Source organism: Ambystoma mexicanum, chromosome 4q, assembly GCF_040938575.1.
Source record: "Ambystoma mexicanum isolate Mex_15411 chromosome 4q, UKY_AmexF1_1, whole genome shotgun sequence".
NCBI lineage: Eukaryota > Metazoa > Chordata > Amphibia > Caudata > Ambystomatidae > Ambystoma > Ambystoma mexicanum.
In genome coordinates this window covers 198,238,640-198,815,355 of record NC_090928.1, presented here as the reverse complement: position 1 = coordinate 198,815,355, position 576,716 = coordinate 198,238,640, and the positions used below count along the sequence as shown (strand labels likewise).

At 46.2% G+C, this 576,716-nt stretch overlaps 2 protein-coding genes across 3 annotated transcripts; both read right to left on the bottom strand.

Annotated features, from left to right (window-relative positions):
* Positions 1–253,337: 253,337 nt before the first annotated feature.
* On the bottom strand, positions 253,338–255,375 carry ZFYVE19 (zinc finger FYVE-type containing 19). Its single transcript, XM_069607729.1, has one exon. The coding sequence runs from the start codon at positions 255,373–255,375 to the stop codon at positions 254,083–254,085; it is 1,293 nt and encodes a 430-aa protein (XP_069463830.1). The 3' UTR covers positions 253,338–254,082.
* TMEM242 (transmembrane protein 242) lies at positions 253,338–515,506 on the bottom strand. 2 transcript variants are annotated; one of them, XM_069607731.1, is made up of 4 exons: positions 515,272–515,492; positions 451,986–452,086; positions 369,917–370,054; positions 253,338–255,731 (listed from the first exon to the last, which is right to left on the bottom strand). In XM_069607731.1, the coding sequence occupies exons 1-4, from the start codon at positions 515,375–515,377 to the stop codon at positions 255,618–255,620; spliced, it is 459 nt and encodes a 152-aa protein (XP_069463832.1). In that variant the 5' UTR covers positions 515,378–515,492; the 3' UTR covers positions 253,338–255,617. The 2 variants fall into 2 exon arrangements, with proteins under 2 accessions (XP_069463832.1, XP_069463831.1); XM_069607730.1 differs by lacking the exons at positions 253,338–255,731; positions 369,917–370,054; positions 451,986–452,086 and adding an exon at positions 489,515–490,573 and having other exon boundaries at positions 515,272–515,506.
* Between the last annotated feature and the right edge of the window lie 61,210 nt (positions 515,507–576,716).

The window sequence follows — 576,716 nt, the reverse complement described above, 5'->3', positions numbered from 1 at the left end:
GCAATCAAGGCTTAAACTCTCAAGTGGTGATGCGGGCTGGTTCTTAAGTACAGTGTAGTCCCCAAGCACTAACAAAGGAATGTCCACACACTATGTTAGTGAAAACACAATCTTTATATAAATAAGGTCCAAGTTATATACAGAATCACAATAACACACTTTGTACTGTGGCAATACTATAACGGCAAATGCATACAGGTCTATGTGCTACCACTCTTAACTATTGATTCCTTTGAAATGCATCAACTGCTAACAGTTCATATGTCATAGGAATCGGATTATAAGATGAATCAACGATAGACCACAGAAAGAAAGCAAGTTAAATTAAGCAATGGCAGAACAGTCTATCCCACTACCATGGAACCATTCTGTGTGAGGATCCCCCCACCTGGGCAACCTGTAAATAAAGCATATTGACAGGCCCAGTCCAGATATGCTTAATATAGTCTTGATTCCTTGTAAAGGGTCTACAACCTCAATGTACCTGGTTTCATAGAGTTCTTAGATGAGTCGTCGACGGGCCCTTCTGATGTGAACTCTCTTTAAGACGGGAGCCATGGGTCATCGAGATTCCGTGAAGAAAAAGGTGAACACTGTAGTTGAGGCAGCAGCTTCAGTACTTGCGGTGCTTTTTGACGATAGGTTGAAAACATCCTGCAAGATGAGGCATGCAGTGCACCTCGACGACGATGGCTCATTGCTGCAAAGAGTGAATGAAGAACTTTGGCCCAGCAAGAGCACCGGGCCGTCAGCGTCTGGCGTCGGTGATCAGGATGTGACCACGGCTGGCCCGGCTTTTCGTCATAGTCTTTGAGGTCTTCAGGTGGCGGGAAACCCACCGGCAGATCGCCTTGGTCATCGACGACCTTGACTTTCTCCAGCTGGACAAAGTGGTCGACGATGATGACCAAGGGAGTCCTGGAATCAAATGTCTTAGGAAATGGAGCATTGTGGCTCTGGTCGTTGTGCAGCACAACGTCAAGTTGTCCCCGCTTCTGAGCAACACACTTCGATGGGCTTCCAGCAGTTATAGCAAACCTGCGAACCCTAGTCAACGACGATGGACTTGGATGTCCAGGTGCTTCACTTCGGTCGGCAGCCTTTCTAGGGCCGGACTTCCTGGGAGCTTTGACAAAGATCAGCTGGTGCACGATGGCCCCTCGTAGCCCGGGAAGAGGTCTCCTAGCCAGGTCCTCTTTTGGATCAGTTCTTGAAGACACAACAGCTTTCAGTTGGTGAAGGAATGTGGAACCAGATCTTCTCATCCGGCTCGGCTTCAAGATTAAGCATCAGCTTCGACTTCAGCTTCTGAACGATTTCCATCAGGGAGAAGTCCCCAGATATACTGTTGGTCTCCCATTCACTCTGCTGGGTCACATTCAGGCAACCAATCATTCAGAAGCGCATTCAGGCAGGCAGGCAGCCAATCAGGCTCACAGTGCATTTAGGCCATTCTTCTACATCCATACACTCACAACACGGAATGTGAATTCGGACAAGCACCCAGCCATTCAGCACTCCACACTGCCTTCATTCCAGTTTCGGGCAGGGCTGTCTCAGTCTTTGTGTCACACACCAGATACTAGACACCCATAATAGGAAATGCGTATTCGTCACACACTCCATTCACCCAGGTCCCACCCCACGGGCGTACCCACAACATATAGTCATTGGGAAAGCTCCAGCCAGTCTTCCCCACAAAAAACATATATCGAACTTCCACCCAACAGCCAGTCAGCGGAAGGGACAGTGTCGGGGCTTCCCAGGACTTAAGGAAAGCAAAGTAACAGGTGATAGAAAGCAAGAGATCACAGGGCCATCTTGTCTCCTATCAGGAATCAACTGATTCCAATGGCAGGGCCTGGGTATCCCAAAATGGAGGATACTCAGAGCACCTGTCAAAGTCATCATGGAGCTGCCACCAGCCCATACCCTGCTCTGTGGGCCACACAGAGGTGCCCAAAAACATACACTAGGAGTACAGGGTTGTACCCTCACCCCCGGGTTGCATAAGGGTATCCCAAGGGTCTGTTCACCACGACCAAAAAGAGGAAGAGCCGCACCGCCTGGAGTCCCACATGAACTCCTGTGCAGAAAACAAGACAGAACATACATGATAAATGGACTAAAGGACAGGGATATAGAGGCCCTGTCCCTCCGATCCGTTTCCATCATCACAGTCGCCGCCCCCAGACTGAGGTTAGGGTGGTCTAATCACCCACGAGATTGACACCCTCATCCAGATGGTCAACATACCTTCTGGACAGGCCATCTGTGTCATCATGACTCTTCACTGGTCTATGCTCAATGGTGAAGTCTAGCCCTTGCAGGCTAATGGACCACCTGAGCAGTTTTGGGTTTTCACCCTTCATCTGCATAAGCCATTTTAAGGGCTTATGGTCTGTTTGCACCTTGAAGGTAGACCCTGTAAGGTAGGGCCTAAAACGCCTAAGGATCAAACAATACTGAAACATTCCTTTTCAACATTAGCCCACCTAAGTTCTCTACCCTTGAGTTGTCTACTGATAAATATGATCGGATGTTCTCTCCCTTTGTCATCTAAATGGGATAAGACAGCTCCAATTCCGGTGTTGCAGGCATCAGTCTGAACAATGAAGGGTTTGCTGTAATCAGGCGCACACAGCACATGTTCCCTTCACAGACTTTCCTTCAAGCCAGTAAAAGCCTTCTGACAGTCTTCCATCCAATTAACCTTCCTTGGTTGTTTGCCCGAAGAGCTGTCAGAGGGGCAGTTATGGTTCCATAGTCTACCATGAAGTTGCGATAATACCCAGGTGAGGCCAAAAAAGGCTCTCACCTGGGTTTGAGTAGTGGGAGTCTCCCAGTCATGTACATCCTGTACCTTACTGGACATAGGTTGGATTTGACCCCCTCCTACTTCATGACAAAGATAAGTGACTTTCCCCTGAGCTATCTGGCACTTGGTGGCCTTGATAGTAAGGTTAGCCCTTTGCAAGGCCTGCAACACCTTATCCATGGGAGTCAAATGCTCTTTCCAGGTGGAACTGTAGGCAGCAATGTCGTCTAGGTAGGCCACACAAAAGGCCTCCAGCCCACTGAGCGCATGATTGACTAATCTCTGGAAGGTGGCAGGTGTTTTTTGCAACCCAAAAGGCATGCCTATAAAGTGGTAGAGCCCCTCAGGTGTTGAGAATGCAGTATTTTCCTTGGCATGGTCCGTCAGAGCTATTTGCCAATAGCCTGAGGTAAGGTCAAACATGCTCACAAATTTGGCAGCACCTATGGTGCCCACAAGCTTATCAGTCCTGGGCAATGGTTGCGTGTCAGTTTTGGTGACGGCATTGACTCCTCTGTCGTCCACACAGAAACGGCAATCTTTGGTATCTGTCTGAGAACTTGCCTTGGGGACAAGGACTACTGGACTGGACCAAGGACTGGTTGAGGTTCAATAACACCCAGATCCAACATCTTGGGGACCTCAGCCTGGATGTGGTTTTTAACTGTATCTGACATACGGTAGCACCAGCCTTTGACAGGTTCACTGTCACCAGTGTCAATTTCGAGCATGTACCTCAGGTGAGGCCTGGTGTCAGCGAGAACAGAGGGGCATACTGCCGGAGCAAAGCCCTGCAGGCCCTCTGCTGCTCTAGTGTAAGATCTGGAGAGAGATGCACTCCCTCCACTCAGCCATCCTGAGGGTTGCTATGCAGTAAATAAGGAAGGTGCTCACTCTTATCCACTTCTTGCTCCGAAACTAGCAAGAGGCATGAGACTTCTGCTCGCCTATGGAAAGGCTTGCGCCTTTTGATGTGGAATACCTGAGGGGCTACCCCAGGGACTCCCATGTCAACCAGATAATTGACTTTGCTCATCTTGGAGATGATCCTGAAGGTTCCAGTCCACTTATCGGCCGAAGATCTAGGCTTGGTAGGCTCCATCACAAAGATCTCCTGTTCTGGGGTCCAATCGACTTGTGATGCTTAAAGGTCATGCCAGTATTTGTTCAATTCCTGGCTAGGCTTAAGGTTCGCTGTCGCCTGGCCCATCATCTGTGTCATCCTCCGTCTGAGGCCTAACACATAGTCCCCCACTTGCCTGGCTGGACCGGGAGGGGTGGCTTACAACATTTCTTGGATCAATTTAAGGGGCCCCCTCACGGGATGTCCAAAGAGCAACTCAAAGGGGATGAAACCAACAGTCTCTTTAGGTACCTCTCTGTAAGCGAACAGCAGGCATGGCAGGAGGAGATCCCGTTTCCTAGTTAGGGGCTCTTCCAAAGCACCCAGCAAGCCTTTGAGAGTTTTGTTAAATCTCTCAACCAGACCATTGGTCTGGATATGGTAGGAGGTGGAGAACTTGTAGGTTACTCCGCACTCTTTTCACATTGTTTTCATGTAACTCGACATGAAGTTGGATCCTCTGTCAGAGATGACCACTTTAGTGAATCCAACCCTGGTAAAATATGCCCAGGAACGCCCTGGCAACCACCTTGGCAGTAACAGTCTGAAGGGGTATAGCCTCAGGGTACCTGGTGGCATGATCTACCAAGACCAGGATGAACTGATGTCCACCTGAAGTGAGAGGGTGAAGGGAACCGCCGATGCTTAGCCTCTCAAATTGTGTGCCAACCACTGGCAACGGCTGCAGTGGGGCAGTGACACTGCCTATAGTCTTGCCAGACAACTGACAAGTTGGGCAGGTCCTGCAGTGGGACTCTACTTCTACTCCCATCCGGGGCCAGTCGAAAAGGGCAGAGAGCCTTTGCTTTGTCTTCTTGGTCTCAAGATGACCAGCCAAGGGCACCTCATGCATCAACTGCAGTAGGAAGGGCCTGTAAACCTGGGGTACCACCAACATCTTGAGGGCACCAGGTTTAGGCTTAGTGGGCTCACTACAAAGGAGCTCACCCTCCCAATAAATCCAGAAAGACCTAGGCACTTCTCCTTGTGCCTGGGCCAGGGCCTGTTTCCTCAGACCCTCGAGAGAGTGGCACTCTCTCTGACCATTATAGAAGTCTCCCTGAGAGGGTCCCCCTTCAGCCAATAGGCATTGAAGGACAGGGTGATCCCTCTGGGTTGAGCACCTCTCCCCCAGGAGGGTTTTCTGGCTCTTCTCCCTCCGGAGTCGAGTCTTGGGTCAACACTGGATTCAGCCCGCCCGAAGCCTGAATCCCAGCGGATGCTGCTGAAGCAGGGGGAAGAGAAGGGGCCCCCTTCGGCTTGGGTACCAGACTCTCAGCCGGACCCAGTGTGACCTGTGATCGGGGGACCACCGCAGCAGTCATGGGTAGACCATCCGTGATCATCCCCAATTCCACCAATTTTCATCATTGCCTAACAAAATGTTAGCAGGTACGTTGTCCTGAACCTGGACAGGAAGCTTTGCTGTCTTGTCTCCAATTGTAATGTTGACTAAGGCTACAGGCAATAATTTGGGAGGCCCACCAGCTAACCTGATAGTTCTCAGAGGAGCACCTACATAGTCCTCTGGCTTGAGCAGGGTCCTGTCCATCACTGTTATGCTTGCCCCAGTGTCTCTCAAACCAGTAGAAGGCTGGCCATTCAGGAGGACACTTCTCAAAAACCTACTGGTGTTCTGTGGGATTGTAGCCAGTATTTCTGCATACTGGTCCCAGACCCCAAGTGACAAATCTCTACAGGAGCACTGAATGCGATTCCTGTAGAGGAGGGGAGGACAGTGGCCTCCACCTCAGATATGGAGTAAGGGTAGGTCAGGCTGACAGCCTGGACTCCGAGTGCCTTACCTTTACACTTCGGGTCACCCTTCTTGTGGTCCAGAGCCCCACATTCCCAACAAGTGCCAGGAATGCGGGGTACGGTACTGGAGCCACTGGGACCCTGCTTCGCAGCAGACAGACCACTACTCTTACTCTCACCCACATAGGATTTATCCCCACTAGAATTTTGGGTCTTAGGAGAGGAAGGTTTTGGTTTACTCAACTGTGATTACTTCTGGGACTCGTCAGCCTTCTGAGAGGTCTCCTTTTCTTTGTCCTTGTCATTCCCACTGCGTTCCTTAGGGGACACCCGGTGGGAGACCCACTTGTCAGCCAGCATGGCCAGCTTAAAGGGATCCAAAATGTTCTGGTCAGCAACATACTGACGCAGCTCTGGTGAACAGTCTTCAGAAAAATGCTCAAAAAACAAATGGTGGGACAATTCAACAAACATTTTCACTTTGTAACCATCAATCCACCCCATCATGTTCATGTGCGCAGCACTCACCCAGCCAATGCAAGACACATTCTCTCGTTTCTTAAATTCCCTGAACCTTTTAAGGGTTTGGGTAGGTGTCTTGACAAACTTGGCAATCAATGCAGATTTCATGCACTCATACAGACCACTTTCGTCCACACTCAGTTTCAGAATACAGTCATACCCAGTCTGAGGAATTCTGCTTAACAAACACTTCGCCCAATCTCTTTCATCAACATCATGGATTCCACAAGCCATTTCATACATGTCAATCCATTGGAGGATATCAGAACCCTCCGCATACACACCTACCGAATCTTTCATAAACTTGGTGGCAGGGGACCTGACACTCTCAACTGGTTTCGCTGAAGTCTCCACTCTAGCTTTCTCCAGCTGAATTTTCTGGTGCTCAGTGTCCCTATTTTTGAGTATCACGTGTTGCGCCAACTCCTCTTTCTTCAACTCAGCTTCTGCTTCCAACATTTTGTATTTAAAGGCTAACTGTTCCCGTTGTAGCTACAATTTTAAAAGTTCAATCTTCAGGGCCTCCCCCTGAAGAGTAGTGCAGGGGTTAGAAAGAGAGGCAGCAGGAGAGGTGGCCATCCCAGACATAGGGCCTCATTACACAGTAGGCGCTAAGGGATTACCGGCACCGGTAAGGTCACCGGTGCCGGTAATCCCTTAGCGCCCTACTACGAGGTCCCTCAGCAGGTCCCGTCCTTAACGCCTGGTCTGATCGCAAATTGCGGTACCGTTATTAGCTCCTTCCCCATTCCCATTGAGCATTGGTATTTGGAATGGGGACTTACCGGGTCCTCCGGGGTCGGAATGACCTGTTAAGTCCCCATACGCCTACCCGGACCCGGTATGCTGTAAGGGAGTAGCCATGCCGCTAATAGCGGCATGGTTACCTCCTACCGTGTAATGAGGCCCAAAGATTCCGTAACAACCCCAGGGGCAGGGGCCTCAGTGGTGGCATGTTCCCCTTCATCAAGAGCTTCACAATCAGTCTGGTCATCCACCAGGGCAGCTATCGGCTCAGCCCTGGACTTATCTTCAAAGTCTAACTCCCTGGCTTCACAAGCACTCTGGAGAGCCTCTAAGCTCATCCTAGTCAATTAAGCATTTGCAATAGATTCCATTGCTTGTAATGTTGTTATCTTGTACACAACTAAACCTCAGTTTTACAAAGTGTAGATATTTGGTAAGTGGCAAGGGGACACACTCATTATTAAAACCCTTAGCATCCCACAGCTGCCAGCACTGTAGAGGACTGGAGGGGGGTGGGGGGTATCTGTACTCCTGCTCTCTATATGGCAGAGTCGAAGCACAGAGCACTCCAGTCAAGAATCTCTATTTGGTATCGTGGACGAGCAATCAAGGCTTAAGCTCTCAGGAGGTGATGCAGGCTGGTTCTTAAGTACAGTGTAGTCCCTAAGCACCCACAAAGGAATGTCCAAACTGTATGTCATGATATGATAAGGCTTTTATAATGTGCCTATACACAAGTGTTTCATGGCGTTTCAAGTTATATACGCAATCACAATAACACACTTTGTACTCTGGCAATACTATAATGGCAAATATTTACAGGTCTATGTGGTACCACTCTTAACTATCGATTCTTTTGAAATGCATCAAATGCTAACAGTTCATATGGCATACGAATCTGATTATAAGATGAATCATCATTATTGTGAGGTTCCTGGATACAGGAGGGGCATGCTGGGAGAAGGGATCAGCAGCACGCAGGCAATGATGACTGGACTTGTTAGGTTTGAAGCAGGAACTGCTTTATTTGCGCACGGTGCGCACGCACATGAACTGCGGTCACCTGACATCTCGGCGTGTCGGCACGTCCCAACAAGGTGATGTTGCGCGACCTTACATCTCCCCACAAAATAAATGCAGTCCTACCCCATCTCCTTAATCCATCATCTAGGTCTCCTGACCATGCAGTGTGGTCTTCCTTGTTGGGCAATTCACCATGTTCGTCCGGACATTCCCCTTCATCGTTGTGCTCATCTCTGTCGGGTTCCTCTTCGTCTGTAGAGTATCCTGATCCTCCTTGCATCTCTTTCACACCACACAGACAGAACATTTTTGAGTTTAAGGATTTTCAACTTCCACATTTATATATACTACATATCCCTGTCCAAAAGAGACTAACTATCTCATAGTTTTATACAATCTCCCTAGACTGCGCTGCTGTGCTGCCTGTCTAGGTTAGGGGATAGAAAAGAGACTGACCCTTCCCTCTCTCACTACTTTACTCACAACTAAAAACAATTACACACTATAGGAAGTCAAGTAAGCTTTTTATTCCTTCCTCATCGTCTATGTTAAATGAAACAATGTGTTTTCACTGAGCCTTGCCTATTGTGTATGAGTCTTGGGGGTTCTGGTCATCACCCTGAAATGCTGAGGGTTATAGAAAGAGTATTACAAGATCTGATACCAAGAGTGCAAATGCCTATTACATTCATAATGCAATTGGCTGAAATTGCTTTGTCTAAGAACTTCTTCCTTTTAGAAGACAGATATTATGAGCAAATATCCGGAACAGCTATGGCTGTGACATTCGGACCCAGTCTGGCGAATCTGTATGTAGCGGACTTTGAGGAACTAACAATATATCATGAATCAAATTCATACTTAAATAACATCAGAAGTTGGAGACACTACATAGATGATTTGCTGATGTTATTTGAGGGTGTAGAGACCACCCAGAGTGAATTTATAGGCTGGATGAATGCACAAAATCCCTTTCTCAGATTCACACATGACCACAGTAAGAAAGAAGCAACATTCCTGGATCTCAAAATCAGGAGGAATGGGGAACGGTTAGAAACAACCGTATACCGAAAAACAACAGACAGGAATTTCCTGTTAGAATTTAACAGTTTTCAGCATAGAACCTTAAAAGAAAACCTTCCTTTCAACAAAGTTCCGTAGGTTTAGAAGAAACTGTACGACAAGAAGAGAATACAACTATCAAGCCAATATACTAACAGAAAAATGGAGAGAAAGGAACTACCCAGAAAAAAACATAAGACATGAAAGAAAAAGAGCCCATAACATACCAAGGGAAATTACACTAACACAAAACAACAAGAGACAGCGTACTGAAAAACAAATAACACAGTCTTCAGTCACTCGCCAGTGGTGAATAAATTTAAAAAAGAGGTCAAGAAGCTTTGGCACAAACTAAATGCTGGTCAAAGTACTCTTAACGCCCTCCTGTTCGCGATAAAAAGAAGGACTATACGCGACTCACTAGACAACACATACAGGGAAGACTATGAAGGAACTGAAAATCAGACAAGACTATGGAGCCTTCCTAAGGTGGTTGGACACACCCCATGCAGACAATGATCTGAGTGCCCCTGTGTGCCCCTTTACAAAGCAGACGACAGAGATAGATATAGGATGGCCGTTACCATGGGAACAACGATCGTTCACGAATTGTAACATAACTAACGTTGTTTATATTATTATATGCCTATGTTATAAAAGCTATATTGGTATGACTACTAGGGCGACTAGAGTTAGAATTTGCAAACACATGTCAAACAAAAGGACCAAATGCAGTACTGTGCCATTGGCGGAACACTATATTAACAAAAAACACTGTGAAAATGACATTTCTTGGACAATTCTGGAAAGAATGAAGCTACCGAAAAGAGGAGGCAATATAGGAGCGATGCTCCTGAAAAGAGAACAACTGTGGATATTTCGGCTTAATAGTCATAAGGATGGCCTGAACAAAGAAATCTGCTGGCAAACTCTGCCAACTCTGTGAGAGCTGAGTATCCTACACACTTTACCCAAGTATACTACAATGTAATATAGGTTTCTAAATAAGGTAAATGACTTGTGACTCCATATGTGACTCCTGCAAAAGGAACAGTAAAGAATTAGACAGATTAAGACACTTGAGAAACAAAAATAACCCAACAAAGGAGGGTGTTGTACTGGTAAAATAGAGACATACAGTCCTAATCCGGTTCCACTGAACAGATGCCTTCTCCCCTTTGAAGACGTAATGGCTACATACATAAATTACATTGTTTGCAAAAAAACGACATCTACCAACAAGCAGTGCGGCCGCTATGTAAAATAGTCAATGAAAAGTAGCCGAGCTCCACTTAAAACTTGGAGCTAATTTGTATCTAAAATTAATTGGTAACAAGTGGTCAAATTGTTATGTACAAATTCATATATTTCAATGAATAATGAATATGACAGCATGAAATAGGGAGACTGGGAATACATCACAATGCGAGTGGATCATGGACAAAAATAGAGGACTAGCCCCCTAACCAAAACACTTTTCCACAATGCGAGTGCAACGTGGATACAAAAAAAGGACTAGTCTTTTGCCAAAGAGCTCCTCCATATCACGTGATTGAGTCACGCTGAGTTAATCTATCCGAGATACGAGTCAAAACCCCCAACTTATCCATACAAGGTAAGGACGGTTTTTGAAATGTATATCCTGGACTGCTCCTGAAAAATGTCACCTGCTGACGATATTCCGAAGATTAAGCATTTAAATTTGAACAAACCTGGGTGTGTGGTGTAGGTTGTTATGTAGCGCGATTCCTCGCTGAGTTTGATCAGGTGATAGCCCTTGTTTAGATCAAGGGGGAGGACGCTGTCGCTCCATTGAGCAGATGCATCATATTTGTGATGCGTGGTGATTGGTGGTGTTCTAGTAAGATCGCTTGATTTGGGGCTCTTAAATCGACACATTGTCTGATTTGGCCATCTGCATTCCTTTTCGGTAATGGGATGACAGGTGAGACCCAAGGTGTGGACCCTGAGGCAGGCTCTATGATATCTCCTTCCAGCAGCGATAGTAGCTCTTTTTCAACCGGTTGCTGAATGTTGAACGGAATCCCTCTGAAATGTTGTGCGATGGGTTTCACCGCGGGATCAATGTGTAGGTGTATTTTTCGACCCTTCAGCTTTCCTATACCTTTGAAGAGTTCGGGAATTGCGCTGCCACCTTGGCTGCTGAGGACATGTATTTTCCTGCCATTAGTTGGTATATTATGTGGATCAGTCCCATTTGGACCGCCGATTTGAAGCTTAGGATGTTGCCGCTTGCGGCCTCTGTCGCCAGGACATGCGCGGTAAAGTGATTTTTCTTGTCTTTGTGGCGGCATGATGTTCTGAATGCCCTAAGGCACAGAGGGGGTACCTTGGCTCCATATGCGTACATGTCTACTTGTGCGTTGCACAGCCTTGGTTTGCATTTGAGGTTCAGGTATTCTGACTCGGGCATAGCGTTGATAGTGGCTCCAGAGTCTACTAAAAAGTTGAATTCTTGATCTTGCAGTGTTACGGACAGGGTGGGATTGTGCTCTGAGGTGGTTGGATTTTCCAGAGCGTATAGAGAGCCTTTCTTTCGTCTGTTGGTGCTTGAGTGGGATTCCCACTCACTGGTAGATGGCGTTGATGTTAATGTTAATGTTAAAGGACATTTGTACCGTGCACTATCACCACCGGAGTGGTCCCCTGGCGCTCTGGCAGCTTTGAAAGAGGAAGGGAGAAGGGTGTTAGTTGGTGGAAGCTGCAAAAGTGCAAGAGAGCAGTGATGTGCTGTTGGCGGCCTCAGCCCGGTGAGTCCGTTGGCTAGGCCTGGAGCGTTTGCTGCCGGTGTTCTCCTCCGCCCCTTTCGTTGTCCTTCTGGGGACTGTGAGTGTTTGCTTCTGGTGTGTCGTCTTTCCTTATAACATCTCCTCTCTGACCCTTTCACCCTGTCCTCCCTTGGTTGCCTGGGCGGGGTCTTTTGTCGGTGTGTTCCTTGGCCCCTGGAAGTGACTCTCTTTGATTTAGAATTACGGCACATGATGCGATAGTGGTCCTCAACCCCACATGCTGAGCATATCTTGCCAATTGCGGGGCATGAGCTGCCATGTGGAGGATCGTGACTGCACCAGAAGCACTGGCGTTTTTGTGGCATGAAAGTTTGAGATGCCATCTTGTTCATGCACTCCTCTCGGATGGCTAATGCCGTGATGGGTGTCTTGCTCAGTGTGGATATCTGTAAATGCAGCGCGGATGATGTTCTGGCCGGCATGAGTATCTCCACAAGAGAATGTGACACTTGCAGTAGCTTCTTTTTTAGTACTAGCGATTCGCATCCTTCGATCACCTGTGGTTTTATGGCTTCCTCGTTGTTATATAGGTGGAATTCTCAGTGTTTTATCCACGCTCTCGTGCGTGACAAATGTGTCCATGCTTTCCCCTTGGAGCTGCGTAGTAGTGGTATGAAAAATGTGCCTTTCATAGTCAACATTTTGGTGTCTGGCAAAATGTTCCTTCAAAATCTTCTTTAGGTTTTCATACTTTTAATCCACATCTTTGGGCAATTTGAATATGATATCTCGTACCTCTGGTCCAGCCGTCACCGTGAGTAGGCCGATGATATGCTTGTCTTCTTGTAGGCCCACTGCGTCGAGGTACACCCCAAATTCTTTCATCTACCTGTTCCATCGAGGACCTAGGCTGGTTGTGTCAATTGTGTCAAACAGCATTATTGAGGGTACAGGCAATGCGTCTCTCCCTTTTTGGCCATGTGCGTGGGCTGGAGCTGCAGGGTTCACTTTCTGTGATGTCATCAGAGGTCAATGGTCATGTGATGTCACTTCCAATACACCTGGCATTTTGGTGAAATGACGTCCCTGACTGCCTGGTCTTGACCAGGTGCAAAACCGAGGCACATTCCATTGCAATCCAGCCATTGTACGTCTGCATGAATATTAGGTGAGGGCGGCAGAGATTATATTTTCGCTCCGAGCCCCTCCTCCATTTCGTTAGTGCTGCAGAATGAGTCACACATTTACAATGGAGAAGTAAAAGGCTGTATGTGTGCTAGTTTGTGCCAGACTCCTTTTTTTGGGAGGTGTTTCTGAGATGTCACAGAAGAGCTATAAATGGCGCTTTGTACTGAACACATGAAAGCCACTTCCTATTAGAAACATTAGCCTAAGCCTGTACATCATGATCAAAATGTCTGCCCTCTGCATACGACTGTACTGTCCTGAGCTCGTGTACAGTACTTTCTAAGCTATAATAAGACGTAGCATTTCCGGGACCCTTAGCTGGAGTGTCTGGATGGAGTGCAGCCCTCATGCAAATGTGCTGAATAAACAGCTTCGGCTCCATCAATATGCGGGAGCCGTTTACTGCCTCATAAACCCGGAAGCCAGCGATATTATCTCCTAAATCAATGGCTTTGGGGGGCATCTTTGGCAGTGGAGAGCAGTGCATTCAGACAATATTAAAACTCCAATTAATGAGCTTGGTAATGAGTGAAAGCTGTTTGGCTGTTGCGGAATAATTAAGAGCGCGCGGACGGTCTGCATACATAGTATGTGTTTAGGGCATGCTGCATGCATCAGCATCTACGTCTCCTGGCAGTCGTGGAGGCGCGAAGAGCAGACTGGAAGAGGGAGGATGGCTCGATGGATAAATATGTCACCCTCGGACGCGCCGTTTCCAGAAGTGCACCCTTAGCCAACTGCCAACTAATCTGCCGAAAGCACTGTGGGCGCAAGCACCCGTATGGCACGTGTGCCCGGGGCAGCGATATAACTTATCACTACTGCATGATGCAAAAATATATTGGTGGAGCAAGGTAATAGTCCAAACCTCTAGCACCAATTTATAAAAGAGTAGTTTTAAGGGAAAAGACAGTACATTTTTACATTTCTATATGTTGGACCAGTCAAACCCCAGATGTGCTCTTTTTAAGAAAACAAAATGTAGCAATATAGTTGTACATGCGCAGTTGATCTGAAGTGACACCAGTTTTGCAGCCAGAGTTCCACATATTCACGCCAACTGAACAACACACAATGGGCCTCATGTAGAGTTTGGAAGCATTTCCTCTGGAAATACCACCAAACTAAAATACTGTTACTGTGTGCGATAAGCGTGGGGTAACAGGAAGGGTCCACATTATTGACAGTCAGGCAGGCCCCTCAGCTATTCCCCAGTCGTGGAGTCCCATCCTGCTTCTCAGGATTGCCATATTACTGCATGTGGTAATATCGCATGTGTTCTTGGTTTTGTGTGGAGGAAAGCACCTCACACAAAACCAGGTAGTGCTTGGAGAGCTTCAGGTTTGAAACTCTGAATTTGGTGGAGCGGTAAAACATGTGATATTCAGAAAGACTGTGGGCCTCATTAAATCCTCTGAAATACCACCAAACGGATTTACATTTACCACCACTTGGTCCTGTGGATTTACCACGGGATTACAAATTGTGGTAGCGGTGTAAATCCCCATTTATTTTGGGTCCATTGGACCCAATGGGGCTTTTTTTGTGGAATTACTGTGGCGCAATTAATACTGCAGTGATTCCACCAATACTGCCGATTTTTGGGCGTTGAGTGGGAAGATTTACCTCCAGGATTTTCATAGAGGTAAATCTTCCACTCAAAACCAAAACTCCTAATTTGGCGTAGTGGTAAAATTAGAGGTCATTTAGTCACCTCAAATTTTCCCACTTACCGCCACACTCATAATGAGGCCTTGTGTGTTTTACTGTTACTGGCAAACGCTCAATGAGGGCCAAAGTGCAGAATGAATCGAAGGGAACGCCACATGTCTCTGGTGGCGCCAGTAAACATTCATGGAACAAAAACCACGAAAGTGCCGAATCAATGGTTAAAAACCACACAACACACATTCAGCTGAAATGACCACTTACACACACAACACATACATGCAATAATGCACATATGAATCATCCATGCCTAATAGTCGAAATGAAATCATGTGCGCATTCGCTTATGGTCATCTTGAGGGGGAGAGTGGCCGAGCGGAGATCAACACTCAACCCCTTTGGGAATCCCAGGGATGGGGCAGGGTCAAAGGCCATGCCTCTGAATGACTGGTCAGTGGCCATAGCGGCACGTCATTGTCAGTGACCACTATGGGAGGGCAGGGTGCATGCGACATAGGGATGTTTGTAATCATGCTTATTTGGTGGCTTGAGGTAGATTTTACTTTCCCAGTGCTTAACATGCACATAATGTTCTAAGAGCCTCATTACGAGTATGGCGGTAAGTGGTCAAAATGGAGGTAACTGAGTTACCTCCAATTTTACCACTGCTCCAAATTATGAGTTTTGGCTTTGAGTGGAAGATTTACCTTCAGCAAAACCCTGGAGGTAAATCTTGAAACGCAACGCTTAAATATCGGGAGAATTTGTGCGATTACCTCAGTGGTAATTCCGCCGCCGTAATTCTGTAAAAAAGCCCCATTTGTAATCAGGCAGAAATTTCCCCTGACCAAATGGGGGAAACTGCAAATCCGTTTGGTGGTATTTCAGAGGATTTACCTCTGAAATACCTCCAATCTCGTAATGTGGCACTAAGTCTAAAAAGGGAATGTTGGTATAGCTGTAGATGAGCATCATTTGAACGTGGAACTCACTTGTGCTGGGGCGTATTTTGCACAACACTTGACGTGATGTATGTAGTTATCCAGCTAGGTTTGCATGCATACATGATTTTGAAATGGAACATAAATGGGTACACATCAGCGCGACAGTCGCTGCTTCAATCGCTACCCCAGATGTATATCTGTGCATGTCTTGTTTGAATACCAAGATACGACTTTTTAGATTGAATTTGGCCATTTCTTCCTCCATTGTCTGCACCTAGTCAAGAAGAGGTGTGACCAGTTTTGTCAAGTGCCACGCCTTCTCCTGATAACTATCTGGGAATCGTGATCTTCATTGGAAGCTAAGATCATCTCAGTGGGAACTAATGGCTCTCTGCTGAGGCAGGACTTACAGAATATAGAAAACAATACAGTTTTCAAAGCCGTACAATGGCAGAACTGGACATATTAGTGTTCTGGGGATCCGGAAAGGTATTGAGGGAAGGTTCACTTCCCAGTTCGAAAAGCAGCGGCTGTAAAGCAAGATTGGCACGGAAAACCTGTTCCACCAGTTATTGTTTGAAAGGGCACATTGAGCTCTGTGAAAAGAACACCGTTGGGACCCCTGACACATTTTAATTCGGTATTAGGAATACTATATATGAAAGCCCGCCAGGCCCCGCCCCACGCCAAGCACGAGTGTGTGCAGCGGCTGAATATTAGGCACTGCTCTGTAGAGAGAAGATGGCGGCATTACAAACAGGTAAGTGTTTTGTGTGAGTGAGTAAGTGTGTTTGTATGTGCATGTGTGTCTGTAGGGGATTTGTGGGGGGACAGGGGTGCAATATGTGTGGCAGGGGAGCAAAATGGGACTCAGGGGGTAAACTGTCACCCGTAAAAGGTGGGGGTGGGGATCACATGGGATAGCGGCTCCCAGGGAGGTTCGGGTTTAAAGCAGCCAAAATTCTCCTAATCCCACCCGTTGAAAGCCTCACAAAATTGGCCTAAAAAAGCAGCCTTTATTCGGCGTTGCATTCAACAGTTGGGATTATGACATAGAACCATTAAATCTGAAGTTGTGGAGTTACCTGGGCATGATCCTTGAAAAGACCAGCAGTATTAAGGCAATGGAATTGAATGGCAATGAGGAGTTTATCTTCCCAGACTACACAACTGCTGTGCAAGAACAAAGAATATGTAAAGTGAGGGTTTACAGTGCTGTAACTTTGTTGCAGGATAATTGTCCAAGGTACTGTGATAAAGTCACTTGCCTCACTCTAAGGACCACCAGTTGGGTGACCAAAGGAGGTGCGGGATTCCCTAAGCTAGGAGATGGTGGACCTTGGGGTGGTTACAGGGAGCATTACCTGATCACCCACACTTAGTCCCCATTTCAGGGAAAAGGGCATTCACATTGCAAACACATACAATCTTGTCCCATTGAGGTAGTCACGATCAACCTATCCTGTAGTGGTAGTGAAATACTTCACTTAAAATACCCTCAGACAACAGCAGCCTTAACCTAATTGTAATCTATAGGCCACCTATTGCCATACCAGAGTTCAATGAAGAGATTACCCACCATCTCAATTTGCTCAAAGGGCCCAACACAGCCACACTAATACTAGGTGATTTCATCCGATGGCATGGAGACCCCAGTGACAAAGAAGCTACCAACCTGGAGTCATTAATGAACAACATAGACTTCAAAGCCACTAACCATGAGCCAGCAATGGACAACAGACACCAACTTGACTGGGTCATTGCAAACAATTTGGTCACACGAGAATATAAAACTGAACCCTGCATATGGTCAGACCGTCATATTATGACATTTATCACCACCCCCCCCCCACTATCAAAAGCTAAGACTCCCAATCTTCTGATTAAAGTAACACGCCAAAATTCCAAAAATATAGACAGAGATCAATTAGTTCAGTGTCTAGACGAAATAACGAGGAACCATAATGAGGATGACTCTTGTGAAACCTTGCTGACAAATTTGCTATCCCACCTCAAGAAATTGGTGCACCAAAAAGCACCAATACAATCCAAAACTGTCAGAGCAAACCTAAAACAACATAAATGGTTTTCGGAAGAACTTGCCAGATTAAAAAAAGAAAAAAAGAAAGAGAGAAAGAAATTGGCTAAAAAATCCCACCCTAGAAAATAGAGAATTATGGAAGGAAAGCAAAAAAAGCTACAAGAATAAAATAATAGAGACAAAAAAGAACTTCTTTAATACACAGATTACTACAGCAGACAATTCCACCAGTAAACATTTCAATATTTTAAAATCCATAGATAAACCCAGCGCAATCACACCACCCTTCACTCCGACCCAAGAAGAGTGTGACAATATGCAGATAGCCTCCTTCAACAAAATTACCAAGGCTAGGGACATAATATCAAAATCCCAATCCAGAAATAAAATGCCATCTACCCCTCCACTCCCCAACTGAGGCAAAGGCCAAAAGCAGAGAAGTCTTTAAATTCAAGTTATTCTCCCCCGAGGACATGACAAAAGTACTCGCCACTATGAGACCAACAACTTGTGCGGAGAATATTCTGCCACCTAAAATAATTCTAGAACACCCAGTCATCTTTTCACCTATTTTGACAAAAATAATCAATACATCTTTTAAAAACCAGGCAGTACCACTCGCTATGAAAAAAAACTGACGGTAACACCTTTAGCTAAGAAACCCAACCTAGATCAAAGAGACCCTAATAACCTTAGGCCTATTACCAATTGTAACTTTGTCCTAAAGATCATGGACAAAATTGCTATTATGCAACTCCAGGCCAACGTAGAGGCATACAAATCCCTACATCGCCAACAATCAGGATTCCGACCAGCCCATAGCACTGAGACGGCCATGCTCGACCTCCAAACAAAAACGCTGAGCATTATGGATGAGGGGAGGGCAGGCCTTCTCATTCTTCTGGATCTTAGTCAGCATTCGACCTGCTGGACCACAACCTACTTAAAAAAGCGCTAGAAAAAACATCCAATTGCTTGGAATAAACAATTGGCTGGATAATGTCCTTTCTAACAAACAGGTTCTCTAGGGTGCACTGGGAAGACAAATTCTCACTGAGAGAAAAATTCTATGCAGCGTCCCACAAGGGGCCAGTATGTCACCGCTACTTTTCAATCTTTATCTAAGATACTTGTGCCTAGTCCTAGACCACATTAACACGTTCTTCACAAACTACGCTGATGATACTCAGCTGGTGATTGAACTTAGTGGGGACTACAAGAAAGACAGTGAACATCTATCCAGGATCTACAGTACGGTGGAACTGTGGATGGACACTAACTGGATGTGTCGCAACGGAAAGAAAACAGAGCTCCTGCTTTTTGGCTCTCAATCTGCCAGAGCTAAATTACCTCAAGCATACAGCTCGTTCCAGATAAAAGACACCCAAATGCAAGTTTTGAGCAAAGTCAAAACATTGAGCATGATGCTTGAAGCATCATTAGGGACTGAAGCCCAAGCTCAATACAAAAAGAAAACCTGTACATACTACCTTAGACTGCTAAAAGCTATTAGGCCTTACCTATCTGAAAATAATTGTGCCATCATAGCAAGGGCCACTATGCTGTTGTGCCTACACTATGGTAATGCACTATTGTTAGGGTCCAATAAACAATGCCTCCATAGCTACCTAGTCATCCAGAACAACACAGTGAGGATTATCAAGAAAAAAACTAAATCAGAACATATCAGTATTTCCAGATGGGAGTTACACTGGCTAAAAATTGAGGATAGGACTCAATTCAAGGCCTTGACATTGGTGCATAGGTGCATTCATGGGAAAGCCAGTGCCTATTTAAAAGCTCAAATCTACCTGTATGTACCTGGTAGAACGCTCAGATCCTCAGACCAAGGCAAAATCGCAGTTGCGCCATTCAAACGCAAATCTGGTTCAGGGAAATCTTTCCCTGTCCTGGCGGCTGCCCTGTGGAACACCCTCCCTGCACACATAAGAATGGAAGCAAATTATCTACGTTTCTGCAAACTTGTGAAAACCCACATCTTTAAATAACCTGACTCCCCCGCTCAGTCATCACTCCACACCTGTATGTCCTGTTCCGTGTCTATGCCTCAGTTCTTTGTTTGTACACGTGTTCATCTTACTGCGCCTGAGACTTGCGAGCTACCGGTGCAATATAAATAAATAAATAAAATTAAATAACTAATAAAATAAATAAATGAAGGTCCAACATGACAGGCAGCACCTGCATGCTTGGCTCCCCTTGTATGGATCCCAGAAGGGTAAAGAAGCTGGGAGACAGCCACAAATCCTTGAACGTTAAAGTAGAGTGCAGGGAGTGAAGAGGGGGAGCTTGGAAGTAGCCAGGAGAAAGGTGACACCCAAAGGGGTGAAAGAGTAGAGGGTGAAAATCGTAAGGTGAGGCTCAGTGGAGAAAAGAGGGGGAACAAAGGGGTTAAGAAGCTGAAAGAGACAAACAGGTTATTTAGGCCGACAATAGAAAGGGAAAGATCTCTGCTCAGCAGAGAGAAGAAAGTATCCAAAGTGGTGAAGATGGAAGGAGAGGGAAGAGAAACTTGGGGAGAAGTGGAAGTACAAAGATTAGTGATTGTAAGGAGGAGGTTGGTGACAATACAGAGGAAGTTGGTAATAGTGAGGAGAAGAGTAAGTTGAGAGAGCATCACAAAACTGCTGATTATCAGGTGGTGTTCACTAGAATGTGGAGGACCTCAGAAACCTTAGAGAAGAGGTTGGAAATGAGTGAGAAAGACGTTTTAGGAGAAAGTAAAGAGATGATAGGAGAACACCAATAAGTGGTTGGAGAAAGAAAAGAGGAGTTAAGAGAATATCCTGAGGAGATTGGGGAGGAAAAGGAGGAAATCGAGAGACAGAAGGAGGAGGTAGAGGAACAATAATATAGAGCAGAAATGCAGGAACTTATTTTTTTTTAATTTGTATTTGGTTATACAATAACCTTTTACAAAATCTTCTATTTCCATTCACAATGTAACAACAAGAAACTATCAAAAATGCAGTCTTCCTTCTCTAGTCACTTAACATACCTATTCAGCACTAAAAAGAAGCAGGAAGCAGAATAAACTAAATTTTAAAATTTGCATTTGCTAAAAGCGCATAAAAGAAAAGAAGATAAAAGAAAAAAAAGAGAAGGGGAAACAGGGAAGAGATGGCCTATATAGGACACATTAACAAACACATGGAGGTCTAGATCCTTCTCATTTGCTGCTTCACTAAGGAGGTAATTTCCCTGGAAGCGCAATTTTCAGGGAGAGATCTTTGACTTCTTCTTGCTCATCACAATGTCATACTTCACAAGGACTTTTACCACTGCTGTTGTCAGAGAGCTCGAATGTCCAGAGATTAATCTATCCCAAAAAAAATCACCAATGTGATCCTCTTTACCGACTCCAAATCTTGCAAAGAAGGAATGTCTTGCGGGCCAGGTCCCCTCACACTTCAACAGTAGATGTTTCAGGGTTTGGTTGGAGGGTATTTTACAGATATTACATATGATGATGGACTTCTCCCCTTTTACCTTACTGATAGAATCTCCCCTGTGTGTGCTATGTTAAGTCTTATTCTGTGAAAGTTCATCCTAATCCTCCAATCTGGGAATTTCAAAAGGTATTTGCGCTATACCCCCTTGTTTTTTTCCGCTTTTAAGAAGAGGTTTTCAGGAGAGTGTGAGCGCATTTTATCGATTGTAGTTATCCAGTCTGTTTCATCTAGGTTCTTTTTTACCTTTAGGGGGTTGTGTATCAATGTCTCCAGGTCTGTTCCTGCTTTTTCCAGACCCTCCATTGACCTTTCTTCAAGAGTGGATAGTATTTGGGATTTCTTTGCTTCTAGGTGGGCCTTAATGTCAAAATACAAGGTGTCCTTCTGAGCAGTGATGATTAAACGTAAGAGGGAGATTAATTTCCAATCTGCCTGGGATCTGAGTGAGTGTAGGCCCAGTTCAAATCTTAGCGTGGACATGGGAAGGCTCAGGGGGAGACACAATACTCTCTTCCAGACTAGCCCCTCCAAACTTTGCCAGTCTACATTCCATAGACATGTTTTCGTTTCTAGTCCATAGAGGATCACTGGGACCACTTTAAATGTATAAAATGTAATTAATGGAATGATTGAAAATTTGCCAAATTTTGCTGAGATCTTTTTCATCTGGAGAACTAGCTGTGAGATTTTCAATTGCACATCCTGTTCGACCTTCCCCTGCGATGCAGCGGCATAGACCTTATAACCCAGGTAGGTTAACTCTTCCACTCTTAGGATGCTCTGGCCCCCTAACTTCCAGTCTAGATATTTTATCTTCTTGAGTGGGTGCTTGAACACGACTATCCTCGATTATTTTGGATTAATAGAAAGTAGTTTTCCTTTACACAGACGTCGAGTTTGTCCAAAAGATGCTGCAGCCATACTGGTGTTTTGTCCAGCAGGACTATATCATCGGCATAGGCAAGCCAGTGGATCTTACAACCGTTGATTATAGGGCTAGCCAATGCTGATTTTTCTAAGGACTCTCCCATATCATCAAGATAGAAGTTAAAGAATAGAGGGGCTCCAAAGCAGCCCTGACATGCTCCTCTTTCTACCTTGATTGATTCTGACTGATGACCTTCATCATCCAGCCAGACTCTAATAGTGGTATCTTTATGGAGTTCTACCAACATAGACAAAAGCCCTCTGGGATGCCCCATTTCCTTAGTTTTGACCATAGACGAGTTCTGTTGACAAGGTCAAAGGCCTTTGGGAAATCGACCCAGGCCCCATATAACTGTTGTTCTCCTTTGACCTTTGTTTTGTCACTTAAGATGTTTAACATCAGCCCATTGAATGCCGTCAAGTGCCCTCCTCTAAAACCCGTTTGGTGTTTTGAGAGTATTTTCTTTTCCTTCACCCAGCCCTCTAGCTCCCCCAATAAGATCTTCATGAAGAGTTTACTCTCGATATCAAGGAGGGCGATTGGCCGATAGTTTGTAGGTTGCAGCCGGTCACCCCCCTTAAAAGCGGGATGATGACCGCCGATTTCCATGATGCAGGGAATTGTTGTCTTTCTAGAATCTCTCCAAATAGCCAAGATAGTAGTTTGGCCCATAGTTGAGGCTGTCTTTTCAGCACTTGATTATGTTAGGCCATTTGGCCCTGCTGCTTTAGCAGAGGAGGATTTGGCAATCAGATATAATAAAAAGACTGTTCCCCCAGAGGGAGACACCAACGGGTGGTTTTATCCGGCCTGTACTCCGACGTCACAGGGATCTTGAAGCTGGCTGACACAAACTCTATACAGCTCCTCCCTGGCACCAAATTGCACAATGCAGTGTCTGGATTCCCTTCTAACTGACAAATTACTGACCAGAATTCTCTGGGGTCATTACTTCCTGTTAGCTTCAGCATACGCTCACCATCTTGCTGGAGTCTCCACATCTTCCTGCCCACCGACCACTGCTTGTACCTTTGTGAAGCTCTCTTGGACTCCCTTCCATAATCCTCTCTAGTGAGACCCGCTCTCTTCAATTGTCTCATTTTCTGTTTAAGAAGCTTTTTCTCCTGTCTAGTCTCCTCATCATATGAATGTCGATGAACTTGTTTGCTTCCGCCGCCCCCGCCCACACTTGGTGGACAGATTTGCCAAATATGTTTCACAAATTCCTCTGGCTTGCATAGACCCTGCTGGATGGCCTCTGGAATCTACAGGAGTCTTTTATTGAAATGCAGGAACATAATTTGAGAGTTGCCAGGGGTCACACCTGCAACCCATGAGGTCTCCATTGCTACTCCTGTGGTCTCCCTTGCTACCCCTAAACAAAATGAAAATACTTTTGTTTTATATTTTTTACACATTTCTTTACCAATTAAAGTTCCTGGGCTGTGGCCAGTGCCATGTGACTCTTTGTTTCTAGAGTGGCTGGCATTCTTGTTCAGACTTCTTTAAAAAAAAAAAAAAACAGGGGGTTCCAAATGTGCAACACTTTGAGAAGTGACCCCAAATAAGAAAGAATTGGAATAATAAATAATGTGTCTTTCTGGAATTCTATACAACACAATAATTGCTAGACTCATTAACGGTTTATTTCAGGCACACTTCAGGGGGTTAGTCACTGATTTAGTCTGTTTTTAAACACCTCAAATTCACAATGCAGACAAAAACCTCCAAAAAGCATTTAGGGTAGAATAAGCATCAATTTCGTACTATGTATTTTGCTTTTGCAAGTTGCAGTTATAGCATGTGTTTTTTTGCCGTTGTCTCTGTTGCAAAATTTGAAAAGGTATTACACTCTGCACTCCTTTGTTCAATATTAGTGTAAGGATATCCTAAATAGGTATATTCATGAAAAATAGATGTTCATAAAGATATTTTCATGGTTTTAAGGTGCAGAGGAGAATCTCTCAACCCTGACAAATGGGTTGAATAACTGAAATAGGAACATGAAAGAGGTTCCCAGTTAGGGAACTCCCATTCCCCACACACTGTCACAGGCCCTTTATGTGAGCCAAACATTTAAACAAAGTGGTATAATATTCTGATAGGTTAAAGATAAAGTAATAGCAACAATCATTTCATATATAATTAGTATCACAAATGTGTCTAGAGACAGTTTGCTTAACATATAGTTCATGTATTATTTATGAGGCCCAACGCATTTTGAGAATATCTTTCTCTTCATCAGAGGTTCAATTTTCAAATCTATTCTATAAGATAATGAAATAACATAGTTTTAGACATTGTTTCTCGATATCAACTGATCAAATTCATTAGCTACAATTCATATATTGTTCCTCATCAACTCATTAGAAATACTGAAACAATATTCTCCATCTAATGAGCACTATTGAAAATGTTCACCTATTTTCAATTATTCATAATTTTCCAATATTTTCTTTATGATATGTCAGTGTGTCTTTATTTTATTTAAAACATCTAACATGTTGAATTCCACTTCCCATACTGGTGGTCTATATTCCTTTTCAATGTGAAACCCATTTGGATCTGCATAGTCTTCAACCAAGATTCGTTGGAAATCTAATATGCTCAAGATGAACTCATAATTATAATATCAATAATTGAATTCTCACTTTAACGTTAGATAATCTGGACTGTTTATGCTATAATGTACTTGCTGCCTATTCATTCGAATAAAGACAGTTGCATGCATTATTCTGTATGGATATAGAAACCTAATTCACTTGTTCAGTTCAAACTTCTGTATGCAAACAGACATACTTTTAAATTGCTGCACTCACCTAACTTGGGAAAGTAAGCTGTGCTCTCATTGGAGCCTTCCCCGATTATGGTAATCTTTGGACGTGTATCTCGAAGGTCTGTAAATCAAAATATATTGACTAGATAAGTGCCCCAGTTTTAAAAGTAAGTTTGAAAAAGCAAATTCAATTTCCTATGTATGGTAACACTTAACTACGTGGCAGATTCTGTGTATTTCCCTTGTGGTTTTCTGGAAACAGAGTTTCGCAAACGCCGCCAAAATGGTTGCTTCTTATAATCGCGTCATGTCATGTTTATTTGACGTCATCACTTGTTATACTGATGACTCACTGCGTTTATGACATCACCTATTTCAACAACTATCTCTATTTGCTGATACCGAAAGTATCACACAATATTTAACCAAATAACAACAGCCTTTTAAGGTAATACGTTATAAAAGGTTAAAACCTGTAAAGTGTAAAATGTGGGGTCATTTTAACCCTGTCCCAGTTCTAATGCTTGGAATTTAGAGAATTGTGTCAGCATTTTAATTAAGTAGAAGTTCCTAACTAGGTGAGGTTGTTCTAGTGTGAATTCCTTATTCTAAGTGGTATGTCCACTGTTGTCTTGCTTACCTATTTAAGGTACATATTCCCGTATTACTGGCTAATACATAATGGCCAATAAGTATAACAAATTTCACACCTTGCTATCCCTATATTTGTTAAACAGGGATTTGCGGGCAGAATGGCCCACAAATCCCCGATTTCCGGCGCAAATAATTTCAAGAATCAGCCCCAGAATGTCACCTGGTGTATCTAGGATAAAATTGGTATCTTATTGTTCAAATACCTACAAAGATAGCTACTTATTGGTCCTTGTATGATATGCAACATGAGTCGATGTATACAATACCAAAATAGTGATGGAGTTGATAGAACTCAATTGGAGTTAATGTGAGAATCACCAACCTTGTAATTAAAGCCTTCTGTTTCACCTTTTACTACCTCCAGAAAGTGCACATTATGTATGATCCCTTTGATCATATGAAACTGGTATTATATCAATTACATGTTAGGAAGAGTATATAATTCGCTAGTATACATATTTACTTATGACACCTTAGGTGCTTATCTGTCACATGAGTTCACAATCTAGTGGAAATCATAATCCGTGTTTCTAATATATAGCTGGTCTACTATTTATTGCCCGTTATAAAGCCTAATGTTCCCTTGTCATGTTGTACTATATATGCTTTCCGCATGGTTTTTCCTATGTAGCATTTCCCACATGGACATCCAAGGGCATATATCACATTTTTGCTGTCACAGGAAGCATAATCCTTAAGTTTGATCTTCTTCCCTGTATGGTGATGTCTGATGTACTCTATAATATTGAAGCAGTCCTGGCAAGTCAGACATGGAAATGTTCCACATTTGGGTTTACCTAATGTTTTCTGTGTCGGTTTTCTTGGTCTCTCTGCTCTAATGAGTGTATCTCTCAAGTTACGGCCCCTTTTATACGATAGCACCGAGGGCTCTGGAAACAATGGGTTCAAATTTGGGTCCAATTTGATGTAGTACCAATTTTGTTAAGGACCTTCTAAATCTGATAGCTTTGTGACTCACTACCAAACTTCCATCACTGCTGTATTGAAATGCTACCATATTTATCCTTATTTATCCTGACGGCCAAATATTGATTATTGCTGTTATTCGAATCTGGCTGTGGAGATATCTTTGTTGGCCTCACTTATTTTGTTGCCCTTCCCTTGTATGCATTCCTGCTTCATCCCCCAAACCACAAGGTATTGCTCCTCCAAACCTGGCACTTCTACTGTTTCTATCCTTATGCTGGTGTTGCACTTCAGATGTAGCCGAGTAACATGAGGCAAGGCTTTTACAGTTTTGCGCACCTACTGATTTTGTCCTTATGCTGGTTTTGTACTCCTGATATAGCTCCGGTATCATGAGGCGAGGCTTCTCCAGTTGTGCGCATCTATTGATTTTTTCCATATGCTGGTTTTGTACTTTGGATGTAGCCCCCCCGGATCAGGAGGTGAGGCTTTTCCATTTGGGCGCACCTACCGATTTCGTACTTGTTATGTAGCTACATTGGACTCACTACCCCGTAAGCTCTTCTAACTTTGTACATGCACTTTCTGTAACTAGTGCCTAGATGCCTCAGGGCTTTGTGCGCTGAAATAAATGTCAAATAAATAAATACATTTAAGTTACAATTAACATGTATGTTGTCTAATATTTGCGTCAAATTGAACATGCATCCGTCACACCATAAATCATCTAGGATACAGCACACTTGCCATCCTGACTTGTATAAATATAATTTAAAACTTTTCTTACATTGTGTCTTGTGTTCCCATTCTCCCTATGTGATGGATGACCAACCGATTTGAAAAACTGATCTCAGTAATAGACACTTAACATTCCTACGCAAGCTTTCAATACATCGAATCTTATCACTCCTTTGTGGATATTCGAGACCCATTTTGGGCTTCAAATTGTTAGTGCGGTGGATCGGGGGATTCAAGGACTCATGACAATGTGACCCTTCATCCAGCGTTTACAGCGTGTCAGAGGGAGTTTCATTTTGGGAACACATGCCACCAAATTGAACAATATTAATGACAAGTTGTGCAATGAAAAACAACGAAATATTTACAGTATCCCACATTTGAAAATATTTACTTCCATTTCAACAACATCAATGCGCCTGGTCCCACAACATGTACATATTCTTTCAAAGATGACACTAGACAAGGTGCAGGCAGGCTCAGATTTCCATATACTTTAATAGGGCAATGCCTGGAAAAAATAATTAATAGTGTGGGCCAATTTTTGGGGCCAAAGTGGGCCACTTCTGTTTTGAAATAAACAGAATTCGAATTCAAAAGCGGTGGGTTAATATATAGAAATGGCACGAACAGACTGGGAAGCGGGGGTGTTGGGGGATTTCGCATTACGCTCCGTGGACTGTTGCAGCCAGGGCACCACGTGCAATGAGCAACAATAAAAAGAAAAAAACAGTTTACATCACTAATATTCAGGCATGCCTCGAAAGAGTGTAGTTTTGAAAACCTTATTGGCTTCTGTGTATATCTATTCTAGAAATCATTTTGATTTCTGCATTGATGCATTCGCGCCTGGTGTCCTCCACATGTGGGCCTCCACAGTAAGATGTAAATGTGCAAAGGCTACAGGCACATGTTCATAGTGCACATTGGCAAGACATATTAATTTGCTTGTTATTTCAATGTTGGCTAACACTGTGGCACATAAACCTTTGGTCTATTGCTATCTGCAGCCACTAATTCCTTGGATCTCAGAAGGGACCAGGCAGACAATCAATGCGACAGAGGGGGCGTTAGCAGGGGGGGTGTGAAGAAGAGAAAAGTTGAATCTTCTGGAACTTAATGAGATCAGGCAGAAGCCTGAGAGGGGCAGGGACGCCATTACAGAGGGATGCTCCTGCCGAGGAAAGAGATCTACCCCACACTCTCTGCTTGGAATAGCATATGATCTGCAGAGAATTACAGCTAGATGACTGAAGGTCTCTAAGAAGGAGGTATTTAGGGAAAGAGTTGGATGTTGTGGGGTCCCTGGCCCCAGAAAGCCTGGTGGATGATTTGGGGGGTCTTGAACTTGATCCTCACATCCACCTGGAGCTATTGGAAGATATTTTTGGGCTTGTGAGATGCTGTCCATGGGCTAGAGGCCAATGATAGGCCTTGTAGTCCTATTCTGGATTGGTTTAAGGGGCAAAGGGAGGATTTAGGTAGTAGAGGCTGTTGCAGTAGTTCAGCCTGTAGAGGACCGCAGCTCTCGAGACGTTGAGCTTCTGTATGTCTGCTGCTTAGATTCTTCAACTATTGTGAGTTAATTGCAAAAAGGGCTCAACATTAGGATTGGATAAGCAGCAATTACAAGCAGTGCCTGGGTATCCAGCAGTAACAGGTCACCAGGAGCTACTATGGTGGAAAACAAGGACCTAATTGGTTGGCCTGGGGGAGCAAAAGGTAGCTCCTGGTAATTGTTGGTTTTAAGCTCACCAGTTTAACCATCTACATTTGATTTGAGTCACATACTTGAAATAATCCATCCAACATTTATTGTTCTAACATAAATCAATTATCTTGATGGTAGTAAATGCACAAATCAAAGAAAAATAGAAATGTTAAGACCTATCTAGTGACATTACTTCACGAACAGTAATCAATAAAAAATACATTATTCAACAATTACATCTCAAGTGACATACTATTCTATTTATTGTACAATGAAAACAGTTTCCAAACACACTGCAAAAACTTCAAACTGGCTTTTATAAACATCGTGAAAAGAGTCGCACATCATTTGAATCTTGAAGTCAGCCTTTCAACAAGTTCAAGTTTGGAAGGGCAAACCACTTTTGCAATGTTCCATGGCACAGACTGGGCCCAGGAAACACAATCTGGATCAATTCCATGCATTTTCATGGCCAGCACATTCAATGTCAGATCTTTTAGAAATTCAAAATCCATCTGCTGGAAGATTGGCTTTGCCACCCACTGTTTGCTTCTTTTGGTATACGTCTTGTTGTAATGAGGCATCCAGAACATTCCTGCAGTTTTTGCTTGTTCCCTTCCAACGTTTTCATTGTGTGCAAATACAACCAATCTTGTTCTGGCCTCATACCGTCTATGCCAAAATGCAACCTTTTAGGCCTGTACTTTAGGCACATATTATGGAACACCTCCAAATCTCCAGTGTGGCAGAACTCAGAGAGTCCCCTCATGTCTCATGAGAGTGCTTTGTCGCTCACAATCTTCTCAAGTGCTGTGTGAGGAGGGGAGCCTGGAACCAACCACCTTTCCTTACGCTCCTGCTCCTTGCTGTATGGTCCATGTTCACATTCGTGGAGATGTTCGTTTTTCTTTCCAAGAGTCTATATTACAACAGTGGTGCATCAATGAATGCCATTTATCAAGCAGAATATTTACAGATCCATCTCACGTTTTTGAGCTCCACCAAAGATGGTTGCTGACAGACTGTGACCAATTTAAAATGTTTTCTGTAGCCTTTTTTTCCAGCCACCGTAATTTTTTTCTAAATTGATTTTGCAACGTGCAATACATCATATGGATGCCTTATGTCTAGGAAATGCTCTTGCATGGTCTTGGCTATTGAAACATGCCAGTCAGTGGCTATCAGGTCTATTTGCATTCCTCTGGTTCCCAGAAGTTGAATGGATTTAAGGAAACCATATTTTTCCATGGCAACACAAGCTGTACATTCAGATACTTGCATGATGACTTGCCTTGGTTTCTATGTCTTGGAAGTGATGAGTGCAGTACTTAGCAGAAAAACCTGTACATCACCAGCAAGCAAGAGCCTTTTGCCAGCAAGAGCTATGCCCATTGACAATCTGTTTGAGTGTCCATGCCTAGCGAATAGCAGGGAACAAGAAATCCTTCTGATATTTTTAATACTGGGTTTTTTAAATGAACTTGAGCCCCACAAAGTTAGAAAACTTGAAATTGTATGTGCGTTGATACACTAACCAACAAAGTAGATAGACAGAGTGAATTTCCAGCAGGCACTTTTCCAAGCATAGGTGGAGCAGACCATGAAAATGAGTTATGGTGGTATACACAGCTACCCTTGATCTTCAGGTTGGTGCCTTTGACTTCATGAGTAAACTTCACCAGTGGCTCCCCAAAAATCCTCCTATGCAATTTATGATCACATTTAATAATTTTCATAATCTCAATCAGGCCGCAGTCGGATGGAATGTATTTTGGTTCCTTTAATAGCCAATCATCCTGAAGTATACTGGTTTGCGATTCCATGGTGGTGGATAAATCCTCAACTCTAGGAAGCATGAAGTCCACATCATTAGAACAATCGTCAATCAGTAGCCAAGATGCTTCGGTTATTTATGTGTGTGTGCTATTTCTGATTTGTCCACATGTATTGGGGAAACAGGGAACATTGTCTGTTTCTTAGATAGCATTTTTCTAGAGGGTGTGGATTGTGTTAGCGGTTCTGCAAGTAATTCTGAAACATCTTCTGAGTGGTCTGTTTTTTCTGGGTGACGTGTGCTGTAGCAATGATCCAGGGATACTTTCCATGGGTCACTGCTGACTTTCAATTCAAATTCCAGCCACTGGACATCTGCATCATGACACTGAATATTGGGAGAACCATGCTGAGCCTTAAAATGTAGCTGCTTCCAAGTGAACGGTTTGGCAAGTGACATCATTAGTTTGTGTAGTTTATACTCCTCTTCTCCCTAGGCCCCTAATTGAAGAGAATCAAATGCTTAATTTATAGCACACATGCAGAATATATGAATTACAACATGAAAACGTAATATCAAAGAAATACCTGATAAACAGCTTATTTATTTTAAAAAACCTTTCTGTTATGTACCCTTTTTCTGAATTTTCCTTGAAACAGTCAAATTGGATTTGCTTACCACCAGACCAAGCTGAAAAACAGCATTTTAAAATTGTATAAAGCTTGAAATGTGCTCTTCCACTTAAAGAATCATGTATACATATATACCAAAATGTGACTATGGAAATCATTAGAAAATATTACATATTACACCACAGTTAAAATGGATAACTAATATTTTACAATATCTTATGTATACCTATTGTCCATGTGTCTCTTCAATTTCGACCTCTTCAATAGTAGATTCCTTGTACATAACAAATTCAAAGAACATTAATTAAATTGTTAAACAATTTAATGCTAATATTTTTGATCTCACAAAGTACATCTTGAGAAAGTTGATGTATTGATTGTTGCCCTTACAATATAATCAGGTTGTGCTGAAATTTAGTTGGAACTGCATTGGGAAGTAATTTGCGAAGGAGTCTGGCGCAACGCTTTTTAGTGTACTGTGATTGTTCGTATATATCTTCTGGGAAGTGCATGTTGAAGACACGGAATCGATTGCCCCTCACATCATCCAAGACATTCTTGGCTCTGCTTTCAATTTCAGATACTGGAAATTCTCACCTCAAGAGTCAATTTCTTATTAAATTTAAATCCTTTGCAAATACATGCAGGACTGTACACTGACTTTTAGCATGGCTGTTATTAGTGCAACCCAAACGATACAAGAAGGGATTGTTGGATTGTCCCTATGATCTGTTAAAGAAATATAAATAAATATGACTATTTAAAAAGTATTACAGTGAGTAAATCAAACATCATAATCATTTGATAATAAAAGAAAATGTGCTTTATAAAAAATGGCACCTAAAGCAAACATCCATTGAAAATATGCACAACAAAATATTACATTTGGAAACAATACTCTGTAATGTTGTGTGCTAATTACAGAGATAAAAATGCGTAGGACGGTTGATAATGGTGAAGACTTTTTGAATAAAATAAAATGAGAATAGAGTGTACGTTGAGTATAAAGTAATAGAAAGTGGCCTAGCAGAGAACGTTGACACTACAGAAAACAAGAGTAAAAGTTGACTGTTACTTAGAAGAACAGATGAGTCGACTCAGCAAGCAAGGTAAAAAGGGTATAGCTTGCCATATCCATTGTCGATCTCACAGATGTTTTCTTCTTAACTCCCACAGTGTTTATAAAGGATTACAGAAGTGGGTGTGTATGTGAATGTCTGACGTGTTTGTACACACCCACCAGGTCACTATGACAATGTTTGACCTCCTCAATCCCGCCAGTGCAGACCCCTTGTGAGCACACGCCCACAGATGCGAACTGTCATGGATAGTGGAGGGGGATGGATGTGGATGAGGCGAGCGTGATAGGCCCAGAACAAAGTCAAAGGACACATACATATGTTGATTGCAGGGACTGAGTCTGCAAAGGGCAGTTGGAGACACCGGGTCTGGGGTGGCCATGTGGATAAGATTCCTCATTAGAAATAACCCTTTGTGGTGTTCATGGTTTTCAGCACCTTGAGAGTTCCCATCCTTCTGGTACCCTTGCGAGCGCACACCCACAGGTGCGAACCGCCATTGATAGCAGAGGGGGGATGAATGTCGACGAGAGGAGAGCAATAGGCCCAGAACACATTCAAAGGACGCAGACATATGATGATTGCAGAGACAGGGTCTTCAAAGGGGAGTCTGGAGAAACCAGTCTGGGGTGGCCATGTGGTAAGTGTCCCCATGCGAATGAACCCTTTGTGATGTACATGGTATTCAGCACCCTGAGCATTCCCATCCTCCCAGCCCCCTTGCGACCGCACGTCCACAGGTGCGACCAGTCAGTGATAGCAGAGAGGGATGGATGTGGATGAGGGAAAGCAATAGGCCTGTACACTTGTTAACGCAGACCAATCTTTTACGATACTCTTAGATTTTTGGACGTGTTGTGGACTTACAAAAAATTTCTAGCATTTGTTCAGATTAACTCATTTCTTTTTTTTTAGTTTGGTAAAGTGTATGGCAATGATACTGCTGCAATTGAGGTACTGTCTATATATATCCATGGTATTGTCTGTGGTCAATGGGGAATTCATCACAAATGGCTCAAACCACGCAGGCAGAATTAGTCGTTGAATGCGAAATCCCAGACTTCCATGAATCCACCATGTAAAGGCACAATATGCCACAAATCTGTGCCACCTCTGTAAGAGATACAGAAATAGTTTACTTGAATTAACCCAATAATTGTATTTGTTTTGTTTGCACTACCTTGTAAAATGTTGTACTGACACTACTTGTGATTTCAAGTAGGGATCAATTAGAAATGTGAACGCACATTCCAGAAAAAACTATTTAGGAGATACTTTCAAGTGAAAGAAACGTAATTGTTTGGACAATAAATCTAAAGATGAACACTTAGAATGAGCAATTTGTTCAATTTACAAAAGAACATTTTCGTCAGTGATCCATCGAAGTTATATTGATGTAGGGGAACAACATATTTTGTTAGCCGTCTCAGTAGTCCAACACACAACATATATAAAGTGAATTTACTGGTTACTTGGATTACAAGGGAAAACTGTAGTTCGAAGTTCGTACATAAGGACCATCATCATTCGCAACACAGATCTTGTAAGGCAGGTGGCCCTGAAGTTATGCAGCTTGGTAGCGCATAGCAGTGGTGTTTCTCCTTTGGCAACGTATGCCGAGCGTCCAGAGTTTTGTCTGCAACAGCAGTTCTTCACCAGAGTAGGAATGACCTCACAACAACGGCAGGTACACCAAGAGGTGGGAATGTGTTCTATAGGCTGGGTTCTGGCTCAGTTGATTGATCCTAATGTCTTTCATCTGATTCCACATTGTCTCAAGTTTATTTTCTTTCAAGGATTTCCTCTTCAGAATATTCAGGCTTGTACAAGTAGGGCTACATTATTGCCATAGTTCCTGAATAGTGAACAAGCACAGAATCAACAGTGAGGTAAATAAAAACATTTTTGTTTGTATACATGAAAAGAAAAGAGGTTTCCCATTAACATTGAATGCTAAAGAAAGACAAGCGAAGAAACAGCCATGTTACAAAAACACATCATGAAAAGACAAGATTAATAGGCTCTAAGGACACATGTATAAATATGGTTTGGTAAAGACATTTGTCCATAATATAAGAAATGAAGTGCAACTACTGAGTTAATTCATTTTAGGCAGTATAAGTACTGGTTCTCAGTTATCGTACTTGGCAGATGGGTGAACAGAGCAGCAGAAACAAGTCAGGGAAGCTTTAAATGAAATACACTGACACAAAGGACAAAGAAACTCCAACATTGTGTGATCAGAAAGGGTTTGTTTACGCTTGTCGAGGAACAAGGCGTCTCAGCATTTCCATGAAGACACATCAATAGACTGCACAAAGAGGATGTTGACATGAGACATGCATTGGGGTTATGAAATGGGGCTTGGGAATCTAGTGATGTTAGGGGCGGGTGATCTGAATGAGTGCTGCAAAGGCACTTGAAATTAGGGGAATGGATCAACGAATAAGATTAGCACAAGATAGCAGTACCCAACTCGTCGTTTTCACATGTGTTAAAGTGAGAAACACTCGGGTAAGATGCATTGGACATTTTTTTAAGAATGATCAATGTATGCTCTAAAATACATGCCTGATCGATTGTGCCAATACAATTCTTGACCGAATTACCCAGTTAAATGAACACAATATATTAATATATGCTAATTATTAATAAATGTACACATTTCAACAACTTTCTCATATTACAAGTTGATTATATGGGCCTCACTATTGGGATGAGTTCATAATGGAATTTATGAGGGAAATAATTATATCCAAACTGACCAGAGTTCCAGATGGGTTGGGGAACATTCTCCTATTGCCACATAATAAAATACATTGGACCAATCAAATAATGGGGATGATAGCTGAGAGTGTTAGTATTGGAAGAGAACCATTTTTAGGCCCTGTCAAACAAGAAACTGCTGCATCAAATGAAACTGCATGAGAGGAATTTATCTTTTTTAAGGCAAAATACATAGGACACAAAGAGGAGCTATTGGAAATTTTACAAATGAATGGAGCTTGTCAGATACGCAGAGAGATAAGTGGGGTTCTACCATAGATGTAGCTGATGAGAATCCCCCTTACGAAAGCCTTTTCCAGCGGGAGCCTAATGCAGACGCCTTGCCAAAGACTGCCTGAGAAGACTTTTGAAAGCAGGGTACAGAATGGGACCAAAGCAGAGATTATCTGGAGCTGTATATGATCCTACCTGACAATGTGCCTTAAAAGACAAACCATACTTGAATATTATGACCCCCGTTCATTTAACTTTATGTCCTAAGAAAGAACGAGTTAAACCCCTCATAGCATTTGAAAGTCCTTCAAAGGAATCCTAGACATCTGTTTCGTATTAATATTTATTTCATATTTATATTTATATATATATATTTGTGTTGTTTTGTTTTGTCCCTTGTATATGTCCCACCTTTTTTTATATACTCATAAACTGACTTAGCACTTTTTATTATTTTTATGGTTATCTACAGGCAAACTTCTGAGGAATGACTCCACCATCTGTAAAGTTTTCATTGCAAGTCATTTCTGATCAACATTGACATGCATGTTCTTCAAATAAATACAAAATATCAATTTGTAGATTTCATTGTCTGTATACCTGTACCAAAAATGGTTAATACACGTGCAGAGACCCAGTGCTGCCCTTTCATTGCACATGCTATTTGATGTGAGGTGGTTAGTGGGGAACAGCTAATGATGTTGGACACTTGAAAGGAACATTGATGTGTAGTTGGTTCTCACGATGTGTGAGTGATAGAGAAGTGCACATACTTGACCTGTCTATGGCAGTGTTGAACACCCTATTGCTCTCCGGATGTTTCGGATTAAGACTCCCATGGTCCATCACAACTATGTTGACTAGGGCTGATGGTGGCTGTAGTTCAAAGCATCTGAAGAGCCAAAGGTTGCATACTCCTGATCAATGGGAGTCAATTCAACACCATGAAACCCCAAAAAGACAAAGTTCTTGAAGCATTTGCACTTGCATTTGTACACTTAAATTTCCACTTACAAGTTTCAAGTAGTCAGTTCAGTCTCTCAAGTTCTATACCTATTGTTATATAGTTTTGTAGTTTCATACACATTTACAGGAAAACTTGAAAATGATGGTAAAAAGCTTGTTGAACATTTTCGTTATTTGTAAAGCTCCTTTATACAGGACAATCTTTATATTTGCCTGATTGTTGGATGCATTTTTTTTAAATGGGTGTTTAGATTATATAGCGTTGTTCAATTTGTTCCCTAACGTGTTCTTTGGAATCCTCTTTCCCTATGTCCTCACGAAAATAAATGTGTCTGATATTGGCACGTAACAGTGGATTGCTAGATTTTGCAGCATGCAACATATGACAACGATTCCACATACATTTTCTGGGGCATTCATCATAGTCAACCCCTGTAGTGCAAAGACATCTGGAATTGATGTTAAGAAAACTAAACGCTGTTTCAATGACATTGCTAGTATACATATGGGGCTGTCTTCCATCTTTGTTCAGCCTGAATGTGAAGATGCAGGATGGGATTCAGGAGCAGGGGTTTCACCAGGTAAGTACTGGGACCTATGGAAAAATGACAATAAAAGCTATAAGTTACTGGAATGTTAAACTACCCTACCTACAAGTAAACTCCAATGTACACATAAACTACATTTGAGAAGGCATGTTAAAAAAGAGTTCCCAAAAGCAGATGTTCCTCATCCCCCAATTAGGAACTCAAATCCTAACAAATGGTCAAATGAACGTTCAACAGATCACTACCAGGTGAACAGACCTAAATACAAGTTGAAGGCACAGAAGTAGAGTTGAGGTAAATCATCCTATATGAGTATGCTACAGGATGATATGAAATTCTATTTAACATGCTCAGACTTGCACACATGTGATTATGTTGCACCAGATAAATTAGGCAGTTTTTGTCGATGTACATTTTGTATGGCCTGACTTCACACCTACTATATCAGCTATCATATGCACCTTTCCAATTTTATAACCAGTGGAATGCTCTTGTACACCAAGGATTATTGAGAAAACAAAATGGGATATTAGCCAACATGCACGAGGCACAAACAACAAAGTCTACAATATTTTCTGTACACTGCATGTGTCAAGATGTGTGATGATATGTAATTTACCCAGCAACCATCTCTTCTTTTGCGGTACAATGCACATTGTTGTCAATTGCTCAAAGCGTGGTTGTCAGTCAGTATCATAAAATGATGGCGACCTTTCCTCAAAGCAGGAACAGAAGCAACTGTAAGTCCAAGGATGAACTGAGCATGTAAATAGCCAGCCTGAGGAGACTGAACAAGGCAGTTCTCTAAATGGGTGAGTGAAGTACAGCTGAGCAATCTGAAATGTCTGGAAGTAGTTTGAGGAAGGCTAGAAACTGGAGGTACGTAGGAACAGAAATATGTGAAGCATAAAACAGCAGATGCATTGCTATATCTGGAAAAGATCCAGGGCTGCACTAATGTCAGGACTGTTGGGACTCAGGGCTAGCTAGCCTTTTGATGGTAGCCCCTGAGCCTCTATCTGGGGCTACAACCAAAAGATCCAGAGCTATAAGCCCCCTCAGCATTCATCCCAGCAACGCCTCTGCTAAACAGGAAGGAGACAGAAGTAGGTCTGGAGGAGACTGGAACCAGAGGGAGTAATACTAGAAATAATAGGAGCCAGAGCGGCACTGAAAGTAATAGCGGGCAGAGGGGTGCTGAAAGTAACAGGAGAGGGACTGAAGGGAGTCAACATTTTCAGAATTGGAGGGATGGGGATACAAAGATAGAAAGACTGCAGCTGTGCAGCATGGAAATAGGAACACACTCAGAAGAGCAAGCACAAAGCCTGGATATGCATTTTGCCTTGGATCTAGTTCCTTTTTTTGTAGTCAGGGTACAAAGAAAGGAAAAGATCCAGGGGTCACCAAAGAAAACTGGGAATTGGAAAGCTGCCATGATAGAACAGGCCATACCTTGTACACAATGTTAGTGAAATGATGGCAATCGCCTGTCTGATGCGTGGATGTGTGCATCCAAGACCATTCCTTGCCCCTCCTCCCTTCACTACAAGCTAAGTACAAAAGTAACAATGAAGTATTTGGGAAGTCCGCCCCAGCATGTGGGCATAATACAAATGCAATAGAGTTGCCACAGGAGAATTATTACTGAGATGCTGCTGCACAATGGCATATATGAGGTATATATGAGTCATAAGCAGACCCTGGGAAGACTGCATTAACATGGGGGTGAGAGAGAAATCTGCAAAGCAAATCATCCCTACATTTTGCGCTGTGTGAGAAGAGTTTGGGGCTTGTGGGAGACAGCAGAGTAGACCTCTGGGCAAAATGAGCAGGGATTCTGGCACTTGCCCCCCCAACCTATACACTGATGAATGCTTAACAAACTCCTTGCCCTTGATGGGAGTGGGGGTGGGGAGAAAGAGACAGAGAGAGGAAAACAACATCACATTGGGATGTGTCTGCAATTGGCCAGAGGTGGAAGTGCAGGGTTGCAGGTTGTTTTGTCTTTTAAAGCCTACTCCCGACTTTCCCTGACTGACTGCCCTCCTAAGATCTTCTACCAACTAACAATGCACGTGCAAGCCCCCCGCAAGAGAAGGCTGTTAGCACATCAACACTACCCGAGCCACAACTAAGCTCTCCACTTTAGCCCTGTCGCACTCTCCCACATCATTGGCTAACCAGACCCAAAGCACTGTAATGTATCAGATACTGGGCTCTTCACAAGGGGTAGCATACTCCCAGGTTTCTTTCGCCAAACCCATAGAAAGCAAATTGGCACAGTCGAACCGAGCTCCATCAATCAACACCACAGGTTTTGCATCTGCATTTCCAACTAATTAATTGCACCAACCCTTACAAAGTCAAGCATTGCAAGATTACCAATGGTGGCGGACAGACACTATACAAGACCACTTACATCACATCACATTACATTAAGTAATTAAGTTTCTATTCTGAAACATTTGTTTCCTGGGTTTGGGAGGCACCACCTGGACATGCATGCAGTCTATCACCCCCACTACATTTGAGACAAAGGCAAGTTGAATGAACCCTTTCTTAATTGTACTTAATTCAGAAAAGGACTTTGGTAAGTGTGGTTATTCAAATGGTGAAAATAGATCAAAGTTGTAGAGGCTTTGAGAAAGCTATTTGCGAGATCTCACCAGAGAATGCAGCTGGGCCCGGATTTGATCCTGAAGCTATACAATGAAGTACAGTCAAACAAGTATCCATTGTGCGCATTCAAAAAGAGTCTAACTCAAACTTTTACTTGTATCAAAGACACACAAAATGCTTCAGCAATCAAAGCAATACATTTTGGGCATGTGATCTTAAGAAAGCAAAGATAGGGACACCCAGGTTCTGAAAAATCAAGGTTTGATCCTTTTTGCTCTTCGTGGCTCAGGTCCTCCTGCTATTGCACCATTGTCAATGTGGCATAAGAGTGCAACATGAAAGACGAGATACACCAGTGACAGAGGGTTACCAGCCTGTGATTGTACTCAGTCAGATGAACAATCTCCACCAAATGTGGCTTCAAAATTAGCTAACCGACAATACAATGAACAAACACTTGGTTGGAAAATGGTTAGCCCACCGCATGACAACAACATTATGCAATTCTGAGCAGTAGCAGACAACACAGTTACATTCCCAACATTTCTGCACCCATTTAAAGCTAAGAAAATCACAGGAATGTAATAATAGGTAACTGGGTCTTATAAAGTGCAACTTAGTCTGTTTTGATATCTTCTTGGCCCTGCAAGGAAGGAGTGGGTTAAAGTTTGCAGGAGTTGAGGTGGTTCTAGATGCAAAACCAGAGGTGTTTATACATACAGATTGAAAGCACACAGCCTCTGACTTGTGGTGTCCCCCAGGGGTTGGCTCTGTCAAGTTTCTTTTTAATATTGACAACCTACCACTGGTGAAGTAGTGCTCAGGCTTTGGGCTAGGTTTTCAGAAATATGAAGATGCAAGATTATGCTGAGACTGCAAGGCTCAAATTGGAGCACAACATTATTTGTGCCCCTACGTGAACCCTTATCAGGGGGCATCAATTTGGAAATTGCTTACACAGCAATACATTACTTCCCTGTTCATGACAATCATCATTTAAGACATGTCTTAAGTCTCCAAGTTCCCCCTATCATGTTCTACACAACAAAAGTCCTAGACTCACACCTACACTCACATTGTCCCTTTCTCTGCAGTACGACTTGTTGTGATCACACCACTGCTTCCTCTCTGTCACTTTCTGTAATCTATCTCCATCTATCTAAAGGTATTTTATATGCGGCACTCCCCTAAAGTCCGAACGGCGCTCAGAAGACTCACAGACATATATCACATAAAAAGATGTACGCGAGTTAATACATGGAATTTAAGGGACAGAACCCTTGGGAAACCTGCGGTCATGTGGATGATCTGTTGAAAAGAAAAGTTTTTAGATGTTTTTTGAAGTGTAATATAAAAACACATCCCCTAATGTCTGGCAGAAGCAAATTCCAAAGGGAGGGAGGCCAGGCATTAAAACCGGCCCACCAATCTTTTTTAGGATGACACTTGGTTGATCTAGAGTTATGCTACTGTTTGAACAGAGGGGCCTTCTGACCGGAGTTTTTTTCACTCTAGAGGAAAGGTAGAGTGGGGCTTCACCTGCCAAGCATTTAAACACTAGCCCAGAGATGGCACACATAGCTCCATTCTGTGTTACTTGGAGTTTCTTTATATTAGCTTGGGACGTGCCCACCAAAAGACTATTGCAATAGTCCAACTTTGTGTTCACTATGGCCGCTGCAATCAGGGCCCTATTGACTTCTGATAAATAGGGACGATTCTGCCACAACAAGTGAATATAATAGGAGCATGAGGATTTCAGATAGGAGACATGTTTTTAAAGGAAAGTTGAGAATCAAAGAAGACTCCAAGTGTCTTAACTGAGTCAGAAACTGGGATAGTATTCCCATTAATGACAAGACATTTATATTGTGCATCTAGATTCTTTAATCTGTGTGGCATTCCCAGAATGAGCAACTCAATCTTTGAGTCATTTAAGGCCAAGGAATTCATGGCCATCCACTTCTGCATAGCTTTAAAGACTTCATCAACGCAGGCTACATCATCCTTTTACAACCCAGCAAGATTAAATACTATCTGGGTATCATCTGCCTAGTTTGCAAACTTGACCCCCAGACAAGAAGAACGCATAAACGTTTAAAATACACATTAAAAAGTAATGACAACAGGTATGAACCCTGGGGGACACTGCATGCTAGGAGTGTCCTTTGGGATTGGGCTTCTCCCCCAACCACGCTTGCCGTCCTCGATCCCAAAAAGGATTTGAACCAGGATGCTGAGACGGAGTACATTTCCCTACATTAACCAACAGGTCATGATCAACCAGGTCGATAGCCAATGAGAGGTCCAATAGTAAGAGCAGGTCTGCGTTCCCCTCCTTGATAATTCCAGTGATGTTAGATTTTAAATATACAAGAGCAGTCTCTGTTCCATGATTTACACGGAACCCTGATTGCTCATTAGCTAGAAATCAGGCTGTTTGACAAAGGTTTGATATAGGGAGCACGCTACTTTATCGATTATTTTCAAGATAAAAGGAACATTCGTAATGGGCAATAATTCCCAACCACTGAGGGGTTAAGATTCTCCTTTTTTAGTAAAGGCGTTATGCACCTCTTCTTGATATTCTCAGGGACATGAGCCTCTTAAAATGAACGATTAATACATCTTGTGACTCAGGGGACCAGTACAGGTACAAAATCTTTAACAATTGGGCCCGGAAAGATGCCACTGTTACATGATGTGGGCTTCATTTTTTAAATAGTCTCTAGGACCTCACTTTCTGAAACTTCACGAAAAGCAAAACGGCCAATGCCCGAAAATTAATTCTTTAGGGAGTGGTATCAATGTATCATTTGTAGACTGGAACATCTTGACCTGATCCTGAATACGTGTCTGATGTTGTATGGTCTTCTGAGTAAAACCATCTAGGATACGCTGACACCAATCATCGTCCATGACAAAAGAGGACTCAACAGTGGTCCCTCTTAGTTCCTGAAGTACTGAGAACAGTTCCTTAGGTTTAGATGTAGCCATTTCAACCCTAGCATTAAGGTTTAACTCTTTAGCTTTAAACACAGCAGACTTAAAATGTCTAGCGGCGTGTTTGTAGGTCGAAACTGAATCATCTGAGGGATGGCTTTGCTAATTTCGTTCTGCCTTTCGTTTCACCCCTCTGGCAAGCAAAACCTCTGTAGTGAACCATTGGTTATGTACAGCCACTTTGTTCTGTTTAACTAAGCGAAGGGGAGCCAGAGAATCAAAAACTTGATTGATAGCTGACCTAAAAGAAAACGTGAACTTGTCAAGAGGTAGGTTCTCTACCAGTGATGGTAGCAATGAGTTACTGCTGAGTTAAAGGCTTCAAAAGTGACTTTCTTATGGTTGCCGGTTGGGACTAATAGTCTTGTTCGTTTGGGAATAGTGCGAGGAGAGAAGAAGGTCTCGAAATGGAGAAGGAAGTGATCAGACCAGATACACTCTTCTACCGATCTTAATGTCACCATCTGATTCTTAGATAGAATCCAGTCCAAGGTATTACCCCCCTTATGCGTTGGAATATCAATATATTGATCAAATCCCACAGATTTAAGGGTCTGTAGAAAAGATGTAGCTTCAAGGTCCTGTGGGTTATTAGCCCACACCGTGAAATCACAAGGATAATAAGAGCTGGAGTACTTTTAGATGTACTCCCTAGAAATGCTAGGAGTTGTTCTTCAAATAGAGGCATAGGCCTAGGGGAGGAGGGGTCTATACAAAATCAAAACACTAAGTGAATGAACTGAGCCAGTGTTCATTTTTGGGAGCATGGGTTCACATAGATTGAGATGGGGGGGGGGGTGAAGATGTAAAATCTCTGATTTTGTTTGAAGATCATAGCAACTGCACCCACTCTACCACTTTTGCGGTCAGCATGGAGGCTCATATAGCCATCGGGAGTCGCTAAGGCCACTGTAAGAAGAGCTGCCTCATGTAGCCAGGTCTGGGTGATCACCAGCAAAACAAAGTTATTTTCCACAATAGAGTCAGAGATTTACACTGCATGCAGAACCGTGGAACAAGTATTTATCAACCCACATTCCAATGGAACACTAGATAGAGGGTCGGTACAAGAAGATGCAACCCTTATACTGGGGTTAGCCGTATTGATTGAGAGGGCTTGTGTAGCAGGTTGGCTCGTATTAGTCTCATTGGCACTAATCGTCTTCTCTGGAGGGCGGATGCGCGCAGGGAAGGACTTTCCAGCGGTTTGGGTAAGGTCAGTTGTGTTGTTTGTACAATATAGTTCTCTTGCAGATTTTCCTCAGCCAACATCCTTAAACGAGCCTTACGGTTTCTTTGGATAGTAGCTACTAGATCGCATTGAGGCATAATTAGATACATAAACCTCCAGGATAAACGAAGGAGAACAATTTAGTCTGCCAAGAGGATATTGAAAAGACACTCACCAGACACGAACCAACACAAACCGGCTCAGACGCGCCAGTGCTGACGCACCTGACATCGTCTCAAAATGGAGACAGAACTACAAAATAGCTGGGAATTGTAGTTCGTTTCAGCCCGCTTCGTGCACAAGATGCCCAGGCAGTGATAAAGTGCAGCAGTAGTTTCAGAGCACACTTAAACAATTCAGAACTTTCTACTGACAATAGGAAAAAGAAAATAAGTCTTCTAAAATCTGGGTCTGAGTTTAAAAATTTCGCTAAAAAACCTAATAAAGAGGATGCATTAAAAAGTTACATTCAATGGTGGTTTAGCAGCACAATTTTGCAAAAAACAGCTAACACCAGTGAGAATCCAATTAAGTAAATCATGTTAATTTCTATCTTTGCCACTTGCCCTTTGCCTCCCCGCAAGAGGCATTCACCTATACTTTTATGTATCTTTTTGCTTGTGCTTTGGGATCCTCAGGATGGCAATCTTGGGATAGGCATGCTGAGCAGATATTTATGTTCAGCAGTGCTGATGCACTCGAGTGCTGTGGCTTGATTCGTTTGCGTGCAGCCAAGGGAACCATTGCACATTCTGCACCTTTGCCTGTGTATGATGACCTCACAAAGCAGTGGATTAAACTCCTCCTGTTCCACACCATGTGACGCTGTGGTGAGGCAATGGCTGTGATCCTACAGAGCTCTCAAGTTTTCCCATTCCAAGCGTGATTAATCCATCCAGTCCATTTTTTCCCTTGGACTTCTGGGATCTGTAGTCTTAAAGAAAACTTGAAAGCAATGATAATGACACCATTTAGAATTGTTATACGTATGTGGAAAGCTGCTATTGCTAAGCAGGAACATGTTGATAGGCGCATTCATTCCAAAGCGATTTTACAATTGTTTGGTTGTTTGTAATTTCATAATGGGGACATTCAAATAACCTATTACAACTGGTCGCACTAGTTCAGTGACTACGGGTGGTGGGGTTAAAGGGCTATTATCCTCCATCTTCTTATAATAAAGTTAGGATGAAAGGAGCGTTCCAGGTGGGATGCAAGGAATTGTGCCAATCAGTAAGGACTGTGGCAAGGAAGAGTGTTACAGAAACTTTCCAGTGGTGCAAATGAAATTAGCACTACTGCAAATTTTTTTGCACCAGGGCTGTTCACCACTAATATTTTTCCATGGTGCAAAAATGCATTGACAGATTTTTGCGGTAAGGTATCTTGTTTTAGTGCTAGTTGCATGTTCATGTGCACCTGTGCACATGTTCTGTAATATACACCGCCCTGTTATGATTATTAAGTAATCTAGGCATTCATAGAGAATGAACAGTGCCACTATTCCTTTGAAGTCCTGCCAGAGTGACAGTTCCACTAAGGGAGACCATGATCGGCACACACTGGTCCCCTCATTGCACTTCGTGCTTTTGTGACCACATTTATTATTTATTTATTTACTTCTACCACGCCGAAAGCACACAGGCATCTGGGCGCCAGAAAATGGACACAATAGACTTTGAACGTACAGGCTACAAGAAGACAGATAACAAAGGTTTCAGTCGAGGGAAGGGCCAGTCTTTATCAATAGTCAAAAGGTCTTTATCTAAACAAGTAAAAAAAAAATGGGCAGCACACCTCAGGCCCGGCAGCCTTGGCAGCAGGTTCATTTGCATTCTGCAACATCAGCAGCTGCGCTGTGTCTTAATTTTGGATTATTCACGGCTGCTAATGCAATGAGCGGCCGCGGCTGCCTCCCGCGCAATCTGATTACTTCTGGGGGGCGCTGATTAAAGCGAGGGATTACTTTCTGCGACGGCAGTTTCCATGATTGATTCGATTGCCTGGGGGCACTGCGAAGGCCGTCCATCCCTTCTTCTGGTGGCGTACCCTCGTGACCTTTCCAGGCTTCTCCTGTACGCTCGGCCTGTGCTCGTCAGACTGCCAGGTTTGCGTTTCTATAGGAGAGGTAATCCAAAAAGGGTCCTGTGCTTCTCTCATCAGTGGGCACGTAAGAGTGTTGTCTTCACAGTATGATTCCCAGAGCACTCAGTCTCAAGTTTCCCGTGGCCATGCGTGAGAAGGTCATCCATCCCTGGTTTTGCTCGTAATTCTGTGACTTGAGGAATTCCCATACTTTAAACAGTGAAGACAAAACAAAGTCCCAGGATCCAAAGGGAAACCACAGGATTGGATGGCCTTTGCACACATTGGACACTATGTATTTCATGATTATTAAAAGAGTAGTGAGGTTTGGTTTCCTGTGATGGAAATCCTTGCAGCTCTTTGGAAGCCTGTGTGATGTTAAACAATCCAGATTTGCATGCATGCCAAAATGATCCATTCCATACAGGAGAAGGTAGTCCAGTCCTGGTTTTAACTTTGCATTCTGGGACTTGTCCTGGATGTTCTCATTATAAATACAGAACTACAAGTCCATGAATGCAAAGGTAAAACCAGGTCTGGACTAGTGTCTCCCAAATGGAATGTACAATGTTGCCATGTATGTATTTACTGCAAATGCATCACTGACTATTCACAACGGACTTGGAAAGCGATAAAAAGATGTGATGCGTGCATATGGAACTGTAACATTCCACCACTGCCACTGAAGCCAGACAACCTCCTAAACATTAGAAAAGTACACCCACACCTCTCTCACCACTCAACTAAAACATGGTTCTCTTTCTTTGTGCTCAGCAAACTGGACCACTGCGCAAGCCGACTTCTTGGTCTACTACTCTTCTCTTTTGCTCCCCTCGGCAAAGTCCTCAACTTCACGATAAGCCAACTTTTCAGCCTACCAAGCTCCTCGGCCAGATCTACCTACCGTCACCAAGCTGGATGGCTGGATAGATGTGTAAAATCGCACTCTCTTTAACTTCCTGCTACTCATCTATAAACGCATCCAAGGTCTTGCCTCCAACTACATCAATGAGGCATCTCACTTCATTCTCCCTCTCTCCCTCTGCTCCCAGACTCTCAGTCCTCCGCACGCTCCTGTGCCTCCTCTCACCTCCGCTCCTTTTCCCCATGTTCCCCACTCCTCTACAGTGCTCTCCCCCAGCCATCAAAGCCATCTCTTCACTGGAGCTCTGGAAAACAAGGGTCAAACCCCACTTTCTAGCAATGGAAGCATCACCCTGGGCCCTCCTGCAGCCTCCTATCCAAGCTAGCCGCCTAACCCACCCCTCCTCATTCTGACCCGCAGAGTACTCTATGCAATGTGTTGTAAATATGTACCTACTGCCTCAGGCTCCCAATGTTAGAACAGTTGCAATGCCCGCCCATCCCTGGTTAAGTACCTACTCTTACCCCTTCACCACCCAGTACACGAGATTCAGTCCAACCATGCCCTTATGAAAAAGCACCTTACACTCAGGGAAGTCATTTAGATGTTGCCAGGGGTCGCACCTGTGACCCCTGAGGTCTCCTCCTACCCCTAAAATTAAATTAAATTGAGGCTCCTGGTCTGTGGCCAGCAGCATGTGGCTCTTTGTTTCTGGAGTGGCTGATTTTCTGATAGCTATAGCCGTTAAGATAGCTCAGTGGGTTGAGTGCTTGCAGCAGCAATGTGTGTGTAATCTGCAGGTTGCAGGTTTGACTACCGGCAAGGTCAACTCAGCCTTCATCCTGCTGAGGTTGATAAATGAGTACCAACACAAGTTGGGTAATATTGTATTCATATTTGTTCTATATGAAGCGCTTAAGCGTAAGTGCTATATAATAACACATCATTATCGTTTGGCCTTGGACGTCTGCTTTCATTCACAGTAATTTGGTAATATGGGCCTATACACACTGATATTAATGATACTGGTGATCCATTCTTGTATAAATGTATATCACTTTACAGTGATATGGTAACCATATTTTTTGTTGTGTACTTAGAAACAATGCTATGTGATGTCACTTTGGGGTGGGGTCAAATGACATCACTTCCTGTGATGTCATCAGGGGGTCAAGGGTCATGTGATGTCACTTCCGCTACCCTAGGCAATTTGGTGAAATAGCGTCCTTGCTTACACTAGGGCTGTCCCTGCTCTGTTACTGCCTACTTTTTTTATTTCTTAAGCAATATGACCCGAGCGGCGGGGGCATTACCGACTCAGGAAATGCCCCCGCCGCTCGGGTCATATTGCTATTAGTACCTCGGCCCGCAATATATGCGTGACCGGGGCACTAAAAGCAATTTTTCTGTCCCGAAACGCTGTGGCGTTTCGGGACAGGAAAAAAAAAACGACCAAGAAAATGGCTGCAGGGAAAGGGAAAACGGAATCCGTTTTCCCTTTCCATGGCGGCCATTGCATCCGCTCCTGAAAAAAAAAGAAGCAGAAGGTAAGTGGGGTTGGGAGGGCAGAAGGGAGGAGGGAGAAGAAGAAAAAGAAAAAAAACGTACCTGCGTCCCCAGCAGGGGACGATGGAACCCTCCAGCCGTGTGGAGGTGCGGAGCGGGGATGGCCCCGCTCCGAGTCTCCACACTGCTGGAGGCTGCCATCGTCCCCCACCGGGGACGCAGGAGCAAGAAGGTAAGTAGGGTGGGGTGGGGTGGGCAGGCAGGAGGGAGGGAAGGGAAAGAAAAAAAAAAGCTGCCTGAGTCCCTGGCAGGGGGCGAAGGCAGCCTCTCAGCCGTGGGAAGGCTCGGAGCGGGGATAGCCCCGCTTCAAGCCTCCTCATTGGCTGAGGGGCTGCCACGCCCCCTGCCGAGGACAAGGCGGCTGGAATCCCGGCCGAGAATCTAAGGATTCTCGACCAGGTAAGGTCCCGGCGAAAGCCAATCAGAATGCGTGTTGCATTGTGCTTGACGCTCGCTGGGTACTAATATTCAAAATTACACTCTATTCTTAAATCAGCACAAATATGAATCGTCGCATCCAAATTATTATTTCCAAAAACATATCCAGGGCCGCAAATGTCTCCTACATATTGGAAATATATAAAAGTACAGCTTGCAACTCATACATGATTGCAGTGTTTGGAATATGTCAATTTAAACACTCTCAACTGCTGGCACATACCCAATTTATGAATCCCCTTTCCCCAATGCCAGATTTTTTGTCATCAATTTATTGCATGATGGGACTTGTACTTTCCCTTTTTCTTTGTAAGTTTGGACCTACAAGTTCCAGCATGCAACGTGATTTTAGCCAACTAGTAAGGCCAGCATGACACTAACCCACGTGCTGTTAGCAATTCGTTAAGCAAAGCAAAGGGATTTCCTGAGTTATATCAGTGTTTTACTTATTTCACTACATGACCATTTCAAACAAATCAAAGCCTTACCGCACACAATGCAGGGTTGAGGGATTTAGTGAAATGCAACAAAGGAAACACAGCAAAGTGAAATGTTTTAAAATATTCTGCAACTGGATATTTGGAATCCAGTTGGAGTGGGGCTGATTCATGGAATTAATTGCGCCGAAAAACGGGGATTTGTGCGCCATTCTGCCTGCAAATCCCTGTTTAACAAATGGGGATTTGCGGCCAGAATGGAGCACAAATCCCCATTTTTCTGTGCAAATAATTCCATGAATCGGCCCCTATATCTTAACCTGAAACGAGGACTGGCCGGCAATATTCGGACCATGATTACTGCTCGAGGACACCGCATAGTTATGTGCTTTATAACTAAGGCTTCCGGTTTTATGGTATTTATTTTTCTGCCATTTCCGTCTGTATTTATCCATATTTATTTTTTGCCTTTTTTCTGTATTTATCCACATTTATTTTTTGTCATATAAATCGATAATTCCAACCAGTAATTTTCTGCATTTGTTCTAATATAAATGCATTTATTAAAGCATAGATGCAGCCACATAGGAAATAAATGCTAGCTACATTGTTTCCAAAACAACAAATGGTTGCTCCTGTGACTGCCGCTGCCTTAAAATATATACAATTTGAAGAAATGTAATGCTATTTGTATACAACTTTTGCACTCTTCATGTTGCCAATCTACAATGCGATTGGCCTGCGATGTATGAGTGACATCATAGAGAACCAGGCAGAAAGACCTGTTTTTCCATTTTTATCAATAAAAACATACCGAAAGCAGATTGATTTCCATCTGTATGCATGTGTAAAAATCAGTAAAAAGGGAAAACTGGAAGCCTTTCAGTTATTTATAACATAGAGCACCGAGAAACGGACTTGCAGCAAAGCCGTCTTGCATGTGTTCCTCTCTCCCACTAATCTAACCCACCTGATCTATTTCAGACCCACCATAGAGCATGGAGACCCTGCAAACGACATTGGTGCATGGTATAATTTTCAGTATTATAAAATGTACAAAAAAGTGATGGGTGGACGTTTTTTGAATAACTCTGAACCACTGGCGCTGCTCTGGACAACCTTCTACGCCACCGTTTTTTAGCCCATCTATGCGATTGTAGAAGGGCAGCAGATATATGCAAATCAGTTAGGTAGTGCCACCAATGGGAGCAGCCCAGCCCGAACTGCTAGGCCAGGTTCTCTCTGCACAAAAAACGCAAGCAACCTTAGACATGTTTCGTCCTTGTTGGGCCTCATCGGTGAGGTGAAGCTTAGTTCCCTATGAGGCAGTGAGCAAGAGACCCAGGTCTGGGCATACCCTCTCTGACACAGGGAGACAAACTATAACCAAAAAAGGGATGGGTGGTCTTGTGCAGAAGGGATGCGACCAAGCAGTTTGGGCTGGACTGCCTCTTTTGGGGTGGGACCAAGTCTGATTTGCATATGGTCTTTCCCCTTTTGTGAAATGGCTTGGCAGGCGAAGAAAAATGGTCTGGATGGCTGTCCAGAGCAATGCCAGAGGTTAGGATTAGTTCTAAACCTTCCAGCCATCACCCCTTTTGCTTTGCTATTATAAAATGTACAGACAAAAGGGAGAAATGGCACTGAAGAGGCAAAGGTAAAGCTGGAGACGAAGTGGGGCATGCGGGTCAGGAGAAGGCAGGAAATATGCAGACGTGATGGCCCACCAACAGACAGGCAATGAACATGCTGCAGATCATGAAGGGGTTGTGTCACACGCAGGCTAGGCATGTACAAGCAAAGGAGAGAAACAGTTTTGAAAAGGCAGGAGTGTCAAGGGAAGAATATTTGTTTTCTTTTCTTTTTTAATTAAAGTGCATTAGTTACAAAAAACCTTTAAGACTGTAAAATATCAAGTAAAAATAACACACCAAAACCTCATCATAAAAACCACATAAAAGCCTCTCAATGTCGTAAACATTTCATAAAAACCTGATCATATCAATATATGTATACATCTAAAAAATACTTTGGGCCTCATCACGAGTCTGGCGGTAACCCTTAAATGCGGCGGTAGTGCTATTACCGCCGCATTTAAGGGTCCGCCAGATCATGGCTTTGGTGGATTTCCCCCTAGCCCTGAGCTGGGGGGAAATCCGTGGCAAAATTGCCGATTTTCGGTGCAATTACCACCGGCGGGAAATCCGCCGGCGGTAATAGCGCGAAATTTCCCCATTGGGCCCAATGGGGAATGAGGAATTCCCAAATGGGCCCAATGGGGAATGGGCAATAATCCTTCCGCCAAACCCATGATCCGGCGCTAATAGCGCCGGGGGGTTTAGCGGTAGGGCTATTAGCGCCGGCGTTACCGCCCAACTCGTGATGAGGCCCTTTATCTAATTAATATCACTCTTTCCATTATGTTATCTTCAATAGCTTTTCAATTTCTGTCCATGTATATCTTTTTAAAGTACTTAATACTGTGAGTTCACTGCGTATCGATGGCTTCAACTGGCGTGCATTTAGGCAAACCCAACGCCCGTCTCCATTTCTTTGCCTCCAGTGCTGTGAGCCACGTGGTTTCCTTATCTGTATAGATTTCTAGACCATAAAGTATCCCTGCTATAATTCTGGAATTGTCCATTTTCAATAGTCCGTCAACTGAAAAACCTTTATATTTTATATAATTTCTTACTGCGTGAATTTTCTTTAGAGTCTTATTTATAACCGAGTTCCGCAACTTCTCGCCATTATCTGTGTGGAAGAAGGGAACACCCAGGTATATACATCTGCCAACTACCTAGATAGATTGGCTGTCTAGTTTCCATTTATATTGAATCTTCTTGTGCCTTTTTTATGGAAAACCATAGTTGATGACCAAGCCATTTTCTGAGGAGTATCTTTCCAATGCCATAAGAGAACATTGCAAACCCAAAGGAGTTTGGTCTAAAAGTATTCTGTCATCCGCATAGGTTAACCAAGATGTATGTTGTAAGCCTATGCGGGGGAGGAACATTTTGACACTCTAACATACTTTCATTTAGATCCGATATGTACAAGTTGTAAAGGTGGTGGGGGCGAGAGCACAGCCTTGTTTCAAGCCATGGTTTGCGGCTATGCTGTCGCTAAAAGCACCCTCCCGATTTATATGTATTTTAACTGATGTATTGGTATATCATTATTTTAAAAGTTGTAGAATTCCTGAGTTAAGGCCCCAACCCTCCAATTTCTGCCACAAGCGTGTTCAAATAACCGTATGGAATGCAGCTCGGTAATCCACACAGCAGAACTAGAGAGAGCAACTCCCATTCATTTTGGCCCTTCTTTCCAAATATTTCAATGTCCGCAGGTTGGATAGGGGACGAAAGCCTCTTCTGAAGCCAGCCTGTTGGTTCTTAAATATTTGCTGTCGCTTGAGCCACTGGTGGATGCTTTCCATTAGTATTTGTGCAAATATCTCAGAACAAGCATCTACCATTGCTAACAAGCGGTCATTCGAGGGGTCTGCTCTATTACCTTTCTTATATATTGGGATCATAATTGATTGCATCCAACGTTGTGGTGCTGCTCCTGCAGTAAATATGGTCTTGTAAAGATGGTGCAATATTTTTGACCATAAATCCAGGTTGGCTTTTATTACAGGAGTTCACATGAAGCTGAGAGGGCCCAGCAATAAGCATGCAGGGGCAAAGCTGGACATGAAGACCTGCCTGTCACAAAAAGGCAGCACATTACCAGGCAATCAAAAGAATCCCAAATGGCCAACATGTATCATTTTGTAGCTTCTGGAACCAGCTCCAAAATTACACAAACACAATTTTGCCACTCATCACAGAAATCATACCAAATTGCGTTAAAGTGAAAATATTTGGATTATAAAGTAATCTTCACCTTGTTCCAGAAAGGCAGCCTCCCCTTCTTTTCTCACCCTTTTGTAATGTGTGCCACAGATCCTTTACTGATGTATTGGTATTTAATTATTTTAAAAGCTGGAGAATTCCCCAGTTAAGGCACGAACTCTCCAATTTCTGCCACAAGCGTGTTCCAATAACCATATCGAACGCAGCTCTGTAGTCCCCAAAATTGTAAATATTTGGGCTATAAAGTCATCTCCACCTTGTTCCAGAAAGGCAGCCCCCCCTGGCTTTTCTCACCCTTTTGTATTGCAAATAGCTTTTTAATATGTGTCACGGTTCCTTCCTGGCTCAGGCCTCTCTCTGTGGGAACAGGTCACACCCTGTGCCCTGACAGACCCTCTCTATCTCTGCAAGGACAGCCCCTAAAATTAGATAAACATTGCAATCCTGTTTTAACCATGTTCCATGCGTTAGCAGACCTTTCCAAAGAGCTCTGCCAGAGATCAATACCTGATATCGGGCAATGTATACTGCATTTTCGAGATGGCATTGTTGCTGAACGACCCCTCCTCTCCCCCCACATGCTTATTTTCACCTTCCTGCAGTGGTATTGTACGTTTTTGATCGTATCTAAACGGTCGCACGTACAAAAAGGTCTTAAAATGCTACCACCAAAGGTTCGAACACCAAAAGTTCGAACCATTGGTGGTAACATTGCAGGTAAGTAAAAAAAATGTAAAAAAAGATTGCGAGGGCTGCAGGGATGTCCCGCAACACCCCGCTCACTATACTGTGTGGTATAGTGAGCGGGGTGTTGTGGGGAACACCCCCACAGCACACCCGCAAAAAAAAAGAAGAATAAAAATGGGGGCTTCCGGGGTGTCCCCCGCAACAGCACGCCCACTATACTTCCCAGTATAGTGAGCGGGGGTTGTGGGGGAAACCCCTGCAGCCCCCGTAAACTGGCGCTGCAGGGACTCAGCGTGAATAAAAAGATAAGTGGGGTTTGTGTATGTTGGGGGTGTGGGTGGGGTGTGTCATGGGTGTGTTGTGGGTGTGGGTGGGGGCATGGGTATGCACGCGTGTTCCCCTGAGAAAGGTGCAAACTTTTGGTGGTTCGCATCTTTCTCATGCAAACTTTCCGGCCGCGGGCAAATCAGCCGCGGTCGGATCACGTAGATCCCCTGCAGTCACAACCCTTCATTTTCAGTCTAAGGAATGGTGCACCCAATTTGTTGGGGAAGCTCAAGGAAGCCACAGGCTACCTTTCAGCTCTCCTGCATTTCATTTTAGCAATCTCCCTGTGAAGAACCCCTTCAGGTTTTAGCACCATTTGTAATATCGAGCTGTCTCAACGCCAGGTATGGGGGCGAGGGGTAGATGAGGGTGAGGGACATTCCTTTTAGCTTGTAACTGCAGGTGCTGTGTGAGAGGGGGTTGAGGATTGTCTGGGACACTTAGAAATAAGTAGGGATTTTAGCACCTGTCCTAATTGCCTGACAAATGTTTTTGGTTTTTGTCCTATGGGCAGAATTCCCAGAAGGTTGACTGTGCAGAACATCCAAGCAAGGTAGAGTGAGATGTGAGCCCTGCCAAAGAACATACTAATTTGTATTTGTATTTATTTATTTGTAAAGCGCAGCCAAGCCCTGAGGCATCTGGGCGCTAATCGTACAAGTTACACAGTCAAGTAGATACAGGAGTAGCATATAGTCATAATCATGATACATAAATTATACATGAATAGTATATAGTCATGCGGCATAAATTACAGCAAATATTTGCAAAATATTGCAGATAAACAGGAGTCACAAGGCACAAGTAATGTATATACATCAGGAAAAGGAAGTGAATGTCACTATGACTGAGGTAATGGAGTGGGCGTGTTGGGGTCCTTCTCGAGGAGTCTTAGTGCGAAATAGGGAGACGGATGGTTGCTCTCTTATCGATACAGGGAGTGCATTCCATTTCTCTGCAGCAAAGACTGGGAAGCTGAACCCCCCCCAGCACGTTGTTGGTTAAAGCGTGGGATGGAAACACAATGCGACTGAGCAGATCTAGTAGGTCGTGCTGAGGAGTGACGTGAGAAAGTGTTAGACAGGTAGATAGGCACTTGGTTGTAGAGACACTTGTGGGTGAGTGAGAGTGATTTCAGATCTATTCTTTGCTTGATATTGAGCCATTTTATAGTTTGCTAGTTGCAGTGATATGCTGTTTTCTAGTAATGTTGCATTTAGCTCTAATATTGTTATGTTGCATACATTGCATTTTGTTGAGATTTTCTTGAGAGGTGCCCAGGTAAAGCGCATTGCAATAATCAAGCTTCAATAAGACTAATGCTCTCGCTACTGAAATGCAATTAGTTGTCGTCAAGTAAGGGTGGCAACCGTAATAAGCTTGCAGGTATAACCCGTGGATGAGCTATGGTATTAGTTTGTCTCGTTAAAGTGAGAGCGGAGCCAATATAGATTCCTAAAGTTTTCACATCGTTGGTTACTTTAATAATATTGCCGTCAATGTTGAATGAGGTGAATAAGGTGCCTAATTTATTCAATCTGGTTGTTGACTCAAGGAGGAGCAGTTCAGTCTTATCGTCGTTCAGACATAGCCCATGCTTTGCCATCCAAGTTTGTATGGTGCCGTAGATGTCGTTAAGTGTCTTACTGTCTACAATGTGATCACCAGTAATTGGGATGAGTATCTGGGTATCATCCGCGTAATTGGTGTACGTGACTCCCAGATAATCAAGTATATCAAAGAGAGGCTTGGTGAACACATTGTAGAGAGTCGGGGAAACACAAGATCCTTGTAGAACCCCGCAAGTCACTGGCGTCGGTAAGGCTGATGCTGAAGGTGCAAAGACCCTCATGGATCTGTTACTAAGGAATGATTATATCCATGTGTTTGCTCGGTCAGAGAAGTGCACGGCAGATGGCAGGTGTTTGCAGAAGATTTTATGGTTCACTAAGTCAAATGCTGCTGATAGGTCGAGTAGTAGGAGTAAGGCTGATTTACCCTTGTCTTTTAGGATCTGAATTTGTGTCTTCAAGTCAATGAGCGCAGTCTCGGTCCCATGTCTTGGTCTAAAACCTGATTGTCTCAATCCTAGCAAATTGTTAGATTCCAGGTAATGCTGTATCTGAAGGTAGGCTGCACGGTCCAGAATCTTTAGTAGAAATTGAACTGTTGTGATGGGTCTGTAGGTTGACGGGTTATTGGGGTCTAAGAAAGGTTTTTTTAATAGCGGGAGTACCCAGGCATCTTTCAAATTATTGGGCACGGTGCTTGATTCAAATGAAGCATTGATGAAGGAGGTAATGAAAGGGGCAAGTACATTAGCCGTCTCCTTGATAAGCGAGGCTGGACAGGTGTCTCCCTGAAAGTTGGAGGGTTGGAGTTTCAGTATTATAATCTCCACCGCTAAAATGGTGAGAGGCTTGAAATTGAATTGGGGCATGTCCAAATTAGGAAGGGGTGGCAGGTCCTGAGAGGTGGCGGTATCAATGATAAGGCTTTTCTCTGTTTCTATTTTATTTAAGAGCATAGTATTTGGTCTTGAAGAGCATTATGTATGTTGGTGCACCATAAGGTATCTTTTGTACAAGTATTGGGGGCAGGGGCAGGAGATACCAGTTCTTTCAAGATGTTGAATAATTCCTTTGTGCTAGAGTTAGCTTTGGTTATGTGATCGTTGAAAGTGTCTTTTTTTCGATTGGACAATGGCTACCTTGTAATTGAATGAGGCCGCCATAAAGGAAGGTGAATTGAGTGCCTGGGGTTGCGATATCTCAGTGCAGCCCCTTTCTTTGAACCAAAAGTTAATTTCTGCCCTAAAGTTTAGCACTCCATTTATTACAATGAGCAGAGTCTTCAGACTGCCTCCTCCCTACCTCTGCCGATTCCGAGAGTATTGTTGCACATGGGTACATTGCATGTATTTGAGAGGGGGGAGAGAGACAAAGAGAGACAAGGGCCTGACAGTGGCAAAGTGCAAGAGTGAAATGGGAGCTCACTGCAGAGGCCAGGGGTAGGAGTGCTGGACAGATGCTGTTTTGCCTTGCTATGCCTTTTGCAGGTCTGGCTAGATGCAGAGAAGGATCAAGAGGACCAGGAAGATTAGATATAAGAAATGCCTGCCTCCAGCACCCAGAGAGTACCATGGGTGTGGAGGTTCTTTACCATCGTTGGGGGTGTACCGAAGGCTCAGGCTGCCAAGGTGAAATGCATTGAGTACAACTCAGTCACGGACAACCTGGACAGTAATCCTATGTGACCACTTCCATGGGCCACCGCACCAAATCCAACCAATGGGATGCTGTGAGAAAGGTTGTTCCTTTCTCAGGAATTAGTAGGCTATGTTACCCTACCGCATCTTCCTCAACCAATACTACCACCACACAAGCTACTCCTGTGGGGCAGAAGATCCCACCAGCTACCTTGCAAGCCATAAAAGAGGCTGTTTATCCACATCTGTCCAAGACAACAGTACTCGGTATATACTGCAACACACCACTCTGCAGGGTGGAGCAGTTTGCAAGTGCTTTCGAGGCTGCATCAAGGAGCATGAGAAACACTGCCCCTTACCTTAGATTTAAGGCATAGACAACATATTCCCCTGTCCACCTGCCCCTCCGTATCTGTGGTTGGTGCCCCCCCCCACACCTTACTTCCTGGCCTCTCTTGAAAAAGAAAAACAAACAAAAAAATTCAAAATAAAAAAACACCCAGAAAAGTTTCCTTTTGGAGCCACCTCTCACAGTAAGAAAATAGAACTAAAAAATGATCCTATAGATTCCATCTACTTTACATTTTTGAATATAAAGTAGTTAGATTCAAAGAGATTCTCCAACATGTCCATTAGCATTTTGTACTGTGTGAGAAGCCTGATGGTGTCTCCCTGACTAGTCCGGGGGGATCTGTCATTCAGGTGACCAGGACACGACCATCGCTATTGGATCCAGTTCCTGGGCGTGAACCAGTGAGGGAGGATCACCTGGATGGGGGGTCCTCGGTGGAGTGAGAGTGGGACACCCATGCGTGAGATGCGATATCCCCCTAATTATAACACCTTTTCCCCATCCCACCTCATAGGATATTCAAACACTCTGCCCCCTCCCCCTTCCAACTCTAACACCTTCGCACATCATGAAAGATGCCGGGCAAACACCAGAGTCATTTACCTGACATGTCCCAACACACGGGTCAGGCAAAGTCAGGAAATTGACCTGAATCGCACACTTCTGACGGCCCTTTCCCTTCCCCACAGGGATAAAAGGTGGCACACGAGAGTACCATACGAGCAAGGCAGACCGCACAACGAGACAGCTATCCAGGTACGGAAGTTCAAGAGGAGGAGAAAGACGGCACGAGCCGAGAGGGTGACAAGGAGAGAAGCAACCTTGCCCTTTGCGACCAAGGCCTGTGAGACCTCAGCGGAACGAATTGTAAGAACGTGAACAATAGCCCAAATGTGTTGCAGCAGATGTCCACAGTACATGGAGTGTGCCTATGCTGATGAGCAGGATGGAGGGAGACTCCTGCTACAGTGGTACCAGCCCCAATACAAAGAAAGCCAAGCGGTTCTTTGCAGCCGGTGTGTCGAGGGGAGGACCAAGAAAGAAACCAAACTGTGTTGAACAGAAGGAGCAAACGGCTAATTGAAGAATGTACAAAGGACTGTTCATGTAAAAGGGGAAAGCAAGCTGCAGATGAGCCAGGCACTGTGGATGTTTACTCGAGAAACTCTAGGTGATTACCTGATTGTTGAAACTACTATTACCAGAAGGCCTTGCGAAAGGTGAGAATAGGATCAAAGTGGTCATACAGGGGTCTACTAAAATCCTCTGTACAGTCGAAAGTCTTTGACCGGCAGATGATCGTGAAAGGGAAGTGAATCCCACATCGTAAGAATGTAAAAGGAACAGTGTGTTGATTAGAGCGAACCCGGCAGAGGGTGGTTGTGAGGAGGTGCCAGCGACAGACGTGGGGAAGGCCACCAACTCACACACAACAGGCAATCATAAAGAAGCGCACAAAGAAGGAGCACGTACACGGGACGAGCACAATGAACCTGCCAGGAGCAGAAGCGCCGCAGCGGAACGCGGGGTCAGTTCCTCAACATACTGGAGTCGGCAACCCGGACTGGGAAGTGGGCGGGAACATTGTCAGGAAACAGTCCACGGCGGCCGCGGCCCATGGCTGTGGGCGGTAGAAACCTCCGACATCAGGGTCCACCCATATGTCCCTGGGTCCCGGCGCCGCATGGACTGCGCTGATCAAAGCGCCATAGGAATTCTCCTCATGCTGCAGGGGCAGGCGGAAATGACGGCAGGGAAACCCGACCTTAAGGGAGGCGGGACAATGCCTCCCCAACCAATGATAGAAGAGCTAGCCAGGAACTCTGCTCATTGGTGGGGGTTTGAACCCAGGGAGGATTACAAAAGCCCGCCTTTCCTAACAAACGCTGTCTGTTATATCCACAGGAAGCCGAGAAGGAGAACTCAGTCAACCCCGAGTGGTGAGCCTATCCGGATATCACGAGTTAGAGGACAACAGCCTTATCACAAAGGCACTTGGGGAAGGAAAACCCCACGGTGAAGGAAACTGCCAGAACTTTCAGTTTGTTATTAATTTTGCCATAACCTTCAGTTATTGACTTTTGACCAACCCCTTAAGGCAATAATAAAAATTATTGCAACACTTGTCTTGTCTCCAGCCTTTCACTTCCACAAGTGGTGACGAAGGTGGGATTTACGGCGGCGCGATGGAGGCATTAATCAAAACCCTGTCGGAAGGACAGCAACAACTGCAGCAGTTGGTACAGCTGGAAAGCCAACAAGCAGCTGCCGACCGCCAAGCCTTCCAGCAGGCCATACAGTTGCAAAGCACAGTACAAACCACTGCACAGGATAAGCATCATGAGACCATTTCTAGGCTCACAGATATGCTGGCTAGCTCTAGGACCCAACCAATGGTCCCATCCGCATTACTACAAAAGTATAAAGAAGGCGAGGATCCTGCTTTCTTTTTTACAACTTTTGAAAGAATAGCCAGGAACGCACAATGGCCCCCCGAACGATGGGGACAATATGTCGCCCCCCTTCTATCAGGCATCATGCAGGGAGCCTACCAGGCGGAAAACCCTACTGGTAACACTCCCTATGGGGAAATAAAGGTGGCTGTACTGGACCGCCTTGGCCTCGATGAATTCAACTAAGGGACACTAAGCTACGGGCTGGGGAAAGCCTGCGGCAGCTGTATTATCGTATAAAGGACCTGGTGGAAAAGTGGCTGTTGATTCCGACGGCGGCAACCCAACTGATACTTGACAAAATTATCCTCGAGCAGTTCGTGGAAGCCCTGCCAGGACAAATGCAGAGGTAGGTAAGGCAACATCACTGGCCCTCCCTAACCGAAGCCGTGGACATCGCCTCTGCGTATCAAAAGGCAGGATACCACAAGTTGCCACCCACAGGGATAACAGCACGCATAGCAGTACTGATAACTGACGCCCAACTGTCCAGAGGCGTCAGACCGCAGTAGTTGAGATGGAGGCAACCCTACGAGGGTACCCGGAAACCAGAACATAAGAGATTTGGAATCGAAGACAAAGCCGCTGGGGCCAGTCCAGAATATAGGCAGCCTCAGTGCTTTGAGTGCAACGAATGGGGCCATATAGCCTGATTCTGTCCCAGGAGAGGAACCGCTGAGCCAATGGATATAGGATACCTGAACCCGCTACAAGAAGAAAGCATACCTAGTCCTTACATCGTGGACATACAAGTCGATGGCAGACCCACACACGCTCTTACTTGACAGCGGCAGCTGGCAAACCGCCATATCACCCACTGTAAGTAGCAAACCCAACTTACTTAATGTATCCGTACCTATTAAATGTATCCATGGGGACATAAAACAATATCCGATGAAAAATGTGGCTATTGAAGTGAATGGGGAACTTTTGCCCTTGAGGGCTGCCGTCCTACCTTTTTTGCCTGCCCCGGTAGTCATAGGAACAGATTTACTTAACTTTGACCAGGCACTGACGACCAGGCAGGGGAGAAGGGAAGTAGGACCCGACCCAGAACCAGGAAGGGGTACGTCCAGCCCAGGAACCCTGATCAATAAAAAGAGATGAACCCGTATGGACTGGTGTCAGGCTAGTTATATGACTAGACCCATCGAATGGAAAATAGAGGATAATGAGGATAGCATTAGGGCAGAAACCCTAACAGACAACACCCTCAAGGTAGCCCGGGAAAGGTTAGCCCAAGAAGGGGAACCAGATCTTTCCAAAAGGCCAGGATTTGTGCTTCGTCAAGGTTTGCTATACCGAAGATACAAGGCCGACGAAGGGACTGTTAAGGAACAGTTAGTCTTACCAAGAAAGCAACGCACCATAGTACTGCAATCAGTCCACAACCACCCCTGTGGAGGCCACATGGCTTCCTTAAAAACACAGCAAAACATACTCAAACGGTTTTACTGGCCAGGACTCTATGGGGAGGTGGCCCAGTTTTGCAAAAGATGCCCTACCTGTCAGCTAACGAGCGGAGTGAAACCCGCTAAAGCTCCCCTACAAAAGATGCCCCTTATTGCAGTACCATTTCAGAGGATCGCCATGGATATAGTCGGTCCATTAGATCCAGCCAGTAGAGGATATAAGTATATGCTGGTCATAGTAGACTACGCCACCCGCTATCCAGAAGCTTTTCCCCTTAAGGGTACGTCAGCCAAACAACTATGTGATCAACTCATACCCTTCTTTGCCCGAGTCGGCTTACCCTCAGAAATCATCACTGACCAAGGGACAAATTTCATGTCGGCTCTACTACGGCAGGTGTGCGCACACCTACAAATCAAGCAGCTGACAACCTCTGTATATCATCCCCAAACCGATGGCTTAGTCGAAAGATATAACAAAACAATAAAGAAAATGATGAGAAGGGTAACAGGACCGGATGCCCAGAATTGGGATAGGGCGATGCCTCTTGTTCTGATGGTCCTCAGAGATACGCCCCAGTCCTCCACAGGGTTTTCCTCCTTTGAGCTATTGTTTGGGAGACAACCCCGAACGATCCTAGACCTAGTTAAGGAAGAATGGGAGGCCTCCGAAGAAACAACCTTAACCGAATACACCAAGGAACTGAAGGAACATTTAACCACACTGCGTGCTTTGGCGGAAGCCAACCTCACTCACGCCCAGACAACACAAGAAAAGAATTACAACAAGGGAAGCAGAATGAGGAGTTTCAACCCGGGTGACCAGGTACTCGTACTCTTACCTACCAGCGCCAATAAATTATTGGCCAGATGGAGAGGACCGTACAAGATCACAGACGTTCTCAGTCCCGTGACATACAGGGCGCACCAACCCGACCGAACCAACCCGGACCAAATATACCACATCAATTTGTTAAAGGAGTGGGACGAACCCCTAGTATCAGCACTAGGAACCATCGGGGACATAGAAACTTTGGAGACCACGAACCCTGATACCGGTTCTCTGGACCACGTCAAATGGGGGGACGCCTATCACCAATCATGAGAACGGAGTTAGTGGATAGGTTACTACCCTACAGAAAAGCCTTTTCCATCTTACCAGGGAGAACCAAAATACTCGAACAAGAAATAAAAACAGAGTCCGGACAGGTAGTACGACTCAGACCCTATCGGATCCCCGAAGCCCGGAGATGCATCATAAACACCCAGGTGGATGAAATGTTACACTTAGACATCATTGAGCCTTCAATCAGCGCTTGGTGGTCGCTCAATCGTACTCGTCCCTAAACCGGACGGCTCAATTCGCTTCTGCATGGAGTACAGGCAATAGAATGTCGTGTCTCGATACAAAGCTTATCCGATGCCGTGGATGAACGAGTTATTGGAAGGACTCGGAACTGCCCGGTATCTGAGCACCCTAGACCTAACGAAGGGATACTGGCAAATCCCTTTGCGACCCCAGGATAAGGAAAAAAATGCCTTTTCCACACCAAAGAGACTCTACAAATTTAAGGTTCTACCCTTTGGCCTGCATGGGGCACCTTCCAAAGGTTTATGGACATCATCCTATGACCACATGAGGGATATGCAGCAGCCCACCTAGACGATATCATAATATACAGCCAATCCTGGGAGAATCATCTAAACCACTTGGAACTGGTCGTAGCCGACCTACATAAGGCAGGTCTACACATCAATCCCTGAAAAACCACGATGGGGACTCATGAAACCAAGTATCTCGGACACTTGTTGGGGGTTGGAGTTCTAAAACCACAGATGTCCAAAACGGAAGCTATACATCGAAGCCTGTGAATAGGAAACAAATCCGGGCTTTTCTGGGACTCATTGGTTATTATAGGAGGTTCATTCCTGATTTTTCCTCTGTAGCTGCCCCGCTCACCGATGATTTGAGACTCAAAGGAAACCCGAACCTGACAAACAACGAAGCCGCCCTAAAGGCCATAGACCTCCTAAAACAAAGGATCACGTCAGATCCCATATTGTGTTGTCCAGACTTTCAGAAACATTTCTTCCTCCAAACTGATGCCTCAGACCAAGGCTTGGGTGCCGTACTATCTCAGGAACAAGGAGTGGAACTACGGCCCATATGCTTCATCAGCCGGAAATTGCTGCCACATGAGTCGGCCTACTCCACGGTTGAGAAGGAATGCCTAGCTATCAAATGGGCGATTGAATCCCTCAAGTACTATCTAGTGGGACGACGGTTCATATTGTTCTCGGACCATGCACCCCTACAATGGCTTGCCCGACACAAAGATACCAACCAGAGAGTCCTCTGCTGGTTCCTCTCCCTACAACCCTTTGATTTTCTAACTCTGCATAGACCGGCCAGGTTTCAGCTAGTGGCAGACTACCTGTCCAGGTGCTCTCACTGGCTCGATCGGCCTGAACTCGGGGTGCGTATGTGTGAGGAGGTACCAGCGACGGATGTGGGGAGGGACGCCAACTCACACACAACAGGCGATCATAAAGAAGTGCACAAAGAAGGAGCACGTACACGGGACAAGCACAACAAACCTACCAGGAGCAGAAGCGCAGCAGCGTTCCGCTGCGGCGGGGCCAGTTGCTCACCGTACTGGAGTCGGCAACCCGGACTGGGAAGGGGGCAGGAACATTGTCAGGAAACAGTCCACGGCGGCCGTGGCCCGCGGCTGAGGGCGGGAGAAACCTCTGACATCAGGGTCCACCCATATGTCCCCGGGTCCCTACGCCGCATGGACCGCGCTGATGAAAGCGCCATAGGAATTCTCCTCATGCTGCAGGGGCAGGTGGAAATGACGACAGGGAAACCCGACCTTAAGGGAGGTGGGACAATGCCTCCCCAACCAATGACAGAAGAGCTAGCCAGGAACTCTGCTCATTGGTGGGGGTTTGAACCCAGGGAGTATTACAAAAGCCCGCCTTTCCTAACAAACGCCGTCTGTTATATCCACAGGACGCCGAGAAGGAGAACTCAGTCAACCCCGAGTGGTGAGCCTATCCGGATATCACGAGTTAGAGGACAACAGCCTTATCACAAAGGCACTTGGGGAAGGAAAACCCCACGGTGAAGGAAACCGCCAGAACTTTCAGTTTGTTATTAATTTTGCCATAACTTTCAGTTATTGACTTTTGACCAACCCCTTAAGGCAATAATAAAAATTATTGCAACACTTGTCTTGTCTCCAGCCTTTCACTTCCACAGTGGTCCACAATGAATTGTTTGAAAAGATCCGTAAAGTATAACAGGTGAAGGTGTTTGTGAAAGACCAGGGGAAGTGGATTGTTCCCCTTGGCACTCAGGTCCAAGTCCGGCAGAGGGAGATCCTAAAAGAAAGGCTTGAGCCCGATCGAGGGAGGCCAGAAAGACCAGGGGAAGGGGATTGTTCCCCTTGGCACTCAGCAAACGGAAGGGTTAGGAAAGAAAGCCAGAGTGAACATGACAGGAGAGAGGCTGATATTCATGAGGGGTCTGCACCTAGAAGAGGGGGACCCAAGGGTGAAGAATCATCACCCACCGTGCAAGCAGATAGGAACCTTTGTTGTTATTTTGAACGCATCAGGCCCTCGAAGCCAAGATACTTTTTATAGAGCAAGAGAATTAGCCATTGAAGATCCTTATAGCTGAAAACGGACCTGTCTTGTGCTGGGAAAGCTCTAGCGTTTGCTGTGCTCCAGAGTCCTGCCTTGTCCCATGCTCAAAACGTGGGAAAGGCAGACCACGACTACCGCATCTTGACATCTGGTTTGTGAACACTTCTATATTTCTTATGAGCCCTATCCCGCACTCTTTTGTATTTTAGCATAGGGATTGGCAATAGGTTTTCTTAGTATAGGCCCTTTTTATTTGACAAGATGCCACTAGGACTGCCTTATTTTGATTTGCTGGTTGTAGCTTGCTCCCATCTTAGATTTAGGTTTAGATTAGGCATTTTTCCACCCTACCTATAAAGTTAAATATACACTTTTGAACTGTGATCACTTGTGTCTGTCTATTCTTGATACCATGCCTTCCTTGCATATGCTAATGGTAATAATGGACAATTGAATAGTACAGAAAAAGATAAAAGGACAGAAACAATTTTCGGTCACAGATACTTTTCTCTAGCATTCAATAAGGACCATAATCCATGAACCTTCACAGCAATCCGCAGTCCCCAAAGGGGGGACTGAAGAGGGAAAATCGAGATCAAACCCATGCCCCCTCACCACAGGCGCATATACAGAAGAACAGCAGGAAGAACAAGGAGCGCACTTATCATTTGAACCAGGCCCCAGCGCACCCATGGGTGACAAATATGCTGAAACACACCCACTTCACCAACAGTGCAACTTCCATGCTACATTAGAATCAATGATGCAATATCAGAAACTACAAACACAAAAATCCCTGTTTAAAGGCTTGCAAATGCCTATATGAATTAACATGGTCTAATTGCACAGTGTAAAGCCATGTTTCAGGAAAATTACAGCCAAGTTCATTTCTCTCACTGAACACTGGCTGCAGTAGCCTTCAGCAATGCTCCTAGCAAAACCCACGAGCAGCCAAGGTCGCGTATTCAAGATAAGATTGCTTTCTGCAGACAAACATTTTTAATTCTCCACAAATGCGAATAAACCACGGCAACCCAGTGTGTTTTTTTCTTTTCTTTCTGGGAAAGAAAGACATTTTCGCAAAGACTCGCACAACATTTGAAACATAATTGTAACAAGAATGGCTCAGCCCAGCCAATCAGCGCTCAGAGCTCAGGTGCGAACTGCTTGCTTCAGCTAAAAAGTTATGGGAACAAAGTCATAATGCAACAAGTTAGAATTAGGTAATGGGGGGCTGGCACAGCTAAACCAACCCACTGACGCAAAAGGCTAACATCCAATTGTTAGGCTCTCTATAAGGGCTACATAGGTAACCTATCACTTAGCAGCCAATAGCAGGAGGAGATAGGTTTCTGGGAGCTGATCCAATTCTGTGAGGTCAGCCTGCAGTGTGATTACAAAGCTGGCTTGCAAGCCAGCCCCGGGGGAGATGGCGCCTGAACTCTCGATGTGCACGATGCTCTGTGTGTTTTTTTCTTTTTTTGCTGCCCAGAAATAAACGCAGTTTGGAACATGTGGCTGCCTGCTGGGGTCTCTGTTGCATTTCTGTGGGCCATATGGGAGGTGTTGGGGTCTCCCATAGCTGGTGAGGGTATGGCTGCTGGCCCCCCACAGCCCTGGTGGGGGTCCAGCTTCTCCCCAACAAGTTGGTGCCCTCTGTGAGGTTCATTGCTCATTGTAACATGGGTGAATGAGCACTGCCTGTGCAAGCCCTGCATTGAACTGCACTCCCTGCCGCCGACTCAAGGAAGCTGTGGGACCCTCGCCTGCACCTGAAGACCACCGGAAAACGCGTAACCGGCTAAAGGCATCGGGGGGCACTTGGAAATACCCCGCTTGAGGGCAGGTGAGAGCCCTGCAGGAGAAGGGGTCTGGTGAAGCGCCTTGAGGGGGTGTCCAGCAGCAGAGCAAGTGCCAGTGCAGCATAGGAAATGTAAGTTAACCAGCAACATGGGCTTTGAGGGGAGGGTGTGATTGTGGGAAATGTTTAAAGTATTATGATGCATTGTTGATCAGTATGTTGCAGAAATGTTAAGTTCTTTTGTTTGGGTAGAAACTGGGGGAGGCATTGTAAATTGGGTGGTGGGTGATTGTACATTGTCGCAAAATTCGGCGCATTGGTGGTGATCGGCACGTGAATTGTAGTTGGGACTGGAGCGGTGGCAGTGGTCCCTTCTTGTGTTTGAGGATATTGGGTGGGGTAGTGAATCCCCACATATAGAAAGGAGTGCCGCGCTGGTTGGTTTGGATGGCGATTTCATGTACGGGGGTCTGGATTTCCTATGAATTGACATTATAGATCAATGAGTAGATGAGGTTCCCTGCTAATTGAGCGTTTTAGTTCAGTGAGTGGATGATGTTTCCCCGCAGGAGGTAGCTAGATTGTTCCCGAGTGCGGAAGATAATTGGCTGGTTAAGGTCCCCTGGTGAGGAGCGTATCACACGCGAGGCGACGCAGCGTGCGCAGTCCAATTATAAGAGTTTTTATTGTGGTTTACCTTGTTCCAGTTGAGACAGGAAGACAGCTGTGGGGATTGTGGGGTTTTATATTGGGATTTTTGTGGGGTTGGGAGAAATGGGTTATTGTTCTGTGTATGCACATTTGTCTGTTCATTTGCAATGTGTTTTTAGTTTGGTGACGTCACCTTCAGATTGATGCATAGGACACAGAGTTTTGATGGTGAGGAGATAGTGGTGTGGTTTTGGATTTGGAGAATAGGTGACCCAGAGGCGGTGTGTGGAAGACACATGCGCAAGATTGTGGGGGTGTGCCGGAGAAGGCAATGGTTTGGTGAAGATGGGCTGCACGTGGAGTGCACTGGCTAAGGTGCGGAGCCAAGAAGGCTCACAGAAGTTGAAAAATGTTCAATTATCTTCTAACTTTTGCTCCCTGAACAGCGGACTATCGAAATTTTCAAATTGAATAGAGGTAAAATGTATCACACAATACAGAAATGACTCCCCTTCGCCTGTTGTGTAGCACACAGCTTCCATGCCAAAATAAGTCAGTAAAACATAGTGTGCAAAGATTCAAAAGTACTGAAGGTAAATTAAAAAAGACCATGCCTGCTCATAGGCGGCTTCTCCAGAAGCGTGCAGCAATCGCTAAGGACACACATACACAGCACTTACACGGGAATAGCTTTAAAAGCACATGGCTACAGTTGAACTGTGTGCACGAAGGAAAGGGAAGATGCGAGGGGTCAGCTGATGCTGAACCAGCACCAGCAGAGGGAAGAGGGGACTCACCCTTCTGAACCTCCGGGAGTGTAATATTTGATGACACAGATGGTAAGCAAGGAATGCATTGCATGAGAGAACTGAAAACAGCAGAAGGACATTTAAACACCACACACACACACACACAATCACAATACACTAAAGAGAACAAACAGGAAGGTGCAGAACAACCCACTAGCAGCACAGGAGCGAGCAAGGGAGGGCTGCAGTGCATGGAAGCAGATTTGAAGGCACAGGTACAGAGGAATTAAATTTAAAGGGAAGATAACGGGGGAGGTGCAAGGAGTAACAATAGCAACAGAGAGGGGGAACTGGAAAGGGAAGAAAGGGATTGGAGGAGGAGAGAAGGACTGAACGAGACAGCACAGCCAAACATGATAAAGGATCAGTAAGGGGTGGTGCAGCATGCATGGGGTTATGGAAGGGAGGAAGGAAGGATAACGCGCTAGACATTGACTGTGTGCATTGTAGATTGTGGCAAGAGAAGACGGTTAATAAATAAATAAAACGGCAGGGGCAGAGAAAGGCAGATGAGGACAAGTAGGCACAACATAAATTATTAAAGTATGCAATGGGAGGGGCAGTTAAAAACAGCCTCAACACACACGCACAAGAATCACAATAGCAGTGTCAACAACCACCACAATATGCACCGCCCATGTGGGGAGGATACATGGGGCAGGACGGGATCATTTCAGCAGACACCACAAGCACCAACGCAGGCACTGTCACCACTACATGTACAGACACAACAAATGACAGCACCACTACCCCAGGACTGACAAGAATCACAACACAGGGGCACTGCACAGCAGCCAGCACCCATACAGAACACTGACACAGTAGCAATGGTACCGGTTACATGACTGGGAGGGGTATTCCTGATGGGGAACAAACCTTTCAAAGGACATAGATTGACATTATACTGCTAATAGGACAGCCCAAGACAAACTTGATTTGACTCACTCTGCCACACACACTCATGCTCCACCTCCCCGACAGAGCGGGCGAGACGCACGCCAACACACACACTCACGCACCCTCAATAATGCAGAGGACAATTGCATAGGGGTGGTGATAGGTATAAAAACATTTTCTTTTCTGGGTGACAGTGGGGTGACCAGGCCATGCATTAGGGAAGAGACATTTGTGACATCATGAGCGATGTGGAAATGACCACCTTATTAACAGAGAAATCCATAACTTGTTAAACACCAGGCATACACATGTTGAAAGTAAGGAAGATTGTTTAAGCATAATGGGGGTGCACGGTACAGAGGGGGGTGCATAATGATAGCGCATCACAAGAGAGTACATTTAGCTACATTTTGAGCACACATCTTTCAGTGAGGAGACTGGGCTCATGAATACACGAATAACACAGAACAATTAAATGAGACACACAAGGTGGAGGAAGGTGCACTTGAGGGGGGGCGTACATTTCATTGACAGTTCACCACGGGAGGAGAGAAATAGAGGTAAAGGGTGGATGATCAATGTTCCCAACAGACTCAATTTGGCGACTAAATAACGCAGTGCAAGTAGTAATGCCACTAGCGCTTTTGAACACAGCACTGTCACAAATGCATTAGCCAACACATCTAGGGAAAGAGGTCATTGCTGCACGAACTGGAGAATGATGGTTGTATTAAAATTTGAGAGCAGATAATGGGGGGATAAATATATTGTTTAAATGTAACAGTAATTACAGTAGTGGAGTAATAAAATACTAGACTAAATGAGTAATTAACAGAGTAGGTAGGGTTTAAAAAGTGGACATGGGGTGGGATAGAGAGAATGGGAGTAAATTGTGACGGTTGGGTTTGAAAGAAAAAAGGAAGTAAATAAATAAATAAATAAATAAAATACAAAGAGGGGGGAGGGACAGTTAGCAAATAATTGGTAGTGAATTTCATTAGCACCGGCTGAAAGTGCTTGCAGTTCACTGTGAGACACGCCCTGAGAAGTTGAGAGAGGAGCCATAGAAAAAAAGATTTTAAAACCCTTGCGATTATCTTAACTAAGTAACACGGTCCACTTAATTTAAAAACACAGCCACCCTATATGACAAATTTACCACCCTGATGTTTCCCTGTTTAGCTTGTCAGTGCCTGATGCCCCATGGGACAAAGGCACGCACTATAAATAGCTTACAACAAAAGCACAGTAAATATAAAGATCCAAAGGCCCATTTGTACACTAGCACCTAAATTGCATATATATGATCCAAGTGTGTAATGAGTATCTTCACATAAATTAAGTGCCGGTGTCCCTGACCTCTCCTGATGTCTTTGAGGTGTCGGCCATTTTAGGGTCCAGATGGTTTAGGGGTAGACTCCAGTATCTGGTGGATTGGAAAGGTTACGGCCCGAAGGAGCGTTCGTGGGTTTCCGCCTTGGATCTGAACGCCCCTCGGTTGGTGGCCCGATTCCACAAGGATCATCCGTCCTGCCCACGGGGTCGTGGGCCGTTGGGGGGGGGGCTATGTTAGGCGATCCTCTGCACACCAGTCCACTCCACATCAGAACACCGCACACATTCCCCCAACATCTCCTCCCACGGTTCGGGGCTCAGGTGATTCGGTGAACCCAAAGGACCGAAAACATCGTACCAGCTTTGGTGTACGGGCTCGATTGCAACCTTTTCTGCATTGGCAATTGCCTTGGAGAACATATAGCAGAAGGGGCGGCGTTACGTCTTCACGTCGGTCACGTGATCCAGTGTGGTGTTCCTCACGTGACCTTGGTGGACGTCACATGACCCAGAGACGTCACATGACCCAGAGTCACACAGTATAAAGGTCTGAGAGACAGAATGCTCATTGCTTCTCAGCTGTCTTCAGACCCTGTTTGGCGTTACGGATTGCTCCTTGTTACTTTGATCACGGAACTCTACCTCGGACTCCTTCGGACACCCCTTTGTACCTTTGCTTGGAACTGTTTACCGGTTGCCGGATTTTTGGACTTTACCTCGACTTGTCTTTGGATCATCCCTTGATACCTTGCTGAACTTCTACGCCATTTCCCTTCTTGGGATTCAAGTCAAGCCCTCTCTCCTACAGGTGGTTAACCCTACATCCACGCTCACCTGCGGTTATACTATTCCTGGGACCGCCGCGTCATCTGAGTCTCGAACCTCTCTACTAGGTTACCTGGGTTTCCCCAACACCAGATAGGTAAGACTCTTTAGATCCTATTGTTTACCTGGTTGTATCGTAATTGCCTGGTACTTAACCTCGTTTCCTTTTGATAGCAGCATCGGTGTTCCAGAGGTTCCGTGGATCTGGGAAGACATCTCTCACCTGTGGCCTTAAAGGTCGCACAGCGGGTTTCTATTAGTTCCCCTGTGCGTCACTTGGGGACGGAGGTCTCATCGGTCTACACGACTCTCAAGTCAGAACAGGCTACAAGGAAACAATTGGGAAATTTTAATTACTCAAACTGCATAAAATAAATTACAATAGATATTCTGATATATTTTTGCAGTCTGTGTTCAATTTTAGTTGAACAATATTGTGAACAATAGTTGTAACTTAAAAGGTGGCCTTAAAAAGGGCCGTTATTCGGGACGGAAAGAGGGGGTGGAATAGGGGAGGAAAACACATCAGGATGAAACATATAACAAAGGGAATTAAAATAAAATGCAACATATATTTTACTTTTTATTTATTTTATTTTTTTAGAAAAAAGGGGAAAGAAATTGCTACTTAAGAAAACAAAAACTAAGAATGACAGGTTATTTGGTATTCAGCAATTAACTTCTGCCATTTCTCGAATGTGGCACCTCCTTTGACTACCCATTCGAAAAACCATCTGCACATGACAAACATCATGGAAAGATCGGGAGTTGGTAAAACAGGAGTCTGTGCAGTTGACACTGCTGATGAAGTTGAGGCTACATTTGGAGTTTGTAATATTGTTTCACTGGTGAATGGAAGTGCTGCAGGTGATGCTGATGTCCGTCTACGCAAAGAATGGGACCCATGCATTTTTCTTTTATTATGTTTGTGCACTTTCTGATAGTCATTAATGATGTTATCCCAGTGGACTCACACTAGATGATTAATCATAATAGATGTTCCCAGGTTTTGAGATGGAACATTGGAAGGCACACAGTGTAGAGTTTTGTTGCAAAAAGTGCAAAGTACCTCTTCTGCCTCTTTTCTAGCACAGTGTTCTTTAACTTTAAAGAAGCACCAATTGTCAGCAGTGGTTTTTATTCCAGTTTCCTTCTTCCTCGGTCGTGATAAATTTGGAACCGAAATGATAACATCATCACTGCTGGTACTCTTGTGGTCAGACATGTTGAAATGTCCAACCGGGGAAGAAATATGTAAAACAATACAAATGACAACACAAAAACGACAATGGGCCTCATTACAAGTAGTGCGGAATGGGTTTAACGCCGCCGGTAATGGTGCCAGTTAAACCCACTCCACACTATTACGAGGTCCCCTCGCGGGACCCACTCTGGATGTCTGGTTTTTCCAGACATCCATAGCGGGTTCCTCGAGGGAACCAGGGAGCTAACAACAGGCCCGTAATAGATGGGCCTGTTGTTAGCTCCCTCCCCATTCCCATCAAGCCCTATGGAGGCTCGAATGGGAATGGGGAAGGACCGGGCCCGGGTTCGCTGAAGGAGGAATTACCGGGCCCTCAGAAGTCGGAATGGCCTGGTAATTCCCCATTCAGGGAACCCAGACCCTGACACGATTTTGGAGGCAGCCATGACGCTAATATCCTTTGCCTCAAAACGGATGAATAGTTTGCAATGCATTCACTAAAACATGTTCAATTTTTAAAGCACAACATAGATATCAAGCACTAACAGGCACTACCATGCCGTTCAAAACACTTCTTGCAGAAATAATTGTAATTTAAAATCCAACATAGAGTCTGCAAACATAAAGTGCCTCATTTGTGTCAAATTGTTCTTCTACAAACAAATACATATAAAGTTTTAATAGCTGCCGTGAAAAGAGAAAGGAGACTATGGCCCCCATTACAACCTTGGCGGAGGACCATGGTGCTATTAGCACCATGGTCCATGCCGCTAAGGTTACGATTCCGCCATGGTGGATGGCGGAATTACCGCCCCATTCCAAGGTGAGTGGGCGGTAATTCCCCATTCACCATTTGCCCTTCCCCATTCCCATTTTTGCCCCCATAGGGCATAATGGGAATGGGGAAGGCACTAATTACGGCACCGTAAATTACGCTGCCGTAATTAGCTCCAAAGTCCCTTTGCGGGTTGGATTTTTAACACCTGCTAAAAGCAGGCGTTAAACACCAACCAGCAAAGGGACACTTGTAATCAGGCGTTAAGGGTTAACGGCGCCGACGGCGCCGTTAAACCCTTAACGCCTGAGTTGTAATGAGGGCCAATATGTATGTAGTGCCTTCTCCTGCTCCATGGTGGCCATCTTCTTTGTTTATTTCTTCTTTTACTGTTTTAAATCGCTGCCATCAAAAGGGTGAACGGACTTCATATCTCGTTCCATGGCGGACATCTTTTTTTTTAGTTTTTTCAGTTGCGAAATGCCAGAGTGTCTTCAAATGAATAAAGACACCATTACTAACCCAGGATGAAGTGGATGAAGACCTCCGACAGATGCATTGCATCAGAAAGAAAAGATCCTGGGAAGGCCTCTTGCTCATTCAAGTTGTACTACTGGGCTTGGGAGCACCACAACTGTAAACAATTCATGAAAAGCATCCTCTCTGAACCTCTCTAGCATTTCTAATAACTCTTCAAATACAGTGTTCCACTGCTGCCAGTGTTTGAAGACTCTGGCTGTTGCTGGCAGCACATTTAATGGGGGAGATTTATTCTGCGCAACCACCACTCACAGCTACAGTAAAGATATAACACCACATATAAGCCAAAAAAGCCACCCATTATCGGCCAGACCATCTTGTGCAATTTTCAACACGCATCATCCACATCAACCCAGGAAACACGCACCACGTGATTTATCATGATTGATGTTCCCAAGGTTTCTGACGGAACATTAGAAGGGCCACGTCTTAGTGTTTTCTTGAACAATGTTAGACATATTCAAATGTCCAACTGGTGATGAAAATATAAAATCACAAAAATAACAATTCTAGGTAGCACCTTTAATGGGTAGAAGTTGATTCTGCACAACCACTGCTCACAGATACAGTAAAGATATAACACAACACACAAGCCAAAAAAGGCTGCAGCCCAGTATGGGCCAGACCATTTTGTGCAATTTCCAATACTCATCAATCACACCATTCCAGGAGACTTGCACCAGATGATTTATCATAATTGATGTTCCCATCCCTTCTGACGGAACATTAGAAGGGTCACATCTTAGTGTTTTCTCTCACAGTTAGACATATTCAAATGTCCAACTGGTGACGAAAATATTAAATAACAAAAATGACAACTCTAAAAATGGGGCTCATTACAATACTGGCGGTAGCCGTGCCGCTATAACAGCAACGGCTGCCGCTGGTATCATTTTCTTCCCAGCATAGCGAATGGGCAATTAGTTGGTCATTACGGCCCTGCCAGACCCGGTAATTGCCCATTCGCGGGCGCCAGAACAAAATGCTCCCCATTCCCATTTGAGCACTCTAGGGCTCAATGGGAATGGGGAGGTCGGATGCGGCACCATTCAGAATGGTGCCGGTGCATCCAACATACTCTGGTCATGGGTGCCAATGGGCTTCATTATAAGTTTGTCGGTCTGGAAACAACGGTACTGGTAAGCTTGCCGGTAACGTTGTTTCCGGACTGGCAAACTACAAGGACTCCGAACGGGTGCCTTTCAGCCCGCCAGGTCTGACCCTGCAGGCGGAACAGCATCCGCACACAGACCTCGCTGGATTCATGAATGGTGCCGGCACATCCGACCTCCCCATTCCCATTGAGTCCAATGGAATGACGAGTAATATTTTCCGGCACCCGGCAATGGGGAATTACCGGGAATGCCAGGACTGTAATGCCCTGGTACGTCCCCATTGCCGGGTGCCATTATTTAGCGGCACGGCTACCGCCACGGTCATAATGGCCTCCAATGCTACAAAAAATGAAGCCACCTCTCTAGCATTTCTAATAACTCTTCAAATGGAGTGTGCCAATGCTGCAGATGTTTTAAGACTCTTGCTGTTGCTACCAGCACCTTTAATAGGTGGAGGTTGATAATGCACAACCACCGCTCACAGCTACAGTAAAGATATAAGATCACATATAAGCCAAAAAAGACTGCAGCCCAGTATGGGCCAGATCGCCTCGTGCAATTTCCAATACGCATCATCCACATCATCACAGGAAACTCGCACCAAATGATGTATCATAATTCATGTTCCCAAGCTTCATATCCCATTCCATGGTGGACATCTTTTTTTTTCTTTTTTCAGTTGTGAAATGCCAGAGTGTCTTCAACTGAATAAAGACACTATTAGTACCCTGGGATGAAGTGAATGAAAACCTCTGACTGATGCATTGCATCAGACAGAAAAAATCCTAGGAAGGCCTCTCACTCATCCAATTGCTACTACTGGAGACAGAAGCACCACATCTGAAAACACTTCATGAAAAGCCTTCTCTCTGAGCCGCTCTAGCATTTCTAATAACTCCTCAAAAAGAGTGTTCCAGTATTGTAGGTGTTTCAAAACTCTAGCTCTTGCTGGCAGCACCTTTAATAGGTGGAGGATGATTATGCACAACCACAGCTCACAGCTACAGTGAAGATATAAGACCACATATAAGCCAAAAAAGGCTACAGCCCAGTATGAGCCAGACCATCTCACACAATTTCTAATACCCATCATCCACACCATCCCAGGAGACTCGCAGCAGATGATTTATCACAATTGATATTCCGAAGCTTTCTCACGGAACATTAAAAGGGCCACATCTGAGTGTTTTCTTGCACAATGTTATACATATTCAAATGTGCAACTGGTGACAAAAATATAAAATAACCAAAATAACTTTAAAAAGACAATGGACAGTAAGCTCACCGGCTCCCTTGTTTCCAAATTGGCAAACTCAGAGTCTGCCTGCTGTGGCGTTATGCCTGACAGGTCCGGCTCGGCCTAGCCCAGCGTACACGGTAGGCAGACCAGTCACAAAAGCACTGGCACCATTATCAAAGGTGCTGGTGCTTCTGTGTCCCCACTCCCATAGAGTCCAATAGCACGCTATGGGAATGGGGACTTACAATTTACCGACGCCTGACTTCCTGGGACGGCAGACTCGTAAAGAGCCGGTGGCACGGGAAGTCAGGCGCCGATAAAATATTACGGGTCTGGCGAAAACCCACTGGTAGCACCGGCAGGGTTACCGCCAGTCCCATAATGAGGCCCAATGCCACAAAAAATGAAGCCACCTCTCTAGCATTTCTAATAACTCTTCAAATATAGTGTTCCAATGCTGCAGATGTTTGAAGACTCTAGCTGTTGCTACCAGCACCTTTTAATAGGTGGAGGTTCATTATACACAACCATCACTCACAGCTACACTGAAGATATAACCCTGTAACACCATTTACTCTTCCTCACTTCCTGGTGGCACCAATATATTGTGGCAGGCGGCAGAAATGCTACATCCCCATTCCCGTGGAATTCCATAAGATTCCATGGGAATGGACTCACTGAAACCCCAGCACTGTAGCTAATGGTGCTGGTGCTTTAGTAATAATACTGCCTGTAGGAGCCTGAACTCCCAGCAGATGAGGCCTGCCAAGAGTTCCGAACCCCCTGCCAGCAAGCTCTTAGTTTGTCAGTCCAAAAACAGTGACAGTGCATTGTTGCCAGAAGTGTTGGGACACATTACAAAGATAATATTAAAAGGAAACTGGACTCAGATACTCCCATTTATCCCTATTCATCAGAAAGGAAGCCACCAACAAAAATAGCTTTATTTTGTTAAGTTAACATCAAACATACAAGTCTGGTAAAGTCACACTGCCATTGTATAAATAATTGTGCTCCAATAGAAATGCAAATACGTTTTTCACATTTCCAATATCTATAAGCTGTTGCCAAATGTTCTTATCTTTTTTGGCAACACCATTTACTAAAACAAAAAACTGCAATGTCACACTTCACTCCTAGAAGGTTTATTTCTTAATAAACAACTTCCAACAATTATTCCCACCCATTTTCTACATATACAGCAATACCACTTCATTGTTATCTCATAAATACTTTAATGGACTTGGCCATGAAAAAGGCTGGGGGCACTGCCCAGCAAAAAATGCCATAGCTGGTGGCCGGTTAATTTTCAAAAATACCAATACGCATGATTAAAAGCTATGCCTAGTAGCCCATCACTGTTAAAATATACAATGGGCAACACTGAAAGCTGTAGTCCGTGTCCATAGCTAAATGCCATAGCTAGTGCCCATTAATATGTTAGAATATACAGTCGGCACAGACAAAGGCCATAGCCACTGGCTAGTATTTTGTTCAAAACCATGGCTAGGGGCGGGCTGCTTAGTGTACATTATATACAGTGGGCACGGTTGAAGGCGACCGCTTATTACATTTTATTATTTCAAAACAAACAGTGGACATGGCCAAAACATGTACAAACTGCTCAAGGTCAAGGGACATGGCTAGTGGCCCATCTATATGTTACAATATACAGTGGGCACAGCCAAAGATTGTGGTAACTGGCCAGTACTGTGCTTAGGTCCATGGCTAGTACCGGATCACTGTATGTAATATACAGTGAACACGGTTGAAAGCAGTATACACTGGTCAAGGCCAAAATATATGGTTGGTATACTGTTAGTGTTTTAAAATATGCACTGCAATGTCAGACATACTGAAATATCCAATTGGTGACGAAAATATAAAATGACAAAAATGACAATTCTAAAAACACAATGGGCCTCATTACGAGGTTTGAGGTAGCCATGGAGCTATTAGCTCCATGGCTGCCTCCAAAACCCTACCGACTCCGCCCTGGTGAATGGAGCAATTACCGGTCCATTCCAAGGTTGGCGGGACCGGTAATTCCCCATTCACCAGGTCCCTTCCCCATTCCCATTTGAGCCCCCATAGGGCTCAATGGGCATGGAGAAGGCGCTAATAACGGTAGCGCAAATTGTGGTACCGTTATTAGCTCCAGAATCCCTTTGCGGGTCCAGTCCTTAACGTCTGGAAAAACCAGGCGTTAAGGGAGGTCCCGCAAAGGGAACTCGTAGTAGGGCGTTAAGGGATTACTGGCACCGGTGCCCTTACCGGTGCCGGTAATCTCTTACCGCTCACCTCGTAATGAGGCCCAATGCCACAAAAAAATGAAGCCTCCTCGATGAACCTCTCTAGCATTTCCAATGACTCTTCCAATAGAGTGTTCCACTGCTGCCATTATTTCAAGACTCTAGCTCTTGCTAGCAGCATCTTTAATCAGTAAGTACAATTATGCACAGCCACTGCTTACAACTACAATATAAATATAAGACCACACCTAAGGCAAAATAAGCTGCAGCCCTCTCTGGGCCAGACCATCTCGTCCATTTTCCAATACACATCATCCACATTATCCCAGGAGACTTGCACCAGATAATTTATCAAAATTCATGTTTTCAATTCGTGTGATGGAACATTAAGAAAACCACAGCATCGTGTTTTCTAACACATGTCCATCATTTACATTTACATGTCCATCATCATTACATTACATTTACATTTACACATGTCCATCATGTTACAGTCCATCATTTTTCTTACATTTTCAGTATCCTTTTTGATTGATTGCATTGCTTTTCCAACATAAAATGTAATTTTAATTCTTTTAATTAATCCAGGATTAGTTTTGTGAGTTGTTGTTTTGGTGCTGCTTGCTTGATTGTTCGTCATTCTTGAATAACTTCTTCATCTATTAGAAAATATTTCAAATATTTTGAAAAAAGTGAAGATAAAATATAGTGATTCTAGGAGCTACAAGACAAGGAGGGGGAAACAGAAGGAGGACAAACAATGATCTTACTAGGCCTTTTGTCATTCAGAACGCGCAAGTGCGGGGAAGAGGGGAGGGGAGAAGTGCCAAGGGTGGTGAGTGGCTGAGAAGTGCAGGCGACTCAATAAGTGCAGCCAGAGGGTGGCTCTTGGGTGCAAAGAGAAGGGACTGTAGGGTTACAGATACCTACTCTTAAGTGCTGATGGAGCCCGGAGGCAGTGCAAGGGCAACTGGACATACAGGATCCTGGGCCCGAGTTCAGGAGGGGCTAGGTGACCAGTGTGTGGAGCTATCAGGGGCATTAGCAGAGGAGAGGATGAGAGAAAGCGGAAGCAAAAAAGAAGGTCTTGAGCTGCTTCCGGATCCAGAGGTTGTTCTGCTCAAGTTTGAGAGAGGCAGGGAGGCTGTTCCAGAGGGAGGCCCCAGCCGAGGAAAGAGATCTACCCCCTATTCTCTGCTTGGAAAAGCATCTGACCCTCAGAGAATTGGAGGTGGATGAGCAGAGAGCTTGAGAAGGAAGATGTATAGGAAGAGAAAGTTGGAGGTAGTGCAGTCCCAGGCCTCAGAAATCCTTGTGGACGATGCAAAGGGTCTTGAATTTAATCCTTGCAGTCACAGGAAGCCAGTGCAGAGAATTCATACGATCCCTGAGCTCGAGGCCAAGGACAAGTCTCACAGTCCTGTTCTGGATGAGTTGTGAAAGTTGAAGATTATAGGCATTCAGATTTAGAAAGAGGCTGTTGCAATAGTCCAGCCTGGAGAGGACCAGAGCTCTAGAGACAGTGAGCTATGAGGAGGTGCAGCTGAAAGTGTGACTTTTTAGAGACGTCAGAGATGTGAGGAGAGAAGGAGAGGGTGGAGTCGAAGATGACACAAAGGTTCTAAGCCTCACGGGAAGGAGCAGGAAGAGGGCACACGGTGGGCGGCCAGAGAGAGGAAAGGAGGGAGCAGGTGTCCCGATGAGGAGGATCTCGGTCTTACTGGCATTAAGGCAGAGAACATTGGCAGCACACCATTCCTGAATTGTGGCCAGACAGTCTGGCATGAGAAAAGGAGCAGAGGTGGCTGAGGGGAGCCTGAAGGAGAGCTGGGAGTCATCCGCATAACACTGAAAGTTAGAACCGAATGTACCGATGCGGTGGGCCAGAGGTGCCAAGTAGTGGTTGAATAGCCAGGGAGAAAGGTTAGACCCCTGAGGAACACCACAAGTACAGAGAGAGACAGAAGAGAGGAAAACCCCCAGTTGGACCGGGGATGATCGGTCAGTGAAAAAGGAGGTCAACCAGGACAGGTCCTGACCAGTGATACCCAGGTTGTCATGGAGCCAATTGGGCAGGATAACATGGTTGACCGTGTCAAAGGCAGAGGATAGATCAAGGAGAATGAGTACAGAAGGAAGATTTGAGTCAAGATCAGAAAGCAAGTCTTTATGGGTGTTCAGGAGAGCAGTTTCTGTGATTCAGGAGCTCTGAAGCCAGACTGGAGGTCGTGAAGACAACCAACCGATTCAGTATGCAGATTAAGCTGGGAGATGGCCAGATTTTCCAGGAGTTTGCCCAGGAAAGGAGTGATTGAGATTGGGTGATAGTTAGCCGGAGAGGAAGGATAGGCAGAAGGCTTCTTAAGAAGAGGGTGCCAAGAGAGTGCTTAAGGGGCGAGGGGAAGGTTCCAGTGGCAAAGGAGTGACTGCAGAAATCAGCTACAGCTGGAGACAGGGTGTTGATGTGGTCCTTTATGGTTCTGGATGAGCAGGGGAGAACCTGCTTTGACAAGATTTCATAGAACGGACTTGACTAGAAACACCGTCGGGGTGAACACGGGAAAGGAGGAGAACGGAGAAGGGGAAGCGGCCAAAGACGGGCCAGGGGTGTCAGAGGAGGAGGAAGAGGAGCTAGAGGAAGAGAGAGTGGGTATGATGCCCTGAGTTTTAGTGGTGAAATGAGAAGCCAGGGCTGTGCCAAGGGCCTGGAAGGGAACAGGAGAGGTAGAGACTGCAGCAGGATTGGCCAGCTTCTTGCAGATTTTGAAAAGTTCAGCTGAGTTATTAGATGCCGCAGAGACACAGGCTTGGATTAGGCTCTCTTCTTAGAGAGGACCGAGAGTCTGCACTGCCTGTGGAGCAGTCGGCAGGCCTGTTTGTCAGAGGGTGCACCTGATGCCCTCCACTTCCTCTCAGCTGCCCTACACTTGTGTTTAAGGGTGGCGAGGTCAGAATCATACCAAGAGTTGCACTTGGAAGTGGGTTTCAAGTGGATCCTCATGACAGGGGCAAGGACGTCAATAGTTTTAGAGATAGAGAGATGAAGGTTAGAGAGGGCTGTGTCAGAGTGTGAGTGAGCCAAAGGTTTAGGAGGAGAGAAAGTGGTGATGAAAGCCTCCACTGACACACTCTTCATGGGTCAGATGACCGAGAAGGTAGGTGGCAGTGCTGGGGACAGCTTGACCTGAGGGGTAGAGAGAAAGAAAGAGGTGGTAGGAGAGGAAGACATGGTCACTCCAAGAGAGAGGACTGGTGAGAGGGTTAGAGAGGTGGAGGTCTGAGGAAATCAAAATCAGAACATAGAGAGAGAGAGAGAGAGAGAGAGAGAGAGAGAGAGAGAGAGAGAGAGAGAGAGGTGTTGGTGGCATCCAGGTGGATGTTCAGGTCTCTGAGGAGGAGAAGTTGAGAGGTAGAGGCAAGGAGGGAGGAGGAAAGCTCAGCCCACTCAGAGTGGTAGAGGGTGACTAGAGAGAGAGAGAGAACAATTTGCTGGATCACTTAAGCAAAAATGACCTTACTCCGTGCACTCTAATGGGCATGATTTCATGCAAAACAAATGTTCTTAATGCAATTTTATGAAAATACCATTTATTTTTTAATAATTCAAAATAAAGAGTATCTATGTACTCATTGTCCATATCTCTGTTCGACTTTGTAAGTGTTCAAGATAACAATCATTTCAACAATTTGGCATTATTTTTCATGCACAGTTATACTTTCAAATACAATACAATTGTTTCTACAATCAGCAAATATATATGCTCTCACAACTTCTTTTTGAACCAATATCACATGTTATTTCCCTTCAACAGTTCATTTTCTTTTGGTTTGTGGGGATTTCTAGTCCATGATACTCCCAGATGGTAAATAGACTGCTTATTGGATGGTCTTTTTTTCTAATGCATGACGTGTTTCGGGCTCTCTATGCCCTTCATCAGGTGCGACCAAGTACTATATTTCAATGTGTTGATTGTGAAAATTAAACATATGTTTCTATTTAGAAATTATGTCCTTATTATTTTCATGTTAATTTTTCTAGCTAAGAATTTCAATGATTCCTTTTTAATTAATTGACCATGTGTACATGTAAGTTTAGCTTCACGGTTTTGTCCTCTTCAATTCTTTTGTGTACGATTGACAGTTTGCTCAATCTGTTAAAAAAACAAATGAACATCCGTTTTTCTAGCGATCTCGTAATTCAATGATGGTGGGCTTTGTGCTGGGAACAGTCGCTAAAGCATAGCGCTGTGCCCCAGTCACAAAACCCTAATTCAGCATCCTTGTTTTTATTGTTACATGTTTAGCATCACATTGCCTCACCTTTGTCTGATGACCGGCGTGGGCAACAGTGTTGCGTGTCCTGCGACACCGCGTTCCGCTCAGTTTCCTCTCTTTCGCCGCATAATATTCTCGACAATTCCTCTCCTTCCAGTTCAATTCTGAGGTGTTTGTGTCGCATTACCGTTACTCCGCGGTCACACTGTTTTTGTTTGATGGAACTTCATGTGTGTGGTCCCTTGTTGCTTTCAATTGTGATACCAAGTGGATGGCTCTTGGGCGCCATCTTGTAGTGGCTTAGGGGGTTCGAGAGATCTTATTCCATCGCGTTTGTTACTTATCACAATCTCACAGTGGCTGCACTGATTTTTGGATATCGTTATTGCGCAATATTGTGAACATGTCATAATTGCAACAATTGTAATAATTTAATCAAAGGCAACACCATTTCTCATCCTCACAAAGGTTACAAGACAAACCTTTATCACTCTTCTACCTGTGATTCGAAAAATGTAATATACGGCATAAGATGTCTTTGTGGAATATATTACGTAGGGATGACAATGAGGAAGGCAAAAACAAGATGGTCGGAACACAAATCAAACATCAGGACAGGAGCCATCAAATCACCAGTCACTCAACATTTCAAGAAAGAAAGACATAACATCACACAGATAAGATTCATTATTTTGGAACAGATAAAAACATCAAGAAGAGGAGGAAATCTAAACAAAATGCTCTTACAAAGGGAAACATATTGGATTGAGAAATTGAACTCTATGCAGCCCAATGGGATGAATGCTGATTGGGATTTAAGTTGCTTCTTATAGAAATGCACAGATACCACCAGACCTTAAAGGCACGCCTCAGTTCCTATTTCCAACAACAATAAAATGGGGGATTAATATGTAGAGTAGAAATTGAAGATACAAGGTTCTGATTGTGACAGCCCCATTGATCACAGGTTGGCAATGAACAACAAAACAAAGGACAACACTTGTCTGATAGCATGCAATACAAACAGAAAACGCATCAACAAGCATGTTCACAATATCGCGCAATAACGATATCCAAAAATCAGTGCAGTCACTGTGAGATTGTGATAAGTAACAAACGCGATGGAATAAGATATCTCAAAACCTCTAAGCCACTACAAGATGGCGCCCACGGATTCACCAAGAGCCAGCCACTTGGTATCACAATTGAAAGCAACAAGGGACCACACACTTGAAGTTCCATCAAACAAAAACAACGTGACCGCGGAGTAACAGCAATGCGACACGAACACCTCAGAATTGAACTGGAAGGAGAGGATTTGTCGAGGATATTGTGCAGCGAAAGAGAGGAAACCGAGCGAAACGCGGTGTCACAGGACACGCAACACTGTGCGAGCATGCTCAACTTACCACAAGACTGTTGCCCACGCCGGTCATCAGACAAAGGTGAGGCAATGTGATGCTAAACATGTAACAATAAAAACAAGGGTGCTGAATTAGGGTTTTGTGACTGGGGCACAGCGCTATGCTTTAGCGACTATTCCCAGCACAAAACCCACCATCATTGAATTACGAGATCGCTAGAAAAGCAGATGTTCATTTGTTTTTTAACAGATGGAGCAAACTGTCAATCATGCACAAAAGAATTGAAGAGGCCAAAACCGTGAAGCTAAACTGACATGTACTAGATTTTTTGAAGACGGGAGCGATCTACAGTATTACAGGTACACATGGTCAATTAACTAAAAAGGAATCATTGAAATTCTTAGCTAGAAAAAATAACATGAAAATAATAAGGACTTAATTTCTAAATAGAAACATATGTTTAATTTTGAGAATCAACACATTGAAATATAGTACTTGGTCGCACCTGATGAAGGGCATAGAGAGCCCAAAATGCGTCATGCATTAGAAAAACAGACCATCCAATAAGCAGTCTATTTACCATCTGGGAGTATCATGGACTAGAAATCCCCACAAACCAATAGAAAATGAACTGTTGAAGGGACATTACATGTGATACTGGTTCAAAAAGAAGTTGTGAGAGTATATATATTTGCTGATTGTAGAAACAATTGTATTGTATTTGAAAGTATAACTGTGCATGAAAAATAATGCCAAATTGTTGAAATGATTGTTATCTTGAACACTTACAAAGTCGAACAGAGATATCGACAATGTGTACATAGATACTCTTCATTTTGAATTATTAAAGAATAAATGTTATTTTCATAAAATTGCATTAAGAAAATTTGTTTTGCATGAAATCATGCCCATTAGCGTGCACGGAGTAAGGTCATTTTTGCTTAAGTGATCCAACAAATTACTCTGTCTATATTGGATTCTGTAGCCCAGAATCAGACTCTGTTAGCACCTAAGTTACGTCAAAATTATACGAAAAACCACTTGAAGAATCATAAAGTCTCTTGTTAGTAAGGAGTGCGCCTCTACACCCAATTTATCACTATAGAGAGAGAGAGGCCAGGAGAGATAGAGGGCTTGCAGACCAGGCATTCAAAGGAAGTGTAGTCCTACATAGGAATGACAGAAGCAGGGATCCACTCCTGGAAAATCAAGGCTACACCCCCGCCGAGATGGTTAGTTCTGAGTTTGGAGAGGATCTTGTAGCCATCAGGAAGCAGAGTATTAAAACTCATGACAGAGCTACACTTTACACAATACACTTTAAAAATAATTGTGTTGGTTGTATAAACAATTTATAGTATGCAGACAAAGTATGTGTTTCGTGATTAATATGTCTTCCTTAAAATATTATTGTTAGTCTAATTTTACATATACATAAAGAATGGATTTACAAAATGTTGCATGTGGTGTATTTGTTTTGCCACTTTTTGTTCGACAACTTCTTTTGTATTTATTTCTTCTGTAGGATAATTGTGTTCCAGCCATTGCATGTAGTTTTCTGCTTTAGTGTGGTAAATAGAAATACCGCTTGCCACTTCAAATATTGGAATTAGAAATAGAAAAACAGTACATGAGGACAGATAATCGAATATTTAAATTAACCTTGTGGTAGCTGCCAATAGTCTGTCAGATGCTGTTGAATTTTCCAACCAATCAGAGATTTTTATTTTGGTGATATTTATATATACCAATAAAACTGTAGATTATATTATATAATTCTATTAAGACTTTTCTACAAAGTACATATTTATTACATGCGAGTCAGATGTAGTTTTTGGCGATTGTGCTATTTTTAGGGTACATTTGTTCTTGAATTAGATATTTCAAATATGCAGCCAATTTTTGAAAGAGAGGATTTTCATTGGTCAGAACACCTAGACATTGGCAGACGGTAAAACTGACACATGTGGAGTTGAAATTATTGTCAAAATCAAGGGTTCATTAACTATTGGTGGGATCGCACTGGTGGAATCACCTACTCGACGTGATGGCAATTTCCATACACATAACACATGAGCTTCAAGCATTTTTTTTTTGTGGTGCTGATGCAAGTTACAATACGCATCATCCACATCATCCCAGGAAACTTGCATCAGATAATATATCATAATTGATGTTCCCAGGCCTCAAAACGGAACATTAGAAGGGCCATGTCTTAGTGTTTTCTTCCGCAATGTACACTGGACATCCTCTGCCTCCATTTTACAGCACTATTTGTTCACCTTAAATATTCCCAACTGTCTACACACATTTTTATTCTCATGACTTCCTACTGCAGTGGATGGATAGGGGACACAGATGGTATTATCATTGCTGCTGTGGCTGCTGCTGCTGCCGCTGCTGCTGCCACTGCTGCTGCTGCCGCTGCCGCTGCGGCTGCTGCTAATCTCATAAATAGACATGTTGACAAATGGCACAGCAACCATTTTCTGACTTGAAAAAAAAGCAAACAAAAATGGCCACCCTTTTGATATCAACCATTCAAATCATTGTAAAAAAACAAAAAACAAACAGGCATTTAGTGCTAGTCTGAGACTTAATACTCCTGTATTAAATAACAACCACTGAAAGAGTGAACAGACTTTCTATCCCATTCCATGGCAGAAATCTTTCTCAGTTGCCAAATTCCGGTCTGTCTTCTGAGCAAAAAACACTCTATTATTACTCAAGTCTAATGGAATATTCGCCTAAACTCCATAGAAGAACCAATGAGCCCAGTAAACTGCCATTGACAGCTAACAGTAATTGTAATTGGTTATTTAGAATGCGCTTAATACCCAGAGGATCTAAGCACGAACCCGGGGTTCGAAACTGTGTGGCTCTGCGTCGTATTGCTTGCAAATCGAGCACATTACCCCCTGAGCTATCCTCCTGAGTCCCGAGTACTTCTGTATCAAATAACAGAACAGCAACAAGAACATTAAAACAAAAACAGTGTTTCCTATTTTAAACTGTTGCACATGTAAACTTCAAATAATCCATGCCAACATTTTACAACCTCTAATAACATTTCTTAACAAATACTGCGTCTGCATTTATTGGGGCAATTTGCACCAACAAAAACATTACATTTATTTTTTACATAATAAGAGTTTGCATCGCAATACGCCCAAAGCCAAGGGGGCATTCCTATGTCTGATGATGCCACAACATCTTTATCAAAGCCCTCACATTGGTCAGAACCTGTAAATATGGGCACGCTTAATATTCACCTCAACTGCATGTAAGAACCAGTATGCCCAGTAAACTGCCATTGACAACTAACAGTATTTTGTATCAGTTAGCAGCACAGTAACAAGAACATTAAAAACAATCAGTGTGTTTCCTATTTTAAACTGTTGCACATCTAAACTTCCAATAAACCATCCACAATATTACAACCTTTAATTTCTGTACTAATATAGCATTATTGAACACATACTGCACCTGTATTTATTCAGGCAAATTGCACCAAAACATCCAATCCATTTCTTTGTTACATAATAGCAGTTTGAACAACTAATACCAACCTTATTTTCTTTATGAATATATATTTAAAAATTAAACCAAACAAACATATTTTTCATGAAATTAAACACTAGGTTTCACAAAACAACAAACAAATACACACAATGGGCCTCATTACGACCCACGTGGTAGAGGGCGCCGGTAGGACTGCTGGCGCCGTTATCTCTCTACCGCCACATTACGAGTTCTGCTTGCGGGCCGCTCTGTATTCCTGGTCAGACCAGACGTGCAGAGCGGCACACGCTAACAGAACAGGATGGTAGCAAAGGTCCCGTAATTAACAGGGCCGTTGTTATCATCCTCCCCATTCCCATTGAGCCCTAAGGGGGCTCAAATGGGAATGGGGACGTACCGGGTCTGGGTCCCGCAAATGGGAATTACCGGGGCCGCAAAGGTCGGAATGGCCCAGTAATTCCCATTTTTCGGGACCCGGACCTGAGTTTGGGCATAGCCATGCCGGTAAAAACAGCATGGCTACCTCCAAACTTGGAATGAGGCCCAATGTATTTTCACAAACCAAATATTTTTTTAAACATGCACTTTTCCATCACATCACACCAGCAAAAAAAAATCTTTTTAAAACAAACAGATTTTTATATCATCCCAAAAGTCACTTTAAAACACCACAAGTGATTAAAAACGCATTGTAGATAAAATCACATTTCTACTGCTCTGTGATCATTCTTTAAATTTGAATGCAAAAAGTATACTTCATGATTCTGTATCATGCACCTCATTAAAATCAATTTCTCTCTTAATAAACAACTTCCAATAATTAAATATATGAGAGAAAAGTGGGAAAAATCGGGAGTTTCATACTTTCCAAAATCAAAACCAGAAAAAGAGGTCTATATTGTAAGAAAACTAATAAAATAGCCACAATACTCACTGCAACCTATCATAATGAAGTACACATTTACTACGTTAACACCGGTCAATTAGTAACACCGAAACACATACAAAACCCTGCCCAGCATCAAAAGTAGCCGTGGATATTCAACACAGCTGCAAAGCTTACTTGTAGCCAAAGGTACACATACATTTTCTATGAACTAAAAACCAAAGTAAGCCAACCTCAAAACATTAAATAAGACAAGAAGAGACCAAAACACAAAAAATATGTACATAGATAAAATACTGTGCTATATTATCCACATAACAATATGATTGTTTTCACAGAAAATGTATATTTATATACGCTGCTATAAATATAACTGCAATACGCAAAGATTGGGGTATAACCAAAGCGGGTGCGCTATGACCTGTCACGTTGGGTGTGGTATGTGCAGCAGTATCGGCACAAGGAAGAACCCCAAACCGGCTTTGAAAGTTACAACAGATCATATAATGCTGATAATTGCGCTATAACTTCTGATGCAGTTTCACTCATAATCCACTATAATAATAACATTTTCTCAGTATCTAATGCAAATGAGTCTTATATTCTGATATCGGAACAGCCGACACGTGTCTAATATAAATATAACTGCGCCTACAGAAACAGCCAATGAAAAGACAAAGCATTGACACAAATACGCATATGCGTTTTATACACGTGGTTATATAAGACCCATACACAGATGTTTGCTGCTACCCGGGGCTATTCACAAAAACTACAAATTAAAAAATGTACTTCCACTCCCCCAAACTCCAAAACATGTCTACCTAGAACACATACCAGCCCCCTCCAATCCCCATGATCCTCCACCACTCCCCTGATCTCTCCCCATTCCCCAAAACACTGGGCCTCATTCCGAGATTGGTGGTAGTCATGGCGCTATTTGCGGCACCGGTGTTATGGGGACTTACCGGTGCAGTCCAACCCTGGTGGGACCGGTAAGTCCCCATTGAACAAACCATTCCCCATTCCCATTTGAGCCCCTATAGGGGCTCAAATGGGAATGGGGAGGGCGCTAATAACGGGCTTGCGACGTGCAAGCCCGTTATAAGCGCCCTGGTCCCTTAGAGAGACCCGTAAGGGAGGTGTGGTCAGACCACACGTTCCTTACGGTCCCCACCAAGGGACCTTGGAATAGGGCGGTAAGGGATTACCAGCACTGCTCTCCTTACCGGTGCCCGGTATCCCTTACCGCCCAGGTCGTAATGACCCCCAATGTCTCTATAATGCTACTCCACCCAAAATGTTGCATAACCACGGCTACCACACCTCCACAAACACACAACGTTCCATTTGCCCTAAAACAGCAGCTGCTGCACAAGGTACACATCTACCCACAAATAGTAACGCTGCACCCTGGATAGCTACTGAGTAGCTGCAAATACAGTTCTACATGGCCAATCTTTATAAACATAACTCAGAACAACTAACTGATGAAGAAAATGCAGTGTAAATACAGAAATACAATAAAATAGACAAAACCAAGGTTTTTATTATACCGTAGTTAAATTTCACTGACTTTCATCATAACCGCAGTTACATTAATTGGATAAAAAGGGGGCCTCACTTCAGGCTTTATACTACAATACAACTTAAAATATCAATACAGTACAATATTACTCATGTACTTATATAAAGTAGCTGAAAATAAAGCAAGCAGAGAATAATACATAACAGTAAACTGGGTAAACAAACATTCCACAGCCACACACCATAATACCATAAGTAAGAACAGACAACCTACAATACATTGTACTGGTCATCTAAAAAAAGAATACGATTGATCCTTTTTATATTAATTTTGTTAAACTAATTTCATCTCTTTTTCTCCAAAGTCGCACATATTCAAAAACCTGAAAACACACAGCCAAAATAAAAAAAAGTCCCAAATATCTACCAGGGCATTGACCATGGCCAGTGATTTTTCACCCCAGACGTCACTATACCTATAGGAATGTCTTTAAAAGAAAAATGAAACATTGACACCCCAAAATATATAGTTGCAGGGACAGAACTCCTCATACCCGCAGTTATCTGTAGTTCTTTATTGTCTCGGATAGAACCGCAAATATCGGCAAAAAGGCTGAAAAATACAAATGCTTTCCTGCACCCCCAGCACTTCACCAAGTTCCCCCCTCATCTGTGCCAGCTCCCCCACTCCGCAGATGCCCTCCTCACCACCTGTGCCCTCTCCCATTCCCCCACAACACACACTGTTTCTGTGATGCAGTTTGCTTTCAGATGTCGGCTATTCATGGCTATAGCCATGGCTACGGAAAGCTTTGTGTCGTGAACTCGGTTCCATCCAACTCCCAAATTTCACTCAGGGCCCTCTAGCCCACCTCTACCCTGATGACATTTGTATGTTTTTTGGCCTACAAATAGCTCTTTACTGCATTTCATTTTCCCATAACCTCAGCTATAGCTGCGAATATTTCTCGCATTGAGAGAAAAACAAGATGGCGGTCATTCATTTCTGAAATCCATGATCCTGCAATGTACCATGGGAGATAGCTCTATTTTTTCGGGGATGGGGGAACCCCTTTCTCCATCAAATATCTAAATAACTACTGCACAAAACACTCTTTTGAATGCTTCGTGCCCAAGTTGTTTCAGACCTGGTCCAAATCCATCCAGCGGTTTGGGCTGTGCGCTTTGGCAAAAATTGACCTTTTTTGTCTGTGGGAAAATGAATGTAGGCTGCACTTTTGGGAAAACATTTTTTATGCTTAATAACTTTCTTATTTTTTAACAAATCTTTATGTAACTTTGTAGTCTGGGGGGTTGGGGAGGGGCCCAGAGACTTTTAATCATTTTCCGAATTTCAGTCACATCCGTTACTGAATCAAAAGTTATCAACAACAGAATTTTGAGAGGTTCCTATGTGTCTCTGACTCAGCTTAACTATAGGGCGGCTATTGCCGCCCTATTATATATATATGTACACCTTCAAAACCCCACAATCAAAATTCTTACAGCTGTTTCCTTGTCAAAGTAATAGAATCTTTCTTATTCTTACATCCCATCCGGATGTTTGCAAAGCATTCTTCTTAACCCCTTGGCTAAGATATCCTTTAACCAACTACTAACTACAATACCTAGTTCAGAGGTTTAATGCATTACCTTCTGTGACCCGGTATATACAGGATGGTGGTGGGGGGGCAGTTTTCAGAACTGCTACGCTTCTCTAATTTCAGCGATATAGAGGCGGGGGAGGGGCCGACGCCACGAGTGACACGTTAATCTGTCTCTCGACACAAGGCACCTGCAAACCAAAACCGTCAGCACCCTGGAACATGCAAGACCTCAACCTCAGCAAAAGAGTCATCAGGAAACGAGAGAAAAACTGGCGCCACTCCAGGACTGCATCCAACCTGCTGCTCCTCAAACAACTCCAAGCAACCCCCGACAACTAATCAACACAGCCAAGACCGCCTACCATCAGAACACCATAGCAAAAGCCAACAACAAAAGCAGAGCCCTCTTCAAAGCGGTCAAGCACTGCATCAACCCGCTACTCGACCCTGCCATACCACACTCTATTAAAAAATCCACTGCCATCAACATCTTCTTCATCGATAAAATTGTGGAAGTGACATGCAGGCCAGAATGGGGGAGGCCATGTGGGAGACCAGTTTCTGACCAGGGAGTTAACAGACCCGGTGGGGGTGTATTGTGTACGCAGACAGACCGGGTCCACCCACTGGTACTAACAGGCAGGCTACCCTGAAAAGTGGGAACACAATGGAAAGGAAGGGAGGGATGGAAAGGGAAGATAAGGGTACCTGTTTAAGGGACCTCCTGAGCTCTGCTGCCCCCCTGTCATCATGCCACTGCCAGCAACCAAAGAGAGCATCCCCCAGTCCTCTCTCCACAGGTTTATATAAGACTGTTGCTCCCACCCACTTCAGGGCCAGCTCCTGGCATGCATGTCACCTACCTGTACTGTCATGTAGGGGCCACTGGATGGGAAGGGGTTGGTTAGGGCGAGAAGTTGCGGTGTCAGAGGTACATTGTCTGGGTCCAGTTCCCATCAAGCTTGAGGGAACTGGAAGGGACTCTGGCCTGGCTTCTGGGCCAGGGTTTCAAGGCAGTGCCAGAAGAGGCACCCTGGCCTTTTTTTACTACTGGCTGGGAGATAAGAGGCATTGGTCTGGAATCTGGCTTTGGGTTGTCCAGACTGAGGTTCCAGGCCAGAACCGGCATTGTGATCTGGGGGTCTAGGATGAGGCGGGCATGGTGCAGGGAGTTGCAATTTGCTCTGAGCAGTCAGGGCTCTGGCCTTGTTTTGCTGATGCTGAATCCACTGAGGACAGTTGTACTTCTAGTGGACCCATTTCTTACAATAGGCACACTGGTCCCGATGCATGAGGTGACCTAACTGAGAAGGGCACAGGGCTGGGGGTGGATACTGGCTTGGGACATGCTGAGGCGTACCTAGTGCTCTGATAACCCAAGTGCAAGGGATTCAGAATGGGCATCTGGGAGTGGTGAATGATTTCTCTTCTTCCTCCCCCACTAATTTGTGCTGTCCTCTAGAAGCCCAATACTGGCCCCCAAAGGTTGACAGTACAGGGACTGATGCAGCAGAGGCGTATACCCAAGGGGCAGGAACTGGGAAGGGAGCAGAATGGCTGGGTGGAGGAGCAGGTACAGAAACATCTAGGACATCCTCTGGGGCACAAGGGGTCACTGGAGGTAACACTTGGAACAGGCGGGGGTCACACTTATAACTGGGATCATTTCTCATGTTCACTATATTAGGCTGTTCTAGCTTCCTCTCTGGGGTCACTTGTTGCTCCAGCCACTTCTTCCTTGCCAAAGACACACTCTGCATGGACCACAACGTGTAGGACTCCCACTGCCTAACTACTGAGTTCCGTTTGTCCCTTTTAAGAACCTCACGCACTGCAGCTAGGTGAGTCTCATCAAAAGAGCCTTCTAGAAGCCAAACCAGTAGGCTCTGACACTTGGTCTGTTTATGCCATACTGGCATCCATTTGACAATGTCTGGGCCATGCACCGTAGCCATGAGTGCCACAGGGAATCGGGGGGGAAAGGCTTACTCTGTGGCTTGCAGAATTTCCCATTCTGGCAGGCAAAAAGATGTTTTACACAAACTAAGATGTCTTGACAAATACTAAATCACTGCAGGGCATAGGTCAGCACCACAGAGTCCCTACTATCCAAGTCTGTCATCCATGGTTACTCTAGAGCACGCAAAATTGCTCACAGGCCCTCGCAGATGCACACTCACAGGTGCTGAACTAGAGAAGGGGTTGGATGAAACACAGTTGCATGACAGGGGGCATGGTAATGCCAAGCTACTGGTCCACTTACAAAAGGTGTGTTAAGTACAATTCCCAGGTGTCCCTGGAAAACTACTCAGATTCAGGCAGGCAGGTCAGGGACTCCACACAAAAGAGTCCCAAGCAAAGATGATCTCTGGAGGCCCACTCTCGGGCTCCTAAAGAAATACACAGCCATGATATGGACACAATACAAATGGGTAAGTGGGTGAGGTTGGGCCCTCTACTAGCCTTGTTCACTCCTAGTGAGTGTCTAGGAGATGAGTTTGGTACAGACTAGATGGCTCTGGCACTAGTAAAGTGAATTAGGCACTTTGGTGTGGTGAGGGCTCCAGCCGCCCAGACAAGCAAAATGAAGGGTATTAAGGCACACTCCACAAAGGTATCTATTTACTATTAAGATGCCATCTCACCACTCTTTGTACCCAGATTCAGGCAGACTAGTAAACTGAATTAAGCAACCTATCGTGGGCTCTAAAACAAGGCTCTTGGTGGACCGGTCCCTAAGGTGAGCAATGAGCCACAGTTAACCTTGCTCACCCTCCATTATGGGCTTAGAAGGTGAGTTTGTTATGTGGTAGGTGACTCCCCTCTCCTGAGGAACTCTCAATGTTAAAATCAAACACCTGATAAAATGAGGGGTTGGGATCTGGATGCTATGGTTAGGTGGGTAGATTAACTCAGAAAGGTACATGCTACAATATGCCAGTACAATAGTGTGATGTTGTGTAGGTGTGCATATCCTACCCTGATAGTGGCAACGTGCCAGCTCCTTGCCACGGTGGGACCTGGGTTGCCTGGATGGGTACACTGACCTACCCTCGGTGTTACCACCCCCCTCAGAGACTAGGAGCCCTGCCCTCAAGCTACAAGCTGGCAATGTCAGTTCACGTGACTGATGTGGCAGTTCATACCTTACTACTTGATCCGGCAGACAGGCAGCTAACACTTGCAGAGCAGGTAGCATGGAGGGGAGGTTCACCTTTTGTCTGGGACTGGTAGGCCTTGGTCCATAGAATGCTGGAAAAGGGGTAAGTTAGAATACACATGGCTAGACTCGGCTGTCGCTAAAGGCAGAAAATGGACAGAGGAGAGTAGTGCATGCCGCAAAACAGGGGTGAGTTTATTCAGAGAAGGTGCAGACGTTAATTTTCTCTTCAGGTGATCAGGGGCCTAGACCTGGTTCTGGATCTGAGGCAAAGGCACCAGAAAACTGTGGAAGTGGGAGGCTGGCCAAAATGGAAGAGGTTGTGTGGGAGACCCCAGTCAGAGCCACAGTGTTGGACCAGTGAGTAAACAGACCTGGCGGGGGTGTGTTGTGTTCGCATCGAACTGCCCCCCCGCTCCCCTCTGGTAATAACAGGCAGGCGAAACTGAAAACTGGGAACGCAATGAAGGCACCAAAGACTTTGCAGAAACCAGGAACAGATGTATTACAGGAAGAGGAGTAAACCCATTGCCAGCAGGATAAATTAGAAACACTGGACTATGTAGGCACACCCACTGTCCTGGATCGCAGGGCCTCGGCAGTGCCCTTGGATGCAGGGGCATGGAGGGACCCCAAGGGAGAATGGGAAGGGTTGGAGAAGGGAGCTGCTAGAGATGGTGAGGGGGAAGAAGAGAGAAAGAAAGGGAGAGAGCAGAGAGACACAGATAGAGACACACAGGGAGAGGGAGGCAGGGAGAGAGAGAGAGAGAGAGAGAGAGAGAGAGAGAGAGAGAGAGAGAGAGAGAGAGAGAGAGAGAGAGAGAGAGAGAGAGAGAGAGAGAGAGAGAGAGAGAGAGAGAGAGAGAGAGAGAGAGAGAGAGAGAGAGAGAGAGAGAGAGAGAGAGAGAGAGAGAGAGAGAGAGAGAGGAGACCTACTGGTGGGAAAATAGAGCAGGTTGAGGAGGGAAAGAGGGGAATGCTGGAGAGGAAAGACAAGGGTACCTGTGGAAGGGGCCTCCGGAGCTCTGCTACCCCCCCCCATCAGCACACCGCTAGCTTATATAAGGCTGTTGCTCCTGCCCACTCCAGGACCAGAACATAACATGTGCAATTGGTTTATTTGGCTGTTGCCATCGACACATTTTGTGTGGTTTTCGGGGGGGATGGGATGCAGGGCTGGACACACATTTTCAGGTATTCTGTTTGATTCCCAGGCCATGGGAGTTGAAATTATGGAGTGCAGGCAGTTGGGGCCCATAGGGGAGGTTAATTGTAGGGTCAGAGATGATGAAATTATAGATTTACGGGCAGTTGGGGCCCAGAGCGGAGGTTAATTGCAGGACTGGGGATTGGAAGAAGTTCCCAGAAAGAGTCCAAGAGGTCAGGGGCTTACTTGGTGACTTGACAGAGGGCAGGATAATTTCAGGGTGCGGACAAGTAGCTTTCCAGAGGCCCCACTGATGACGGACACAACAAGGGGAGCTTGTTTTGCAGGGCTCAGAGAGGCTTCATACCAGGATAAAGGGGAGAACGAAATTATAGGGTGGGGCAAGTGGGAGGAAGAGTTGACCTTAGTTTCAGGCTGCTCCTGAGCAACAGGTAGAACTTGTTCTTGGAGGGATCATGGCTTGGGTCCACAAACCCCCGTCTCCCACACAGTGCAGGGGACACAGAGGAAAATATATGTGGGTAAAATAAGTCACCCAGTACAGGATAATGAAGTCATGCAATACATTGTATACAGTAGGGAAATTAAAAATCATGTACTATATTGAAAAATGAAAAGGAGCATATAAATTGCTATTTCCACAAAATCAGCCAGATTCACAAATACAGACACCAGCTCTGCATCCACAGACCCACCTCATGTCTCTCCTCGCAAAATCTCCACACCCTGGACAACTTTCAAGGCACTCTCTACAGAGGACCTGGTAGAAACCATGGTTGTCCTCAAAACCACATCGTATACATAGACAGCATCCTCCCAGCATCCATTGTCAAGACCCTCCCCGCAGAAGCTCTCCTTCTTTACCTGTAGATCATCAGTGGCTCCCTAACTCTAGGCACCTTTCTATCGACACTAAAGACAGAACAAATCCTCCCTCTACTAAAGAAACCCACTCTGGATCCCACCAACCTTGGTAACTATAGCCCCATCTTCCCTTCCTAGGTAACGTCATCGAGAAAGCAGTAACCACGCAACTACAGCAACACATTGGGCCTCATCACAAGTCTGGCGGTAATCCAGTGCAATTACCGTTGAGTTGTGTGGTGGAATTAGCACCACATCACAGCCTAGCATGAACACGCCCCATCTCCGACAGTAACACTATTAGTGCCTGGTAGTAACTGTGCTGAAATAAGGGCCACAGCCAAGAAAGCAGCACTATTAGTGCTAACACAGCCAATCCCCACGCTATTAGCGCTGGCGTTAATAGCACCAACAGATATTGCTTCATCACTGGAACAGGAAGCATTGCGGTGGCCATTTTAAAAAACACAATATCTCCACTTCCTCCAACCATCCACTCTTGTAAGTCATCAACTGTGTTACAGTAGAGGACCCCAGGCAAAGTGGCAGAAAATAGACTCTTTAAACCCAAGTTCAGTGAGGGAGACTAGGTGGCCATCACTGATGAGGTCATGGCACACAATGTCAAACAGTACAGCAGCAGGCAGAGGAAGACACCGGCCAAGAGCAGAACAGCCATCTGGCATACCATCAGCCAGAAGGTGACTCTGGTGTCCAGTGTTCCCCACGATGGCGAGGACTGCAGGAAGCACCTGACCGATATCAGGGTCAGGGTGCAAGGACTCCTGTCCCAACACCACCAGGAGTTCCTGGCGACTGGGGGTTGTACTGTCGAACCACTGTTCCTGACTGTCTGGCAGGAGAAGTGCAGCACAGTCCTTGACATGGAGAGCATTGAGGGAGTCAGCGGTACGGAGGCAGGTGCCAGCAGCCAGGAGGTGAATCAACGTCCCACCCCAGCACAAGTCCATGCACAAATGTCAGCCTAGCACAAGATGCCCCAGTGGACAGGAACACATGTCAGCAGACCCAGCAGCTGGGCAGGACAATTAGGGTGAAGTGACGGGGTGACACAACCTCCACAGCAGCCATGGGTAAGGGCATCGAGGGCACCCCTGAGTCTCACAGCAGCGTGAAGGGTGGTGAGTGACCAATTCAAGTGCCATACACACCACAACCCTGCTGGGGCACCCTGTGCCAGAAGGGAATTTGGTGCATGAGTAACCGGAACAACATGCAGCAGTCACACCAACATGTTACGTTCCCAGTTGGCCTGCCCCATGTTGGTATGGCAGATGAGCCGCATGGAAGTACATGTCCCCCTACACTGACATGGGCGCAGCTAGCCAATCACTGTACACCACAGCACAACACTTCTGGCTGCATAGAAGTGCCTCAAAGAACCATGGCAGTGCCATAGACGAAGCCACCACACCCACACCCACAAGTTGTGTGTCACCAGGAGTGGGGATGATGGGGAATGAAGGACCACAGGCATGCAATGTATAGATCAGCTGCCCCAGCATGGACACCCTGCCCTCCCCACACACATGCAAAAGGCCAACTGGCCATGTGTCACACGCCCATTGCTAAAACCATTCCCACAATGCTGTGCATTCATGCAATGTCCCCCTGACCAACCATGCCCATCAGCCAAAATGTGTTATACCTGACAGAATTTCCTATGTCTGCTACAGGCACTCACACATCACCAGAGGCATCAGAAGAGGACGTGGGGGCAGGCCCATCTGAAAGTGGTGCCACCAGGCCCTCAAGGGCAGCCATCACCACCGCCCGACAAAGGCACACACAGGCTACACCTAGGCGCATGGGCTGTTGTCAAACAGCTCGGCCCAGCAAAGCCAAGCCTGCAGGTCGCACAGCAGGCCCCATCTCAACACCACAGGCCACCAAGAGCAACTGCAGGCCCACTGCACCCACTCCCGCAGCTGCAGTGTCCCACACAGAGGCCACATCTCCTGGCAGGTCCACCGTTGAGTCACAGGGGGACATCAGGCCAGTGTCACAGCATGAACAATGGGCAAAAAACCCTGAGAGTCCTCACCACCGCCAGCATGCCCAGACACCTGAGCCGGATGTGGACACACCATCCTATGGCTCACTGGCCAACAGCCCAGAGCCACTGCACAGCCCCACTCCCATTCAGCACACACCACCCAGCAACACCATCCTTCAGAGGCTGGATGAGATGGAGAGGCAACAAATGGAGATGGAGACCACTGGGCACACCCATTCGGTACACCTCCGGGCAATCCCTGATTGCCTGCAAGGGGCCACCCGCAGGATTGTGAGAGCCATGGGAAGAAACTGGGAAGAGGCAGCTGCCAGTACTGCCATCCTGACTGTGCATGGGCAGAGAGTCACGGAGATGACGGAAGGGCCCTTGTCCCTTGCACAGAGTTCACACTGCAGCAAATCCAGGGGCCAGGGTTGATACCCTGCTGTTCCACGGTACCCACTGAGGGGTTGCAGCAGTGCACCCCCATGTGCCGGTCCCAGTGCCAATTGGATCCCAGATCACAAGTGTCTGGCATGGGGGAAAGAGGCCACAGAAATAACATTGTGACATGTTTCGCCCTCAGTGGCTGTGCTGGGGAGTCGGTGGTGGGAGGTGGGAGGGAGGGCAGTGTGCTGGGGAGTTGGTGGGGGTAAGGGGTATAGTGTGCTGGGGAGTTGGTGGTGGCTGGGTGGAGGGGGGATCGTTGGGCTCCTCATTCCATTAAAACTGTAAGCATTCATCAATTTGAGGACATACCTGATGACGAAAATGTCAAAAGAAATTGTCTATCAGTCCCTGGCTTGCCATTCTCCCATCACTCATGTCATCTCTGGCAATGCATGTATTTGCCTCTGCCTCCGGCCCTGCTTCCTCATCCTCTGGGGGTGGCATATCCATGTCAGGGGGTAGCAGAACATTTCTCATCAGGCAGATATTGTGCAATATAGCACACACAAGCACAATTTTCCCAACTTTCTGTGGGGCTTAAATCAGGGTTCTGCCGGTACAGTTGAGGCAGCAGAAATGTGCCTTCAAGAGGCCGATGCTACGCTCGATGCACAAACGGGTGCTGTTGCGAGCATGGTTGTAGGCATTCTCTTGCAGTGTTTGTGGATTACGCGCAGGGGTCATTAGCCAGGGCAGCTGTGGGTATCTGGAGTCACTTGCATGGGTGGAGGCACAGGCATTAGTCACAGTGTAAGGTGTGGTGGTGGACTTACACAAGATCATGTTAATGGACTACTTGTGCATGCAGATGGGCCTTCATTTCACAGCATGTGTCTATTCTATGTCTGTGCCTGCACTGTCAATCGTGCCATGCGTTGGTTGTGCTTCGCATGCACCCTGTTCCCTGGCAGCACATGTTATGTAGGGTGTCTGTCGGCGACATTTCCAGCGGACATGGTGGCTGTCATGTGGCTTTGTATTTACACTGTGCATGTGCCATGTGGGTTCCCCAGGGACCCTCCCTGGGTGTATAGTGGCAATGGGTGGGTATTGTGGGCTGGTCGCACATGAGTGTAGAGTTGTGGCACTGGCAGGGATGTTGATTCTGTGTGCCAATTTGTCTGCATTGCTTTAGTGGTTGCCACTAGCACAACATGGGCACAGTCCTGGGCAGCAATCCCATTTGGCATTTGGGCACGGCATAGAACTGTGCCTGCATGGCCTTGACCTGTACTAGGGTGTTAGGCTGCGTGATGTGGCATTGCACTTGCCGCAGGAGGGCTTTAAGCACCTGGGCCAGCACTGCATGGAATGTGGGCTGTGCCATGCCGTGCATCATGGCCACTGAGTGCTGGAAGGTGCCAATTCCAAGGAATTGTAGGACGGACACTAGTTTCAGCAGTGGGGGCACAGCTGTCCAGATGTTGATCCTGCTCCCTATGTCGTCCTGTATTGTGGTACGCAGCTCTCTTATGGTCTCCCTGTTGAGGCAGTACAGGGTGACCGACTGGCTGTCAGTGAGGTTCCAAGGTGAGGACCAGACCCTGGGGATTGGGACACGTCTTGCTTGGTCTCTTCTCCTCCTGCCCGCCCGCCACTATCCCTGTACTCTCTGTGCCCTGGCCTGGTTGTCTAGCCTCTCCACTTCCAAGCGCAACAAGAGTAAATGCCTGTCCTAGCTCACAGTGGCTAGTGGCAGCATGGTGTTAGAAACAGTGTGTGGGGTAGGGGTAAGCCTTATGTAGCTCTCTGGGATCACTTGTGGCTTCATTTCAGGCACCTGCGTTCATTTACCACTAACTGAGAGCTGGAGGTAACTGTGCCATGTTTTCAGCAGTATTAGCGCTGGACATGGACTTGTGATACAGCTGTATTTGCGCCTCATGTGGCCGGCTGTAATAGCGCCAGCTTTAATAGCGATGGCTGTAAAGATTTTACAGTCTGCGGTATTTGCTCCAGCTCATGATCCAGCGAAGCAGTATTATCGACGCTAATTCCATTACCACCACTTTTAGGAGTTATCGCCGGACTTGTGATGAGGCCTATTGACACCAACAATCTACTCAAACCAACTAATCTTGGTTCTGACCCAGATGCAGCATGGGGAAGACAAACATACAGGTGGTCGAAGACGTTCCCAACATCCTTGACAACGGCCACCCCTGCTTCCTGGTTCTACTTGACGTCTCGGCTGCTTTTGACACAGTAGACCACCAGGCACTCACAGAGACCTTACATCAGTGCTTGGGGAACAGCGACCTTGTCCTATGCTGGTTCAAGTCCTACTTCGCCAAACTCCAGCAGTTTGTTCAGATGGACTCCTCTAGATCACCAATGCTACATGTCACCTGTGGAGTCCTGCAGGGTTCCATCCTCTCCCCAGTGATCTTCAATCTATACATGGAGCCGCTGGCAGCCCTTCTAGCCACACACAATGTCCACATCCACCAATACGCAGATGACACACAGATGTACCTCAAGATTGGCTCCGTCAAGGGCATCCACCACACACTCAAAACCTGCCTCCTGCTGATCCAATCTTGGATGTCGGATGCATACTTGAATCTCAACCCCTCTAAACCCAAATTCCGGCTCCTCACCAACAACACCGAACACGCAGACATACATACAGACCTGGCTATCAGCCATGAACCCTGAGGGCTTTATGCCCAAACTAACCTCCTGCATCAAGTCCCTCGGGTTCCACATTGACAAATACCTCTCGTTCGAGACACACATAGATCAGAAAACTCAGACAGCTTGGTATCAGCTCTCCCTCCTGTGGAAAGTCAAGCCCTCCCTCCCTCCGGACAGCTTTAGATCCTGCGTTCAAGCACTGGTCCTATCCCTCTTGGATGGGGCAATTAGGGCATTGCCTCGAAAGCCTCCCGTTGTCCTCCTTTTTCTCTCTGAGAAGTGTCTTACACATGGTCCACGCCTCATTAAGGGTCTAGCCAGATACAAAATCACCTCGGCCCTCATTGACCTTCACAGGCTCCCACTGCACGCACAAATCAACTTCAAGTCTTGCTGCATCATCTGTATGGCAGTCGCCCTCAAGTCACCCAGCTACCATTCAGAGAAACTCAGCATCTTCGGTGGACAGAATACCACCAGAAGCCTGGACATGTGTGGACTTGAAATCTGCTGCTGCAAAAAGGAAAGGATAAGAAAACAAGCCTTTGCTGCCTATGCCCCAAGACTATGGAACCTCCTCCCCGTCAGCATGAGACTCGCCCCCACGCTCCTACAATTCAAAAAAGAACTTAAGACCCACCTCTTCAAGGAGTCTCTACTCCTCAACAACTAGGCCATCACGTCACCCCTCGCACCACCTGACTTGCTAGATGCTGTGCACCCATCTCCTCCCCACTACCCTGTACAGCTGTATTGCTTCTCTGTGCTCTGCTGTATCCTACCCCCTGCTGTATATCTGTTTGGTTGTTACCTCTGAAAAGCGCTCCGTTATGCATCTGTACTGTTGTATACCTCTGTTGGTGAGATCTAGTATGCCAGCGGTCTGGGGGTTACTACAAGCTCAACCATTCAGCTCCCAAGTGCCCAACAACCCTTCCCCCAGAACAAATGGAGGACTCAGCCAAGTGCAAGTTAGACTGCTGTTTATTACAGAAAACTGACAGGGATCATATAGGACATTCAAAACTCTCCAGAGTCACCGCCCCCAACCCGTGTGAACGCTTTTTGATACAGAATGTCATCACAACATGGGCCCTACCCGAATAACCTATCACATTTTCTGGTTGGGTGCTCAGAGAGGTAGACAGTATGGATTTCCCTCTCATGTCAGGTGGCTGACCTGCCCCTTCCCCAAGAAACTATCACATTGTTGCAGGGTCACAGGATTACCATTGGCCGTTGTCCCCTGCCATCCACCCCTGGATTTCTGTTCCCTGATTGGCTGGAACTGGTCTCCCCAGACGTGGGACCCAGCTCTGTTTCCAGCGCTCTGTGCACCCCTTCACGGTGATGTGAATGTCTACGTGTTCCCAAGGTATCTGTTAGCAACAGCACTTTTTCATGTGAAAGTGCTCTCCACGTTGCAACGTTGTTAACTTGTTCATGTTTCACTTCATGTCTGTGTTGATGAGAACTCTTCGTCCTCCCACCGTGGGTGAATGCCCATTGTCTAGCTCGGCCGCATTACGTGGTTGAGGACCACAATATTGAGCTCTTCTGGTCTGCAATTTATGAGGATTGATTCTGTTTTTCTGCAAATGGCCCCTTTCCGTTTTAGGTTTGGAATGTGCTGCTTGTCTCTGACCTTGGCTGTGAGCCCTGGCCTTCCTGCTCTGTGCAGCCTTGGTCTGCTTCCCCTTGTCTCTTGTCCTGCGGCTTGTGGCCTTATGTGATCTTCATTATACTTATACTACGATTTCTACACATCTATATAGTGCTACGTTGCCTATAGGTTAGTCGTGTTTGGTCCTGCCAAGCTCCTTATGGAGTCTTGTAGTTCCATAGGGTTAGTTGCCATAAGCATCTACAAGCTTGCTCTGCATCTCTTCATTGCCTTGCGTTCAGCGTTAGCACTTGGCTAATGAGAAAAATAATTAAAGCTTTTGACAGTATTTATATGTATCTGTCCTCTATCTACAGAACTGTGTAAGCATGTTCTTCATGTATATGAGTGTGTATTTTTGTAACATTGTGCATGGTTGTGAGTGCACTTCAATACTAACGTGGCTATGTTGTGGTGTCACTAATGACATCGGCAAAGTGGTTTCTTGGCATTAGTCAACATCTTCCATCTAGGCATTTGGGTCCATGACAACTGTCGAAGCACCTGTATCCACAAAGACATTCACTGGATAAGGTTTGAATGGCTGTGTGAGAGAATATTTCTTTGCATACGTGTCAGTCACTGGTGCTCCTGGGCGCTGTCCGACGTGTGAGTGACTTTGTGCGTTTTTGACTTTTCTGGCCGTCATGTTCAGAGAGGCAACAAGAGGCATTTCAAGGACCCTCTCTTCACCTCTGTAAAGCGCTCGTTGCGTATCTGCCATATTGTATACCTCTGTAAATTGCTCTGTTGCTTCTCAAAGCTAGGTCCATGCTCTATAAATAACATAACAATAGTAATAATAATAATAATAATAATAATAATGATGATAATAATTCACTACCATACTCACATGAGCTCCCAAGCTACAATTTTTGGCAAACACCATTCCTAGTTAATCATAGGTATCCGTAACCTCAATACTCACATTGTTGATCTTCCAAACATGCTTAAGGTTTTTTCTACCAAAAACAACTATTTTAGTTTTAGACAAGTTCAAACTCAAACCATGAGTTTCAAAATAACTTGCTACTTAACTCAAGCTATAACCAAGTCCCTTTGGTGTGAGGTTTGATTGATTGATTGCATGCTTATAACGCACCGAAACCCCGCAGGCATCGGGACGCATAACATAGAACACGTAAATACAAGGAACAAGACAAAAAAGACGTACTCTAGCCTACACTGATTGGTGAACGTAGGTCTGAATAGTTTTCTATTTGAAAAGGTGCATTTTAAGGTTCTTTTTAAAAGCCAGATAACTTGGTTCTAATCGAATGGTTAAGGGTAGGTTGTTCCAAAATGTATTTTCCCATACAGGAAAGGCTCTGCCTGCGCCAGTGGCTCAGCTGAAAGAGGGCACTGTGATCCTACCTTGAGTTTCTGATCTCAAGGAACGATTCCGAATATATCGTACGGTCCTCTTCTTAAGATCCACCAGCGCTGTACCATATAGGCACCTATGCACCAATGTCAAGGCTTTAAACTGGATCCGGTCTTCCATTTTGAGCCAATGCAATGCTCTCCTTTCCGAGGAGACGTGGTCACTTTTCTTCATACTTTTGATAACCCGTATGGCATTATTTTCCATGATCTGGCATCTCTCCATGCAGTTTCTTGAGGCCCCAAGCATGAGAGAGTTACCATAATCCAAGCGGGACAAAATGGTTGCCCTAGCAATAATTGCTGTGTTCTTCTCACTCAGGAAGGGCGTATAGATCTTAATAGACGAAGATAGTACACATTATTTTTGTGTTGGTAATGGACCTGCACCTCTGCTCCCAGAGATACCTCCATAATCATGCCTAAGGTTTTAACCTGCTCTGTCACTTGGATACATGTGTCTTTGATGTAGAAAGACTCATAGCCTGGCCCTAGATTAGCTCGGGCTTGACGGGTACCAAAGATCACCATCTCTGTCTTTTTGCTGTTGAGGCACATCCAATTGCCCTCCATCCAACATTCTATAATGTTATATAGGGTGGAGATTTTGGCACTGTCCTTAATATAGTCACCCTCCAATTCTACCACTAACTGGGTTTAATCGGCGCAGTTTGTAAAAAAAAAAAGGCGCCAACGCTTTCCAATAAATCACACAGGCATCGCATATACAGATTGAAGAGGAGCGGGAGAAGCTGGCTCCCTGTGGGACCGTGTATCTTATATGGTCTGCCTTGGAAAATGTCCCCCCCCAATAGATTTTAGCCTCACGATCGGACAGGAAATATGTCAACCATGCCAATGCTTCCTTGGAGCAGCCGACCATTTTATCCAGGACCTGTTGTACTAATTGATGGTCCACTAGGTCACATGCAGCGCTCAGGTCTAGAAGCATCAGTAGCCCTGACTTGCCCTTACCGAGAATGCTGAGCATGTGTGTCTGTAAATCCACCATAGCGGTCTCCATGCTCTGTACAGCACAGAAGACCGATTGTTGATCATGCATGATGGAATTAGCTTCGACGTGCTTCTGAAGTTGGGCTGTTGCCATTTTATCCAAAACCTTATAAAATTACAATTTGTAATGGGACGCAAATTCCCTGTAACCTGGCTTCTTAATGAGGGAGGTGGTAGCAAGAGCTTTTATGGCTTTGGGAACAGTGCCTTCTGTCAAAGATGCATTGACTATTTTAGTCAAAACTGGTGAGAAAATGTCCTTATTTTCCAGTATGATTTTCCAGTATGCGGTCCAGCAATACTGTGTCGTCCGCATACAAAAGGGCAGGATAACTACATTCGTTTAATTCTGGTAGGAATATTAAACCCTGCTGACCACTGGGATAACAATAAGACAAACAAAATGTGAATAACAGGGGAGCTAACGGGCATCCTTGTCTAACACCCATGTTAGTACCAAATTCATTGGTTGCCCAGAGCAACAGCTACAAACAAATGCTGACATTTTGGAGCGTAAGCACATAATCAGTTGGAGTAGATCCCGTGGGACACTAACTTTACATAATTTATTACAAAGGGTTACCCGATTATGTGTGTCAAAGGTCTTTGCCAGATCCAAGAGTGCGGCAAAAAACTCTGCCATGCCTCCAATTCCGACATATTTCTCTAGCACAGTGTTTAAAACAAAGCAATAATCTATTGTCCCATAGCCCTTTCTGAATCTGGCCTGATAGATCGGCATTATATTATTCAACCTCACCCATTCCTCCAATTTTACCACGAGGCAGGTTTCAAAAATCTTACCAGCCATGTCCAGGAGGGATATAGGACGATGACAATGTGAGTCAAAATGCGATCCTTTTTATACACAGGAGTAATCAGACTCTTAGCCCATGATGCCGGAAACATCTAGAAACACTTAAAAATTTCCAATAAAATAGGAGCCCACGAAGTTTGCAATCATTTATAGGCCTCCGGCCTTATGCAATCAGGGCCACCTCCTCTAGAGTGAACACAACGCTGCCTAAAGTCAACCTATCCCTACATTGGTCCATTGGTGTTGTGACACTTCTGCTGCTGACTTTGTCATGATGCCTACCCCTGGGCATCCGGATCAAGCCCATCAGCCCTGGGAGCAGGCATCCAGACATTTACAAAAACCCCAGCAGCCGCAGCTAGGGGCTGTCTGGGTTCAGTCCTGGTGCCGTAGGCACCAGGCTCATATTAATCAGTCCTGGCGCCATAGGCGCCAGGCTCATAGACATTACTTACCTCATGCAGACCATGCTGCAAATAAATCCAAGCCAACGTGAGGCCTGGATGGGACTATTTTACTACAGGGACTATTTTTTACTCGGGTGTGGTCCTGGGGAACTTCTTTCCTGGGACTACTTTGGAGGCTATTTAAACCACGCCCGAACAGCAGCACATGCTTCGTGTTATTCTGCATCCAGCAGCGTGACTCTCACCGTGCCTGCAGCCAGATCCAGTCTTCTGCCACGCCCGCGTGCATGCAGCCAGCATCCAGTCTTCTGCCACGCCTGCCTCGAATCCGGAGCTCCTAGAATAAAGAGGAAGAAAAGGACAAGGTTAGAAAACGAACTTATTTCAAATTCCTCACCTGATTCCGGATCCATTTCATCTCCCGACCTGGAAAGTACATCAGTCCTGCACGCGTCGCTTCGCCAGCTCCAGCACGGCGCCATATTCACCAGTTCTCACAGCATCTTTCGATCCGACACTGTCTCCATCATTTCATCGCCGTACTCCGGCACCTAGGGGCACAAGAATAACAAGGTGAGCCAAGGGAATCAACAAATAACTCTTACCACCATAGACTTACCTGATTTACCACCGGCGGTATTATTCTCCACATATTCATATGCCGCATCTGTAAAGAGGGAGAAAAACAACACAATAACGCATGCAATAGTTACCGGACAGTGTTGGGTAACACAAACTCTTACCTGAACGCCAGCAGCAGCTACGAGACCTTCTTCTCACGAACTCCGTTGCAATTTAAGGAAGGAAGGGGACAAGAGTGAACATCTGGCACATTGAACTTGATACTTACCAATCCCGCCTGGGACTTCAGAGTCAATGCTTACCGGAACTCTCCCAACGCCTTCAAACCAGTGAAGTAACTGGTATCTACGCGCCCCTGCAAGACACGCAGGATGGAGAGCTCATCTTTTACAAACATAAGGTGATGTTACTAAGGGGATATCGGAGGTGATTAGTGGGGGAGAGCGAGAACAGTTGGGAGGCCATCACTAAAACCCACAGGTGGCTAATCCCTGTCTCCACTTGCAGGAAAATACTTCTTCGGGTCCAGCAGACAAGACTAGGCGGGCCATTCCAGACAGTCATCTCTGCACTACGCATCACGTTGACGGAGACCGCAGCTGTCCGGGGCCGATCGACACCCCTGTGGAGTCCAGGTGAGCATAACAGAACACAAAGCCTTTCTAAAAATACCCACCCGGGTGTTATGGAAACCTCGGAAACCGACCAACTGGCCCAATTATTGGGGGAACTTAGGGCGGAGGTACATGCCGCTCACCAAGAGACTAATGCCCTCAGGAGAGAACTGATTGTCTCAAAGGAGCACACTGATGATCTGGCTAGGCAACTACTGCAAAACCAAGCTGGGCAAACACCCCTACCTGGATATGGGGGAAAACCAACCCCCGTTTCATCAAGCAATCCTGTGCAAGTGGTTTTACCAGGAAATATTCTGTTAGCTCCACCCGAACGCTTTGCTGGGGACCCCAAAAGGTTCGCCGTGTTTATGAACCAATGCTGCTTGCAATTTTTTTCTCAGACCGGGAGCCTTTCCAAATGACCAAGCCAAAGTAGCCTTTGTATTGTCATATCTTAGTGGCAGCGCAGCGGATTGGTCCATTCCGTTAGTCAACCAGGATGATCCTCTTCTCCGGGATTTTCAGGGTTTTCAAAGGAGCATGGAAAAACTATTCGCAGACACTCACAGGGTCAAGCCCTGGACAACAAACTTTTATCCTTACGACAGGGTAACCAGGATCTGTTAACCTATATTGCAACCTTCAATAGGTTGGTGGTGGAAACCGGGTGGCCGGAGGAAAAACGAATTACATTGTTTCATCGTGGACTTCGGGGAGAACTCAAAGACGTCTTGGCTCAAGTTGTGAACCCACCTCAGGATTGCACAGAATTTATAGACTTAGTGGTCCAGCTAAACACACAGACTTCAGAACCGAAAGACTGATCAAGCTAAGTTCGAGAATCGGGTATTGGTTAAACCCAATGTTGCCCCCAAAGGAACAGATGCATCTGAACCTATGCAGATCGGGGGGTTAAAGGACCGTTAACTCAAAAGGAAAGATAAAGAAGACGACAGATGCAGTTGTGTCTGTACTGTGGAACCTCAGGACATTTTCTACTGGATTGCCCTACAAAACCACCCAAGAAGGTGGTAGGAGTTGCTGATAAAAGCCACATAGAGCCTGATTCGGGAAACGACCATGCCCGACAAGCATAGAGGTCCGCTTGCCGAGCTTAAAGAAGGACACTCAGACCTCGCATCTGATCATCCCAATGGCCCTACTTGATCCCAGGCAGCCATCACGTATGCACGCAGTAAGGGCATACATAGATAGCGGGGCCGTAGGAAACTATATGGACCACGAATTGGTGTCAAGGATGAATCTACCTCTTTGCAAAAAGACCACTTCGGATGTCATCACCACAGTTGATGGAACTGAGATTGCCTCGGGGCCTGTAACTCATTCCACTACAGAGATGACACTGTTGAGTCAAGATGGGCATCGAGAGACTATTGTGTTTGATCTAATCAAAGCCCCACAGTTCCAGATAATACTGGGGATGCCATGGTTGGAAACACATAATCCTTGTATAGAATGGCGAGAGAAGAGAATAACCTTCCCGGATTGTGCACACACCTGTTACCCGGAGAAAACTTTGAAAAAAGGCCTGGCTACAGTCGTTAACCAAATCGTGCAGTTACCTCAGTAATACCAAGAATTTCAGGATGTTTTTCAAAAAGAACAGGCCAATACATTACCTCCTCACAGATCATACGATTGTCAAATCGACCTCCTGCCCGGTGCACAACCCCCATGCAGTAGAATCTACGCCCTCACAGAACCTGAAAATCTTCACCTACGGCAATACTTGGACCAATACCTTGCTAATGGCTTTATTCGTCCTTTCAAGTCTCCTGCATCCTCAGCTTTATTCTTCGTGCCAAAAAAGGAAGGTGACCTTAGAACGTGCACAGATTACCGCACATTAAATCAGATCACAGTAAAAAACCGATACCCATTGCCTCTGATCCCCGAATTACTAGACCAAGTAAAGGATGCTTGCATCTACACTAAGTTAGATCTCCGAGGGGCATATCATCTGGTACGTGTCAAGGAAGGCGACGAATGGAAGACTGCCTTTCACACCAAGTACGGATTATTCGAATATCAGGTGATGCCCTTCGGGTTGTGCAATGCACCAGCAGCCTTCCAGTATTTTATGAACGATGTCCTTCGTGAACTCATTGACGTCTGTGTCGTCGTATACATAGATGAAATTCTAGTGTACTCCTCCTCAGAATCAGACCATGTTAAGCACGTGCGTGCAGTCCTTGAGAAACTACGCCAGCACAAGTTATATGCAAAATTGGAAAAATGTGTTTTTCATGCTACGGAAGTTGAATTTCTTGGATTTATCCTGACTCCAAAGGGAGTCCGAATGGACTCTCGAAAGGTGGACGCAATTCTCAAGTGGCCATCACCCAGTTCAGTCAAAGGGGTACAAAGCATGCTCGGATTTGCTAATTTCTACCGCAGATTCATTCCGGACTTCTCCCATGTTGTACACCCCATCACAGCACTTTTGCGAAAAAACAAACGCTTCTTGTGGACCGAAGAGGCTGAAAAGGCCTTCCAAGAGCTGAAAGCGAAATTCACATCATCACCTGTCTTAAAGCATCCACGCCCTGAGCTTCCATACATAGTAGAAACTGATGCATCCAGTTTAGCCATGGGAGCTGTCCTGTCCCAGAAGGATCCTGAAACCGGTCAACTTCACCCAGTAGCGTTTTGGTCCAGAAAGTTCTCAGCACCTAAGTTAAACTATGCGATTACAGATAAAGAGCTATTAGCTATCAAATCCGCCTTTAAGGCTTGGCGGCACTACCTTCTTGGTGCCAGGCATACCATTACCGTAATCACTGATCACCGGAACCTGCAGTATTTAAAAACAGCCAAAGCCCAATCATCGCGACAACTTCGATGGGCATTGTTCTTTGCCGAATTCGATTTTGTGATCACTTATCGACCAGGCCGCAAAAATGGCAAAGCAGATGCCTTATCCCGAATAGGGATGGGAGAAGCATATGCAAACCCGGAACCGGTGCCAATAATGCCTGAGCAAAGAATTATTGGCATAACTACTCAACAGACACTAGAAGATATTCATTCAAAAATCCAACAACTCTTCGATCCAGCAACCCTGCAGGACTGGGTAAAGAAAGGCCCGGACTACTCAGTCGTCAATGACCTACCTTACTATCAAGGATGACTATTTCTACCACACAAGGAAATACAAGAACTAGTCATCTCCAATTACCATGACACCCTGATGGAGGGGCACCCAGGTATCGCAAAAACTGAAGCGAAAATTAAGAGACAGTTCTGGGGGCTCACTTGGCGAAAAGACGTAAAGTCATTTGTGATGTCTTGTGGCATTTGCGTCCAAAACAAAAGCCAGAAGAAAAAACCTGCTGGCCTTTTAAAACCTTTGGATATTCCACCTACACCATGGCACACCTTGTCTTTAGACTTTATTACAGATCTACCTCCATGTAATGGATTTAACACCATCCTAGTTATTGTGGATCTTTTTTCCAAGATGGCCCACTTTATTCCTTTAAAAGGATTACCTTCCGCTTCAATTTTGGCCAAGGAGTTCCTCGAAAACATTGTTTGAATACACGGATTTCCTTCCGTATTGGTCTCTGACCGAGGCAGTCAACTCATTTCACAATTTTGGAAGAAATGCTGTCAATTGGCGCAAATCGACGTGAGGTTATCAACCAGTCACCATCCCCAGACCGATGGTCAGACGGAGAGGACCAACCAGACCCTTGAACAGTACCTACGTTGCATGCTGCACCAGACCGAAAGCAATTGGAAGGATATTTTATGGATTTCCGAATATGCATACAATAACTCGGTACATTCTGGAACCGGACAAAGCCCCTTCTATACCATATACGGACATCACCCTCGAACCTCAGAACTCGATTCGCCTCAGTACTTAGAAATGCCTGCAGTTAGTCATTTACACTCTACTATTACACAAGCCTTTAAGGAGGCAACAGAACATTTGAAACAAGCGAAAGAGAAATATAAGAAAAATGCTGATCAACATAGAAGCGATGCTCCACGATATCAGATTGGGGATCAAGTTTGGCTGGCTACAAAACACATACCTCTAAAAGGAACTCAGACTTTTAATTCTAGGTATTTGGGACCTTACACTATTAAGGCCATTATCAACCCGGTGGCCATCAAGTTGGAATTACCCTCTAATATGCGGATCCATCCTGTCTTTCATGTTTCACTTCTGAAACCAGTTCAACCCGGGACAAGACTTGCCAAACCACCTGACCCCATCCTAATAGATGGAGAGCCTGAATTTGAGGTAAGGAATATCCTGGACTCTAAGTTGGTTAAATCAAGATGTTTTTATTTAATCGACTGCAAAGGTTACGGACCACAGGAAAGGTCATGGGAGCCTAGTGACCACGTTCATGCACCTCGGTTGGTGAAGAAATTCCATCGGAACTTCCCAGACAAACCAGGGCCAAGGGGAAGAACAACTTTATGAGGGGCCTTGGGGGGCAGTGCTGTCATGATGCCTACCCCCGGGCATCCGGATCAAGCCCATCAGCCCCGGGAGCAGGCATCCAGACATTTACAAAAACCCCAGCAGCCCCAGCTAGGGGCTGTCTGGGTTCAGTCCTGGCGCCGTAGGCACCAGGCTCATAATAAAAATCAGTCCTGGCGCATAGGCACCAGGCTCATAGACATTACTTACCTCATGCAGACCATGCTGCAAATAAATCCAAGCCAACGTGAGGCCTGGATGGGACTATTTTACTACAGGGACTATTTTTTACTCGGGTGTGGTCCTGGGGAACTTCTTTCCTGGGACTACTTTGGAGGCTATTTAAACCACACCTGAACAGCAGCACATGCTTTGTGTTATTCTGCATCCAGCAGCGTGACTCTCACCGTGCCTGCAGCCAGCATCCAGTCTTCTGCCATGCCTGCGTGCCTGCAGCCAGCATCCAGTCTTCTGCCACGCCCGCCTCGAATCCGGAGCTCCTAGAATAAAGAGGAAGAAAAGGACAAGGTTAGAAAACAAACTTATTTCAAATTCCTCACCTGATTCCGGATCCATTTCATCTCCCGACCTGGAAAGTACATCAGTCCTGCACGCGTCGCTTCGCCAGCTCCAGCACGGCGCCATACTCACCAGTTCTCACAGCATCTTTCGATCCGGCACTGTCTCCATCATTTCATCGCCGTACTCCGGCACCTAGGGGCACAAGAATAACAAGGTGAGCCAAGGGAATCAACAAATACCTCTTACCACCATAGACCTTACCTGATTTACCACCGGCGGTATTATTCTCCTTATCTTCATATGCCGCATCTGTAAAGAGGGAGAAAAACAACACATTAACGCATGCAATAGTTACCGGACAGCGTTGGGTAACACAGACTCTTACCTGAACGCCAGCAACAGCTACAAGACCTTCTTCTCACGAACTCTGTTGGAAGGGGACAAGAGTGAACATCGGGCACATTGAACTCTTTGAACTTGATACTTACCAATCCCGCCTGGGACTTCAGAGTCAATGCTTACCGGAACTCTCCCAACTCCTTCAAACCAGTGAAGTAACTGGTATCTACGCGCCCCTGCAAGACACGCAGGATGGAGAGCTCATCTTTTACAAACATAAGGTGAGGTTACTAAGGGGATATCGGAGGTGATTAGTGGGGGAGAGCGAGAACAGTTGGGAGGCCATCACTAAAACCCACAGGTTTTAGTCTCTACTTGCAGGAAAATACTTCTTCGGGTCCAGCAGACAAGACTAGGCGGGCCATTCCAGACAGTCATCTCTGCACTACGCATCACGTTGACGGAGACCGCAGCTGTCCGGGGCCGATCGACACCCCTGTGGAGTCCAGGTGAGCATAACAGAACACGAAGCCTTTCTAAAAATACCCACCCGGGTGTTATGGAAACCTCGGAAACCGACCAACTGGCCCAATTATTGGGGGAACTTAGGGCGAGGTACATGCCGCTCACCAAGAGACTAATGCCCTCAGGAGAGAACTGATTGTCTCAAAGGAGCACACTGATGATCTGGCTAGGCAACTACTGCAAAACCAAGCTGGGCAAACACCCCTACCTGGATATGGGGGAAAACCAACCCCTGTTTCATCAAGCAATCCTGTGCAAGTGGTTTTACCAGGAAATATTCTGTTAGCTCCACCCGAACGCTTTGCTGGGGACCCCAAAAGGTTCGCCGTGTTTATGAACCAATGCCGCTTGCAATTTTTTTCACAGACCGGGAGCCTTTCCAAATGACCAAGCCAAAGTAGCCTTTGTATTGTCATATCTTAGTGGCAGCGCAGCGGATTGGTCCATTCCGTTAGTCAACCAGGATGATCCTCTTCTCCGGGATTTTCAGGGTTTTCAAAGGAGCATGGAAAAACTATTCGCAGACACTCACAGGGTCAAGCCCTGGACAACAAACTTTTATCCTTACGACAGGGTAACCAGGATCTGTTAACCTATATTGCAACCTTCAATAAGTTGGTGGTGGAAACCGGGTGGTGGAGGAAAAACGAATTACATTGTTTCATCGTGGACTTCGGGGAGAACTCAAAGACGTCTTGGCTCAAGTTGTGAGCCCACCTCAGGATTGCACAGAATTTATAGACTTAGTGGTCCAGCTAAACACACAGACTTCAGAACCGAAAGACTGATCGAGCTAAGTTCGAGAATCGGGTATTGGTTAAACCCAATGTTGCCCCCAAAGGAACAGATGCATCTGAACCTATGCAGATCGGGGGGTTAAAGGACCGTTAACTCAAAAGGAAAGAGAAAGAAGATGACAGATGCAGTTGTGTCTGTACTGTGGAACCTCAGGACATTTTCTACTGGATTGCCCTACAAAACCACCCAAGAAGGTGGTAGGAGTTGCTGATAAAAGCCACATAGAGCCTGATTCGGGAAACGACCATGCCCGACAAGCATAGAGGTCCGCTTGCCGAGCTTAAAGAAGGACACTCAGACCTCGCATCTGATCATCCCAATGGCCCTACTTGATCCCAGGCAGCCATCACGTATGCACACAGTAAGGGCATACATAGATAGCGGGGCCGTAGGAAACTATATGGACCACGAATTGGTGTCAAGGATGAATCTACCTCTTTGCAAAAAGACCACTTCGGATGTCATCACCACAGTTGATGGAACTGAGATTGCCTCGGGGCCTGTAACTCATTCCATTACAGAGATGACACTGTTGAGTCAAGATGGGCATCGAGAGACTATTGTGTTTGATCTAATCAAAGCCCCACAGTTCCAGATAATACTGGGGATGCCATGGTTGGAAACACATAATCCTTGTATAGAATGGCGAGAGAAGAGAATAACCTTCCCGGATTGTGCACACACCTGTTACCCAGAGAAAACTTTCAAAAAAGGCCTGGCTACAGTCGTTAACCCAATCGTGCAGTTACCTCAGTAATACCAAGAATTTCAGGATGTTTTTCAAAAAGAACAGGCCAATACATTACCTCCTCACAGATCATACGATTGTCAAATCGACCTCCTTCCCGGTGCACAACCCCCATGCATTAGAATCTACGCCCTCACAGAACCTGAAAATCTTCACCTACGGCAATACTTGGACCAATACCTTGCTAATGGCTTTATTCGTCCTTCCAAGTCTCCTGCATCCTCAGCTTTATTCTTCGTGCCAAAAAAGGAAGGTGACCTTAGAACGTGCATAGATTACCGCGCATTAAATCAGATCACAGTAAAAAACCGATACCCATTGCCTCTGATCCCCGAATTACTAGACCAAGTAAAGGATGCTTGCATCTACACTAAGTTAGATCTCCGAGGGGCATATCATCTGGTACGTGTCAAGAAAGGCGACGAATGGAAGACTGCCTTTCACACCAAGTACGGATTATTCGAATATCAGGTGATGCACTTCGGGTTGTGCAATGCACCAGCAGCCTTCCAGTATTTTATGAACCATGTCCTTCGTGAACTCATTGACGTCTGTGTCGTCGTATACATAGATGATATTCTAGTGTACTCCTCCTCAGAATCAGACCATGTTAAGCACGTGCGTGCAGTCCTTGAGAAACTACGCCAGCACAAGTTATATGCAAAATTGGAAAAATGTGTTTTTCATGCTACGGAAGTTGAATTTCTTGGATTTATCCTGACTCCAAAGGGAGTCCGAATGGACTCTCGAAAGGTGGACGCAATTCTCAAGTGGCCATCACCCAGTTCAGTCAAAGGGGTACAAAGCATGCTCGGATTTGCTAATTTCTACCGCAGATTCATTCCGGACTTCTCCCATGTTGTACACCCCATCACAGCACTTTTGCGAAAAAACAAACGCTTCTTGTGGACCGAAGAGGCTGAAAAGGCCTTCCAAGAGCTGAAAGCGAAATTCACATCATCACCTGTCTTAAAGCATCCACGCCCTGAGCTTCCATACATAGTAGAAACTGATGCATCCAGTTTAGCCATGGGAGCTGTCCTGTCCCAGAAGGATCCTGAAACCGGTCAACTTCACCCAGTAGCGTTTTGGTCCAGAAAGTTCTCAGCACCTAAGTTAAACTATGCGATTACCGATAAAGAGCTATTAGCTATCAAATCCGCCTTTAAGGCTTGGCGGCACTACCTTCTTGGTGCCAGGCATACCATTACCGTAATCACTGATCACCGGAACCTGCAGTATTTAAAAACAGCCAAAGCCCAATCATCGCGACAACTTCGATGGGCATTGTTCTTTGCCGAATTCGATTTTGTGATCACTTATCGACCAGGCCGCAAAAATGGCAAAGCAGATGCCTTATCCCGAATAGGGATGGGAGAAGCATATGCAAACCCGGAACCGGTGCCAATAATGCCTGAGCAAAGAATTATTGGCATAACTACTCAACAGACACTAGAAGATATTCATTCAAAAATCCAACAACTCTTCGATCCAGCAACCCTGCAGGACTGGGTAAAGAAAGGCCCGGACTACTCAGTCGTCAATGACCTACCTTACTATCAAGGATGACTATTTCTACCACACAAGGAAATACAAGAACTAGTCATCTCCAATTACCATGACACCCTGATGGAGGGGCACCCAGGTATCGCAAAAACTGAAGCGAAAATTAAGAGACAGTTCTGGGGGCTCACTTGGCGAAAAGACGTAAAGTCATTTGTGATGTCTTGTGGCATTTGCGTCCAAAACAAAAGCCAGAAGAAAAAACCTGCTGGCCTTTTACAACCTTTGGATATTCCACCTACACCATGGCACACCTTGTCTTTAGACTTTATTACAGATCTACCTCCATGTAATGGATTTAACACCATCCTAGTTATTGTGGATCTTTTTTCCAAGATGGCCCACTTTATTCCTTTAAAAGGATTACCTTCCGCTTCAATTTTGGCCAAGGAGTTCCTCGAAAACATTGTTTGAATACACGGATTTCCTTCCGTATTGGTCTCTGACCGAGGCAGTCAACTCATTTCACAATTTTGGAAGAAATGCTGTCAATTGGCGCAAATCGACGTGAGGTTATCAACCAGTCACCATCCCCAGACCGATGGTCAGACGGAGAGGACCAACCAGACCCTTGAACAGTACCTACGTTGCATGCTGCACCAGACCGAAAGCAATTGGAAGGATATTTTATGGATTTCCGAATATGCATACAATAACTCGGTACATTCTGGAACCGGACAAAGCCCCTTCTATACCATATACGGACATCACCCTCGAACCTCAGAACTCGATTCGCCTCAGTACTTAGAAATGCCTGCAGTTAGTCATTTACACTCTACTATTACACAAGCCTTTAAGGAGGCAACAGAACATTTGAAACAAGCGAAAGAGAAATATAAGAAAAATGCTGATCAACATAGAAGCGATGCTCCACGATATCAGATTGGGGATCAAGTTTGGCTGGCTACAAAACACATACCTCTAAAAGGAACTCAGACTTTTAATTCTAGGTATTTGGGACCTTACACTATTAAGGCCATTATCAACAACCCGGTGGCCATCAAGTTGGAATTACCCTCTAATATGCGGATCCATCCTGTCTTTCATGTTTCACTTCTGAAACCAGTTCAACCCGGGACAAGACTTGCCAAACCACCTGACCCCATCCTAATAGATGGAGAGCCTGAATTTGAGGTAAGGAATATCCTGGACTCTAAGTTGGTTAAATCAAGACGTTTTTATTTAATCGACTGCAAAGGTTACGGACCACAGGAAAGGTCATGGGAGCCTAGTGACCACGTTCATGCACCTCGGTTGGTGAAGAAATTCCATCGGAACTTCCCAGACAAACCAGGGCCAAGGGGAAGAACAACTTTATGAGGGGCCTTGGGGGGCAGTGCTGTCATGATGCCTACCCCCGGGCATCCGGATCAAGCCCATCAGCCCCGGGAGCAGGCATCCAGACATTTACAAAAACCCCAGCAGCCCCAGCTAGGGGCTGTCTGGGTTCAGTCCTGGCGCCGTAGGCACCAGGCTCATAATAAAAATCAGTCCTGGCGCATAGGCACCAGGCTCATAGACATTACTTACCTCATGCAGACCATGCTGCAAATAAATCCAAGCCAACGTGAGGCCTGGATGGGACTATTTTACTACAGGGACTATTTTTTACTCGGGTGTGGTCCTGGGGAACTTCTTTCCTGGGACTACTTTGGAGGCTATTTAAACCACACCTGAACAGCAGCACATGCTTCGTGTTATTCTGCATCCAGCAGCGTGACTCTCACCGTGCCTGCAGCCAGCATCCAGTCTTCTGCCATGCCTGCGTGCCTGCAGCCAGCATCCAGTCTTCTGCCACGCCCGCCTCGAATCCGGAGCTCCTAGAATAAAGAGGAAGAAAAGGACAAGGTTAGAAAACAAACTTATTTCAAATTCCTCACCTGATTCCGGATCCATTTCATCTCCCGACCTGGAAAGTACATCAGTCCTGCACGCGTCGCTTCGCCAGCTCCAGCACGGCGCCATACTCACCAGTTCTCACAGCATCTTTCGATCCGGCACTGTCTCCATCATTTCATCGCCGTACTCCGGCACCTAGGGGCACAAGAATAACAAGGTGAGCCAAGGGAATCAACAAATACCTCTTACCACCATAGACCTTACCTGATTTACCACCGGCGGTATTATTCTCCTTATCTTCATATGCCGCATCTGTAAAGAGGGAGAAAAACAACACATTAACGCATGCAATAGTTACCGGACAGCGTTGGGTAACACAGACTCTTACCTGAACGCCAGCAACAGCTACAAGACCTTCTTCTCACGAACTCTGTTGGAAGGGGACAAGAGTGAACATCGGGCACATTGAACTCTTTGAACTTGATACTTACCAATCCCGCCTGGGACTTCAGAGTCAATGCTTACCGGAACTCTCCCAACTCCTTCAAACCAGTGAAGTAACTGGTATCTACGCGCCCCTGCAAGACACGCAGGATGGAGAGCTCATCTTTTACAAACATAAGGTGCGGTTACTAAGGGGATATCGGAGGTGATTAGTGGGGGAGAGCGAGAACAGTTGGGAGGCCATCACTAAAACCCACAGGTTTTAGTCTCTACTTGCAGGAAAATACTTCTTCGGGTCCAGCAGACAAGACTAGGCGGGCCATTCCAGACAGTCATCTCTGCACTACGCATCACGTTGACGGAGACCGCAGCTGTCCGGGGCCGATCGACACCCCTGTGGAGTCCAGGTGAGCATAACAGAACACGAAGCCTTTCTAAAAATACCCACCCGGGTGTTATGGAAACCTCGGAAACCGACCAACTGGCCCAATTATTGGGGGAACTTAGGGCGGAGGTACATGCCGCTCACCAAGAGACTAATGCCCTCAGGAGAGAACTGATTGTCTCAAAGGAGCACACTGATGATCTGGCTAGGCAACTACTGCAAAACCAAGCTGGGCAAACACCCCTACCTGGATATGGGGGAAAACCAACCCCTGTTTCATAAAGCAATCCTGTGCAAGTGGTTTTACCAGGAAATATTCTGTTAGCTCCACCCGAACGCTTTGCTGGGGACCCCAAAAGGTTTGCCGTGTTTATGAACCAATGCCGCTTGCAATTTTTTTCACAGACCGGGAGCCTTTCCAAATGACCAAGCCAAAGTAGCCTTTGTATTGTCATATCTTAGTGGCAGCGCAGCGGATTGGTCCATTCCGTTAGTCAACCAGGATGATCCTCTTCTCCGGGATTTTCAGGGTTTTCAAAGGAGCATGGAAAAACTATTCGCAGACACTCACAGGGTCAAGCCCTGGACAACAAACTTTTATCCTTACGACAGGGTAACCAGGATCTGTTAACCTATATTGCAACCTTCAATAAGTTGGTGGTGGAAACCGGGTGGCCGGAGGAAAAACGAATTACATTGTTTCATCGTGGACTTCGGGGAGAACTCAAAGACGTCTTGGCTCAAGTTGTGAACCCACCTCAGGATTGCACAGAATTTATAGACTTAGTGGTCCAGCTAAACACACAGACTTCAGAACCGAAAGACTGATCGAGCTAAGTTCGAGAATCGGGTATTGGTTAAACCCAATGTTGCCCCCAAAGGAACAGATGCATCTGAACCTATGCAGATCGGGGGGTTAAAGGACCGTTAACTCAAAAGGAAAGATAAAGAAGACGACAGATGCAGTTGTGTCTGTACTGTGGAACCTCAGGACATTTTCTACTGGATTGCCCTACAAAACCACCCAAGAAGGTGGTAGGAGTTGCTGATAAAAGCCACATAGAGCCTGATTCGGGAAACGACCATGCCCGACAAGCATAGAGGTCCGCTTGCCGAGCTTAAAGAAGGACACTCAGACCTCGCATCTGATCATCCCAATGGCCCTACTTGATCCCAGGCAGCCATCACGTATGCACACAGTAAGGGCATACATAGATAGCGGGGCCGTAGGAAACTATATGGACCACGAATTGGTGTCAAGGATGAATCTACCTCTGCAAAAAGACCACTTCGGATGTCATCACCACAGTTGATGGAACTGAGATTGCCTCGGGGCCTGTAACTCATTCCATTACAGAGATGACACTGTTGAGTCAAGATGGGCATCGAGAGACTATTGTGTTTGATCTAATCAAAGCCCCACAGTTCCAGATAATACTGGGGATGCCATGGTTGGAAACACATAATCCTTGTATAGAATGGCGAGAGAAGAGAATAACCTTCCCGGATTGTGCACACACCTGTTACCCAGAGAAAACTTTGAAAAAAGGCCTGGCTACAGTCGTTAACCCAATCGTGCAGTTACCTCAGTAATACCAAGAATTTCAGGATGTTTTTCAAAAAGAACAGGCCAATACATTACCTCCTCACAGATCATACGATTGTCAAATCGACCTCCTTCCCGGTGCACAACCCCCATGCAGTAGAATCTACGCCCTCACAGAACCTGAAAATCTTCACCTACGGCAATACTTGGACCAATACCTTGCTAATGGCTTTATTCGTCCTTCCAAGTCTCCTGCATCCTCAGCTTTATTCTTCGTGCCAAAAAAGGAAGGTGACCTTAGAACGTGCATAGATTACCGCGCATTAAATCAGATCACAGTAAAAAACCGATACCCATTGGCTCTGATCCCCGAATTACTAGACCAATTAAGGATGCTTGCATCTACACTAAGTTAGATCTCCGAGGGGCATATCATCTGGTACGTGTCAAGAAAGGCGACGAATGGAAGACTGCCTTTCACACCAAGTACGGATTATTCGAATATCAGGTGATGCACTTCGGGTTGTGCAATGCACCAGCAGCCTTCCAGTATTTTATGAACGATGTCCTTCGTGAACTCATTGACGTCTGTGTCGTCGTATACATAGATGATATTCTAGTGTACTCCTCCTCAGAATCAGACCATGTTAAGCACGTGCGTGCAGTCCTTGAGAAACTACACCAGCACAAGTTATATGCAAAATTGGAAAAATGTGTTTTTCATGCTACGGAAGTTGAATTTCTTGGATTTATCCTGACTCCAAAGGGAGTCCGAATGGACTCTCGAAAGGTGGACGCAATTCTCAAGTGGCCATCACCCAGTTCAGTCAAAGGGGTACAAAGCATGCTCGGATTTGCTAATTTCTACCGCAGATTCATTCCGGACTTCTCCCATGTTGTACACCCCATCACAGCACTTTTGCGAAAAAACAAACGCTTCTTGTGGACCGAAGAGGCTGAAAAGGCCTTCCAAGAGCTGAAAGCGAAATTCACATCATCACCTGTCTTAAAGCATCCACGCCCTGAGCTTCCATACATAGTAGAAACTGATGCATCCAGTTTAGCCATGGGAGCTGTCCTGTCCCAGAAGGATCCTGAAACCGGTCAACTTCACCCAGTAGCGTTTTGGTCCAGAAAGTTCTCAGCACCTAAGTTAAACTATGCGATTACCGATAAAGAGCTATTAGCTATCAAATCCGCCTTTAAGGCTTGGCGGCACTACCTTCTTGGTGCCAGGCATACCATTACTGTAATCACTGATCACCGGAACCTGCAGTATTTAAAAACAGCCAAAGCCCAATCATCGCGACAACTTCGATGGGCATTGTTCTTTGCCGAATTCGATTTTGTGATCACTTATCGACCAGGCCGCAAAAATGGCAAAGCAGATGCCTTATCCCGAATAGGGATGGGAGAAGCATATGCAAACCCGGAACCGGTGCCAATAATGCCTGAGCAAAGAATTATTGGCATAACTACTCAACAGACACTAGAAGATATTCATTCAAAAATCCAACAACTCTTCGATCCAGCAACCCTGCAGGACTGGGTAAAGAAAGGCCCGGACTACTCAGTCGTCAATGACCTACCTTACTATCAAGGATGACTATTTCTACCACACAAGGAAATACAAGAACTAGTCATCTCCAATTACCATGACACCCTGATGGAGGGGCACCCAGGTATCGCAAAAACTGAAGCGAAAATTAAGAGACAGTTCTGGGGGCTCACTTGGCGAAAAGACGTAAAGTCATTTGTGATGTCTTGTGGCATTTGCGTCCAAAACAAAAGCCAGAAGAAAAAACCTGCTGGCCTTTTACAACCTTTGGATATTCCACCTACACCATGGCACACCTTGTCTTTAGACTTTATTACAGATCTACCTCCATGTAATGGATTTAACACCATCCTAGTTATTGTGGATCTTTTTTCCAAGATGGCCCACTTTATTCCTTTAAAAGGATTACCTTCCGCTTCAATTTTGGCCAAGGAGTTCCTCGAAAACATTGTTTGAATACACGGATTTCCTTCCGTATTGGTCTCTGACCGAGGCAGTCAACTCATTTCACAATTTTGGAAGAAATGCTGTCAATTGGCGCAAATCGACGTGAGGTTATCAACCAGTCACCATCCCCAGACCGATGGTCAGACGGAGAGGACCAACCAGACCCTTGAACTTTACCTACGTTGCATGCTGCACCAGACCGAAAGCAATTGGAAGGATATTTTATGGATTTCCGAATATGCATACAATAACTCGGTACATTCTGGAACCGGACAAAGCCCCTTCTATACCATATACGGACATCACCCTCGAACCTCAGAACTCGATTCGCCTCAGTACTTAGAAATGCCTGCAGTTAGTCATTTACACTCTACTATTACACAAGCCTTTAAGGAGGCAACAGAACATTTGAAACAAGCGAAAGAGAAATATAAGAAAAATGCTGATCAACATAGAAGCGATGCTCCACGATATCAGATTGGGGATCAAGTTTGGCTGGCTACAAAACACATACCTCTAAAAGGAACTCAGACTTTTAATTCTAGGTATTTGGGACCTTACACTATTAAGGCCATTATCAACCCGGTGGCCATCAAGTTGGAATTACCCTCTAATATGCGGATCCATCCTGTCTTTCATGTTTCACTTCTGAAACCAGTTCAACCCGGGACAAGGCTTGCCAAACCACCTGACCCCATCCTAATAGATGGAGAGCCTGAATTTGAGGTAAGGAATATCCTGGACTCTAAGTTGGTTAAATCAAGACGTTTTTATTTAATCGACTGCAAAGGTTACGGACCACAGGAAAGGTCATGGGAGCCTAGTGACCACGTTCATGCACCTCGGTTGGTGAAGAAATTCCATCGGAACTTCCCAGATAAACCAGGGCCAAGGGGAAGAACAACTTTATGAGGGGCCTTGGGGGGCAGTGCTGTCATGATGCCTACCCCCGGGCATCCGGATCAAGCCCATCAGCCCCGGGAGCAGGCATCCAGACATTTACAAAAACCCCAGCAGCCCCAGCTAGGGGCTGTCTGGGTTCAGTCCTGGCGCCGTAGGCACCAGGCTCATAATAAAAATCAGTCCTGGCGCATAGGCACCAGGCTCATAGACATTACTTACCTCATGCAGACCATGCTGCAAATAAATCCAAGCCAACGTGAGGCCTGGATGGGACTATTTTACTACAGGGACTATTTTTTACTCGGGTGTGGTCCTGGGGAACTTCTTTCCTGGGACTACTTTGGAGGCTATTTAAACCACGCCTGAACAGCAGCACATGCTTCGTGTTATTCTGCATCCAGCAGCGTGACTCTCACCGTGCCTGCAGCCAGCATCCAGTCTTCTGCCATGCCTGCGTGCCTGCAGCCAGCATCCAGTCTTCTGCCACGCCCGCCTCGAATCCGGAGCTCCTAGAATAAAGAGGAAGAAAAGGACAAGGTTAGAAAACGAACTTATTTCAAATTCCTCACCTGATTCCGGATCCATTTCATCTCCCGACCTGGAAAGTACATCAGTCCTGCACGCGTCGCTTCGCCAGCTCCAGCACGGCGCCATACTCACCAGTTCTCACAGCATCTTTCGATCCGGCACTGTCTCCATCATTTCATCGCCGTACTCCGGCACCTAGGGGCACAAGAATAACAAGGTGAGCCAAGGGAATCAACAAATACCTCTTACCACCATAGACCTTACCTGATTTACCACCGGCGGTATTATTCTCCTTATCTTCATATGCCGCATCTGTAAAGAGGGAGAAAAACAACACATTAACGCATGCAATAGTTACCGGACAGCGTTGGGTAACACAGACTCTTACCTGAACGCCAGCAGCAGCTACAAGACCTTCTTCTCACGAACTCTGTTGGAAGGGGACAAGAGTGAACATCGGGCACATTGAACTCTTTGAACTTGATACTTACCAATCCCGCCTGGGACTTCAGAGTCAATGCTTACCGGAACTCTCCCAACGCCTTCAAACCAGTGAAGTAACTGGTATCTCGCGCCCCTGCAAGACACGCAGGATGGAGAGCTCATCTTTTACAAACATAAGGTGAGGTTACTAAGGGGATATCGGAGGTGATTAGTGGGGGAGAGCGAGAACAGTTGGGAGGCCATCACTAAAACCCACAGGTTTTAGTCTCTACTTGCAGGAAAATATTTCTTCGGGTCCAGCAGACAAGACTAGGCGGGCCAGTCCAGACAGTCCTCTCTGCACTACGCATCACGTTGACGGAGACCGCAGCTGTCCGGGTCCGATCGACACCCCTGTGGGGTCCAGGTGAGCGTAACAGACTTGTACAAAATCTGTTTATAGCTCAGAGGCAAGTCATGGGCGAAATCTGATCGCCATCACTCCTTTCACTGGGTCCAAAACCCTGAGCCACAAAAGCCTAGAACCCTTTCGCGTCATTTTCTTTGACTATTTTATCCAAACGTTCCCATTGGGAATCAATATAAGACGGCTTCTTAGCTTTCACCAGATTTCTATAAGCAGCTTTTAAATTGCGCATTATCCCTGGAGTCGTGTTTTTATGCCTTACCACCCAGAAGAGCTCCCGTTTGGCCCTTTGGCATTCCTTACTAAACCATGGCACGTCTTGGCGCCATTCTTGTGGGGAGATAGTTTACATAAATGACTTTGAACACTACTCCCAAGAAACTAAAGTGGTCAGCTCCTCAAAGATTCCAATTACTTGGCGATACAAGCTGGACCCGAACCAATAACTGTAGTCGAACTATTTACCTCCTTCCTTACCTACAATTAGCGCCAGCACATTGCTGGTCAATTAAACGGAAGCAGCTTTTCCAAAGTATACCCCTTGTTTTCCAGAATTATGTTTGGCATGGTGCCCCACTTTCCAGACAAGACCAATAGGATTGTGGTTGTTTTCCGATTTAATATAGGCATACAAATCGTGTAAATGAGAACATGAATACCAATCAACCAAACAATAGTCTAATAGTGGTTCTCTGGAGCCATTTTTGGGGGATTATCCCCCGGACATCTGCCATTAAGCTCCACTAATGAAAATTGCTGGATAAATAAATCCAACAGGCACCCTCGGGGATCGCCATTTATCAAGCTTTCATTCTGCCATGGAATGCTGCAAGCTACTTCTAGCTCTTTCTGGTATATGAAGGATTTATAAACCTGCCCCCAATTTAGCATTGAAATCACCCTTAATAATGTGGCTCTCATTGCAAATGAAAATAGCCAAATTTGCTAGCCAATTATTGGCTGCAAAGTAATGTGTAATATTCCTTAGGATGCAGATATTTATCATGGACTGTAAGTGAGGTGCCATGGCAAGAAATTAAGGGAAAAGAAGTTACTATTTTCTGGTCCCTAAGTTTACGGCCACTTCTGTAAACGATGCTGCAAAACTTGCATATCAAGGTTGCCTTACCTTTAGTAGGGCGCCCTGATCTACCTTGCAGAGCACCAGAAGAAATAACCCAAAAGTCAGGAAAGCTTGCACGGAGGCAGCCATCATCTTTCAACCATGTCTCTGGAAGGCAGATCAAATCATATCCTTCTAGCCAGGATTTCCAGTCGGGATTCCATCAAACAGACCATCCCATGAGTATACCCTCTCTGATGCTTGCTTGGATATACGAATACCGCCAACACTCTTCAACCGAGGTGTTTGCTCTATCTCTGAGCTAGATAATCTAGAAGCAACTGCTTTGTACCAGTGTTTTTGTCAATCGACCCCACAGCACTACTGATTCCATCAGACTCCATAAACGTATCCACTGGTATATGCCATGTGTCATGGATGTGACATATTTTAAATCTAGCATTCGGAAACACCTCACTTCCTTTGAAGACCAAAGTGTCTCTACAATTTAAAACACAAGTACGAAAATGCAAGTTTCTAAAACAAAAACAAATATTGCAAACTTTACAAAGCATGCAGTCTGATATATAGCGAAAATGTCACTAACACCAACGATATCCATTAGGGCTTTACCAAGCACTCTTTTACATGAATTTTTATTTCCATGTGTTACACACTTAAAACAATTCTGTTCTTCCCACCCCTCAATAGGATCCAAGGGAGCCAAAGCCTTTTTTCTGCTCTTCTTGAGCTCACTTTACCAGCGGTTTTGCTTATTACAAGTATATTTATCTACTGAAGCACAGCCTACCTTTGCACTAGCAGGGGGAGACTATCCACATCTCGGAGAGCAACCAAACTTCCACCCTGCTCCAAAACCCTATGTGGCTTTGTAGAGTAAAGGACTTCCGGGAAGTCCCGTGCCAAGTCTCGCAGGAACTACAGCGAGATTATGAGCAGGCTTCCCACGAGGGACATGAGGAGGGCGGCTAGCTGGAAGAAGGTAGGCAGCCCAACACTCTTCCCAGCACCCTCCTTATAATGGGCGGTCCATTCCTTTACCCTGAATGCAGGAGAGGCCAGCAGTGACATTTCCCAACATAGACATTTACTGCACTGTATGCTGAGACCGTACCTAAAGGGCGAAGCCAGAGTTACATGTGCTGTGTAAATAAAAAAGCACTACTTCAACCCCTGCCTCCGCGTATTAATTACTGCAACCACAACATAATTGGCGACGAGGATCCAGGTGACCTAACTGCCCCACGATGCAAGAAGCAACGCCACCGCCGCCATTCCTGCAAGTACCAGGCAAGCCTGCCATTCCATGACTCCAATGGGAGCCTTTGTTTCAATCTTAACTAGAAGCAATGGGAGGAACAGGCTCTCCAGCTGCATGCAAAAAGGCTATGTTACGTAATGCGCTGGGCATGGAAGGACAAAGAACATTTGCAGTCCTAAACACAGAAGCCCTGACAGGAGAGGGCGATGATGCTTATCAAGAAGCAAAAAGGAGAATTGCCAAGAGGTTCTCTTGTAAAAAAACGTTGTACTTCACAGAATCAGATTCTATGGCAGGAAGCAAGAACCGGTGGAACCTGTGGATGATTATGTGGTCAAGTTAAGAGAATTGGTGGCATTGTGCACTTTTCGAGCAACATCGGAGGACAGGATCTGCAACATGCTCATAGTGCACACGAACAACAGAAAGGTACAAGATAAATGTATTCTTGAGAAGGAAATATCGATAGAAAAAGCAATTCAAATTGCAAGGGCGGTGGAAGAGACGTCATGTAGGCGCAAGGAGTGGGGAATCACTGCGCAATCACCAGAAGTACAGTGGGTACAATCCAGAGGCAGAAGAAATAGAGGGCAATGCAAGGCCAGAGATGATGCAGCAAGTAAACGCGAACCGTTGAAGTGCCACAGATGCGCCAGTACCAGCCACCTAGCCAACAGCAGAGAATGCATGGCAAGGAATAAAGAATGTTCGAATTGCAGAAAGTATGGACATGTTGCGTCAGTGTGCATGTGGAAAGGGAGGAAGACTGTGGTGGCAATCCAGAGTGAAGAGGGCAGAGATGAGGCCTACTGAGATGAAGAAGCATGCACCAAAGTTCTCATAGTGAACAGCTGCACAATTCGGAGGGAAAAGCCCCATTGTACCAAGTCATCGGTCATGAACAAGAGTAATGGTGGACTCGGGCTCAGACCTCACCATGCTACCATTGAACATGTACAAAAGCATGGTGGGAAAAGAAAGAGTAGAAGCGAACCAAACGAACATTAGTACCATGTTTTATGGAGGTGTCAGTGTAAATCTCCTAGGATACATCATGGCAAGAGTGGAATTCAAAGGCAGTGTCACCAAAACAAAGTTTACTTCGCAGAAAACGGACCACCATTATTAGGCTGGGATGACCAGGCCAAATTGCAAATTAGGCTCAACCTCAGCATGGAGGGCCACATGCTGTCCATAAACAAAAATGATGCATCAATCACTAACAAAGAATTCCCAGAAATATTTTCAGACACGCCTGGCCGCATCAAGAACTATGTACACAAGATAAAATTAAAATGGGGAGCAGTACCAGTCAAGCAGACCTGAGACTGGTGCCAGTGACAGCGAGAGTCGCACTACAAGAAAAGCTCAACAAGATGAGATTGGAAGGAACCATAGAGACGGTGGAATCATCAGAATGGCTCAGCCCCGTTGTCCTCATTAAGAAACAGAACACCGGCGACGTACGCATCTGCATTGACTTACACAGCCTAAATCTGGAGGTGGTGGTGAACAGTTAGCCCTTACCAAGCATAAATGAACTGATTTTGCTGATGAAGGAGGCAAAGGTCTTTTCAAAACTAGATCTGTGAGATGCCTGCCACCAGATCACCTTGCATTGGGACTTCAGATCACTCACTGCATTCATAACCCCATTCAGAACGTATCAATTCCCCAGAATGCCTTTTAGGTTGTCCTCGGCGGCCTCTGCGTTCCAGAGCATGATGGACTCCCTTTTGAAAAACATTGGAAATGCCTCATACTTTCAGGATGACATATTGATTTACACGGATGACAAGGAGACACATGAAACAGCTCTCAAAGTGTTAGCAAAACTACAAGAAGCAGGAGTACGGCTACGCTATAACAAATGTGTATAGCAGGTGGATGAAATAGAGTATCTGGGATGCACCATATCCAAGGCAGGCATTAGCCCCAAGAAGGATTGACTGCAAGCCCTTGTGAAGGTGCCTCCCCCTACCTACAAAGAAGAGCTGAGATAATTTTTGGGACTATCCTAATACTATGCAAAATTCATGCCAAACCTTTCAGAGACCACTGCCTCCATGTGAGAATTGCTCAAGAAAGGTGTGGAGTACCAGTGAAAGGCAGAGCATGCAAAGTCATTTGAAGAAGTCAGAGGGCATTATGCATGCACCCTGTCTATAGCCTTTCAATCCTCAATGGAAAACTATGATCAACATGGATGCCAGTGCGTATGGCATGGGGGCAACCCTCACCCAAAAGAAAGGCGACGAAGAACATATTGTTGCTTTCGCATCTAAGGCGCTCTCGCAAGCAGAAAAAAAATGACTCCACCATAGAAAAGGAGATGTTAGCATGTGTGTGGGCTGTAGATTATTTTTGCACTTACGTCTGGGGTACAAAACATTTGCTGGTAACCGACCACAAACCCCTAGTGCACCTACTGAGCCCCGGTGGGACATGAACACTGACACCTTGCCTTGCTTGCATCGCAGCTAAGCTGCAAGAATACACATTTGAGATGCAGCACATTGCGGGGTGGAAAAATTCCCAGGCGGACCGCATGTCCAGACTTCTAATGCGCAAAGACACAGAAACCAGCTTTCTACAAGATGAATGTGTTGTCACATCACTCACTGACTTGAGGAGTTGGAATTCCTCGAAAGGAGTGAAGGGCATTGGAAAGCAGAAGCAGCCAAGGACGCCACCACAACAAAAATCACGGAATGGGTCAGGAAAGGGTGGCCTGATGAGAAGTCAATTCCAGAGGGGTTGCGTCCCTATTGGAAAGCGGCAGATGAAAATCACTTCACTTACCTGATCAGGACGTGCCGCCCCGGAGGACCCGATCTCGTCTCTGTATCATGAGCATGCTAACTGACAGGAGAAGACGCCTGCCTGACATGAGTGTGTAATTATGTGGAAATGCTGGTATACATTGCTGTAGCAAGCCTTTGAAAGTTTTCTTACAATGCTATGCTATTTTATGGTATTAGGATCCATAGCATGCATCACAGCCATTTGCTTGATATCCAGATGCTGTGGCAGATCTGGAAGAAAGTGGGTTGGTTTGGTTAGTAGGAGGGAGAAAGAATAAAGGGAGTTTGCAATGCTTTGTGTTGTTGGTGCAGATCTGGAGTGCCCTGAGCTCTGCATGCTTGATAGCATTATAGGTGTGTTCTGCTAAGAGTATTGAAGGCTTTGTGTCCAGAAAGAGAACCTCAGGCTTGCCGTATGGGCATACATTGGCTGGGGGCTGGGTGTGTCAATTGTTGTTGAAGTGTAGAGTTCTGTTGTTTTGAGTCAGGGGATCTTCTAAAAGCCCTGTGCAGTTTGTTTAGTTTGAGTTTGCATGTGTTGGACTGGTCAGTAAAGGTCCCAATGAGAAAGAGGGGTACACGTTGCACGTGCCATATTGATGACTGGGGATATGGTTGGGGCAATGTTGCAATTTTACAGAAATATTTAGTGTAATTAATGTGAACGGGATATGTGTTACTTTACAGTTATTATTGAGTTTAAGCTGATACATGTTAGATTGCAGGTGCGGAGCAAGATAAATGTCAAAATCGCTGATGAAATATAAATGCAATATAGGTATGGTGTGCCATGAAGAGCCTAGAAACTAGACAACAAGGAGCTTCATAATGTGCATGTGAGAAAGGAGATTTGAAATGAAGAAACCACAGTAAAGAGGACGCAGTAGTCTTGAACATGCACCGATATACATACATGGGAGTGTTAAGGGACAAATATTTGGGACAGTTGGGGTACACTGGGAATGTACAAGTCTGTATGCTGCATGCTCTTTCATAGTTTGGCCACGCCCTGCAGCCAGGGTTTGCGAGGTGAACTCTGTGTGACTGGGAAAACTGGTTTTGCAATGTTGGAGGCCGAGGGAAGGCAATGGGTAGCTGCAACATTACCTGATGGTCAGTTACAGGCAGGCAGAGTTTTTACGACTTGGTACTATTGTGGAAAGGAAATGCAATCTTTTTAAGTACATGGGAGCCTGTCACTCATTGTTCGGGATAGTCCGGCCATCTGATTTTGACCAAGCAATAAACTCGGTCCAAGAGCCCCTTAGGGCAGAGTTGACAAATTCTTTTATGGGTTTTGGTCAGTTCCTGCAAAGGTCATGTGTGTTGAATTGGTAGTAATTTAAATTAGGCTGAAACGAGGACGCCAGTATGTCTGGATGGGTGAGATAGTTATTCTGAGTTTAAAGGGAACGTGTTTATTCTCCCCCTCTCCATATTGTTTGAAGTGTCCATCACGTCTGGGGTTAGTAGGTCCTAGGCCAGCTGGAGCTTGTAATTAATTATGTTTGCATGTGAATGAGTAACTATTAACTATCCAATGATGTCATGACCTACCACAGAAGATCCCAGGAAAGGGGTCTGTTATGAATATGAGCTGATGATGGTAGTTAGATAAATGTAACTAAAGAGAACATGGGAATTAGAGAAGATTGGATTTTCCTTTGTATAGGTTTGATAGATCATGTGTGGGGGGATGAGATTGTAATAAAATACGTGGGAGTGTTTTAACTGATGCAAAATGTATGTAATGTGACATTTTTGTGTGGTTCAGGGAGACTCTGGTTAGTTTGACGCTACAGTGTCATCTAGCTCCTCCCTGCCGTTTGTACAATAAACTTGCTTTACAGGCAAATGTGCACTGACTATTTAAGTGGAGGGCCTACTTTTGGTTAAGGTGATCAGAGGTCCCCCGCGCACATGTGGTAAGGTGGAGAAATCGAGGTTTAGTTGGTAAAATCAGTCATTCGGCCTGCAGGATTTCTATATCAGGTGCTGTGAGTCCAGAAATTACCCTCCCATAACATAGGCAATGTATTCTGTTGGCCGAAAACCAACCGCCTCAGATGTTCAGTATTATTGGTACAGACTCATGAGCACTCATGAGTATGACCAGAGAGTGTCCATTTTGATGGAATAGAATTCGCCATTTTGACTAATTTTCGCTTCTTGCTTTCTGTCCAAACTGCTTTGCTGTAAGCATATTCTATTCCGTTATTCCTTTGTTGCTCATGCATAGAGCAAGGCCACAAGATACATGTTGAAACACAACGCGGGCAACCCAGACAGCAATGTCCGGTCTCCACCCTCACAAGTCCTTGGAAGTAAGCAACAAGGCATTTAATCACTACGCAGGTGCCAGCTAGTCTCGCTGATGTGGTAGAAATGGTAGAAACGAACAATTCATGGCTTGAATTATGCTCTCTTTTATGGCCCCCCTTCACTGAGCCCTGTAGAGCGAGTTGACCCCTAGCACACGAATAGAAACTGGAAGATAGTGAGGCCTGGAATGTGTCTCTCCCCTGCACGCAGCTTGCTTGTAAGAACAGGAGCAGTATGTGCCCTAAAACAAAGAATCATGTCTGCAAGTCCGCAAATTGCAAACTGTTGCTAAATGAATGCCTGAAGGTGTCATATTCGTCACAATTGTCAATCATCAAATCCATTTCAAAGGAAGTACATTATGGGCGGTATTGAAAATGTCATTACTGATAATAAGATGTACGTTTTGTATATATGTAACTGTTGTAAAATACTCACTCCCTTGCGTCCCTCGGGATCTGGAGACATACGTTGTGGGACGTGAGACCCAGTTGGCCAACTGAGACTATTTGCTTTGCAATAAACCCTAGATTTTGGGAATTGAAACTTGTGTCTGGCGTATCAGTTCGTGTGTGGTGATTGTGCCTTGTTTCCATACGCGAGGGTCCCGTAGGGGCCCCATCAGTGCAATCTCATGATATTATTGTTGGTTGTGTTTTGGTGGGAGGTGTTGAATATCTTTGTGGTTGTAGCGGGCCTATGCCCTGTGCTTTATTCTTTATATTAAAGAAGGGGGAGGTATTCTCTTAGAGTTTTAATGGTGCCTAAAGGGGTTGATATATTCTAGTCAATGGTATCTTTCTCTGAGTATCATTAGTTGGTTTGGAAACAGGAAGGCAGGAGCTGATATTGCGGTCCTTTAGAGAGTGTCTGTGTGTGTGCGAGTTAGTTGACTGAGAGGTGCTGTTTTCCCTGTTTAAGTGTTGGCTAACATCTGTTGATTATGCATTGAAAAGCCTGTTCTTTCAGATTTTTCCTGAATTTCAAGTGGTCCTGTAATTTGCTAATTTCCTTCAGGAGCTTGTCCCAAAGTTTGTCCACCACTGTAGAGAAGGCAGAGCATCTGTGTCTTCTGCAGCAGAATATCCTGGTTAATATTAGCACATTATTTCAGGATCTCAGATCTTTACTTAGTTGGCAATGTGACATTTTATTTTGGGTGAATTCTGCTCCCTTGCCTTGCTGGCCTCTGTACGGGACGTAGAGGGCCTTTAAATAGATTTGTTGTTTTGTTAGACAGTGCAATGGTCTGAGAGCTGGTATTATATGTTCTCTACTGTTGAATCAGAGTAATCGTGTAGCCATTATGTTGGGGATCCATTGTAGTGTTTTTGTGAGGTAGTCCAACATAGCTAGATACATTCTGTTGACATAATCGATTCTAGAGACTGACGGCTAGCGTTCTATGTGTGGGAAAGTGAGATGGACATGATTGTCTGATTGAGCATTGATGATAGAAGCAGTTTTTCATTATTGCACTGACTTAGAGCTACACTGGAAGGCCGTTGTCCATTACTTTGCCAAGATCACTTCAGAAGCTCTAGGGCAGTGACCCTTTTCTCTAGGGCATGGTTGAGATTTTTCAGGGGCGGAGTGAGGCGAGACTGTTTTGTATAGGTTGTGTATTAGGTTGATAGCCATCATCCATTCATTTACTGGTGTGTGGCAGTTGCTAAAGGGGGGGTGCTACAGTTTTCCTCACCAGTCATGTATATATGACTTGAGAGTCATCTGCATAGTTATAACGATTGAGCACATATGTTTTTATGATCTTAATCAGTAGGGCCACGCAGAAGTTGAGGAAGAGCTGGGAGAGGCTCTATACTTGAGGAACTGTACACATTATAGTCATGGGTTTGAGCTGAAAGGGAGAAGCTGTTCATTATGAAGGGTCTCATTAATTGTAAAGGGATGATTTGTTATTTGTATTTTTTATTGTTGCATTTATGGTCAAAAGAATACCTTACACAACGGTTTCCATAAGATTAACACTATAAACAGACCATTGAGCAAGACAAGATGTATTACATACCACATATCTAAACATTTAAAAAACAGAATTCTGAGATGTTATGCAGTTCAGTTTCTTCAAGTCGCCTGATTAATGTACTGTGGTTGACATGTTGAGGTTAAAGGCGGCAGAAGTCTTCAGGAGTATAAGTGCTGGGGTCGTGTTTTCTTCATTTTAGGTTATCCCAGATGGAATTAATGCTAGTTTGGAGACTCTCATAGGTTTAAAACCAATTTATGAGTGAACTAATAGGTGATTAGATTATACATGCTACAAAATGCGGCGGTACACGCAGCTTTCTAGAATTATGGGTGGGTACGGCAGTTGGAGGTGTCTACTGGGCCCCCAGCTTTATTTATGTAAGCAGTTTGACATAGGTAGTCTAAAATCCTTTTTGTACAATTCCTGGTTTGTGTGACCTGTTCAGTTCATCAGTTTGCAAAACTAGAGTGACATTTGTTCTTGGGTCATGATCTCTTTCTAGATGTCCAGGGAGAAGTGATCCGCCAGAATGATAGCTTTGTTGCTTACTTTCATCATTGTTTTGAAGCTTGCCTCAGATAGTGGTTTAAATCTATGCATCAGAGGTGTTGTGGATTGGATGTTGTATTCAGAAACTCGATTGTTGCTTCCATTCCTTACTGCTGTATTGACTGCCTGCGGTATATTTCCTATTTTATTTCTGAAGTGATTCGTGATATCTTAGCACAGTTTATTTTTAGTTGGGATAGTGCTGTGCTACAAGATGAGATGCTTCTCATCTAATTCTTTTTTTTTTGTTTTTTTTATTATAGTTTAGTACAAACTTTTAAAAAAAGAGAAGGAAAAGAGAGAACTAAACCATACATATAACACTAAACAAAAAAGACAAAGAAAATACATTATCATTGTGCATTCTGCCATTTCACTAATCTCTGTCTTTTCAAATTCAATTCCAATTCAAATCCGTTTCACTTTCTCAAGGGTTCCTATTCCCATTAATTCCTCATCATTCATTATTACAGACTTCATTGTTGGTTGCATCATCTCTCAACAACTTCTTATTCAATTGTTCAAGATAAAGTGCTAGCACTATAGTTAGTCGTTGAGAGTCACCGCTATGCAGTGGGAGCCACCAGTCTTCCCGACTGTTGGTTGTTATTTTCGCCAGTTCCTCACCCAAATAACATGTTCTTAGGTCTCTCAAACCAGTGCAGTCCAGTACCAGATGTTTCAGTGTCTCTTCTGACTGTGTACAGAATCACACCTTGTATCCTCGCCTCCAGGTACATGTCTTAGTTTTTGGATCTCTTTAGTGGCAAATAAGTTCAATCTAAATGTCGTCTACAATTTTCGCAGGCGTTTACAAGGAAATATTTCAAGATATTTAGCTAGGCAATTCAGCCCTTTGGCTTCCATAGGTCTATTTTGCATGCATTTATGTTCAGCACGCTTCTCAATTGTCTCAATCCAATCTTGTTGCAGTAGTTTTTGTTTTTTTACTGTATTTGGGTTGGTCGTTAATGTTTTTTCATCTGTATTTAGTTGGATTAAGATGTTTTTGCATTTGACTCTCCATCTCTGTAGTAGATCTTCCTTCTAGTGAATTTGAGTGACCAACATAATCTCAAATTGCGGTAGATTAGCTTCAGCAGCGGTTTTACTATAAAACGCTTTTATCATCTCATTAAAGAATTCATTGAGTTCTTTCGCTGGATGAGGATCTTTGCCGACACGTTCGGAGTAGGAAGGTTTCTCTGCTTTAAGGATTTCTGATTTGTATTGGCAGATTTGCCTTTGGACAGCTGCCATGACTTGTAGATTATGATGCTTCGTCCACGTTTTTCCCAGTTTCTGAATAAGATGGGGCGTGAACAATGTTGCTGCTGTCTCTTTTTTTCTGAGAGGGTGATGTGTTTAGTGGCCTGAGGGTTTCCAGTGCCGGTCTGAGGGTTTCCAGTGCCCACGGTTTCTTCTGATTGTGCCAGATCTGATTAATCAGGGTTTGGCTTAATCTCTCATTACATTTCTTAGTTTTTTCAGGTTTACATTTGTCTCGCTGGACCTTCTGGTGGTTGTACGGCAATAGTGTGGCCAGAGTCTACGGATTGGTGCTTTGATTGTTAGTCCATAGCACCTGAATGGGGTGGGGCGTATCTAGCCTTTTTTGCAGAAGATCAGATCGAGGATGTGGCCTGTCGTGTGTCACTCCTGGCGATTTGGGAGCTCAGATATCTGGGCGCGGATTCACTTTGCACCTCGATCCCAGTGCTTCAATCTTCGAGGCTGGTTAGGTGTTTAGGTTCTATCGCAAGGTTATCGTCTACATCCGATGGGTTTTCTGCAAGGGCTCGGTTGTATGAGGGTGCTCTGAAAACAGTAGGAAAGCAGGGTTGGTTTGATGATTCTGTGGCAGGTGGATCAGGATTCCATCACATTCTGTAAAGTCTCCTGTGAAGTTGAGGTGTAAAAGTGATGCCTCCACCTCTTCTGACAGTCCGGTTAGGTTGGATGAGTTCAAAATTGTTGGGGTTGGATTTGTGGACTGGATTTGTGGACCAAGTTGAGAATATCCTTGTTGCTTTGTGTGCCCTGATACCCTTGGGTCTGGCACGCATTATAAATAATAAACAAACAAACAATTACCTTGAGGTCAGCCAATAACAAGGATTGTGTTATGAAGAGCATGTTGGATCCTCCCAGGGAAGAATTTCAAGAAGCAGGAGGATATAGACCCAGAGGAGGGAACAGGAAAGGCCCCCCTGGTAAAAGCTCCAGGCGTGACATCACAAAGGGAGAGAGATTGGGTTGAAAGGCCATAACAACCAGTATCCCAGGAAAGGGGGCGGTGGGAGGCCTACAGAGGCCTCTCAAGACCTTAGGATGGCCGTGCATCTTCCTCTCGCCCGGCCTTAGTTTAAGGACAGCTCCAGCACTACATCGCTTACAGAATCAGGCATCAGATGCCTGTGCAGATGTGAGGCTCAAGGTGGGACTCCCCACTGTACCAAGCTGCACACAAACATTGAATCGTGATAGACATTGTCGCTTGAAAATATTTGTGTTCTGTTGGGGGACACTGAGCATATACCCCTACATTTGGTTTTTGTTATGTTCAGTTGCTGGGAAGGATAAGGAGCCCGCTAGAACAAAAACTGGAAAAACAAATGTGTAACCTTTCTTGACACTTATACATACGTAGGCACAACTGTGAAATTTCGGTTATTTTTATGCACAATTTTGCACCTAAAAAATTGCTTTAGATTGCAGTATTAAGCCTATTAGCACCAGGCATTGGCGCTAATCCAAGTCCGAGTTCAGAGGAAGCTGCGCGCGGCTCACGACCACCCACTATCTCGCCCCGCCCCTTCCCTCTGCTCGCCTCCTCATCATCAGACATATAGCCAGATAACATATCATGGTTACGTTGCTTTCTCGTTTGTGCATTTACCCACTTGTTATTGACCGAGGCATTTGGACCCTTAACTTCTTTGGACGCTTGATTTTTAAATATATAAATATTGACTGCATTTGAAACAAATTTTCGATACATTATATATGCTTTGCTGCCTATGCCAAGAAGGCACTGGAGGTAGGGTCACTCTGCACATGGCATGACCAAAGCTGGATATTTGTTAGGCACCTATACAACAAATGGTGTTTCGCTGTACAGTGTACAGACAAAATTCTAATGATATCCCAATTGAACTCAGTGTATATAAATGTTTTTTCTTTATTTACCACCTTTTAGGCTTATTAAGTTATTTTATTTTTGTTCTCTTTTGTAAGTAACCTTGATTGCATTCGCTACATGGCCAGTGCAGTTTTCTGTAGCCAACATGCATATTTCTCTGTGGTTAAAGAAATGAAGCACGGCCCGACGCTGCGCATATTGTGGCAGATATATGGGCAACCCTGCTGGCCTTATTGATTTGCATACGGTTCATTTGCAATTAACTTGAAATCAGAACAGAAAACTAATGGTAACTGCTAAAAATACTCACCAAATAATTGCCAGTAAAATTTATTTACTGGCAACTGTCATTGAGCTAAAAATATTGCCCCTGCCAGTTAAATGGCAGTTTTAATCATATGACCCTTCACCAATAAAATGACAAAGGGAAATTGCATTAGAATAGAGGTAAAATGTTGAACATTGATTGGCTTTTATAAGGTGGTTTCAATTTGTGTTTTATTTGAAAATAGACCGTTCTTTGACTGCCATCTACTGGGTATAATATATACTGCAGACAATCCAAACTCTAAAAATCATGGCAACAGATCAGCGGTATTATTTATTGTCTTTGCACCCAGATAGAGTCGCCACTTTATCCTTGCACTAGGCTGCCTTTCTAATTTCCTTAAATCGCGCTTATTAACTTATAGTACAATTCTGACTCGTTACACTTTTATTTGTATGAGCACGGACATGAGTGGTACGGGAAATTATACCAATGTTGGAAGTTCCATTTGATTCTTGTTTCAAGAATGTTATTGAGAAAGAACCATTTCTGGGACGTGACAATTCAGACAAAGAAATCTGACGAATGTGCCCATTTTGACACTGTAACGTCCCCTTTTAAAATATCTTTCACATTCCCCTTACTTTAAATGCATAGGAGGATGAGACAAAATTCTTAAAACGTATAATAATGATTATTCTGAGTAATGTTGTGACGGAGAGTAGGAATTCTATAAATGAGCAAGGCAGCAATTATTATGGCAATCACCTTTTACATTTGTTTGAGAGAAGATGGGCAGCTTTCGTTTTGCGTGAGGCCAATCTCCCATTAAAAAAAAAAACAAGATGGCTGCTGCTATAGGGCAAGGGACTTAGTCCCTTTTGCATTTTTATGGCAGCCGTGGGTGGGAGGAGTGCTGGGACCGGAGCACAAAGCTTCCGGTCCAGCAGGTAAGTGGGGGGAGAGGGGTGGGGAAAGTGCATACTTTGTTTAGGGGGGTAGTGGGCAGGGGGACGACGTGGTGAGTGTGATGACTCCAATGGAGTCATCACGAATTCCCCGGTGCTGACCTCCTCCCATGTGGCCAGGGGACAGCAGCTGCTACCTGTTCCTGACCCTGGGGGTGGTTATATGAGGAGGGATCACATGGGAGGAGACAACTACCGGGAAGATGTTTTGACTTCATTGAACATAACGCGGTTTTCCCTCTTTTCCCATGAGGAAGACCCTCTAATACCCGAGTTCTTAATGGCCTTTGACCCAAACATCTGCAACTCACACAAAACACCTTTTGTTTCTGATGTCCCTTTATGTGAAATCTCTGGGAAAAACCATCTAAGAGTTAAAAGTCCAATGACATCCATGGAGTCCAACTCCCATATCCACTCAGGTACCTAGACAAGGAGGAGGATGAGGGAGTTTGTGCAAAGTGACAGGAGCTTGAAGTACAACACGCAGGCTAGTTGTTTTTCCAAGTCTTCAGTGTGCTGGATATTTAAAGGTAGCAGGCACACTGTTGGATCGAGCAGTGCAGCAGAAGATGTTGAACCCAATGCTGAGGCTCACAAATGTGAGGCACACAAGCTGGTGTGGTGGAATGGAGAAGGCCACCGGAACAGGAGGAGAAACGCTGCGTGCAAGCAACAAGGGTTGTGGAAATGATGGGAGCCACGCAGGAGCTCCTGGATGTTGGGCTGCTCCAGTCTGGGCCCAAAAGGAAAGCCGGTGTGTGACCGCGCAGCCACGAAAGATGCTGGAAGAATGTCTCCACACTTCGAAGTGGAAAGCGGGTGAAGGAACACCACTGAAGATGCACAAGCAGAATTGGAGATGCTGGAAGGAATCAGCGAGTCTGCCCAAACCAGCTGGGGACACCGGGGCATTCCAACAGGTGCACCAACAAGTGTTTCAATGGTACGAAATTGCTGATGCCAAAAATATAGAAAGATTGTTTGTTGGAATGCAGACAAGTCAAAGTACAAATGCAAACCCCAATCAAGTACAGATGCATAAGATTCCAGTGCAGGGGAAATCTTAGAGCAAATATTATCATAGACAGATATACCAAGCACCTCATGGTATATGCTTTTGTGTTAAAGCCAAAGAACTGTAAAATGCATAAAAAGTCCTGGCAGATGAGTACACCAGGCAGCTGAAATTGTATAAAGATTTCTGGCAGGGGAGTTTACCAGGTGATCTGCAAAGTTGCAAGAAACTCTACAGAAAGACTGTTACAGAACCTATTGCTTAAACATGAACGTTGTGAGTCCAGTGAAGACACAAAGGAACTGTTAACTAGAGAGACATGTATCCAGGGGAAGGGGACCACACTCTGGATCCAAGGGTCTTTACTTTGAAGAACATTTAATTTTCATTGGAGTCATTCTTATACTTTTGGGCCCGATTCATGGAATTATTTGCATGGTTCCAAATAACTTTGCACTGCCGACACAAACCCTGATTAATGGAACTGTGCAAAGTGTATTTTTGAAGTGCAAAATCGGTGCAAAGTAATTTTGTACTGCAAAATTACTTTGTATCGTGCAAAAAATTCCATGAATCGGGCTTTTGGTTTTGAACACTTTTCACAATATCTAGTGTAAGACATATCCTTTCACCCCTTTGTTGTTTTATTTATAGCGTGAGGGTCAGGATAGGACGTTTTGGACAAAAGGACAGCTTTTCAGTTACTGACATTGTAACACAGACAGATCCTTCGTTTTTGGTTTGTAGGTAGGGAAGTTCCTCTTTAGAATAGGCCAGAGAGGCATTTTTCCAACCAATTTTTATTTAAAAAACGTCTTTAACCAAAAACATGACAATTTTGCGTCCGGCTTTCATTTCTGGCCCCTCACAGGTAGCAACAGTGAGATGCTCCTTGTGCCTCTACACAATCAAGATGGCACCACCCGGGGAAGGGCCTCAGGTTGTTGGAAACAGTAGGTGGTACGCAGTGTTTCCTCGCCCGCTTTCCAAGCACCTGAGACCACGGGTACCACTATGCCAATACTCTTTTTCTTTATTCCATTACAGCAGTAAGAAAGCCTCATCTCAAACTCCCACAAATTCTTCTGTATAGTTCCATTAGCCATCCACCAACCCCCTATCATAGCCTCTTTACATAAGCTCTGCCTCAGTAGACTCCTTCTTTTTGACTGCCACCACCTGATAAGCACTCTATGAAGCACGACCCACAAAAATACCAGAGCACTCATAATCCAACGTGCACAATTTGAGAATCTAGCGAAACCCAAATGGCCGTCAAAAGACCTGTTGGCCAAGAAGGGAGGGCTAATAATCGCATCTGAACTCACGAGTAGCATCCCAACTCTCACTGAAACAGTAATCTTACTGGTGATGAAACCAGGAGTAATTGAAATGCTATGTCATGGCCCAGAGGCCTTATGCATATCGAAAGCATAGACATTATCCTAAATTGAGCACGAAAAAAAGAGTTACTTTAGAAACAATGAAAACCTGTTTTCTAGACAAATCAGCCGCTTTGTGCTCGAGCCTGGCTACTACCTTAAAGACATGAATGCCATAGTCCCTGTGGAAAAATGTGAACTGAAATTTGAGATGTCCACCCCCTGCCTGACCCAGGCCCCATTGGACCAATCTAGCCAGAGCAAGTGATGAAATGGGACCAAGAACTTTATGAAAAGAAATGACTCGACCTGTGTCAATGTGACTGTTGGTGCACATATTCTTTGTGGCATTGTACCACATATAAAGAGAGCATTTAATTGAACTCAGGAAAAGCTATACAAGAGGAAACTTTTCTTTGCATCTAAAATTCCAGAAGAAGTCTCCACTAGATGTAAAATATTAACCTGATAACTAAAAACTAAGTGCATCGTCGTAGCCAATTTGTCAGAAAGCCTTTGCAAAGGCAAAGAAGAATTATCTGGCCATTCATTAAACAAGGGGAGCACTGTATTAACATCCTGTAATGAGGCAATATAACCCAAAGAGGGGGTATTACCGTTCGGGCCATAGTTAGAAGCCGGAGCGAAGGTGAGGGCATTACCCAATCGGGAATGCCCCCACTCAGGGTTATATTGCCATTAGTACCCCGGCAGTTCGTACCGTCAACTACTAGCCATTTTCCTCGAGTTGAGAAACGGCGCTGCAATCGAGAAAAAAAAGCATAAAATAAATGGTCATCTTGGATTGGGGACAAGGGAATACATGTAGTCCCCTCTCACTTTCCATGGTGGCTATTAAAACCGATGTAAAACAAAAAGTAAACAAAATAAATGGCTACCATGAAAGGGGCGAAGGGACTACATGTAGTCTCATCTCCCTTTCCATGGCGGCCACTCGCGGAAATAAATCCGGGACGCAGCGGTGCACCGAGCCTTGTCAGGCGGGTGATGCCCAGGCAAGGGCCAATGAGCTTGCTCTTTACAAGCTCGTTGACCCTCGCCGGGTAATAATGCAGAATAATGTGGTTTAATGGGCAGGGAAAGACATGCCCACTTCAGTGCCCAACAAGCCAAAGGAGGAAATACCGCCGGCCAGCCCTCAACAAAGTGTTGAAAGGATGATATAATGGAACTGTGCAAATTGATATCTTGTGAGAGTAAGAGGATGATAGTCAAGACCAAAAATGTACTACATCGTATGAGAGGGTTCTAGAGGGTTTGAACGGACCCTGGTTCTCAGGCTTCCAAGCAGATTCATAGGATGTAATAGTGCTTGGATTCCAAGACTGTCCGATGAGGCCTGAAGCCTCTGCCGAAAGACCTCTAGTTGTCCATCTATCCCTGAAATTCTCCATGCCAAAAGGGAAAGGGAATGTGTCATCGAGCAGGTTGAGGTTTGGCGCTGCTGTTAACAAGATTTCTGAAAGGATGGAAATGCCATCCGAAGTTCAGTGGCTATCTCCGCCAGTAAGGGAACCACGCTTGAGCCTGCCAAAATGGGGTGATCAAACCAAGGCCATCTTTGTTTTTGAGTTTTAAGAAGTCACCTCACTATCATCAAATTAAATTAATTAGGAAAAGTGTAGTGTACTACTCTGCCCCAAATCTGAAAACCGACATCTGTGTCTTCTGCAAATGGTCTGGCTTCCCACTGAAGTACAGAGTCAGCTGCAAGTTCATCTCAGATGCAAAAGTATCTTTTCAGAATGGGTTCCTTCATATCTGAAAAATTCCTTGAGAAGCCACCAGCCACTTTAATCCACCAACTGGTGAGAGAACCCGCCCACCACCAGCTTCTGAGTACCAAGAAGCAATTCTGGCCCCACATTCATGTGGTAAAAAATAGGCCAAAGTCCTGGATATTTAAAGCTTTTTGTTGTGCCGAACTGCTTTTCGATTGGTCATCCGAACTCTCACCACTCAGTTAAATTAATTATTTGCAAAACTGTGGGCCACAAAGGATCAAGGAAGAATCTCAAACAATTTATGTTTCAAAGGTGCTGCTAATGTCATTGCTGACCAACAAACAAAATGTACGCAATATAACCCGAGGAGGGGGTAGTAACGCTCGGGTAATGCCCACGGGGTCGTAGTTAGAAGTCTAATCAAAGCAAGGGATTTAACATAACCCTGGGGGCATTACATGGCAGGTAATGCCCCCTCCAAGGGTTATATTGCCATTTGTACCCCGGCACATCGTACTGGGGCACTAATAGGAATTGTTTCCCTTCTCCCTTTCCATTGTGGCCATTAAAACCAATGTAAAAAAAGTAAACAAAAAAGATGCCCGCCACGCAAGGCATGAAGGAACTACACATAGTCCCTTCTCCCTTTCCATGGCGGCCACTCGCGGAAAGAACTGCAGGACGCAGCAGTGCACCGAGCCTTGTCGTTCGGGTAAGGCCCGGGCGAGGGTCAATGACCTTGCTCTTTACAAGCTCATTGACCCTCGCTGGGTACTAATGAACTATATTCCGGCATCTGATTCTAAGCGTGCATCTGGACAGCAGAAAAAATGGCTATTCCTTCCAGGCCTTCACATTCTTTACCCACCAAGCAAGCACTTACCTATACTTCTGTTGTAAGAGGTACACAGCTAGAGTAACGAAAGACAGAATCGGAAAGGAATCGCTTCTCTTTTCTTTACCATCACAACCATGACTCTGGAGGAAATGCAAAGTGGAAGTTCTGCAATTTACTAGAAACACCAGAAAATGTAGCTTCTGCAAAAGAATCAGCTCCAATTATTCACTATTGATGCCGAATCGTAAATTCGGTAGAAGACACCCTCTTTATCTCATAAAGGCTGATACTGGCCTTGGGGGTTTTGTGAAGCACCAGGGTGTGGCTGAACGACCGAATTGAAGCGAGGAGAATTAGTTAGTACATTTCAGCCCTCCACCAGAACCGGAGGAACGTCCTCTGTGATGCATGTATCTGAATTGTGAAGTAGTCCTTTTTCAAGTGCAACCTGAGCAACCAATCTTTAAGCCCTGAAAAACAAAACTGTATCCCTGCAATTCTCCTTGCAGAAACCTGGTAAAGTAATGTTGATGGTCAGTGAAGATGACATTGCCAGACAATGCAAGACTCTTAATTCCATCCTCGGAGGTTGCAAAACATCACAAACCGGAGCCTTGCAATTCCTCGGCCCAACCATGCAGAGTATACCTCTTCATTACACCGGCCCTGGGGTGTTCCTTACACGCAGAGCTTCATGCTTCTTCTTATGAAGCTTTAAGAATACACAGAGCTACTAATCAGCAACTAATGTACAGAAAACCCAAAATGCAATTACCTGAATCTCACACTGGAAGGACCTATCCTTTGCATTTTACTCAGCAAAGATACCTGGTATACTAGGCAAATATCCATTCAGTAAACCATCTGTAAAACAAAGCATTCTGTAGTCACCAGAAAATTGAGAGTATACTTATCTTTCTACTCAGAAGCAATAATAAGAGAAGGGAGCAAATTAGAAAACAGAGCTTTTTTTAAAAAATGGACAGGGTGGCTGGATGATGACACTGGACAGACGGGTTTGTCAGAATTATAGTTCCACATGCTGTGTTTTTAATGCTATAATGGAACAAAGGAAAACAGTGTTTTGCATAATAAGAAGTCTCTCTGCCATGGCATAGAACCAACAAAGAGACACCTTTAAGCCTGTGCCTCAGTGGGGAATTAAGCTGTCCATTAAGCATGGTAATGTTTTGATTTAGCTGTGGCCAACACGACTATGTCATGTACTATCTGTTCACCCCCCCACAAGGAAAGCTTCGGCTGCGTAAAAGTGGGCACAGACACATCATTTCTGTGAATGCTTTAAAACTTGAGTTGAGGCTGACATTATCAAATGCATTCTGGTATTTGCCAACAGCACCAAAACAATTTGTACAAAACAGAAGATAAAAGTACAGAAGGCTCATGTACCACACCTGGCCTATCATTCTCAGTCCTGCTCTCTTGTTTTGCTGCTCACAGACCTGAAAGTACTTATTTGCAGAGCTCACTGTGGTATTATACGGTATTGTAATCAAATGAAGGTTCATTAGTGGCTTGCTTTGTCACCTATTTATTTGTCATGGCCATTTGGTTTGGTTAGCAAATAGACGCTGTGTTTTCAAGGTAAAATCTGTATTTGTGTTGCATGAGTGGGTAGACAGAAGCACTGCTGTCACGAGAAATCCTGTAGCAAAGTACTTGGTAACTGGTGTTGATTATTACTGTCATAACTAGCCCAAGTCAACCCAAGCCGAGTATAGAAACCCAGGATGCACTGCATGGTCCTAGTCCCAAGGTGAGCCATTGCGCTTGAGATATGCTTACAATTGAAGCAATTGGTCTTTTTTAATCTTTGTTTTGTTTAATATTTGAACAATACTTTGAAAACCAAAACTGAGAAAATATTGAGAAAAAGTGAGCAGGCATTAAAAATAATTAGGAGAAGGGGGTTATGTTATTTCAGGCGGGGGGGCAATGGTGTGTGGTGTTTTCTTCACAGAATAACACATGCCTTAAGAGATATGAAATAAAGGATAAAATACAATGAAGATCCCTCATAAATGTAAATAATTTCAGTTATATATTAAGTTTACATAAGTATGTATGTTGAATCTAAATAAAATGTAATTTCAAGTACAGGTTTTACAAGATGTACAGCAAAATCAAATAGGTGTTTTATGGGAAAACAAGTGTCCTGCTAATGACACTTTTTCTCACTGATAGACCCCACATATTCAGAAAAGTCTGAGAAAGAATGTTTAAGTTCAAAGTAAACAGATCTGTTCTGGCTCATTTGCTGTAGAGGGATCTGCATGCCACGCAGCTCAGGATTGATTAGGGGAGCTGTTTGTCTGAGGCAAACACAGATGCCCTCATATATAGCTTGAGTCTAGGCCCCATGCTTAAAAACATTCTAATTAGCTTGAAACCATCAAAGATTACTTAGCTTGTTGTCTGTTTGCCTGGGAGGCTAATATTAAAATCAATTAGTGACTATATGTGGCAAACCTGGCCAAACAGAATCTATTATGCTCAGTTAACCCCCGGTCACTAAGTATATCGATCCCCAAAGATAATAGTGTACAACGGAGCAAATGGATCTTAAAAGTAATCCCCAATGAAACAAATATCGATACTTATCCTAAGTCACATGAGAGTTAGGAAACAGCGAATGAGTAGATAAAAAATGAATTACTGCTTATTGTGCTGTCAATAAGGTTTAACGTGAATTTAAACCTATTAAAATGTGGAAACCACATTCAATACGGTATAGAGAATTCCCAAGGTCCTATTATAAAATGAAACAAGGGTGGCGTACTGTAACCATAAGCTGCACCCATACATATGGCAATGACTGGCACTAAGTGAAGTTTTGCAAGTAGAAGTTTAGAATTATAACTCTGCAAAGGCACATTCTAGAGAAATACGCCAAATTGGGATGTATGTGATGCAATGAGAGACCCATGAAATGTGACATTATAAACTGTGACAAACACAGAACCTGCATTAATACAATTGTGGAAATAGTCTGCCTAAATCCTGAAATTAAGTGATGTTAAATAAAATAGAGGCTTATTGAGAAATGAAACAAGAAATGAAGACTGACACTCCTAAATTCTGCCTTCTTAAATAAAAGGGCCAACATGAAAGACCTGGGTGTAAAGTGCATGATTATCCCTTGGGTTTAGAGACCAATCAAATAGCATGACCAATAGGAATGTGATGACCTCACCTTCCACTTAAGGGTGTAGGTTGCTGGATATTTAAGCTTAAACACATAGGAAGGAGGGAGGGTTTTTTGGGGAAAAATGAAAGCAACAGAGCCCATCTGACTAGAGAGAAGCAGATTCGATTCCAATCGGATGTAGCTGTAGGGGAAGTATCTTTAAAAGGGCATAACCCATATTGGGCTGAATGCAGTGCCCTTTACCAAACCAGATTACTTTAGGGATTTTGGAGCAGCTGCACTGACTGAAGGGCGAGCGACTTTGCAGCAGCTTCATGACGCCAGTCCCAGTCTTTACCTGTCCTGGGCATTTGAAAAATGATGGCAGCTGGGCTGATTACTAATGGGGTAGTATATCATAATGACATGTGACGTGGCATGAGTCAATCTGTTTAAAGGATCCAGTATTTAATCAAAGAACCACATGGTCTTATGATATACTACCCCCATTATTGATAGGCCTAAATGCAATAATTTTGAATTGAGTGTATATGCCCAGTGCGGAAGCGACAATGGGCCTCATTCCAAGTCTAGCGGTAACCTGCCTGTGCTACTTGCAGATTGCCGCCGGACTTTAACACTATTTCTGCTGCCTGAGATCCCAGTGCCACCGGGACATTGCAAGTCCCAGTGGCCCGGGCCATCATGCGATGGACTTGGGAAGTCCCCATTCCCGCGGAGTACCACAGGACTCCACGAGAATGGGTTCACGGAAGCACCAGCACCGTTGCTTTCGTGACAACTCTGCTTTCCGGGGCCATTGCGCCTGGCAGGTCAGAACTGTCGGACGCACATGCCCGGGAAAGCAGAGTTGTAGTCTGCCGGTCCGGAATGGAGGCTGGTACATTGCTACCGGCACTCTTATTTCTGTACTGGAAGACTCATAATGACGTCCAATGTGTATGTACTTTCCCCATTTGTGTGACTACTGGGCATTTGAAAGACAGGCAACAATTGAGTGTCCCTGCACCAAGATTAGATAGACATTTTCTGGAGAATTAATTAAATCCCTTCCAATCTGGCTTTCGACTTGAACACAGCACCGAGACCGCTACACTGCACATCCTCTGTGACCTCCACAGCATCACAGGCAAAAGATACACCAAACTACTTATACTCCTTAACCTCTCTACAGCCTTTGGCATCATCAACCACACAATTCTACTAGACATCCTAGCCCACAGGATGAATCTCTCTGGCACCATACTCGACTGATTCACTGCCTTTCTCATTGACAGGACTTTTTTTGCCTCCATGCCTCCTTGTCGATTAAACCCAACCCCCGTCAGGTATGGGGTCCAGCAAGGCTCCTCACTATCCCCACTCCTCTTCAACCTATATGTTGAATCCCTTGGACAGACCCGTAGCAAACAACATCCATTTCCACCAATACGCAGACAACATACAAATATGCTTCCAACTTTCATCACCTTCACAACTCCACATCCTCAAAACCTGCCTCTGCGCCGGAGTGGGGCTGTATGTAAGCAGAGTGTATCCTCTGTTGCTAGAGTATTTAGTGAAAGTGTGATTTGTAAATCTGTTTTTCTTTGTCCAAGCAGTAAGCACTGCATTTCTCTTGTATTGTGGAATGGGCTACTGGAAAACTAGTTGTGCACTCATTGATCAGATTCATCCAGATTTTACTTTGTGGGCGCTCTAGATCTTGCCCGCTTATTTGATTTACATCACGCCTTCTGCTGCATTAGCTGTAGCTTGTTTAACACCGGCTAGCGACTTGTGAGCTTTGTAGTTACCGAGATCTACATTTCCCAGCACCACTGGCTCTTTTATACACATCGGTGCCGCATCAGCACTGGCGCGTTTTTGAGAGACCGGTTCTTGTCCGGGCTCATACTGGCGAGGGGCCTTGTGGGTAAGATTCCTTGCTGCACTTCCTCTGTTATACCCATTATGGCGCTTGCCCAATTATTGGAGACAAACTCCACTGCACTACAGAAACAGAGGGCTATTGTACAAAAATATTGTGCCCTGGGTCTGCTTCCAGCTACTGACTCCTTGTCAACCATTGTACAACCCATTTCAACTGCTTCTAGGAGCTCTCTCCCATCAGTAGCAGATGCAGCTCAGGAGAGGTGATTTTGAGACATTCAGAGATATCGTTGATGCTCACATTGCCTCCACAAGGAAGGTATATGGAAGAGTCGCATATGTTGGGTCTGAGTGCCCCATTTCTTCTGAGTCTCATGTGTTGTCACAGAAGGTCCCTAGTGCTGGTCTGGTACAGCTCGAGGACCTATCCTGTGGCACCAGACTAGGTGAGAATAATCTCATGACGGTGGTTCCAAAAACTACTATTGCCATTACAGGGGTTATTGACCTGAGCCTAGAACTTACTCTGATCAGAGGCCATATTGTATATCTGACATGGCTAGTGAAAACACTGTCCCAGTATCTACAGGAAGAACTCTTGATCTGAACTTGAGCAGCAAGGTAGTACAAGAGGATCAGTCTTCCCCTGACCCACTGTACTTTAGGGATAGTCTCTGCCTGGATACGGCTGACTGGCGCAAGCCTGTGCGCTTTGTGATACTTAATGCTAGATCACTTATTAAACACTTGACTGATATCTGTGATTTTATCCAGGATAATGACATAGATATCTGTGCTATTACAGAATTGTGGCTGCATCGAGATGCAGGCCCTGCTCTTATTCTGGCAGTACCCCTGAGATACAAAATCCTCAGAGAGGATCATCTGGTTGGGAGAGGTGATGGAATTGCCCATATCTTTCATTCATCATTTAATATTTGACAGTTGAGTATAGAGGTAATCTCTGACTGTGAACTCTTGCATGTAAAGTGGGCCATTGATCCCAATAAAACCTGCAATATATTTCTAATATATCGACCTCCAAATAATATGCCAGAGTTCTGAACACAATTATGTGAGTGGCTTTCTTCGGACCTCAAACCAAGTAGCAAATTATTTTGGGAGATTTAAATCTTGGATTTGATGATCTATCCAACCCCTTTGCTAGAACTTTACAGACCTCCCTGAAGAGTCGGGGTTTTAAACAGAATATCCTAAAATCTACACATAGTGTAGATAGGATTCTGGACTGGGTAGTCAAACATGGGCTAGATTTGGAGAATGTGGAAGTCACTCCATGCCCATGCTCAGACCACTCATTTATACAATTTCAACTCTCTCTGCTAATGCACAAGCAGAAAGTCAGAGATCTTCCTAAGAAAGTCATGTGCCGTAACCTGCGTTAGGTCACCTTAGCCGCTATGTTAACTTTTTTCACACGCGTTCTCAACAATCTTTCCAGCTTTGAATCATCCACTAAGCTGGTGTCAGCCTATGAGGAAACAATGACCCTGGCAGTTAATACCCTAGCCCCAGTCAAACTAAGACTGGTCCAATCTCAGCCTTCCAAAATCTTGTATACCCCAGAAATTCAAATACTTAAATGCAAGACAAAACAAACACTTAAGGGCTGGAGGAAGTCATCATTGCTGGAGGACTAAACTAGCTACTTCATACCAGCTAAGGCATACAAATCAGCTATTTATGGGGCTAAGGAATCCTTCTATAAGCAAAGAATCAAGGATGCAGCATCCATCTCGAAGGAACTGTTTAAGATCCTTAGTGAGCTGGAGGACCCATGTCCCTCTGTCGCACCAGTGATAAAAGATACTACCTGGTGTACTGATATCCATAATTCTCTGAGGCAAAAGAATGCTAAAATTAAGGAGTGATCTAGTGGCAATTCCTGTATCACTAAGTGTCTATCTACCTTAGCTAGATCTGAGCAATCAACCACTCCCCGGTCCCTTTTTAGGTTCTATGAAATATCAGAATCTGATATGCTGGACCTACTGTTGAACATTAAACCTACCATTTGTAAGGGCGATAGCTGCCTTGCACCTATTGTGAAGTCATGTGCGTGTTTTCTCACACCTCTCATCACTTAATTTGTGAACCTGTCATTCAGGGAAAATGTGGTCTCTACATCTATCAAACAGGCCTGGGTAGCGCCTCTCCTGAAAAAACCTTCACTGGATCCCAATTTACCTGGCAACTATCATCCGATAATGAACTCCCCTTTTTTTGAAGATTCTGGATAAGGTGTCGCATCAACAAATTCAAAATTTCTTAGAAACACATAACAGCCTTGGTTCTAACCAATAAGGTTTTAGGAGCAATGATAGTACAGAGGCCACTCTCCTGGACCTAAAAACATCTATTCTTCAGCACTCTGATAAAGGCAAAGCCTTCCTTTTTATGTTGCTTGATGTTACGGTGGCTTTCGACCTTGTGGATCATGCCATTCTGGCCACTAGACTACAAGACTCTGCCTCCTTTTCTAGTGAGGCCTCGAGTTCGGTTTTATCATTTCTCTTGAATCGAACTGCGAGAGCCTTTTGCAAAGATTATATGGCAGAAGGCTATGGATTGGATTGCGGGGTCCCACAGGGTTCCTGTGTGTCCCTAACACTCGTTCATGTATAAACTCTTCCCCTCTTGCATTTTCTGGATGCAGAAGGCATTGGGTACGCAAACTATGCAGATGATACCCAGTGCCTTTCTCCTCTTACTGGCAACTATGAGCTTGACTCACAGACCCTCAATGACATTTATTATCTAATTCATCAATGGATGACTTTGAATGGACTGGTACTTAACAGTGGAAAAACAGAAATCATGCTGGTTGGTACCACCTCCAAACTGCGTAGACTGGATCCTGCCTATGCTACCTTCTAAATTGCTGATTTTCATCTAGCAACACTTCTGAAAGTAAAAACATTGGGTATAACTTTGGCTTCAGAACTTATAAATGAAAGCACATGTCAGCAGTCTTGTATCCCACGCTTCCTACTATATCAAGTTACTGGTGCAGGTCAGGCCATACCTGGATACAGCAGATAGTGCAACATTAGCTTGTGCAATTATTGGTACCTGTCTCGACTATTGCAGCAGCATTCTGCAGGGCACTGGCAAGATGGAGCTAAATCGGCTGCAAGTAGTTCAAAATAATGCATTTATGGCGGTAACTGGCATCGTAGAATGGAGCTTGTGTCTGCTGTAAGAAGGTCACCCCATTGGCTTCCTGTAAAAAAAAAAACAGATCCTTTTTAGGACACTGTGCATCACTCATGCATGTCTCAATGGGAAATGCCCTGGTTATCTGGCTAAACAGCTAAGCTGGCTGCCAGTTAGGCGTACTCTACGAACCAACAACACAGGACTACTAGAAGTACCCACAGCCAAAGCTATCCCATGTACAGGATGCCTGCTTTTCTGTAGCAGCCCCTCGGCTGTGGAATGCCCTACCCCTGGATTTGGGAACATGCGGAGCAAGATCGATTTTCAAGCGTAGGCTCAAGACCCTCAAGACCCCAGTATGGAATCCCTTTGTTGATCTGGCATGTCTAATCCTTGCTCTTTGTTTTCCGTTGTTTGTCCTGTCTCTGCGCTTCTATTCCTACGGGCGCTGTTCCAGCACGTTACAAATAAATACATTAATTACATAAATCACCAACTGGATGGCCACCACTTCCTCAAACTCACCCTTCTAAAACAGACTACCTCCTCATCTGCCGCCCAGGCACAAACCCAAACTCACCACCTGGATCCAAGAACTCACCATGTACAACCCACACATATCCCTCTCAACACCTGTCAAATCCCTTGACTTCACTATCGACCCCCAACGTTCCTTCAAAATCCACATAGCAACTGTTACCAAAACATGCAATCTACAACTATATCACCTATGCAAAATCAGACATATCCTTCCTCCTGATGACTTCTGCACCGCAGTCCAAGCACTCTTTCTCTCAAAGCTGTACTATGCCAATGCTCTCCTCGCTGGACCCCCCAACAGCACCTTTGCCTCCCTGCAAGCCATACAAAATACAGTAGCAAGGCACATACTCCACCTACCCAAAAATGAACACATCAGCCCCGCTCTTGCCCAGCCCCACTCGCTCCCTGTACCCCAGAGAATTGCCTTCAAAGGAATCTGCATTGTATTCAAAGCCATCCATCTCAAAACTCCATCTTATCTTCACGACAAACTCAAACCCATCACCCACACAAACACCAGACAAGCCAGACAACACCTTCTACACATTCCACTCTGCAGACTGTGATGAACTAGAAGTAAGACACAGACTAAATTGGCTCATAGTTAACAATGTTTTTTTAAATAAAAAGAAAAATGCCTAACCTGCTCTGTAGCTATTAGGGAATTTCCCTGCACAGCAAACTAAAGCTAAGGGTGCATGTCAAGTACAAAGTAAAAAAGTCTTCTATCTTAAACCCAGACAACTAACTGACCCTACCACTTAAGAAAACACTTAACTAAGAAGGATAAAAATTGAGGCTTGCACACTAGCCTCAGCATGCACATCTGCCTGGCCCAAGTTATGGTTGACTTATTCTCATTCTTCAAAGTTGCTTTTTCACAGCAGGATATTTCTTCTTCCCAGTCTTTTTTTGATCAAGTTATGGCTTTCACTCTCCTTTTTTTTAAAGAAAATTGTCTCTTGGTGTAACTATATCTATCACTCCAGGATGGCTTGGAAATAAAACATTGTCACCTTCAAGGCATTGGGACTCTCCCAAAGTCCTGAAATTCTCAGATAGGTTGTTTTACGTTCATCCAAGTTATTTCACATAGGGCGGCTGTCCATACTACTTTGTCAGACTTTGATAGCTTCTATGGCTTTCTCAGACCTAATTCTAAATGTTTCTGTCTTTCTTTCCCCTTACATAGGCTATTTGTACACTCAGGTTTCTCTGGTTCCCGTAACCTTGATAACTTTCAAAGACGTTAGTCACAATGTTCATATCTCCGTCCATCACTATTTTATAGGGGTTTCACGCATTCAAGTTTCCCATAGCTTTGATAGCTTTCATAGCCTTATTTGCAATGTTCGTATGCCTCTCAATTCCCTTTTCATAGGGGTTTGGTACATTTGGGTTTTTCAGGCTCTCATAACCCGGTTAACTTTCAAAGCCATTACACACAATGTTCATATCTCGATCGACCCCCCCCCTTTCATAGAGTATTTGTAAATCCAGGTTTTTTCAAGGTCCTGTAACCTGGATAGCTTTCATAGCCATTAATCACACTGTTCGTATCTCTCTCAATCCCCTTTTCATAGGTTGTTTGTACATTCAGGTTTCTCAGGCTCCCGTTACCTGAATAGTTTATAGCCATCACTCATAATGTTCGCACCTTGTAACGTTATACTCTTTGTTGGATTTCTCAGGCTACCCTAACCTCAACAGGGTATGCAGCCTTCACTGCAGGCATTGGTACCTCTCAGCGGTACGCTCTCCATCGGGTCTCTCAGATTCCTGTAACTTTGTCAGCTTCTCCTGTGGCTACTACTCTCAGTAGCTACGATCTGGCTTATGCAGAGCTCGACGACCCAGGCTCCCTCATGCAATCTTGTATCCAGGCGAGGCAAGGTTGTTTCCCTCCCGGTCTCTTCTCTGACCGCAGCTCCTCAGTCGGAAAGAATGCCAAGCTTCAGCATTCAGTCAATGTTTTGCTCACCTTCCTTGCTGCCCTGCGTGACTCCGCTTCTTCAGGATGCTGATGCTACGGAGGCTCGCCTCTGCGTAACGGTTGTTCCCCACCCTCCCTGGGAGTCTCTCTCCTTACACATTAGTGAAATTAATGGAATTGTGTCGGTCTTCCGTGATTAGGGCATTCACATGACGATCACCATTACCTGAAGCCAGTAGAGTCAGAGAAGGTTCTATGTTAAATATGTTTGTAAAAGGAAATGCCAAAGTCTTTCCAACATCCATGTACGAAGAAAGGGTGGTTTGGATGTTGAGTTCCTTGTTGGAATGGGAGTCCTTGTCCCCAAGAGGGGAGTCACTCCCAGTGAGATCCCATTTGCATTGAGCCCTGGAGGGGGGTCTTGCATAGTGGTCTATCCTCACAGGGGGTCGCTCCCCTGCACGGAGAAGGGATGAAATCTTCCAATCCATCACAAGTTTCACATGCACCCAAAAACAAGCATTTACCCACTGGCCAGTCAGGGCATGGAACACCCAACCTCTTCACATAGTCCCTGCACCCTTCATCACCACTTTCAGAAAGATCCTCAAAACATATCTGTTTCCCCTTACATAACCCTACCTCCTCTACTGCTATCCCTTTACTATCCTAATCTTCCTAACCTTTCCTCATATTTTTTGCAACTCCTACCTTTCCAAACGTTGGGGCACGGATACCCTAAGGCTAGGGAGAGAGCTAAATAAAATACAATAGAATAAAAATAATTTGGAAGAATTTTGTAAGTCCTGTTTAAAAGTCACATGACTGAAAAATAGAATTTAGTGCAAGGTATATGTGCTTTGTAATTTTAGAATTAAAATTGAAACCCTGGGTAGCATTATCATATTAGGTCTTTGACCTGCAAATTAGGATTATTCTACGTTTTTGGATGTTTCACATTGAAAGTGGAGTAACAAGTCCTATGATTGATGCATGCCATAGTCCATAAAGTAATTGAAATGTATTCTTCAATGAGCACAATGAACTTGGGTGTTGTGACGGTGAACCTGGTTCTTAGAATCTAGTGAGTGAGTTTGATTGATCCGTCCCAGCATTCCAATAACAGAATCCTGATAAACCTGAGCCTTTACAACTGTTTGCAACAAATCCAACATCATCGAAGATACAGGCAATTAGTTTATATGCACAAGCTAGAAACCAATGTTTTGTCACGTATAGTGTCCAGAATGTTCCTTAATTTTAATTTCATTTACATGTATACTTTATTTCAGAAAAATCAATATTTTCATAAAAGTAAGTAAAATAATGTTAAATCATATATATATATATATATATATATATTATATTATTGAGGCCATTACAAACATTTTAACTGTAAATCACACTAAAGAATCGTTGAGTAACAGTAAAAAAGGTGAGTGATGGCCAATACGGTCTAAAACATATTTCCTTAAAACTGCTAGCAAAGTTTGATGATGATTAACAGTATATTTTTGGGAAAATAGCATAACATGTAACAAATTCTCTGGGACATTTTAAGTAAAAGTGCATAACTTGATCTGCAGTGGTGCATCTTCCCTGGCTGCTCTAACCTTGTTCAGTGGCAATGTGTTTAGCTAAAATTATTCAAAATTGCACACCAAAAGTTTTTTTTCTCCACACTAAATTTGGTTCTGGGCCGGGGTTATTTTTAATGAATACAGACATCTTATTGGGGATTCCGCATAGCACATTACACTTCTCTGGTAGCCTGTTGTCTGTCCAGCATTTTAGATTTAAATCAGACAGAGTATTGGAAAATCATTATTTAACTGTAACTGCAGTAAATAGTGTGGTTGTAAACCTTATTCTGAGAACTGATTCACCTTTTGCTTGCAGAGTGGATGTGGGTTTTAAGTAAGCATAATTCACTCATGTAGATGGTTTGATTTAATGTTGGTGAAGCCATCAATGCTAAGTTATGAGCCTACATATAAGCAAAAGTCAATGGTTCAACTCATTTTGATTTACGTGCCGTGTAATCCCATTGTAAATAAGTGGAGAATCACCAGTCACATTATTTTGGTGCAATTTTATTTAATGAACTAAATTGTTATTGCAAACTAGCATCTTTCTTGTCTCAAAGTGTGAATTTGGGATTGCTACACAATCAATTATTAGGCTGGGTGTTGTCTGGGTCAGGAAATTGCAACTCAAAATCTGAAAGTTGATTATGTTTCTTTTATTCAGCGTAGGTTTTTAATATTCTTTGAATAGGATGTCACCTAGCTAATAAATAAATAATCGGGCAATGGAAGGGTGTCAGATTGTTTTAATACTAAAAGAAAAAAAAACATGTTAAGAAAGAGTTTCAGGAAAAGAAAGAGAAAGGAGCCGCATGCTACACAGGGCCAAATGCCCTCCTTTCCAATTTCACCTCCCAACTTTTTAACCTTTGAATGCACTCCGAGACCATTGGATAAAATAAAATGATAAACAAGTACATGCCTCCAGGGTGAGGCGCCTGGATAACTGGATGAAAGAGATGACGGACTACACAGATATCAGGAAAGTAACAGAAGAAAAAGTACTTTCAAAATTACAGAAATGTAGTGCTGTAAGATATAAATATTGTAATCTCGAAACTCACACCTAAAAGCATGGCAAAGGTAAAGATACATTTTCGAGATTCAATTTGCCAAAGTTTGGTGTTTCAAACATTGAGTTTTCAAAGTAAAGACCTCTGTCATGTTTATTTCAGATTGTTTATTTTTTTGTACCTGAATTTGGTTTTGTTGCATATCTGCAAAGCTGTAGTCATTGCATGGAAGAAGTGAGCTATTGATCTGACTCCGTATTTCTTCACATGATGGTGCAAAAGCAAATTTAGGGGTAAGGGAGCAGTGATACAGGGCATGGGTTGGGGTGCCTGGAAATTCTTGCACATTAGTGGAACCTCAGATTTAGGTGGTGTCTGTGGTCGTGTATGTGAGATAACATTGTGTGCCTGCATGATGACACACCACTAGTGTTAAAGGCCATTCCAAGTGTTGCACTAGATGTCACTGGGTTGTGTGGTGTCTCCAAGAAAGATGCACACAGCCTGCCAGCCAAGAAGATTTTTTGCAAACAGTGTCCATTAATTTGTACACTAATGGCCATTTTAGGTAATTGGAAGGGGGTTTATTTAATTCTATGACAAGACGGAGACAAGCATTATGCTTTAACTTCTTTAATTACTGCTCCCACAGCAATTCAACAAAACATATTTTTTTTTTCTTTCAACTTGCTAACACTGTTTTACGCTTCCATGCCCTGGAAGCTTCTGTAAACATAGGGGTAACATAGTTTTCAAAAAATAGCATAAAAATGATATCAAATCGTTTTGAACTACTAATGTCCACAATCCTCTGTGCCTCTGTAGTCCTGCACCAGTCCCTTTTCCCAATGAGGGCTCACCCCTGTCCATAAGAAGGGCTCCGACTGCTCTCCAATCCTCTTTCTTTGTTGCTGCTCCCATAAGATAAGTACCTCATGAGTGTTGCTCTTCATTGTGTGATCGTACTGTGATTTATTTAAAAGGCGTGGCACGCTTTCCTGACCTACTTTATTATTAGTAGTGCTAGCGTTTAGCCATTATTGGTGTCAAAGATATAAATGAAACGCCGCATTTTCTTTTTTCCTCTTTCGTGTCACCAACGCTTGTTTTCCGTTTCCGCATCTTCGAGGGGCCGGAGCCGCGGGCGATCACGCTCGCATTAGGCCCCCGGCCCCGCCTCCTCAGCTCGACTCTTGCAAGTGTGTCGAGCGGCCTTTCCCCGCAGGCTTAAGGATCCGACGGGAGGGCGGGCACGCCCATCAGCCTTCGCGCACAGCTCAAACTGCGTAGTACGAAGGAGAGAGCGAAGAAAGCGACGTGCAATACGGAGCTCCGCTAAAGCGTTCTAACGGTAGAACAATAAGTTCTAGGAGAGTCGTCTGGGCTATTTGGAGTGTTCTACATTCAGCTGGGTATAAAAATAAATTAAAAAAAAAAAAGGAGATTGTGTTCCTTTACAATATACAGGAAAATATAGTGTACTCTGAGGTCCCATTCCAGTATGGCACAGTACAAAGAACCCAGATCCAGATCCACATCTCCTGAGTGGACTTCAGATGAGTGGGTAGAGGAGACTATCGAGGAGGACCAGGATCTCAGCTTGAGTTTCAAAGGGGCCCTAGGGGATTCATTGTTCCAAGCAGTATCCGAAGGAGTCCTCCCCCCTCACCCAAAGACTCGATCATTTGGAGGCTATGTTTAATAAACAGAAAGCAGAACAGGACCAATCCAGGAAGAGGAGGGCGCTTAGCCCTGGCAAGGGGACCTCAGGGAGACACCCCAATCCTGTGCAACTAATGTACAGAAAACCCAAAATGCAATTACCTGAATCTCACACTGGAAGGACCTATCCTTTGCATTTACTCAGCAAAGATACCTGGTATACTAGGCAAATATCCATTCAGTAAACCATCTGTAAAACAAAGCATTCTGTAGTCACCAGAAAATTGAGAGTATACTTATCTTTCTACTCAGAAGCAATAATAAGAGAAGGGAGCAAATTAGAAAACAGAGCTTTTTTTAAAAAATGGACAGGGGATGTGTGGCTGGATGATGACACTGGACAGAAGGGTTTGTCAGAATTATAGTTCCACATGCTGTGTTTTTAATGCTATAATGGAACAAAGGAAAACAGTGTTTTGCATAATAAGAAGTCTCTCTGCCATGGCATAGAACCAACAAAGAGACACCTTTAAGCCTGTGCCTCAGTGGGGAATTAAGCTGTCCATTAAGCATGGTAATGTTTTGATTTAGCTGTGGCCAACACGACTATGTTATGTACTATCTGTTCATCCCCCACAAGGAAAGCTTCGGCTGCGTAAAAGTGGGCAGAGACACATCATTTCTGTGCATGCTCTAAAACTTGGTTGAGGCTGACATTATCAAATGCATTTTGGTATTTGCCAACAGCACCAAAACAATTTGTACAAAACAGAAGATAAAAGTAGAGAAGGCTCATGTACCACACCTGGCCTATCATTCTCAGTCCTGCTCTCTTGTTTTGCTGCTCACAGACCTGAAAGTACTTATTTGCAGAGCTCACTGTGGTATTATACGGTATTGTAATCAAATGAAGGTTCATTAGTAGCTTGCTTTGTCACCTATTTATTTGTCATGGCCATTTGGTTTGGTTAGCAAATAGGCGCTGTGTTTTCAAGTTAAAATCTGTATTTGTGTTGCATGAGTGGGTAGACAGAAGCACTGCTGTCACGAGAAATCCTGTAGCAAAGTACTTGGTAACTGGTGTTGATTATTACTGTCATAACTAGCCCAAGTCAACCCAAGCCGAGTATAGAAACCCAGGATGCACTGCATGGTCCTAGTCCCAAGGTGAGCCATTGCGCTTGAGATATGCTTACAATTGAAGCAATTGGTCTTTTTTAATATTTCTTTTGCTTAATATTTGAACAATACTTTGAAAACCAAAACTGAGAAAATATTGAGAAAAAGTGAGCAAGCATTAAAAATAATTAGGAGAAGGGGGTTATGTTATTTCAGGCGGAGGGGCAATGGTGTGTGGTGTTTTCTTCGCAGAATAACAAATGCCTTAAGAGATATGAAATAAAGGATAAAATACAATGAAGATCCCTCATAAATGTAAATAATTTCAGTTATATATTAAGTTTACATAAGTATGTATGTTGAATCTAAATAAAATGTAATTTCAAGTACAGGTTTTACAAGATGTATAGCAAAATCAAATAGGTGTTTTATGGGAAAACAAGTTTCCTGCTAATGACACTTTTTCTCAATGATAGACCCCACATATTCAGAAAAGTCTGAGAAAGAATGTTGAAGTTCAAAGTAAACAGATCTGTTCTGGCTCATTTGCTGTAGAGGGATCTGCATGCCACGCAGCTCAGGATTGATTAGGGGAGCTGTTTGTCTGAGGCAAACACAGATGCCCTCATATATAGCTTGAGTCTAGGCCCCATGCTTAAAAACATTCTAATTAGCTTGAAACCATCAAAGATTACTTAGCTTGTTGTCTGTTTGCCTGGGAGGCTAATACTAAAATCAATTAGTGACTATATGTGGCAAACCTGGCCAAAAAGAATCCATTATGCTCAGTTAACCCCCGGTCACTAAGTATATCGATCCCCAAAGATAATAGCGTACAACGGAGCAAATGGATCTTAAAAGCAATCCCCAATGAAACAAATATCGATACTTATCCTAAGTCACATGAGAGTTAGGAAACATCGAATGAGTAGATAAAAAATGAATCTGCTTATTGTGCTGTCAACAAGGTTTAACGTGAATTTAAACCTATTAAAATGTGGAAACCACATTAAATACGGTATAGAGAATTCCCAAGGTCCTATTATAAAATGAAACAAGGGTGGGGTACTGTAACCATAAGCTGCATCCATACATATGGCAATGACTGGCACTAAGTGAAGTTTTGCAAGTAGAAGTTTAGAATTATAACTCTGCAAAGGCACATTCTAGAGAAATACGTCAAATTGGGATGTATGTGATGCAATGAGAGACCCATGAAATGTGACATTGTAAACTGTGACACACACAGAACCTGCATTGATACAATTGTGGAAATAGTCTGCCTAAATCCTGAAATTCAGTGATGTTAAATAAAATAGAGGTTTATTGAGAAATGAAACAAGAAATTAAGACCGACACTCCTAAATTCCGCCTTCTTAAATAAAAGGGCCAACATGAAAGACCTGGGTGTAAAGTGCATGATTATCCCTTGGGTTTAGAGACCAATCAAATAGCATGACCAATAGGAATGTGATGACTTCACCTTCCACTTAAGGGTGTAGGTTGCTGGATATTTAAGCTTAAACACATAGGAAGGAGGGAGGGTTTTTTGGGGAAAAATGAAAGCAACAGAGCCCATCTGACTAGAGAGAAGCAGATTAGATTCCAATCGGATGTAGCTGTAGGGGAAGTATCTTTAAAAGGGCATAACCTATATTGGGCTGAATGCAGTGCCCTTTACCAAACCAGATTACTTTAGGGATTTTGGAGCAGCTGCACTGACTGAAGGGCGAGCGACTTTGCAGCAGCTTCATGACGCCAGTTCCAGTCTTTACCTGTCCTGGGCATTTGAAAAATGATGGCAGCTGGGCTGATTACTAATGGGGTAGTATATCATAATGACATGTGACATGGCATGAGTCAATCTGTTTAAAGGATCCAGTATTTAATCAAAGAACCACATGGTCTTATGATATACTACCCCCATTATTGATAGGCCTAAATGCAATAATTTTGAATTGAGTGTATATGCCCAGTGCGGAAGCGACAATGGGCCTCATTCCAAGTCTAGCGGTAACCTGCCTGTGCTACTTGCAGATTGCCGCCGGACTTTAACACTATTTCTGCTGCCTGATATCCCAGTGCCACCGGGACATTGCAAGTCCCAGTGGCCCGGGCCATCATGCGATGGACTTGGGAAGTCCCCATTCCCGCGGAGTACCACAGGACTCCACGAGAATGGGTTCACGGAAGCACCAGCACCGTTGCTTCCGTGACAACTCTGCTTTCCGGGGCCATTGCGCCTGGCAGGTCAGACCTGCCGGACGCACATGCCCAGGAAAGCAGAGTTGTAGTTTGCCGGTCCGGAATGGAGGCTGGTACATTGCTTCCGGCACTCTTATTTCTGTACTGGAAGACTCATAATGACGTCCAATGTGTATGTACTTTCCCCATTTGTGTGACTACTGGGCATTTGAAAGACAGGCAACAATTGAGTGTCCCTGCACCAAGATTAGATAGACATTTTCTGGAGAATTAATTAAATCCCTTCCAATCTGGCTTTCGACTTGAACACAGCACTGAGACCGCTACACTGCACATCCTCTGTGACCTCCACAGCATCACAGGCAAAAGATACGCCAAACTACTTATACTCCTTAACCTCTCTACAGCCTTTGGCATCATCAACCACACAATTCTACTAGACATCCTAGCCCACAGGATGAATCTCTCTGGCACCATACTCGACTGATTCACTGCCTTTCTCATTGACAGGACTTTGTTTGCCTCCATGCCTCCTTGTCGATTAAACCCAACCCCCGTCAGGTATGGGGTCCAGCAAGGCTCCTCACTATCCCCACTCCTCTTCAACCTATATGTTGAATCCCTTGGACAGACCCGTAGCAAACAACATCCATTTCCACCAATACGCAGACAACATACAAATATGCTTCCAACTTTCATCACCTTCACAACTCCACATCCTCAAAACCTGCCTCTGCGCCGGAGTGTGGCTGTATGTAAGCAGAGTGTATCCTCTGTTGCTAGAGTATTTAGTGAAAGTGTGATTTGTAAATCTGTTCTTCTTTGTCCAAGCAGTAAGCACTGCATTTCTCTTGTATTGTGGAATGGGCTACTGGAAAACTAGTTGTGCACTCATTGTTCAGATTCATCCAGATTTTACTTTGTGGGCGTTCTAGATCTTGCCCGCTTATTTGATTTACATCACGCCTTCTGCTGCATTAGCTGTAGCTTGTTTAACACCGGCTAGCGGCTCGTGAGCTTTGTAGTTACCGAGATCTACATTTCCCAGCACCACTGGCTCTTTTATATACATCGGTGCCGCATCAGCACTGGCGCGTTTTTGAGAGACCGGTTCTCGTCCGGGCTCATACTGGCGAGGGGCCTTGTGGGTAAGATTCCTTGCTGCACTTCCTCTGTTATACCCATTATGGCGCTTGCCCAATTATTGGAGACAAACTCCACTGCACTACAGAAACAGAGGGCTATTGTACAAAAATATTGTGCCCTGGGTCTGCTTCCAGCTACTGACTCCTTGTCAACCATTGTACAACCCATTTCAACTGCTTCTAGGAGCTCTCTCCCATCAGTAGCAGATGCAGCTCAGGAGAGGTGATTTTGAGACATTCAGAGATATCGTTGATGCTCACATTGCCTCCACAAGGAAGGTATATGGAAGAGTCGCATATGTTGGGTCTGAGTGCCCCATTTCTTCTGAGTCTCATGTATTGTCACAGAAGGTCCCTAGTGCTGGTCTGGTACAGCTCGAGGACCTATCCTGTGGCACCAGACTAGGTGAGAATAATCTCATGAAGGTGGTTCCAAAAACTACTATTGCCAGTACAGGGGTTATTGACCTGAGCCTAGAACTTACTTTGATCAGAGGCCATATTGTATATCTGACATGGCTAGTGAAAACACTGTCCCAGTATCTACAGGAAGAACTCTTGATCTGAACTTGAGCAGCAAGGTAGTACAAGAGGATCAGTCTTCCCCTGACCCACTGTACTTTAGGGATAGTCTCTGCCTGGATACGGCTGACTGGCGCAAGCCTGTGCGCTTTGTGATACTTAATGCTAGATCACTTATTAAACACTTGACTGATATCTGTGATTTTATCCAGGATAATGACATAGATATCTGTGCTATTACAGAATTGTGGCTGCATCGAGATGCAGGCCCTGCTCTTATTCTGGCAGTACCCCTGAGATACAAAATCCTCAGAGAGGATCATCTGGTTGGGAGAGGTGATGGAATTGCCCATATCTTTCATTCATCATTTAATATTTGACAGTTGAGTATAGAGGTAATCTCTGACTGTGAACTCTTGCATGTAAAGTGGGCCATTGATCCCAATAAAACCTGCAATATATTTCTAATATATCGACCTCCAAATAATATGCCAGAGTTCTGAACACAATTATGTGAGTGGCTTTCTTTGGACCTTAAACCAAGTAGCAAATTATTTTGGGAGATTTAAATCTTGGATTTGATGATCTATCCAACCCCTTTGCTAGAACTTTACAGACCTCCCTGAAGAGTCAGGGTTTTAAACAGAATATCCTAAAATCTACACATAGTGGAGATAGGATTCTGGACTGGGTAGTCAAACATGGGCTAGATTTGGAGAATGTGGAAGTCACTCCATGCCCATGCTCAGACCACTCATTTATACAATTTCAACTCTCTCTGCTAATGCACAAGCAGAAAGTCAGAGATCTTCCTAAGAAAGTCATGTGCCGTAACCTGCGTAAGGTCACCTTAGCCGCTATGTTAACTTTTTCACACGCTTTCTCAACAATCTTTCCAGCTTTGAATCATCCACTAAGCTGGTGTCAGCCTATGAGGAAACAATGACCCTGGCAGTTAATACCCTAGCCCCAGTCAAACTAAGACTGGTCCAATCTCAGCCTTCCAAAATCTTGTATACCCCAGAAATTCAAATACTTAAATGCAAGACAAAACAAACACTTAAGGGCTGGAGGAAGTCATCATTGCTGGAGGACTAAACTAGCTACTTAATAGCAGCTAAGGCATACAAATCAGCTATTTATGGGGCTAAGGAATCCTTCTATAAGCAAAGAATCAAGGATGCAGCATCCATCTCAAAGGAACTTTTTAAGATCCTTAGTGAGCTGGAGGACCCATGTTCCTCTGTCTCACCAGTGATAAAAGATACTACCTGGTGTACTGATATCCATAATTCTCTGAGGCAAAAGAAAGCTAAAATTAAGGAGTGATCTAGTGGCAATTCCTGTATCACTAAGTGTCTATCTACCTTAGCTAGATCTGAGCAATCAACCACTCCCCGGTCCCTTTTTAGGTTCTATGAAATATCAGAATCTGATATGCTGGACTTACTGTTGAACATTAAACCTACCATTTATAAGGGCGATAGCTGCCTTGCACCTATTGTGAAGTCATGTGCGTGTTTTCTCACACCTCTCATCACTTAATTTGTGAACCTGTCATTCAGGGAAAATGTGGTCTCTACATCTATCAAACAGGCCTGGGTAGCGCCTCTCCTGAAAAAACCTTCACTGGATCCCAATTTACCTGGCAACTATCATCCGATAATGAACTCCCCTTTTTTTGAAGATTCTGGATAAGGTGGCGTATCAACAAATTCAAAATTTCTTAGAAACACATAACAGCCTTGGTTCTAACCAATAAGGTTTTAGGAGCAATGATAGTACAGAGGCCACTCTCCTGGACTTAAAAACATCAATTCTTCAGCACTCTGATAAAGGCAAAGCCTTCCTTTTTATGTTGCTTGATGTTACGGTGGCTTTCGACCTTGTGGATCATGCCATTCTGGCCACTAGACTACAAGACTCTGCCTCCTTTTCTAGTGAGGCCTCGAGTTCGGTTTTATCATTTCTCTTGAATCGAACTGCGAGAGCCTTTTGCAAAGATTATATGGCAGAAGGCTATGGATTGGATTGCGGGGTACCACAGGGTTCCTGTGTGTCCCTAACACTCGTTCATGTATAAACTCTTCCCCTCTTGCATTTTCTGGATGCAGAAGGCATTGGGTACGCAAACTATGCAGATGATACCCAGTGCCTTTCTCCTCTTACTGGCAACTATGAGCTTGACTCACAGACCATCAATGACATTTATTATCTAATTCATCAATGGATGACTTTGAATGGACTGGTACTTAACAATGGAAAAACAGAAATCATGCTGGTTGGTACCACCTCCAAACTGCGTAGACTGGATCCTGCCTATGCTGCCTTCTAAATTGCTGATTTTCATCTAGCAACACTTCTGAAAGTAAAAACATTGGGTATGATTTTGGCTTCAGAACTTATAAATGAAAGCACATGTCAGCAGTCTTGTATCCCACGCTTCCTACTATATCAAGTTACTGGTGCAGGTCAGGCCATACCTGGATACAGCAGATAGTGCAACATTAGCTTGTGCAATTATTGGTACCTGTCTCGACTATTGCAGCAGCATTCTGCAGGGCACTGGCAAGATGGAGCTTAATCGGCTGCAAGTAGTTCAAAATAATGCATTTATGGCGGTAACTGGCATCGTAGAATGGAGCTTGTGTCTGCTGTAAGAAGGTCACCCCATTGGCTTCCTGTAAAAAAAACCAGATCCTTTTTAGGACACTGTGCATCACTCATGCATGTCTCAATGGGAAATGCCCTGGTTATCTGGCTAAACAGCTAAGCTGGCTGCCAGTTAGGCGTACTCTACGAACCAACAACACAGGACTACTAGAAGTACCCACAGCCAAAGCTATCCCATGTACAGGATACATGCTTTTCTGTAGCAGCCCCTCGGCTGTGGAATGCCCTACCCCTGAATTTGGGAACATGCGGAGCAAGATCGATTTTCAAGCGTAGGCTCAAGACCCTTCTCTTTGAATAAATCCAGTATGGAATCCCTTTGTTGATCTGGCATGTCTAATCCTTGCTCTTTGTTTTCCGTTGTTTGTCCTGTCTCTGCGCTTCTATTCCTACGGGCGCTGTTCCAGCACGTTACAAATAAATACATTAATTACATAAATCACCAACTGGATGGCCACCACTTCCTCAAACTCACCCTTCTAAAACAGACTAACTCCTCATCTGCCGCCCAGGCACAAACCCAAACTCACCACCTGGATCCAAGAACTCACCATGTACAACCCACACATATCCCTCTCAACACCTGTCAAATCCCTTGGCTTCACTATCGACCCCCAACGTTCCTTCAAAATCCACATAGCAACTGTTACCAAAACATGCAATCTGCAACTATATCACCTATGCAAAATCAGACATATCCTTCCTCCTGATGACTTCTGCACCGCAGTCCAAGCACTCTTTCTCTCAAAGCTGTACTATGCCAATGCTCTCCTCGCTGGACCCCCCAAGAGCACCTTTGCCTCCCTGCAAGCCATACAAAATACAGTAGCAAGGCACATACTCCACCTACCCAAAAATGAACACCTCAGCCCCGCTCTTGCCCAGCCCCACTCGCTCCCTGTACCCCAGAGAATTGCCTTCAAAGGACTCTGCATTGTATTCAAAGCCATCCATCTCAAAACTCCATCTTATCTTCACGACAAACTCAAACCCATCACCCACACAAACACCAGACAAGCCAGACAACACCTTCTACACATTCCACTCTGCAGAGTGTGATGAACTAGAAGTAAGACACAGACTAAATTGGCTCATAGTTAACAATGTTTTTTTAAATAAAAAGAAAAATGCCTAACCTGCTCTGTAGCTATTAGGGAATTTCCCTGCACAGCAAACTAAAGCTAAGGGTGCATGTCAAGTACAAAGTAAAAAAGTCTTCTATCTTAAACCCAGACAACTAACTGACCCTACCACTTAAAAAAACACTTAACTAAGAAGGATAAAAATTGAGGCTTGGACACTAGCCTCAGCATGCACTTCTGCCTGGCCCAAGTTATGGTTGACTTATTCTCATTCTTCAAAGTTGCTTTTTCACAGCAGGATATTTCTTCTTCCCAGTCTTTTTTTGATCAAGTTATGGTTTTCACTCTCCTTTTTTTAAAGAAAATTGTCTCCTGGTGTAACTATATCTATCACTCCAGGATGGCTTGGAAATAAAACATTGTCACCTTCAAGGCATTGGGACTCTCCCAAAGTCCTGAAATTCTCAGATAGGTTGTTTTACTTTCATCCAACTTATTTCACATAGGGCGGCTGTCCATACTACTTTGTCAGACTTTGATAGCTTCTATGGCTTTCTCAGACCTAATTCTAAATGTTTCTGTCTTTCTTTCCCCTTACATAGGCTATTTGTACACTCAGGTTTCTCTGGTTCCCGTAACCTTGATAACTTTCAAAGACGTTAGTCACAATGTTCATATCTCCGTCCATCACTATTTCATAGGGGTTTCACGCATTCAAGTTTCCCATAGCTTTGATAGCTTTCATAGCCTTATTTGCAATGTTCGTATGCCTCTCAATTCCCTTTTCATAGGGGTTTGGTACATTTGGGTTTTTCAGGCTCTCATAACCCGGTTAACTTTCAAAGCCATTACACACAATGTTTATATCTCGATCGACCCCCCCCTTTCATAGGGTATTTGTAAATCCAGGTTTTTTCAAGGTCCTGTAACCTGGATAGCTTTCATAGCCGTTACTCACACTGTTCGTATCTCTCTCAATCCCCTTTTCATAGGTTGTTTGTACATTCAGGTTTCTCAGGCTCCCGTTACCTGAATAGTTTATAGCCATCACTCATAATGTTCGCACCTTGTAACGTTATGCTCTTTGTTGGATTTCTCAGGCTACATTACCTCAACAGGGTATGCAGCCTTCACTGCAGGTATTGGTACCTCTCAGCGGTACGCTCTCCATCGGGTCTCTCAGATTCCTGTAACTTTGTCAGCTTCTCCTGTGGCTACTACTCTCAGTAGCTACGATCTGGCTTATGCAGAGCTCGACGACCCAGGCTCCCTCATGCAATCTTGTATCCAGGCGAGGCAGGGTTGTTTCCCTCTCGGTCTCTTCTCCGACCGCAGCTCCTCAGTCGGAAAGAATGCCAAGCTTCAGCGTTCAGTCAATGTTTTGCTCACCTTCCTTGCTGCCCTGCGTGACTCCGCTTCTTCAGGACGCTACGGAGGCTCGCCTCTGCGTAACGGTTGTTCCCCACCCTCCCTGGGAGTCTCTCTCCTTACACATTAGTGAAATTAATGGAATTGTGTCGGTCTTCCGTGATTATGGCATTCACATGATGATCACCATTACCTGAAGCCAGTAGAGTCAGAGAAGGTTCTTTGTTAAATATGTTTGTAACAGGAAATGCCAAAGTCTTTCCAACATCCATGTACGAAGAAAGGGTGGTTTGGATTTTGAGTTCCTTGTTGGAATGGGAGTCCTTGTCCCCAAGAGGGGAGTCACTCCCAGTGAGATCCCATTTGCATTGAGGCCTGGAGGGGGCTCTTGCATAGTGGTCTATCCTCACAGGGGGTAGCTCCCCTGCAGGGAGAAGGGATGAAATCTTCCAATCCATCACAAGTCTCACATGCACCCAAAAACAAGCATTTACCCACTGGCCAGTCATGGCATGGAACACCCAACCTCTTCACATAGTCCCTGCACCCTTCATCACCACTTTCAGAAAGATCCTCAAAACATATCTGTTTCCCCTTACATAACCCTACCTCCTCTACTGCTATCCCTTTACTATCCTAATCTTCCTAACCTTTCCTCATATTTTTTGCAACGCCTACCTTTCCAAACATTTAACCATGTATGGGGCACTGATACCCTAAGGCTAGGGAGAGAGCTAAACAAAATACAATAGAATAAAAATAATTTGGAAGAATTTTGTAAGTCCTGTTTGAAAGTCACATGACTGAAAAATAGAATTTAGTGCAAGGTATATGTGCTTTGTAATTTTAGAATTAAAATTGAAACCCTGGGTAGCATTATCATATTAGGTCTTTGACCTGCAAATTAGGATTATTCTACGTTTTTGGATGTTTCACATTGAAAGTGGAGTAACAAGTCCTATGATTGATGCATGCCATAGTCCATAAAGTAATTGAAATGTATTCTTCGATGAGCACAATGAACTTGGGTGTTGTGAGGGTGAACCTGGTTCTTAGAATCTAGTGAGTGAGTTTGATTGATCCGTCCCAGCATTCCAATAACAGAATCCTGATAAACCTGAGCCTTTACAACTGTTTGCAACAAATCCAACATCATTGAAGATACAGGCAATTAGTGTATATGAACAAGCTAGAAACCAATGTTTTGTCACGTATAGTGTCCAGAATGTTCCTTAATTTTAATTTCATTTACATGTATACTTTATTTCAGAAAAATCAATATTTTCATAAAAGTAGGTAAAATAACGTTAAATCATATATATAACTAGCATAAGCATTCAAATACAGCATGACATCACAAGAGCGATTGCATGTTTATTGAGGCCATTACAAACATTTTAACTGTAAATCACACTAAAGAATCGTTGAGTAACAGTAAAAAAGGTGAGTGATGGCCAATACGGTCTAAAACATATTTCCTTAAAACTGCTAGCAAAGTTTGATGATGATTAACAGTATATTTTTGGGAAAATAGCATAACATGTAACACATTCTCTGGGACATTTTAAGTAAAAGTGCATTTAAGATTTTAAGATCTGCAGTGGTGCATCTTCCCTTGCTGCTCTAACCTTGTTCAGTGGCAATGTGTTTAGCTAAAATTATTCAAAATTGCACAGCAAAAGTATTTTTTCTCCACACTAAATTTGGTTCTGGGCCCGGGTTATTTTTAATGAATACAGACATCTTATTGGGGATTCCGCATAACACATTACACTTCTCTGGTAGCCTGTTGTCTGTCCAGCATTTTAGATTTAAATCAGACAGAGTATTGGAAAATCATTATTTAACTGTAACTGCAGTAAATAGTGTGGTTGTAAACCTTATTCTGAGAACTGATTCACCTTTTGCTTGCAGAGTGGATGTGGGTTTTAAGTAAGCATAATTCGCTCATGTAGATGGTTTGATTTAATGTTGGTGAAGCCATCAATGTTAAGTTATGAGCCTACATATAAGCAAAAGTCAATGGTTCAACTCATTTTGATTTACGTGCCGTGTAATCCCATTGTAAATAAGTGGAGAATCACCAGTCACATTATTTTGGTGCCATTTTATTTAATGAACTAAATTGTTATTGCAAACTAGCATCTTTCTTGTCTCAAAGTGTGAATTTGGGATTGCTACACAATCAATTATTAGGCTGGGTGTTGTCTGGGTCAGGAAATTGCAACTCAAAATCTGAAAGTTGATTATGTTTCTTTTATTCAGCGTAGGTTTTTAATATTCTTTGACTAGGATGTCACCTAGCTAATAAATAAATAATCGGGCAATGGAAGGGTGTCAGATTGTTTTAATACTAAAAGAAAAAAAAACATGTTAAGAAAGAGTTTCAAGAAAAGAAAGAGAAAGGAGCCGCATGCTACACAGGGCCAAATGCCCTCCTTTCCAATTTCACCTCCCAACTTTTTAACCTTTGAATGCACTCCGAGACCCTTGGATAAAATAAAATGATAAACAAGTACATGCCTCCAGGGTGAGGCGCCTGGATAACTGGATGAAAGAGATGACGGACTACACAGATATCAGGAAAGTAACAGAAGAAAAAGTACTTTCAAAATTACAGAAATGTAGTGCTGTAAGATATAAATATTGTAATCTCGAAACTCACACCTAAAAGCATGGCAAAGGTAAAGATACATTTTCGAGATTCAATTTGCCAAAGTTTGGTGTTTCAAACGTTGAGTTTTCAAAGTAAAGACCTCTGTCAGGTTTATTTCAGATGGTTTATTTTTTTGTACCTGAATTTGGTTTTGTTGCATATCTGCAAAGCTGTAGTCATTGCATGGAAGAAGTGAGCTATTGATCTGACTCTGTATTTCTTCACATGATGGTGCAAAAGCAAATTTAGGGGTAAGGGAGCAGTGATACAGGGCATGGGTTGGGGTGCCTGGAAATTCTTGCACATTAGTGGAACCTCAGATCTAGGTGGTGTCTATGGTCGTGTATGTGAGATAACATTGTGTGCCTGCATGATGACACACCACTAGTGTTAAAGGCCATTCCAAGTGTTGCACTAGATGTCACTGGGTTGTGTGGTGTCTCCAAGAAAGATGCACACAGCCTGCCAGCCATTTTAGAAGATTTTTTGCAAACAGTGTCCATTAATTTGTACACTAATGGCCATTTTAGGTAATTGGAAGGGGGTTTATTTAATTCTATGACAAGACGGAGACGAGCATTATGCTTTAACTTCTTTAATTACTGCTCCCACAGCAATTCAACAAAACACATTTTTTTTTTCTTTCAACTTGCTAACACTGTTTTACGCTTCCATGCCCTGGAAGCTTCTGTAAACATAGGGGTAACATAGTTTTCAAAAAATAGCATCAAAAAATGATATCAAATCGTTTTGAACTACTAATGTCCACAATCCTCTGTGCCTCTGTAGTCCTGCACCAGTCCCTTTTCCCAATGAGGGCTCACCCCTGTCCATAAGAAGGGCTCCGACTGCTCTCCAATCCTCTTTCTTTGTTGCTGCTCCCATAAGATAAGTACCTCATGAGTGTTGCTCTTCATTGTGTGATCGTACTGTGATTTATTTAAAAGGCGTGGCACGCTTTCCTGACCTACTTTATTATTAGTAGTGCTAGCGTTTAGCCATTATTGGTGTCAAAGATATAAATTAAACGCCGCATTTTCTTTTTTCCTCTTTCGTGTCACCAACGCTCGTTTTCCGTTTCCGCATCTTCGAGGGGCCGGAGCCGCGGGCGATCACGCTCGCATTAGGCCCCCGGCCCCGCCTCCTCAGCTCGACTCTTGCAAGTGTGTCGAGCGGCCTTTCCCCGCAGGCTTAAGGATCCGACGGGAGGGCGGGCACGCCCATCAGCCTTCGCGCACAGCTCAAACTGCGTAGTACGAAGGAGAGAGCGAAGAAAGCGACGTGCAATACGGAGCTCCGCTAAAGCGTTCTAACGGTAGAACAATAAGTTCTAGGAGAGTCGTCTGGGCTATTTGGAGTGTTCTACATTCAGCTGGGTATAAAAATAAATTAAAAAAAAAAAAAGGAGATTGTGTTCCTTTACAATATACAGGAAAATATAGTGTACTCTGAGGTCCCATTCCAGTATGGCACAGTACAAAGAACCCAGATCCAGATCCACATCTCCTGAGTGGACTTCAGATGAGTGGGTAGAGGAGACTATCGAGGAGGACCAGGATCTCAGCTTGAGTTTCAAAAGGGTCCTAGGGGATTCATTGTTCCAAGCAGTATCCGAAGGAGTCCTCCCCCCTCACCCAAAGACTCGATCATTTGGAGGCTATGTTTAATAAACAGAAAGCAGAACAGGACCAATCCAGGAAGAGGAGGGCGCTTAGCCCTGGCAAGGGGACCTCAGGGAGACACCCCAATCCTGCGGTTGAGCAGAAGGGCTGTAAGAAGGCTCGGCAGAGCGGACGCTCTATGACGCCCCCGAGCAGACCAGAAGAGGTAGAATTAACACCTCAAGAGCCAGTTGACCAGGTCAGCAGACTCAAAGAAGCATTTCTGAAAAGGGCAACGGTGCCAGGCTCTCGACCCCCTGCCCCAGAGGTGTATAATTTAGGGGAAAAGGAGGATGCCAGTTATACACCAGACGACGAGAGTGGCGACGAGGAGGTCTCCCCTCGTCAGCCTGGAGCACAGGATCAACTCCCAGAAGAGGAACCATTGGGAGATATGTTTGATCCAGAGGCGATCAGGCATCCTAGATCAACAGACTTGGGTGCCTTCACCCAGAATCGCCCAGTATATGACTCTCCACATGAGGAGGCCTCTCGACCGAGAAGTAAGGTCAAAAATGCGAGCAGAATGTCCCAGACCAGAGCTGCCAGGCAAGGTCACAGACACTCTGGACCTAGATCCAAAAATGGTCACCTTTGTGACGAAAACCGCCAAGAATGTTAGGAAAGGAGTAGATGGGGCTTGGTGAGGGTGCCAGGATAAGGTACTAGAACTCGCTGGACCCCTCGCGAAGATCATGGACTTGGCCGAGAGAGCCATTGACACAGGATCACCAGTTGACCCCCAGGTTCTAGCAAACTGGGCCCAACGTGCTGTCTGCTTGCTAGGAAATGCAAACTGCGCACTCTCTTCATAGAGAAGATGCGGAGTACTACTGAAAATTGACAGTAAGCTGAGTGATCTGGCTTCGTACGAGGCAGGCGAAGGAGCAAAGGGAATGTTGTTCGGAGACGCATTCGCTTAAGAAATGAATCAGTTTGTGGGGACTTACTCTGCCCTAGAGAAGGCTCAGAGCTCCATCAGAAGGATCTTCCCCAGCTGTGTTTTTTCTGGGACTGGGTGCCAGAGAGGTCGAGCGTCCGGTTGCTCCAACTCCAACAGAAGACCTCAGAATCAAAGGTCCCAATACTGGGAATCTCGGCAGCAGGACAATTTTTTCCCAACAAGGAGCCGTTTCCCTAGGAACAGAAGGGGGAGAGGAGCTTTCAGGCAGCAAGGTGCTCCTATCGGTGAGTACTATGCCAATTCCCTACAAAATAGGGGGCAGGACGGCAGAGTTTGGGCAGGCTTGGCGCGAGCTCTCCAGCGATGCGTGGGTTCTGCAGACAGTATCTGGTATGCATCTAGAGTTCATAGGTACTCCCATCCAAGCGCGTACCCCTGTTCCGATGTTCAAATCTCAGAGCGAAAAGGCCCAGCTCTTCAGCGAGCTACAGATCCTAGCCGCCAAAGGGGCAATAGAAAGAGAGCTACTGCAGGATACAGGCTTTATCAGCAACATGTTCCTAGTGCTCAGGGGAGAGAAAGTGAGGCCTGTAATAAATTTAAAGAGCCTGAACGAATGGGTAGTTTACAGGCATTTCAAGATGGAGGGTATTCATCTTCTTCGAGATCTTCTCAGGACAGGGGATTGGCTAGTCCGCCTGGATCTCAAGGACGCCTACCTCACAGTTCTGATAGCAGCTCAGTATCGGAGATATCTGCGTTTCCTGTGGGGTGCCCAGGTGTGGAGGTTCACTTGCCTACCCTTCGGTCTGGCCTCCGCTCCGTGGGCCTTCACCAAGCTGATGCGCCCAGTAGCAGCAGCTATCCGCGAGCGAGGGATAAGGATTATCATTTACCTAGACGATATATCGATTCTAGGTCAGAGCGCAGCGCAACTGCGGGTCCAAGCAGAATGGGTATCCACGCTAGTGACATCTCTCGGTTTCATCATCAATTACGAGAAGTCAGATCTTCGTCCCGCGCAGAGGATAGAGTTCTTAGAATTTGTGATAGATACCAAGAAGGCAGTCCTAGAATTACCAGCTCACAAAGTGCGAGCGATTCGGAAGGAGCTCAGAGGGGTTATAGCGAGGAAAGTTATTTCGCTTCGCAATCTAGTCCGTATAGTGGGTCTACTTGCAGCATCCATTCAGGCAATCTTTCCAGGCCCTTTTCACTACAGGGCCCTGCAGCGGTTAAAGATCAAACACCTCCGGGAAGGGCTGAATGACCACCAGCTAGTTTCGCTAGATCAGGAAGCCATGACAGAGCTACAATGGTGGTTACAGAATATGGAAGCCTGGAACGGCAGAGCGATTTTCGGGGACTCCCCAGAGTTAGTAGTGGAATCAGATGCCAGCAGAGCAGGCTGGGGGGCATGCTGCGGAATTCTCCAAACAGGAGGAAAATGGTCCCAAGAAGAGCTCAAGCTCCACATAAACTGCCTAGAGTTGTTAGCGCGTTCTTTTGCAGTGAAAACATTCACCAAGGACCGAGTGAACTGCTGTGTCCTTCTCAAGATGGACAAGATTTCAGCAGTCCGTTATATAAACAAGTTAGGGGGAACATCTTCCAGAATGTTAGCAGAGTTAGCAAAGGATTTCTGGCATCATTGCCTGCGCCAACACATATCAGTATCAGCAGAATACTTACCAGGTGCTCAGAACGAGATAGCAGACTGGAATTCTCGATATCTGGTAGACTCCAGCGATTGGAGGCTACTCCCTTCCGTTTTCAACAAGCTCCAGCATCTATGGGGCCCATTAAATCTGGATTTGCCTCCAGGCTCAACGCACAATTGCCCAAGTTTTACAGCTGGAGGATAGACCCGGAAGCAGCGGGGCCAGACGCTTTTCTCCAGAAGTGGACGGAAGGAGTGCTATATGCCTTCCCTCCATTTATCATGTTGACGCGAGTGTTGGCACAGACGAGGAGAGACCAAGCAGAGCTGGTTCTCGTAGTCCCATTGTGGAAGTCCCAACCGTGGTTTCCAGTAGTGATGGAACTTTCTACGGATTTCCCGAGAGTGATTCCCCATGAAGCGGATCTCCTGCTGAGCCCAGTCGGGCACGCTCACCCGCTCATAGCAGAGCGTACACTGACCTTGCTAGCATGCAGGGTTTCAGGCGATGTTGGGAGTTGCCAGTCATTTCGCAGCTCGCTGCGGACTGTATTAGAAGTTCATGGGCACCTTCCACCATTAGGAGCTACGGTTCTGCTTGGGATCGATGGTCGTCGTACTGCACAACCGTCGGTGTGGATCCCATTTCAGCCGCTCTAGTTCACATGTTGAACTTTCTAGCACTAAGGTTTAGCGAGGGCTGCGCTTACAGAACTTTAGGAGTTTACAGATCAGCCATATCGGCAGGTCACGACAAGGTGGTGGGACACCCGATAGCGGAGCACCCAGCATTGATTAGACTTCTGAAAGGAGTGAAGCTAAAGAAACCACCGGAACCTAAATACTCTGTACTATGGGAGGTACTCTCAGTGTTTCAGTTGTTCGTGTCCTGGCCGGATAATAAAGACCTTTCTCGCTCTCAACTGTCAGGGAAGCTAGCCATGCTCCTATGTCTCATAGCGTGTAGACGAGTATCGGATGTGAAGGCATTAGAAATAGACAGAAAAATATTCTACCCAGATGGCATGGCCTTCTCCATAGCGAATAGAACGAAGTCGGACTTTGCAGTTATTTCATATCCCTATTTCCCAGATAATGCTAAGCTTTGCGTAGCGCAGTGCATCAAGGACTATGAAGCAGCTACGGCAGCGTTGAGGCCCAGAGGTGTGACGCAGTTGCTCATTGCGCGTAGGAAGCCTTTTCACGCAGTAGCGACAGCCACCAAAGCGAGATGGGTTAGAGAAGTGATGCAGTGGGCAGGAATAGACTTGTCACGGTTTGGGGCGCACTCCGCGAGAGGCGCAATGGCATCCAGTGCATTTGCGTCAGGAGTATCCTTGCAAGACATTATGAAGTCAGCCGATTGGTCTAATGAACGTACCTTTAAGACTTTCTATTTTAAACCTGTCTCACAGATTGCTAATAGAGTTATTAATGACTTTGAACAAGCATAATGCTCGCCTCCGTCTTGTCATAGAATGAAGATTGTCCAGGCTTAACAGCTCAGGCAGTCTTGATTCTATTAAAGACAAGGAGGCGAGCATTATATCCCACCCTCGTGGGTCATGACAAAGCATGAACTGTACTGTTGTATTGTGTTGAGCAAAGACCCACCCTTACGTTCCCGTCTTCCATTAATTGCAGGGGAAGACCAGAAGCAGACATGAATAAGTCTTCAGTCTTCCCGCATTTTGGAGTTCTTGGGGGAAAGTTCTACTGCAGCAGCTTACGCCAAAGTTCGGCGAGAGGAAGGACTGCATTCCCATGGTTGTTAGTTATGTTGACTGGGGAGTTTGAGTTAAGAACATTGGTCACTAGCCAAAGAAAGAGGATTGGAGAGCAGTTGGAGCCCTTCTTATGGACAGGGGTGAGCCCTCATTGGGCAAAGGGACTGGTGCAGGACTACAGAGGCACAGAGGATTGTGGACATTAGTAGTTATTACTATGTTACCCCTATGTTTACAGAAGCTCCCAGGGCACGGAAGCGTAAAATAGTGTTACCAAGTTTAAAAAAAAAAAACGTGTTTTGTTGAATTGCTGTGGGAGCAGTAATTAAAGAAGTTAAAGCATAATGCTCGCCTCCTTGTCTTTAATAGAATCAAGACTGCCTGAGCTGTTAAGCCTGGACAATCTTCATTGGGGGAGACAACAGGAGCAGTTGCATTTTGTCCAGGGGGAAACACTGTGTTTTGATGGTGTTTTGGTATTTTTGAGTGTGTTGATATTTGATGAGAAGTTGTTTTTATAGGTGAATTGGTGATTTCCAAGTGTCATGAGGTAAAATACAATTGTGCTCATCAGGGAGGAAAAAAGATAGCCAAGGGGCGTGTAAATTATTTGTGACACAGGCCATGAATACTAGGTTTGAGAATATTTGGAAGACATTTTCACTACATATTAGGACCAAGACTATCAGGTTTAGAAGACTGTCACTGCATCATGATCACAGTGTAGAGGTTTGTCAGCTGGTGATGGCACACTAAGCAAAAATGAAGGTGTTGTTTTGGTTTGAGAGAAAATGTGTATGGCACCACCTTATTGAATGAGAAAGTTGAAGAAATCACATTAAGGCACATTGAGAGAATCAAAAGAGATGCACTGGCGTAGGGAACACGTCCAACGTGTTGGAGTTTATTATGCATATGCAGATCCTAGATGAAGTTTGCAATAATGCCTCCAATAAGCTTTGGCTTCTATGTTGTTGGCAATGCCATAGTTTTACGGATCTATGAACAATCTTAGCATTTTTTTTGTTAAATGGCAATTTTGCTGATTGTTTTTTTACCCAATTGTAAAGATCCTTTTACCACAAAAAGTTGAGGGAGGCCCACCCACACTTCTCCATTTCACCACACTCCCCCTTTCTATATACCTTTCCATATAGGCTTTAATGGCCTCAATAAACATTCAAACGCTCTTGTGATGTCATGCTGTATTTTTATGCTTATACTAGTTTTATATGTATAAATTGATGATGATTAAATGTTATTTTTCTTACTTTTATGAAAATATTGATTTTTCTGAAATAAAGTATGCATGTAAATGAAATTAAAATGAAGAAACATTCTGGACACTATACGTGACAAAACATGATTTTTGTGGGGGCGTGGCTAACTAGCCATGGTCTAGGACGTGCCTTCGTGTTGACCTCCTGTTCATCCGACATCCATTCGAGAAATTACGCCTGAAAAATGCTGCACGCGCTTGGTAACTGAAGAGACGGATGTCGGAACACATGCCCTGCAAGAATCCTGAGCAGCAAGTCCCCCGTGTCTATGAATCGGAAGATATAAGTCTTTTCAAAAGGCGGCCGTGTGGACAAATTGTTGCCAAAGATGACGGACAACAAGGGGAGCGTAATCGCAGCCCCGAAGAGAATCGAATCCTGGTGAATCGCACGGAGTGCGAGGAAGTTAGCCGCCAGTAGAAACCCTGCTCTATTTACAGTAATAACGAGGCGGCGCTCCCGGGCTCGAATGATTGTAGCGACCGCAGATTGTAACAGTAGCCACAGACATATGCTGTATGCACACGCGGCTCCCAGCCACTCACAAAGGCAGATATGTATGAACGCTGCGATCCGCGACACGGAGAGTGGGTGGAAGTGAGATCGAGGAGGGAGACACTGACCGTGAGCTACATCAAACAAAGTGAGATGCTCGTTTGGGTTCCTTTGTATTGCGGCAGTGCGCTGCAAGCATGAAGTGGTGCACTGCTTAAATGGGAATGCAGTCAGAAAGAAGTGCCACTCAGAACGAAATTAACAATGGATTGGGGCGCATTGTAAAGCCTGTCTTGCCACAACAAAGGCCTAAGAACTGACCCCCTTCCACTGCTGAGGTTCTCGGTAAATGCAGACCGCTGGACTATACAGTGGCACCGCTGCTGAGAAGTAGGGCTACGTGGACAAACAAATGCAACACTGTGAGCTTTGACAGAGGTTGGGACCTGCAAAGAGGACATGGACCCCAAGTTGAAACGTTGCCAGGAAGGGGGAAAAAGTGGAATGTGAGCACGGGCATGCTACTGAAACACTGCTTAAAGGAGAGACGTGGGAGGACACAGCCCACTCCAAGCTTGACCTTGCGTGCCGCCTTGCAGTATAGCCCACTGAGGACACCCAAACACTGAACTGAATTGGGGAAGCTACAGTGACACAGGAGAGCTGATATAGGACACAAAGTGAGATTGCAGGATGTCGGTGAAAGGGCTGAAGTCCAGGAGCAAGCAACCCACTTTAGACACCTTTGCAAAGGCGCAACGGACCCCTTTGACCCCAGCACAAAAGACGGGGGAGGCATTGGGGGATTACGCCCCTGAGGGAGAAAACCAACAAGTCCTAGCGGCCATAACGGACCTGAGTGCTAAGTGGGGCACGGCCATGGCGGAACTGCAGACAGCCCTATAGAACAAAATAGATGCCGTAGGAATTGAAGTCACCCTGCTGCGACAGGATGTCAGAGTGCTGGCAGAAAGAACTAGCGGTCTGGAAAGTGCAGTAAAGACTAACACTGATGTAAGCACGAACAATGAGAAGGAGGTCCATGTGCTCAAACAACAGGTCGCCAACCTTGAAAACAGAGTGGAGGAAGCAGAAGTACGGGCGAGACGGAACAACATCCGGGTGGTTGGCCTGCCAGAAGGAGAAGAAGGCCAAGGCCCCACAGACTACGTGGAGAACATGATCCTGCAAGAAGTAGGAGCGGACAAACTCTCACAGGGGTTCACGGTAGAGTGGGAACATCGAGCCCTGATGAGGAAACCACGGCCTGGAGCTCCACCGCGGCCGATAATTGCGAAAATGTTTAATTACAAAGACAGGGAAAAGATTCTGGAGTATTTTCGGAAGGGCGGAACGATAGAAAGAGCCTCCTCCAAAATTACAGCATACCCCGACTATACTATGTTGGTGCAAGGCAGCGATATAGTTATGTGGTGGTTGAGAGAAGACTGCGTGCAGCGGATATCAGGTACATGCTATTGTACCCAGCGAAGTTGAAAGTTCTGCACAAAGGCAGAGGAGGCGGCGTCGTGGTTGGATCTACAGGGCTGCCCGGCACGGAATGAGGAACAAGATTGCCAGGAGCACGATAAGTGAAGTTACTATATCATGTACACTACGAGGATAAGAGGGTGGGGAATTCTAGCATAGCACCTTGAAGAACTTGATAGATAAGGTGTAGCCCTTGAACTCTATGACTCTGTTGGACAGGAATATGGTGTATAAAAGCGCACATGAAAATGGGAGTATTAGGCGTAGCAACTTTAAACAAATAGGAGCAACAAGATTGCAGTTACCTACCCCCGAGAATTAGTAGTAAGGCAGCCAATAGGGCGGCCTCACCCTGCTGAGCTGCGAGTACGGGTTTCACCAGAAAGGGCTAGATGCGGGGGTGCCTGAGATCCAGGGATGGAGCTGGGCAACAGTTGGGGAGGGTGTTGTTTGGGGAAGACAGGGAGGTGGGAGGGAGGTAAGGGGGGGTTGTTGATGGAGCTGGGCAGCGGGTGGTGGGGTAAAGTTGGGGAAGGGAAGGGAGGCGGCAGGGAGAGGGGAAGGGGTGTTTGGGGTGTTTGTAGTTAAGGGAAGTTTGAATTGGGAAACGAGCCTATATAGACTGAGACGGAAGTGGGATCTGGACTGCACCGATGGGAGTGGAAGGGGTACTCTAATGGGCCATGGGGGACCTTAAAATAATTACGTGAAATGTCAGGGGACTTAATAGTTATCTAAAAAGGAACAAGGTTATGTTGTACCTGCGCAGACAAAAAATAGACATTGCACTGTTGCAGGAGACTCACCTGACATGGGAAAAGATGGAGATGGTTGTGAAGAAATGGAAAGGGGTTGTGGTGGGCTCAACATACTCTGCTTATGCTAGGGGAGTACTCATCTGGGTGGCGCCGCATGTCCCATTTCAACTGTTGCAGGAAGTGGCGGAAACGGATGGGAGGATGGTCATATTGAGGGGATTGGTGGAGAATAGGGAGATAAGCATTGTAAATACATACACCCCCAATCAAAATACGGCAGCATATTTCAGAACTCTGTGTACTAACCTTAGCATATGTATGGGTAGTGCGTTGATCTGGGGTGGGGATTTTAACTGTGTATTAAACCCCAGGGTGGATAGAGCAGATGGAAAGATTGATAGACCCGCCCCAGCGGCTAAAGCATTGCAGACACCAGTAGACGACTTCGGTCTGGCAGATGTGTGGAGAACGAGACACCCCCAAGAAAGGCAATACTCGCACTTCTCCGCCCCGCAGCAGTTACATACAAGGCTGGACTATGTCTTTGCTCCGTCGGAGGTAGTAACAGAGATTACTCAGGCAGAATATAAAGCGAGGGTCCTCTCGGACCACTCGCCCCTGGTTATCGGGTGGCAATACCCCCCCACCCCCTGAGGGCAAGGATTCCGACATGGGGCCTCCGGGCAGAGGCACTTAAGGATCCCGTTTTCAGGGACGATATAAGGGAGGAGATTACAAACTACTTTGAGACGAATACGGGTAGCGTTGACTCGGCGATCACATTATGGGAAGCCTTCAAGGAGGTGATGTGAGGTGTAGCCATCAAAAATCAAAAGGCCTACAAGGTGGGATCTTGGCTGACCTATAAGAAACAGAAAGGGAACTGGAAAAGGCATTGAAGGGAGGAGGTGAAGACATGGAGCTGATACTTAAACTGCAGCAGAAATGTGCGGAGCAATGGGAAAGACTGTGCAACCTCAACTATAAAAAATATATAGAGAGACAGCACGCGGGAGGGGATAAAACAGGAAGGCTTTTGGCATGGTTATAGAAGAGCGAAACTCCCAGACCCACGATTAGAACGATAGCGAGAGAAGATGGTAGTGTAGCTGACACCCAAGAGGGAGTTAATCAGAAGTTTGCAGACTATTATAGGTTACTATATGGGGATGAGGAGGGAAGTAGTCTTGGAGAGATAAACACTGGAGGATATAGGACTGCCTATGATAAGTGTTGAGGAAAGAGAGGAGCTGGATGCACCGATTACTTTGGAGGAGTTAGAAGAAATGGTGAGGCAGCTGCCTACTAGTAAGACCCCAGGGGCGGACAGGTTCCCAAGTGAATTTTATAAAGTATATAAGGAGGAAGTGCTCCCCCCAATGTTAGAAATGTTAAATGAAGCGTTTGAGGTGGGACAGCAGCCGGAGTCACTTAGAGAAGCGATCATAATACCGCTTCCCAAACCCAACCAGCCTGGGCATAGCTGTGGCTCTTACAGACCTTTGTCGATGTTGAACCAAGACAGCAAGATATTGACGGCTGTCTTGGCAAACAGACTGCAGAGAGTTATTGGCAAACTAATACACCCCGACCAGAATGGGCTATGTCCTGAATAGAAATATAACTCATAATCATAGACGACTCCAACGGGTTGTTGAATGGGGGAGTAAGAACGAGGGTGTAATGTGTGTCCTTGGACGCGGTTAAGGCCTTCGATTCAGTCAAGTGGCCATGGCTGCTGGCAGCCCTGGCGGACTATGGAATGGGGCCTGGATACATAAGGTGGGCGAAGATGCTATATAGTGAACTGTTGGCCAGGGTCAAATCAGGATCAGTGATATCTGAAAGATGGCAACTTAGTAGAGGCACCAGACAGGGGTGCCCATGGTCCCCAATGCTCTATATACTAGCCGTGGAACCCCTAGCAATTTACCTTAGACAACAATACGACACTATAGGTATCGAGGTGGAAGGGGAATGACACTTGATCACCTTATATGCTGATGACTTGCTGCTGTACTTGAGGCACCCGGAGGAAAATCTCCAGTACATCCTGGAAGTGATGGATAGATATGCGGGGCTGTCTGGTGTAGCTGTGAATCCTCAAAAATCTAGTATTTTCCTGCTAGGCAGTTATATAGGAATCCCTGTGGGACGGTTACCGGTGTTACAAATACCATGGGCGGTTAGCACATTCCGGTATCTTGGGATAGACATGTACCATACGGTGGAATAGGAGCACAGGCACAATACCGAGGTAGCCATTGAGAAAATTGAGAAGTGTATGAAATTCTGGGTGAAGTTGCCCCTAGCAATGATGGGACGAGGGGCAATGCTTAAGATGGTGGTCCTACCTAGGCTCCTGCATTATTTCGGGAATATTCCATTTCTGATACCCAAGACATTTTTCACCAAACTGAATAGCATGTGTAGGGCTTTCCTGTGGCATGGTACCCGGAATAGGGTGGCACTATGGAAGCTGCAGAACTTTTATGAAAAAGGGGAAATAAAACTCCCTAATTATGAGGTCTATTGTGTAGTGAGCCAACTGCAATATATTGCCAAATGGCTCTGAGATGAACTGACCCCCGAATCCAGGTTGTTTGGACATGATTGTGCCCCATTTTATTTAAAAGAGATGATCTGGCTGCCCAAGACAGAAATGGAAGAGCGCCCTAAAATGATGATTCTTGGGTGGAAGATGTAGTGCCGGGCATGCCAGATGATGGAGAACCCATTCCCATGCTCCCTGCAGGTACCACTAGTTGCACTGGCAGGGGGAGATAAGCAGCTGAGAATGATAATCAGGATCCACTGGGAGTCGGTGGGGGTAATGACAATGGGAGATATCTGGCGGGAGGGGACCATCATAGATTTTGAAGTGCTGGGGAAGGAAATGGGGTTACACACGGGCCAGTATGTCACATATCACAGAATAGTGTAAAGAATTAGGAGAACATGTCCCGAAACTGTACTGGAAGAAGAACCAAATACTACTATAGATACGATATATGATATAACGGAGGGAGGGCATGAGATCTCCAGACTGTACGAGATGATGATGTCTAAGGTCGGGAAAGAATTAAAACAATTAAGACTAGAAGCGGAAGTAGGAGCCCCGATAGAGGACGGGATGTGGGAACGTGCCCTGGGGTACCACAAGAAGGTGTCAAGGAATGCGAGACTAAAACAGATACAACTATATATTACGCACAGGGCATATATGACACCCGAGAGGATATCTAGGTTCGAAAATGCTGGGAAACAAGCATGTCCCAAATGCGACGAAGAAAAGGCTGGCATGGTACACATGTTTTGGTCATGCCCAGTAATTGAGCGTTTCTGGGGTGAAGTAGCACAGAAACTAGCGGAAAAGGGGGTCACGATTATTATAGAAACAGCTTGGGCCTGCTTGCTGGGGGGGTTCCCCAGATCGCATAAACTTAAGCATGTTAGCAAATTGAAAGATCTAGCATATGTGCTCGCAAAAAGGAGGATTGCCATGGGATGGAAGACATGTCACAGGCCACGGGTGGAGGTGTGGTGGTAGGAGTTGCAGAAATGGGCGGAGGCAGAAACCATGGCATGGCAAGAGGCGAGCAATGTAGGGGGAGAGGACAACTCGGGAACCCTGATGGCATGGAGATCATTAATAGCGAAATTGTTTGGAACGATACAAGATCTGACAGAATCCACGGAACGTGAGACCCCACCACGCGAGGCAGATACAGAGTGTGTGGAACAAATAGGCTCAAAAGGGAGGGTGGGATAAGGGGAGCAGTGATCGAAATTAAGCAATGAACAATTGTACTGTTGATATATGAACTGCATGTTTGGTTTGTATTGTTTTTGTTTGAATAAATCAATAAAATTGTTTTTTTTTTTAAAAACATGTTTTTTGTCGATCTCTGGATGGTGTTCGACAGCATCAACAGAAATAAACTGTGGGAAAAACTGCAACAACAGAACTGTCCTCATGAGCTGCTGGAACCCATTAAAGCACTTTACAGCGATACTACTATCCGAGTCCGACTAACCAACGACAGAGTTCCGTCTTCTGTGATCAATACGAACAACAGACTCAAACAAGGGTGCCCACTAGCCGCCACCCTTTTCAACTTGTTTCTACTCGACATCAGCGAAAACCAAATAATCCTTACATCCAATCCGCCGAGACTCAATGCAACTCCCGTCCCTTACTTTTTATACGTGGACAACATTGTAATCTTGGATAAGACAAAAGTTGGCCTACAAAGAAGGCTGAACAAACTTCAAAATTTCATAAACAACAACAACTTGGAAATCAATGCGAAAAAAACACAAGCCATGTCTCTCGGTTATCGCTCCAAGAAGCAAAAAGATTCTTTAAGCCTATATCTAGCAGGGCAAAAACTTGAAGTTGTCAAGGAGATAAAATACCCAATATTAAAAGGAGTTGTCAAGGAGATAAAATACGTCGAACAGACCTGGTTCACATACTTAAGGAATAGAGCCTTTATATTAGCCAAACAAGGCCTAATTATCCACCGGAAATACGGCCAATACACCATGAAACCAGTCATGGCATTCTACAAGCAGAAAGCCAGCGCTATACTACTTTACGGAAGCGAAACACTAATCAACATACCTTGCAATATTTGGCCATTGGTGGAAGGCCTGTTGTGGTGGAAAATACTGTCCTTGGCTCTGTCATTCCCGGCGCCGAGAATACGGTACGGACTGGGACTTCAATCTCTAAACTATCAAAAACTGGAAACAACTGGATGTCTATAGAAAAATCATCAACAATGACGAAACTCCAGCCACCAAGATGTTTGCCGAAACAAAGGAAAGTCTGAACAAGACCACCATAGAACTATGGGCAAAAGCCTGCCCATTGCTCTTGAACCAAAACAACACTACAGTCGAAACGCTAATAAACAGACCTCTGAAGGTGAAATGGAAAATTAAAGAAAACGACTGGATAAAAACCACCAAAGATAAGGCTGCATACAAAATTAACATAACCTCTGAATTCGAATCCAGAGCATTAACCGAACTACCCACTTATCTAGAAAGATTCCCATCCAGAATAATACGTGACCTGTACCTTAAACTACGCCTCAATATCCTTCCTACAAAGGAATATTTAGTGGAAACCAAACAAATTCCAGCTGAAGAAAACTTCTGCAGATTTTGCAAAAACAAAAGCCAAGCCGAAACAATCCACCATATCTTAATGAAGTGCCCTTTGCTATCTGGACAAAGGGATCAGTTCTCCAGTATGATGAGCACAAGTAGACCTAGTTGCGGAGAAGAAGACATGTGGCTCCAGATAATCTTTGGCACAGACCGGAAATTAATTCCCACAATCATCCAATTCTGGACCTTCATCATGACTAAAGAAAATGGCTAAACAAGATATACAGAATTTTTTTTAAAAGGAAACTTTTATTTTTCAAGTAATGGACGAATGCTATACACGCAAAAACAATTTAAAGTAAAAGTTTGAAAACTCAAACTAGCACGTTAATTAAAAAAAGAAAATGGCCGCGGCCATGTAGTTATGGTTAAGTTGGTGTTTCCATAGGGAGAGCACTTTTTGGGCGGCTTATAACTTCGCTCCCCCTGGACGAATCCTCACCAAACTTTGCAAGTATATGGCCCACTCTGAATTTTTTTGCAAAGTTTGGTGAGGATTCGTCCAGGGGGGGAAAAGTTATAGGGGGGGTCCCCAAAACTTTTTTTTTCCCCATAGACTGAATGGGAAAAAACTTTGCGCACGGCTACAGCCCAAACCGCTGGACGGATTTACACCAAATTTGCGGCAGTAGCAGCGGCCTGGTCCCAAAAGCGTGCTTTTGCAAATTTGGTGTAAATCCGTCCAGTAGTTTTTTAAAAAATGACCAAAATGTAAGGCAAAAAAATTAGTGATATCTGTGTTCGCTTCGCGGACGGACTTCCCTGTTCGCTCAGCGGACAGCACCCCGATTGGCCCATGGCCTTGCATCATGTCCGCAGACATGTGACGTGTTCAATGACATTTCTGATGTCATCTTTGATGTCCTGGGTGTTAGTGTTAGCAGTGCACGGTGGCGGCGCGAGTTATGGTTGCTTATCTTACCACAACTGCCGAATTTCAGGGGTTTTTCGGTTTTACTTTGAACCATAACGTCCCTTTAACAAAGTTTTTTCACTGAATTTCATAGGTTTTTAGTAGCGCAACTTAACCATAACGTCCCTTTAACAAAGTTTCTTTTATTGAATATATATATATATATATATATATATATATATATACACACAAACACACACCTTTCCAAACTTACCATCTATATTTTGATGGTAAACAAATGTGGCAAAAGAAAATGTGGCAAAATTGACATTCGGCAAAAGTGGCTAATATCAGTTTTACATTGCATTAATATCCTTTAAAAGAATAAAGGTTTACGACCAAAAGTCGATTTTGGACAAGCGTCCAAATAATTGATTATTGGATGGTGTGGGTTACTTAACCAAGATCTTTGATTTGATTGAAAAGCATGTTGTAGTCCAGCGACACATTTGTTCATTAGAAAATTCCAATTTTCCTTTGCCTAAACAAAGGGGCTCGTGCGTTGCTTAAAATAGATCTGCAGTTGGTCAAGTTGGCAACTATTGATGGGCCTATAAACAATGGGCTCCTTGGGTGGGGATGATTTTATTTAAAAGATAACTCACCATGTACATACATTTACCAGTATTCGTAACCCCCAAAAATGTTTGAGAACAGACTTCAAAAGCATGCATTTTCAGGCTGCAAATGGACGACTAGTCAGTGCGCCCATAGTGGGATAGTGGTTACAATGGAATATGTAACTGTTACATTTCTCCTCCACCCACACCTATTGTCAGAGCAGTTATAGTGGATGAGCAACCAGAGGAGAGAAAGAGGAACATCTTCCAAGGATATTTTTTCAAAAGCACCCTATTTGTCTCTCTTAAATGCTTGGCTGCATTGTTTGGAATTTTAAAGGAGCTTACGAAAATCCAAAACATTGGGTGTTGCAAACAGCTCAGGGTTAAACTAAACACAGTTTTAATGTGTGGCAGATCAACTAAGTGTTTTCTGAAAAAAAACCGTGTTCAGCCTGTTGGTAGAACAAGAGATATAAGAGTTGGAAAACAGAAGGCTAGTCCATGAGCCTGGCAGTAGCCTGAATTTTGTCAGCAATATTTTATTCATAGAAAATAATGAGAGAAAGATTAAAATAATTATATAATTGAGAGAGTCCATTTCTCCATGACACTTTGCATTCAGGTGACTGGTTGATGAGGCGATATCTCAAGGACACTTCTTTGAAATTTTTCTGCAGCTGTAGTGTAGGTCCATTTCGTCTTTCCTCAGCAGTTTGTAGAATCAGAAAATGAACAATATTACATTGTTGCTAGCTGGTAAATCTAAATTGGTTTTGATGTAGACAACATTTCGATGATGGCATAAAATGAGGATTGGTTCCAGAGGCAAACAGAGTTTGTAGTGAATCTGATCAAGTTTGATTATGTGGTCAATATGGTGACGTTTAGTGCATTGCCCCTTCAACAGACTCAATAATGGAACCATTTCGCTCCACATAATCAGATTCTCTAGCTTTAGTAGTAGTAGCAGTAATTTATATAGCGCAGTTTCCCTATTGTATGGTCTCAACGTGCTTGTGGAGGAAACGCCCTAGGGTACCGAAGTCCAGGTATGGGAAAAATCTCTGACAAGGCTTATAATGCGTTTGTGCATTTGGCCAAGATTAGGAATTAGGTGGGCTGGCTAGCCTCCAGTAAGCAACCCAAGACGTCAGGCATGTGGTTAGGTGCTGAGGGAGGTCACAACAGTGTGCTAGTGCAGGAGACTCGATGTGTAACCAGATAGACTGAATATTATCATAGGTTGTCGTATTCTAATGACAGAGGTTTTGAGGCAAGTATGGTGTAAGCAGGCAAAACCGTTACGTGTCCAGATAGACTGAATTTGTTATTGTCGTAGCTGTATTCTAATAGTGTGCGGATCGATAGCCGTCCCTGCGGTTGATTTCCACCAAAGTGTTGCGTTTATACGTAACTTAAGCTCAGATGGAGCTTATCATTGATCTCGCTTTGTGATCCGATTGACTGCGTGAAAAGTCAAGCTGCCATCTTAGGCTCTTATAGGCACTGTAAACAGGCTGCCCTCAAGGTCTTCTAAGCAAAAATAGACTGGCTATCTTAGAATGTTTTCTAGGCATAGCGCACAGGCTACCTTAAGGTCTAGGGGTGATAGGATATTACTAACGCATTAGACAGTCTACCCTTATAGTCTTACTCTAGATCTTCTGAGTTCCAAGAAGGCTACCATCAGGCATTTCTAAGTGCAATATCAAGGATATCTGCATACATCTTTATGTGTTACAATGGCTAACTTATAGGTCTTCTAATTGCAATGGATAGGTTAACATCATATATCGTGGAGCACAAGGACAAGCAAACATTAGAAGGTGCAACCCAAAGTGTCCACTGCCTGATCCATCTAGGTGCAGCACACTGCCCATCCTCCAATCCGTCTAACCTTCACAGATCTTTCAAGTGAAATACATGTGCCACCTCTCTCTATTTCTTCCAGAGCAGTACATGTGCTAGCCTTCACAATTCTTAATGTACAATGGACTTTGAAGTAGTTGGTGCTTAGGTCATCTGTAAAGGCTGCATTATCTCTAGATTGGAACAGGACATGCTTGTTTAATACATATTCTAATTGTAATAGACATTGTCATCCTTGAAATTATGATTCCAATTTCAAGACCAATCTGAGCGCTTTATCAGCAATCCACAACAATCATTGATGGGAGATGGGCTACCAGTATGAGCCCTCTAGGTGTGTGGCCAAGGCCGGGTGTAATGGAAAGGAACACAGTACTTATTTCATGCCATGGGCGGCTATCCTCATATATTTCTTTGTTAAAGTACCACCTACCATCAAACTATAAGGAGCTGTATACAGGTAGCCTGAGCGCACCTGTCAGAGGAAGGAGGCCAGGTGGGTTGATGTGTGTTTGTGTACACTGAGTGCTGCACAATATGTATAAACCCCAAAGGTGTATACCGACTCTCATAGAATTCCATAATTATTTGTCATAGCGATCTTCTTTCATAGAAACTCTGTATGATTATGTTTAGCAAAAAAACCTTAATGTTATGTCATACATGAACATCTAATAGAAAGACAGTGTATAAAAATTGCTTGCATTCATTTAAAAAGTACATAAATTAAATCTCTAATGAAAATTATCTTTTTGAAACAACACACCTTATAACCAACAACAACCCATACTGTACAGCATACAACCCATTTCATTCATTCACATTCATAATACTCTCATACTGTGCAAGATGCGCAAAGTAAACAAGCAAGCAAAATTCATAAGAAATACAGGTCTTACAACTTGACCCCAAAGTGCAAAGTGAATTTTTACACAATCAATGCACCCATTTAATGCAATATGGACACATATCGGTAATCTGGTTTTGATATGAACATTGTCCCTCGCAGTCAAGATGACTGCCCCAACTTTCTGTAGTCCGAGTGGAACTTTAGACAAAAGGTGTCGACTCAAGTTTCGGCTTCAGTACTGTTCATGTGTTCTGTGCCAAAGCCATCTTCAGGACATACAATACCCCATTTGGGGTCGCCTTGGTGTGCGTCGTCAATTGGCAGTCTTAGTATTCTACCTCGCCAGAGCGGTGAACAGGGGATTGTCTGCTCCTCACAGGTCACAACAGGCACATGGGAGAGCGTCGTAATCTCACTATTCCATTTCTTCAGATTGGATTATCCAAACATCTCTTGTGACTTGGGCGATTGTGCACTGCATATTCCAGGCTCTCTTCAGAATGCAGCCCACGGCCCTCCGATGGATATCATTGTTGCTGCATGAGGGATGTGACTCTTCTCCACGCATGCACACCTTATTCCATAATGTTGAGTGGTCTGCAGATTGAGTTTGTAGGGCAGGCCACCATTGCAACGGCTGGCATTCGCCTGTAGGTGTGTATACAGGACACTTGTGTGTTTGTTTTTGCATGTGTGTAGGGTGGGCTGCCACGGCAATGTCGGGCATCCACCTACAGGTGTATGCACACTTGGCTTGTAGGACTTTAGATGTCTGTGAGACTGATGCATGCAAATGATGCTGTGACGATGCAAATAGAGGTGGGGAAGAGGTTTTTCGGCTTTAGCGGAAGCTGTCACTCCACACAGGAGCGTTACTACTGCTACACAAACAAAAATAATGACGAATCACCACTAGTGGTGCAGCATGGGGATGATATCCGCTTACCCCTGTGAGTGTTCAGAATTTCTTATTCTCACAGTATTCCCTGCCCAATTGTTAGGAATGATTTCTTTTTTAGGCAAATTTCCCTCTATGGTCTATGGACCCCCAAACTTTTTGCTTTTGTTTTTGACCATGTCCTGACTTTTTACAGAGACGTAAAGTCTTGAGCTTCACTTCCCTGGCCTTTTGCTAATTTGTTATGGGGAAACTGACTAGTCCTTCAGACTGTCAGTACTGGTAAACTATGTTTCCTTTTGTCTTTCTACTTTTTATCTTCTTTGGTAACATTTTAACATTGTACACAGCATCTTACAATGCAGTACAATCAGGAAACTTTTGTGTCACCTTAGACTTTTACCTATGGAATCTTTGGTTACTTTTTAATATACCTAAAGAGAAGCTGGTAGCAGCAGATACCTGTTTACTATTTTTGCTATGTTTTTAGTATTCACATTTGCATTTACTGCATTGGCCACTGAGAGTAGCTAGTGTCCTAACATGACCGTGCCACAGAATCTTTAGCTTGTTTGACCTTTTTCCTACCTTCTCAGGTTAATAAATCCCTAATATGGTCATGCATTTGCCCAGGAAAGCTGCTGTTTTTGTGGGCAGGTGCATGCCATTCTTGGTGCCAGTGAGTCTGGTGCGCAGATCCTTGCTATTGGAGGGCTGAGCTGGATCACTCACCTGAATTCATAATAAGAAGAGGAGTCATGCAGCCATTCCAGCAGACCAGAAAAGGAGGCAAGTATCCTGTGTAGCTGTTCAGCCGACTAAAGACCGGAGGACTATCTCTGAAGATGCCTGGGGACCTTTCCTCCAACTGTCCCAGTGAAGCCATGCTTGACTACTTGATCCCAGAAGGCCCTTGTCAGTGGTTTATCACTTGGACTGGTGGGAACAACCAGTCTCAATGTCATTCTTGTTATCCTACAGTTTTTAGCCTTTGGAAGTGTCCCTGGACCACACAGTGGACTGGCCAGCTCTGAATTGGGCTGCTGAGCCAGAAGCATCGCCGTTCTGCGTTTTCATCTGGAGGTTTTGCGGTCACCAGCTAGTCCTCCAAGTCACCTTCCTGCCAAGTTTAAGCTTCCCAGCATCAAGGGATCCTGTCCTGGAAGTTGGTCTTTGTTCGCAACTAGAGAGATGACCACGGTCGCCCAGGGGAGGTGACTGTCACTAGAACTGGCCATGCCCCATATAGTAGAGTGTCCTGAAGAGCCCTGCATTGGTGCCTGCTGCATTTCTTCTTTGGAAAGGACTACATTCCTAAATCTTGATTGGATCTCTCAAGTGATCATTCATAATATAGTACTCTCTCTCTATTTGCAAGGTACTTCAATAATTATCCAATATTTCAGTTTCTGATATGGCAGTGGAATAGCATACTTAAGTGACTCAGGAGGAGATCTGGGGAATTTCAAAATTAAATCCTTCACAGGGAAGTTGTCTGAGGCACAGGAAAGTATTTCCAGTCTAGAGAATAGCATAAAAAGCATTGACTGGAGGCCCTAGCAATGGCTGACTTAACATGGTTAGATACTGTGGAGGGTAGTTTTTGGAAACAAGTGTTGAGGTCCAAGGCCTCGGCCTCCATTCACTATATCAGACTTCAATTTGGTCTGATATCTCTTAAAGGGGAACTATTGAGAAGACGTGCCCTATTATACATGAAAATCCACGCAAATCCCAGATGTCAATTACTTAGCCTATTGGCGGCCCCAGGACATGGAAAAGATAGTTTTGGAAATTTGGTTAATAACTTGTTTTGCCTTGTGGGATAGCATCCTGATTTTACAAGGGGATCATCCTACGAAACTCTGAAACTGTGTTTTTTCAAGAAAATTCAAGCAATGGGGCTGGGTTGACAATTATGCTAATGTGGAGGCCATTCTTGGTGCCAGTGAGTCTATACCTCAGACAATGTCCAAGTGTGAAGGTGCGTTCATTTAGACTGCGGTTGAGGACAAATCAGTTGCAAATACTAGCATTAAAAGGTCCGCAGGTGGGTCTCCTACAAAAAGATAGATATTGTTGGATGTGTAAGATCCCCGAACATCTTGAGACTGCAAAGCATATTCTTACAGAGTGCACAACATTGGGCACCGAATACATGGCATTGCTAGGGCCTTTTGTATATAATTATGAGTCCATTAAGAGTGATCATTTTGGGGCATATTGTCTGAATACGGATAACCAAAAGGTGCATATTGCTATGTATCAGTTGTGGGCAATAATTAAAAAACGCCTAGACAACATTATTAGGGGAATCGGCTAGACAGTCAATGTTTTAAAACAAATTTTGATAGAGATGTGTTTTTAAATGCAGTAATAACATGTTTTATCTTGTTGATATGCGATTTTAGATTTGAGACTGCTTTTAAAGACTGAAATTGACTGTTATAAGATGTTTTAAATGATCAATGTTTGTAAAGTTTCTATGAAACTAAACAAATAAAGAATAATAAAAAGCATTGAATGTTTCAACAAATAGTCTTAACTAGAAGTAGATAACAATGATTTTAAAGAAAAAAACTGAAGAGAAAATATTGATTTCTTTGGCATCAGTGAGAAAATTGAAGGTGACAATCCAGACTTATTTAAGGAACATAGGAAACCAAATATCATCATTCTGTCTTTTACTCAACCACTTAAGATTCATCTTGCAGATGTAGTCTGGCCCAGACCGCCAGTGAACAAGGATTATCCTGATCCTTTGATAGACTGAATGCTCAGATATCAACACACTAGACAGATTATTTTGGAAACTTAGAAACACTTCCTATTGATGTCTGCAGATCATAAACGTTTCATATCCCCTAATTTCTCCAAAGAATCTTTGGCCAAATGGCAAAGATTTTTCGAATTCAGACAATCGCTGCATGCTAAAATGATTGCGGCCATCCATTCTGCAATCACTAAGTTCATTGACCCTCATGACTTGCAAATGTTAATGTAGGCGATTGTTTCAACAAACAGGCATTTTAATTTAACTCCAGATTACTCATCTGCTTCATCCTCTTTGAAGTATAAAAAAAAAAACCATTGATTCACAAGGGGGGGGTCAGGTGGAGCAGAACTAGACATAATAAGTTGAATAATTCAAGATTCTAGATTGCATAGCAAGTCAATAGACAGATGTTTGGCTGACTTTTACTGAACCAGGGTGATCCATATTCTTTTTATTGCGCTGGTGATATCAGTTCACCTGATCTGATTGTCTGCTCATTGTGTTATTCTTCATTAGTTGCTATTACCCGGAGCACTATGCATTTTAATGTTCATCCTAAACTTTCGTGATAGTGTTGATTAGATCTCCTTTTTTACATTATCGCATAGCATTTTCTTTTGCCCTGTTAATTATTATAAAACATAACATATATATAATGAAATGCTGAATTGGATGCATATCCCTTTCTCTATTTATATAGTTTGGGTCTTAAGTGGGAAGTGGATTGGTTTGCCTTCTGTATTCCTTGATCTCCTTAAAATACATCTTATTTGCTTGTTGCAATTGAGTGCCTTTCCCTCTTACTTGCAGTTGTTTTTTCATACAACTTGGTGTTTCCCGGTCCCCTTTTCTTTTGTTCCTGTCTCTGTCTTGTAATGTATTATTCGCAATGGGTATTTCTATTTTGATTCAAGTGTTTTTTTAATACAAATAAGCCATTTCATCACGCTGACCACCGCGTTGCTTTTTGTTTGTGTAACGTTGTCCACCAACACTCTGGGGCTGTGTGCATTGTGGCAGAGCGGTAATCTTACATCTGTGGGCCATTTGTGAACTGCACCACGTGGCAATTCCAAGATAGCCACAGCCTTCTTCTCATCGTAGTGGCCACTTGGGAGTCCTCCTCACTCGCCTCCCCTCATCTCTATTAGCTGCTGCGATCCATATTTGGCCTATTGGGGGACCGACAGGCTTTAGCCGACCCCTTCTTCAAAGGCCCACATCTAAAGCCCTGTCCGTTCCGGGCAGTGCCTGGCCATGCTCCGGCCTTTCCTAAATCTACAGTCAAAATTCTCCTTAATGATATATATATATATATTCAGTGAAAAAACTTTGTTAAAGGGACGTTATGGTTCAAAGTAAAACCGAAAAACCCCAGAAATTCGGCAGTTATGGTAAGATAAGCAACCATAACTCGCGCCGCCACCGTGCACTGCTAACACTAACACCCAGGACATCAAAGATGACATCACAAATGTCATTGATGACATAACATCACGTGGCTGGCTCTTCCTTTTTTTCCTTTCCTGACATATCTAGGCCACATGATTTTCTTCAGTAACAGTCAGGAACTAAAAATGGTAAATTACTATATTCGTAGACTTATCTTTCAAGTATGTTCTTAGGATAATTCCCTTATGGTCCAGTCATATCATATGAAACATATACATAGGAGAAGTCACAACCTTGAAAGACAGCAATCCTTTTTGTGCATTAAAATTATCAGTAGATTTATCAGCACTTTCTGATACTTTTGATGTTTTTTTATTACTGTACTTTCCCTGTATACGCTCATATTTTTATATGTTGTACTCACACTATTTTCCTTAGGGTCCAGACACATCATGTGATATATATAGATAGGGTAAGTAACAGCTTTGAAACAGAGCAATCATTTCTCTCCATAAAGGTAATCAGTTAGGTTATGAACACTTTCTGCTACTATTGCTGTTTCTTTTTCCTACTTCCATTCCCTTGTATATATTCATATTTGTATGTGGTGTTGTCTCTTTGTGATTTGTGTATAATAATGCAATTATGTAGTAAGTGGGCTTTATTACCTACTTATCACAAGTTTCACTGTACGCAAAACTCTAATATCAAAACAGTTATCATTTCAATATTGAACATGGCAAGCTTATGAATATTGCACCTCCATCATGTATGTTGCACACAATGCCTATGTTTCTACATGAGTACCTTAGTATACTGGATTGAAGTTAATAATAGAATGCTATTTATATCAATGCATAGCTTAATGCACTGATTAGCACTTGATATTTATTCCAATAATCTTTGACACTTTTTTTATTAACATTACACTAAGAATCCCTTGTACAGACTTTTCATGAAAGGTAAATGCACATATGATGTCATAAGTGATGTCATCAATGACATTTGTGATGTCATCTTTGATGTCCTGGGTGTTAGTGTTAGCAGTGCACGGTGGCAGCGCGAGTTATGGTTGCTTATCTTACCATAACTGCCGAATTTCAGGGGTTTTTCTGTTTTACTTTGAACCATAACGTCCCTTTAACAAAGTTTTTTCACTGAATTTCATAGGTTTTTAGTAGCGCAACTTAACCATAACGTCCCTTTAACAAAGTTTTTTTTTACTGAATTTCATAGGTTTTTAGTAGCGCAACTTAACCATAATATCCCTGACTTCATATACATGTAGCATAGAACATACTAACCCCCTCGTAGTGATTTTCATGTCCGCGGACTACCACCATGTCCGCGGACATATGGAAAATCTGAGCGTGGTGAATGTTAATTTAAATAGTGTGCCCCATTTCCCCTTTGAAGTTGGCTCTGAAAAGAGCTGTTTTTTTTTCTTTTTTTTTTTTATACAGATGCTTGACAGACACCTGTTATTTTGTATTTTTTTTCTTGTTTTTTTTCTTACTTTACTCCTAAAATCTTCACATAACCTTCTCCAAAGCAACCCTTACATTCCAAAATAGAAAGGCATTTCCCGTAAAAGATAAAGAAATACCATCTTCTTTAAAATTAACAGCATTACTGGCATCAATATTCTCATTGTTACAGAACAACATACAAGCTCTAAGCATGAAGGCACACATGCCTCGGTTGATGACACACCTAGCAATGTTTTGCTGAGGACAAAAAACTGAACTATTGTCCTATATTGCCCTAGGTAGTAATCCAGAAAAAATTACTTTCGCATTTGGAAGGATCTTCATTACGGCTTGAACCAAGCGTTCCAAATCAGCCAACAAAGTAGAGCCACTGACGTTGCCCAAATGGAAAGCACCATAGTGCAAAACTACCACATGCGGACTGTTCATCGTGGCCATATCCTCACAAACTTGTACAATTCCCTGTACATTGCAATTAGGCACAGTGCTCCACACCACCTCCACTCCTTTGACATCAAAGTTCTTTGCAACGTGCCTGCATTCAGCGTACTGCTGTAAACCATGCACAAACATATCTCCGAGCACCAACACCCTGACTTTCTCCACTTCTGCCATCTTCACCACACACAGTCTCTTTCAACACAAATCCACAACCTCGACAACTGATTGGCTGATCCATACAGTCTTCTTTCCATGTTGGATTTCCTGGAAAAACCCGGATGTAGCACGCCCTGTCCACGAACAGCCGCGGTGTCCGCGGACGGCGTCCACTTTACTCTCTGTGCCATTCCCTCATTGCATACAGCTAAGCAATCACACAATACGAATAACGTCCTCGGAACACCCCCATTGTGTGAATTTTCGAACATTTCCGGACAATTATTTCATTATTCAACATATTAACATTACAAATATTATACTTTCATCTTGTACTCTGCACACAATGCTATCTTTCTCCATTAGTAGCTCAGTATACTAGATAGAATCCCATAATACAATGCTATTTATATCAATGTATCGTTCAAAGCACTAATAACGGTATATTTATTGCAATATCCTTGACACTTTTTTCAGAACATTATAATAAAAATCCCTAGTACACAAATTCCATGAAAAGTAGATACACATGTGATGTCATCAGTGATTTCATCAATACCATTTGCGATGTCATCTTTGATGTCCTGGGTGTTAGTCTTAGCAGTGCACGGTGGTGGTGCGAGTTATTTTTCATAGCTTACCATAACTTGCGATTTTCAGGGGTCTTTCGGCTGTACTTAGAACCATAACGTCCTTTAAACAAACTTTTTTTAATATCACGCAAACAATATACAAACATGGCGTGCAAAAACCAACTTCTACAGATGGCTTTACACAGAATGTTGCAAAGTAAGAATTTATGCTCGTTCACAGTGAAGGTCAGCTGCTTCCATTTTTTTCTCGGGCCCCGGAGAGGCTCACAAAGCGGACTATAAGGTTGTATTGTGTTTTGTCCTTGACAGACATAGATTGTGATGAAAGACTTCTCTTGAAGTAGTGTTGCTAAAACGTAAGAGAAGATAAGTATGAAATTTCTGAAATGAAACCACTTTTATATATTATATCACTATGCGAAAAATCGTTGGCACACACGGAGTCGTACTTTGGGACTGCACTACTCGTAGACAATGGAAATTGCAATTGTACTGTAAGTAACCCTTTAGAGTATTTTATACCAAATATAATTACAATAGCGTAGCATTAAAGACCGCTCAAGTTGAACTTGTTCGTTGAAAGTGGCATAATGTTTTCTACCGCGCACTATCACCGCCAAGTTGATCCCCTGTCGTTTAGAGGGCTCTGAAAAAAACAGACGACACAGGGTGGGTTAATATAAATAATTTAACCGGTATATAGGCGGTCAAGCGCTCTACTCGCTGTGCCACTTCACTGTAGCCTGTCAAGTGGCACAGCGAGTACAACGCTCGCTTTGACATCTGTGCACAGCTTGCTAACGCAAGTTCGAATCCTGGCAAGGTCAAACTCAGCCTTTCCTCCTTCCGTGGTCGATTAAATGAGCACCACACACCGTGGTTAATAATAAGCACCGCTTAGATACCTCACGGTTCTTAGTGCTATATGAATGGGAAAATATTATTTTATTGCTAACATACTCCGTTGCACTATCTTCGATAGCAAATAGTTTCACGCCCTAATAAAATGATGATTTTTAATGAAGATCGGCTGATGAGACTAATTTATGTTTTTTAAAACAGGTATGTGGCCCCATTTTGCCTATGTCACGATTTACAGACTCCAGCGGATGGGGTCTTCAACTGCCAGGTGCAGGTCCAAATATGCAACTTCATGACCCTCACCATTTTATGGGACAATCGCCAAGGACCAATATGCCCTTACGCAGTACTAGCGGCTACAAACAACATACCAACCAATAGGGTGGTCTAATAGCTCGTTGTTGGAGCAACCTTCCGATTATCAGAGCGACCATTTACTGCTTTTATCATAAACCAACAGCCTATCTACCGCAAAGGAACAACGCGTGGCTCCAAATAAACTTTTGCTGATCGACAGCAGAGACAATAGCAAATCGCTAAATATTCACTAAACATTTCATGTGAAATAAATGTACTTTACCAAATGTACAATCCTGCTGTTTACTTTTAAACCACAGTTTCATATTCCGAATTGTGGCGCACTGAGTTGTAAGCTGATCTAACACCCTATGTACCGCAAAGGAACATCGCGTGCCTCAACATGAACTTTTGCGGATCGACAACAAAGACAAATGCAAATCGCTGAATATTCTCTAAACATTTGATGTCAAATAAATGTACTTTACAAAATTTACAATGTTGCTGTTTGCTTTTAAATCACGGTTTCATATTCCAAATTGTGGCGCAGTGTGTTGTGAAATAATATGTGTTGTCTTCCGGGATCTGTGTAAAGTCACTTAGGACTGGAGAGGACTGGGCGCGTTTGATGACGCACCCTGTAACGTCACGGAGAGAGGCGGGGAATAGGAATGCTTTGATAATATCAGGCTTAGGGGCGGGAGATATGATTTAGTGTCGCAAAAGCAAGTCAGCCAGGTCAATAGCGCCAGTCATAGGATTATCACATCATGTCGGCGCACACCAGCTGGATTTATCGTTTCTTTAGTGGACAAAAAGTCGGTTGACGCCCATAGGAAATTGTACTATTAGCAGACAAAAGGAGTGGTCTTAAAACACTTTCACCCTGACAACGAACAATACAAACATCGTTCTCAGAACACCCCCATTTTGTGTAATTGCAACCATTTCGGGACACCGCGAGTGTTCTTAGAACACATTCAACTAGACAGATTACAATACGGACAGCGTCCTGAGGACACCCCCAGTTTGTGTATTTATGAACAATTAAGTACACCGCGAGTGTTCATAGCTCATTTTTACCTTCCTTGCGAACAGAAATGACACATACTCCGTCCTCTAAACACCCCACCATTTAGTTTATTTACAAAATGTCAGAACAGCCGTGTTCTCCGCGGACAAATCGAACGCAACAAAAACTTCTAGCACATAAAAAAAACAAAACATTGAACCTATCTCATACTCTCCCACCCTCCCCAAACACTCTTACACACCAACAAAGGGCACTAAATACAATTTTTTATCCACGTTTCACCGCGCTGTACGCAGTCGACGGCAAATACAAGATGGCGGGCGCCACAGAAAATCTGACGCGCTCCATGCCCCTCGCCGTCCAATTAGCGAACACGTCACATGTCTGCGGACATGACACAAGGCCATGTGCCAATCGGGGTGCTGTCCGCGGAGCGAACAGGGAAGTCCGTCCGCGAAGCGAACACAGATATCACTAATTTTGTTGCCTTACATTTTGGTCATTTTTTGAAAAACTACTGGACGGATTTACACCAAATTTGCAAAAGCACGCTTTCGGGACCAGGCCGCCGCTACTGCCGCAAATTTGGTGTAAATCCGTCCAGCGGTTCGGACTGTAGCCGTGTAGCAGTCTATGGGGAAAAAAAAAAAGTTTTGGGACCCCCCGTATGACTTCCCCCCCCCCCCGTGGACGAATCCTCACCAAACTTTGCAAAACAAATTCAGAGTGGGCCATATACTTTTTTTGCAAAGTTTGGTGAGGATTCGTCTAGGGGAAGCGAAGTTATAAGCAGCCCAAAAAGTGCTCTTCCTATGGAGACACCAACTTAACCATAACTACATGGCCGCTACCACGGCCATGTAATATATATATATATACACATTCAACGGCCCTCTTGACTGTGACGTCCCTACTCGTGCCATCACGTGAGTACTGCTACTTAGTGGCTGCCCAGCTCCACTGAACTCACTTCCTCTGCTTCTCCAGTCATCCATCTTGCAGATGCCCCATGCTCTACAGTGACTCTGCACTGTGACTTGCAAGTCTGCGTCTGTCAGTGTTAAAATTGTTTCTAGCTGTGCCTCCATCCTGCATTGAAACTGCCTGTTTGTGTGAAAATCGTGTTTAGCTGTGACTCCATCTACTTGTTTGATTTTACACCTAATACCCATTTGGCCTCCTGTACCAAGTTGATCAGGTCCAGAACTGTGTTTTGCAGCATACTCACCCCACCACACCTCTCACTTTCTCTCTGCCTCCCTCTTCCTCTCTCACTCCGAGATGGCACTCTCCATCTTCCCCATCTACTCCAACTGCTACACCATCACCTATCCTCCCTCCCTCACTAAATCTGGATGGAAAAAGCATAGAAAAGACATCCTTGCTGCTAACCCTGGCCTCCCAATTGCAGAAACCTATGTCGGTGCATCCTCAAGAAAAATCTTCACTAACATCCCCTTTTCCATCCCATCTCCCGATCTATGGACCTCTCACCTCACTGCCTCTCTCCCACCTTACTCTTCAACTTCAATTAATGGCAGCAACAAGTGGGAAGTCCCCCTTGCTGGCTTTTTCTCATCTTGCTGCTGTATCAATGTTTACATCATGGGCACAGTACTGGTTCAAGGCCCTCAGGCCAGCCTCCTCCTATTTGACTGGCTCCTGCCTTCTCGCATCAACTTCCTTCCTTCCCCTGCCTCTCCACCTTCTACCACCTCTAATCCACCTCTCCAGACAGATGCCCCATGTCCCGACAGTCTGCCTCAAAAAGCCTTTGATCGTCCCCATCTGGCAACACTCAATTCACGCTCAGCCATCAAACACTCTGCTGACATCTGCCTTCTCCTTGAATACACTGACCTGGACATACTTGCTCTCACAAAAACCTGGTTCAACGCCAGCTCAATTACTTCCTTTGACTCACTCCTCCCAGACGGCTTTAAGATCACCTCTAAACCTCGACCTCACCATGCTAGCGGTGGAGTTGCCTTAATCTTCCCAGAGTGGATTCCTTCTACCAGCCTACCCACTCGGCACTATTCGTCTTTTGAGAGTCTAGTGTGCAAATTGGTCATCTCTCCTTCCTTCACCTTGACCATTGCTACCATCTACCGCCCCCTGGCACTTCTCTTTTTCTATCTGAGTGGGTAAACTTCTGGTCCTCCCTACTCTCTACCATCTCCAACCAGCTACTACTAGGTGACTTCAACATCCCCCTAGACTCCCCTTGCACAGCAACCACCCTCTTCACTGACCTCTGCTCCTTCCTATCCCTCTCCATTCCTCCCTCTGGCCCTACCCATTCTGCTGGACACACGCTAGATGCCATCATCCACTCCAACCTAACCCTCTCTACTCCCCTGGTCACCCCTCTCTCCTGGTCTGACCACTCGCTCCTCACCTCCCACTTGTGTCCCTATGGCCCTGTGGCAACTCCTCATAAAGCTCTGCCAACCTCATTCACGAACATACGTCCGATGAAATGAATGTCAGCTGCCGCCTTCATTCCTCCCTGCCCACCCAACACAGACGTTTCCGCTGATTCTGCCCTCAGCAACCTCTATCTGTCCATCACCAACTCGCTTGACATACTTGCCCCATTCATGAGGATCCGCCTGAAGCCTGCCTTCAAGTGTAACTCCTGGTACGACTCTGATCTTGCAAACCAAAGTGCAGGGCTGCTGAACGGAAGTGGCACGATTCAGGCTCACCCTCTGACAAACTGGTCTGCCACATGATCCAGACACTACAGACTCCATCTATGCCAAAAAAGAGCCCACATTCAGGCATGAGTGTCCAATACGCCCGACAACTCGGCTGAACTCTTCAAAATCTGCAGGGAATTTGCCAACCCATCCGCAGGATCTTCTGCCAGTATTCCTTCCCATGCCCTCTGCAATGCACTCACCTCACTTCACTCCCAAAACTCAGGACATACTGAACAGCCTTGTCAGGCTCTCTTCCAACCCAACCCTCCCCCCATCTACCCCCCTAACATTCACCCTCCTTCCCTCCTCTCTCCCCTGAAGAAGTCACCAGAGTTGTCAATTTCATGAAGGTCTCTTCCAAACAGGTCACACCTTGCTCCTCCAGAACCATCAGCAAAAACATCGCCTCTCGCGTCCCTGCTCTGGCTGATCTCTGCAACCATTCCTTTTCTACTGTTTTTTTTCCATCTTCCCTGAAGCACTCCCTTGTGTGGCCCTCCTTAAAAAACCCTCTGCAGACCCTTCCTGGTCAGCCAACTACCGCCTCAATTCCATCACCACCTTCCTGGGAAAACTGCTCCAGAAGTTGGCCCTCCCCCAACTCAACTCTCATACCGAACTTGTTGGCGGCCTACATGACCACCAGTCTGGATTCCGAGCATCCAGAGGCACGGAAACTGCTCTTCTGAAACCTGTGAAGAACTGCTGGCATCTCTTCACTCCAACTCCCCTGTTGTCCTCATCCTTCTTGATCACTCTTTTGCATTTGATACAGTGAACCATTCCATCCTCATAAAAAGGCTCCATGACGCCCTTGGCATCTCGGAGCGGGCACTTGACTAGCTTACCTCCTTCCTAACTGACCATTCCTCTAAAACCAATCAGGGCCCCTTCTTTTCCTCTCCTTCCTTTGCCACCTGTGGCATCCCCCAGGACTCCATTCTTTCACCCAAGATCTTTAACATATACCTTTCTCTGCTGGCACAACTCATTCCATCCTTCTCCCCCAATTTCCAGTACTACGCTGATGATACACAACTTTTCTTCAAACATCCCACTACGTCCTTGCGCCCTCCTTCATCCCTGACTGCCTCTCTGCCACCAAGGCCTGTGCACTGCTAATGACCTCTGCCTCAATGCCAGCAAAACAGATATTCTTCCTATTGCATCCCCTGCACCATACTTCTTTCCTGCAGTCTGGCTTTCCTCCATTGGCCCCTGATTCCCCCTCCTCTGAAGCCAGGAATCTGTGAGTCATCTTCGACTCCTCCCTTTCCTTTATCCCTCATATTCAACACATTTTCAAGAAGTCCCACTTTCAGCTCTTCCTTCTCAAAGGAACTCTACCCTGCCCCACTTTCCCCTAGAGACTCAATGTACCCGTGCTCCGATTCTCTCCCGGCTAGACTACTGCAATAGCCTCCTGCTTAATCTTCCTTCGTCCACTCTGCGACCCCTCAAGCTAACCCAGTATAGGGCAGCAAGACTTATCCTTGGCGTCAAGCCCAGGGACCGCATCTCTCATGCCCTACAAAGCCTTTACTGGCTCCCGGTCTCAGCACATATTAAATTCAAATCCCACTGTATCATCCACAAGGCTACCTGGGGCTGGGGACCACTCTATTTACAACTCTTCCTGACCAAATACTCCCTTCTAGACTCCTCTGTTCCTCTGGCACAAACTCCCTAAGTGTGAAGTGCTTTGCTAAACAGAGAGCTGGTGGGCAACCACTTTCCTCGACTGGCTCCCTCCTGTGGAACAGTCTCCCTCTTCCTCTGTGTCTTGAGCATGACCTCTGAAAAAGCCTCAAGACCTTTCTCTTTACCTCTGCCTTTTCCTCCTCTCTTCCCTGCTAATCTTACAGTAGCATGACTGATGTGCAGGGCCCTTATGGGTCCTGGGGGCTTTGACCCCCCCCCCGCATCCACATCTCTCATTCCAGCCGCTGTCTTTCTACTGCACTTACTTGGGCTCACCCTACCCATGCAGGGTTGCACTTACGTTTGTTTCCTCTTAGCACTTACCCTGAGCACTTCTCCATGAGCATCAAAGCACCTCTCCCTCACCCCTCCCCACTTGCACATTCTGGACACTCACAGGGCATAGTAGGTTAGTCTCCCCTCCCTTTATTCTCATTATTTATTTGTACTATTAATTCAATTATTTATCTTCGCTGTAATTCATTGTTTACCTTCCCCTGGCCCGACCCTGTTTGCCCTTTGGGCACTTTGAAACAGTTTTGCTACATGTATAAGCGCCTAACAAGTGACAAATAAATACATTTATTTATTTATTGTGCATTTTTAAGGCGCCTATACATCAAGTAAAATGTGTTTCAAACCACCCACAGGGCAACAGGGACGGAACATGGGAATGAGTGGCAAATATAATAATAAAAGAGAAAGGCATTCCTACAAGGCCTTGGGAGCATTCAGAATGTGCAAGTACAGAGAGTGATGAAGGAGTAACACAGAGGGAAGTGCTAGGGAATAAGTTGCAAGCAACTGTTAAGTGACTGACAGAAGATCACATGGCAAGAGTGGTCAACTGCCAGTAAATAAGTGCAGGCCTAAGATATCACAGGCCAGTGGGTGCAGAGGCTAGTGCTGAGAGTGCGTGAAGGCTGTAAGCGTTTGGGTGAGGGAGGCCAGAGCCAGGAGGGCACATAAGAGCCCTGGTCACCAATCCCAGCGACTGTGAGGTTTTAACAAAGGAGGGAGGAGGTGAAAAGGAAAGTCTTGAGGAGCTTCTGGAATTTGAGGATATCCAGCTCAAGACAAAGATGGAGGGGGAGGCTGTTCCATAGGAGGGAGTCAGCCGAGGAAAGAGATCCACCACCAACTCACTGTTTAGCGAAGCGCTCGACATGCAGAGAGTTGGTGCCGGGTTTAATGTAAAGATCTGGTGTGAGTGTATTTAGTGAGAGCCAGTTGTAGATAGCATGGTGCCCGGCCCCAGACAGCCTTATGGATGATGGAGAGAGATTTGAATTTGATGCTTGCAGCAAATAGGACCCAGTGGATAGTTTTTAGGGCTGGGGAGATGCGGCCCTTGGGATTGAGGCCAAGGATAAATTGTGCAGCCCTGTTCTGGATTAGCTGTAGGGGACGTAGAGAGGAAGAGGGTAGATTAAGGAAGATGCGATTGCAGTAATCAAGCCTAGAGAGTACCAGACCTCTAGAGACATTCAACTTCTGGGGAAAAGTGAGGAAAGGATTGCTTTGAGAGGTAAAGTTGAAAGTGGGCCTTCTTGGCAAGGTCCTGGATGTGAGGGAGGAAGCAAGCAAAGAGAGGAGTCGAAGATGACTTCAAGGTTTTTGACTTCAAATTAAGGAGAAGGGGGGAGAACCCATAGAGGGTGGCCAGAGTGAGGGGAAGAAAGAGGTAGCAGGAGTCCGAATGGGAAGGATCTCAGTCTTGCTAGCATTGAGGCACACCATGATCGGATGGCAGATAGGCAGTCAGGAATGATGGAGGAAGTAAGGAGAGGATCAGAGGGAAGTTTGAAGAAGTGTTGTGTGTTGTCTGCATAACACTGGAAGTAAGGGGAGTAGGTGGATATTAGGTGTGTGAGCGGAGCAAGATAGATATTAAATAGCCAGGGAGAAAGGTTGGAGCCCTGGGGGAACGCCACAGGTGGAGATGGAGGTGGTAGAGGAGAAAGAGCGCAGGATAACCTGGGAGGGACAGTTATAGAGGAAGGAGATCAGCCAGTCCAGTGCCTGCTCCGAGATACCTAGGGTATTGTGGAGCCATTTTATGAGGATCGAGTGGGTGACCATGTCAAATGCAGAGTGGAGATGAAGTAGAATGAGAGCAGCAGGAGAGTTAGAATCAAGAGATGCGAGCATTTCTTCACAGATGTTCAGGAGAGCCGTTTCCGTGCCTCTGGACGCTCGGAATCCTGATTGATGGTTGTTTAGGCAACCAACAAGCTCAGTATGCTGGGTCAGTTGGGGGAAGACCAGCTTCTCCAAGAGTTTCTAAAGGAAGGCAGTGCACAAGAGAGTGCTTGAAGGAGGATGGAAAAGACCCAGTAGCAAAAGAGTGATTGTAGAAATCAGCACACGGAGGGGCAAGAGAGCCAATATTGTCCTTACCTCGTCGAATGTGATAGGAGAGAAGGAGGAAAGAAAGGAAGAGGGGGGACGGGACACCATAGGTGGCAGGAGGGTGGAGGAAAGGGAGGGGGAAAAGGGAAGCAAGATTGCTCAGAATATCCTGAGTTTTTGCAGTGAAGTGTGTAGCCAGTGCATTGCAGAGGGCCTGTGAGGGAAGAGGTGAGGTGGACACTGCGGAAAGGTTGGCTAGTTCCTTGCAGATTTTAAAGAGTTCAGCCGTGTTGTTAAATGCACCAGAGACGTGAGCCTGGATGTGGGCCCTTTTCTTGGGAGCTAATGGAGAGTCAGTATTGCCTTTGGAGCAGGCAACAGGCCAGTTTGTCAGTGGGTGAGCCTGAGGTCTGCCATTTCCGTTCCGCAGCTCTGTACTTGCCTTTCTGGGCTGCAAGTTCAGAGTCGTACCAGATGTGCTTAGAGGCATGTTTTCAGGAGGATCCTCATGACTGGGGCAAGAATGTCAAGCGTATTAGTGATGGCAAGATGGAGGTAGAGTCTGCAGTGGGGGGGAAAAAGGGGATGAAGGTAGATGCCAAGGCAGCAGTTGACACTTGCTTCATCCGACGGATGTTCGTGAACGAGGTTGGCAGGGCTGGAGGAGGTGCAGTCAGATGGCAAATAGGACCCAGGTGAGAGGAGAGAATGGTCCGACCAGGAGAGTGGGTTAGTTTATTTTAATTGATAGACTCCATTGCTTTGTTCTGAATGCCCTGGTAGTAATCTTTTGATACATTGTCCCATACATTTCAAAATTATTTCCTGGAATGTGAAGGCCATCCTGGATTCTATCAAATGCCAAAGATCTGAATGCATCTGGTACAATTGAAACTGATAGTGCGTTTATTCAGTAAACAGATATGATGTGGAAAAATGTTCATAATTTGAAAGGTTTTGGGTGTGGAAGATAATTTTCCTAAAGCTAATGACAAGAAAAACAAGAGCATCATTCTTCTTGAAATGAAACTCAATTGTGAAATCAGATGCAGTTTGTAAATTGTCTTGGTTATCTATTAAAATTAATCATCTTCTTGCAATCAGGGTGAACGTCTGGTCACAGGATATTGCGATTGTAACTAGATTCTAGTTCTTAACACGGCTTTCAAATTGAAAGCTTTTTCTATCAACTCCAAAATAAGTATTTTATGCTTTGTGACTGAACTTCAGTTGATTGATAGCTGAACATTTTCAAATCCGGACTCATTTAAATTCACATTTATTTCTCATATGCATAATTCATCACCTCCTACCAACTTTGTTTGTATCAGGAACACTTTGGCTTCTTCTCCAACATTTTCAAGCATTGGATCTGTAATGCTCTGATAAGAGACAATTATTTGTATCAAAGATATCCACACTAAATGTTATTTTCCCTTAAGGCCTCGATTCCTAAATTTGTGATTCCTTGAAACTGACTTTACAGGCTCAAATAATGGGATTTGTAGAAAGACAATTAAATATTTTAATTGGAATCTAGCACTTTGCTGAGAAATATATGGATTCTAGTTGTATTATATGAATCCATTTCATGTGATTAATAACTCAGCATCAAAATGATTAGAACACAGTAAAGCTTTGACTGAAAAATACTGTCTTGGAGCAAAATATGAAGGTGTTTGGAATAAAGCAAAGTTTAGAATGAAACTGGTAGCCTTCTATTTAAAACATAAAGAACACAAAAGAAATTAAATTGATTTTAAATTTTAACAATGAACTTATTTCCTATGGTCTGTACATTATCAATGCTTGTATTCAGTATTATAAACACATGTATACCCCTGGAGAGGACCAGACAATTAATGGCATTCACATGTACCTGTCCAAAATGATTAACCCAAGATTAAATACTTTTGAACTCTTTCTTGAACCACGCTATTTCTCTGAAAGACATCTTCAAATCCATCCATGTTCTAAAAAATGGAATGGGCCTGCTTTCTTTATTGATTTTTTCATACATTTAGTGACTTCTTATGCCTTCATTATTTTAATTTGTTCTCATGCTACTGGCACTTTTTTGAGGATCCACTTGACTTTTTTTCCTAAAAAGGATAGAGACTGCACAGACATTAAAATGTACAGAATAATTATTTGATTAATTCTAAATGCAGAAATATTTGCTAAAATTTTGTTCAACAGACTTCATATGTGTAGGCCATGCCTCATTAATAACAGTCAGGCGGTTTTCATGAAGGGCAGATTTACCTCCTGTGACACCTGTCTATTAATTCATGTTTTTGTTTCTCCTAAATTTGCATCTGGTCAACTTATTCTTGGTGCATTGGATGCTGAGAAAAGCATTTAACAGGGTGTCATGGAAATTCAAAATGTAATCCTTAAAGTAGCATGGTACTAGTCAAAAGTGGTCTTCTCTAATTAGTATCCTTTATTTTGCACCTGAAAATAGGATTTTTGTTCATACTATTTGATCAATCACTTTTCGTTGCACGCCAGGATTGTTCTCTTTCTCGTCTACTTGTCGTTGAAGCCTTCTTCTACCATTGTTGCTATTAGAATAATCAGTAGGATATCTTCCATTAGAATGCATGGTTTGGAGTTGGTGTTATCAGTGTATGCAGAATATATATTATCTTTTTATCCTTATAAAAGCCCTACTTGATACTTTGAACAAACATGCTCTGTCCTTCTGATGATTTTATTATTTGCTATCATGCATTGAAGGTTATCATGTACTCTGATGTAAGTGGCTTGAGAGGTTAATTGTCTTTGTCCAACATATTTTTCAAAATAATGTTTTAATCCTTACTACTAGCAAGAGTTAGTATTCATAAATCAAAGTATGGTGTAATGAAAATACGCCAATACCCCCAAGCACATCGACAAGAATTGTTAATACAAAATTTCACAAATACATGTTTGATCCACATGCAATATTACAACAGTTATCCTGTTATTAATCAATGTCATGCAAGCTTTCCTCTGATGCTGCATTGTTCTGAGATGCATGCATGCTGCATGCTGCTTGGCTCAGTGCCTGTGAAGCTGCTACATACAAAGAGTCAGTGAACATGCATCGAGTGCACTGTGGGACTTCATTCATTCTTTTTCAGCTGAAAAGAAAAAGGAATCTCATAGTACAAGCTTTTCAGATTATTAAATTAAACTTAAATACTTCAAACGTTTCTGTATGACTCTGGGGGAATATGTCTGTGCAATCCACAGTAGTGAAAGATTTTGGTCGAAGACTGCTTAAGAATACATAAAAGAATTACATTAAGTGGCCACCACAAGTTACATTTCTTAATGACTTGAATCCATTGTTATTGCATATTCATTTTAATAAAGATGTAAACGTACCTAACTATAGCAGCTCCCAATCTCTTGTGTTCTATCATACAGGTCTCTAGGGCTTAGGGATTTCAATTAAGTCTATGTGGAGCTCCACGTGGTTAATTTGTCATTATTAACAGAGTATTCAACCTGAATAACAAAGTTAACCATCGTTAATATATAGAAATACATTTTCATTTATTTAATACAAGATCAACAGGAAGAACCTAACTTGTTCAAGGTCATGCTCATGGCATGTAGGATTTTAGGCCTTCCTGTCTTTTCTCAGGTCTTTCATCAAAGACATCAACCACAAAATATGATCAGGGTGATTTCGAATAAGTAGCGACCCACTCAATCTATACAGTTAGTTATATTATTTATTCCATACACTTCAAATATTAAAAACATTCACACAAATCAATAAAGAATACAGTGTTCCACAGGAATGAAAGTGTAGTACATTACATGTGCATTCAATTTCTGATTCACAGTTATGTTCATTCACAAATTATAAACCTCATCACTGGACCAGGGCTATCTCAATCTATTTGCCTACTTTACTTTGCTGATTAAGCAGTGTTTTATATGTTGCACTGCTGTATTATCAGGTTGTCGACACAGCAGTGTTTTGGCCTCATGAGCTTCTTCATCATACTCTTATTGAACCAGCCTTCATCAGGACAAAGGGGTTTACTCTTGTATCTCTTTCGTAGGTGAATCCTGTGTTCAAATATCTACGATACAAATGCAAATACGGGTTTGAAGTGTAAAAATGGGTGTTATCCGAGTGTATTGTTCTCTAAAAATAAAGCTAAAATTGCTTTTTTAACCCTCAAAGGGACACATACCATGCAATTTCCTTTAGCCTTGTGCACGTCTAGCAAGGTGGTATGAGATTGATGTCCACGCTTGGTGGTGTTGTATAATATATAAAAACACATTTTCTAAGCATTGGGAATCTACACCCTCTGACATTCTCATTCTACATTGTATGTGATAGGTAAGGCCGAGGATTACCTTAGTGTCCTTCTAGTGTCCTATTTTCTCAACGTTCACTGGTATCTGGCTCCAGCAGAAGTATTGGTCTGCGGGGTAATTGTGTATAGATAAAGGCTGCCATGAAGTGATATGCAATCAGTTATTGTGCAAGAGAGTGCTAACATTAATATACTGCGCTTAAAGGGCGTTTTACTAGCATCTACACGAGCCCGCAATCGCCCATTCATAATTCTGAATTTTTTTCCTTCGTAATTTCTTTCTGCTGAAAAAACCCAACACGGGTAATGTGCGTGATAATGACCTCGGTACCCTTTGCATACCTCAGGGGTTAAATAATATGCCGCTTTTATAGTGGGCATGTCCATAAGAACTATGAGCCGGCTCAGTAACAAGCCATCTTTAACAAACATGTTGCCTATTAATTGCTGTGCGTGTAGTATTTATCTCATGTATATATGCACTCCAAATCGGCTTAGCAACATGCCGTGCTTGATGAACATGGTATCTATAAACTACAGACATTGGGCCTCATTACGAGCTTGGCGGTAGCCGTGCCTGTTTTACAAGCACGGCCACCGCCAAACTCGCTACTGGTACCTCCACCCGTGAATGCGCAATTAACGGCCCATTACAAGTTGAATGGGCTGGTAATTGCCCATTCGCGGGTGGCGGTATTGCCGGGCTCCCCATCCCCATTCTGCCCCACAGGGCAGAATGGGGGTGGGGAGCATGGATGCACCGGCACCGTTGATAACAGTGGCGGTGTAATTATGAGTTATGCTCACGGGTGCCGCACAGCCTGCCAGGTCAGACCTGGCGGGCTGTCGGGCACTGCAAGCAGAACTCATAATTCGGCAGTACGGTATGAATGGTGCCGGTGCCTTACCGGCAAAGTTCACACCGTTACCGCCAACATTATAATGAGGCCCATTGTGTTTAATATTTCTCTCAATTGCGCCAGGCCGCAGTGCAACTAGTAAAGCTGGTTGCCATAGTAACTGATTTGTGGTGGTCATGGCATCTCTCCACCAGCATTCTATGCTGCTTCAGCAACACAGTGCTCTTCCTCAATCAAAGTATATGCAGGTGAAAAGTGCTAAGCATTTTGTTCTAATATTCATTCTTATCTAATCTCCAAGTAAATGCAGGCCCATGAAGCTGGAGCCGAGTGACCAAACACGCGCCATATAATGTTATATATGTATGTCAGTTTCTATGGAGACCGGACGAAGCCCACAAGCTTTGCGATCCCGGCAGCCTATTGGACCGTTTCTGATTCTCTTGACGGAACAGTTGAAACAACACTGTGCTGTGGAGCTATGTAACATAAACCGTGGTGTGTTGTGAATTTAGTACACTTAATACACTTTTGCATTGTGATGTTGCTCACTCGTATTTAGTTTTATGGGAAAAATTTAGCAAAACCCATTTTATTAAGTGGACAAAGGAATTAGTTATTTCCCGTCCTTGGGACTGTATTTATACTTATTTACATTTGCGTATACTGGCAAATATCGCTCTAGGAGTCCATCCATAGATGGGCCCTATGAGCACTTCATCATTGTGTTCATAAACCTGAAGTGGGAGAATGGGAGAAAAGACTCCCCGGCCCCCCAATCTCCTTGCGCCCCTGGCCCAGAGGATCACGGCCCAGACACCCGCCGCGAGATGAATTCGCCTATCTACCAGACGACCAAATACCCTGGTACAAGAACATACGGATGTGCCCATCAGCCCCTGCCCGCCAGCCTGCCCTACTCAAGCCGACACCTGCGGCATGGATGAACTCGACTAAGCCCTTCCACAATAAGGACCTACATCGTTAGAGATACCATGACGACCTAGCCAACTGTCAGAACACCCGTGCAACCATGCACACTGGACACTCCCACACCAATCCACACGAAGAATATACTCAGTGCTATGACGTAGGAGACGGACACACCCACTGACGCGCATCTTTATTATTTTTCACATAGGTTCTCCGAAATGCAGAAACGCAAGACGCACAAAGCACTCGTTTACATGCTTGCTGACGCTTCTCCCGACCCTTGCATCGTGATGAAAAATACAACGAAGACATGACACTGCCTATGAAGCCATGTGACACCGCAACATAAGTGCCGTGCATTACACATCCCCACCTATGAACCAGGCCCAAGTAGGCCGCAAGCAAGAGCCGCCATGAACACTGAACGAGCAAGAGTACAATTGCTGACCCTGCAGAACAAGCCCAGCGAGAGCTGACAGTCAAGGGAGCGATGTTGCAACTCGTGTGCTACCAGCCAACGCCAAGGTCACACCTGTAAGCAAAACCAGGCACGCAAAGGCAAATACAACTTTAAATGTGCAGAATTCTGCCTCAGCCACGGTCTCTCCTCACGTGACCAAGCCAAACCTGACAGGGTGCCAGACCCACCAGGGAGAAGTCGCCCGGGTCTCACGTCTGGGACACAGGCTGCAACAATGAAATGACCCAATGGACACCTACAGCGATGAGAATGGTCTGCTCTCAGGCCTATGAGCAAATCTACGCATTGTCTGCACAAACACATAGTTACATATTGTTGCAAATGACAGGTACACCGCGAGCTGGGAACAACGATGGTCCCAGGCTGGGGGGCTCGCGAGTGGACCAATCAGAACATGGGGCACTCATCACTGACGCCACTAACATTAGCCAATCATTGGGGATCTTCGTGTAACAATTTTCAAGTATCTAATAGAAGGGACAGCCCAAGTATACCACCTGACTGACCCTTAACCACTAACAATCTTCTCTATATGTATGCTATACTAACCCTACCACTCGAGGAACCAATCCAGAGTGGCGATAGGTTTTTTGCTAACTTTCCCAGGTGACGCAAGTAGCGCGTCATACTGAGGCAAAAAGGGGCCTGCGAGCCCCACGAATTTCGAGAGTCTGGACGGACACGTACGATCCTAGACCCATCCCTGCCGTTGTTCAATAAACAGCAGAACCACCTTGCTTCTTGTGTGTGTCTCATACTCATTTTTTGGGAAACACGGGAGGAGTCGGGGCCTCCCAGCCCGGAGGTCCGCGGATGGCCCAGCCGACTCGGGGAGAAACTCCCCGACAAGTTGGAGGCACTGCTGAGATCTGGTTACGATCTCCCTTTAAATTTTCCGAGTACTCTCGTTGCGAGGAGGCCTGGCGGCGCGGCACCCTCTGCCGCTGCCCCCTTTTTGAGGACTACAGGACCATCGCGGAACTGCGAGAAGACCGGACAGCGCAATCTGGATATTGGCCCTCGGGAGCCGGTTGAGAAGTATCCCGCCCACGGTTGGCGAGTGTCCAGACGTGGTCCAGAAGAGGGGAGGTGGCGAGCCGCTTGGAGGGGTGCACGCCGTCGAGCCGCCCTGCATCAAGAGAACTTGGCGAGTATGCCACACCCAACAAGCAATGTGAAGTTGTGAGGGAGGGCGGATGAATGGAATAAGGGAGGTGGGAGGTGTTACCAAGGTGTGCGGCGAAGATTTGATAAATTAGTATTGGCAGTGAAGTGATTGGTAGCTGGACAAGTGCGAGAGCAGTCCTCTACGCTACGAAGAAGTGTGGGCGGAGCACGAAAACATCACGTGCGACCGCTCGTAGATACTGATTGGCCTAGGTCGCGACCACCTGTAAGGGTGTGTGTGTATGCGGTTTCCTACAAATTGGCGATTATTGTTCAATGAGTAGATGAGGATCCCTATTGATCGAGCAGAGAAACTCGATAGATAGATGACGTTTTCCTGTAGGTGGTAGCTAACTAGTTGCCTAATACAGAAGATAATTGGCTGGTTAAGCCCTCCTGTTGAGGGGCGTATCACACGCGAGGCGACGCAGCGTGCGCAGTATGATATTATTTGGTTATCTTGTTCCAGGCGTGACAAGAGGACAGCTGTGGGGTTAACGGGGATAAATAGCAAAACTTATTTTGAGCATTCTGAAGTGTGAAAAGAACTTACCGGAAGTTTTGGAAGAGGTCGGTGACGTCACCCGTAGGGCTTTCATAGGATACCTCGACCACACAGCATTGTTGAAGAGTGGTGGGGAAGCGAATAGTGGTAAGGGGGAGGGGACGGAGGTCAACGGCAACAATTAGATCGGGGCCAGGTGGAGAGGGGGACGTGACCGCGCACGGAGAACGCTGGCCACGACGAGTGAGGAAGGAGGAGGAGGGGTGAAGAAAAGTGGGACGGCTGTATAAGCACGTCACACAGGGCACGCAGCCGCAGGGGGCTACGTGTGCCTTGGCCGTAGGGGGCCGTAACGGTATTAAGTGAGAGAAACAAAGACAGAGAAAAGACTACAAACTTGCAAGCGTTATATTTGACTGTTTTCTTTTTAGCGGACGATCGCGAGTCCCCAAACTACGGGGCCAGGTAAAACATCTGCAATTGTCAAATTTGATAGAGTTTATTTTTAGCCAGGTAACGACTACTATATTGAGGGAAACTAGCAACACAGTGCTACCATGTCATACGGGATAGGATCGGGAGGGTGGGGGAACACCCTCACTACCCCGCTACAGCATATATGAAAAACACTGTCACCCCATAGGGAGAAACTGATTAAATACAGCATAGAATGGACACAGGGGACGGACAACAAAATGACGACACCATGGCCACCTAACGGCAGTTTCGACCCATACGTCCAGCACTCACTACTGACACATTTACATAACACATACAAGGGGGAAGAAGTTGACGCACCAGGTGGAGGTGTTAACTTATGGAGGATGTTCCAGGGGTCCCGACCAGGACCGACCGGAATGTTCACTGTGGGGGAAACAAAGGAGGAGAAGAAGGTTAAGGAGGAAGAAGAGAATGGGGAAAAAGTAGAGTGAAAGCACACAGTGCACGGGAAGAGGACAAGAGGGAGGAGCAAAGCCTAGCAACGTAAATGAAACTGAAATAAAAAAGGAGCGGGCCGACGACATGCCCTTAGCAAAAGTAGTGAAAAAGGAGGAAGGGGGCTTATATCCTGTAACGGAACTACGAGAAGTGGTAAGGCAACAACTAAGGGCGGCTGAGGGGTATTCGAACCCAGCATACAGCCCACCAGCGTATACAGCTACAGGTGGCTACACAGGGGGGGACGTAACAAGTGCGGTAGGCCCAACTTATACGAAGATGCCCGCAAGGGAAGGGAAGACTAGTGAAGAACAAATTGCAGCCATAGGACACAACGAGTGGGTAGCTGCGCAGGTGTTATTAAAATTGCGAGGGACATTAACGGGAGAAGAGAAGGGGGTAGTAAGAAAGATGATCGAGGACGATGAGAGTAAGAGCGAGATAAAAGGGGAAGGGGGAAAAAGGAAGGAAGGGGAGCTGTTACGAGAGGAGGAAGAGATTTTGGAGGAACGATTGGCAGAGTTAAGGAATGAGCAAAACGCCCTGATCAAACAGCTTGAGAGGGAGGAAAGAGAGCGAAGGAGAGAAAGGAAAGAAAGTAAGAATGACCTAGAAAAAATGAGGGAACAAACTGAAGAACGGAAAAGGGAAGCTGAAAGGATGAAGGTGGTAGCAGAAAGGGTATCTCAAGCAGCGCAGCGTGACAAGAAAAGGGAGGAAGAAGAGAAAGAAAAGGAAATGGAAATATGGAAGAGAAAAATACTATCAGAAACCACAAAGAAATACGAGGAAGGGAGGGTAATAGAAAGAATATTAGAAAGGGAAAGAGAGATGGGAAAGGAGGAGAGAGGAAGAAAGGATATTAGAAAAGATGAGTAGTGAAGTAATGGAGGAATTAAAAAAGAAAAGAGGAAATAGGAGGAGAAATAATAGAGAAAAGAGAAGGGGAAAGAGGAGATAGGAGGGGAGAGTGGGATAAGGAAATATGTACGCAGGGACACAGAAGTAGCAACAACATCAGCACAAAGGGGAGCAATTTGTAAAGAAGAAGTGGGAGGAACGGATTTAATAGATTTAAAAACAGTGACGATTCGGGGGAAAAAGACAGATTGGGGGTTGTCGCTCCTGGATGATTTTTGCAGCGAGGAAGAAGGAGGAATGGGGGGGAGAAGGAAGAAACGGGGAAAGGGAAAGCTTAGATAAATTGTACATCACCAGAACCAACAGGGACTCACCATGGGCTTGCAGAAGGAAGGAAGAACTGGGGGGAAGTGAGGAAGGAGAGCAAGGAATGGCGGGAAGGCAAACACGTGCAGCTACACCCTCATCATCCCGTCCAACATGTCCACCCACACCCGCTCCCAAACACACCCTACGCCGGCAGGCTTAGAGATCTCCCGGGTCGCAGGCAGGAAGAACGAACACACACGCCCACATCAAATAAAGGAAATAATAAACGAAGGGGAAGAGATGAAGGGGAAGCAGTTATGAGCGGGGGAAATATGGACATAACAGATGACGTAGACAACACAGAAGAAGAGGAGGGGTATACGGACTCAACACCGAGACACCCGGGGGGTCAGATAGGACACAACACCCAGACACCTCAGACATAGGAGCAATTACATCTCACAAGATGCATGAGAACGAAGATCCTGTTGATTATATCCAGGAAATTCAGGAGAAGTGGCGTATGGAAACTAGAGAGCAGTGGGACAAGACATCGGCAATATTTTATCATATACTAATACAAGGGCTCCCAGAGGCAGTGCAGAAACAATTGAAGAAAGTAGTGGGGATGGAAGCAAAGGCTTGGCTGGAAATACAACTGACGATAGTACACCATTGTAGGACGTGGCACGAAAAGATGAAACAAAAGGAAGAAGATAGAAAAGCAGAAGAGGCTAAATTAGTGCAGAAAAAACTGACTAAGTACATGATGGAAGGTGCACTAATAACTACACCTACAACAATGACACCAAACCCCACGCAAGTAGTGGCCGCACAAGATCCCTCCCAAATACAATCACCACAAATTATAACACAACAGCTGCCACCACCCCCACCATACACGGCTAACATGGGAGGAGGATACATAACATCAGGAACTGGATATTATAATAACAGGGGAAGGGGAGGAATGATGAGGGGGAGGGGATATGGCTATACTGCACAACAGCAAGGGGGAGGATTCAGGAGCTTCTACCCCACTGGGCAACCAGTATACCAGGATAATTCAGGAAGTTTCCCATGGCAGACCAGGGAACCACCTGTATGTTGGATTTGTGGAATGTTAGGACACATGTAACGCACATGTAGAATGAGACCCTCCACACCAGCGTGGGGGGAACAAGGACAACAAGGGCCTACAAGGGAACAGCAGGGTTACCAACAACAGCAGGGGCTGCCACAAGGCAGCATGCAGCAACAGTTGGTAACACAACAGCCACAAACATATTCACTACCGCTACAACAGGTAGCAATAACACAACAACACCAAGTGCAGCCAGTGCAGCAGCCCACTCAAATACAGGACCATAAGGTAACCTCCTCCGATACACAGCTACAACAAACACAACTGGGAAGGGTGACTGTCCTGGGACACAACCCTTACACAGGAAGTGGTCAATCATTATACCCACAATAGGACAGCCCACAGACGTCCTTGGTGTGTCCCATCCTGTCGGTAACACCTAATAGTGCGGAGGAACCACGCATTAAGCTAACGATAGGTGACAAAAAATTATCATTCCTTGTTGATACTGGGGCAACCCGGTCTTGCATAAGGGAAGGTAAATTTAAGATGTCAGGTGAGGCCATGAACACCCAAGGATTCTCTGGGGCTAGGGGGTTGGTTCCCTTTACTGATAACATCTCCTTATCAATAGGGGATTATGACATGTCCGTCCCGCTCCTGTATTTAAGAGAGTCACCAGTGAACATACTCGGGAGGGACATAATGAGCAGGCTAAATATGACAATCTCCTTCACGGAGGATGGCATAATTTGTTCTACTCCAGGAATAAACATGCTCACTGCACGGCAAATTCTGCAAGCATACTGTGGACAGACAGTAACTAGGGCTGAGCCAGTAGATGGCAAACTGTTCCAGTACGGAACAGACATGGCATTCGCCTGGATGCCAGGAATAGAAGGAAAGATCTGGAGGAGGCCAGCAGCATATTTGTTCAGACCGGAGACACCAGCCAATGAACCGGAAGGGAAGGTGATTTCAGTGAGCATCGAGAGTATTATAGCGACTGCTGATTATATCGCAGTACATGCCCAAGACCAGGAAGGGAGAGCATGGAGGGCAGTGATAGCGCTGGCTGAGGGATGCAGGCTCACCCAGGTGTCCGATGAGGAGCTCTTTTCAGAAGACAAGGAAGAGAGTGAAATGGTATTTATGAGTGTAGATATATGGCTAAGAGTGACATAAGCAAGTGGCACAGACAATTGCCATAGCACTTGAAGCACCCGCATCTACCCCAGTTCCCTTTTACGAGGAAGATATGGCAAAAGTTCCAACATCACTGTGGACCACCAGTCCCTATGACGTGGGCTGCATAAAGAGTATCGGGGGAGTAAGAATAAAGCTGAAAAAGGATGCAATACTCCCTAGAGTGAAGCAATACCCACTATCAAAAGAGGCAGATGAGGGCATATACGAAACAATAACGGCCCTAATAAATAACGGCATACTGGTACCATCAGAATCACCATGTAACACGGCCGTGTACCCAGTGCGCAAAGCTAAAGGAGGCTCTTGGCGTTTTATCCAGGACCTCAGACCCTTGAACAACATTGTGGAAGCAGAATACCCCATAGCAGCAAACCCGGCCACAATCTCATGTGGGATTCCAGCAGAGGCCTCACGATTCACAGTGATTGACCTCAAAAATGCCTTTTTCTCAATACCCCTGCATCCAGATTCACAAGACTTGACAAGCTTCACGTACAGAAACACAAAATGGAAACACACCAGGTTACCACAAGGGTACTGCGAGTCACCCTCAATTTTTAACAGAGTAATACAGTTGGACTTGGGAAACGTTGAACTGGAAAGTACGGTGCTGCAATATGTTGATGACATAATAATTTGCAGCACAAGCGAAAAAAGGTGTAGGAAAGACTCATTGAAAATGCTGACAGTATTGGCTGAAAAAGGTTACAAAGTAGACAAGGAAAGGTTACAGTACTGTCAGGAACAAGTATTATACATTGGTCAACTAATATCCCAACACGGAAGAAAGATTGCACCACAAAGAGCACAGACTATATCAAACACGCCACTGCCACAAACAGTGAGGGAGCTGCAGCAGTTCCTGGGATTGTGCAACTACTGTAGAGCATGGGTTTTTGATTACAGCTCATACATAGGACCCCTACTTGAAGCATTGAGAGAAGCAAACAAAGGGGACAAAACATTGAGGTGGACAAGGGAAATGAAGGAAGCATTTGACGAGTTGAAGAACGCAATATCAACTGCTCCGGTACTGGCCACCCCAGATTATGAACGGCAGTTCTTCATCTTTTCACATTGCGACTCAGCGGTGATGAAAGCAGTATTGGCTCAGAAAATAAGCATGGGAAACAAGCCAATAGCGTTCTACAGCGCTCACTTGGACCCTGTTATGTTAGGCCATTTCCCTTGTGAACAGAGTCTTGCCGCAGCTGCATTCGCGGTAGAGAAATCATCATCATCTATCACAATGGGGTGCCCAACCACACTATTCGTGGAGCATGCACTATTTGCAATATTGAATAATCCCAAGTCCACATAAACAACGCAGAGGGCGTCAGGTTATGAGATCATCTTATCTAGACCAGAACTATCTATTGTTAGATGCAGTACAGTTAACCCCGCAAGGTTTATAGCGGAAGTTATTGAGGAAGGTGATTATGCTCACGACTGTACGCAGACTATCGAAATGTACTCATGTACTAGAAAAGTTGAAGAGGATGCGCTCAATGGTGGAGAGCTCTTGTTCATTGATGGGTTATCAACAATAGACCAGAGTGATGGGATAAGGAGAACTGGGGCAGCAGTTGTAAAAATGACAGAAGATTTGGTGTGTGTCCTGGTGAAATGTGTACAGTTACCACAACATTATTCGGCTCAAGCAGCAGAATTGGTTGCACTGATCTTGGCGTTGAATGAAAGCGTTGACAAAAGAGTTACTATATATTCTGATCGCGCATATGTCACGTCAACTGTCCATTCAGGGTTGATAAAATGGCAGAGAAGGGGGTTCAGGAGAGCTGATGGTACACCAGTACAACATGCTCTCTTGTTAGCTGAATTAATTGAAGTAATCAATGATCCCCAATAAATAGCTTTGGTTAAATGTCCCGCACACACTAATGGAGAAGACCATATCTCAAAAGGGAATGAAACAGCAGACACACATGCCAAACATGCAGAGTATTTTGGTGAAATATGGAACCCCCCCAGAGTCAGGGAGAGGGAGGGGTATAGCTAAACAGATGATGAAAGAAGGGTACACCCATCTCCCAGCCACACAGATAATGGAATTACAGGCGGTCGCACCAATGGCAGAAAAGGAACTATGGGTAAAAAGAGGATGTACGATGTCCCCAACTGACGCACTGTGGCGTCAAAGTAACACTGGAAAGGTGGTCATGCCATTGGCACTGTTGAACACCGCCCTGGCCCAGCTCCATCACCCAGCTCATACAGGAAAGGAAGTAATTGCAGCACGAATTAGGGAAGACTGGTTCTGCCCCGTGTTAAATTCTCATGTAACAAATTTTATCAGCAATTGCCTTACATGCCAACAGTTTACGGCCGGTCACACGCTGCAAGTGATAAAAGGTACTATACCCCGGCCAGAGGGACCCTTCCTGCACATTCATATTGATTACGTTGATATGATCAATATATGTCAGGGTAATAGGGATATGATTGTAGTGGTATGCCCATTCTCCAGATGGATTGAGGCAGGACCCTGCTTACATGCAGATGCGTTCAGAGCAGCTAAATTTCTAGTGAGGGAAGTTTTCACCAGGTGGGGTGTGTGTGAAGTGCTGCGGTCCGATAACGGGCCACACCTCGCTAATGAAATGTTTCAGCACATCAAGTCTTTGCTGGGCATTAAACATAAATTTGCGTGTGCATATCACCCGCAGGCCAACGGTATATGTGAACGCCTGAACGGCCTATTGAAAGAAGAAATAGCAAAGATACAGCAAACAACAAAGAAGAGCTGGTTGTATTGTCTTCCGCTAGCTCTATTTGAGCTAAGGAATAGGCCAGGGTCTGACCACCACCTCACTCCTCACGAGGTGGTGACAGGACATCAAATGCGCCTTCCTCTAACGCCTACATCAAGAGCATTCACAGATTATGAAAACACTGCAACTGTTCTTGGTGATGAAATGTATCAATATGTATCTTCTTTGATTACTAGTGTAGCGTTTGTATCTCAACAGCTCGAGCGCACGCAGGGCGGGTCTAAGAGTTGTCAACAAGACGACACCGACAAAGAATTGGAAAAGGAAGGACTAAGCAAAATTGCTAAAGGTGACCACATGCTACTCCACAACTTCAATAGAAAGTGGAACAGCCCACGCTTTACTGGTCCTCATTTGGTAGAGGAGGTAGCTACGAGAGCGGTGAAATTGCAGGATAAGCGTGCTTGGAATCACCTACACAACGTGAAGATCTACAAACTCCAGACCCGCCCTAGCGTTACCAACAGGGCCATTGGAAGAACAACGACAGCATCGCCTACAGAGAGGGAGACGTTGACCACAGCTGACGACATTAGTGTCACTACACCCGATCACCCCCCAGAGACAAGTACTGAAATAGACGCTGGACACTTGCCCACAGCCCATCCCATGGTCAAGAGATCGAAAAGTAAACAGACTTCTGCCAATTGAGCCCCAAACCCCCTGCCCGCTAAGGTCACCCCCAATTGAAGGACATTTGTTTTGTGCACACACACACACGTAAACACTTGTATGTTTTCTCTTTTTCTTCTCTCGCACATGCAGGTACCGTGAGAAATTATATTGTGGAGAAATAGGTAACTAACAGCGTACATTGCCCAGGAGTAGATGCTACCCACGGATGATAGCTACCCTGAAGCCCTATCACACCAATTTGTATATCATATAAGAAGGCCAAAGTACCTAAAAAGAAGGAGGGTACGCGTCTATTACACCGCATTTGTTTTGGCCATAGAACAATCATTTCCCCATCTTCACCAGCACTTACCTGCTCTAAGAGATAGATCACTTAGGTTGGCGTGGGAACAGCTCTTCGCCTGGGCACTGAACGACTACTTGATAGGGAGAGCTTGATAACAACAACTAACCATAATAACAAGCGTATTGAGAATTTTCAGGCGGGCAACTTTAACGTCGCAAGAATAAGCTGCCGGACTGCAGCAAGGTAAGAGCAAATGCCGGTGAGACTAGCTTTTGTAATAAAAATGATAGGACTATTGGTCATCACTGGTCTATTGGCTGCCTCTGTATGGCAGAAAAGTTATGCTATCAATATTATGGCTGCACCCAAACCTAACGTACCCCCTCCCACGGCTGCAACAGGTGTGACGTCAGGTGGTACTAGCAACCCTCCGCATAAGGGAAGTAGAGTTAAACGCAGCACATACTCAGATAATAAGGGTATTGATAATTACATAACAGATTCAGCACACGTCTCGAACAACATGTGGTACCAGCACATGACCCAAATAGGTAAGCAGACAACAGAAGACAGCTGTTATGTTTGCTCATTGATCCCATACGCCATGAGCGCTTCTCGGACATTCGTAGTCACAGAAATAGAAGAAAAGATGGCACAATGTATAATATATCTGGCACTATTCCAAACGAGAGGGCGATTTCAAGGAACAGTGATGAGAATGGAGTGGAAAACAAGAGACACATACCCGTACGAAAACAATTTCCTCAAGTCATATTTGAGTTACCACAAGAGCAGTTTGCATGCTGAAGCGTTCAGGTACATGACAAGTGGCCCTGAAAAGGGAGAAACGAAGAAAGTAACAATACAATACCTACCCTGTGATTGGTATGCCACCGAAGTTCCTGGCACACAAGGCTGTTGGGAAAGGCCACTGGTAACAATAACAGGGAAGGTATACATGAACAATTAATGGGACATAGGAGTGGTGGGTAGCAACATGGTAACAAGAGAAAATACTACCACCATAAAGGAACACAATGACAGATGTTGGACGACATGGGGCAAGTATGTACCCCTGCTGACATGGATGGAGAAAGATGAAGACCCAATAAGCATACTACTGCTGACCGTGCCCAAGTTATGCTACCAACACAAAGGAGATGTGGAGGTGGGATACAATACCAACTGTGCAAGCGTGTTAGAGTTACCAGAGGGGGGTGCTGGAACGGCAGTGATAATGGATCACTATTGGGCCTGCGGAAATAAGGCGTATCACACCCTTCCCCCGTTGTGGAATGGTATATGCACAATGGTACTCATCAATGTACCATCACTAGTGGTGCCCCAAAAACATGTGAACATGGCCAACTTCCCCAAAATGGATGAAGGGAACAAGAGGAAGAAGAGATCAGTAAAATCACAGAGGGGGGAGGACGACGACAACAACAACAATAATGTCCTGAACAGGAAAAAGAGACAAGGAGAACCCCTGACAGGAAACTACCTGTGGGGTAGGTCGGAAACAGCACTCACTTTTATCCCACCAGAACACAGGTTATTTAGCAGAGCTGCAATGTTCTTCTCGTCAATAATACACCCTGGACTACAAGTTTATGCAAACGCTAAATGGCTCCAGATAACCCGATGGGAACTAATGATGACCATTAATTCAACAGTGAACGGATTCAACGCAATAAAAGAGGAACTACGAGCGGTGAGAATGGTAGCACTACAGAACAGATATGTATTGGATCTCCTCACAGCGATGGAAGGAGGAGTTTGCGCAATGATAGGACAATCATGCTGCACATTTATTCCTGCTAACGATGCCGACAATGGTACACTCACCGAAGCAGTATCACAGCTGGCCCAGATGCACTCCAAAATGATGGAAGAAAGTAAAGGAGTGAAGAAGGACGACAGCTGGTTTTCATTGTTATGGTCATGGATGCCACCATGGCTGTCGGACGGGCTGAAGATTATAGTCGGATGCATAATACTGGCTGGAGCTGCATTGATTATAATAAGGTTTTGGAAGGCCAGGAAGGCACGCACTACAGACGAGATGATTGAAATGGTCGGTATGCACCCCTTGATGCCAACTGATGATGACCAGCAGACAGACACCATAATAAAGGAAAGAGAAAAACTGCGCAGACAGATCATCACCAACCACCTAGACCCACCATCCGTAAAGCTCGAAAACCCAAGAAACCCGAGAAGCTACATCGGAAGATGGGTATACTGCAAACCGGGAGGAAGTTGTGTATATATGTATTGGTCATTTGAGGACCATGTCAACCACTACGGACACCTGGGAGGAGTGACTAAAATATGGAGTAAGAGGAGATAGAGAAAAGGATATGTTTGTGGTAGACAAGTCGACCAGAGGGGGGACTGAAGTAGGAGAATGGGAGAAAAGACTCCCCCAGCCCCCCAATCTCCTCGCGCCCCTGGCCCAGAGGATCGCGGCCCAGACACCCGCCGCGAGATGAATTAGTCTATCTACCAGACGACCAAATACCCTGGTACAAGAACATACGGATGTGCCCATCAGCCTGCCCGCCAGCCTGCCCTACTCAAGCCGACACCTGCGGCATGGATGAACTCTACTAAGCCCTTCCACAATAAGAACCTACATCGTTAGAGATACCATGACGACCTAGCCAACTGTCAGAACACCCGTGCAACCATGCACACTGGACACTCCCACACCAATCCACACGAAGAATATACTCAGTGCTATGACGTAGGTGACGGACACACCCACTGATGCGCATCTTTATTATTTTTCACATAGGTTCTACGAAATGCAGAAACGCAAGACGCACAAAGCACTCATTTACATGCTTGCTGACGCTTCTCCCGACCCTTGCATCGTGATGAAAAATACAACGAAGACATGACACTGCCTACGAAGCCATGTGACACCGCAACATAAGTGCCGTGCATTACACATCCACACCTATGAACCAGGCCCAAGTAGGCCACAAGCAAGAGTCGCCATGAACACTGAACGAGCAAGAGTACAATTGCTGACCCTGCAGAACAAGCCCAGCGAGAGCTGACAGCCAGGGGAGTGATGTTGCAACTCGTGTGCTACCAGCCGGCACCAAGGTCACACCTGTAAGCAAAACCAGGCACGCAAAGGCAAATACAACTTTAAATGTGCAGAATTCTGCCTCAGCCACGGTCTCTCCTCACGTGACCAAGCCAAACCTGACAGGGTGCCAGACCCACCAGGGAGAAGTCGCCTGGGTCTCACGTCTGGGACACAGGCTGCAACAATGAAATGACCCAATGGACACCTACAGCGATGGGAATGGTCTGCTCTCAGGCCTATGAGCAAATCCACGCATTGTCTGCACAAACACATAGTTACATATTGTTGCAAATGACAGGTACACCGCGAGCTGGGAACAACGATGGTCCCAGGCTGGGGGGCTCGCGAGTGGACCAATCAGAACATGGGGCACTCATCACTGACACCACTAACATTAGCCAATCATTGGGGGTCTTTGTGTAACAATTTTCAAGTATCTAATAGAAGGGACAGCCCAAGTATACCACCTGACTGACCCTTAACCACTAACAATCTTCTCTATATGTATGCTATACTAACCCTATCACTCGAGGAACCAATCCAGAGTGGCGATCATTTTTTTGCTAACTTTCCCAGGTAACGCAAGTAGCGCGTCATACTGAGGCAAAAAGGGGCCTGCGAGCCCCACGAATTTCGAGAGTCTGGACGGACGCGTACGATCCTAGACCCATCCCTGCCGTTGTTCAATAAACAGCATAACCACCTTGCTTCTTGTGTGTGTCTCATACTAATTTTTTGGGAAACACGGGAGGAGTTGGGGCCTCCCAGCCCGGAGGTCCGCGGACGGCCCAGCCGACTCCCCGACAACTCCCCGACAAACCCATACTGGGTACCTCGATCTATTGTATGGTGCAACGTGTGGTTGAACTGAATACATGAACATTTTGTTTTCAAGGCCATAATAGTGGCCAAATGGTAATGTTACATATCAAGTTTTTTATTGCATCAGTTTCCAAAAAAAACTTTAAATGCACACATGAAAAAAAATACATCGATAATAAAGGAAAAAGAAAAAGAACAGGAAATTAATCAACTCTAGGGGGAGAAAAAATAAAAGGCAAATAAATTCTTAAAAACCACCAATGTGCAGCAGAGCAGTTTAAGAAACAAAGGCTCTGGGCCTCAATGTACAGAATTGAGTTCATAGGCCATAAAGGAGCTAAGTGTCCAAAGTTAAAAAGATTTCTCTCACAAAGTTCAACAGTTCCAAAGTCAGAGATACTTTTCCTCCCCATTTTAAGATAGACCACCTCTCTAGAGGCGGTTTACATTTAGAATTCTCAAAGTATTGTTGCCAACCATTTGTCTCTAAGAGATGTTAATGAAGTACAGCTCATTGTCAGATGGTAAAGCGTTTCAGTCTCCTGGCCACAACAATGGCATAACAAAAACCGATCTTCCCTGTTTTTGGTCTTTCTTCCCATGACTTGTGGTGTAGAGGTTCAGACGAAATCTCAGGAATTTATGCCTTTCTTTGGGAGAAGGGAATCGGTCTAAATAAGGAAGCACTGTGCCTCTACAGTAATAGTCATCCCGGACCAAGGACAGGGACTTAAATGAATTGAGCCTGTCCTGGGTCGAGATCCAATCCCAGACGGGTTGGCCTCTAACAGATTTACTGTTTGGGCAATATTGTCCAAGATGCACTTGCAAGTTTTCTGCCATGTGTTTAAAACTTTAACCTGTTTAGTGAACAGCGCCTCCCTAATAGTCAAAAAAACACTTCATTCAGGAGGAGCAAGGCATTTGCTGTATAGAGTCTGAGATTTCCAAACCATAGCAGTATAGAGGGAGGTTAACCCCAGTTCTTTCCTCTGGCATTCAATGGGTAGAGATGTTGGAAGCCTCAAAACTCTTTCAAAATAAGCCTTCCAGTAAACGCTAGACCTCGGGGGCCAGAAAGAAATTTGCCTCGGCAGCGTAGGTCAGGATAGGTGATACTTTTAATTTATAAAAATCGATGAGCGGTCGACATGAAAATGAGCAGAAGCGTTGGTTGATCAAGAGTGCTTGCGATGCTAAATTCTTGACTTTGCTTCTTAGCCTCTCCACGCCCGGGTCATCATTAATGCCATTGTTTAATGAGATTCCAAGGTAAATCATGGACGAGACTACAGGAACAGCTTCCCCAGACAAGGACAACCTGAATTTCTTGACATTGTTATTGGTTCCTAGTACCAGGATTTTTGACATTTTGGGATTGATTCTTAGACCATTTTGTTTGTTTGTTTGTTTTTTGGCCCGAGTATAAGTTTCCAATGCTTTTAGCGGTCGCTGGAGACCTATTGCAGTCTGGTATAACAGTAGAAGATCATCGGAAAACAGCAACATGCCCACCGAAGTCCCAGCAATCTTCGGTGTAAAACTTCTTATAGCCTCGAAAACTTCATGCATGTCAGAAATAAATAGGCAGAATACTGCTGGAGCCAAACGGCACCCCTGTTTCAGCCCATTTCGTGAGACAATGTTGTTCGAGAGAGTTCCATTTCTGTCCGGTCTGATTCTGAGAGTTTTTCCACTGTGCAATGCCTCCAAGGGCTCTCTTAGATCATTTGGACAGCCCCATTTTCTAAGTTTATTCCACAATAGTCTACGGTCAACCGAGTCGAATGCCTGTTCAAAGTCTATGGACGCAATGTAAATGGGGTTGTATTTTTTTTCCTTGACCATAAATTTTTGTATGTTAATGATTAAAACATTCAAGGTCGTTCCGATGCCTTAACGAAATCCCGACTGCCAAGGACCTTGATGGTGGGTCAACCAGCTCCATTCATTCAGGTGTCTCAAGACTATTGCAGCAAATAGCTTTCGTCCAAGAGGGCGATAGGTCTGTAATTTACTGGATCCGACCTATCGCCCCCTCTTGAAAATGGGCACAATTATTGACCTAGTCCAAGAATGAGGAATCCTCTTTTCTCCGTTTATGGCATTAAACAGATGTGTCATAAATAGTGCCCATTTCTCTGGGTCTCTCTTAAGAATGTCATTGGTGAGACAGTCGGGCCCAGCTGCCCTAGAAGAGTTAGAGTTGTCAATGAGGTCGAGTATATCCTGTTTCTCAAATTTTAGGTCCCAGGGTTCAGTCGATGTGAGGGTTTTTTGTACAACACAGTCTCTCCTCTCAGAGTATAGTTTCTGGAAGTGTTCCTCCCAGGCCATGCTTGAAACTGGGATTACGGTTTTCGATTCCGCGGGGGTACAGGTGTCGTTGATTAATTTCCAGATGCCAGAGATGTTTTTGGTTGTGACCAAGTTTAACATCTTCTCACTATCTTGTTGGAGTAGAGAATATTTGTGCTGGGTGAGCCGTTTTTTTTTAACTATTTCTGATTTTCTTGAGCAGCGCTAAGTCACATGATGATTTTGATTTTTTAAAGCGCCTCCTTGCCCTTGCAACAACCTTTTTTTCGAGCTTTTATTTGGTTGTCGTAAATTTGCCTATAAGTAGTAAGACTTCCATTTCCTGACTCCTTTGTACGGAAGTCCATAAGTGCTTTCATGTATTCGATGATGTTAGTACTTGATTCGTGGTCTCCAGGTTTTAAACTCATTAGAGTCCAATATTGCACCCGTATCTTTTCTCTTAATTCGCAGTCTGTTACCTCTTGCACCCGGTTCAAGGTGGTAATCCAACGGGTGTTGATCTGGTGTATGGACATTTCTGTCCCAGAACTCACTTTCAAGTTCAAGAATATTATGATCACTCAGGATCGAGGGGACAACTGCCAGGGAATTTAGTTTCCCCATCAAGCCTTCTGTGACAAAAATGTAGTCCAATGTACTGGCCTAATTCACATGCTTCCAAGTCTTGGCGGCCGGTTTGTCGCCACTCAGACTACCGCTAACCATGAAGATGTTTCTTCTTAGGAGCTCTTTTTCAAAGTCCATTCCCCTTATCATGTTCTTAGTGCAGAACAAAGGCAAAACCTCCATTTTGCCGAAACATTCCATGTTGAGGTCCCCGCACAGGAGGACCTCTAAGTTAGGACACAAGATTGTTTCATCATCAATTGCTTTTAGGAGAACATCCTTAAAGTTGTCATTTTGGCTTTCAGAAGTGCCCCAATAGACGTTACAGATAAGGAGCCTCCATTCCAGTGAGTTGACCAACTCGCTTGAAGATGATTTCACTTTAGTTAGTTAGATCCATGGTTTTGGTTTATTGAGGAGACCACAGTTAGGCCACATGACCGTTTGATACCAAGTAAGAGGCCTGAACTGGGTCTACCTTTGGATCCCTTCAGGGCTGGATTAATGTGAAGTTCGAACCCTTCTAGAAGTGGAAGGTCCCGTAACCATGTCTCCTGTAGGCAAAATAAGTCTTATTTGGACAGATGCAGAGCTTGATTTTCAAACAAGTGCGAGAACCCCCTTGTGTTCCAACTCATTAATTTTTTCCCTCTGGACGAGCTAGTTAAGTGGACACCTGAGGGTTCCCGCTGGCATTATGATTTAACTGCTAGGAAACCCGCTGGCCAGCTCCAGTCCTCTGAGCCTCCCGCGGAATTGTCCATAGATTTTTTCGAAAAGGAACACGTTCTTCCACCTCGAGCATCCACCTGTATTACATCCTTCCCCTTTTTTACTACAGCCACTTCGGGACTCGAGTCAGTCCCTGATTTCAGCATGTGGGATCTTGCTGGAAGTTGAACCCTTACCTTAGCGCCTTGCAACAGGAGAGGTTGATCCTCGTCTAAATCTTTTAGCATGAAGCCCCGGAGATTGAGTTTGAACCCCTCTTTTAAGAGTAAACATTTGATGGAACGCTCACCCAGGTGCAGTATAACGCTATCGTGGCGCAGCTCATTATGGAATTCAATCAGTTCAATGTCCTTTGATTTTAATTGTGCAAGGGAATCGACTGAATGGAGGAGTCTCATGACGTTGGCACGATTCATGGTGAGATTGTCTTCGTAACCCAAGGTTCTCTCCAATAGTAGTCTACTTTTTCCCTTAACAGCCTTGGTTTTGTGCCAGTTTTCATCAATTTGAATTTTGGGCCCAGAGCGTGGCTCCACCTAGGTTTGATCCACCCAGGACACTGATCTTCTAGGACCATTTTGAAGGTTTTTTAGAGCACTGTTGTTTTTTTCATTTTCGGTGAGCTTGAGTGCCAGTAAAATTCCCTTGCTTTCCAGGGTCCTAAAACCCAAGGGTCTAGTAATTTCGGTAAACTCCTTGTCTTGCGCCGAAGTAAGCGCCAAGTTTTCCCTCAGAGTATGGACTTTGGACTTCCACATACATTTCTTAGTAGAATCACCACCCAAGGATTTCTGATTAACTGATCGGAGATTGATGTTTACAGCGGGACTGCCCCCACCCTCTTTGGACTTTGGATCAACTGCATCGAGCTTCCGCTCAGTTCCTTTGGCCTTGGCAGTTTCAGGTGGGTCATCATCCTCCATAGTACTTTCAATTTCTGACGAGATGGACCCCACCTCCTCTGCCCAAGAGTCGTTTGTTTTAGTATACACAGATAGGTCCATGAGGCAGATTTCCACACTATCACTCTCCTTCTCTATGGATGTGTCTTCATCGATTGCGTCTAACGTTGCATTTGTTGATTTTATGGACACTGCGCCTGATTTCTTTGTAGATCTCTCAAAGATTGACAGTTTATCTGGAGGCACAAGGTTTCTGGGTAGTGATAATCTTTTTGTAGCTGTAGTACGGGTAAGGCCTTTCTGTGGGTTTGTGTTGGCACAGCCTATTTGTTTATTTGACAAGATTTTAGATTTTTCATAGTTCCTCGCGCCATTTTTGTTTACTACTAATTTTTCAGCGTCCGATGGAACTAGGCCGATCCGTGGTTTTGTAAACAAGTCGAATAGTTTAACATTCTTTTTAAGGGCACACCCTCCTGGTGATTTAACTTGAGCTGAAGACAAGGTGGTGGCCCCGGTGGTCACTGATGTACTTATATCTTTTGAAGAACTGCCCAACTTCTCCGTACCACTGTCAGCCGAGGTAAAGATGCCGGTGCTTGTTGATTTATCCATTTGTTTTGTATAGGGGAGCCTTTCCTCGGGGCCCTTCGTGAAGGTGGCGTCTCTAGAGGTAGATACGTCTACCGGATGTACCACATCTGAAAAGGATCCACCCAAACCCATTGATTGTGAGCTCAACCTCTCTGTTCTTCTCTTTTCTTTTTCCGCTCAATAATGCTCTTCAGAATTTGTACTGTCTGATCCGCATTTTTGTCCAGATTGAATTGGAGCGCCGAAATGAACCCCTCTACAAAAATCATTTTGGAGTGTAGCATGGAGATTGTAGTTATGTGGTCACAAAGTTGATCATTTTGAGATTCAATTAATTTCATGAAGGGAGCCATAACAAGCGCAAAAGCGGTTATCAAATTAGGGTCTATGAGGGGGTCCTTTTTAGGCTCTTCCTCAGCCTGAGTGGTAGCCAGAACCATCAAAAGATCTTCATCCGTAGGAGAAGGTTGCCTTCTGAGATGTTCACTGGGGAAGGGAGCCTGCTGCGGAAAGACCCCTTTGTGAAACCTAGGGGGGTGCCCCACACGACAGTTACTGTCTGTTTGGAAGTGAGGGCCCCCCATCATGTGGCACTGACTCCCCATTTTTCCCCTGGACCTTGAGCATTTCCCCCCGATTATCGGGTGAGGAAAAGGTAAATCAGAAGACTCCGGCCGATAGGCCTTGTAGGGCTGATTAACCTTGTGAACAGCTGAATTATTTAAGCCCACCAAAGGGGTGATGCCAAAGGGTTTCCAGCCCTGATTTGACCTTTGGTGTTGGACTTTGGAGGTGTTTTTCCAATTTCCAGAGCCAAAAACAAATGGATCAACAGTGACTGGAATATTTGCCCTAGATTTGGCCGTCCAGTCCCCATTGAGCAAGTTTGACTCATTACTGAGTAGAGATGGGGAGCTTGTGCCAGGCATCATTGAAGGGGCTACACAATTTGGTTTCCCTTGAGGCTCCTCAACAGACTTTTCTCTGCCAACACCCAAAGCATCCACACACGCTGCTTCAGCCGCAGGCTCGTTGTTATACGATCCAGTGGGTGACCCAGGGGTGAGCGACGGATCCCCCCCGTTGGGAGGGGCACCCTCTGGCCAGCTCCTCAAACGTTCCCTCTGGGTGCTGCAGGATGTTGTCAGGAAACATAGTTGTACGTGTAATGTCAACATTAGGGTATAGGTCGCAGACCAACCTGTCCTGTGGCTCCATTGTATTGGGGACTGGCAAAGGAGGACTGGTAGCCATTTCAACAAGCAAGAAGAGTTAATAGGGATAGTGGTGTTAGCACCTGAGGATAAGACCCAGCCCAAGATTGCACCGACGGCCTTCCCACGTGCCTCGTTGCAGTAGAGTGTTTTTTCCCTATCCGGATTCCTACCGGTGAACTACCAACCCTTACTCCCACACTCCTCAAGATCAGCTGTAGACTGTAAACTATAAACGTCGTGGCGTTATCATCTGGCAAGAACGAGTACAGCAAACGGCAAACAGCAAAGCGACAGAGGTTACCTTTACTCGGGGGTGCTATCCCAAGACACAGTACATGCCGAGCTATGGAGCTGCCGCGATGCCGCCGGGTTTCACCCCCAGTCCGCTCGGCCTCAGCTCCTCTGGGCTCTAGATGCTGCGACTCTAGGTGCTACGGCTGAAGAGCTGGAAAAGCCGTGCACCCTCCGAGGTCCTCGTCAAGTTAGAGAATGGGACCTCGCCTCACGTGACTCGAACGCTTAAACAGTGAGAATCAAGCCGCACTGAAGCTCTGACCTCGCTCTGGACTCAGGCCTGAACTCAGCTGCCTCCGATTCTCCGTCATATCAAGTACAAAACATAAACCAGTTTATCAATACAGAGGACACATCAGTGTATATATACGTATATACAAGTGAATATCTATATATATAAGTGTGTGTACAACTCTTTGGATAAACAGATTGCTTTCAAATGCTAGGGCAAGGTCTAGTGTTGTAATGCTACATAAAGACAAAGTGGTTTCCCTCAAAGACAGAGTACACATGTATATGTACAGCTCTACAATGAAATATATTACATTACAATACTGGGGCAATGCCTAGTCATATGCTGCTGAGAGAGTGGTTTTTCTCAGAACAGTGGTCACCTCAATATACGTGCATGCAAACAGGCTAATATATCAATGGATGTGAGCCTGTGTAGCTCAGTTTTCACTCTACTGGAACAATACATAATCATATTAAGTTACATGATCAGGTTGTTCCATTCAACTGAGATATTCAACCCTGCATTAGCTGTGTCTAGGTGGTAAATCCATTGCTGTTTAAGTCGGCATAGATGATTGTCTACACCCCCCACCTACTGTGGGGGGTCACCATTTGTAGCACATACCATCTCAAGTCTCTGTCTGTATGTTTCCTTGATTGGTAATGTTCTACTGAGGGTTTGCAGGCTACTCTGTTTCATATACAGGACCTCTGCTTCGAGATTTGCTGTTTCACGAGGCGTATGGTTTTGCCAACATAGAGCAGTTTGCAGGGGCATTCTATAATGTATATGACCCCCTTGCTGTTGCAGGCATGTTTGAACATGTCTCTTGTCTCAGTGAACTGGCAGGCTACACATTGGCCACATTTATGATGTCCGTTTACTGAACTGCAACAGCAAGGGGTTGGGGGGGGGGGGTCCTATACATTATAGAATGCCCCTGTGAACTGCTTTATGTCACCCTGATTGTATGTTGTGTTTGATGTACATTGAACCCTAGGTGGATCAGGGAATAGCCAGGTGCCACTTTTTGAATATACTTTCATCAGAGACTCCTGGGATCCATCCAATCAAAGAAGCTACAGGACAATCAGGTAACTGTGACCAGCAATGAATCCCATACCTGCCTCTCCAGAACAAATTGTGAGTTTTCGAGTTTCACTATTTGCATGAGGGAAAGATTACAAAACCTTGAATGGCTACAGAGTAACAATATCTACTGAGCATGTTTTAGTGCATGCTGAGCCTGTAGGAATCTTTGGATAAGGGGGCCAGGAGTTAGGATCCACCTGTTCCCACAATATACTCACCCAAAACTAAATAGTCATCTTTGTGTGAGGTCAATACTGTGCTAATTATAATCTCTTCCTCGACACAGATCGATAACCTGTTTCCAAAATCAATATCGGGGATATTAGCCTTTGCCTCATTTTCTCTCGTACAGTTTCTGACAAAGCTGTTGACTTCAACCAAAAAGCTTTACACATCACAGGGAGAAATCTACTTTAGCACTAAATTTGCCAAAACTGCATCTAAAGTTCTGTATGTTCACTCAGCGATAAACATCTTGTAGAGCAATCTTTAAAAACGTATCTTTTAGAAACTTCCAAACATGTAGCTTTAACAGGTTTCCATTTCTAATAGTGAGGTAGGTTAAATAGACTAAAAGAAGCTAGTGTTGCGAAAAGGGGATGACCTTTCCACACCACCCAACAGTTCAGAATAAGCCAAATACAGAGAAATGTAATATAAGAGACCAGAGAGGTGCGCATAAAGCCCTTTACCCAATCACATTATTGTACGCTTTGTAGATGTAGTGAAAATGCAGGAGCAAACGTCATCTTAGAGATTAGCAGCTATATCGAAACATAAGGCCTAAACGTGGTGCAGCATCAAGCCACGCAGGCTGCAGACATGAGGAAAGGAATAGGTTGTATCCCTGGCACTATTGAAAAAGATCAGAGTCGCGGAGATCCATAAACCCTTCATTGTGTTAAAAGTTCCCAGTATTCATGCTCTGGGAAGAATGTGCCCTGCAAAGCCACGTGAGGAGGGCTGGGCATCTTTGTACAATACAATCCCACAAGAAGGAGGGCACGGGCCTCTCATCCCCCCCAGCTCCCAGTCCCAAATCTAAGTTATAGCAAAGAAAAGCCCTAGCCTCAACATCCCTGAATTTCAAAGGTACCAGCCAACCCCAGACCGGTGACCATACCATAAACATCGATCAAGAAAGATCAGAAAGCAGGGCTTTTTGCCTTCACTTCTGGGTCACGTGATTTGAGCTGCAAGGTGCAGGGAGGGATGAAATTGTAGCGCAGAACGAGGGTTGGAGACCTTGGAGAGATGCTGGCCTGTCTGGGACCAAGTGTAGTTTGTGAGTTAGTATGACCTTGGGTTTTCCTCCTGCTATATAGCTAGAGATGTATTGTTTACTTTGTACATGATTGCCAACTCGCCGCCACCTCAGGGCCGATGACAACTGCAACACCTACATGGAAGATGATGTACAGAAGGGGCTGGGACCAATGGCCTGGCATCCCCTAGGGAGCCGGCAGTCTATGTATAGGGTTGCACCAACCAGCCACAGAGGTTTCCAGTGTATACAATGATGTCACTGATGACGCAATTTACCTTCTTAAAGTGTTGCTCATGCAGATTTTGGCGGAACGTTTGGCGGCAGCAGAGCAGCTCTTTGCTGGTACACGCCCATTTTGTAGGAATAAAATACTTGTAATCCTTCCAAGAGGTGTTTTGGGCCTTTTTCCCAAGTGGATTGTATTTGTTCTGGTGTGAGCCTTGAGGGGTTTTCCTACATTTGTATCGACATCTCCATTTTCGGTCCTTATTGATAAATATGTCCTCACATTTACCAAAAGCAATCCCCATGGAGAGTATAGGAAACATGAAAAGAATGTAGTGCCAAATAATGATCAAAGGTCTCAAGATCATACATTTGGAGCACATATGGCCTCAAGAACACAACTCTTGAAGACAATGAAAGGTTTTTATTAAAGGAAATGAAAAGGGGCTCACAAAGGGCTACCCATTTCTCTTTCCACTGTCCCTTGAAGCTCCTTCACCCAGCAGTCCCCTCAACCTCTGGATGGTCACTAGAGATAAGTAGCCTCTACTGTCTAATCAGTGCCCATCTGAGTGTGATGGCCTATGGGTGAATGCTCTTTCTCTAAATCTTGCTGAGGGAACAATCTGGGTGAATCCTAACTTACGCCGCTCAATACAAATAGTACACAATAAGGTACTGTTCAGACACTCAGGTTTTACTTAGTCCTTTCTTTTCACATTCTTGTATTCATCGCCCTAATGTTCTATTCTTCAACTCCCTTCCTTCTACTCTCGCCCCTTTCCTCCTCCCCAAGTTCTCCCTGGTCTTTCCCACCCCAGCGCTTTCCTTCTATCCCTCTGGTGTTATTTCTCTATTCCTAATCTCCTGCCCTTTAGCACTTCTCTTGCCTCGCCACCCTACTGCTCCCCACTCTTTTACTCTCCACTACACTCCACTCCGCCCACACCTTCGCACTCAGTCACCTTCCTTACACTCCTTCAGTCACCCTTCCCAGTCACTCTCATTCACCCCACACTTTCCATAGTGCCACCAAAACCCCTTGCCCAGACACTCACACCCAAGGACCACTCTCTCCCACCAACCATTACCTCACCTTGCAGACTCCTTCAATAATTCATTTAAATGCTCTTCTGTACGGTGCTTCCTCCACTTGGTCTTTTGGTGGTCCTCCTCCTCCCTGGACCTCACCTAAACAACCCACACGTTCCTGTTTGCTGTGCGCCTTCTTAACCTTCCTTTTCCCCCTCCATTGGTTCTCACCCTCAGCTGGTTTCCATGGCCAACCACTGGCTTCTCTCTCCCCAGAAGCCGGTTTACAGAGACACAAGTGCATAGAAGGGGCATTAAGACCAGACTCCTTTTCATATGCAGGTACACTGGCATTTGGAAATGGCGACCTGTTCAACATAGTCAACTTCAGAGTTTGTGTCAGGTTGACATTTAGTGTCCAGATTGCTACTTTACAGACTTTGCTGCATTCCCACTGGAAACCAACATGGTTGTAGTCTGCAGTTTGACACACAGTTTCCCAATCCTACTGGTCAGATCAGTTTGGGGGTTTCAGTCTGGAGTGTGTCTAGCTTACTGGTTGGATATGAGGGTAGCATGGAAGTTCTGCAGATCCTCGCCGGTTCTCCCCTACCCCACAATTCTGGCTGATGTACACCTACAGAACAAACGGAAAGAAACCAGCCAGCATTGATCAATATAGGTTTGCGGCAAAAAAAAGTGCTACACAAATCAAATTGAACAATATGTCACCAAAAGAACTGAGAGTCCCAGCATGACTATATTTGGCACTAGGAGCGGTTTCCACAGGACATGTATCTTTACGTTGGCTTTTGGGTAAAGATCAGAGTCTCAGCGCACACAGATTATCTGAGACAGGGATCCGGGTGAAGGTTTTCAGGGCTGATCAGATCAAGCCTGGATGGTCACCCACTGTTAACTGCCTGAAGCCAACAGGGCTCACACAAGGATCCTCTTGCGGTCAGTTGAATCTTCAATAGGTGTAGATGGTCCATGGGGGTGGATTCTGGAACCTCTTTTCATCTGGAAACAGGTCAACAAGGTACATAGGGTCAGTTGGTGCCCCTCCTCCCCTCTTAGGTGCAACCTCCTCCAGGTTTGTTGATACTCCTAGGGTCAGGAGCTCAATCACCATAGGCTCTTCCGTGAGTGGTTCTGGACATAACTTGGCAATATGTCCTCCTTTACCTCAAGCATATCAGTGCCTCAAGACGTGGTGCGGACCCATATTTTCGCAGTCTGTTGGAACAGAAGGCCTTGTCTTGGTGTTGATAGGGTGGTGCCTATTCTCCTCAAGGCTGGACTTTCCTCTCTTCATTGTCTACCCAGTTTGGTGTCAGTGTTTTTTCCTCCTCCTCTCCCCTCCACCCCCCAACTGGCTCGCTGGGATACATGGTCCTCTGGTGAGCATTGGACATTTGAATTGCTTTTTCCAAAGTGGACTCATGTAATTGCCAGGTGACTGTTTGCAAGTACAGGGGCAGTGAATTGATGAACTGTTCCAGGAACATCATCTCTTTGATTCCATTGAAGGTCTTGTTCGTTAACCATTTGTTCAGTAGGTCCCGCACACATCTAGTTGGGAGTTTCCCCTTGTTGCAAATGTAGAAGTATCAGCCGTATTCAATAGTGTTCCTGATCATATCACAATCTATAAAGCATACCTTGTTTTAATTATTCATGGGACCCTCCTTTTAGGCTTGAAAGGCCTGCTCTGCTTCTTCTGTTAGCAGTCCTGCAATGTACCGGAACGAGTGATCGCCATGCCAGCCTGCAGTGTCGCCCACTGTTTTTAAGTTTATGAAGTAGATTATTATGTCCCACCAACCCTCCCCCCACCCAACTGTCCAATTGTGTAGGATTGTAGGTGGTAATGCTGGCTGTTATGGTCCCCCATGATAGCTCGCTGCAAGAGTCTCTTGATGCCAGTGCCTAATAGTCAACTGGCCATCCACCAAGGCCTGCAATACATCTTCCCTGGGGTTTGGTGTGGAGCCTTCTTCCCTGGGATCGAGCTCTGCATTTGATGGTATAGCTGTGAATTCCACCGAGTCTCCTTCCTCTTTAGAATCTGTGGGTTTTCTCCACTATTGGATCGCAGAGCTGCTTGGAAGGCTCAGCAATCTGCTTCCACTGGCTTGAGCCCGATTCATTGGACACTTGCCACCAGTCTGATTTGAATTCATGTGAGTGGCCGTCACCCCAAATTGGCCTGAAACTTCCAGGAATGCACAGAGTCCCTCGTGTCCATCTGTAACCCCCAGCGTGCTACTGTGACAGAAGAGATAGGGAGGGGAGCGATTATTGGGGATTCCCCATTTACCAAATCCAGATTGGCCACGGATATTATCCATGCCACATGTACTTTGCCACTTTTCAGTACATGCAAGAGGTCACACCGGTTTGGTTTGCAAGGAGTATGGGCTCGTGCTTGTAGTGCTGGGCTTCCTGATCTTGGTGAGTACGGGCCTAGGCACTAGCCCTGTGTTGAGTGGCGACTCAGGCACTCACTAGGATGGATGAGGGGGGTCATTGATTAATTGGCTGTGAATCCTCCAATAGTACGGTCATGCTGCCTGGGTGCCTTGCCGTCTCGTTCTCCAAGTCCTGGCAGGGCACAGGCTTTAGCAGCTACAGCTGGGGGGCACAGTGTCACTTGCCATCATGTGAGTAACGCAGGGATGACATCACTATACGCTGCAGCCCTTCTAAAGGTGGGGAGGGACACTGCAGTTTAACCCAAGTGACAGCAGTAACTGCTTGGAAAGGCAAAGCACACATACATTATTGAAGATCTCGGAGCGACTATTGGCACAGCAGCAGGAAGGTTCAGTAGGACAGTCTCCTTACCTGCAACTTTATTTGGCTCCTCCGAGTTAAAAGGGCTTGCAGATTGGAAAAGCGTTCAACCATGTGTCCAAGAGTGTGACCCTAGGTTCCCAAATTCCCTATGTTGCTCTCACATGCATACTGCAGGGTCAGGGCTGAGATTTTGATTAGGGTGAGCCCTGTTAGCACCGCATTGTCTTCCCAGCCTAGGTGGGTTGGAAGCATGCAGCAGGATACACACATAGGCCGTTTTAGGGGCTGTATTTCCTGCTTTTGTCCTGTAATGGCTGTGCCTTGTTCCTCTTCTGGGCTGGTCCACGGATGTCTCTGCTCTATTAGTCATAGAGTCTCAAGCAGGTAGGGTCCCAATATCTCTGCGAGTTTCAGCAAGATAATTGGCGTGGGCTTGAGTGCTTTCTGGGTTCCTGCGCCCCTGTCTTTGGTGATGGGGGTGTGGGGGAATGTGCGAGTTTGCATGTATTCTGGTCATTTGGTCCTGGGCGCTAGTTGTAACTAGTCAGAGTCACAGTATCCAGGGCACGTCCCTGGCCTGATCTCACATTCATGCGCATCCTTTTGGATGGGCTATGATATTTCCGGAGCTTTTGTGACCATATGAAAGTTAAGGGCATTTCCACCTGTGCTATGGCAGTGTCAAAATTGTGTGGTTTGTGACTGGGTCTGCTGGGGATCCTGGAAGGTGCTTTCTGTATATTTGTACCAGGCATTTCTAAGAGGGAGTCCATGTGTCGAAGTGACATGTGCAGTGGTGGCCTAAATCATTCGGTCATGTCTTTGGTTCACCTTGGATGATCGGGTATAGGTAAGCTGTTTGTAGTCGGTTAAAGATGTGGGCAGCCAGTTGTGCCCTTGGTAAGGTGTAGCCTACGTTGGGTTCTAGCGCTGTGCTAGGTGAGGGGGTGAAGCTTAAAGCACTCCAGAGCCCCACCCTGCTGCGTGGTTAGGAAAAGGGGCTGCTACCCCTCATTGGATTCATACTTTTTGCCCACTGGATGCAGTGTTGAGACATCAATGTTGCATTGCCGAATATTCCTAGCATGATTTCCCAGAAAACAAGGCACTGCCATACCCTGATTCCGCTCATGGGAGGAAGGTGGCGTGCCATCAGTCTTCTACTCGGACAGTTTTGCTACTGCCAGACATGGTATACCTTGGCAAGCCTCTCAGGTTGCAGGCCACTGGAATCGCTGCACATCAGTATTGGTGATGGAGTCGGACCAGCCTGGCTCGCCAGACTGTTACCCGACTTTTGCCGTGGTGAGGGAGGTATTGTTCACAGGCAGAATTTATTTGCCTATTCTTTGCAATGTAGTAGTGTTTCTCGTTTGGAATTTTGCCATGGCCGAGAGGGAGCTACGAGTCAGGCCTCCAACATTAATCTGTTAATTGTGGTGATGAGGGCCATCTCAAATAATTTGCATGGCGATTGCTTGGTCAAGTTTGTGGATTTGCACTGGGTTGCATTCGGATTCCAATAACCCTGTTGGGATGCTTTAGTTTTGCTATGATCCAACTGACTAGGAGCTTGTGTTATAGAATTATTTGTACACTGTCTTCAGCTGTGCACTTGCTAGTGGCTAGTTTTCAGCTGCCCCTCGTCAATATAAGTAGAGCTTGTTTAAAGGAGATGCAGCATCCTTGCAGGCTAATTAGATAATTTCAGCATAGGATTTCTACACTAGATGGTTGCAGCCTGAATATTTTCGGTGAACCTGCAGTTGCTGTTCTGAACTAGCCTCCATCCTCAGAAGTTGCTTGATACTTTGGATCTATTGGGTACTGAGGTAGCAAATAGGATCTGAATGGGTAACACGATAAAGGGTTCTGGATTTTGGGTCTGAATCTGGGAACTTTCGGAACCTGGTTCTTTCTGCTTTAACGAACTGCTTCAGCCCATTTGGTGTCCAAGCCCATTTTTCAACAGTTGGAGGAGCTTGCACTTTAACTTCTGCAGACCAGGCATCGGCAGATACTCACCAACGAGGGGTCCTCACTGGCGGTCTCTTCCTGAATATTTTACTCTTAAAACAGAATTGCGGTTGTTGCACTTTTAATTTGAGGGGAGTGGTGGGCCCCAGTCTTGGGTTGTTCCTTAAGGATCCACAAGTTAGAAGCTAGGTTTTCTCCAGCGTTTCATTCTCCTGTGGATGTCTTCTTTCCAGGTCTAAGCCTGAGGCTTTTATGATTCTCTTGCAGTCCTCTAATTTAGAGTGTCCAGGTCTAGGGCTCTTGGTTTACCTGCAGCGGTACTGTCGAGAGCCCTGCATAGGTTTTGATCCCTAGCTACAGGTCTTTGCAGTTGGTTTTAGGGGGGACGCCTTTCACACTCACCTTACTCTCATTTGTGGGTCTTTGGGTCTCTGTAGTTGCCATTGCATGGGGTGACACTCCGTTCACATTTGAGTATGCACTGGATGATCTTTGGGTTTTTGGTATACTATATGGCTAGGTTCTGTGACAAGGAGAAGTGGCTTGGAGGTAATTCTCCGATTACTTATCCATGATATTCATTACTTCTAGCCCAAACTGTTCCTCATTGCAGTACTTATGCCTCCTCATTGGTTAAGATCGGAACGGTTCCTCTGGTATGTGTAGGAGGATTGGGATAGAGGTCAGGTGCCCCATACCCCAAATGTGAGGGACTATAAAGGAACAGGGAAAGGGTACTGTCAGGAAACAGATCACCTTCATGAGCAAGAACTGTGACAAGGAAGAGTAAAACGAGGAGCAATGACAATTACTTGTTAGTTATTGGTGCACCCATGCTCAATAAACTCATCCTGTACTCCTAGTAAATGATGCGTTCTTTAAAACAGTATATTCTTTGACAATTCTACTGGCTAAATGTGTCACTGGGCCTCTGCACACTGCCTAGGAAAGACCTGTACATCCCAGTGAACACTTCAATTGAAGACTAAATAGGCAGTCATGTGTAGTAGCTACTGAGAGAATAGGATTCCTACCCAAGCAACATTCTAGCATTGCCAGACTTGTTGGCAGTGCTCAACCTGAAATAAATTGGATCAACAAGCATTTGCGTCCCAGCAGAATATCTGTGGCACAAATCCTCATTTTGCTTTACTGAAGAGACTGTTATTCAATGTGGATGCTTGAAAGCTATTGTGTGTTAGCATCTTTAGGTATTTTACTGCTACCATCCAGAGTCTGCACAAACTGCCACTCAAGCTTATTTTTTGTGTTAATATTCTTTATTTAGTAGATTACATTTTGCACATGACACCGATTAAAAGGAACAAAACGGATTCCACATATTATGAAATCATTGGCTTAAGTAATCAAATATTATGGAGAGAAGAGATCATTATTCTAGAGTAACAGGGGTCCGTTGCGCTAATCATTTCACATTGCATCACATAGAATATTGATACACGTTAAAATATTAAGCCACATTGACTTTAAAAATACACAGTAGAGAATAGTAAATATTAATTTTCATGAAGCACTGAAGAGGAAGTCGTCGCATGATTATAAAAAATGAAACCGACCTGTATGGAATCAATTATGGACAAGTTGCAGTGAAGTAAAATTACCATCATTTTGAACTTATTATATCTTGCAAATTCATATAGTATGTGCCATATGCCTTGGAAATGTCTCGATAGGTTAATCGGTCTCATCTTACCCTACCGTACAGCCCACATACTATGGGATTCCAACAGAAGCCAAGGATCCATCCTGCTCTCCCATTCCTATTCCGCTCTATGGAAAAGACGCTGCCCTGGGCACCCCTGACTTCATGGATTCAACCAGGACTGTGTACCCGTGAATTGACTTTCCTGCAGAAATAATTTTCTAACAGCAATCGGATTACTACAGGCAATCAAAACACAAGAGTTAGGTTTTAAAGAGGAAAAAAAGGCACAGACGTACTAGACAGCTCATCAGAAGTTAAGCCTTAAGTGTGAAGACTCAACAATTTGCTTCAAGCCTCAGAAAGGGCATGGCTGGCTCAGCCAATATCCTGCACGCAAGATTACAAGGGTAATGTCTGCCTCGCATGTGGTGTCCAAGATGCAGAATACACTGCCATCTGAGTTCTGAAAATCCCTGCACACCTTTTTAATTTGACTTTACCAGTTTCACCACTCCATTTCCCTACCAAACAACACTATCCTTTATACACAGTATATTCTTGAGTAGGCCACTTTTGGCTCAGGCTTGGCAGCCACATAGAACAAGTTACTTTCTTACCTGGTAACGTTCTTTCGATGGGATGGTCCGACGACGTATTCCATATCTATGACATGTAATCACCACAGCTGTGCTGCTTCGGAAACTTTTTTCGGCGTCTGCGTCCATGACGTCAATGCGTCGTCGTCGAGGGCCTCCTCCGACGTCATCCGATGTGATAAGTAGGACGCACGACGCCCGTAGCCTCAGTTGTAGTTGTTTCCCCCAGAACGTGTGACACTAGTCAACTGCCAGTCAGACACAAAGCCTTGCGGAACGTAAGCTGCAATCGCAAAAGAAATTCTGCAGCGGGGAAGGCAGGGCGGGAGCGATATGGAATACGTCGTCGGACCATCCCATCGAAAGAACGTTACCAGGTAAGAAAGTAACTTGTTCTTCGAGGGGATTGGGTCCTTCGACGTATTCCATATCGATGACAGACTCCCAAAGCAGTACCAGAGCAAGGAGGAGGGAAAGAATTTAGAATCAAAATTTAGAATAGCCAATCAAATAGCAGAGCAAAGGACCGCCTTGCCAAAGGCCAGATCCTGTGTTCGGATGGAATCGAGGGAATAGTGACGTACAAATGTATGTACTGAAGCCCAGGTGGCTGCATCACAGATGTTGCGAATAGGAACACCGCTCTGCAGGGCAGTAGACGCAGCCATACCCCTGGTAGAATGGGCCCGCAAGCCAGCCGGTGGGTCCTTACCCGCCAAGCGGTAGCACTCCGAGATGGCCAAAATAATCCAGCGAGAAAGTCTGTTTCGTCACAGCTTGCCCCAAACGCTTTCCAGCGTAACCAATAAAGAGTTGATCGTCCACTCTGACCCGGGACATGCGTGAAACATAAAAGCTTAAAGCTCTCCTAGGATCAAGCCTATGGAGCCTCTCCTCTTCCTTACCAGGATGCGGAGGAGGATAGAATGCCGGAAGAACAACCTTCTGGGCCAAATGAAATTCCGTCACTACCTTCGGAAGAAAAGAAGGACGAACTCTAAGGACAACCCTGTCCTTGTGAAATACAGTGAAGGGTGGTTTAACTGAAAGTGCCTGTAACTCACTCACTCTGCGAGCGGAAGTAACCGCAACTAAAAACACAGTTTTCAGAGTTAACAGCCTCAAAGGGCAAGAATGTAAAAGCTCAAACGGAGCACCCATAAGAAACTTAACAAGGTTTAAATCCCAACCGGGCACCAGGAAAGGTGACGGAGGGAACACATTAGTGAGCCCTTTCAGAAACTGTGAAATTAAAGGGATTTTAAAGTAAGAACACTCTTCAGACGAGCGCTTAAAAATGGACAGCGCCGTCAGGTAACCTTTAATGGTACCCACTTGCAAGCCCCTGTGGGCCAAAGAAAGTAAAAAGGACAGAACCATGGGGATGTCACATGCAAAAGGATCCACATTCTGAACTCTGCACCAGTCGCAGAATTTACGCCAACGGCAACGGTACAGAGACTTTGTTGCTGGCCTTCGGGCCGAAAGCAACACCTCCATCACGTCTTCAGGGAGGTCCCAATCCCTATACCTCAACCTTTCAGAAGCCAAGCGTGAAGGTTGAGGGATCTGACCTCTGGATGGAGAACCTGACCCCCCTCCCGTGAGAGCAGATCGACTCGGTAGGGAAGACGACGCGGAGGGCAGATGGACAAGTCGAGAAGGTCTGGGTACCACGTCCTCCGAGCCCACGCCGGAGCAATGAGGGTCATCCGGGAACCGAACTTCCGTAACCTCCGCAGCACTTGCGGGATGACGGGGACTGGAGGAAACGCGTACAGCAGCGGGAATGACCACTCCACCATGAACGTGTTCCTAAAGCTCCTTTTGGAGGAAATTCCCGCGAGCAAAACCTTTCGCACTTCCGGTTGACACTGGAGGCGAAGAGATCCACTTGAGTGGTCCCCCAAAGGGCGAAGATCTCCAGGAGAATCTCCTGAGCCAACTCCCACTCCTGAGAGATCGTGCTCTGCCTGCTCAGAGCGTCCGCCGTCACGTTCTCGTCTCCGGCCAGATGAACTGCCGAGATCGAAACTTCCTGCTGGATGGCCCAGAACTCGAGCTGCATCGCCTCCCTGCACAGAGGAAGTGACCCTGCCCCCCCCTTTTTGTTGAGGTAGTGCATGGCCACTGTGTTGTCCGTCAGGATCAGGACACTCTTTCCTCGCACAGTCGGCAGAAAAGCCTTCAGGGCTAGCCTGACGGCCCTCAGCTCCAACAGATTGATATGGAGTCTGGACTCCGACGGAGACCAACGACCGCTGACTGTCAGCCCGTTGGCATGAGCTTCCCAACCCATGAGGGATGCATCCGTCACGATCGTCACCTCCGGCCAGGGAAGCCAAAATGGAGCCCCCTTCATCAAGTTGCCTTCGACGGCCCACCACAGAAGGTCCCGGGCGACCGAGGGCGGCACCTGAACCGGGTCCGACATCCTGCCGGAGGACTGCAACCATTGCGTCTTGAGCGCCCACTGCAAAGATCTCATCCGCAGGCGAGCCTCTGGCACCAGAAGAATGCAGGATGCCATGAGGCCGAGCAACCTCAAGAACTCAAACGCTGGGAGCGTCTGGGCATGCTGAAACTTGTGCACCATCTGCTGAATGTGAAGAGCCCTCACCTGGGGAGGAAAACACCGCCCCAGGGAAGTGTCGAGCACTGCTCCGATGTACTGGAGCCGCTGTGTTGGCGTCAAATGGGACTTCTTTAAATTGAGGGAGAAGCCCAGCCTGTGAAGGGAGTGGCAGGTGACGGACAGATGATCCAGGACTTGCTCGGGAGAGCCCCCCCGATCAACCAATCGTCCAGGTAGGGGTAGACGTGAATCCCCCCCTTGCCTGAGATGCGCTGCCACCACCACCATGATCTTGGTGAAAAGCCTCGGGGCGGAGGTCAATCCGAACGGCAGGACCCAAAACTGAAAGTGCGAGTCGCCAACCGCGAACCTCAGGTACTTCTTGTGCTTAGGATGGATCGGCACATGGAAGTAAGCATCCTTGAGGTCGAGTGACACCAACCAGTCCTGAAGCTGAAGGGCCTGGAGGACTTGAGAGAGAGCAACCATCTTGAATTTGTCCTTCCTGAGGAGTTTGTTCAAACCGCGCAAGTCCATGATGGGTCTCAATCCCCCGTCTTTCTTCGAAATCAAAAAATAAGGGGAATACCATCCCTTGTTCCTCTCCGCTACAGGCACCAGTTCTATGGCGCCTTTCTCCAGCAGGGCTTGAATTTCCTGCGCAAGGAGCGGATCCGGACTCTGCAAAGAGAGGTTCCCCGGTGGATTGTCGCGAGGCCTGTGCCGAAAGGGAAGACAGTAGCCGTGGGTTATGATCTCCAGAACCCACACATCTGAATTAATGGCTTGCCACTCTACAAGATGCTGCGCCAGCCTTCCCCCAACCGGCGAACCATGGGACATGGCCTCATGACTGAATGGGAGCGGCTGCGGCGTTACCTGAGGGCAAAGAGGCAACTGCCCGAGCGGCCTTGGCACCACGGGTACCCTGTCGTCCACCTCTGGTACCCCTGCGTTGGCCTCTTTGACTGCCAGCTCCTCTCGCTTTACTGAAGGAGTAATAGCGAAAGGAACCACCCCTCCACTGCTGTCCCCTAGGACGAAAAGGCAGAGGTTGGCGAACTGCAGCGCCCAACGTCTTCGGTGCAGCTTTTGAGGTCTGCAACCTCTCAAGGCTCTAGTCAGCCTTGCTGCCAAAAAGGTGTTCACCGTCAAAGGGCATGTTGAGGAGCCGGGACTGCACATCAGGAGCAAACCCCGACTTCCGCAACCAGGCAAACCTGCGTATTACGGTGCTCGCCGCCATGGACCTACTGACGCATTCAGCTAAGTCCAAACCCGACTGAACGGACTCACACATGGCATCCTTACCATCCTGGACCATAGCAAGGAAACCATCCCGTTCGTCCCCTTCGGGAATATGTTCAGCCGCTAATGCACCACTGTTCCACAGAGTGTGTGTGAAACGAGACAAGGCACAAATGGAGTTGGCCGCCTGAAGCGCCATACCACCAGAAGAAAACACTTTCTTCGCCCAGCCATCAAAACGTTTGTCGTCCCTATCAGGAGGGATGGTAGGGTACGACGCCTGCTTTGCCGGGGCCGTGCCCGCCTGCACCACCAAACTCTCCGGAGTGGGGTGCCTGGTCAAGTAGCAGGGGTCGCTACTGGCTGGACGGTATTTTCGCAACAAGGATCTGCCCACCGCCGGGAGACTCTCCGGAGCAGTCCAAGCCACTGCCACCCTTCTCTGTAAAGCCATATGGAACGGCAGTACCGGATCAGTTGGGGGACCAACATCAAGGATGTACGTCAGATCATCCTGCACAAACACCCCTGGGGGAGCAGACCATCCCAAGTACTCAGAAACCCTAGCCATAAGGCAACGGTACGAGGAATCGGCATGAGAGCCAGGCTCAGGCCTACAAAACTCCACCTCCGGAGAGGTGTCCAGTCCACTGGCATCATGCAGTGACTGTCTCAAATCGTCAAACTGACTATGGCCCGAGACAATTTCATCTGGAACCTGACTAGGAACCAGGCCATCAGAATCCTCATCCGCCTCTGAAATATAGTCCAGGTGGCGAAAAGAAGGCACCCGAGAGTGCTTGCTCTTAACCAGAGCCTTCCTAGGGGGTTCTCCCGTGCCACGGGGTACCTCCGACACGAAAGGCGTCGATGGCGTCGAGCGAATCGGCGCCGAGAGAACCGGCATCGGCGCCGAGAGGATCGGCTTCGACGTCAGATGCAGCGCCTCCAGCATCGGCGGCGTCGACACAGCCCTCGAAGCCGGAGCCCCGAGCTTGTCCCTCGACAACCTGAGCGACGACGGCTTTGATGACTTCCTCGGAGCCTCGAGAAAGCCTGTCGACGCCCTCGACGTCGATGTCTTCCTCGAAGACCTCACAGGTGCATGCGGTCTCGAACACGTCGAGGACCGGGACCTGGAACGGGTACGTCGAGAACGAGTCTCCTTGTCCGAACGGGACCTCTCCCGTGACTCGTGCCGACCACTCTTGCGAGCGGTGTCTCTCGACCTCTCACGACCGACCCCACTCGGGGGCGCGGACGGCTTAGTACCCTGCGACTCAAGAATCGCCAGCATTTTCTTCCCGAAGGAAGCCCATTCCTCCGGCGTCACACGGCTGGTGGGGTAAGCGACGTGCCGGGTAGAGTCCTCTGAAGAGGACCTGGAAGACGACCGTTGTCGGCGCTTCCGAGAATGCCTCAAAGAGGCTGAGGAGTGGCGAGACCGACTCCTAGAACGAGACCCACGAGACTTCCGACGCGGAGAGTCACCCCTCGAATCATCCGTCGAAAGCCCCGCAGACTTCGACTTCCTGGGCTTGGACACCCGACCTACCGACAACTTCTACTTACGTTCGCGTAAGGCTTTGGACGTGAGCGACTGGCAGTCGATACAGTCATCCGTGTCGTGGGCCTCCCCGAGGCACCAGAGGCAGGCGTTGTGCGAGTCCGTCACCGACATCTTGGACCCACACTCCCCGCACTTCTTGAAACCCGGACGCGGGGTCGAAGACGAAGTAGACGACATCTTCACACGAGGGATTTTCACAAAACAAACAGGTTCGAAGAACCGAGAAGAACAGAACTCCAAAGAGTCAAGGCGTTAACCGAGATACACGAAGCAACACGTTCGCGGAAAAAACGGAACTGAGGCTACGGGCGTCGTGCGTCCTACTTATCACGTCGGACGTCGGAGGAGGCCCTCGACGACGACGCATCGACGAGATCGACGCAGAAACAAATTTCCGAAGCAGCACAGCAGTGGTGATTACATGTCATAGATATGGAATACGTCGGAGGACCCAATCCCCTCGAAATTATATTTCTGGAGTCGGACCTGGAAAACACAGTAAAGACAAGCCTGGGTAAATAAGCCCTGGAACACAACCCAATTTGCACAACACTTTAGAACATATCTATGCCCGCTCCTTTTGGCAGAACCAAGGTCCTCCTAAAAAGAATTGAATGCACCAATGCCATCGCAACACTCTTCCCCGGCCGCATCTCTTTCTTTCTGTGCTTTTTATCTACTTCCCACTTTAGCATCTTCCCCCAGCTCATTGACTAGCCAGCAGACCAAGGTCTGGATACTTGTGGCGGGCACATTGCGCACCCGCACGGACACGCCAAGGCAAACAAGATACTACTACAGTGGTGATTTGGTGCAGTAGGAATGCATAGTGACAATGTTCTTCCAGCATGCTTAAAACTCACTTCTTTCTTATAGTTGCTATGCTATTTCTACTTCCCTTACTCTGTTCCACTTAGACTCATGACATGTCTATCATTTTCTTTTACATGTTAATGCGCCCTTCAAAGGGAATTAAGAAAGGAGGTTGATGACATGGCACTGCATACTTTCAATAAACTTTATTAACTCAGAGAAAACAATCAGCTCGATTTCTAGCCAGGCCCGTCAAATCATCAGTTTAAACATTCAGCTTCTGATTCTTTGTGCCAGCGAAGAGGTGGTGTCACCCTTAACAGATGAATTGCTGGCAAAAGATTATGTTATTCCGGCGGATTCCATTACTTGACAGTATAATAACTATTACTTTAACAGGCAAAATTAGTGGGCAGGAATTGCCATAACAGCAGCTCACGTTAATGTTCAAACTGTGGACAGTCAATGTAAGGCTGGATGCTGTGTTCCTATCATAGCAAACGTGTGCACTATAACACATGAGGTGGTTATAAATGCAAAAGGTTAATGATCAAGTGCATTTTCATGAAATTAGATCCTCAACAGCCTCACAATACCATCCTTTAATTATTGCTTGCAACTGAGTTTTGCAATAATTAAGGATTTAAATTAAGTAAGTCTAGTGAAGCTCTGTTGGAAAGGACTCATTCCTTCTATAGTCAGTAAGAAGTCTTCCTCTAATCAGTATTTCATACAGAATAAATACGTTCAACATAACTTTCCATGTATAAGCCAGTTAAAGTGGGAAGGGCCGAATACAAGAGCTAATCTAAAATCATTTTGCTACGCGTTTGCGTTAGTTTTCCTTAATTTTCTCGTGTCCGTTTCCATTAAGGTCATTTCCTTAACCTACTTTAAAAATGGCTATTTCCTCGAACAGGCATGTGTAAGATCCGATCATCGCTTACGAGGAGGCTGGTAGTTGGATGTTTTGTGCTCCTTGCGGTCATACTTGTCATGCCCCTCCCGAAAGCAGCGATAGCAGTACAAGTCATCCTCACAGCCATGGCAGCGAATCGTGGCATTTTCATTACAGATGCAGCACCATGGCAGTTCTTCATCTCGGTCTGTAGCACTGGCCAACTCAACAGGTCTTTTTGCAACAAATGTAGAAGGCATGACCGGGGCCTTGCCCTTGGACTTTCTAGGTTGGTTTTGTTTTGGTGCTCCTGATGCACTGGTCTGATTTGCTGGGATATTAAAGCCACTAGCTTCGTCCAGAGCGGATTCCTCGGTGAGTTGTTTGAGTATCCTCTGAATGTGTTCTTCCTCCATTTCCTCATCGCTCTCTGGGATTTGATAGGTTTCCAAAGTTACCTCATCAGGATTTTGGCCTCGGAGTATGGCTAGCCTTTTACCAATCTGCAGGATCTTTTCATCCCGTGTGTTTTCATTCTTCAGTTCAGCTGCTGCCTCTGCTAGAAGTCTTTCCTTCTCTTCCTGCAGTTGTTTTGGGTCCAGGTCTGCAGTGAAGCTGCTCCAACCTTCATTTCCACCAACCAGACTAAGATTGTTCATGCCATGAGCAGTGACACCATCAAGCTGATTTGGTGGTTGGAGCTCTCGGTCAATAGCAACTTCCTCAGTGAGCTGCGTCAGTAGGTCGGCTGCCTTTTGTGCTTGAGTTCTGCAATCTGGTGGTTGGTATGCCGGTTTGGGAAGTTTGGATGGAGGGACTAGTCCCTGTAAAGTTGCAAGCCTGTCCTCCATCTCCTCGGTGGAGGGAATGGGCTTAACCGGGTCATTCCTAAGGGCTGCAAGTCTGGATTCTATCTCTGCATCAGACACCACTGGTTTTGATTTGGCTTCACCTTTCAGTCTTTCCAGCCTCTCTGCAATAGCTCGGTCCTCTTTGCTAAGGCCAAGATATCTTGCATCTAGTGCTCTGTGGGAACTCGCTTGACCAGGCAGTGGACCGCTCACCTGGTTCTGCTTAGCTTCTAGCGCTGCCACACGTTTTTTATAGTTGGCTGGTGGAGACCATTTTGCCATATTGGATTGTGGAGAGGTACCACTGGTTAGCTCCCCATGACATTGCTTGCACACTTTCTGCTGGGTGTTCCCACAGCGAGGAACAACTGCAATGAACCCAAGACATCCAGAACAAAACGATCTCCCACAGTTCTTACATCCACACTCTTTCTTGAAGAGGGTGAACTTTGAAGCGCAACCATAACATCGTCGGTCCATGATGATCAAGAAGGAGTTTAGGTCCAATATCTACTTATTTATATGCTTTTCTCTTTCACTTTTACTCAAACCTGCTTAGAAAGATTAGCTTGATTTTACCATATTTACAGAATAGTTGAACCAAGGTGATCAATACTATCAGTGCAGCCAAGGTCATCCCAGAATCTGACTCGAACTTCGACCGCAGCTTCGCCAGTCACTTCTCTGTTTACTGAAGATGCGTTAAGTATCTTCATTATCTTTTATTTGGACTTCAGCATCTGTTCCCAATCGATGGGGTTGGACTCCACAGACTCTTCAGGATTCTTGGGAATCGCTGGAAATATGGACTGCATTCGCTCCCGAAATTCTGTCAACTAAAAAAATAAAATGAAAAATAAACATTAATTTGATAAACAGAAAACACCAAATAAAGTATATAAACTACCAAGTCGACATTATTTGTTGCTTGCTAGAAATTGTATAGTTCATCGGATAACATCGTTACATTCACTTTTTTGGCTGTTTAGAAGGTGTACTAAATAGGGACCTTAAAGATGAAGATTGCAATCCCCTGAAATCTTGCCAAGTGCAATAAAACTAGGTCAACCTATGTGTCAAAGGGTAGTACTAAACAAGAGATGGCTAGATACCTTAAACAGGGCAAACGCGAAATGTGAAAAAAGAGCTCTGAAAGTGCCAATGGTGACCCCATGCCTGACAACACGTCTAACAAGAGACAGGATATTTATGCACCTAGCATTCATTTTATGTAGCATGTGATCTTGGGTGGTTTATGCCGTGACTTGTGGATGGTTTCCATTGTGAGAGATTTATCAAGTCTTACTGTGAGTCTTTTCTTAAATAAAAAACTATACATGGTGATTTCTTAATGAGTAAGAGTAAGTCTACTATTGTCCTGATTTCAGGAAAAAAGTGTAATAATGCCTACTAATTGGCATGTTTACTTCCAAATGTTATCAGATAGTTGATCACAACATGGGCTGGAGAATCTGCACCCCTCCAAGAGTTTGAGCGTTGGTATCAGGTGGGGACACAGGCGAACATTTTCTTCCATTTGAAAAGATGCCCAAACATTTTCCAAATGATGAAATTGAAGGCAATAACACACAAACGATGACCCTTATGTTAGCAAACATTCAATATGCCAATGAACATAGTGATATCTCAATGGGGAATGTATAAAAACTGAAAATGAGCCCCTAAACTTCATTGAAAAAAAAATCTTGAGAAGACTTAAAAGTGAACTGCCAACAAATTGTATTTTTTTATTTAAATATGCTTATATGGGCCATGTTAAAGTCGAACAAATAAACATATTGCACCGCTGATCTAGAAATTTAGATTTGCTGAAGTACACCTTTAAGTACAAATGTGCCATTAAGGATATCAGATGGATAGACTATAGGTCGTGGAAAACTAACCAAAGCCATCAATGTTGAAGGCCCCCAATATTCCAGTACGCTACATAAGCATGCTTCTTCCAGAATCTTCCATGTTTGTAATGCCATTGCTTCTGCAGAAGGAGCTTTAAAGCCGCCTGTGGTATTTGCACCCCTCGATAAGGTGATGCAATGTTTGAAATTTCCAGGAGATAAATAGCCCCTGCTTGTAGCATAAAAGAGCCTGGTTTACTTGACATAAAAAGTTACCAGCAGCTACTTTTGGATCGTCAGTCCAAACTGCATCATTACCTCTGGGCGTTTGGGAAAATGAACAAAAAGGAGCATTGGGACACATTTAGGAGAGCATCATGGGTCATATAGAACATTGAAAATGTTACAGTTTGGACCTCAGATGGATGTTACATTTTATTTCGTTATGTATTAGCTCTCATTTTCCAGACAGCTCCTGTTGACTGGAGCTGCCGATTTTAGGTCCTACTCAAATTTTTATTTTGGTCCCTATGGCAACAATGTCAATTTAACTCCCTAAAATGAGGCAAATACTCACAACGAAAGAAAAATAGTGCATCACAGATTAGCAGGTGGATACCTTGTCTTGCTGCCTGAACCACTGTGTTTATGATTTATCTAATCTGAAGAGAGCCTATAAAACAGAAAACAGACTCATCAATTGTGGTTGTTACTTGGCACAAAGAAAGCAAAGGTTTCAACAAAAATACCTATTTTCTTCAAATGTACATTCACATTATTTATAAATAAGAAAGAAACTCCTTTATAAATAAGAAGAAACTCCCTGTACGGGAGACACCAATTGTTTCAAAGAATGAGCCATCACTATATCTCACCAAAAAGGACCCAATATTCCTTCTCTGGCCAGGAGAGATAAAACATCTTAATTAAAGTAGGAATGGCACCTCCTAATGAAAGCAAACAGCACATTGCCCCAAGGAAAGTGAAGGAATGGTGAGGGGTGGAGGCCTCTTGCATTCCGACCTAGGACACGGGCCCGCAAAAGAGCATGCAATCTACTTCAAAAGCAGCAGCAGACTTCAAATCCGGAAAAGAGTCTGTAACAGGGTGTGTGGGGGCAGGGGCGCTATGTTGGTCAGAGTCTATGGGGGAAGTGGTGAGGGGTGTGATGGAGGTACCACTCCAATCTGTCTAGGGACCTTTGCAGTGCTGCTGGCTTGCACCATTATTTGTTTGGGACGTCTAGCAATGGCATGTTTTGCTATTTGCCTGCATCAAGCTATATTGTCTTGTGTTGTAGTGGAATCCTCAGTGTGTTATGCTGCTGAACATTAATGAGCTTTTGGCCACTTCGAGTCAGGCAGCGTGGTTTTTCCACTTTCGATCTCTCTTCAGCGTATACCCAAATTAGCCTGCATAGAGTCCCACCCCCCCTCATATCGTTCCTTATCCCGTTCGGGCATGTAGAGTTTGTTGCATGCCATTTGGTTTGACGTATGAAACACCAGGGTACCCTGATCCCCCTGCGGAGAAGGTACAAAGTATTTAACCTCATGCACTCCCCACAAACACCACCTGCATCAAGCGCTGGAAAACGGCAGATGCTGATGCCAAACCAAATTCTAGCAACACAAAATTCTTCTGGACCCAACCAGTAGACTGAATTGGAGTATATTTCTGCAGACACCCATTAATGTATTTGTAGCAGCCAATTTACATTGTTAATACGTCCAGACGGTACACACAAACTAAGACACCACCCATCTAGACCACAATGTGTAACAGTGTATATAAATCAGTTGAACAAGAACAGTTTAACACAAACCCACATTCTATGATAACATGAAAACAGTAAAATAGATCTTTATACATTCCATAGATAAAATTCATACACACATCTGCGTGTGTGAGATATGACAACAATGCATAACATACAAAAATACAATTGTCAGACGTTTACCTAGGTTGAGGCAGAACCTGCCATATAATAAAGATGTCCAGTTGCAGCACATTACTCCCATGTACTCAAACCAATGTAAGGCTCTGTGTCATCTTAGATTTTATTTATATAGCTTTACACAATTTTGTTCAAGCATGGACATTGCTCTGCTTGGATTGGGGTAACTGCATACATTATTGCTTTACCCCTTTCCATAGGTTATGTTATAGCACGCACTGGTGGTAGTTGCACTAATAAGATGCTGCACAGTATGGTGGTGACTGGTCTACTTTGATGTGGTGATGGTCACTGGGTTTGTGTAGCGCTTTTGGGCACTGTGGCCCGATTAGTGTTTGTATGTTGTGTTTTACAGTTGGTATACAAGCGTGATAAAGCACGTAGGTTGGAGGGCGACTTGGTCACAGAGTGAAGACTTCGGCCTCAAGTTTCTTTGGCCCTGAGGAAGACTGCTTCGGATAGTCTAAACCAGAGTTCGTGTTGGTCCAAGTGGCTATCAAAATTCTCTGCACGTATTAGGCATCCAGTAGGCCCCATTTCTTTTTGCTTAGTTTCATTACCATGAACAAGGACTAGGAGACCGGGGGTTTGCAGCCGTGCATCCAGAAGGCATCCAGCTGCATCATATTCTGCACTCTCAAGGTACTGTGTGGCTCTTTTTAACTTATCTTAAGTCAGGTGTGTCGCTTCTTTGCTTTTGCAGCACTGTTTCTAGTGTTTGGGTGTGCACCCATTTCGAGTCACCCAGGCTTAACAGCATGTTCCCCTACAGAGAGTCTTCCCCTAAGCACCTGTACTTTTCAAAGAACTAACTAACTTGTATCCGTGATAAGAAGATTTGCATCAGAGCTGTCTCATTCCTATTGACTTTGGCATTGCTGGTTTCCCAACAGTAAATCTAACCCTCTTCTCTTGGCTTGGGCATTGCTCATTTCCCTCCAAAACCTGAACTGAAGTATTCCTTTCTAGTTAGGGAAAAGACTGCCTAAACCTTACAAATGTTGCTACAGTATTGCTTACCTGCAATTGTTGCTCTTTACATTCTTGACTTAAAACCTAATAATGCAGAGTTAATTTGAATAAGTGCTTTTACTTACCAGACTGGAAGAGGGTAGGAAGAGTACATAATTTACTGGCCTGCTTTATTTTTCCTTATTATTCTGTCTGTTTGATGTTGATATAATATTCTGCCTTGTGTGTATATAAAATAAATCGCCATTTTTAATAACATTTTTTAAACTTTATTTAAGTTCAGCAGTCGCATTTCGGAAGAATATACAGACAAGCACATATTATTCAACTCTCTCACTAGTCACGAGTCCTCGATTCACATGGAACATGAACTGTATAGGGTTAACTCACTCTGTATAACTTTCGGGTGAGTTGTGTATGGCTGTGTTGAGATGCAAGTATCTTCACATTCATTAACCGGGGTCAACTCCCGTAGCCATACATCCATTGATGGTGGACGGTGAGCTTTCTATTTTTTCAAAATACCTCTTTTCGGCACCATGCAACCCACATTCAGAAACACTCTCACCCGTCTTTCTGGTATGTCCTGCCAAACCCCAAACAGTGCTGACATCGGAGACGCAGCCAGACATTTCCCAACAATCTCAGACACTGTCACATATATCAATTCCCAGCATCAAATTAAGTCAGGGCAATTCCATAGCATGTGTATATATCCTGCCTCCCCCGCCCCACATCGCGGGCACAGGCCACAATGGTCCGGGTATATCGTTTGAAGTTTATATGACGTGTAGTGTAACATATGTAAGATCTTGTATTGAATGAGCTTCATCCACATATTCAAAAGGTAACAATGTAGTGAATCTACACATAGTCTGCCATTGTCCCACCATGACCCCATGGCCCAACTCAGCCACCCACTTCCCACGTGAGGGGTGCTGCTCCACTGGCGGCCCAGCCAGTATTTCCCTACGTAGGGTAGCCAGGATATGCGGACATCCGTTCGGGTTTGAGATGTAAGCCAGTAATTTATTTTCAGGTGGTTCTAGCGGGAGCATTCCCAGCTGTCTTGTACTGCTGCTCGCAATCTGTAAAACTGAGGCAATTCCACTCCCTTATCCCCATGCTTACGCTTCCAATCCTCTAGTGTCCAAAACTTTCCTTCAGGGAATAGGTCTCCTACAGTGTGGTAACCTAGCGCCCTCCACCGTCTACATATTGCAGTGTTCCGTGTGGGGGAGAGGTGAGGATTGTTCCATAGCGGTAATTCACGATAGTAAGGGGCTTTCATATTTATTTTACTAAAGATTTGCTTCCAATGTTACAAGTACAGGATCAAATGGACAGTCGTCCCTGAAAGTATAGTCTAGTGTAAGTGACCTCCTTTCTAAACCGTCTGCAGCACCCCGCTCCAATTGTGGCGGGGCCTCATCCACGCAGTACGACGTCCTTTCGTCCCATTGCATTTTTTAGAAAACGGGGGGCTTGGGTGGGGGGCTCCCTCCCCAAAAGAAAATTGATGTTTTTTTTGAGAAAAACAAAAAAATAATCGTGGTTAAAAAAAAAAAAAAAACAGCGAAAAAACGCGATCAAATGACATGGAACCATCCATGCCATATCAAAAAGTTGCTAATAGTGCTTAGGCTGCCATGCAGTAAACTTCGATGTTAGGACCATTAAATCTTTCCAAATCATAAGGCAGTGTCATTGATTCCCACTTTTTCCGCACTGCACCCGCGTGCCACAAGAATTGGGTCTTCTTTTTATGGAGATCGGTGAAAAAACGCCTACCAGGCCATATCGGTACATCCACAATATGTGTCATTTTAGGAACTAATATTTTAATTGATGCCAGTCTACCCGCCATCGAGACGGGCAACCACTCCCATTTAGACATTTTAGTGTTTGCATAGCTTACTACAGTCTCATAGTTATCAGCAAATAAGGTATCTTTGGATCTAGACACTGTGATCCCTAGGTATTTCAATGTGTTCGGCGCCCATCTCAGCGGTACACTCACTTGGGGTCTACGGGTGTTATCCGTCAGTGGGAATATCTCAGACTTTCTGTAGTTCACCGGAAACCCAGAACATTTTCCAAAGCTGGTAATGATTTGCATAATAGGTTCTAGTTATGCAGTAGGACGCTAACATGTAGCAGAACATTTTCTGCATATAATATGATTTCGGGGATCCTGCTTATTCGTATACCCTTGTCCCTGTGCCATGAGTGGATGAGATCCGCCATGGGCTCTGTTTCCAATGCGAACAGCAGGGGTGACAGCGGGCATGGCCATGACACCATATTAAATGCCCTTTGAGCATCTAATGTGACAGCCACAGCGTTGGCCGTACAGGATATCCGAGCCATAATTTTAAACAGCCGCTGTATATTAAGGGACGTTGCTCTACCTTGGACAAAACCGGCTTGGTCACTATGTATCAGAGCAGGCATTAAGGGCAGTAGTCTATTGGCCAGCACCTTGGCATACACTTCAGTGTCAACATTCATCAATGACAGTGGTCTATAGGAGGTATTACCCAAATTGTTCGTTTACAATTGTTCGAATGAACAATTGACCGAATTTAAAGGGTCACAATTGACCATATATGAGACCCGGTGTATTATAGACTTCGAGAGTAAGATCCCGCAGGGGCACCCCATAGATTAAGAACTATACACCTTTTTGGGAGAATTATCCTCATGTGTGCCAATAGAAAGAAAGATAGACCCATCAGCCACTCATGGATGAGACTCATACTCCACTCAGTATGCCCCCAATCCGTTATGTCATTACGTTCCAACTTGTACAATTTGAGGGATTTAAGCTAATTGCCTGACCTTGTGACTAATGTAGGTGAATGGAAATGGATCTCTCTCACTGTGGTTTCGAGTACAATAAGTCAACTGTGAGAGATAGATATTTGTGTACTATAACCACAAGTTTAAACTGTGAAACAACTGTCTATTATCACTACTGAATATGAATTGCAATACTCATTTTTTAATACCTCCGTACAAATGGTTCAGTTTGTCGGAAGGCTTTTAATGTTTTTAGTCTATGGCAAACATTAGAGATTCTGGTGACTTGAGTTATCATAAGGACTGCAGGGTTGCTTTCCTGAGATGATGCATTGTAAGGAACCTGGCAAAATAGTCCTTTTCTGATTGATGTTTTAGTATAACAAGGGGACCACACACCACGTAAGAGATGAGGGGAGGCATAGATAAAAGTCACTTACGTTTTGCACATTGGTGTAGTACCCCCTTCTCTGAAAGAATATTAGACATTCCCGTTTTTGACAGTACACTGTTCACAATCATTGATCGTACCAGTAAAAAGACACGGATAATCTGGGCACTAAACCCAGGATACATGTCAAGAACGCAATCTGAATGATGGCAGGTATAATTAATACTGTCCTTTTCATAGAATGATTACAACCAGGCATTATGAGCTGTGAATTTACTGTGAATAGGATTTCATACATTTTATTTGAATGTATACAGTGATCCGCACTATGCACAATAATGGGAGTATGTGAGAAATGCAAGATTGATTTGCATGGAACGCACATAGGCAGTTGTTTTGCCAGCAGCCCTAGAGAACAGAGCAGCCCTCTTTCTATGACTATGAATCACCAGAATCAAAGAGTGTAAATGTATGCCGTGGCCAGGGGGGGGAACCATGTGATCAAGCTAACGGAAGTAGCGAAACGCGTCGTCCCGTTGTTGGCCTCCATTGTTTTGATGCCAGGCTGGGGTTGCTAACCCTTGATTTTAAATAATCTTTGTAACTGTGAATGGTATTTTTGTAAAATAAAGGACAATTTTTGTACAACAGAACGGATGGTCTGCAACCCTTCTTTTTCAAGGTTTAACCCTGCATGGATACCCGTTGCACTCCCACGCTGTGCAGTGCGGCTCACTTTTTCCGACAAGAGGGCTCTCCTGACGGAATGTAAATTGATATATATATATGCTCAAAAACGAAACTATTATGCACTAAGCACTTTATATCTTTTTTATATAAAATTGATTAAGTAGTTTCGCTGATACATTTAGCTTTGAAAAACATATGATATACACAAACAACTGCATGAAACACAAAACGCACACGAATGATGTTTAAAACCAATGGTGAAGCAAATACAGAAGGGCTATTTCAAAATGGCCGAATGCTTTTAACATAGGGTTTCTTAGAACCTCACTATAATAGAAAGTGAAAATGGACAAAAAAAACTCAGTGTTACCATAGAGTTTACTTGCATGCACCTGCATTTAATGGCTGATTGTAATGTCTGTCCTTTTGTACGTGATCAAGCAACGGGAGCGTTGCGAAACGCGTTGTACCGAGGCGTATCTGCCATAATGATGCCGAAATAAAACTGGATATTTGAACTTACTCGTGGTTGTGTGATGGACTAATTACAAGGAATTCTCAACGACCGTAACTTGGAGAGTGCCGTCCCTCCTTGGGAGAAGTTACTACTACTTCTTTTTCTGATATGGGATACATTACTCACCGTAATCGTATTTCTGATGCTTGTATCTGCTTAGATTCACATGCTGTGCATAGGCCGACATCTAGTGGAAGCTGCGGAGTATTACAGTTTGTTTTTCGAAAGTCGAAAATGGGCGTCGACACAGGCGTGCCAGTAATACTATCCCTAGTGTGACGTCCACTGTACCCAAGATCCCTCACGCGTGTAGGATCCTCAGATTGTATTTTTTCTGACATGAGGAAGCATGAGGAGTAGCGTGAGTACAGATAATCCAAGCAGATAAACAGAAAGGTAAGACTACAAGCAATCATGCGCCTTCTCTCGGAGGGGAGGAAGGGTGGGTCGCATGTGAATCTAAGCAGATACAAGCATCAGAAATACGATTACGGTGAGTAATGTATCCCTTCTGAGGCTTGTGGAATCTGCTTAGATCACATGCTGTGCATAGATTAGCGAGCAGTACCAGAAGAAGGAGGTGGGATGTGAGAAGGGTCATGAGCAAACAGGTGTCTTAGAACCGCTTGTCCCACTTGTGTATCTGTCTTGGAATGAGTGTCAATGCAGTAATGCTGAGTAAAAGTGTGAATAGAGCTCCAAGTAGCCGCTTTGCAAATGGTGTCGAGGGGAACATTTGCAATGAAAGCCAGAGTGGCACCAATGCCTCTAGTAGAGTGGGCCCTTGGCGTAAAAGGCAGAGTCTTTTCAGAAAGAGAGTAACACAGCTGTATACAGTTGATAATCCACTTCGAGATAGCGCCTTTAGAGACGCGATCCCCCTCTCTGCCTGTAGCTACGGAGACAAACAGTTGATCTGTTTTCCTTAGCGGTCTGGTCTTATTTACATAGTATAGGACCGCCCTACGCACATCTAGGGTGTGTAGTTTTACCTCAGCCGAGCTTTGTGGGTTTTTGAAGAAAGCCGGAAGCTCGATGGACTGGTTTACATGGAACTTGGATATGAATTTAGGTGAGAACCTAGGGTGTGTGCGTAAAACCAGTTTGTCCTTGTGGATAGTAAAGAAAGGATCTTGCACTGACAGAGCCTGAATCTCACTGACCCTTCTTATGGAGGTAATGGCTACTAAGAAGGCCGTTTTATAAGTCAGGTGTTTGAGACTACTTTTATGCATGGGTTCGAATGGGGGTCCCATGAGCTTAGCTAGCACCACGTTGAGGTCCCATCCTGGCGGTGGGTTCGAAATAGGAGGGTGAAGTCTCTTTACTCCTTCCATGAAGGCTTTAACCACTGGCACTTTCCACCACGAGACCTTGTTATGGGATGTGGTGTAAGCCGAGAGGGCTGCCAGGTGTACTTTCAGTGAGTTAAAAACCAACCCTGCATCCAGCAGGTGGAGCATGTATGTCACAACGTTGGAAGGAGTGCAATCAACCGGGTTGATTTGTTTATTCTGGCACCAGATAACGAATCTTTTCCACTTATCAAAGTAACAGTGCCTTGTATTTGGTTTCCTGGACTCCTTTAGAATGTCCATACACCTCTGTGGTAATTTGAGATGTCCAAACTCTATGACTTCAGGAGCCATGCTGCTAGGTTCATAGAGTTGGGTTCCTGATGCACTGTTTGACCCTGTTGCTGGGACAGTAGGTTGTACCAAGCTGGGAGTCTGATGGGTTCGCACACCGCCATCCTGCGTAGGTGTGGAAACCATGGTTGTCTCGCCCACATGGGAGCAACTAGGATGAGCGTCATCGATTCCTTGTTCATCTTGTACACCACCTTCCTGATGAGAGGAGTTGGTGGAAAAGCGTACGCAAACATCCCTGACCAGTTCATCCACAGGGCATTCCCTTGGGAGTCCGGTTGGGGGAACCTGGATGCAAATCCTGGGCATTGTTTGTTTTCGCTTGTGGCGAATAGGTCTATAGTGGGGAAACCCCACTGAGAGAAGAGATCTTCTACCACGTCTCTGTGAAGGACCCATTCGTGTTCTTCTGGGAGGGAGTCTCTGCTTAGAGCATCCGCTAGGGAATTGAGCTCCCCTGGAACATGTTGCGATGACAGGAAGATGTTCCGTCTGAGTGCCCATATCCAGATTTTCTGGGCAAGCTTGGACAGATTTGGTGAACGAGTCCCCCCTTGCTTGTTCAGATAGAACATGGCTGTCGTGCTGTCCGTCCTGATCTGCACCGACAAGTTCAGTAGATGGGGCTCGAACGCCTTTAGCGCTCGGAATACTGCCAGAAGCTCTAGCAGATTGATGTGGTTCTTGGCTACTGAGTGAGACCAGAGACCCTGAGCTGTGTGGTGGAGATGGTGAGCTCCCCACCCAGTCAGGCATGCATCTGTAGTTACCACGGCTTGTACTTCGGGATTGTAAAAGGGTTTCCCCTTTGCGAGATTCTCTCTTGTCCACCAGTGTAGGCTCTGTACGAGTGTTGGCGAAACGACCACTAGATCGTCCCAATGACCACTTGCCTGAGACCACTGTTTCGCCAACCATTCCTGCATGGGACGCATGCGCAGACGCGCGTGGGGGACCAGGTAAATGCATGACGCCATCATGCCCAGTAACCGCATAGCTTTGCGTACTGTTATCTGTTGACCTGACTGATAATGCGGAATTTGCAGAAGTATATTCCGAATTCTCTCTTCCGAAGGGAAGGTCAATCCTTTCTGAGTATCTAGGATAGCTCCTAGAAATTGTTTTGAGGTGCTTGGCACCAGACTTGACTTTTTCTCGTTGATAGAGAAGCCTAATTCGTGGAGGAGGTCGATAGTCCTCTGAATGTTTGACCTGCAAATTCCTGGGGTCTCCCCCGTTATGAGCCAGTCGTCCAGATAAGGGTACACCGGGATTGCTTCCCTGCGTAGGTGTGCAGCCGCCACCGCCAGTACCTTGGTGAATACCCTTGGTGCAGAAGCTATCCCGAAGGGCAGTACCTTGAATTGGTAGTGGCGACTGTCTACCTTGAAGCGTAAGTACTTTCTGTGCGCTGGGAGCATGGAAATATGAAAATAAGCATCTTTCATATCCAAGGTTGCCATGTAATCCCCCTTTTTTAGGAGGGGGATTACCTCTTGTAGCGTGGTCATACGGAATTTTTGGGGCTTGACATACTTGTTGGCAGGCCGCAAGTCTAATACTGGGCGCATTGTCAAATCTTTCTTTGGCACAAGGAAGTAAGTTGAATAGATACCCTTGTTTACCTGGTGTCCTGGGACGAGTTCTATCGCGTCCTTTTCTAGCAGAATGGCGATCTCCTCGAGAAGGATCCTTTGATGCTCTAGGGAGTGCACTCTTTGTCGTGGAGGATGGTTCCGGGGACGCTGCAGTAGTTCTATACAATATCCTGCGGATACTGTTGACAGCACCCATCTGTCTGAGGTGATCCCTTCCCAAGCCTGGGTGAAGGTGGAAATGCGTCCCCCTACTGGGGTTGCGTGGCAAGGGACCCTGAACTGAGCGTCACTGTTTTGGTGGAGGCGTGCCACCTCCCTTGTTGGGGCTGCCTCTGCCTCTTCCACGACCTCTCTTGTTACCCCTGCCGTAACTCTGGGTAGACTGCTGGTTGTTATTCCATTGTGTACCCTGTCCCTGGGCATAGTTGCCTCTTTGTGAATTTTGTCCGCGTGGGCGACGAAAATTACTGTTCCCCCTCTGGTTAGGGGGTTTGTTGGTAAGCTGGCCAAGGGATTTGAGAGTCTCATATTCATCTTTGGCATTTTTAAGTGCGTCTTCGACCGCTTTCCCAAACAATAGGTCGGGTTCCACTGGCTTGTCTATTAAAGAAGCCTGGGTTTCTGTCTTGAATCCCGACTGCCGTAACCACGCATGTCTTTTGATAACAGTACCTTCTGCTATCAATCTCCCTGCGTTGTCAGCGGCGTCGAAAGTTGCTTTTAAAATGCAACCAGACACGGCTCTCCCTTCTGCCGAGATCCGAGCCAGCTGGCCCTTTAATGGTTCTGGAGCAGAGGCAATGAGCGCCGCGACCTCTTCCCATTGATGGCAATTGTAACTAGCCAACAGGGTGGTGGAATTCGCAATCCTTGCTTGGTAGGCGGACGTTGAGGCTACCTTCCTGCCAAACCCGTAAAGTTTTTTGCTCTCCTTGTCGGGAGGAGCTTCTGATGAAGATAAGGGCGTGCCAGCCCTTTTTCTAGTGTTGGTAACCACTAGGGAATCTGGTTTAAAATGTCCCCTTATATACAGAGGGTCAGACTGGGCTGCCCGGAAAATCTTTTCAATTCTGGGGTTGACAGCTCTGGTGAGGTTCGGATTCACCAGGGAAGGATCTATTCTTCGTTGGATGGATTTGAGGATAGGGATGGTCTGAGCGACTGGTCTTCTCTCTCCTACAAACTCCTCCGCGAAGTCCCTTTCCTCCTGTACACCGTGGGTGTCGATGTGGAAGTGTTCCGCTGCTCGGGCGAGAACCTCGTTAAGGAGGGGCTGGTTATCAACTGGAGAGTCAGTAACTGGGGCTTCGCTTTGTACTGGGGAATCTACTCTGTAAATTTCCTGCTCATCTTCTCCCTCCTCCAAGTCCTCATCCTCCGCATAGTAATCTGTCCCGGTTTGTTCTTCCATCATGTCCAACTCCTGGTCCTCTCTAGGGAAAACTTGTCCCTGGTAACTGGGGAGTGGAGTAGAATATGAAGTGGAGTAAGGCTGAACCTCGAAGGGTTCAGGTCTTTCGACCCGGGGCTTTTTACTTAGCGGGATGGGATCGGAGGAGCCTGAGGGTGTGGCCCCTTGAGGGTTATATGAAAGAAAGTGTTCTGGGTTCTTATCATAAAAATCAGCTAAGGAAGACATCCTAGACATAACCCTGTCTATGTCTTCACTGGACCATTCCCTGGAACAGGGTATTACTTTAGCAGGTGATTTATTTTCAAGGGTAGACTTGTGTTTGCTTGTCTGCTTAGGCTTTACAGGGGTGGAAGGCTGTGCTTTCCGCTGTTTCCCCCCTTCTCCGTGCGTGGAAAAATGTTTTCCCTGTCCCTTGGGGGCCCCAGAGACTTTCGACGCCTGGCGTCGAGGGTCTGGAAAGGTATCTGTGTGCTTCGGGCGTGGGGCCTCACTGGTGTTAACCGCGGTCTCGGTATCTTGGAGCGCGGCCTGGGGGTGGAAGTCGTCTTCGTCTCCCGACGATCGAACTTCCGTTAGTGTGTGTAGCGAGGCACTCTTGGCAAGAGTGGATGATTGCCTTGCGTCGTGAGGCGATCTCGATCGAGAGCGCCCAGAGGACACCGAGTCGGACCGTTCTTTTTGTGCCTCTTTCCGGGAAGTCGACGTCGTCGAGGTCCGGTTGGTCTTAGTGTGTTTAGTGTGTGTTAGGTGTGTAGCGCTTGCGTCGCCGGGGGTCTTCCCCATAGCCGCCTTGCCGGACGACCTTCCGAGGTCGGGGACCTGCGCTCGTCGGCTGTCTTTCGACGCCGTAATGCCCTCGCCGTCCGAAAGTACGGCGTCGCTGCCATCGCTGAAGGCGCCCTCCGCTGCCATGGCCTCCTGCCTGGCGTGGTGGGCCCAACGCTTTGTCGAACGGTCCTTAAGTGTCTTAGGTTTAAACCTACTACACGCTCTGCAGTTAGCTTCGGGGTGATCCCTCGGCAAGCAGAGATTGCACGTGGCGTGCCTGTCGACCCAAGGGTATTTGCGATTGCACTTGGGGCAGAATTGAAAAGGGGTACCCTCCATACGCACCTTAAGGCAGCGGGCTGCTAAGTGTAGGAATATATATAAATGTAACTATATATCAAGAGTGAAGAGTATGTACCACCCCCCACTCTCCCTACTTGTAAGGGCCGAGGCCAGCGGCCTACTAGGCCCGGGCCGAGGCCAGCGGCCTACCGAGGCCCAGATCCGTCGTGCAGCAGTCGACGGTCGATGACTTCTCCAGCCGTCGTCGAGGTTGAGGGTCGACGTTGGGGTGGGGAAGGGAATGAATAAGAATTAAAATTATAATAACAGCAAAAGTATGGCTAAGGCCAGGGAACTCCGCAAGATGCTTCCGACCAGTATGGCGGAAAAAAACAATCTGAGGATCCTACACGCGTGAGGGATCTTGGGTACAGTGGACGTCACACTAGGGATAGTATTACTGGCACGCCTGTGTCGACGCCCATTTTCGACTTTCGAAAAACAAACTGTAATACTCCGCAGCTTCCACTAGATGTCGGCCTATGCACAGCATGTGATCTAAGCAGATTCCACAAGCCTCAGAAATATATATATATATATATATAGGGTTTTGGGCGGGTTTGGGTTGGGTCGGGAGGGGGCTGCGGGGGGTTTCCCCCCGCATATATGTTACAATTGACCTTCACAATTCGGTCAATTGTGAAAAGGTCAGTTGTCATTCGAACAGTTGTAATACAAACAATTCGTATACAACCCTATAGGAGACACAATCCTCGCTTGGTTTGTTCGGTTTAAGTAGTACAACCATAACAGCTTCACATAGTGACTGCAGGAGTTGCCCCTCTCGCACGGATTCCTCCCAAAGGGGGGGTGTCAGGAGCGCCCCATATTCCATATAGATTTCTTTAATAACTTGCAATATTTCCTCCACCTTGACCGAAGTGTTTAGTTGAGCCCTAGCGCTTGATGTTATGAACATAGGAATGGAATCTAATAGTTCCTCAAGGCCTTGTTCGTCTCCCGACTCTTGTGCTTGGTAGAGTGTTGCATAGAATGGTAGGAATATTGCATGGGTTTCCTGCTCTGAGTGGCGCAGAAATTGTTGCTAGTCTCCACCTGTTATGTAGACGTTGGTTCCTGGCAGTTCCTGCAGATCTCACTGTTCCTGAGCCTCAGTCGTAGGGACAAGAGGGAGGACGTCCAGGGACTGAATTGAATCTCCTATTTAACTAATGATGTTATAGGGAGTCGTTTTGGGGTGCTTCAAGCAGATTGCGTATGCCGCTGTTGTAGGTTGGGAGTTGAAACCTTAAAACATCTGTTTGTTGATTATCTCATGTTATCTGTTCTCTGTGAAGAGAATTTTAAAGGATATTTTAGTATTTGCCCATTTTTATCTTGGTTTGAGTTAAGGTGTAATGCGTTGAATAATCCTAATGACAGGCTGTTAATTAGTGTTGATTTAGCTGCATCTTAACCATTGTGATGAATTGTTTAAATGCGTGTAAAGTTTGATTTGAACTAATTCACACAATAAATAAAAAAATAATTTAATTTTTTGTTTTGTTTGACACATGCTTTAATTTCCTGTCACACAAGCAGGACATTTTTCAGCAGTAGGGATTAATTTTATTCCCTCACTAATTTGCATATGAATAATATATTAAAAAGGGGGAAAAGCATAAGCTAACAGTGATTTGAGAGTCTCTTCCTACCCACGAAAAATTGGAATGTTCGATTGGTTTTCACGTGGGCAAACTGAAATTACAGATCTGTTAAGTCCAATACATAGAATATTAGTCACACATTTGTATTCATGCCAACGTTCCACCACTTATCCAAAGACCAACAACAGGAAGGAGCTTGTGAAAGGCCAGTAGGACCATACCAGGATTTCTGAGAGAAGGGACGGATATGTATTTATTTATTTAAATAACGCATAAAACGAGCCTGTGGGCATGGTAGAGCTAGACAAAACAAAGACCTAAAAATACAGGGGAATATAACATAATAGCAATTAGCCTGTGTTTGTGGGAATCAATTAAACATAAGGGTTTTTAGTCCTGGTAAAAATGTCATAAGACTGACAATCTCAGGTCCGTGGGTAATGAATTCCAACTTGTCGGAGCAGCATAAGTGAAGGAGCCCTAAGCTGCAATCTTTAACTTAGCTTAACTTAGCTTTAACTTAGCTCGAGTTAAAATAAATAAAGAATAATTCTTCCAAAAGACTCGAGGGGTAAGTAGTAAAGCTATACTGTTGGATCTCAGGGCCCTTCGTATCGGCAACCAAGCAAGCCTATTGGACACATATGCCGGACTAGCTCCATACAATCATTTGTTTGTGATGCACCAGAGTGCGAAAATAAATTCGACTGGGAATTACCAGTGCAATGCTCTTCTGGGATTGTGAGATATGATCCCTCCTGGTCAATCCCTCTACACCCCTTAACAGCATTATTCTGGACAATCTGGACACACATAATTTCCCCTTTGTGTATGCCTTGTAGCAGGCTAGAGCCATCTAGTTTGGCTCCAATAATCATCCGCGCAATTGATGCACAATTTTTCCGGGAAAGGATGGGCCCCAGCTGAGCAAGCAATTTTAAAAATAATAGGATGTAGATGAGACCAGTTAGCTTACATGAGCTTTCATGCTAAAAATTCCTGATCAATAATTGTGCCCAGTGTTTTGACTTTGTGAAGAGTAGGAATGACTCCGCCAGCAACAAGACATTCCTTGTAGCCTGGGCTCAGTTTTCTCAGATGTGCGGCTGTGCCCGTAATCAATCTCTGTTTTAGCACTGTTAAGCGCAAGGCCATTGTACATCATCCAGTTCTGTATAATGGAATATGCTGTGTTGACAGGCTCAGTGTCTCTGGTGTAATCCCTTGACAGGGGATGAGACACTGAGTGTCGTTAGCATAGTTTGTATACAACACCCCTTTGGCGTCCAATAGCTCAAATAATGACATGGTGAAAATTTAAAGAGGGAACACGACAAACATGACCCCCTTGGGACACCACAGGTCAACACCTCCTCATCAGCTTCATACTCACCCGCAAAGACAGCAGCCGTACGACCTGTAACAAAGAGTTTGTCCAGCTTGCCACTGAAGATGAAATATGGGCAGAGTGCATGAGCCTGGTGACCAACATTCTGTGGTGGACCAAGTCAAAGGCCGCCGAAAGGTCGATAAGCATGACCAGCGCTGTGTGGCCATCATCCACTATTTCCAACATATTAGCCTTAAGGTCCACCAAGGTGGATTCTGTACTATGTGCTCTACGAAACCCAGACTGTCTCGGCCGAGTATCTGGCTTTGCCGGTTGTCAAGTTCTGTAACTGCAAAAGCTTGGCGATCTTCAAGTAGAGCTATGGTTGACCCTACCCTGGAAACACTGGAATGTCCAATTATATGTGAAGGAGGCCATAGGCAAGAGCAATTTATGGTGGGAAAGGTTTGAGCTGGAATATTTCTGTGGACTTCTGAGACACCTGCAGTAAAGATCAGAAACGGGTAAAGCAGTGGTACAAGTGGAAGGCAGTAACAAGGAAAAATTTGAGATGATTCCCTTCCAGTGCAGACTTCTACTGCTGGAGCGTAACCGGATGGGAAGGAATGGATCACCATAATGTCTTGAGAAATTCCCAACGGCCTGTAGGGCAAGTAACATTTTTATCAGCAATCATTTGAGAATTGGAAAACAGAACACTGCTAACCCCATCACCAAAGTACCCCTAGCCTAAGCCACCAACATCGACGCATGCTTCAACCATGCCACTAAGCAAGTGGTCCCCAGAGCACCTAACACCTTACTTTGCCGCTCCAATCCTGGTGTTTGTGATCACGGGCACAATAGTGGCTGCCTTAAATCTATGTGACCGGGATACAGGACACCCATGCTCCCAACATAATCCTAGTGCCACCGGCCGTATGACAGGATAGGAAGCCATATTTTGGTTACGAAACCGATTGCGTGGAGGTAAAGAGTCATATGTTTTGATGAATACTGTACGGGGAGCCTAGAGAAAGTAAGTACCAAAGACATGCATTTAAAGAGAATGAATGTCAAAAAGTGGCAAGTAATTATTTTATTCAATTGGGAGATCCATGAAGCACTATGCGATACTAGCTAGCAAACCTTAATCTTTCATTCCATATGCGAAGGGCAGAGTTGATTGGTGGCTTTGAAAGTAGTATGTAAAGTGTTGTATTGTACTCTTCAATGCAAAGATCATTCGAAGTGTGTAACAGGCTGCTTTGGAGCATTGCCACTGTCATACCATAAGCTAAGCTGCATCACTTTTTACCCAAGTCCATGACTTTGCTTTTCTAAAGTCCCGGCCAGAATACTTTGGACTAATCTCAAGTGTTGATAGATAACAGGAAGGGTCAAATCCTTCTCAGCCTACAAGGCTCACCATCACGCTTTCTTATCTGGATAGAGCGTGTGAAGTCTAAGGTATTTTGAGAGGTTTTTTGTTGTTCGGCAGGTGCCAGACCTATAGACATCCTACATGTACAAATCTAACCTGGCCGGTTTTTGAGCTCACAACCAATTACTATGTTTTCACGACACCAAATTGAAGTTCAAAACAGGCAAGCTATGATCACGTTGTTCATACAATTACGTGGGGCCTGCAGCTAGTGGGCTGGTTTGGTTAAACACTTAAGGGCCAATGACATACTTCAGAGATTCGCATCCCAGCAGCAGAAGGTCTCCCAGCAACTGAGTGCAGATGGTAATAGGCATACACATTATGGATCCTTATGGAGAAACAAACTCCAGTATACGTCAGAGTACACTGCTGGATCCCACAGTCTTTCTTTGCCCTTAAGGGACTAGGATGAGCCGGGCTCAGGTGTGGGTTAAGTCTGTGCTAGGTGTCAAATGTTGAAGCGATGTCTAGAAGTACTAATATTGTAGACTCACTCCGCTTTACCCTGTTCAACAGGAGCCAGAAGATAACCACAACAATGTAAAACTTTTGCCTTGCTCTTGGCGAGCCCAAACTGGAAAGGACAACATTTGCATAATTGCACACATTTGTGTGAGCAGAAAGTTGCTGTAGCAGTAGGACTTCATAAAAAATAAAAATGAAGTTAATGCATATGGCCTGAGAAGGATGGTAACTGGCTTGCCCTGCGATGCCAATAGAAGAATTTTTGATGAACAGCCTCCTCACTGCTGATTCCTGGTGGCTGACCTAACACTATCTTTAGCACAAACTTTGTTGTTGTAGTGCAATTTGGCACTTTATTAATGCATATAACTTCAGGAGCTTAGTGGCACTAGCTCAGTGCAAATCCTTTTGTTGAGTAAGGCATTCATCATTTACTCCAGGTACCTGTCAGAATCACAGGAAGGAGGTGGGATTAACCGATTGCATGCCCTTAGAAAGTATATATACACACATACCCTAAACATGTGGTCCTGTTTCTTTCTCTGGATATATAAATACCCCCTGTCTTGCTGAGGGCAGAGGGAATAGGACAGTGTCCAAATTGAATATTTTCGCCCCGGAATTCTGGGCTGTCCCCCATACTTCTTGCAAGGGTGGGCACTCAAAGGGCTCAGAGTGGTTCCAGTCACCTGTACAGTATGTGGATGCATGATCTCTGAACATTCCAGTAAAACTCGAGCCATGGACACTAGGCGAATATCGACTGGTTTTATAATGTGCCAGATTGCAACAGAAGTATTGCGCCAATGTGGGCAAATGATTAGAGGGTAATGTATACACTATATATGCCACTGATCACAAAGGGGATGGGGGCTGGATGGATATTCCACCTAACCAGCCAGAAGAGTTGTGATAAGGTCTTTGAAAACAATTGTGTTTCTTATGAACAGCATTCAGCATCAAGGATCACATTTTCATGTGTCACAGATGCTGCTTTGTGAGATATACTGTTTTTCGTACTCAGAACCTTGAACAGACTTGACTAAAGCCTAACAATAGCCCTTCTGGAACGTTGTTCCAGTTAGAAGCAGTAAAAAAAAAATATATATATATATACTCTGCATATTATAATGTAACTATGGTATAAATTGCTGCAGACTCATAGGTCATATTGCCAACTTTGAGGGTACCAGTAGTACGGTATGTTATCTGTCTCCTGTGTTTGGCTCGTGTTCACATTTGGGAAGGGCGGGGTTGTGAGGGAATCCTCGATTTTAGCTTCACGATAGGGTGACTGTTTGGGAAATATCAGAAAAAACGTCAAATCCAGCAATCGCGAACAGAAGTGCAATCCATGGCCCTCTTGATTGTGGTAAAGTTCAGAGAGTGACGACCTCCAAACGTGACCTTTGTTTGGAAGGTGAAATCAGGACGCATAATGTGTCTTAATGCCCAACAGAAATCTTCTCATTACTCCTTAATATGCTAAAACCTTTTTGCAACATAACTCCCATGGCAAGAACCAAAACGCTCACACTTTCCCCATGGTACGAGCTAGTCAGCTAGCTAACGCTGGGGAGTTTTAAGGAAGATAAAAACAAGGAAGTTGGTTGGATCTTTAGCAGCAGAGTTGAATCATTTCGCCAATAATCAATTTCGTTTACTACAATTGGAGGCCAAATTGACAACTAGAACTTGATTGGTAACCCAGTTACAATTTGAAGAAAAATATTTGAGAAAAAAAACCCCAGTTGTGAATGGGTTTTCATTTCGGCAGTATTCATTTCCTGCAGAAAGTAGCATGTTTTTTTTCCGAACACCAAATTTAAAAATGTACACCACCAAATTATGCAGAAAATTATTCAGACTTTTCGATGTTAAGGAACCGTGTTTACAAAAGTCATACAACAAACCTGTATTCTGGTCTTGCCCAGCCAGCTCAAGACCACACCATCACTGTGCTGCCATTTGATTAACACAAACTGTGAATTGCACATTTCGCAATTAGGCCAGCGGCAGAGCAGAATATTTTTAGAAACTGGTAAATGTATAGATGTGTCCATTCTTGTCAGGAGTGAAATGTTAGGGCTCCTTCGAGAAAGACGGTTTGCAATTTTCTTCTTGATAAATTATATTCTGGCCTCCGTTTGTTTACTTATAACTATGAAGGGGCCTTTGTTCAGCCATGGTCCTTCAGACACTTTACAGTGGCACGCAATCCAGGCACATTAAAGCGCAGGCATTCAAATTTGTTGTAAAAAATGTCCAATTTTAAATTTGCCCGCGGCATAACAGACCTCCCCTTAGTCTTGAGGTTTAATGACTCATGCACACTCCCACAGCAACCGTGCTTAAGCCTGCCGACTATCAGTAAGCAGAGCACACAAGACGACCTGTTCACCGACTGCTATCTTACTGTGAAGTCACCTTTGCATAAGGAGAATGCTAAAGTAACCGCCCTTTTGTCTAGCTATTCATTCATTCATTGCACAGTGACTTGGGAGACTGTCGATAATAACCTCCATGGAAATGTCCGAGCTCTGCACTTGCGAAAGCAAATTAATAAGGCAGTGGGTTTGCTTAGGAGAAACATTTCTAATGTTTCAATTCGGTTCCGATGATTTGTGCATATCGATTTTCTAATAGCGTTTCTGAAGGTTCTATATTTCGTCACACTGCAACTATCCAAGGGCAAATTGCTACAGTCAAGAGCCCTGGACCTCCGTAAACTGGGTCTAGGGTGGGCCAGTAATTCATTTTGCCCCGCTGACTGCAAAGTGGGAGTTGGAATTAGGCCTCCAATCTCATCTTAAATTTCGACTGCATATGTAAAAAGAGGGGTATCCCATGAAAATCCTACATCTTTAAATAGTGCTCACTCGTTTTTGATCTATCTTATTCAACACATTTGAGTGAGTGATCAGAGAGTATTACAACTGTATTTTTGATTCCAAAATAGTCTCCCGTTGCCCTTTTTGAGGCTTTTACCTGCTAGTTGTGTCCCCGTTATTTTTTACCTCAAAACTAGCATTTATTTCTCAGAGTTGTTCCTTTTTAACCACAAAAAGTGCCCGAATGGGAGATGATCAAATATGCTTTGGTAACTCCCATTATGCAGCAATGCTTTGGTTTAGTATGTGGTTGGACCTTTAAGAATCCGGTCCAATAGTCACATTTTGTTTTATGTCCAAAACGTTCCAGTACGAATCTGAACTTTAGATGCCCGCTCATCCAGCCACACCATAAATGAACCAACCTCCTCAGATGCCCCTTGCCAAATCACTATGGCATGCTCGACATAACGTTTAGATCGACTTCCACTTCTTCCTTTACTGCATCTAAACTTATGCCTGCTCTGCCCTTGCGTAATTTGTCCCTCCGCAGTTGCGATCTTGTAGCTGAATTTGAATTTGTTTTTTTTAGTTTTTAAGATTGTTGCTTGCTTTTAACTTTTTATGGATTTATCAACCTCTCCTTTTTATTTTTGGGACAGGATTTTGGTTCGTTATACTAGTTGATTCGGTCCTGTTATGTCCAATTAGAGAGCGGTTTCATTATGTTTCACAGTAAAGTCTAATGTTCAATCACTTGAAGCTGCCATATTATGGTAGGCAGCACTCTCCAAAACACAAATTAATAAAACACAAGAGCAACACCCAGTTTAAGAGGGCCAGAACCCTCAAATACCATTGAGCATGGTATTCTGCTGAAGAGCCTGGAGAGGACAGGCTTTTCAGGGGCACCACTTGCCTGGTTTACATGTTTTCTCTCGAAGCGTACGCAGACAGTGTAGTTATTTCCTTTTCAATCTTCTCAAAGGTCTGTGACCTGTGAGGTGCCGCAGGGGTCCTCTTTGTTGCGGCTGCTTTTTAATTTATATCTACATCCTTTGGCAGACTTAATTCAGGAGCACAAGCTAAGGTGTTATACCTACGCCGATGACACACAGCTACTCTTCTGGCTAGATTGCCAAGAAAGCGAACCCCGTCTAGAATGAAGAACTGCCTTACAGCAGTATGGGACTGGATGGCCAAGAACTGGCTGAAGTTGAACAGTGCAAATACTGAGATCATGGTGGCAGGTGCCAATACATCGCAGGCAGCCTGATCCACAGGCCTTTGGTCCAATTCTCTTGGCCCATGTCCGGCCCCAGTTAATTCCATCAAAAGTCTTGGTGTCAAAGTCCAGTTCTGGGGAGCTGCAAATTGCACCAGTATGCAACTCCGGGTTTATAATACTTAACATTCTGAGGAAGACACTGCCATTTCTATCCTCCGAGTCTCGAGCAAAGGTGGTTGCAGCCTTGGGTCTATTGATTACGGCAGTGGAATCCATATTGGCCAACCAGCCTTCTTCGTCCAAAGACTGAAGCTTCTTCAGAATGCTGCAGCCCGGCTGGCTCTTGGAGCTGGTCGAAAGTCCAATTCCCAAGATCTTAGTCAACTGCACTGGCTTCCTGTGTGTGGTCCCATTAAATTGAAGATTCTGTTTTACTCATCAGGCCTTTTATCAGATGGGTGCCGAGTATCTGCAGACTAAATTGATTCCTTACACTCCCTCAAGGCGGCTCCTTTCGGAGTTTCAGAAACCTTTGAGGGGCCCTCGCTTTCAAAGAGCACGGATGGGTGATCTTGCTTTCTCCGCCCTTGCACCTAGTTTGTGGAATTCACTACCAAATCATCTCCGAAGCATTAATGATCAGTTAGCATTTCAGAAGGCTCTCAAGACGCATCTTTTTTAGTTTCTGGCCATGATTCAAAGATTTTTGGAGTGACTCTCCCACAGGCTATTTCCTAGTGCCTAGATGACTTCTGGCCACAGTGGCACGCTTTATAAATGCCATTACATTACATAGTGGAAATGCAAATGATCTGGTAAGCAGGCTCTACATCCCGATTTTGACCCCATGCTGCCCTCCATTAACAGGACAAGGTAAACCGTAGGCCAGTAAATAAGAATATACAGTGCTCGATTTGGCAGATGAACTCAAAGAATAGTATAATTTAAGCCTAGGAGGTGACATGCCTCTCACACCAATATAACCATCCTCTAAGGTTTCTAGCAGGCCACAAGAACTTTGAGTTCAAAACCCACCCTCATTTTTTGTGTGTAGATAGGTTGATCTTATATTTTTTATCACATGAACAATCTTAATTTCTAAGCATATAAATACAAGTTATACAGAAATACAATAATAAAGAATGTATAATCGGGTTTTGAAATACATTTACAGACAAACCAATATAACTTGTCAACATTTGGCCTACTGTCGCCTAATACATTTTTACAATCTTCGGCCATCAGCTGCATTGTTCCTTCCAAAAACATACATACAGCTGCCGTAACCTCTCTTGTTGGCACTGAGTATATACATATTTGGTTGCGATCTACAATTTGATTTCCTTAAAATTGGAATTAAAAACCACAGCCATGGGTTATAAAAAACGAACAGAAAAATAGAATCCATGAAATCACATGTTGGAGTAACACTAGATGGGCACTGAAAGCTCTATTCTGAGCCAATGTGATTCCTGCCACCATACATATTAATTAATCAATGACCTTAAATGACTTGCCCTTAAATGGAACAGAATGCTCCTCTTGCGTTTGCTAACAAACCAACTTAGGTAGTCAGCACTGAGCCCATTGCAGCCATGATCGTTATACTGGAGTACAGACTGTTTCTTGGATTCTAGGCTATAATGTAACTCCCCTCTATGGACCATACATTTATGGCGAACCATGGATAAATCGTCCTGTAAGACGCTTGCAGGAGTATCATCGATACTCACGAGCCCAAGGGACCCAAATGCTTTTTTCATGTTAGTGAGGGAAGAAATATACCTGCCAGCATCTGAGATCATCAGATCCTTTATAATCTTTGGCGTTAAATGGTACTTGACTTCTCCTCAGATCCAGATCTTTTGGGGGAAATATATTGATAAGCTGTCCTTGGTGCTTTCTTCACAGGTGCCAAAAGACCCAAAGCTTGCGCTACTTGACATTTGGGGGGAAGTCAGGTTCACCAAATGTGAGAAGGTGTTTTGTCAGTTACCCTGGGGCTGGGGCTGATCAAACAGATCATTGCTTCAAGGTGTGGTGCCCCAGCTAGTGGTCAGCAGAGATGGATATGTGTATGGCTGTGGAAAGGCGGGTCTATATGGCAAGGGGTTGCCATCCAAGTTTCAAAAAGTGTTAGGTAAATGGGAAGGGGGTGGGCTGAGGGAGATGTGTGGTGGTATTGGATGTTCCATTCAATGTTATACTGTTATTGTATGATATACACTCCTAATGCCCTTTTGTAGTACGGATACTTCCCTCTGGATCTCAAAGTCAAGCAATGGTATTTGTTGGTTCACCATGTTTATTGCAAAAAGCCAATAAAAATATAATCCAGCCTTAGTTCTCGGCGGAGCAGATAGATGGGCTGAAGTGCTCTTTACAGTCAAGTTTTTGGTCAGATGCAAAGATATAAAGGCAGGTTTTTGCTAGGCCCGCCAACGTACATGACTTTGGACTTCTTGGCATTTAATGACAGATCCCTGCCTCCCATGTACTCTACATAGCCAGCAAAAGGTTTCTGCAGCGCTGATGAAGTGACTGACAGCAATACTACATTGTCTGCATAGGACAGCACAGAGATGTGTCTCCCCTCAACTATATGCTAAACGATGTAGGCAATTTGCCTCTTATCTAGTCTCACTGCAGCTTTATGGTCACTGTGCAGTGTGATCAATAATTTTAGAATGGGCAATGGCATGCCCATGGTATGTAGCAAACACTACAGCTTTTTGCAATTGACGCGGTCAAATGATTGACTCAGGTCAATGAACCCCAAGTAAATTGGGCAATCATAGCCTTTGGTGTATTTGTCCAATAACGGACTGAGGCTCAGGACCGTTCTACTGTGCCAACTCTTGCCCTAAACCCATACTGCTCCTTAGGCAGGATGTTATTGGCTTGAGCCAAGTTGACAATGCGTGTAAAGATCACACTGCCTAGCCATTTCACAGAGGAATCAGACGTAAGCTAGTAGCAACCTGGGTCTAGTCTATCGCGTTTTTTAAATATAGGAATTATTGTAGATTCCTTTCAGCTATCTGGGAACTTGTTGCTGGCCGTAAATGCATTAAAGATTTTACTGAAGAACGGCACCCAGGTAAGGTGATCATGGCTAAACACATCAGCCGCCACCCGATCTGGGCCTGGTGCCCTACCAGAGGGAATGGAACAGGGCTTCTCTTCATTGGTCAACCTGAAACTGCAAAAGGTGTTGGTTCACAGAATTGATGCAGACCGTTTGGAGTCTGTGTCGTCGCACTCGCCAGTAAGGTTAAATAACCTAGAAAAATGCCCAATCAAGGTTGAAGCTACGCCACACACCCACCCACCCACACACCCACACCCACACTTGTAGTGACCATTACCCTGGAAGACTATCTTCCAGAATGCACCCTCATTTAAAAGGGCCTAAAGTTCACTCAAGCCTTCCTGTCTACAGGACGTGGCTGTTTGTGGCATTTCAGCACCTACTGGAGTAAGTAGAAGGACTGTGCCCTTTTACTTTTCTTGGCCCACAATGACATCTAGGCACTGGGGGAAGGCAAAGCACGCCCATTGCTGAGCCAAAGCCAGTGCTCACTCTGCTTGAACCATTTGCACAAAAAGGACTAAGAGGTGCTCTGAGACTACTGCAGTGAGGATTGGATGGTGCACAATGGAAAAAGCTTCCAACATAAAGGAGGTGGAGGAATGTGAACATTTTCCAGGGAGTTGCGAAATTCACATTTCTCACATACAATTGCCCCCACCACAAGAATTATTTTTATTAAAAGGTTTTCCAGGTGTACAAGCTGAACAGATTACCATTTCTCTTGCCTCACAGTCTGTTTTGGAGCACTTCTGCTTCCGTTTCACACCCATTTTGCTCCACTTTGCCTGGCTGGCATACTGGTCCCTTGGTGCTGGTTTGGCGCACTGTTGTTCACATGGTTGGCTCGCTGAATGAAGGATTACCTTGCTGGTCCTCAGTGCTGTAAGGTGACCTTTGCACAAAGTGTTTTACAAGCAACAAAGCATAGTGCAGTCTTATGAGAAGTCAAAGCTTAGTAACGTAATATTTTCTCCCCACCTACCCTCTTTGTCACACATTCGCCTTTCACACAGTCGGCTGAGACTATATTTTATCACTATAACTGGCAAGGTATTAATATACTCCGACAGCCTCCTCCCAAGTAAGAACCACACAGTCTTATAAACTACAATAAAGTGTAGCACAACACCACACGGGACAAACCCTTAATGATAATCTTTTTGATCTCTAGGTGCCAGGCTTTCAATTATACTGTACTTGTTTGACCACTCCATCGCTCTTACCTTGCATTACCAAAAGCATTAACGTTTTTTACAGTCTATTCTTGGTTATGTCACTTTGGCTCAGGTCATTAACATTGTGAGATTGACCTGGAGTACAAAGTATGGACATGCCAGGGCAATTAAGCCACCACAATTCCAGGATTGCCCAAGCACACACTGGAGCCTCTTATGCATCCAACGTTATATTTAGGACTCATTTACAATTCTCCAAATCTGCCTTGGAAATGCAATCCAATTATCACAACACCTTAGGACATTCCACATCCTCCCTTTTGCAGAACTATGGTCCACCAAACAGGACTGACATACATCCATATCATCCCAAAACAGTATTCCTGTTAAGAAATCCCCTCGCCTTGGTGCCTCCGCCGTATGGCAACGCTGGCGGTTACCATGGAGACGGGGACTCCCATTCTCACAGTCCCGATTCCGTGGAAGTCATGTGACTTCACTGTCACGTTTACGGCGGGATAGGCTCCGCCCCCTACACCTAAGAGGTGTTCAAAAAAAGCCCACGGAGACCAGAACGCTGCTTCTAATTAGCGTTACTTTGCCGGACTTACTTACCTTGTGCTGATCTGTATATTGACCTTGGATTTCCTTCATCGACCCTTCTTTGCCTGTTCCTTGGATTTGTCGACTCGGCTTCTTCGACAGTGGTCTCGTCCGTCTGCCGAACCCCTTACCTCCGGGCCCCATTCTACACTTACCTTCCGCTGGATCTGCAGTGTATTTCCTTATCACTGCAATCCCTTCCAGCCTTGTGCAAGCGGTGCTGTGAACTCCCAGCCGCCCAGACCCTCCAGCCTTGCGCAAGCGGCGCTGTGATCTCCCAGCCGCCTAGACCCCCCAGTCTTGCACAAGCGGCGCCTAGAACTCCCAGCCGCCCAGAAATCCCTGTTCATCACGTTTCATAGCTGCCTAAGAAGAACTGCTGCCTTTCTTCCCTAAAGTAAGACTGTTCAACTAGCGGTGAGTAACAGACCATGAAAAGCGAGTCAACAGCGGATTAATGAAATACAGTCCGTGATCGCTGCTCCACCCATGCAGGGGGAAGCTGCGGCTGCATCTGCTCCTAGTGCGGCTTTTCCTACAGCAGCCCAGGAAACCCCCTCTATCGTGCTCTCTGCTCAGTTCCCTTTGGCTCTGCCGGAACGGTTCTTGGGGGATCCAAAACACTACAGAACCTTTGTCAATCAATGCAAATTGCATTTTCTGTGTCGTCCTACTTCCTTTCCAACATCTACCACTAAGGCAGCATTTATCTTGTCTCATTTAGGGGGCACAGCCGCAGCCTGGGCAAATCCCCTCCTAGAATCAAACAGCCATGTGCTGTACAACTGTGATGCACTCTTGGCCACCATGAGCCGGGTCTTTGATACAAGGTATACCTCACAGGCTTCCGACCTAGAGCTGCTCAAGTTGCGGCAGGGATCTACTCCCTTGCTCTCTTATTTGGCACGGTTCAATCAGTTAGCGGCTGAAACCGATTGGCCGGAAGAGAAAAAAATCAGCTGTCATTTATCAAGGCCTTTCTGAGGAACTAAAAGACACTCTTTCAACGGTTCCTGTAGTTCCAACAGTTTTCAGCGAGCTTTTGGATATGGTTCTCCAAATCGATGCTCAACGAGCAGAACGTAAAGGAGAGAAGCGACCCAATGTACCTCTGTCTGTTCCTGGCCTTCCAACGGCTGGTGTCCCCACCCCAGAACCTATGCAGATAGGGGCGGTCCGGGGGCCGTTAACCCCTGCACAACGTGAATATCGCCGTAGCCACAATTTGTGCATGTATTGTGGTTCCTCGGAGCATTTATTACCCAAATGCCCAAAAAAGCCAAAGAAGGCGGCAGGAAACGCCAAATCCTGATAGTAAATAGAGTCCTTACGTCTGGAAATACAGCTTTGGACTCTCTCATGTCAAAAACAAACCACATTATTCCATTTACCGGTTAAATTTTCTGGGAGTTTGAGGACTTCATTTCCAGTCTCTGTGGTAATTGATTCCGGGGCTACTGGGAATTATATTGACCACCATTTCGCCGCTATAAATGGTATTGTGTTGGTGGAGAAAATGCACCCCGAGAATGTAAGCACTGTTGATGGGTCAGCCCTAGTTTCTGGACTTGCGACTCAACAAACTACTTCTATTACCATGACCACAACCGAGGGACATACTGAGGACATCGTTTTTGATGTAATTCAAGCCCCGCCTATAAAGTGATCTTGGGCATTCCTTGGCTCAGATTGCACAATCCTTTGATCGACTGTGCTATGGGTCTGGTTCAATTCCCTTCTACATTTTGTAACAGTACCTGCTTGTCTTCGTTGGGAGTCGTGGAAGAAAAACCTAGTCGAGTTCTGTCAGGACTGTCTTCCTGTATTGGGGCAATTACTGGGATATCGACTAATTTGGTACCTCCTGAATATACACAATGTATTCGATAAGGGTATGGCTGAAACTCTGCCACCACATCGTATATATGATTGCCCGATAGACTTGATACCTGGAGCAAAGATTCCGTCGGGTCGTGTTTATTCACTGTCCCTTAAGGAGGATCAGGTTCTAAAGGAATATTTGGATAAAGCTCTTTCTACCAGGTTCATTCGGCCTTCCAAATCCCGGCCGCATCAGCATTGTTTTTCGTACCTAAAAAAGAAGGGGATCTGCGCCCCTGCATTGATTACAGAGCACTCAACGAAGTGACAGTCAAGAACTAATACCCCTTGCCTCCGATATCAACTATTATCGACCAATTGGGCAAATTTAGTATATTCACCAAACTAGATCTTATAGGGGCTTACAATCTCGTTCGCATTAAAGGCGGAGACGAGTGGAAAACTGCCTTCAAGACTCGTTTCGGCCTTTTTGAGTACTTAGTGATGCCCTAAGGACTCTGCAATGTGCCTGCCACCTTTCAAGATTTCATGACCGATGTCTCATGACATACAAGACCAATTCGTTGTGGTATACCTCGATGATATTCTTATTTACTCGACTTCAATGGCCGAACACGTCAATCATGTCTCTATTGTTCTCCAGCGGCTTCGAGACAACCATCTCTATGCAAAAGCCGAAAAATGCGTGTTTCATTCCAACGAAGAGGAGTTCTTAGGATACAATATTACGAACCATGGCATACAAATGAGCAAATCCAAGGTCAGGGCCGTCCTAGAATGGCCTACCCCCTCTACAGTCAAAGCTCTGCAATAATTTTTGGGGTTTGCTAACTTTTATCGCTGCTTTATTCATTCCTTCTCAGCTATTGCGGCTCCCCTTACGGCTCTGACTAGCTCAAAAGTCCGCTTTACTTGGAATGATACTGCTCAATCAGCCTTTGATTCATTGAAGGAGGCTTTTACGTCAGCTCCGCTATTACAGCATCCCAACCCAGATAATCCTTTCTTCGTGGAAGCTGACGCCTCGGGATACGCTGTGGGTGCTATCCTTTCGCAAACATGCGCTCAAACAGGAGAGATACACCCGGTTGCTTTTTTTTCCAGAAAATGTACAACCTATGAATGTAATTATCCCATTACTGAACGGGAACTGCTTGCCATTAAAGAGGCCTTTATGGAATGGCGACACCATCTCCTGGGCGCCAGGCATGTAGTCACTGTATATTCGGATCACAGAAGCTTGTTCGCATTCAAGACGATGAAATGCCTTACCGCCCGACAGGCTCAGAGGCATCTTTTCTTTTCCCAGTTCCAGTTCTTCATAACCTATCGCCCTGCAAGATTGCATGTTCCTGCAGACGCATTATCCAGACAATCATCAGGGGATCACGGACTCCGAGGGTTTCTGTTCCCTTACTTGCTGATAATGTGGTCTGTGGTTGTATTGTCCAGCCTACTTTATGCTCCATCATCGAGGACTGGGTTATTGCTAATCCCTCTGATGTCTCTTCTCTCAATCTGGACATTCAGGGAGGTCTTCCCTTCATTCAGGGACGCGTCTACGTGCCCCCTGGTCCTACACGGCTTCATACGTTGCAATGGGCCCATGATTCAGTTGTCGCGGTACATCCGGGTCATCAGAAGACCTTGGAATCTCTTCGCCGATGGTCCTGGTGGCTTTCGATGTCCAGAGACGTCATGGATTATTTGTCAACTTGTGCGGTCTGTGCTCAATGCAAGACATCTAGGACTAAACCCATGGGACTATTACAGCCGCTACCAGTGCCATACAAATCGTGGCAAATGGTGTCTATGGACTTTGTGGTTGAACTTCCTTCCATTAAGGATAAAAACACTGTCTTGGTCATTATTGACTATTTCACGAAGTGTGCCGTTTTTGTTCCATGTTCCGGTCTGCCTATGGCCCCCTTATTAGCTGACCTGGTACGCATACACATTTTTCAACATTTCGGTCTGCCTTCGATCAGGGTGTCGGACAGAGGTTCCCAATTTACTTTGCGCTTTTGGAGATCGCTTACATCTTCCTTATTGATTGACGATCGGTTTTCCTCTGCCCATCCTCAAACCGACGGACAGACGGAACGGCTCAATGCCACTATGGAGCAGTATTTGAGATGTCTCTGCCTCCAGTTCCAGTTCTCTTGGTTATCTGCTTTACCATTGGCTCAATTCGCTTATAACAATTCTCTTCATTCCGCCACGGGTGTTTCTCCATTCTTCGCCCTTTTTGGTTTTCACCCTCGTTCTCTGCCATTGGATCCATCTTTACCTATGGATAACCCAGCAGCAATGGCTAGTGTCAGGGATATGGACCAGTTGCATCGGGATGTTCGATTGCATCTCCTACGTGCACAAGTTTCAGCCAAGAAATCGGCCGATGCCCATCGTAAACCTGCTCCTGCCCATTACCCGGGCATGAAGGTCTGGCTTTCTACCCGTAATTTGAAACTGCCTGGTAAGAGGTCTCTTATACCCAAATATGTGGGACCCTGTTGTCACGAAAGTGATTAATCCTGTCGCTGTGCGCTTGTCGCTACCAGCAGCTTGGAAAATCCATCCTGTTTTCCATGTGGCTTTGATTAAGCCTTGCCTCAAGGGTACGCGTCTGCCTGATCGTCCGGCCCCTGTGCCGATTGATGGGGAGGAAGAGTTTGAGGTCTCCGCCATCCTGGACGTGAAAGTTTCTAGGGGTTCTGTGTTCTATCTAGTAGATTGGAAAGGCTATGGTCCTGAGGATCGCACTTGGGAACCCCTGTCTAACCTGCACTCACCTGCCCTGCTGCGAGCTTTCCATGCTGCCAGGGGGTTGCCGTGGCCTTTGCGGGTGGATACTGTTACGAAATCCCCTCACCTCGGGGCCTCCGCCATATGGCAACACTGGAGGTTACCATGGAGACGGGGACTCCCATTCTCACAGTCCCGATTCCGTGGAAGTCATGTGACTTCACTGTCACGTTTACGGCAGGATAGGCTCCGCCTCCCTACACCTAAGAGGTGTTCAAAAGAAGCCTGCAGCGACCAGAACGCTGCTTCTAATTAGCATTACTTTGCCGGACTTACTTACCTTGTGCTGATCTGTATATTGATCTTGGATTTCCTTCATCGACCCTTCTTTGCCTGTTCCTTGGATTTGTCGACTCGGCTTCTTCGACAGTGGTCTCGTCCGTCTGCCGAACCCCTAACCTCCGGGCCCCATTCTACACTTACCTTCCGCTGGCTCCGCAGTGTATTTCCTTATCACTGCAATCCCTTCCTACCTTGTGCAATCGGTGCTGTGAACTATCAGCCGCCTAGACCCCCAGGCCTTGCGCAAGCGGCGCCTAGAGCTCCCAGCCGCCCAGAAATCCCTGTTCATCGGTTTAATAGCTGCCTAAGAAGAACTGCTGTCTTTCTTCCCTAGAGTAAGACTGTTCTTTCTTTATCTATCTCTTTGTCAGTACTGTTGTATACTCCTGGCTTGGGCATTTTTCTCAGGATTGAGATTCGAGTAACTGTGCCTGCCCTGCTTTCCTTCGGATCAACTTAACTGGAATACTTCAACATCATTAGTGATTACTGTGCACCTTAATGCTATCCTGACCCAATGCACCATCCCGGACCTAGTTGCGTCCCTCGTGCCGTTCGGGGTAGTATCCCATACTAATTACCTATTTTTTATTTTATCCCGACGTTGATTTTCCTAACTCTAACTCTCTCCTATTTAGTAGTTGCCTCTCGACTACTCTTCTTGATACCTTTACCAAGCCTTATCAAGCCTCCCTTTCAGGTATTGTTCTCTCTTGCAAACACTGTACTTGTGTTGTGTTACTCAATCATTGCCTTGTAACAGCGTTTCCTTTTTTCCACAGCTTGGTATAGCGGTGTGGGTATCCCCGCTCTTTTGGGTAACCAATTCCTTTGCTTGTATTAACCCTAACAACAAAGGGGTGTGTTGCATTAAAGAGCTCCTCAGGTTGAGGAGGTCTGGTGCTGGAGAGTTCAATATCTTGAACATACCAGCTTAGAGTGAAGGCTTACCGGAGCTGCTCCCTCTACCCTAGTGTCCAAAGGTCGAGCAACGCCCCGACCTGTTCAACTAGCGGTGAGTAACAATTGCCCCGCTGCATCCCTAGCCCTCCTTCCTGGTGGTCGTAGCATATTTTTACTGCTTTTCCAGCATCTCTTTTGCTTGCTCATTTGCTTTCCTCCAGCAGATTAAGGTCTGGATACTCCTGGCAGTGGCATAGTACACTGCTCCATAGACTGGTCAAGGTGTGCTGAAACGGCTACGGTCGGGATTTGAAACAGTATAAAAGCATATTAAGATAACACAGGAATGGAATACAAAGCTTTTTCCTCGACTGAGAAAAAGAAACGACTATCTTCAGTGTCACACAGTTGTGACCTTCTGTGTCAGCGAGAGGTATGTAACTCATTCTTCAAATGTCGAACTCCAGTGATCATGATTTGGATGGGCTGGTTGACCCATAATATCAAAGTCGTCCTCTTATTCCTCAGGAGGCTTTAGAAACAAATTAATCCAAATAAGCATAAGCTCCTTTCCCCCTTGGAAAATGAGATTTTGCCTTATTCGGTATCCCCTGTAGGATGTTTAAGGTACTATATAGGCCCCCTCCTTTTGCAAGGGCCTTATTGTACTTTTTTCTCCTTCTCTTTCCTTTCATAGCTTTTCAGCCTGCTTTTCAATCTGTCCCTATTTCGCCTTTTTCAGTGTGTAGACTGTGATAAACTGATAGCTGAATCCATGCTCTAAGTATTTTGCCCATTGATGAAAGGACACCAAATACAATTAGAATACACTAGAACTCTTTATGATGGAGATAAGCTTTTAGGGTATTCATTCTTGCAAGCACACATTACTGTTTTTACAGTGTGTTATTTATGTACTAAAATACCCTCATTTCCCTGAAGGCTAGGACTTCTGCATTTGGAGTCACAGGGCACATTTTAAACTTGGGTCAGTATTGTTTTGTGTGTCCAACTTACAGTAGACCATTTTGTTTAAAATGAGGTCTTTGCCGTGGATTCAGCGTTTCTATTTTGTTTCATAAGGGAGAGTTTAGCCACTCTGGGTACAAGCTCAATCCAGGAGCATTTTTGGCCATATATTCATGAAGCTGAGGGCTGTTGAGGGATTTGATTCCCTAGAAGATTGTTAGGTCTGTATCCTTTTTTATATAAAGGGAATATTTTTCCCACTTTATATACCCTTAGAACAATCCAATATTTTTCATCCTATGATAAGGAACAAGTTACTTACCTGTAACTGTTGTTCTCCAGCATGGGTCTGGCATGGATTCACATGCTCATGAATATTCCCTGTCAGGCTGGGAATACTCGGTAAAGAAAAATCAGTATCAGTTTTGTTTCTGATCTGTCTTTCGTAGTAGTAACCAATCACTGATCTCTATGTCATACTGACCACAGCCAATGACTGCCATCTCCCTAAACCCCGCCTCTGGCAACCATCTTCAGATTTGGTAGCACGTGAAGTGGCAGTATGACCAAGTGAAGAGCCGCAGAGGGGTAGGCGGGAGGGTTCGCATGTGAATCCATGCCAGACCCATGCTGGAGAACAACAGTTACAGGTAAGTAACTTGTTCCTTCTCAAGCATGGGGTCTGGCATGGATTCACATGCTCATGAATAAGAGAATACATAGCAGTACACACATGCACAACCACAGGAGGTGGCAAAGGCTCAACATTAAGCATTACATCCAAAACTCAACATTAAGCAAATCTTATCTCCTCACCAGGCCCACCTTAGGCGAACAGGTTGCGCAGCACTGCTTGGCCGACCCTGGACTCCTCCCTGGAATCCCGATCGACGCAGTAGAATTTCGTGAAGGTGTGCGTCGACCTCCACGTAGCAGCCCTGCAGATGTCCAGCAAGGGCACCCCAGATAGGAACTCCGTGGTAGCTGCGATCGCTCTGGTGGAATAGGCTCTCGGACGGCCAGGCAGCGGTCGGTTTGCCAACCAATGACAGTACATGATACAGCCGGAGAGCCATCTGGAAATGGAAGCCTTCGAGAGAGCCTTCCCCTGATTGACAGGTCCAAAGTTCACAAAAAGTTGTGACGTCTTCCGAAAACTCTTTGTGCGGTCCACGTAGAACTTCAGCGCTCTAGCCACATCCAGCGAGTGCAAAGTCCTTTCAGCCGGCGACAAAGGCGACGGGAAGAAAACAGGCAACACCAAGGGTTCGTTGAGGTGGAAGTACGACGGCACCTTGGGCATGAAGGAGGGGTGCGTCCCGAGCACCACCCTCGTGTCGTGAAAAGTCAAGTACGGGGGCTTGCAGGAAAGGGCCTGGATCTCTCCCACCCATCGTGCGGAGGTGATGGCCACAAGAAACGCTGTTTTCCACGACAAGAACTTCAACGGAGCTGAGTGCAGAGGCTCGAACGGAGGTCCCATGAGCTTGGTCAGCACCACGTTGAGCTCCCACGCCGGGGCCGGGGCCTTCACCGGCGGGAACGATCTGAACAGTCCCTTCATGAATTCTTTCACCAGACGATGAGACCACAAAGACGTCCGTCCCGTGGTTCTGGTGTATCGGGAGATTGCAGCAAGATTAATCTTGATGGAAGCGTGCGCCAGCCCAGCCTTGGCCAGCGTCAGTAGGTATGGCAGTACTTGAGGAGCCGTAATCCGTAGAGGGTTAATCTTCTGTGCGTGGCACCAGACAGAGAACCTCTTCCATTTGTGTCCGTAGCATTTAAGAGTCGAGGACGCCCTGGCCTTTGCAAGAACCTCTCTGCAGTCGGCCGGTAAATCGTAACCTCCTAACTCTAACGCTGCAGGAGCCAGGCCTGCAAGTTCAGCGACTTCGGGTCGTGATGGAGGATGGCGCCTCCTTCCCTGGAGAGAAGATCCGCGTCCACTGGCAGTTTGATTGACGGGGACGCCGACAAGTCCAGAAGGTCCGGGAACCATATCTGCCTCGGCCACGCAGGTGCGATGAGGATCATCCTGCACCGTGACCTCTTGAGCTGGTTGATGAGCCGGATCAGCAGCGGCAATGGAGGGAACGCATATAGGAACAGGCCCTCCCAGGGGAACGAGAAAGCATCGCCCATGCTCCTCGGCTGGGGAAACCTGCTGGCGAACCTCCGGCACTTGGACTTCGTCGACGTCGCAAACAGATCGATCTGGGTTGTGCCCCACCGTCGGAAGAGGCGGTCCACTAGATCCTGTCGTAGTTCCCACTCGTGGCACGAGCGCAGCTCTCTGCTGAGCGAGTCGGCGATGGTGTTCTTTATTCCTGCCAGATGAAACGGCACCAGAAACATCCCTTGGGCGACGGCCCAATGCCACAGATCCTGCGCCTCTTTGGACAGAGCTGGGGATCTGGTACCGCCCTGCTTCCTGATGTAGAACATGGTGGTGGTGTTGTCGGTGAAGACCCTCACCACCTTGCCCTTGAGGGACGGAAGAAAGGACCTGAGGGCCCAAACCACTGCACGGAGTTCCAGGACGTTGACATGGAGGGACTTCTGCGCCGGCAGCCAAAGACCCCTCGCGTGCAGGTTTTCGGTGTGCGCTCCCCACCCTTCCAGGGAGGCATCCGTGGTCACTGTCTTCTGGTGGCCCGGGGTCTGGAAGTCCATGCCCGCCGTCAGATGCGCGCGGGTGCCCCACCACCGGATCGCTCGTCGGAAGCTCTCGTCGAGTGTGATCCTGTCCTCGAAGCTGCCCGTCGACTGGATCCAGCGAGCGTCCAGGAACTCCTGTAACGGGCGCATCCGAAGCCTGCACAGGCGGATGAGATAAATGCAAGAAGACATCATTCCGAGGAGGGACTTGATGGACCTCACCCTGGCCGCGTCCGCAACTAGCATCCGCTGCACCTTGCCCAAGATGGCCCTCGTCCTTTCCTCCGACGGAGAGGCCAGAAGCGACACTGTGTCGAGCTTCGCTCCCAGAAACAGTGCGTCTTGAGCGGGCACCAGGTGGGACTTGGCGTGGTTTATGGAGAATCCCTGGTCCGTGAGTAGTTGGACGGTCCTCGCCGTGTGCTGCGCGGCGAGCTCCTTCGTCTTTGTTCGGATGAGCCAGTCGTCCAGGTAGGGGTAGACGTGGATCCCCTCCAGGCGCAGCCGCGCCGCCACCGGTGCGAGGCACTTGGTGAACACCCTGGGTGCCGACCTCAATCCGAATGGAAGGACTCTGAACTGGTAGTGACGCCCTTCGACCACGAATCTGAGAAACTTTCGGTGTCCCTTTAGGATGGGGATATGGAAGTAGGCATCCTCCAAATCCAACGACGACAGGAAATCGCCCTCCTCCAGTTGACCCAGGACGTGGAGGGTGACCATCCGGAACTTCTGTGCCTTGATGAATTTGTTCAGTCATCGTAGGTCCAGGATGGGACGCCATCCTCCCGTCTTCTTCTTCACGAGGAAGTATCTTGAGTAAACTCCGGAGCCCCGAAGCCTCTTTGGGACAAGCTTGATGGCGCCCTTCCTGAGCATCGTCTTTACAGAGAAGTTGAGGGACGTGATGTTCCTTCCTGGCCACGGGGGGGGGACGCGCAGGCACTTCTTTAGAAACTCGAGCGCGTGACCCTGGGCCAGGGTGTCCAGCACCCAACGGTCGGTGGAGATGGACTCCCACACGCTGACGAAGCTCGCCAGCCGGCCTCCCACCGGGGTGCTTCGGTGGGGACCCGACCCCACGGCCGGTTCAGTCCTGTTTCAACGAGGCTTTGCCGCCTTGTCCTCCTTGGCGACGACGGCAGGGTCCGCCCGACTTGCCTCGTCCCCTGTAGGCTTCCTGCGACGAGGAACGGGCCGCTTGACGATAGGTGGAATATCCGCCGCCGGAACCTTTGGAGGCACCCTGCTTGCCTCCGCCGCTCCGAAAGGACGGCGGTCGTTGCTGGAGAACACCAAGAGTCCGGGCCGTCTCCGTGTCCGTCTTGATGGCTTGTAGGGAATCGTCCACCGTTTTCCCAAACAGGTTGCTCCCGTCGAACGGCATGTCCAGGACTCTGGTCTGCACGTCCTGACGGAAGTCAGTTGCCTTGAGCCATCCACGCCACCTAAGGCACACGCCGTTGCCCAACTGGCGAAATCCAGTGTCAGCGATGTCCGTCGCTATCGTAATGGCGTGGTCCGACGCCACTTCTCCTTCCTGCAGGATCTCTAGGGCCTCCGCCCTCTTGTCGTCTGGTAAGAAGTCCAGCAGGGGGGCGACTTTGTACCACAACTCCCTGTCGTAGCGGGCTACGATAGCCAAGGCGTTGGCAGCCTTAATCGTCGTCGCTGCCGATGAGATGACTCCAATTTCTTTCCCTCGCTGTCCGGTGGGGAGGTTGACGTAGAGGCCGAGGCCCCCCCCCCCGCTTTCTTCCTGGCCGCCGCGGAGACGACAGAGTCCGCGGTCAGCTGTGCCCGAAGGCACAAGGGGGCTGCGTCCGGGACCCGGTACTTCTTCTCGTACCGATCCCTTCTCGCAGGCGTTGCGGATGGGTTCTTGAGGAGGGCGAGACCCTCATCCCAGATATCGTCCAGTAGAGGTACAGCGAGGACCGTCTTCCTCTTGGTCTCGCGCCGTTGTTAAAGCAAACCTTCCTTCTTCTCTTCCGGGCAGAGCTGGAAAAGCTCGGATGCCCTGGCGATCATGGCGTGAAACAATCTAATCTCGTCGGGCGGGGAAGCCCGGGGAGGAGGTGACGACGGGAGGTCCTCGTCGTAAACCTCGTCGTCTGTACCCGTCGCGGCCGTGTCAGTCCCCGTATCATCCCCACGGGTCGTGGACGGGGAGGAGGGCTGAGTAGGGCGCGATGGTTGAAAAGGAGGTGGAGGATGAATCCTTCTTCTCTTAAGAGGAGGGCTCCCAGAAGGGCCTGGCTCCGGGTCCCCCGTCGGGAGCGGTTCCTCCGTTGGTGGAAACGGCAATCTCGTTCTTATCTCCGAGCATAAGGATTGTATAGCCAACAAAATGGCTGCCGAGTTGTCTTGCGGCACTGGTTGAGGGGATTCCGACGGGAGGTCAGGAGCCCCGTCGGCACCCTCAACGTTCTGGTCGTCTCCTACGTCGGGGTCTCTCCCGACGGGCTGGTCTTCTTCCACGCCAACGCCGTGGCTTAAGACTTCGATCAACTCCTCCTCAGAGGTTGAGGCCGAATCCACGACGACCTCCTGCCCCCCCTTTTTCTTCTCCGTCAGAGGTTTCACGGGGGCCCTGTCGATGGGCATGAAAGAGGACTCCCTCCGCGGTGGCAGGGAGATTCTGGGCCCCGAGGTCGCCACCACTGGTGTAGCCTCCACAGGCTGAGCCAGGGCCGCCGCGACTGTCTCGATAGAGGCCTTGGCCGGATGGTTCAAGGCTTTCACCACCTCAGGTGCGCTCACCGCCTTCTCCTTGGGGGGAGGGTCACCGCCTCGCTCCCCCTCCGATGGGGCCTTCGAGCTCGATCGGGGTCCCTTCAGGAGCTTCGCCGGGTGCTCGGACTTCCTCTTACCCGAGCCAGAGTCCCTCTCGGTGCCAGCGGACTCGCGGTGCTTGGCCTTCCGTTGGACCCCTGTCGCCAGGGCGCCCTCAAAGGTCTTAGAAGACCGCTCGGACTTCTTTTTCTTCTCGCCTGGCGGGCTCTTCCCTTCCAGCCAGTTGGCGAGACGCAGATGGCGGTCCTTCATGGTCCGCTCCGACATATTGCCGCAAAACGCACAGTCCTTCTCCACGTGCGTCTTGTCCTCAAGCAGGCAGTAGAGGCAAAGGGAGTGTTCGTCCTCCTTAAAGACATTCTGAAGCTGGCATCCAGGGCAGACCCTGAACAGCTTTCTGGGCGTCGAGCTTCCCTTCTCCTGGGCCATGATCGAGAAGGGCCTGAGAAACTTCTGGAGTCCTCCAAAAGCGTGGCTCGACGAAATCTTCACCCTTGAGGGGCGTAGAAGAATCCGACACGGGTCCCCGTTGATCGGATAAAGAAACGGTGGAGCTTGAGGCTCTTTTGACTGAAAAGAGAAAACTTTCCTAGGAAAAAGTGTGAAAAAAAGCACTACAGCTCGAGAGCAATAGCACGAGGATCCCAACACTTGAACGTGCGGTAAACATCTGAAGATGGCTGCCAGAGGCGGGGCTTAGGGAGATGGCAGTCATTGGCTGTGGTCAGTATGACGCAGAGATCAGTGATTGGTTACTACTATGAAAGACAGATCAGAAACGAAACTGATACTGATTTTTCTTTACCGAGGATTCCCAGCCTGACGACGGGGAATATTCATGAGCATGTGAATCCATGCCAGACCCCATACTGGAGAATGTTGTTAGTTCGTCATGTGAATATGTTTTTAGTTCTTTTACTCATGATGCCCTCCTGCCTCTTGAAGAGGTTGCACCATGCCCACAGGAATGAAGCAGGTAATGCTCTTGATTACTCATTGGTCAGGGAGATTTCAAGTAACCTTAAAAGAGGAACTGCATTAATCTATCTGTGGCAGTTTAGTATGTAGTCATCATTCATCTTTCCAGAAGCATCACATGTATTAGCAACTGTTAAGACTGTATAAAGAAAAGGGATTTTAACAGAGTTGTAATTATATGGTTTGAGAGAACTATGAAGTGGTATACTTAACTCAGTGACACTTTGCCTTTGTAAAAAGCAACAAAAAAAAAAAAATGTGGAATAAATTCACGTATTATGTCCCTCCCATCAAAACAAATACATATAGGCTGCATACATTTGCTACATTAAAATGTAGGATATTTTGAATCGTTATAAAGGTGATCCCAAGGGCAGGTTACATACTCAGAAAACTGGCACTATAAACAAGGGAGAACAGTCTGGAGAAGATAATCTGTTACTACAACTGAACCATAAGAAGTGAAGTCAGATACGCCTACACACACACACACGTTCATGCAGCGCCCTGCCTGGAGCCATTTAGTTCCCCCTCTATGCAGACTTGCTGAATAACTTCAAAATACGAGGATGATCCCGATAAGACTCTTCTCGATACACATCTCCCCATGTGTGTGCTGGTAGGGGCAGTGCACATTTCATGGTCACAGCTCTGGGAACATGCACTTTAGTGTGACTCTCACAGAGGATGTGGGAGCGCCGTTGTGACCCCAGGCACAGACTGCCTCCTCTCCGGCTGACCCTGCCTCCAATCTTCACCTGAGCCGCTCCCCTAACAAAACTCAGGACATCATCACTGTGAAACTCTGCACTTATTCTTCACCCATGGCAGACATGGCCCCAGGACTTAAGTACACACCAACTCAGTCCGCTGTTGTCTCTTTACCTGGGCCGCCTCAAAAAAAGAAAATATAAATATATATTTTTAAAAACACTCCATGGCTGGCCCCTCAGCCCCTAAGAAGGCGGCCCTAGCTGTTTTTCCTGTGGCCCACAACCAGCAAGTGTCCAGAAAGGATAATGGAGGGCAGCGCAACTGGAAGATATGGCCAGGTTGCTTAATGTTATGTTATGTTACTTGCCATTTATATAGCTCTCTATATATCATTGGTATGACCTCAAAGCGCTGGTAGGTTGAACGCCCTTGTGAACCGCAGTTCAGGTCAGTAGAGATAGATGGTGTCTTAGGGTGCGTGGGTGCACCAGTTATGTGTGCAGCTGGTGTAGTTGTCGCATGGTAGCTGCATCCTAGCATTGTATGGTGTCTAAGATAATAGTTGTATGTGTTTGGACCTGGTGGGTGGACATCCAGACTGTGTTTGGCTTTGTTCGGCCTGAAGGATCCTTATGTGAGCAGCTAGGCCGGAGTGTAATGGGACAGCTGCGTTTTATTGGGCGATGGGTGCTCATGGGGTAGTGTTCGTATGTGAACAGCTAGGCCGAATTAATAAGGGGTATAAGCTGTGTTCTAGTTGTGTGAGAGTAGGCGTAGTGATGTGATAAGAGTGGTGGTTCATCTTTAAAGCGCCCAAGACCAGGCATGTGAACAGGATGGGGGGGAGCACATCGACACACTGACACACCGCGACAGTGGGTTGGTCTTATGATGACAAGAGGGTTATAAGGATATATATCAGCGAGGGGGCACATATGGTGACGAGAGGGTTGGGTGATACATTGGGATACATAGCGACATCACAGGAACAGGATGGCAGGGAGCGCAGTGACAAATGGACACAGTGACAGGGGGCTTGGGATTACAGTGATAGCGTAGGACCTAGGGATGTACAACCGCATGGGAGTAGGAGAGCAGGGTACACAGAAACGTGCGTGGGGCGCACAGGAGCTATTCTATAAATTCTATCCATTTCATCCATTCCATCGATTCTATCCATTTCATCCATTCCACCCACTCCACCCGTTATATCCAATCCTCCCACTTCATCCATCCACTCCATCTATCTATCCCATCCATTCCATCAATTCCATCCATTCCACCCACCCCATCCATTCCACCCACCCCATCCATTCCATTCCATTCCAGCCACACCATCCACTCCACAAAAGTTATAACACAAACTCGATTTTCTAAAGGCTTAGGTTTCCTTTAGTTGCACACTTGTATTTTCATACATTTTTTTAACCATTTAACCATTTTCTGCTGTAGCTGCTTCAATAGGAGTAAGCCTGTTCATGTATAATTAAAGTCGGGTTTATATGTGCTTAAGTAAGAATGCAAGACAATTGTGTACTGAAGAGACACTGCCCTGTGACATCAGAGCAAAGCTGGAGACTAACAAGAGCCAACTAAAACAATCAGTACACCAAAGCCAACATGGTCAGTGTCCTCCTTGTGTCACCTTCTGTATAGATTACAGAGTGTAACATACGTTCGTTTATCTTTAGGAGCCCCAATACCCTTCTCCTTACACTTTTCCCTTCAGTTACCCTGCCTACCTGCATCCTCCCTTCACACGGCAACGCTTGGGTGGTCCTCGCACTGTAGGATTAGCACGGCAAAACATATTTGAAAGAGGTGAAGCAAGGATAATAACAGTGTATATAGTGTTAATACAGAGTCTTCTCTTGCCTGCTGCCTATGCCGATTTCCAGCACCGAGCGCCACAGACCCCTCCTCCCCAAATTCATAGAATTTAGCACAAAGCCACTGAAGATGGCGAAGGGCTTACACATAATCTCGGGAACCCAGGTTGCAGGGGAGCGAGCCAAGATGCGAGATTCTGAACTCTCAGCAATCAATGAATGGCAGATACAGGGAGACCTAAATAGATCACAATGGAGAATGCCAATGTCGATGACTGGAGAATTAACAAAGGTAATTTGGGCAATATGGAATAAAACGGATCTTTCTAAGGAGTCTCAACCGAAAGAAGCCAGCCTCTGCCTGTAGATATCTGCATTGGAAAGGTAAAGATAAAGATGCAAGTTTTCCTCCAAAGTTATTCACAGAAGAGACAGAACTGGGACAATAGTACAGACAAGAACACCAGAATCAGTCAAAGGGTCTACAGGGCTCTTAAGCAGTCTTTGCGGCATTAAACCGCAGGCATTTGCAACACATCCATTGGGCTACTGCCACCAGGCATGCTCTAAAAACAGTTCACCTCTTGCAGATTTGCAGCTTGACACAATTAGATTTGATATTAACCAGATACAAATATTACAATATATACACATCTGAATCATAGGGTTTCATAATCAATGCACATACTCCCACAGTAAATGCATTTCCAAACCTAGCTGCATGCAAATGCACACAGGATATGCCCTTCAATTAAGACCGCTAAGCCGTGGGAGGGAACAGCTACAATCAATTGCGCTCACTCTAATAAAATATGTCTACAATCTGTTGTTGCAGCGTATTTACACTGAGGCCTTGAGCTGCTTATCACGGCTCTGCACTGGCCTGCACGGTTGTTCTACATTTGGGGCTGCATTCTGAGTACAGAAGACGTTTAAGTAAGTGCATTCTAGGAAAAACAGAAGGTGTGTGGGTGAGGTGTCGGAGGAGGGGCGAGCAGTGCTTCTAGTACAGCTGGCAGCTAAAAAAGCTTCACATAAAAAAAAATGTAATTTAATATTTCAAAATCAATTATATAAACCAGCCAAGTTGCATTACTTTTCTATTTTTGTATGTGAGGTTTGTGGAAAGTATTTCTGGGAGCCCCAGAGGAGCGAGAACTGGAACATTAATTGGAATGTGATGAATATGATGATTCACAGAGAGCAATACGCCCTCCACCTTCATACACTGAAGAAACAGCAATGCTTGACTTGGCAAAAATCATAAAGAGGAGCGCAATGTTTTGATACAGACTGGAAGCACATATAGAGTTCCCCAATGCTTCAAACAGTTTTGGAAACAGTGTACTTAATCTTGTAGAGAATATTAAACTCACCATTCCAATTCCATAATCTCATGTCCTTGCATTCAACCTATGTTAATAAGATGGAGCTTCTTATTATTGCTTAAATCGGATGGTGGAATTAGGGCCGGCATTTTCAAACTATGCCACCTACGTCCTTAGAACCAATAATAAGGTGATCCCAAGAGTTGGAAAGGTATGAATATTTGGAGATTGCGTTCTCTGATAAACAGAATGGCTGGTGCCATAAACAGCTTATTAGATGGCCCAAGGCTGTTGGTATAATGTTTTTGTTTCATGGGCAAACACCATCAATCGCTTTTTATATGGGCAGGTTATTAGGATTTAGCATCCTGGAATTTATCCAGACTCAGGAAAATATGTGAGACATATTTTTTATCGATTTTCCCCTGCCTCGACCATTGGCATGTATACAGAGGCAGGACTTCTTCATATTACGACCATCAACGGATTAGCCCAGTTTCATTAATCTTTAGATTTGAGGCAAATGGAAAGGTGCTTTTAATCCAAGCGGTCCTGGCGTACATTTAGTTGCATCCCAACAAAATAAATATTGCTTGTGTGAACCAGGTCTTCAATGATTTATTGAAAATAAGTAATCTAAACAAACTGTAAGACTTCTTATGCTTAGTAAACCAGCTAAAACAAATTAGCTTGGACCACTAAAAGGTCTGGATCAGTCTGCCATAGAACAAGCACGGGTTGCCAAATCTCTGAATAATCTAGAAGGATAAAGATATCAAACCACTTTCCTTTTACACATTATATTTTTTCTTACAGTGTCTTCAGAACTGGTATCACTTGCCTTGTATGTGTTTTCTGAAACGTGCATTATGCAGAAGGAATACCCTGTTCATAACGAATTTCATCAGGACTAACTGAAGCACATTTAAACATTTTAGCAAAGAACTTTAATTTGCTTATTCTAAATAGACTGGCATCTCTCCCCTCATCTTGTTTTCTCAAGTTTCATTTCTTATTTTTTTGTTTCTATGAATAGATACTTGTAATGTTTTTATTGTATATGGTTTATTTAAAAGCTTTATATAAACAATGTATATACTTTCTATACCCAATGTGAATGTACATCATTCAAATTACGTTTTTATGCAGTCAAGACACAGTAGGTGTTGCAAGCGAAACCTAAAATGGCTGATTTCCAAAACCCAAGCCCAGGCCTCCTCCGTAGAAGTACCTATAGATTATGTTGATTTAAGAGTTACATTGGGTCTACAAGAAATACACACAGTACAATTGACATAGACAAGCCGTGATGTACACAGGTTGCAAGAATCCCCAAGTCATTAAAACTCAATTTCCCATTAAACTTAACATTACTCATCAGACTGTTCACTGTCTGTTGAAAGCTATTTTTAAAGTACAAAGTGGATGTTCAAAGGGCTATGACGTGATGTAAGGAATCACTGTATATATCAGTGTGATTCCGTACCATGCAACTCACTTAAAAGATTGGTCTCCACTGGTACTTTTCTGAGAATTGGGAGTTAAATTTAGTACCTTACTGTAGGGACTACTGTATTGCTAGTTTATCGTCACCTCCCTCCTCCATACTTGTGTGATATCCATTGTAGATGGGTTTGGAACATAAACCAAAAGCAATACAGACCAAGAAATAAAACATGCCACTGCGAGTGCTGAGCCACACCCTTCAAAAGATTCCTCCTTGAGCACTCTTTTTTTTTTTTTAAACTTTTTTTTTTTAGCTTGATGGTACAACAGAGTACAGGCAATGGCTCAACCGGGGCAAGCAATGACAATTCACAGTGCATACCAGTAGGTCAAACTTTGTTCATTAGCTCGACATATATAAGCGTTAAGGGTATAGCAGGACAACAGATATCTAAGCGAATACAGATTGAAGCCCTACTAGATTTAGGGGAAAGTGAGGCCAGCGATGAAGAATCAGAGTCTTGTGTCGGACAGTGCCATGTAGGAACGGAACTTCAGCCAGATATTCCTGGGTTTTGAGTGCATTGGTTGCTGACTAGACCAGATCTCTTCTGTGTCCGATGCCCAGGTTATCGCCCTAAGCCATTGCGTGTGTGAGGGTGGGCCAGGGCGTAGCCAGCACTGTAATATGCGGCAGACAGCCAGCAGCATGCAAAGGCCAGCTAGCCTCTTAGAATCACGGCCTAGGCCAAAAAAGTCATGAAAGAGACACAGCGATGGGGACGGGGAGATTGTACAATCTAGAATGGAGGATAAGGTGGTAAATATCGATTCCCAGTACTGTGACAGTCTGGGGCAGGACCAGAGCATGTGTATATATGTAGCGTTGTCTGTCCCACATCGGGGAGACCTAGGAGAGTGATCCCTCAACATGTAGTGCAATCGAATCGGGGTAAGGTGGTACCTATGTAGGACCTTAAGTTGGATCAATTTAAAGCGGGAGTTGCGGGACACATTATGTGTGCGCACGCGCACGCACACATGCGCTTCCAGCGTTCGTCTGTCATCTCCACCTCCAAGTCCCCAGCCCACTTGCGCTTCAAGTTGTCGAAGGAGGGGATTGTTCTAATTTGTAACAGGGCATATAGTCTGGACACCTTCCCTTTAAAAGGAGTTGAAGTCCCATGATTCCACAACAAGTGGGTCATCAGGAGGAATCGCGGGGAACTCGGGGTATCGCACCTTAAGGACTTTACGGAGCGATGTATATTGGAGTCACACCGATGGCTTCTGTCTGAGAGCGATGGGTAGGTCTGACCATTCAGTGAAATTGCCATTTTCGAAGGTGTCGCGGATCACCCCGTAGCCCAATGCAGCCCACCAGTGTACGACGGACAACGGTAGGTGTGAGACCTCAGGGAGGAAGTTCCATAAAGGTAGATCGCCATGGAATGGATGAGGCGCGTCTAATAATTTCCATGTTTTAGAGATAGCGAGAGAAGTAGTGACAATGGGGTCCAGTGATTCCAACATGATCGGCAGAGGAGAAAGAATTAGGGAGCGAACGTCACGATCGCTGACCACTATCCTCTCAAGCCGAACATGAGGGGGGGTGGGGTGATCTTGTGTGTTAAACCAGTAAGAAGCAAACTGAGCCAATGCCACCAGCCAGTATTTAACAAAATCTGGGGCATTGAATCCTCCACCCTCCATAGGGGTGGTCAGAGTCGAGAGTTTTAATCGGACTGCCCCAGAGTGCCATAGGAAGGTGTTAATAGTACGAGTCAGTGCCTGAAAGAAGTCGTCTCCTGGCCATAGGGGTATGTTGATGAACTTATATAACAGTTGTGGGAGTACGACCATCTTTAGCATCCCAATCCGACCGGCCAGGGAAATTGGAAGTCTCGTCCAACCCGAGACCTTTTCAGAAAGCTTTGTGAGATACGTCTGGTAATTCTCTACGAACGATGTCTTAGGGGAGCGGGTGACCTCTGTACCAAGGTAAGTGAATTTTGACTGGGACCAAGTGAACCCCATAAGGTCAGGAGGGGGATGCGTATTCTCTGTTCATGGGAACAGGGTAGATTTGGAACAGTTCACCTTGAGCCCGGAGATGCGCCCAAAGTGGACAACATCCTCCAGGATAGGAGCAAGGTTGGTGGCAGGGTAGTGGATATAGAGCAGGGCATCATCAGCATATAAGGAAATGATGTCCGCTTGGCCTGCTGAACCTACCGGCATGGCATTGGCGCATCTTATCGGTGAAAGGCTCCATGGCTGTAGCGAAAATTAAGAGAGAGAAGGGGCAGCCTTGCCTTGTGCCTCTAGCAACTCGGAATTGAGGGGAGCATCTGTCCTCGGTACAGACCCTGGCCACCAGATTAGTGTAAAGTAAACAAACCCAGGAACGGAACCTGGGACCGAATTTACATTTTTCAAGGACCCGCCAAAGGTACTTCCAGGACACAGAGTCAAAAGCCTTTTGCATGCCCAGCGTGGCAGCCACTGCCTGAACGTCCGAGCTGATCCTGCTAATGTTAAATAGGCGCCTCAGATTCAAAGAGGTGGAACGACCTGGGATAAATCCTGCCTGATCAGGATGGATGATATGTGGCATAAAGAGGGCTAAGCGTGAGGCTAACAATTTAGCGAAAATTTTAACGTCACAATTAATTAGTTATAGGGGCCAGTAGGAGCCACACTGAGTAGGGGATTTACCAGGCTTGATCAGGACTGTTATTATGACTTCCCGACGTGAAGGAGGGAGCTCACCTACTTCGCCGGACTCGCCCCACAGGGCCATCAGGCGGGGAATTAGGAGAGGTTTAAAGCACTTATAGAATTCCACTGGGAGGCCGTCCATGAAGGGTCCCTCCAGAATGCTGTTAGTTTCATATGAGAGGGCCGATAGAGGAAGATTGTCTAAAAAGGTGTCGATCTCCGCAATAGGGGTGTTCCCATCCTTTGAGTAGAGACCTTCATAGAACGCTTGGAACTCTGCATTGATATCCTGTGGGAGTGTGGCTAGGGTACCATCAGCTCTTTCAACAGCCGGGATTTAGGGGGCACCAAGTTCGCGTCGGATGAGTCTGGCCAATACTCGGCCCGGTCTTTCACCTTCTCCGTATTTTCTCGCTAGCTGAGGGCTATCGAGCAATTTCAATTCATGTTCTGCATGGGACCGAAACACGTCCAATTCAGCTCCCAAGGTCGCTAGTGTTTCGGGAGATTGCTGACGAGCGTATATGAGATTCGAGGGATACCAGGGTTGCCTCGCTTTTCCGGATATCCCCTCGGATTGCTCTCAAAATGCTGCTTTCCTTTGAAACAGAAATGCCCCTTATGTAGACTTTAAATGTTTCCCATAGAGTAGAGTACATCGGGACCGAGTCGGTATTGATCTAAAAAAAAATCTTCAATGGCGATCTCTATTTCTGAGGCGAAGGCCGCGTTGAGTAGGGAATACGGTTTCATCTTCCACCCTCGATGTCTTTCGGAGTCTGGGCCCCAGCAGAGAGATTGTTATAGGGGAATGATCAGAGAGGGTCCTGGGGAGGATTGATTGGTGCGAGACATTTCTAATCCGTATATCCGACATCAACCACCTATCGATTCTAGAGTGTGAGTCGTGAACTGAGGAATAAAATGAGCATGTACGAGACTCGGGGGGGGTATAACAGATGCCATGCATCCACGATGGCCAACCGGGGTAAGGATGTCAGGATGGCATAGGCTGCTCTAGAAAGTTGGCGAGGTCTGGAACCCGACCTATCAAAGTCCACGTCCAGTATTGTGTTAAAATCACCTCCCCAAAGTATCGGTACCATGGGGAAGCTAGCTAAAAGAGAGGCTAATTGCGTATAAAATTCAGGATCATCTACATTAGGGCCATATATGTTCAAAAACACCAATTCCTTACTCTGCAGATCGCCATGGAGTAAAACATACCTACCCAATGGGTCCGATTGTGAGAATCTACACTTGAACTTAAGGCTTTTATGGATCAAGGTCATTACCGCCCGGCTCTGGGTTAGAGTAGTTGGTATAATATCTTTGGGACCCCCACCCCTTGGCAAACTTTTCGCAGTGTTCAATGCATGAGTGCGTTGCTTGGAGAAACAGGACTTTTGCCCCATGGCGCTCGGCATGTAGCTGCAACTGTTGCATTTTCTTATAATTACCCAGCCCCCGCACATTCCAACTCATCAACTTTATACTATTATCGCCATTTAGAGGGAGAACTCTGGACAGACCGGGTAGTAAGGGGGAGAATCAAACCAGGACCCGACGCCCAGAATGTGTAAGCAGGACTTCGCTTGGGGTTTGACCAACCTGTCATTACGTTGTACTCTGCCCTCCCTGTGAACATCAAGCCTTTAACATAACACCCATACCCACCCACCCCCACCCACATCCCTCTCCCAACCAAAGGGATGACAACCCCATAACAAAATAACCAAGTCAAAACCAATGGCATCAATGCCTGGGGGCCCGTGTGCTGGCATGGCGGCGATGCTCCGAACTGGGGGTGAAGTGAGGATTAAAGTATGCATTGGAATTATTGACCTAATGGTTACTGAGCAGCACCTGAGCAGGAGAACAGAACATCTTAAGATGGAAATAGACAAAACAAACATAACTGGGAGATGGATCTCCCACCCTAATGGGTCGGGGTATACCCTCCCCACTAAGCAATTGAGCATGTGTCAGTAACGGCGAAGTGATGCAGCCATATGCCGTTAACCAGGAAAGCGTTTGTTTATGAATTTGGAAGCCTCCTCCGGGATCGTGAAGAAGAAGACCTGGTTAGAGTGCTCAATTCGCAACTTGGCAGGGTATAGCATGGAGTATTTAACCTGAAGATCATGTAGTCTTTTTTTTTTTTTTTTTTTTAACTGCCATGAAGGTTTTGCGTTCCTGTTGAGCCGCAACTGAGAAATCGGAAGTATAGGTGGATCCGTGCTGACCCCAGGAGAAGCTCCCCCTTGGCTCTCGCAGCCCTAAGAAGGGCATCTCGGTCTCAAAAGTTCAGGACCCTGGCTATTATGGGGCGGGGAGGTGCGCCTGGCCTGGGTTTAGCTGACAAGGCTTGATGGGCTCTTTCAATCGCAAATTGTGATGAGAGTTTGGGCGAGTCAAGCAGGGTGAGCAGAGTGCGCTCCAAATAGTCTTCCATGGGCTCTTTGATGATGTCTTCGGGAATCCTGATTATGCAAAGGTTATTGCGCCTGCAGCTCGATTCGAGGTCCTCGTTCTTTTTGGCCACCTCAATTACTCGTCTGGACAGTGAGGAGACCTCCTCTCGAAGGGTGCCCAAGTCGTCGTCCGCAGCACTGACCCTCGTCTCAATTTCAATCACTCGGCTGTCGGTTCTCTCGATGTGTGCTTTAATAGGGGATATGGAACCGTTCATATCGTCCAACTTGGAGTGTATTTAAGTGAACCCTTCGCGGATGTACTCCATCATTTTCTGAGAGTCTACAGCGTCCAGAGGGGTCGAGGTAGTGGGTGTAGGTTCCGGTTCCTCCTCTGCCTGCCTTGACGGTGTTTTGGCGAAAATGTTAATGGAGCTCTGTTTTTTCCCTCCCCCAGCACCTTTAGTCATTGTGGAAAGTAGGTGCGGGCCTGTTGGCCTGCATGGCTTCTGTATGCAACAAGAGTACAAAGAGAAAGTGAGCTGGTGTTAAAGGGCGAGGGGGGTGAGCGATGGTGCCCACAGATGGCCTCGCAGGGCATGGCTGGTCTATGAGATCCTGGCCCCTCAGAGAACAATAGAAGTCCAGGACCCAAGACAGCAGAGCTCATAGAAGGGTTGAGTTGCCAAAGACTGAGGTAGGCATCCAAATGGGCGAGAGATTCAAGGGCGGAAATGTATGAGAGCAACCAGTCAAGCAGTGCCCTGGGTTAGGGAGCAGTAGCCGGAGGGCCGATGCGCAGCACAGCAACACTGTAGATCCGGGGCTCAGTGATCTCGAGTGTACTCACGGGGGACCCCGCCACGGCACCAGGTGAAGAAAGGGTGCGGACAGCGGTCGTTTAGGAGATCCTGGGGCGGTCTAGGGCGTATAGTGTGCTCCAGGTAGCCAGAATACGGGGATTCCAGCGAGTGTAGGAGAGAAACACCAACAGGCGTCACAAGGGGAACTGGAGTAGTGGATAATACACAGTTCTCGTTGTGGATTTATTGTGCAGATCACCTCAGCGTTACAACCGGGCAGCCGGACCATTAGGATTCAGGGGAGAAAAGGCGGGCAGCAGTCAGAAGAGATCAGGAGACACTCCCAGGGTCCCCAGTGCCCCAGTCCACCCCACCTCAAGGCCGCCTATGTCAGAGTCAACGTCGTGGTCAAGGTCCACTCATTGATACCGTGGTTCGGGCGCAATTGGCCTGTTTGAGGTCTGAATCTATTCAAGTGGGCTGTGCTCCCCCACGTGTCCAAGTGATGAAGATGGCCGCCACTGGCCCCATCTCTCTGCTCGTGGTCGTGTTGCTGTGTACCCCACGGCTCGGGGCTATATCTGGTGGAGCCACCGGGGAGAGACCACGGTCGGCCCGTAAGACTAACCTAATGCTGGTACCAGGGGAACCAGGGTGGTCGCCGACCCCCTGTATGATGGCCGCTCAGCTGTAGGCGATTAAGTCAGTATAGGTGGGTTAACATCCCCAGTGGGGTTGGGGGGTTTGAGAGAGCCAATCCAGGTGGTAAGGGTGGCTCAGGTGCCCAATCCAGGCCCCCCCGCCTCACTGACTCACCTCCAGGTCCGGGTCTCGCTGGTGAAGAGCCGCAGGAGAAACGTCCCGCTCCGGTGATGGCTGCCTCGGGCAGCAGTGCAGAGCCGATCTGCTCGATGCACAGCCCAGCAGGAGCCAAGGCAGCCCGCGCCGCGCACAGAAGAGACACGGGATCCGGAGAAGGACTCAGAGGGCCACATCCGCGGCAGCCCTCCAGCGAGGGAGTCCTTCCTCAGAACGCCTCCAGGGCTCAGAAGCTCGGGTGTCGGGCACGGGCAAAAAAGAAAGCAATGTCGGGTTGGCCCAGGCCCCTCCCCGAACGCAGGCCGCACATCCCCGGCCCAGCAGTAGCTTCACTAGAACTGGCAGGGGGATCAGGCAGCGCAGCGTCGCCGGTCAGCCTTTGGGGACCCAATGCTCCGGATTGGAGTGAGCATAACCCTAAAACTTCGGGCGATGGATGCAGCGGCTGTTCATGTACCAGGTAATGCTGTCCCTGCATCCAGTGAGTGCAATGCAACGCTGATTTATGTCGGTATGTCGCCTCTCAGCATGGAACTCTTGTCTAGGCAGCCATTTTCGTCCAGCGCAACAGAGCCCCCCCAACCTCCGAGCATTCTAACAGCACCAAGTCCCAGTGCTTTTATTTGCATAAAACAAAATCAGTATTTTATTTTAAAAGCAAGCTATAGCAAGATCCATATGGAGGAAAAAGAACTATGGACTGGGAGCACATTCATTACTATGGAATATAACTCAATTCTACTCCAACCAGCTGCCCCATTTTCGTAATACTCGTGAAAGATTACAAAGCACCCTAGTACTGGAAGCATAGACCACACCACCAGAACACAATTTCATAACCAAAGATGCTGCAAACAGCTTGTCCAAAATGCCCACCCAATGTAGAAATTGCATTAATTGAATTGAACAGAATTGGACTATAGTGGGCAGAATAACCAACATTGGAACCCTAAAAATACCCTCTACAGGAAAAGGTGCTTCTTCTGCCCTGGCCAAGTGCTCATACAATACCAGTGGTGGTTTGAAGCACTGAAGTCTTTTGTTCTTTTCAAGTAAAACGTCAACGCCCTACTTGCATCTAGATGGAACGGATCAGAAAGAACATTGAGAAGTTAATCTCATTGTTCAAATGCAACCAAGGACACCTTTTGGGAAAATCAGGTTATCAAAGAACTGCCTCATCTTTGTGGAAAACTAGGAAGGGGGTCTGAACACAAGGCCTGTAACACACTCAGAAAGATGATACCAACTTCCGAAAAGAGCGGTCTGCACAGAAACAGGTTTAAAAAAATAATTTATTATACGTTTTATAGTTTTCATTCAAACTTTCATTTATCTAAAATATTACATTTCTTAAGAATGGTTATGGCTCCAATCTGCGTTTCTATTTACAAGAATTGTTTGCCATGATTTTTTCCAAGAATTGGATTGTCCTGAAGTTGAGTGTTGTGTTGCCGGACAATATCTGTGAACATCTTTCAATTACATAATATTGTACTCATTCTGAAGGTAGCATATCTCTGAATGCTTTCCTGTGGTTGGAGAGTGCAGGGCAATCCATTATACTGTGCTGGATCGATTCGATTTTGTCAAATTGTTTGCAAAATCTGCAGTTTATATACTCTTGGGGAATTTGTTTTGTCTTCACAAGATTATCTCTGATCGGCAGAACGTTAAAACGAAGTCTGAGGAAAGTGTCTCTCATTCGACGACAGAACTTTTGTTAGATATTGTGGTAATTCGTTCAACTCTCACATTTCTCCTCATTATCTCTTTTTCACATAGTTTTGCATTGGGTTCAAGGATGTTGAAAGGTTTTTTTCTTGCCAATGGCATAGAATGCATGAATGTTCAGATTGCCACAGATAATCATGTCCACTTGTTTGTGTTTCATTTTAAGTTAATCTATGCTGATTAAGATCTCATCTAGGAACATATCACTCATGGCCGAAGAGTTCCAGTATATATTTATGATGGCGATTAGTTTCTGATCTTTTGCTTTGAGTTTGTTGGTCAATTGGGTTTGTCTGCAATTTAAGAGTGTTATTTGAATTCAATGATTGGGGTTGTAAGATTCTATAAAATGTAGATTGGCTTCTGCTTTCCATAAGGTCATGAGACACGCATGTGGGCACCCTTTTGGGCCAGAGAAGGCAGGGTTGATACAATTCATGTATCCATCGCATATTGGTTGTTTGGCAAGCCAAGTTTCCTCAAGACAAATTATTTCAGTAGTTCCTGATTTCCTTTCCTAAACAGATGTGAATAGCCTCTATGGTTCCATGAGCATACATGTATCTGGCGTTTTTCCTCTTTCGGTGGATGTTATGAACGAGTTATCTTTTGACCATGTTCATCGGCTTTCCATGTCAGTTTCCTCTTTGTTGTATTTAATTAATGTATTAGTCTATCAGAATTTGTTGGGCTCCTTGTACTACTTCACATCCATGTATTTCTTATAGGAGAAGTCATGGGTCCTTTTTGAAGGCAGGCGCAATTCTGTTCTCCATCTGTCATTTTCTTGTCATCTGGCAGTTGGTTTATTAGATATAGATATAGCTGAGTGGACATAGTCCATGCTGTAATTAGAAGTACATTTGAAGCCTAATTGTCTAAAATTCTCAGTGGCGTCTAGGTCTTTGTCTGCAGTTCTTTGTTTGGTGAAGTGAATCTCTATGTAGTCAGTTCTTTCATCCTTGGGAACTCTACTACTTTTAGATCTTCAGATCTTAACGTGTGACGCAAGGGGATAGCATGCATTAATTGCAATAGGTTTTTGTTCTGTTCAGTATCAGACCATTATTATATTCTGTTGATCTCTGTATGTTGACTGAATTTTTTGCTAGTTGATTTCTGGGGTCTATGAATGAGGGTCATTTTAGCTGATCGAATTTATTTCCTGGCTTTGAAGTGGGCTCCTTTAGTTTGTATCTGTCTTTTTGAGGTTTGTCCACACCTTTATTTTGGAGACTTTTTCTCGATGATGCATGTTGACTCGTTCTCATATTCATTTGTCGCATCAGCGTTTGTGGAGAGTTCGTCTGACCAGTCTCCTTCATTGTCCGATATGTCTTCCCATGATAAAATATCACCTTTGCTTTGGACAGTGTATCCTTCTTCATACTCATCGATAATAAGAGATGAGGTTTCTTCAGCGGTGTTCATACTTCAACTATGGAGATTATTGAGATTTCTTCTTCATGAGTAGATAGATTAAGCAAAATCTCCATTTGTAATTCCTCCTCCATTGCCTGTGCTTTAGCTTGGCGGTAGTTCTCTGTCTCATTTGATTGGTTCGCAGATGGCTCTGTAGTCTGTGTTTTGTTTTGAATCTTTTGGTTTGGAATTATTTGAAGGGTTGGTGGGCATAGCCAGGTTCCTTAGGAACGCTTGCGAGCATCTCTTTTACGACTGAGTTTTGTTTGTTTGTCGATTCTCGAACTTTTGTTTATCTTGGATTTATGATTTTTTAGGATTATCAAAGATTAAAAAAGGTTCCACTTCATTTGCTGTGGGAACTCGGAATTTGTTTTATCTCGTTTGTGTTTATTTTCGTGTTGTGGGTTTCCTTCATCGCCAGATGATCTTTTAATTTGATTTGTAAGATTGGGTATCTTTCTATTGATGATTGGGCAGAGGTTGTTTTATGGATTCTTTAGCTTGCTGGCATGTGGTGTTACCTCTGGACTCGCTGTTTTCATTGCTGTTTGATTTGCTTTTTTCAATGGCTTGGTTTGTATCTTCAGGTCCCTAAGGTGTCAATCCCCTCAATGTTCCGTGTGTCTGATCTCTCCTGTTGCTTGGCAGTGAATAATTGGAGTAGAGTTGTGGTAATTTGTTCTTTATCTGCGCAGTCGCTTCTCGCTATATCGAACAGCTGAGTCTGCCATTGATGGTAAGCCTCTGATTAGGAGTCTAGACGAGACAATCTTAGTGGCAAGGGTTTCCATGTAGATTTGTTTAGTGTGTATTAAGGCAATTAGTGTTACTTGGTCCCGCATGGTGTCATTGATGGATTCATAAAGCTTTATAAATGGAATTAACGCCTGACTGGTAGCTGCCATTAAAGTGCTTTGCAGTTCTGCCATAGTGGTGGGTATTGGGGTGTTGAATTAGTTATTCTGTGCTCTGCATTGTTCTCTTTTTTTTTGTTGCAAAATTGTTTTCTGTCCTTGTTTCTTATGGATACTGTGTGGAATGGCTATGTTTATTGCAGTTATGGGTTTCTTCAATTTGGTTTTTGGCTCGGGTAGCCTCGAGTGGTGCTGTATTATGAATTTTCTTCACAATTCTCGGCGTTGGGGTTCCGTCTGGTTCTCTTAAGTCAAATTTTGGAGGAACGAAGTTCCCAAAGATTTCCTCTGGCTTCTCATGGTTGTGCATTAAAGATTCAAACTCAGTGATGTCCAGAGATAATCTTGCAAGGCGTTGTTTGTCAACCTTGTTCATGGCAGATTTGTAGTCTGTAGTTCTCAAGCATGTAAGGTCCTAGTTCTGTTGCCATAATCTCTTAGCTAATATTGCCTTTATTTTGGTAAAGTGGAAGGCGACGAATCCTTGCCCTATTTGTTGTATAGATTCATTTTGTTTAGTGTAGTCTTTGCCAGTGTCCAGATTCAAAGTTCTCTCATGTTCTCCATTTTTACATCTTTCGGGTTATGCACAAGTACACTTTTTTCGCTCGAAGTTGGCAGTGCACAAGGGTTTATTCTCGTCTGCTTGGTCTTATTGTTATAAGATTCTGCATTGGATTTTTTGGCAGTAAAAGGTTCTATTTTTGACTTTGATGAGACTGGATTTTGTCATTTCCATCTATATGATTTTGAACACTTCCAGTTTCTGTGTAATTTATTTGAGGCTTTCTTGTCTGTATTACAGAATCTGTCGTCTCTGTCTCTTCATCATTAGGAGGATTGCCAAACTGATTGTGTGGTTTTATTTCAGCACGGGTGCTCTAGCCTGTGACTCGAGTGAGTATGGGCGCAAGGAGCAGCGTCTGGAAAGATAAGAGGGTAGGGTGGAGTATAGGGAGGCCAGAGTTGTGTTTGGCTAGATCAGGATTAAGGCATGTTTTGGCCCGATGTCTGCTGAGCGGGCCGGTGGACGCGACCATAATGTATGTCGCAACAGTTAGGGAAAACAACGTGGCTCACCTCAGCTCGTCTAGAAGGCTGGTAAAACAATGTTATTTTTTTATTTATAAACATTTTTATTGATTTCCGTTTGATCACCATAACAAGTCTCAATTCACAAATAGTGTCACAACATTTTCTCCCTCCCAAACTTACCCTCCCCCTTCGCTGAGCCACACAACACATTAGCCTTCTTCAACTGTCTCATTGGGCGTCTCACCCTTCTCGCCGTCAGAGGGGCTATCCTCTTCCGGGTTCTCCTGATCAGACCCCGACAGTGAGGCAACTAAATGCATCCAGGCTATCAACGTGCCCGCTTCTTCCCCCTCTCTGTTCGCCGCTTCCTTCCATACCACTGTCTCACCATCTGCCCATTTCAGGAGATCCTGCCACCAAGCCCATACTTTCAGTCTATTACTCGCTTTCCAGCTCATTGCTATCCTGCATTTGGCCAGTATATATGTCGGGTCTTTGAGTTTATTCACATGTTTGAGTTTACGCGGCCTGGGAAATCCGGTGTAAGGTCCTCAGATAACCACCTTGCCATGAATTGAAGTTGGCTATCCAAGTAACACACCTCAAAGTTAGGCAATCTTATGCCCCCTTGCTCATATGGATTTTGCAACTTCCACAGTGCTATCCTATTTCTGGAATTATGCCAAATTAACTCCCTGCATATACTCTGTACCCTGGTGAAGAACCGTTTAGGTATCATGTACAGAATATTTGCAAAATAGTGCAATAGCCTGGGTAGTAATACCATCTTTAATAGTGCCGCTCTCCCCATCATGGTCAAAGGCATCCGGGCCCAAAATGTCATGTGGTTTTCAATTTTAGTCACCGCCTTCTCCGTATTAAGTTTGTGATCTTCCTCAACTTTGTGGTATACATCCACTCCGAGGTACCTAAACGTCTTGGTTGTCCATCTTATTTGTAGCACTGGCAGCTCGTCTCGTGGTATTCCCACATATCTGCCTAGGGGGAATATGCAATACTTTTTAGGGTTGATCGTTATACCAGAAAGCATTGCGTATCGTTCCATAACCCCTAAAATATATTGTAGGTTCTCTTCAGGATACTTCAAATATAGCAGCATATCATCTGTGTACAAAGATATCAAATACTGCCCTCCCCGTTTTGCTGCCTTAAGTATACCGCTAGAGGTTCTAGTGCCAAAATAAAGAGCATCGAGGATCAAGGGCATCCCTGTCTGGTACCCCTGCTCAGTGTCCATCGTTCTGATGTGATCGCGCCTGTTCTAACTGGAGCCACCCGCTCACTATACAATAGCTGAACCCACTTCAAATATACTGGTCCAATCCCATATTCCTTCAAAACCGCCATCAGCCACGGCCATGTGACCGAGTTGAAGGCTTTCTCCGCATCTAGCAAAACTACTACCACCTCTTGGGGGCTCCCCTTTGTCCGGTCTATAACATGATGAAGTCTTCAGAGGTTGTCGGATATACTCCTGCGCGGGACGTACCCTGTCTGATCAGGGTGTATACGTTTTATTTATAACCGGCCTCAATCTGTTGGCCATCACTGCAGTGAGTATTTTGCTATCCTGGTTGAGCATCGATAACAGTCTATAAGATCCACAATCCGTGCTCAGCTTATTATGCTTGAGGAGCAGAATAATGATCGCTGCCCTAAGGGTCTCTGGCAACCTGCCCCTGTCAAACGCCTCGTTTAACATGGCCAACATCAGTGGGAGCAAATCTGCCCTGTATGTTTTATAGAACTCGCTCGGGAGTCCATCTGCCCCCAGAGCCTTATTGGTGGGTAGTGACTGAATCACTCGTTCTAACTCATCTAGTGTAAGTCGAGCCTCCAAGTTCTCCGTATCCGCTACCTCCAACTTAGGCAAATTGATTTCAGTCAATGTTTCTAGTACGTCAATTACCTCCTCCTCAGCAATGTCTGCATATAACCTTTGATAATACTCAAAGCATTTGTTCACTCCTTCTTGAGTGTCCTCGACCAGCCCAACTCCCACTTTCATTTCCCTGATTGTTTGTCTGGGGGTTTCACTCTTATATAACCAGGCCAGTAACCTGCCCGGCTTGTCACCCTCTGCAGGTTGCCTTTCTATATATTTCCTATAGTTCAGGTTGCATAATCTCTCCCAGTGGTCTTTGCATTCCTGCTGTAGGTGGTGTATTGCCTCTGCCTCCCCTGGGGAACTTACTCTTTCTGCATGTTAGCCTCTATGTTCTACGTGTCGTGCAATTCCTGCACTATGCCACCTTATAGTGGCATAGTCCTTTCGATTTAGATATTGCCGCCCCATTACTACCACCTTGAATGCCTCCCATAATGTGTCATGCCTGTGCTATGGGCGCCTACATTGGCGATCAAAATGGAGAAATTGGTATTCATTTATCTGTGGAAAACTGATATTCACTTCTTGGACTTTATTTCCCATTTGCGAAACTACACTTACCACAATGCACTGGACTACAACCATCTATTCCTGGTCCTTCCTATTCGTCATCTTCGGAACTACAATTACCAGAAGCCTTAGGGATTTGCTCTGCTTCCACCAGCTCAGGAACATAGTGGGAGGTGGCCGATTGTCTGCAGGTGTGCTTAGCCAGATGCTACCAATTAGCCTGCCTCTGTGCTGGGCTGGGCAGTGTAAAAGCTGCTGCCTGCAGGGGCTCAGTCTCTTGCATTAAGAGTCCTTCCAGCTCCTTTTTGCTTCGAGCTACGTATCTTTGTATGCGGTTCCTCTGCATAGCAGCTGATCTCTCTCTGCTGCTACCTTCCGTCCTTGCCTTCTAGGATCCGGCCTTGCAGCCGATCACGCTCTGCTGCTACTTTCCGCCCTTGTCTTCCAGGCTCCTGCCTTGCAGCTGATCACGCTCCGCTGCTACCCTCCGCCATTGCCTCCCTGGCTTCTGCCTTACAGCAGATCACGCTCTACTGCCTTCAACCTACAGTCTTCGTCCGCTGGGCTTCCAGTCTAGCAACCTTCTACAATCCTCCTGCAGCCTTTTACAGTCAGCGGCCCTACTCCTCTGGGCTCACTCCTTGCTGCCCGGCCCTTCTGGGCTCCTTGCCGTGCAGCCTGCTTCACTCTGCTGCCCTAAGCCCTTTCCCTCAGGGCTTCCTACCTTACAGCCCTGCTCCTTTAGGGCTTACCCATCACTCCTTGCTGTCCGGCCCTTCTGGGCTCCTTGCCGTGCAGCTTGCTTCACTCCGCTTCCCTATGCCCTTTCCCTCGGGGCTTACTACCTTACAGCCCTGCTCCTTTAGGGCTTACCCATTGCTTCCCTGCTTCCCTGAGCTTTCTACCTTGTACCCTACCGTCCTCTGCTATCCACATCAGTTTACATTCATTATTTACTTTCAGTTATTACAGTTCCCCTGTTTCTTGACTGCTGCTCCCTTGCTTTCTTCCTTGTTTTCAACCCTCAGTTCTTTCTCCCTATCCAATCCTGTTGTATGGCTTTCCTTTCATTTCCTTCTGCTAGTTTGCTATTCGACTTCCTTTCCCTGGATTTATCCGTTAGTGTCTTCTCCTGTACTGTTTGTAGACCCTTGTACAGAGCTTGTCTGTTGGTTTCCGTCAGGCAACCTCTGCCCATTCCCTTGTCTAGTTTCTACGTTACAGACACCGATAGCTGTTGTTCCAAGCCATGAGCAAACAGCTTGGGCCTCTGTTATAGCAAACTGTGCAGAAGGTTAGAGTTTTCCTAAGGTTCGTGGAATACTCTTTTCCTATATCTGCATACACCCCAAGAGGGAATCCATTCTGTACCTTTTTCCTTACTACACTTGCTTACTCTTCATTCTCCTTTCTTTCAGCTGTGTGTGTACTTATCTTTCCACTTTACTTTGGCACAACCACCCAAACCCTTCCTGGGTGTCCTGTGCCACTCTTAATAGAGTGCCATCCTTGACATAATGCGCCGGCTGATACCACGCTCCCTGTGTTATGTTCAAAGTATTCCTTTATTGCTACCCCCAGGTCTTCTCTGAACACGGTCTCTCAGTGCCTCGGCCCTGAGCCTCCATGTCGGGATTCTCGACCTAGGTGGCAAGATTTGCCACTACGATCAACGGCGCGTGTTGTATTCCGCCATCATTTCTCCTGTTAGTTCACTGGCAGCAAATATATAGTCTAATCGGGTGTATAGGTTGTGTGGGGCAGAATAGTGAGAGTATTCTCTGTGCTGTGGATGAAACATGCTTAATAGGAACACAAGGCCTTTGCCACTGGGGTAGGCCTGACTACCTTCTCATCCGATCTGTTGAGCTTTGGGTCTAGTGTGCAATTAAAATCCCCCCACACCCTGTTTAACTGCCCCCTCCACATATGGGCTAATCTTAGCATACAGGTTCCTGAAATATATTGTGGCGTCATTGTTCAGGGCATTAATAATATTCACTTCTTTATTTTCTACCAACCCTCTTAGCAACACATCCTGCCGCATGCCTCTGCATTAGATTGTAGTAACTTGAACGGGACATGTGGCGCTATCCACGTGATAACCCCCCCCCTAGCTTACGTTGAGTATGTGGCCCCTATAGTGGTCCCTTTCCATTTCCTCCTCACCACCTCCAACTTCTCTGGTCAGATGAGTTTCTTGTAACAATGAGATATCCATTTTCTGTCTTTTCAGGTACATCATGACCTTATTCCGTTTGATATAACTGTTTAGCCCTCCAACATTCCAGGTCACCATCTTCAGGTCTCCCATACCATCCATTTCCTACTCCGCCCAACTCCAGCTCCATCCTCCTTTTCTTAGTAAATGGCTTGTGATTGTAGGCTCTACCCCTCCCCCCCAAACCAAAGGTATAGTCTGGGTATGCCGTAACTCTTGCCGATCCTCTGTTTATAGTCACTCCTTTACAGAGTTGTTCCAGGACCTTCTCCCGGTCTTTACAATTTTATATTTTAGCGATGAGCGGTCTGGGGGGTGCTCCTGGCTGCGGCCTCCTGGTCTGGGTCAGTGTGCGCCCTCTACAGTGAATCCTTGAGTGAGTGCTCCTCCCCTTTATTTCTTGCAACAGCATATTGTCGACATAGTCGGGTCCGAGCCTTCTTCACCTTCTGGGAGCCCCACAATACGTAGGTTATTCCTGTGCGCCCGCCCTTCTGCTTCTTCTGCCCTATTTTCCAGGTTGCGTACCCGCTGTGGCAGTACCGCGACCTCTGCAGCGTTTGTGGGGCAGGCGCTTGTGTTGGCCTTCACATCATTTTCTAGCACGCCCATGCACTCTGCTAGCTTCCTGACATCCTGCTGTAGGAGGTTAACGTCCACACTGACAGCGTCAATTTTTTGTTCCAGCGAGGTTCTCAATTCTGCAATGGCTGTTTCGATCTTGCATTCCCACGCCGTCTTCAGTTCTGCTATGGCATCTAGGATCTGTTGATCATTGCGTGTCTGTGTCGTTTATCCTTGCGTGTCCCGTTTCTTTGTTCTCGCCCTTTCTCCTGCTGGAGACAATTTGGTAAAATCCTCCATTGTCGGTTGTTTTCCTTTAGGTTTGCCCCCCTTGGCCGCTTTAGGTTTGCCCCACTTGGCCGCCATTCTTGCACCTGGGTGTATGTAGTCCTTGCTCCTGGTGTCCGGTCACCCACTTGTTTCTATCACGTACAACCAGCGCTGAAGTTCGTAGTGTCCGCCCAGCAGCGCAGCTCCTCTGTTCGCGATTTCATGTGGGCTCTAGTCTAATCGCCCTCATATGTTTCAGCTACTCTTGACGTGGGGCCCGTCATTTCATGTTGCCTCTACCTCTCCGGTGATGTTCTGTGCTTTGCTTCTCTGCTGCTGATCGTAGTATAATCTGCAGCTGGCGCCGCACCCTCGGGGGTATTTGTTCCTTGCGTGCCCGTTTACCAGATCCTGGTAGCTCCCTCACTCAGCTACGCCTGCACTGCCCGGTGGGACCATTAGTGTCTTCGATCCACCTGTCCGTTACATATAATGTGCAGCACTATCCAGTTGGGCCTCTGAGTAGCACTGCTTCTTGTGACTACCACCTACTATCAATATGCTGCGCCTAGATGCACTTTTGGCCTCACCTGTGTACTGTTACATCCACATGCACTTCGTGTCAGTGGCCGCCCCTCCTCCTTCTACTGTTTCAGTGTCCTATGGTTGTCCTCCATGAATTCCACTGTGCAGCGGGCATCGGGTAATGCTGTGTAGGTCTAGTAATCCACCTCAATCACGTGTCGGTTCCCCTTTCCCAACTTATGCCCGCACCATCGCCTCGCTGGTGCGCTTCCTGCACCAGTCTGCATCCGCAAGTCCCTTTCCAGACTGAATCCACAGGGTGTCCCACAGTCCTTGTTTCACAGCCTTCAGCATCCCTTTCGCCATCTCATGCACATACACCTCTGCTACTCTGCTGTCTGTATCACACGTTTACGTCCTGTTGTCCTCTCGTAGCTTGGGTCTTGTGTCCCCATTAGGTGAGCACCATATTGGGTCCTACTCTACGAGACTGCAGAAATTCGCAACCCCCTTCTATCCAGCTGATGCCACAGTCCGGCAATGGAACCTCCTCGCTTCCCTTTATTAGCGCCCAGCTGCCATGATGAGCCGCATACGCCTCCAGCACTACGTGCGCATCCTGTTTTCGTACACAGTTTGCTGCTATTTATTTATTTTATTTTTAGTATTTTTAGAGCGCACTACAGCCCAGAGGCAACAAGGCGCTATAAGGAGATTTAAAGAAGGCTTGCTTGAGGGTTACAATAAGCGGCCCCAGAAGGTATGCTTCCAATGTTGTGGGTCTGGGGTGTGCCACGGCCGCAGCGATCAGCTGGCCGTGGCCTTAGTAATCGCCCGCCGGTCTGTTGCGGAGCCAGCTTTGGGTTCCGCAATGCGTCACTGCCAGGGCATTTTTAATCACAACTCAGCGGTCCGGGTGCCACAATGTATCCTCGTCAGAACCTCGCATTGCAATGTTGTCCTTCTGCAACATACAGAGCAGCGTCTCACTATAGCTGCTCCGTTACTCATTCCGTGCCCGTCCCGTACCCTTTGCGATTTCGGGCTTCAAGTCCTTCAGGCTGCCTCTCATACGCACAGTCTTTGTTCCTTCACCAGTCCGGCGCCATTTTGGCTACACTACTACATTGTCCAGCAAACTCCTTGCCCACCGCATTTCTACCTCCAGGCTCTGATGAGTTTAGAAGTTGTTGTGCTACATGCACCCTATATCTGCATACATTTGCCGCCCATGTTTCAACGGCTCAGTAACGGATCTCGGGAGTCCTCAGAGAACACAACTTAGCCCATGGCCATGTAGCCACGCCGCCTCGTAAAACAATGTTAATCAGACTGATTATAGCAAGCTTACCTGAATCAAAGCCGGGAGAGCCGCTGACTCCGCGCAGACTCCTTAAGACGCTGCACCGACTCTGCGCTGCTCTGCGGCAGAGTTGGATGCTAAGAGTCAAATACTCCTCCTCTTTCAGTTGAAAATGAAAAAAAGACTCTCAATCCTGGAAATAGAGTCCATGAAGTCAGTAAAGTAACGTGTATTCCACACTCCTTAAGACTCTGCAGAAACAGGTTCTAGGTCTACGGAGACTATTACCGCAAAAGGTTTGTGCAGAAGAGTGAACCAAATTATTTTTAGTCCCAGGAAGGATGAAAGGCCTGACTTTGTGGATAACGTCTCTTATGCCCACTAAAATTCCTCTTAATGAGAGGATTAGACTAATAAAAGCGATGTAGCTCGGATGTGTGATGAACACTCGGCTGAAAGATACATCCTGCACTAGAGCAACTGGATGTCAGACCCTATTCTCTTAGAAAGTAAAGTTAGAATTGCAACTGAAGTACTATTAAGTGTTTTAACTGCCTTAGCTATACACTTATGGCAACTCAGTGCCCATTTGGTTGTATATCTGCTTCTAGTTGTGTTTTATCTTGCTGCCTTCAATAATTTTTTGGTTTCTACTTGATATCCCAAGGTGACCATAGATTAAGCCTGCAGTGACCAGGCAGCTAAGCACATGGATTGAGGGGAGACTAGTGTAGCACCAGAACCTTGTGTTAAGAAAGGTTGCAGCTCAGAATTAAATTAAGTACGATGGGTGGGTCTGACATCAATATAACGTGGGTCATTTGACTGCACTATAGCTTTGTTAGTAGTAGTACTTTGTGTAGAACATTCACAAAAAGTGGTTACAAGGAACATGCAAAAAGGATCTAGGAGAAAAAACGCATCCTCTACCCCATCCAGGATGCACCAAGGGCATTTCCTGTTGTCCTGCTTTGCACAAAGATACAACAAGATCACCACAGTGGCTGAACATTTGAGTACTGGAGTAGGGGCAACCGTTTGTTCAGCGACTTGGTGAGCCTGTTCCAGGAGTCTGCTTGTAAACTGAATGAAGCCCCCAAGTGGGTCACGAGTGGGAATCTTTCAAGACTTCCCTCCCTTCGAACCAGGGCTCAAGAGAGATTGTAATGACAGACAACACAATGTTCTCCCTCAACCAGCAGGGAGAGAGACATTTGCCACAGTTGTGCAGACCAGCTTAGGAACTAGAGTCCTGCACCATTCAAAAGGCATACATTTCCTGTGGTGGCACACTTGATGGCTTCACTGAATGTGTGCAAGCAGACTCCCTGAACAGGCTCACCAGGGTACCAAAGAAATGGGTAGTCTATCCCCTACAGTAGGTTTGTGCTGTCCTTTGGATTTCAACAAAGGATGCTCAAGCCTGCAATTAATCTCATGGTTCGCTGTGGGTCACATCACGCTGTAAGACAAACATCAGGATTGTGCCCATAGTCCTGATAACAGATTGCACAATCGCTATCATTACAGATATCTTCAACATTACTGCATCTCCCATCCCCTGGAAGAAGAGGTTTAGAAGGACAAACCACCAACTTTATTTGTGCGATACAGTAAAACAAATTTTCTACACAATTATAAACATTTCAAAAATACATCAATGCACTACAGTTAAAATTTAAAAACCATTTTCGATAATTAATTTGACAATTCTCACTCTTAAGATATTTTCCTCAACTTCCTGCCACAGTTTAGTTATAGCAATTAGAAGAAATATTTGATGGCTATTAAGACACTGTAGCCCAAAATAATTTGGTAGTATCTGAGGATGATGCAAAAGGAGAAAAGTAGCTATAGTGATGATCTGTTAGAGCATCACACAATGTTAATGGGTATCTTATAAACTCAGGTGAAGACCTATCCTTACAAATACGACAGAAACGGAGCTCTTTGGGGAGGTTATGCCTAGGACCCAACACCATCAAACAAGGCAGAAGATTCATATGTAGTAAGAAATAAATCCTCATTAGTTTGGGAGTGGGCAATTCCAAGAGATACACCAGTGTTTGATGTGTGGCTTCTACAGTTTTTTTTCCGTTTTAAACATTCAGTCAAATTCTGAGCATAATCCCATCTTTTTGCTTTTTCTGTGAGGTCTGTTAGTATTCAAATCGCTGAGCATCGAATGTGAATCTCAGAGCTCTGCTCCGTCAGCCCACATAAATCCAGGTAAAGCCTGAGGAAAAAAAAAAAACACCAGCAGGGTCCTCTTCGACGTTGGCGGCAGAGACATAGCTCTGTCGAGAACGAATCCAGAAATCTGAAAGACAGTAGAAGCGTGAGAGAGCGGTCCTGACAGACCCCAGAGGTTGGCTGCCATCTTTGGGAAGTGCGTACTATGCGGGTTGCAGGTCGGCTCCAACCACAAGCCGAAGACCATGGGAGCCCTTCAGTTGGCGCTTTCTACCTCCCAGTGGCAAAGCCAGAGACCCTGACACACTGGGTGGGGAAAAGGAGAAGAGGGTTGTCCGCAGGATGACACCCAGAAGTGGGACGGCAGTCGACATCAGCAAAGGAAGCAGCCGACTGGGGAGATAGGGGCTAGAGGGTAAGGTGGACTTCTGAGGGTCAGAGAACCCCCCCTTCTAACAAAAGGTGCTGTCAGTGCACTACCCAAACAGGGGTGGTCAGGCCCCACGACAGGGAAGGCACCAGGGAGATAGGGCACGGAGAGCAGGGGCAACCTGGTGGCAGCGCACTGCCTCCTGGCAACCCCTGCACTTGGGTCTGTATCTGCAACCCTCCAGTCCCCTTCCAGCACTTATCACTGGTTGTCTACACCTTATTCTCGTACTTGACCACCTGCTGCCCGCACTACCTGTTCCTATTTCGTGTTCAGCATTTTCCACTCCCCCCTGCCCCTCGCACTTTCCCCCTTCCCTCTCCCCTGCACTTGCACGTTCTCAATGTCACTGGGCGTAGTAAGATCGTTGTTTTGTCCTCCCTGGTTTCCCCTCCCTGGTTTCCTCTTCCTTGCCTCGTCGCGCTGTGAAACACTTGTGTATGGGCATGATACAAATAAAATACCATATCATATCAACGTAAGGTGGATGGCAGAGGCGGCGAAGAGACACTGCAACGAGTGGTAAAAGGACATAGACGGGCTCTCAACCAGATACAACAGGAGAGTGCCAATTCTTGGGGTCGAAAGAGGCACGGCCATACCTGGAGGCGGTGCAACAGTGGATGATACAGTCCACAGGAGCAAGGGAATGAGATGAGATATAGGCCAAGGGAGGATACCACCTGCACCGCAGAAGCGGGCTTTGTGGCTATTGGGGGAGACCTCACCGAAAGTGTATAAATTAAAATGACGACAGACAGGAACAAATTGGATTTCCTGCTGCGGATAGCCCAAATATGGCAAAGGGTCAGCAACAAAGCTTACACCGCATCATTGGGGGCAAAAGTAAAAAGACTGGGACACCCAAACAGTCACAGGGTGAACAGCTTCAATTACTTTGGCACAGATCATGGCAGCAATACAAGAGTCATGCTCTTAACTAAGATCCAATATAAGAGTGGAAGCATCCCTGGTGCATGCATACCTTAACAAAAGTCAATGAAAGAGTAGCAGAAGTGGAACAAAGGGTTGGAGCTACTCAAGACTTTGTGTCAACCCTTAAAGCTGAAATTAAGGTCCTGGCGGCAGCAACGCAAGCTTTGGAGGCAACGGTGGAAAATGCCAAAGGCTGCTCTGGAAGATGCAATATACGTAGCTTGGGAATTGCTGAAGGTAATGAAGGACACAGCACAGAACTATAATTGGAGAAGCTCATAATGATGGGCGTTAAATGATGGAAAAATAGTGTATGGTTCAGAGGGGGCACACAAAATCCCAGGCAGGAAACCGCCAGTGGGGGCCCCGCTGCACCAGTAATCGCTAAGCTTTTTAATTTCTGTGATCGGGATGCGATACTCCAAGAGGCCAGAAGAAGAAGGGTGCATGAGATTGATGGCGCCAGAATTTGACTATTCCCTGATTTCACTCAAGAAGTGCAATGAATGGAAAGTCCTATGAAGCAGCGAAAAGTAAATTGAGAGACCTGAATCTCAGGTACATGATGTTGTATCCGACTAGGTGCATGGTCCTAACGAACAACAGATGCTTTGTTTTTAACAGCCCGGAAGAAGTGTGGGACTGGATAGACACCACGGACGGTGCACACAGAGATGGTGATGAGGGGAAGGAGTTGGAACGTCAGCCCAAGAGAAGAGGTGAAAATGGACAATTATTGAGGGTCGTGAGAAAGGAGAGAACGGGCAAAGCTCTTGTGCAGCCAGATGGAACATTGGCGATATAAGGCATTTATAACGCCACTATAAACTAAGTGTTTCAAGGCGCGATGAAGCAAGCAAGGGAGGGGAACAGAGGGAAGACAGAGACAACGATCCTACTAGGCCAGGTGGCATTGAGATCGCGCAAGTGCAGGGGAGGGAGAAAAGTGCTGGGGGAGGGGGCAGTGCAGTACATAGGATAGCAGTAAAATAAAGTCAATAAATAAAAGTGCAGCCAGCTGGTGGCAAGGGTAAGTGCAGACATCAGGTGTCAAGTTCTAGTAGGGACTAGAAGGAAAGAGAAACCGTCCCAGACTGAAGGGTTGCCAGGAGGCAGTGCAGTTGAGTAACTGGCGGGAGGAGGGGGGTCCTGGACCCAAGATCAGAGGTTAGCCAGGTAACCAGTGCAGTTTCATTCACCCAGGAGATCAGCATGGGAGAAGAGGAGAGAAAGCAGAAGCAAAGAGGAAGGTCTTGATGTGCTTCCGGAAACCGGACATGGTTCTCCTCAAGTTTCAGAGAAGCTGGGAGGCTGTTCCAGAGGGAGGCCCCAGCAGAAGAAATATCTACCACCAACTCGCTGCTTGGAGAAGCGACAACCCTGAGGGAGTTGGAGGCGGATGAGCGAAGAGTTAGAGAAGAACAAGTTACTTACCAACTGTAACGTTCTTTCAACTGGATGTTCCTCCCACGTATTCCTCATCTTATGAGAAGTCTTCATCTCCAGCTTCGCTGCTTCGGAAAAAAAAATTCTCGGCAGAGGGCGATGTGCTCGAAGTCGTGGCGACGACTGTCCCTCGTCGGGCTCCGTACTCTGTCGACGTCACCAATGGTATAAATAGCTTGAGCCGCGCCCGTTGCTTCAGTTCTGTTTTTTCGATGAACATATAGGAGGAACACCCAGGCGTGCCCCATGACTGATGCACTCTTCGTGGGAGGAAAGTGTAAGAAAACGTAAACTGTACTGCGGGGTAGGATGGGAGGGTCGATGAGGAATACGTGGGAGGAACATCCAGTCGGAAGAACGTTACAGTTGGTAAGTAACTTGTTCTTCAAATGGATTGTGTCCTCCCACGTATTCCTCATCTTATGATAGACTCCCATAGCAATGGCAATTTTGGAGGTGGGAGTACTAATTACAGTTTTCATGGACAGAATGCAGAACTGCCCTGGCAAATAACCCCTCATTGGAGGAGGCAGTATCCAAGCAGTAATGCTTGATAAAAGTATGCATTGTTTTCCAAGTTTCAGCTGAACAAATATCTGCTGCTGGGACTCCCCTCTTTAGAGCCGCAGAAGTAGCCATTCCCCTTGTAGAATGGGCTTGAAGCCCATCTGGTGGGTCTTTTCCCGCCAATCTGTAGCATTCAATTATGGCCAGATTGATCCAGCGGGATATGGTCTGTTTTGTTACTGATAAGCCTAGTTTATGACCAGTATAACCTACAAACAGTTGCTCATCTTGTCGTAATTTAGACATCCTTGAGATGTAAAAACTAAGAGCCCTCTTGGGGTCTAGTCTATGCAGTCTCTCCTCTTCTTTGCCCAAATGAGGAGGATAAAATGTTGGTAATATTTTTTGTGACAAGTGGAAGTTAGAAACTACCTTTGGTAAAAAGGAAGGTTTAACTTTAAGGACTACCTTATCCTTATAAAAAGTATTATATGGTGGCTTGCATGAGAGAGCCTGAAGTTCACTAACCCTGCGGGCTGATAAGGCTAAAAGAAGGACAGTTTTTAATGTTAGAAGCCTCAATGGACAGGTATGCAAGTTAAAAATTTGAGTACTAAATTTAAGTCCCAAGTTGGGACATGAAAAGGTACTGGAGGGTATATGTTAGTAAGCCCTTTTAAGAATTGAATGATTAATGGTATTTTGAAATATGAAACCTCTTCCGAGGTGCGCTTGAAGATGGGCAGCGCAGCAAGGTATCCTTTGATTGTTCCTATCTGGAGCCCCAGATTGGCTAGATGTAATAGAAAAGAAAGCACTATTGGAGTGCCACATTGAAAAGGGTCCACATCCTGATCTTTGCACCAATTACTAAACCTGTTCCAGCGACATTGGTACAAAGATTTTGCTGCTGGCCTTATCTCTGGCCGAAAGCAAAATTTCCATTACGTCATCCGGAAGATCCCAACCCTTGTACCTCAACCTCTCAGAAACCATGCGTGAAGGTTGAGTGTTTTGACCTCTGGATGGAGAACCCAACCTTCCCCTTGCGAGAGACTCTTTGCGGAAGACGTATTGGAGGGCAGATGGACATGTCTAGAAGGTCCGGGTACCACGTCCTTCTGGCCCAGTCCGGGGCAATTAGGATCATGGTTTTCCTGAACTTTCTTAACCTCCTGATTACTTGAGGAATCACAGGGACTGGGGGAACGCATACAGCAGTGAAAAATTCCACTCCACTACGAATGCGTCTCCCAGAGCTCCTCTTTGAGGAAATTCCCTTGAGCAGTACTGCTCGCACTTCCGATTGATCACGGTGGTGAACAGATCCACTTGCGGGGTTCCCCAAAAGGCGAAGATCTCTTGAAGGACTCACTGAGCTAGCTCCCACTCATGAGAGACTATGCTCTGCATGCTCAGAGCATCTGCTGCCGTGTTCTGCTCTCCGGCTAGGTGAATTGCCGATAGAGAGATTCCTTCTCGTATTGCCCAGAACCAGAGCTGCATTGCCTCTCTGCACAGTGGTAGTGACCATACTCCTCCTCTCTTGTTGAGGTAGTACATGGCCACTGTGTTGTCTGTCATTAACAGGACATTCTTTCCCTGTACAGAGGGCAGAAAGGCCTTCAGCGCTAGTCTGATTGCCCTCAGCTCCAAAAGGTTGATGTGCAGTTTGTACTTCGATGGAGACCAACGACTGCTGATTGTCAGATCGTTGGTGTGTGCTCCCTACCCCCTGAGTGAGGCGTCCGTTACTACTGTTATCTCTGGCCATGGTTGCCAAAAAGATTCTCCCTTGACAATGTTGTTGTTGCAAGCCCACCATAGAAGATCCTGAGCAACTGCACTCGGGACTTGAAGAAGATCCGACATATTCCCTGAGAACTGGGAGTCCATTGAAGGGATCTCATTCTCAATCTGGCCTCTGGTACTAGAAAAATGCAGGATGCCATGAGGCCGAGCAACCTGAGAAAATCGAAGGCCGGTAGACATTGGGCATTCTGGAACTTTGTTACCATCTGCAGAATGTGGAGAGCTCTCAACTCGGGAGGCGAGGCTTTTCCCGAGGAAGTGTCCAAGACTGCTCCGATAAACTGGAGCTTTTGGGATGGTATCAAGTGGGACTTCTTGAAATTGAGGGAGAAGCCCAATTTGTGAAGGAAGTGGCAGGTGATTGAAAGTTGTTCCAGAGCTTGTTCTGGAGAACGTGCTCTGATCAATCAATCGTCCGGGTAGGGGTAGATGTGAATTCCCCCTCTCCTGAGACTCGCTGCCACAAGCACCATCAGTTTGGTGAAAACCCTCAGGGCGGAGGTCAACCCGAATGGCAGAACTCGAAACTGATAATGAGAGTTGCTAATTGCGAATCTCAGGTACTCTGTGCTTTGGATGGATTGGCACATGAAAGTAAGCATCCTGAAGGTCCAATGATACCAACCAGTCTTGGAGTTGTAGAGCCTGAAGTATCTGAGAAAGGGTCACCATCTTGAACCTGTCCTTCCTGAGGAACTTGTTCAAGTTTCTTAAGTCCAAGATGGGTCTCAATCCTCTGTCCTTTTTTGCGATGAGAAAGAATGGGGAGTAGCAACCCCTGTTAGTCTCCGCTACAGGTACCTGTTCTATGGCACCTTTCTCTAGCAGGGTTAAAATTTCCTGCAACAGGAGCAGGTCTGGAATTTTTACAGAGTTGGCTCCCGGTGCATGATTCAGAGGCCTTTTTTGGAAGGGGAGACAGTAACCTTGAGCTACTGTTTCCAGTAGCCAAGCATCTGAGGTAATGCCCCGCCATTCCTTCAGATGCGGAGAGATCCTGCCTCACACTGGTGTTTTGTGTAACAAGGTTTCAGAGGGATTTGGAGGTGGCTGCAGGAGTGGCTGAGGGCAAAGATGCCGCTCGTGAGGCTGATTTTGCACCTCTTCCTTGTGCACCACGAGGGAAATTTCTTTTGCCTCTTTGAGAAGCCTGTCCTCTTCCAAATGAGGAGTAGTAACGAAAAGAACGACCCCTCCAAGAAGATGAGCCGGAATAGGGTTTTTGAGGCTAGCGCATGGAGGCACTAAGCGATTTAGCTGCCGCTTTCGAGGTCTAAAGTTTTTCTAGGCTTTCATCAGCCTTACTGCCAAACAGCCTCGAGCCATCAAAGGGCATGTTGAGGAGTCTGGCTTGCACATCTGGTGCAAACCCAGACTTTCTCAACCACGCAAATCTGCGTAGCACAGTGCTTGCAGCCATGGATCTGCTGATACTATCAGCAGTATCCAGTCCAGACTGGAGACATTCCCCCATTGCCTCCTTCCCGTCTTGGACTATATTCAGGAAGCCTTCCCTTTCCTCGCCTTCCGGAAAATATGATCAGCCGCCGCTGAAATACAGTCCCACAGGGTATGGGTAAACGTGGCCAGGGTACAGGTGACATTTGTCAATTTAAGGGCCATGCTGCCTGAAGTGAAAACATTACGGGCCCAAGCATCAACATTTTTATCCACTCTATCCGGAGGGATAGTAGGATATGCAGTTTGTTTTGATGTGGATGCTGCCTGAATAACTAGAGTCTCTGGAGTCGGATGCCTGTTTAAATATTCAGGATCCGTACCAGCTGGACTGTATTTTTTGGGAAAATTACTATTTGCAGCAGCAATGCTCTCAGGATTTTCCCAGTTTTTCTCCACTGTCCTCTGAAGAGCCCTGTGGAAGGGGGGACTGAATCTTTTTGAGGACCTCTGACAATATCTGTACTGCCGTCCTGTCCGAAAACGGGTGAAGTGTTACCCCAACCCATGTATTCAATCACTCTGGTCATAAGACTTCTGTACCCAGAGTCTGCATGTTCTGCAGGATCAGGTCTGGCAAACTCTAATTCTGGGGAGGTGTCAATTCCACTAGCAGAATGTAGAGTGTCATTCAGGTCTCTCATTTTAGACTCTTGATCAATGAGTTGCTCAGGAACTTGTTTTGTGCCATATGAAACTCCAAAAGGAGTGACTTCATCTTCCTCCGAGCCAGATTCCTCATAAATTGAGGACATAGACTTAAAAAAGTCTGACCTGGGCAATGGAGTAAATCTCCATTCTTCCTCAACAATACGTGTCGAAGGAATGGAAAAATACTTCGAAGTTGTCGAAGGAATCTTCGATGACTTCGGAGATGACTTCGATACAGGCATAGAAGACGCTTTTGGCTTCGATGCCGAAGCGATCGACGCCGATGGCATCGAAGTCGTCAAAGCCTTCGACGACTTATGTTTTTTATAGGGCACCGGAGAGGGGCTAGACTCTCGAAGAGTCTTCGACGGCTTAGCGTCGACTCGAGTATCCTCGACACTACTTGCTTTTAACATAGTAGTTTTTTTACTTCCCTTTGTCGTCCAATGGAGGGGCATGGCTCTTCTGAGGTTTATTCAAGGGGGTCGGGCCGCATTCTCGAATACCTCCATCATCTTTTTATGGAATTCCTCCTATTTTCTGGGGGAATCCGATTTTGTCAGACATCGAATTTCTTCGGTCGACTCAGAAGATGATGATGAGGGAGATCTATGTCTCCTCTTCATTTTTTTAGACGAGGAAGAAGAGTGTCTCGATCTACTACGAGATCGAGATCTCTTGGGATGCCTATGGCGATCCGATTCCTTCGAATCGGTCGCTTTTTTATGTTTTTTGGACGTAGCCTTCTTAGAGGCTTTTTTTTTTTAAAGAATTTTATTAATTTTCCAACACAACCAACAATACAAACCAAACACACAGTGCAATTCACAGCCATTACATTAACATCAATTAGTCTTTGCCCACTGCCCCCCTGATCCCACCCCCTTTACGAGCCTATTTGTCCTTCACACTCAGTATCTGCTACATGCGGCAGGGCATCATTTTCATCGGAGTCCTCTGGATCTAATATTGTTCCAAATAGTCCAGATATCAATGTTTTCCATGCCATCAGGGCACCCACTTCTTCCCAAGTCATGCTACTTGCCTCCTGCCATACCATTGTTTCAGCCTCCGCCCATTTTTGTAATTCCTTTCCCCACACCTCCACCCGTGGTTTATGGCGCTTTTTCCATCCCATAGCTATCCTTCGCTTTGCAAGCACGTATGCCAAGTCTTTCAGTTTCCCAACATGCTTCAGTTTTCGTGGCCTGGGAAACCCTCCCAACAGGCAGGCCCAGGCCGTATCTATGATGAGCGTGACCCCTTTCTCTGCTAGCTTTTGCGTCACTTCTCTCCAGAAACACTCAATTACCGGGCACGACCAGAACATGTGTGTCATATCAGCGTTCTCCTCATCGCACTTAGGGCACGCCTGTCTCCCAGCGCTTCTAAACTTAGATATCCTCAGAGGGGTCATATACGCTCTATGCGTTATATACAGCAGTATTTGTTGCAGTCTGGCATTCCTAGATACCCTCTTGTGGTATCCCAGGGCACGCTCCCACATCCCGTCCTCCTTTTGGGCTCCCACCTCTGCTTCCCAGTCCAATCTCAAATGTGTCAATTCCTTCCCAACCTTAGTCATTACCATCTCATACAGTCTAGAGATCTCATGTCCTCCTTCGGCTGCATCATATTATCTCCATAGTGGCGTCTGGCTCTTCCGCCAGCACTGTCTCAGGCCACGTTTTCCGAATTTTCTGCACCAACCTGTGGTACGTAACATATTGGCCCCCATGCAATCCCGCCTCCTCCCCCAGTCTTTCAAAATCCCTGATGGTCCCCTCCTGCCATATATCTCCCAATGTTACCAGCCCAACGACTCCCAGTAGGTTCTGATAATCACCCTCAGTTGCTTATCTCCTTCTGTCAAAGCAACCAGCGGTACTTGCGGGGTACACAGGAACGGGTCCCCTATCATCTTACATGCTCGATGCCACATTTTCCACCCCAGCATTAACATTCTCGGGCGCTCTTTCATTTCTGACTCAGACAACCAGATAATTTCCTTCAGGTAAAACGGGGTACAGTCCCGCCCAAACAATCTAAATTCAGGGGTTGCTTCATCAGAGAGCCAGTTGGCCACATATTGTAATTGCCCCGCTACGTAATAAACCTCAAAATTAGGTAGTTTAATACCCCCTTTTTCATGAAAGTTCTGCAACTTCCATAGCGCTACTCTATTCCGGGTACCATGCCACAGGAAGTCTCTACACATACCATTCAGTTGAACAAAAAACCTCCTGGGAATCATATGTGGAATATTACTAAAATAATGTAAGAGCCTAGGCAGAACCACCATCTTAAGCATCGCTCCTCGTCCCATCATTGCTAAGGGCAACTTCTCCCAAAACCTCATACATTTGCGGATCCTTCCAATGACCATCACAGTATTATGCCTATGTTCTTCTTCCGCCGTATGGTACACATCTATTCCAAGGTAGCGGAAGGAATCAACCGTCCATGGCACCGGTAGCACCGGCAACCTTTCTACAGAGGTTCCCATGTAACTGCCCAACGGGAAGATGCTAGATTTTTGGGGATTCACCGCTATGCCGGACAGCCTCGCATACCTTTCCATCACCTCCAGAATATACTGAAGATTTTCCTCCGGGTATCTCAAATATAGTAACAAATCATCCGCATATAGGGATATCAAGTGTCGTTCCCCTCCTACCTCAATACCGATTGTGTCATATTGTTGCCTTAGGTATATCGCCAGGGGCTCCAGCGCCAGAATGTACAACATCGGGGTCTAGGGGCACCCCTGTCTAGCGCCTCTGCTAAGTTGCCATCTCTCTGATATCACTGTTCCTGTTCGAACCCTGGCAAGCGGCGCACTATACAGCATCTCCGTCCACCTGATGTACCCCGGCCCCATCCCGTACTCTCTCAAAGACGCCAGCAGCCACGGCCATCTAACTGAGTCGAAGGCTTTTACTGCGTCTAAAAAGACAATTGCCATTTCTCCTTCGTTATCACAACCCCATTCGATCACCCGATGGAGTCTCCTATGGTTATGAGTTATATTCCTGTTCGGGACATAGCCCGTTTGGTCTGGATGTATTAATTTGCCAATTACTTTTCGCAATCTATTCGCCAGGACAGCCGTCAATATCTTGCTGTCCTGGTTCAGCATCGACAACGGCCTATATGATCCACAACTATGCCCCGGTTTATTAGGTTTGGGAAGCAGTATTATGATCGCTTCTCTGAGCGACTCCGGCAACCGTCCCACTTCGAACGCCTCATTGAGCATTTCTAGCATTGGGGGGCGGGGGGGAGAGTACTTCTGCTCTATATGCTTTATAGAATTCACTAGGGAACCCATCTGCTCCTGGGGTCTTACTGGTAGGCAACTGCCTAACAACTTCCTCCAATTCCAGTAATTGGTGCGTCTAGTTCTTCTCTTTCTTCTGCGCTGATCTTGGGCAATCCTATATTCTGCAAAGATTCAAGTATCTCATCCTGGCTGCCCCCCCCCTCTGTCCTCGTATAGTACCCTATAATAATCAGCAAATTCCCTATTGACTCCCTCTTGGGTGTCCGCCATCACACCATCTTCTCTGGTTATCGTCCTAATCGGGGGCCGAGGGATTTCACTCTTGTATAGACACGCCAAGAGGCGGCCCGTTTTATCTCCACCTGCATGTTGTCTCTCAACGTACTTTTTATAATTAAGGTTGCAGAGCCTTTCCCAGTGTTCTGCACACTGCTGCTGTAGTTTAAGCACTAGTTCGGTATCTAGACTACCACTATCTAGTTCTCTTTCCAATTCACCTTCCACTCTCCGTAAATCAGCCAGGACCCCGCCCTGCAGGCCTTTCGATTTAGAGATGGCCACACCTCGCATCACCACCTTGAAGGCCTCCAACAGTGTACCCGCCGAGTCAACACTGCCTGTGTTCATCTCGAAGTAGGTAATGATCTCATCCCTTATATCCTCTCTAAAAACTGGATCTTTGAGCGCCTCCGCACGGAGGCGCCATGTCGAAATCTGCGACCTCGGGCGGCAATATTGCCACCCCAGAACCAGAGGCGAGTGATCCGACAGGACCCTCGCCTTATATTCTATGTGAACAATCTCCATCATTACATCTAGTGTGGTAAAAACATAATCAAGTCTCGTGTGCAGCCGCTGCGGGGCTGAGTAATGTGAATATTGCCTCTCGTTAGGATGTTTTGTTCTCCAAACGTCCACCAATTCGAAATCATCTAGTAACGTCTGCAATGCCCTGGCTGCTGGGGCGGGCCTGTCAATCTCGTCATCCGATCGGTCTACTTCGGGGTTCAGCACACAATTAAAATCCCCTCCCCAGATCACCGCACCACCCACACACAAACCCAGGTTGGTGCACATAGTCCTGAAGTACGCCGCCGTGTTTTGATTGGGGGCGTACGTGTTTACAAAGCACACCTCTTTATTCTCCACCAGCCCTCTCATTATGACCAGACGCCCCTCAGTGTCTACTATTTTTTGTACTAGCTGGAACGGGACTTGCGGCGCCACCCAGACCAGAACTCCCCTAGCATAGGCAGAGTACGAAGACTCTACTACCATACCTTTCCATTTTCTCCCCACCAGCTCTAACTTTTCCCGTGTCAGATGCGTTTCCTGCAACATTCCGATATCTACCTTTTGTCTTTTCAAATACAGCATAACCTTATTTCTTTTTAAATAACTATTGAGTCCCCTGACATTCCACGCCACTATTCTAAGATCCCCCATAGCTCGTTAGTGCCCATCTTTCTTCCTCCCGGCCACTCCCACCCGCCCGCGCAGTACAGACACAATTCTTGGGCTATGCCATGTAGGCTCGTGTTTAAACTCAAACTCCCCCAAACTATATACATGTCAAACTCCCCCACCATCCTCCCCTCCCCCCACCCATCCCTTCCCCAACAACTCCCTCCCCAACTGTTGCCCAGCTCCATCTCTGGATCTCAGGCACCCCCACATCTAGCCCTGACAAATATGCTCAGAGCACAGTAGGGTAAAGTCGCCCTATTGGCCACTCAACTATTAATACTAAATGGGGGTATGAAGATTAGCCCTACAAGGCTCCTTAATAGTGCAGCAATCACAGTGCACACAGTATATTATCAATTCTGACCTGGTCCCAGCTAGGAACAGGCCACATCAAAGACTATAGTCAAGTCCAACGGCCTTAAGCCGCACCATCTTCCAGTGCTCCCATTACTCATTACTTATCTCGTCCGCCTTCTTCTCTCATCTGGATATCGGACTCCTGGGGGAACGCCTTCGCGTCAAGCCATCCCATAGCATCTTCCGGAGTGTCAAAAAACAAGTTCTTGCTTTTATGAATAACTTTCAATTTCGCCAGGTAAAGTAGCATGTACTTATGGCCCGCTTCTCTTAGTCTCCTTTTAACAGCCCCGAAGTTCATTCGGCTCCGCTGCACCATCAGGGTATAATCCGGGTAGGCTGGTATGTTTGCCTCTCCTCGCTTGATTGTTCCACCCTTGCGGAAGTGTTCCAGTATCCTCTCTCGGTCCCGGTAGTTAAGGATCTTGGCGATAACTGGCCTGGGTGGGTTGCCCGGCGTCGGCCTCCTCATTAGAGCCCTATGCGCTCGTTCCACAGCGAATCCCTGAGACAGAACTCCTCCAGGAATCTCCTGCAGCAACATGCTTTCGAATAACTCTGTGGGGTTGTAGCCCTCTATTCCCTCCGGCAAGCCCACAATGCGGATGTTGTTCCTTCGGGCGCTTCCTCCGCCCTGTTTTCCAGGTTGCCCACTCTTTGCACCAGGGCATGCAGTTCCGAATTGTGCAAGGCACAGTCCGCTGTATTCGAGCTTCCTTCCTTCTCAAGGTTCTCTGTGCGCTCCGCCAGGGACCTCACGTCCTGTCAGAGTAAATTCACCTCTTCCTGCACTTCGCCGACCTTAAGGTCCAACGCTGTTTTCAGTTCAGACACAACTATTTCAAGCTTGGCCTCCGAGGCCGCTTTTAAGTCCGCTTTCAAGTCTGCAATTGCAGCAAGGACCTCCTGATTCGTACCTGCGGCGGCCATGCCACCTGCAGGGGGCCTGTCCTTGCTCCTGGTGCTTTCCGGGCCCGGCGGTGTCATGGTTAATTCCTCCAATGTAGGTTGCTTCCCTTTTAGCCTTGGAGGCTTGTTAGACATGACGCAGCAGCCGTATGTTGTGGGTCAGCCCGCCTCTTATGATCCACAATTAAGGGGGAGGCAAGCACTCAGTTCCAATGTGCGCTACCCCTAAAGGTCGTGAGCAGCCATGCCACACGAATGGATTGTGTTCTCCCACGTCCTCGACCGCTGCTAATTTTTCAATATGCACTCTTTAGCTCTTAGCGAGCCTCTTACTGTCTGCGCATCTTGGTGCCTGAGGGCCTGTGTTGGTGTTAAGGCAGGTCCTGTGGGCACCAGCCTTGATCTGGCTCGCCGCTTCGCCCACTGTCTACGCTGCTACAATGATCGGTGGCTTATTCGCTCATCTCTTGGGGCTATTAAGTGCACATCCCTCTTTGCTGCTGCTACGTCTCGGGTCCATGAGGTGCCCAATGCTGTGAGTGTAACGCTCACCTGATTCCCACACAGGCGCGGGTCTTGGCAGGAAGGTGTCTAACACGAAACGTGATGTGCAGGATTCAGTTGGCTTCTGGGGTCGAACCTCTCCGCACTGTGTGTCGGACTCGAAGGGTGAGATTTCTGCCGGTGAAATAATATGGGGGTTAAAGGTCTGGGTTGTGAATGTCCCTATCTCTCTCCTCTCAGCCTGACTGTTGAGCCCCCTCCCAGGTCAACATGCTCACCTTAGATAGGTGAATGCTGGGCTCTCCATCTGCGTCTAGTGCAGGGTGCCGTTGCCAGTTCCTTCACTGGTGAAACGTTGGCCTCTTGACTTCAGAGGATGGGTACCGTCGTTGTCTGCACGACCGGTAAGTTTCTGGACACCTTTACTCTTTATAGTCTTTTTATGCGTGGCGGAGAAGCGCCTGGAATTGCGTAAGTATGGCAAGCGCTCTTACTGTCTCTTTCTTTGTCTTTGCAGGCGACGATGCAGAATGAAGAAATCCGGAATTCGCTGCGTGCCGGTAAGTGTAACACTGCTGTTTATCTTTGCAGGTGAAGATGCAGCGTGAAGAATCCGGAATGCACAGCGTGCCGGTAAGTAGAATAATGCTGTTTATCTTTGCAGGCGAAGGTGCAGCTCGAGACATGGCCGCTGCCGATGGATCAGGTGAGTAAACACTGCGTGTTAAAGTTCGTTCTGCTAACCTGTTGTTTCTGGTCTTTTGCAGGTGCTGATCGGGTACAGGAATGGTAAGTATAATTCTTGCAGGTTCAGGATCCAAAGAAGAAAGGCTGGAACAGACTCGGTGAGCGTTCTGCTGCAGATGCAGAATAACGCGAAGCACATTTCATCAATCGGGTGTGGTTTAAATAGCCTAGGAGTGATGAGGCTTCTCCTTCCACGGCCCCGCCTAGGTAAGAAAAGAGTTCCTGCTTCCAGAAGAGTTCCAGTGCTGTATCCAGGGAGTGGAGCTGCCCCACCCAGGTAAGAAAGTAGTCCCAGTTCACCGAGGACTTCTAAGAGTCTGGTAAGTAAGCAGCATGGTCTGCCACAGGTAAGTCCACCCAAGCATCTGCACACATATTATGAGCCCGGCGCTTCCAGTGCCGGGACCAATGCTTCTGATGAACCTGGTGCCACCGACGCCAGGACAAGGTCCAAAAGGTCCCTGTGGGGACCGGCTGGTGCCTAGGATCAGGGTTAGGGGCCTGCTTCCAAGGACGTTGGGCTGGTCCTGACTCCTTGGAAGCAGTGATCATGACAGTATCCCCCCTCAAGGCCCCTCCTAAGTGTGTCTTTCCCGGGGGCTTTGGCTTGTCGGGGTGATTCAGATGGAATCTCTTGACCAGACGAGGTGCGTGGACATGTTCTGAGGGTTCCCAAGACCTTTCCTGGGGACCAGATCCTTTCCAATCAACCAGATAGTATAATTTAGACCTGGAAATTTTGGAGTCTAGGATGTTCTTCACTTCGAATTCGAGTTCTCTGCCTACCAAAACGGGTTCTGGGAGTTTAGTCAATCGGGTTTCTGGTTGTACTGGTTTTAATAAGGAGACATGGAATACTGGATGTATTTTCATATGCGTAGGTAATTCCAATTTGGCAGCCACCGGATTAATTATGGCAGATATGAGGTAGGGCCCAAGGTATCTCGGGATGAAAGTGCGGGGTCCTTTTAAAGGCAGGTGCTTAGTGGATAACCAGACTTGATCTCCTACAGCGTAGTGAGGGGCCTCTTTACGGTGCCGATCGGCTGCCTTTTTGAATTGAGCTTTAGCTCTTTGCAGATGGGCAGTGGCTTCCTTAAAGGCACAGGTGATCTCCGAATGCAAGTGATGCACAGCAGGTGCTTCAATTTCTTGGGGAGGATCCAGGTTGGAGGTTCTAGGATGGTGTCCATATAATAGGAAAAAAGGAGTCTTCCCGGTTCCAGAATGAGTCGAATTGTTGTAAGCGTATTCAGCGATCCAAAGAATGTCCTTCCAAGGTTTTTCTGTTTGTTGGAGCATGCAGCGTAGATATTGTTCTAATGTCTGGTTTGTCCTTTCGGTTTGTCCGTCAGTTTGGGGATGGTGACTGGTCGAAAGTCTTACATCAACTTGGGCTAGACGACAGCAACTGCGCCAGAAGTGGGAGATGAATTGACTTCCCCTATCGGAGACTAAAACCGAAGGAAAACCGTGTAAGCGAACAATGTTTGCCAAGAATTCCCGGGCCAATACTGAGGCTGAAGGCAGACCCTTCAAGGGTATGAAGTAGGCCATTTTCGAGAATAGATCCACGACTACTAAGATGGTAGTATATCCCAAGCATGGAGGTAAGTCCGTGATATAATCCATGGACAGGGTATGCCATGGACAGGGAGGAATGTCAAGTGGCTGTAATAGGCCGGCTGGTTTTTGCTTTTGACTTTTATTCTGGGCACACACACCGCAGGAGATTACAAAGTCTCTAATATCCCTTTTCCACGATGGCCACCAGAAATGTCTTTTAATCTTTTCCATGGTTTTGGTAATGCCAGGGTGCCCCTCCATTAGAGAATCATGATAACCAGAGATTACTTGTTTTTGTAGTTTCTCACAGGGCAAGTGCAATCGTCCTCGGAAATATGGTAGGTCTTGATCTACTGAGAATTCTTTTCCCTTTAATTGCCAGTCCTGCAAATCGGTCGGAGTTAGGAGCGATTTCACCGTGGTCTTGATGTCTTCAAAAGATTGAGTGCGGACCAAACCCAAAATCCTTTGTTCTGGGATTATGGGTATTGGATCTGGATTGATCAAATGTTCATCTACTCCCATCCGGGAGAGGGCATCCGCCTTTCCGTTCTTACTACCTGGTTGATAAGTAATTATAAAGTCAAATTCTGCTAGGAACAGCCCAGCGAAGCTGTCTGGAAGACTGAGCTTTGGCTGTCTTTAGATATTGTAAATTGCGGTGGTCAGTCATTACGGTGACTGTGTGTCTGGCTCCAAGAAGATAATGCCGCCAGGCTTTAAAGGCCGATCTGATGGCCAAAAGTTCCTTGTCAGTAATTGAATAGTTGATCTCAGGAGGCGAAAACTTGCGGGACCAAAAGGCAACCGGATGTAGTTGGTTGGTGACCGAATCTCTTTGTGATAACACTGCTCCCATAGCAAGACTAGAAGCATCCGTTTCCATGATGTAAGGAAGTTCTGGGCGAGGATGTTTTAAAACAGGTGCAGAAATGAATTTAGCTTTTAAGTCTTGAAAAGCTTGTTCCGCTTCAGAAGACCACTCAAAACGTTTGTTCTTTTTCAACAGAGCGGTGATGGGCTGGACTATCCGGGAAAATTCAGGAATGAATCTGCGGTAAAAGTTAGCGAATCCTAACATGCTTTGAACTCCTTTTACAGAGGTTGGTGATGGCCACTTGATAATTGCATCAACTTTCTTTGAATCCATATGGACTCCGTTAGGTGACAATATGAATCCCAGGAACTCGACTTCCGTTGCGTTGAAAACGCATTTCTCAAGCTTAGCAAAAAGACTATGTTGACGCAATCTCTCGAGAACCTTTTTAACGTGTTTCTGATGTTCTTCTTCAGATGATGAATATACGAGGATGTCGTCAATGTAGACGACTACACACATGTCAATGAGCTCTCTAAGGACATCGTTCATAAAATATTGGAAAGCAGCAGGAGCATTACACAGTCCAAAGGGCATCACTTGATATTCGAATAGCCCCTACTTGGTGCGGAAGGCCGTTTTCCATTCATCACCCTCTTTGATCCGTACCAAATGGTAGGCTCCTCTGAGATCCAGCTTTGTGTATGTACATGCATCTTTGACTTGGTCCAGGAGTTCAGGGATCAAAGGTAACGGGTATCTGTTTTTAACAGTGATCTGATTCAGGGCGCGGTAATCTATGCAAGTCCTAAGGTCTCCTTCCTTTTTCAGAACGAAGAACAAAGCCGATGAAGCTGGAGATTTTGAAGGACGGATAAACCAGTTAGCTAGGTATTGGTCCAGGTACTGTCTGAGGTGAAGGTTCTCTGGCTCGGTGAGGGCATAGATCCTGCTGCAAGGAGGAGTTGTTCCAGGTATCAGATCTATTTGACAGTCGTAAGACCTATGAGGAGGTAGAGTGTTAGCTTGATCCTTCTGGAAGACGTCTTGGAACTCCTGGTATTCGGGAGGTAATTTGAGAATCTCCTCAGAAGAGATCGCCGCTAATGAAACATCAGGTCGAGGATAACAAGTGGTAGAACACTCTGGAAACTGAACCGTCTTTGCTCGCCAATCAATCTGAGGATTGTGCTTCTCTAACCAAGGGATTCCCAGAATGATCTGGAACTGAGGGGCCTTGATTACATCGAACACTATTCTCTCCCGGTGTCCATTGTGACTCAACAACGTCACTTCTTGGGTGGCATGCGTTACTGGTCCGGAGGCTATCTCCGTGCCATCCACAGTAGTGATGACGTCTTTTACTGCCTTTGGGACAAGGGGTAGATTCATCCTTGATAACATTTCACGGTCCACATAGTTACCGATTGCTCCGCTGTCAATGTAAGCTTCAATTGCATGCAAACGATCCGGACGTTCAGGACTAATGAGGACCATGGGTATCACGAAATGCGAGGTCACGGGACAGATCTTAACGCTCGGCAAGAGGACCTCTGCTCTTGTTGGGCGAGGTAGTTTCCCTGCTCAGAATTTGTGGTACAGGTATCCGCGGCTCCTACAGTCTTCTTAGCTCGTTTCACGGGACAGTCCCGAAGAAAGTGTCCTGAATTACCGCAATAGAGGCATAATTGCAGCTGCCTTCTTCTTTCCCGCTCTTTCTGGGTTAAAGGTCCTCTCATGCCCCCTATTTGCATGGGTTCCACAGTGTCAGCTCCCTTATTCGAGGTCTGTGGTTTAGAAAACACTCGGGTATCAAATCTGGAACGATCTGCCTTCCTGTTCTGTAGTCTATGGTCCAGTTGGACAACTAAGTCAATATAGTCCGAACATTCTTGTGGAGGATTCACAACTTGCGCTAGCACATCCTTGAGCTCTCCACGCAGGCCTCTGTAGAAAAGCGTTATTCTCTTGTCCTCGGGCCATTGTGTTTCCACTATGAGTCTATTGAAAGAGGCTATATAAGTCAAGAGGTCTTGGTTACCCTGTCGTAATGAGAGAAGTTCATTGTCCAAGGCCTGCCCTTGTGCATGTCTTGCGAACAGCTTCTCCATGCTGGACTGGAAGGCTTGAAAATCGTGTAAAACCAGATCATCCTGGGTGACTAAAGGGATCGACCAATCTGCAGCGCTGCCACTGAGATAAGAAAGCACGAAAGCCACCTTGGCCTGGTCTGCTGGGAATGCAGCTGGTCGACATAAGAAGTGCAGGCGGCACTGGTTGATGAACACTGCAAATTTCTTTGGATCACCAGCAAAGCGTTCGGGCAGAGCCAAGGGCACATTACCGGGCAGATTGATTTGCACTGGATTTGAAGCTGATGCAGAAGGATAACTCCCTCCTGGAACGGGCAAAGGTGTCTGTCCTGCCTGCGTTTGTAACAACTGCCTAGCAAGGTCCTCTGTTCGCTCCTTAGAAATTATCAGTTCTCTTCTTAGAGAGCTCGTTTCCTGGCGAGCTGCATGTACTTCTGCTCTTAATTCCCCAAGCAACTGGGCTAGTTGATCAGTATCTGAGGTTTCCATTGCGCCTGGGTAGGAGTTTTGTGGTGGGCTTCGCGTTCTGTAATGCTCACCTGATTCCCACGGAGGCGCGGGTCTTGGCAGGAAGGTGTCTGTAACACGAAACGTGATGTGCAGGATTCGGTTGGCTTCTGGGGTCGAACCTCTCCGCACTGTGTGTCGGACTCGAAGGGTGAGGTTCCTGCAGGTGAAATAATATGGGGGTTAAAGGTCTGGGTTGTGAATGTCCCTATCTCTCTCCTCTCAGCCTGACTGTTGAGCCCCCCCCCCCCCCAGGTCAACGTGCTCACCTTAGATAGGTGAATGCTGGGCTCTCCATCTGCGTCTAGTGCAGGGTGCCGTTGCCAGTTCCTTCACTGGTGAAACGTTGGCCTCTTGACTTCAGAGGATGGGTACCGTCGTTGTCTGCACGACCGGTAAGTTTCTGGACACATTTACTCTTTATAGTCTTTTTATGTGTGGCGGAGAAGCTGGAATTGCGTAAGTATGGCAAGCGCTCTTACTGTCTCTTTCTTTGTCTTTGCAGGGGCCGATGCAGAATGAAGAAATCCGGAATTCGCCGTGTGCCGGTAAGTGTAACACTGCTGTTTATCTTTGCAGGTGAAGATGCAGCGTGAAGAATCCGGAATGCACAGTGTGCCGGTAATTAGAATAATGCTGTTTATCTTTGCAGGCGAAGGTGCAGCGTGAGACACGGCCGCTGCCGATGGATCAGGTGAGTAAACACTGCGTGTTAAAGTTCGTTCTGCTAACCTGTTGTTTCTGGTCTTTTGCAGGTGCTGATGTTGATCGGGTACAGGAATGGTAAGTATAATTCTTGCAGGTTCAGGATCCAAAGAAGAAAGGCTGGAACAGACTCGGTGAGCGTTCTGCTGCAGATGCAGAATAACGCGAAGCACATTTCATCAATCGGGTGTGGTTTAAATAGCCTAGGAGTGATGAGGCTTCTCCTTCCACGGCCCCGCCTAGGTAAGAAAAGAGTTCCTGCTTCCAGAAGAGTTCCAGTGCTGTATCCAGGGAGTGGAGCTGCCCCACCCAGGTAAGAAAGTAGTCCCAGTTCACCGAGGACTTCTAAGAGTCTGGTAAGTAAGCAGCATGGTCTGCCACAGGTAAGTCCACCCAAGCACCTTCACACCAACGATGAGCCCGGCGCTTCCAGTGCCGGGACCGATGCTTCTGATGAGCCTGGTGCTACCGGCGCCAGGACAAGTTCCAAAAGGTCCCTGTGGGGACCGGCTGGTGCCTAGGATCAGGGTTAGGGGCCTGCTTCCAAGGACGTTGGGCTGGTCCTGACTCCTTGGAAGCAGTGATCATGACAGTGAGGCCCCGTTAGTGTGGGCCCGCTTCCTGGTACAGGCTAATAGAGTGCCCATCGCCTTTCTTCCCTTTCGTCGCCCTGCAGGCACCCAGGGTGGGGCAGCCCCGCAGCCCCTTGTTCAAACCGGTTTCCTGTCCCACCTATTTGCACTCGCCACTGCTGTCCCTCCACTCGCCAGTGTTGCGTGTTATTGTGTTTCCGTACACCCTGGGTGTCACCATCTAGCAGTCTGAGCACCAACGTGACATGTTTGTACCTCTACAGGCAAGCACAAGCTCTCCCCTGCAGCCCTTGCCCTCGTCCATGTAGTCCAATTACAAGTGCATCTCCATGAGCCACACTTAACGCCCGGTGTGGTGCTTAAAACATGTGCCCTTTTAGTTATCAGCCTCCCTTCTCCTGCATTCGTAAGCTGCAGTACCTTCAGGGGCCTCTACCCACGCTACTTCGTATTCAAGCATGAACTTCCTCTCATGCACTCAGGAATGCAAAAGTTCCAATTGTTCAGGGCTTGGGTTTCTCCCAGTGCAATGTAAACTGTAACTCCGTTCGGTTTCACTGCCTCTCATGTGGGGGCCGCATCCAGCACATATCTCAACTGCAAGGGCAGGCTTTACAATACTGTGCTCCCCCAGGCTATATTCTACAGCCGGTGCGCTTCTGTTGCAGCGTATATGAGGAACGCCTCCAGAGCCGTGCAAACATTTTCTTCCCGCAGGCGGGACCGGGCGCCGCAGCCAGGTTCACTCGCAGGCAGCCACAGACCACAACAGGACAATGCCGCTCCTCGGTACGGGTGCCAGTCCCGGACTGCAGGTGTCCTGGGCATGTGTCTCTCCAAGCCTGATCCTTATCCCCTGTCCGCGGAATCTCTCATTGGTCCCTGCTGGCCCCGCTCCAATTGTACGAGCGTCCGTTTGCTACAATGTAGCACTTCCAGTGCTCTGCAGACGCCGGGGCTGCAGCCGTGTAAGGGGACCGCTCGTAACACACAGCGCTTGTATGCACGTCTCATTCAGCCGTAGAAAACAGCAGTTCCTGACGGTATCCTGGCCCCGGGGTCGGTCAGTACGCGTAGTCGCTCATCTGCATATTGGTCACTGCGCACCTACAGCTCCGCTGTGTTTTTCCAACGTGCAAGCCCTTCTCAGCTCATGCCACCATTTAGTGGCACACCAGTGCGCTTCCCTTTCGTGCTGTGGTCGCGCTCCGTCTCCCCTGCTCCGTAGTCGCGGAGCCGAGTCTTCCCGATGGGTGCCTTTGTTCTAGTATTCAGGCCGCCATTTTGTATCGTCCCGTGTCTTGTGCCACCGCGGCTTTCGTAACGTACAGAACTCCGTTCATGTATGTTCTGTCAGCATCAGGTTTTCAACGGGTACGCTCCATATCTTCGTATGCATTTTCATGCGTTTTCAACTATCTTAGGCACCTCCGTGTGCACTTTCTGAACGGATCACTGTAGAATCAACAGAGCTCTTCAGGGAACACTTCTTCTCACATGGCCTCGTAGCCACGCCCCTCCCTTCTTAGAGGCTTCCCTCCCCACCGGCAGTTTACCTCTCCTCTCACAAATGGCCTTCTCGGTCATGGACTGGCAGGAACCACAGTCGTCGGTTCGGTGACTTGAACCCAGACACCAGAGACAAACTCGGTGAGGATCCGTGATCGACATTTTCGATCCACAATCGATGCACTTCTTAAACCCAGTCTTGGGTGTCGAAGGAGTCGAAGAAGATGACATTTTCACACAGAAAATCTCAAAGCGCGCCGTTCTCGATAGCAAAGCGATCGGAAAAACGGAACTGTAGCAACGGGCGCGGCTCGAGCTATTTATACCATCGTGACGTCGACAGTGTACGGAGCCCGTCGAGGGACAATCAACGCCATGACTTCGAGCACAGCACCATCTGCCGAGAATTTTTTTTTCCGAAGCAGCGAAGCTGGAGATAACGACTTATCATAAGATGAGGAATACGTGGTAAGACACAATCCATTCGAAGGAAGATATTTAGGAAAAGAGAGTTGAAGGTATTGAGGTCCTAGGCCCCAGAAGGCCTTGTGGACAATGAAGAGGGTTTTGAACTTAATCCTCGTCGCCACTGGGAGCCAGTGCAGAGATTTCAGTCCTAGAGAGATACGATCCCTGGGCTTGAGGCCAAGGACAAGTCTCGCAGTCCTGTTTTGGATGAGTTGCAGAGGGCGGAAAGTAGAGGCAGGCAGATTTAGAAAGAGGCTGTTCCAGTAGTCAAGCCTAGATAGAACCAGAGCTCTGGAGACAGTGAACTTCTGGGGAAGGAGAGGAAAGAAAGAATACCTCTGAGGAGGTGCATCTGGTAGTGTGACTTATTAGAGATGTGAGGAGAGAAGGAAAGTGTGGAGTCGAAGATGACCCTGAAGTTTTTAGCCTCACAGGTGGGAACAGGAAGAGGGCGAAAGGCGCCGATGTGGCAAAAGGTGGAAAACAGCTTGAGTCTCGCTGGCACACAGGACGTTATGGGGCCAGATATGGAGGAATGCTGCGGAGAGACATGAGGGTGATGACTGTGACTGACCCACATTGACAAATTGGGCAGTGATGTTTGCGGAGGAGGAGTTACTGGTTTGTAGGCCTTCTTTTAGGACCTACCCTAGAAGAGTGTGGAAATTTGAAGAAACAAAGGGAATGGAGCTGGGACGGGCGGATTCAGATGGCAGAGGGAGATGGGTAAGAGTGGATCAGCACTGTTGCAGCCGATTCCCTACTTTAATATCTAGAGTTGAATGTTAAAAGTTGGGCCACAGATGCAACTAGTTTACTGGGTTGTATGGGGTGGAGGATGTTTTTTGGGATGTAGGGCGTTTTATTTTTCACTATACGGATGGGGTTTCAGCAATTTAGAGGAGGATATTCAGGCATTATTTTGTGGTCTGGGTTCACGGACGCAGAACAAAGGCACTCACATGACAGATTTTAAAGGTGGAATGCGTGTCTTGGAATATAAACGGTTTATGTGACAAGATAAAACAGGAAATGTTACTACAAGCTTTCAACAGGTCGAACTCGAGTGATGGAAATTTTGCAGATATACGGACAGCATAGTGGGCTACCGGTTAACTGGAATAAGTCCTTTATAATTCCAGTGCAAGGAGGGCGGGTGGCGATCCCAGACGGCTGCCCATTCCAAGCGATGGTTGGCATAACAGATATCAACTTTTGATCAAAACTGCCGATGATATTGATGGGGAGGGCCTCAATGTTCAAAATTATGTCAGTGGCCAGAATTGTGTACGTGCTGCAGGATACTCTGGTCAAGGTCCCAGAGAGGGAAGTTGGGAAGATCGAAAGTGCTGAGAAGACTACTATGGAACAATTCACAACCTAGAAACACTTGCACCTTTATAACTCAGTGTGGGAGGGTGGGATCATGCTCCCAGATCTCCACCTGTTTTATTGGGCTTCACAGTTGACTCTGGCGAATTAATGGTGCAGGGAGATCCAATAAGTTCCCATACTCGAGTAGAACGGGAGGGATTGGACGGTAGGGACCCAATGGGAGGTGCTATATGGGAAAATCAAAGTGGCTGGATGCCTCAAATTTCACAACAGGTGGTGCAGGTATGCATTTATTTTCACATTTAAAAAGCGTGCTAAACCCAAGAGCATCAAGGCACTGAAGGGTATACAGGGTGTCAACAAAATAGACCAGATAGGAAGGGGTAATGACCACGAAGGCCTGGATATGGCACAACCGAGACATGAAGTTAACCTTTGCGACTCACTGGCAAGGTAAGAGTATTAGAGTCATGGGAGATGTACTGGTTGCAGGCCGGATACGATAATTTCAAGAGCTGCAACAAAACATTCAGATGGAAGGATTAGATGATTATCAATAGATCAGATTTAGAAACGCTATGCTGTCACAATTTTGCAGAAACTATGCGTGCCCAGAACAAACCCCGGTAGAGGCAAATATACACATATACCTCACCAGAAAGGCGATCTCGTCCCTGTACCAGCTAGGTCAGTCACATGGCATGCAGATGACAAACTTCCAGCAAAGGTGGGAGACGGACATTGGCCCATTAGAGACGGAGGAGTGGCAAGAGGCCTTAATGGCCCCGAGAAAAACAGATATCCCAGCCCGCTATTGACTGAAACAGTTAAAAATCTCATATAGGACATACTAAATCAGGGAGCTACTTTTTAAATGGGGGAGAATAAGACTCATTGTTTACAGGTGTTAGGGGGAACTTTCTATCACACAATATGTGTCATGAACCGTCGTCTACGTCCTTTCTGGACCTCCTGGTCTCTGACTCGCAGGGGATTGCATGCAGTTATCCTTCCAACATGGCCGCCCGGAACAGAATACTCCGAATCAGTCTATGCGTTCCACGCTGCTCATCCTACAAAAGACACGCCCCTGCGGCTTTGCGCGTCTCAACGCTACCGCTACCTGTAGTCGGGCATGCTTAGCCGGAGTTCGATCGGGGCTCTCGCTTGATTCCTTGTTTCCAGTCCCTTGAATTCCCTCCTGTTCCCTTTCCTCCCCAATCTCCTGGAAAACCTTCTGCGCTCGATTTACGGTCTTCCGTGCATCCGAGCGTACCTTAATTACTTCCTGGAATTACCCTAGACTTTTAGAACGCTCCGGGAAACTGAACCGCTACTCTCACGCTGGACGCCGAAGACCGGCGTTCGGCACTATACAAATCCCAGACCGTAAAGAAGAAGAAATCCCAGAAGGTTGCAAGTACACAACAGAAACAGGTGAGAAGGGGAGAGACTTGTGACAGATTGAGACGCCTTAAAAACTATACAGATTCAGAGATGGAAGCCGCCGTTCAAGACCTCATGCGAGGCATGCAGGAATTAACAACGGAGGTACAGAACTTCAAGGCAGAGAACGCAGCATTAAAGCAGCTAGTTCTATCACGTGATTCTGCAACCAAAGAAAATGTAATATTGGGTGGAATAGCGGACAAGTATGACGGTTCTTCCAAGACTCTCCGCGCCTTCCTTGATTCGTGTTTAGTTCACTTCACGTTCAAGCCCTACTACTTCTCCACTCCTAGAGCAAAGGTGGGTTTTATGATTTCACACCTCACTGTAAATGCATTGACTTGGGCAACCCCCCTAGTCAATACACGCAACGCTCTCCTGGATGACTATGATGGCTTTGTGGGAGCCCTTAAGGAAATGTTTGATCGCCCAGAGCAGGTGTATAGTGCTCAAGAGAGACTACTCGAGTTTCAACAAGGGTCCCAGGATATGCTCACCTATGTTACTCGTTTCAAACAACTTGTGAAAGAAGCAGACTGGTCTCCAGAAGCTAGTTTTAGACTCTTCCGAATGGGGCTGAACGAAGAAATAAAAGATGAGCTCGCTAGGGTGGCCCGCACAAGCTCCTTCCAGGCTCTTATGGATCTATCCTTAAAGATAGATTTCCGAATCCAAGAAAGAAGTGCAGAGAAGAGGAAATCTAAGGCAAGTCTCCAAAAGACCATCACGGAACATGCCCCTAGAGCAGAGTCAACTGTTCCTTCTACCCCGTACCCAGAACCTATGCAACTAGGAGCCTTTTGTGGACCCATTACCCCTCAGGAAAGGATGCGACAAATCCATACTGGTCTATGCATGTATTGCGCCTCCGATAAACAACTTGTGAGAGAATGTCCCATTGCTCCTCCACGGCATTCGGGAAACGCCAGCTCCCAATCCTAGATGGAGCACAGTGTCGGGAGAGAGATGTTTGCTCCACATCAATTCCATCCTTGAACTCTCCTGGACAATATAACCTTGTGGTTCTGCAGGCCCTACTATCGCCTTCCAAGACAGAATACTATCCCATCCTGGCATTAGTTGACTGCGGAGCTATGGGCGTATTTCTAGATCAAGATTGGGTCACTGCTCATAACATTCCACATAAAAACCGAGTTACAATGCAACCAGTGGAGGCAATTGATGGAAGGCCTCTTTCCTCAGGACCCATTACCGTTCAGACTAAAGAGATTCTACTTTCTATTAATCACCATCACGACACAATCAAATTCGACCTCATTAAATCAGCCCATTATCCGATGGTTCTTTGGATGCCCTGGCTGCAGAGGCACAATCCTTACATCAACTGGGCAGCCTGCTCACCGTTTCTTGGATCTGAATTTTGTATGGCTCACTGCCTATCCCTGGATACCTTACCAAAGCCTTCTAGAGACTTTCAAAAGAACTAACAAAGTCCTGTCACCGTTTCTAACATCATCCAGATTCCCAGGGCCTACCAAGCCTTTTCTGATGTTTTTTCGACCGCGATAGTCCAAGCTCTCCCTCCTCACAGGCCAGAGGATTGTGCCATCGATACCGAACCCCCAGCTGGGATTCATTTCGGCAGAATGTTTATATTATCTGAACCTGAAAAGAAGGCTCTCCGAGAATACCTGGATACTAACCTGTAAAATGGCACCATACCTCCGTCCAAATCTCCAGCGGGTGCTTCATTGTTCTTCGTTCCAAAGAAAGATACCAAAGAACTCAGACCATGTCTGGACTACCGTGGTCTAAATTAGTGCACTCTCAAGGACCGTTATCCTCTACCCCTCATCTTGGATATCCTGGAAGCAGTCAGAGGTGCAGTAATCTTCACAAATTTAGACCTAAGGGGTGCTTACCATCTCATTCGTATAAAGGAAGGTGACGAATGGAAAACAGCCTTTAGAACTCCCTTCGGCCATTTTGAATATCTGGTCACGCCCTTTGGACTTGCTAATGCCCCAGCAGTTTTTCAACGTTTCATGGATAGGGTGTTCTCGGACATGCTGTTCCTCTTCGTTATCGTCTACCTGGATGACATCTTGATCTACTCCAAGGACCTTCTAAGGCATGAAGAGCATGTTAAGGCAGTCTTACAACGATTACGTGAACACAAACTCCTAGCTAAACCTGAGAAATGCATGTTTCACGTCACTTCTGTTCATTACCTAGGATTTGTCCTTAGTCCAGAAGGAATTGGAATGGATCCTTCAAAAGGTAAAAGCCATACTATCTTGGCCGGTTCCCACATCCGTGAAACAGATTCAATCTTTCCTGGGACTTGCCAATTTTTACCAAAAGTTCATACCGTCCTTCTCTGAAATTGTTCAACCGATCATTGCTCTCTTGAAGAAAGATGCTCCATGGCTCTGGTCTACAGATCATGACAAGGCATTCCAACGATTAAAGACAGTTTACTCAAGTCCCCATCCTGGCTCAACCAGATATTAATCGACCATTCCTAGTGGAGACGGATGCATCCAATTACGCCATAGGAGCAGTACTAAAACAGGAATTTGAGGACAAATTGGAGCACCCCATTGCTTACCTTTCACGAACCCTGACGCCCAGTGAGACTCATAATTCAGTCTTGGAAAAGGAACTGCTAGCCATCCGCCAAGCCTTCACAGAATGGCGACACCTACTCCTGGAGCTAGGCATCCAGTCCAGGTCCGTACGGACCATCGAAATCTTCAAGTTCTACAATCTTTGGAGTGTAGGAACAGTCGTCAGCCGGTTGGGCCTTCTTCTTTGCCCAGTACCAGTTCCACATCAATCATGTCCCTGGATCACAAAACATAATTGCTGATGCCCTTTCCAGACGTCCTGACTATGAAAACTCTGAGGATCAGACCTTTCCAAAGAGGTTTCCTCACACGATCCTTGTTGCCCAAGCACTCACCCTCCTGGAGAATATCCAAGGCCAAACTCGACTTTCGGACCTCTGGAAGGAGCACAAGAGAAATAACAGATGGAATATCATAGCTAAGGACGGGTATCTATTCAAAGATTATCGCCTAGTCATTCCCACACCTGGACTGAGACAAAGGATCACAAGTCTATGTCATGATACCTTACATTCGGGACATCGTGGGGCAACCAACGCTCTCCATCTAGTACAAGGACGGTTTTTGTGGCCCAAGAGGAGGGATGATATTAGGATCCATGTCCAAACATGCACAGTTTGCCATCAGAACAAACACGATAATAAGAAGCCAGCCAGACTCCTACTCCAACCAGCAATACCAACAAGACCCTGGGAAGTCATCGCCACTGATTTTATCGTGGAATTACCACTCTATAGAGGCTACACAACAATCATGGTCACTATTGATTTGTTTACTCATATGGCTCATTTTACACCTTTATCCAAACTACCTTCCTCATGAGACCTTGTCGGAATTTTCCTGGAACACATATTCTGACTTCATGGGTTGCCTTCCAAGATCATTTCAGACCGAGGACCTCAGTACATATCTCAGTTTTGGAAGCAAGTATGTCGTATTCTGGGAATCCAACGTGCCCTATCCTCTGGCTACCATCCACAAACCAATGGAGCCACGGAGCGTATGAACCAGACTCTCGAACAATATCTACGATGTTTCGCCACCAAAGTTCAGGACGATTGGCCACTCCTAATACCTATGGCTGAATCAGCCTATAACTATTCAGATCATTCAGCTATCAAGACCAGTCCCTTCTTCTGTAGCCAAGGATTCCATCCATCAGTCCTACCCTCCGTACTCCCACATCCTACTCCAGTACCTGCAGTAGACTCCTGGATCGAAAACCTCATCACAGTACATAAGGAGGTTAAGGAATACCTAGAACGGGACCAAGAAGATGTCAAACGTTATGCTGACTCTAAAAGAAGACCTGGACCTTCCTATTCAGTAGGGGATAAGGTTTGGTTATCCTCGAAGCTCCTTCCTCGACACCTGCGCCCAAATAAACTGGCTCCCAGATACTACGGTCCCTTTTCCATACAAGAAATCATCAACCCAGTGGCCTTTCGACTTCAGTTACCTGAATCTTGGAAAAGAATCCATCAGTCTTTCACACTTCTCTGTTAAAACCATACATTGTCATCCCGAACAGCTCCCAGATCTACCCCTGTTATTGTAAATGATCAACTGGAATACGAGGTTTCCAGGATTTGTGACTCAAGATATTGACGGGGTCAACTACAATATCTGGTTGAGTGGAAAGGGTACCCCTCCACTGAGCGTACCTGGGAACCCGTGTCAAACATGAATGCTCCCAGATTGGTTTGACGATTTCATCTGATCCATCCGGGCAAACCCGGAGGAGCTGGTTTCCAGAGGAGGCATACTGTCATGAACCATCGTCTATGTCCTTTCTGGGCCTCCTGCCTCCTGGTCCCTGACTCGCAGGGGATTGCATGCAGTTATCCTTCCAACATGGCCGCCCGGAACAGAATACTCCGGATCACTCTATGCGTTCCACGCTGCTCATACTACAAAAGAGACACGCCCCCGCGGCTCTGCATGTCTCAACGCTACCGGTAGTCGGACGTGGTTAGCCGGAGTTCGATCGGGGCTCTCGCTTGATTCCTTGTTCCCAGTCCCTTGAATTCCCTCCTGTTCCCTTTCCTCCCCAATCTTCAGGAAAACCTTCGGCGCTCGATTCACGGTCTTCCGTGCCTCCGAGTGTACCTTAATTACTTCCTGGAATTACCCTGGACTTGTAGAACGCTCCGGGAAACTGAACCGCTATTCTCACGCTGGACGCCGAAGACCGGCGTTCGGGACTATACAAATCCCGGACCGTAAAGAAGAAGAAATCCCAGAAGGTCGCAAGTACACAACAGAAACAGGTGAGAAGGGGAGAGACTTGTGACAATATGTCCAATGATTTTGGGCCGGGGTAATGCGTACATTGTCTGCTGTTGTTTGTTAACAGGTTCTGACTAACCCCAAGTTTTTGCTAGGAATTTGTGGGGGGCGGTAGATCTCTGGCAATATAAACAATTATTCATAGCTAATGCTCTGATCATGGCAAATCGGAACATAGCCATGTTATGGGGGGGCAGCAGTGGGGGACGGGGACACGCGAGTGTCCTAGAGTGTCCGACATGGACAGTTGCATGGCAATGGATAAACAAATGTATAGGTCCAGGCAGCCAGTCAAAAATGCAGCAGAGGGGGACATTAGCAGGGGAGGGGGAGGAGGAAGAGAAAAGGAGAGTCTTGAGAAGCTTCCAAACTTAAGCAGATCTGGCACAAGCGTGAGAGGGGCAGAGAGGCCATTCCAGAGGGAGGCTCCTCCGGAAGAGAGAGATCTACCCCCACCCTCTGCTTGGAAAAGCGTCTGATCTGCAAGGAATTAGAGCTAGAAGACCGAAGGGCTCTAGCAGCGAGGTATTTAGAGAAAGCCTTCTGGATGATGCAGAGAGTCTTGAACTTGATCCTCGCAACAACCGGGAGCCAGTGGAGAGATTTTAGGGTGACGGATAACTGGGAAGGGGGGGAATATTGCGTCCTACCCTCAAGCATCCTCCTTTGCCCCAACACAGGTGATCCTCCCTCGCTTGTCCACCCTGCAGAGTCGGGATCCAAGCGCAAGGCCCTTCCCTGGACACCTGAGTAAAGGATCCAGAGGGAGAACATGTGAGGACGCCTTCAGGTTTCTCACAGTGTCCACACCCAGTATGGTCCTGAGACGGGCTATGAGTGTGCCACATGATGCTCCACAGGCCAGAGAGTTCTGGCAATCTCCTTTGACAGCAGCACCATAGGCAACCAAGTCAGTGCTGCTTTCCTTTCCCCCCAACCCCCCTGCTCCTCTTCTAACAGTTCTTTGTAATGTTTTTATCCCAGTCTTCAGTACCTTTGGCCAGTCCACTTCTCTGGTCACCTATAAGGGGGTGCAGGGGAGGGGCACCTTTTCACCATTAGCAACATTCCCTGTGTCCCTTGGCCGGAGTTACAGCCTATTGCAATTGAACAAGTATGATATGATATATTTTATTTATAGCGCGCCTATAAACAAGTGTTTCGAGGCAAGGGAGGGAACAAGACAACGATCTTACTAGGCCCAGTGGCACTGAGATCGCGCAAGTGCAGGGGAGAGGTGCCAGGGGAAGCGGAGGAGGAGCAAGTGCAAGATATTGGATCAAACATTGAAAACAAGAAGTGCGGCCAACAGGTGGCAGTGCAGTGTTAAGTGCAGAAAAACATGATGGGTAAGTGCAAGGAGGGAGGGTTGTAGGGTTGCAGATAGAGTCCTAAGTGCAGCGTGGCCAGGGGTTATTCAGATGTGCAACTGGGAGGGCAGTAGCCTGGACCCATGGTTCAGAGGGTAGCCAGGTAGCCAGTGCAGTATCAGACAGGGGATCAGCAAGGTAGCGGAAGAGAGAAGGCAGAATCAAAGGAGGAAAGTCTTAAGCTGCTTCCGGAACCGGAGATGGTTCTGTTCAAGTTTCAGAGAGGCAGGGAGGCTGTTCCAGAGGGAGGCGGCAACCGAAGAGAGATCTGCCCCCAACTTTTGCAGCCACTGGGAACCAACTGAGAGATTTCGGTGCTGGAGAGATACAATCCCTGGACTACAGGCCAAGGACAGGTCTCGCAGTCCTGTTCTGGAGGAGTTGCAAAGGACGGAGAGTAGAGGCAGGCAGATTTAAAAAGTGGCTGTTACAGTAGTCTAGTCTAGAGAGAACCAGAGCTCTAGCTACAGTGAGCTTCTGGGGGAAGGAGAGGAAAGGAAGAATACCCCTGAGGAAGTGCAGTTGGTATCTGACTTCTTAGACCCGTCGGAAATATGAGGAGAGAAGGACAGAGGAGTCAAAAGATGACCCAGTTTCTTAGCCTCAAGGGTGGGAGCAGGAGGAGGCCGGCCAGAGAGTGGCAGGAAATAGAGGTGCGGGTGTGCCGATGAGAAGGATCGCTGTCTTGCCTTCATTCAGAGATCATTGGCGCCGCGCCACTCCTGGATAGCAATCAGACAATCCTGGATAATAGGAGAAGAGGCGGCAGAGGGGAGCCTGAAAGCGAGCTGGGTGTCATCGGCATAGCACTGGAAGTTGGAGCAGAGAGCGGCAATGCAGTTGGTGAGAGGTGCCAGATATTGGTTGAACAACCAGGGAGAAAGGTTAGACCCCTGGGGAACACTGCGGATAGAGAGAGATCGAGGAGAGGTCAGAGGAAAGAAATCAGCCAGGCCAGAGCTTGATCAGTGATACCCAGGTTATCACGGAGCCGGTTGAGCAGGATTTTATGGTGCAGTAAAAATCACACTATATATATTTCCAACATGCTAAAAACTTGAAATTTGGCATGTGGGTACAGTCCATGGTGTAGACCATGTAAAATGTGTGTGTGTAAGTTTGTGTGTGTGTGTGTGTGTGTGTGTGTGTGTGTGTGCACACGTGCATGTGTGTATGTGTGTGTGTGTGCGTGTATGTGTACGTGTGTGTGTGTGTACGTGTGTAAGTGTGTTTTCTCGAAGTGTGTGTGTGTTTGTTTTCTAATAATTTTCAGCATACTTCCCAAAATGCTACAAACCTGGAATTTGGCACGTGGGTAGGTTCCATGGTGTAGACAATGCAACAAGTATGAAATATACCTATTTTGAGATTAATTTTTTTAGGCGGTCTGCAATGCTTATCCCTGCCATATGGCTCTTTGCCCTGTAGTTCTAGCATCATTGTTCCTAAAGTTTGGCAGCTCATGCAAAACTCAAGCAGTTCATTGTTCCTAAACTTTCCACACTATCAGCATTCTAGCTGACATTAGCGGCAGTCACTTTTGAAGTCATGACATAATGCAGTGCTTTTGTAGCAATGCAGGTGACAGGAAAGGAACAAGTTACTTACCTGTAACTGTTGTTCTCCAGCATGGGTCTGGCATGGATTCACATGCTCATGAATATGCCCCGTCGTCAGGCTGGGAATCCTCGGTAAAGAAAAAATCAGTATCAGTTTCGTTTCCGATCTGTCTTTCTTAGTAGTTACCAATCACTGATCTCTGGTTCATACTGCCCCCAGCCAATGACTGCCCTCTCCCTAAGCCCCGCCTCTGGCAGCCATCCTCAGATTTAGTAGCACGCCAAGTGGCAGTATGACCAAGTGAAGAGGCGCAGAGGGGTAGGCGGGAGGGTTCGCATGTGAGTGCCAGACCCATGCTGGAGAACAACAGTTACAGGTAAGTAACTTGTTCCTTCTCCAGCATGGGGTCTGGCATGGATTCACATGCTCATGAATAAAAGAATACATAGCAGTATACACATGCACAACCACGGGAGGTGGCAACAGGCTCAACATTAAGCAATACAACAACTCAACATTAAGCATCTCTTACCTCCTCACCAGGCACACCTTAAGCGAACAGGTTGCGCAGCACTGCTTGGCCGACCCTGGACGCCTCCCTGCTTGGCCGACCCTGGATTCCTCCCTGGAGTCCCAATCGACGCAATAGAATCTTGTGAAGGTGCGCGTCGACCTCCACGTAGCAGCCCTGCAGATGGCCAGCAGGGGCATACCAGACAGGAACGCTGTGGTAGCAGCGATCGCTCTGGTCGAATGGGCTCTCGGACGGCCGGCGGTCGGTTTGCCAACCGGTGACGATGCATGATGCAGCCAGAGAGCCATCTGGAAATGGAAATCTTCGAGAGAGCCTTCCCTTGATTCACAGACCCAAAGTTCACAAACAGTTGTGACGTCTTCCGAAAACTCTTTGTGCGGTCCACGTAGAACTTCAGCGCTCTAGCTACATCCAGCAAGTGCAAATTCCTCTCGGCCGGCGTCGAAGGCGACGGGAAGAAAACTGGTAACACCAAGGGCTCGTTGAGGTGGAAGTCCGACGGCACCTTGGGCATGAAGGAGGGGTGCGTCCTCAGCACCACCCTCGTGTCATGAAAATTCAAGTATGGAGGCTTGCAAGATAGGCCCTGAATCTCTCCCACTCGTCGTGCAGAGGTGATGGCCACGAGGAACGCCGTCTTCCATGACAGGAACTTTAAAGGCGCTGAATGCATAGGCTCGAATGGGGCTCCCATGAGCCTGGTCAGCACCACATTAAGCTCCTACGCCGGGGCAGGAGCCTTCACCGGAGGGAATGATCGGAATAGTCCCTTCATAAATTCCTTCACCAGGCGATGAGACCACAAGGACGCCCGTCCCGTAGTCCTGGTATGTCGGGAGATGGCAGCCAGATGTATTTTTATGGAGGCGTGAGCCAGTCCAGCTTTGGCCAGCGATAGTAGGTATGGCAGCACTTGAGGGGCCGTAATCCGCAGAGGCTTAATCTTCTGTGCACGGCACCAGACAGGGAACCTCTTCCATTTATGACTGTAACACTTGAGAGTTGAGGACGCCCTGGCCTTTGCAAGAACCTCTCTGCAATCAGCCGGGATATTGTACCCTCCAAACTCTAGTGCTGCAGGAGCCAGGCCTGCAAGTTCAGCGACTGTGGGTCGTGATGGAGAATGGCCCCTCCTTCTCTGGAGAGAAGATCCGCATCTGCCGGCAGCCTGACTGGCGGGGACGTTGACAAGTCCAGAAGGTCCAGGAACCAGATCTGCCTCAGCCACGCCGGTGCGACGAGGATCATCCTGCACCTCGACTTCTTGAGCTGGTTGATGAGGCGGAGCAGCAACGGCAATGGAGGGAACGCGTATAGAAACAGGCCGTCCCAAGGGAACGAGAAAGCATCGCCCATGCTCCTCGGCTGGGCGAACCTGCTGACGCACCTCTGGCACTTGGAGTTTGTCGCTGTCGCGAACAGGTCGATCTGGGGTTTGCCCCATCATTGAAAGAGCCGATCCACCTGGTCCTGGGGTAGTTCCCACTCGTGGCACGAGCGCAGCTCCCTGCTGAGTGAGTCGGCAATGGTGTTTTTTATTCCTGCCAGGTGGAAGGGAACCAGAAACATCCCCTGGGCGACGGCCCAGTGCCACAGATCCTGGGCCTCCTTGGATAGGGCTGGGGATCTGGTGCCTCCCTGCTTCCGGATGTAGAACATGGTGGTGGAGTTGTCGGTGAAGATCCTCACCACTTTGTCCTTGAGGGGCGGAAGGAACGATTTGAGCGCCCAGAACACGGCTCGTAGCTCCAGATGTTGATGTGAAGAGACCTCTCCTCTGGGAACCAGAGGCCTCTTGCGTGGAGATCTCCGCTGTGGGCCCCCCCCATCCCTCCAGGGAGGCGTCCGTCGTTACCGTCTCCTGATACGCTGGGGCCTGAAAGTCCATGCCTGCCGAGAGGTGCGCATGGGCACCCCACCATAGAATCGCCTGACGGAACTCCTCGTCGAGCGGGATTCTGTCTTTGAAGCAGCCCGCTGCTTGAATCCAGCGGGCGTCGAGGAACTCTTGTAGCGGACGCATCCTAAGTCTGCAAAGGGGCACAAGGTAGATGCACGAGGACAACATCCCGAGGAGGAACTTGATGGACCGCACTCTGGCCACCTCTGTGGCTAACAGGTGCTGCACCTTGCCCAAAATGGCCTTCGTCCGTTCTTCCGACGGAGATGCCAATCGCTTCACTGTATCTAGCTTCGCTCCCAGAAACAGTGCCACCTGCGACGGGACCAGATGGGATTTGGGGTAGTTGACGGCGAATCACAGCTCCGTGAGCAGGCGGACGGTCCTCGCTGTGTGTTCAATGGCGAGTTCTCTTGACCTTGCATGGATTAGCCAGTCGTCCAGGTAGGGGTAGACGTGGATTCCTTGCAGGCGCAGCCGCGCCGCCACCGGTGCGAGGCACTTGGTGAACACCCTGGGTGCCGACTTTAATCCGAATGTCAGGGCTCTGAATTGGTAGTGACGCCCCTGGACTACGAATCTGAGGAACTTTCTGTGACCTTTTAGAATGGGGATGTGGAAGTAAGCATCCTCCAGGTCCAGTGACGATAGGAAGTCGCCCTCCTCCAGCTGTCCCAGCACGTGCTGGAGGGCGACCATCCTGAATTTCTGCGCCTTGATGTACTTGTTTAAGCGACGCAGGTCCAGGATGGGGCGCCAACCGCCTGTCTTCTTCCTGACAAGGCAGTACCTGGAGTATACTCCTGAGCTCCTGAGCCTTCTGGGGACGAGCTTGATGGCACCTTTCTTGAGCATCGCCCTTACCTCCAGCAGCAGTTGAGGGACGTGATTTTCCTTCCTGGCCACGGGAGGAATGCGAGGGCACTTCTTTTGGAATTCCAGCGAGTGCCTGTTGGCCAGGGTGTCCAACACCCAACGGTCGGTGGAGATGGACTCCCACACGCTGACGAACTTGCTGGCCTCCCACTGGGGTGCTTCGGTGGGGGCCCAATAACACGGCCGGGTCAGTCTTGCCGCCTTGGCGACGACGGCAGGATCCCCCTTGCTTGCCGCAACCTCTGTAGGCCTCCTGGGAAGAGGAGCCGGCCGCCTGGCGATAAGTGGAGGAGCCACCGCTGGAACCTATGGAGGCACCCTGTCTGCCTTCGGACCTCCGAAAGGGCCGTCGCTGTTGAAGCACCCCTAAGGCCCGGGCCGTCTCCGAGTCGGTCTTGATGGCCTGTAGAGACTCGTCCACCACCTTACCAAAGAGGTTGTTGCCGTCGAACGGCATGTCCAATACTCTGGTCTGGACGTCCTGGCGAAAGTCTGTCGCCTCGAGCCATCCTCGTCGTCGAGGCAAACTCTGTTGCCCAGTTGGCGAAATCCGGTATCGGCAATGTCCGTTGCCACCGTTATGGCGTGATCCGACGCCACCTTGCCTTCCTGCAGAATTTCTAGGGCCTCCGCCCTCTTGTCCTCAGGTAGGAAGTCTAGCAGGGGAATTTATCTCGGTACATAAGGATTGGATTGCCAACAAAATGGGCGCCGAGCTATCCTGGGGCTCGGGTAATGGCTGCGACAGACGGGATGGCCGTTCCACTGGGCCCTCTACGTCGCCATCGTCGCTATCTTCGATCACGTCAGCGGAGACCGTCCCCTGGGATCGAACTTTCTCGAACCTCTCATTGAGGCCTATGAACCTCTCGTTGAGGCCTATGGACCTCTCGTTGAGGCCCTTCTCGGCTTCCACCAGCTCATCCTCAGAGGCTGATTCCGAGTCTGTAATGGCCACCGCCCCCCCTCTTTTTCCACCGGGGGTTTAACGGGGGTCTTAACGATGGGCTGGAAAGACGACTCCCTCTGCGGTGGCAGGGATACTCTGGGCCCAGAGGCAGTTTCCACTGGCGTAGTCTTAGCTGGCTTTTCCAGGGTCGCAGCAACCACTTCGACAGAGGCCTTTGCCGGATGGATCAAAGCCCTCACCACCTTAGGTGCGTCCTGGGCCTTCGCCTTGGGTGGAGGGTCAGCGCCTCGCTCCCCCTTCGAGATCGACCGGGTCCGCTCCAGCGGCTTACCTGGGTTCTCGGACTTCCTCTTCCCCGAACCAGAGCGCTGGCTCGTGGTCAAACGTGCCGGGGAAGTAGCGCCCTGCCTGGCAGCCGAAGAGCCCGACCTTTCGGCGCTCCCGGTGCCTGCAGACTCGCGGTGCTTGGCCTTCTGTTGGGCCCCCGTCGCCGGGGCACCCTCACAGGACTTAGAAGCCTGCTCAGACTTTTTCTTCACCTTCTCACCTGCTGTGCCCTTCTCCAGCCAGGCGGCGAGGCGGGAACGACGATCTTGTTTTGTCCGTTCCGAAAAGTTCTTGCAGAACGCACAGTCCTTCTCCACGTGCATTTTGTCCTCATGAAGACAGTAGAGACAACGCGAGTGCTCTTCCTCCTTGAAAACGTTCTGCAATCCGCATCCAGGGCAGCACCTGAACAGCTTGGATCCGGGCGTCGAGCTTCCCTTGTCCTGGGCCATGTCCGTTGAGGTAGGCCGCAGATCTTCCAGAATCCTCCAAGAAGTGTAATCTCGACGAAAACTAGAATTCCGAAACCGATCCCCGTCATCGGAAATAGAAACAGTGGAGCTTGAGGCTCAGGAGTAGAAATGGTGGCGCTTGAGGCTCGATTAAACCGAAAAAATGAGAAAATCTCCTGAAAAAGCACGAAAACGCAGCAAAAACTCGAGAGCTAAAGCACGAGGACTCCCAACACTTGAGCATGCGGTAAAAATCTGAGGATGGCTGCCAGAGGCGGGGCTTAGGGAGAGGGCAGTCATTGGCTGGGGGCAGTATGACCCAGAGATCAGTAATTGGTTACTACTAAGAAAGACAGATCAGAAACGAAACTGATACTGATTTTTTCTTTACCGAGGATTCCCAGCCTGACGACGGGGAATATTCATGAGCATGTGAATCCATGCCCATGCTTGAGAATGGTATACGTCTCTTCAATAATGCCCACAATAATGATGTCCATCACATCATGGCAAATCTCTCATGAGAATTACAGAAACGTTTCCGACGGAAGTTGATTAACGTATAACATTTAAACAGTACAAAGCTTGCACACTTCAGCGCTACATGGTCGGCACTTATGTTGAGGACACTGTTGTAGATTGTGACACCAATAATGTTGCTGCACAATCTCAACGCTCCAACTCAAAGTAGCTGTAACCGATTTACGGGATTCATGCTTTTCTCAAGGTCTGCTTTATGTGGCTTGCTGGAGAGTTGGAAACCAAGACAATTTGTTCACACTAGCTCCTACAGGAAAGACTAGCAAAATAGTCATCATTGGTTAAGTTTACTAAATAAACCTCAAACTGTGACTGAAGTAGGAAACTTTGCGAAGCATGGGTACACCTGCTAGTCTTTAATAAACTAGATTTAAAACAGCTCATTGGTATGAATGCCTTCTTTAATTTCTTCCCACAGACATCTGCTTAACCTCTGTTTCGAAGGTCATACACGATTGGATGGGACCCAACGTTCTGCAGTTCAAAAGCTAGCATGATGGAGCTTATTGCTTTATCCAACATGAGTTTTTGACAAAGCATTTACGATCTCTGAAGAGTTCAACACTTTGGGTGTCATTTACCCAGACATGGCCCTTGCATCGGCGCGCAGATTGTGACCCGCGTCACATACATTCAGAAAGTGAGTCGTAATTCAGCCACACATAACATGGCTTGCATGTAAGCTATACGGGAATCAGATACGAAGCACAACATTAAAACATTCTAGGGAAAGGTTGGAGGGCCGCCTGGTACACCCATGATCAATCACTAATTGGCAAACTTTATGGTAATGTTTCACTATGTAATAGTCACTCTAGTCACTTATTTTTTTTTTTTAACTTTGTTTTTATTGTCATATTACAAAAAAGGTAGGGTGCGCGAGCAGTCCCTGCCAGCAATACACAGAGCAAACATAATTGACAGAATTTTTTTTAACTTTTTACTCCCATCCCACCTCCCCCCCACCCCACCCCCCCAACTTTTGCAACATAATCCCCTTCCCCCACCCCCCACCCTCACCTCCCCCCCAGTTTTGCAACATACCAAGTCTTTAGGTTTTTGCAGGTTGCGGAAGCAGCGGTGAGAATTTTCAGACATCATTGCATACACTTGTTTTACAATTTGACATCGTGGGAGCAGCGCAGTGCAAAGCAGGATGGTGGAAAGTCTCCAGTTTTAAGGCCGGCGCTAGGGTATGCTCGGGGGACACATATTGGGGTCCAACATTACAATCGCATAGAGACACATTCGTCGTGGAGGAGAACTGCTGTCCATTCCTGTGAGAACTCCGAGACTTTATCGTTTTTCACTGCCGTAAGTTTTTCATAAGTAAATATACCCCTTAGTTTACAGAGCCACTCCTCCTTGGTTGGTGATAAGGCACTTTTCCACTTTTGAGCCAATGCTAGCCTCCCCGCCCTCAGCATGGCCCCGATGACCCTCGGGAATGCACTCTGTTCCGTTTCCGGCATGGGGGAACCCAGGAGGATTTCCAAGGGGAGAAGCGATGGACAGAATCCCTCTATATCCTTAATCCAGCTGTGGAGCTCAGACCAGTACACCTGAATAACCGGGCATCCCCACCACATGTGGAACCATGTGCCTCTTTGGTGACACAACCTAGGACAGTAGGGGGATACTTCTGCGAACATTTTAGAGAGAGTGGATGGGGAGCGATGCCAGGAGTGCAGAATCTTGAAACTATGCTCCATGGCTGCTGTGTACAGAGTACCGGAGAATATGGTTTTGAAAACTGCCCTCCATGTATGGTCATCCAATGCCATACCCAGCCTTTCTTCCCATATACGTTTGAAGGGTTGCCTACCCTCCAGGTTGGCCGTTATCAAGGCACTATAGAACTTGGACAGGGAGCCTTTTCGAGAGACACTTTTAGCTATTACTTCCTCAAAGGGGGTGAGGGGGCGGGTCAAGTTGTCAGCCCAGCGGGGGTGAGTCAGAATTCCCTTCAAACGCAAGTACTCAAAGATCGATGGTGGTTTATCACCCAGTGCTTCGGTCAATTGTTCGTATTCGACGAAGCCTTCCTCACGGGAGAGCTGGGAAACTCTCTCCAACCCCATGTCTGACCAAGCTTGAGTGTCACGGAAGCCTCTGGTGTCTAGGTTGATAGGGGGACCCCATAGCGATGTTAAAGGGGCCGGCCAGGACGACAGCATTTTATTATCTTTATTCGGCTTCCAGAGTGCCCATAGGACTGCCAGTGTGGGGTGTTCTCTAAGATAGGAGGGGATGGTTTTCGGGGAGGCCCATAATAGGTCCCTAACTTTTTTGGGGTGGGTGTGGACATCTTCTATATATGTCCAGTACGTCCTCATATCCTCTCGCATGTGCTCCATCATCACCCGGAGCTGGGCTGCTTTATAGTACAATCTGAAGTCGGGGAGGGCAAATCCACCATGAGACTTCGGCAGGGTCAAGGTGGAAAATTTGACTCTTGGCCTCCTCCCCTCCCATATAAACTGGAGGACACGGGTTTGTAAAACCTCGAAGAAGGATTCAGGGATGACCACAGGGAGGGCTGCGAAGAGATACAGGAGGCGGGGTAGTATATTCATTTTGACCGTCACCATACGGCCAAACCAGGAGAGTGTAAGGGGAGCCCAGCGTTTGAGATCGCTGGTGATTTTGGCCAGGATCCCCGGGAAGTTAAACTGATATAGTAGCGAGAGGTTCCTAGGGATGTCGGTGCCCAGATACCTGGTGGACACACGTTCTATCCTCACTCCCAAGAATTCCGAGCGATCCCCAATGTCTTTGTCCCCGGGACCCATTGGCATAATAGTAGACTTGGAGGCGTTTATCTTAAGCCCCGAGAAGGCCCCGAAGAGGTTTATAAGATTAAACAATCTGGGTAGTGATACCTGGAGGTTAGTTAGGTACCCCAAGATATCGTCGGCAAATAATGAGAGTTTAAAATCGCAATCGCCGCAACGAATCCCCGTAATTTCACAGTCCACCCTGATCGCTATAGCCAGGGGCTCCATTGCCAGAGCGTATAGAAGGGGGGAAAGGGGACAGCCCTGCCGGGTTCCTCTAGATAGAGACAAGGGTTCCGATGTGCCGCCGTTGACCAAAACTCTTGCCGTGGGAGCATTATATAGTGTCGAGACCCACCTACAAAAATTCTCCCCGAGACCCATTTTCTGGAGGACTTTGCCCATATAAGGCCACTCGACGCGGTCAAAGGCCTTTTCTGAATCCAGAGCTAACAGGTAACCCTCTTTCCCCTGCCTCGAGGCTTCGTACATGAGGCCTAGGGTCTTTCGTATGTTATCGGACCCCTGGCGCCCCGGGATGAACCCTACCTGGTCACCATGTATAAGAAATGGGAGGAGTTTTGCCAGCCTGTTCGCCAGAAGTTTGGCCAGGATCTTGACATCCACGTTAAGAAGGGAAATGGGGCGATACGATTGACATTGGGAAGGGTCCTTCCCCTCTTTGGGGATTACTACTATCAGTGCTGACATCATCGAAGGCGGGAGGGTGCCCTGGTCAAGCGCTGAATTAAACATTTTGGCCAGAAACGGGGCTAGCGTAGACCGGTAAGTCTTATAGAATTTGACTGTGAACCCATCGTCGCCTGGGGCTGTTGCACTCTTCAGGGAGGATATAGTATCTATTATCTCCTCTGGAGATACGGGGAGATCCAGTATATTTGCATTTTCAGGTGAGAGGCTGGGAATCGGGAGAGAGTCCAAGAAACTGTCGATCTCGGTTCCGTCCCTCGCGTATTCCGAGCTGTATAGGTGTTCATAATAGAGTCGAAAGTGTTCAGCTATTTTGCTATCTCTTACAGTTGGCTCCCCTCCCGGTGGCTGGATGGAGTTAACCCTCCTACTGTTTCTGAGCTCCCGGAGTCTCCAAGCAAGTATTTTATCAGCCTTTTCCCCCTTTTCCATGTACTTTTGTTTCAGGAAGGACAGTTTTTTTTCTGTTTGTCCCACCTGGAGGTCTGCCAGGCTTGAGCGCAACCTCTGGAGTTCCTCCCACTTCCCGGGGAACATTTGTGTTTTTAGTTTCCCACCAGGTTGGATAGCCTCTATCTTTTTCCTCAACTGTGCCTCCTCCTGTCCCCTCTCCCTCTTTTTTCTTGAACCTGTCTCAATGAGAATGCCTCTGATGGTCGCCTTGAATGCCTCCCAAACACCCACAACTCCGACCTCCCCGTTGTCGTTGACAGAGAAGTATTCGGTGATGGCTGTAAGGAGGGATCGTCGCACCTCTTTATCGTGTAGGAGGAGGTCGTTACATCTCCATAGGGACCCAGGTGGGGGGGCCTGGGGCACACCCATTTTTATTCTAACCATATCGTAGTCAGTCCAGGGAACCACCTCCACCCCCGAGTCTGTGACCTCGCCCCGGAACGTGGCGTCGACCAAAATATAATCAATACGGGAGAAAGTGGCATGGGGTTTCGAGAAGAAAGTGAAGTCGGGGTCCCGATCTTTTTCTGTGTGGTGTGTGTCGCTCAAGCCCAGATCGTCATTGACTGATCGAAATGCCTCGGCCAGTTTTTTTTGGAGGCGTTGGTTAGGGCATGGATTGGGCGAGCTCCTGTCTCTATCAGGGCAAAGAACCATATTAAAATCCCCCCTGAACAGCAAAGTACCCTCGGAAAAAGCTACGATTTTCTCTCTCATCCCCATCCAGAAGCCATCTTGCGCCTCATTTGGAGCGTAAATACCAACCAAGGTGAACAGCCGACCCCTCACCTCCCCTTTAACCATGATATATCGTCCCTCCAGGTCTGACCTCTGGGCTTTAAGGACGAAGTGAGCCCCGGGAGAAACCAAAAGGGCTACTCCACGTTTCTTGGCCTGGAAGGACGCTGCATAGACTTGTTCAATAGCTTTAGCTCTCAGCCTTGGCTCCCTGTCCCGAACCCAATGTGTTTCTTGTACGAATAAAAAATGGAGCCGGAGCCTTGTGAATTCCCTCACCAGCAGCGACCTTTTGGTAGGAGGGTTGAGACCCCGTACATTAAGCAAACCCACTGTCAAATACTGCAAGGAATCATCCACCGTAGCCATGGTAAAAGTTCACGTCTCCCTTTTCGGGACTAATGATTCCAACGCTCCCGCAGTGCTTCCACCTCCCGCTATAGCGCTATAGACCCATAACAAAAACCCAGTTACATAACAGACCAGAAAACTTGGCTTGGCCCCATTAGAGTCCTCTTGAACTAACCCCAACCTTTCCCTCCCACCTCCCACCTCCCCCCTGAACGCCTGGTAGACCAGCGGCTTCATCCTGTCGCTGAGCCAGGCCACCATTGTCTCCCTCCTCCGGGCTCTTAAACTCCCCAACAACCCCAACTTGAGCCCCCCCCCCTATCATGCTCAGAGTACAAATGATCATAGCGTTTCCCCCAATGACATATAAATCAAACTGGACCGTGAGACTTCCTGGGGTTCCTCAAGTGTCAGGTTGCCCAGGAGATGCCGGAGCCACTCTTCTGAACTTCCTGTGGCCTCGGACTTTACGTCTCTCCTGAGAAGCTTTAATTCTCCCGGGTCCGACGGGCTCTCTTCCACGTTTTTGGTCTTCCCCCCTCCACGTTCGGCTCTCCAAGGAGTTCGCCCGACACCCTGCGAATGTCATCCTCCGTGACCAGGGCATATTTGTACCCATCCAGTTCGAAGGAAAGCGAAAAAGGGTATCCCCACCTGTATCGGACCCCCTTGGTTTGGAGCATTTTCGTCAGCGGGGAACAGAGACGACGTCTTGCCAGGGTGAAGGCGGACAGATCCTGGTACACCGAAATCCGGGCTCCCTCCCAGTCGACCGGGCCTCTCTTACGTGCCAGTTCCAGTATTTTATTCTTCTCCGAGAAGTAGTGGAAACGCACGAGGATGGACCTGGGGCCTCTGTTGATCGCTCCCGCCCTGTGAGCTCTGTCAATTGTGGGTTCATTTGTGTTCGCCCCCTCAAAGAGAGATCCCACTACTGCGTTCACAGCTTTAATTATGTCCATTTGCGTTTCACCTTCCCGCTCCGGGAACCCCAAGAAGCGAAGATTACAGCGTCGTTCCCTATTTTCCAGGTCATCCAGTTTTAGGGAGCACTTCTCTTCCCTCCTCTCGAGTTCCGATAGGCGCATGTCGAATTGCGTCTCGAAAATGTCATTCGAGGCTGTGTTATTTTCAAGGGCTTGGACCCTGTCGTCTATGTTGTCCACTTTTTTATCCAGGGTATCCAGCCGTAGCGTTATGTCTGCTCTGAAGCCTCTTATTTCCTCCAGGAGGGCCGCTATGCCTTTGGTGACCGTGCTAGCGTCAGACACGTCCAGGGGTGCCGAGGCCACCATTCCCGGGCGGGTAGGGGAGCCTGAGGGTTTACGTCGAAATCTCTGCAGAGATTCCTTCCAGTTCATAGGCCTCCTCTGACCATGCCCACAGGATCTTCTCCCTGATGCTCTAGGCCCTATGGACGGTACCGCCGGGTCACCGGACTACGCGAGGGGGGGGGGTCTTCCCTGTGTACGGCCACGGTGTCGTACTCACTGTTGGGGCGGTTGTTTGCTCAGGCCACGTCTCCGTAGCACCGCCGATGCGGGCCTATCACTCCTCGTCCTGGGTTTTAGTTCAAGTCTCCACAGTACCGGCGGTCTTTGTGGCCACTATTTTGGGGCCATTCAGTGGCTGCTGTGGTTGGCCCGGGGGGGTAGTTCTACCTCCGTGATGCTGGTTGCAGGATGTTGATTTGGGGCACCCTCGCCCTCGAGCACCCGTTGTGCGGCCCCCAAGCTGTGCGGGATCCAGGGAAGGCCCGCCTGGGGAGGGGTGGAGTGGGCGCCTTCGCGGATGCCTCCGGCTCAGGGGGTCTCCAATGCTCAACAGTCCATCGGTGGGCTCAGGGGAAGCTCGATCTGCCAGGCCCAGCACACAGCTCCGCGATCAGGAGGACTCGTAGGCCCCCGTCCGGCTGTGTCGCAGGCCTCGTGTAGGCCGCGGCTTGCCAGTGCTCCGCGTAAGGGGGCGCGGTGCTGGGGGGGGTCGACACTGCACTCCTGGGGGTCTGGGGGGGGCTCAGGTCCCAATTACAGCGCCCTTTGGAGGAGACCAGTGCGGATGCGTCAGTGCATCTTGGCGCCCCCTGGTGGATCCCACTCTAGTCACTTATAAACTGACCCAGGCATTTACATTTATCTATCTCCGAAATGCATAAAGAATGCCATCCCTGGCCTTCGCCAGACCTCGCGTAGGCGACATAAGAGCAAACCATTCTTTAGGGAATTCAAATGCATTTATTCGTATTTCTGCAGGTGAGCAATGTTTCTAATAACAGATGTGAGAACAATATGCAAGATGAGGTGGGAGATCTTTCTACTAGCTCTGAACACTTTTTGCATATTTGGTGATTGTAATCAGACAACTCACTAGCAATTTGAAAAGATGAATAATGTGTAGAAACCAACAACGAGTGTTTAAAGTACTGAGGTCCAATACTTACACTGTGGACTCCTAGGGCCTTCCAGACAGCAAAACTAATCAGTCCAACACCACACCATGCATATAGAGATCCCCAACCAAGGGCGCGCAAGGCAAGCGATGAACCACTCTCTGGTAATGCCACTGTAGCAATAACACCCTGCAATGAAAAGGCATAGGGTTGGTGCACAATCAAGTCATTTTGGGCGTTTCTACTCGGCACCCTACAAAAAAACCTGCAGGGCTATTACTTCAATTGGAATATTAAACAAACAACATTATTCAAATTAATCAATGATGCCAACTGGGCAGGGGAATGCATGATCAAGTTTGCTGCAGAGCATGCAAGAAAACTGCTGATAAAACAAATCAACTTTTCATTAATATCTGGTAGGGCCAAGAGCACATCACAATACAAGAGCACATCACAATACAAGAGCACACCACAATCACTTGACAAACTAGCCAGTGGACTTAGTTGGTCATGAAATACCTGGGATGCTTTGAGAGACGGTTTGTTTGAAAAAGAATCCATTCTAGATGCCCTCCAATTCTGCATGTAATGTCACCCACAATGAGGATTCCAGTGCCGACCACAGGCACACCTAATTTTTCTATTTATTTTTTAAACCAAAGATCATACTATCAATTTACTGCTTGATCTCGGTCAATGAGAGAGTGGCATATTTCTGTCACTAAATCGGTTTAACCACTATTGAAGTGGCCATATTTATTTATAGAACCCTTATGCACACAAAGTCATACGCAGATAGAAAAATATGGCACGATGACAACATTCCAAAAGGCCCCAGATCTCCCTCCTCAGAATGTTACAATAAATCAGATAATTGCACACCCCTAAAGACAATAGGATCCTTGGGTTAAAATGTAAACATAGTGTGCGATTAATCTCATGATTAGCAAGCGAATGCACTGTAATGTATACTGACTCTGTGCTTTGTTGGTTACAGAACCTGCCTGCTGTGAAAAATGACCACAAGCAGCCCTGGAAAGAAACCACAGGCATATTAATTCAAAATGCCAATGGGATCAGCATTAATATGTAGTCGTTTTCTTCAGTATTCCTACCAACATCATAGACAAATTTAGCTACGATTGCGTTGTCAATTATGTCATTCCGAACTCCTCAGTAGAAAAGGTACAAGTCACTCAGTAGTGGCTCTTGTACAAATCAAGCATTCCTCTTCCCAATACTAAAGCTGTCTCTTCAGGCATGCAAGGCATCACACCGTTGATCATGTTTCTTTAAAATAAACGCTTTGAGTTTATGCGACCAGCTACTCGCCACCTATCCAGGATGGCAAATCTTAAAAACAGGACTGCATTCAAGCTTAAAGGCCTACATAGTGAGACATCATGGATTGCAGATAGGATACCTGACGATGTGTTAACGCGGAGTACACAAGTCACTTCCATAAAAAAATATGCACTTCACAACACTTAGTAACCTTTATCCTTGATTGGTTATTTATAATGCGTTTAATACCCAGAGGTTTCCAAGCACAGACCTGGGGATGAGGTTTCTAAGCACAGACCTGGGGATCGAAGCTGTGTTGGTCCGTTTTGACTTGCTTCCAAGGCGAGCACGTTGCCCCTGAGCCATCCTGCCTTTTCTCAATGCTAAATGGCAATATTGAAACACATCACTAGTCGAAAATGGGATGAGGCAGGATGATAGCATGACTACTAGAGTTATGAAGATACATATGAAACAGTACGTTTGCCAAGCGACTGAAATCTTCTGGAACAAAATATTGTGAGTCAATAACTTACTACATAATGCAAGAAACTTTTTTTTTTTTTAGTATTGCATCACCAAAATGAGTGTCTAGTTCATAAAGGAAAAAAAGACCAAGGCTAAAAAACCTGTGGTGAAGGCTGCACGCCCCAAGATACGTAATTTGTTAAATGATTATCAAAAATACTCGTGATCAATTCATAAACTGTTCCACAAGTTTAGAAGATAGTGGCCCTGATTCTTGCCATTATAAAACGCTTCTGGGAATTAGGCCCATTGTTTAGAAGATGACAATACATTTTTGACCGTGTGGTCCTTCATTAGGAAAAAATCTTAAATGTACAGCAAAAATCAATCAGTTGGAAAAATACGCCACCAGCACAACAAATCGAGTCATAGTACCCGAAATGCAGGAGATACATACATGTCATCGAGAATGATGTTGAGTTGATACAGTAAGTTCATAAATAAATATACCATTAAATACTGATGGCTATGCATAAACAAACAGAAGAAAGTAAACAAAAGAAACAAAGGACAAAATATGTTAAAATACCATCAGATGGTATGGTGGAAATACATTTATTTTACTTACATATTTGTAAAGCGCCAAAACCCATCAGGGGTACATGCACACAAGACGGAAACATCAAAGACGGGGCAAAGCAGAGGAGAGGCGCCCATAAGGTAGGTAGTTAAAAAGTTGTTTTTAGAAGAAATAAGGTTGGGCTCCTGTCGTAGATTCAAAAGCAAGTTTTTCCAAGTAGACGCTGCCAACACAGGGAAAGATCTGCCCTTTCCATTTGTACGTCTAGTTATACGACAGCAGAGAAGGCTAGAGTTGCTAGATCGAAGGACCCTCTTAGGCTCCTATCTGACCAATCTATCCTGAAGGTAGACAGGCGCCATGCCATACATACATGTACTAAAGTGGCCACTTAGACTTATACCAGTGCCACCACTGATTGCCAGTGCATATCCTTTCTGATGGTAGAGATAGGGGCTCTACAGGAGACCGTTTTTAATATGCGACTAGCTTCATTTTGTGCGACATTAAGATTGTGAAGGCAGGTTTTACTTGCACCAACTAGCGTGAACTGCAGTAATCAAACCTAGGTAGGATGATGATGGCATGGGCTAAAGCTGTACACGTTTTCTTGTGAACGAAAAGTGTGACTTGCCTAAGAAGTCTAAGACAGTATTGACAATTTTTGGCCACGTATTTGGTATGTGAAAGGGCATCAAGTTAGGATTCCAAGTAAACCAAGTAAAATTCCAAGTGACGTGGAAGAAATCACAAACATGGCCCTAAATAAGGAAGAACTACAGGAGTGTTTAAGGAGCATGGAAACTAGAATTATGGAATCTCTCCATACCGAACTAAGTACAATGAAAGAGGAACCAAGATCCTCCTTGCAAGAGCTGAAGAGAGATATCACAGAACATGGGGAAAGAGTGGATGCCACAGAACGGGGTCTCTCGGAGACCCCAGAAGACTCAACAGAACAGCATAACAGATTAATAATCCGCAACACAGAACTGACCCGTCATGCTTCAAAGGTCTCAGGTGTCTGCTGCCTGAGGGCAACTATAAGTGAAGAAAGACTGATCAGATCATGTTACTTTGTGGGGCATAACTAAGACCTCAAAGATCTAACATGAAAATCATGGAGAGCTTGTCTTCAGTTCACAAAAGCACCTGGGGCACAACTAAAAGTGCAATATATTCCTATTACGTTCCTCCCGTTCTGGTTGGCATATTTTATCACAAATGAACGGGCTCAAGAGTAAGTATCACTGGTGAGTAATCCTCACCCAACTAGTATCATGGAAACACACAGATAAAAACTGTCCCTATTTGGAAGCACACCCTGACCCGGTCAAGGCAAGCTCTCCCTAGGACGAACGGTGATGTACCGCCTATCTAAAAAGGGATAGTGAGATATTTCCCTCATCTACAAACCACATTAGAGTAAATCACAGATACAACAACCAGTACAGGTACAGATAGAGACTGTTGACATTAGATCATGTCTATTGTACGTTACATCTATGGGAGGTAGCTCTTCGTAGGACTTTCTCTTTAAAGTTTTAATCACCAAATACGTGAATTGCTCCTCGAAAAACAACCCTAGTGCTGGATAGTTAAAAGAATCAAGTCCTACACATTCAAGGCGTGTGGGACCTCCGGATTACAATGTGCCCAATAGGGGCTACTAATAGTTCAATTGTGTTCACATTTACTTATTGGAACATCCAACTGGTCATGAGATGCCGACTGGTTTCAATGACCATTTCTAGTCGACCAGTTTCAATGATCATTTCTATGGGGGTCATCTTCTTCAAGGTCTGCAGGTGCGGATCTGGCGAAATCTATGTCCTTTAGGGGAAGAGAAAAGACAAAGGGGAACCTAAGAAATCATCCCTCTAAGTGTCCAAGACTCTTGAGAGAGCAGTCTCTGTGCGTAATAGTTTTTTATAAGCAATTTAATATTGGCATTATCCAAAGTTGTGGGCTTCTTGAATGCGCAGAGGAGGACAGGGTATGCGGGGGGTAGTGAAAGGGGTGAACCCAGAAGGCCGGGAATGGTCTGTGCATTCAAGCGGCCACCTCAGTGATGTAGAGTGTGAATCGCATGTAAATGTTTCTTTTTTTTTTTTATTCACAACGTACCAGAGCTACTGCTTGGGAAAAGCTCTGGACGGCAGAAATCACAAATGTAATGTTATAGCCGATAAAGGGTCCTTGCTTTGTGTGGTATCTGGGCAATCAATATGAACATACATGGGTGTTACGACACGTCCCTGAGCATATTATTCTGTTTTAGGCGAGACGAACACTGTAAATTCACCTTACCTTACGTGCGCACTTTGAAGATTTAGGGTGCGCCTGAAGGGTAACCTTTTTTTTTCTTTCTTATCCAAGAAACAAAAAGCAAGAGTGGGGGTTGGGGGGGCCCAATGGGACCGTAAACTCAGTCCGTTCGAAAAATGAGCAGAGGTCTAGATCTATTCTTACCTTCAGGGGTCACAAACAAGTTATTTCAGGCTGCCTCAGCACCATGCAGTTAGTCTGTGGCTGGGAGCCGTCTTGCTGCTCCCTTTACGTATAAACGGATGCAAAGTCCACTTTCGTCATCGAGTGGGGGTATACGCTACATCTTCCTGCATTTTATGTTGAAAAACGCAGCTTTTCTTCAGTGCAAGAAAAATAAAAATAGCACACTCCTTTATTTATGTGAGCATTTAGAGGCTCCTTGGCAAAACAAGAGAGTGGATCTCAAGGATTAACTTTTGTGAAGCAATGGAAGTCTCTTTTGAGGAAGGTGGTTGCAATTCACTTACTTTTCCAGTAGATTTAATAATTAGAAGAAAAGAGGTCATCATTATTTTTAGTTTCAGGTAATGAATTTTAAAAAAATGTATAAACCAGAACAGATAAAAAACCATCCAAAAAAGACAAAGTGGATGGGATCTCGAAACTGGGTGGTATTACGTATACCAAGCCATCAATGTGATGTGTAACGGAGATCTCAACAGAAGAAAATGTGCATTGGCACCAATAGAAAACATATGTTTCAACATTCACTGTAGGAACCTTAATCCCTTAATATTACACATGTTAGGACTCCAAGCACTTGCCTTTATAGTATCGCTGCCTTGAGGAATTTGTGGCCACCCATAAATGTTTTCCAGTGAACACTCAAGATAACTAGAGGTTAACTAAGATAACTAGAGGTTAACTGCTTAGGAACATACGAAACCCAAATTAAAGTATTAAGTAAAAGTAGAGGCAAGTGTGGCACTGGACTCCGTTCCAGGAGATTTCCAAACTACAATAATTTTGAAAAAAATATATCAACTGCTCAGAATCCTCAACACGTACATGGGCCAAGAAAAAATACTTGCTCCAGAATTTATTTTTTACATAGCATTTTGTTTTCCCAAACACGCTCCTATAAATAAAGTATTTCAAATTTGAGAATTCATTAGCTGCATTAAATTTGTACACAATATTGCACCCATTTCGAGCATAGCCCTTCTTCCAATGAATGGTATCGGATTACTGATCTCATTCCAACTGCTGCAAACCAAGAGTCAGAAGACTAGGAGCACTTTATAGTGAAGAGCATGCAATATGGTAGTGCACATGTAAATCCTTATACAAGCATTCAGGTCTAGAATAGTCTGAAAGCCACCAACTTCTCATCTACCACAAACAAGCCTGCAGTTAAATATGGGTCATCTCTTCCAAGGGTGGATACAGCTTCTAAATCTTCAGAAAGAGTGGAGTAACACTAATACATTGTTGATAAAGTGGGAAACAGTGAGGAACAGAGGGAGAAGGTAATTTGAACCCCTGCCTGATGAACAAGCAGACAGCAAGGGTCCTATGTGGTCTCCTAGACTTTCAGTAATGTGGAGAAACTATGGCTCACAAGAGAAGAAGACTAGGGAGAGATGTACATTCTTCTCTTGATAGGTAATTGATCCAGAGGCAAAAGAAGAAGTCTAACGAAAGAAAGCATCTATCCTTTTGCAGAGAGGAAGGTCAGGCCTGCATTTCATGACGGGTAATAGAGGGACCTATATGGGACATACTCAACCAATCAATGCAAGGGTTCACCACGTGCTATTAAAATGCTTAGATGAGATTGCAAGGAGGGACTTATTAGTAAACTGGCCTTATCCTCAACAGCAAATCCAGAATCTCTTCTTGAGCCACCTGTAAGAAAAAGGATGACAAATCAGGGTTCTCTTCTTACAGAAGGGGTCGGAACAGAGGGAAATAGTAAAGCCATTGGATGAGAGAACATGAATCCAAAGAAAATCTTAGCTTCCTCAAATCAAAACCACTAACTCCTCAACTTAACCTGCAGTCCAACCTTTACAATTAATAATTTCACAGCCCTCTATGTAAAAGCAATTTGTAGCTTATTGAAAGCACAGAAAAAAAGGGCCACAGATAAAACCTGTGGATGCTTTGATCATAATTGTTCAGAATTTCAATAAGGATCTTTCAGCTGCCCTCAAACCTGTTTTTAAAAAAGGCACTCAATTTCTCACAGAACAGAATACAAAATTGTGCAACACAATCAGAAGGGAGAGCCGGCAGCCTAGACAGACAGTTCCATCTGCCCTTGCAGATTCTGACAACCAATTGCTCAGGGTATTAACCCATCCTTTAACCTTCAAAAACAAAGATGGCCGCCGCATTGGATTCGTCCTGTCCTCTCCTGTGCCTGTCCCCACCAGGCTTGTAGGTGCAAGCTCATTGGTCATAGCTCCACACCTAAAGCCACCGCGATTCGTCGGCAGGCGAGAACCGGCCTACGAAGTAAGGCCAGGAAAGAAGGCTCTGACTGAGCGGACAGAGCGCAACAGGCGCCTGGCGACGTCCCTCTGCCAATTTGCTGATCTTCATCACACCGCTTTGGCTTCACCCTAAACTGTGCTACGCCATCACCCTTCGCACGTATAATCCCAAGTTCAGTCCATCCGTTTGCGCCCGAGACTTGCTGCCAGAATGCCTATTGCGACCTTCCACCATCGAACTTTACCATCGCCACGGTAATGTGCACTGCACCGCTCCTATACTATACCTATTGCCATAAATTACTATCCTGCCCTTTGAACATTGCACACTTTCTGACTCTACGCTCTTTTGGTATTGCCTGCCTGACTGCGATTGCTGCATTGTTCCTCCATTGCACTGACTGGATTATCTAAGCGCACCTAAGGACATACACTGCCTGCCCGGCCATTCGTCATGTATCACTTGTCTAAATCGCCTGTCGCATTGTACTGAACTGCATTACCTAAATCACCTGCTTTACGCTGGTTTGCCGCTCCTCTTGAATTGCCTGCTCTAATCCGCATACTGCACTACTCAGAATTGCCCTGCCTGCTTTAATCTGCATACTGCACTACTCAGAATTGCCCTGATCTGTTAATCTACTCGCTTGGCCTTGCCCCTCCTTATCTGCTGATTCATTTGCATCTCCTGGCTTGCCGTTCTCGCTGTACCGCTTGCCTATGGTCTGACTGGCCAACGTCACTGCACTGCCCTAACTTGCTCATGCACTCGCTAGCCGCCGAGACTACCTGAATCCCACCCACTACCTAAGCCACCGGCTACTGCCCTGATCAGTACTGCCCGCACTCCACCTGCGACTCCGGCGTCTACCGGCAATTATACCTCAGTCATCTGCTGCACATCGCGCACCCACGCTCCAGGTATCCCCTGCATTTTGACTTTGCTCACCTGAAATGTGATACTAGTCACGCACCCCTCCACGACCATAACTAGCTGTCTTACCTTGACACTGCATGTGATATTGTAACTCTCAGCTAGTTCTCCGTCTCTCTGTCCTGCCACGCTGCACAGCATTTGCATCGTATCTTGCTTGTTGCTTACTGCATTTTACCATTCTATTGCTCTGTTACACCCTGATACGCATTGCTCTGCCTTGCTTGTTTACACTCTGCTACGCTCGGCTCTGCATTCCTGTGTTACCGTATTGCCACTGCCATACAGATTCCTCCATTGCTCAGTCCCTGCTACTGACAAGGTACAATGCTCGTCGATTATGATGTACCCTTCCTAACTCCCATCATGTATCCCCCCTAGTGTTCCCTTATGAACTTAGAGTCCTGCACTTTATCGATTACCTCTCTTGCCCCACTCTCACCTATGAGACTATTACCCCTGACAGCCTGAGTCCTTTCTTCAAACATGCTGCACTCCCTTTGCCGATCTCCCATGGGCCTCTACTTAGCTATTGATTTTCTGTAACCTGCACTTTGCTCCTCTTTCTACCTGGATATAGGGCCTACCTACGACTATAGACACTATACATTGTCTGCATACAATTGGATGCTGCAAAATACCCAGCCCTAGTTCTTCTCCTTGAATTAACTGTTCTGACGTTAGTAGCCTCCTACTACAAGAACATCACACTAGTAGATTCTCACCATACTAGGCCTCGGACACATTCCTTGCTACTTTGCTCTCAACCCAGGTCCAACATGCTTCCGAGTCCACCTGGTCAAACCTCCAGGCCCGCCCTGCACAACTCCATACAGCAACACCACTTCCCTACTCTGGATCCCACTACACATGCCTTCAACCCCTACCTCAACTCGCCCACCCTTTGGATTGAACACTTTGCCAGGAAACCCACACCTAACCAACCATGCGCCACACCACTAAAAAACTACAGACTCGGCTCGAGACTCCCCCATGCCTCCTACCACAACGCCACTACCACCAGTCACTCTAATAGGTATTCACCCACCACCACTGCCCACGTAACCACGCCTCCCCCACCCGACACAAACACCAATCATGACACAAGTTCACCTCCTGCCCCTCTGACTTCGATCAAAGGAGCTTTAATTAATGCTAGGTCACTTACAGCACATGCACTTGACATAGCTGACATCATCCTTAGACTTGATCTCGACTATCGCCATCACTGAAACAAGGCTACACTTGGCTTCAGGACCACTCCTATCTCTAGCTATCCCTACAGGATACACCATCATTAGAAATGATCGTAACACTAAGCAAACTAAAGGAGGTGGCACGGCATTCATTCACAAAAGTACCATCAATCTGCGCATATCTAACAAACAGCAAATTTCTGTTAAATTAACACTTACCCCCAGCTAGACTATCACACTTAATCTAATTTACAGGCCCCCCGGATCGATCTCCACATTTGCTGAAGACCTATCTCACACTATTGCTTCGAACATGAAATCTAACTTTCAAATCATCGTACTAGGTGATCTTATTCTGGGTCTTCATGACCCCAACGACTCCGCTGCACTCGACATCAACAACTTGCTTACCAGCACAGGCTTTACACAATATATCAATGAGCCAACACACTTTAAGGGTAGAATCCTCGACTGGATATCTGGCCTTAATTGCGTAATAAATGTGGACTCAAACCAACCTTGTGTATGGACAGACCACCATCTAGTCACTTTCATCATTTCTGCTAAAATCACACGCGCTAAACCTGACATAGCACCTGCTATCTCTACCAGAAACAAGAGAGACATAACTTGCGAAAAATTGCTCCCGCTTATCCTCCCCATCCTCAATTAACACGCCTCGACCTGCACCGACCCAACTGTCATGGTAGATTTATTTAACCAGACTTTACTAAAAGCCCTAGACCAAAATCGCACCCATTAAACTTAGGAAACCTAAACCTCGGGCTCACCTCAACTCCTGGTTTACACCACAGTTGAGAGTCCTTTGCAAAGATAAACGTAATCTAGAAGTGCATTAGAAAAGTAACCCCACTGAAATGAACAAAGCGAGTGTAGCAATAGCCACCTTGAACTATAAGAAGCTATACTTCAGGCGAAAAAAAGATACGTATAGGAAGCTAAATCGAACACCAATGAGTTTTTCACAATTCTAAAAGAACTTGAATCCCCGGTCGCCCCTCCTGACACCTGTACTAAAGAAAAAAAAAAAAAAAATCAGCCTGCAGATCAACCCTCAAGATAATTCTCACCAGACCAGACTTAAGGATGCCTTGGTCATCCCACTTCTTAAAAAAACCTTCCTTGGATACTAACATACCTACCAAATACAGGCCTATCACTACAGTGCCCTTCTTGTTAAAAATTATTGATCGAGTGGCCTTTCTGCAGATCCAAGACTACTTATAAACCAACAAACTCTTGGGACTTAGACAATCTGGGTTCCGCCCGCATCATGGAACTGAAACTACATTGATTGATCTTAAAACTCAGATAGAGGAATTCAAAGACAAGGGTAAACTAGCACTTCTCCTACTTGACCTCTCTGCGGCATTTGACCTAGTCAATCACCAAATCCTCTGCCGACACCTCAAATCTACGGCCCATTTCTTGGACAGAGCCACGGCATGGATTAGCTCCTTTCTGGACAATAGGTCCATGAGGGTCCTATCCCCGTCCGGTTCTGCTGAACCAGCCCCTGTCACATGTGGAGTACCACAAGGATAGTGCGTTTCACCTACACTTTACAATGTGTTCACAAAGCCACTTTGATATCTTGGATAATCTGGGTGTCATCTACACTAACTATGCAGATGATACCCAGATACTCATACCTATTACAGGCAATCATACAGCTGACACACTCGCCATTAATTCCATTTATCAAGTCATCCAAGCGTGGATGGCGCAACACGAACTCTGTCTAAATCATGAAAAGACAGAGATTCTCATCATAGGCACCCAGCAAAGACTCAACAAACTGGATCCGTCATTTAACTCTTTCTTCATTGATGGCAACATCATTAAAGTCACAAAGGACATCAAAACTTTAGGCATCTACATCAACTGCACCCTGTCTCTCTCCAGACAAACTAATGCAGTATCTTCCGCAGCAGCTTACACATGTAAGCTCATCACAGCCTGCCGCCCCTTCTTATCTCCAGCCAACTGCACCACATTAGCCAGGACATTGGTAATGTCCAAAATAGATTATTGCAACGCCATCTATCTTGGCACCAACCATGGGAACCTCAGCTAGCTGCAGATTATTCAGGACAATGCTATCAGAGCTGCTCTAAATATACCCAGGAATCATATCTCTGACACTAGAAAAAGTCTCCAATGGTTATCAGTTTCACAACAAGTATCCTAAAAACTCTTGCTCTCACTCATAAATGCATAGCCAACCAAGCACCATCCTACCTCGCCAACAGATTTACTATCCATACCCCTAACAGACCCCTCAGAAGAGCACAGTCTAATTGCCTAGCTATACCCCATTTCAACTTGCAGCGATCAGGGGGGACTAGCTTCCCTGTCCTGGCAGCAAGATTATGGAACTCAATAACTAACCCCCTCAGAGCGGAACCATCCTTCCCAGCGTTCAAAAGGCAAGTAAAAGCATGGTTGTCTGACCCCACTCACCCTTGACTTAGACTGATCCCCTTACCCTCTTGCCCAGACCTACTGTCTTTGGCCTGCTATACACTCGTAAATTCCGATGTGTATTTATATGTAAATGCTACCTGTATATTAACTGTAATTGCTGCTAAAAGCCTGTATATTAACTGTAATTGCCTATTATGCCTGTATATAATCTGAAAATGCCTCCCTACATATTAACTGTAATTGTTGCATTTGTCTGTATATATTATGTAAATGCCTCATTGTATATCAACTATCTTCGTACTATGCCTGTATCTCAAATTATGCGCCCGGATGCCCTCAGGCCAGGTGCGCTCTATGAATAAAATAAATACAAATTCAATTGAAACATGTGCCTTGTCAGGACTGGTATTACAACCAGCTGGAAGAAACCATAACAGTAATTAAACCTAACAGTCAAACGGCTTGACTGAAAGACCAGTCTTAGACTTTGACTCTACCTAAAACGATAAGCCCCCTCTTTACTTATTCAAGCACAGTATTGATTTTTGGGTTCCATTACCTTTAAACGTTTTCAAGGCTATTGCTGCAACTAACATTACACATGTGGGTTGGTCTATAGTGGTAATCAACCAGACAGAGAAGAAAGGCAAACAATTAGAAACTTACCGTTTTTCATTTAAGCAATAGGCCCCGAGCATGGCGGGCATTACCACTTCAGGTTATGCCCCGGGGCATTACCTGAGATGGTAATGCCCACCCTGCGAGAGGCCTATTGCTATTAGTACCTGGTCCGGTAAAACCAGGGTACTAAGAGCATTTCTTTTCTGTTCCGAAACACCCAAGCGTTTGACAGAAAAAATAATAAGAAAATGCCCGTCGGGGAAGGGAAAACCAAGTCAGTTTTCCTTACCATGGCGGCCATTGAAAATTAATGTGAAAAAGTAAACAAACAAAATGGCCATTCAAAAAATACAGTTAAATGTAAACAAATAAAAAGGCTGGCATGGAAAGGAGAGAAGGGACTATGTGCAGTCCCTTCTTCCTTTTCTTGACAGCCTGTTGTGGACCGTGAGCAGACACGCTGGGGACAGAAGTGATCCCAGCATGTCCACTCCCAAAATGGACAAAAAAGAAGGAAAGTGGGGCTGGTAGGGCAGGCTTATGATTCTTTGGTTTGGTGGCAGGCAGGTGAGGGAACAACACTTAACTCGATCCCCGACGGGGGAAGATGGCAGCCTCCAGCCGTGTGGTGACTCAGAGTGGGGATTACCCTGTTCCAAGCCTCCTCATTGGCTAAGTGGCTGCCACACACCCCGCCTGGGACAGAAGGGAAGGAATGTTGTGAGGGAGAGGGATTCCCTGTTGGTTAACGTCCCGGCGAGGGCCAATGAGATCACATGTTACAATCTCATTGTCCCTCGCTGGGTACTAATGTTTGATAGATCCTTGAAAACTCATTGACTCAAATATTCAACTTAATAAATGGCTTCCTACCACACTCATACTAACTGACACTTTTTATGGTTTCTGTGGAGGGTTGGGCACAACAAATCAAGCTCCACGGCTCCTTTTGTTGTCCAAGAATGCAGTAGTTACTAAAACTGCCAGTTTATCAGGTTTTGACACTTCAATGTCTTTTGATCAAGCATAGTAAACATTAGGCTACTGTAGAGCTTTGATTAGGGTATACCACCGGGCAATCTGTCCTTACCGTCATGGGCCGCTCGCCCCCCACTAACCCTCATTCCCCCCGTGCTACACTGCCTCGACAGTGCCGATTGCTGTGATGATTAGGGCAATGCACGGCACACCGGATGCCCCGAACTACAGCTGCCAGAAATCCTGGTACTCCGTTCACATGACGCGTCATGTTTTCGGGCCGCTGACGCAACCCGGAAGCTGCCAGTACTTTAGCAATGGAAACCTGCCAGGCGGCGCTCCTTAACCATTGTTCCACCCGGCAAGCAGCTTTCTGTGCTTGTTGCTCTGCGCTTGTTTGACTTCCTTGTTTCCTGACATCCTTGACCTCCGCTTCCCTGGACTTTGCCTTTGCCTTGCCCTTGTCTGTTTTTGGCGCTTCAATCCCTTGGACTGATCACCTGGCTCCCCTTGAACTCAGCTCCCCTCCCTGGACTGCATTCTCTCCCTGTTTGGCAGGGTCTGCCTTTCTTCGCTCTCCTTGGATTCTCCACTCATCTGCCCCAAGGAACTTCAAGTTCTCCCTTGCCCTGGATTGCATTTGTTTTCTGAATTTTTGTGCTTGAACTGGTTTCTTTTAGACCTGGATGTTCTTGGTTTTCATTTTTCTTGCCATTTAATCGTCCTTGGCTTGGATTTTACTTTTGGACCTTCTCCTGTGGATTCTGGACTGCATCGTAATCCCTAGATTGCGCCATGGTGCAGTTCCGGGTGAGGTACATAGACTTTGTTGGAGTTCTTCCTGGCGCTTTATCTTTTGGGACACCTGTACACTCTGGACTTCTTTGGCAGGAGCTTGTCAAATAGATTCATGGTCTTCAACTACACCAGGTAGGAGTTAGGGCACTGTCAGAGGATGGTGTTTCTGACCAGGATATGACTACTGAATAGGTATTCTGTCTTTTTCCTCCTTTTAGCTCTGCTGCTGTTCCTGCCTTTTCACCCGAGCCCCTAGCCTGTCAGTTACATTATTTGCTCTCTGCAGGCTGCGCTCTCGGGAGGAAAGTCTCCCTGTGAAAGGAGACCCTGGTCGCTCTACTGGGCTGGGGTTACTAGAGAGACCAGATCCTGACACTTGCTTACCTCTCTGTATAAAGGAACAATTGCAAATTTGAGAGGTGGGGCGAGCACCAGGCCTTTTGTGTTAAGAGACAAGGTCTGCTGGGGATTTGTTCATGCCAGTCTCTTGTTCAACACTCACAATTTACAGGCTGTCCCTTGTATTGGCCCTTGCAGAGTCCAACTTCTTGAATACGTGGACAATGCAGAACTCCTTGCAAGAACATCATATACCTTGCAGGTAATAATTGTTGGCATCCTTTTCACGAGGGAAAGATTTGGTGAAATTTCAGAAAGTGAGTGAATCTTCCAACATAGCCCACTAGCTAGCGTGTTTATCCCAGAAGAAGGGGCATCCTGGCAAGCGCTGGTTGGCAGAAATCATATTAGTAGGCTGTATAAATTGTTAGTATTTCCTCTTGAAGTTTTTGTAAATGTGGCACTGCACCTCACCCAGGGATGTTTGGAATCAGATCACATGCGTGTTAAAACCAATATTTACCAAAGCTGGTGCCTTTGTGGAGAGGAGCAGGAGGCAGCAAACCGGGTTATTTGATCGGGAGTGCTCCTAAAACAAGTCGCAATTGTTGTCATTTGTGAAATTGAAAGACCCTAGGAATGCCCAGGAATTGAAGCGTGTTGGGAGGTGAATATAAATATTGTTGGTCCGAAAGAAAGGCATTTGACAAAGAAATGGGGGGAGCTTAAGTCTGCGATTGAAATTAAGAACTTCTCCGCCACAAAAAAGTGGACTTCAATAGCCACCTTATCAATCTCAGAAAACAACTTGGGTTTGCCTGTTTTATCACAGTATATCAGGGCCAGGGAGTAGAACCTCTGATAAATGCTGGGGTTACTGGATGGGAGGATTCTATATGCAGTATGCGTTGGATACCTCCCTAAAAAAGAGATGGAAGAGGCAATCCTCTTACATAAAAGGGGGGTAAAGTCACAGGGTTGGATGTATGGATGGAAGAGCTTTTTAGCACGGAAGTGGGAATATGGGGCCCCTGTTCTATGGTGAGTCTTCTCTAGGATTAAGAGCCAGCACCTTGTTCCAGAGACTTGGCGAGGTGCCATAATAGTACCTGTCTTTAAAAAAGACAAAAAGGACAACCCCCAAAACTATAGCAATCCTTTTGTTTGCCGATGATACAGTATCAATTAGCAAAACAAGAGTGGACAAGTGAGAGGGTGTGTTAAAATGATTATCTGAGGATTTGCCTTGATGAGAGGTAAATGGGAGACACGTGTGGACAAATCCTAATTATTTATGTAAGCAACGGGCAGCTGTGCAGGACTTTATGCAGCAGTATGGGGGTAAGGCCGTTCCCCAAGGTCTAGAGGTTTAGAGGACCTGCGCTAATACCGCAGCCTTGTATAGAGCGGAGATTTGAGGGTACTCCGCACTTAGGAAGATGAAGCAGAAAGAGCTGATCTCCTTGAAGAAGCAGCTCTCTCTTCCAAGGACTACTACATCTCTCCCCTTAAAATTGGAGTTAGGGGTGGACAGCTTTGTGTATGATGCCAAGTTGCATCCTTTTTTGTATTTTCATAAGCTTTGTACAATGCCTTCCCTTCGGACGTATAAAGCAGCCCTTTTAGACGTCCTTGCCCAAGATGGTGCAAGAATGCTTCCATGAGTTAGCTACGTTATTGGTCTGAGTGCAAAACTTGCCCCCCACACCCTCAATCCTTGCTGCTGCTCTTCAAGAAAATGTGACCACGAAAGACCACATCAAGCAGAAGTATAAGGATTGGTATTATAAATCAAGGTGTTAGGACAAAGGCCTGGTGGGCACAAAGGCAAGATATCTTGACCTGAAACAATCCTTTGGTCAGGAAAACGACCTCACACTGATTGAAGATAAGGAGGCACGAACCCAGTTTCTGAAAGCTAGACTAGGGATACTTCCACTCGCAGGGGTTATAAGTTCCTGGGGCAGAGGCGACACGTCCGTGTGTACAAATTTTAATATAAGGGCTGAAGATCTAAAACATTTCTTGTTCCCCTTGTGTTCCTCCCTCCCTTGTACTGGATCTGCGGCATAATTGGCTTGCTACAATTTACGAAAAACATTGTATAAAGAGTGCTATAGTGGTATTAAAACTCTTTCTGCAACCCAAGTAAAGCAGACCTTCAGGCGCAATCACAATTTCTGGAGTTTGGCACCTAAGAAGGAAATATATTGTTCAATAGCTTTTTCTTGTAGATGTTTATATGGTACTACGTCCTTTCATCGTGGGATGTTTTTTCGCAGGGTTTTTTACCACAAATTCCTTGCCGACAAAACTCATCTAAATTCTTTGAGGGGCAGGGGGTTAGAATAATATATAAATTGGGTGTGGGTGATCGGGAATATATAAAAAATGAAAGGGGATGTGGGGATTTGGGGTGAACCCCCCCAAAAATAAAAAAAATTCGATGAGTTTTTTGGAAAAAAATTCTGCGGTAAAATACCCAGCGAAAAAACTTCCTGCGATAAAATGACATGGAACCGTTTATATATTGATGGTTTTCACCCATTTATATTAATGCTATTCTGTAATTAATATGATCATAGTCGGTTCTAGGTAGGTTTTCTTGCCAATTTTAGTCTAATATTGTGAGTTTTCACTTTTAACTTGGCATTTTGTCTGTCATTTTTATGGTTTTTATGTTTACTTTTAAGGATATGTGGCGAAATAAAGTTTTGTACTACTACTACTACTACTACTACTACTCTTGTAAGGTTTAATCTTCTTCCAGTGGAGCCAACAACAGGCACATGTCTTGGGAAGGGACAGATAGATTGCTGGTGCCCCATTGCCTGTGCCGCATTTGGAAGTTTAAATCCAATGCACTTTTTGCTATTTTGAACAATCTATACTTTGAACCCTTACTCCAATTGTAAAGAACAGGAGTTTTGATCAATTTCAGATTTTGTTTTATATATCATGTCTTAGTAGAAGATGGAGTAGTTGTGTGGGACTTGAGACCTTTACAGCTCTGAACAGCTCTTAACGATAGGCATAGTTTGTTAAAACAATTGCGTCAACAGTGAAGGTAGTTGACACAAAGTATTGCAAGTGCCACTACGGAACCAAAATGCTATATTAGTTTGTCCTTTGCAAATGTGTTGTGTACAACAGATTAGTATGCATTTGTACTGCAGTGTACCCTTGCCTGCACCTGCCGTGTCCAAGATGCTACATGAACAAGTCTGTTTTAAGTCAGCCAGTGTCTCTCCAAAGAAGGCAGTAACATTACTTTTGAAATGTCTTCAAGTCTTTTGACATTAGGATATTGCAGAGTATACAAAACCATGCGTATGCTTTCTTGCTTAAGAGGAAAGAAAGTGTCAAACTTGAATGGCATGCATCTTCATACATTTACACGGGCTATGAAAGAATATAATCAGAAACATGTTAATGCAGTCTACTGCAAGATGCACTCTCTCACTTCAGCAACCAAAAGGTACTACAATGTCCCTGGCTCCCCTTACAACCTTTTCCATTAGCCTCTGTCTGGCCCCTGTGAAGTGGCCAGGTCTTCCAGCATGTTGCCCTTTCTTGCCTTATGTTTCAACCTGGCCAGCTCACTGTGGTTCTGTGAATCCACCCCCTCCAGCTCACTCCTTTTGCTCCCAAGTGACCATCCAGGCCCATCTGCAACAGATCTCATACTCCTACTCCCTCTTCTCCAAATTCCATTTCTTCTCAAAGCCCTCTCTGCTTACTCTGGTCCTTCTCTTGCTCCCTTTTCTCCTACTTCAACATCTCCTCTCCTGAAACCTCTCTACAGCACTTCTCTTCAACACTAACTCTCAAGAAAATGATCCTCTCCCCCGCACAGCTAGAAAAATCACTGTCTCCTTCTATATGCTGTGTAATAAGGTCATCCAGGGAATACCCCACCGCCCCCCACCCCATTTACTTACATCACTGAGCAGTTGTCTGCCCCTCTCTTCCCCCCCTGGACCCTGGTGTTCCCCAGTCCTCCTTAACGGGCATGGCCAAAAGTCTTGCAAAGTATAAATACACCAGTTGTGCTATGGAGGATGTGTCAATAGAGGAACAAAGGGCCAACGGTTAACATGATAGCATTGTATAATGTCTCTATTAGTAGCATAAGTAGAGTTTGCAAAACTACTGATCCAATTTTATGATAAACAGGGCCGGAGCAAAAAACCTTAACTGCAGAGACATTTTACATGCCACACACATCTCTTTGTTAGAAGGAAAAGCTACTCCAGGCCACTAGATAAACATACAAAGGTCTCCTACACTCCAGCTTAAGTTAACCTTGTGCCCAATTTTGCCTTTTAGGTTTCCTTTCTTCTTATAGAAAATCCTTATGCGCGTCAGGGTCACCCCAGGGCATCCAATGTTAGATTAAATAGCTGCCTTTTCCCTCTATCCAGAGGACTTGGTCATCCACACTACCACTTACATCAAGCTCTAAAGTGGCCACATTAGCACTAAGTAATGGCTATTCTGATCAATTCTCCTGCGGCTGTATCAGGGTATGGGTGTATCTCCTGCTCCGCTGTCATTGGCAACCAGTCTCCAAGTTCTAACGCTGCTGCATCAGAGACAATGTATTCTCATTAACCAAACATACATTAGCACCTGGAAGATCTAGCTTGCAGTGCACGCTACACGTTGTTTCATATTGAATTACCAAATGTATTATAGAGGGTTATGCTTAATTAAACCTGCCGCCAATGCAGACAATTGAAGCAGACATTACTGACGCTCCAACATTCGTTTATATTTAAGAAGCCTAACATAACTTCAGTGTAGCTTCCATGCTCCGCTAACAAATGGCAAAAAAGGTAGAATCTGATCGAGGCCATACCCCAAGGCATAGTCCAAATTCTTTGAAAGTGGGAGGGACGGAGTGGGAGGGTTACGACACGGCTTGCCAATTTCTTGAAAAGAATGTTTAGTTTCTTAATCATTAACTCACAAGGAGCTGAACTCTAAAGTCATAGGCCAAAGATCCATGTTCACCAGAGAGAGTGCATTTTTTTGTATTTGGTAAAAGTGGGGCAGCAGGCAATATTTGAAATCATATACCTTTAAATGAGTAGACTAACATCCTCCATCATCCTCTCAAGACTACTTAAAGGCCAAGTGTTGTGGCAGCACTTTCACCAACCTTTCTCAAAGTAAGTCATTTTAAAGTGCTCTCGATTTTGTCTGTACCAAGACACGTGGACAAACAGATTTGCCCAGGATCAAACAACTTGAGTGAAGTTGGGGTGCAGGATTACTGGGTGTGCAGGATTAGTGGGGATGCAGGATTAGTATCCTTATTGTTGGTTCCCAAAGTTGAGAAGATAAAATAAAAACAAAGCTGGAAGATAAGACAGGAGGTAAGAGCAAGATCGGAATAAGATAAGTTGGATCGACCGAGTGCTGCGATGGACGAATATAGAAAGAGGAGCCAATATAGTGATAGGAAGGATGGGTAGATAGAGTGGTTGAAACAATGGCTAGAACCAAATGTAAAATTGTCAAGTTGCAAGGTACTCGCCAGGCATAAAAAAAGGACTTGCCACCCTGGCATCGATGCCAGTGCTCTACATGTACATAGCACATCAGTTCTGAGCACTAATTATCATTTACCAAATGGCTAGAGCAGTGTGCACATTTTGAAAAAGGATAGACTAGATCAATAGATAGGATAAGTTCATAGGAAATATAGTTAGGGGGGGGTATAAAACAAAATATAACATGATCACATCCTATATAGAAATGCATGCCAGATTTCAACTGCTTTTTTACGCGTGGCAACAGTAGGTATTAGAATTATATGTTGGCCTTAGCGTGCTGACCCCTTCCTCGCTTTGAAGTGAAGCAACTTTAGTCCCAGTTACTGCAGAGATGGAAAACCAACTGTTGCTGAACACATCTAGTTTTGTTATTATTGACTAGGAGAATACAAATACCAGAATGAAATTCAGCATAAGGCAAAATAAAATGGTCCCCGAGTGCAAAATATTCAGGGAACCGACATTAGCACGGTTTAAAACATATATAATTTGGATGCCCATTCAGTCACCCATCCATGCAGTAACCAGGAGTGACTCTGCTTAGCTTCCAGTCGGACTGACCCTGCTTAGCTTCAAAGCAGGAAAAGGGCCCGTTTCTCTAAGTGGTCTTGTAACTTTGGCTCATTCATCGGGCAACATGGCCTGAGGAGGCTGGCTCCTCTTCCTCACTTTGAAGGTAAGCAGGGTCTGTCCTGGTTACCACATGGATGGGATACTTGGATGGCAATCGTGTCACTGGCCATGGCCAGTGATTTTTCACCCCCGACGTCACCAACTATAAAATTATCTTTTTTTTTTTAAACTATAACCGCGGGTACTGAATTACACATACACTCGGCTATTCTTAGTCCTTTATAGCGGCAAATATATGCCAAAAAGCAGAACAAAAAATGCTTTGCTGCCCCCCAGGCCCTCACCAAGTGCCAGCTTGCCCCACTCTCCAGATGGGCTCACCTCACCTGCCCTCTCCACCCACAAAACATGGTTTGTGTGTCGGCTATTCGAGTTTATAGCCAAGGTTAAAGAAAGCTTTTGTGTTGCAAACTCAGTCCCTAGACCCTCTCCAACTCACAAATTTCACTTGTTGCCCTCTAGCCACCCTCTGCCCCCCCCACACACAAATGGAATTTGTGTGTTTGACCTTCAAATTTGTTTTTTTTCCCCCTGCGTTTTATTTTACCATATCCTCGGCTATAACCTCGAATATCTCTCAAATGGAGAGAAAAACAAGATGGTGGCGGTTTAATTTCTAAAAACAGCCAGTTTTGGGTAGATCCCTGAGATATAGCCATCTATTTTTGAGAAGGGGCAACCCCTACTCTGTCAAATATAATTAAATGACTACTGCACGGAATAACCCTCAAACCAAGCATGGATCGCGAGTTAACGCTTCATGCCCAAGTTGTTTCGGACCTATTACAAATCCGTCCTGCAGTTTGGGCTGTGTGCTTTGGGCTGTGTGCTTTGGTAAAATTCAAAATTGTCCTTCTTTGGGAAGTAGGCTGCAACTTTGGAAAAAGTGTTTTTGTTGTCTTCTTAAAACTTGCTTATTTTTTAACTTTGCTTTACAAAACTTTGCAGTCTGGGTGGGGGTGTGGGGGGGTGGTTATTGACAATAGAATTTGATGGGGTTCCTATGGGAGTCTGACTCACCTCAACTATAGGGTGGCTATTTTCGATATATATACACACAACCAAGAAAGTTATGGTGGGTTTAAAAAGGTTTGGAAAAAAAAACCTTTCACCTGAAATATGACAGTAGGAAAGTCCATTTGAGGTAAGTCACACATTGCACAACGCCACCTAGTGGTCATCACTGGATGTTCACATCCAGTTGGAGCATTTTGCCATGTTTTCACAACACCTTCATGGCTACTAGGTGGCGTTGTGGAATGTGTGACTTGGCTCAAATGGACTTACACAAGCACACACACTCACACAAACATTTGCCACAAAACTTCATTAAGACCCACCATTGTAATACAAAGCAAAATACTGAAGAAAAAACGCTACAACATTAGTTTCAGTCACAAGTCATCGCCTCCAGGGTGTTCTGCATCCATACTAATAGTGGGTTGAGAAACATTGTCAGATGATGTTTTCACAAACCCCACACAGTGTTAAGACAAGTGGTACAGTAATCGCAAAAGGAAACCGGCCTGCCAAAAGAACAGCATGAACAAGAGTTCATTGATAAAACTGTGGGAAGCAGTGTGCTTCTTTTCCAAGGACCCAGGGTAACAGTCACAAGCTTGTCAGAGAAATAGATTGGTTCTCCCCCAAGCACAGCTGCAGGGATAGGGTTTTTATAAGTCTCCAACAACAAAATAGTTTTCAAAACTGAAATGGAGCCTACAACAAAAAAAAACACGAGAGGCTAGTATGGAAATAACCATTACAATTCAAAGCAGACAACACAATGGGAATTCTTTCACCTACGGGTCTTCAAGAAACTCGAGCAGACTTTTTTCCTTGATCAGGTCAACGCATTAACTGGAGCCCAAGTAAGTAGGATATGCTTTAGAACATGGCTTTAACCAAACTAAGATCAGCAGGAATGGCCCACTGAAACAGTGGCTCTAAACTCTGCCCAAGGTAAAGATAGGTTCTCAACAAGACAGCGTTGTCTGCCAACCCAATTCTACCACATTCCAGCATATCCCAAGCACAGACCGAAGCCACCAACTGTAGTCTGATTAACTTGACAGGCATACTCCAAGTCAGGCCGTGGGCCTTCCGCCACAGAGAACATTCATTCAAGTCAGCAACTGCAGGCCATCAGGAAGCATGGCTTCTGCACCAAACAAGATCACTAGTTCATCTTAGGCTTTCAGTAGTGGTTGTAAAGATAGCTCATCCCATTTGTAAGCAAAACCCACAAGGGCAGACAATTTATGGCTGCAATTAACAATTGTTTTCCAAAAGGGAAACACCACTCACCTCACTGGATGTTAAGTGAACATTCGTCTTGGCTCCATCACTAGAAATTGGGCAATTGAGCCAATGTTTGCAACTTCAACTGGATCCTGTACCCAAAGACATTACCCTAGGTTTAGGGTAGCTAATATTTAGGTCCATTTCTCTAAATCAATCCATCGCTCTGCCTCAGGTAACTTAATCATTGGAGAGTACAGTATTAGGTTGCTGGTGAACACCAGTAATTCTATGTGCTGGCAGCCTAGCTTTGGTGGGGAACATCTACATTTTACTTTTTTTTTTTTTAAGTGCAAGGAAACCATCCCCAATCCTATGTGGTGCCTTGCGGAAAACAAAATGCTGCTTAATATGCATACATGTTCTTAAATTAAACAGTCCTTTGTTAAATAACATATTCAGAGAGATACTTTAATTAGGTACTCCGATCTGGCGTGTAAACAAAAGTATTAATCCAATGCGTTTAGGACATCCATAGTTCTTCAGGAAAACATCTGCAAAACTTGTTTTTATGACAAAATAATTTACCTGTGGCCCCACACGAAAGGTATAGATGTACAGAAAATGATTCCAAAAATGCTGTCCTACTGTACCTGTCTGTTCTCTAGCATGCTTTGTAAAGTAAAACAAATGCTGTTCATTTGATTTGAAGAACATAGATACATAATAAGCAGCACCTCTCTTCCACAGGGGAACACGCAGCACTGGATAAGATTTTCTTTTTAAGCATATTGTTCAACCGTAATTTGCGAATGGGCCCATCTATTGTGGTCCCAATACATTTAGAAGCATCAGATTGTGATCAAATAAATAAGGGAGTTGCCACATCTCGGTCAACATTTAAATTTCACTCCAGACCCCGGGCAAGTCAGCCATGTAAAGGTAGAAAATAGGTGCCAAGACACAGCTAGGTACAAGGTTCAGGGGAAACCATCTTGTCAGTCCAACCTGTCTGAAATGAGGGTGCAGTATCTAAACCCAAAGCATTGAATCATATTTCACTCAGATATTCCATAGGATGCCAGCGCCAGAGCGCTGGAGACTCAATTTTACAATCTTGCCCTCAATAGTCTTGGGGCTTAGCTTGGGGCAATGTGTTTATCTTGGAAGCAAGACAACACCGCACAGAAAGGATACAATACCCAGATCTATGCTTAGAGGTTGGACTCTGCCATAAAGAGCAATATAAAAACCTCAAATTAATATCCCTCGGGGTGGCTTACATGGTCAGTTGCACTAGACATTTCTTGTTGGTTTCACCTTGCAGTACAGTAAGTACCTTGCACAGTACAGTACATTGACACAAACAAAGTTATGATGGGTTTATAAAGGCTTTTAAAAACCTTTGCACCTGAAATGTTAAAGTAGAATATATTATCTCAGCTAAGTCGCAAATGTCATGGCACCACCCATCAGTCACCACTGGAAGTTCAACTCCAGTTCAGGGCCAAATGAGCACTGCATCGTTTGTAGGCAAATTAGCCCCCTCTCTTTCCTGAGATGCTTACACTACATTCCTCTATGGCAGAGGTCTTCAATCTGTGGGGTGCGCCCTCTTTGGTGGGCGCGTCCACATGCCTTGGGGGGGGGGGGGGCGCATGATGCCTTATTGAAAAACAAGTAATACGTTTTTTTTTCTTTTTTTCTGCTGCACTGAACTGAGCACGTGCAATGGGAAGCCACTGGCTCCCATGCTCAGCTAGTGCGATGTGGTGGGGGCAAGGCCATGAAACAGGAAATAAATGCAGCCTGGACGCGTGCTTTCCTGCATTTGGATCGCGCGTCCAGGCTGCGTTGTGTCCCGTCTTCCCCTCTGCCCGTGAGAGGTAAGTGAATACTCACCCCTTTGCAGTCCCCCCTGCGCCCCTCTCCCTCTGCGGCACCCACATTAGGGGGCATGGAGGAGAGGAGGCGAGCAGGGGACCGAAACTGCTTTGCCGGTGTTGTGTTTATAACGTGGCTCCCCCGTGGCAGATTGCTGTGCTCCAGCAATCTGCCACGGGGGAGCCGCGTTATGAATACAGAAATGGTCCCCCCTGCGTCCCTCTCCCTCTGCGGCACTCACATTAGGAGGGTGAGTTGAGAGGTATGTTTTGGTTTTGGCAGGTGCGAGCCCATTGAAACTAATGGGCGTGCAGGAGGCTTGGCGGGTGAGTCCGCTGTTTACAAGGCTGCTTGTAGATGTCAGTACATCAATTTAGAAGAAAAAAAAAAGCGCTGCTGGAGCTAGTCAGGGGTGGGCACCAGCGGGAGCCCATTCTGGAGACTGCCGGGGCTTGTCCCTGGCTAGCCCCGGCCCACTTAAGGCACTGGCCTATACCAATGTACCGTAACACAGACCGATTTTTGAGCTCAGGCATGTGGGCACCATTGCTTATGATTTTATTTGCAGGTTTGCAAAACAAATTCACGCTTCAAGGCAAACTAGTGAATGCAAGTTTAAGCAGCCTTTCGAGTTGGAAAATTATTTTTTGTTAAATGTAAGACACCCACTTGGGGAACAATAGTTTGCTCAGCATGTTGAAAGCCTGTCTTTAACAGTGATGCCTCCCCACCTCTGCTTTAACACCTTCCGTCCTCTTCCGTCCTCCACCCGACCTGCAGCACTTGCGCCAGAAGACCTTCGTCTTCCCATACTTTGACAGATCTTTCCTGCCCATCTTCCGATATTTGTATTTCCCTGGTAGGTGCCAGTGCCGTTTGAGAGTAGGTAGGACGGACGTCTGGGGGGCAGGGGTGTCAGTGCCATGAGGGTCAGGGATTCGAATCAGGGATTTGAACCCTATCTATTTCTGGGGCTGTGCCTATCTCTGATGCATTTTACCCGAGAGCTGGGTTTATCGCCTGCTCATCTAAACCTAATTTGAAGTCTCAGGTAGACCATATATCCTTGACTAACTGTTCTGTTTTCATTGCAGCGGCACTGCTCCATGTAACCTTGAGTAACTGTTCTGGTTTCATTGCAGCAGCATTGCTCCAAGCGTCAGTCTATCAACCAAACCACCTGTGTTCCAGCAAGAATAACCCAGTGAAGCACTTGCCCAGTCATGCAGGTAAGAATTTATTTTCCCTGTGTGCCATGGGATGAGTACATATGCTGATGTTTTATATCAACCCTGTGCAAGGTTGCGCCTGCAACCTAGTCCGGGACCACACTTCAAAAAGAAATTAGAGCTACGCCTGCATGATCTGAATAGGAAGTCTTCTGTGTCTTGTAACAATGTATTTTAATCCAACCAGTGTTTCTGACCCATTTTTGCGTGGGGCTTCCCTCCCCCACTCCCATGGTTTTGAGACCATTTTTTGGGAATTTTTGCCTTTTTAAAATCTCCTCTCCTTTTTTCCCCACCCCATATTTTGGACCCTTTTTTGCACAGGGTGTTTCCCACCAACCCCAACCTTTTCACATGGCTCAGTTTAACTATTTGCATGTGGTGTTTGCCATTTTGACGCTTTTTTTGGGGTGCATTTTTAATTTTTTAAAACCATTTGCAATGTTTCGGCAGGTTCAGGCTCCTTTTCTCGATGGATCGTTTTCTAGTACCCAAAGATGGTAGGGATCTGAAACGTAAAGCAGAAAGAGAGGTGGGAACAGACAAAAGAAATGCAAAAACACGGAAATATGATGACTCTTATTTGGACTTTGGGTTCACATGGATCACAGTTGCTGGGGAAGTGAAGCCGCAGTGTGTGATTTGTGGAGCTACATTAGCAAATGACAGCCTGAAGCCAACAAAATTAAGGCGGCATTTGGAAACCAAACATGCCGATTTAGCAAAAAAGACGAGGGATTTCTTTGTACGGCAGTTGCAAGACATGAAAAAGCAAAAAGAGACTTTTAAATACGTGTCCTCTGTACCTGCAAATGCTTTGAAAGCATCTTACCACATTGCGTACTTTCTTGGCAAAAACAAGAAGCCTTTTACAGATGCTGAGAAAGCGATTCTCCCAACCATTCTCGCTGTCAACCGGGTTATGCTTGGTGAAATTGCAGCAGAGAAATGCAAATGTATCCCTATGTCAGACAACAATTTGCCGCCGTATTGCTCACCTGTCCTCTGAGATCAGTAAAGAATTGATATTGCGCTTGAAAGACAGCCAGTTCGCCCTACAGATGGATGAGGCTCACTTGATTGCCTATGTGAGGTACTGCCATGGAAAGGAGATGTTGGAGAACTTCTTGTTTTGTAAGCCAATTAAGTGTAGAGCAACTGCACCTCAACTCTGACATTTTAAACAACTTCCTAAGTTCGAACTGCCTAAAGTGTGAGGCGTGTGTTGGTATTTGCACGGATGGTGCTCCTTCAATGTGTGGTGCTAGAGCTGGGCTAAAAGCAAAAGTATTGGCAGTAGCTCCACATATTGTGTGGACACAATGCATGATACACCGGGAAGCTTTGGCTGTGCGCAATATGGGGCATGAACTCACAAGTTTTGACTTCTGTTGTAAAGATTGTACATTTTATTAAGATGCACCTCACAAGAGCCCGTCTGTTTGCCACCTTATGTGCAGAAATGGGAGAGGACCATGATGCTTTGCTGTTTCACACAGAAGTCAGGTGGCTATCCAGGGGAAAGGTTTTAAATCGCATCTATGAACTCAGAAACGAAGGGAGACACTTTCTCCTGGGTTTAGACCAGACAAAAGCAGAGCCTCTGTGTGATTCACGCTGGCTTGTACTGTTGGCTTACCTTGGTGACATCTTCGAAAAGCTACATTTTCTAAACCTCTCCCTGCAAGGCACAGAAACCGTATCATTTGCCATGAATGCAAAAATATCGGCATTCAAGAAGAAGCTGGAGCTTTGGAGGAGGGTTGATATTGCCGATGCGTTCCCATCATTAGAAGATGCTCTTGAGGAGACGGAGTATTTGTTTGTTTATTTATTTAGTATGGCACCCAAAACCCAGAGGTAACAGGGCGCAACAGAGGGCAGGAAGATAGGATTACAAAAAAACTTAGTTGCAGGATAAGGCACACATGAGCAAAGAACAAAAAAAAAAAAAAAAAAAAAGGCATAGCATTACATTGCGTGGAGTGTACATATATACATATAGTTAAACAAATGCTTACATATTTACATATTTAGTGCTGTGCATAGGGGCAGTTTGGTTGCACTTACATATTTACATATTTAAAGCTGTGCATGGCAGTCAGGTTAGAACAACGGCATGGGCAGATGAGATGGCAGGGTTAGTCATGAGGATCATTAGCCCGCAACCAGGTGAGGGTGTTTCGCCTGAAGCTATAGTAGGATTGGTCTGTCTTAATGTTGAGCAGGAGGGCGTTCCAGTATTGGGCTGCCAAGACAGGGAAGCTACTGCTGCCGGTTTTCTTTAGTCTGAAATTGGGTACCTGCAGGCAGTAAGAGTTAATCAATCTGGTGGGGCGGGTGGAGGTTTTTTTCTTTATTCTGGATGCGAGATGGGGGGGCTGTGTTGTTTAAGCATTTGTAAGTGAGCGATGCTGTTTTGAGAGCGATGCGGTCAGAGATTTTGAGCCATTTGTGTTCTCTCCTTTTGTTGAAGATGTGTTCCTTAGAGGGTAGGTTGAGGGCTGTTCTGAGAGCATTCTTTTGTAGTGTCTGTAGTTTGTTGGTTATGTATTTGTTGGCTCCTAGGTACATGGTGTTGCAATAGTCCAGTCTGGATAGTATTAGGGCGTTGGCTATGATGATGCAGCTAGCTTGGGTGAGGAAGGCTCTACTTGCCCTGTGATTAGCTTGCATGTGTAGGCGGTGGAGGATGCTAGTGAGTTGACTTGTTTTTTTAGTGAGATGGTTGCATCAAGGTGAAAGCCTAGCGTTTTCCCTGTTTTGGACACTGTGATGGTGTTGCCATCAATGTTGAAGGCCTTATAGTTGGAACTGAGTTTTTTTAGATTGGTATTGGATCCGAGGAGCAGGATTTCGGTTTTCTCATCATTCAGGCATAAGCCGTGTGTGGCCATCCATGCCTGAATGATGAGATATATTTTGTTACCAATGCCATATCTGAAACAAAGTTGCCCGAAAGGGGAATGAGGATCTGGGTGTCATCTGCATAACTGGTATATGAGACACCCAGTCTGTCCAACTTGTCAAATGGGGGCTTGGTAAAGATGTTGTAGAGGGTGGGAGAGACATAAAAGCCCTGGGGTACCCCACAAGTTATTTTAATGGGGTCTGCTGAGGCTAGTGTAGAGAAGACCCTCATGGTTCGGTTGTCCAAGAATGAAAGGATCCAGGCTACGGCCTCTTTCGAGAAGTGGGCAGCTGTGGCCAGGTGTTCGCACAGGACTGCGTGATCCACCAGGTCGAATGCTGCCGACAGGTCGAGGAGGATCAACATGGCACTGTTCCCTTTGTTGTTAATCTCATTGATCTGGGTTTTAAGATCGATTAAGGCTGTCTCGGTATCGTGCTGCGGTCTGAAGCCCAATTGGAGGGTGCCTAATAGTTTGTGAGTTTCAAGATATTGCTCAATTTGCAGGTATGCTACTCTGTCTATTATCTTTAACAGGAATGGCACCGTGGTGATGGGCCTGTAATTGGTGGGAATAGCAGGTTCTAGGGTTTGCTTCTTGAGGAGAGGCAGGACCCAAGATTCTTTGAGGTTACTTGGTATGGTGTTGGAGGAGAAGGATGCGTTAATCAGCTTGGTTATAAAGGGGGCAAGGTCCCTGCAGCATCCTTGATTATCTGGGGAGGGGGGTGGGGGGGGGCAGTTGTCGCCTTTGCAGTTAGATGGTTTAAGTGAGGCTATAACTCTTTCTGTTTCTGGGATAGATATTTTGGTGAATCTGAAGAGATTCTGGCCTGGAGGGTTGGTTATTTTGACGTGGTTGCTGGGAGATGCTTCATTGGTGGTGAGGGAGTCTTTTTTTCAATGCGATTTTAGTTTGGAGAGTTTTGGACGCTGGTGCACCATACTTTGTCCTTAATTATATTGTCTGGTGGGGGTATGGGGGCTTCTAGTTCCCTTAGTATGGCAAATAGTTCTCTGGTGTCGGAGCTAGATTTTTCGATTCTTTCATTGAAGAGATTCTTTTTTGTGAGAAGAATTTCTTTTTTTATAGTTGTTTGCACAAAGTTTAAGTTGTGATTTGTTCTCTTCTGTAGGGGAATTGCGCCATTGGCTTTCGAATTTCCTTTTGTGCAATCTAAGTTCTTTCAGATGTGGGGTGAACCAGGTGTTCAGGTGGGCTTACTGTTTGCTCTTTTGCAGTTTAAGAGGTGCAATGATGTCGAGTCCTTTCTTTATGGCATTGTTATAGTTTTCTACTAGAGTTATCGGGAAGGATTTAGTATGATCTTTCATGTGTTTCTGAAGTAATTGGAAACCATTTAAATGCTCTCAGAATCAGTCTTGAAAAGTACTTTCCAGAGGACAATTTCAACATGAATGACTGGGTGGTTCAGCCTTTCCTAGCAGACGTAGGAGCCCATCTCCCAATACAACACCAGGAGGAACTAATGGAGCTCCAAAGTGACCGCCTACTAGAGAGCCAATTCAGAAAATTGTCTTTGGGTGCATTTTGGCAACATGTGTCTGCACATTTCGATAAAGTTGGAAACTCTGCAATCAATGTACTGTTATCTTTCAGCACCTCATACCTGTGTGAAATTGGGTTCTCTGCACTTGCAGCCCTAAAGACAAAATATCAGTCAAAGCTGGAGGTAGAAGAAAACCTGCAGTTGGCTAATGCAAAAATAGAACCCAATATGGACAGGCTGGCTGGTGAAAGGCAGGCCCACCCTTCACACTAGTTCTCCAGTATGCCACTGTCCAACTTGCAAGTGACAGCATTGACAGTATGTTGTTGTACTTGAGAAACACATTGTTACAGCACTTGCATAGCAAATGTTACTACAGGACAGCAAAATTGGCTGTTTTCGTTTGTGTGAAATAAATATCCAACACTATTTTTAGTCGAGTCCTCTGTATTATAGCAAAATAATCCGAATGCTTTGTTCACAAAGATTTGTTCTCTTATCTGATTTGAATCATTGCAAGCAATGATTTTGAAACAATGTGGCGTTTGGCATGCACTCCTTCGTTAGGGGCACCATTCTACTCCGGCGCGCGATAACCGTTCGCAACCAAGCACAATTTTGGAGTCCATGTGTATAGGGGGGGACTGGGCCGGAGACTTTTCTTAGGGGGGCTCGGGGTCAAAAAGTTTGAAGACCACTGCTCTATGGCCTCCCTCAATGCCTCGCTATGTTTTATATATTGAGAGCCTTTTGAACTACTTTCACCACATTCTGTTATTCTTCCTACATAGACATGCTCAGATTAATTAAATTAAAGAAAGGCCTGTTCAATCACACCTCTGTGATGGTGGTTCCGTTTCCTTAAAGATTGGCGCGCACCCCAGAAGTGCCTGCAAGTGCTGTTTGCTGGACACGTCCCCTGACAAACTGTCCAGTGCCTTTTCGGACTTGTGTGGGCTTTATCCGACCTTGAGTCGGTAAGAGGAAGGACAACATTCCTTATTCTGCCGCAAGCTGTCTGGATTTCACTTCTGGACTTACTGCCTGCATTGTAGGTTTACTTAGCCTTTAATACTGTTACTTTAGGCTCTTACCCTTATTTGTTGGTCTTGTACCTACGCCTGCGCCTGTTACTTGTGGCCAGCTGGACTTGGGGAAGCTCTTGCGCTAAGGCACGCTCTTTTCCTGTCTCTAACTGAATCTTCTTTCTCTGCAGGACACGTCACATGCCTGAGGCTTCCTCCGCCCCGCCTCCAACCCAGACGGCACTGCACATAACGGCACGGGTACGCGCACCCGTGGTGCGCGCACCCCAGAAGTGCCTACAAGTGCTGTTTGGGTGTGGAGTGTGGCTGCCTAAAAATTCAGTGTGTATTATCTAGTAAGGCTGCAATCTCCCTAATATTATACCCTTTGATTGCCTTATTCATGTCTTCATATGCTAAATATTTGTATTCTTGGACAAGATAAAATTCTTAATATTGTGTGGATCGAACACAGGCCTTTCCAAAATGTCTGCTGGGCTACGTAGCGGTAAGCTCTCTCACAATATGCTTTCAGGATGTACGTCCGATCATGTTTCTACACCAAGGTCTGTGATCCTTGGTAATACTACGCTTGATGCCCCCACTAAGGCCGATGTTCAACCTCAAGCTCTCTTATTGTCAGGTACTCCTGACACAGGAATGGTCAATCAATGTGATGTGAGTTTGCCCGTTGTGGGGGTGACCTCGTCTGCCCTGGTATCCACCTTTGTGCCAACTGCTACTGGCTCTATTCCTTTACAGGACATGCTGGACGACAATTCTTTTCAGCATAGCTTTTTGAGTATGCATGAAATTGACATAGATGTTAAAGCACGTTCTGGTAATGCAGCTTCTGTTGGAGTGGATGTATTATATTTCACAACAATGGCGCTGGTTGTGTTGGATGAGCTTGGTAAACGTACAAGGCTCTCTCTTGGTCCCTCCACACTGACTTCTGGAAGAGCTGGGGGCATTAATAATGTACATATGCATCATAGCAAGAGTCTATTTTAAAAAAAGCCTCCAACGGAGGATATCTTGGCCACTGTCCAGCATTCCTGCGTTATGGCCCCTCGCCAATCAGCTGACGTCATGTCTGCCACCTATAACGATGAACCGTGCACATGCCTAATATTTGCTCTAGCCCTAAGGGTCAAGGTGTGCTATTGCCTGGCTGTCAAGAGGCCTTGCATATTGACTGTATGGGCACTTCCTCTGTCGGCCAAGAATTAGAATATAATGATCAGCAATTCCCGGTAATGACTAGAATATTGAATCCTTAGGACAAAGGCCATGATTTGACACATGCTGAATTGAGAGCTCAGCAAAACATAAATGCTGAAATACTCTCTAAACTCAGTAAAATGGAGGGCTTACTTGTGGGGTCTTTAATGAATAAAAATGTCGTAGATAAATGTGTAGGAGAGGTCAAAACTGTACCAAACACCTCTAATGTTTATGTACAAACGATTGATTCAATCTGTACAGCAAAAACTGTTCAAACACATTTATCAGGAAATATATCTATAATTGGTCGGCGTTCCTATGCTCATTCACTTCTCCCTCCAGGATCATCTGAGTTAGCGATCCATGAGGAGGCTGGATTGGCCTCCCATGAAGTCTCTTGTGAGACAGGTACTGGTTTGAGGAAATTGGAGGCTATGCTGGCTCATCTTTCGTCTGTAGTTGGTCGATTGGCCAGTCATATTGGTTTAAAATCTGAAGATACTGAGCAGGTCTTCACTGAGATGCCACATACTCCAACTGTCCTTACCAATATCATTGAGGAACAACAGGCTTTAATGAATGTTGATCCGGAGCCTTCTTCCCACAATTCCAGCTTGAATTTAGAAAGCTGTCCGGAACGGTCTACAGCTGTTTTTTTTTTCACGTAAACAACGGCGCTTGCATAATAAAGCGATGAACAAACTTGCTAAAAAAAAAAAAAAAAAAAAAAAAAAGACAAACTAATAACTAAAAATATACCAGACACTGATTGAAATTCTCCACCTTGTAGATACTATTGAACACTTAAGTAACATACCGGCTGAGGATCCCAGTCTTGATTTAGCTGAATTAAATTCTGTGAGTAAGCACGCACTTCAAGTATCAGACACATATACTAAAGACTCGACTGTGCACTTGTCTAAGGGGACTTTGTCTAAAACCCAATTTAAACTACCGGTACCTAAAAAAGTTGTATTAACGGGGAGAAATGCCCCTCCCCCACTTGCAAATTCTAACCTCATCGAGGTCCCCTCTATGGGCTTAATGAAATTGGAGGGTGGTTCTGCTGATGCCAGGACTTGTAAGCAGTCTCAGCTATCCTCGTTCTATCCATTAATTCATGGTAACACAGGATCTGTTCAGACTACCTCCAAATCTGATGTGTCGGTGAACAAACCGCTTCCTATGAAAGTGTGTGCCCAATACTTGAAACAATCAAACTTGCCCAATGAAGGGGTTACAGTGGAAGATGTTAAAGGTCAGTCTGGGCCTGCATGTCCCGAGTCGCCATCAAGGGATCTTTCCACACCTGTATCAGATACTCAGGCAAGCCAGAGCCATGAAACAATGATCTTGGGAGAACACACCCTACCTATTTTTGGATGGATCAGTAATCCTGAGCTAAATGGAGAGGGATGTATTAATCGCGCCTTTCTATTTAAAACCTTTAATAGGATCCAGATGTAGCGAAGTCTGCATACAGATGATATTGAGTGGGTTAAGCTCTTCACTGAAAACAACCTAAGGATGATTGCCCAGTCTATCTCTAATTGTTTTGAGACACATTTGGGACTTAAGAGTAGAATTAGAGACTTTGGGCATTCAGAGGATCTTATTTGAAAACATAGATCAAGCTCATCCCTTTCTAGAGTAGTATACCTATACCATCAAATATTCCACTGAAAGCACCTGGCAACACTTTGGCGGACTCCAGTCCCCCGGAGATGTTAGCACAGCTGTCTCCCATGGCTGCTAACATCAAAGATTGGTCTTGGATTGGTACTCTATTGAATTCTATACTGGAAGCGCAATATGCTAAATCCAAACCGTAGCTTAACTGGTTTGAGCTTTTATAGTTGGAATGTATGTGGTTACAAGAATTTTGAAGCAGCCCTATGAACACCAACAGTATTTGATGCTCCTTCAATTATCCTACTCCAAGAAACCATGTTGAGTAGGGTATTATCTGTTGATGGATACACGGTGTATTGTGCCCTTGCCACTTCTGGCGCTGGTCGGCCGAGTGGGGGGTCTGGCTATTCTGGTAAATAACTCACCGAATTTTTCTGCCACCCCGATACATTGCTCTTCCTTTGTTGTAGCGTTGGAAGTTTTCTTGTCAAACTCCTCCAATGAGACTCTGTTAGTGCTCTGTATTTATGCTAGTTATCAATCTAACAACTTAGATGCAATTATCGACATCTGCGATGACATTTTTGAAACTAGTTGTATATCTAACCCTAATTGCATTATGATAATAGGTGGTGATTTTAATGTGTGTTGTTTGAATGACTATCAACCTCGTAACACGCAACGCCACGATCCGAGAGGTCAGAGATGGGTCAAATACTTTGCCTCTTGGGGCGTGGGGTTGGTGCCCCACAAAAGGGGAGCCATTGACTTTACTTGGCACAGGATGAATGCCTATTCAACAATTGATTTCTTTTTTGTCTCTTCTAACATTCTGAACTCTGACTTAACTTGTGAAATCATTTATGTAGGGCTCAGTGATCATTGTGTTATTTCTATTACCCCTCTCTTTCCAACTTCTATAAGCTACTGTGAGGTTGTTTTGGATCTGGTCCTGTTGGAAATACGGCATCTGGTTCATTCCATTAATTGGAATCGAAGTTTGTGTGTCTGTCTGAATAATGCCTTACGTACTTCTGTTTATCACAAACAAAATAAAAGATGTTCTAAAGCAAACATCATTGGGATTGAAGCTTATAATAACTTTATAATTCATAAGGAGTTGGCCACAATTACCTCTTATAAAGCTAATACTCACACAGCATACACGCATGCTTATTCAGAGCAAATTTCGAAATTAAAGCGGGCTAAGAACAAAGATTTAAAACTTTTAAAAAAGTGAGCTATTCCAGTTAATGAATTTACTCTTCATAAAAAAAGACAATGCGTTATCGGAATACCATTAAGATAGTTCATCGCAAGAAATATCGGTATCAGGTAATATTTTTCGCCAGCAAAAATATCGCCAAACATATGGTCGTCGGGAACGGCCAGAGGCGATATTTTTGGTGGCGAAAATATTAGGTGTGGGGGTGTCCCCCGCACATAAAAAAAAGATGCATGGGTTGCGGGGGGGTCCCCCGAAGGGTCCATGTGTTATTTTCGGCGCAAAAATATGGCAATATTTTTGCATCGCAATATCTTTGCGGCGAAATCATCACATGGAACCGAAATATCTAGCCCTGAATCAAGCTATGATCATGCGTATATATAAGTATGATCCTAGAAACATCTTGCGAATGTTTAACGAGACCTTTTTGCCTGTGGCGAACTGTATGACCTCCATCTCCTCAAGGAAATGGTGTGAATTTATTTCATCAGCATATCTGCTTCCTTTTAAATTCGGTTCCTATGGATTTAAAACAATTAAGTTGCAATCTTTCTTACATACTACTTGGTCAACAGTTGAGATAGTGTCCGCAATTAACCATTTGAAATACACTAGGGCTCCAGGCCCTGATGGGATCACTGCCTGTGTCCTTAAATCCAATCCATTATTTTGGGCTGGTATACTCCAACTAAAATTTTAAAATATTTTTCTTGCAGGTTGCATACCTAGATCTTAGCTTACTTCCCCGATTATCCCCATTTTCAAAAAAGGTAACCCTGTAGACGCGAGTAACTACCGCCCGATTGCGCTTATGGACTCTGCTTATAGTCTTCACTATTCTCATACTTAATATGGTTGAACAATTTATACGGGAACATAATGTTCTATCCACAAGTTATCCTACAGACGTATCCTACTCCCCTCTTGGCTTCGGTCGGCTGATACGGGACCCTGCCATCCCGTTCAATTGTATTTCCAGTTCTTTCCTAGTGGTTCAGGGCTCAGCCTGCAGGTACAGTTCAAAAACAAGCTTTCTGCTCCACTCTATAAGGGGCTCCTAAACCGCTCACCAAAGTTCTACTCCACTCACAAAGTTGTTCTTGTAGTTCAGTCATGTGTGTGCCACAAAAGGATTTGCACCTCAGGCTCCGTGATGTCTCTTGCTCACCCCTCCAAGGAATTTACATCGGATTTGTTTTCTCAGTGTAGCCCAGACCTTCTGATTTCATCCCTCATTGAAAATTATTATGATGGGTCGCTCAGTTTCTCAGCTTTGGCTGGGCTCTCTGGTCCTGGAGACTGCCTGGTTCTCGAGTCTTACTCCTTTGTGGGGTCTTAGCTAAAAGTTCACCTCTCCAGAGTATTTTGATCTTTCTTACCTCGCCATTAACCCCATATGGGGGGGCGTGGCTAACCGCCATGTGAAGAAGACGGGTCCTTGTTGAGCTCTGCTAGATGTGTACACGATTTGCTGCCATTTCGACTTTTTAAGCTTCTAAATCATCTCGAAGCGTCTCTACATGTGCCTGCATTCGCCCTGACCACCTACAGTGATTCCTCGGGCTGTCTACACTTTCGCCGCAGTGTAATTCCCAGGCAGCAGGGAAGCGAAACGACGAGCTGGAAATGGCGCCCGTTGTACGCGACCTCGCGTAACACGGCGCACGAGTGAGGAAAACTGCTGATCGAGCCCCTGGGGACGGCGGAGCAGACAGGGGCCCCTGTGCATGCCCCGAGACCAGGCGAGGAGTGCGGGCTGCGCGCCGGGTTGTCTGTGGCGGCGCACCCATGTGCGCTGGCTGCCCGCGGCGTGGAGCGGCCCTGCCGGGTAGGAGGTGCTCCACTGCGGTCCCCGAAGACGACGAACAGAGCGGTGCTGCCGCGCCACGGTAGTAGGCCGCATCGTGGTGTGCTGACCCGGTCCCGAGCAACGGTGGATCAGTGAGGTTAGTGGAACGCAGGAGCGCACCCGCGAGCTTACTCAAGTGAAGCCCCGCCACGATGATACGCGGTGCTTAGGGCCACACCCGGGGGGGGGGGCTTCCTTCTCTCATCTCCCCAGTGTTGCTGGCAAGCACCCCACCTGGAGTCACCAGAACGCAGGGCCTAGACTGCAGCCCAGCAAGGGGGAACATTACTGTATAACACGCACATGACGACTTCCCGCTGGGCCCATCACCAAGGCAAATTCAGCCCAACCCCCTGAAAGGGGACCTGCTGCCCGTGTGCTGGACATAAAACCCCAATGCTAACAGCCCCTCAGGCACGGGCATACACAACTACTGGCCAGTTTATAAGCTTGCCTCACAGGAAGGGCACACTGAATAAACCGACATAATAGACTTTCACTTCGATTCCATTCCCCGGCAGAACACACCCCCGGGGCTCGAACTCTGGCACTCCACCACTGCGGGAGCAGCTACGCCGCGGCCCGTTAAGTAAGCCGCCTCAGTGGCCCACAAACAAGGCATACGCAACACACCTTGAGCACGCCTAAGCTCCCTGTGCCCCCTCAGATATGTCCTCAAAAGGGGCGAGATCTAAACAGAGCCAGACCACCATGGAGACACACTGCCGGGGGGGCTCGCTGGCCCAACCACTGCCAATAAGAGCACTGCTGAAGCGCTACCTGACCCCTCTGCTGTGGCAGACGAACCGAACAATTCCCAACTCCTCGAAGCCATCAAGGCATTACAGAGAACAATGGAAAATAAAATAGACGCTGTGGCCATCGATCTGGGCCTACTGCGTCAGGATGTACGGACCATTGCAGGCAGGACTGACGCACTTGAAACACAGGTCCGGGAAAACACGCCTGCCAAAACACAGCTCCTTAAGGACATTGATGAACTGCAGCAAAGGATGAAGAACCTCGAAGATAGAGCCGAGGAGGCAGAAGGGCAGGGGCGCCGAAACAATATTAGACTTTTAAGCCTACCGGAGGGCACCGAGGGATCGGACCCGACAGACTACGTAGAGAATCTTCTTCTACAGGAAATAGGGGCTGGGAAACTCACACAAGGCTTCACAATCGAGAGAGCCCACCGATCCCTTGCAAGGCGCCCCCCCCCCCTGGTGCTCCACCCCGGCCACTAATTGCCAAAGTGCTCAACTACAAGGACAGGGAGACCATCCTAGCTTTTTCCAGATCCGGTGGCCAAATTCAAAGGGGTTCTGCAAAAATAGCCATTTACCCTGACTTCACCTTTCAGGTCCAAATGAAAAGAGCGCAATTTATCTACTCCAAAGCCAAACTCAAAAATGCTGGATTACGCTACATGCTCTTGTACCCGGCAAAATTAAAAGTGATTCACAACAACAGAACGCTCCTTTTCGAAAACCCTGAGGAGGCCCGCGAATGGATGGACGGGATACAGCTTCCAGACATCGAAGTAAAAGGACGCAGACCGCGCCAGGCTACACCAAACTGACCACGGATGGAGACATGCTCCACACACACATGGGAACAACGTGGCTAAACTCTGAATGCAGCAAGATTGATTCCTTAAGCGAGCTACATCGAGGATAGTTCGTTCACTCTTCTGACCCCTGAAGTTTCTCTTTTTCCTTTTTTTTTTCTGGATAGTTCTACCCGCCCGTAGGGCACCCGAAGACCAATGAATGGTCCAACGGAGCGGAAACGGGACTGTCATAACGGGAGAAACCCCGCTGGACCTGTTCAAAGTTTGGGGAGTTTACAGTTATTGGGGGGTGGGAAACGGGATGTTGGTGTCATGGAGGGGGGAACGGACACGGGGATTTACTGTTATAGTTGGATACCATGAACTAAAATTACCAAGACCACAGGAACTCTTTATACGCAAAGCTGGAACAGCCGGACCTCAAGTTCAGATCGCCTCAACTGTCTGCCCACACAGCACCAATGGATGACAAAGTCAAGATCGTCACTTGGAATGTTAGAGGCCTGAATAGTTTTGTTAAACAAAGATGTGTTCAATCCTACCTCAAGAGATGCAAGGTCTGCATCGCCCTGCTACAGGAGTCCCACTTGACAGTTAAGAAGCTCGAAGCCCTGTCCAGGTCCTGGCGAGGCACCCTGGTAGGCTCCGCTTACTCCTCCTATGCCAGGGGGGTCTTAATATGGATAGCCCCTTCGGTCCCCTTTAAGCTTACTAGCTCCAAATCAGACAATGAGGGGAGGATGGTCGTGGTATGTGGCTCTATTGAGAGCAGAGAGCTGTGTCTAATTAGCACCTACGCACCCAATCATGACGCGACTGTTTTTTCCACTCTCTTTATTCACGGCTCACCCCTTAGATGAACAGAATCATAATTTGGGGATCATAATTGCACCCTCGACCCTACACGGGACAGATCCAACACTAAACACGACCGCCCCTCCCCCCCCGGCCAAAATCCTGTCCAAGTTGGTCCAACAGCTTCAACTCTGATATCTGGAGAGATCAGCACTCCGAGAAACGCGAGTATTCCTTTTACTTCCCGCCGCACACTGTGCACACCAGGCTGGATTACATATTTCTTAGCCAAACACATCAATCTGCATTTGTTGATGCACATTATTTGCCGCGAGTGCTATCGGACCACTCCCCTCTGCTGATTACTTGGGAGGTATTCCCGCCTAGGCCCCCTATTCCCACATGGAGACTGAGAGCAGAAGCCCTTCTCGACACTGTCTTCAGAGAACACATTAGGGATAACTCAGAAGAATATTGGCAACTTAACCTCAATAGCGTCAAATACATGAGCACCACCTGGGAGGCATATATAAAGTAGCTATGAGGGGGGAAATGATTGCTGCGGTTGGGGGTTCCCAGAGATCCATCACAACCCTGTTGGAGCAAGCTGAGAGTGACTTGAAGGTCCTGGAATCGAAGGCTGACTCATCCCCTGATTATTTACGTAGGATCACCGAACTTAAACAAACTTACCTAACCCATTGGGAATCCCTGGGCAAATTAAGTCACGCCAAACACACAGAAAGAATCCACGCCCTGGGGGACAAACCAGGAAAGCTCTTAGCGTGGCTTTATAAAAGGGAAACCCCCAGCCACCAATTTGCCACATAATCACACCCGACGGCACTACCGTGCATACCCAACAGGAAATAAACTCGGTCTTCTCCGACTTCTATCGTAACCTGTACTCCGAAACCCCGCTCCCTTCTGACACACAGATCGAGGACGCTCTCGAAGTCATTAACCTGCCCACACTGGACTCGCACATGGCTGAGACCCTTGACGAACCTATTACCCCTGACGAGGTCAAGATGGTAATCAGATCGCTGCCTGCTGGGAAGACCCCGGGCTCCGACGGCCTCCCCGGGGAGTTTTATAAGACTTATGAGGACACACTCGCCCCCATATTGACCAAGGTCTATAACGAGGCCTTCGAGCATGGCTCCCTCCCGGACTCCCATGAGTGAGGTCCTGATAATACCCCTGCTGAAGCCAGGGAAGGTTGGAGACGAGTGCGGCTCGTATAGGCCCCTCTCTATGTTGAATGTAGACTGCAAGATCCTCACGGCACTGCTTGCCAACAGACTACGCAGAGTGATCCCTTTGTTGATCCACCAAGATCAGACTGGTTACGTCCCCGGACGTTCCATTACTGAAAATCTGCGCAGGTTACATCATGTTATTTATAGTACAGAGGGGAGCCCACAGAAGCTCGCAGTGGCGTCACTGGACGCCACCAAGGCTTTCGATTCTGTGAGGTGGGACTGGTTGTACGCTACTATGGCTAAAATGGGGATAGGTCCTGTATTTCTGAAATGGACGCAGTTAGTCTATGCTAACCCATCCGCAAGGGTACGCACCAATAGAACTTACTCTGAAAAGCGGCCCCTGTGCAGGGGCACCCGACAAGGTTGTCCCCCGTGCTCTACATCATCGCTGCAGAGCCTGTAGCGGCCTACCTGAGACAGGAATACGGGGATGGAGGCATTCATATTAACGGAGCCACTCACCTTGTCTCCATGTACGCCGATGACACCCTCTTATACCTTCGGGACCCCAAACACCTCCTACCTTATATTCTGGAAACTCTGGACTGCTTTCACAAGCACACCGGGATCCAAATCAACAAGAGTAAATCCTGCCTCTTCCCTCTAGCTGCACTACACAGTGAATGTTACAGGTCTCTCCCTCCCCTTGATCTGGAATGGCAAGCAACCTCCTTCAAATATTTAGGGATAACTATACACAGGAACCCCGCTACAGAACATATCCTTAACACTGTTAGGGCCAAGGACTCACTTTCTAAATCCATGGACTTTTGGGGCCGGCTCCCGCTTTCAATGGCAGGAAGGGCGGGCCTCCTCAAAATGGTAGCCCTCCCTCGCCTACTACATCCCTTCACCAACGTTCCCTACTACATCCCTCCCTCGTTCTTCAGGGACCTCAATAAACTTTGCAGGGGCTTCCTTTGGGGGGGTGGCAGACACATGGTGGCACTAGAGACCCTCCAGAGGCCATACGAGAAGGGCGGACTGAAGATCCCAAACTTCGAACTATATTTTCTCGCTGGTCAATTGAGACATGTTGTGCAGTGGATGGCTGACGAGGACACAATACACACGCGCCTTCTTCAGCCAGCCCTCCCCCAACTACTACTCAGAGACCTGCTCTGGACTAGAGGGGGCGCGCTTGAACACTGCCCTTACCTCGCCAAGCTTGGGACACGCCTCTGGGAAAAGGCCTGTAAGCTGGTAGGGCCTAAAGACCCGTACTCCCCACAGATCCCTATCGCAGCACTCATGTTTAACCAACCTTGGGGGCACCTTGAGACTTGTACACTATGGGAGCCCTTTGGTGTGGCCATGCTGGGAGACTTGTTCCAAGAACAGGAACTCATTGCCTTCCCCGACCTCTGCGACGCCACTGGTCTCCCCACTGGGCAATTTCTACTGCATAGAGCGGTCACACAGGCCTTGAGTGGTAGGTGGCCTGAGGCTACTGACCAAATAGAGGAAAATGTATGCATCGAAATTATCCTGAACGCTGCTGAAGGCGGCCATGAGACCTCTCGTATCTACGAAGCCCTACTGCAGGGCTCTACCGAGGATGACCTGAAAAGCCGGAAAAAATGGGAGGCTGAGTTAGGCCTTGTTTTCGAAGACTCCGATTGGGGGGACATTATCCATTACCACAAAAAAATCTCCCGTAATGCCCGCTTACAGCTCATCCAACTGTATATAATCAACAGAGCGTACCTCACCCCAGAAGCTATATCTAGATTCACTGGCGCTGGCACCCAACTTTGCCCCAAATGCAGCGAACCCGAGGTCGGTATGACACACATGTTTTGGGGCTGCCCAGTGCTCAGAGAGTTCTGGGTACGAGTAAAGGAAAGAGTGGCCGGAGCAGACATTGACATTGATATTGAGGTGGAAGACCCCTCGGCATGTATCCTGGGTAGGTTTAAGCGCAGCAGGAAGAACAAACCACTAAATAAACTCAAAGACCTCATACATCACGGCCAAAAGGCGGATAGCCATGAGCTGGAAAAGCCCCATGGCCCACCTATATCCTTATGGTGGGGCGACCTTTTAAAATGGACCAAGGCTGAAACGGCAGCATGGGAGACGGCGATTCAGGTGCAAAGATTGGACTCTAGCGACGAGCTACAACGTTGGGTGGCCCTAACAGTACCTTTGCTTTATCCTGAGCCACCTGAGAAGGAACCAGATGGCGATACCGACCGGAACGTTTGTTAGAACTCTTGAGGAACTTTGTTCTTACCGTGGTCTTGGTGGGGCGAGGGGGAGGGGAGCGGGGAGTTGGGTATTTATTTCTTCCGGTCATTTATGATATGCTTTTCAGTCACGAATGATGATGTTCCTGTTACTTGAGATACGGAAAATAATAAATATATTTAAAAAAAAAAAAAACAACCCTATATGGGCTATCCCATCTAACTGGTTGCAGGCATAGAACAATAGCCACGCCCCCTCTAGGGTTACTGGGTCTCTCAGCCGTGCAGGAACTATCCGGCCTCACTGGCTGCATGTGGGATATAAATGTGCCCTTCTTGGAGAGCCTCGGAACTTCACTGTGCTCTTCCCTTTGCTCCCAAACGGCCACATACCCGTGTTGTGGCAGTGGGGTTCGAAGGAGGTGGTCGCTCCGGTGGCTACAAAGCCACAATGGCATGGTCACCGGTGCATCTTGTCAGGGGACCTGGGATCATCTGGCTTTCTGCTCTCCTAGGATTAGTAGCTATGGGATACCGGCGCCCACCACGTATCTGATGTGGTCCTGCCTCCAGGATCGATTCGCCAAGTGTTACAGCACAGGCTTCCACTGTCCGCAGGCTGTCTCGGGCTCTATTCCCCTGCAGGTATGGTCTTTAGTTCTTTTACGCCCTCCTTCAAAACAAGAGAGGAAACTGAGTATTCTGAACAGAGGTCAATAGAGTGGGGTCAGCAGCCTGTATGTGTCAAATCCCACTGGATGCAGGACAACAGAGAGCATCTGCCTGAAACAGTCTCCCATGTGGTCTACAGGTGACCTATCCCCCAGTCCACCGTCCATGATATTCAAAATGTAGAGGAAACTAACAAAGGCAAGCTTTGACTTGCGCCATGCCACAAGTGCCTCTGAAGCCACGTATGGGAAGTTTCAGGCTGGCAACGCGGGAGCACTGACCACTGAATCCAGCCCAGTCAGAAGAGAGTAGGTTCAGGGTTTGACCAACCCCAAATGCATCATAAGTGAGGAGAAATTAAATGGAATGCCAGAACCACTGAAGACCTGAAAAGAATGTGCCACTCACCAAAGGGTTATCAGAAGGGGAGCCAAACAGTGAAAAGCAAGTAAGAGTCGCTGCAGAGAGAATATCCCGAAGGAGAGACAAACAAATCAAAGCAGAGCCAGTAAAAGTTACACAAACCGTGGGAGACAGTTGGTGGACCTGCAAAATGCGTACAGAAGAAAGAAAAGTGAGCAAAGCCAACCGAAGTAGATGTTACCAAAGTGTACCAGCACAGTCAAAGGGGATCAGCCAGCGCACCAAAAAAAGAACATTGAAGTCTTGCTGCTTTTTGGGAAATCCAGTAAAGTCCATATCAAACGGAGAAGGTTTAGGTCTATTGTCACCCTGCATAATGGAAAACCAAGCCTCAAAAGAGCCAATATCTAAAGAAATGCTGTATTTTGGGAAGGGGAGTCTAAAGTCCTGCAACAGAGTGAGAAAACTATTCAAATGCTGGAAACTAGGAAACCGATTATATAGTATCATAGCAAACTGGGAAAAATGGTTTTGGAAAATGAACAAATACCAGAGTGAGTTAAGGAAGCTGGAACAAATGTAACTTTGCATGTTGGGTCGGAGTGAACAGAGAAAGGTTGAGAATAAGAAAACTAACTCTAGGGCAGCAACAGCCAACCTGCAACTCCATATGGATTTTGGCTTAAGACTCCCAGAATCCCTCGCAACAGACTATGCCTGCTGCTGCGGATAGCAGTCAAAGGCCAAAATATCTGAAAAGGGGCAGGTTGGCCAAAGGAATCTGCTTTAAGTCCACTAGTAGTTTAAGAAATCTGGTATCTAATGAAACATTGCATGTTGAGAAAACCAGTTTAAAGACCGTTAGCAAGGTGAGGACAATAGCACCTACTAAAACACTTTTGAATAAGAAATATCAATGTTAAACTAAATACTATAACCTGGGAAGCAAAGTTTCCAATCACAGACTGAGGCATTTGATGTTTAATACAATGCTGCAGGTTAGGATATTCACTAGAACCACAACAAGCTGGGGGAAAGGCAGCACGTTGGAAAATGGGATTATCTAGTCTCCCAACGAACAGAGAACCCCTACGTAAAACCTGTGTATTGGAGGAAACAAGAGTTCTGAGGCCCTTATAATTAGACAAATGTGTACTAAATGAAACTTTGCAATGCAAAAAGACTGGGCTACAACCCCAAACACAAATGGAGAAAATGTAGTTTAAGGAAAGGTAATAGGAATCTAACCCTGAATATAGGATAAAGATGAAAAGTCCAGCATAGACCCAAGCTTAGAAAGTACTGTGCAGAGTGGGTTAAGGGCACAGCAGACAAAATGTTCATGCCATGGCCACAAGGGGTATCACTATTGAAGGCAGTTTTTCAGAATATGACATATTTGCATGCTGCATATATGGGAAAAAAAGACAGGCGACTAGCGAGCTTAAGAGCCCTGGAAGATGTACCAGGAGGAGAGAGAAGAGCTGCCTCCTGTAGATTGGATACTTAATGTATGCAAAGAGGGGGGTGAAGAGCCTTCTGCTCCACCCGCCGTGCCTGAAGCAGACAGCAATAGTAAGAAAGATGATGGGCTGTACCCATTAAGAGAGCTTAAGGCAGCGACAGGTTATAGTAACCCGGCATATGAGTCGCCGGCGCAAAGCAGCAATGAGGGCCCAGAGAAAGATACTGAGAGAGATGTAATCTCTCAGGTCCCGAGGGACAAGGAGAGACGCGATAAAGAGAGAAGTGAATGACCAAGCACATCCTTAGATATAGGACAAGAAATAAAGAGAAGGAAAGGAGAAAAAGATGAGACTGACAAGTTAGCTCTTATACAGAACAAATGAATGTGTGGTCACATTTTGCTCAAACTTGAGGGTAAGAGCATCAAGGACGTAAGGCAATGGGAAGATCGAGACGAGCATGATAAAAAGGATAAAGACAGCGGAAAGATTGAAAGAAGATGGAACGAAAAGAAAGGATAGACAAAGGCGGAAACAGTTCCATCAAGAGGTGCAATTGAGAAAGCAGGAAAGAACAGAGGAGCAGAGGAAATATGATAATAGACAGAGGGTAATCTAAGAATGAGAGACTAGAAAGGAAAAGAATGGAGGAGGAGAGACAGAAATTAAGGGATATAAGAATGCAAAGAGGTAGAGATGAAGAAATACGAAGGGCAAATGAGAGAAAAGAGGAAGAAATGGTAAAAGGAAAACAAGAAAGCAAAGAGAATTTGATGATGAGCTAGAACGAGAGAGAAGGCAAAGAGCATGTGATATTGATCGTATGGAAAAGGAAGTAATGGATCCTAATCCAGTAGTGGCATGGGAAGACAAGAGGTTTTTCCCAGCACATGAGCCAATAGCAGATCTGTCAAGAGCAAATCTAGAGGACGAGTTTGACACGAGAAGCATTGGGGATGCTAGCGATAAAGTCTATCATGCATCATGATATGAGGACTAAGAAAGTGCTGCAAGGAAAGGGTAAAAACGATGACTCGAGAGTATGCAGCTGTACGATAAAGAGGGAGCCTCATGTAGTTTTGAGCCAAGGGAGCAGTCTTTAGATAGACTGACTCTGAATAGAGACGAAGAGGAGAGAAGTCACACAAGTTGGGGACAGGATATTTCAGACAAGGACAGAGCAACCTTCCGTGGGTAAGAGGAAGGCAATACATGTGTCCCTGAAGGGTGTTTTTCAATGGATAAGGAAGTAAGATGGTCGATCTAGACCTACCTAAATCTCAGGTATCAGAATCATTGACGCAGCTAGTAGACCTAAAGGGTGACCCTATGGTGAGAGGGGGGTGACCCCATGTTGAGAGGGGGGACTTGCCACCGGGTGCGAGCAGGTTAAGGTCGCTGTCAGGTAGAAGGCGGAGCAGAACCATTGTCCCTGCTATGTACAGACAGACGATGGGAGACTAATGTGAATTTGGGATCTCACAGTTTCCTTTGTTAGAAAAGGGAGGAGCTAGGCCACATTATATACCTTAGCCACAGATCGATAAGGATAATTAATTTAAGGTGTAAACTCCTGAGTTTAACTTCCGGTGCTGGGAAATGGATACATGAGTTAGAGAAAAGGGGGACATTAAAGGTCTCCTGATTGCCATCCTTGGGGAAAGGGCCGATGACGTTTGGTCAAGAGCAGGGTATTCTAGTGTCACTACGATAAACACTGCTCACGATGGAGGACAATTCAATAACTGTAGGGCGGCGGTCTGGTAAGCGCTTAGAATACTGTATCCGGACACATCAGATATGAGAGCTATAATGGCAAGAAAGATGCAGGAATGGGATGATCCTCTTTTTTACATTCAGAATTTCCAAGAGCATTGGACCTTGGAGACACTGGAATCTTGGGGGAAATCAATACCTGTGTTTTATCATATACTGTGCCAAGGGCTGCCAGAGTCAGTGCAGAAGCAGCTCAAGAAATGTGTGGGCATGAAGTGAAGCCATGGTCAGAAATACAGTGGACCATTGTGCTTTATTGCAGGCTGTCTGTTGCAAGAGAAGAATCAAAAGAAAGACTATGCTAGGAAAGGTGAAGAGGCAAAGTTGGTGCAGAAGAAACTGTCAAAGTACGCCATTGAAGGGGCAATGTTGACTAATGGAGACGGGTCGGGTTCACAGCAAGCAGCGAACATGCCACAGGAAAATAACCAAAGGCAGTTCGATCAGAATAGCGGATTTGCACCTCGGGGAAGGGGAGGCTTTTGAGGTAGAAGCTTCCAGAATAATCAAAGTGGGTTTCAGAACACACAGAAAGATAGTCAAGGAATGCAGGAGGGGCAAATTAGGAGACCTCCTCCTATATGTTGGACGTGTGGTATGTCGGGGCACCTTTCTCGTATGTGTAGAAGTCAAGGATTTGTGCAGAATGGGCAGTTCCCAAGAGGGGGGGGGGGGCTACAAACCCGCCTGCATATTCGCAGCAGAATGGAGATGAGTTTGCTAAGAATCAAACAGTGCAGCAGACACAAGCGCCGAGAATACAAGACTTTCAAACACAGCAGGCAACAATGAATCTGCCACAATGGCAGTCACAGCAGTCACCCATGCAGATACCACAGAGTACGGGTTAGTTAATGACTCCTAGGATAGGGGGTGTCACTGTTGGAGGAAATCCTTTCAGAGGTATGGGGATGAGGATGAATCGACAATAGGACAGCTCACTGGGAGACTTGATGTGTTTGATACCATCTGCGACGCCTAATCCTCAAAAGGAACCTAGGGTTGACCTCAATATAGGATGCAAATCTTTTTCGGTTTTAGTAGACACGGGTGCAACATGCTGATGTATACGAGAGGGGAAATTTTCGATGTCTGGAAATGCCATGAATAGTTAAGGTTTCACAGGAGATACAAGCAGAGTTCCTTTTACTGACACATTTCCAGTTTCTATAGGAGAGTACGACAGGTCTGTGCCATTGTTAAATTCAAGGCAGACACCTGTCAATATAATAGGTCGAGATTTAATGACCAAGTTGAACATGACGATTTTGTTCACTGATGAAGGAATAGTGTGTTCAAACACCAGGAATACATTATTTAAAACGCGAGTGAATTTATTATGGCATTTGCAGGACAAGTGGTCATGCGAGGAGTATCGTTAGAAGCCAATGTTTTTCATTATGGGGTACGCATTCTGTTGACATGGCTGCCCGGTTTAGTGGGCAGAACTATGAAAATACCTGATGAATTCTTATTTAGGCCAAAGGATACCAATGGATGAAGAGGAAGGGCGAATCTTTCCTTTACAATAAGAGCAGCCATAGTGTGAGGAGAAATGGCTTTGCTTGACGGGAATGATCATGACGGCAGGCAATGGTGCACAGTGATTGCCATTGGGGAAGGTTACAGATTGACTGACGTCACTGTTGAGGATATGGTTAGAGGTCAGCCATCAGATGACCAAGTAATATTTGAGATGAGTATTACTTATTGAGTGAGAGCAATTAAAACGTGAGGTTCCTCAGAAAACGATGCAAGCACGGAAGCACCCTGAGTATTTTGATGACGTCATGGCGAAAGTGCCAGTCTCGTTATGCACAACAGGCACCTATGGCATAGGCCTATTGAAGGGAGCTGGGGAAGTGAAGATTAAATTGAAACCAGGAGCAATTTTACCTCAAGCACGACAGTACCCCATGGCTCGAGAGGCAGATTAAGGTATTTTTAAGAAGATATCTGCTATGAAGGAACACGGCATCTTATTGAGTCATAGTCACTGTGTAAAACCGCAATTTATCCGATTAAAAAAGGGAAAGGGGTCCGTGGCGTCTAATTCAAGTTATGAGGCTGATTAAACAGATTGTAGAAGCAGAGTTCCCTCCAGTTCCTAATCCTGTGACAATGTTATGCAATACTCCTGTTAAAGCATGATATTTTACTGTGGGTGACTTGAAAAATTTGTTTTTTCAATCCCATTGCATAAAGACTTGCAAGATCGACGTTATTTACGTTCAGACAAAGTCGTCTGAAAAGCATTCATTTACCCTAGGGGGTACTGCAAGTCCCCATCGATTTTCAATAGAGTCATGCAGATGGACTTGAGCAATATTAATTTAGAAAGTGTTGTGTTGCAGTACGTGGATGACATATTGGTCTGTAGCACCTCTGAGGAAGAGTGCAGATGCAAATCATTTCAACTGATGATTATCCTTCCAGAGAAAGGATATAAAGTAGACGAGGAGAAATTTCAGTATTGTCAAGATGAAGTGCTGTACATAGGACAGCTAAATTCGCATGAGGGAAAGAAAGTTACTCCTGAGAGGGCTGAGGCTATTTTGAAAACAGCAAAGCCACTCACTATAAAGCACATGCAGAGATTTATGGGACTATGTAACTATGTAAGAGCATGGGTCTTTGATTACAGTTCATACATAAGGCCCTAGTTGCAAGCTCTGAAGAAAGCACAGGTAAAGCAGGAAATCATTATTTGGACTGAGGAAATGGAAGAAGGGTTTGACGAATTGAAAAAGGCAATTTGCAGAGCTCCAGTTTGAGGGATTCCCAATTATGCTGAGGAATTATTTTTGTTCTTGCACACAAATGGCACGGTTAGGACAGTAGTACTTATGCAGAGAACTAAGTTTGAGTACAAGCCCCCTGCATATTACTGTGGGATTCTAGACCCAGTAATGAGGGGTCGCATCCCATGCGAACAGTCTTTGGGTGCCGCCGCAGTCGCCATTGAGAAGGCTGCCAGCATAGTGATGGGATGTTCCATGACGTTATTTGTTGAACATGCATGCTTTGCCATTTTGGAAAAACCGAAGGGTACGTTGACTTCTCAAAGGGCTTCTGCCTCAGAGGTGGCCATATCTAATCCAGTGATTAAAATAGTCTGATGCAGAATAGTGAATCCTGCCATGTTTGTAGCAGAACCACTGGCAGAGGACGAGCATGAACATGATTGCTCAAACTAGGAGGAATTCTATGATGAACTCCTGAGAGTGAAGGAAAATGCGTTGGCAGCTGGGGAGATTTTTTATTTATGATTCTTCAAGAATCGATCAAAATGACGGACAAAGATATACAGGCGCCGCTGTGGTGAAGCACACAGCCAATGGAGAGTTTGAAGTACTGATCAGAGCACGACTACCGTCTCACTTTTCGGCACAAGCAGCAGAATTGGTGGCGCCGATTGTTGCGCTCGAGAGACATGCAGACCAGGAAGTAAGCGTGTATAGTGACTCTGCATATGTGACGTCAACAGTGCACGCAGGGCTAGCGTGTTGGAAAAGGAGGGGCTACCTCCGAGCGGACGGCACTCTGGTGCAGCACGCAGCCTTATTGGATAGACTCATTAAAGCACTACAACTCCCAGTAGCCATCGCAGTAGTTAAATGTGCAGCGCACACTAAAAGGGCAGATTTGATCTCACATGGAAATCAAAAAGTGAATTGCAAGTTCAGAAACTAATATGCCATTTGATACGCCTAATGTGAATGAAAGCATGGTGGTGATGATGAGTGTGTCTGAGTGTTATAATAACTTGTCTAGGACTCAGCTAGCAGCGATTCAGGGGGAAGTACCTAAAATGAGAAAGACTTGTGAATGCGGAGTGGGGGTTCTTTAAACCCTGCTGAAGCATTGTGGCGACAAGACAGCACTGGTAAACAGGTGATGCCTGTAGCCTTATTAAAGGTGGCGCTGGAACAGCTACACTACCCTGCACATGTAACTAGAGAGTGCCTCGCCGCAACTATTGCAGAGTATTGGTTTGTTCCAAATACAGTAGAACACGTTGCATTTTATGTAGCAAATTGTATTGGATGTCAAAAGTTTACTACTGGGCACACATTAAGCACAATCAGAGGAGTTATTCCAAGACCTAATGGACCCTTTCAGCATTTGCATATCGACTATGTGGACATGCTGCAAGTATGTAATAGATACAGATATATGATTGTAGTGGTATGTCCTTTCTCGAGGTGGATTGAAGCTGAACCGTGTACACACCCAGACTTCACCTGTGCAGCAACATTTTTAGTACGAGAAGTATTTCTTAGATGGGGGAATATGTGAAGTGTAAGATCAGATAATGGCCCTCATTTTTTTTAATAAAGTCTTTGAACAAATAAGTTTGTTGCTTAGTATAAAAGCATAAGTTTTCATCGGCGTATCACCCGCAAGCGAACAGATTCTGTGAGAGACTCAACGGCTTGCATGAAGAGAGAAAAGCCAAATTGAAACTTACCCTGAAGAAAGGATGGTTGCATTGTCTACCACTGGCATTGTATGCGTTGAGAAGTTTGCCAGGTTCAGACTACCATCTTCCCCCCACGAGATAGTGACAGGTAGGTGAATGAGGATACCTCTCACACCTCCATCTAGAAGTGATGCCCAGACAACAGCAGAATTGTTAGGAAAGGAGCTATGCAATTAAGTATCTCTGTCATTTCAGATCAGCTCAAGCGAAAGGGGTGTGGGACAACGTAGAACACAGAAGGTGATGCAGCAACAACTGTAATTGAACGGTTACGTCTTCAAACTTTTTCCCAAAGATGCGGTCCTAATCCGCAACTTCACTAGAAGGTGGAACATGCCTCATTTTAACAGCCCCTTCATAGTGGAGGACATGACACCGTCTGCAGTTAAAGTAGGAACAAGTTACTTACCTGTAACTGTTGTTCTCCAGCATGGGTCTGGCATGGATTCACATGCTCATGAATATTCCCCGTCAGGCTGGGAATCCTCGGTAAAGAAAAAAATCAGTATCAGTTTCGTTTCTGATCTGTCTTTCGTAGTAGTAACCAATCACTGATCTCTGCGTCATACTGACCACAGCCAATGACTTCCCTCTACCTAAGCCCCGTCTCTGGCAGCCATCTTCAGATTTGGTAGCACGTGAAGTGGCAGTATGACCAAGTGAAGAGCCGCAGAGGGGTAGGCGGGAGGGTTCGCATGTGAATCCATGCCAGACCCATGCTGGAGAACAACAGTTACAGGTAAGTAACTTGTCCCTTCTCCAGCATGGGGTCTGGCATGGATTCACATGCTCATGAATAAAGAATACATAGCAGTACACACATGCACAACCACGGGAGGTGGCAAAGGCTCAACATTAAGCATTACATCAAACTCAACATTAAGCAATTCTTACCTCCTCACCAGGCTCACCTTAGGCGAACAGGTTGCGCAGCACTGCTTGGCCGACCCTGGACTCCTCCCTGGAATCCCGATCGACGCAGTAGAATTTCGTGAAGGTGTGCGTCGACCTCCACGTAGCAGCCCTGCAGATGTCCAGCAAGGGCACACCAGATAGGAACGCTGTGGTAGCTGCGATCGCTCTGGTGGAATGGGCTCTCGGACGGCCAGGCAGCGGTCGGTTTGCCAACCGATGACAGTACATGATACAGCCGGAGAGCCATCTGGAAATGGAAGCCTTCGAGAGAGCCTTCCCCTGATTGACAGGTCCAACGTTCACAAAGAGTTGTGACGTCTTCCGAAAACTCTTCGTGCGGTCCATGTAGAACTTCAGCGCTGTAGCCACATCCAGCGAGTGCAAAGTCCTTTCAGCCGGCGACGAAGGCGACGGGAAGAAAACAGGCAACACCAAGGGTTCATTGAGGTGGAAGTCCGACGGTACCTTGGGCATGAAGGAGGGGTGCGTCCTGAGCACTACCCTCGTGTCGTGAAAAGTCAAGTACGGGGCCTTGCAGGAAAGGGCCTGGATCTCTCCCACCCCTCGTGCGGAGGTGATGGCCACAAGAAACGCTGTTTTCCACGACAAGAACTTCAACGGAACTGAGTGCAGAGTCTCGAAACGGAGGTCCCATGAGCTTGGTCAGCACCACGTTGAGCTCCCACGCCGGGGCCGGAGCCTTCACCGGCGGGAACGATCTGAACAGTCCCTTCATGAACTCTTTCACCAGACGATGAGACCACAAAGACGTTGCCCCGTGGTTCTGGTGTATCGGGAGATCGCAGCAAGATGAATCTTGATGGACGCATGCGCCAATCCAGCTTTGGCCAGCGTCAGTAGGTACGGCAGTACTTGGGGAGCCGTAATCCGTAGAGGGTTAATCTTCTGTACGTGGCACCAGACAGAGAACCGCTTCCATTTGTGTCCGTAGCATTTAAGAGTTGAGGACGCCCTGGCCTTTGCAAGAACCTCTCTGCAGTCGGCCGGTATGTCGTATCCTCCAAACTCTAACGCTGCAGGAGCCAGGCCTGCAAGCTCAGCGACTTCGGGTCGTGATGGAGTATGGCGCCTCCTTCCCTGGAGAGAAGATCCGCGTCCACTGGCAGCTTGATTGACGGGGACGCTGACAAGTCCAGAAGGTCTGGGAACCATATCTGCCTCGGCCACGCAGGTGCGACGAGGATCATCCTGCACCGTGACCTCTTGAGCTGGTTGATGAGCCGGATCAGCAATGGCAATGGAGGGAACGCGTATAGAAACAGGCCCTCCCAGGGGAATGAGAAAGCATCGCCCATGCTCCTCGGCTGGGGAAACCTGCTGGCGAACCTCCGGCACTTGGAGTTCGTCGCCGTCGCGAACAGATCGATCTGGGGTGTGCCCTACCGTCGGAAGAGGCGGTCCACTAGATCCTGTCGTAGTTCCCACTCGTGGCATGAGCGCAGCTCCCTGCTGAGTGAGTCGGCAATGGTGTCTTTTATCCCTGCCAGATGAAACAGCACCAGAAACATCCCTTGGGCGACGGCCCAATGCCACAGATCCTGCGCCTCCATGGACAGGGCTGGGGACCTGGTTCCGCCCTGTTTCCTGATTGTAGAACATGGTGGTGGTGTGGTCGGTGAAGATCCTCACCACCTTGCCCTTGAGGGACGGAAGAAAGGACCTGAGGGCCCAAAACACTGCACGGAGCTCCAGGACGTTGATATGGAGGGACTTCTCCGTCAGGAGCCAAAGGCCTCTCGCGTGCAGATTTTCAGTGTGCGCTCCCCATCCTTCCAGGGAGGCATCCGTGGTCACTGTCTCCTGGTGGCCGGGGGTCTGGAAGTCCATGCCCGCCGTCAGATGCGCGCGGGTGCCCCACCACCGGATCACTCGTTGCAAACTCTCGTCGAGTGTGATCCTCTCCTCGAAGCTGCCCGTCGTCTGGATCAAGCGCGCATCCAGGAACTCCTGCAACGGGCGCATCCGGAGCCTGCACAGGCGGATGAGGTAAATGCAAGAAGACATCATTCCGAGGAGGGACTTGATGGACCTCACTCTGGCCGCGTCCGCAACCAGCATCCGCTGCACCTTGCCCAAGATGGCCCTCGTCCTTTCCTCCGACGGAGAGGCCAGAAGCGACACTGTGTCGAGCTTCGCTCCCAGAAACAGCGCGTCTTGCGCGGGCACAAGGTGGGACTTGGCGTAGTTTATGGAGAATCCCAGGTCCGTGAGAAGTTTGACGGTCCTTGCCGTGTGCTCCACGGCGAGCTCCTTCGTCTTCGCTCGGATGAGCCAGTCGTCCAGGTAGGGGTAGACATGGATCCCCTCTCGGCGCAGCTGCGCCGCCACCGGTGCGAGGCACTTGGTGAACACCCTGGGTGCCGACCTCAGTCCGAAGAGAAGGGCTCTGAACTGGTAGTGAAGCCCTTGGACCACGAACCTGAGAAACTTTCGGTGTCCCTTTAGGTTGGGAATATGGAAGTAGGCATCCTCCAAATCCAACAACGACAGGAAATCGCCCTCCTCCAGCTGACCCAGGACGTGTTGGAGGGTGACCATCCGGAACTTCTGTGCCTTGATGAATTTGTTCAGTCGTCGTAGGTCCAGGATGGGACGCCATCCTCCCCTCTTCTTCTTCACGAGGAAGTATCTTGAGTAAACTCCGGAGCCCCGAAGCCTCTTTGGGACGGGCTCGATGGCGCCTTTCTTGAGCATCGCCTTTACCTCCAAGAGAAGTTGAGGGACGTGATGTTCTTTCCTGGCCACAGGGGGGACGCGCGGGCACCTCTTTAGAAACTCGAGCGCGTGACCCTGAGCTAGGGCGTCCAGCACCCAACGGTCGGTGGAGATGGACTCCCACACGCTGACGAAGCTCGCCAGCCGGCCTCCCACCGGGGTGCTTCGGTGGGGGCCCGACCCCACGGCCGGTTTAGTCCTGCTTCGACGAGGCTTTGCCGCTTTGTCCTCCTTGGCGATGACGGCGGGGTCCGCCCGACTTGCCTCGTCCCCTGTAAGCTTCCTGCGACGACGAACGGGCCGCTTGACGGTAGGTGGAAAATCCGCCACCGGAACCTTTGGAGGCACCCTGTTTGCCTCCGCCGCTCCGAAAGGGCGGCCGCCGTTGCTGGAGAACACCAAGAGCCCGGGCCGTCTCCGTGTCTGCCTTGATGGCTTGAAGGGAATCGTCCACTGTTTTCCCAAACAAGTTGTTTCCGTCGAACGGCATGTCCAAGACTCTGGTCTGCACGTCCTGATGGAAGTCAGAGCCTTGAGCCATCCACGCCGCCTAAGGCACACGCCGTTGCCCAACTGGCGAAATCCAGTGTCAGCGATGTCCGTCGCAATCGTAATGGCGTGGTCCGACGCCACCTCTCCTTCCTGCAAGATCTCTAGGGCTTCCGCCCTCTTGTCATCCGGTAGGAAGTCCAGCAGGGGGCCCAGTTTGTACCACAACTCCCTGTCGTAGCGGGCTACGATAGCCAAGGCGTCGGCCGCCTTAATCGTCGTCGCTGCAGACGAGATGACTCTGCGTTCCATCGTATCTAATTTCTTTCCCTCGCCGTCTGGCGGGGAGGTCGACGTTGAGGCCGCACCCCCCCCCCCGCTTTCTTCCTGGCTGCCGCGGAGACGACCGAGTCCGGGGTCGGCTGTGCCCAAAAGGCACAAGGGGGCCGCGTCCGGGACCCGGTACTTCTTCTCGTACCGATCCCTTCTAGCCGGCGTCGTGGATGGGTTCTTGAGGAGGGCGAGGCCCTCATCCCAAATATCGTCCAGAAGAGGTACAGAGAGGACCGTCTTCCTCTTGGCCTTGCACCGTTGATAAAGGAAACCTTCCTTCTCTTCCGGGCAGAGCTGGAAAAGCTCGGATGCCCTGGCGATCATGGAGTGAAACGATCCAATCTCGTCGGGCGGGGAAGCCCGGGTGGGAGGTGACGACGGCAGATCCCCGTCGTAAACCTCGTCGTCCGTACCCGTCGCGGCCGTGTCAGTCCCCGTATCATCCCCACGAGTCGTGGACGGGGGGAGGAGGGCTGAACAGGGCGCGATGGCTGAAAAGGAGGTGGAGGATGAATCCTTCTTCTCTTAGGGGGAGGGCTCCCAGAAGGGCCTGGCTCCGGGTCCCCCGTCGGGAGCGGTTCCTTCGCTGGTGGTAACGGCAGTCTCGTCCTTATCTCCGAGCATAAGGACTGTATAGCCAACAAAATGGCCACCGAGTTGTCTTGCGGTACTGGTTGAGGGGAGTCCGACGGGTGGTCAGGGGCCCCGTCGGCACCCTCGACGTTATCGTCGTCTCCTACGTCGGGGTCCCTCCCGACGGGCTGGTCTTTTTCCATGCCAACGCCGTGGCTTAAGACTTCGATCAACTCTTCCTCAGAGGTTGAGGCCGAATCTATGACGACCTCCTGCCCCCCCTTTTTCTTCTCCATCGGAGGTTTTACGGGGGTCCTGTCGATGGGCATAAAAGAGGACTCCCTCCGCGGTGGCAGGGAGACTCTGAGCCCCGAGGTCGCCACCACTGGTGTAGCCTCCACAGGCTGAGCCAGGGCCGACGCGACTGTCTCGATAGAGGTCTTGGCCGGATGGATTAAGGCTTTCACCACCTTAGGTGCGCTCACCGCCTTCTCCTTGGGGGGAGGGTCACTGCCTCGCTCCCCCTCCGATGGGGCCTTCGAGCTCGACCGGGGTCTCTCCAGGAGCTTTGCCGGGTGCTCGGCCTTCCTCTTACCCGAACCAGAGCGTTGGCTCGTGGTTGATGGCGCCGGGGAGGATGCGCCCTGCCTGGCGCCCGTAGAGCCCGACCGTTCGGCGCTCCCGGTGCCAGCGGACTCGCGGTGCTTGGCCTTGTGTTGGACCCCCGTCGCCGGGGCATCCTCAAAGGTCTTAGAAGACCGCTCGGACTTCTTCTTCTTCTTCTCGCCTGACGGGCTCTTCCCTTCCAGCCAGTTGGCGAGACGTTGATGGCGGTCCTTCATGGTCCGCTCCGACATATTGCCGCAAAATGCACAGTCCTTCTCCACGTGCGTCTTGTCCTCATGTAGGCAGTAAAGACAAAGGGAGTGTTTGTCCTCCTTAAAGACATTCTGAAGCTGGCATCCAGGGCAGACCCTGAACAGCTTTCCGGGCGTCGAGCTTCCCTTCTCCTGGGCCATGTCCGAGATGGGCCTGAGAAACTTCTGGAGTCCTCCAAAAGCGTGGCTCGACGAAATCTTCACCCTTGAGGGGCGTAGACGAATCCGACACGGGTTCCCGTTGATCGGATGAAGAAACGGTGGAGCTTGAGGCTCTTTTGACTGAAAAATAGAAGTTTTTTGAGAAAAAACGTGAAAAAAATAGCACTAACGCTCGAGAGCAATAGCACGAGGATCCCAACACTTGAACGTGCGGTAAAAATCTGAAGATGGCTGCCAGAGGCGGGGCTTAGGTAGAGGGCAGTCATTGGCTGTGGTCAGTATGACGCAGAGATCAGTGATTGGTTACTGCTACGAAAGACAGATCAGAAACGAAACTGATACTGATTTTTTTCTTTACCTAGGATTCCCAGCCTGACGACGGGGAATATTTATGAGCATGTGAATCCATGCCAGACCCCATGCTGGAGAACAAAGCTTTTTTCTTGGAGACGTGAAGATCTACGCTGGAGAACCCCCTTCACCCCTACCCCCATCGGAAGTAAGCATCAGGGAATAACCACAGCATGTGCCGACTAGGTCTATGACGAGGAAGAAGGACGCAGAAGCTGTCGAGTAAGGACAGAGTGTATTGGACGTGCCTTATTTCGGGACACTTTTCAGTCACTAAAAACGGAGTTAAGGGAAGCTATTTGTTCTTGAGCCACAGGAGCTTGACGACATTGGACTGAGACATGTAAGTCTTGATCATAAAGGACAGCATGCCAGATTTGGAGTTCCTTTTCGATGACTGGAAGAGGGAGCAGTTCCCCGATTCCTTTCTCACTGAAATTCTCTTTGGAGGTGCCTATGGTGGTGCCCAATGACAATGTTTCGCGGATCGTTCTTGCAGTTTTTCTGTTCATTTTGCGTGCATACCCTGCGCTTGTGGGGAGAACTAGTGTTCATCTGTTCCTGCAAGATCCTAAGAATGTCCCAATCGTGAGGGGATTGCTTGCAGCTATCATTGAGCAAATTCTTCAGCTTCCTGCGTACAGTGGGGAAAACACAAATGCCCCATCAGCGGATAATGTGCAAAGACTGGTCAGTTTGGTGTTCTACTATTTGACTGAGGAATGCCTGCATTTTGTTAGGAGACAAACTGATGTCAGAACCTTCCTGAGAGATCCAAGGAACAATGCACCGCTTAATGAAATATTGAGAGACATCATAATACAAGCAAACAGGTATTCTGAGAGAACCTTGAGAACTGACTAAGACTTCGAGGGAGACGATCCAAAAGTCTACTGGTTGAGGAACTTTGTTTCATGCTGAAGGAGAATCTTCATGTTGCCTGGTAAAAGGCCAATTTGTGGCCTTCACTGGGAACTTTTGTTCATCATCATATAGCTAGCTGTATCTGATCGAGGTACTTGTGGACCCGACTCAGCAGCTTCCAGACGTAGTGCATGATGTTGCCAGATTAAAAGTTTGGTTTTCCTTCCTTAAAGAGTAAAATGGCCAGCGTCAGTAGCAATATTATGGCAGATCCGGAGAGACGTCCACGTTATGCAAGAATCTATTGCTGCAAATGGACTTATCTGTATGTAATTTATTCTTGTATCCGGTTCATAGTGATGCTGCTCTCACTTAGAGTACGCACAGCTTACTATAAAGTCATAAATTGAGCAGAGACTCCTGGGCATCTTCCTGTGCAGAAGGAGGGTAACGATGTGGCAACTACTAGGCAGCCTATGCGATTGTTCCTACTCTAGAGATGCAAGGGCACCTGGTCCTGTGGTGCATAAGCCTGGGTTACCTTTTAGAGGGAGATCACGTATGGAGATTATGCGAGACATCTTTATGCCCGCATATTATGTGAATAGGATGAAGCTTCTGGAACTTTCTCCTACACAGATAGTACAAGTAAGAATACCCAGTCCACTGACAAATGTTTCTATGGTTGGTCCAATAAGGAGAAACTATGCTGACATATTGAATAAAATGGTTAAAGAAGCTTGTATTGTAAGAAAAGAACAAGATCTAAGAGAAGTGCTAGAGAGGATGATCATAAGCTGAATGATTACCTGGATAGTACAGCACACTTGGAGAATAACATATGGCGTCAGCATATGAAAGAATTGGGAAGGAGGACCTCAAAAGGAGGAATGCTTTGTATGTGCACTCCTGCCCTATAGCATCGGGAAATCTTAGATCTTCATAGCTATTGAAATAGACGTCCAGACAGCAGATTCTTTATCACATATAGCACTCTGTCACACAAGAGGCCATTTCATGGGTCGAGATGCCCATCTCAAATGGGCAACTGAATGGACAGATCCAGATGAAGATGATTATATCCAAGACACGAAGACAAGAAATGGGAAATATACTAAGAAAATATACTAAGAATCTAGTGATCAGATACAAAAAGCCTGGAGTGAAAGGAGCTGAAATCAGACGAGAAGTAAACAAAAGACGAGAGTCCAGGAAAATCTGCAGAAGAAATTCACAGATGGAAGAACAGAGGCCAGATGCAGATTTGGGGATCAGTGCCATCACCAGACGGATGGGAAGAAGGAGTGGTAATCTGCAGAGCCTGGGTGGTCATTGGTTGTCATCAAACAGCCATTGATATAGTGCAGAATGGCTGCAAACCTCTATGGCCAAGACTTGGATAGAGGAGGACCCTTGCAGATAGCGTCTTTGGAGAGTGCAAAGTTGTGCTTCAGAAATAATGGCACAAGAAAAGTTGGAGAGAATCAGAACTGTGGTCGAATCTTCGAAGTACCAGGGATAAAACTTGGAACAACAGTGATCATGGATCAATGTTGTGCTTGTGGATCCACAGCATATATGAGGCTACCCAAGGATTGGGGAGGAGGATGCTCACTAGTGAATGTTCATGTTCCAGCATTGGTGATTCCTAAAAGTGATTTGAACATTGACAGTTTCCCGAAAACAGATACTCACCTGAGGAAGAAGAGATCTGTGGAAATGATTAAATCGAATAAAGAGGGATAACTATTTCTCAGCTAAGTTAATAGAAGCTTTTGACTCCGTTCCTTATGAGTACAGACTGTTCAGCCAGACTATTTACGTTGATCTTCATGGTGAGTATCCAGGTTGGAGCAAATACCAAATGGCTGCAGATTACCAGACGGGAATTGCTGCAGACGATCAACATAAAGGGATTCAATGCCATCAGAGAAGAGCTGAGAGCCATACGACTGATGAATCTTCAGAATAGATACGTCCTGTACATGATCACAGCTATGAAAGGAGATGTTTGTGCAAAAATCAGAGAATCATTCAAACCTTCTCACGATGATGAAAATGGCACCTTGACAGATGCCATAGTGATGTTAACGAAGCTACACGTCCAGATGATAGACAAAGTAGAAGACATTCCTGGAAGGCAAGAGACTTAACAGATGAAGAAATCAGACTTTGTGAAGGCCAACATCCATGCACCTGAGGGAACAAAGTTCCTGTATCCAAAGAATCATAAGTATGTGGGAAAGTGAATGCATGGCAGCCCAAGTGGACAGTGCATGCCCATGACTTGGAACAAGGATGAACATGTGAAATCAGCTGGATGCCTGAAAGGAGTCATAAAGAGATGGATTCCAAAGAAGCATTACTTCAGACAAAGAGGTCTAGATATGAAGGATGATGGGAGAGTGGTCGATGAATCGCCCAGGGGGGGTGTGGGGTGTGTGTGTAGAGAAGGAGCCAAGTACCCCCACCTCAACCACTTCGCCCATATTGCCTATATGTTGGGAACCAGTGTGAGACACGTGCGGTACCAGTGAAAATACTGATACCAAGGAGAATCCTGGAAGCAAGGTTCCCATTGAGAAAACCATACCTGCATACGAGACAGTACAATGGCCATCTGAATGAAATCCCGGAAGAAGCAGGACCAACGAATAGCAAAGAAGAATGGTGACTTCCTGCAGAGTCGAGCTGACGTACATAGAGATGCAGAGACTAGAGAATGCAGATATTCTATAAGGCATCAAGAAAGTATCGAAGATAAGTGGCATCTTGGGATCAAGATGAAGAAACTTATGCTACAGAAATGATGAAGATGTCAAGTAATTTTACATGTGTACATTTGAGCAGACATTGGATACAAATTGTGTGAAAGAAGGACACTTGTTCAGAAGGCATGGACAAAATAAGGAAGACATCAGAGATCTATTAGAAAATAGTATTTTGAATACACTAGGGCTCAATTTTGTTGTCTTCAGTCACGAGGAAGGCTGAAGTTGGACTAACACGATAGTCACACCTATGCATGAGGGTAGAGCGTGCCTTTACTCCCTTGAATTCTCCAGAGCAAAAGAACACTCCCAAGGACAAGTTCAAAGCCCTAATTGACAGCAGACCACTCAGGTGGTGATAGATGAATATGCTACTTGGTGGAAAGCTACGGTTGAAGACTAGCTCACCAGCACCTGGAAGCCCCATCTGCGTGCTGGTAACGTAGGTGGAAAAGTACTGGCTGAGGTTAGAGTGCCAACCAACGGTAGGGGGCCGTGTGATTAAGGGTCCTATAGTTTGTATAACCAATGGGACGTCATGTATTTAGTGACATTCGTAGTGACCTGTTTAAGGGGAGGGCTTAGTTTCCCCACCTGATGTTAAGAAACCGATCACTGTTCTTCATTCTTTTAGACGAGTATGGATCGTATACTTAGAGGTTCCTTAAGAGCCTATAACAATTGCCACTAGTTTTTTGTAGTTTGCCACGTAGCATGACGTTAGTAATGCGTAGGTTTACGTCATCAATTATGATTTTTGCTATACAAGAATGCTTTTTTTCAAGTTGCATTGTAGGATCTTACTCCGAGACGTCCTTTTATGTCCGCTGTACTCCCCGTTTTAGATAATTGATATTAAAACAGTTATCCTTTTGCCAACTACCCGAGTCGTTTCGATTATTGATGTTTGAGTAACTTCTGCATCCTCATTCATCTCAACGGTATTGCTATCTCTTCTTAAAGGGCTGCAAGCCTCCAGTTCAGTTTTTTTAAGAGAGTCTGTTAGATCGGAACCTAGCCTGGTTTTGAGAAAGGCCTTCAGGGCCGAAACATGTGTCAACCCGGACGGGAGCATAGATGTAATTGAAATTGGTCTGAGACCTTACTGAATAATGACCAGCAATTCATTAACTAAGCAAAAAATCCAAATAAGAATTATTGATTTAGTTGGGACCTTATTTGTCGCTTGGCGCAACCCAAGAGTACACTTTCATATTGAGTAGTTTAAGGAAACATTGGGGTTTGTGTCACAGGTCTGACAAGACTTTGTTAGGCCCTTCTCCTGACAGAAGGTTGGGGAAGAGAACTATAAAACCTACAAACTAACATTTTCCAGAACATGTGTGTGTGGCGAGAAGGAAGTGGAATCACAACCAGGCACAAAGACTCAAAGCAGTTGATGATGACAATTAAACGGCAAATTTCAGAAACATAGCCTCACCTACTAGCTGCGAAATCCTTTAATAAAAACCTTTTGTCAATTTTTTTGCTATTGTGTCTGCAATATTTCATAGTTTTATATAGCCACGACCAGGCACCCTAGTGTTGGAGTGGTTAATAAGAGTTACAAACAGGATGCACAATTTGCACTAGCCACTCGCCAGTGACATTTCACTCTTGGCGAGTTAGAAAAACTAGTTACTTACCAACTAACGTTCTTTCGATTGGATTTTCCCACGTATTCCACCTCTTATGATAATCGTATCCCAGCTCTTCTGCTTTGGAAACATGTTTCACCAGAGAGCGCTGTGTTCGAGGCCACGGAGTCGTAGTCCCTCTAGAGCCGCCGTCGAGCGGCAATGTCATCCGCTGTATAAAGAGCTCAAGCAGCACCCGTTACCTCAGTTCTGTTTTTACGGTGTTCATGGTCGCATCAGCTGATCAGGCTTTTAAGTCATCAGGCTCTTAAGGAAGTTCAAGTGCAACTGGCGTAAACTGTTTGGAGGGGTAGGTTGGGAGGGTCGATGAGGAATACGCAGGAGGAACATCCAATCGAAAGAACGTTACAGATGGTAAGTAACTTGTTCTTCAAATGGATTGTGTCCTACCATGTATTCCTCATCCTATGATAGACTCCCATAGCAGTGGTCATTTTGGAGGTGGGAGTACTAGACATTTTAATTATGGACTGAATGAAGGACAGCTTTTGTAAATAGTCCTTGACATGAAGTAGAGTCCAAGCAGTAATGCTTTACAAAAGGTGTGCATTGACGACCAGGTGGCCGCAGCACAAATATCCTGCACCGGGACACTCCTCTGAAGAGCTGTGGAAGTTGCCTCTGGTTGAATGAGCCTTTAATCCATTTGGAGACTCTTTCCCAGCTATTTATAGCATTCAGAGATTGCTAGAATTATCCATCTTGATAGAGTTTGTTTAGACACTGCAAGGCCCAATTTGTGTCCAGTATAACCCAACAAATAGTTGGTCACATTGTCGAAGATTTACCAATCTGGAAATGTAGGGTCCAGTCTATGCAACCTTTCCTCTTCCTCACTAGCGTGAGGCGGAGGATAAAAAGAAGGTAAGGTAATTTTTTGTGACAGATGAAAATCAGAAACTATTTTAGGCAAGAAAGTTGGTTTGACTTTTGGAATAACATTGTCCCTATGGAAAATGGTGTGAGGAGGCTTACAAGATAGTGCCTGCAACTCACTTACCCTGCGGGCTGATGTTATATCCACCAACAGAATTATTTTTAAGAGTGACAAGTCTTAACGGGCAAGACTGTAAAGGTTCGAAAGGGGCGCACATGAGAAATTTTAAGACTAAATTCAAATCCCAAATAGGCACCTGAAAAGGTGTCGGTGGGGGGGGGGGGGGGGGGTTTACAGAATTGAATTACTAAGGGCATTTTAAATTAGGACACCTCTTCCGAGGAACGCTTAAAAGATAGATAGCGCTGCCAAATATCCTTTTATAGTCCCAACTTGGAGCCCCAAATAGGCCAAGTTTAAGAGAAAAGAAAGTACTGTTGGGAGTATTACGAAAGGAATGGATCCACATTCTTATCCCTGCACCAGTTACTGAACTTGTTCCAGCGACAATGGTAGAGGGATTTTGTTGCTAGCCTTCTGGCCGAAAGCAAAATCTCCATTACGTCATCGGGGAGGTCCCAATCCTTAGATCTCAGCCTCTCAGAAACCATGCGTGAAGGCGGAGCGTCTTGGCCTCAGGATGGAGAAACCGACCTTCCTCTTGCGAGAGAAGATCCTCTCTTTGTGGAAGACGTATTGGAGGGCAGATGGACATGTCCAGAAGGTCTGGGTACTACGTCCTCCTAGCCCAATCCCGGGCAATTAGGATCATGGTTATCCTGAACTTTCTCAACCTCCCGATTACCTGAGGAATCACGGGGACAGGAGGGAACGCTTAAAGGAGTGGAAATACCCAGTCCATTATGAACGCGTCCACTAGAGCTCCTCTCGGGGGTAATTCCCTTGAGCGGTACAGCTCGCACTTCCGGTTGGCACCGGTCGCTAACAGATCCACTTGCGGGGTTCCCCAAAGGGCAAAGATCTCTTGAAGGACTTCCTGAGCTAGCTCCCATTCGTGGGAGACTGTGCTCTGCTTGCTCATAGCGTCCGCCGCTGTGTTCAACTCTCCGGCTAGATGAACTGCCAATAGAGAGATTCCTTCTTGCATTGCCCAGAACCAGAGCTGCATTGCCACTCTGCACAGTGGGAGTGATCCTACGCCTCCTCTTTTGTTGAGGTAGTACATGGCCACTGTGTTGTCTGTCATTATTAGGACATTCTTTCCCTGTACAGAGGGCAGAAAGGCCTTCAGTGCTAGTCTGATTGCCCTCAGCTCCAAAAGGTTGATGTGTAGTTTGGACTCCGATGGACACCGACGACCGCCGATTGTCAGATCGTTGGTGTGGGCTCCCACCCCTTGAGTGAGGCGTCCGTGACTACTGTTATCTCCGGCCATGGTTGCCAAAAAGGTTCCCCCTTAAGGATATTCTCCTTGCGAGCCCACGATACAAGATCTTGAGCCACTCTGGCCGGGACCTGCAAAATATCTGACACATCCCCCAAAAACTGGGACCATTGAGTCCTGAGGGGCCATTGAAGGGATCTCATGCTCACTCTGGCCTCGGCACCAGGAAGATGCAGGATGCCATGAGGCCCAGCAACCTCAGAAAATCGAATGCCGGTAGATGTTGGGCATTTTGAAACTTTGTTACCATCTGCAGAATGTGGTGAGCTCTCTCATCAGGAGGCGAGGCTTTCCCTGAGGAAGTGTCCAGGACTGCACCAATGAATTGGAGTCTTTGGCTTGGAATCATTTGTGACTTCTTGTAATTGAGGGAGAAGCCCAATCTGTGTAAGAAGTGGCAGGTCAAGGCCAGATGTTCCTGGGCTCGTTCGAATGAACTCGCCCTGATTAGCCAATCGTCCAGATAAGGGTAGATGTGAATCCCCCTTCTTCCGATACTCGTTGCCACCACCGCCATCAGTTTGGTGAAAACTGTAACAATGCCGTATTGTCATCAACAACCCTGAGCCAGCAGGTAAGTTATTTGGGTTTATCAGTTCATTAGTACAGCAGGAAACACTGACACATCCTTGCCAACCAGCTCTCTATCTCCAACTGTCCCCCATGGAACACCATTCAGAAGACTCTGAGCACAGTGACCTCACCACATTCCACTGACATCACCACTGCAGGGAAGACACTGCAGGGAAGACACACATTATAACACTTCTCCCTCCCTTTATTTAATAATAGGGCACACCAACATTTGTGGAGTACTAGTCATTCCCATACACAAAGTACCATCCATCACAATACCGATACAAATACGCGTGGCCACCACGTACCTGCCCAGCAACACCCAAGCTCAGATGAACATGAGACCCAACCCCAGCAAACGGTCCACATGAAGCCCATTCACACACCAAGGCCCACAACAGAGCACAAACACTCTACACCACCATAAAGGTACAGAAGCGCACTGACACCATTGAAACTATCTCCCACTAATAAAACCCGAAGCACTAAACAGGTGGAAACATAACCTTGCACAATGACTCCCACTCAAACGGAACACAGATCCACCCTACAACACTATAACTATCCCTTGTCCACCAAATCACTCACAACAGAGGAACCCACTGACATGGAATAAGGGCTGCAACTCCCTTCTACTGAACTGGAATAACAACTCGAGGAACAAAACAATAAAACAAAAACTCCAACTGCTTCAAGCTGCCCCTTGAAGCCTAGGGCCTGCCACACCCCAGGGTCCCCAATAGCAGATATCCCCTAACAACCACGATCCTTCAGTGCACCTACATCCTTCCGCCCTGGTCTGCACCCCAGGGCACCAGGGCTGCCACCCCCGGGCAGAACCCAACTCAAAAGAGCAACCACCGGGCACTAACCCAACTCAAATGAGCAACAACAAGCACAACTAACATCATCAGTTCAAAAACCCTAAATAAGACAATACTTAACTCTGACCACAACCAACTCTGAAACTACTATGCAAAACTACACTGTGAACCAGCGCACAAGCTCACAAAAAGGATCAGAAAGGACCCCTAAAGGCGTGCAACCTAGACACCACACCTAACACCACAGCACCCCTAGTCCCTGCCAAATACAGTACACCTCTACACACCCCGGGAACCCCTAGTCCCTGCCTAAAAACAGTACACCACCTCCTAATATGGGACCCCCAGCACTGACCAGGCTACCACAGTGGTCACACTCACCAAAAACATCCAAAATGGCACACAAACCACCTTACAATGGGACCCCTAGCACTTGCTAGGCTACCACAGTGGTTACCACACGCACGCACCACGACACGCGCACAACCAACATGCACACACCTCACACAACACGAAATGTCATTGGAGATATTAACTCAATGGCAAATGTCCAAAAGTCACGAAACCCCATCACAATTGCTGGAGCCTTAACACACTGACGTGTGCTATATTGTAGAACAATTCTTTACTTGAGAACAATTGGAAATTATTTTTCTCAAAAAGCGTCTGGCAAAAAAAAAAAAACAAAAAAAACACCAGCCAAGTTTGATGCAAACCAAGTTCCCAATGAACATTAAACAGAAAATTCCACAAGTCACGGAACTGTACCGCCCGTTAAATACAGAGGATGACCAACTCAAATGTCGCCATTGCTTCACAAATAACAGATCTTGTGACACATACCCCGAACTCTTGCTGTCAAGAAACATTAACAGACCACATTGTAATAAACAATTCCGAACACTCCCTGTAAGAAGCATGTTAATACACAACATCATTATCATTTAGAAATTAACATAGCACAGAAATGGCCACAACATGAACACTCAAACAATATTTGCACCCATACTGGCCAAACATGAAACATTTCCTAACCTAGGGCCACAACACAAATACGCCACTCCAAACAAACTGGCCCTACACCGGCAACACTATTACTTCATTGAATAATGGTCATCCCCGCACATTGCCGTAAACACCTTGCTGTTTTTTTTAAAAAGAGAATTGAGGAAAACCATTGTCCAGTCATTGTAGAATAGCTCTCGTCCACAACGCTTTTCCCACTCCCAGCACCAGGAAGGACTCGCACCATGAGATCCTTCCCACACTCATAACAAGTCACCACAGTACCTCCCTGAGCCGGATCCACTATCAGCAGACCACTAACATCCGGACTGCCAACTTGCACGAAATCGGTGCAGACGTCGTTGGTCCTACTCGTTTCCCTTCCTGGATGCAGAAACAAACGTTGGACTGACGCCTGCGCGTCAAGAACACACGACATGCAGTTACGTTCCAACCTTACGATCATGGAGGCTGGAACGTACTGCGGCAGCTCCCCGACATCGTCATTCCTCCTGGGGCGCCGAAGGAGCCGCATCACGCCACAGGTGTACCGCAGCGCATCCGTCCATGCAGCGCTGATTGCTGTGTCCTGTACACCAGCAACGTACACCTCACACTCCAGCACATGAGTGGTCACCGACAGGGGCTTCCTCATCACTCCGCTCCGCTGCAACGACACCGCACAAGCCACCCAGCTGCCCTGTCCTCCACACCGACAGGTCAGAACTTTAACCGCGGTCCGCTTACCAGATACTCCACAATGGAGGGCACGATGGCAACTCCAGCCCTCCGCCATAACAGAGCCAGGATGGATTGCCACTGCTGCCACGCTCGACCCCTTCCTCCACTGGGGAGCACAACGGCACGCAAAACTAAGATTCCGGACGATTTAAACACCTTCCAAAGGTGACCGGAACACCAGGCCTCCAGACTGCTAACCACGGAGTCCATCAAAACAACTGACCCGCCACTTGCCTCTCCAGCTCTGGAACCAGGGTACACTCCCTGCTACAGACCACAGGAAGAATGTGGACAGCTTCCTTGACCCTACACCACAGGGTCCCGGCTCCCACAGTAAGGAGCTTGTTCCTCCAGCACCACCCAGCCTGCTGGGATGCAACCTCGGTCCGGACTCCAAAGGCTGCGTAGCTGCCTGCTACCCAGGATGTGGACACTTGGAGGGCGGTGTCCTGTTCAACTGCTGTACCCTCCACGACAGGATCCCATCCTTGTCGCCAGTGTAACAATGTCGTATTGTCATCAACACACCTGAGCCAGCAGGTAAATTATATGGGTTTATTAGTTCATTAGTACAGCAGAAAACACCGGCACATCCTTGCCAGCCAGCTCTCTATCTCCAACTGTTCCCCATGGAACACCATTCAGATGACAACACTCTGAGCACAGTGACCTCACCACATTCCACTGACATCACCACTGCAGGGAAGACACAGGAGGGAAGACACTCATTATAACAAAAACCCTCGGGCGGAGGTGAGCCCAAATGGTATAACCCGAAACTGATAATGAGAACCACCAATTGCGAACCTCAGGTACTTTCTGTGCTTGAGATGGATTGGCACATGAAAGTAAGCATCCTGAAGGTCCAATGAAACCAGCCAGTCCTGAAGCTGAACAGCCTGAAGGATCTGAGAAAGAGTCACCATCTTGAACTTGTCCTTCCTGAGGAACTTGTTTAAGTTTCTTAAGTTCAAGATGGGTCTCAATCCTCGTTCCTTTTTGGGGATGAGAAAATAAGGGGAGTACCAAGCCTTGTTCCTCTCCGCTACAGGTACATGTTCTATTGCACCTTTCTCTAACAGGGTTAAAATCTCCAACACAAGGAGTGGGTCTGCAATTTTTACAGAGTTGGCTCCCGGTGGATGATCTTGAGGTCTTTAAAGAAAAGGAAGGCAGTAAACATGGGTCACTATCTCTAGTGCCCAGGGTGTCCGGTCAAAGTTTCGACTCAAAAGGGTTAAATGACAAAAGGGTCGAGTCAATTCGACCGAAAACAAAAGGATCGCATTTTTTTTAAAATGCATTTTTTTTTGGCTTTAGTCCAGATACCGAGTGATTCTGCCTCCCACCAGGGTTTTGTGGGTGAAGACTTTGAATTGGCTTTGCAGCGGCTGCAGTAGTGGCTGAGGAGGTAGTAGCCGCTGCTGTGGCCGATCTAGCACCTTTCCCTTTTCCACCACGAAAAGGTTTTCTCTGTTGCCCTCTCTGACTGGCCTGCCCCCTCCCTTTTCCAAAAGAGGAGTAGAAGCGAAAAGGGGGACTCTTCCAGGAAGATGAGCCTGCGTAAGAGTGTTGTTGAGGCTGTTTTATAGCAGCGCTAAGTGATTTTGCTGCTGCTTTTGAGGTCTGCAGCTTATTCAAGCTCTTGTCCGCCTTGCTGCCAAACAACCTCAAGCCGTCAAAGGGCATATTAAGTAATCTAGACTGCACATCATGTGCAAAGCCAGATTTCCTTAGCCATGCAAACCTGCGTAGGACCGTGCTAGATGCCATGGACCTGCTTACACTATCCGCAGTGTCCAGTCCTGACTGAAGGCATTCCTCCATAGCCTCGCTACCATCTTTTACTATAGCCAGGAAACCATCCCGTTCCTCACCTTCCAGGAAGTATTCAGCCGCTGATGTCATGCAGTCCCCCAGGGTATATGTAAATCTTGCTAAAATGCAAGTGACATTAGTCGATTTAAGGGGCATGCTGCCCGAAGTCAAAACTTTCCGGGCCCAAGCATCAACTTTTTTTTTATCATCCCTGTCTGGTGGTATTGATGGGTAAGCTGATTGCCTAGTGGAGGTTGCAGCTTGAACCACTAGACCTTTAGGGAAGGGATGTTGAAATAGATTTTCCGGATCTGATAACAATGGCTTGTATTTTGGTACAAATTTCTTGTTTACTGCTGAAATAGAATCAGGAGTATTCCAATTTACCATCACCCTCTTCTGAAGTGCTTTATGGAATGGAAGAACAGGATCTTTTAGAGGACCTTCACTCAAGATGTCGGTCATGTCATCCTCGTCGAAATCTGGGGAAGCTGCCTTCCAAGCCATAAAATCAATGACCCTTCCCATACGATTCTTATAACTAGGATCAGCATGATCTGAGGGGTCTGGTCTTTCAAAGTCCGCTTCAGGTGAAGTGTCCAGGCCACTGGCATTTTGGAGACAGTCATAAAGATCTGTTATTTTGGAATTCGGGTCCACTAGCTCCTCAGGGACCTCCCTGGTTCCAAACCTAACTCCAGCTGAAGTGACATCCTCTTCAGAGGAGTTTTCTTCAAAAATGGATGACATGGATCTGAAAAATTCCTGTCTGGGTTGAGGATGGAAAGCTTTTTCAGGTAAAGAGGGTGGTATCGACTTAGGCATGGGTAATGGCGTCGACTTGGGTAATGGCGTCGATTTGGGTATCAGGATTAATGAATGCCTCGATAAAGGCGTCGATAAAGAATACGCTGGCTTCGACGTTGTCGAAGAAGGCTTCGTTACAGTTCAAGGTGTCAACGTCATTTTCATCAGCGGTTTCGACGCAGTAGTCGTCGACTGCGTCGAGTCGAGTTTCAACTTGGACACCGATGTTCATTCCGCTACCACCGATTTATGCACCGGAGGTATTGACTTAGTACGTGGTGTCGGGGAACTTTCCCTTGAGGACACCCTTGACTCTTTTTCGGGTCTCGCGTGTTTAGATTTTGATTTCCCTCTGTCACTTTTAGAGTGGGTGGAGGCATGATCACCACGCGGCAACTTCGAGGGGGTCTGGGCTGCTTTCTTGAATATTTTAAGCATCAAAGCCCTAAAGGCCTCCCATTTTTCTGGGGAATCGTGCTTTGATGGATAGGTTACCCTCCTCTAAGAAGAGGAAGAGGAGGAGGAGGAGGAGGAGGAGCTGTGATATCGCTTTCTTGACTTTTTAGTTGAAGACGAGGAGGATTTCGCCGAGAGACTCTTTGATCTTGACCTCCTCGACTCATGTCGAGATTTTCGACTAGATTCATCAGAATCTTTTTGTCTTTTGGAAGACTTATAGGTTTCCTCTACGGTGCCTTATTGGACATGGCCTGGCAGGAACCACACTCGTCAACCCGATGGTCTGGGCTGAGGCACCAGAGGCAATTCCGATGGGGGTCGGTTATTGACATTTCCCTACCACACTTCTGACATTTTTTTAACCCTGTCTTTGGTGTGGTGGGATTAGATGAAGAAGACATCGAAGAAAAATCTGATGCGTCGTTCATAACACGAACCAGTTGCGTCGGAAAAACGGAACTGAGGTAACGGGCGCTGCTAGAGCCCTTTATACAGCGGATGATGTTGACGCTCGACCGCGGCTCTCGAGGGACTACGACTCTGCAGCCTCGAACACAGCGCCCTCTGGTGAAAAATGTTTCCGAAGCAGCACAGCTGAGATACGATTATCATAAAATGAGGAATACGTGGGAGGACACAATCCATTCAAAATGGTGTATGTATAGCACTGAGGTGGCAAGTGGTCCATGTATAGAATTGAGGTGGCGAGTGACGTTTTGACTGGCTAGTAGTTCCAACTTGAAATTTTGACCCCCTCCTCCCCAGATTACAAAACATCATAGGTAACATAACATACAGAATGGAGTGAAATAAATATGGCATTAGCTATTACCATTCTTGCAAATTTAGGATTGCCCTTCTATCCGTTGGTAACAACATCTTGAGGCAGTGGGAATCTGCAAATTGCCCAAAAACAAAGACACAAAGGAAATGTTTTGAAGCACGAGGAGCAGGAAGGTGGATAGGTCAGAGATTGTGATGAGAAGTAGCGTAGGACTGGGCCAGTTCTGGCGCATAGGAACTCCAATGGTAAGTGATAAGGGATTAAATGATGCACACCAGATACTGGTTGAAGAAGATTTCCAAGCATTTGCAAAATAATGAGAGGGAGAGTGCAACCTCCCCTTTCCCCTCCCCTACACTAAACAAGACACTTGACACCCAAAGTGTCATCTCCTGGGAAGGGTATTTCTCAAACCATAAACACCTCACCACAAACATGGCACAAGGTGGGTACCTGCAGACTGGTTACAAATAGATCATGGCGTCTTCATACAGTGGAGCATCTCTGGGAAAACCAGGCACCAAATTCTTCTTCTGAATCCCCCCCCCCCTTGCTATTCTCAACCCACTTTGAACCAACATGAGACAAAGCTAGGCATATCTACCAACACAGAGTGCGTCTAAGAGACACCACACTACTGATGAGCATAATTCGAGAGCACAACCCAGCTGCAATCTGCTTGGGTGCTGTCCTTTTGCAATGTCCTCCTGCAGCTCCCACCTTCTCAAGGAGACCAGTGTTCATGCCCCAGTCACAATCACTGGAACACATACGAGAACGGCTCATCCTACACTCCTACCTGCACGTTGGCCCGCAAGGTGCAACACTCCAGCCCATAACTCACAGGCTTTCAGCATGCTCCTCTCGGATACCTGGGAGCCCTTGCCAAGGTAAACGCGCTTCTTCCCTCTAATCAGGGGGCTCCACTGACGTGAGCAGAGGCCAGGCTCATGGTTGCAATCTAGGCAGTTCATGGTCAGCACAGTGAGCTCAGCGGTGGACTCTTGTCCACTCCACTCACTGTTGCCCCATCCTACACTTGCTCATGTGTTTGGGTGTGCCAAGGGATGGCTGTGGCAGCCGCCTGTGAAGATCTTGGTCCAAGGCCCTCTCGGATCAGGTGCACGCAAGAGGAGCACTGAAGTCTGCTCCAGGACTATCAGGGCTCACCACTTCAAAGAGGTCATAGGGCAGGGATCAGACATTGAGGCCAAACTCGGCAGCATACGTGCTTTATGAAGAGTGCTTTTAACATTTTCACCCCCCAACCCCCTTGTGCGGGTCAAGGACTAGTGAGAGATCTTGCGGCGCAATGCACATCAACCCACTGTAAGCAATTCATGCTTTGCCCACTTCTTGCTTTTGCACTTCTTCTGGAATGGTTCTTGCTGAGCACAGTTTCCCCTCTACAATCCAACAGGGGGCTCAACGGCATATTGTCTTTTGATTAAATATATTGCAACACCCCTTACTCAGGGATGTACCATGATCAGCCTTCTTGGGGTTGATATAATGAAGCTTCTCAAGTTAGACACAAGTTAAACAAATTAACAACAAAACACCAGTGAGGTGGAATACATTTCCCTTTTGCATAAGATCCCTAATAAACATGACTGAATGACTAAAGAGGTTTGTGGTTTTGTTGTCTCCATCATAGGTTGTAAATTGCAACTTCCAGAGTTTGGGTCTAAAATGTGCCAGGGGGTTACACCACCCATTCACAAATGTGACTCTAAAACTCTTCTTGTCCCAGGTATGCCCTGCCGCAAATGGGATCTATGTGATTATTGCGACCCAGTTTACTGCGCCGTCCAAAAATGGCGACTTTTTTTTTCAACCCCCTTTTCACGGACTATATATGGAGACCCCCCCACAATCCTCATACTCCCCCCCAACATTACTTACTTTACCCCATCCCCCACATATATATTCTGAGAAATGGGGTTAAAAAAAAAAAAAAAATGAATACAGTCAGCATTTTCGGCCGGCGCAGTAAACCCGGCGCAGTAATTGTAAGATTCCCTGCAAATGTGCTTTGCAGAGTTCAGACTGCTGGAACATGTAGATTCTATGTGACTTCACTGGATTTCTCTCCATCCACGCTTATTATTTTCAAGTTTTAATATTGTCTGCTGCTCCCATAAGCACTTCTTGTCCACATCTACCTCTGCCACCTCCAGCAAAACGACTGTAGTTACTCCCATCTCAGTTTTCCCTCAGTTGTCCCTCATCATCGGGAAAAGTTTTGAAGAATGGCGGTGGTAACAGATTCCCTTGGCAACGAACTTTCCACTGAAAAAACTAAATCTACCATCACCACCATTGGTTGTAGTTGCCACAACCTCCACTACAACAGCAAGCACCCTAGTTTCCACAATAGTCTCCACCACAGCCATAGCCCCTGCTGCTACCACACATGGATGGTACAAACTGATATGAAAGCGGTGGCACAACCACTGCATTGACAAATCCTTTAGTAGCCATCACTGCTGTTGAACCCATCACCGCAGCTACCACCAAAGGTTTGTACAACCTTCAAATTTACTGGCACCAATTACTTATCCAAAGTTACTATTGCCTACAAAAATTACCTCCTCCATCAAAGTTCCAAGATGCACCAGGACCAGTCTCACCCCTCTAACTTGCAGAGGCGATTTCCATTTCTTGCTTGGAGAGGGCATGCTACATAACAGTTGTGAGAGTTAACCGGATGGTTGGTTTGTTTTATTTATAAGACGCACCGAACCTGGAGGTAACTGGGCACAACAGGTACAAGATTACTTTAGGCTTGAGTTACAGTGTTTATACATCAAATTGAAGGTACGATATACAGGCGGAATACCAAGTTATACAGTAAATGAGAACAGAAAGGTGAGAGATACAAATGAGAAAAAGGAATGGACGTCAAATATCATTTGTTCGCAACCAGGTCAAGATGTTGCGTCTGAGGCTGAAATAGGATTGGTCCACTTGATTGATAGTGGGAGTGCGTTCCAGGTTTGTGCTGCTTTGACTGGGAAGCTGCTACCTCCAGATTTTTTTAGCTTGAATCTGGGTATGTTAAGACAGAAGGAATTGGCCGTTCTGGAAGGCCGGGTGGAGGATATTCGGACTATTCTCTCGGTTAGGTAAGGAGGTGAAGCTTTGTTGAGACACTTAAAAGTAAGTGAGGCTGTTTTAAGCAAAATTCTGTCATTAACCTTCAACCAATGATTTTCTCTCTTTACCCCTGATAGATGTTCTCTAATGGGAATGTTTAGAGCAGTTGTTAGGGCATTGTTCTGTAGGATTTTAATTTTTTCCAGGGTATACGTATTTACGCCTAGGTAGAGGGCATTGCAGTTGTCCTATTTTGAGAGTATCAAGGCGTTAGCCAGGATGATGCAGCTAGATTTGGAAAGGAATGGTCTGCATGCCCTTGAAACTAATTAATGTGATTCTCATCTACAGGGTCAAGGGTCATCAAGCGTAAGAAACGTAAACCTGCCAATCATGATCTCCATAACCTGTTTTCCCCCCAAAGTAGTACTACCTGCCTGTGGTGCTCTATGTGTACTCCATGATAAAACACATTTTGTAGAGCAAATCAAATAATGATTTGATGAGCAGCATAAAACAGCTCTTAAGTACTAGGCAGGTATCGTCGGTAACCATGAGCTACCTCTTGGAATGGAGGAGCTTCCACATACTATTACCAAAAATTATACTTCTTTGGATATTACTATGATGATTATGCTTTGAAAATGTCCTAGGCGAGCCCCAATGCACCCATATACACGTTCCCAAACACAAAAAGGTGTGCATGTGGGTGTAGAGGGAGAGAGGGAGACCATTTGGTCCAAGGAGTCAAAAATCTCCTGGTAGCTCAGAGTGGCAGGTTAGCAAGGCTCTACTAGGCTGCATATGTAGAAAATGTAACTCGCAGCAATTTAACAAATACCCATGCACAATCAATGATTCAATCAATTTGCAAAATAGCTTGCTTGGGTTCCATAACTTACACCTGTTTGCATTCATGAAAATATCAACCTCTACAGTACATTAAGAAACAAACCTGGGGGGGAAAGGTGGCGAGGGCTCTGGTGTTCAACGCAGCAAAATGGCAGCTTTGCTCTAGCGGTGGGGAGTAGCGCATAGGCGATCTAAACGCTTCAGCTGAGAGCTGGCGACAGCACGTGCTCTGCAACTTAAGCGGATTGCCTTGAAGCAATAGAGGACTGGAAATGATCCTGGACCACTCTTGATGAGCTGTACGCCAGGGGGGGCTGAAGAGGCAGTAGCCTGGGAACAGAGGCTCAGAGTGCATGAGGTGTGGAGCGGCCAGACAATGAAGCAGCACACAACGCAGTCCCCACTGCATAGTGGAAACAGGCACAGCAAATAGCTATACGAAAAGGCTAGATCGGGGGGAGGCCTGTGGTGGGGTCGCGCAGGCAGCCCATGGCTCCACTGGCACGGAGGGCCTGGACTTGCTGTGCTTGGTGCCATCTCAGCAACAACGAAGCTGGTTGTTGAAGACCAGGCGGGGACCATTGCTGGTAGCTGCAGTTGAGGACAGGTTCTGGTGAGGGGCACATGACCGCAAACATCCAGCATTTGCCCTGAATGCACGAGTTGCAAAACAGAGACTAGGTCTGGAGTGGAGTGTGAGGTCTCCTGTGCGCTCTAGCGAGTGGCCCAAGCTTGTTGGGTAAACCAAGGGTGTGTGTCTGGGGCTCAGAGACACAAGATGAAGGGCAGAAAGGGCCATTGGCAGCAGGCTTTTATGTAGAGACCCAGATTGGTGGCCGGAAGTCTCTGGATCTGGTTACTGCCATAGGAAGAATGGCAAGTTCCGAGGCACCCCGGGGCCTGTCCCTACACAAACATCTAATGAGGAGGCAGCACAGGGTACCCCCTCTAGCCCCAAGAACCCAATGTGATCCTTGCACAAATCAAGTGACTTTGACTCTGAACCAAATGCTGGATAATTTGGCATTTAAAGTTTACACAATACAACAAAGGATCGAAAAGGAGAGTGGTTGAGTGATGGAGGCTGAAACCCGCATCAGTACACTGGAGGATGATGTTTCGGCTCTCGCACGTATAGCCTACATGGTACAAACTGATATGAAAGCGGTGGTACAGGCCAAAAACGAGGACTTGGAGGTGAAGTCTCGAAGGAACAGCTTGCGAGTGATGGGTCTTCCAGAACAAACAAGAGCAATAAACATGGAACGATTAATGGAATCCTTCATCAAAACCATCCTGCAGGATCGTCCTCCATCCTCAAACTTCCTGGTGGAGCGGGTGCATTTGTTCCATGGGTCACCCCCGAAGCAGGGACAAAACCCCAAAACCAATAATTGGTTGGCTACTTAATTATAGAGTAGCGATGCAATCCTTATGAGGGCGAGGGAGCTATGTGAGCTCTGCTACAAGAAAGCTTCTATCTGGATTTTGCTTTGAACACGCAAAGAGGCCTACAGTCCTTTGGGGCGGCCAAGCAGAAACTGTGGGCGAACGGTTTGGAATATGCTATACTTTTTCCATCAAAATTCCAGGTCATCCATGGCAACAGGGCACATTTATTTTTGACCCCGGAGGACACGTGTACATTCTTGGATAATCTTCCATCGGCTACTAACTCTGGATCCAGTGAAGGATAGGCAACTTGTGTCCTCACCACTCTGTAACTATATGCTCTCCGGTGCTATGTTTATATGTTCAGTAATTTAACGATCCAGACAAAGTTGTAAAGCATATATAGTGAAATGTCCTTGGCATTGCGACCCTAGCCGCGCTAGAGCACTCTGATAAACTGGTACCCCTGGGCAGTTGCCTGCAAACGTTACAGAATTTTTCTGTTTTGGAGTGTGGTATGCCGCTAAGAGTAGCAGAATAGTTTCAGTTGTGTGGGATACATGGCACTGCTGGTTGGCGGGAGAGGGATAACATTGATCACAACAGGATATCCAGCTTAGTGACAATCCTGTATATACCACCGATAATGTGGCCAAATGTCAAGATATAGTTTAGGACCGATGAAAAGGGGTAATGGATAGAGGGGGTAATCATATTCCTTAGTTGGAATGTTAGGTGCCTCAACGTTGTTAAAGCTAGGAATGTCCAGGCATACTGCGCATGAAAGGGTGCAACGTTCTGTTACAAGAGATGTAGGCAAGGCCACATGACAAGCCACTTAATCTGGACAAAGTCAGGTCCAGGGTGTTCCTACCTAACAGACGCTTCACGCACAACTGACAAACGCTCAATGACCAATTTCAAATGCATAGGAAGACATCAACTTGTACTCATGGGTAGATAAATGGCCTGCCAGGAGAAGAAAGGGGAATGCCCATGCAAGAAGATTTAAGTACATATTTTCTCAGTGTGCTTACGAGTCGAGACCTTCTACCCAGAGAAATTGGGCAACTTTTGGCAACAAGCAAGGAGGAAAATAAAACCAATGTTGCTTGGTAATATACCAAATAGGAAAATGCTAAAATATTCTGCAATTCTATAAAATTACCAGTCACTTGATCACTGAATAATGTTATACCCCTGACACTAACATTCATGTAAATATCACACAAATTTTATTGTTTTTAGGAATGCATGTTTTTAGGAATGCATTCTTTTCGATGTATCAGCGTCTGAGGTTTGTATTAGTTAAACGTTTGGCTATTTAACAATTACGTAGCTTATCATTTGTTCCCATAACACCATGTGCACCACGTTTCGATATCTGGCTTTTCTTTAGGGGCCCACATGGTTAACATTGTTTGGTAAGAACTTCATCACGCCATGCAGCTTCGCAAGATGTGACTACACCTTAGTATGCCAGACTTACCCATAATGTAATCAAATGTTTAACATCAACTTTAAAAATGCATCTTCAAATGCGTTGAAATTTAAATGTGCGATACAATGATTAGGGAATTATAGTGCTCGGAATACAACAGACTTGATCAATAGTCAATGATTTTCCTGGCTCATCGAGTACAAACCACAAGCACGACAAGTAAATACGGTCTGAAAATCATGAAAGGTGATTTTGCTGATAATGGCCTCTGGCAGTGCCTTTCTCTGCTCCCACTGGGACAGAGATAGCACATCAAAAGAACTTGCAGAAGTGTCCCCAGGCCTGGTATGTGAGAAAGTGCAAGATTCCACAGAATTGTCTCTTGGATAGGCTAGTCTCCTGCTGATGGCATAATCGACCTAAAGTGCAACATTGTTTTGATTTGCCCTTTCCACACGCCCCAATCAACTGATGAGCGGTACCTACATATGGAAACAGTGCTCCGAACATACTCAGTAACAGAGCAGGAGCTCCTGCTGATTTTGTGTACTCCCACCTAGCAAAGGGCGCAAGTGATCAAAAGTCAACTTGATTGGCTGGGTGTCGGGTGTGGTATGGTCCTTTTCCTGTGGGGTGCTGAACTGTAGGAAGCTGCAAAGAGGACCAACACTATATGCTGTGGTGGACCAGAGGATCCCTCTTGAAAAAAAAAATCATGAGTGCAGAGCTGCATCCATCTTCCCATCAAGTAAAATATGGAAGTAAATATAGATGGGCCTCATCCAGTGATCATCTTGAAGGGGTGCATGGCCCTCTCAAAATAAACACAATGATTGATTTACCAAAGTGATTCTGCGCCTGTCACTTTATCAAAGGCACTATGTCACAATGACTCTGATGGTCACCTCTCCATCTTGCCAGTAGACTATCATTCATTTATCCAAACACTTTTGTTAGCGTTCCATGTAATAACAATCAACCCATGTATTTTAGCCCTCCAAAGGGAATGAAAAAGATGCTGAAGTCAGAAGCTACCTGCTGCTGGTACGTGCCCTTGCACCAGAGGTCCATGGTCAGAGTCTATGAAGGTTCAAAGTAATGTATGGGGAAAACTACATCGGGATGATCAATCCTTGAAGTGCGACTTGAGACCAGAAAACCGGGTAAGACAGAACTAAAGAGGTCCATCAAAACTTCAATTTGATCAACCTTCCTTGACCCAATTTGGGGGAACTAAGATTGTCTGCAATCATTTCCTTCACTAATGAAAAAGCACCAGGGCCTGGTGGTTTTATGCAATATGTATAAAAATGTTTAAAAGCATTAACTGAGTCATTAAATAAACTGTTAAACCATTTTCAAAGTTCAGGTTCTGTAATGCAGGCCACAGTAGAAACCAATAGAATTGTAATCTCTTAACTAGGAAAAGAGTCAAATGCACACCTTATAGGCCTTGTTACCCTTTCTGTTTTCATGGCAAAAGTGTTGCTACGTTACGAGGACACTATCAACCATGCAATCTACACACTGCATCTGTTCTTCCAAGCTTTTATTGATTCCGAAAATTAATTTTACCCAAATGGAGCGAAACAAGAAACTAAAAACATAACACAGACATATCAAAGCCGTTGCAATGAAAAACGAAATACTAATAAAATGAAACACATTAATGAGAATCTAAAAACAAACTAATTGGAAATTCAGATTTGAAACAGACAAGCTCAAGAATATGCTTAGGGCCTGAAGAAGCTCAAATATTGTGCATATAAACTGAAACACTTGGAAGCCACTATTGAATTTAAATATGATCAGTATTCTTTTTGTTAAGCTAATATTGTTAACAAACAATACTTAGTATCCCTTGGGAGAATATGTGTACTAATTGCTGTATTCAAGAAGGAAGGATTGCAATATTTCTATTGGGTGTGTTTCCGATTTTGATATTATATTATTTTTGAGCACAGTCAATTTAAACCAGTGTGTTGTATTCTGAAGTTTGTAATCCCTTTGAGGTAGGGATTTATATTGTTGAATTGTGCAGGCAGTCTCAAGTTAAAGCCAACAACAAATACCATAGACAACAAGTATTACCATAATTTGCAGGGCAAAAGGATACCACTGTTAAATAATTTCCTGGGGTTCACTTTTAAATATTGCGTCTGAAATGACAGCTCTGCAAATAAAACAGTATTGTCCCAACAACATTGTAAAATGAAAGCCATACACAATGTAGTAACATTTCCCAACTTTTAACACTTCTAATGCCAACCTTCATATTGGTTCTTTTTGCAGACAAGAAGGAGCAAAGAGTGGACAGGTTGAACAGAGAAACATCTCAGAAAGAGTAAGGGGGGGGGATGCAAAAGTAAAACAAACCTTATTGAACCAGTTTGGGCTTCTCCTTTTTGCCAAAGATAGAGTTGTTCCAAATCCAACTAGCATGCCAAACGTGGCCACGCTACCGAGGAAAATTCCTCCTAAAATACATAAAACATGGATTTAAAGGGAAGTTATTTGACAGTGGTTGGACAAAGTTAAAATATTATACAAGGATAACATATTTAACTTTGCACAATAGAGGCAGAACCAAATGAATATCATGTATTGTCACACCTAGGAAGTGCTTCCAGTTGAACAAACAAAAATATCCTAGCTTCATGAGGTCAAAGACACAGAAAATAATACAGCATCCCACTGGCAACTTAACTCTAGATTTAACTAAAAGAATTTCTGCAATAGTTATCAATCAGGATTGACCGCTGTGGGTAAAACAGGTCTTAATGTAATACAACTAGCACACTATTTATCTTCCCCAGAACCAGACCGGGTCCAGCACCCCAGAAAGAACCTTAAATCGCTGTGACAAAAGAAAAACGAAATTCCAGCCCGATAGCAAGCTGAAAAACCTATAAGAAACTTAATTGGGTGTAGGGGCTAAGAGGGATTTTTTAAAGATTTTCAGCTGTATAATCTAGACCCTGGGGAAAAGGCAGGCCCAGAATAACGCGCAGTCAGGCGAGTGCTGGAACCAATAAAAGAGTTTAGGGGCAGTTAGCATCAGAAATAACTATGTTAAGAGACGTAAACAGAAGGCAGATTGGGGATTCTAAAGGGGAGATCAGGAGGAGAGAAGTTAGACCTAGAGTCCAGTCAATTGACAGCAGAGCAGCGTGCTAAGAATTTGGTGGCGGAGACTGGTGTGAATATGCAGATTAGGTATTGGCTGTGAGAGAGAGTGGTAACAGTTGTATGTAGAGGAGCGGGTTGTAAAAGGTGAGAACGAAAGGAGAAAACTTGTACAGGGATTAGAGAGTGAGAGCGTATGGTGGAAGGCGTGTCTCCTAAAACTCTTCCAGAAGACTGATGAAGCTGGCCCACTCCAACCTGCCCGCAGGGCATATGGGTTTAAAGAAAACCTGAAGGCATGCACTTAGTAGATTATTCTGGTCCGTGGTCTACGTACATGTCAAACAATTCTGTGCAGTTTGCCCAACATTCCAGAATACATCGACAAAGGATGTTCAATGGGCACTCTTACAGCCATTATTGACATACCTTTTCACTGGATCGAAATGAACATAGCGGTTGAATTTATGCCACTACCCTCAAACCTTCATGGAGCTCCAGCCACATTCCAGTGGTGGATAAAACGGGTTCTGGAATCCTGCACGAGTTTTGCAGGGGCCTAATTGGACAATTTAGTCAGTCATTCACAGTGACACTTGAAACAGCGTTTGCACTCAACACTTGCAATGAAGTGGTGTGATATACGTATGTATAGACATGAGCTTGCGAGTGACTTTTCATGACTAGCTAGTTTCCAGCAACTTGAAATGTATTTCCTTGCTTTGGAAATACCACCTGAAACACCTCCAGGTTGTGTGGTCCTGCCTGAGAAAAGCCAGACTTATGGCTAATCCAACCAAGTGTCACCTGGACCAAAGCTCAGTAAAATATCTATGGCTTCTTGTGGGGAATGGCCTATTAGACCCACACCACAGCAAGGTAGGTACAGTCAAAAACGCCACCCTCCTTCCCCACTCCCGCCTAATCACAAAATAGCATAGACTTCCTTGTGATGGTGGGGTATTATCGACTTTGTGCTCAACTTTTCTACCATAGCTGCACCCCCGAGTTATACCCCGCCAGACCTGGGCCCACTGGGATACAAGCGCCAAAGAAACCTTTGACAAAAAAAATCCATCAGCCCAGTACTTGCTATGCCCGATGGTTCAAACGAATTCCTCCTTCAAATCGATGCACCCTTGTGGTCTTAGGGCGGTTACATCACAAAATAGATGCTGTGCCTTCCCATACTTTAAAAAGGTTAAAATGAAAGACCAAGGGGTTCATAAAGAGGAGTGGGGAATGAGAGGATGATAGGTATCAGTAAATAGTCCCACATTTATTTGTAAGAGGCACACAGTAGAACTCAGCTGCCAATGTTAATTTCATTATTAGTTTTGGGGCGGTCCGTGAACTGGGATAGCTAAATTGCTCCAAGACTGAAAGGCCCAGCCGCGCAGAGAGATATATAACCGCTGGATGGATAATTTTGGTGGAAATCCATCCAGTAGTTTTTTTTTAAACGACCAAAAAGTAGGTCCCAAAAAATTAGTGATAGCTATGTCCGCTGCGCGGACACACTTCCCTGTTCGCTCCGTGGACAGGACTCCAATTGGCTTAGAAGGCAACGTGGTATCCGCGGACATCGGACGCACCCACTGATTGGATGGTGAAAAGCGTGAAGTGCGTCAGATTTTTGGAAAAAACCCGCCATCTTGGATTTGCGGACATCGCAGTAAAAACATTAAAAACACAACATTGCACTGGTCAAACTTATCAAATAATCTCTGGGGAGGTGAGGAGTGATGAGGATGGGATGGGATATGGCTGCAAGAAGCAAAAACAACGGGTGTTTTTCACTGCGAAGGTCAGCTAACGGTTTGGATGTTCGCAAACAGTCCTGAGAAGTTCGCAGACACCTCAGCATTACAGGGTTGGTGAAAAGCAGTTCTTGGATGGCTTAGAACTTAGGCGCCACTTAATGAAACTGCATGACATTTTGCAATTATATTCCTGACCTGATTCCGAATTAGTTTGCAAAGTATGGTCGGATTCTGACAAGGGGGCGGGGGGGGGGGCAAAATTAGAGGTGGGTCCCAAAATATTGTAAATGCTTATAAATGTGGTGCCATTTGACAAATCTACACAAAGGTTTGCAAAAAGAGTATAGATCTAGGTATAAATGTTTTCGTAAAGTCTGAATGGATTTTGGGTTATATGACTATTGTATGTGCATACATTTCACACTTTTGAAAAAATTTAACGTGGGTGGATTTCCAGCAAACTTGTGTACGGAGCATTGGCAAGGACCTGAAAGCATGGTTTTGCAAATGTGCCCACGTTTTATTTTTTGACAAGTGTCATAATGTAGGTACAAAAAATAGTGATATACCTTTGGTGACTGAGGTGTAGCCTGTGGCCATGGGCAGTGGCCAGATTGTCCAGGTCATGGAAGAAGGTCATGATCCAGACAATCTGGCTACTGGCCATGACCAGGAGGTACAACACATGGGGTTAATGTGGCCATGTCCAACTGGGAGTGGCTTTGTGGTAAAAGGTATTCGAAATTGGGATAGGTTTGAAAGGGAAAAAAAATGTGCTTGTGGTAATATGGTCATAGGGTTCTCTTTTCGCCTTCTGCAGGCTGCCATGGAAAGCGAAGAGGGGCCTTGAACGGAACCCCGCCTTCCCTTTGCATGGTGGCCATCTTGGAAAAGAAATCCTTTTTTTAGCACCCCGGGGTTACTGCTTTTGGAACCTAGGGCGCTAATGGCCTTCATCCCCCTTTGCAGGGGCTGGAATGGGGGAGTGGGGATAATGATCCGGAGACCTTGTTATCCACCCTCGCTTCGCTTGGGCTGATAACTTCGGCTGTCAGGCCGGTATCCACCGTTCCAGTCCCTGGAACGGGGGATAAACGCCACAATATTACCATTAGCATAACACAAAATGCAAATGGAAATGTTGAAAAATCGTATTGAGTCCATGTAATTTACTGAGAAATATAAAATAGATGGAGTCTATACTTTTTTTTTACTTCTATTTTTTAAACTGTGAAAGGTGGTTCCTAAAGGAACATTTCTTTTATTGTTTTTGTATGTATTTTTTTTTTGGCAGGAGAGCTTAGAACGAAAGGTGGGGAGGGAAATGAGGGACGAGGCACCAAACACTAATATGGAGGGGCAGGTGGACAGGGGAAAAATGTTGCCCATGTGTTATTTCTAAGGTAGGGGGCAGTGTTTCTCATGCTCCTCGATTACAGCAGCGGTGGTGTCTCTTGCGGAGGAGGGATGGCATTAGCCGATTCCATTTTAAGGTAAATAGCAGTTTTGCTAAAAGTACGTTCTGTATACTAGATTGTTAATGGATGAGTAAGAATAGGTGTTGGAGCTGTGCAAGGGAAATCTTGAAGTTGAAAGTTCCTAGATCAGTAGAAAATGCAGTTCCGAACTGTCCGCCAAGTAGAGATCTTATCGTGAAGTGTGGACGGGTTCTCAGACACAACATCATGCCGCGCGCAAGCGTATGGTCATGTGGCACTGTCCGGAAGGTCCGCAATGAAGTCAGATGTTCGTAGGTGTCTACAGATGCAAAACTAATTGAAATTGTTGCAAAAAGTGTACAGACGTGTTAAAAACGATTCTAGAAGGTGGGAAATGGCAAAGTTTTAAGGTGACACTTAATTGGACACAAATATTGCTATATTGGGTAAGCATGATATTAGTACATTGTAGGAAAATAGCATGCACTGGTAAAAACCCATGAAATTCACTGAACAAACTTTATTAAGGGGACATTATGGTTAAGTTGCACTAATAAAAATCTATGAAGTTCAATGAAAACAACTTTGTTAAAAGGGACGTTATAGTTAAAAGTAAAACCCCCCAAAAAACTGAAATTTGCCAGTTATGGTAAGCTAAGCAACAATAACTCGTGCCACCACCGGGCACTGCTAAGAATAACACACGAAATCACAAACATGATTGATGACATCACTGATGACATCACATGTGCATTTACTTTTCATAGAAGTCCCTAAGGGGTTGTGAATGTAATGTTGGCAAAAAGGTGTCAGGGGTCATCTGGAGATGTGCGATGAACTACATACTTGATAATGCAATGTATTTCTCCAAAGAGAGCTATGCCAGTGCAGGAGAATCGATGCGTGTCTTATGTATCTTATCTATACTTATAAAGCACGCCGTTTGCCCGAAGGCATTATGGCGCTATAACTTCAAAAGGTCAACAGCTGAATGGATCAAGGCTAAAAAAGAAAGGTCTTCAAGGCCCACCAAAAGGGAAGATTGGCCCCAATGGCACGCAGACAAAGAGGAAGAGAATTCCATGCCCTAGCCGCAGCCACTGAAAAAGCATTGCCTCCAACCCAAGAGTCTAATCCTGGGAGGTTGAACAATTTTTAAAGATTGGGAGAGAAGTGACCTACAAGGCTTGTAAGGGCAAAACTTAGCTTGAAGGTATTCTGCCCGTTTTATAGAAGGCTCTGTGAATCAAACACCGATACTTGAACCTAATGCGCTGTTCAACAGGAAGCCAGTGGAGCTGGAGAAGAAGTGGCGTCATATGTGCACCATACGGGGTGCGGGGTGGAGTACAACTCTTGCTGCCATATTCTGCAATAGCTGCAGACGATGGAGCAAGTGTTGTGGGAGAGCCAGATACAGTGCTTTGCAGTAATCTATTCTACATATTACCAAGGATGATACCACCGAGCATGGAATTTAGATGGAATACAAGTAAGGACTTTTAAAATGTCCCTTCTGACAGGTAGACAGCCATAGACAGCGATGCTGTCATTTTAACGCCTACATATTTCACCAATGAAACGGGTAGAGGAAAAGGGCCAAGGCTCTCAGGCTACAACTCTGGGGTCCAGAACAGAGAGACACAGAGGGGGTAGCCATGCCAACCACCAACACCTCTATTTTCTCACCGTTCAACTTAAGCCAGTTCGTGGCCATCCAATCTCCCACTGCCTCCAGGCAACTCCTCAGTCGACGAGCTGTCTCTGGTTGAGTTAAATCAAGCCAAGTCGCACAATAATTTGCGTATCGTCGACATAGGAGTAACACAAGAAGCCGTGTGCGTGGATTATGCCAAGAAGTGGTTGAAAATAAATGTTGAACAGGGTGGGAGACAGTGAGGAGCCCTGAGGGACCCCACAAAGCAGTGGAACATAGAGGGAATGCAAGGGTGACAGGGACATGGATTGTGCGCGTCCTGCCAAAAAGGAAGAAAACCAGGCCAGGACTTGACTGGAAAGGCCCGCAAAGTAGAGACGGGCGATCAGGGTAGTGTGGTCAAACGTCGCTGACTGATCCAACAGGGTCAGGGCACCCACCCCAACCTGATCAACCAACCACGCCAGATCGTTGACAACTGATACCAGAACTGATTCAGTGCCTCAGCCAGGGTGAAAGCCCGATTGAAAAGTATCAAAAAACCAGAAGATTCCAAAAAGGTGCTAAGAAGTGGGGAGACCAACGACTCAAGTAATTTAATTAAGAAAAGGAAGTAGAGATATGAACGAAAATTGGAGAGGAACAGGTCCAAAACTGGCTTTTTAAGCAAGGGAATTATGAGGGCATGTTTGAGATTGTCAGGTATCACCAAGGAGGAAAAGGAATCATTAATAGTCCTAGCTAGCCATGTGGCAATCGCATCTGAAACATCGTTCAAGGTTAGAAGCGGGATAGTGTCGCTGGGCGATGCCGATTTATAGCAGCCAGGACATCCTGGTCTGAATAGACCGGAAAGGAGGACCAATGAGCAGTAGCTGTGTCCTGATTGAGGGGCGAGCCAAGTGATGACCCAGGATGGGCCGCCTGAGGGTAAGTCGTGGAGATGGCCTTACGAATTGTGGCCATTTTATTATCAAACAAAGATGAGAGAGAGTCAAAGAGTTCCTGTGAAGGAGGAGTAGTGGACTGGGATTTAGATTGCACACTTATTGAACTGCCTCAAATAGGGCTTTAGGTCGATTCATGGCCCATTCAATCTTGGTTCTAAAGAATAGTTGTTTAGCCGCCAGGATTGCTTTTTGATATTTAACAGTGTAGAGCGCTCTATCAGATGGCAAATAAGCCATTCTCCATTTTCTTTAAGCCTGCCTACGGTGAAGTTTAAGAACTTTAAGTTCAGCCGTGAACCAGGGCTTTGAGCGATGAGGCTTCAAAAGACAACGTTTAAGGAGTGCAAGAGTATCAGACGCCGATTTAAATGTCTGAGAAATTGTCATCAGTGTACAATTAGTGGTATTGGCGCAACCATTCAGAATCAGGTGGCTAAGATTCTGAGAGGAGACAGAATGCCAACAGCGCTTCATAAGGAACTGCCGGATACGAGGAGCGGGGTCTCAACCTTCGTAGGGAAGGCAACCACCATATGATCTGACCAAATAATAGGAAACGCAGGAAAGACAGACAAAGATGCTAGAGGGGCAAAAACAAGATCAAGTGTATTGCCCAACTGGTGCCTGGGGTAAGTAACCAATTGGGAAAAACACAGGTCCGACATGGCAGCCAAGAATTGACTGGCCAAGTTACAGTTGGATTTATTAATTGGAAGATTAAAATCCCCCACAATGATCAGATTAATGTATTTCTGACGCAGCATAGCCACAAGGGCAGGAAATTTATCACAGAATTCAAAGTCATGGCCCGGCGGGCGATATACCAGAAGAGCTAATAAAGTGCTAGTAGCTGTTACGCTCACCTGGTATCCACACTGGCGTAACAGGGGCCCCCGCAGCCCCCGCGGTGCGGGGGGGCCCGCGGTGTGGGGGGCCCCACCAGCACATGGCTGGGAGGGGGCCCCAGTAAAAAAAAAAAAAAAATGAAAATATTTTTTTCTAAAAAAAAAAGTTTCTTTTGAAATTCACTCTGCATTCATAAAGAAAATGTCTGTAACAGAAATAATTTCTTTATGAAGGCAGAGTGACTACAAAAAGAAACGTTCTTTTTGAAGTCTGAGGGCCCCCGTACCCCATGACATGGAAGACCCTAGGCTGGAGGCCTCCATGTCATGGGGTGGGGGGGGGGGGAACCCTATGCCTTCAAAAAGAAATTGTTTGTTTTTGAAGCCACTCAGCCATCATAAAGAAATTATTTTGATTATGGTTCGGTCCTTAACTGAAATAATTTCTTAATGAAGTTATAGTGACTTAAAAAAGAAACAATGGGGCTCATTCTGACCATGCCGGTCCGGAAACAACGGTGCTGGTAAGCTTACAGGCACTGTTGTTTCCGGACCGGCATATTACAGGTCTGCCTGGTGGGGCTGCCGTGCCCGACAGGTCTGACCCTGCCAGGCACAGCAGCCACGGTAGGCAGACCTGTCACGGAAGCACCGGCACCGTTAACAATGGTGCAGGTGCTTCTGTGTCCCCATTCCCGTGGAGTCTGGGGTTTAACGAAATTACCGGCACCTGATTTCCCAGCCGCCGGACTTGAAATAGCACGGTGGCACCGGGAAGTCAGGCCATAGTAATTTTTTATGGGTCTGGCGGCAACCCGCCGGTAGCACCGGCATGGTTACCGGTGGACCCGTAATGAGCCCCAATTTCTTTTTTAAGTAATAGGGCCCCCCCTCAACTCCATGAGGTGTGCGTGTATGAGTCTATGGTGAAAGGGTGCACACTCAAATGTATAGCCGGCTGCCTGTGTGTGTATGGTGAAAGGGTGCACACTTAAATGTATGGGTGGCTGTGTGGGTGTGCCTGCATGGTGAAAGGGTGCACACTTAAATGTATAGGTGGCTACCTGTGTGAGTGTATGGTGAAAGGGTGCACACTTAAATGTGTGGTTGACTGGGTGTGTATAAGGTGAATGGTGTGTGTGCTTGTGTACAGGGGCACAAGAAAATCTTCATTCGGGGGGGCTAACCCTTCAAATGTTGGGAGAGGCGCTAACTTCACATGCGGTGGGGAGGGGGAAACTTATTTGTGTGGGCGCATCCAAATTATTTACGCATTTTAATGAGACGATTCTAGTGCAGATTCAATGTTACAAGCAGTGAACTCTCTCCTATAAGTCTCCTGTTCCCTCTCTACCCTTCCAATCACTCCCCTGGCATGCAAGTACTAAACCCACATCACGATTTCAATCGCCTAAACAATGTGGCATTTGAATGCAGGTACTAACAGTGAAATGCTTTACGTTGGTAATTGCTGGGTTCTTGTTAACAGCAAAAACCAGGTGCCGTTTAAAATCCTGTTCGGTCTGGCAACAGCTCTAAAGGTTAGCCAAGTTGAGTCAATATAGCCCAAAATGTCAGGGGGGGTAGTGCTGAAGCCAAGTCAACTCAATGGTGTTGCGCTACTACTTGTGTTTTATGCCTTGCTTACTCCTAGCCCTATTCTTCCTCGTCCCAGTACTTATATACGAGGCAGTACGTGTGTTTGAGGCACTCTGCCTCATACAAAAGTACTGGGAAGAGGTAGAGGTACATGGAGGTAATGCCTGATTTAGCTATGTGTAATCTTCATCACTCCTAGTCCCACTGTTCCTCATCCCAGTACTTACCTATGAGGCAAGGAGCCTCATACGAAAGCTCTGGGACAAGGAAGATGGACGCAGAGGTAATTCTGGGCCAAGGAGCTGATTGTGGAGGTTGGGGTAGTGGGTGGGAGGGAGAGTGGATGTGTGGGGAACAGGATTGTGTGATAAATCATAATGGTTGTCCATGTCCAGGCTAAGCAGGCATGATATGTGGTATTAGTGGCTAGAGAGGCATTTTGATTTAGCCAGTCTAGTCATTCCTCAGTTTGGTATGACTTTCTTTAACTGGACATTTCTGATAAAGCAGTCCTGCTAACTTTAATTACCTGGCTAGATTGGCGTTTGGGTGCTGCCAGTCTAGTCATTTCTTACTGCGTCATTGTATATTTTTCTGGGCATCTGTGATAAAATGATATGATGTGATTCAAGTCATTTATAACGCGCCTGTACACAAGTGTACACAAGGGAGGGATGATAGAGGGAGGACAAGACAAACAATCTCACTAGGCCTTGTGTCATTGTGAGAACGAGAAGTGCAAGGGAAAAGGGAGCAGGGAAGTGCAAGTGAGAGGGGAGGGGAAAACAGGGCAGCAATGCTCTCAATAAGTGCAGCCAGGGCAGAGCAGATATTGGTTGTGCAAGGAGAACAATGGACTGCAGGGTTACAGTTACAGCCCCTAAGTGCGTGGTAGGCCCGGAGGCAGTGCAAGGGTGGCCAATCAAGAAAGAGCCTGGACTCAGAGAGACTCTGAGGGTAGCCAAGCAGCCAGTCAGTACAGCAGACAGGTAGGTCAGGTAGGTCAGCAGGGGGGGGGGAGAGAGAGCGAAAGCAGCAGAGAAGAGGAAAGCTTTTAGCTGCTTCCGAAACTTCAGGTTGTCCGCCTCAAGTTTGAGAGGGGCAGGGAGGCCATTCCAGTTGGTGGCACCAGCAGAGGAGAGAGGTCTACCCCCACTCTCTGCCTGGAGAAATGTCTAAGCCTTAGAGAGTTGGAGGTAGCTGAGTGAAGCGTTAGAAAAAGAAGGTATTTTGGAAGAGAGCATTGGATTTAGTGTTGGCACTGGCCCCAGAAAGCCTTGCGGGCAATGCAAAGGCTCTTGAACTTGATCCTTGCAGCCAGTGGAGAGATTTCAGGGCTGGAGAAATACAATCCCAGGGCTTGAGGCCAAGGCTAAGTCTTGCAGTCCTGTTCTGGATTATTTGCAGATGACGGAGACGAGAGACAGATTGAGAAAGTGGCTGTTGCAGTAGTCCAGCTTAGAGACAGTGAGCTTCTGGTGGAGAGTGAGAAAGGGAAGAGTCCCTTTGAGGAGGAGCAGCTGGTAGTGGGACTTCTTGGTGATGTCCGAGATGTTAGGAGAGAAAGAGAGTGTGGCGTTGAAGATGACACCAAGGTTTTTTGCCTCGCATGAAGGCAAAGGAAGAGGGCCCAAGGTGGTCTGCTACAGTGAGAGAGGAAACACAGTGGCAAGGGTCCCAATGAGAAGGATCTCTGTCTTACTGGCATTAAGGCAGAGATTGTTGGAGGCGCACCAATCCTGAATCGTGGATAGACAGTCAGGAATGAGCAAGAGAGGAGAGGAGGATGAGGGGAGCCTGAAGGAAAGCTGAGTCATCCGCACAACACTGAAAGTTAGAGGATAAGGTAGAGATCAGGGAGGCCAAAGTGGCCAAGTAGAGGTTGAAAAACCAGCGTGAGAGGATAGAGCCCTGGGGAATGCCACAGGTAGAGAGAGATGGCGGAGAGAATGGGACCACGATCGACCTGGGAGCGGAGTGGCGGTCCAAGTGGAAGTAGGTCAGTCACTCTAGGGTCTGATCTGTGATGCCCAGGTTCTCACAGAGTCGATTGATCAGGATGGCGATGTTGACCCTGTCGAAAGCAGAGGAAAGATGAAGGGTGAGAATAGAAGGAATGCTGGAATCAAGGTTAGAGAGCAGCACAGGTGTTAAGGAGAGCAGTTTCCATGCCTCTGGCAGCTCTGAAGCCAGACTGATGGTCATGGAGACAACCAACAGATTCAGTGTGGAGAGCAAGCCTGGAGATGGCAAGCTTTTCCAAGAGTTTGCTCAGGAAAGGTGGAGATTGAGCAATAGTTTTCCGGCAGGTAGGATCAGCAGACTGCTTCTTGAGGAGTGGGTGCACACGGGAGTGCTCAAAGGGAGAGGGGAACATTGCAGTGGCGAAAGATTGATTACAGAAATCGGCCAAGGCTGGAGCGAGGGTGTCAATATGGGCTTTGATGGTTCTGGAGGAGCAGCGGAGCACCTGTTTGGACAACACTTTCATAGATCGGACTTGTCTAGAAACCTCGTCAGGTGTTGTCAGAGAGAAAGAGGAAAAAGGAGGAGGAGAGAAGAGATGGCCAAAATGGGCCGAGAGAGGAAGAGGACAGAGGACAGGTTGTCCTGAGATTTAGCAGAGAAATGAGAGGCCAGAGCTTTACAGAGGGCAAGGGAGGGAACAGAAGAGGTATAGACCACAACAGGATTGACCAGTTCCTTGCAGATTTTAAAGAGTTTGGCCGTGTTGTTCGAGGCCATGGAGACACATGCTTTATTGTGTGCTCTCTTCTTGATGAGTGTTATTGCTTTGACTGGCATTTTGCTGAAAACAGTCTAGGTATGTCTAAATGTGGCCTGGCATTCTGTACTATAATGTTATTACGTGTTTACACTGGTCTACATTGTGCAGCCAGTTGGAAACATTAATGTTCCTGTGCACTGTTGGTGACTTGCATGTATTGGATTGTGTTATCCTACAAAACAATTGCAAACACTCTGGCTTTATAGCCAATTTATCTCAGAAAGTGTGCTGTATATTGCATTAAAACACATATTTATATCTTTTTCCTAGTGCAGTGTGCGGCATACCCCTTCAGCAGCACGTTCATGCGTATTGTGCAAGCGTGACAGTCTAGGCCGGCCCAGAGTGTGGCGCAACCCGTGATTTGTTGCCGAGTTGGGGGGCCCCCTCAGCATGGCTCGCAGGGGGGCCCCCACATTTTGTGTTACGCCACTGGGTATCCACAGGGGCGCCACCCAGCTGGGTTACTCGCTGGTATGTTTCTCAGCTTTGCCCTGATGTGGTCTGCGGGGAAGGTTCTGCCTGAAAACACAGGAGGACTGTGTTCAAGACTGACCAACTGGGGTAAGTAGCCTCCCTCCACCCCATATGCTTTCAGTCCCTCTTGGGCCCTCTCCTGACCTTGTGGTAGAATTAGGCGTGCTCTCCGTCCTGCCTTCTTTGCAGGGGCGCGTTATCTTTCATGGGTGAGTGCGGTCCAGTTACTTCACTGACGCCGGCCCGTTTGATATTGTTCAGGTAGGTCTTATTGCTGTTCTTTAGTTTTGTTGCTATCCTGCATGCCTTTCTTAGTTTAAAATGTCTCTTTTTTCTCCCATAGGTATGCAGAGCTTCGGCGAACTGGATTGGTTGAGCCCCCTTGGTAAATGATGGCGCATTAATACCGTTATGATGCGGTAAGTAAGCGCTATGAAGTCTTGCCTTTGCTAACCTGCGTTTTCCTTCCTTGTAGGTTGCGGTGTGAGTGGAATGTCCGGAGTAGTGCCAGCCGAGAGGCGACCAGCCAGGTAAACCTTTTGAGTAGTTCGTAATTTGTAAATGCCTCTACAGCTTTCCTTAATGTTGCCTCTATCTTCCTCTTTCAGGTCGTTCTGTCCGGGAGGCGTGCAGATTCAAGGAAGCTGTTCTCAGTAGCTGCGAGTGTTTAAAGATGAAGACTGCAGATAAGATGCTGCTGCTAATGATGTTCCTTTTGTCTCCTTGCAGGTTCTGCTTCTCCGAGGTTCGAGGGAATAGCTGGACACAGTGAGCGTCACGTTGCAAGCTGCAAAGTAACACAAAGCATGTTCTACAGTCAGGGTGTGATTTATATAGCCCAGGTAAAGTAGTACCAGGGAAAGTAGTTCCAGGTCTGCCACACCCAAAACACTAGACCGCATAGCTTGGTTCTTACGAACCAAGCTATGTGGATGCCTCCATGTTGGCTGACAATACAATAAAGTAGTTCCCAAGTGCATTGTTGTTCATGGTGTATGAGCCTGGCGCCATAGGCCCCATGAGGGCTTTTGAAGAGGATGCCAGGCTCTAGAGGCCAGTGTCCTGACTCCACCTGGCCAATGGGTTTGCCAGAGGGGGTTTTGAGCGAGGGTCATGACCGTAGCAGAGAGTGAAATACAAACAAGAATCCCATGAATTTTCAGGGAGTGATTACATTGAATAGGAGCAACCTTAAAGTCACTATTACAAATTACAGCGACCCCTCCACCTGGGTGTGGCGAGCTGCGATCCAAGCGCACCAACTCATAGGGGGCAGGATTTGGATCACTGACGGCTCTGCATAGGCCTGAAACCAGGTCTCTCAAATGAATACAAGATCCGGGTGATGGTCTTCAAGAAGGTTTTTACAATTTTAGGCATGCGCAAACAGAGAACGTGCATTAACCTTAAAGAAGTTCACTCTGCGATTCGGGTTAGTAACCGGAATTGTGTCATGTACATATGAAAATAGTAGCAGCTTGGGCCAGGCCAACCAGATTTGGCCATGACCTGCTAAGGACTGAAGATGTAGAACCAGTCACAGCAGATGCAGACTCCCATGGCCCAGCTGTGCAAGGACAAGCACAAGCAGGCTGGATTTAGGCGCGACTTCAGCACGCAATGCCCTTGTCCACTGCGCCTCCAGTAAATTTCACCCTTATGTATACAAATGGTATCGCGATAGCCTAAGCCCTCCACCTCTGTACCCAGCTAGACCGAATTTGACGTAGTTTGTCGTTGTATACCAATGGCAGAAGTGTTGACACATGTCAGGTGTTTCAGTGCGGATGGCTATGCAAGCAACTAGTTCAACAAAGGTAGCAGCGCCCCTCTCTCGGAAGAACAAGGCATGATAACCTGTTCAGTGTTTGTTAACCACATTGAGAGTTTGCAGCCATCTGCTTTTTGCTCACTGTACACCTTTCACAGATGGGAAATGTCCATTTGCATATCAGTCTTTGTCCCACCCACATGGGCAGTCCAGCACCGAAATGCTATGGCCAATTCCTCTCTGAACAAGAGTACCACCAGCAACCCCATACACGTGTTTCAGCCTTGTTGGGCATCATCAGTGAGGTGAAGCTGAGCCTCTCTAAGCACAGTGAGCAGGGAGTCCACGTCTGGTTGCCCCCCAGGTAACCTAGGGTGACAAACCCCAAGTTCCTTCAACAAATTCAACAACCGTAGCAGGCGCCCCTCTCTCGCAAGCAACTAGACCAAATTTGATATTGCCGTAGCTGCAGTCTAGAGTGCATGGATGTTGAACCGTGCTTGCGGCATGTGTCCACAGACATGGTGCAATTTATAGATAAATCTGTCTAAGTTATCTTCAGTGTTGTCTTCTCAGGTTCTGCAAGGCGCTAGGCTGATTATTTGTTCAAGTGTATCTTCTGGCGGGGTTAGCATACTACCATTGGAAGGCCCTTGCTGGTGGCCTTCTTCGAGTACGAGGCAAGTAAATTAAATAGACATTGCCACCTATGGCCTAAGACCAATTGTATCATTTCCAGTCCCCAAAGGAAAAAAACATCCGAGTCTTAGTGAATCTCTATTCTTACACATCAAAAGCCATTAAAGTGCATACCGTGCCTTATGTCCCAGGTTGAACGGGCACATTTCCTCTCAAGTGAGACCTATGGGTTGAGCATCCCTGGTGTTTGGTTAAGCCCCTTGAGAATTAGGTAGGGCTGTCCAAATGAGTGTGACCAGACCTGTCCCCAGTTCAAACTGGGTGCGCTACAATTGCTACCTCTAGTGGTCCGTCTAATCCAGCATTCTGTTCAGATACTTTTAAGTGGTCTTGTCCAAGGTACAGTCAGATTTACAGGTGTTGTTCTGTAACCAGTTTTGCGCCAGTTATAGTGTTAGTAGACTGGGGTGGGGGGTGGAAGCATGCTTGATATATGATCATCTGTGGGATTGGAAGGGACGAGTTTATCACGGTGTGACGCTGCGAACGGTGCCAGCATCCACAGTGGTTTGAAATTGTTGGCGTTTTGTTCGGTCTGGGCCAGTACTTGTGTGCGAGGAGGAGAAATCAGAGCATGGTGTGGAAGAGGGATTTCAAGAGGAGGAAGGAAAAAGCCAGGTTTTGAGGGCCTTTCTGAATGCGAGGTGACTTTCAATCCGGAGGATGTGGAGAGTTCCAGAAGGTAGGAGCTTGGACGGGAAGGAGGATCCACCCAGTCCAGTGCTTTTATATTGGGGGATAACTAGGAGAAAAGCTGCACCGGATCCTCCCGAGTGTCCTGGATGGTCAGTAGCATGCAAGTTTATCTTGGTGGAATTTGGGGCCGGTGTTGTGGATGGAAGGGTGAGTAATGCACATGGCTTTAAAGGTAATTTGTCAACCAACAGGAAGCCAGTGTGGGGCTGACTTGTTCTCTGGGAAGGAGGCCAATTAGCAGGCGGGCCACAGCGATTTGGATTCTTTGGAGGTTCCTAAATTGGAACGCTGGTGCGTCTAGATAAAGGCAGTTTGCATAGTCTAAGCAGGAGAGGATGATGGTGAGGATGGCAGAGATTCGGTGTGGATAGGTGAGGTATGGGAAGATACGCCTGAAGATGCAGGTTCTGGTTTGGTTACTTTACTATGCAATTTGAATGTACATCTATAAGACCCTATTATATTTATTGAAAACCAAAACAACTATTTATAGCAACTAGAGCTGGAAGGGTATGTGGTCAAGAGACTGAACTGCAGAGTGGGTCAAAGAACAGGCTTCATTGCTTAAAAGTATGTGATTCTTGGCAAATATCTTGCTAAGCCTGATCAGCAAATACTGGGAGTCACTAGATGCGATTCAGTTAATGCCATTCAAAAAGAAGCTACCCTTACAATGGGGGAAGATTAGTGGTTTTTAATGGACAACACATGTCCCCTCCTGATCCTCCATTGGTGACCTTAATGTGAACGCCTAGAATTAAGTTTTTGTAGCACCAGCAGCCCTCCCTTAGTTCCAGATCACTTGATTCAACCAGATATATTCATACAAGCAAGTAAACGATATATTTAAACACAGGTGATTAACTGCCGCAGAACAAACATTCATAACTTCCCCTGCTGCTGCACATCACAGGAGTTGCTTGGGTCAGTAAGAGCTCTGCACCAGAGGCAGAGTGAAGCCCTTTACCATACTCTTGTTATGCTAGGTTTGGTATTGGTCTCCCATAGCACAACCTCTGGCATTTTCCACTGTCTCCTGGTACTTCGGAATTTGCAAGAGGTGTAGTAGGGAACTCGGGTAGGGGTAGAGGGAGCAGTGCAAAGTTGATTTGTTGCAGAATTGTCATGTAGCTGCAAGCTTCTTCTTTGTGTTGCATGTGTGTATGTCTCTACACTGTGCAGGGTAGAAAAAGGAACTCTTACAGGCAGCATCCTACAAACCTAGACACAGTGCGCGCGCGCACACACACAACAATCTCTCTCCTCCTTTTCCGCATGCCCCCTGCCCGGGCGGGAAAGAGGGGGGAAAGGAGAGAGAGAAAGAAAGATTTTTTTTTTTTACTGCTAGAAGTTCCATGTTACCAAAGGTTACTCAGCCTGTTGGAGGAGTAGGCCGTAGTGCACCCCTCACCAACCCCCCCATACCCCCCTTTCAAATCTCCCACGCCTTAATTGGAGGAGGTTAAAGATGGTCCAGGCTCAGGTGACACCCTGCGGAGCCGCGAACACACCTGTGGGACACCAACACCCTGCGCCCTTGTCCCCCGCGGACTTCTCTAAAAGCACATAATCTAGCATAAAGAGGCATAAAAAGTAGAGGGAGGCTGCTTTCTATTGATGTAAACGAATAAAGGCAACCGTTTTGACAACCTCAAAGTCAAATAGGTTTTCCAGTTGTTGGGTGTCCTGCCATACAATAGCTACACCCAAATTACTCTACCTCCCACTGCAAATGACAACACACCTCCACACACAGCTCCAGTACTGAAACGGCACATGGACATTCCTTTGAGATAACATCTACACTAAACTTGCAATCAATCAACAGTCTCTTCTTCAGCATCACTTTCCCACACACCAGACAGCCACACACACAATTTACATAACTATTCTAAATCACACATTAGCCACTGCTCCAGATAACTAGTGAAATATATTAAACTTACAGACCACACAGCGTCCTACTTTTGTACACATCAACATTGTAATACAAGTGGTCTTGTATTACTCCTGTCAGCCACTATTGGTGGCCTTGCTGCGCTTGGCCCTAAGAGAAAAGGTGGAGGAGTCATCAATGGGGAAAGGCATATGTGAAACCTGTTTTGTTGATGGGTGCAGGTCTGAAGTACCCGGTTCCTGAGTGCGAATATGCTTTCTTTGGGTTTGGCAGAAGAAGAGCTTTGGGAGTATGTTATGTTAGGCAAAGTTTGAATGCAGTACCCTCTGGGAACACTACAAGCAACTACGACTACAGGTATAGTAAACCCAACCTTTGGTATAAGCTTGTACTACATTTTTGGTAGCGTGTTGAGCAGCCAGGCTTATCTCAAGAGGGGAAATGTGAGCAGTAGTGGAGTTACAAAAAGATTCACAGTTACAGATATTCAAATAAACTCTTACATTGTTTATGCAAGAAACGTTGAGTGTATCAGTCAGTTATAAAGCCTTCTTTAGAAGTGAGCAATATACTAGTAGCACACAGATACACTTCAGTACTATATACTCTGAGTTTCTGGATCAGACAAGGCCCTTTTGGGATGGCCCACAGACACAACCTATACCCACAGGTGACTTCAATGACAAGGGGCTGGGGACATTAACACCTTACTGTTGGCATACAGAATACTCTTTAAAGGTAAGTAAAAGGCAAAGGTTATTAGAACACAAGAATTTACAAATATTCATAAGCAGGGCAAATACTTTCAGATAGCAAGAGAAGAGTCATTCAATTCAACAGGCTAAGCCAAAGTCAATAGGCCAAAGTCTTCGTATAGGATGCAACACTTCAGGTAGGTAAATGGAAAAGTCTTCGCACAAGTTCTTAGGAGTCTGAGAAAAAAAAGAATCAAATGTAGGGCCACAAGCTGTTTAGAATTGTGAGTTGCAGAAGTTACAAGCACTTCCACAGTAAGAGGGAAGTTCTCTTAGGCTAGTTTACAGTACCTTAGTAAAGAAGAAAAAGATGCAGCTGAAGACTTCTGTTCCTGTACAGCTCTGCAGAGCTCACTGTTCCTGGGTCTCAGTCGTGGGAACAAGAGGGAGGACTTCGGGGGACTCCTGCACTGTAGTGGCACCGTCAAAGCTGGCAACCGGCAAACTTTACTTTCAGTGGCTGTTTGCGTTTCAGCTCCATGCGGTACAGCAAATAGCAATAAGCGCGGTTCCTGGCTGTCAAGATGAACTTTCCTCACATCTGAGGTCCCGCGCTCAACTGACGGGGGTCAGGCTTGGTCAGTCCTGCTTCGTGGGAGTCTGGAGGATCTTCCAAATGCTTTAGGCCAGCTTACAAGCAATGCACACAATCGGGTGTCCCTCTCCCTGGCTCTACGGTTTCCTGCAGCAGCAACTGAGGAAATTCAACCAGCTCTGAGATGGGTGTCCAGGTGGCTTACTTGGGAGTTGATTGGTCCTACCAACTCAAAGGGAGAAGTCGTCCTTTGCAGGGCTTCTCTGTCGATGCAAACTTGGCGATTGGGATCTGCAGCAGGACTTCACAGGCCAAATCAACGGTCCAGGAGTTGCAGCAGCCATCCTCTTCAAGCTTGTCTTAGGTTCCTTTGCCAAGTGGACGACTCTGCCTTTCAAGCCAAAGGATTCGCCTTTTATTCAGTTCTCTCCCATTCATTCCAGCCTAGCTGTCACTCACCCAGCAGGGTGGCTGTCCTTGCTGGACAGTCAGCCAGCCAATCACCACAGAGTGCATTTGGGTCTCCTAGGAGACTAAGCACGGGCACCTCCCTCACTTCCTGCCCACCCCAGACATTCGGGCGCCAGAGGCGGTTTTCACTCCTGAAGTCCGCCAAAGGCGAATGAACAAAGAGACCAAACCTGGTTTGGCGCGCAGAGAAAGACTCAAAGGACCTTTCCACAAAGAAATGGCGAAAAAAGAAGACCGGGAATCGTTTTAGCAAAGGAGGCTCAGGCGTCATCTTGAAAAACATGGCTCCCGTGATTTAACGTTACCGGAGCTGCGAACCGTTCGTGGTCGGGGTAAATCATGGTAGTTCATTTTAAAACCACTGCCGTCAGCCATTCTGAGGGGAAAGGGTAACATTTCACGGTTACATGAGTAACTAGACATAGGGGATACTAAGTAACCCCTCCAGTACTATATTGTAAAATAGGGTGTGCTGGGTCTAGAATTTTACAGGGCTAAGTGAAGTCTATTTCAATCCACTGCTCTGGGAAACAGTAGTTGATCCCAGAGAAGGTATTTAAACCTTGGGAAGTCTGGAAGACTTCCCTGTGCCACTGCACTGAAGGTGCTGTGTGACACAGATGAAAAAGATGATGCCTATGGAGTTGGTTAGAGGTAAAAACACACATCAAAATACATGAGTGGGAAAGAGGGTCTCACTCTCTCCAGGTTAAAAAAATCAAGTCCTCAAAATCAAGCAAAGTTGCTGCGGGTCTCTAAGGTGGAGGGAATTAGCACTGAGAATTCTCCCTAACATGTTATCCATAGGAAAGAGCCCAAGATGTGATCGACTACAGCGCTATGGGTTTGGGTAGCAGCTGATGTGCGAGAGAGTGAAACAGGGGTGAAGTGGACAGCCCTCGGCATGGCTCAGTTATTATTGATGTGCTAACGGCTAGGCCTGTGGTGGCCTTCTGTGGAGGCGGGGGAGGTGTAGTGTAAGTGGGTAGGAGATCTTAGAGGGTATTTGCTTAGTCAGCAGAGGCTGGAGTAGGCCTTGCAAAGCAACCTGCAACCATACACCCTGCCATTTGCAGACAGGTTATTTCTTTTTTTTCCCTCTTTCTCATTACCATAACATGCTAAGGCTTATGGGAGGCAACAATTTATGGTTCAGTTGACTGGCAGGTTAAATCACCCATTTCACGTTTTCTAGTATGTCGGTCAGCAGGCTAAGGGAGACCTCAAACCTTACTCTAACATGCTCCGGTGCTATGCTTGTTGGGTCTCTTGCCCGCCGAGGCAGGGTGAGGCATTTGTCACGCATTTATCAGGGACACGGCCTGGCCAGCGGCCAGAATCCCAATTCACTTTTGCCCAGATGTCTCCCATAAACCCCAAACTCATACATTTTGGAATGTAACTCCTCATCCCCACTACCAACAGCCACAACTCACAAGGTTTTGATACAGCACTAGGCCTTTTGGTGATCGGTGATGCTGCAACCCTGCAGGGGATTCCTCATGTTGAAACAAGGAGCAATAAAGATGGAAGGTGGAGTGTGGATTCCTCAAAATAAAATGTGAAGCACCTTAGTGTAAACAAATACAAAAAGGTCCAGTGGCAGTGAGACGGCTGCAGGATGGTGAAGAGCAGTGTGTGGCAGTGACCCCCATCCCCACCTGGAGCCCCCACCTCCTTTACCATTTTCTCCTTTTCTAGCCAACTCTGTCCTTTTGTCAAGCATACAAGTCATTCAAGAGTGTGAATACAAAACCAAAAGGAAGACCCTTGTGGCAAGACGCAAAGGGGAGGGGCTCCCACAGGGCCTTTCATTGAATCCCTCTGAACCAGGATGAAGGATGGAACTGTCGGGTAAAGAAATCTGCCACCCTCGGGGGGAGGGGTGGTGGGGGTTGCCATGCTCCCTCAGGAAATATGCCAACATCACTAGGCACATGCCACCTGGGGATCCCGCTCAATTCCCAGCTGGAGGCTCCTTGCCCGGGAGGGGGAACACTGATTGAAATGTACGAGGTTTGTGCTCTTCCTGCTACGGTTAGATCTCCACCTAGCATGGACACAGGAGCGAACAAAGGTAACGGTCACTCCGGAACTGGACTCCTCCATCCTCCTATGCTAGCCAGTATCTCCGGCTCCCCAGGCCCCCTTAATTTGCCCATTTTGTCCACCCTGCACTCGCCCTTGGATTCCCCATGTCGGGGTCTAGCGAACTTGCTAGCAACGGCTTTGGGGAACCCTCCACCTCCGAGACCCGTTGATAGCACCTTGCTACCTGGATCCATTGTATGGCACACTGGTATGGCCTCTGCTATCGCCTTAAGTGTGGCCTCCCATGGTGATCTTCCTACACGTACCAAATCCCTAAGCTCCACACACGAGGAAATTACGAACAGTGCGGCTACTGTCTGTGAAAGCACCATTCCAGTCATGGGGTTGACATGTAGTTTATTAGTTAAATACAAGTCATAAGGCAAAGACCCCCAACCCTCTCCACAGCAGAACATCAACTGTCTCTCCTCAAGGAATAACATTCCAAATGATACTACAGAGTGTATGTCACGGCATTCTTCTCACAGCATTCTACTGATCAGATCTGCATGGTCAGCCTGCACTGAGATATCAACATAACACACCCCCCTCCCTCATCAAACAAAACTATATACATACATTTTAAACATCGCAAACAAAAAATAAACTGATAAGATTGTGAAGTCGCCAAATGTGAGCACACCTTATTTCCTCACCTTGGCAACCCGCGACAGATTCCACACTTGCCCACTCTCCAATTTCACAGCACCCTCGAAAACCTGAGCCACCCTAACCGGATCCGAATACAGCGGATCCCCCTTCTTTGCTACGACAGCCTTTCTTATTCTGATCATGTCACCTACTTCAACAATTGTTCTCTTTCTGGGGAATTTCTTATTGACCTTTTCAACCCACTTACTTTTCCGCTCATCCATCCTTTTTTTTTTTTAACTTCTTCCACTACCTTATCGGTCTCTCTCGCCCAAGCCGGCGACAAAACTGTGTTGCCCTTCCGCCCTCTCATCAACTCAAAAGGACTAACTCCCGTTTCAGTATTGGGAGCCATTCTCAAAGCATACATTCGTTCTTTTAGTCACCTTCCTGTCCAAACCACATGCACTGCCTCTTCTGATACTCTACATAATGCAACGGTTGACCCTCTCAATCATGCCGTTGGCTTGGGGATAATACAATGCCGTCTTTTTGTGTTTAACACCACACTTGCACATGTACTCTTGAAAGAAGCTTCCCGTGAACTGTGGACCATTATCCGTCAACATACTCCTAGGTAATCCTTCCCTTTCTAACACTTCCTCCAGAAATGCCACTATGGACCATCCTGTGACGTCCCTCATTATTTTAAACTCTGTCCACCTCGAGAACATGTCCACTAGTGCAACAATAAAACTACCTCTACCCCTGCCTATGTCTACAGGTCCTAATATATCCATGGCCAAATCCTGCCAAACACCCTTGGGACTTTCAGTTCCCTTCACTGGCTGTGCCACCGCAGATATGTTCTTCCCCGATTTAGAACAATCAATACAACCTCCAATTACCCTCTCAATCTCACGGTCCAGCCCCGGCCACCAATAATCGGCCTTAATCACCTCCTTGGTCTTATACGCACCAATGTGTCCTTGATGCGCAATATCAATAAGTTTTCTCCTCAGGCAACTCGGCACAACTAACTTGTCCCATCGATATACCAAACCATCCTTCACGGATAATTCAAACCTCACCTCCCAGAAGGCCCTTTCTTCACCTGACAACAACCTCTTTTCTGGCCAATCGCCTCTAATGAATGACATTATGCGCTTCCACATATCATTCAAAGCAAATGCATTGTTCCATTCTTCTTTGTGAATTACACCTCCTCCAGGGGTAAAAACCATAGACTCAATATCAGCATAACCCTCAATGCCATGCTCATCTTCAACTCTTACTCTTGACGCATGATCAGCTTGTACATTGTCTTTTCCTGCAACAACCTCTATACTAAACTTGTGACATTGTAGTCTGGTTACCCAACATGCAACCCTTCTTGACATTTAGTCCAGTCCCTTACTTTCAAATATAGCTTTCAAAGGCTTATGATCTGTTCTAAATACAAAATCTTGGCCCCACACAACATTTTTCAACTTTTCAATTCCCCAATGACATGCCTCTTTTTCCAAGACAAGAGTAGTTGAGTTCAGCTCCCCTCAACATGCGTGAAGCATGTAATACCACCATCTCCTATCCGTCCCTTCCAACTTGAGACATCACCACACCAATTCCAGTTTCACTTGCATCCACCGCTAGTATCGTCTTTTTCCTAGTGTCATACATGGCCAAAGGTTTGGCCATGTCAATTTTCGACTTAATCTCATGAAATTTTCTTTCGCACTCCAAGCTCCAATCAAACTCTACACCCTTTCTCAATAATGCCCTCAGCGCAGTAACATTATCAGCGTAATTCTCTATGAAACGATGATAGAATTCTATTGTCCCCAAGAATGAGCGTAGTTCAGCCTTATTCTTAGGGGATTGCATTTTCTTTATAGCATCAACTAGCTCTCTTTTTGGTTTCGATCCTTCTTCAGATATTTGATGTCCTAAATATTCCACTACCCGAGTGGAAAAGACAAACTTCTCCCCTCGCAAAGTAATTCCACGGGCCTTAAATATTTCCAATACTGTTTCTACTTTTTTCTTTAGATCTTCTTGGGTATTTCCACAGATTAACACGTCGTCCTGGAAACACCAAACATTGGTAATACCCTTGAATAACCCATCCATCATCTTTTGGAAAACAGAAGATGCTGAAATTAAACCAAATGGCATGCGCCTAAACTGGTAAATACCGTCGTACGTAATAAACGCTGTCAGTTTGCGTGACTCAACATCTAGGTTAATCTGATGATAGGCGCTAGCCATATCGAATTTGGCAAAGAATTTGGCATTGCCAATCCTGCTCAACAGCTCCCCCATGTTGGGTAGCGGGTGTCGACCTGCCACCACACAACGGTTTAATTCTCTCGGGTCAATGCATACCCTCAACTCCCCATTTGGTTTCTTAACAACAACTACAGGGGAGACCCACTCAACCGCCTTGGCTCGTTCAATGATACCAGCTTTCATCAATTTCTCCAATTCTACACTCACAGCATTGCGCATAGATAGCGGCAATGGTCTGAGTTTCGCCGCCACAGGTTTGCTACCATCCTTTAAGACAATTTTATGAACCATGCCTTTGAGACAACCAACACCTTTGTTGAAAGCATCAGGATATTCAGCAATCAGACTGTTGGGAATCACTTCCAAACCCTCGCACACAGATTCCTTCCCTACATTTAAAACCTGTTCTTCACTATTGGGATCTAACTTGATACATAGACTCCTTTGTTCCTTCCATCCTAATAACGTCTCACCATTCTTTGTGACATACAGCTTTCCATATGTAACTCTGTCTTTAAATTTGAACCTTGCCGTACAACACCCCAACACCTCAATTCTGCTACCATTATAGTCACCAGGTGTCTTGTCCGACGGGCTCAACTCATCCATCCTTCCACCAACCACATTCTCATATACAGCTTTTGACATCAAGGTAATTTTAGAGCAAGAATCTGCAAGCATCTTAACCCGACACCCATTTACTTCAACCCATGCCGAAGGGTGCTCGCACTCATCTATCTCTTTACACTGAACCATATTCACTGTCACAATTTCATTATCTGAGCCTTCACATTCTTCCGATGATGGTCCATCAACTTCCTCAATTAACATTATACTTTTCCCCGCACCAATATTATAATTAGAACAACAGTTTTCAAAAAGCCCCGATCTTTTACAAATGTTACACTTCGACTTCCTCCCAGGGCATATCGGTGATGAAGATAGATGGCGAGGACTTCCGCACCGAAAGCATAGACGTTCGTCTCTCTTTTTTCCCCAATTTCTGTACAGCTTCCCTTTGGGGAAATCTATTAGACATCTGGGTCGCATTTCCCTTTCTGTTTTCTCTGTGTTTTGGCCGCATCCCTCTTTCTGTCACTCACTCTCAGGACCTCAACCTGTTGCTCAACTTTGGTACCCTTCGTCCCCAACTTTGCAACACACTGTAGAGTATGTTCAATTCTTTTTGCTATACCAATAACCTCATTTAGGCAGGGATCATCCTTTAGCCAGACTTCCTCCCTAATCTTGTCATTGGAGCAGTGCAACATGAATTGATCTCTAATGTGTTCATCTAGGCTTTCCCCAAATTTGCAATTCAGAGACAGATGCCTCAGGGAAGTAACGTAGTCCTCTACCGACTCGCCCTCATGTTGTGATCTCATCCCAAAATGATACTGTTCCAAAACAGTACTTATCTTTGACTCGAAATGTTTATCCAGTTTCACTAGTGCCGCATCAAAATCATTCATGCCCTCTTCAGCATCCAACGCATTGACATTAGGTAAAGTTTCAAAAATCTGCTGCCCCTCAAATCCCAGTAAGTGCATAAGCATAGACACCTTCCTTTCCACCGACATGCCGTTCCCACAAGTGGCTTTCACTTAGTGGAGAAAACCCTTCTTCAAGGGTCCCCATTTGATCCTTGGGGGGCCAGGTGATGGCAAGAACATCTGTGGGCCCGGTATCCCAGACAAAGCCATGCGTGCCTAGTATGGGACTTTAGATTACCCACAACCTCAGTGAAACGTGAAAAACACTGGGACTGTAGTTAAATATGCAGGCGACCTCTCAATGTCAGTAGTGCTGCAAGTCAGAGTGCACGCAACCTCCCAATGTCAAAGTGTTGCATTAAATGGGCATACAACCTCTCACCTCTGTTGGCCACTACTGTGCTCCACTGCGTCGCCAGATCCAGACACACGCACGTGTGATAGGCACAACAGGTTGCGCTCTGTGACACAAGCTCACACGCAGTGCCACGTGATTTCTTTACTTCTGCTCGTAGGAGCGAGCTTGCGCGAGTACCTTGCACGCATCTTTTGCACTCGTGTAACACGCGGGCAGGCAGGCTTCTCCACCCTCGTCGTTGCGAAGTCGCGCGTGTCTTCCGCACACGTGATATGAGGGCGCAGGAAATCAGTGTCCTTTCAGTGGGATGCCGCACGCCTCTTCCCAATTGAGCAGGGAACGGCGCTTGCGCTCACCCCGCTCACCGCCTCGCACACACAGACGTGGCCCCAGGCAGCCCTGCAATCCCGGGGGCGGGCTCGGAGCGGCTCACTCCGCTGCAATCCCAGAGGCGGCGGGCTCGGAGCGGCTTACTCCATGAACGTGGGGACCACTCTGATCGCCGCTCGGCTTCACGCTCAGCCACGCACCCGTAGGGCGGCAAAGGGTGCGTCTCTCCGGACACTGAGTTTTGCGTGGAGGGGTGAGACAGCTCCTTCTCACCGCGGTGCCTGGTCGGGGGTCTCAGATCCTCAGCACTGCTCTCGATGAAGTCGCGGGTCCATTAACGGGCACCTGTGCACTCCATTCCATCCTCGTCGCCATATGTGAAAGCACCATTCCAGTCATGGGGTTGACATGTAGTTTATTAGTTAAATACAAGTCATAAGGCAAAGACCCCCAACCCTCACCACAGCATAACATCAACTGTCTCTCCTCTATGAATAACATTCCAAATGATGCTACAGAGTGTATGTCACGGCATTCTTCTCACAGCATTCTACTGATCAGATCTGCATGGTCAGCCTGCGCTGAGATATTACCATAACACTGTGACCCTGGGCTCTGCGGGTTCCCCAGTGGGTTCCTCCAGCAGTGTCTGGAGTAAGCATCTTCCTTCTTCAAGCACTGGTTCCAGCACTTATTTACACTAAACTCCACTTAGAGCTCCCAATCCAACAGACACTATGGCCGCTTATGGCACCAACTCGATCACCTTCAGGCCAACTGCCAGCTCCACTACGGGATGTAAAAGTGACCAGGTGCTTGTTAAACTGAAAGCAATTAGGAAACTGCTCATGACCCTAACAGAAAACCAGGGGAAGGGAGGTGTCACACCATTGGGGGAACCTCTGATTGCCAGTCAGGGGGTCAAGGGCTCCGTCAACTTACCTCTGGAGCACATTATGGCCACAGACTGTGCGCATACAGCAACTCCCTTAGTACATGCAGCCCCTCATGGTAGGGTACAGAGGAAAACATCTCATCTAAATGCCCCTCGAGAACGCAGAATCTTGTCCCAAGAGCATTGCAGTTAACCCAGACCCTCACCCAGAGAGATTTGCAGAGTGCCCTATACTAAGCCCATTCTAACTGTGGGGCAGCCCACCGGTCCTGCAAAGCGTCCAAGTGCAAAATCCCCCATAGCTCAGGACCCTTATTGTAGGGGGTGGGGGGAGGAAGGGAGTATGCTCGAGCGACGTGGCAAGAGTGGGCCTGGCCCTTGCATAGTCTATTTCCATGGGGTACCAAAATTGGCAGAGAACATGGAAGAACCAAAGGATGCTTTACCGAATAAATGTTTGCACTGGTTGCGGTCTGGGAAAGGTTGCAACTTTGTAACAAGAGAACTCTTGGAGGGATGCTCCAGAATTAGTCACACTGGCTCGAGCCTGTATGACTCTGAAACTGACTTTCAGGACCTGGAGAGCAGCTAAAGGGGTTTTGGGTAGATCATGGTGGCATGGTAGTCTTGACAAGGGTGTGATCACAATGAGCCAGTATCATCTGAAAGGCCAGGATGATCGCCCAATTGTATCCAAATTCATCCCATCCTACACACCCTCAACCGGTGCAAACCTTATCCTTCTAGGGCGATGAGATCTCGGGCCTAATGTAGTTGGATTCGCTGGACTGGGCGTATTTCTGATGAGGCTGGTCTTCTTTGTCCTCGGTTTGTTTTGCCTCTCTTATTTTTTTCATGGTATGCTGGGTCGTAACAAGCCAGCTTCTGTATTAGGATGCACTTTGATGGCCTCACGACCGAATAAAGTTTGTATGATGATTAGTGTACATATTCCCATTTTAGGTTATGCTATGCCCAGCACTTTCAGGGTTCAAACTATTGCTCAGGCCCTTCCCCCTGTCGGACTGCCCACAGATACAAAGACACCCCAACAAGGAGATTATTGTAAAATACCATACATGCAAACCTTATCCATACCACTTGGAAGATATTAGTCCAGTACTTGTTTTAAATTAGCATTCTAGAACTTGTAGTCCTGGGTTTAAAATGGGACAGTACAGGAATGCAAGTAGTTGAATGCAAAATTAAACCAAGGACTGGACTAGCTTCACCAAAAGGACATGGATAATGTTGCAGAGCTCTCAAGTATCCTGTGGTCATGAAGGAGGAGGCCATCCAGTCCTGCGTTTGCTGGGAATTCTGTGACTTTTGGTCCCCCCCCCCCCATCTTTCAAATGGCAAAGAAAAACCACAAGTGCCATAATCCAAAAGGGGAAATATAACAGTATTGGATGGTCTTCTCATATATGGCCATTGGAAACCTGAGAGATCAGATGTTGGCATGTATGTAATGTAGCTAGACATGCAGCAAAACCTAGACACTTCATTACCATGCTGGAAAGCAACAATGCAAATGTACATTATGCGTTTAAATCCGATCACGTTTTAGGATTGGGTCACTGTTGCAATGTGTGTTAATTTATATACTTTGCTGCTCATTTGGAACTTGTTCCCAAACATTCCTTGAAGCTGGCCCAACAAAAGTTATTCCCATCCATACAAATTCTCTGAAGCACCCCACGCCAGCATTTTAAAGGGTTCGTCCCCCAGAAGTTTCAGTCTTATGGAAGCCCTTGCAACAAGACACTGGTCCTCCTGGACTAAGGCTACGAATGGAAAAGAGCTTGTACGTTGTCAAAGATTCTCATTCTTCCTGTACAATGCCTTTCCCACTGTAGGACCCTGCTATTGCATACAAAAATTGGTTTCACCCCAAGGAGCTTTGCATATAGGGGTCGTGATGTTCCTTCCTTTCTTTCTGGCATGGGGACAGCCTGATGGTGGATATCATCTGCCCGCTGCCACAACACCCCCACAACACCCTGCCTGTCACCTAACTGCCACCTTCTCAAAGGGAGAGGTGTATAGCATCCATGTTTATCTTAATGGTCAAATAACTGCATCTTGCAGGCTCTCTGCATGTTATAATTAAATCAGATTGCTATCAGATTGCTTTAAGATGGATGTCGTCTCAGGAGTCATGTAGGTCCAATAAAGAGGACGCAGAATGCCCATGCCGGAAGTCTGTGCAGAGTATTCATACCAGAAGCATTGTGTCCTGGGAATTTAATTCTTTCTGTATTCATTCTGGGGTGCGTCTCAACTACACCAGACAAGCCGAAAGGGCCAACATAGCAATTGCTATGCAGGTTGCAACATGAACGACAGAAGCACAGCCACACGTCTGGCTGTTTATCGCTTTGCGCTTGTTCGGGTCGCACTCTCCTTGGATTTCTACCAGTGGTGCTGGGAAAACACAGAATTGCCTGCCAATGTCCACAGGGGCCCCTGCAATTCTGGAGAAGTGTGACTCTTCATTGTTCATGGGCCCCCCACATGAATGCTGCCCATCACGCAGGAAATCAATACTATAAAGCTGCCGCTCTATTTGAGAGTGCTTGCCTGCCTTTTCTCACATGGCTTTACATCGCTGCTCGGATGTTTTGGACTAATGGCCACGTGTCAACATAGTTAAAATACATATGCCTGATCAACATCCCCATCCATACCTTACTAACAAGTACTGCTGCCGTCCCGATTTCTGAAGAGTACTAGTATGGCGGATGAGGCAGGGGATGCCGAGACAACACTACACTCTGACCCCACCAACCCTTCACAGAGTTTGAAGTATTGGGGGAACCATCCAGTCATAGCCTGAGGTGGGCACTATGGGTGGAAAGGCTGGCGATGTACTTTAGAGCTAGAAGAGAAGATTGTTGCAAAGAGGACCACCTTGCTCTACATGGCTGACCGGCAGTTAACCACATCTTTGAAACCTTGAATCCTATAGATGGCTCACCTCATGCTGCGAAAACGGCGCTAGAGAATGTCTTCAGTCCTCTGGTAAATGCGGATTTTGAAAGATTGCTACTGCGAGATGCCGAACAAGGGGCCAGACTAATTTCTAGATGCATTTCATGCACGTCTGAAATATTTGGAGTTTACTTGCGTGCGATAAATGACGATGAAATTAGAGCTCAAATTATTCAAGGATGCTTTTCTGTTAAAAGGAGGAAGAACCTGGCATTACAATGACAAGATTGCTCTAACTAGATTGTTCTTTCCTCTGCTCACTCATAGGAACTATCAGAATGACTCTACCCTAAAAAGCTATCAGAAATGAAGTGGCCTTTGTGGTTACCAAAAAAAGTTGACGTCACAACCCCAGCAAGATCACAAAGCAGACACACCAGAACACTATGTATAGCCCCCCATGACAGTGTAGGGAGAAGCTGGACATGCAGGGTGGCTGGCTGGCGCAGGCGTTTGGTGGGAGCTGTCTTGACCCACACCAACATGGCCGCCAAGACAGACCCTACTAGGGAACTTACGATGGCCCCCGGCAGGTCCGAAGATTTGACATCCCTGGTGGTCTAGTGTTAACAGGGTGTAGCCCGAGGCTATAAAACCACACCCCGGGCCACACCCTGCACTTAGCGTTTCTTCTGCTACCTACTAGAGCAGTGTAATGCTTACCGCTCCTGTATTTGACGTGCACAGAGACTTTAGCCTACCGGTCCCTGCCCAGACTCATCTGCAGCCATACTTACAAGCGACTTCGGCGTAAGAGTTCTGCTTCCAGCTTCTGTCCCGATACTCATTTGGGATCATCGCTGAGCGAGGTCCGCAGCAACCGCAGCCACTGAAATGAGAAAAAACACAGTAAGAGACTGAATTGAACTGTAAAAACCCACCCGAGTTCCCCATTCAGCACAACCTTACCTCAACAGATGATCAGCCACTCCACTCACTTCTTGTGCAGCGGTCAACCTAACCAAAGGTATTCTATGAGACCCTCATCTGTGGAAAGGAATATAAATATATATACCTTCAGCATTCAGTGTGTCGCAGCTGGCCTGGACCACTACTCACAGTGAAGCAACTGGAGTCGGATGCTTACCTGATATCTCCAGCCTCTCCTCTTCATCCAAGTACAGTGAGCACAACCGCCTGCGCGCCAGCCAGCCTATCTATGGGGAACACAATGGGAAGCTGGGAGACACATACTGAATATCTGCACTTACTTACCTCTAGGTCTTCAACCAGACCCCGCTCGCACATCTTACCAGAGGTTCCAAGTTCTACCGGGTCCCTCCCAACCTCTCTGCTCCATGGGTTTTGGTTCTTCAGTGGACCAGTGGGGGAAGGAGTGGCCTGGGCATTCAACATAGCAGAGTTATCCTGTGGGGCACCGCTTCGGAACAGTCTGGACCAGGCACTCCTGCAAGGCAGCAGAGGTAATTGTTTGACATACGTCTGGCGAGTGCGCCATGAACACCAAATCAGAACGTACAAACCGCACAGAAGGAAACTGAACATACCATTGTACGTCTGGCAAAAGATCGCACATTCTGTTATGTTACAATTATTTATAGAGTGCACTATCGCCCAAGGGCATCTTGGCGCTAGGCTAGAGCAGTTTAGAACGCAGCAGTTTTCATTAGGCGACGAACTGACAGTAATCTTCAATGCTGCTGAGTGAGAGTGGTAGGTTGTTCCACAATTTAGCAGCTTCAAACAAGTAGGCACGTCCGCCAACCTCTGATAGTCGGAATCTGGGAAATTTAACAAGACGGGCGTCCATGGAACAAAGGACACAGCAAGGAATATAGGAGTGAACTTCTCTTGTAAATATACCGGACCTTGTCCATAAAAATCCTGATGCACAAGCAGACTTAAACATCACCCATCTCCTCACTGGAAGCCAGTGTAGGGCCTGCAGTATATTAGAAATAAGGGCCCCATATTGGAAACCAGTCACCACAGGGGCTGCCAGATTTTGGAGCAGTTGCAGCCGATGTATAAGAAAAAGAGTTTGGGCCAGGAAGAGAGCATTACCGTAGTCAATCCGACTCACACCAATGTGGCCACAACCCGAGGCCGTAGTGGAGTCAGAAGATAACCAAGGATTTTCAGGGGGTACTGTCCAGTATGACATATGTGCCTAATTTGGGGAGAGAAAGCAAGAAGCAGAAATCTTAAATCCCAGATTCTTAACTTCTGTAACCGCAACAGGAGTCCATAGCACCAGAGGCCAAAAGGAGGAGGTCCACAGAGAGGAGGCTGGAGACGCAGAGGCAGGGTGAACTATCAATACCTTTGTCTTTTCTGCATTGGGTTTTAGCCAAGTTTCATTCATCCATTGCCCAACGGCCCCCAAGCAGTCCCAGAAGCGACCAGACACTTCAGATCAAGCCAACCAATAATCTGTGTGTCATCGGCACACAAGTAACAGCAAAGGCTGTGGAAGCGGACAAAATGAACAAGAGGCTGTGTATATACACATTGAAAAGTAAGGGGGTTAAAGAAGATCTCTGTGGAACTCCACAGGAAAGAACGGGATGTCGAACAAGGAGGGAGGGAAAGTGATTGAGACCAGTCAGTAAGAAAAGAGGCAAACCAGGCCAGGACTGAGCCAGATATTCCCGCCAGCGACAGGTGATGCAATAGGAGGGAGTGGTCAACAGTATTGAAAGCCACTGATAGATCTAACAAGATCAGGGCACCCACCCCTCCGAGGTCCACCAGTCGAGATAAATCATCCATGCCTGACACCAAGACATTCTTGGTACCTTGGCGAAGTAACCTGTAGTTTCCAAAAAAGAGCTAATGCAACAGCTTTGGTAGGATAAACCATGTTGCAAAGATGCATCATGCTCCATTCCCACAGGTGAAAAATCAGGCAGCGCCAATCCTTTTGTCAGAAGATGCCTGCAAGTGGCTCAGGTGGCGTTCTTGAATGAAACAGATGAAGGAACCTGAGGAAGATGATGGTGACATGTTTGTATTTCAAGTGTGTTAGGTGATGTGGAGGAGGCAACCTAGATTTGTTGTGAAAATCCATGGCACAAATACTACAATTCTGATTGGCACCAGGACATCTGTGAATGTCTGTTGCACTGTCGCCAGATATGATATCAAGTTAAGGACATACACATTGAAGCTAAAAGGGAGAATAGCTGCTCCCAGAAAATCAAAGCACAGTTTTTAGTTGTGGTCGTCAGTGAAGATAAACGCCCAGGGTGCGAATCTGCAAAAGCACTTCACAATGTAAATTTAACCAATGGAGTAAATGCAGAAAATGTATCGAAACTGGTGGGGCGATAAAAGATAGTTGGTATTTGAAGGAGTAGGACAGCTGAAAAGTGATCCCATAAGCCTATATATTGACAATGCCATACTACCAGTGGCCCTCAAACATAGACAAGTGACATTTTATCTAAGACATATGGTTGAAGAGGAACTAGACAAACTGTTCATAAAAAAACATTGAAAAAGGTGACAATCATATGCTTTGGGTATCCCCAAAAATTGAAGCCGCAAAAACCAAACTGCCGGGATCTGTAAGAATCTGTTTGAACAGGAGACTGTTGAATAAGGACATCAAGAGGGAACGGCACACAACGTCAACAACCGATGATGTAAATACAGATTGGCAGGGTGCCGCATTTTTCCCTAATTTAGACAAGAAAGTAGGCTACCATCAAGTTGTGTTGCATCCAGACTCCGAATACATGACAACTTTCACCACTCACAAAGGACTACAAAGGTACAAGAGATTGCGTTTTGGTATCTCTTCGGCAGCGCAGCAGAGATTTTCCAACAGGACTTCAGGAGTGGATGAGGTGTCTCGTGGGAGGTGGGGGTGTTAAATATTGGTGACGATAGTTCAGTATTTGCAGCATCTGAGGCAAAAACATTTAGAACATCTGCAACATGTTCTGAGCAGGCTGCACCCGCTAGGCCTCAACTTGCGCCATGAAACATTTGAGTTTTGAAACTAAGACCGAGTTTTGGGCTAGATTTCAAGCAGGTGGCATTACAGCAGAGCCAAAAAAGGTCCAGAACATTCATGACACACCCATCCGGAATACTGCCTCCAAAGTGAGGCACTTTGTCGGTATGGTAACGTACTGTGGGAGGTTTATCAAAGGTCTGGTGACCTGTTGGAGCCATGGAGACCACTGAAAAAGAGGCACACTCCCTGGCGATGGACAGTTCTGGAAAAATCTTCATTGCAGGATATTAAACTTGTATAGATGTGCACTGTCACAATGGTGTTTTTCAACACTAAGAGAGTAGTGGATTACAGTCCGTTTGCCCTTGGTGCTGTGCTAGTCCGTACACACACACACACACACACACACACACACACACACACACGAAAGAGAGGTATGGTCATCAAATTTAATTTAACAAAACCCCTGAAATTCAGCAATCACATTTCGAGCATATCCACCTTATCTATGAGCTCCCTGTTGTTCAGCATATCACCACAATGACATCACAGATTAAATAATAAATTAGAATGTTTGTGTTGACCTCTTAATACACATTTATTTGCACTAAACATGACATGGAACAATACAATGATTGAGAAGCAAGATATGATTACGTGTGGAGCATTCATTTGTAGTACTTAACTATAAAAAGTAATGTTGTACAAATGGTTTGAATTTCATGTATTAGTAAACAATGACAAAAAACATTGCAGGAAAAGGAAAAATCTATTTGAGGTATTTCAAACATAATCGGCCAGATTCATAGAATCCAACGCAGAAGCAGTGAAGGAGCGTGCGGCAGCCAGGGCGCAAAGCAGCATCTGCGCGCAACGCGTATTCATGGATTTCCCGAACCATTACCAGCCATGGTGCAGTGAACATCCATCTGCGCCAGTAACGCCCATGTGGTGTGGGCTGCCTGCGGGGTATGGTCCCATGTGGGCTGCCTGTGGGGTATGGTCACGGGTGATGGGGGGCTCCCTTGTGGTGTGGGCTGCCTGCGGGGTATGGTCACAGGTGTTGGGGGGGGGGGGTCAGTTGTGGTGTGGGCTGCCTGTGGGGTATGGTCACAGGTGTTGGGGGGGAGGGGGCCCCCATGTGGTGTGGGCTGGCTGCGGGGTATGGTCCCATGTGGGCTGCCTGCAGGGTATGGTCATGGGCGATGGGGGGTCCCATGTGGTGTGGGCTTCCTGTGACGTATGGTGACGGGTGTTGGGGATCCGTTGTGGTGTGGGCTGCCTGTGGGGTATGGGCACAGGTGTTGGGGGGGGGGGCCCATGTGGTGTGGGCTGCCTGCGGGGTATGGTCCCATGTGGGCTGCCTGCAGGGTATGGTCACGGGTGATGGGGGGGGAGGGTCCCATGTGGTGTGGGCTGCTTGCGGGGTATGGTCACAAGTGTTGCTGGGGTGGAACCTTGTGGTGTGGACTGCCTGTGGGGTATGGTCACGGGTGATGGGATGGGGTTCCCTTGTGGTGTGGGCTGCCTGCAGGGTATATTCACAGGTGTTGGGGAGGTCCCTTGTGGTGTGGGCTGCCTGCAGGGTGTGTTCGCGGCTGATGGCAGCACGCAAGGGCCTTTTCACGTGAATTTGCTGTGGGGTGGACCCCCTCCAATCACCCGTGACCATACCCGCAGGCAGGCCACAACACAGGGGAGCCCCGAACACCCGTGACCATACTCGCAGGCAGCCCACATGGGACCATACCCTGCAGGCAGCCCACACCACAAGGGGACACCCCCACCAACACCCGTGACCATACCCCGCAGGCAGCCCACACCACAAGGGAGCGCCCCCCCCACCCCGTGACCATACCCCACAGGCAGCCCACATGGGACCATACCCCGCAGGCAGCCCACACAACCTTGGACCCCCCCCTACCCCCAACACCCGTGACCATACCCCGCAGGCAGCCAGTGCGTGGAGCGGCCTAGAGTGTATGGAGCGAACTGGAATGCGCAGAGCGGCCTGGAGTGCGTGGAGCGGACTTCATGGCATGGAGCCAACTGGAGTGCATAGAATTGCGCAACTTACATGGAATGGTTTGGAATGCATGAACGTCTGATGAGCATGTAACCCACCATCTCACATCACCATGCTTACTCTCTTCTTTACACCACCATTCAACTAGAACACAGAGATACTATGACAGCATTCGGTATAACTGTTCTCATACCAACATCTGCCTCATACTCCCCATCACTCTAACTAAACACTGCTGGTTAGCCACCCCCCAGCCAGGCGTTCTCTTCAGGCCTAACACAGCCAAAATCGGTCTGGATAAATCCTGCCAGAACGAGCACATACTCTTGACCTCTCAACCACCACACCTACCGCTAAGAAGCAGCTATTACACGAATACTGCACCAGCTGCACACATAGCCGGTGCTCACACGCACCTTTGACTCTCTCTACTGACCTGAACTTCGGTTCCCAAGGGCTTTCAACCTACCAGCGCCTTCAGACCATACCAATGGTATATAAGGCGCTATATAAATGCAAAGTAACATAACACAACACATGAGACCATACCCCACAGCCAGCCCACGCCACAGAGCCCCCCCCAATCACCCGTGACCATAACCCCGCACGCAGCCCACATGGGACCATACCCCGCAGGCAGGCCCCGACTCATGTCCCCCCGGCCACCAGTGACGGCAACCTATAGGCAGGCCCCGACCCATGCCCCCCCCACCCCCACCAGTGACGGCAACCTGCAGGCAGGCCCCGACCCATGTCCCCCTAACCCCACCAGTGATGGCAACCTGCAGGCAGGCCCCGGCCCATGTCCCCACCCCCACCAGTGACGGCAACCTATAGGCAGGCCCCGACCCATTTCCCATTCCACCCCCACCAGTGACGGCAACCTACAGGCAGGCTCCGAACCATACCCCCCCCGCCAGTGACGGCAACCTATAGGCAGGCCCCGACCCATGTCCCCCCACCAGTGACGGCAACCTGCAGGCAGGCCCCGACCCATGTCCCCCTAAACCCACCAGTGATGGCAACCTGCAGGCAGGCCCCGGCCCATGTCCCCCTTCCCCCCACCAGTGACGGTAACCTATAGGCAGGCCCCGACCCATTTCCCATTCCACCCCCACCAGTGAGGCAACCTGCAGGCAGGCCCCGAACCATAACCCCCCCCCCCCAAGCCATTGTCTCAACATGCAATAATGTAGCAACTGTCCACTAAATTGCCACCACACGCTGCCACCCCCCACAGTGCAACTTAACACCCATCCATTGGTCCTACTCCCCAGTACATGCCCCATGCCATGGGAATCACAAATTCTCACATGCATTTTTGCACACACATGACCACCATTGATCAACAGCAGGGACACACACATGACCACCATTGATCAACAGCAGCAGGGACACATAACAGAGTCAATGAAGAGTGACACATGCACGAAAGAAGACAGCACTTTGATCATAAGGAATATGAATGTATTAAATAGTAAAATCCAAGACAAATGAAAGACAAAAATGAAAATGAAAATCAAACGGAATGCAATGAAAATCAAATAGAAAAATAAAATCAGATGGTATGATAAAAAAAAAATAGTAAACTCCAAAAAGTGGTCCATATCCAAGGAATGTCGTCCCATAGCAACCAGAAAAAATAAAAGAAAATCCATTACTCCATGGTGTAAAAAAAATGCGAATGTCTCAAACTATCTACGGTGTTAGAGGGTCCATGATCCCAAAAAAGATAAATACCCTAAAAGAAAATATGAACTATTCACAAAATGTGGAGAAAAGTCCATTGACTCCAAATCATAACAAAAAGAAAGGAAACCTACCACTAAACAACTATTTACAAAGGCAGCGGGCTAGTCCTACGACTCACCATTCCCCTCCACCCCCAAGAGTTTAGGCCAGGGCATCATCGAACTCTGCGTCAATATCCCGCAGGCGGGCCTGTGTTCTCTCCTCGAGGGCCCGCAGGAACTCTCTCGTGTTCCTCGCAAACTCTCTGCAAATCTCCTCGAGGACCTCCACCCGCCTCTCTGCCCGACGCAGGGTGTTCTCTGCCCTGACCATGGTGAGTCGTGCCCTCCGAGCCCGCTGCCGCTCTGCACCGATCTGCCGGCCCATTCGCTGCAACACAGAAGACATCCTTGTGCCAAGTTCCATGTCTCCCTCCTGCCCGATGGCCGATACCTGCCCCTCTGATGTTGATGGCCCAGAGTCCTGTCGCCTCCCATGTAGAGCCTGCCGCTGCCAATAAGCCCTGTCTTCCGCATCAGATTGCCCCTGTGGGGGCTCACCAGCCACTCCCGCTGCCGAGGGGCCCACAGCCAACTTCACCTTCTCGGGCTCCCCCTCAGCAGCTGCGACTGTTGCGGATGCGGCACAAGTCCCCTCACTCCCGGAAGATGTTGTAACCTGGGAGGATGACTGGGCCCTGCGTCTCCGTCTGGTGGAGGTATCCCTGCCGCGAGCCTCCAAAGCGCCGTCTCCGCCCTTTTCCTCCATTGCCGCTGTGGATAGGGAGACATTGAACACAAGCATCAGTGTACCGAACAAATGTCTGCTTGACACAAAGCAAATGCACATGAGTGGCACTGTAAAACGTCACAACCATCATCACCCTCCAGAACGCACAGGTCAGTGCAAGCAACACACATGCACCAACATGCATGCCACGTGCAACAAACATTCACATCCATGTACAAGGCACTGCAGGCACATCAGAAGAGGGGCTGAACCTCACATGCATCATGGTATATGCACACACACACACACACACACACATCACCTGACAGTCATGCATCAGGCCATGTAGGCCTCCCGTCACAGAGCACTTGTGGACAACTGGCCAGCATGAGTCAATCACGCATTGAGATGTTCATGTGTCATGCATCCATGGGGTTAGTCAGTCACACACTCACTACTCGGACACACGCACATGTACATCATGCATGTCCATGATGGTGTCATAAGCATCCATGTCTCACACATCTCGCATGGCCAAGTCCAGACACAGGTATGCAAACATGTTTGCGATGTCACATGCTGGTGCACATCATGTATTGAAACACAGGCACCATTGATGTGGAACATGCTTGATTGGACACACATGCAGCAGTGTTAGGGACATGCACACAGACATCTGTACAGGAGGCATGACAGACATGAGGCCAAGGTGCACACTCCAGCCACACGTCAACAAACACAATGGCGGACAAGAATGCTCGTTTGTTTCTTTATTGATTTGTATTGCGCACCAGACTCGGAGGTATCAGGGCACAGAAGTTACAAGGAGGTTCACAGCTTAGGTTACAGAAATGAAAAAAAAATAATAATAATGCATGGAAATGGTTCTATGTGTTAAAAATCGTGGCAAAAAGGCTGTGGTTTTGCCGCCGCAAACCGTGTAAATTATGCGAGGGGGGGGGGACCCGCACAACCCTCAGACCCATTATACCATTTAAGGGGAGCGGTGGACACCGTTACGCTCACCTGGTATCCACGGGGACGCCACCCAGCCGGGTTACTCGCCGGTATGCTTCTCAGCTTTGCCCTGATGTGGTCTGCGGGGAAGGTTCTGCCTGAAAATACAGGAGGACTGTTTTCACGACTGACCGACTGGGGTATCCTCCCTCCACCCCCGTATGATTTCAGTCCCTCTGGCGCCCTCTCCTCACCATGTGGTAGAATTAGGCGTGCTCTCCATCCTGCCTTCTTTGCAGGGGCGCGTGGTCTTTCATGGGCGAGCGCAGTCCAGTTACTTCACCGACGCCGGCCCGTTTGATATTGTTCAGGTAGGTCTTATTGCTGTTCTTTAGTTTTGTTGCTATCCTTCATGCCTTTCTTTGTTTAAAATGTCTCTTTTTTCTCCCTTAGATATGCAGAGCTTCAGCGCGGCGAACTGGCTTGGTTGAGCACCGCAGGTAAATGATGGCGCATTAAGAGCGCTATGATGCGGTAAGTAAGCACTATGCGCAGCGCTGCAAAGTCTTGCCTTTGCTAACCTGTGTTTTCCTTCCTTGTAGGTCGCGGTCTTCTTCAGCGCGAGTGGAATGTCCCGAGTGGTGTCAGCCGAGAGGCGACCAGCCAGGTAAGCCTTTTGAGCAGTTCGTAATTTGTAAAGGTTTGTACTGCTTTCTTTAATGTTGCCTCTATCTTCCTCTTTCAGTTCGTTCTGTCCTGGAGACGTGCAGATTCGAGGAAGCTGTTCTCAGTAGCATGCGAGTGTTTAAAGATGAAGACTGCAGGTAAGATGCTGCTGCTAATGATGTTCCTTTTGTCTCCTTGCAGGTTCTGCTTCTCCGAGGTTCGAGGGACTAGCTTGACACGGTGAGAGTCACGTTGCAAGCTGCAAAGTAACACGAAGCATGTTCTACAGTCAGGGTGTGGTTTATATAGCCCAGGTAAAGTAGTACCAGGGAAAGTAGTTCCAGGTCTGCCACACCCAAAACACTAGACCGCATAGCTTGGTTCTTAGGAACCAAGCTATGTGGATGCCCCAATGTTGGCTGACAATACAATAAAGTAGTTCCCAAGCACATTGTTTTTCATGGTGTATGAACCTGGCCCCATGAGGGCTTTTGAAGAGGATGCCAGGCTCTAGAGGCCCGAGTCCTGACTCCACCTGGCCAATGGGTTTTGCCAGAGGGGGTTTTGGGCGAGGGTCGTGACACACTCCCCCCTAAGGCCCCTCCCATGGTGTTCCTTCTGTCTGGCCCAGGTTTGGTTGGGAAGTCCCGATGGAATTTCCCGATTAGACGTGGTGCGTGGATATTCTTACTGGGCTCCCAGGATCTATCTTGTGGTCCAAATCCTTTCCAATCGACGAGATAATATAGCTTGGTCCTAGAGTATTTAGAGTCCAAGATATCTTGGACTTTGAATTCTGGTTCTCCGTCAACAAGTATGGGCTTAGGTGGTGTCCCAATCCGTGTGCCGGGTTGCATTGGTTTCAGGAGGGACACATGGAATACCGGGTGGATGTGTAGATTAGGTGGTAAATCCAGTTTCACGGCTGCTGGGTTGATAATTGCCTTAATGGTATAGGGTCCTAAGAATCTGGGATGAAAGCTCCGTGTTCCCTTGATGGGTACGAATTTAGCGGCTAACCAAAGTTTGTCACCTACTTGATAATCAGGGGCCTTTTTCCGGTGTCGGTCGGCGAATCTCTTGTTTTTCTTCGGCATGAATAAAGGTGTTCCTTTGCCCTTTTGAAAGCCTGGGTAATGGTTGTGTGTAGAGTCTTTACCGCTGGCATTTCCAAGCTGGCTGGAAGGTCTAGTTCAGAGGTACGTGGATGTCTGCCATAAAGGGTATAGAAGGGCGTTTGTCCCATGCTTGAATGCAAAGAATTGTTATATGCATAGTCGGCTATCCATAGTAGGTCTTTCCAATTCCTTTGTTCGTGGTGCAGCATGCACTGTAAATATTGCTCGAGTGTCTGAATGGTTCTCTCGGTTTGGCCGTCCGTTTGGGGATGGTGACTGGTAGATAGCCGAACGTCGATCTGCGCCATTGCACAACATTTTTTCCAGAAGTTTGAAACAAACTGGCTGCATCGATCAGAGACCAGAACCGAAGGGAAGCCATGTAGCTTAACCACGCCCTCCAGGAACACTTTTGCTAAAGTGGCTGCGTCTAGGAGGCCTTTGAGAGGAACGAAATGGGCCATTTTCGAGAATAAGTCCACAACTACAAGGAAGGTGTTGAACCCTTGGCTTGGAGGTAGATCAGTGATGAAGACAAGGGAAAGAGTGTTCCATGGAACTGGAGGAATGTCCAATGGTTGTAGGAGACCAGATGGTTTTTGTTTCTGTGATTTATTTTGTGCGCAGACACCGCAGGACTGAATATACTGAATGATGTCCTTACGCAAGGTAGGCCACCAAAAGTTCTTTCACCTTAGCTAGGGTTTTGGCGATCCCAGAATGCCCTTCGATCAGTGAATCATGATAGTTTGAAATAATATGCTGTTGTAATTCCTTCTTGGGTACATATAGGCGATCCCTAAAAAAGGGTAGATGGTCCTTGATGGTATATTGTTCTCCTTGAGTTTGCCATGCGAGGTAGGCTCCAGGATTCATTGTCCGTTGGATTTCTTTTCTGCTGGTGTTAAGGCTGTCGTGATACCCAATAGTTTGTCTTCAGGTATAATAGGTACTGGGTCTGGAGTTGTATATACTTTTTCATCTATGCCCATGCAAGATAAGGCATCCGCCTTTCCGTTTCTGACTCCTGGTTGAAATGTGATTACATAAATCATATTCAGCGAAGAAAAGGGCCCACCGTAATTGGCGCGAGGACTGGGCCTTGGCTGTATTGAGATATTGCAGGTTTCGGAGGTCTGTGATGACTGTAATGGTGTGTCTGGCCCCCAGAAGGTAGTGCAACCAGGCTTTAAAGGCGGATTTGATAGCCAGGAGTTCCTTGTCCGTGATGGCATAATTAATCTCTGGGAGGTGAGACCTTTTTCGACCAGAAGGCCACAGGATGTAGCTGGCCGGTTTCCGGGTCTCTCTGTGAAAGGACAGCCCCCATTGCGAGATTGGACGCATCAGTTTCAACGACATAAGGGAGGTCTGGACGAGGATGTCGCAGGATTGGAGCGGAGGTAGACCTTAGTTTAAGTTCCTGAAAGGCTTCTTCTGCTTCTTCGGTCCAAGCAAACTTTTTATTGTTTTTTCGTAATAGTACTGTGATTGCGTGCACAACCTGAGAGAAGTCTGGGATGAACCGACGGTAGAAGTTCGCAAAGCCCAGCATGCTTTGTACCCCTTTCAGAGACGTCGGTGAAGGCCATTTCAGAATGGCATCTACCTTGTGCATGTACATTCTGATGCCACCTTGAGTAAGGATAAAACCAAGAAATTCTACTTCGGTGACGTCAAAAAAGCATTTTTCAAGCATTGCAAACAAGCAATATTGACTGAGCTTGGTGAGGACTGAACAAACATGCCTGACATGATCTTGTTCCGAGGCTAAGTATACTAAGATGTCGTCTATGTACACTAAGGCGCACACATCAATTAACTCCCTTAAGGCATCATTCATGAAATACTGGAATGCCTCAGGAGCTTTGCATAACCTGAAGGGCATGACTTGATATTCAAATAAGCCGTACTTAGTACGGAAGGCGGTTTTCCATTCATCTCCTTTTCTGACTCGGACCAGGTGGTACGGTCCTCGAAGGTCCAATTTGGTATAAATCTGGGCATCTTTAACTTGGTCTAGCATCTCAGGGATAAGTGGCAAGGGGTAGCGGCTCTTCATGGTGATCTGGTTCAATGCGCGGTAGTCGATACAGGTTCTCAAGTCTTCCTTTTTCGGTACGAAGAACAAAGGACTGGCTGCGGGGGACTTCGAAGGACGGATAAATCCGTTTGCAATGTACTGGTCTAAATAGGATTTCAAAAGAAGGTTTTCTGGTTCTGTGAGAGCTTAGATCCTGCCGCAAGGGATTTGTGCACCAGGAACAAGGTCGATCTGACAGTCACAGGGCCTGTGCGGCGGCAATTTATTGGTTTGGTCCTTTCGGGAAACATCCTGGAAATCATGGTATTCACTTGGCAAGGTATTAGTTGCTCCCAGGGTTGATACTGTTGCTCTGGGAGCCATGGGGATACAGACGTCGGGTTTCTCCTCTTGGTAATAGCAGGCAGGGGAGCAGTCACCAGGGAAGGTTAATTTTCGTGCCTGCCAGTCTATCAAAGGGTTGTGAGCAACCAACCATGGCATCCCTAGTATTAGCCTGAACTGAGGTGCCTTGATGAGATCGAATGAAATAGACTCCCGATGTCCATCCTGGCACAGCCAGGTTACCCTGGCTGTGCACTGGATTACTGGTCCGGAAGAGATTTCTGTCCCATCCACGGTGGTTACCTTGTCCATAGTTGGCTTAGAACACAAAGGAAGCCCCATCTCTGCTGCCAGTTCTTGATCAATATAATTTCCAACTGCTCCGCTATCGATGTATGCTTCAAGGGCATGCATTCTTGACGACTGTTGGTGGTTAGTTAAGATCACTGGTATTGAAAAGTGCGAGGTCAGCAACTCTTTCTTCTCACTCGACAAACTGACCTCTACGTTTGTCGAGCTTGGTAGTTTTCCGATTCCTTAGCTTCATCCTTCTCTGTGACCCCGACTGTTCTTCTTGGGGGTTTTACTGGACAGTCCTTCAGGAAATGTCCTGGTTTCCCACAATACAAACAAAGCTGTTGTCTTCTTTTGTCCCGCTCTTGTTTTGTTAATGGAGGCCGTATCCCTCCAATCTGCATGGGTTCTACAGCATTTTCAGGTACATGGGTCGTGTTTTCCCTTGGTCAAACATACACGGTCTGAGGGTCCGTCTTAAACAGGTCTGCCTTTCGGTCCTGCAACCGGTGGTCTAGCTGCACGACCAGATTTATGAATTCCACACAGTCTCTGGATGGATCAACCACCTGGGCTAAGACGTCCTTTAATTTGCCTCGTAAGCCTCGATGGAATAACGTGGTTCTTTTGTTTTCTGGCCACCTAGCTTCAGCAACCAGTCTGTTGAAGGTAGCAATGTACGTTAACAAGTCCTGATTCCCCTGTCGGAGGGACAAGAGTTCATTGTGTACTGCTTGTTCCTGGGTATGGCGAGCAAAAGGGTTTTCCATTTCTCTCGGGAACCCCCCAAAGTCATGTAATAGAGGATTGTCATGGGTTACCAACGGCACCGACCAATCTGCTGCACTACCACTCAGGTATGATAAGACAAAAGCTACCCGAGCTTGGTCGTTTGGAAATGCTCCAGGCCTACACAAGAAAATGAAGGCGGCACTGATTAATGAATGCCGCATACTTCCGTGGGTCGCCTGAGAACCTTTCTGGTGGTGCCAGGGGCACTGTTCCAGGTAATGTGATCTGTACCGGAGTGGGTGGTATGGCGGGGTTTTGCATCGTTGGACTGCTTCCAGGTAGAGGCGTCTGTCCTACCTGTGATTGCAGGTATTGCCTGTTAATCTCTTCAGTGCGTTCTTCGGTCACTATTAGGTCTCTCCGGAGGGCATTAGTCTCTTGCCGGGCAGAATGAACCTCAGCACGAAGCTCTCCTAGTAATTGGGCCAATTGGTCCATTCCTTATGTCTCCATGGCGCCCAGGTGGATTTGTCATGGTAGGCTTTGCGTTCTGTTATGCTCACCTGGTATCCACGGGGACGCCACCCAGCCGGGTTACTCGCTGGTATGCTTCTCAGCTTTGCCCTGATATGGTCTGTGGGGAAGGTTCTGCCTGAAAACACAGGAGGACTGTTTTCAAGACTGACCGACTGGGGTAAGTATCCTCCCTCCACCCCCGCATGATTTCAGTCCCTCTGGCGCCCTCTCCTCACCTTGTGGTAGAATTAGGCATGCTCTCCATCCTGCCTTCTTTGCAGGGGCGCGTTGTCTTTCATGGGCGAGTGCGGTCCAGTTACTTCACTGACGCCGGCCCGTTTGATATTGTTCAGGTAGGTTTTATTGCTGTTCTTTAGTTTTGTTGCTATCCTGCATGCCTTTCTTTGTTTAAAATGTCTTTTTTCTCCCTTAGGTATGCAGAGCTTCAGCGCGGCGAACTGGCTTGGTTGAGCCCCGCTGGTAAATGATGGCGCATTAAGAGCGCTATGATGCGGTAAGTAAGCGCTATGCGCAGCGCTGCAAAGTCTTGCCTTTGCTAACCTGTGTTTTCCTTCCTTGTAGGTTACGGTGTTCTTTAGCGCGAGTGGAATGTCCGGAGTGGTGCCAGCCGAGAGGCGACCAGCCAGGTAAGCCTTTTGAGCAGTTCGTAATTTGTAAATGTTCCTACTGCTTTCTTTAATGTTGCCTCTATCTTCCTCTTTCAGGTCGTTCTGCAGATTCGAGGAAGCTGTTCTCAGTAGCTGCGAGTGTTTAAAGATGAAGACTGCAGGTAAGATGCTGCTGCTAATGATGTTCATTTTATCTCCTTGCAGGTTCTGCTTCTCCGAGGTTCGAGGGAATAGCTGGACACGGTGAGCGTCACGTTGCAAGCTGCAAAATAACGCGAAGCATGTTGTCTTGCTCAGGTGTGGTTTAAATAGCCCCAACAAAACAGTCCAGGTAAAGTAGTCCCTAGGCTACCACACCCAAAACACTAGACCGCATAGCTTGGTTCTTAGGAACCAAGCAAGCTTTGTGGATGCCTCCATGTTGACTGACAATACAATAAAGTAGTTACCAAGCACATTGTTTTTCATGGTGTATGAACCTTGGCGCCATAGTCGCCAGGACTGGCCCCATGAGGGCTTTTGAAGAGGATGCCTGGCTCTAGAGGCCTGAGTCCTGACTCCACCTAGCCAATGGGTTTGCCAGAGGGGGTTTTGGGTGAGGGTCGTGACAGAGACCCCTGCAATCCCCGTTCCCCTTAAATGATATAATGGGGTACACCTCTACCAAGTCAAACCACAGCATTTTTGCCGTGATTTTTTGTAAAGGCGACATTTTTGCCGCAATTTTATTACTGCATACCATGGAAATAAGGAGCAGTCAGACAAACAGTCACAATTACAAAACATCACAAACAGAAATAAGAACACAAGCAGGAGCAATAGGTCTAAGATCTAAAGAGCAGCATATAAGAGTCAATGTGCAGTGTAGTGAAGGTAGCTGGCCTTAGTGGTCTGTTGTCTTAAGCCAGTTGATGCATCTATGTCTTAAGTTCTGGTATGGTTGATCAGCTCGGAGTGAGGGTGGCAGGGAGTTCCAAAGCTGGGCCGCTTTGACAGCAAAGCTGCTGCCCCCAACCTTTGAAAGTTTAAACCTAGGAATAGAGAGGCAGGTAGTGTTGATTAGTCTAGAGGAAGTCATTCTATGGAATCTCAGAGAGATAACTAGGAGCAGCATTATTTAGCGATTTACGAGTAAGTGAAGTAGTTTTCAGCTGGATTTTGGGATTGGTAGAAAGCCAGTTGTTTTGTCGCTTGATCTCAGATATATGATCTCTTGGCTACGCAGAGTACCGCTCTGAGGGCATTATTCTGGAGAGTTTGGATTCTCCTAATGATATATTTGTTGGAACCAATATAGAGGGTGTTGCAATAGTCCAGCCTGGACAAAATGAGGGCTCTAGCCAGGATGATGCAACTGTTATTGGAAAGAAATGGTTACCCGGTTCTGATAAGTTTACAAGTGTAAGCAGTGGCTGAGGCCATGGCATTAACTTGTTTAGTGAAGGTAAGAATGGAGTCGAGGTAAAAGGCTAGGGTTTTTACCTTGTTGGCAACTTTGATGAGGTTGGCATCAATTAAGAAGGAGGTATATTCATGGCTGAATTTTTTTTTAGGTTAAAAGGGGTACCCAGAATGAGGAGTTCTGTTTTGTCATCATTCAGTATTCCAGCGGGCTAGGCTACTACCGTACCAAGCTATGAGGTTCGGAAATCATAGAACAGCACAAGCATCTTTAGTACATTCAGTAACGTGCTAGGCAGCTACTTCGCGAAGCTATGTGGCTCAAAGGCAAGTAGTCCATTCCGATATCGTGAAAAGGCACACTGGCGTAGGTTTGCGTCTGGATAGAAAAGAAAAGTTCCAAGCGAATATGGCGTAGGGGTAATGCACACGTAAATGGCTTTCTTAACAGTGTAGCTGGGCGAAGAGGGTCACTTTTCACATCATTTAGAGGGATACTATACTGCAAATGTTGGAGAGACCGTTACACGAATCGTATCGGCATAGTGCACTGAATTAAAGTAGGATGTGAGTAAGATGTTATCTGTGGTTTGCTGAAATTTTTCAGTGGCTTGGTAATGGTTGTAGGTTGCTCCTTTGCACCCTGTGGCAAACAGAGGCAAACAGGGGCAAACAGGGCCTTTGTCTAGGCCTTCGTCATAAGGCCAGCGTTTCCCCCTACCGGCGGATGTTGTTGATTTGAAAGGGGAGCTTTGGTTGCCTAACACCGAAGCCTCGAGGCCAGAGCCTCACTCTGGTGCCACGATGCGCCTGACATTACTTACCATTCGACTCCAGATGGAGCACCAACTTTAAGACCTGGGCATGCAGCGCTGGGTCGATGAGCTCCAGGACCCGCATCTCATTGGTGGACAACCGGCCCTGGCACCTCGCTCCATCATCAGCAGCCTTGAGGAGGTGCCAGGCCTTGTTGAGGGTCCTGGACCTGAAGTCTTCCCAGCGCTTACGGACATGTTTGTAGTTGCGGGGTGCCACCCCCTCAGCGTGGTGGCACCCACAATGTCCGCCCAGATCTTACTGCGTCCTTCCTGATCGACGCGGGATGGTCCGTGGAAGAGGGCATCATAATGCCCCATGACTTGCCCCACCAGGATGCCAACTTCTCAGGAGAAGCTGACAGCCCTCTGCCCCTCTGCCGGGGGTTGTCGCTTGCCTCAGATGGTGCTTGGCTCGACATGGCAACCCTGAGGCAGGTGTGGGTGGGCAACTGGGTCCTGGGGCTGGGCTGTGGAGTGATGGAATGGCAGTCAGGAGTCTGCTGGGTCAGCAGAGGTGGTCTCAGCAACAGGATTTCTGGCAATGGCTGATGTGGAGGCACCAAATTGCAGGGCACGTGGGCTGGTAGCAGCAGATGGCTCGTAGGAGGCAGCTCAGGGCATCTGAGGCAGGTAAATGGCCTTGTGGGCAGGAGCGTGGGTCTTCCGTGTGCTTTAGCGTGGCCAGCCGGATGCAGAGTGACTCTGCACGTGCGGAAACAGCATGGCCCTAAGCTCGTAAGTAACATCAAGCGCGCAGGACATTGGGCATTGCCATTCAGTACGGGTTAAAGGTCCGCGTAGGACACCAGTGCACTGTACATGGTTTTCGTGGGGACCAATGCGCAAGATTATTGTTCTTGTTTTTTTCTTAATTTTTCCAAGAGACACGCACGTATTTTTCCCACTGTGGTTGCGCCTGTGCGTCGCGTACCCCATTTTCGAGGTCATAGTAGCCTGCGTGTTCCACACATATGCATTTTTTGTGTTTCTGGGTGCCACAGCGTACTGGAGGACGTTAATTCCATGCACGTGGGCTACCGAGGGGTCGCATGCACATTTTATTTTGTTTTTGGGGTGCCTGAGCATTGTGTGACCCCGTCATTTTTCACCAGGGGTCACAGACATTTTCCGTCACGTACCTTGCCCGTTCACCCCAATTTCCCAGGACAATCATCTGCACCTCCCATTCGCACCAGTACATCAGTGCCATGACTGGGAGGCCAACAAGTGGTAAGGGAGGCAAAGCTGGACGACCTCCAAGAGGTGGCCGTGGTAGAGGACGAGGCCAGGGTGGCCAAGGTGGGGAACGTGGCTAAGTAGGGGGACGTGGCCAAGGTGGCGGACGTGGGCAGTGTGTCCAGGCCCAATCAGGGACAGCTATGCCCCCACCCCCAGAGGGTCAGGGAGAGGCAGCTGCTGCTGCCATCCGCAGTGCCTGTCAGGCCCAACAAGCAATGCCATCTGCTGTCACAAGCAGGCAGGGTGTGGAAGCTGCAGGGGCAGCTGCAGCTGACGCCACCCCAGCTCAGGGTCTGCTAGCCTGCCCGGAATTGGTCACGGAACAGGCACGTAATGACTCACAGGCCGACTTCCGTGTCAGGAAGTCCAAGCCACGTGTGGCGGTGAAAGTTGCTGTCACGTGGATCTGGGGCAGCAATGTCATCTGCTGCCCCGTGCTACCAGGGTGTGGAAGCTGCAGGGGCAGCTGACACCACTGAGGCTCTGAGTCACCCAGCCAGGACAGTGTTGGTCCCGACCCTTGACACCGAGGCAGTTGTGGCGCTGGGTCCTGGCGACAGCACCCAGCAGCCAATGCCTGCAGTCAGACCTTCGGTCGTCATGCCATTGCCTGCTTCCAGTGGCCAGTCCATCTGCGCTTCAGCCCCTACTGACCGAAGCGGCAGAAGCCACTCAGGGTCCACACCACCTCCCAAGAGGAAGAAGCGTGCTCGAGCGGAACAGGCTGGGACCCCAGATACAGCTCAGGCTTCCCACACGTCAAGGAAGCAGAGTTTCAGTGATGTGGAACTGGATGCACTTGTGGGCTACGTGTCGGTACACCGCTGAGATATGCTGGTGACGGCAGGGTGCAAAACTACGCATGCTCAGCATAGGGCCCACTGACAGTGCATCGTGGACCGCATTAGTGCCTTGGGATGTGAGAAGCGCACAGCTGATGATTGCTCGAAGCGTTGGAATGACCTCTGACACTGAGCAAAAAACAAGCAGGCTTCTAATTATGCCTCTACTCTGGTGACTGGCAGTGGTTCACAACCAGAGGATGATGAACTCACAGGGCATGAGGAGATCGCTGGAGGGTTCATCACAGAGGGTCAGATCCAAGGCGTGGGAGACCTGGCGGATTAGGAGACAATGTCCGGTGAGTGTTGATGCATGTGTGTCCAGGCCATGTGAATGTTGCTTGGGTGATTGACTGCCAGTTCAGGCTAAGTAGTCATGATGTGTGACCCATGCAATGCTTGACTGATACATGCTTGTTGTGATGCAAACTGCATACAGGCCATGTGCTGCACACAGAGGCAATCCTCATCAACACACCTGCACCCTCCTTCCATGTCAATCACTCGCCAGCCTCTCTTGCCTATATTCTTGCTCCAAAACATGTTTGCGTATAGCATGTGATGATCTTCCACTCAACACTCGCCCTCTGTCGTCACATGACTGACATCTCTGTGAGGTCATCCTGCAAACTGATCCTCCTCATCCTTCCCTGCCTCTCTATCTCGCAGCCGCTCACTGTATCCATGAGACCGGTGATTCCCATGGTGGACTACTGCAACAGCCTGCTCCCGATTTTCTGTGAGTATACTCTTCCCTCTGCAACTCTGCCAGACCTGTACTGTGAGGAACATCCTTTGGCCTTGATGCCAAGGTCTCTCACTCGAACAGTGCTGATGGCACAGGCTCACAGTGGCCATGAGTGTACATTCATGGACCATGTGCATTCCAAGCAAGCCCCTATGGGTCCCGGGCAAGCCCCTCATCCGACTCCATCTCTGGTATTTCCCCCTTCTCATGGTATCTGATCATCCCTTTCCTGCTCCCTCAGGGTCAGTTGCTCCACATGGCCATTAGTTTGTGGTTCTCGTCTCTGTCGAGTGGATGCCTCCCTCTGGTAGAGCCTCCCTGCCTCTATGCAACTGCTGTTGTGGCTTCTCTGGGTCTGGGGGCACTTCTGATGCTTCCTCATGTGTTTTGCTTTCTGTCCTCCTCTCCCCTGCTGTAGTCCCAGATGACTGTGAGAATGTCATTGACACCTGCCCACACTGTCTGCTACAACAGTGTACTCCGAGTAAACATTTTGACCCATGCACTGCCTCCAAGCCATCCCCTGCCCTTGGGGTTGGGGTTCACTGTATCACTACAACCCACTGCCAACACTTTGCACATGATGGCTGCACTTGCCCTTACACTGCCATCATGACACGACATTGACATTACTGGTTTTGTCTTTTTATTGATAGTGGAGACCGTACACATGTACTGCACTGCACCCACATACTTCTGAGCCCTGTTTCACCCTTCAACATGCCTATTCACTTGTGTGATGTCAATGTGACCTAGCATTAATGTATCCACGTGCCTCCCTTCACTCTAAACATCCTAGCGTTGTTGCATCCTGTGACACGTGTGTTTTGTCGTAGTGATTTCCATGTACTGTCTGAAGACATGCATTTAACAGGGATCACAGACAGTAGTATTTAACTTCCATCTGGGGCTGGTTGACAGTCTGCCATGGCTATGCTACGTGCCATCTGTGTGTTGGCATCTGTCATGTTTGTTGAAGGTCCATGCCAGTCACAGGCTTGTGTGTGATGCAGGTGCTATGCACCATGTAGCACATGTGTTGTTTTGCCATTTTACACTCATCCAGGTCTGCTTTCAGGGTGACCTTCCACTTCATTGGCACTGCGTGAATGCCCGAGTTGGTCTCACGTGTGACATGTCGGATTCATGTGTTGGATGTCAACATTGTAATACCTATGTGTGTGGTATATGCTGTTGACATGTATGTTCATGTCTTCTTTTTGTTTTGTGCAGATGATAGGCACTAGAAGAAAAGGAGGAGGAGATGGCGGAGGTGGTGGAGTGTTCAGAGGCCCAACCAGGCACCAGTGGAGGCCGTGGTGTGGTAGCCCATGAACATCCATTGGAGCTACAGACCATCCTGGCCAGGGGTGTCGCCGAGTACACCTCTGAGGATCTCTACGCCTCTGATGTGGAACTGGATATTGAACCATATGTGCTGTCGCAGGTGAGGGATTCTGCCATGGATGCTGTTCTGTCCGACACACCTGCAGTGGGGGTAGACCCCTCAAGGGGCCATTCAGTATTGGTATGTCTGCCTTTGGTGGTTACAAATGCAAGGTCACACTCCACACTAATTTGCTCCTGTTCCTGGGGCAGCAGATCAAAGGAGGAATGCAGTCCTGCAGCCACAGGCAGCGCCAGCACAGCAAGGACCAAGTCTCTTTGGGCCCCCACTGGTCAGGTGCCAGCAACGGGTATGGGTAATACTATGTGGGAGAATTTCATATATGCCATTCCAGAGCAACAGGGGGCATCATCTGAGATGATAGCTCAGGGCGTGGAAAGGGTGGCCAATTCCATCCCCCCCCCAAAGGCAGTTGGAGCTCCAGCAGCAGGCCATGCGGTCCACGTGCCGCTCACACAGGCAGGACATGTTGGATGCCAACAGGGACAGACGGGCTGAACTGGGGGGCTCTGCGCACAGCCATGGCTGCAGAGGCACAGGCCCACAGAGATGCCCTGAGGGAAGAGAACACCTCCTTCAGAGCTACAGGCGGAACAGCAGATGGAGCAGATGACACACAACATCTCGGCTGAGCTCCAGGCAAGCCGTGAGGAGAGCCATGTGTCACGTGAGGCCTTGCATGCGGAACTCTATGCAGCGCATGAGGCCTTGCAGGTGGAACTCCGGGCAACGCATGAGGTGCTGCATGGGGACCTCCAGAACATCATCCTGCAGAACCAGACCTTTCAGACCTGCATGCTTACTGCCATGGAGGAGCATGCCAGAGCCATGCGTGGTCAGCCTCCTGTACCACACACACCTTCTCATATTGCACCAGAAGGTGACAACAGCGACAATAGTACTCCCACTATAGGCTAGCCGTGCAGGCCGTGAGCCCATGGAGGTTTTTTCTTTTTATTCTCAACATCCACGCATGTGGGTATTGAGGTGCACCCTGCACCTCCTCTCTCCTGGGTGGTCCCCCCGAACCCTCCCCTGGTCAACCATGGCCATTTATTTTTTTTAATTTTTTGTTTTTGTTTATTGTGCATTCATGTAACAGTGTGTGGCATCCAAAGGCATGCACTGTGTGTTCCGGCTGGGCCCATACAGGCTTGTCTAGTGTTTGTGTTTGAGGCTTGGGGTCCAAACACATATGTCACTCCTGCTTCCCCTTTCCATGGGCTTTCAAGGAGGGCACCGTGTTTGACAGTTACTTACACAGAGGCATTGGGCTTCCATCATTTCTGTGGCCAGTCTGAAGTCCAAACTGTTTATACACCCCGAGTGGGGATTCATGACGGTTTCTCCAGTGCATGGTTGACATGCATTTTCATTTGTATATTGCTAATTGTGCATATTTACATGTTATATCTTCATGTATTACCTGGCCTGTATCCATTGTTGATGCACTTCATGCTGTATGTGGTACCCTGCCACATTTAGCTAGCAGCGACACACTCAGGATGGGAGGGGTCCATGTGGTGGCTTTGTCACATTGAGACACTTGTGCTATTGCGATTGGTCACCGTCTGGCGTTGTCACTGTTGGGTCCTGTGTTCATGATATGTTATGCTGGTAAATATATGTTCATGTGTATGGTTTGATTTTGAGGTGTCAGAGGGAATTGTCTCTGGCCTGTTCCCATTTGTCACAGTAAACGTTGTGACAGTTGTGTCATGTGTTGTGCATTTATTTAGTTATTTTCACATTGCATGCCATGGCATGGTCCGTCGGGTGGGTGACATGGGGTTTGGGAGGGTTTAGGTGACATACCAGTATTTGCATGTGCTGTTTTGCAAGGGGTAGTGGATTATGCACCTTGAATGTGTCCCTTTTGGTCACACGGGATTGGGTTTGTTTAAGTAGCTAGGGATGCACACAATTTAACACTTCCAAGGATACATTCTCAGGGTGGTAAGGTTGTGACAGTTGCCTGTCCCTTTGTCATCATCGATTGTCACCTGGAATGTGCCAGGACTGTATGCACTCGCAGGAGTGGGATTTTAGGTGAAATATTGAGCCACAAGCTGAGCACGGGCTGCCTCACAACGTGCCCCTCCCCTCCCATGTGCAGCGGGCGTGCATGTGGTTGGGGATGAGGGGGCACCACCATGTCCACCGGTACGCCCCGCCGTGTTGCAACATTGTGCAGGACACATGCTGCCACAATGATCCTGCACGCTACTGGGGGTGCATATAGTAGCTGCCACCAGAGTGGTCAAGGGAGCGGAAACGTGACTTGAGCACTCCGAATGTGTGCTCCACTATGGTCCTGGTTGGAATATGGGCTGCGTTGTATCTTACCTGGGGTGGTTGTATTGGCGTCATCATGTAGGTGCTCAGAGGGTAGGCACTGTCCCCTGCGGAGGTGAGAATGGTTGTCATAAATTGGGTTGGTCTATTTGTCTGTGTGTGACATGCATGCATATGCACAGGCATTTGTACTCACCAATGAGCCATGTGTCGCCATGCCTCCCAGGTCCCGATTTAGGGGTGACATTCTGAATATGAAACTATAATGGGTGGACCCTGGATAGTTTGCATAGACAGAGGTGAGGATTCCCTTTGCATCGTATACAACGTGCACGTTGATGGAAGGCCAGTGTTTGCGATTCTGATAAATGTGCTCAGTGGCCGTAGGGCCACAAGGGTGCAATCAATGGCACCAAGCACTTTGGGGGAAGTGTGCCACCCAGTAAAAGTCCTGGATCACGGCCTGCCTTTCTGCGGGTGTTCTGGGCATGTATATGTGCCTGCGGACTGAGGGGCGTGAAGTCATGATTGCCAACACCTGGTGTAGGCAGCGTGACTGCGTGGGCTGTGAGACGCCCCCAACTATGGCAGTTGTCTGCTGAAATGACCCAGTGGCCAAAAAATGCAAGACATTGAGCACCTTTTCCAAGGGGCTCAGTGCATGGGAGCATAGGGTGGGTGATGCAAGGTCATCCACCCACTCAGTGACCAGGTCTAGGATGATATGAGGTGGAAACCTATACCATAGACCTGGTAATCAGGCATCCCAAAAATGCGCGGCCTGTCTATCCTCCTCCTCCTCCTGCGGTGTCCCGCGATCACTGCTGCTAAGTACATTCATCGTAGCTGTATATGCGCGTTTGTGCAAGCGCCGTTTCGTCGCACATATTTATTCCATGAATTACCCTGAATATTAGTAGATCTAGTAGTAAAAAAAAAAAATACGTTTTCAAAATACATTTTTAAAAAATGTAGAAATGTTTCATAGTAAGTGTGTAGTTCAGTGCCACATTAGAGCACTACTAGAGAAATCGTGAAGAGGATTAGGATGGGCATTTGTTGGCTTTGCTATTCTTTACCATATACCCCGGAGACATGCATAACCTCGAGAAACCAAGGTTGGGTGCACACAAGGTTCATAAAATGACCGTGAAGGTTTACAAATGAAATTGTCTGAATTCTTGCTCGTGAAGAAGGGACGGAGGTCCCGAAACACAGAGCAGATATATTTTACTTTTTATAATTTGTGAAAACACTGGAATGATTTGTAATGTACAAATTCTATGCAAAATGGGAATAATGTGCACACCCTTGTGGAGGAAAACATTATTTAGTGGAAGCAACAGAATGGCTAAGGCCCATGGTAATAACCAGAAGGAGCGGGTACGACATGCTTGGAATGTCCTTCGACCTTAGAGCATTGAATCAAGATGTTGCTACAAGGAGACGACATATTTTCAAAACAGCATATACTCTGGGCCTACCAGCAGGTTAAACTACATCCAAAGACAGTTGACAGCGTATGGCAAGGACCAATTTAAGTGGATGCCATTCGGATTGTGCTCAGCAGTATAGACATTGCAAAGAATCATGACCGAAACAGTGCAAGGCATAGATAATGCCAACCTCTTCCAAGACAACATATTGACGCGTGTACCGCTAGAGAGGAGCATGATGCAGCTCTAGAGAAAGTAGTATGCAGACTGACAGAAAAAGGAATCAGGAAAAAAAAAAAAAAACTAGGTTAAATACAAAGTCAAATTGGACTTCTGAAGATTCATAATTTGAGCACTAGGGATGCAACCAAAGGAGAGACTGGCACAAGCGATCGCACAAGCCCCAGGACCACAAACCAAGAACAGTAAAAGTCTTTCATGAAGATGGCTGAATATTCACCAAGTTCATAAGAGACTTTTTCAACAAAACTGAAGGATCTTTTCTCAATAGTTTTCTCAGGAGAAAAAGATGAAATGGATGGATCGATGCACTCAAAATGAAGAAAGGTATAATAGAAGCGACTAGTTGCAAACCATTTAACATGAAGAACGGAACAATCATGGCAGCAGATGGCATAGGAGCGGCTCTACTACAACAGGCACAAAATGAGACCATGGTAGCATTTGCCTTTAAAGCGTTAACAAGCACAGAACAGCACTACTCAGTGAAAGAGAACAAGATGCTGGCGTGCACATGTGCAGTAAATCATTTTAGGGCGTACCTATGGGGGATGTTGTGGACAGACCACAACCCCTTAGTAAAAATACTAAGAGCCAGAAACACAGGAATCAGACACCAAGGATAGCAAGATTGGTGTAAAATTTCCAGATTGATCATATATCTGGATAAGAGAATAGACAAGCAGACCTTCTACCTACTTACCACTTAACAAGAATGAAGAAGAAACGTATCTTAAGGAAAAATGCATTGTTGCGTCCAGTAATGGAAAATGCTGGACAAGGAAGCCAAACTATCACCTTGAAAGAGTGGCGCAGAGGAACAGAAAAAAGATGAGAAAATACAGAGAATGCTAGAAATCAAAAGAAAAGGATGGGCAGGAGTTAAAAAGCTACTTTAAAATACAGAGTTGCATGAGCATGAAGTAGCTCTAATGAGAATATACTGATAATGGCTAACAGCCTCAGAAACGAGATAATATGGTTGGGTGATGAAGGACACAGGGACGATGCTCACCAAAAGCAGATCAATACTGGTGGCCTCAAAAGGAAAGAACATTAACTACACAATTTGCAAATATGGAGACAAGAGAATGGTGACAAGAGTGGCACTGTTATGAACAGTGGAATGACCCAAAGAAGTGCAGTACAAACTGGGAGTATACTTCATAGAACCAATGGAACACCTCCCAGTGCAACACACATATGGCACTGTCATAGTAGCCTATGCGTTAAAATAATCAGAAGTGCACTTTATGCCAGAGATAACTAACAGGTCAGCCATAGCACATAGCAAAGTCGATAGTCATTGACAATGGAGTACAGTCTGCCGACGAAGAGATGAAGGAATATCTTCAGAGGAATGATATACATCATCAGAATTCCAGGTAACAGCACCCGCAAGGGAATGGACTAGTGGAGGGAATGAACCGATACGTAAAGGGAATAATACTAACAGCCTTCAGAGAGGGTCCGATTATCCAGAAGGAGGTGAGCAAATGTATAGAGGCACATTGCAGGACTCCAAATAGTATTACAGGAGTCTCTACAATCTACATGATTAGAAAAGACTAGCAATACAAGATTATCTCCACAGCGAATAAAGAAAAATTAAGACACGAAGGAGAAGAAATAGTGAAAGAAACCCAAAAGAAAAGAAATATACGAGTAAGGCAGTCAAAAGACAAGACATTTGTCGAGGAGATTGAGTGAAGATTTGGATGCCACATAGACAAATTGACAATGTCTCCATACAGTGCTTCAATTCAAGCAAGGAATGTACAGGAGTACTACATCCAGACAGCAAATGGAACAGGGACAGAATTGCACTACGCAGGAGAAAAACAGAACCGAAGACAAGAAGAGTTGGTGGGATTAAAGAAACAACACGTGAGGGACAGGAACCAAGAGTTAAGAGGAGAATGAGGGATCACCAAGAACAGTGAATAACACTGCAAAAACAGAGGCGAATACTAGGGTCAAAAGTACTGAGGGAAGATCTGAAACCACTGAAGACAACAATGGCAAACGGTCCCAGAAAGCGTGCATGTTACGAAGACCTCCTGAGAAATATTAGGACTTTATTATGGACAGACTCATTCATTGTTTACAAACTGAGGTTAGGCTGTTACAGGAGCACTCCATCAACATGCACAGACGCTGGAGGCGTCAGAGAGCGTAGAAAGGCAGCAGGAGCAAGCAAGAGCCCGTACAAGGCATTCAATGGAAGCGCATGTCTGTGCAGTTACTTATTATATGATGCAGAATCAATAAATACCTGCCTTCATTACAACTGTGTGCAAGGGTAGTTTGTATAGCCACAGAGCCTCCAGAATTTTCTATAAAGAATAATCTTTTTTTTTTACTTTCTCCCTTGGAAATTCAGTGTTGGAAATGGAAATTAACTGGGGGATCCCACCAGCAACCAGGCGATTGAGGGGCCATCTGGAAGTTGGCAAACGCAGGAGACATTTCCAAGCCCCCCTCCCCTAAATAACCATTTCCATTGCAGGAAAACAACGTTTTTAACATCTGGAAAATAACCCAAGATCGGAGTGTTTCCTATGAAGCTGCAAGCAAATTATGAAAGGGGCACACTTTTTAAACCTACAAAGATTGCTTAAATACTTTCAGCAGCGCGCACTCCGAACAGAAATATTCACATGTATCCGGACAAGACATTCAAGTGGGGGGGGGGGGGGGAGGCGTTTCAAGTCTCATCCTGAGAAACTGTGTTCGATTCCTGGTTTCGGCAACAACAAAAGCAAGTTAAAAACATTAAAACCCTTTAAGGGCATAAATGGTTTTCCCAGATCCGGGGAGACATTTTGCCAGATCTGGGAAAAATCTGGCTCCATGACAAGCGCTGCCTAAATTAATTCAAACCCCAAAACAATGGAAATATTCAGTTCTCCTGCTTACCGTGACAGAATCTCCATACCAGGTGCTCCAAAATGTTGGTATGCATGACATGTACCGAAATTCGGCTTCAAGTAAGTATTAGGCCGAATTCTGTATTTAAAAGTGATATTCTGTTTTGTTTTGTACTCAAAGCCGAATTTCAGTACATGGGACTGCCTTCATTCTTTCTGCTTCTTCCAAGCAGTGTCACATCCTAAGCCCTTGTGATGCTTTTAAGACAAATAGCCCATCCCAGCGGCAGGCAGACACTGTGGGACCAATCTTACTGATGCTGGGAAGGAGGTCAAACCATTGCCCATTTAGAAGACCATTGTTTTGGGCAATACGTTCTTAACATTTCCGTGTTAAGAAATGCAAGGGGTCATTTTTACTTTTATAGCACTCACAAAGTACTTGTTAGCTGCCTAAATCTACACCCTCCTCCATGCAGGCGTAAAAGTCAGCTTTTATAGGACTAGTTATTTGTCTGCGTGCTTTTGCAAAACTGTTCTTGCCGGCATATAGAATTGGTTGAGTTCTCACATGCCAAGGCTACTGATTTAAAAGTCTTGAAAACGAGCAGATAAATAAGGAGTGTTCTCTAGATGTTTTCACTACTACTAGACAATGGGCCTGATTCACAAAGCGTTTCTCCACAGGAAAATCCCATTGAAAAATGCTTTGTGAATCCGGCCCAATGTGTTCTGTATATAGCGCTTGCTACCGTGCATTTTGCCGCTTGAGACGTTGTGGTAACAGGTGTTGGTATTAAGAACTTAAGGGTTTTGTAAAAATTAATGCAAGATGAAGGGCTTAGTTGGGATTTAAATGTGTGACTGCAATATACAGTTTATCTCAGCAGCCAAAGCTTATTTGTTTGCATTCATGTCAGCGCACCGAACCCTGAGGAATCTGGGCGCTAGTTACAGGTAGTGGATAGTACATTAGTGAATTGTAAAAATATGCATACGGTTGCAGACAAGGATTGGTTTATGCATACCGACTGGCAAAGCCTCACATCATGGTGCGTCAGGCTACATCAAGTATGCAGTTACAGGTAGGTAAAAAGTGATATTGGTATGGGTGCACAATTTGGAAAGCTTCACCTCATGGTACAGGGGGCTATATCATGTACTGAGCAACAGGTAGGTGGAGCAGCAACAAATTTTAGAACGTGCGAGTGCTGAACATGAAAAGGAAGGAGGATGGTGGGGTTGGAGGGCTGAACAATAACAAGATACAAAGAGTGCAGTGACAAGTTTGGTATAATGCATGAAAGGCCAGACATGCAATAGGACAGACAGGTAAGAGTGGCTGCAAACTGGTAAAGTCAAGCCTCCTGGAGGATACATGGAGCTACATCAGTCAAGTAAACAGGCAAATAATAACAGGTTATGGGGGAGGCTTGGGTCGGGATCAGGGTAACGTTCAAACGGAGGAAGCCAACAGTTCAGGCGAGTCAAGTCACAAACGGAGAAGTACTGGAAAGGGCAGTGTGGAAAGTACTTGCAGGAAGGGTCAATGACCCTTCTTACCTTGTATGTAGTGCGACGCGGTTGCAAGGCGATAAATCAAGTGGATACTAAGGGAAGGGTGGTGTGACATGCAGGATAGACGAGCAGTGGAGTGTCGAGGTGAAAAATGTGCCACGGTGCCAAACATGCCCCGGACAGGCACCAGACCGGCTTTGAGCTTTAGGTAGGGGCCTTGGGTCGGGGAAACCAACACAGCCTGATGGCAAGGAGGCAGGAACAGTAAAGCTGAATTCAGCCAATCAGCTATTCATCAATGAAGCCATAGAGGCAGTCTCAGTGGAAGAAAGTTGTGGGCTGCAGGAGGCACTGTAGTCTCGTTGGGCTTGGGGTCACGGCGGCAGCCATCTTCATGAGAGCATGTGTCTATTCTGCATTGGCCTCCACCTGTCGCACAGTGGGCTGCATGAGGAGGAGGCCGGCCTCCCTCCTGGTGCAGGTGGAATGCTTAACCCTGTGAGCTACCTGCACTTTTAATCGCAGAATTAGTCATCTTTTTAATTGAACAAGTCACATTCATTTTGACTAAAACTGCTGCCTGAAAAGAATCTCTAAAAAACATTTTTAAAAATCTCAACATTTCTTCTCCTTTGCTTGTCTGTGCGACCATGGGACATTTCCAACTTGTCTGGTCCATGCTGCCTCACACATTAAGCTTTAATTTTTCAACACAGTGGGATTTAGGAGTTCCTTCCTTAAAAGTCACAAATATGCACGCTGCAAGCGCTTCATGTCTTTACACTGTGGGTAATATTAACACGTCTTATAGCACTGCTTAGAAGTGGAATGATTCCAGTATGTGGTGTTATATTAAAATGTTTTTGAGAACATACTCAGATATACATCATGCGCCAATTGGTTTATGTAAGACTTGAATTTTAATTGGCCCCTGTTGATGACACGTGTTTCGGCTTAAATCGCCTTTCTCAAATCAGGGCTCATTCTTTCTTTTTTTACATATAAATTCTCAAGTTATAAGTGAAGTAGCCAAATATCAATTCATAACAAATGTGTAAACATATATGAAAAAACAAAAATAATGTTACATCACAACGTTGAGTCAAAAAATCATGTATCAAGCATACACAGAGGAAGAGGGTTGGTGTAGGGGAGGATTAAAGGGGTTGATAAGAGAAAAAAAAATAGGTCAACTTCTATTCATATTGTTTGAGTTCCGTTTTGACTACTTCATAGACCTTAGATAGAGTATTACCTTGAGATTGCTGTCTTGATATTTATGTCTAAAAAGGGGTAAATACCTGTGAAAACATTTTAACTCAATTACTCTGTACTAGGAATCACATTATGCCTGTATCATTGCAATTCTGAATTGCCTCATTCTAAATCCAAAAAGATTTATATATTTATGAATATCTATATTAGCGCCACTCATATGGGATAATCCATGTTGATAAATTAAAATGTGTTCTCAATATATGAAACAAGAACACAGGGTAAACGACTGGAGAGTCACATTGTCATTACAGGATCATAATAGCCTAGTTATTGGTGGAGCATTTTATGTACTGGTTGAAATTAGCAGAAATAATCTCCACGGAATAGGGTAAAATAATTCACAGGTATGACATTCTAGTTTGTGTACTTTTTAAGTCATCATGTTGAGGAGAACAATGAGAGGGCAAGCAAGTCATTCATATATGCGGATTTGGTAAGGAGGTTGCAATCCTGGAGAGGTTACTTTCCCTCAAGTAGAGGAAATTAAAAAAAGATACATGGGGTGGGCACACACTTTTTTCAGATGGCATACCCTACCACGCTTGGGTGTTTTTGAGGCCGGAAAACTTGTTCAAGTGTTTGGCCACAAGGATTTAAACCAGTTTGTCATGTTCAAAGTGGCCACATAAATGAGTCATCTAAACACATTTCTCCTATTGGGATTTTGTCTTCCTGGGAATATTTCACTATAGATTGTTGGTATAAAAGGTGGGCACCTTCTATATTTTGCCAGCATACTTATTGGAAAAGCTCCCCTCTCAGATCATTTTTCCGGTATCAATTATTTTAAAAATGCCAATGCTCTTTTTCCATGTGCACTTTCTTCTAAGGGGAAAGGTCAATTCACTTTAAGATATGTACACTTACTTTTCATATATTCATAAGTGGTAGCGTTTGATGGGGGCAGAAGTTCCCACACTGAGTGAAGCAAGGGAGCTGTAGCCATCCCCAGGTCGAAACACCACATTGTACAGCACACTTAGGAAACACATCCATATGATTTACAGGAGGTATACACATAACATCTCGGCAACAGTCACTTGCTGAAACACTTATGTGATAAAAAAAAAGTACCATAACAGTTCACATTTCCAAATGAATTAAAATGCCCTTGTATTATAAAATAAAATACAAAAAATAAAGCGCACATCCTACACTCAATGCGATTGTTAATCCTGCGCAGTTGGAGTGTGCAATACTTTGTAAAATATGAGCATTTTCGCAACGTAGACGACCGGGAGGGATACAGGAAGAGGAAGCACTTTTGTAGAGTGCAGCAATAAAAGTAATCCTCCGCTAGCGCTAGAGCAGCTGCTATCACGTGCTCACAAGTGGTATACTGCCGGTCTCCCTTCCCGGGCTCCAATACCTTTGATGAGGAGCAGCTGGTCCTGTGCAACTTCCCCAGCCTCGTCCGGATGTGAGGAGGATGTTTCCCTCTTGGCCACTGGTAGCCGTGCTTCAGCAGAAGCCATGCCAGTACACAGCTTGCTAAGGGAGACGACAGAAGCACAGGTAGGGTAGGGCTCTGATTCCCAGCGAGAAACACAACACAGCCACGCCCCCTTTCCATTCCCCCACGTGACTTTGGTCACGTCGCGTCCCCTTCTGTGCACGCACGCAGCGTCTCAGTGCTTTCTTCGCACATCATGAGCCGGAAAACGCTGCTGCTGCAGAAACGGACACGTGCGTGCACTTTGTTTTTTTAATCTTTATATTTCGGGACATTTACATTGGAAAAGAGCGCCTCGTTATGGGCCGAAAATTATATTTCAATCCTCTTCATCTATTCACTGTGACAGGTGGATGGGACAATGATTGGCAGCATTAATAAAACAAGTCAAAGGGGGCAACCAGAAGTTTTCTGTTTGGGGGTGTGACTCTTGCTAGACACAGCTGGGCCTTGAAGGATGCCTCTGACATGGTAAGTATATTCAAGTCTTTATTTAGCAGAGCTCCCCGGAGCCCCAACACGGCACTCCGCTCTCCTCGTTCCAACCGTCTCTCGCTGGTCACGCGGCTCCCCCAGACACAATAGAGCGTCCGCGAGACCAGCTCGAGAGCAACCTTCTAAACCAAAGCTCTACACATCTTTCCCCTTATGCAAATATAAATAATAAGAACTGATTCTACTAAAACCTAAAGTAGATTCTATTACTTTTCACTTAACCAAAACAGTCCTAAAATAGAGATATGCTATGCATACAATTATTTACATCTTAACTAGAACATTTAAATATCAAATTTCTTTCAATAAGATTGTCAAGTTTCTGTTTCATAATCTCTCATCCACACAGGCTTTGACCTATGCCTATGTGAACCTTCTTCATTCACTCTTACATCTGTATCCTTCTTTTCCACTTCCCCATCCACCATTCCCCCTTTCACTTCCTCTTCAGCAACTCTTTCTTTCACCTCTTCTTCTTCCTCTTTCTTATCTTTTTCCACATTTTCTCTTCTTTCCTTCACTGTAACTTCTTTCTCCATTCTTGCTCTTGCCAACCTTCCTTTTGACCAAACTTCCCCTCCCTCCAAGACAACAACATTGCTTTTAACTGCACATATCCTTTTTGGACCTAAAAACTTACTCTCCACACATTTATTCACCAACCTGGGATTTTTAACATACACCATCTCCCCAACCTTCCACTCTTGTTCTTTTACCCTCATCCTGTCATCAAACAGTTCCTTGTTTCTTTCCTGATTCAATTTAGTTAATCTTATTATTTGATCACGATCCACCTTGACCACCTTGGCCATCCCCAGCCATCCTGGACAAAGCCTTGTACCAGGTTCCCTACCTTTCATTGACACAAATGGAGATACACCAGTTACCGAGTGTGGCGTAGTGACGTAACTCCATGTTAACATCTTCAACACCTCCCTCCATGGTTGTCTTGACTTCATTGCCAATTGTAGGCCCCCTTTTAGATACCTGTTGATTCTCTCCACTAGACCATTCACCTTGGGATTATGCAGTGCAGTCCTTGTGTGTTTTATGCTGTAGCCCGCCAGAAAACTCCTCATTGCCACAGACACAAATTGTACTCCATTATCAGACACGATTTCCTCTGGCACCCCTTCCTTAAGGAAAACGTTTTCCAAGAACCCAATCAACTCCTTAGTCGTCACTTCCTTCACCGCTTCCCATTCGAACCATTTAGAATGAAAGTCTACTACCACCAATATAAATTTATATCCTTCTTCCAAGCCAGTCACTGGACCCATAATGTCCACTGCTAATTTGCTCCAAGGTTGATCTGGTACCACATTAGGTATCAATGGGGCCTCTCTTACCACTCTGCACTTGTCACTTGTTTGACAACTCCAGCAATCCTTAACATACCTTTCAGCACTTTTGTCAATCCCCGGCCACCAATAGTTCTGCCTCAACTTCCTTTTCATGGCAGCTTCCCCTGGATGTCCTTGATGTGCCAATCTCACCAATACCAATCTAATGGGTTGAGGGGGAACCAAACACTTACCCCTCCTCAATCTGCCTTCACACAAATTCAATTCATTTCTTATCTCCCACCATGTAGTGAATTTATTATCCAACACTTTTTTATCTGGCCACCCTTTCACTGTCCATTCCTTTATAAGTTTGAGGTCTTCATCTGACTCTTCTTCTAGTGTCCACTCTTCTCTACTGACTGCACATTGTATTTCCGCCACCACTGACTCCTCTTCTACCTCTTTTCCTTCTGCCCCGTTACTTTCCATTGGTAGTCTGGACAGGCAGTCCGCCACCACATTTCTCTTCCCCGGCAAGTAGCTCACATCAAAGTTAATATTTTGAAGTCCTAAACCCCACCTGCTTATTCTTGGAGAACCCAACGCCCACCTTCCACTTTCAAAGAGCTGTACCATGGGTTTGTGGTCTGACCTGACCACGAATCTTCTCCCCCACAAGAAATACTTAAAATGATTTACCGCTCAGAACATAGCCAATGTTTCCCTTTCAATGACGGAATATTTACATTCTGCCCCTCTTAGCGCCCTAGATGCAAATGCAATAACTCTCTCTATATTGTCTTTGTCATACTGCACCAACGTTGCCCCCAAACCCAACATACTTGCATCCACCACCAACACACTTCTATCCTTAGGGTCAAATCTTCCTATGGATGGTGCTTCACTCACTGCTTTTTTAATGCACTCAAAAGCCGCCTCACATTCTGTTGACCATTCAAATCTCACACCTCTCTTAAGTAACCCTCTAAGAGGAGTTGATACTTTGGCAAAATCCTTCACAAATCTGTGATAATACTCGGCCAACCCTAAAAATGATTTGACCTGTTCTTTATCCTTTGGCACCGGTGCATCCCTCAATGCTTCCACTAGATTCTTCTTCGGCCTCACTCCCTGCTCATCAATTTCATGTCCCAGATACTCCACGCTACTCACTGAAATCTTACATTTGCTCCTTTTCACCGTTAGCCCTGCCTCACCCAATCTGTTCAACACCTGTTTCAACACTTCATCATGTTCCTTAGTGGAACTAGCATATATCAAAACATCATCTTGGAACACAATAATGTTTTTTACACCATCCAGTACTGTCTCCATCACCCTTTGAAATACCGCAGCCACCGAAGCGAGTCCAAATGGCATCCTACAGTACTTATATGTTCCAAATATTGTTATAAATGCTGTTAAATGTTGACACTCTTCCTTCAATGGAATTTGATGATACGCCTGAGAAAGGTCAATGACTGAAAATACTTTGGCGTTTAATACAGACAATTTATCACCAATTAATGGTAGGGGATGTCTATCCACTAGGATGCTTCTGTTAAGATCCCTCAGGTCTACACAAAGTCTAATGTCTCCACTCGCCTTTGCAGCCACCACCACCGGCGACAACCATTCCGAGCTTTCACTTCTTTCTATTATTCCTCTTTGAAGCAATGACTCCACCTCCACCTTCAGTTTCTCACTCAACTCATGAGGTACTGGCCTCACCTTATGCACCCTTGGGCTTGCACCTGCCTTCAGCCGAATTTGGTGCTCAAATCCTTTCAACATACCCTACTCATCCTTAAATACCATGGGATACTCCTTCTCCCACTTGTCCTTTACTTCGGCCACATCAATAGGTCTCTCTGCATTCGCTTGGATTCTGATCCCTAATTTCCATTGCTCACCCCACCCCAGGAGTGATGACCCTTCTTGAGTCACATATACTTCTGCTTCACAGCTCCTTCCCTTATATTTTATGGAGGCCTGGAACATCCCTACCACATCAATCTTCACGTTTCCATATGCATAAGGTTCAATGTTGTGTTCTTTCAACAATTTCACGTCTCCCTGCATGCAACTTAGAAATGTTGCCCTTGACATTAATGTCCACGGTGAGCAACTGTCCACCTTCATGGTCACCACTCTCCCATTGACCATGAATACATCTGTGGGTGCACCTCCTTTGCTTGACACCTCAGAAATCTCTAGCACATGCTTTGTCCGGCTGCACAGTTCCAATTCTTGTTCTTCTATTTGCTCTGGTACCTTTCCTCCTACTTCAATGTTCTGCACCACGCCTGATTCCCGACACACTCTCGCGAATTGGCCCTTCTTCTTGCACTTCAAACACGAGATATTGCTGGCGGGACAAAACATACTTGTGGAAATGTGACTGTTACTTCCACACTTGTAACATCTTATTTCCTTGTTTGTAACAATCTTACGGAGACCCTTCACTGCAGCCACTTCTCCCTCTCGCTTGTCTCCCTTCATGGTCGACATATACTTATGGGTTTGTTCCATACTCCTTGCTGTATCAATGGCTGATTCCAGTGATGCATCCTTTGATAATAGTCTTTCCTGTATTTTTACATTATTCGTGCATCTGACCAATTGGTCTCTTATAAGGGAGTCTGTGAGTAGGCCGAATTCACAAGTATGGCTCAATGACCTTAGTGCCGCAATAAAGTTCTCCACTGGTTCCTGTGGATCTTGTATCCTTTGGAAGAACCTATGCCTTTCGAACGTTATGTTCTTCTTGGCTTCAAAATGGAGCTCCAATTTTTGTTCTGCCATTGAATATTGGTCGATTTCACCTTGGCCTTGCTGCACGAGATCAGGCAATCCATCATAAACACTTCTGCCTTCAGTTCCTAAGTTATGAAGCAGGATAGCTTCCTTTCTCACCGCCGCAAACTTATCACCCCCTATTGCAATCAGGTAAGTGTCGAACAACTTTTTCCACCTGTCCCATCTTATTGGTGGAGTGTCGGGTTCTGACAGGAATGGGGGTGGCGGTGACATACTCGCTGCAGCCATAATTGTGTACTATAGGTAAATTTATTAAACACTGGGCTCTATATACTCCGTTGCACACTGGCTGTATCCTCTTGCCCCACCTTATTTATTCTCATCAGACTACTTATAGTCTCTACTCGTATTTCTGTCTACTGGTTCTGTAGCTCCTCTCTTTACACTGTCCAAATCTTCAAAAGTGCTCTCTGTAGACCCAACAGTCATTAGCTTGACACCAACCCTTCTGCAGCTTCCATCTAAGGGTGGCACTTCACTTTTCTGATAATGACAAGGATCCTGTAAATATCACTGCTTTCCTCAGAAAATGCCTTCCCTTGAATCTGTTCTCTTTTTCAATGCTTCTTCCAGTTGACACTTTCCCAATGGTTCCACTAGGTGGCACTGTATTTATATGTGCCTCCTCTTCCTCCTGTTCCCAATGGTTCCACTAGGTGGCACTGTATTTATATGTGCCTCCTCTTCCTCCTGTTCCAAATGGTTCCACTAGGTGGCACTGTATTTATATGTGCCTCCTCTTCCTCCTGTTCCCAATGGTTCCACTAGGTGGCACTGTATTTATATGTGCCTCCTCTTCCTCCTGTTGTCCCCAGCCCCCTCTCCCCCTCCGTCCTTCCTCCTCACCTCTTCATCTTCAGGGGACTGGGAACCGCAGCACCAACCAGTTTCTCCTGGTGAGGTGGGGAGGATGAAGAGCTCCACTCCTCCTCCGCTGCGGAGACCGTCTCCCTGCAACTCCGAAAAGTCGCTGCCGAGACAGTCCCTCTGCAGCCGCCGCGGGGACCGTCTCCCTGCAGCGCCAAGTCTCTGCTGCTGAGACCGCTCCTTTGCGGCTTCCCACACCTCTCTCCCTGCTACGCGATCTCCCGTAGCCGTTCGAATTGCCACTGCGGAGGTCCCGACACAGTTTTGTGTGTCACAGGACCACTCCGGCGGCTCCGTGGCGAGCTCCGCTCCTCGTCGCCATATGAAGGATGCCTCCGACACGGTAAGTATATTCAAGTCTTTATTTAGCGGAGCTCCCCGGAGCCCCAACACGGCACTCCGCTCTCCTCGTTCCAACCGTCTCTCGCTGGTCACGCGGCTCCCCCAGACACAATAGAGAGTCCGCGAGACCAGCTCGAGAGCAACCTTCTAAACCAAAGCTCTACAGGCCTCTCACCAGGTTTTTCTGTCAACTGTGGTAATATTGAAAGATCAAGCCTGAAGCTAATGTTGGAGATTAAAGGATTCAGTGCAATGGGAGAGGACATTACAGGAGGTGATATCATGGGATAATTCCTACAGCCTGCAGAAACATTTTGTGCATGCTGCTGCTGGTGTTCTTACAACACACACTTGAAATATTACTAATGTAATTAAAGGAGTGTGCCCAAACTATAGAGTTATTACATACAGAAGTAAAACACTTATTGCTTTTTAATACCGAAAAGTACCCAGTTACATCCGTGGCATTCATGGATGGGACATGAAGACACGATTCAGAAACCATGGCTAGTGGCTTACAACGCAAGATACAGTGTTGATGAGCAAAATATGGCATCATTGATTTTCATATAAGTGTTGACTGAAAAGCCAGAGATAAGCTCCCATATCGTGAGAGTAAAGCTTTTCGTTTTAGGAACGTTTGAAATAGTTCATTGTTGGACAATGATCAGTGTATTCTATAAAACCTGTGTAGGATTCTATGCAAATTGCCAGCCATATCTAATGGCATGTCTAGCTTAAGTTATATGCAGAAACCACCAGCACGTTCTGCTTTTGGATAGGCTCTGCAAACACACTACCTGGAAGTCATAGAAACAGGGTGTCATGTGAGGAGCTCATACTAGAAAGGAACTACCAGGTCTGTACATTGAATTTCTTCTGCACAAATAAATAAATCATTTTTTAAAGTACATAAAGAGAAGCACAGAAGTTTTAGAAACATTTGACGCACATTCAACATAACATTCAACAGAACATAACTTTTTTGTAACCTTCTCTCTGATGCAACCTGCAGGCATGGGCCGCCCATGAGCAGTGAGATCACAGATCACTACCACACGGGAAGAACACCAGGCCCACACTGCAGCCTGCTATCGAGGGAGGGAGGGACTGAGTGGAGTCAATGGCGCCCTTTACGGAGGTCCCCATGAGCGCCGCGCTGCCCCCCCAAGTGCAGCCACACATGCTGCATACCAGCTCTGACCCTGTTTCAGCTTTTAAAGTACAATCTGATGAGTGTGGGAAGGGAAGGGGCGGGGCAAGGCACAGGGTCCTGCTTGCCATTTGTCTGCCTGGTGACTGTTAAATCCCCCTCTGGTAGGATGGGGTGATTTTAGAGGGGTTCGGCTATGGGTATCTGGGAGTGGATTGGGCGGGAGGCACAAGGGCATTTTAGTGAGGGTCTGGAGTGGGAATTTGGATGGGAGTCTGGAGGGAGGGATGGGGCATCTTGGTGAGGGTATGGAGAGGAGGATAGGGCATGTGATGGGGCATTGGGTATGGCAGGATGGATGGGGGCATCTTGGTCTGGACAGAGGGATGGGGCATGTGAGTGTGGGTCTGGTGAGAGGCATAGGGTGTGGGAGTGAAGGTAGAGATCAGGGCCATGTGTGTCTGGATGAAGGAATGGAACATGTTGGTCTGGAGGGAGGATAGTTGCATGTGAATTTGGAGCAGAGTGCGAGGAGAGTGTGCAGCTGAGAGGTGGCCTGCATTTACCAAGGAGTTGTTTCCCCTGGGACGAATATCAGCGTGGGACCTGATCTGCTGGTAAACCGCGAGGCATCGTGTCACACAGTGCGAGAAGAGTGTGCAGTTCTGCGGCAATTAGTCAGACTTGGATTGGCACGATTGCAGGTAAGGCCTTATTGGGTTAAATACATCACCTCACACATTGATGTACAACTTATGTAGGCGAGGGAAACTTGGGGGATGTGTTTCTTTTACTGCTCTGACATTTCCCCAGTTGGAGTTGAAGTAGGCCATTCTCCACAAAAAATCCCGTATACTTGTCTGCCGATTGAGCAAGGTGGCATTTTTAGGGGTTGGCTGTAAGACCAGCAGCCGCCAGAGCTCTAACGATGGTGTAGAGTTGTAATAAGTGTTCCAACCAGGTCTGGCTGTATATGATTATATCATCTAGATATGCTACACAAAAGCTGGAGTATGGATGCAGTATCTGGTCCATCAGCCGTTGAAAGGTAGTCAGGGCTCCATGAAGTCCAAAGGAAAGTCGTTTGAACTGAAAAAATCCATAGGGGGGTAGAGAAAGCATTTTTCTCTTTATCTTCAGGGGCACCTGCCAATAGCCTTTATTGAGATCGATCATGGTGATATTGACAACCTGTCCCAGTCTATTGATGAGGTCATCAATCCGAGGCATCGGATAGTTATCAAACTGGAACATGGCATTCAACATGCGTAAATCTATAAAAGATCTCCACAACCAATCTGGCTTGCCAATGAGGACTATTGGTGATGACCAGGGACTCTGAGAAGGTTCTATGATATCAGCTGCTATAAATTTCTCTACCTAATGGCAGATTACTTCCTTCATTGCCCCTGTTATTCTATACAGCCTTAAATTAATGACTTTACCCTGGGGAGAACAAATAGAATGTTTGATGCCTTTTACTCGACCCCGTTCATGGTTAAATACATCTGGAAATTGCTGTATTAAATCTAGGATGTCTTATTGGTAGTTTTCTGGTAGGCTGGGGGGATCAAGTTGTCTTCAGACTAACCCGCCACTAACAATGTGGCCATTAGAATGGTAGAAGATTCTATGGAATCTTCCTTCCATTCCTGCAACAAATTGATGTGATATATCTGTTGTTTTAGTCGTCTATCGGGTTGGGCTACTCGATAATTGTATGAGCCTGTCTGCTCTAGGATCTCATAGGGTCCAAACCAATGGGAGAGCATCTTGTTTTCGGATGTTGGTAGAAGTACTAGGACCTTCTGTCCAATAAAAAAAGATCAGGACACTTTTACATCATGGTGAGCCCATGCCCCTCCTGGGCCTGTCCTAGATGTTTCTGACTTAAGTCCTTGACTATAGCCTCGCGCTCCTTGAGTCTTTTTGGGCGGTATGAGATAAAGGTAGGACCGCCTCTTCCCTTTCTTCCCATGTCTCACGAAGCATGTCGTGGACATCACAGAGGGTCCCATCTATACAGGATCTCAAAAGGGGAGAACCTTAGGAATGCCTGTGGGGTTTTTCTTATGTCAAATAGTGCCCAGGGGATCATAACGTCCCAATGTCGTCCATCTGCATCTAGCAATTTCTTCAACACACTCTTCATGGTCTTGTTGAATCGTTCCACCAAACCATCGATTTCGGGGGGTAGACTGACGTATGTATGGTCTTAATATGTTATTGTTATTTTGATTCCCCCATCAATTTGGACATAAAGGTTGTTCCTTGGTATGTCAATATTTCTTTCAGGGAACCTATGTGTGACAAGAATGCAATCAGATGTTTCAATATCTGTTGCAAGGTATTGTTTCACAACAGAAAGGCCTCAGGAGATCGGGTAGCATAGTCTAGGATAACTAAAATATGTTTATTTCATAGTTTAGATGGATCCAACAGGCCTATTAAATCCATGCCAATATGGGAACAGGGTACTTTTATTATCGGAACTTGCCGAAGTGGAGCAGGAGTGAGCGAGCGTGTTGCTGTTTTCTGGCACAAAGAACAGGTGACTACAAATTTCTTTATGTCGGGATAAATTCCGGGCAAGTAAAACCTGTTAACTCCCTCGGCCTGGCTTCTGGCCGTACCTCGGTGACCTGATGTCAAGTGGGCATGGGCAATTTCCAGGACAACCCTTCTATGGCTTCTCGGGACCACTATTTGGGTGCGGATTACTCCTTCTGAGGTAACATCACTTCTATAGAACAAACCTTGTTTCATAAAGAAAAATCCCATTTCTACCCCTGTCCGCATCTTCGGGTAAAACTTTCAGGATGGGCCCGGCTAAAATTGGATCATTCCTCTTTGCAAATGCTAGATCCGGAATGACCTCTGTTTCATGCTCAGTTTCCACGGGTATGGTCTGGGGTTCTGTGTTGACAGGGGTTTGATCGCCTTCCCCAAAACCCTTATCACCTCTCTCTGTGAGATTCTTTTCAGCCACCTCTACAGGTTTGGGAAAGAGGATGAGTTCTAAAATGGCTTGTGCTATTTTCTCTCTAGGCGTCACGTGATAAGGCTGTTTCCCTGAATTATGGAGTAGAACCTTAACATCCCCCTATAGCTGGGATCTATAAGTCCTGCTGCTACATTGAAGCCATGTCTCCAGTCTAGACCTAACTTTAATGCTAGGCAAATGTATGCTCCCTTGGGAGGATACAAGATCAGTCATGTGGGGATTAGTTGACGTCCCCTACTTTAATGATTACCTCCCGGCTACTGTGTAGGTCGAACCCTATAGATTCTGGGGTAGCTACTGTGGGAGCCTGAGCATCTTTGGTCAATTTTGTATACTTCAGGGTCCCGCAATTTGTATCATTTGAGATGTATATCACTCCTGACACCACATGCGAGAGTTCAGAAGAAGAACTCTGGCACAGGGTTGGCGATTTTATTGATATCAACTTTTGTTAGGACCACAAAGAAAGAGATAACCTACTCTCCTTTGTTTTCTAAAGGGGCCCAGTACATTGCCTTAGGGGCTAAGTGGGTGCTACCTTGGCGTTCATGGCATGCAGTGACAGGCACTCCCCACCATTAGGGCCTGGTATGAAGTTACAGGCACATCACCCATTAGGGAATTGAGCATTTCCTGGTTCCAGTAATATGGCTCCTGGGCATGCCTTTGGTAATTCACTGCGGAACTCTAGTCTCTCAGCATGGCTGACTACTTAAGCCACGCCCAGAGACACCAGAGACGAGGCTGTGCTTCACGTTGTTTCTACCCTAGCAGCTCGATGCTTACCACAGCCCGTCCCGATCTGAAAGACAGAAAGACAGCCTATTAGGAGTTTGAACAATTCAGAAGCAACCAAGAACTAGCTAACTATACTTACCTGCTTACTCGCAGTCCTGGTTTCATCCACTGCTGAATGCAAACCTCGAAATCCTGACTCCTAAAAATCACCTGTCGCATTCCTCATCATCCGCAGCTCCACCTACGCTGAAGACACAAGCAAACATAAAGACGTGAATGGAAAACAGATAAAACAACATTCAATTAGTCAATTAAGCACTGAGCATTACCAAGCGCTTTGGCCCAATATAAAACATTGTGAGGTTGCAAATTGCAGTGCACCGAGACACGTGCTACAAAGCACCCTGCAACTACTTTTCTCGCTGCGCATACTTGCATGGCAGAAAGGCGCTCTTTGGGCCTTGAACTTACCTGATTACACCGCCCTCAAGCATACGAGGCATCTCCTACTAATCCTCTGCATGAAAGAAAAGTACATTTATTACAAAAACGAAGCAAGCAGCCAGAACGTTCGCGCACTACGTGTTCAGCACAACGCATTGAATACAAGTGAAGTAACTGGTTGAACAATCACGCATTACGCGTTCATCACAGCGCATTGTATACCAGTGAAGTAACTGGTTAGCAGCCCATCTACAGGACACGCACCCCTGCAAAAGACAGGATGGAGAGCTCACTACTTTAATCATACAGGTGAGCTTGCAAGCACCTTAGTTACGAATTACAAGGGGCAGAGTTATTGGAAGGGAAGGTGGGCCAACTGGTTTGAAATCCTATAGGTCATTTAAACCCTTTTTTGTGTGTTTTTGTGGAGCCCGCATACATGCCACCCGATCCCTTCCCAAGGCCAATCCAAGTAGAGGTCTCCAGCGCCCCTGCAAAGTTCAGGTAAGCATTACACCTGCCAAGCGTCTGCCCTTTCTCGTGCCTCAAAGCGTTTCATATATAGACTCTATAATGGGCCTGGGTCCAAGACTCGCAACTTTCTCATAGGACGGCTTGGTTTACTCTCCTGCCAAGCATACGCCCTTTCTCTGGTCCCACACCCTCTTGCACTTGGTTTGTCTACTCTCCCAGACTTCCCCGGATCGCTGTCCCTTTTTGCTCAGCACGTGTTCCATATGATGGTCTTCAGGGGGGTTCCATGAGATTCCGGTGTTGTTCGGGAGCTTCGGTTTCTCACCTGCTGCTTGAATCCAGGATGGTGTGACTTGTGGGGCTCTGCCGCGCTTCTGCGAGTCAGCGGTGACTACACTGGTCAAATCTCCCCTTGGGAATGCCTCCTACGTCTCTCCAGTGGTCTTCCTTTTCCCACTAAGTACACGGACCGGGTTGAAACTTCCCCTTTGTTTCCTTAATCGCTCTCTCGTTACTTTAATTGCACTACTAAAACCCTAGGTCTTGTCCTTCTCTTTTTATTCTTAGATTGCTCTCATTTATTGTACGATGACTAGAATGTTGGCTATGGTTCTCATGTTGTCTTTTCACATCCCCACTGGGTCTCCTCGCCTCAGTACCTTCCATGAGTTGGACATTATCTACCCCACAGAGGCATATAGAAGTGAGGGGAAGACACATGCATGTTGCAATTGCCAGAAAGGGTCTTTCCAGCTTAAAATTCTGCGTAAGATCCTCCCCTATATTCCTTCTTAATTTAGAGCCCTGGTGGTATCATCTCTTCTTTTGTCTTCTATGGATTATTGAAATGCCTTATTCTTGGTGCAACCTGCTTATTTACTGCAGCGTCTCCAAGTCTTGCAGAAGTTTGCAGCAAGAGTTGTGTGAAGAATCTGGTGGGACTCTCCCCAGAAACCTCATGTGGCCCGGGAAAGGCAGGCGCATTCTGATTCTGACCCTTGGGGTGGTGCCTTGGGGTGGTGTACTGCGGGAGGATCACATGGGTGAGCAGGGGGAATAAGACCAGGAAGACTGGGAGGACTCATTTTTAACTTTCCCCGTAATGTCTCCCTTTTGATGTTTTTTTGCCAACTTAAAGAAGTAGACAAACCTGACTTTTAGAAAGTAAGCTACATGTCCCAGAATCCCATAGGGACTGAGATGAAAAACAGCGCTGAAGAAGCATGTAGATGTAGAAGACAGGCAATTAGGCCTATCCGCCATGGCAATGGTCAGGCAATTGACATTAATGGTTTGCACCTGAAACCAATTGCCCCACCCAAGAGGCATACAAGGCTGCAGCAGGAGAGGGAAGAAGGAAGGAGCTGGAGCAGGATCTGGAAGGCTGGCATTAGTAGCAGAAGTAAAAGAGCATGAGGCTGGAAGTGCATGAGGACGTGTGATCGCCAAATGAATGACTGGAGGTGGAGACAGCAGATTTCACCTGCAAGTTCTGAGAGGGTCCTGTGTTCACAAACCCTGCCTTCCCGTGGCTGCACTGAGAAAGGCATGCTGAGAGTGAAGGTTTTCCCAGGTGCGCCTAGTGGATGTAATTGCAGAGCCGTGACGGTGCTGAAGCCTGAGGCCTGTAGCAGAAAGTAAGCCGAGGGACAGAGAAGTGAAGGAAACTCCCACTTGTCGTGGCCAGACCTGAGACACCTGTGCTACAGAAGGGCGTGGGTTCCAAGTGTGCCCAAAGCCGTAGTAGAAGTGGAAGAACTCAGGAAGGTTAAGAAACCCAAAACTGCAGTGTTGCTGTAGCCGGTGAGTGAAGCTTGAGCTTCAGGTACCCTCCGAAAACCTTGTTGTGACTGTTACCAGCTTTAAAGTGGCTCGCATAAGAGTAGAAGCACGTAAAAACTATTTCTCGTTGTGAAAAGTACTGCGAACAATGGAAATGTATCACGCGCACTTCTAGTAAAAGTCGTAGTGCTCGTGCAAGAAGAAAAGCTTCTAATTTCCCATTGTTGAACTATTAACATTGCTAGAATGGGCACATGTCCCTAATTAAAGAGGGAACGCTTGCTAAAACATTCCGAAAACCCTATCGTGAACTTTCACAATTGTTACAAATACTTACAGTATCGAAGGAAGGTCGCGTGTGGCCAATTATGATTCCCGACAGGAGTTAGAGAAAGCATCTCTGTGATGGTATACTGTTCTTTTGCCGCAGGATTGTTTTTTTTTGGGGGGGGGGGTTAAAAATTAAATAAATATTTGTGGGTGAAAGGGAATAATTTAAAAAAAATAAAAAGTTCGGGGTTTGGGGAGGTAACCCCCCCCAAAAAAACCCCAAAAAACGATGAGTTTTTTTCGATAAAAAAACGGCGATGAAAAGTCCTGCGACGAAAAATCCTGCGGCAAAATAACGTAGAACCCTCTGTGATAATCTGTCGGAATACAAGCACTTACAGTTGTTTAAGGTTAAGGATCTACCTTAAAGACTGGTTGTGTGTGCCTAAATCTGTTTCTCCTTTGAAGAAGGAACCTTGTAACATTAAGAACAAGTATTCTTTGAAGCTAAAGGTTGTACTAACATGAAGAACAAGCATTACCCATGCCAAGAGGCAAACCCTTACTATAATGAATATCTGCAGGCAAAGTTTCGACCTATATTACGGCTCGGACGCTTCATTCAGCTGATGCATGTCTGGTTTCTGTGCCTTGTTTTAAGGCCTCCCATATCAGTAGTTTAGGTTTATTTGTTTGAAATAAAATATACCTTTTCCAATTTGACTGAATTTATTTTTGTTCGTTTTATATTTTGTTCGAAAATTGGGGTAGACCACCGACGGACCCCCCCACCACTTCCCCCACCTTAACCTATTCCCTTACCCCACCCCACATATATATTTAATAAAATTGACCAAAAATTCTTAAAGAATTCAACCCAAAAAATTCAGGCAATTCGGAAAAGGTCAATTGGGCCACGATCAAGTATGCTAATACGCCTATTAGTGGCCATTCTTTTACAGTGGCTGATCCAAAACAACACAGTCCAAATAATTAACCTAAAAGCAAGAGCAGATCATATTAGCGATGCCAGGCGTGATTTACACTGGCTGAAGGTCAAAGATCGTATCCTATTCAAATCGCTAACATTGACACATAAGTGCTTGTATGGCAAAGCCCTGGTATATTTAAAATCTAAAATTGCAGAGGCCACCAGGGGGCGCAGGCAAGATGGCTGCCTAAACCTCACGCTCCCCAAATGGCCCCGGGAAACCTGAGAAGACGAGCGCCCTAATGGACGTGACCCCCGGCAAATAGTGAAGGCTTGAAAGGGGACCCAACGAGAAGTCTTGAGGCGTTGGAGCGGCCTCTTGGGATTCCTCTGTCGTGTAGATAGCCGCATGCGGGTCTCGGCTCTTCCCCTCCCCCAGGCGACACAGAAGAGGACGTGGTCTGGAGACCGCGGTGCAAACTGCTGCTTCGCGGGAGGAGGGGCCTGTGCGCCCCCTGTGCGCGACACTGGCGAACACCAGGGAGGCCTCCCCGTCGTGTTGTGCTGGTGCTGACCCCCCTGGGGGTCCGCCGACGTGAGGACATTTCGGCAGGAGGAACCACCCCCTGCCCCTCCCCCGCCTCTGTAGTGAAGGGCTATCCTGAGGCCGCATCGGGAGAGGTGGCTGGAGGAGGACTTTGCGCTGCCTCCTACATGCCTCTGGCCCTGTGCCTGGGGGGCGCCGAGGCCCGTGCTCCCCTGGCTCCCCCACCCTCACCAGTGAAGGCACACACCGGCCTGGGCCAACGCGGGAGCGCGCCAGGGCCTCTTCCCTGCAACACACATCAGCAGCGGAGACCCAACCAGGGCAGTCCGGAGAGGGGAGACAGCTGAGGCTGCAGGGCCGCGGGGGCCTCAAGGTCTCCGGAGGGTCCATCCTCCCCCCTGCGGTCTCCTCAGCAGGCCCGGGCCATCGCGGGAGCACGCCCGGGCTCCCCCCTCTCCTCTCATCTGGACGCCCGAGTGGAGGCCACACAGGGGAATTCGCCCCACCAAGGAGGTGAGAACCGATCAGTCACCCCACACCACAAAGCCAAACCAGGCCCTCAGTAATAAGGGGCAGTAACCACGTCACCCCGCCACATACCTGGGGGGCGGCCCCAACTGCCTCCCCTCCTGCAGCCTATTCCAGAAGAACACACAGGGCACCACCGGCCCAGCAGGCCCCCGCTCGAACCTGCACAGACATTGGGCCTCATTCCGAGTAGGGCGGTAAGGGATACCGGGACACCGGTAAGGAGACCGGTGCCGGTAATCCCTTGCCGCCCTATTACGAGGTCCCTCAGCGGGTCCCTCCTTTAACGTCTGGTCTGACCAGGCGTTATGGACGGGACCTGTTAAGGGACTTCAGAGCTAATAACGGTACCGCAATTTGCGGTACCGTTATTAGCTCCTTCCCCATTCCCATTGAGCCCTATGGGGGCACAAATGGGAATGGGGAATGGCTTTTTCAGTGGGGACTTACCGGTCCCGCAAAGGTTGGACTACACCGGTAAGTCCCCATTGAACGAGACTGGTACCGGACCCGGTATTGGAGGCAGCCATGGCGCAAATAGCGCCATGGCTACCTCCAATCTCGGAATGATGCCCATTGACACCCTATTGGAAGCGGTGCCCAGCCCTGGGAGCAGTACAGGAGGCCCTCTGGAAACACTGCCCTCCCCACCACACCGAGGAGGCACAGGGAGGAACTATAGAGTGGGCCATACCGAGGAGGGGAGTCTTAACCAACGGACTCTTTGATACCTGTAGGGATCCACCCAGGCCCCGAGTGGTGCACTAAATAGGGTACTTGAATCCTCCCAGAATGTTGACCCGCAATTAGCACACCAGTGGTGGTCGATCCGGGGAGACCAGAGAGGTAGCCCGCAAAACGGGGCCCTGGGAGCAGCGCACACCTCAAATAGGGGGAGAATACTCCAAAGACCTGCTCCACACAACAGCATAGACGACCCAGGGCATTAGGAAGACACCAGTGGATGCACTATAAAACCACAGCAACCCAGGGTGATTGGGGTCTCATGAGCTGGAAAGAGACCCTTGCGAGATATCAGTTCACGCCAGGGCAATCAAAGATGGAAACCAGACCCCCCTCCACGCCAGCTCCAGATATGAACATCATCCAGAGCACCATCCAGACAATCCTTGACAAAATCAGAGGTATGAGGACGGGCATGTGCGCCAAGCTGGCTGACCTCACGGCCAAGGTCTCCACACTGGAGGACCGGATGGGGGGGGTGGAGAATAATCAGGCATCAACAGACCTTCTCGAAGCACAGATGGAAGCAAGGTACAAGGAACTGTAGCGCAATGAGGAGGATCTCTGTCTCAAGGTCGATGATATGGAAAATCGTGAAAGGAGAAACAACTTGAGGATTTTCAGACTGGCAGAAACAGAGGGGTGACCCAGGTGGGCCTGGAGGGGAAAGTCCAAGACATTATAAGATCGTCCTGGGGTCGGACTCCGGAGACACGCTCTTGCTCAACAGGGTTCATCGGGCAGGCAGGGGCAGAAGGGGCCCACGATCAGTGCTGGCAAGATTTCACTATTATAGAGACAAAGCCAGGCTTTTGGAAAGGGCAAAGACCTTGAGAGACGTACAATATGGGAACTCTAGGGTAACAATCTATCAGGACCTTTCAGCCCTCACACTCCAGATGAGGAAACATGCGGCTCCATCACCAGATGGCTGCAGGAGAAAGGGGTCTGTTACCGTTGGGGGCATCCATTCTACCTTGCCTTTGAATGGCAGGGCCAGAGGTACCAGCTAGTTACGGAAGAGGACATTCAGAGACCTACGGATGACTTGACAGGGGACTTGGCAGGAACATCCAGAGAACAGAACTGAGGCGACAGGGATCTCAGCCGTGCCCCCCAGGGCCCGGACCTCACCCAAGGGAAGCTTAAAGTGAAGGGCTCCCGGAAGTTCCAGAAAACCAGACATCCCCCAGCGGTCCGCGGGGGCACCACATGAATGCATGGGAAATGTCAAAAAGGCTCAACCATCATACTAAAACTCAGCATACAACTTACAGGGGGTCTTAACGACCAGGGGAAAGCGTTGGCTACCTTATGTTTTTACCATGGTTGGGGTGTTCTTTGTTCGAATGATGTGAGTTAAAGTTGCAAAGTTGCTTGGCGAGAGGCCGGTTAAGTGCTAGGTTGAATGGTTTTCAGTGCGTTGCCCTTGAGAAAAGACGGGGTTTTGTGGATCCACGCCGAGAGGCAACCGACATGGGGTCCAGTGGCTAAGCGAGGTGGATCATATAATGTAGACACAGGTAGGAGTAAGAGGGGGAGGGGCCTTCATTGGAACCCCGACACCGGTGGAGAGGGGGTGACACTCCTGAGTTCGGGGCGTGAAGGAACGTCCTACACAATAGTTTTTCCCTGGGCCAGGGTAGCAACCCTGGTGGTTCGTTTTTTGTTCCAACCCCGGCTGGGGTGGCGGCGATGAACGCCTTGCAAAATGGGTAAGGGAGGGGTGGAAGTGTTTGAGGGGGTTAAGGGAAAAGGGGAAAAACAGTTCGAGCCATGGTTTTTTGTTCCACAACGGGTTCTACATAGGAATTACATAGAGGGGTTCAAACAGCACAAAATGAAGAACAACAATGATTGAGGGGAGAATAGGCACACCGAATGTTAAGGGCTTAAACTCCCAGAATAAGAGATCTCTTATGAGTAACATGTTTCGCAAACAAAGACTAATGGTCCTCTTCCTTCAGGAAACACACTAGAAACAGGGGAAGGAATCGACGATAAGGGGGAAGGAAATTGGCAGTAACTATTGGGCCTCCCATAGAAATACCAACAAGGAGGGTGTGGGCATCCTTCTAGGCAAGGGGTTCCGCCTCACAGAAATAGAAACCAAGAGGGGTTTCCGGGGACGGTTCCTGGGAGATAAGGGTACCTACGAGGGTAAACGCATCACCCTAGCCACTTTATACGCAACAACTCGGGCCAGATACGATTCCTCACTCAAATCTTCAGGGTAATGGATGAATGGGCAGAGGGGGCCACGATATTTGGTGGGGTTTTCAATCTCATATTGGACCTCCGCCTGGACTGGTGGTCGGCAAAGGGGGGGCACCCAAGGGAGCCTCCGAGGACAACTTAGCCTTGCAGACCCTTCTGAGGGAACACTACTGGGTGGATGTATGGTGCAGAGCATGCCTGGGCCAGTGCGGATACACCTTCTTCTCACCCCCACACTATACCTACACAAGAATTGATCTCTTGCTAATATGTGAGGAAGGGAGAGGGGAGGTTGAATAACCGAAGGTAGAGGCAATAATGTGGTCGGACCATGAACTACTGATGGCAAACTGGTCACTGCCCGTCTCCCCAAGATCATTGCGGTGGCTGTGCAACGACGCGCTCCTTAGAGACCCAATATTTCGTGAATTCATGAGGAAGGAAATGACAGCCTACTTCGAGATAAACGATAATGGGGAGACGGACATGGCCGTGGTGTGGGAGGCAGCGAATGCCACTTTCAGGGGCATCCTGATAGCTGAAGGCTCAAGGCTTAAGCGCAAAAGGGGCCTAATTGAAAACAAAATCTGTTCAGAACTGGGGGCCCTGAGAACTAGGCTAGGCGTGGCCGGGGAGGACCGAGAGGCTCTCCTAATGGAGATGCAGGGTAAAAGACAGGCGCTGCACACGGTCCTCATAGGGGAAGTTATCAAGAAAGTAAGATACACAAAACAAAGGTATTATGAACGGGGTGACAGGGTTGGTACCCTCCTGGCGCATAGGTATCGTCGATGCAGAGTGGAGAGAGGGGTGGGCCTTCTCATGGACAAAGAGGATGGGGTCCGCAAAAGTCAAAAGGAAATATCAGAGGGATTCGCCGATTTCTATAGCAAACTCTAATCCAGACAGGAGGCCGAGTCACTGGATGATATCCGGACTTACCTGGCTGAGTGCTCTCTGCCCCGACTGACTGACCCCGAGCGTGAGGCCCTGGATGGGGGTTATATCAGAGGAGGAGGTGGAGGGAGCCATTCAAAGACTGAAGGCTGGGAAGGCCCCAGGGGGGGATGGGTATACGGTGGACTTTACAAACAATGCCATTCTATCCTGGTGAAGCTGCTGGCCAAATTATTCAACCAAATTAGAAATCAGGACTCAATCCCACCAACGTTCCTACAGGCTCTAATCACCATGATACCCAAGCCGGGCAAGGACCAGGCAGAATGTGGGTCGTACAGACCTATCTCGCTCTTAAACTTAGACGCTAAAATCTTCGCCAGAATCCTGGTGACCAGATTAGAGGGTTGCCGACAAGGCGGGATTCATCCTGAATAGACAGGGCTCCGACAATATGCAAAAAACCCTTCATGTAGTCAGCCCGAGGGCAGTTAGGGAGGAGGGTGCACTCTTGTTGGCCCTCGACACGGAGAAGGCTTTCGACAGGGTCAGCTGGGCCTTCATGGGGGAGGTTTTCTCAGCTCTGCGGATGGGGCCGAGGTGGCTGGGTTGGATGTCCGCACTATATTCCTCTCCCTCGGCCAGGGTGGTCGCAAATGTGATGGAATCGAGGACGTTCCCTCTGGAACGAGGCACGAGGTAGGGATGCCCATTATCTCCTTTAATATACGCTTTGGTGATGGAACCTTGGCCAATCTCTGTTCGTAATGATGAGGCCATCAGAGGGGTACAGATAGGGGACACAAATTGCAAGATCTGCCTATTCGCTGATGACGAGGCCATCCCAGACAGTCCCCAGGGTCTGAAGTGCTATGGGGACCTATCGGGGTACAAGATCAACCTCGGGAAATCAGTGGCATTCATAGGGGGAGCTCTGACAGACCCAGAGATAAATTATGTGAGGGGGCTCCCCTTAAGACTGCAAGAGGACGGGTTCCGATATCTAGGGGTTCAAGTGACACGCAATCCTGATGGACTATTCCCGGGTAACTTCCTCCGCTCTGGTCCGAAATTAAAAAAGACATAGAGAAATGGGCGAGATCGGGCCTCTCCTGGATGGCGCGCCTCAACCTCGTGAAAATGGTGATTCTCCCTAGGTTTCCATTTCTCTTCCAAATGCTTCCCGTACAGGTCCCCAAGACATTCTTTACAGAAACAAAACGAGTCCTTCTGAACTTTCTTTGGTCCGGCAAAAAACACAGGATTTCCTATGAGGTACTAACCAGGCCAAAGGAAGATTGTGTGGTGGGTTACCCGGACTTGGAGACATACTACAGGGCCTCCCAGTTGAGGGTCTTGTTGACCACTTCACCCCAGGTACTGAAAAGCAATGGGTGGCTATGGACAATAAAGTCTTCGCACCTGTCACAATAGAGGAATGGGTCTGGGTCCCAAGAAAGAACATCCCCAGATGGGTCCTGAACCACCCAGTCCTGAAAGTGTTATGGTCCCTGTGGAGGGAGGGAGGCTACTATCATTGGCTCGCCACCTGGCCTTCCTAACTGAGCTGCATCTGGCCCCTCCTTCATAGACAAAATAGCAGAGCCAGCCGCGTTTCAAAAGTAGTTTGAAGCCGGTCTAAGTAGGACTGGCCACCTTTGGGTGGGGGGCTCATTTCTACCCCTGAGAGATCTAGAGGAGGCACTCGGAATAGGCGCCCTGTCGCCATTCCGATACCTCCAGTTTAAGGGGGTCCTTACTGAACCATCGTGGGGTGACAGCCTCAGGAGAGATCTAACCGATTTTGAGATACTCCTCATTTCTACTCGGGGCTCCAAAGGGGTGTTATCTCGCCTCTATAAACTCCTTCTGCTCTCTGCCCAGAGGGACCCACCACCAGCTCGCTTACAATGGGGAAGGGACCTAGGTGAGGAGATAGATGATGAAAGGTGGCCAAAAATGTGCAGGCGGGTTAACCGCTCCACGGCCTCGCTGCAATTTCAGCACCAGGCTCTTAAAGTTTCACACAGGTGGCACTACCCCCGCAAAGGATTGCCAGAATGAGGGTGGGGTATGACCCGCACTGCTGGAAGTGTAAGAAGGTAAAGGGTGACTACATCCATATGTGGTGGAGGTGCCCAGTGCTCCAGACATATTGGGGAGAGGTACTATCCTGGATCAAAGGGGTTGATGGAGTCGAAAGGTCCCTGTGCTCTTGGCTCCTCCCCTTTGGAATTGATATAGGGGATGACCATGAGGGAACTCAGGATCACATGTTGCAGGTCATGTTGGTAGCGGCCAGGTGTTGCTTAGCACAGAAATGGAAAAGTCCTTGTATGCCGGGAGAAAAGGTATGGGTCACGAAAGTACGGGCTATTTACGACATGGAGTTTCTGATCGATGAGTCCAAATCAAATATCGAAGAAATATGGCTCCCCTTTTTTTAAAAATATGGTCACCTGGCCTAGTGGGGCAGAACCACATTGGCCCCTCTACCCCCCTGGACGGGAAAGGCCGCTACCAACTGGACCAATTGAAAGTTGCCTAATGTTTGGCCCAAAACTCCAGTGTGCAATGAGAGAAACAAATAAACACTGTTATGCTCTGCACAAACTCGCTAGGTGGACTATGTATGAGTGCTCGAACTGGGGGTGGGTGTGGGAAGGGACATGGGGACGTGTTATAATTGTGCCATGGAGATTAATGTTTTAATATGCTATGCAATGTTATAACGCAAAATGTTAATAAAATTTGATTTAAAAAAAAAATCTAAAATTGCCAGCTACAGTCCCGCTCGAGCTCTTAAGATCAGAGGCTCAGGGTCTCATTGCAGTAACCACACATAAGAAAGCAAACGGCTTGGGAAGAGCCTTCCCCAACCGCGCAGCCGTAAACTGGAACAAACTCCCCTTGAACTTAAGACTGGAATCCAACCACCTGACATTCAGAAAGAAGTTAAAACCAAACTGTTTAAATAAAGACAGATAGCGTGAGGTGATATCTACCTAGGTGACAGCCTTTTACCTGTACTGGTTCTACTAAGTGTCCTGTCTTATCACTGTGTCTTCTCATGTGGTTGTATTCGTCTTATTGTGGCGCCCCGATGCCTGTGGGCTTTTGGCGCCTAACAAACAAATACATTAAAAAATTAAAAAATAAGATAAATAGCGACCACCTGACCCAAATATCATGGTTAGTGGAGGATATTGCAAATGCCACTGCATCCTCATCGACTCTATTATCCCGAGAACAAGGAGCAATCCAAAACATGGTGCTTTAGAATCGTATGCCTCACAAGCTGGCATCTGCGCAGTCGTGAAGAGGGAGTGCTGTACCTTTACACCAAGTGACTCAAGCAACATTACTTACATTTTTACTCACATGCTTCACACTAGTCTGGAGGTTTCCTGGACCCTTGGCTTTGGTTCTTGGATTGAAGGTCTATTGGGGCCCCTGGGTGCACCTATTGGCCATATCTTACTCATAGCACTAGTCAAAATTCAGGGTCTGTCCCATCTGCCAGTGGTTTGTAAGTATCTCTATTATCGGTTATGAAACACCTGAAACACCTGTTCAGAAGTTTCTCAAACTACTCAAGTGCTTTACTGTCATTAACTGAATAAATCAATTGTAATGATATGCAGGGGATAAAAAGCAGGATTTGTTGACAAAGAACAAAAAGCAGCTTCTGAGTATCGAGCATCACCCGATAGGCTGGAGCTTCCTCTTGGGAAACAGCAGCTAGTTCATAGTTTCTATTATATATCATGGAATATGCTTTAGCTGTCTCTTAGGTGGGTCCTTTATTTCTTTATATACACATTCCATACCCCTCACAGTTAATTCCACATAGCTAGGTTTGTATAGAACAACATGCCTGGGAAGTGAAAAGTAGCTCCTGGTAGCTGCTGAATTCACGCTAACCATGCTTGAATTGAAATTTGTATGTACTCCCCTTCCACATTACCGCATTATAATATTAAACTGCCATGTTTAAAGCACATTTCTTGCTTGTGCGAGGCAAGACTGTACTGCGCATATTTTTGCGATGACGGCCCTTCGCTTAGTGTGCAGCTATGCTCGCGTTCACATCTCTTGCCTCTGATACTTTTGGCATATGTAAGCGTGTTTTAGGCTCCTGCTTTCTTAGGAAAAGCGGTGTTAGCAGACGAAAGTCATCATACTGTAAGCGTTCCCGCCTGTATGAGGAAGGCATGGTATCAAAAGCAGACACTACACAATGGATGCAAGTTTCAAAAACCTTTATTTAACTGAAAGGGGTTTGGAAACTGTCTATCTTGCCCTATCTCTAAAATTGGATTAATCTTGACCATTAAAACAAAATAGTCCACGTCAGTCTCGTCCAAATAAAAAGGCCTATACTAAAAAAAAGTATCTAGCCCTCCTTCTCGAAATGACAAAATATGGTTGGAGAATACAAAAGAAAAATAGAGTCTCCAAAAAGAAATGTCAGAATGGCTTCAGCATTAACTCCCTTCCCCAGGTTCAATTCCACAGGGCCTAAAGAGTGTCTTAAAAAAACAAAGGATAGGTGGATGGCACAATTCTATCAGTTTCTCATGCTTTAGTTTACGGGTACAACTCAACAGTTCTAATTTTAGGCTTTCATCTTCTTGTAGTTCAATCACTTCCTTAAGGCTTCGTCCGCCTTACCATCAATATTCAGTTTGCATTTTAAAGTCTAAATTTCTCACAGTTCTGCACAGTCTTCCCTCTGCCGGGCTTGAGCCTGTCCCGCTTCCACTTTATCACACAGTTCTGCACAGGCTTCCCTCTGCCCGAGCTCGAGCCTGTCTCTTCTTCGTGGGGATTCTCTTTCCCATGTTTAACTTAAAGTATCCTTTCATTGTCGAAGACTTTCGAAACTGTAGGGAATTCACATAAACCTCTGCATGACCACTTCGACCTTTCTTACAACAATCCATCAATTTACAATCTTCTCTTGCAGCACCAATGCCTCTTGGTACTTGTAGTTCTTATTCTCTTTAGCATGCCTTTTTCAAAGTTCTTATATTTGTGTCCTCTTGGCACATTCACAGTTCATATATTTTACTTTCCTCTTAATCAACTTTCTTTCTTTATCGCAGTTACTTCCTTTCCTTTGATCCCCGCTGCAATATCTTTCAAAGTTCATAACATTTCACAGAGAGTTTCCAATGTGCAGCTTTGCTTCACAGGACCAGTCTGTTACTTTGTATCTTTTCCTTTCATTAATTGTTCTCTTTACTTGAGTTTTATTGGCACAAGTGCAACCTTCAAATTTCACATTAGAGTTACTTTCCCTTTAACATCAGCCAGACTTTTGTTCCCTTCGATAACTCAATGGTCGTGTTAATGGGATTTCTTTCATCTTTTTCCTGCAGCTCAAGGTTGTTACCAATGCCTCCTTTCACTCCTCCTCAACTCGGCCGTTCACCTGTAAGGGTCGCGGGCCGCTTCCTGGCAACTTGAGGGTTTCTTTTCTCCACTCACTCGGCTTTGCTCTTCAAACGTTCACAAATTCCCGAAAGCTTGGAAATCTTACCAGGCTTTCTCTTGATCATCTCAACTGCCGATCAGCCCTTTGGCCTTCCAACTTCCACATCCTGGTTTGCATCAGCGTCATAAGAGCTGTTCCTTCTCGTACCCAGCCTCGCTCAGCGTGTGCTTGAGTGCCCCACATTTTATCTTCACAATGAGAGTTAATAGGAGGCAGGTGTACCTTGTTAAAGCTATGTGCTTGAGTCTGCCTGGCCTCGTTACAGGGACAAGGCCAATGCAAGTCAGGGAAGGTGATCTTTCTGGTCTCATTTCTCATCTTCCTCGGTGCCGTACTCTTGTTAAGAGTAGGGAGGAATTATGGGATTTGTAGTTTCCAATGAAATAAGCAGGTATAGGGGTGAGATTGGTTTTGGCAAAAGGGGGATACCATGTCTCACCATCGGGTGCTTCTCCCCCACTCCCCGAGGACCCCCTATCCAGGTGATCCTCCCTCACTTGTCCACCCCCAGGGTCGGGATCCAAAAGCGTTGGCCTTTCCCTAGCCACCTGTATACGGGATCCCCGGGGACTAGGTCATGAAACACCATCTGGTTTTTCACACCTGCCTCAGGGCATGTGTGAAACTTTGAGGAGTATATTCACCTTCACTAAATGTATCACAATATGCTGCCCTCCCTGATAACATTGACTAACATGTAAGAATGTAGCTGGTATCAAAGGCTTGTAAAGAGGGGCTTTGTTCCCTGCTTGGAACAGTGTTTCAGTATGATTCTTTACCGTGCCTGGACCACCCCTTCCATTGAATTGTATGTTTTCCTTTGGGTATTAGGGAACAGTGCATTGAGGGAGAGGGTTCTCACTTGCACCAAAGTCTCGTACTGCTGTTTACTTGTATTTTTCCTATTATTGTTTTTTACTAATAAATTGTGAACAATCCACCAGAATCATCTGTGGTAATATTTTCCACGACACTTCATTTTGGACCCTTTCACTGCTGACATAGAAGAACCCTGAAATACTCCAACCTCTTATCCAATGGCATTCATGCCTCTTAGCTGCGCGACACAAGGCAGGTGGGAATCTCATACAGAGCTCTGTAACCCTGCAGCTAACTTTGAGCCCATTTGACTCAACCACCAACTGTGGTAACTTCCTTATGAATTGAATAGTCTCCAGGAATAAATCAGAGTTACGAAAAGGACATTATTTTTTAATTTATTGAATGCTACGGAAACAGAAATTCCATTAGCATTTCATGGAAATAACGAATAACATGTCATCCATATGTACAGGTGGATCCTAATCAAGTATTTACCTGGGAAAAACATATATTCAGCATGGTACAATGTAAGGAACTCATGGTGGCAACAGTAAAGACAGACACAAGTGATCACAGTTCAAGGGTGTTTATTAAACTGCAAAGGTAGGTTGAAAAAACGCCCAATCTAAACCTAAATCTAAGATCGGAGGAAGCTTTGATCATCAAATAATACTAAGGCAGTCCTAGAGGCGTTGTGTCAAATAAAAGGATATACTAAGAAAAACCTATTGCCAATCCTTACGCTAAATACAAAAATAAGTGTGGGATAATGTTCTTAAGAAAGAAGGAAGTGTTCATAAGTGATAAGCCAGTATGCGGTACTTGAGGTCAACCTTACCCATGTTTTCTGCACGGGACAAGGTGGGACTTTAGAGCACAGCACACGCTTGAGCTTTCCCAGCACAAGCTAATAGTTCCGCTTTCCGGGCTTTTGGTGGTTAAGCCCTATTTCTCCCAAAAAGTCTCTTGCCTTCGTAGACCTGATATATCAAAATAACAAACAAAGAGTTCCTTTTCACATATACATTAGGTGATGCTGAATCACCCCTGAATCCCCCTCTTCTGGGCACAGATCCCTGGAAAGTTCCTTAATGATACCAGGACATCTGATAGTTATGTTCTCTAGGCTTTTGAGGACCTGTCAGGTTCGAATTATTAAAAAAGTTCAACAAAAAGTTCTTCCCTTTATTCAGGTGATAGTTCTTCACCCTGGGGTTTCCCCTCTTTCGGGCTAAGAGCCCTCTCGAATATCAGCTTCTCTTTGTCAGGTTCACTCGGGCATGGCATGCATTCAAAAGCTTTCCCTCTTGTATTTTACTTTGCTGCATTCACAGGTCAGTGGGTGTTGGCTTCTCACCCTTGGATCCCCCTCTTCTGGGCTCAGATCTGACTCAACTGTTCGTCTCCCTCAATCGGGTTCACTATGGCTTTCGATGCAACTTATTTGGTGACTTTCACAAATTTTTATTTCTTTTAGTACAGTTCACTGTGGACATCCCTTGGCCGGGTTCACTCTTGTCAACACACTGGGCCTCATTAAGAGTTTGGAGGTAGCCATGCCATTTTTAGCAGCATGGCTACCCCCAAACTCGGGCCCGGGTCCCGAAAAATGGGAATTACCGGGCCATTCTGACCTTTGCGGGCCCGGTAATTCCCATTCGCAGGACCCGGACCCGGTACGTCCCCATTCCCATTTGATCCCCCATAGGGCTCAATGGGAATGGGGAGGATGCTAACAACGGTCCCATTAACGGGACCGTTGTTAGCGTTCTGTTCTGGTAGCGGGTGCTGCTCTGCACGTCTGGTCTGACCAGGCGTTCAGGGCGGCCCCGCGAGCAGAACTCGTAATGAAGCAGTGAGGCAACAACGGCGTCGGTAGCACTACTGGCACCATTGTTGCCTTACCGCCAGGGTCGTAATGAGGCCCAGTCTATGTCGGGACTTTAGACTTCGCCCCTTCTTTATCGGCAACCCTTGTTCGGGTTCACTCTTGCCAATCTTGTCATTCATGCCTTTTCTATTCAACCCCTACGATGCGGAATTCACTTCCCTTAGTTTCACAATCAACTGTCAAAGAGTTTTGACTGTACAGAGGATTTCACAAGAGCCCTGTATGTGCGGTCTGCCTTGCTCGTCCTATGCTCTCGTGCTCCACCTTTTATCCTTGTGGGGAAAGAAAAGGGCCGTCGGGTGTGTGTGATTCTGGTCAATGCCTGGCTTTGCCTGTCTCTTGGGTTGGGCCATGTCAGGTAAACAGTTTTCAAATTAGTCCGTTGTTTTTCACTGTATGGGAAGGTGTTTGTGTTGGAAAGGGAAGGTAGTCGAGTTTGCAAGTATCATACAGGGTCAGAAGGGGAAAAGGTGTTATATGGAATTATAGTTCTTGTCCTAGGGGTTTGGGTAAATTTGGAAGAGTGAGATTGGTAGGGGTTGTAGAATGAACGAAAATGACCAGAGTTTTTATTGTGACCCGAACAGCGGGGATTGTGGGCATGGTAGTGTGTTGTTAATGCAGTATACTGGGAAAGAATAATCAAAGGGATGTGAAAAAGAATGACTGGGAGTATTCAGGTAGGAAACAGGGATTCTGTGGAATGTGGTTTCTAAGTGCAACAGGGTGTCTAATGGATTCACCAGTTGCGGAGGGGATGGAGGATTCTCGAAAAGGAGGCTCGTTGGGTGGAAGGGAGTTTGAGTTGATACAGCCCATAAAAGCCTTGACGACCTCATCTTCCTCGTCCCTTTCTCCGCCATAGTACTGCATTTCACCTGGGGCATAACCCTGGGCCCCCTTACCCAGGCGATCCTCCCTTGCCCGTCCACACCCAGGGTTGGGATCTGAGTGCACCAGCTTTTCCCAGGCTACCTGAATAAGGGATTACTGAGGTCTACTTGGGAGAATACTCTCAGGTTTCTCACAACACCCATTTTATTCAGTGGTGTTCCATATGTGTTTGTCAGTTGCAAATGGCTCCATTTAGCATAGGGCAAAGGATTAGTGGGACAAATGAAAAGTGGAGACCAGAAATAAATTAAACATGTAAGTATTATGATTAATTACTTAAGTAAATGTTTAGAAGAATAGCAGTTATTGTGTTTAGGGGATAATGTACAATTTTGACTTGCACAGTCACATATTTTAGTGCGCTGTGAAAATCCCATTGTTTCACTTCATATCAGTCAATAGTGGCACACTTTGCTTTCTATGTTGAAATAACTGATAAAAAGAAAAGTCTGTTTGCAATAATTGATCTATTAGGTAATCTATATATATTTTTTTTAGAATGCTGGCCTTTTTGACCTCTGCATTGGACTGTCTACCCAAAGCAGGCACCTTCTAATGGGTAAGCTTAGAAGAAAATCGTACAATTGTGTGTGTCCTCCAATCAAAGTCCGCCCTACTATTGCATACCACTAAACCCCCCCATTGCCACCTCGACCAGCGTCCACCTGCCCACCCGCTCGCGCCTCCAAATCCCTACCCACACCCCTCTCCTATCCTCCTCCTCCCGCCTACTCTTCCCACCCAACACAGACTTGTCTCCTCCATCTACCCCTCCCATCCTTTCCCCCCTCCCCCCCCACGAACCCCCCTCTCACAACCCAACTATCTCCACGACCACACCCCACTCCGAAGTCAAGTGCATCCTCTTTAACGCCCGCTCTGTAGTGAAAAACAGACACAGCATTTTTGGCCTCCTCTCCTCTGACAACCCAGACCTAGTCTTTATCAATGAAAACTAGTTCTCGGACGACTTTGCCCCTGTCGCACATGAGGCATTCCCCCCCGGCTACTCCCTCATCCCACTCAACAGACCCTCCAGAGGAGGCGGCGTGGCAGTCCTCTTCAAATCTCACTACTCCGTCTCACTCGTAGATTCCCAGTCATACATTCCATCATGTAAATCCAAATCCCTCCTTGTTAAACTCTCACTGCCTGCGACTTTCTCCCACAGCTTCTTAATTATATACAGACCCACTGGTTCCGACAGACATTTCACAACCAACCTCTGTGACTCTGTAGCCACCATTCAAGTGAATCACCCCCCCTGACTCTCCTAGGAGACTTCAATATCTGGTTGGACATCCCCACCAACCCCATTACCCATTCACTGGTCAACAGTCTTGATGCTCTAAGCCTCTCCCTTCACATGAACGGTCCGACTCATTCTAAAGGGCACACCCTGGATGCTATCTTCAGCTCCCATGACCTGATACATCTAGCCCCCCCCTTTACCACTCATCTGGTCCGACCATTATGTCGTCCCTTTCTCCATCCTCTCCCCTGCCCCCACCCCCAAGCCACCGCCCCTCTCCACCGCAAATGCTGGAAAAAACTAAAGATCTTCCCTGACCTAGCCGAAGCCCTCCTTCTCAGACCCACACAAAACCTCCTCCTGATGTCTCTTTAACCATTGACTCCTTCGACTCGTGGCTTAATGACTCACTAATTCTGCTCACCCACTCATGCCCCTCGTCCTCACGCCTTGGACCATTTCCCAAATGGTTTACTCCCAAGCTGAGGAATGCCAAAAAACTAAATAAATCCTTGGAACGCAAAGGGTGAGCAGAAACAAAACTCTCAATAGATCCACCTTTGCCATGCACCATCGCAAATACAAAGCAGAAATCCAAAAAGCCAAAAAAGCCTGTTACAACAATCGGATTCTCAACTGTGAAAACCACAGCAAAGAACTCCACAAAATCATATCTGAATTCATCAAACCCGTCTGCACCTCTGCCCAAAATACCCCATCACAAGCACTCTGCGACTCTCTCTCCCTCCAATTCTACGCCACTGCTCTCGACAGAACGATCTCCCTTAACAATAAACTGTCCCTCCTCCCCCTGCACCAAATACCGTCCAACCCAACAACCACCCCCCCTTGCTGCCGCCGCAGCCCCCTCCCTTCCCATCTTTGACTCCTTCAAACCAATCTCCAGAGAAGAATTTCCAGACCTCATTTCTGCTCTCAAACCCTCTGGTTCCCCCCTAGGCCCCTGCCCCACCTCAATCCTCAAAGAAATATTCTCATCCACCAGCACAGGAGAGCATGCAAGAATCATCCTAAATGACTCCCTCTGCTCTGGAAGCTTTCCCGATGCCTTCAAAATTGCTCATGTCAAACCCCTTCTTAAAAAACCATCCCTTGACCCCCTCGACCCCAAAAATTACCGTCCCATCTCGAACACCAGATTCCTTGCAAAACTCATCGACCGATCTGCATATTCCCAACTAAACGCCTTTGTCGAATCTAACAACCTCCTTGACCCCGCCCAATCAGGCTTCAGACCACGACACGGAACCGAAACCACTCTGGCCTAAATCTGGGGAGATCTTAAGATCACTGCTGATGCTACAGGATGCGCTGCACTAATCCTCCTCGACCTGTCTGCGGCCTTCTACACAATTAACCACTCAATCCTCCTTGATCGCCTCCACTCCCTAGGAATCCATGGAACCGCTCTCAAGTGGATTGCCTCATTCCTCAACAACAGAAAACAAATAACCCTCCTATACCCTTTTCTCTCAGCCGCTCGCCCACTTAATACTGGAGTTCCGCAAGGTGCTTGTCTATCAGCTCTCCTATTCAACCTCTATATGTCTACCCTTCCGGGAATCATCCGCCTGCACAATATCCTGTGTTACAAATACGCCGATGATACCCAAATCATCCTTAAACTCCTCAACTCAGACCCCAACTCTCAGACCGACCTTGCAGCCTGCCTCCTAGATATCGACCGTTGGATGACCACAAACCACCTCCTCGTAAACCTGACTAAAACCGAAATCATGGTGTGCGGCAACAGCAAGCTCCTCCCTCTTCCACTCCCTTGGCCACCATCCATGGGCCAACCGCCAAACCCCTCCGCCTCAGTAAAAAACCTCGGATGCACCATGTACTCTGACCTAACCCTCTCCAGAAAGATCAACAACGTATCTAAATCTTGTCACTACCATCTCAAAATTCTCAGGCGCATCTTTCCCTACCTCTCCTTCCCCAACAGGATTGCCGCTGTTATGTCCATTATAATGTTGAGACTGGACTATGCCAACTCTCTTTACCTAGGAGTCCCAGAATACCACCTTAATAAACTCCAAAGAGCACAAAATGCTGCTGCTAAAATGCTACTAGCCCTAGGTCCACAAGACTAGACCTCTCCAGCTCTCAGAACCCTCAACTGGCTCCCAGTTGCGCGAAGGGCCACTCTGAAGACCCTGTGCACCATGCATCGTGCAGTGCACAAGACCGGCCCTCTTTACCTCCAGGATAAGCTAAAACCTTACCTCCCACCCCGCACCCTAAGATCAAGCTCTGCCCACCTTTTAGTGATCCCAACCACCAACTGCATCAGGATCGGAGGATCCTCTTTCTCAGCATTGGCCCCGACTCTGTGGAACTCACTTCCACCTCACATCCGACACTCCCAAGACTATTTGACATTCCGCAAATTACTAAAAACATGGCTCTTTCCCTAACACCAACACAAGTTATGTCCGAACTTCCAATTCCCAAACACTGTCATGAACACGCGTCCCTTCTGGACTTCGTGCTCCCTGACCCATAGGGGACTGAACTCAGTAGATTTTTTTTATTTTTATTCAGTTTTTACAAACCTTTAAAAAGAAAACAACAAACAGTATAAGAGTACACTTCTTTACATCAAATTCATCGTCTGGACCGCCTCTTTCCTTAAAGGAAGATATACATAGTTTCGTCACTACAGTTAGTGAACAGTCTTTGCGTTCAGACTCTCCTTTAAGACACAGAGAAAAGTGACCAATGCACATAACACAGATCTATTTGAAACATCAAACAGAACTCTCCACCAGTCCTCCATGGATAAAAGCTGGAATTGTTTTGTTACTGGGCCAAAGATAGTGTTTCTTTGTTGCTCTAACCCAGAACATGACATTGTCAAATGTTTGAGAGTTTCATTGGTTGTCCAACAGAATCGACACAAAAAGTCTGAGTCGTCGGACTGGGACCAGAAACTTAAATGCTCTTTAGTAGGCAGTGCATTAAGCCTAAACTGCATATATAAGGTTCTCAAGCGTTGGTCCGGGAAACAGCTTAAATATTCCGGTAGCTGGCCATAAGCTCTTGCCTCTCTGGGGGCTTCCTTCATTGTTCGTGAATCAGATCTTAATTTACATGTGTTTATTCAGTCAGTTCTCCACATCTTCAATTTCGCTGAATCTGGGTTTTCAATCAGAGTTTGTACCGTGATATCGTATGTGTCTAATACCTCAAGACACAACGCCTTCCATTACTACAAAATTGAGTTTTTTCGGTCTCTGGATTGTGGAGTATGTCAATTTGGGGTGGCGGATTCATTTGTCTCTTTTTCCTAAATAAACTTAGAAGATTCCAAGCAACTCTTGCTTGGATTGAAATATATCCTAGTTCATATCTTGTACAGGCCGTTCGATCCCCTTTGGTAGGTTTAGAACTTTTGACCAGAAAATGTTTTCAAGAGAGTTCCACACCTCTTGCCCACAGCCAAAGACGTTTTCTCCACCATATATCAAAGCCGGCACCACTTTTGCTGAGAGAAGGCCACCGTGGGTTTTAGAGAAAATTTGCCGAATTTCTTGTTGATCAGAGACGCCTGGCATGCCAACTGTCGGCATTTGCTCTTCGTTGACTCCACCCAGGGGGCATCATTTCTACTGGCACTGATTGTCATCCCCAGGTAAGAGGTGTTCTTCACGATCCTAATCAGCTCTTTATCAAGATACCAGTTGAATTTCTTCATGTTTCCTTTGTTACCCAGCAATTTTTCAAATACCAGGATTTCACATTTTTCCTTGTTAATAATAGGGCCATTCACTGTTAAGTACTTTTCAACGATGGTAAGTTTGCGTTGTAGGCCTATTGGTGTTAAATCCAAAAGGATGAGATCATCCGCATAAACAAGATAGTCAATGTGAGTGCCATGTATTTTAGGTGGAAACATAGTCAACTCCTTGAAACTCTCTTTGATGTCAGATATGAACAGGTTGAAAATGCTGGCTGCTAGGGGGCAACCTTGTTTGATGCCCCTAAAAGTGTCAATTGGGGCTGATAGATTGCCCTTGAGGTCTAATCTGACTCTAATCAAAGTGTTTGTGTGTAGTTTGCGGATGGCAGCCAGCAAACTAGGTGGACAATTCCACTCACTCAGCTTTCCCCAAAGCAAGTCTCTGTTTATACTATCTTGTGATAGGTCTATTAAGGCCAAATAGATCTTCTAATTTTACCGATGAGCTTCCATCTTCAATAGATTTAGCAACAGGAGATTAACACTGCACCCCACCCCCTTGACGAATCCTGTCTGCCTCGGTTCTACCCGATTGCATTTAGTAGACCACTCCAGGAGTTGCTGTTGCAAGAGAGTGGCATACACTTTCCCTAGCAGATCAAGTAGTGCAATGGGTCTGTAATTCTTTGGGTTTCTTCTGTCTCCTTTTTTGAAGATTGGTACGATCACAGCAGAATTCCATGATTTCGGCGTATTACAGCACTTAACAATTCTGTTGAACAAGATTGCACAAAATTCTGACCATTCTTCTGGGTGACGTTTAATGGAGAAATTCATAAAACCATCTGGGCCATGTGCTCTAGAATCATGCACATTCTTAATAACTCACAAGATGTCTTCTTTGTCAAACACAATCTCCCAATGCGTTAGCGTGGGAGCTTCCCATTCTTTAGTTGATGCATCTTTGTGGAAGAGTTCAGAGAAGAAAGATATCCACTCCGCCTCTAAGACCAAATTTGCCTGCAAGGCGTGTTGTGGCGCGAGATTATTGTTTATTAATCTCCAATAATCTGCTGAGTTATTACTTGCCATTTTCGACAGCATGAGTTCAGCATCATTTTGTAACATGATGGCTTTGTGAGACTTAAGCCAGTTCTTATAAGCTTGTTTAACCTTTCGCCTTTCTTCACGAGCCTCTGAGATGGGAGTTTTTAACACCTTTCTCAAATGCCGTCGAAGTTATCTTTTACGTTGAGAAATGTCTAGGTCAAATTTATGTTTGAGGGTAAATTCAGCATTTCTTAGGTTATTTTTCCGCTCCACATATTGGGACAAAAGATGATCGTATTCCAAGGATCCAGAATTCAGAAATTTAGCTGAAATGAAAGATACATCCTCAGTATCAAGATATAGACGGATTCGGCAGGCTCCCATTCTTACTGCATGAGTCCAACGCTCCTGATTATGTCGAATGCTGGAGTTCAATTTCAAAGTCACCATATCATGATCACTATGGATCATTTTTATGACTTCAAGAGAGTTAGTTCTTGTATGGATATTTCCAGATACGAATATGTAATTGAGCGTTGAACTTAGTTCTCCTCTTCTTCATGTCAGTGCAGCCGGGATGTCCCCCGGTGTTTGGCCATTTAACATCGTTAGCGTACGTATGTCCATTTCCAGACACCACTGAGTTGTCAATTGTTCTTCAGAATTGCTTAGTTTCTTCTTGCCACTAATTAGATTTAAGTGAGTGACACAGTCGATATTAAGGTCGCCACAAATGATCAAGTCATTTGAGTTGCCCATTTCCATTAAATCATCAATTACAGTTGTCACTTGATCGACAAAAAATTTGGCACCATCAGCCCCATGATTCCAATAGAGGTTAATGATGTAAAGTTTGGAGTATTGCGCCTGTATTGTCCCTGAACGATTAACCGTCACCACCTGGATGAAAGGAGAGAGGTTAACGCAGTTCTCAATCCTAAAACCAGAGGCTATCTTTGCCGCCACCAGAAGCCCAGCCATTGGTCTCCCCTTGGCCTGTTTGATTGCCGGGTTGTGCACTATTTCAAATCCTTCAAGTATTGGAGTTTCATTCAGCCATGTTTCTTACAGACAAATGAGATCCAGATCAGCAGCCCGGACAGTGTTGAACAGATGCATGAAACCCCTAATATTCCAGGATCCCAAATTACAATTTGTGCATGGTTCTGGGGCCTGGCATTATTTAGACTGTTCAGTGTTCAAAATTCCGGCAATCCATGACCAGTCATTTTCTTTTGCCACCTTTGGAGCGACCTCTTCTGTGGAGTCCACATTGGAAGTGGCACGGTCCGCTCCTTGGATTGTTATCCTTATACAGTTGTTCCGTAACCTCTTAGACGAGTGCTCAGAGTCTGAGAAAACAGTTTCTGATAAAGCCACAGGGGATGTCGCAAACGAGGTTCTGACAGCCATAGAAGCATCCAACTTTTTCACTCCACTGTTAGCTTCCTTATTAAAGTCTTTTTATGTTGCTCTAGCTGCACACTGGGTCGGTGCTAAAGAAATGTCGAACCCCAACGACATTAACACAGGACCTGCTTCTAGCAGCGCATCAACTATAAGTTTAGACTGCAGATGTAATATTACAGCGTCGTTTTTGGTTTTATTGAAAAATTCACCAATTTTCAAATCTTCAGATTCAATCGCTCTAAGGCTCGGCACAAGGTGACACAACCACAGGACGTTATGACGATTCAAAATTAGATCATCCGACGACTCTATACGTTTCAGGAGCACTTGATGAGCCATTTGCTCTTTCGGTGTGTGGTGTCCCTTCTTTAGGTCCTTTGAAATTAGCGGAAAACTCTTAATGTTGTCTCTCACCGTTGATCTCAATTGGGCAGTGCGGCCAGAGCTCGACCCTAACTGCATGTCAGACTTAAGGTCCTTTCCCTGATCTTTTTGAGTTTGAGATGTATTAGACCATACTGATCTAGGTTTGCAGCAATTGTCAGATTGTATTTGGTATTCCATTGCTCTCGACTGACAGACCAATGTATTGGTCAGCGCAGTTGTCTTACATCGTTTTTCATCAAGTGTCATAAACGTTGACTTCGGTTTATCCAGCTCATCTTGCAATACTGCAGTTTGTTGAATCACTTCACATAGTCTTACGACTTTAGTATGTTGTAGGGGCACAAGTCTGCCACACACATTCTCTCTGCTAAGTGATTTAGAAACGAGAGATGAATTATCCCCCAATTGCGTAGGCGCTGACAGTTGAGGCAGTTGCAGAGGACTTATAGCAATGTTGGGATTCAAAAAATCATCAGTGTTGCTAATCATTTCACCGTTGTTAGGTCTACAGGCCAATGGATCGTTTTCCTTTGTCTCCACCTGCTCTTTCCCCTCGTGGTCCTTGTAAGTTGACATGTTCATCAAGTCTTCAGATGCATCACAAGAGTTTGTTCTAGCCTTGTCCGCTTGGTCCAGCAAGATTACTACTTCATTTGCTGGCACTTCAATTTCTCCACTTTTCTCTTTCACAATTGTTCTGTTCACTGTCACGTTGACGGTTTTGATGTTTCTTAAGAACTTCCATGAGTCCTTTCCTCACTTTGTTTTTTTCAGGAGTTGATTTTTATATTTATTGACACCGGTACCTTTTGGAGTTATTTGGAATCCCGCCAGCTTTTGAATTGGTCTTAGAAGTCTTGAATATGTCAACAAGTTCTAAGGAATTAGCATTCACACCTTTATTTGCCAATACAGGTTCCATGCCTTTCAAGGCATACTGGGGATACGAGTCAGAAGAGGACGCCATTTGTGGATCTAGGAGGGCCAAGTTACCTGAAGATTGACTCGCCGTAAGGATCTTGAGGAACTGCATAGGTTTCTCCTTTACTTTCCCAGACATAGAGATGGCACCAACTGACTTTTTGGCTCTCACTTCACATTCAAGATTGAGGGAGGCGGGGATCCCGAGTAATGAGATGGCTCCATCTGTAGTTATCTCCATTGGATCCAGTGTGGTCTCATTACCTCGAACGACATCTGTGCTTAACCTCTTTTCTGTTCTTTCTGTCATATTTAGTAACTTAGACGAAGCTTGGTCTACCAGGGCCAAGTCGCTTATGATGGGTAGAGGACATTTAGGGTTACAAGTGGGAATCATGTCAATACATGTGTGGCAGTCAGCACCTGTTTCCCGCTTGTTTTGCCATTCAGGGAGCATTTCAGGCTTTTGTTGAAACAGGTTTAACGCTTGTTTTGCTACTTCAGCCAGGAGTTTCTTATCCAAATTAGCAATTTTGGCAAAGTCCATTAGTGACACCAAGGCCAAATCGGCCTTATTGTTGATTCCTGCCAATGATTCCTTGTGTAAATTGTGTGTATTTTCAATGGTCAAAAGCTTGGTGTTCATGACAGATACTAAAGTTGCAAGCTCTTTTATGTTCTCATTGAGTTGTTCATACATTTTGAGAAAGGGGGCAGTAGTTAAAGGCATTGATGATATTATAGTAGCCTGAAGGTCTCTCATGTTTAGGTGCTGTCCCACATTGGCATCATCAACTGTCTCTTGCCGTACTTGGCGCTTTCTACATAGTGGAAGACGTCTAATTTTCGGAAACGGACGCTCCATTAAAGAAGAGTCAGAGGATAAATCAGACGAGTAATCAGTTCGCTCGTGGTTGCGAGCAAGCCCTTCCTCAACCAATCGCGACTCATTCAATGAACAGTTTTGCAGAGATTTCGATGGAACAGCGCCCATTTTGGACTTCTTCATCTGTGAGCATTGTAAGCTTGGCGAGATACTCGAAACAACTCTCCTTCTTTTAGATAGACTATTTGTGTAAGCAGTCTGCACTTTGTTATTTTTAAATGAGACCGGTGAACTTGGAATTGCAAGGGGCTCAACAAGACCTCCAGTCCTTTCTGATATTGCATTTGATGTTAGTTTCTTACATCTCTCTTTATTTATCCGAGTGAGATCAACTAACAATTTATTGATAACATCCAAGGAATTTCTACGATTTTCATCTTGTTTTGAGTAATCTCGCTTAAGCTCACTCGTAAGAACTATAGAAGAAGGTGATTGATTTAAAAACACATCCTGAATTGGCTGTCTACCTAACTCCAAATCAGCCTGCAGCATAAGAAATACATTGTCTTTGTCGGCAACGCCATGCGCCGATTCACAAGAGTTCAAGGGAGATGACACCAATTTTTCATAGGCACTGTAAAATCTAGGCCGTGGAGACCCAACGCTTTGATCATCATGTTCGCCCGTACAGGTTTCGCAGATATTGCTTTGACATGGGATTTGTGCAAGGTGTCCAACATCAACGTCATTTGTCGCACAGTCAGCGCCATTTACATGCCTCAGGTCACTCAATGTTGCCAACGCAATGCAGGTTTCTCAAAGAGAGCGAATCGCTCCTTGTTATTCAAAGTCACACCTGCAGCTACATTCGCTTCAGCACAATGTTTAAATGGCGGCATTTGATCAAGCGATGTGTGAGGTTCAGCGTGAGCATGAGCGAATGTTAAAGTCAATATTTCTTCCACCAGTACAATCGAGGTGTGTGATACGTGGTGCAGATTAATCACATGGGACTCATTCAGCTCATTGGGCACATAGTCACTTATTTGGCTTACTTGATTTCGGCTCTCGGTCCCAAGCCGACTTGGAGACGCCGACATAGACACGAGCCCAGAGGCGGCCAACGGAGAAAGCTCGGCTGGCGGCGAGAGGCGTTCCGTGTCCGGGCTCAGTGTGTCGTTTCCCAGCTTCCATTGGGCCCGTGTTTTCACCGCCGCAGTGTTTGTTTTCACTTTCGCTTTCACAGCAACGCGCATGGCTCGGGCAGCTTGGGCAGCAGGAGCGGAGCACGGGGAAGGCGAGCTGAGGCAGGCAGGAGTCCAGGCAGAGTCCAGGCAGAGAGGATTCCAGGATTCCACTGACTTCCTTTGACTCCTCAGACTCTGCCAGACTCCGTGCCCGCTCCGCGGGGAGATGCAGTTTGTAAAGCAGGACACTCCCACAGGTATGAACACAGTAGAGGTACTGGCAACAGCAAGGAAGGCAGACTCCACTCCTTTCCACTCCTCAGACTCTGCCAGACTCTGTGCCCGCTCCGCGGGGAGATGCAGTTTTTAAAGCAGGACACTCCCACAGGTATGAAAACAGTAGAGGTACTGACAACAGCAAGGAAGGCAGACTCCACTCTTTTCCACCCCTCAGACTCTGCCAGACTCAGTAGTACTCCCAACATGGCCGCTGAACGCGGAACGCTGTTTGCCAGTCTCTGCGTTGTACGCTCTACGTTCTACAAAGCAGACATGCCCCCGCGGCTCTGCGCGCCTCAAGGCTACCGCTTGCAGTAGTCGGACGTGTGTTGCCGGAGCTCGTTCAGCGCTTACCTTCGATTCCTGGTTCTCGGTCCCCTGAATTCCTCTTCTTTCTTCCTTCCCCTTATCCTTACCTTTGCATATCCTGGATTTCCATTGCATTTGGGTCTCCGAGTGCGAACTTCATTATTTCTTGGTCTTCGTCCCGGACATCTGAGCGTATCCTGAAGCTGGGTCACAAACCACATGCTGGAATCCGAGGACCCACGCACGGGGTTGTATAAATCACAAACAGTGCGAAAGAAGACATCTCCGAAGATCATGAGCAAACAATACAGACAGGTGAGAAGGGGGGAAACTTGTGACAGATTGAGACGCCAACACATTGATACAGTTACAGAAATGGAGGCCGCAGTTCAAGGCCTCATGCGAGGCATGCAGGAGTTAACAAGTCCAGAATCTTAAAGCCGAAATTGCTGCATTGAAACAGCTGGTCTTGTCATGTGACACCGCAACCAAGGAAAGCGTGTTGTTGGGAGGAGTACTGGATAAATATGATGGCTCTTCAAAGACCCTTTGAGCCTTCCTCGATTCATGTTTAGTGCACTTCACCTTTAAGCCCACTTCTTCTCCACTCCCAGGGCAAAGGTGGGCTTCATGATCTCACATCTCACTGGGAATGCCTTGACCTGGGCAACTCCCTTAGTTAATTTGGGCAACGCCCTCCTGGATGACTATGATGGCTTCGTGCAGGCGCTAAAGACTATGTTTGATCGCCCAGAGCAGGTTTACAGTGCTCAAGAACGTTTACTAGACTTTCAACAAGGATCCCACGATATGCTTACCTATGTGACCCGCTTTAAACAACTTGCCAAGGAAGCAGACTGGTTTCCAAAGGCCTGTTTCACCCTCTTTCGAAGAGGATTGAATGAAGAGATAAAGGACGAGCAAGCCAGGGTAGCTCGCCCAAGTTCCTTCCAGGCTCTCATGGATCTTTCCTTGCAAATCGACTTTCTTATCCAGGAAAGAAAGGCGCAAAAGAAGAAAATTAAATCACCCTTCCAAAAGGCCTCTACAGACCATCCTTCTAGACCTGAGCCTGCAGCTTCTCTGACCATGGACCCAGAACCCATGCAACTTGGGGCCTTCCGCAGACCCATAACCCCGCAAGAAAGGATGCGACAGATTCACACTGGTCTGTGCATGTATTGTGCCTCTGATAAACATCTTGTGAGAGAGTGTCCTATTGCCCCTCCACGGCGTTCGGGAAACGCCAGCTCCCAATCCTAGATGGAGCACAGTTTCGGGAGAGAGATGTTTGCTCCACATCTATTCCATCCTTGAACTCTCCTGGACAGAACAACCTTGTGATTCTGCAGGCCTTTCTATCGCCTTCCAAGAAAGAATCTTACCCCATTATGGCATTAGTGGATTGCGGGGCCATGGGGATATTCATAGATCATTATTGGGTCACTACCCATAACATTCCATATGAAACTCGAGACATCATGCAACCTGTAGAGGCTATTGATGGAAGACCCCTCTCTTCAGGACCCATAACCCTTCAAACCAAAGAGATCCTGCTTTCTATAAACCACCATCAAGAGAGAACCAAATTCGACATCATAAAATCTGCCCATTACCCGATGGTTCTGGGCATGCCCTAGTTACAGAAGCATAACCCCTACATCAACTGGGCAGCAGGATCCTTGTTTCTTGGTTCCGAATATTGTATGTCCCACTGTTTATCCCTAGTCTCCTCGTCAGGATCCTCTGAAGACTCGCAAGCGAACCAGCAAGATCCACTCACTGTCTCTAATATCATTCAGATTCCCAGGGCCTACCAGGCTTATACAGATGTATTTTCGACAGCCATAGTTCAAGCTCTTCCCCCTCACAGACCTGAGGACTGCACCATCGATACTGAACCCTCAGCGGTGATTCCTTTTGGGAGGATGTTCATTCTATCAGAACCTGAGAAAAGAGCCCTCCGAGAATACTTGGATACTAACTTGGAAAATGGTACCATACGACCATCCAAGTCCCCGGCGGGAGCTTCGTTGTTTTTCATTCCCAAGAAAGATACCAAGGAGCTTAGGCCCTGTCTAGATTACCGTGGCCTTAATCAATGCACCCTCAAGGACTGCTACCCGTTGCCCCTCATCTTGGATATCTTGGAAGTGGTAAGAGGAGCTGTAGTGTTCACAAAATTAGATCTCAAAGGTGCCTACCATCTCATCCGTATAAAAGAAGGTGACGAATGGAAAACAGCGTTTAGAACACCCTTTGGTCATTTTGAATACTTGGTTATGCCCTTCGGACTTGCCAATGCCCCAGCGGTCTTCCAACGTTTTATGGACCGAGTGTTCTCCGATATGCTGACTGGAGTGGCTGAAGGAGATTGTCAGCAGCAGTTTTGCCATTATGCGCCAGGAGGCCACAGTGCAGCCTGTTTTATGGCATCAAACAGGACTGTGTGACAGATGCAGATTGCCATTTAAGTTTGGCCCGGCATTTTTGAGTGCATCCGAGCGCCGTTGCGCTTTTAATGAGCGAGGGCGCATGGGATTTGTAGTCCGGTGACAAGGGTCTGTGGGGGAATCTATTATTGGCAGAGTCTTGGGCGGGCACAAAATTGTGCCATGGAGGCGTTCCTTGGGGATGTGGGTGGCGCGCGCACCCAGCAAGCTGTTCATGCTTGTGTTCCAGCATGCCCGTTAGGCTGGAACGCAGAGATAAGGGACCAGCGCCATCATTTTCTTCCCCGGAGTCAGAGGAACTCTTAGAAGAAAGGCTCCAGATACGTGAGCATTTCGTGATGACGTGCCCGGAAGGAATAGGCACTCAGATGGGTCTCAGATATTTCCTGTTTTGGTCGCTGCCGCAAGTTCAGAACGTTGATCACTCGTTTGTAAAGTGCATAGGAGGAAGAAAAATGCAGGGGAAGTCTGCAGCCGCGAGTTCAGAACATTAATCACTCATCTGTTACGAGCACAGTGGGAAGCAAAATGCAGCGGAGGTCATTTAGTACATGAGGAAAGTTTCCGGAGCTTATGGGAAAGCGTTTTGTTTATTTTCAACGCCGGGGAAGGACCTTGTTCATTGGAAAGTGGCGATTAGTTGTTCACACTCTTCAGGTGCTTTCATGTTATTTCATGGACAAGAGCGAACTGCTTAGGGACAGATGGCACATTAACTTCCCAAAGCTGGCCGGTGGATTTAAGAGATCGAATTTTGTTTTCTTTAGTTTTGCAGCATTTCAAGAAGAAACATTTTAAAAAGCATTATAAACATGGAATTGAACTATATTATTGCATATTAAATGTGTACATGGGTGAAGTAAACATTGCTGTTTGTGTTGATGCCTTGCCAACATGATAATTCTCAGGAAGACGGTTTTGTATACATTGTTGAAATGTGACAAATTCTTAGAATAATGCATTTTTGGAACGGATTATGGAATTTTATTGGTGTATGTAAGCTTTGTGCTTGCCGAAGTTATTTATGAGACTATTGTAATTTAGGAAATGTAAAATTTCTGATGCATTTGTATGTAGTGTGTATGTGTTGTGTGGACTGTAAGTTTGGAGTTTGCATTTGTGAGTGCAAGTTTGTAGTAGTTGTGGGCATGTGATGTAGGGGTGTGCACATGATGAAGCACATTTGTGTATTGTTGTGTACGTGTGATTGGAAACACGTTTGCAGTGGAGTTGTAGCTGTACATGTTTCTGGAGTTGCATGTATTTTGTTGGGGTGGCTTTCACATGCCGGCCGGGTGTGTTTGCCAAAAAATTGGAAAACCTTTTGTAGTAACCTCATGTTTGTGTTGAGGTTGGACACTTGTGGTAGGAGTGCGCCAGTTTGAGGTTAACCATTTTGTGGGGTAGTTGTTAGACACAGGGCATGGGGCCCATTTTGTAGTAGTTTGGAGGTCAGTAAAATGCAGTTTGTGCATGGGAGTTTTGGGCATGGGGCCCATTTTACAGGTATGTGCGTTTAAGGTGACCGGACATGTTGGTGTCTTATTAGGAGTATTTACACTCCTAGTAGTTGGTCTGTAGTGCCAGGTGGTCCAGAGAAAGCTAAGTTTAGTAGTTTGGCAACCCAGTTGATTTTTGTTTTTCATGGTCTTTGGAGTGGCACACAGATTGAAGGCCAGTGTTATATTTTGACAGTGGTTATTTTTGGTTGTAGTTTTGGTCGCTTAAGGACCAGTTTAGCCACACACTGGCAAAATTTAAATTGTTGAAATGTTTTTAACATCAAACGTTTTATTGTATTTTACTGTGAGTTTTGGAATTTAGCATGACTTAATTTGTTGTTGTTGTTGTGCTATAATAATAATTCCTGTATTTTATATTCTATGCATACCGCTTCATTCCATCATTGTAACGGTTGTGGACAGTTTATTTTTAGCATGGTTTTTACTATGTTTGCGTTTACACACCATTTCTCTTCCTTTCCATGGTTGCGTTTTTGTGGTTTATGTGGTCTTTGTCTAGTTAGCCTTCTTGCTATATTTTTCATCCTTTTTCTATGTTTTTCTTTAGGGGAGAAGGGATAAGGTGTTGAGGCGTGGTTGTTTTTGGATACTTTGGTTTTCTTTGTTGTTGGCATGTTAGGATTTTTGTTTAGGCCATTGTGTATGCTTGTGGGGCTACACTATTTTGGACGGTATGTTGGTCTTGTTTGAGACGTGGTTAGTGCTCAGGTGTGGCATACTTGAGGCCAGGAGTGGCACTTCTGGCAAAAGGTGATAGGTTAGGAGGGTTTTTGATGGTAGTTTAGTTTTTATTGTCCATGTGGCAAGGTATGCGCTTGGTGGTGGCAGCACTGAGACCTCAGTGTAGCAGGCCGGGGTAGAAGGTGTTATGTTTGTTTTGATTGTAATCCTAGCATGTTGGTGGGTGTATTCTGTTTCTTATGGTTGTTGTTAAGGAGGGGGGTGTGTGGTATCCTGGTGTGATTGTACTGTCTGCTTGAGTGTATGCAGGGGCCTCATAGAATGGTGAGGTGGAGCCTGGAGTGTGGGAGGCCTGGAGATTCCACAGAGTGTCGGTTTGGACTTCGAGATAGACTGGGAACCAGGGCAGAGGCTTGTTACTTACTTTCCTACCTTTCATGAACTATACCTATGTAACTGAGCAAGAATAACAACTGTTCCTTTTATACTTACCTGAGTCAGCCTGGTTCCTGCTCCATGTCATCCCTGGCTCAGATACATCATTACATTGTATATCTGGACGACATACTGATATACTCTAAGGACCATCTGAAGCATGAAGAACATGTTAAGGCAGTTTTACAATGTCTACGTGAACATAAGCTCCTGGCTAAACCCGAGAAATACCTTTTCCATGAGTCTACTGTTCACTATCTTGGATTCGTCCTTAGCCCAAAAGGAATTGGAATAGACCCCTCGAACGTAGATTCCATTCTATCCTGGCCAGTTCCAACTACTGTAAAACAAATTCAATCCTTCCTGGGGCTTGCTAACTTCTACCGGAAATGTATACCCTCTTTTCCAGAGATTGTACATCCGATCATTAGATTGTTAAAAAAAGATACCCTCTTTCACTGGACAGCAGCCCAAGATGAGGCATTTCAACGGTTAAAGTCGGAGTTCACACAAGCCCCCATCTTAGCCCAACCTGACATTGATCGACCCTTTCTTGTGGAAACTGATGCCTCCAACTACGCCATCGGGACAGTCCTGAAACAGGAGTTCGATGACAAGCTAGAACACCCCATCGCCTATCTTTCTCGCACCTTGACTCCTAGCGAAACCCACTATTCTGTTTTAGAAAAAGAATTGCTAGCCATCCGTCAAGCCTTCACAGATTGGCGTCATCTACTCCGGAATCTTCAAGTCCTGCAATCCCTGGAATGTAGGAACAGTCGTCAAGCCCGTTGGGCCTTCTTTTTTGCTCAATTCGAGTTTCAAATCCATCATGTTCCTGGAACACACAACATAATAGCCGATGCCTTATCCCGACGTCCTGACTATGAAATCCTTGAAGATCGATCCTTCCCAAAGATGTTTCCACACACAATATTTGTTGCCCAAGAAGAGAGTCCACATTCAAGCTCGTGTCTCTGAGGCATCTAACAACTCAGCTGAACTCTTTAAAATCTGCAAGGAGCTGGCCAACCCTGCTGCAGTCTCTACCCCTCCTGTTGCCTCCCAGGCTCTTTGCAATGCCCTTGCCTCTCACTTCATTTAAAAAACCCAGGACATCCTGTCCACCCTCTCCACCCACACCCCTCCTCTTCCCTCTCCATCTGTGCTTGCTGACCCTCCTTTAGCCACCCTCCCACCATCCTTCTCGTCCTTTCCTCTTTTCACCCCTGATGAGGTTGCTAGACAAGTCCGATCTATGAAAGCCTCTTCAAAACAGGTTCATCCCTGTTCCTCTAAAACCATCAAGGACCACATTGACACCCTCGCTCCGGCCCTTGCTGATTTTTGCAACCACTCCTTTGCCTCTGGATCCTTCCAATCCCCTCTGAAGCACTCCTTTGTGCATTCTCTTCTCAAGAAACCCACAGCTGATCCTTCTTGTCCAGCTAACTATCGCCCAATTTCCATTACTCCCTTTCTTGGCAAACTCCTGGAAAAGTTGGCCATCTCTCAGCTTAACCTTCATTCCAATTCTGTTGGCTGTCTCCATGACCACCAGTCTGGCTTCAGAGCTGCCAGAAGCACGGAAACTGCTCTCCTGAACATCCGTGAAGATCTGCTGTCCAACCCTGAATCTAATATTCCCTCTGTCCTCATCCTCCTCGATCTCTCTTCTGCCTTCGACACGGTCAACCATACCACCCTGCTCAACCGTCTCTGTGAAAACCTGGGTATCACTGATCAGGCTCTTGCCTGGCTGACCTCTTTCCTCTCAGATCAACCCTCCCAGGTCCAACTTGGGTCCTTCCTTTCATCTATCTTCCTCTCTATCTGTGGTGTTCCCCATGGGTCTAACCTCTCTCCCTGGCTTTTCAACCAATACCTGGCAACTCTTGCCCACTGCATTGCCATTTTCTGCTCAAATTTCCAGTGCTACGCTGATGACACTCAACTCATTTTCAGGCTGCCCTCTGCCACCTCCTCTCCCTCTCTCATCTCTGATTGCCTAACTGCCATTCAAGATTGGTGTGCCGCCAATGATCTTTGTCTGAATGCCAGCAAGACGGAGATCCTCCTCATCGGCACACCTTCACTATCCTTTAACCTCACTCTCTGGCCGGCCTCCCTTGGCCCTCCTCCTACCCCCACCTGCAAGGCTAAGAACCTCGGGGTCATCTTTGACTCCTCCCTTTCCTTCTCTGCCACATCTCTGAGGTCTCTAAAAAGTAAAATTTCCGACTGCACCTCCTCAGAGGTACTCTGCCTTTCCTCTCCTTCCCCCAGAAGCTCATGGTATCCCAAGCTCTGGTTCTCTCTAGCTTGGACTATTGTAACAGCCTCTTTCTAAATCTACCTGCCTCTAATCTCCGCCCTCTGCAACTAATCCAGAACAGGACTGCGAGACTTGTCCTTGGCCTCAAGCCCTGGGATTGTATCTCTCCAGCTCTGAAATCTCTCCACTTGCTCCCAGTTGATGTAAGGATTAAATTCAAAACCCTCTGCATTGTCCACAAGGCTTTCTGGGGCCTGAGTCCAAAAATACCTTCAGCTATTCCTCCGCAAATACCTCCCCTCTCGAGCTCTTCGCTCCTGTACCTCCAACTCCCTCAGGGTCAGTTGTTTTTCTAAGAAATGAGCTGAGGGAAGATCTCTGTCTTCGGCTGGGGCCTCCCTCTGGAACAGCCTCCCTGCCACTCTAAAACTTGAGGAGAACCATCTCCGGTTCCGGAAGCACCTCAAGACCTTCCTCTTTTCTTCTGCCTTCACTCCCCTTATCCCCTGCTGATCTGTTCTCTCTTGGCACCATGCACCTGGCCACCCTCTGTCCTTTGGGCCCAGGTACCTGTTCATCCTGCCACCCTCCCGCACTGCCTCCGGGCCACCCCTTGCACTGGGGTCTGTATCTATACCCATACAGCCCCCGCCTTTTTCTTCCTGCACTTATCAGACCTACCCTGTCTGCTGCCTTAAACCTAGCACTTGCAAATTGCTGGCTGCATTACCACTGTTTGTTGCCTTTATTATTTATTTATTGTTATTTATCTGTTTCGTCTCTGCTTCGCACTTTCCACCTCTCCCCCTTCCATGCACTTTCACCCTCCCCCCTCTCCCATGCACTTGCGTGGTCTCAATGTCACTGGGCCTAGTAAGATCGCTGTTTTGTTCTCCCCTGTTCCCCTCCCTTGCCTTGTCGCGCTCTGAAACACTTGTGTACGAGCGCAATAGAAATAAAATCTCAATCAATCAATCAACCTCCTGGAGGATATTCGGATCCAAACTCAGTTCTCTGAAACCTGGAAGGAGCTTAATGGTAATAATCAATGGAATCTCAAAACGAAGGATGGATATTTATTCAAGGACAATTGCCTGGTCATTCCCACTCAGAGACTACGACAAAAGATCAAAAGGCATATGTCATGATACCCTTCATTCAGGACACCGTGGCATCACCAACACCCTCCGTCTATTACAAAGACAGTTTTGGTGGCCGAAGATGAAGGATGATGTCCAGCATTATATCCAAACATGTGCAGTCTGCAATCAAAACAAGCATGATAACAAGAAACCGGCAGGTCTCCTGCTCCAACCAGCGCTGCCAACAAGACCTTGGGAATTCATCGCCACAGACTTTATCGTGGAACTACCGTCTTCCAGGGGCCACACAACTATCATGGTTACCATTGATTTGTTCACTCACATGGCTCATTTTACACCTTTATATAAATTGCCATCTTCATCTGAACTTGCCGGAATCTTCCTGGAACACATATTCTGACTCCATGGGCTACCCACCAAGATCATTTCTGACAGAGGACCCCAGTACATATCCCAGTTCTGGAAACAATTATGTCGTATACTGGGAATCCAACGTGCCTTATCCTCAGGTTATCACCCACAGACCAATGGAGCTACTGAACACGTAAACCAAACTCTGAAACAATATCTTCGCTGTTTCGCCACCAAGGTCCAGGACAATTGGTCACTCTTAATACCTGTGGCTGAATTTGCCTACAACAATTCGGATCACTCATCTATCAAAACCAGTCCCTTCTTCTGTAGTCAAGGATTCCACCCTTCGGTTCTACCATTCATTCTCCCACATCCTACCCCAGTTCCTACGGTTGACTCCTGGATTGAAACCCTTATCAACATACACAAAGAAGCAAAAGAACACCTAGAAAAGGCCGGAAGAGTCGTTAAAAATCATGCTGACTCCAAAAGAAGACCAGGGCCTTCATACTCAATAGGTGATAAGGTCTGGTTGTCTTCGAAACTTCTACCTCGACACCTACAACCAAATGAATTGGCTCCCAGGTATTATGGCCCTTTTTTCATAAAGGAAGTCATTAACCCAGTAGCCTTTCGACTCAGGCTACCAGAATCTTGGAAAAGGATCCACCCAGTCTTTCACACTTCTCTGTTGAAACCATACGTCCAGTCCTCTTGAACTGCTCCAGGATCTACCCCTGTGATTATCAATGATCAGCTAGAATATGAGGTTTCCAGAATATGTGACTCCAGGTACAGACGTGGTCAGCTACAGTATCTGGTTAAGTGGAAAGGGTACCCTCCCTGTGGACGCACCTGGGAACCCGTCTCAAACATGAATGCCCCCAGACTGCTCCGAAGATACCACCTTATACATCCAGGTAAACCCGGAGGAGCTGGGTTTCAGAGGAGGAATGCTGTCATGAACCGTCATTCGCGTCCCTTCTGGACTTCGTGGTCCCTGACCCATAGGGGACTGATCTTAGTAGTACTCCCAACATGGCGTCTGAATGCGGAACACTGTTTGCCAGTCTCTGCGTTGCACGCTCTACGTTCTACAAAGCAGACATGCCCGCGGCTCTGCGCGTCTCAACGCTACCGCTTGCAGTAGTCGGACATGTGTTGCCGGAGCTTTTTCAGCGCTTTTGATTCCTGGTTCCCGGTAACCTGAATTCCTCTTCTTTCTTCCTTCCCCTTATCCTTACCTTTACATATCCTGGATTTCCATCGCATTTGGGTCTCAGAGTGCGAACCTCATTATTTTCTGGTCTTCGCCCCGGACATCTGAGCGTATCCTGGAGCTGGGTCACGAACCACACGCTGGAATCCGAGGACCCACGCACAGGGTTATATAAATCCCGAACAGTACGAAAGAAGACATCTCCAAAGATCACAAGCAAATAATACAGACAGGTGAGAAGGGGGGAAACTTGTGACAAACACACAATGAAACTCTCTACCGTGTGTTCAACGATCTCTGATCCTACCCACAGGTTAAGAAGGATCGACAGAATGGATAAAGGGAATGGATCGAGGAAATAGATGAATGGACCTATGGAGGGAATAGATTTACGAAACGGATAGATGGAACGGAATGAATGTTGTGGATGTATGTATAGAGTGACAGACAAAGCAAATGGATGAAACAGATGGAGACGATGGAATAAATGGAACAGATAGACGCATGTGAAATAAAGTGATTGAATATATAGCACGGATGCATGTGGAATGAATGGAATGTATGTATATAGAGTAGATTGAATGGATGAACTAGAGAATAGACAAAATCAATAGAACTGATGGACGTAGCTGAAGGGTGGATGGAATTGACCGATAAATGGAGGGGATCATTGGAATGGATAGTGGCTGGAATGGATGAATGGAATGTATGTATATAGAGTAGATTGAATGGATGAACTAGAGAATAAACAAAATCAATAGAACTGATGGACGTAGCTGATGGGTGGATGGAATTGACCAATAAATGGAGAGGATCGATGGAATAGATATTGGATGGAATGGATGAATGCAATAGAAAAAGACGGACCAATAGAGGAGATAGATGACATGGATGAGATGGATGGATGCATGTAGGATGTAGCTGATGGGTGGATGGAATTGACCGATAAATGGAAAGGATCGATGGAATGGATATTGGATGGAATGGATGAATGCAATAGAAAAAGACGAACCGATAGAAGAGATAGATGACATGGATGAAGTGGATGGATGCATGTAGGACATGTCAATTTAACGGATGGCGTGGATGCATGAACCGGAAAGAATAGACTGTAGAACTGATGGATGGCATTGATGGGTAGACAGAGCGAATGAAAGGATGGGTGGACGGGATCAATGTAATGGATGCTGGATAGAATGGATTGACGCAATAGACAATGACAGACAAATAGAAGAGATGGATGATACGGATGGAGTGGATGGATGCATATGGGGCAAGTGGATCGAATGTATGGCGTGGATGCATGCAAAATGTTTGGAGGATATGTACAGAAAACTGACAGAGGACGGAACGGGTGGAACAGATGCAATGGGTGGAATGAAATGGATAATTGAAGTGGATGGGTTATATGGAATGGACGGAGTGTAGTGCATGAACTCGGTGGAGTGGATGGAATGGCTGAGATGGATATAATGGACTGAGCGTATGGGGGCACTGAACGGTTGGAAAGGGTGGAATACATGAAATGGGTTAAATAGATGGAGTAGATGGAGCAGATGGAACAGATGAAGCGGATGAAGCGGGTGAAACAAATGGAACAGATGGAGGAGGAGTGGAACGGACGAGCCTGATGGAGCGGATGGAGTGGATGGAGTGGATGAAATGCACGGAGTGGATAGAATGGATAGAGCATAGAGAATGGATGAAATGGACAGAGTCGATGGAATGTATGAAATGAAGGCGATGAAATGGATAGAGTCAATGAAATGGATAGAGTCGAAGAAATAAATAATGTTGACGGAATGGATAGAGTGGACGGAATGGATAGAGTGGACGGAATGGATAGAGTGGATGCAATGGATAGAGTGGACGAATGGATAGAGCGGACGAATGGATAGAGTGGATGAATGGACTAATTGATGAAATAGATACAGTGAATGGAATGGATAGAGTATATGGAATGGATGGAGTGGATATAGTGGATAGAGTGGACGAATGGATAGAGCGGACGAATGGATAGAGTGGATGAATGGACTAATTGATGAAATAGATACAGTGAATGGAATGGATAGAGTATATGGAATGGATAGAGTGGATGGAGTGGATATAGTGGATTGAAAGGATAGAGTGGATGGAATGGATAGAGTGGATGGAATGGATAGAGTTGAAAGAGTGTATGAAATGGAGAGAGCGGATGGAATAGATGGAGCAGATGGATGTCAACTTCCCTCTCTTGATGGGGTTATGTCTCCCAGTTCCCCTCCTCCACCTCCTCACCTGAGTCCTCTTCCTCCGTGCTCAAGGATCTGTGGGATCTGTAGTCCTTTTCTTTTTTGTGGTGTAGCGAGGGTCTCGTACGGGTGGAAGCCACAGTGAGGGCTGCTAGGACGCACCTCTCTGGGGCCCCCTTCCCGGAAGGGACCAATACGGGGAAAAAGCCAATTGTGGCAAAAAACCCCTTTGAAGTATTGTACTGCAGGCTTGTTGGAAGATGTAGACACAAGCGACAGTGATGGGGTACTTCCGGCAAGGAACCGGTAGCACTCGAAAATCGTGGAGCAGAGTGCGGAAAGAGAAACTTCCGCAGGCAGTATCAATAACAAGAGGTAGAGCAAAACAAGAAAAAGAAAATAGAAAGCAAGGAGAGAGAGGAGAGACGGAGGAACTGAAGGGCGCTGTGGACCAAGCGCGGACCACGCCCGGGGGAGGCAGCTCAAAGGCAAGTAGAGCAACGGAGCGGAGAAAGCACCGAAAGGTAAGAAAAAAGACCGGAAGGGTCCGGGAAGAAAACACCGCGTAGCGCAACAACGGCAGCGAAATAAGAAACACAGCTGACCGAAAGGTTGCAACGCGCATGTGTCAAAAAGGGGTGTGCCTAAATAGTTTACGTGCATGATGTGAAAAAGAAACTAGACCGCTGCATGCATGTAGATGAATGCTTGATGGATTCAGGAAGAACGGTGGACAATCAAACGGGGCCACAAACGCCAGTGTCCAAAGCGTCGCATGACACTGGAGTGGATGAAATGGATGGAATCGATGAAATGGATTGAGTGGAAGGAATACATGAAATAGATAGAACAGATGGAATGGATGAAATGAACGGAACAGATGTAGTGGACGGAACGGATAGAGTGGACGGAATAGATGGAATGGATGGAGTTGATGAAGGAACAGAGTGGATGGAATGGATGGAATTAATAAGAGTGGAAGGGATGGAATGGATAGAATGGATGGGATGGATGGAATAGATGGAATGGATAGAGTGGATGGAATGGACAGAGTGGTTGGAATGGACAGAGTGGATGGAATGGACGAGCGGATGAAATGCCACTCTTGTGTACCCTGATTTCCTGTTCTCCTTGCTGTTGCTATATATCAAAGTAAACGCTTCGGACCCCCAGGACACTCAGTCAAGAGCATCAAGGGGGCGCCGAGAGGCAGGGGCTGGGACAGGCGGTAGCTCGCCTCGCGGCGGACCGCCAGCTCGATCCCAAGATCCAACTACGAGCTTTTTAACTGCAGCAACTTTAATATACGCTATTGGAGCTGGAATTACCGCGGCTGCTGGCACCATACTTGCCCTCCAATGGATCCTCGTTAAAGGATTTAAAGTGTACTCATTCTAATTACAGGGCCTCGAAAGAGTCCTGTATTGTTATTTTTCGTCACTACCTCCCCGAGTCGGGAGTGGGTAATTTGCGCGCCTGCTGCCTTCCTTGGATGTGGTAACCGTTTCTCAGGCTCCCTCTCCGGAATCGAACCCTGATTCCCCGTTACCCGTGGTCACCATGGTAGGCACAGAAAGTACCATCGAAAGTTGATAGGGCAGACATCCGAATGCATCGTCGCCGTCACGGGGACGTGCGATCGGCCCGAGGTTATCTAGAGTCACCAAAGCGGCCGGGCGAGCCCGGATTGGTCTTGGTCTGATAAATGCACGCATCCCGGGAGGTCAGCGCTCGTCGGCATGTATTAGCTCTAGAATTACCACAGTTATCCAAGTAACAGATGGAGCGATCAAAGGAACCATAACTGATTTAATGAGCCATTCGCAGTTTCACTGTACCGGCCTTGTGTACTTACACGTGCATGGCTTAATCTTTGAGACAAGCATATGCTACTGGCAGGATCAACCGCTATATATCCATATCCCCCCTCCTATCACTGTAAACCCAGCCCCCTGTCTCTATGTGTCCATGTGTCGGTCTGATCCTTGCCATCCTGTCCACGTTCCTGGTCTCGGGCACACTAAATATAACCAACATATCACATCACTATGCTTACTCTCTACTATACACCATCATTCAACTAGAGCACAGCTATACCCGTGACTAATTCGGCCTAGCTGTCCACATACGAACACGACCCCATGAACACCTCATCACCCTATAAAATGCAGCTAGCCGAGCACATTCCGGCTAATTGCTCACAAATGCGTCCTTCAGGACTAAAGCAGACAGAGCCCAGTCTGGGTGTCCACCCACCAGACTGAACACATCTAACTGATACCCTCAGCACCACACCTAATGCTAGGATGCAGCTACCATCCGGCAATTACATCAGCTGCACACATATCTGGTGCACCCACGCACCCTATGATACTATCTCCCTCTACTGACCTGAACTACGGTTCCCGAGGGCGTTCAACCTACCAACGCTTTGAGGTCATACTATTGATATATAGAGCGCTATATAAATGCCAAATAACATAACATAACATAAACCTTTTTTCTCCCCTTCAAAGGAAGGATGAACACTGTAATGGCCAAGGGATCAACAGAAGACGCAAAATTGGTTTCATGATTGTGTCTTTATTTCTATCACCGCAAAAACAAGGAAGGAGTAAGGCCTATGGGATTTCTCTATGGGGAGTAAAAGGTGTACTCATCTAAAGAAACTGCAGTAGGGGTTGTAAGTAAAATAAAAAATAGTGATGTTTCAGGTAGTGTCTCTATTCTCTTATTGGCAGTGTTCTAGTCCAGATCAGGGCTACGTCACACAGTGTAGGTTAAATAGTGACAGTTCTAAGGATGTTTAAAGTGTTTCCAAACACTTCTTTCTTGGCCACCGAGATGTTTCTTAGTCAGTATGTTGCTGTGGTCCTTCTTGGCCGCTGAGATATTTCTTTATCACAATGTCACGTTGATTACAAGTGGTGGTTGGGCGTTGTTAGGCATCATGCTGAAGGTAAATTGTGCACTTTTCCTCCAAGAATCAGCGGATTTACTACTCAGCAATTCTGCCTGTGGCAATTTGATGGTGCTGGAAAATGGAGGTAACGAAATTAGCTCCACTTTTTTTCCAGCACAGCCAAACTCGTAAAGAGCCTGCAAGTCCTTTTTTAAGCCTTGAAAGAATCCATTCTACTTCCCCAACCTCTGGGCACAAAGAGGGTCCTCCTCTCATTTCAGGTAAAGATAGCTTGCCCTAGCGTCATTAGGGGTGTGTCTTAACACATGTCCTCTTATCATTCCAAATCCAGGACCCATGACCAGTACACTTCTAGGGCTTGCCACGTAGTGCTTCGGCCTTTTGGGAACACTCTGTTTGAGTATACTACTCTTTGGGAAGTGGGATTCATTGGGGTAAAGAATGCGCCACTTCCTGTTTCTTGAGAGCTTTGCTTTGTCACGACCTGGGTGTGACAGATAGTGAGAACCGTAATTCTCTCCCAAGCCATGGATGGGGTACGGAAAAAAATTGATGGTAGAAGTAGCTACCTCCAGGCAAGGGAATGCTTTTTAATTCTAATCTATGACAGCCCTACAGGGGTGGTAGGCCATTTGTCAAAATAAAGTCTACCCCTAGTACCTTAGAGGGAGCGGAAGCAGGATGCAGCCATCCTACAGGGAACACTGGTGCCATTCCGTACACCGAATCCAGACCTCTGGCCACTCCTGCTACTTTGCCAGCTCCCGGGAAAACATTAGCGTCCCTTCTCCGCCAATGCCCTCCAAGTTCAGGGGATCCTAAAGAATTCCTAGCCTTCATGACCCACTGTAAAGATCCGACCCCTGATGTTAGAATATAATAATAATACTATGCATCTTTGTTAGCCCTAAGCTAATACCTTTTCGTGATCAAAATCACGTTCTTTCAGTAATATTCAAAATGGAGTTGCATTTGACGGTCATTGAGTAGAAACAAAATAGAAATGTGTTCATGGCTTCCTCCGTCAGTCATTACAAGAAAAGGCTGGGTCCGTGGAGAGGGAATGTATTAGTCACCTGACCTTCACCGATAAACCTAGGTTAAATAAAATTTAAGGACAGGTCCTCCTATTCTGTGAAGTAGGTTAGGCTGTTCCAATAGTGCCCTATTGTCTTCTCTAAATGCTATGTAAACGCTGATTGCACCAAGCAGAGGTTAGTTACACATTGAGTCATAGTGTTCAGCCCTTCCACTTTGATAAACGCACAAAAAGTATATTTTTAAGGTTGTGCAAATAGGGTGACCATTGTTGGAACGGAGGACAAGTGGATTCTGTATGCAGTTAAGGGGTTAAGGCCTCAAACTTAAGTCACTGTCCGTGACCTGGCAGATAATGTTTGTCATTAAAGCCATAAGCAAAGTGGAGACTCACGATATAACAATAACATCTGTTGAATATGCAATTGGTTCTGCTTTCTGGGGATTAGGGCATTATTATGTATGTAGTCTGAACATATTTGTGTTGTTATCTCTTGCAAATGAATAACAAATGACCTTTGCTGATGCAGGCTTCATTTTCTGTATAAAAGGAGAAGCTGTGTACTATTCAGGTACTTCAGTTCTCCACTATTCATGAAAGACTGGTCGTGGATGAACCTGAAGTCCGCTCGAGTGTATGATATGCACAAAATAAATCTCACCTTGTAATTTTGAAACTCTGTCTCAGATACTTTACTTTGTTTGAATCATAGCCCTTAGAAGTTCACTGATATACGCTTCTGACCAATCCATGGTCCCGCTCATTTTATTTACATCTTATTTTTTTATTAATTTGTTATATGGTTTAACACAACATTTACGCAGCAAATATATTACATGTATTAATAAAACATCACATTAAAATCATATTCATTCCCAATCTGTTCGCCTAAGTACAATGACAATGACAATGACAATTGCATATTTTTTCAGTAAGAAATTAATTTGCATTTGAATATGCAGTCTACATTTTGAATCCATTGAACATATTGGGGCTCCTTCATAAGTCTAAAGTCAATATAAATGTGACCGTTGCAATCTGGACTTTTAGTATCTGCGAATGCAGGATTTCTAACCATAATATTTCTGGAGTTATAATCCTATGATCTTCGTACAATGGTTTGTAGTATTTTTCCCTATTTGGCAATAGTTTTGTACATTGTGTCAAGTGTTGCAAGGTTTCTTTTTGCTCAGGATGGCATAAACATCTACATTGGTTTTCGCTTTGAGGTATTTTCCGTCTTCTTGCTTGTGTGTCTTCAGTATTGAGCAAGTTCAACCGGAATCGGAGGTAGATTTGTCTACATTTAGGACAAGGGAATTTCATCAAATAATCAGCTGAATGATTTATTTCTTTTCTCTTTACAAAGCTCTGCATTGTTAACTCTATACTTTTTGGTCTTGACCATGGTTTGAATCCAATCTTGTTGGTATTGCTTTTTTTTTTAGCTCTCGGATCTTGTAAGAGAAGGTCCCCTGTTATATCCGCTTCCATGAGAAAGTTGGCTGTAAATTCTCTCAATTTAATAGGAAATATATGGTTTGATGTTTTTATATATGTTGCCAATGTTGGAAGCAAGTTTTACTTAGAGCTAGGGCCTAAGAATTTTCAGTAAAGGGAGCATATTTTCCATTTATACATGCTGACTAACGATGGTATCCCAAGTCCATATCTCAAGCTTGCCTTTGGTTGAGATTTTGGAAGAGTAAGTACTGCTTTCCAGAATGTACCTTCGATTTTTTTCCCAACAGAGATAATTTTCAACTATTTTCCTGTCTGTGCCATATAGTATAATGGGTACAATCTTTTGAAGGTAAAAGGTGAGTGTAGGAGCAATTGAAAATTTCCCATATTTTGACTGCATAATTTTCATTTGGGAAATTGCTGTCTTCAGTTTTGCTTGCAGGTATTTTTGATAGGGGTTGCCCGCTATATGATTGTTGACGTAGACACCTAGATACTTATAACTATCAACCACTTGCAGAGGTTTATTATTTAGATGCCAGATGGTTCTATGAAATTGGCATTTTGTCGATGGATTATAGTATAATACCTTTGTTTTCTGTACATTGATTTGTAAGTCATTTTTCGTGGTGTAATTATCTAGCGCAGTCAGTAGACCTTTCGGCGTCTTTGCTATGAGGACAAGGTTGTCTGCGTCGAACAGTGAAGGAATCTTCGTGGATCCTAAGAGCATCGGATAACACGTTTGCAAAGTCTTTAATCATGTCAGCTATAAAGAAATTAAAAAGGCACCTAGCCACAAGACATCCTTGTTTAAGGCCCCGATATGTATTAATGGCCTGGTTCAAATATCCTTCCAGATTTTAACCTTATTTGTATAGAACTATTGGAGTGTAGTTGATGAATGAAGTGCAGAAGAATTTCAGGGCAGCCAGCATTTTTAGGTTTGTTTAAGAGCTTATTTCAAGAGATCAAATCAAAAGCTGCCTTAAAGTCTACGTAAGCCATATATACGGGCTGTCTAATATCCTGCATACTTGCTAATATAGCCGTGGTGGTCATCAAATTCACTGAGGTGCCCATTCCTAGCACAAATCCAGTTTGTTTTGTATCTTGTAGATCTGTATCTTGCAACCAAATTTGGAAATCTCTCATGATGAATTTGCCAAATATTTTACCCGGGGTGTCCAATAGGGCAATCGGCCTGTAATTAGTTGCCTGCATTCTGTTTCCCTTTTTAAACACCAGGATTATTATTGATTTTTGCCACGAAGACAGGACTTTCTGAGTTCTTAAAACTTCCTTGAATATATTGAGTAGTATAGTATTCGTGCCCATAGATCTGGATTTTATTTGATGACGAAATTGGTCAGGCCATCAGGCCCTGGAGCTCGGGTAACACTTCATTTTGATATGAAAAGTTTTACATCCTCCAAGTTAACATTAATGTCGTATTGGGAAGCCTTTTTATCCAATTCATTATATAATTCTTGGTCTATTGTTGCATATAAAGTTGAAAAAAATGTTACCCACTCACTTTCTGATACGGCATTAATCTGTATAGGAACTTGACTATTGTGCATTGTATGATTCATTTGCTCCCAGATTTATTTTGAGTTTTTCGAGGCTTTAGTCGTTACCATTTCTTGGCTGTCATTCTGGTACATCATGACCCTTCTCGATTTCATCCATCGCCTATAGTTTAATTTTAATTCCTTTATTTGCATCAATCTGTCCTGTGGAAGCTGAATGGAATCATCAACATAGATCCCGAAATTGGAATAAATGGCCACACCCCAATAGGGAATGAGACCAAGAGATAGATTGCAAGTTGAACAAAGATTTATAACACATAAAAGATGCATGCTGAGGACTCTGCTGCTCTGAGAGCGCTCTGCCAAACATTACACGAGCAGCACATTATAAGATTGAAACGCGTTGCTAACGCTTTGATTTAGGTACATAATACTTGAATGTCATAGGCTCAACATGCAGAAACAGTATGGATACATAAGAGACAATTGCACTGGATTGGCTCGAGGCTTGGGTGTTCGTTTGAGCAGTGATTGGGTCAGCTGGGCTCATCTCCGTGCGGTGAAAGTCAGACACACACGATGTAACATAGCTAACTAATCTATCGTAGCAAAACAGGAACTGAAGCATGCAACAAATAACAATTGGAAAAAGTGGACAGTCATGGGGATGCTGTGGAGTTAGTTTTGTTCGATATCTGATTGATTTTGCTCTTTGAACCTTAAGGACCGTTAAACTCTGATGCCCGAGCCCAGGTGCCCACCTTGGACGTTTTGCTCTGTTTGATGCCCCATGATATAAGCCGACATGGGTTAGGTTTACTAGTGAAATAAAATGGTGGGGGATTAGACCTGGGATGGGTGGTTGGCCTGTTCATAAAATGGGGGTCAGATGTGTATCTGCATCAAGAGAGATTGTGGGACTGTGGCTTCTCGAGGTGGCGGTCGAGGGGCCATAGACAGGTTTGTGGAGACGGATGGGCACACATGCAGTGGTTCTGCTCCGGTCACACACAGGGCAGTGAGTTCAGAAGAAGAGAAAGAATACTGTATCTGTTTGCAACAATTCGCACCTGGCCTTCTGTGAGAAAAGAGCTTGTGCGATGTAGACCGAGGAGGAGGTGATGGGGGCCGCCGGACTGGCTGTGCGCGGCACTGGACAGTGGGAGAGATGGCTTTTGGAAATCATTGTGTGGCCTAGTAAAAAGATGGAGTTTGGGGAAGTATAAAATCGAGTCTTTATGTGTCATCCAATGACTCCTGTCCTGTCTTCAGAAGACAGAATGTGGGGACGTTTCCCGCAATTGGATGAGCATAAGAGTAATTCCATACAGAATGAACAGGGGGGTCGAAAGGACCCTTCCTCCCTTACATTTCCCCCTTTTGTTACTCCTAAAGTAACAAATACCCCTTACTGTTAGTAGGTCTGCGCTCCTCTGCCTCCATCACAGCTTCATCCCAGGCTGGGGTCCCCTTTATTGGCATCCTTGCCCTGCACACAGACCTTAAACTTTGACCCCTTCTTGCATATTCTTCGGGAGTGCAGGTCACATAGATGCACCCACCTTCCCCAGCCAGTTCAACCCACACCTCCTTATACCATTCCAACTCAGGAGGTTCTCTAATAGTGGTGTGACACAAGCTATCTACCCTATCCCCTGTGTTTGTACTTGTGCATCCTTTACATCATGAGGCATCTTTGTCGGATTTCCCACTGCCACCATCATAATTGCACTACTAGGCATAGATTTTGCACAGCATCGAACTCCTATCTGGCACACACACAAAAATTAGTAGCAGGAAAAAAATGATGGGTAACATCAATTTCATTGTAGTCCCGAACCAGGAAGGAACCCAATCAAAAACGGCAACGAACAAGTCACTTGGCTCGATGCTGCCTTCTTTTTTCATCCTTTCTCCGAGGTCGTGCACTGCAGCAATTACATGTGATAGTGTCCCATTATCAGCGTCTGCAGAAGGTATAAATGTGCAACATGCACTCCCGATTGTTCGGCAAACACTGCCTTCCACTGCTGTGAGCAGGTCCAAGACGTAGTGGTTCTGCATGGTCATCAACCGCAGGGCTCTGAGTTCTACTTTGATGACATTGAACCCCTTCAGTGTTGTTGGCCAACTTGATCAGCTCCCACCTT

Excerpts from the sequence above, each read along its gene's own strand:
- ZFYVE19 (XM_069607729.1), bottom strand. The coding sequence starts at position 255,375 with ATGGACCGACGATGTTATGGTTGCGCTTCAAAGTTCACCCTCTTCAAG.
- TMEM242 (XM_069607730.1), bottom strand. The coding sequence starts at position 515,377 with ATGGCTTCTGCTGAAGCACGGCTACCAGTGGCCAAGAGGGAAACATCC. Across the intron at positions 490,574-515,271 it reads CCAGCTGCTCCTCATCAAAG|CGGCAATGGAGGAAAAGGGC; the intron begins GTATTGGAGCCC and ends CCCTATCCACAG.